The sequence below is a fragment of the Cervus canadensis genome, chromosome 3 (assembly GCF_019320065.1).
Source record: "Cervus canadensis isolate Bull #8, Minnesota chromosome 3, ASM1932006v1, whole genome shotgun sequence".
Taxonomy (NCBI): domain Eukaryota; kingdom Metazoa; phylum Chordata; class Mammalia; order Artiodactyla; family Cervidae; genus Cervus; species Cervus canadensis.
The window spans coordinates 99384994-99961709 of record NC_057388.1 but is presented as its reverse complement, the minus strand read 5'-3'; the positions used below and the strand labels follow the sequence as shown (position 1 = coordinate 99961709).

The following is a 576716-nucleotide window of genomic DNA, read 5'->3' as shown; positions in this document are numbered from 1 at the left end:
GGCACATCCTGAAGCTCCAGGCATGACCCCTCCTCCTGAGCCGTGAGGAGTCTGTGCTGGCTCCACGTGTCCCAGGATCATTCAGGGAACTCAAATCTGCTCCCAGGTGCAGGCATGTAGCCAAGGTTCCCTTAAGCTTCCTTCCCCAGGGTGCCTCTCAGCCCCTCCCAGGGCACCCTGCTTACCATGGAAACACAGTGCCTCCTTGTGGCCAAAGGTTTATGGTCTTATGGATTAGCAGCCTCTCTTTGAATCAAGGTTTCAAAAATCCCACACCCGGAATACACACACACACACACACACACACACACATATCTGTTCTACTGCCTTCCTAGCCTGGCCAATTAGGGTTGATCTTCAAATGCACTCTTAGCCTCTGGAGGTAGAAGACTGTATGATCTGACCATTTTACTAAGAAGGAAATAATTGCTGCAGCACTACAATGATGGTAGTTAGCTAAAGACGGAAACATACGATCATAAAATAAATGCTCAGAGGGTCTCAAGTGAATCTGCCTGCAAACATGTATTTATAACTACTTCTGAATAGTCACAGACATATATTTTCAGATTTCCTATTTAAATTAAGCATTATCAAATTCTAGATAATGCGTTTCTAGTATTTATTATAAATAATTTATTATAAATTTATTATAAAATTTTATTACAAATTTTATAAATGTGGACTCAATTATTTCTGCATTTATCAAAGCATGATATAATGGGGTGATGCAGGATAGATTTTGACTGTGAGAGGATTTTGATGAGGGAGGTTAGATGAGATGCTAAGGATGTTGGGAGCAGGGGTGTCGAGAACACACAAAGACAGTCTGTCCTCCTTCAGGTGGGCTCAGCTGAGTTTTTGGATGATTTATAATTAACTAAAGTTTGTTTCTCTTTGATGACTCCATACATCTTGCTCAAAACAGACCACATAGAGAGGCCCCTTTAAAAGCCTCCCTGTGGCATGGGAAGGGACCTGACCCAGATGAGGGAGGAGCAGTGTGGCTGTGGTAGAGAGGGCCAGGGAGCTGATGCAGGCAGGTGGGGAGAGGAAGTCCTGCAGGCCTGGGAAAGGTGGACCAGAGCCGAGACCAGGTGAGAGCCAGGCTGGGGGAGAACCTCCAGAAAGACAGACAGGTTCTGCCTGAGTGAGACAAGAGTGCCTAGTGTATCTGATTTACCAACAACCTTCCCTCCTCGATCTCAGGCTCAGGTGATGACTAGGAGTCTGAGCTGGTTCACAGGGAGGATGTGAGGAAGCATCTTCCAGGTTCACAGGGAGGATGTAGAGGAAGGACAGAGCCCGATGGAGGACACATGGCCCCGAGGCCCAGGAGTGAGGCACAGGCCAACCTAGTCCACACACCCAGGGTCACGCTGCAGGCACGTGGTTGCAAACTCTGAGGCTTCCGATGCTGGGAGCCTGCACGGGCCCCCCCTGTCTTTTTGCACAGAGGAGGTGGCCGTGCAGCGCTGTGGAGTAACTGCTGGCTCAGAGGTACACAGATGTCTGGGAGCGTTTGGCGGACTCCAGCGTGAGAGGGAAGTTCTCTGTGTTTGGTCTGGAGACGCTGTACCTGTCGGGCACATCTCCTTGCTCCTTGGTGAAAGGGCCAGTTGAGTAATGGATCAGCCTCAGCCCGAGTCCTGGGTCTTGTCGGTACCAGCACATATAGTCGTGACCCAGATCCTGAGTACAATTAAGTGTCACGCTCTGTCCTGTCCTCACGACCTGGAATCTGGGGTCCTGGGTGACACCAGCGTGGACCATCCCTGTGGAGAAGGAGGACCGATGCTGCAGTCACAGCGGACATGCTTCGTGCTGACACCCCAGGGGATCCTGCCCCCAGGACTCACCTGCCTGCAGGAGACAGAAGACCACACAGCCCAGGAGGCAGGGACTCATGGCGGGGCCGGGGCAGGCGGAGGGCCCTCTGGTCTGAGTGTGGATGAGAGGGGAGAGGGGCTCTGCAGGGAGTCCTTCTGAGATGTCACTGTCCCTGCCAGGCCCCAGAGCCAACCTGTCACTCAGGGGCCACGCCCCTTCCCCCAGAAACTCAAATCAAAGAAGCTGGGAGAGTAAATTCCTAGGCAGGTTGATAAGAAGTCCAGGGTCCCCAAGGAAGAGAAAGGTGTCCAGAGTCCTCGAGGAAGAGAGAGGGGTGTGGGGCTCTCAAAGAGAAAAGAACAAAGGTTTCTTCTTCTTGCTTTGTTTAGTCCATATAGCACTGTACCTTGCTCAAGCACATGTTTCTCCTTACCAAAGACCTTCTGACTAATCTTATTGTTTTACGATGTATATTGTGGAAGTGGGTTTGGTAAGACCTTTCTATTGTCAGTTCTAATCTTGGTAATATAAGATGTATGTTGCAAGTGGGTCTGGTTAAACTATATAAGACCTTGATAAGACTAGCAAGTGGGTGCACTCTCCTCCCCCTTCAATGTCTATGTTAGAAGCTTTGTCTGTCCCTTTTTATACTTTGGAGCTTCCTGGTGGCTCAGAGGTTAAAGTGTCTGCCGGCAATGCGGGAGACCCGGGTTCGATCACTGGGTCGGGAAGATCCCCTGGAGAAGGAAACGGCAACCCACTCCAGTATTCCTGCCTGGAGATTCCCATGGACAGAGAACCCTGGTAGGCTACAGTCAACGGGGTCTCAAAGAGTCGGACACGACTAAGTGACTTCACTTTCACTTTCACTTTTCACTTTTTATACTTTAGTAAACCTCGGCTACACAAAAGCTCTTGAGTGATAAAGAGTGTCCACTCTGCCAGGCCTGGGCCTGGCAGGCAGGCAGTCGACACCCTCACCACCACTTCCTGAGCTGGGGCAGGAGTGTTTTTGTCCCAGAGGCACCTGATCACGCAGGGCTGTGTCTTGGCTGCTGGCACAGAGATACACGGCTGAGTCCATCAGCTCCAAGGAGCTCAAGTTCAGCTCAGAGTGAAAGTCATTGAACTGCTTTCCTGAGAATTGATCTGATATGTCCCCTTTTTGTATCACTTCCTGTTGTAATACTGAATGAGGAACTGGGGACCCTGGCCCAGGGAGTGTTGGTACCAGTACACAGAGCGGTGTCCAGATTCAGGGGAACATCTCAGAGTCGCTTGCTGCTTTCTTGATTTGATCAGGTATTTGGGGGTCTGGGTGACTCCAGAATCGACCAGGCCTGTTGGGGAGGAGACAGAAGAAGCTGAGGGGAGAGCATAGGGAAGCCTCCTGCTGCTGCCCTCATCACCAGGCTTCTATCTCAGGGAGGCAAAGACATTTCAGGAGCTCCCACACTGTGTCCAGGTCTCACCTGCTCCCAGGAAGCAGAGAGTCACACAGCAGAGGAGCCTGGAGCCCATGGCAGCATCAGGAACCCAAGACTGCTGCTGGCTGGGGGCGGGGCTCCTGGGGTGACTGGTGTAGAGTACTGATCCTCCTGCTTCCCTGATTGGAGCGTTTGCCTATGAGGTCACTGCTCTGTGTCTCTGCAGGCTGTTTCCTGATCCGCTGGACCGCTTGGTTGGACCCAGGGCTGGCTCCTCTATGCCATTCCCAGTCTTGCACAGCCCCTCAGCAAAGGGTGGGTATGAAGTGTGCACTCTCCCCATGTCTCCATATGTCCACAATATGACTTTTCCTCCTCTCTCTACCCCTTCCTGACACTCATCACCAAGCACTCAGCAGCCACCCAGACCCCTCACCCTCACTTCCCATGCAGGGCACCGCTGAGTACATCCTGCAGCTCCAGGCGCATCCCCACTTCCCTGACCCTGAGGAGTCTGTGCTAGCTCCATGTGCCCCAGGATCACTCAGGGAACTCAAACCTGTTCCCTGACACAGGCTTGTAGTTAAGGTTCCCTAAAGCTGCCCTCTACTGGGGGACTCTCAACCCCTCTCAGCACACCTTGCTTATATGGGCCCACACTGCCTCCTAGTTGCCAGTGGTTCACAGTCTCATGGAATTGTAGCCTCTGTCTAGGGCAAGGGTACAAAAACCCCACAACCTGAATACACGCACACACACACACACACACACACACATTCTACTATTATACTGCTTTCCCATTCTGGCTGAATTAGGGTTGATTATCAAATCTACTCTTAGCATCTGGAAGTTGAAGACTCAATGATCTGACAATTTTACTAAGAAGGAAAGAATTGCTGCACCACTGCAATGATGGTAGTTAGCTAAGATGGTAATAAATGACCATAAAACAAACACTCTGAGGATCTCACGTGAATCTGCCTGGAAACCTTTATTCCATACCTACCTCTGATTATAAGATGCATCTATTTCCACATTTCCTATATAAATTTAGCATTACCAAGTCCCAGTTAATACATTTCATAAAGAGGTTTTATATATACGAACTCATATATTTCTACACTTATAAAATCTTGATATAATGGGGTGATGGAAGATATATTTTGACTTTGAGAAGATTTTGATGAGGGAGGTGGTGCCAACCTGGCCTAGGTTAGGTGAGATGCTGAGGAAGTTCGGGTCGTGAGAATGAACCCAGAAAACCAGTCTCTCCATCAGATGGACTCACATGAGATTTGGATAATTGATAATTAACGGAAGCTGATTTCTCTTTGATGACTCCAGACAACTTGCTTAATGAAGACTACATGGAGAGGCCACTTTAAAAGCTTCCCTGTGACTTGGGAAGGGACATGACCCAGATGACTGAGGAGCAGCATGGGTGTGATACTGAGGGCCAGGGAGGTAAGGAGAGGAATGTTCTGCCCACCCAAGAAAGGTGGGCAAGAGCGGAGACCACGTGAGAACCAGTTGGGGAAAGCCTTCCAGAGAGACAATATTGAAGTGAGACAAGGGGATCTATTTTTATCTAATTTACCAGCAAGCTTCCCCCCTAGAGGTCTCAGGCTCAGGTGATGACTAGGAGTCAGAGCTGGAGAAGCATCTTCTTGGTTCACAGGGAGGATATAGAGAAAAAGACAGAGATGGATGGTGGACACATGTCTCGGAGTCCCTGAGTGAGGTTGGGTCAACCTAGTCCACACACCCAGGGTTGCACTGCAGGCACATGACCTACAAAACACTAAGACCCCCAGTGCTAGGATCCCTGATTAGGATCTCTGACTTCCAGGCTGCAGGGCCTCACCTGTCTTTTTGCACAGAGAGGAGGTGGCCGTGCAGAGCCGTGGAGTAACTGCTGGAGCAGAAGTACACAGATGTCTGGGAGTGGTTGGCAAAATCCAGCATGAGAGGGAAGTTCTCTCTCCTTAGTCTGGAGACGCTGTACCCGTCAGGCACGTCTCCTTTCTCCGTGGTGGGGGAGCTAACTGAGTAATGGTTCAGCAGCAGCCCGTGTCCCGGGTCTTGTTGGTACCAGCACATGTGGTCATAACCCAGATCCTGAGTGCATTTCAGTGTCGTCCTCTGTCCTGTCCTCAGGACCTGGAATCTGGGGTCCTGGGTGACACCAGCGTGGACCACCCCTGTGGAGAAGGAGGACCGATGCTGCAGTCACAGTGGACATGCTCAGTGCTGGCACCCCCAAGGGGACCCTGCCCCCAGGACTCACCTGCCTGCAGGAGACAGAAGACCACACAGCCCAGGAGGCAGGGGCTCATGGCGGGGGCGGGGCAAGCGGAGGGCCCTCTGGTCTGAGTGTGGATGAGAGGGGAGAGGGGCTCTCCAGGGAGTCCTTCTGAAATGTCACTGTCCCTGCCAGGCCCCAGAGCCAACCTGTCACTCAGGGGGCCACGCCTCTTCCCCCAGAGGCTCAAATCAGAAAAGAACCTCTGTGAAGAGTTCACTACAGGGTGACCCATCCAGCTCAACGGACATGAGCCTCACACGTTGTAACCTTTCTGTAAACAGTTTGTGATTTTATCTATACTTTATTCCAGAGATAATTCTTCATAAATGTGTATATTACTTTATCTACATATTTCTATAGCTCAGCATCTTGGGAAATTCCCTCTAGCTTCCTTCTCTCCTTTGTGATATGTGTCCCGATAGGACTTCAAGACCCATTTCTGCTTTAATTGATTGCAGCCCTAGGAATGGCCCTCCACCGACCATGTTTCTCTGGTTTCTGCTCTCAACCTCATCGCAGGCTCATCAGCATTCCGGGAATTGTTTGGATCTGTTCTTATCCATTCACTGACAGACAGTACACCAGCCAAACATAGCTCCTTCATGTTCACAGAGCCCTGCTTCCCATTTCGGGAGAGTGAGTAAGCAGAGCGCCCTCAGGCCTGTGACCCACCTTTCTGGGTGGAGAGAAGCTGGTTGCCCCGCACAGGATGACTTATTGGCCCAAAGGAATGCAGACTTAGGAGCGACATGGCGAGACGGGGCACACACCAGCATAAGGGAAAAATCTCTTTTTTATTTGAGACATTCTTTTCCCAAGGAAATACCTCCTTGTTGATGCGGCCGTGGCTGCCCATTTCACTCGAGTAACAATTTAATATCATAGAGGCCCAAATGGTATCATGTTACACATAACCAACAGTATATTCAATTTGTTCGTATGAGAAGCCTTTTCATGAGGAGAAGGAACCACAAGTATTGGAGAACAAACTGAAGCTGGCATCCAGCTTGTCACGTTATGAAGTATAGGTCGGTGAATTCTTCATCCCTCAGAATGTTTTATGAACAGTTTAAACTAATGCTTATTTGCCATGATCTTAGGTGATAGCATACAAACATATCAAGATAAATGAATGTTAGGAAAGTCTATCGCTCTACCAGAGACTGGGCTTGGCAGGCTGGCAGCCGACACCCTCACCACCACTTCCTGAGCTGGGGCAAGAGTGTTTTTGTCCCAGAGGCACGTGATCATGCAGGGCTGTGTCTTGGCTGCTGGCACAGAGATACACGGCTGAGTCCATCAGCTCCAAGGAAGTCAAGTTCAGCTCAGAGTGAGAGTCACTGAACTGTATTCCTGAGAATCGATCTGATATGTTTCCTTTCTCATTCACTTCCCTGTTGAAAGGCTGAATGAGGACTGGGGGCCCTGGACCAGCGCCTGTTGGTACCAGTACACAGAGCGATGTCCAGAGTCAGGGGAACATCTCAGCATCACTTGCTGTTTTCTTGATTTGATCAGGTATTTGGGGGTCTGGGTGAATTCAGAATCCACCAGGCCTGTTGGGGAGAAGACAGAAGGAAGCTGAGGGCAGAGGACAGTGAAAGCCTCCTGCTGAAGCCCTCATCACCAGCCTTCTATCTCAGGGAGGCAAAGACATCTCAGAAGCTCCCACACTGTGTCCAGGACTCACCTGTTCCCAGGAGGCAGAGAGTCACACAGCGGAGGAGCCTGGCACCCAAGGCAGCATCAGGAACCCAAGACAGCTGCTGGCTGGGGGTGGGTCTCCTGGGGTAGTGGAGTAAAGTGCTGAAGGTCCTGCTTCCCTGATTGGAGCATTTGCTTATGACATCACTGCTGTGTCTATCAGGCTCTCCTTGTCCACTGGACCCCTTACCAATACCCAGGGCTGGCTCCTCTATACCCTTCCCTGTCCTGACAGCTCCTCAGCAAGACTGGGTGTGAGGTGAGTTTCATCCCTTGGTCCCATATGCACACAACATGCCTTGTTTTTGTCTGCCTGACCCTGCCTGACACTCATCACCAGCCACCAGGCCCTCACTAGCCACTCCAACCCCTTCACCATTCCACTTCCCATGCTGAGTTAGGTTTTGACCGTATATGTTCATCCCGTGGTTCCAGCCATGTCCCCAGTTCCCTGCACAGTGTGGAGTCTGTGCTGGCTCCATGTGTCCCAGGACCACGCAGGGAACTCAGACCTGCTCCCAGATGCAGGCATGATATAGACAAGGTTCTCTTAAGCTGCCCTCCCCAGGGTGACTCTCATACCCTCCCAGCACACCCTGCTTATCATGGAACAGTGCCTCCAAGTGGCCAAAGGTCAAGGGTCTCATGGATTTGCAGCATTTGTTTAAAAGAAAGAAAATTTAGTTGCTCAGACTTGTCCTACTCTTTGCAACGGCATGGACTATAGCTTACCTGGCTCCGCTGTCCATGGGATTATCCAGGCAAGAGTACTGGAGTGGGTTGCCATTTCCTTCACCAGAGGATCTTCCCGACCCAGGGATCAAACCCAGGTCTCCCACATTGGAGGCAGATGCTTTACCATCTGAGCCACAAGGGAAGTCCTATCTGTTAAAGCAAGGGTACAAAAATTCCGGCACCCTGAACACACACACACACACACACACACACACACTCTCTCTCTCTCTCTCACACGCACACATACCTGTTCTTCTGCCTTCCTAGCCTGGTTGATGGGTTGATCATCGAATCCACTCAGCCTCTGGAGGCAGAAGAATGTATGATCCCACCTTTTTACTAAGAGGGAAATAATTGTGGCACCACTACAGTGACAGTAGTTAGCTAAACATGGAAATATAGGATCATAAAATAAATACTCTGAGGGTCTCAAGTGAATCTGCCTACAAACATGTATTCCATAACTACTTCTGATTAATCAGATGCATATATTTCCAGATTTTGTATTTAAATTAAGCATGATCAAATTCTAGATAATACTTTTCATAAAGAAGTCTTAGAAATATGAACTCATTTATTTCTGCACGTATAAAATCATGATATAATGGGGGCGATGCAGGATATATTTTGACTTTGAGAAGATTTTGATGAGCATGCCAGGTGGTCCCAACCTGGCCTAGGTTAGGTGAGATGCTAAGGATGTCGGAGGGTGGGGGGTGTGCGTCGAGAACACACAAAGGCAATCTGTCCTCCTTCAGATGGACTCACGTGAGTTTTGGGATGATAGGTGATTAACTAAAGTTTGTTTCTTTTTCATGACTCCATACATCTTGCTCAATACATACCACATAGAGAGGCCGCTTTAAAAGCCTCCCTGTGGCATGGGAAGGGACCTGACCCAGATGAGGGAGGAGCAGTGTGGCTGTGGTAGAGAGGGCCAGCGAGCTGATGCAGGGAGGTGGGGAGAGGAAGTCCTGCCCGCCTGGGAAAGGTGGACCAGAGCCGAGACCAGGTGAGAGCCAGGCTGGGGGAGAACCTCCAGAAAGACAGAAACAGCTGCCTGAGTGAGACAAGAGTGCCTAGTGTATCTAATTTACCAACACCCTTCCCTCCTAGGTCTCAGGCTCAGGTGATGACTAGTGTTAGAAAACGCCGCAGGAAGAAAGGGCCACCTCTAAGGACCGTTGACGAAGGCCTTTATTGGGTGGTCGCTCTCGGGCAGAACTCCCGGGGGCGAGTGAGCGAGGAGACAAAGGGAGTCTGCGAGGTATGAGCGGGGGGAGAGGTTTTATGGCCGGGGCTGGCGTCCAAGCCAAGTCTTCCCATATAAGGAAGAAAGCGCGGGCTACAGCGGCGGTTGGTGTCCAAGGGCTCCGTGTCAGCACCTGATTGGACCAGGCTGCAGGGGGTCTGCCCCCGGAAGTTTAGCCAGACTCCGGAACTTGTCTGCGGCACTCTTCCGGGGCATGCCTCAACGTGCCTGACCTTTCATCCCGGCCTTTTTGTTATAGGACAAGGGGCGTCGGTTCTCTCTGGCTACATCCTGCTGAACGGGGGCGGCGAGGGGTATGGTGTGGCCGGGATGACAGGGAGCGTCTGCCGTTAATTTTGTCACAGAGTGTTTGTTGGAAGCCCTTGGTACTGCTCTCGCAACACCATCAGCTGGACTGCGTTGAGCCATTGTTTGATAAAGGCCAAGAGCTTATTTAAGAGACAGGGCCCGAAAGTTAAGAACAACAAGAGGATTATGAGTGGTCCCATTAAGGTCGAAAGCAGGGTGGTCAGCCAGGGGGAGTTTTGGAACCATCATTTGAACCAACGTTGCTGGGCTTCCCGTTCCCTCTTTCTGCGCTCTAGTCCTTCTCTTACCTTGGCCATGGACTCTCTTACTACCCCTGTATGGTCTGCGTAAAAGCAACACTCTGCCTTGAGGGCTGCACAGAGGCCCCCTTGTTGTAAAAAGATCAGGTCTAGGCCTCGTCTGTTCTGTAACACCACTTCTGACAAAGAGGTTAGGGATTTTTCTAAGGCCATCATAGACTTTTCTATTCGTGCAATATCTTCATCAATGGCGACTCTCAGGGTGATCAGGCCCTGATGTTGTGTGGTCAGGGAAGCAATGCCCGTACCCATTCCGGCTGCCCCCAGGGCAAACAGGGTTGCTAGAGTAATAGCTGTAATGGGCTCCCTCTTATGTCTAGGAGCTGGGGTGTCTCGGTCCCAAAAGTTGTAGAGGACCTCTTCTGGGTGGTAGGTAATCTTGGGTACTACCACTACCATGACACAGAATTCCCTGCTCTGGTCAAAGACAGCTAAATGGAGACAGGGTGTCAGCCCAGTCTGTGAACATACCCACCACCCCCCGATTTCGGGTATGACGTAGGTCTCTCCATTTTTTAAGATCCAGGTGACTTGAAAAGGCTGGTGGGGGTTTTGGTAGGTGTGCCCCCCTTTTTCCAGGACCCCCAGTACCCCCAGAGTAACCCAGAGTAGAGAGTCCCGCATTGTTCTGAGGTTGGGGTGAAGGGGGTGTGGCGGACAACCAGCCCCGTGGGTCTCGTAGGGATGGAGCTGGAACCAGGTCAGGGTGTCCCAAGGGAATAGCACCTCAGGAGTAGGAAGCAGATGGCTAGGTATGTGAGGGCCAGGGACAGTTGAAGAGTGGAGGACCAATCGCGGGGGGTGTGGCCGCTAATCCAATGGCAAAAAGTATGGCCAGAGCTGTGATTGTTAGCAGCCACAGCAGGTGATGCCAGGTCAGCATCAGATATCGGGATGTGGTCCCTCAATTATTTTGGGATCGACGACAGAGGGGTTCGGGTGATGGTCAGTTTGGTCGGCCCCGTGAGGGTGGAGCGGTAGGAGTAATTGGGAGGAGGGGCCTGGGCTGGGGCCACCCCTGTCTCTGGGAGACCCCGGGGAGCTCGTTTGAGCCGGGTCAGGTGATCCCAGGGCTCGTGTCCCAGCAGTTTGGCTGCCGTGGGAGTGGTGAGGATTACAGTATGGGGCCCCATCCAGCGAGGTTGTAGCGGGCGAGGACTCAAGGCTTTTAGCAGTACCTGATCTCCCGGGGCCAGAGGCTGAGTTGGCCCCTCGTCGTCTGTTGGTTGTGGCAGGACCCAGTCTGCGTGTTCTCTCAGCAAGGATCGTAGGAGGGAGAAGAGGGGGAGGTACCCCGCGAGTGGGGGAGCCTCTCCCTCTGGGAGGTGAGTCAGGAGATAGGGCCTGCCGTAGAGCAGTTCAAAAGGGGTCAAACCTGTTTTGGAGTGTGGTGTGGTGCGAATGCGAGTGAGCGCCAGAGGAAGGAGGTCGACCCAAGACAGCCGCAGTTCTGAGGCAAGCTTGGTCAGGTGCGTCTTGATGATGCCGTTCACCCACTCTAGTTTGCCCGACGATTGGGGCTGATAGGGGATGTGGAGATGCCAGTCAATGCCCAGGGCCGTAGCTACCTGCTGGGAGATCTGTGAGATGAATGCAGGCCCATTGTCAGACTGGAGAGAGTTTGGCAACCCAAATCTGGGAATGAGATGGGTCGTCAAGACCTCTGCCACCGCCGCTGCCGTCTCTCGGGCGGTGGGGAAGGCCTCGACCCATCCTGAAAAGGTGTCCACCAAGACCAGCAGATAGCGGTAGGTTCGATGTCTGGGCATGTGGGTGAAGTCTATCTGCCGATCTTGTCCGGGCATGTGTCCCCTTAGCTGGTGAGTCTCCTGTGGGGGTCGGAGTCCTCCTTGAGGAGAGGTGGAAGCACATGTTAGGCAGGAGCGGTGGACAGCATATATGGTCTGTCTGAGATGTAGGGGAGAAAAGACAGGGCTGAGAAAGGAAAAGAGATCCCTTGGCCCGATGTGGAGGGTATTGTGGATTTGGGATATTATGGCCTTAGCCTGGCGCTCAGGAAGCACTGGTTTATTACGGAGTAATATCCATCCCGACAGGTGCCTCTGAGCCTCTTCCTGTGCCAGCAAGGCTCTGGCTTCCTGGCTGGAATAATCTGGGTTGAGGGTGGATCTCAAAGTCAGCAAGGGCTCAGGGGCTTGTTGTAAGGTGATTTGTCTAGCCACTTGATCTGCCATATTATTACCCAGAGAGACAGTGTCATGAGTATTTTGGTGTCCCTTGCAGTGTATGATAGCGACCTCTTTGGGCAGAGATAAGGCATCTAACAGTCGAATAATGTGGGGGGCATTACAGATGGGGGATCCTTTAGTGGTCAGGAAGCCCCGCTCTCTCCAGATTGCCGCGTGAGAATGGGCAATCAAGAAGGCGTATTTGGAGTCTGTGTAAATATTGGCCCTTTTTCCTTTTGCTAGGTGTAAGGCTCTAGTTAGGGCTGTTAGTTCAGCCTTTTGAGAGGTCGTCCCGGGTGGCAAGGGCTGAGCCTCTAGGACTTCCCGGGTGGTTACCACAGCATAAGCCGCCCTTCGGTTCCCATCGGGATCTTGCTTTGAGCTCCCATCGACGAACAAAGTTAGCTCTGGATCTGGTAGAGGTTCGGAAAACAGGTTGTGAGGTGGTTGCATAAGGGACTCAAGGACCTCTGAGCATGAGTGGGCTGGGGGTTTTGAGGAGAGGGGGAGGGAGGGCAACGAAGAAAGCGGGTTTAATTGTGGAGAGCGAGTCACGGAAACTTGCGGATTGTCCAAAAATACCAGGTGAAACTGCTGGAGCCTGGACTCGCTGAGGTCAGAGAGAAATCTAGAGGCTAAAAGATCGCCAAGGTGATGAGGTAAGAAGATGGTCAGGGGTTGACCATGAATCAGCTTTTTAGCATCAGCGTACAATGTTGCCGCTGCCACTAGTGCCCGCGGGCAGGGGAACCATCCCCTGGCTGTGGGGTCAAGTTGTTTGGATATGTAAGCAATAGGCAGCAGTTCGGGGCCAATCGGTTGCACCAAGGCTCCAAAGGCTATCCCTCCCTTTTCATCAGTGTATAGATGGTGCGGATAGTTGGGATTTGGGAGAAAGAGAGGGAGTGCAGCAAATAGGGTTGAGGGTAAAGCATGGAAGGCCTTAGCCACTTCGGTGGGGGAAGACAGCAGTCCTGTGGGAGTCTCTTTAGCGGCGGCATATAGGGGTTTGGCCAGGGTGTCGTAATTTGGGACCCAGTGTTGGAAGAACCCCGTCAGTCCTAGGAAGGACAATATCTGGTCTCCGTTGGCCGGAGGACAGATGGACCTGAGGAGGCTACACTGATCTGCTGTCAGGGCCTTAGTGGTAGGGGTGATTTGGAGGCCTAGATAGACAACAGAAGTCTGAGTCAGTTGAGCTTTGGATTGTGAGGCTCTGTAACCCTGGGAACCGAGGAAATTAAGAAGAGTTGCAGAATGTTGTCGGGAGGTCTCTTCTGAGGGGCTGCAAAGGAGCAAGTCGTCTGCATATTGGAGGAGGGTGCTAGGGCGGAGCGAGCATCTGGCCAGGTCCCGGGACAGAGCCTGCCCGAAGTAGTGGGGACTGTCTCTGAACCCCTGAGGGAGTACGGTCCATGTGAGTTGTGTGGTCAGCTGGGTGTCGGGGTCAGTCCAGGTAAAAGCAAAGAGGAATTGGCAGTCGGGGTGGAGTGGGATGGTAAAAAAAGGCATCCTTGAGGTCAATAATGTTGAAATGAGAGGTTTGGGGAGGTATGGAAGAAAGGAGGGTGTAGGGGTTAGGGACAAGTGGATGAGCAGGGACCACTGCCGTGTTGATCAGGCGGAGATCCTGCACTAGCTGGTAGTCTCCTGAAGCCTTTCGAACAGGGAGGATGGGCATGTTACAGGGGGAAGTCGTGGGGATCAAAAGACCCTGTCCCATGAGACGGTTGATGATGGGCTTTAGCCCCCTGAGGTTATGAGTAGACAAAGGAAACTGGGGCCGGGCTGGGAAACAGGTGGGGTCCCTTAGCTGGATGAGGACTGGAGGGTGGTGCCGAGCCACCACCAGGATTAACAGAAGACCTCAGGATTAACAGAAGAGGTTGGAGGGTCAACAAATAACATTAGGAAGGCCCCTGACGTGGGAGCCCATCCTGGAGTTAGGTGAAGAGTGGCCTTCAGCTTAGCGAGTATATCTCTTCCCAAGAGAGGAGTAGGGCAGGAGGGGATGACCAAAAAGGAGTGGGTAAATAGGCAGGAATCTAATTGGCAGGACAGTGGTTGGGTTTGGAGTGGACACGAGGGTTGGCCGTCAATGCCCATAACCGAAACCTGGGAAGGACATAAAGTACACCTGAAAGAGGGAAGGACTGAATAGGTAGCCCCCGTATCAACTAGAAAGTTGATGGACTTACCCGCTACCTGGAGTGTTACCCTGGGCTCGGCTTGGGTTATTGGGGTCCCCGAGTCTGGGCGGCGTCAGTCATCATTGAAGCTCAGCAGCTCCAAGGCCGGAGGAGGGCAGGAGGTCTCCCTGGGGCGCTCTGGTCTCCGGCCCCTAGAGGTCGGGGCCCGAGAGGCCTGGGGACAGTCACTAGCCCAGTGTCCTCGTTGTTTGCACAATGGGCACAGCTTGGAGGGAGGCTGCAGATTGGGGCACATCTCGGCCCAGTGTCCTTCTTGGCTGCACTTGAAGCAGGCCCCCGGAGGGGGGTTTTGGGGCCCCGAGCCCGCTGCCGGCTGCAGGGCTGCTACCAAGGCCTGGGTTTGCTGGTTTAGGAGGCTTGCCTGAAAGTCGGCCTTTTGTTTGAGCCTTGCCTTTCGGCTGGCCTCAGCAGTTTCTTCACGGGCGTTGTAAACTTTAAAGGCCATTTTTACCAGGTCTCGAATAGGGGTCTGAGGGCCGTCCTCGGCCTTGGCCAGTTTTTTTCGGATGTCAGGTGCGGATTGGGAGATAAAACGATTGGCCAAGATAGCTGCCCCAATGGGGGACTCAGGGGACAGTCTGGTGTATTGAACAAGGGCCTCAGTCAGCCGATTAAGAAACATGGCTGGATTTTCGTCGGGCCCCTGAGTCACCTCATCTAGTTTGAGGAGGTTTACTACCTTATGAGAGGACGTTTCCATTCCATTGAGGATACACTCTATCATATAGCGTACCCACAGCTGGCCGCCACCCCCTTCCTGGTAGTTCCAATCAGGGTCGGTGTCAGGAACTGCCTGAGCTCCCGGGGGGCGCTCAGGGGAGGGGTTGGCACTGTGCCGCTGGTCGGCCTGAGCCCTGGCTGCCATCCAAATGGCCTGCCTCTCTTCGGGGGTGGCGGTAGACCCCAGGATGACATATATGTCCTGCCATGTTAGGGCATAGGCACACCCTGGGTCAGACTCGTAAACTGCTTAATGTACTGAGTGGGGTTGGAGGAAAAGGATCCCAGTTTGGCCTCAATCTGTGCTAGGTCTTGGAGAGAGAAGGGGACGTGGACCTGGGCTAAACCCTCAGCTCCGGCTACTTGTCACAGAGGGAGTAGCGGGGCTGGAGGAGGGGGAGGGGAGGCACCTGGAGGGTTGCTGTGAGAGCGAGTGTGGGAGCTAACCGGAGAAGGGGAGGGAGTGACTGGGGGAAGGGGAGGATACAAGATAGGGTTAAGGGCTGGAGGATCTGGGGCCGGCGGTGGAGTCTCGGGGGCGGGAACAGAGGCAAAAGGGGCCGGAGTGGAGGGGGAGGGGGCAGGAGCCAGAGAGGAAGGGGTGGGGGCCGTGGGAGATGCATAGGGAGGGGGGGCCACCAGATCTTCTGGGGGAACAGAGAAAGCAGAGGACTCAGAGACGGGAGGAGTTGGCTTGGTCCAGGAGGGTGGAGTCAGGGGGAGCCATGGTGAGTAGGATTTGGCTGGGAGCGCACGTGGTGCACAGGGTGGGGTGAGAGCACAATGCCCAAAAGGCCTGAACATAAGGGGACCTCAGACCATTTTCCCGTTCTCCGGCAGTAATTATCTAAATCACGGAGGACGTCAAAGTCTAGTGTCCTTGTGGCTGGCCATTGTGAGCCATTATCTAGGGAATAGCGAGGCCAGGCCTGTGAACACAGAAAAGTGAGCTGCTTGGGGCGGATATATCCCTTTAGTCTTAGGGTCTGCAGGTTAGCCAGCAGGCACTCTAAGGGGGTGGAGTATTGGGGATCGGGTTTGGAGGCTGTCGATCCCATGGCGACCACGGGTTATGGAGGCAACCCCCGCTGTCTGAACGTCTTCGGACGTGTCAAGGGAAGCCGGAGGTCCGTGCAGCCATTCGGAACATCTTCCTCATGAGCTGGGGACTGGGAAAGGCCGAAGCCGGAGGTCTACTCAGCAGCTTGGGACGTCTCCCTCACGAGCTCGTGACTGGAAAAGGCTGAACCTGGAGGCCGAAGCCGGAGGTCTTCTCAGCCGCTGGGGACGTCTCCCCACCAGCTGGTGACAGGGAGGGCCCAGTAAGTGTGCACCCGTTACTGGGCCCTAAGAGGTGGTCGCCAGGGAGGGCAGGCCCCAAAGCCGAAGGGACTTACCCCGTATCCTGCTGTACGGGAGGTTGGTCAGCCGCCTGGGTCCGGGGCTACCGCAGTGGTGGACCTCGAGGGGGCCTCAACGGTGAGTGCCGGGGGCCCTCACCTCGAGCCCCACGTTGGGCGCCAGATGTTAGAAAACGCCGCAGGAAGAAAGGGCCACCTCTAAGGACCTTTGACGAAGGCCTTTATTGGGCAGTCGCTCTCGGGCAGAACTCCCGGGGGCGGGTGAGTGAGGAGACAAAGGGAGTCTGCGAGGTATGAGGGGTGGGGAGAGGTTTTATGGCCAGGGCCGGAGTCCAAGCCAGGTCTTCCCATATAAGGAAGAAAGCGCGGGCTACAGTGGCAGCTGATGTCCAAGGGCTCCGTGTCAGCACCTGATTGGACCAGGCTGCAGGGGGTCGGCCCCCAGAAGTTTAGCCAGCCTCCGGAACTTGTCTGCGGCACACTTCTGGGGCATGCCTCAACGTGCCCGACCTTTCAACTAGGAGTCAGAGCTGGGGAAGTGTCTCCTGGTTCACAGGGAGGATGCAGCAGAAACACTGAGACCGATGGAGGACACATGGCCCGAGGCCCCAGAGTGAGGCTGAGGACAACCTAGTCCACACACACAGGGTCACACTGCAGGAATGTGGCAGGAAAGCCCTGAGGCTCCCGGTGCTGGGAGCCTGCACGGGGCCCCCTGTCTTTTTGCACAGAGAGGAGATGGCTGTGCAGCACTGTGGAGTAACTGCTGGCACAGAAGTACACAGATGTCTGGGAGCATTTCGCGGACTCCAAGTGACAGGGAAGTTCTCTGTGTTTGGTCTGGAGACGCTGTACCCGTTGGGCACGTCTCCTTGCTCCTTGGGGAAAGGGCCAGTTGAGTAATGGATCAGACTCAGCCCAAGTCCTGGGTCTTGTCCGTACCAGCACATATAGTTATGACCCAGATCCTGAGTACAATTAAGTGCCACGTTCTGTCCTGTCCTCACGACCTGGAATCTGGGGTCCTGAGTGACACCAGCATGGACCGCCCCTATGGAGAAGGAGGATTGATGCTACTGTCACAGAGAACATGCTTGGTGTGGCACCCCAAAGGGGACCCAGCCCCCAGGACTCACCTGCCTGCAGGAGACAGAAGACCACACAGCCCAGGAGGCAGGGGCTCATGGCTGGGGCCCGGCAGGTGGAAGGCCCTCTGGTCTGAGTGTGGATGAGAGGGGAGAGGGGCTCTCCAGGGAGTCCTTCTGAGATGTCACTGTCCCTGCCAGGCCCCAGAGAAAACCTGTCACTCAGGGGCCACGCCCCTTCCCCCAGAAGCTCAAATCAAAGTTGATTCTAAATCAGTAGCTTAGAACAGGGAGATGCCTTGGACAGATTGCTTGGACATCATCTCGACAGATGTAAGTCTTACAAAGTCGTTGCAACCTTTCCTTAGAGTAGTTTGCACCTTTATGTATATTTTACTCCAGAGATAATTACTTAATTTGCATATTAGCTTATTTACGTACATATTTCTGTAGTTTTGAATCTCAGAGGAAATCCTTAGGGCTTCCTACTGTCCTTTATGACCCATGCATCCGAAATACTCCCTGAAGTGTTGTTTCTACTTTGCTCAATTGACCACAGTCCTGCTCCTGTCCTCTCACCTACAATGATTCTTTGGTGTCTGGTTCCTTAACTGCAGCGCAGACTCATCACTATTGAGGAATCATTTGACTCTATTTCTTCTCAGTTCATTAACAGACGGGACACCTGCCAAATGCAGGTACAGCTCCTTCATGGTCGCCAAAGCATGTGCTTCCTGAGTCTGAGGGCACAGCGAGGGGAAGCAGCAAGTGAAACCAGACCAGCCCTAAGACAGAACTTTCTTTGTGGCCAGAAGCTGGTTGCTCAGCGTGGATTATACGTTCGCACAAAGAAACATACATACGAGAGGGATTTGGGGCGAGGTGCCAGACTCCAGGACACATCAAAAGTGCTCTGACTTTATGTGGGACATCCACTCCATGGGAATACTTCCTTGTGAAGCATGGCTGCCATTAATAGATTGATATCCTAGAGCCCTAAACTATATTTTATTGCACAAACCCCACTCTCAAAAGGACTCTGTACCTAGAGTGATGTTCTGCTGTTGGGATCTTCAAATTCTCAATAGTCTTTGAAATATGGACCCTGAAAATTATGTACGAGATCCTGGTTACATGACTTTAGATGTTCCGTGACCTCCTGATGGTCGGTTTCCCTTTAGCATGACCACATGTCTAGTGTCTGGGTGACTCACCACTCCTGGGTCCTGGGACAGAAAGACACTGACGCTGAAGTGAGAAACAAAGGAGGAATCTCATGTCATAACCACAATGGCCAGCCTTGAATCTGGGCCTGGCAAGCCCTCGAGTGGTTCCATACACGTGCTCAGAACTTCGCTGGTCCAGGACACAGAAGGACACGGTAAAGGGGGGTCATACCCAGGCCAGGCCAGAAGAAAGAGGTCTTTCCAGCTCAAGGCCTGTGGCCTGAATCCTTGGGATCAAGTCATAGGAACCCTTCTCCTGGCATGGAATTATCATTCACTGAAACAACTACTGCTGGTGGTCTGGCCAGCCCAGGACCCAGTGTGTGAATGTGAAGCCTTGCTATGTTGTTTCTCATAGAATATTAACAAAAAAAATCATTATAAAATGATTTCAGAAAAAGGGTTCATGAGAAAAAAAAAATCTATGAAATTGAGTAAATAAATTTTACAAAAACAGCCTGTACCAGCTGGTAAGAACTTAGATGGTCATTTTATCAAGCCATCAATCCCCATTTAGGATTGTCCCTCACACGGAAATGGTGTCTCACATGGTTTCAAGCACTTTGTTAATGATAACACTTTCCAGAAGCACTTACTTGTCTTCCATATTTAGCTCCAGGCTAAAAAGGAACTGTTTTGATGGGTATAGACATTAAATTTTCACTAAAAAGATGCATGAGCAAAACAAATCTACAACAGAAATCATACTGTTGATTGAATGTGTCACTTTGTTCTGAGACATTTAATTAACTTTATTCTGGGTATTAAGTGAGAGGGGTTTTGGAAGAGGTTAACATATAAATAGGTAGATTTTAACTTTAGATTAGATTAACATTTTAAACAGATGACCTTCCATTCCACAGTCTTAGTGGGCCTAATCCAACCAGTGAAGATATGAATAGAACGAAAAGACTGATCCTCCCCCAGGTAAGAGAGAACTGTTCAGCTGATGGCCTTCAAACTGGACCGTCAGTTCTTGGGCCTTTGAATTTAAACATCAGCTCTCCCTGAACCTCTAGTATCACCAGATTTGGACTTGTTAGCTGTAACAGCTATGTGGAGCGAACTCCTTTAAAAGATAGGGAGCAGAGAACACAGGTGTTGAGGACAGCTTTGAGTCTGATTCCTTGTCTGACAGTTAGGAAATATGAGATCTGGGCAAGTCACTTCCCATCAGATGTATAAACAGTTAAAATAATCTTTATCATGCTTGATCTTTGTGAGCATTAAAATGTACAAAGGAAAGAATGTCTGGGAAAGGCTACCAGCTCTACCTGGGTCTGGCTCTCGCTGGCTGGCAGCTGACACCCTGGCAACCACTTCCTGAGCTGGGGTAGGAGTGTATTTGTACCAGAGGCATCTGATCATGCAGGGCTGTGTCTTGGCTGCTGGCACAGAGATACACGGCTGAGTCTGTCAGCTCCAAGGGGGTGAAGCTCAGCTCAGAGCGAGAGTCACTGAACTGTTCTCCTGAGAATCGATCCGGGAGCTGTGCTTCTCCCTGCACTTTCTGGTTGTAATACTGAAGGAGGAACCGGGGGCCCTGGCCCAGGGCCTGTTGATACCAGTACACAGAGCGGTGTCCAGAGTCAGGGGAACATCTCAGAGTCGCGTCCTGCTTTCTTGATTTGATCAGGTACTTGGGGGTCTGGGTGACTCCAGATTCCACCAGGCCTGTTGGGGAGGAGACAAGGAAGCTGAGGGCAGAGCATAGGGAAGCCTCCTGCTTAAACCCTCATCGCCGGGCTTCTATCTCAGGGAGGCAAAGACATCTCAGAAGCTCCCACACTGTGTCCAGACTCACCTGCTCCCAGGAGGCAGAGAGTCACACAGCAGAGGAGCCTGGAGCCCATGGCAGCATCAGGAACCCAAGACTGCTGCTGGCTGGGGGCGGGGCTCCTGGGGTGAGTGGTGTAAGTGCTGACCCTCCCGCTTCCCTGATTGGAGCGTTTGCCTATGACGTCACTGGTCTGTGTCTCTGCAGGCTGTTTCCTGATCCACTGGACCCCTGGTCAGGTCCCATGGTGGGCTCCTCTATGCCCTTCCCAGTCCTGCACAGCCCCTCGGCAAAGGGTGGGTGTGTGGCAAGCACTGTCCCCATATGCCCATAACATGGCTTTCTCTTCTCTTCCTGTCCCTGCCTGACACTCCTCACCCAGCCCTCACAAGCCACAGTAATCCATCACCCACCGCTCCCCATGCTGCTGCAGGAGAGGACCCCCTGGGCACATCCTGAGGATCCAGGCACGTCCCCACTCCCCTGGGCAGTGAGGTGTCTGGGCTGGGTCCATGTGTCTGGACCACTCAGGGAACTCAAACCTGTTTTCTGATGCAGGCATGTAGCCAAGGTGCCCCCAAGCTGCCCTCCCCAGAGTGACTCTCAACCCCTCCCAGGGCACCAGCTTACCCTGGACCCACAGTGCCTCCTAGTGGTCCATGGTCCACAGTCTCACAGATCTGTGCCTTCTGTCTAAATCAAGAATGGAAATTCAGATTCTTCATGGCTTTGGTAGTGACTGCCTCTCTAAGCAGGTGTGAGCCTGGCCCGCGCCTTCCCCAGGAGACCAGAGCCAGCCTCTGCTCCTTGGTGACCATGTGTGACTGAAAGGCCGTGATCAAGAATGCCGATATGTCGGAGGAGATGCAACAGGACTCGGTGGGGTGTGCTACTCAGGCATTGGAGAAGTATAATACAGAGAAGGACATCGCAGCCCACATCAAGGAGTTTGACAAGAAGTACAACCCCCCGGGCACTGCATTGTGGTGAGGAACTTCAGTCGTTCCATGACACATGAAACCAAAGACCATCTGCTTCTACCTGGGCCAAGTGGCCAGTCTCCTGTTCAAATCCAAGTAAAAGCATGCACTGTGCCACACACCCAATGATCCACCCAAAAACCAGGACTGCAGCCGAAACTTCAAAACCAGAGACTGAAGTCTTCAGCCCTGCCTAAGGGAACACCTACATCTTTGAACCTTTATTGGATTTTGTACAGGACATTCTCTGTACTGGTTTGTTGTGGTTATAAAGCAAGCAAATAAATATAAATGTAAGCAAAACGGCTTACATTTGTATTTATTTTCTATTCCATACCTCTCTGCTGCATTTTTTTTTTCTCTTCAAAATCCATTCCTTTAAAGAGAGAAGTCTGTTGGAGAAGGGTTCATTAATTATCATTTGTTCAAATAATCTAGAGTTGAAGATGGACTCTTTAGTTGATCTTGGGTAGGCTGTTGGGGGTGATTCCTTGAAGTTTCTGAGGGATGTAACAGACTAGCCTATTCAGCACTCTTGCGTTGCATTCTTGCCCATCCTGCTCCTGTTGTGCGTGGAAGAATACTACTCAGAAGTGCATGTTGAGAGAGGCATGGCAGAGAAACTACTGGACTCTTACTCCTAATCTGATAAGTGTATTCCTTAAGTGCTCCTTTTGTGATAACAGCTATAGAGTGTTCTGGGCCTTGGGCCTCAAGAGATGATGAATGTGTCCTGGAACTCCTTTAAGCTTTCTACGGCTGTAAAATGGAATTAAGCTGGTGAGAAAGCTGGGCTAATGAGAAATTTGTTGGGCTCTAGACATTTCCCCTCCCCTGCCTTGGCCAAAGCATACTCTAAAGATCAAAGGTGGTCTTAAAGAGAAAGAGCCTTTGAGCAGCGGCCCTCCTTGTGATTCTAGTAAAGTCTACAGGAATTTAAACTTACAAGCCGGCTGCGCTGTGCTTTAACTAGCTGTGTTCACATATGAGTTGAAGCTTTCATTAAAAGACAGAATTAAAAAAAAAGATATTCCCCACAACCCCACCTGCAACCCCTCTACACACAGACACACACACAGAGACACAAATACATACCCCTGATCTACTGCCTTCTCAGCCTGACAAAATTAGGGTTGATCCTCAAATCCACTCTTATCCTCTGGAGGTAAAGGACTGTATGATCTGACATTTTTACTAAGAAGGATGTAATTATTGTACCGCTACAATGACAGTAGTTAGCAAAGATGAAAATACATGACCATAAAATGAATACTCTGAAGATCTCAAGTGAATCCACCTGGAAGCATGTATTCCATAACTACTTCTGATTAATCAGATGCATATATTTCCAGATTTCCCATTGAAATTAAGCATTACCAAATTCTAGGGAATGCATTTTATAGAGGATTTTGTATATATGGACTCATTTATTTCTGCACTTACAAAATCTTGATATAATGAGGTAATGGAGGATGTATTTTGACTTTGAGAAGATTTTGATGACGGAGGTGGGCCAACCTGGCCTAAGTTAGGTGAGATGCTGAGGAAATCGGGGGACTGGGGGGAGAACACACAAAGACAGTCTGTCCTCCTTCAATGGACTCACATGAAGTTTTGGATGATTGATAATTAACTGAAGTTGGTTTCTCTTTGATGACTCCAGACAGCTTGCTCAAAGCAGACCACGTGGGCAGGCTATTTTAAAAACTACCTGGTGATTTGGGAAGGGATGTGACCATAGCTCAGTTGGTAAAGAATCCACCTGCAATGCAGGAGACCGTGGTTTGATTCCTGGGTCAGGAAGATCTGCTGGACAAGGCATAGGCTACCCACTCCAGTATTCTTGGGCTTCCCTTGTGGCTTAGCTGGTAAAGAATCCGCCTGCAATGTGGGAGCTCTCGGTTCGATCCTGGATTGGGAAGATCCCCTAGAGAAGGGAAAGGCTGCCCACTGCAGTATTCTGGCCTGAAGAATTCCAGGGACTATACAGTCCATGGGGTCTCAAACAGCTGGACACAACTGAGCGACTTTCACTTTCACTTTCATGACTCAGATGAGGGAGGAACATTGTGGACAGAGTAGCGAGGGCCAGGAAGCTGATGCCAGGGAGGTGGGGAGAGGAATGACTTACCCACCCAGGAAAGGTGGGTAAGAGAAGAGAGCTCATGAGAGCCAGGTTGGGGGAGAACCTTCCAGAGAGACAGCGATGAGCTGCCTGAGGTGAGACAGGAGGGCCTATTTTCATCTAACTTACCAACAACCTTCCCTCCTGGAGGTCTCAGGCTAAGGTGATGACTAGAAGTCAGAGCTGCGGAAACTCCTGGTTCACAGGGAGGATACAGAGAAAAGACAGCAATGGCTGGTGGACACATGTCCCCAAGGCCTGGAGTGAGGTCTGGGCCAGCACAGACCACACACCCAGGGTCACACTGCAGGCACGTGGCAGCAGAGCCCTGAGGCTCCCGGTGCTGGGATCCTACCAGCAAGGGGCTGCCCTTGCCTTTTTGCACAGAGAGCAGCTGGCCGTGCAGGGCTGTGGAGTAACTGCTGGCGCAGAAGTACACAGATGTCTGGGAGTGTTTGGAGGATTCCAGCGTGAGAGGGAAGTTCTCTGTGTTTGGTCTGGAGACGCTGTACCCGTCGGGCACATCTCCTTGCTCCTTGGTGAAAGGGCCAGTTGAGTAATGGATCAGCCTCAGCCCGAGTCCCGGGTCTTGTTGGTACCAGTACATATAGTTATGACCCAGATCCTGAGTACAATTAAGTGTCACGTTCTGTCCTGTCCTGACGACCTGGAATCTGGGGTACTGGGTGACACCAGCGTGGACCGCCCCTGTGGAGAAGGAGGACCGATGCTGCAGTCATAGCGGACATGCTTCGTGCTGGCACCCCCAAGGGGACCCTGCCCCCAGGACTCACCTGCCTGCAGGAGACAGAAGACCACACAGCCCAGGAGGCAGGGGCTCATGGTGGGAGCGGGGCAGGCGGAGGGCCCTTTGGTCTGAGTGTGGATGAGAGGGGAGAGGGGCTCTCCAAGGAGTCCTTCTGAGATGTCACTGTCCCTGCCAGGCCCCAGAGCCAACCTGTCACTCAGGGGCCACGCCCCTTCCCCCAGAAGCTCAAATCAAAGTTGATTCTAAATCAGTAGCTTAGAACAGGGAGATGCCTTGGACAGATTGCTTGGACATCATCTGGACAGATGTAAGTCTTACAAAGTCGTTGCAAGCTTTCCCTAGAGTAGTTTGCACCTTTATGTATATTTTACTCCAGAGATAATTACTTAATTTGCATATTAGCTTATTTACGTACATATTTCTGTAGTTTTGAATCTCAGAGGAAATCCTTAGGGCTTCCCGCTGTCCTTTATGACCCATGCATCACAAATACTACCTGAAGTGTTGTTTCTACTTTGCTCAATTGACCACAGTCCTGCTCCTGTCCTCTCACCTACAATGATTCTTTGGAGTCTGGTTCCTTAACTACAGCGCAGACTCATCACTATTGAGGAATCATTTGACTCTATTTCTTCTCAGTTCATTAACAGACGGGACACCTGCCAAATGCAGGTACAGCTCCTTCATGGTCGCCAAAGCATGTGCTTCCTGAGTCTCAGGGCACAGGGAGGGGAAGCAGCAAGTGAAACCACCGCAGCCCTAAGACAGAACTTTCTTTGTGGCCAGAAGCTGGTTGCTCAGCGTGGATTATACGTTCTCACAAAGGAACATACATACGAGAGGGATTTGGGGCGAGGTGCCAGACTCCAGGATACATCAAAAGTGCTCTGACTTTATGTGGGACATCCACTCCATGGGAATACTTCCTTGTGAAGCATGGCTGCCGTTAATAGATTGATATCCTAGAGCTCTAAACTATATCTTGTTGCACAAACCCCACTCTCAAAAGGACTCTGTACCTAGAATGATGTTCTGCTGTTGGGATCTTCAAATTCTCAATAGTCTTTGAAATATCGACCCTGAAAATTATGTACTAGATCCTGGTTACATGATTTTAGATGTTCCGTGACCTCCTGATGGTCGGTTTCACTTTAGCATGACCACACGTCTAGTGTCTGGGTGACTCACCACTCCTGGGTCCTGGGACAGAAAGACACTGATGCTGAAGTGAGAAACAAAGGAGGAATCTCATGTCATAACCACAATGACCAGCCTTGAATCTGCGCCTGGCAAGCCCTCGAGTGGTTCCATACACGTGCTCAGAACTTCGCTGGTCCAGGACACAGAAGGACACAGTAAAGGGGGGTCATACCCAGGCCAGGCCAGAAGAAAGTGGTCTTTCCAGCTCAAGGCCTGTGGCCTGAATCCTTGGGATCAAGTCATAGGAACCCTTCTCCTGGCATGGAATTATCATTCCATTCTGAAACAACTACTGCTGGTGGTCTGGCCAGCCCAGGACCCAGTGTGTGAATCTGAAGCCTTGCTATGTTGTTTCTCATAGAATATTAACAAAAAAATCATTATAAAATGATTTCAGAAAAAGGGTTCATGAGAAAAAAAAACCTGTGAAATTGAGTAAATAAATTTTACAAAAACAGCCTGTACCAGCTGGTAAGAACTTAGATGGTCATTTTATCAAACCATCAATCCCCGGTTAGGATTGTCCCTCACACGGAAATGGTGTCTCACATGGTTTCAAGCACTTTGTTATAATATATATTATATTATATATATTATAACACTTTCCAGGAGCACTTACTTGTCTTCCATATTTAGCTCCAGGCTAAAAAGGAATTGTTTTGATGGGTACAGACATTAAATTTTCACTAACAAGATGCATGAGCAAAACAAATCTACAACCACAGAAATCACACTGTTGATTGAACGTGTCACCGTGACTCTGTCAGAGACATTTAATTAAACTTTATTCTGGGTATTAAGTGAGACTGGTTTTGGAAGAGGTTAACATATAAATAGGTAGATTTTAACTTTAGGTTAGATTAACATTTTAAACAGATGACCTTCCATTCCACAGTCTTAGTGGGCCTAATCCAACCAGTGAAGATATGAATAGAACGAAAAGACTGATCCTCCCCCAGGTAAGAGAGAACTGTTCAGCTGATGGCCTTCAAACTGGCCCATCAGTTCTTGGGCCTTTGAATTTAAACATCAGCTCTCCCTGAACCTCTAGCATCACCAGTCCAACCTGCAGATTTGGACTTGTCAGCTGTAACAGCTACGTGGAGCGAACTCCTTTAAAAGATGGGGAGCAGAGAACACAGGTGTTGAGGACAGCTTTGAGTCTGATTCCTTGTCTGACAGTTAGGAAATATGAGATCTGGGCAAGTCACTTCCCATCAGATGTATAAACAGTTAAAATAATCTTTATCTTGCATGATCTATGTGAGCATTAAAATGTACAAAGGAAAGAATGTCTGGGAAAGGCTATCAGCTCTACCTGGGTCTGGCTCTGGCTGGCTGGCAGCTGACACCCTGGCAACCACTTCCTGAGCTGGGGTAGGAGTGTTTTTGTACCAGAGGCATCTGATCATGCAGGGCTGTGTCTTGGCTGCTGGCACAGAGATACACGGCTGAGTCCGTCAGCTCCAAGGGGGTCAAGCTCAGCTCAGAGCGAGAGTCACTGAACTGTTCTCCTGAGAATCGATCCGGGAGCTGTGCTTCTCCCCACACCCTCTGGTTGTAATACTGAACGAGGAACCGGGGGCCCTGGCCCAGGGCCTGTTGGTACCAGTACACGGAGCGGTGTCCAGATTCAGGGGAACATCTCAGAGTCGCGTTCTGCTTTCTTGATTTGATCAGGTACTTGGGGGTCTGGGTGACTCCAGAATCCACCAGGCCTGTTGGGGAGGAGACAAGGAAGCTGAGGGCAGAGCACAGGGAAGCCTCCTGCTGCAGCCGTCATCTCCGGGCTTCTATCTCAGGGAGTCAAAGACATCTCAGAAGCTCCCACACTGTGTCTAGACTCACCTGATCCGAGGAGGCAGAGAGTCACACAGCAGAGGAGCCTGGAGCCCATGGCAGCATCAGGAACCCAAGACTGCTGCTGGCTGGGAGCGGGGCTCCTGGGCTGAGTGGTGTAAGTGCTGACCCTCCTGCTTCCCTGATTGGACCATTGCCTATGACATCACTGGTCTGTGTCTCTGCAGGCTGTTTCCTGATCCACTGGACCCCTGGCCAGGTCCCATGGTGGGCTCCTCTATGCCCTTCCCAGTCCTGCACAGCCCCTCGGCAAAGGGTGGGTGTGTGGCAAGCACTGTCCCCATATGCCCATAACATGGCTTTCTCTTCTCTTCCTGTCCCTGCCTGACACTCCTCACCCAGCCCTCACCAGCCACACTAATCCATCACCCACCATTCCCCATGCTGCTCCAGGAGATGACCCCCTGAGCACATCCTGAGGATCCAGGCACGTCCCCACTCCCCTGGGCAGTGAGGAGTCTGGGCTGGGTCCATGTGTCTGGACCACTCAGGGAACTCAAACCTGTTTTCTGATTCAGGCATGTAGCCAAGGTTCCCCTAAGCTGCCCTCCCCAGGGTGACTCTCAACCCCTCCCAGGGCACCAGCTTACCATGGACCCACAGTGCCTCCTAGTGGCCAATGGTCCACAGTCTCACAGATCTGTGCCTTCTGTCTAAATCAAGAATGCAAATTCAGATTCTTCATGGCTTTGGTAGTGACTGTGTCTCTATGCAGGTGTGAGCCTGGCCCGCGCCTTCCCCAGGAGACCAGAGCCAGCCTCTGCTCCTTGGTGACCATGTGTAACTGAAAGGCCGTGATCAAGAATGCCGATATGTCAGAGGAGATGCAACAGGACTCGGTGGGGTGTGCTACTCAGGCATTGGAGAAGTATAATACAGAGAAGGACATCGCAGCCCACATCAAGGAGTTTGACAAGAAGTACAACCCGACCCAGCACTGCATCGTGGTGAGGAACTTCAGTCGTTGCATGACACATGAAACCAAAGACCATCTGCTTCTACCTGGGCCAAGTGGCCAGTCTCCTGTTCAAATCCGGGTAAAAGCATGCACTGTGCCACACACCCAATGATCCAGCCAAAAACCAGGGCTGCAGCCGAAACTCCAAATACCAGAGACTGAAGTCTTCAGCCCTGCCTAAGGGAACACCTCCATCTTTGAACCTTTATTGGGTTTTGTACAGGGCATTCTCTGTACTGGTTTGTTGTGGTTATAAAGCAAGCAAATAAATATAAATGTAAACAAAACGGCTTACATTTGTATTTATTTTCTATTCCATACCTCTCTGCTGCATGTTTGTTTTTCTCTTCAAAATCCATTCTTTTAAAGAGAGAAGTCTGTTGGAGAAGGGTTTATTAAGTATCATGGGTTCAAATAATCTAGAGTTGAAGATGGACTCTTTAGTTGATCTTGGGTAGTCTGTTGGGGGTGATTCCTTGAAGTTTCTGAGGGATGTAACAGACTAGCCTATTCAGCACTCTTGCATTGCATTCTTGCCCATCCTGCTCCTGTTGTGCATGGAAGAATACTACTCAGAAGTGCATGTTGAGAGAGGCATGGCAGAGAAACTACTGGACTCTTACTCCTAATCTGATAAGTGTATTCCTTAAGTGCTCCTTTTGTGATAACAGCTATAGAGTGTTCTGGGCCTTGGGCCTCAAGAGATGATGAATGTGTCCTGGAACTCCTTTAAGCTTTCTACGGCTATAAAATGGAAATAAGCTGGTGAGAAAGTTGGGCTAATGAGAAATTTGTTGGGCTCTAGACATTTCCCCTCCCCTGCCTTGGCCAAAGCATACTCTAAAGATCAAAGGTGGTCTTAAAGGGAAAGACCCTTTGAGCAGCGGCCCTCCTTGTGATTCTAGTAAAGTCTACAGGAATTTAAACTTACAAGCCGGCTGCGCTGTGCTTTAACTAGCTGTGTTCACATATGAGTTGAAGCTTTCATTAAAAGACAGAATTAAAAATAAAAAAGATATTCCCCACAACCCCATCTGCAACCCCTCCACACACAGTCACGCACACAGAGACACAAATACATACCCCTGATCTACTGCCTTCCCAGCCTGACAAAATTAGGGTTGATCCTCAAATCCACTCTTATCCTCTGGGGTAAAAGACTGTATGATCTGACACTTTTACTAAGAAGGAAGTAATTATTGTACCGCTGCAATGACAGTAGTTAGCGAAGATGAAAATACATGACCATAAAATGAATACTCTGAAGATCTCAAGTGAATCCACCTGGAAGCATGTATTCCATAACTACTTCTGATTAATCAGATGCATATATTTCCAGATTTCCCATTGAAATTAAGCATTACCAAATTCTAGGGAATGCATTTTATAAAGAGGTTTTGTATATATGGACTCATTTATTTCTGCACTTATAAAATCTTGATATAATGAGGTAATGGAGGATATATTTTGACTTTGAGAAGATTTTGATGAGGAAGGTGGGCCAACCTGGCCTAGGTTAGGTGAGATGCTGAGGAAATCGGGGGACCGGGGGGAGAACACACAAAGACAGTCTGTCCTCCTTCAATGGACTCACATGAAGTTTTGGATGATTGATAATTAACTGAAGTTGGTTTCTCTTTGATGACTCCAGAGAGCTTGTTCAAAGCAGACCACGTGGGCAGGCTATTTTAAAAACTACCTTGTGATTTGGGAAAAAAAAACAAAAACAAAAAACTACCTGGTGATTTGGGAAGGGATGTGACCATAGCTCAGTTGGTAAAGAATCCACCTGCAATGCAGGAGATCATGGTTTGATTCCTGGGTCAGGAAGATCTGCTGGACAAGGCATAGGCTACCCACTCCAGTATTGTTGGGCTTCCCTTGTGGCTCAGCTGGTAAAGAATCCTCCTGCAATGTGGGAGCTCTGGGTTCGATCCTGGGTTGGGAAGATCCCCTAGAGAAGGGAAAGGCTGCCCACTGCAGTATTCTGGCCTGAAGAATTCCAGGGACTATACAGTCCATGGGGTCACAAAGAGCTGGACACAACTGAGCGACTTTCACTTTCACTTTCATGACCCAGATGAGGGAAGAACATTGTGGACAGAGTAGCGAGGGCCAGGAAGCTGATGCCAGGGAGGTGGGGAGAGGAATGACTTACCCACCCAGGAAAGGTGGGTAAGAGAAGAGAGCTCGTGAGAGCCAGGTTGGGGGAGAACCTTCCAGAGAGACAGCGATGAGCTGCCTGAGGTGAGACAGGAGGGCCTATTTTCATCTAACTTACCAACAACCTTCCCTCCTGGAGGTCTCAGGCTAAGGTGATGACTAGAAGTCAGAGATGTGGAAACTCCTGGTTCACAGGGAGGATACAGAGAAAAGACAGCAATGGATGGTGGACACATGTCCCCAAGGCCTGGAGTGAGGTCTGGGCCAGCACAGACCACACACCCAGGGTCACACTGCAGGCACGTGGCAGGAAAGCCCTGAGGCTCCTGGTGCTGGGATCCTACAAGCAAGGGGCTGCCCTTGTCTTTTTGCACAGAGAGCAGCTGGCCGTGCAGCGCCGTGGAGTAACTGCTGGCGCAGAAGTACACAGATGTCTGGGAGTGTTTGGCGGACTCCAGCGTGAGAGGGAAGTTCTCTGTGTTTGGTCTGGAGACGCTGTACCCGTCGGGCACATCTCCTTGCTCCTTGGTGAAAGGGCCAGTTGAGTAATGGATCAGCCTCAGCCCGAGTCCTGGGTCTTGTCGGTACCAGCACATATAGTTATGACCCAGATCCTGAGTACAATTAAGTGTCACGTTCTGTCCTGTCCTCACGACCTGGAATCTGGGGTCCTGAGTGACACCAGCGTGGACCGCCCCTGTGGAGAAGGAGGACCGATGCTGCAGTCACAGAGGACATGCTCAGTGCTGACACCCCCAAGGGGACCCTGCCCCCAGGACTCACCTGCCTGCAGGAGACAGAAGACCACACAGCCCAGGAGGCAGGGGCTCATGGTGGGGGGTCGGGGCAGGCGGAGGGCCCTCTGGTCTGAGTGTGGATGAGAGGGGAGAGGGGCTCTCCAGGGAGTCCTTCTGAGATGTCACTGTCCCTGCCAGGCCCCACAGCAGACCTGTCACTCAGGGGACCACGCCCCTTCCCCCAGAGGCTCAAATCAGAAATGAACCTATGTGAAGAGTTCACTACAAGGAGATCCATCTAGCTCAATAGGCATAAGCCTCACAAGTTGTTGTAACCTGTAAACTGTTTGCAACTTTATGTATACTTTGTTCCAGAGAGAATTCTTCATTAAACTTATATTCGTCTTATTTATCCACATATTCATGTAGCCATTTTAAAGTTATTTTTCATTGGAGTATGATTGCTTTATGAAGTGTGTTGGTTTCTGCTGTACGCCAGGTGAATCAGCCATTAGTATGCGTATATCCCCTCTCTCTTGAACTCCCCTCCCTCCACCCCTGCACTTTACCCCTCTAGGTCCTCAGAGAGCAAAGAGATGAGCTCCCTGTGCAGGACAGCAGCTTCCCACTAGCTCTCTACTTTATACATGTAATGTGATTTCTTAGTTTTTCTTCTTGGGGAAAAATCCTTATAGCCTTCTGCTTCCCTTTACGACTCTTGCATCCCACCTATGTCTTCAAATGTCCGTTTTCCTTTGCTTAGTTGACTGCAATTGTATATATATTTTTTCTTCCACCTGCTTCTTCTGGCATCTGGTTCCCCAACCCTGGGGCAGGCTCACCAACATTTGAGGAATCCTTTGAGTCTATTTCTTACCATTTGCTGATAGACTGGGCATCTGCTGAATGTGGCTACAGCTCCTTCATGTTCACCAGAACACAGGCTGCCGTGTCTGAATGGGGGCAGCAGCGCACCTGTAACCCACCTTTCTTTGAGGAGAGTAGATAGGTGCTCTGCACCGTGGATGACCTGGGAGCACAAAGGAATACAGATGCGGGACTGGGAGGAGGTGGCAGACTCAGGGCAAAAGGAAACTGAGTTTGAGCAAGCTCTGGGGATTGGTGATGGACAGGGAAGCCTGGCATGCTGAAGTCCAAGGGGTCTCAGAAGTCGGACACAACTGAGTGACTATACTGAACTGAAGGTACTGCCCAATTTGACTGGCTGAATCTGTAGACCTGGAATCCCACATACAGACGGTTGAATGTGAAGTTATACACAAAGTTTTGATTACGGTGTTGTGGATGTCTCAGGGACCCTAAAGCCTACATGGGTTAAAGGTTAACTATAGGGCTTCTGAGGTGGCACAGTGGTAAAGAATCCACCTGCCATTGCAGAAGATGTGGATTTGATCCCTGGGTCAGGAAGATCTCCTGGAGAGGGAAATGGAAACCCACTGCAGTATTTTGTCTGGGAAATCCCATTGACGAGGAGTCTGGCAGGCTACAGTGCCTAGATTTGCAAAGAGTCAGATATAACTGACATACACATATAATTCACATTTTAAAATATCTGAGAAGGCATATATATCACACACTTGTTAATTTCATGTGATGAATCATCGGGCATAAATAAATTTTTCCTGTGACTTCTGATATCCTCAACTATAGGATTTCAAGTTAACCTATGTCCATTTCTACCTTTGCACCTAGGAAATGGTAGAAGAGGCTGTCAGAGTTTAGCAATGCGAATCAAGAAGTCCAGAGTGCTGTTATGTGCTAGGGACTTCATGCTTATTAAGTACTTATACAACAGTGGAGCATGGTGTAATGCTATTATAACGTGTCACCTTGACTATGCCACAGGTATTTAATTAAACATTATTCCAGGTGTTATATGAGGGTGTTGTTGGAAGAGATTAACATGTAAACAGGTAGACTTTAATATGAGATTAGATTAACATCGTAACATTGTAAACAGATGACCTTTCATAGTGTTTCATGGTGGGCATCATCCAACCAGTGAAGACTTGAATAGAACAGAGAGACTGATCCTCCCCAAGTCAGAGATAATTGTCCAGGTGATGGCCTTCAAACTGGATCATTAGTTCTTCAGGTTTTGAACTAAAACTCAGCTCTCCCTGGGTCTCTAGTACCACCAGTCCAGTATCCAGTTTTGGGGCTTACCAGCCTTAACAACTATGTGAACCTACTCCTTTAAAACATGTATACGTATGTTTGTTCTATGGGGGAACAGTTCTAAGGGGGGCAAGGACCATAGGTGTTGAGGACAGACTTGAGTCTGATTTCTGGTCTGACACTAAAGAAGTATGAGACCAGGGCAAGTCAGTTCCCCCCAGGTGTATAAACAATTAAAATAATACTTATCTTGCATGATCTTTGTGAGCATTAAAGCACAGCAAAGAAAGAATGTCTGGGAAAATCTGTCCACTCTACCAAAGCCTAGGACTGGCTGGCTGGCTGGCAGCCAACACCCTCACCACACTTCCTGAGCTGGGGCAGGAGTGTTTTTGTCCCAGAGGCACCTGATCACGCAGGGCTGTGTCTTGGCTGCTGGCACAGAGATACACGGCTGAGTCCGTTAGCTCCAAGGAGCTCAGGTTCAGCTCCGAGCGAAAATCACTGAACTGTTCTCCTGAGAATCGATCTGGCAGGTTTTCTTCTCTATTAGCTTGTCCACGGTAATACTGAACGAGGAACTGGGGGCCCTGGCCCTGGGCCTGTTGGTACCAGTTCACGGAGCGGTGTCCAGAGTCAGGGGAACATCTCAGAGTCGCGTTCTGCTTTCTTGATTTGATCAGGTACTTGGGGGTCTGGGTGACTCCAGATTCCACCAGGCCTGTTGGGGAGGAGACAAGGAAGCTGAGGGCAGAGCACAGGGAAGCCTCCTGCTGCAGCCCTCATCTCCGGGCTTCTATCTCAGGGAGGCAAAGGCATCTCAGAAGCTCCCGCGCTGTGTCCAGGACTCACCTGCTCCCAGGAGGCAGAGAGTCACACAGCAGAGGAGCCTGGCGCCCATGGCAGCATCAGGAACCCAAGGCTGCTGCTGGCTGGGGGCGGGGCTCCTGGGCTGAGAGGTGTAAGTGCTGACCCTCCTGCTTCCCTGATTGGAGCGTTTGCCTATGACGTCACTGCTCTGTGTCTCTGCAGGCTGCCCTTGTCCCCTGGACCCCTTGGCAGGACCCAGGGCTGGCTCCTCTATGCCCTTCCCCGTCCTGCACAGCCCCTCAGCAAAGGGTGGGTGTGAACCGTGCACTCGTCCCATGTCTCCATATGTCCACAATATGACTTGTTCTCCTCTCTCTGCTCCTTCCTGACACTCATCACGGAGCCCTCACGGGCCACCCGAACCCCTCACCCTCCACTTCCTTTGCAGGGTCCCCCCTGAGTACATCCTGAAGCCCCAGGGACGTCCCCACTCTCCTGGGCAGTGAGGAGTCTGCTCTGGTTCCTTGTGTCCTGGAAGCACTGTAAAGTGTGAAGTCCGCTCAGTCGCATCCGACTCTTTGCGACCCCATGGACCGTAGCCTACCACGCTCCTCTGTCCATGGGATTTTCCAGGCAAGAGTACTGGATTGGGTTGCCATTTCCTTCTCCAGAGGATCTTCCTGACCCAGGGATAGAACCTGGGTCTCCCACATTGTAGGCAGACGCCTTACCGTCTGAGCCACATTAGGGAAACTCAAACCTGCTCCCTGATGCAGGCATATAGTCAAGGTTCCCTTAAGCTCTCCTCTCTTGGGTGCCTCTTCAACCCCTCCCAGGCAGCCTGCTTACCATGGGCCCACAGTGCCTCCTAGTGGCCAATGGTCCACAGTCTCAAGGATTTGTACTTTAGGTCTAAAGCAATAGAAATTCCCAACTGCCCTCAGGACAAACCCTCCACACACACACACAGACACACACACACACTCTCACACTCCTGTCCTTATGCCTCCCCAGCCTGGCTGAATTAGGGTTGATCTTGAAATCCACTCAGCCTCTGGAGGTAAAAGATTGTATGAAGAGACACTTCAACTAAGAAAAAAAAAATTGCTCCACCATTGTTATCACGGAAGTTTGCTAAGATGAAATAGTACAGGCCATAAAATAAACACTCTGATGGTCTCAAGTGAAACCATCCTGGAAACATGTATTCCATAGCTCCTTCTGATTAATCAGAACCATATATTTCCAGATTTTATGTTTAAATTAAGTATTGCCAAATTCTAGGTAGTGTACTTTATAAAGAGGTTTTATGTATATGAACCTATTTATTTCTATACTTATAAAATCTTGAAATAACTCTCCAGTCTGTAGAAGACCTAGGAGGACTTCTCTCCAAAGAAGACATGCAGATGGCCAACAAGCACAAGAAAAGTTTGGCAACAACACTAATTATCAGAGGAGTGCAAGTCAAAACTATAGTGAGGTATCACTTCACACTGGTCAGAATAAGCATCATTAAAAAGCCTACAAGTAATAAATGCTGGAGATAATGTGGAGAAAAAGGAACCCTACTACACTGTTGGTGGGAATGAAAGCTGGCACAGCTATTAGAAGAGTATGGAGGCCTTTTAAGAAACTAAAAATAGAGTTACTGTATGATCTTGCAATCCCACTTGTAGGCTTACAATTAGACAAAACTAAAAGATTTTTAAAAAATTTTTTTTAATTTAAAAGATTAAAAAAAAAACTAAAACAAAATTCTAAAAGATAGATGGGTCTCAATGTTCTTTGTGGCACTATTTAAAATACTCAAGATATGGAAGCATCCTAAATATTCATCAACAGATGAATAGAGATATTTTTTATATATTTATATACACATTATACACACACACACACACACACACACACACACAATGGAGCTTCTGAGATTGTCAGACTTAGGAGACTTAGGGAAACTGCAAGAGAGTGGCAACTTGGATTCACACCCACAGTTAATTATAAGCCACGGTTTTTTAAAGAAACCATACTATGTTACTATAATCACTTTAAAGTATACTCACGGGGAGCTGTACTAACAAGTAAACTTTGATTAGAAGAGTGCTCAGTGTGGAATATTCTGATAAGACTTAACACTGACATAGACATAGCCAGAAAAGAAAATGTTGAAATGTTCACACAAATTGGAAGCCTGGGCTTGAATCCAGTTGTTCATACACTAGGATAAATGTCTAAATTGTCCTGGGGAAAAAAAAAATTCCATGCAGCTCTGTATACAATATATCCGTGCGTGCTCAGTCATGTCCAATTCTTTGCGACCCCATGGAATGTAGCCCACCAGGCCCCTCTATCCATGGAATTTTCCAGGCAAGAATACTGGAGTGGATTGCCATTTCCTACTCCTGGGGATCTTCCCCACCCAGGGATGGAACCCACGTCTCCCACACATCTCCTGCATCTCCTGCATTGAAAGCAGATCTTTTACCACTGAGCCACTCTATGTAAATGGACATTAATTAACCCCTTTCACAAGTGTCAGAGTATCAGTTATATATTTACATCCTTGGCTTTTTCTATGAAAGTAAAGGTTGTAAGACAGTTTTTATAGAAGGACTTATGTCTCCCCCAAATTCAAATGTTGAAGTCCTAAACCCCTGTGAGACTGTATCTGAACTTAGGACCTTAAGGAAGGTGGTTAAAGATGAATAACATTATGCGGGTGGGACTTAGCGTAACTAGCGTCCTCATGAGAAGAGGAAGAGATACAAGAGAGTCCTTTCTCTGTGAAAACCCAGAGGAGAGGCCATGTGAGGACACGGGGAGAAGGCAGCTGGCTTCCAGCCAGGAGCAGAGTTCTCACCAGAAACCAACCCTAGCACCTGGATCTTGGGTTTCAGGCCCCAGAACTGTGAGAAAATCAGCATGTGTTGTCTAAGCCACACAGCCTGCTGTTTATTATGGCAGCCTGAGAAGATCCCCAGGAGGAGGGCATGGCCACCCACTCCAGTAATCTTGCCTGGAGAATCCCATGGACAGAGGAGCTTGTCAGGCTACAGCCCGCGGAGTTGCAAAGGTCGGACACGACTGAGCAACCCAGCACAGCACACCAGAAGCAAACTAGTCCATAGTGTAGCGCCGTGGAACATGAGGATAAGAAGCAAAGAGGAAGGCAGGTCTGAGCCGGTCCCTGAAAAATGAGTAGTACCTGGTCGTGAGTGGGGAGGAGAGAGGGCCCGTGGGGCCGTGGGAAGAAAGAGAAGATGCAGAGGATTTAAGATGCATCTGTGTTTCAGGGAATTTAGCAAAGTGTGGTCACGGACTGCGTGCATCCTGAGATGGCCCCAAAGCAGTGATGGGAAGCAAACAGAATCTGGGTGTTGAAATGATTCCAAGGAAGCAGAATTGACCTGAAGATCCTCTGCCTGTTTATAACCAGGGGAGCCAGGCCCTCTTCCGTGTGTGGGAGGCACTGAACCATGCCCAGAGGACGCAGGCAAGGGTGAGAGGTCTAGAAGGAACAAGTCAGGTCAAACTCCGGGTTTCATACGCCATTATCACGTCATCTACGTGGTGAGGACCTCACCTTGACTAGCCCCAGGTGATGCCGGTTGTTATAAATACTGGTGATTCAAGACTGTGGGAGGGAGGAGGAAAGATTGTTTTGAATAACACAGTTTTTTTTTTTTCTTTTTTTACTCATTTTGTAGCTCTAGATCTATACTCAACCACGTCATGCGTAGTTTCTGCCCTAGACCTTCCCCGTGTGTCAATTTCTTCTCCCTAAGCTATAGAAATCAAACACTTGTGATGCTATTAGAATCCCACACTTATCATGTCATTTTGTTCCCCAGGTGAACTCTCTCTTCCTCAAAAAAGAAGCCTCTAGTTAGTAAATGACAAGCTCTTCCTCTCCGCTGGTAGTATCCAGTGTCAGACAAGGAAGGTCATTTTGGAGCAAACCTGGTGATGTAATCCCATTCTCTGAACACATCTTCTTGCCCTCTCTTGTCCCTCCCTGCATGGCATGAAAGCCCAAGGCTGTTTCCCAGGGCCCCCAGTCATTTTTCTTTCCCACTGCAGTCCCCAGGCTCTCATGGATCTAGCAGCTCTGAGGTTGCTCCGCACTGGGGCAGAAAGTTTTGTACTTACAACACAGGCGACTCGGCAGGGTTGTGCCAAGCTGCTGGCACAGAGGTACAGGGCCAAGTCAGTCAGCTCCAAGGAGCTGATGTTCGGCTCAGAGCGGGAGTCACTAAACTGTTTTGCTGAGAATTGATCCGGGAAGTAGCCTTTAGTTCTTTGCAGAGTTTCATAAAACTCAAAGAACTGAGGGCCCTGACTTAGGGCCTGTTGGTACCAAGATACCCTGGGTGGTGGTGGGTTTGGCCAGAGACAGGGGAGCATCTCAGTATCACTCTTGCTGTCCTCTTGCTTTAATCAGGTATCTTGGGGTTTGGGTGACTCCAGCATCCACAGGGCCTGTGGGGTAGAAGATTGGGGCTGAGAAGGAATGTGGGAGAGAGCCCGATGCTGTCTTGGATTCAGGCAAAGTCAGGCTTAGAGAAGCCTCTCCTGTGCCAAGGACCCACCTGCTGCCAGGAGACAAAGAGCCACACAGCAGACGGGGCTGCAGCCCACGGCAGGAGGGGCAGAGCTGTCTGTGTCTCCTTGCTCAGAGCTCTGCTTCTCTGAGAGCTGGGGTTCTGGGCCTCCTTCCCCTGATTGGAGGTCTCTGCTTCTCTGAGAGCTGGGGTTCTGGGCCTCCTTCCCCTGATTGGAGGTGAGGCAGTGACGTCACTGCTCTGATGCCATTGCCTCTGCAGGTTCTCAAGGGCCTGACCCCTTTCCAGGTCAGCTGATCCAGGAACCCTGCTCTGTCCTGCGAAGTCTCTTAGATGACATGTGGGCTGAATGTGCTGGTTAAGGCGAGGCTGGGTTTAGGCCACACGCCCATCCCCATGGCTCCTTCACTTTTTCTTTGAGGCAGGCGTTTCTCCACCTGTCCCTGCCCCCTCCCAGCTCCATACCCTTCACTTCTGCAACCTCAGAGGCTCCCGCAGCACTGCATAGTTGAAGTTCTTGGCTCCCAGCTGGGACAGCTAGCCTGCAAATTAGTGTCTGTGCTATTAAGGCTTCTGGAGGAAAACAGCACCACATAATACTGTTTCTTAACCCTCCTGGTCCCAGGCACTAGCTCTGTCTGCTTTCTCTGCCCCAGAAACTTCTGGAGTTTGGCAGTTCCACAGTGCCCCCATGAGACCTATGGGTGATAACCGAGACATTGACTTTGCCCTGAGATAATGATCATGGGATGTGTTTAAGTTCGAAACCATTTCACCGTTTGCCTGTTGCAGTCTGTTCTTTGTTTTGGAGGCCTTTTGCTTTGTTTCTCTTGAAGTCACACACATATACATCATATACAAGCCAGCCCTAGATGATTTGTGATTTTGTATTTTAAGCAAAAAAGAAATGTGGCCATGAAAGGACTGTTTTGATTTTGAGCAGTTTTTGATGAGGCAAATGGTACAAACCTGGTTTAGGTTAGGTGAGACGCTAAACTTGGTTTTCTTTTCATGACTGCAGACAACTTACTCAAAGCAGACCACATAGGCCTTTTTGCAATGTTCCTACTAATCACCTTACTGCAGAGTAAGAAAATAATGCCCCTTGTTTCTGGAAAATCTCTTTTATCCTGTCTCTTTTAGAAATCCTCTTTTTGCCTCTGTTCATTGATAATAATATTCATATAATGCCCATTTGCCCATATATGAGTAAATGTGTATAGATAAATGATCATATTTCTCTAGACTTTTCTTTGATTCTCAAGTAGGAAATAAAATATTCTAACCTTCTGTAACTATTATGCCAGAAAGGATACTACTGGATTAAGGCAGAATAACAAAATTAATAGAGGGATTTGGGAAAGAGAATCTAAGAAGGACTCATTTCCAGAGCCAGTATCTCCCACTGGAGATAATTTACTTCCAATCCATGTTTCTTTATATGTGTACATTGAATTACCTGTCACTTGGTCTTACATAGTGCATTATATAGAGTGAATATAAATATTCTAATGGAATGTACTTCTTGATTTTCCAAGTCTGAAGGCAACAAGCCCTCCAAGAACCACTGAGAAGAGATCCCTTGTTCAGCTGCATGTGACACTGTTGGACAGTGCATCAATGTTATCGATGACTAGCTGATGTGCCAGCAAGCTAAGAGTGACCAGACCTTTTACAAGATCCACCCAGTGGAGGGAAGTTCCACCCTGAGTGAATCTTCATGGATATAAATCAGATCAAATTAACTCAAGCCCAGATGGCAATGTCTTGTAACTGAATACTTCTTACGAATTTTGTGCACACATAACTCATTAAAACCTTTCACAATAGCATCATATGTGTCTTATGGCATTTCTGATAATAGATAAGGAGAAGATTCTACACAAAATCATAGAAATATGAGCAATCACTATAAATCACACTAAGGAAGGTGTATTTCTCTGCTTTATGGAACACTTGGCATCTTTTGGCATCAATTAGACAAAATTGCAAGATTGCCAGTCAAAACTTAAGTATTCGAAGAAAAAAAAAACTCAGAAGATTGTTTAAGAGATGCCTGAGGCCCCATAATAAACAGTCATTATGTTTCAGACAAGAAAAGCCTGACTGCTATTGTAACAATGGGCAAAATGTGGAGCCACTGGCTTCTGGATCATTCTAAAATTGCAACCTAGCATCACCTAGGTTTCACCACCTGGCTGCTTCATTAGGGGAACCTGATGAGGCAAGAAGTAAATGTGAGCACTAGAGATTCATCAAAATTCAAGAGAATATTCTGGAAAGACTGAAGCTCTTTGGGGCTGGAATATAAGTAAGACGAGGCATGAGTCCAGGTCAACAGTGAGAAAACAATTGGTGAAAATAATTTCCATTCTGCTCTTGCCTGACCCCTTCTTTACTTTGAGACAATCTTACCTGCATTTTTATCACAGAAATCAATAGCTGGGTATGAGATACCACTAAAGGACCAGAAAAAACAAAACTAACTGTACAATATGTAGCCCCAGAAAATGAGTTATTGAATGCAATGACCTAACAATTTAAAACAAGCATAACAAATATACTACATAAAGATCTGCAATATAAACAAGAATATAGAAGATGTTAACACATAAGAAAATGTAAGGCTAATTAATAGGAATTCTTAACCTGCAGCCCACCTAGCATATTTTACATTAGCATTTCAAAATGTTGTATTATGGAGAAGGATGTTCAAGTTATCAAACTCTCTAAGAGAAGCCAATATTTCATGTAAACACTAAGTTTTTGTTCCAGTAGAAACTAGTATATATCCATCTTTTCCTGAAATAATGACTCCTATCATCAAGGGACTTTTCCCCCTATTTTCCCCCAAAACAAGATTTCAGCTAATAATTCAGATAAGATCTGTGAAGCTCTCCTTTGAAAATTAAGTGAAATTTCCCAGAGCTTATAAATTCCAAGAACTATGAAAAATCAAATCCTTTTCAGGGGATTCTGACCATGCCCGTGAAATCTGCATCCCCCTGGTCTTCCCTAACTCTGTCACGTTACCTGGCCAAAAAGCTAAGACTTCTTTGATTTCCTCAAGAAAATTATCGAAATCCAGTGAGTTTCGTAGATTCTAATGGAGATTTGGGTGGTGCTATAAGGCGGGGATCCCCCACCTCTGCTATCTAGTGCCTGATGATCTGATTGGAGCTGATGTAATAACAATAGGAATAAAGTGCACAATAAATGAAGTGCACTTGAATCATCCTGAAACCATCCTCCCACCCTCCATCTGTGGAAAAATTGTCTTCCGTGAAACTGATTCTTGGTGCCAAGAACGTTGGGGACAGCTGCTTTAAAGGAACAACCGGTGGCTCAGAAGCAAAGAATCTGCCTGTAATGTAGGAGACGTGGATTTGATCCCTGGGTTGGGAAGATCCCCTGGAGAAGGAAAGGGCAACCCACTCCAGTATTCTTGCCTGAGAAATCCCATGGGCAGAGGAGCCTGGCGGGCTACAGTCCATGGGGTCAGAAGAGTCGGACATGACTTAGCGACTAAACCACCACCACACTGTTAATTATGTCAAAATTATAGTCACTATCAGAGAAGACAATGGCAACCCACTCCAGTACTCTTGCCTGGAAAATCCCATGGACGGAGGAGCCTGGTGGGCTGCAGTCCATGGGGTTGCGAAGAGTCAGACGCGACTGAGCGACTTCACTTTCACTTTTCACGTTTATGCACTGGAGAAGGAAATGGCAACCCACTCCAGTATTCTTGCCTGGAGAATCTCAGGGACGGCGGAGCCTGGTGGGCTGCTGTCTATGGGGTCTCACAGAGTCGGACACGACTGAAGCGACTTAGCAGCAGCAGCATAGCCACTATGCCAACTTTGCTTTTAAGTTTGCTTCCAATAGGTCTGTCTACTCACCTGAAGTGCCCTTGCACCATATTCATCTCGAAGACTTCATCCTCCTCAAAACCTGGAAAGAGCAAGGACCTAACCATCAGTTGACTGTGAAGTGGACGGGACAGGGTAACATGAGGTCTTGCTAAGCACACGGTCATCAGTGAAAGCAGCTGGGCTTAAGCCATGGATTTAGCACAACTACAATGTCAAACAACCAAGGAAAGCCTCCACAGTGCCTCCTGCTAAAAAGCTGGAAGTGTTTACATTGTCATCTGGGGCAGGAAGCTTTCCAGTAATTTCTGGATTTTTTATTTTACCTCCATCTTCTCTGGAGCGCTCCAGGTTTCCTGTGTGGTATTTCCCAGCTGGTTGTAGTGCTAGTCACAACTCCTTTAAATCACCATGTTTACTTCACTCCCCATCCCCCCCCCCCCCCCCGGCCCCCATGCCCCATTCTACTTCTTTTCCAGCACAAACTGAAGCAACTAGAACTCACCTTCCTGGTGAGAAGCTAAATGGTATCACCACTTGGGAAAATAGTATACCCACTTTTATAAAGTGAAATAAGTACTTATCATACAACCCAGCAAGCCCACTCCTAGGTATTTACCCAAGAAAAATGAAAGTGTATGTCCACACAAAAGCCTTATAATCAGAACACTGCTTATTGCAGCTTTATACACAACAGCCAAAATCTAGAACAATATAAGTGTTCATCAGCATGTAAATGAATATAGGAATTGTGGTGGGGGCATGCAATAAAAAATATACACAATATAAAAGAATAAACTACCAATAACAGAACAATAAGGATGAATAACACAAGAACTATGTTACATGAATGATGCTAGTTGCAAAAAAGTGTGATGGATATCAGAATACTAGTTACCAATGAGGAAGGGGGTATTAGCTGGAAGGAGACAAAACACACAAGAGGTGATAACACATCTGTATCTTGATTGAAGGGATGTTGCTCGAGTATATCTATTTGACAAAATGCATAGAATTCCATCACCTCCACTAACTTTGTTTGTAGTGATGCTTCCAAAGGTCCAATTGACTTCACATTCCAGGATGTCTGGCTCTAGGTGAGTGACCACACCATCGTGATTATTTGGGTCATGAAAATCTTTTTTGTTCAGTTATTCTGTGTATTCTTGCCACCTCTTCTTAATATCTTCTGCTTCTGTTAGGTCCATACCATTTCTGTCCTTTATGGAGGCCATCTTTGCATGAAATGTTCCCTTGGTATCTCTAATTTTCTTGAAGAGAACTCTAGTCTCTTATACTAGTCTCTCTAGTCTCCCCACGGTTAGAAAAGCAGTAAATTCCTTCACTTGGGATGGCTGGTTTTCTTTTCAATTGACTGTAATCTTTTTATATTCAGACCACCTTCCCTTGTTGCAAAACTTTGTTGCATAACTTCTATATAACCTGGCCCCTCCCCACACTCCTTGGTGCAGTTCTCTCAGAGTTACTTGAGATGCTGCCTCCCTGGCTTGAAGTCCTAAAAATTCCCCCCTGAATAAAACATAACTCTCAACTTTTAGGTTGTGAATTTTTAAAATTTTTGATTGAAGCATAACTGCTTTACAGTATTGTATTGGTTTCTACTAAACATCAACATGAATCAGCCATAGGTTCACTCATGTCCCCTCCTACTTGAACATCCCTCCCACCTTCCTCCCCAACCCACCACTCTAGGTTGCTACTGGGGCCGCTTGCCACAATTTAGCACTATCCTGTTCTTTACTTTTGTAATTACAAGTGTAGGGCTCTGTGGTGGGCTCAGCCCTTAGTGGCCCCTCAGGGAAGCGAGGTCAGTGCTCCTTTATTCAGGGTCATCCAGTCAGGAAAATCCCCCAGCAAAGCCCCAGAAGCTGCCATTGTTATAGCCGTGCTTTCCGGGAAACAAACTCACTCAGAAGGACAATGCAGGTAGTGGAGTGCAGATTATTACACCGGCGGGCCCAAGGCAGAGTCTCCTCTTAGCCGAGGACCCCGACCAGCATTTGTGAAAATCTTTTATACCCCATGTGTACCTGTCCAAACCCACCAGCCCAAATCCCTTGAGGCTTACAAAGGAAGAGTAAATACAATCACAATAACCCCATCATTCACGTGTTATGTGTTCAAACAGTTAATAATCAATAAGCCTGAGGTTACATTCCAACCAGTTAATAACCAATAAGCCTGTGGTTATGTTCAGATAGATACTGTCCGGAGGCAGGGGTGATTAGTGTCTGTTTTCTCTTAGGCAATGAGTAACCTGGATGTGATCTTCAAGATTCCCCTGCCCAGAGGGGGTCTTATCCTTCCATTGTAATTCCCACAGGTGCTAAGCACAGAGTTGAGTCCACTGGAGAGGTGGTCGCGCACGACCAGCAGGGACAGGCCTGAGATGGAGTCCAGGCCCTATGAATTCCTTCTTCACCATGACCACCACTCTTAGCTGACATTTCTCTTATTCCTCACAGCTGTCTTCACAAGCCTGAAGCTGCTTCCTGCTCAGGACTCTAAGATGAAGCCCAGGTGTGGAACACAGGTGGAATATATGTATGTCTCACTTTGATGTTCAAGGGTAATTATTAACAGCACCACTTTCATTCCCCTAGACATATGAGATTATGCATCTCCTCATTTCGTATGTTCTCTCTATGGTGTTTCTGTCTTAGTAGCCCCAGCATACCTTTTCTACAGGAACTGGTAATTTATAACATGAAGGAGAGGTCTTTAGAGTTGGTTGACCCCTCATCATATGTGACCCTGTGATCCACTAGGCATACTTTTCATATCAATGGGTGAGGAATCTTTTGAAGGAAGGAAGAGAGGGAGGGGAGGAGGGAGAAAGAAAGAAAGAAAAGTGTGAAACCAATACAAAATACAGGGCTTTCCTGGTGGTGCAGTGGTAAAGAATTCACCCACAATGTAGGAGATGCAGGTGTGATCCCTGGTCAGGAAGGTCCCCTGGAGAAGGAAACGGCAACCCGCTCCAGTATTCTTGCCTGGGGAACCCCATGGACAGAGGGGCCTTGTGGGCTGCAGTTCATGGATTGCAGGAGTTGGATATGACTTAGTAACTAAACCACCACCACCAATACAAAATACTCAATTCACTAGCATACCAACACCAATTTATTTCACAACTGAATACTTGGGGTCTACCTGCCTGATTAGTGGGACATCCAGTCTCTCCCTTCTGAAGCATTCTCTGCATCATCTTGAGAGGATAACAGGTAGAAGGCCAGGGGTCCCCAAGTGGAGGAAATGAACTGCAAGTGGCAGACTTTTTTTTCCCCCTTCTCTATACAAAATTAAAAGGTTTCTTTTAAATTCTGTGTGTCACGACAACACCTGTTTCTGCTTGAACTTAACTTTTCTCAAACCTGGTGCTAACCAGTGCATTTCTCTTATGGAAATGTTTTTCTTAAAATATGTTAATGAACTCTGCATTTGCCTTAGAATCTGCCTTTCTTCAAACTGGTTCCCCCTAACACTCAAACCTTGAACCAATAATGGCTCAACAAACCAGTACCTCTTACTCATGGAAATGTTCTCTTAAGCTCTGTCAATGAAACTATATATTTGCTTGGAAATCTGCCCTTCTTTGAGATTTATGTCAATTGTTTTATGGCCTGGGATGACTCACCTAGTGTCAATGCTATCTCAAAATGCATGTTGTGGGAGAGGGGCCTGATGCAACTCTTACAGTTTTGAGGTGATTCTTTATATGATTAGCAACTTGCTAGCAGATATATAGAAAAGGAAAGTGGAAAGTGAAAGTCACCCAGTCGTGTCGGACTCTTTGCGACCCCATGGACTATACAGTCCATGGAATTCTCCAGGCCAGAATACTGGAGTGGGTAGCCTTTCCCTTCTTTAAGGGATCTTCGCAATCTACGGATCGAACCCAGGTCTCCTGCATTGCAGACAGATTCTTTACCAGCTAAGCCACAAGGGAAGCCCCAGCAGATATATAACTCCTTGCTAAAAACTAGCAAGGGGGGCACTCTTTCTGCCCCCTCTAATGTCTATGTCAGAAGTTTCCTCTATCCCTTTTATACTTTAATAAAACTTTATTACTCAAAATCTTCAAGTAATCAAGCATTGTCTCTGGCCCTGGATCAAAATCCTCTCCTCCAGAGGTCACGAATCCCAGCATAGCTCATGATGCACAGCCACAAATTTTCAATCTCTCCAGGTCATTGTTTAGGAACCCTCAGGTCTTGGCCTCTGAGAAGTCAGTACTGTCTTCACCCATCAGGCTCAGAGCAAGCAGCTCTGGGCATGGGATGCTCTGTGAGTGTTTGCTCTTGCCTAGCCTGTCCTCTGTGGTGACATTCTTGTTGGCCTGGATCCCTGCAAGCTCATGAAGTCACATACACAGGGCCAAAGAAACTCCCTATGCCGGCCGGCAGGGTCCAGAGGTGCTTCGGCCTTGTCTGCCTTCTGTCCCAGAACATCCTTCTCCCACCAGTACTCAGCTCTGCTGTTGAGATCCTTTGTCTTCTGGAAAGTTCCCAGTTGGAGGTTCCTGGGTATTCCCTTGCAAGTCTCCCTTCTCCTCTCCAGTAAGCCAGTCTCCACTCAAAGACCGAAGGAAGGCATGTTTTGCAAAACAGGAAATAACACAAACAGAGAGCATAAGAGAATACAGAGGTTGCTCTGTAGGCTCCCCAGGTCACTCACTGGCCAGGTCGGTCCCATTGCTGGGGGCCACGGCCACATTCTGTGGTACCTGGGAGCCTTTCCTGAATACCGCAGTCCCAGATGTCCTGTGCGACATTTCTTCTTCTGCAAATTAAAGCTGATTTTGACCTGTGCAAATGGAAAGCAGCTTCAGCCTCCCAGACCCCCACCCCCACCCACCCCAGCCTTGAGCAGGGCATGGAGACGCTGTGGAGTTTGTGAAAGGGCAGGAAGCATCTCTGCGAGGCTGTGGGCGAGCTGTTGGCACAGAGGAACATGGCTAAGTCACCCAGCTGTGCGGGCTGCATCTTCAGAGTGAGCTACACATCATTGGGCATCTCAGCTGAGAAGCGATCCTCCAAAAAGTGTGCCTTTTCTGAAAGTTCTTTGTTGTAGATGGACATCAGAAACTCCATGCCCTTTCCCAGGGTCTGTCAGTACCACAGTGGTACAAATGACCAGGCATGGGGTCACACCTCAGGGTCACATCCCATCCCATCTCTGTGATATGGTAGCGAGGGTTCTGGCTGACACCAGGTACCAAGTGTCCTGTGGGAGGGCACAGGGCCAGAAAGAGAATGAGACAAAGGTGTGTAACTGGCTTTGGGTCAAGGGAACAGGATGGGAGTTTCCCACACACCCCCAGGACGCACTTACTCCCAGGAGACCAAGGGTCGCCCAGCACAAGAGCCTGCTGTCCATGGTGGGGTCTGGCAGAGCTGAAGCCTCTCCCAGTTGGGCATCTGGTCCTTAGCAGCCCCAGGGAGGAGATCCTGGGATGACATCACAGTCCTGGGCAGCACCCACAGATTCAGGAGTGCCCCCACATGAGGGAGCCTTAGTGCCCGTGGACATGTGATGCTCTTAGGACTGGCCTTTGTGTGTTCTGAGGGGTGCAGACTCCCAGCCCCTAAGCTGCAGAGGGACCCTGGGAGAATACAGGCTTCAGGACACCTAGGCCAGGTGTGAAGGTCCCAACAAACAGGTGGGACCCACTCCCCTCCAACGGCCAATTCAGAGCCACAGTCTGGGGGCATGGAGTCTGTGTGCCATAGTTCTGAACCTGATGATGAAAACATGGGGAATCAAGAGACCAACGGAAACAAAACAAAAAGAATAACCCTACAAGTGTCACTGTGGAGAAGAAATGCAGTGAGAAGTTGAGACCGGAAACCTAGAAGGACATTTCAGTGCAAGGGAGGGACAGTGGGTGAGAAAGTAAGCACTCAGCCCAGCACACTGACCCTCAGCTGAGAGAGGCAGGGGCCTGTTGGCTTCCTTAGGGGTTGAGAGCAAGGGCCTGTGCAGATGTGGGACTTTGATCATGGTGGGGCTCAGGGTCTAGCCTTGAGTGGGAACAGGACAAATCAGAGAACAGATGAGCTGGATTATAGGATAAGAGAACTGGTGAAGACAGAGGACACATTTCTCACACCTGCTTCCCAAAGCCTGGGTCTCTCGTTGTCCTTTGCGGGGACTCCAGCCCTGGGACCTTTGCTTGGGAGTCCTTCTCTGATTCCCAAAGCTCCGTGCTGCTCAGCCGTGGGTGACCACAGCCTTGGCTGCAGGGGTTCTTGAAAAGGAGAGGCACAGAAGCCAGGCACCTGCTGAGCTCCCAGCCATGCACCCCCTCCCCCAATAGGGCAGCAGCATCCTTCTTATCCTCTGGGCCCATGTAGGGCCTGAGTCCTGGGATGCTGGCATTTGTTTAGAGGATCCCAGGGGTGCTGGTGTTTGTTTAGAGGATATCTGTGAAACCTTAAGCCCAACCATCCACTTTACAGCAGGCTTGTTTATTTCACAATAAGCAAGGCATTAAAATACTAGATGGGGATGTGTTTAACTTTTAACCATTTGCCAGGGCATTGTCACACTCAACTTAAAAAAAAAAAAATCCGCACACTCTAAAGACATAGAATAGAATCACTGTGTGGATCGACTTGGCCAGAGGTGTTATGGTTCGGGGCTCTGTCAGGGGTCCCCATCCCTGGAGGACCCTCTGCAGGAGAGAGAAGGGAGCCTTTGTGTAGATGGCAGACAGCTCACCCTCCAGGACGCAGGGCTCTCTGCCAGCCCTGAGCTGCGGGTGTGTGCAACCCCGGGGCTGGAAGATATGAGGTTCAGCAAGGACAACCCCGAACTCAAAGTCCTGCTCTGAAACGCAGGAGGCCGCCGCTTCTCACTGGCTGTTGTGAGCAATGATCCAAGGACATCAGACTCTATGGCTGATATGGCAGGATGTGAAGATCTGAAGAGACGGAAGAAAAAAGGAATCAAGCCTGAAGGGTTAAGGCTGGAGTGGAAGAGAAGCCAGTGAAGGGCTGAGCCCTTGAATGAGCAGCCAGGAGGGTGAACTGTAGAACAGCGATCCCAGCAGGATCAGGGATCCGTGGCCCTCAAGGGCAGGAACAGACAGAGACCCTGGAGAGAGAATGAGGTGCTTTGAAGAAGGTCTGAGCATATTTGGAGCTGGGATCTGGGCTGAGATCCAGGGTCTAGTTTGGATGGAAGGGGAAGTCAGAGAAAAAGGCACTTTTTAAAAGGAAGATGAGTAGGACTGCTGTGGTCAGAGGGTCAAGGGTCTCATGAAAGTGTTCCCAGAGGATCAAAGCAATTGGGAAAAGCAGATTAAGAACCTGCTTAAACTTGATTGGCTTGGCACAGTCTTTCCCAGGACGAGCCCGGCACACACTGTTGATGTCTGTGAAGAAACTCTCCACTGCCATGCCACGTGACCCCACAGGCAGGGCTGTGGTCTGATGGGAAATGCTAAACCAAGACTTGGATGGCCCCACGGCTTCCTGCCTGCAGCCTGGAGGTTTGTGCACAGGAAAGAATCGACTCTGCAGGGCTGTGTCTCTACTGCTGGCGCAGAGATACACGGCAGAGTCCTGTGGTTTCAGGGCGTTCAGGTCCAGGAGGCACTGGGAGCTCTCTGGGCATCTAGGCTGGAAGCGACTTGGAACACTCGCATTTTCAGCGAGTTCCTTGTAGTCGTAGATGAACATGAGCTCTGGCGGCTTCTGGGCACTCTGTTTATACCAGTACATAGCATCATGTCCTAGATGTTGTTCACATTTCAAAGATTTCTTGTCCATCATTCCCATGACTAGGTATTTTGGTATCTGAGTGATCCCAGGGTCTGCAGAGATGGCTGGGAGAAAAGGACAGAATTCAGACAAAGGCCAGAGGGGAAGGTGTTGCTGCAGCCACAGGGAAATGGTTCGGGGTCCGGGGGCAGCCTGTGTGAACTCAAGACTCACCTATGCCCAGGAGACAGAGGACCACACCACAGAGCTGCCCGAAGTCCATGGTGGGGTCAGGGTCAAGGTGGATGTTCTGGGTGTGTGTTGGGGGTGGGGTGGGTGGGCTCTGGCCTCCTCTGCCTTGGTTGGCGGTTTTGTCTCTGACATCAGTGTCCCTGTCAGTTTCTCAGCCCCAAGGATGTTTCCTCTTCCCCTTTCATGCCTTATATAGATTCTGATAGCAGGTAGATTTGAATCTGCTGGGCTGGGGTAGTCCTTTGACAGTGAGCTCTTTTGCTGTTAGCTGCTCTCCTGATTATATAGATTCTCCCCCTGTTCTGCTCCCTTCCAAGAGCCCCTCTCAGACAGACTATACCCCCTTCAAGACATCTCCTTCTTCCCTGTTCAGTCAGGCAGGACAACACTCAAAACACCATTTCTCTTCCTGTCTAAGCTCCAATACTTTGACCACCTGATGTGAAGATCTAACTCATTGGAAAATACCCTGATGCTGGGAGAGACTGAAGGCGGGAGGAGAAGGGGATGACAGAGGATGAGGTGGTTGGATGGCATCACCGACTCGGAACATGATTTCAAACAGACTCCGGGAGATAGTGAAAGACAGGGAAGTCCAGCATGCTGCAGTCCATGGGGTCGCAAAAAGTCGGACACGACTGAGTGAAAACAAGCTCCCTGGAGCTCCTTTGCCCAAATGTGTGGAGGGAGGAAACCTGGAAGGTCATAGTCCTGTTCTGGACCAGTGCCCATCATTAAAAGGCACGGCTGTGATGCCAGCCAGGAGCCAGACCCTGGGAAGAGTACTGAGAGGACCATACAAGAGATAAGCCATTCTCTGTGCCTGTTAAGGGGCTTCCCTTGTGGCTCAGCTGATAAAGAATCCGCCTGCAACGTGGGAGACCTGGGTTGGATCCCTGGGTTGGGACGATCCCCTGGAAAAGGGAAAGGATACCCACGCCAGTATTCTGGCCTGGAGAATTCCATGGACTGTATAGTCTATGGGGTCACAAAGAGTCCGACAGGACTGAGCAACTTTCACTTTCACTTGTGCCGGTTTTGAGGGTACAGGGCTTGACTAGGCTTAAAGCAAACACGTTGCCGCAAGAAAACAACACAAGGCAAATGGATCTCAGTTTGAAAATGACTTCGATGTCTTTGGGAAGTCTACAAATCACCCAACTTATACAAGTATGGAAGGCCAACGCCCTGCTCCCTTCCGCACCAGCCCCTCTCGGCCCCTCCCCCACCAGCCTCGGCGTTTCCGCGGAGCCAGAGCGCCTCCCTGTGGCCAAAGCAGCACATTCTCCAGATCGCAGGCCTCTCACCCCACAGCGTCAGCAGCCCAGATCACCGGTTCCACAGACCAGGAGCTTCCGTGATAGATACAAGGCTCCAGGGAATCACGAAGACGAAAGAAGCACCTGAAACAACCAAAACAGTTGGCAACAGTACCATCCATCCACGGAACTAGGGCATTCCAATTTTTACCCAACAGAGATCGGTTATGTCTGGATTCCTAGGAGTGAACAAAACGCAGGCCTGCAGCTACTACCCAGGTCCCTGTAGCGCTTATAATCTTCCCTGATGGCTCAGACGGCAAAGCGGTTGCCTACAGTGCGGGAGATCGGGGTTCAATCCCTGGGTCGGGACGATCTCCTGGAGAAGGAAATGGCAACCCACTCCAGTATTCTCGCCTGGAAAATCCCATGGATGGAGGAGCATGGTAGGCTATAGTCCATGGGGTCGCAAAGAGTCGGACACGACTGAGCTACTTCACTTTCACTTTTCACTTTCAGAGCTTATAGACCATCTTGATTTGTTCAATGAATACTCACTGAACAACAACTAGGAACAAGCACAAAACATCAACAGGTTCACCCCTGGAATTTTATTGTGACGGGGTAATTATGCCGGTGGCTCAGATGGTAAAGAATCTGCCTTCAATGCAGGAGACCCAGGTTCGATCCCTGCATGGGAAAGATCCCCTGGAGAAGGGCATGATAAGCCACTCCAGTATTCTGGGCCTGGAGAATTCATGGACAGGGGAGCCTGGTGGGCTTCAATCTGTGGGGTCACAAAGAGTTGCACATGATTGAACAACTAACACACACACACACACTTCTGCTTAGTCACAGACAACCACTAGGGACTCAAATGTATCTTACATGAAGTTTGAGAAATGTGTCCAGTATTTCAGTATTTAAATCACTTCATGAATATGGTAGCATATTTCCTCAGCTGTTACAAGAACTGAGCCGAAATGATCTCCAAAGCCCTGTGCATGGCTGACATGTTAGACGCCAAACCAGGCCCATTTGTTGTCCAGCCAGCTTTCCAACCTGGGACTAGCTTAGATGACCGAAGGAGAGTCACTCTATGTTGTTGTTGTTTGAAGACACTCAGCTGGAAGACAGGGGCCAGTCCCAGTTACAGAGAGACATTGGTGAACAAGCTGTGAGTCCCACAGAGACCCCAGGAGGGCCAAGCACTAGTAATAACAAGCCCGCATGCTAGGGCTCCCTAAGAGGATTGTGCGTGTGTGTGTGTGTGTGTGTGTGTGTGTGTGCTAAGTCACTTCAGTCGTGTCTGACTCTTTGCCACCCCATGGACTGTAGCCCGCCAGGCTCCTCTGTCCATGGGATTCTCCAGGCAAGAAGACTGAAGTGGGTTGCCATGCCCTCCTCCAGGGGATCTTCCCAACCCAGCGATCTAACCCGTGACTCTGAGGTCTCCTGCATTGGCAGGTGGATTCTTCACCACTAACACCACCTGGGAAGCCCCTAAGAGTATTTGCTCCTAGCAAATGCCACAATCAGACCTGCCAGGATAAAACCAGAGCCTCTCCTCTATATCATCCACGAGACCCCTCAGCATCCCCTTCATAATCTTTAAAGCAGAATATTTTAGTAGTCTTCTAATGGTACATCCCACCCGGACTCTATCTCCCTTCTGATGCATACTGCTAACAGCGTTCCCATACCAAAATATGTTGATTGCGTTATCTCGCTTAAGGTAGGGCCACTGTCTAGCTCCTGCCAAGAGATTTTAGTGGTGAAAGTCCTTTCCACATCCCTAATATCCTACATCATCTGGGTACTGCCTGATCTCCAGGAAGCTTCAAATATGACAATCAGAAATGGAATGAACAGCCCTGTGCTCCTTCTTGGAGGAAAGAAGTCTGCAGTGGACAACAAAAAGTCTACCTCGGCCGGTGCTTCTGCCTCACCCTTTCTAGTTCACCTGTTGTTGGGCTGCACCCGGCGGGCCTGCAAGCCCTGTGGTCGTCCAGGACAGCAAAGAATGAGTCCAGAGACAGTGACAGAGACATCAGTGGTTTACTGGACAGGAGATCATACACAAAGGGTGCTGGAACAACAACCCATCGCTCACAGGCAGGACATGGCAGCAGTCTTATCCACTCAGGGAGGAGGCTACCGTTTATAGGGGAATTGATGTCAGGTGGGCGCATCAGTTACAAGAACCAAGCACTATAATTAGGAGGATTGGAGAGTCATGTGAATGAGGCACGGCCTGGCCAAGCAGAGCCTGTGCAGAGAACAAGAGAACAGCCATCTTAAGTGGCCTGACCGTACACCTGCCACCGTGGACTTTCCTGCTTCTCCAAATGTTTTTTCCATTAAACAGTGAACTCACTGATAATATGAATTTCCTTTTGGTCTTAGAAACTATTATCTTCACCTCCTCTTCCTTTCGGCTTTTGCTCATCAAGCATTCTCTGCGAATAGTGTGTTTTCAGTCTGAAACAATGTGATCTACAATATGTACAGCAGAGGAAGGCAAGGAATGCCTTCTCTCTTCAGTTAAGATCTTCAGGGCATGGGACAGGGTCCTTTCTTGTTTGTGGAGCCCTGAGTATTCTAGAAAATTTAATTCTGCTTCTGTGCTCCAGCTGAGAAGTAGAATTCTGTACGGCTTCTGTGTGTGTGCTCCAGGCTGCCCTGCAGATTGAAACTCTCAGGGAGCCTTGGGTTGGGTGAATGCAGAGTCCCACAGTTTCCTGCCTAGGCCAGGGGCTTTGTGCATGAGCAGGCAGTGACGCTGCAGGGCTGTGTCATAGCTGCTAGCACAAAAATACACGGCAGAGTCGCCTGGCTCCAGGGAGTCGATGTGAAGGTTTAAATGAGCTTTGTCGGGAGAGTCCGGTGAGAAACGACTTCGCACCGTTTCATTTGCAATGAGTACCTTATTATTGTAGCTAAACATAACCTTCAGCAATTTCTTGGAGTCCTGCTTATACCAGTACATACTATCATGGTTCAGCTTTTGTTCACATTCTAGGGACGTCTTAGTTCCCATCTGGGTGAGGAGATATTTTGGAGTCTGGAAAACCCCTGTGCCTGAGGTACCTGAGAAGGAAAGAAACAGAACTCAGATAAGTCCCAGGAAATAGCCAGGCTTTGGAGGCTTGATGGAGGGACTTAGAGACTCAAAGAGGGATCCAGCCGCCTGGACCCGGGACTCACCTACTCCTAGGAGCCCGAGGGCCACACAGCAGAGGAGCCTGGAGTCCATGGGGGACCCCTGGCCCAGGACGCTGGTCCTCAGTGGTAAGAAGACCAGGCTGCCATGCTCACTGCCCTCCCAGGGGCTGGGCCTGTGATGTCACAGCCCAGAATGACTTCCTCATCCTCAGGCCTCCTCTAACCTGCTACCCTCCTTCTCCACAGTTGCACTTGCTCTGTGCAAAGTGATGTTTCTGTTCCTTTCAAAGGGGTTTGTGATTCCTAGGGATACTATGAGTATGGTGAGCAGGTGGCCTCAAGGATGCTTCTCTGATGGTCATTCTGTGCCAGCAACTGCCTCCCTCCTCTCTCCCTGCCCCAGGTCCTGGCCACCTCCTTATTGGTACCCCATGCTGTGTCTCTCTCTCAGAGTCAGGCTGGTTTCCCTTCTCTGGATCTTCTGCTTCTCCATCACAATAATGCAGGACAACCCCATTCCCATCTTGGCTCCCCTGAATGTGTGGTTTATGCGAATTATTTCAGTTACCATCAAGAAATTGACTCTGAGGTCTCCCCAGGAACCGGCTGCAGACCACAAACAATCATGCATTGCTCTTAGTTAGGAGCACACTCTGCTAATGAGTCTTTGAGAGGAATAAATGGAAGCCCTATTCCCGGGTGATGGTCTCTGTTCGGGAGGTGGAGCCACGAGCAGAACAGGAGGGAAATAAGAAGTCAGAATGTGACCAGAGCTTGAGATTAGAGAGGAGAATAATAACACGAAGGTGGGAAAATCTAAACAGGATGATATTACTGCCCTTGCTTTGTCCATAGGTCACGTTCCCTTTTGGTGCAAAGTTTACAGCTCAATAGGGATTCCCAGGTGGCTCAGTGGTAAAGAATCTGTCTGCCAGTGCAGGAGTTGCCGGAGACACAGGTTCAATCCCTGGGTCAGGAAGATCCACTGCCACCTCCCCACCTCCAACCCCCAGAGTGGGAAATAGCAACCCACTCCGATGTTCTTGCCTGGGAAATCCCATGGATGGAGGAGCCTGGTGGGGTAGAGTCCCTGGGGTTGCAACACGGCTGGAGCACCCAAAGCATGCATTAAAGCTCAGTACCCGGCCTGGTGTTTCTCAGCCTCCGTGCTATTGACATACTGCAAGGATAATTCTTGGTTGTGGGGCTGTAGGGAGTTTAGCAGCATCCCTGCTCTCTATGCCTTGCCTGCCTGTAGCACTCCCCACCCCTGTTGTGACAGCGAAAACTGTTCCCAGGCCGTGGAATCATCCGCGTTGAGAACCTGTACTGTGTGTGTTCAGCCGTGTCCGACTCTTTGCCACTCCCAGGACTGTAGCCCGCCAGGCTGTTCTGTTCATGGAATTTTCCAGGCAGGAATGCAGGAGCAGGTTGCCATTTCCTGCTCCTTTAAGAACCTCCCTCCCTTTTTTCTTTCTCAGGGTCCTTGCCCTCCTCCAACAGCCTCTGGGTTTCCATGGGGGGCTGCAGCGCCTCCTAGTGGTCATAAAGGTGCAGTTCTCAGATCTCCGCGCTCCTGGGACTCCCTCCCCGCAGCCCCGGGGTAATATCTGTCAGCAAGGACCCTGAGGAAGACCAGGGCACCACGCGCCATGGAGGTTTCCCACACACAGACGCACAAGGGCACAACGTATAGCAACTGTCAGCTACTAGTGAAAGGCCTTCAGAGACAGACCCAGTGGTTCATTTGATTTTCACTGAGCACAGAACAAGCACTAGAAACATAATAGTGAACAAAACAGAAATGACCTCTGTCCCGGAAACTCATGCAAGCTTTCTTTGTTGGCACTCGTTGAATCGTTGCTTAGTGCAAAGCCAGAGTAAGACAATATTCTCCTCTCATGATGTTTATCTTCTGATGGCAAAAAGAAATTTACAGATTACCCTAGACCAGAAACATAAAATATATATTATACAGGTGTTAGAAATGTGATCAGCATTAATACAGTTAAATACCGTCCTGAACATGGCTTCCCATTTTTTCATCTACAAAACAATGGGCTGTAATAAATAATGTCTATGGCAACCCACTCCAGTACTCTTGCCTGGAAAATCCCACGGACGGAGGAGCCTGGTAGGCTGCAGTTCATGGGGTCGCTAGGAGTCAGACACGACTGAGTGACTTCACTTTCCCTTTTCACTTTAATGCATTGGAGAAGGAAATGGCAACCCACTCCAGTGTTCTTGCCTGGAGAATCCCAGGGACGGGGGAGTCTGGTGGGCTGCTGTCTATGGGGTCGCACAGAGTCGAACACCACCAAAGCAACATGGCAAGTCTCTGTCCAGTTTTAAAATTGTATGATCCTAACCAGGGGCAGCCCTAGATGTTTATTGCAGATGGCTCTTATACATCCACTTCTCTGGGGTGGTTCAGATGGTAAAGAATCTGCCTGCAATGCGGGAGACCTAGGTTCAGTCCCTGGGTTGGGAAAATCCCCTGGAGAAAGGAATGGCTGCCCACTCCCATATTCTTGGCTTGAGAATTCCATGGACAGAGGAGCCTGGTGGGCCACGGTCCACGGGGTCACGGAGAGTTGGCCAGGACTGAGCGACTAACACACTAAGAACCAGGGGCAGTGCTAGATGCTCATTGGCTGGTGGCTCTCATGCATCCGACATCCCGTGTACCGACCTGATTATATCACACGACTAGCATGTGAAGCTTTTCAAAGAAAAGAGGGAAGGGAAGAAGGAAGGGAGAAGAAAGGATAGATGGAAAGAAGAGTCAAAAATGAAACTGACAGGAGGCTACGTATGTTAGTGATTCTGACCATACGAAGAAGTAACCATTCTTAAAAAATGATGAATGAAGTTTGCTCAGTCATGTCTGACTCTTTGCGACCCCATGGACTATACAGTCCATGGAATTCTCCAGGCCAGAATACTGGAGTTGGGGGGGGGCCTTTCCCCTTTCCCTTCCCCAGGGGATCTTCCCAACCCAGGGATCGAACCCAGGTGTCCTGCATTGCAGGCGGATTCTTTACCAGCTGAGCCACAAGGGAAGTCCCCTTCTTAAAAAGTAGATTTCAAATGAATTACTTACATTAGCATTTCATGCACATACTCTTGAAAAATCAGGTGCAAATCATCCAGATACCAGAAGAAAAGTGATGGAAAGAAACATGCCTCGCATGAGGTATGTCGGTTCTGTTTATTGTTTTCTGTTTTTCACAGGAGAGTTTGAAAGCACTGTTTTTTCCATTGTCTATCAAGAATTGCCCAAAGGAATGAAGGGGTCAAAGAAATAGCTTCTTTGTGCTTTTATTCTGATAGGTCCAGTTAAATCAGGGAAGGAGAAGCCTCTGCAGAGAGAATGGGGGGCTGATGCTGGGATGTCTGGGCAGTACCAGGGTTTAATTACAGTGAGAAAGTAAACAAGGGAAGAAAATACAGTAATTTTAGCCCATTTTATCCACAAAAAGGTGAAGAGTCATAGGACTCTGGTGATAAGGCAGAAGACTGGAGAAAATTTAGAGCAAATAAGAAACAGGCTGAAACAATATCAGGATGTGTGTTTGGACATTGGCCATATTTTTGGTTGTCTGATATTTAAACTGCTTCTCATGTTTGGACAGTTTCCTAGAGTTTGTATATTAGTGGGAAGAGACATGTATTAGCATGTTTTAAAAGTTAAACCCTCCTCCCATTCTAGAAACAAAACCTCCACCCCGGCCTCTGCTTTCTGTGACTTTCACAATAGCAGGATTTCTCCTGACAGAGCTGTCTCTTTTCACCACTTCTCTAAAAAGGTGACGGGGTAGGTGGGACTGAGCTGTGTGCTTTGGCAGAGTGGAATGGAAGGAAAAATCTCGTGATCCCTATCCTGTCGAATTTAGTTACCTGAGCACAGAGTCCCATGAAGATTTCAGTGTCATCAAATTTCATCTCTCTCTTTACTGGTGCTCAAAACTAGCTCCTTAGGTTTGTGAGGCTGACAAAGACCATGGTTTACCTTCCATTCTACTCACCTGGCCGCTAGCTGTTGCTGGCTCTGACCTTGAAAAGAAATCTCCTTTCTTATTGACAAAAATACAAAAGTCAATGTACATGTTAACTCCTGCAGGTGGACCAAAGGCCACTGGTTTTCTAAATGAAAATCCAGATTACAACCAGATGGGACAGTCTGCACCTTTCACCTAATAAGCTAATGCTACTTACCTATTTATCCTTTGAAGTCTCATCTAACTTAAAATATTTACATTTACTATTTCTATTATTATATGGATCACAAACGTTTAAGCATTAGGTCTTTGAAAGTAATACAGACAACAATTGACAAACGTCAAACACAATACCATGATGTGAAGGTATTACTTATTAAATTTCAAAAATGATTAGATGTCACCTTATTGTTGCTTTAAAGGAAGATGGTGTAGATGTTTTGCTGGGGTGGGAGTGAGGAAGGTCCAGAGGACCCTGAATTCTCAATCCCTAAGTCAAAGGTAGTCACTCTGAATACTCAATATTGAGCTTACAGGTGTGTGTTCTTGTATTTTCTAGTGTTTATAACTTTCAACAGATTTTAAAAGTAGCTCATAATAAGTTAAGAAATTTAGATCTGCTCATGGACAAATGAGTCAGCGCAAGTCTAAATTTCTTAACTTATTATGAAACAGGACCCTTCAGTCAAAACAAAGTGAAAAGTTATATTTAGGTCCATCTCTTGGATGGCTGTCTCTTCTATCTCTAGGTTTTTGGTATCAACCTGTTTTCATGTGTTGACAATTCTAGGTTCCAGGCATCACTGTTGACAGAGATGAAAGTCAGAGGCTGAGTCCAGAAGAAAGGTTGTTGCTGATATTTTAATGAAACTGTTTTATCAGACCCTGAAGTGTGATCTCCTGTCATTGCTCCCAGTTCTGTTGTTCCAGGAAAGAGGGGGAACACCCAGCAGAGGGGTACAAATAAAGCCCTTTTAACTGTAACTCCCTGACTCTGGAGTGTCAGATGGGGCTCCAGGTCCCCTTCTGCCTCATAAGTAGGTGTTACTAGGTGATGACTATCTCTTCAAGATCCCCAGGAAAACTCTGGCTGCCAGGCTCACCATTTGAGCTCCTGAGGCTCACAGAACACCACTCTCCTGTTCCTCTCTGGGCCTGCACCCACACCTGCCTGAGGGCTCCCCCCACCCCACCTCACACCCCTCTCCTTTCTGCTCCTGCTAGGCAGGCTCACAGGCACCAAATCTGGCAGTCCAGGCTCTTTACTGGGGCAAAAACACCTGCAGATCAACCCAAAGTCAATAGTGTGTGTTTAACCACTCACCTTTCAGCACTGACTCACAGCCTCTGCAAACCACGTTCTCCTGTGTTGTGAACAAACCCGGACTCTCTCTTAACCCTCTCCCATCCAGGGCTTTCTCTCAACCCTCTCTCTTCTCTCTGAATTTCAGGATGGTCTCCCTTGTGACCAAAGGAAAACTCAGTTCTTCTTTCCTGGACCAAACCCGGAAGGCAGTAAGAGGTCCTAGGTGCCTGCAATCAGAAGGCCCGGATTAACCCCAGGCCCTTCCATCTCAGACTGATTTCTCAATATAGATGAGGCTTTTGATTAGAAAAACCGGAGCTCTGGCGATTTTGCAGCATTTTGTATGTACCACTATATAGAGTTATGTCTCAGATGTTATTTAAACTTTAGGATTCCTTTACTCCCCATCACTGTCTCCAGGTGTTTAGGGATTTGGGGAATTCCATTGTCCAAAGGGCCGGTGAGAGTGATAAACCACATTCAGAGTGATAAACCACAAAATCTCCTAAGGCAACTCAATGAGCAAAGCTAGAAGTCCAAAGACAGAAATGTCCCACCTGTTGCCGGGCCCCACCTGCTCCAGGAGACAAAGGACCACACAGCAGAGGCGCCCAGAGCCCTCGTCAGCTCAGACAGGATGGGACCCGGCGTCTCCCTGCCAGGGTTCCTGTCCTCTGAGCCTGGTTCCCTGATGCTGAGAGGATTTGCTTGGGGAGACACTGACCTTAGTTTCTACAGCTCTTGTTTCCTCTTTCCCTCTCAGGCTTTGCACCTCAAGAGGTGAATCGGGACAGCTTTGGTGGGACTGAGTATACACAGGCAAGGTCAGAGAAATAGATTCATCACCCAAACCCCCAAGAAGATGAGTGCCAGCTCAGAGGGATGGGGAGAAGGCAGTAAGTTGGGCTCGGGGGTGAAAATCTGGCTTCAGACTAAAACTGAACACTTTCCTAAGGAGTTAGGATACTAAGTGGGTAATGACACAAAAACAAGAGAAACCCATTTATTGGAGATGATGTATCAAATGAGGACTTGGTCACAAGGAAATGGTGACAGCCAAGATCCTTGAGCAGAGAGGAAATAAGAGCCTAAGGGGGTAATTGGCCAATGTTACTTGATACTCTGTCATTAGCTTTGATCTGCTTGAATTCTGTTTGTCTAGGAATAATAGTATTATATCAAACTGTGGGTCAGAGTCGAGTCTGGTAGTGGCACTTAAGAGAGTAAAATGATTGGAGAACTACTTGGATAAACTAGGGAGATTTTTACATTGGATGTTACATCTTTGGTTCCTTGACTTGGTCATCTGTGGTGTTGATTCTTCTCAGCTCTGGTTCATTAGCAAATCAGCTATTTAGCTTTCAGGATGTCAAATCAGGGCTCAGCAACTTCTTGAACATTTTGTGTGGGCACTGAGACAACTCTTTGGAGAAAAGTAGTTAATCAGCTGGAAATACACCTTGGAGTATAGCAGCAAGAGCGTGTATCAACTTGTAAAAAAAATACCACAGAAAGTGCAAAAATACCATAGAAATACTGTCAAGTACTTTGCTGAAAACAAGACATGCAAGGTTCCAGATTTTCTCTAAAGTCCTCAACCTAATGAGCCCACCCAAAGAAAATGGGGTTAGCTTGAGATGACTTGTCCTGTGTGAGCCTGTCTTCTCTTCTAAGATTGCTAAATGGCTTGCCTGATGACTGTCACTCCCCAAGGATGAAGTAGGAAAGTGACAGCTGACCAAGAGTCCTGAAAGTTACAACACTTGTGAATGATTGCTCACTCCAACGTCCAAGGACCTATGTCTTCCTCCTAGAGTGGACTTCAAGATGCCTACGACTTTCCTTTTCCTAATCCCCCAAAGTGTAGTTTCTAAAACCAGAATCAGAAAATATTTCTGAATTAAGTAGTGGATCTCATTGGGTATCAATTTACTTTGATAGGAACTGTATCCCATAAAGCAAGGTATGTATATTAAAGGGATTTGGGATGATGGAGCTTAAGACAAATCACCAAAAAACAAGTTTTCCTGACTTCCTACCTATGGGCTCAGCATTCTTGAGATATGAACATATTTGACAGAAAACTGCCTTAATCAAAAAATTGACTTGGGTTGGATACTATGTTTTCCTTGTTTCTGATTATTTCCTATTTTTGTTGCTTTATTTTGACCTTCAGCTTCACTTTTACCTCCATCCATCTCTGTTTCTCTTCCTAATCTCCTTTCCTTCTAATCCAATAGGATGTTCTCTCTCCATAAATGCCTCCCCAGATCATAATTCTCACAAGTGGTTAAGTCTGCAAATTATTTTATAGTGGCATTTGCACATGCTGTACTGGTGCTGTGGGTCTCAGGTTACATACCTGAACATTTCTGTGATAAAATTGAATTGTCCTTTTATTAGGTCTGCTTTACCAGCTAATCTTGTAGGGTGGAGGGTAGATGCGGCTGCAAATGGAAGTTCTGTTACTCTTAACAAAAATACAATGACCCAAAACCTATGGTATGTAGCAAAAACAGTTCTAAAGGGGATGTTTATAGCTATAAAAACTTACCTCAGAGATACAGAACAGAATTTTGGACTCTGTGGGAGAAGGCGAGGGTGGGATGTTTCCAGAGAACAGCATCGAAACATGTATATTATCTAGGGTGAAACAGATCACCAGCCCAGGCTGGATGCATGAGACAAGTGCTTGGGCCTGGTGCACTGGGAAGACCCAGAGGAATCGGGTGGAGAGGGAGGTGGGAGGGGGGATTGGGATGGGGAATACATGTAACTTCATGGCTGATTCATGTCAATGTATGACAAAACCCACTGAAATGTTGTGAAGTAATTAGCCTCCAACTAATAAAAATAAATGGGAAAAAAAAAAACTTACCTCAGGAACAAGAAAAACCTCAAACAACCTAACTTTACACCCAGAAGAATGAGGGAAAGAACAAAACCCAAAGTTAGTAGAAGGAAAGAAATCATAAAGATTAGAGCAGAAATAAATGAAATACAGACTAAAAAGGAAACAGCAGAAGAGATCAGATCAATGAAAGTAAAAGCTGTTCTTTGAAAGGTAAAAAAAAAAAAAAATAGATAAACGTTTACCCAGAAAAGAAGGGAGAGAGCACAAATCAATAAAATCAAAAACAAAAAAGAAGTTACAGCAGCATCACAGAAATACAAAGGACCTTAACAGATTACTATGAACAACTATGGGCAACCTAGAAGAAATGAACAAATTCTTAGAAAGAGACAATCTCCAAAGATTGAACCAGGAAGAAATAGAAAATAAGAACAGACTATTACCAGTAAAAAAAAAAAAAAAAAATTGAATCAGTAATTATAACACTCCCAAGAAGAAAAGGCCAGGAACAGATGGCTTCACAGGTGAATTCTGCCAAATGTTTAGAGAGGAGTTAACACCTTTCCTTCTCAAACTATTCCCAAATATTGTAGAGGATGGAACACTTCTGAACACATTCTGTGAGGCTCAAACTAGACAAAGTTATCACAAAAAAAGAAAACTACAGGCCTGATACCAAAACCAGAGAAATCTATCACAAAAAAGAAAATTACAGGTAAAATATCACTTATGAACATAGATGCAACAACATGCCAACTAACAATCCAACAATACATTAAAAAGATAATACACCATGATCAAGTGGCACTTATCCCAGGGACTAAGGATTTTCAGTATCCTCAAATCAAATCAATTAATGTGATACACCACATTAACAAATTGAAGAATATAAGCCATGTGATCTTCTTTTTTTTTCTTAACCTCCACATTGTGTTTTAATAAATAGAGCAGATTCATGGAATTGACCTTAAAATCACATTTACAGACACTTCTAGGTCCAAATAGGCAGGTGAGAAGCTGCTGCTGCTGCTAGAAGGAATGAGGCCCACATGCACTGGAGGACTGAGTCTACCACCCCACCGCCTGTGGGCTGGACGGTGGAGCCCAGGACAGCAGGAGGTGCGGGACACGCATGCACCCACACCTGGCCCTGCAACTGCGAGCTACAGAATGGCGGGAAGCTGTGCTACCTTGAGACAAGCTAGAGGAAAGTTTCCTATCGTACTAACTGAGACTCCCATCATTACCCATCAGTCGGAGAACGTTAGCTACAGAAGAGCATCCACTGACAAACAAGAGCAGAGGACAGCAGAGAGGAAGCTATCAGGCCATCTCGTTTCTTCCAGTGTCAGGAGAGTCCACGTCACACACCTCCGGCTGGCTTCGTCCAAAAACTTCCTGTTGGTATTTGCACCAAACAAATCTCCCCACACTTCGGGCATCATCTGCTGGGCCATGAGGTCCAGCCGACTTTCGAGTGTGTTGGACACCTTGATCTTGCGGTCCCCATTATAGATCTCAACACCACCGTCTATTTCCTCAGGCAGGTAGGCCTCCTGATCAATCTGGACATCGACACCACCAGTAAACTACTAGAGCTCATCAATGAAGTTGCAAGATACAAAATTTATATGCAGAGATCTGTTGCATCTCTATGCACTAACAAAGAACTATCATGAAGAGAAATTAGAGGAACAATTCTATTTACCGTCACATCAAAAAAAAAAAAAAAACAACAAAACCCAGGAATAAACTTATCTAAAGGCGTAAAAGACCTATATTCAGAAAACTATGACACTAATGAAAGAAAGATGATACAAACAGATGGAAAGATATTCCGTGTTCTTGGATTCGGAACATCATTAGTGTTACAATGATCAAATCACCCAAGGCAATCTGCAGATTCAGTGCAATCTCTATCAAAATATCAATGGCATTTTTTTCACAGAGCTAGAACAAATAATTTTAAAATTTGCATGGAAATGTGGATTCTGACAGAGATATAATTTATTTATGTTGGCGCTTTAACAAAACTCTATTATGTGAATCAAAGATCATGTCAACCTCTGCATCTCACCAAATTTTTTCTGTGGCTATTAATTTTACTCATGAGGATATTAAAGTTAAGGAAAAAAAAAAAAAAAAAAAAAGGCAAAAAGCTAGTGGCTGAATGAAGGCTAGAACTCTGGTCCCAGATCTAAATATTCCTTTCCAATATGTTGTCACTGCTCCTTCTTTGGTAAAATGATCTCTTTCTGTCAGAATTTCCTTTTTCCTGCCCTGCTCCCTGTCACTCCAGTATTCTGGCTCTAAATCCTCAACCCCTCTCTTCTTCTTTTCCACCTAAAATATTGCTTGAAGAAAAGGCAACAAATTAGAAGGCAATATTTCAAGCCATACCTGATCACTGAAAATGAACACCATTTAATTTCGGGTCTGAATGTTTGTTGCTGTTCAGTCACTCAGCTGTGTCAGACTCTGCAAGCCCATGGACTGCAGCACGCCAGGCTTCCCTGTCTTTCACTGTCTCCCAGAGTTTGCACAAACTCATGTCCACTGAGTCAGTGATGCCATCCAACCATCTCATCCTCTGTTGTCCCCTTCTCCTCCTGCCCTCCATCTATCCCAGCATCAGGGTCCTTTCTAATGAGTTGGCTCTTTGCATCAGGAGGCCAAAGTATTAGAGCTTCAGCTTCAGCACCTGTCCTTCCCATGAATATTCAGCATTGATTTCCTTTAGGATTGACTGCTTTGATCTCTTGCAGTCCAAGGAGTCTTCCCCAGCACCACAGTTTGAAAGCATCAATTCTTCAGCACGAAGCCTTCAAGTCTGGATGTGGGGCATTTAATGGTTTCATCCCTAACTTCTGAAGCAGGGTCAACAGACTGTGACCCAGAAATAAGCTGGCCTGTAGCCTGTTTTAGTAAATGAGCTTGTACTGCAACACAGCGGCGCTTACTCCTTCACATACTGTTTAGAGTTGCTTGTGGTCAAGAGCAGAGTAGCTGTGACAGACTCCGTACTGCCTGCAAATCTTAAAGCATGTACTAGCTATCCTTTTACAGAAAAAGGTTGCCGATGCTACAACCAAAATGTGGGGGCAAACACATGAAGCTAGAATAGAAATGTCCCCCAAATAATGCCACCCTTGAGCAGGACACTCAAGGAAAACTCAGCCTGTTTCCAGGGTTCCTTTATCAAAAAAGAACATCCTGTTCACTAACCACGATTTCCTTTATGGAAGCATTAGAAATTCTGCTTAGCACAGACTCTCAGGTCAGCACCAAGGGTGTTACAATAGCATCTGCTGTGAACCTTGATCCTTTTGTATTTTGCTGCCTTGTTGTTTGCTTCAGCTTTTGGTACGTTACTTAGTACATCTTTTTTCAAGAAGAGGAATCCTTAGTAAAATTTCCCTACACACTGTAGTGGTAAAGAGTCAGCCCAGTTTAGCCTTGATGACTGGTGATGTATTAACCAGGAAAATGGCAGAAGAAGCCAAGGAAAAGGAGAAACAGACTCATTGAGGGAAAGGGCATAAATTACCCTTAGAGACCAGTGACTGTTGCTCCTGCCAATACAAATGTTTACATATTTGCTGGAGGATTATTTAAACTAGTGCCTCCAAGGTCACTAAGCCACATGCATGGGAAAGAGAGGTGACAAACATACAGATTAATTAATACGGACACATGCCTCTGGGCCACCATATGTGTGGGGTTAGGAAAAGTAGTATAGACACCAGCCTACACTTTGGGGTAAAAAAAAATATGTATATTCCTCATACATAGCTATGGGAAGAGTTCTTTTATGATTCTTTTATGGGATGAGTTTGAAGAAGGAGATCACCACATATTATGGCATATTCTGTGTTGATCCTAAGTGAGAAATCATTGAAGTTATTGAGATCAGGAGGTTTGCGCACATAAGGAGCAGACAAGAATATTTATTGAGTTTGGGAATTTTCAGTCCTATCTCCAGGATCAAACCTCATAGAAAGTTTTCAGCATCTCAGAAGTATAAGAGAACTTAAGGTTCAAAAAAGCTCCCACACAATCATGCAAGGATGTCTTTCTCAGACTTGCTCACCTACTTTACATAAAAGAGAAATATGCATACATAGATACAGAGACACCTCACTTGGATCCAGTATTCCACTAGCCTCTTCCACAGAGAGATTTCTCTTAGTGACCTTCACTTAGAATACAAAGCTCTTTCAGATCTACTCTGCTCCCTTCTCCTCCCACTCACAGGCCTCACCACCATCAGTTATCCTTGGTTTTTCCCACATTAATGCTGTCCAGTACTTTGGCCACCTGATGCGAAGAACTAACTCATCTGAAAAGACCCTGATGCTGGGAAAGATTGAAGGCAGGAGGAGAAGGGGATGACAGAGGATGAGATGGTTGGATGGCATCACTGACATGATGGACGTGAGTTTGAGTAAGCGCTGGGAATTGATGATGGACAGGGAAGTCCGGCATGCTGTAGTCCATGGGGTCGCAAAGAGTCGGACACAACTGAGCGACTGAACTGAACTGAACTGGGGGAAGAACTAGCGCTACTTGTAACTATAGGCCAGGGATGCTGATAAATATCCTACAGTGTGCATGCAAACATCCCATAACAATTATCAGGCTCATATTATCAATAGTGCCAGAACTGAGAAACTCTGCCTTCTACTAAGTCATCTTCATATCAGAAAAATTCAGCTGTGAAAGACACAGAAACTACTTCAGGAGTGACAACTTGCTAAAGAAGAACTGACATACTAGTATGGCTTTCAGATGTATTATTTGGTGTACAATGGCTGTATCTAGGTATAAGTTAGTTCTCACGTAGATTCACTTATTCTGGAAACATCTGCCATATCCCAGCAATTTTGATAATTCCTCCTCCAGGAACCCATTTCTTGCATTTTCTAGAATTTCTAGAATTCCATTGTCATTCTGCTTACTTAACTTATATGCAGAGTACATCATGTCAAATGTCGGGCTAGATGAAGCACAAGCTGGAATCAAGATTGCAGGGAGAAATATCAATAACCTCAGATACGCAGATGACACCACCCTTATGGCAGAAATCAAATAGGAACTAAAGATACTCTTGATGAAGGTGAAAGAGGAGAGTAAAAAAGCTGCCTTAAAACTCAACATTCAAAAAACAAAGACATGATATCCAGTCCCATCATTTCATGGCAAATAGATAGGAAAAATGTGGAAACAGTGACAGACTTTATTTTCTTGAGCTCCAAAGTCACTGCAGATGGTAACTGCAACCAAGAAATTAAAAGATGCTTGCTCTTTGGAAGAAAAGCTATGACAAACCTAGGCAGCATATTAAAAAGCAGAGACATTACTTTGCCCTACAAAGGTCTATAGAGTCAAAGCTATAGTTTTTCTAGTAGTCATGTATGGATGTGAAAGTTGGACCATAAAGAAGGCTGAGGGCTGAATAATTGATGCTTTTGAACTGTGGTGTTGGAAAAGACTCTTGAAAGTCCCTTGGACAGCAAGGAGATCAAACGAGTCAGTCCTAAAGGAAATCAATCCCAAATATTCATTGGAAAGACTGATGCTGAAGCTCCGATACTTCGGCCACCTAATGCACAGAAACAACTCATTAGAAAAGACCCTGATGCTGGGAAAGATTGAAGGCAGGAGGAGAAGGGGACAACAGAGGATGAGATGGTTGGATGGCATCACCGACTCAATGGACATGAGTTTGAGCAAGCTCTGGGAGATGATAAAGGACAGGGAAGCCTGGTGTGCTACAGTCCGTGAGGTTACAAAAAGTCAGACACAACTGATCGACTGAAAAACACCACCAAGAATTCCATATACCCCTTTGAGTCATGCCTTATTTCGATAGAGTTCAGATTGTTCTCCTTGATTATGTGTATGGCATCACAGTGGAAGCCATGGACCCTGAAGTGAAAGGGCTGTGTTTGAACCCTGTATTGACTACTTCATAGTATTGAAAATTTGAGAAAAACACCTTTTCGAAACTTCAACCATCCCATCTAGAAAATGGCAAAAATTACAGCACAACACTTAAAAATGTGTTTTTAGGGACAGAATGATTTGCTCTGTGGAAAATCCCAACTGTAGTGTCTGATACACAGTAAGCACTCAATAAGTCCATTGTCTTTTCACTGGCCAAGAATTCTGTATTTTTGTGATCTCTAGATACGGGTGAACTGACCAGGGAAGTGTTACACAGTTGTTAAGAGCACAAATGCTGACACCAGATTTCCTGGGATGGAATCCTAACCTTACCACGGTCTTGCTTTGTGATTTTGGCAAAGTCCTTCATACTTTTGTGTATGTGTTTTCCCATTGGTTAAGAAGGAATAATAATAGGTATCTTAAAGTGTTGTCATGAGGATTACTAAATAACATAGGTTAAGTATTTTAAATATGCCTATTAAATAGCAATTCCAGATAAATATAAATTGTGCTCATTCTTTCTCCTAGCTGGTTTCCCTGGTAACTCAGACACTAAAGTGTCTGCCTAAAATGTGGGGGACCCAGGTTCAATCCCTGGGTTGGGAAGATCCCCTGGAGAAGGAAATGGCAACCCATTCCAGTACACTTGCCTGAAAAATTCCATGGATGGAGGAGCCTGGGAGGCTATGCAAAGAGTCAGACACGACTGAGCAACTTCACTTTGTACTTTTTTGTACTTTTCTCCTAGCTGTTTTGGTCTATTTTGACTTCAAATCAGAATGATTTTATTCTTCTCATTGGAACAAGTGTTCCTATTAATAATGAATCATTGACATGGATATACAAGACCAGAGCTATTACAAGACAAATTATATATTGTGAAGTCAGCAATATTAGTTAAACTTCAAGGGTGTAGACTTTAGGATAGTCCGCAGGATAATGTTCACACTCGAGACAACCAAGGACCTAAATTTTTTGTCTGGGAATCAGGCCACCTGCAGCCCTGCTCTATGACCTTACTGAAACTTCCTTTCTATTTTGAGGAACCGTGTGACCATGTGGGCCCATTTCTTTCATTCCCATAACCTTCTGGCAAAGTGGACATGGGCAGATGTTTAAATTGGTTGCTGACTTATCTCCAGTGTGGCATAGAAATCTAAATTTGGATTTGTGATTTTCCAGGGAAATTACATTTCTGGCACCAGTGGCCATGGGTGTCCATGACAAACCTGGACATATAAATAGCTGTGGATGGAAACCCTGCAACCTAGTCCCCAGTCCAGAACCAGTGAGCAACCATGAAGACCTTCATCTTTCTGGCTCTCCTGGGAGCTGCTGGTAAGTTTTGATAGTAGGTTCTATGATGGATTTAAGGTTGTGCTTTCTACTCTGGAAGACAGCAATGGATGTTGAATATAATCTCTGTGCTCAAGAGGCTTAAGTGTATAGTACATATGTCTGTAAATAACTAAATCTCACTTGTTAGAGATTGTGGTTAGCAGGGGTGATCAACGCAGAAAATAGTAAGAGAAAGAATTTACCTTGAACATCAAGGTACTATCTATGAAGCAACAGTGAAAAAGAAATGATAGTCAATGTTAAGGAAATGTTTTGTCCTTTCTAAGGATCTGCATTTAATAATTGGGACTTATCTTGTGAGCATTATGTCTCTTCTATACTAAAGAGCACCTTAAGTAGGATCTCAACAGGCAAAGACACTCTATTTCTCATGAAGATAAGCTTTGGTCTGGATTTTACCACATCTTTGCTAATGATATCCCTCTGAGATAATATGACATGCCATGCAATCATGAAAAGAAATAGAAAATTACTATTTCTATTTTTTTTTACTATTTCTATTTTTATACTACTAATTTTTACACAATTCATACTTACTATATTATTTTCCCAAATTGCATAGTTGTAAATTCATTTCACCTGTCTATATACCAGGAAATGTCTTTCCTAAAATTACTTTAAAATACATAAATAATAGGGTACATGTAACAATCTCTGATATTGGAGTCCTTAGAAAACATAGCAACTCAGTAGTCATAACTTCACAATGTTGAATAAATTTAAATCGTTAGATAGACAATTGGGATGAGGGGAAACATTGGAGAGACACACCTTGTAATGTTCTATGAAATCATTTGATGAACATCTAGGCAAGAACCAAGAAGACACTTGGGGAACAAAAGAATAAAACTCTCCATTACTTTCAGTTCAGAACATTCTCAGATGGCATTTAAAAGTTTCCTTTCTGTTACTTCATGTGGTATTTATCGTATATTGAACTTTACAAATAAACATAATGATGGTGACCCCAAAGTTTTATTGAACACATACTTAAATGTCTGCTCATCAGGGTTTTGTGTAAAAAGTATTCTTTGTAACCTCAAGTAGTGGACTTGAAGACATTTATTATGTAAGGAGTCCCTTATTTGTGTATGTATGTTACAAATGTAAAAATCATTATATTGATCAAATTTAAAGCATTAAAACCTAAAACTTAGATACTTAAAATAGTGTAAGAAGCATATGTGATAGAATAAGATTATGAAAACAATTATACTTAAATAACAGTTTCCTGATTATACATCATAAGAGAACATGACTTATCTTTTCCTGGTTCATCTGCAAAACCTTGCTGCAAAGTAGAAATCCCACAAAGAATCAGTTCTACAAAGAGTTTCCAACTTTTCTCTGCCAGTCGCTTTCCCCGTGGACGACGATGACAAGATCGTCGGGGGCTACACCTGTGGGGCAAATGCCGTTCCCTACCAGGTGTCCCTGAACTCCGGCTACCACTTCTGCGGGGGCTCCCTCATCAACAGCCAGTGGGTGGTGTCTGCGGCTCACTGCTACAAGTCGTAAGTAACCAATCCTCACAGCCCTGTTCTCTGAAGCCAGGGCATCCTCAACCAAGCCAAAGACAATCAGGGTGAACTATAGAGTCATGCTTGAGGGGGATTGTTCAGATTCCAAGACCTCATTATATGCCCCCACCAGACATTGTATGCATTGAGGCCTTCCAAATGAAGGCAGTAAAGACACAGGAAGAAAAATAATGAGTGGTTAAATATATCTAGAGTATCCTAACATAGCTCTTTCCCAGGTGGCTCAGTGGTAAAGAATCACCCTACCAATGCAGGAGACGCAGGAAATGAGTGTGCATGTGTGTGTGTGTGTGTGCACTGCAAGGGCCCTCTGTCTGTGCTTATGCTCAACACGGGGCTGCACTGGAAGGGGGAGGCCCTCACACTGGAGATTTAGAGAACTTGTCATCTTTTGATCCAGCGGAATCCAAGTGCGTCTGGGAGAAAACAACATTAACGTCGTTGAGGGCAATGAGCAATTCATCAGCGCATCCAAGAGCATTGTCCATCCCAGCTACAACCAGAACACCTTGAACAACGATATCATGCTGATTAAGCTGAAATCAGCTGCCACCCTCAACAGCCGGGTGGCCTCCGTCTCTCTGCCAACGTCCTGCGCCTCTGCCGGCACCCAGTGCCTCATCTCCGGCTGGGGCAACACCAAGAGCAGTGGCAGTAAGTCTCACGGGGACACGGTCAGCAGGCCTGAGAATCCTAAAGGCGAAAGCCACGTGCAGGGTCAGCTAGCCCCATGTCCCTCAAGGCAGCGTTCCCGGAGGAGAGGGGGGTTCTGTGGAATCTTAGGATATGTAACTGAAATGTGCAGGATCCCTCTGCTTGATGACACAGAAAGAAAGGACTGAGCTAAAGTTGCCAGGTATGCAGCTAAAATGTGAAGAGTGATTTGCAGAGAAGCAAAGAATGAGGAGGTACACAGACAGAGGCTGAGGCTGGTACAGCCCTGCTTCAGAAATAAAGTCTCTAGGTTTAAGATATGTGGTCACTGATACTAGTATTAGGGAGAGAACAATTTGCTGACTAAACCATTTGGAAGACCCTCCAGATAATGGTTGTGCTTCCAAAATAGAAGTTACTAGCAATTGGAGGGAAGGAATGGGAATATTGGGAAGATGGGGAGAGGTACTGAGAAAGATATTTCCCAGATGGTGTGGGTAATCCTCTTCTCTTTTCAATCTTGTCCCCAACAGCCAGCTACCCTGATGTCCTGCAGTGTCTGAAGGCACCCATCCTATCTGCCAGCGCTTGCTCAAGTGCCTACCCAGGCCAGATCACCAGCAACATGTTCTGTGCGGGCTACCTGGAGGGCGGAAAGGACTCCTGCCAGGTGAGCTGCTTCTCTCTCCTTGTCCTTCCAGCTCAGCCTCACGTGTCTCCACCATACTTCCCAGTTCCTGAAACTCAGAACACTGAAAAGCTGTCTCTGGGACTGATTATGAGGGCTCAGGATAGGCTGGGGAAAAAGAATGAGTTTTCTTTTTGCCATATTAATGGTAAGGTTTGGGGAAAAGATAGATTGTGTGCAAGCAGTGCATCCTGGTGCCCGTCGCAGGAGAGATGTAGGAGCAGGGAACTTTGAAAGAAGCCTGGCTGGATGGGCAGCCTTGAACTTCCCATTCCTCATCTCTTCTTGGCCTCACAGACCTATAGCTGAAGAAAACAGGGGGAGAGAAGAAGGAGAAGAGTAGGGGTACAGTGTGGGAAATGAGAGTTGACTTCGCAGGGAAAGAGATGGGCTTCCTGGAGGATCAGCACTTGGAAATGTGGTCCCCAGGGAAAGGAGGAACACCTTTGAGCCTTTCTCCCCTCTGGGCAGAGCTGCAAGTTCTAACCGGCTCTTCCTTCTCGCCCAGGGTGACTCTGGCGGCCCTGTGGTCTGCAATGGAAAGCTCCAGGGCATTGTCTCCTGGGGCTATGGCTGCGCTCAGAAAAACAAGCCTGGTGTCTACACCAAGGTCTGCAACTACGTGAGCTGGATTCAGCAGACCATCGCTTCCAACTAAACAGCTTCATCTCTTCAGGACCCTCCCGGTTAGCCAGCTTCACCTTCCTCCCATCCTGAAAACACTACTGAAATAAAATCATTCATAAAATCAAATATGTTCAAGGGTCATTAGTTGATTTTTACATACTTTCTCTTCAGTCGGGCTGCTGAGACGATGGGGACATAGAGTTGAACTATTATATGAAGGTGGAATTTGAAAGATGATTTAGTCATTCATTCAGTCTCATCAAAATAAATTGATATTCATCTACTATATGCCAAACTCAGCGTGGATGTTGAGGCTATTAAGATGAATTAGGATATGGGTCTATGTTACCATCACATTTTTACAGAGATAATGACACTAAGATGTAGAATGCTAAGACTGACTTCCCAGAGCTACTGGCCTAGTCACAGTAAAATTGAGATGAAGTTCCTGCTGTTCTTAGTCCCATCACTTTGCTACTGCTGTGACCCTGGAGAGTGTTTTAAAAATCACAGATCCAAAAAAAAAAGAAATCACAGATCTTGTATTTTCCAAGGTTTCACCTACCTATTTCTTTTATTCTCCAAGATATTCTTGTTCCTGTCTGGAATTTTATTGTTATGGCAGGCATGATTTATGCCAGAAATCCGTACCACTCTTCCAAAGTAGACCTCCCAAATCCCAGCCCAAACTGTGTACTATTTTGAACAGCAAGCAGAAAAAGTACAAATGCAGATAAATTTGCCAAAAATAGATCTGTTACTCTGAGGACATAAAAGTCTTGGCTACAGGTGTGTTCTCTGACCTTCAGCCCTCCTTGAACTCTCCACTGTTGCCTGGGTCATCCAGAGAATATTTGGAGCATGTTGTTCCTGTGCAAATGTGGTATGGATCAAGGGAAAAATATAATGGGGTTTGAGCATGAAATCATTGGATCAGGTGGAAGAGGTTTGAAAGGGGGAAATGTTCTCCATCCCAGAGATAAGGTGAAGGATGTGTATTATGTAAGTTGGTTTGAACTGCTATAACAAAGAAAGATAGACTAGGTGGCTTACACCACAAATATTAATTTTTCATAGTTTAGAAAGCTGGGAAGCTTTGATATTAGACAAAATTATGTATTATAAGAAATAACCTTTTAAAAATCTGAAGAGAGGGAAGATGCATATTGAGAACAGAATTTATGCATTACTCTGTTAGAAGTATTTCATTGTGAAAGTGATGTATAGTCTGTTCAACTGTTGAAGAGCTCTGTTCAATAGTTCTTTGTGTCATTACCATGAGCCAATAAAGCAAGAAAGCCAAAAGTAGTTCTTAACCATATGGGGTCAACTTCTGTACATTTCAACTCCCTTTAGAGACAAAGAACATGCAACAGATAACAGCAAACTCTAACCCTACCTCTCCCTCACTCATCCGATTCTGAGGATTATCTGAGACCATGCTATGTAACCGGTGCAACCATATAATTCAGTGACCAAACTGGGACACTTTTGAGAAGGAAAGATGGCACAGTTGACAGTTGCCCCAAGGCAGCATGCATAAACCAGAATTGTCCCTAGCAAAACAAGACCTGGGATCAACTTACATGTACCACAGGGCTCCAGGTCAATGTCACTGGCCCTTGTCCCTCTCAGCTTCCTTGCCACTGTATTCCAGGTTTCAGTTTTTGATAAGCACCCAGAGATTTGTCTGCTTTGGACCTTCTTCATATAAAATTAAAGTAAAAAGTTGCACAATTTTGCCAGGGTTTGAAAATCTCTGCCTATTGGCTAGAAACACAGAGCTTCCCATGTGAACTGGCCCAGAGTCTACCTAAGTCACATCCTTCCTGATGCTGTTAGCTTCTGGACAGAACCAAAATGCCCCTCCCCCTTTATCTAGGACAAAGAGCCTAGGGATATATCTTTATACCAAAAATCTTGTTTTTGCCCCCAGATCATTTCCAAGTTTAAGCATATCCCTCAGATCTATAGTATCTTGTTTTTCCTTCCTTCTCTCCTTCCCTTTTTCCTTTCTTCCTTCATTTCTTCATAAAGAAAAGCTCCTAAAATTATTTCACTCCAGGAATTATTTCTTCTCCAACAGGAAGATAGGGAAGTAAAGAAAATTTTTTCCTGCTCTTTCTCTTGTCACAAAAAGTTGTCTTATTTCCTTCTCTCTCAATGAGGACTGCACACACAGTCAATATGACACAATGTGAACATTCTAGTATGGACTTTTAGATAATGCCCCCCCGCCCCCGAAATGGCTCTTTTCAGGTGCAAAATAACCTCAACTTGTTGGACAGGAGGAAATGGAGTATGAAGAGAACACACTGTATTCAGAGTCAAGAAAATGAGGTTTAGCCTTGGCTCCAACTCTTTAAGACATCTGTGGGATGATGCAAATCTGTTTCTATTATGTAACTTCTGAAAATATAGAGCTTGATTACTTCTTTCATTCTATATGCTGACTGCCCAGCATCATCACCTATCTTGGTTTGACTTGTTTACTGTGGTTTCCTTCACCATAAAATGGGGATTGAAAAAAAAAACCTAGCTCACTACTTGAGTTTAGGGATATAATGAACTTTAGACAGTAAAGAGCACATTGTAAGTGCTCAAGACATGTTGGAACTGTTGTTATCATCACCATCATGAAAGGCTTATCGCTGCCCTTTGTGGGGACCTGCCTCTTTGGAGAGCTTGGAGAACCAGGCTGGAGAAGTCCATATCTGTGGATGGTGAGTGTTCTTCAGTGTCTATAGATAGCAATCATTGCCGTGCACTTTGTGCAGAAATGAGATACCCCACAGAAAAAGAAGACAAAAAGTGGAGAAATGGCTGGGTCCAGGCTTTATAACTCCCTAAGCATGAAGGGTCCCATGATCTCCAACAGCATGTGCCTCCCAGCCCGCTGAGCCCTGATCAACAACAGCATGATCTGCTGGGACTTTCCTAAGGGTGAAAACATGCCTGGCAGGTGGATTTGCCCTCATCCCTTCTCTGAGCCCTGCATCGATAAGGAGGTGGACATCTTTCTGACAGTCTCTTCCTCTCACTTGAGGGTGACTTGAGTGGCCCTGTAACCTGCAGAGGGACACTTCAGGGCATGGTTTCCTGGGGTGCAGGCTATGCCTGCCAACACAAACCTGATGACTATGTAAAGAGAATCAATTCTGGAGCATAGACCCCACTCTCATCTTGTTTTACCTCTGGAGACCTTGGATCTCTCACATGAAGTGGAAGAAAGTGAAAGTGTTAGTTGCTCAGTCGTGTCCAGCTTTTTGCAAACCCATGGACTGTAGCCCACAAGGCTCCAATATCCATGGAATTTTCCAGGCAAGAATACTGGAGTGGGTTGCCATTTCCTTCTCCAGGGGATCTTCCTGACCCAGGGATCAAACCCATGTCTCTAGCGTCTCATGCATTGGCAGGCGAGTTCTTTACCACTGAACCACCTGGGAAGCCCCAAGAATACTGGAGCAGACAGCCATTCCCTTCTTCAGGGATCTTCCCAACCCAGGGATCAACCCCCCAGTCTCCCACACTGCAGGCGGATTCTTTACTGTCTGAGCCACCAAGGAAGCCTGATCTCTCACATACCGGTGTCAGTAAAATATCTTTGCTCACAAGGTGCTGTCCCTCCAAATTGGACAGTTTCAGGGGAAAGGTGTATAGAAGAGCTTCACAAAATAAGGTCCCCAAACCGAAATAAGGTCTCCAAACCTACACTAGAAGAATTCCAAGGAGCTTCTTAAAACTATAGATTCCTGGTCCCTACCAAGAATCAAAACTTCTCTGTGTTTGTAACCACCACCTGCATATGATGCTTATGAACCCCAGTGTTAGGGAGGCTTGGCCCAGAGACTCTTTCCCTCCTCTGGGAACCCTACTTCAGCTCAGCTTGCTGCCACTCTGCAATCAACAAAGCTTAATCAGGGCAACACAATCACAAACTCAGATTTTCTTTCAGGCTGTACCACTGGTAACTGCAGAGATAGTAGTGTTTCAAACACCAAAATATATTAATTTATATCCAAGTGATAAAGACTAAGATAAAACCAAGTTTACCAAAGAACATTAACTTTCCTTTAATGAAAGTATTGCTAGATTTATTCTCCATTCACAACACAGAGGGAGCCTCACGCTGTACCCGTGTGGTTTCCATTTGTTGTTAGGAAGGTCTTTGCTCCATTAAGTCATGGTATGCTCTTTCATATGGTTTCCCTGGTGGTGCAGCTGGTAAAGAACCTGCCTACCAATGCAGGAGAATCAAGAGATGTGAGTTCATTTCCTGGTTCAGGAAGATCCCCTGGAGAAGGAAATGGCAACCCACTCCAGTGTTCTTTCCTGGAAAATTCCATGGACACAGGAGACTTGTGGGCCACAGTCCATGGGGTCACAAAGAGTTGGACATGACTGAGCATGTGTGCACGCACACACACACACACACACTTTTTTATAATATCTACTTCCTGGTCCCAATCCTGTCATCTGGATCCTCATGGCACAATTTTCACCATGAAACAATACTGACTCACTTAACCAAAGTGACAAAGATTTCAAAGGCAAATATAGAACAGATCACTTAGAAAGTAAACTTAAAATCTGTTATCAAAGGCAGCTCAACATTTTAAGAAAACTTGTCCTCTTTACAGAGAGGAAAACCAAATTCAAATTTTGTGCTAGTTTACATTTAAAATCTACTTACTCAATGAAAATTTTTCTAAATTGAGCCAATCAGGAAGCAGTGAAGCAGTAAGTTGGGCTTGGTGTTGACAGTCTGGCTTCAGACTGCTGCCAGCAAGACTGAACCCTCTCTCTAAGAAGCTGGGATACCAAGTGGGTATGGACACAAATATATTAGGGACAGGAGAAACCCATGTACTGGGGATGGTGTATCAAAGGAGGACTTTGTAACAAGGTAATGGTGGCAAGTAAGATTCTTGAGCAGAGAGGAGACAAGAGCCCAGAAAGATGATTGGCTAATGTGACTTGAAGCTCTGACATTGGGCTTGGCCTCTATATATCCTATTTGTCCAGGACTGCACTTATATCAAACTGTGAGTCTAAGCTGATTCTGACAGTAGCACTTAAGTGATTTAGATAACTGGAGGGCTACTTGGACAAGTCAGGGAGGTTTTTACATTGGATATTATCTCTTTGGTGCCTTGATCTGGTCATCTGTTGTGTTGATTCTTCTCAACTCTGTGCTGTGTGCTATGCTACGCTAAGTTGCTTTAGTTGTGTCTGACTCTGTGCAATCCTATGGACTGTAGCCCTCCAGGCTCCTCTGACCATGGGATTCTCCAGGCAAGAACACTGGATTGGGTTGCTATTTCCTTCTCCAAGGGATCTTCCCGACCTATGGGTCGAACCAGCATCTCTTAAGTCTCCTGCGTTGGCAGGCGGGATCTTTACCACTAGGGCCAGCTGGGCTGAGCGTTTTCTCATCTCTGGGTCATTAGTAAATCAGCTACTTGGCTTTCTGTCATCTCAAGTCAGAGGCCTCAGGGACTTCCTGCCACATTTCATATGAGCTCTGAGATAGCACTTTGGAGAAAAGTTGTTAATTGCTTCTTCTAGATTCAAGGGAATCTACCTTGGAGTGCAGCTGCAAAAGCATGCATCAGCTGCATACCTGCAAAAATACCATGCAAACTGCAAAAATACCATGGAAACTGCAAAAATACCATGAAAACATTGTCAAGTACTTTGCTGAACAAGATAGGCAAGATTCCAATTTTCCTCTAAATTCTTTAATCTAGTGAGCTCATGCCAAAGAAAATGGGGTCAGCTTGACATGACTTGTCCTGTGTGAACCTGTCTTCTCTGCTACATTTGCTAAATACTCTGTCTAATGACTGTAACGCACAAGGATGAAGTAGGAAAGTGATAGTGACTAAAAGTTCTGAAAGTTACAGCACTTGTGAAAAGTTGCTCACCAGCATATGTCCCAGGATCTATGTCTTCCTCCTATAGTGGAATTCAAGATGCCTACTAGTTTTTTTGGATATCCATTACTTTGATTGAGGAAATGTATCACATAAAAGCAAGGTGGATGCATTGAAATGGGTTGGGATGATGGAGCTCCAAGACAAATCACAAAAAAAGTTTTTGTGGTGGGGATATAAATATAGTTGAAAGAAAATTGTCTTTTTCAAAAAATTGCTGTGGGGTATGTATCATAATGGGCTTCCCTGGTGGCTCAGTGGTAAAGAGTCCACCTGCAATATAGAGGACATAGGAGATATGGGTTCAATTCCTGGGTTGGGAAGATCTCCTGGAGGAGGAAATGACAACCCACTCCAGTGTTCTTGCCTGTAACATCCCATGGAGAGAGGAACCTGACAAGCTAACAGTCCATGGGGTCACAAAGAGTCAGACACGACTGAGCATACATGCACACACACACGGACCATCATTCTCCCTCTTTCTTGTCATGTTCCATTTATGATGCTCTATTTTCATATTCACCATCACATTTACCTCCAACTTTCTCTGCTTCTCTTCCTTATCTCAATTCCTTCCAATCCAGCAGAATGTTTTCTCTTAAGAAATGCCTCACCAGTCCATCATATTCAGAAGAGGAAAGTTTTCAAGTTATTTCATGATGGCATTTGCACCTGCTCTTCTGGCAATTGTGGTCTCAGGCTACATACCTGGGAACCTCTATGATAAAAATTGTCTTTCCATTAAGTCTCCTTTACCAACCTATCCTTGAGGAGTGGAGGTAGGATGTGGCTGCAAGTGGGACGAGAGAGCAATGTGAAGTGAATTCTGACAGAAACTTAATTGAATTCAGTTGGCACTTCAACAAAATTCTGGTATGTAGATCAGTGATTGTTCACTTCTTCCATTTCCCTTGTTTTTCTCTGGATATTCATGTTATCCATGAGAATATTCACGTCCAGACCACCTCCCCCCAAAAAAAACATGGCTGCCCACTCATTCACCTATTATTTAGGGTTGCTCATGGTCAAGAGCAAAGTAGTTATGATATAGAACTATATCTGTCTATATCTATATCTGTATTTATATCTATATATTGCTTGAAAAGCCTAAAACAATTACAATTTGGCCCTTTTCAGGAAGAGGAAAAGGTTGCTGACCTTGCACATAAAATATGGGGAAAAACACATGCAGCTATAAAAATAGAAATGTCCCCAAACTAATGGCACCTTTGAATGAGATTCTCAAGGAAAATGCAGCCTGGTTCCAGGATTCACATAAGTAAGAAAGAACATGCTATTCACTAACCTTGAGTTGTTCTGATTGCTTCCTTCAGTTTTTAGTAAGTTTCTTAGTATATCATTTTTTTCAAGGAAGACATTCTTATTTAAAATTTGCCTACACATTGGAGTGTTAAGAGCCAGAACAACTCAGCCTCAGTGACTGGTGATGTATTAGCCAGGAAAAGTGACTAGGGAAGCCAAAGAAAAGGAAAAGCAGATTCATTGAAGGAAAGGGCATAAGATTACCTTTAGAGGCCAATGACTCTTGTTATTGCCAATATAAATATCAATATGTTTGCTTGAGCCCAATCAGCACCAAATTTAGTCACAGGTTTAAATAATCCTCCAAGGCCATGAAGCCATGTGCATGGAAAATAGAGGTGACAAATACAGATTAATGAACACGGATGCATGCTTCTGGGCCACTCTGTGTTTGAAGTTAGGAAAAGAAGTATAAGTACCAAACCATATAAAATGCAGGTAAGAATATTTAGTTAGTCTTGGACCTAACTCAGTTCCCTAGGTTCAAACTCCATAGAAATATTTCAATATCTCAGAAGAATAAAATATCTTGAAGGTCCAAGCTCTTGCACAACCATGCAATGATGTTTTCTTCAGATTTGTTAACCTGCTTCACAGAAATGACAAGCACACATACATAGATACAGAGACACCTCGTACTAACCCAGTATTCTGCTGACCTCTTCAACAGGGACTATTCTCCTTGTGACTTTCACTTAGAATGCAAAGATCTTTCACTTAATACCACGTCTACTCTGCTCCCTACCCCTTCCACCTACCTCCCCACCCCCACCATCTGCTATCCTTGGTTTTCCCCACCTTCATGCTGTCCAAACATCTGACTAGTCTCATGCTGTTATGTGCATCATTAGAATTCTTCAGCATAATTTTAGGTAATTAATGGGTGACCACTGTTACTTAAATAGCTTTTAAAAATGACATATGCTCATTTAGATGTGCATTAGATTAAAATTCACAAAGACATACCATATCAACATCTTTGTTTAAGAAGAGACTCAAGAAAAGAAGTGTAATTTGAAAATGAGAAGGTAGAGGTGACTGTTTGAGGTTTGCCAACAAAGGTCCATCTAGTCAAGGCTATGGTCTTTTTCAGTAGTCAAGTATGGATGTGAGAGTTGGACTATAAGGAAAGTTGAGCGCCAAAGAATTGGTGCTTTTGAACTGTGACGTTGAAAAAGACTCTTGAGAATCCCTTGGACTGCAAGGAGATACAACCAGTCCGTCCTAAAGGAAATTGGTCCTGCATATTCATTGGAAGGACTGATGCTGAAGTTGAAACTCCAGTACTTTGGCCACCTGATGTGAAGAACTGACTCGTTGGAAAAGACCCTGATGCTGGGAATGATTGGAAGCAGGGGACGACAGAGGATGAGATGGCTGGATGGCATCACTGACTCAATGGATATGAGTTTGAGTAAACTCCAGGAATTGGTGATGGACAGGGAGGCTTGGTGTGCTGCAGTCCATGGGGTCACAAAGAGTCAGAGACAACTGAGCAACTGAACTGAACTGAACTTTAAATGTAAATGGATTAAATACTCCAACCAAAAGACACAAACTGGCTGAATGGATACAAAAACAAGACCCATATACATGCTGTCTGCAAGTAACCCACTTCAGACCTAAAGACACATATAGACTGAAAGTGATAGGATGGAAAAATATATTCCTTGCAAATGAGACGCAAATGAAAGCTGGAGTAGCAATCCTCATATCCGACAAAACAGACTTTAAAATAAAGAAGATTACCAGAGATATGGAAAGACACTATATAATGATCAAGGGATCAATCCAAGAGGGAGACATAACAATTGTAAATATCTATGCACCCAACATAGGAGAACCTTAATATATAAGACAAACACTAACAGACATAAAAGGAGAAATTGACAGTAACACAATAATAGTAGCAGACTTTAACACCCCACTCACACCAATGGACAGATCATCAAAACAGAAAATTAATAAGGAAACACAAGTCTTACATACATTAGATGAGATGGATCTCATTTATACCTTTAGGACATTCTGTCCAAATGCAGAAGAATACACAGTCCAGGGAAGCACAAAGCAAGCAGCAGGACATCATGACCCCTACAGAGCTGGGGAAAAAAATAAAACTTTTAAGAAGTTTTAGCTTCAGATGAAAGGAAAAAAAGAAGAACTTTACTGTCTTGCAACCACTCCATTTTTGAGGAGTTATGAAAAGCAGAAGCACACTGCACATTAGGAGGAAAGGAAGAAGTCCAAAGTGACACAAAGAGAATGTTAAGTTGTTTAATTTTTGCTGTCCTGCCTTAAAACACGTTATTTCATCATTCCTCTGTTACGTGTATGGCATCATGTGGAAGGCATGGGCTCTGAGGTGAGGCTCGCTGTGTTTGAATCCTGTGTGGATCACCTCACAGAACTGGAAATTTGTGGAAGAGGTCTTAGCTTCTCTAAGTACACCTTCTCCATCTATAAAAACGGCAAAACTTAAAGCACAGTGCTCACAAAGCTGTTTGTAAGGACTGAACAAGCTGATGTACGGAAGGCCTGTCCACAGTGTTTGGTATGTTATAAGCACTCAATAAACTCCCGTTGTCTTTTCACTGGCCAAGAATTCTGTAGCATTTCAGTCTCCAGATTTTTGGGAACTGACTAGGGAAGTGTTACATAGTGGTTGAGAGCATAGACACTGAAGCCAGCTTTCCAAGCCTGGAATCCTGACCCTACCATGGACTCACCTTGTGAGTTTAGCAAAGTCCCTTGTATTTTTGTGAGCCTTCAGTTTTCCCATCTGTGATATGGGAATCATAAGAGGGATCTTGTAGCTTTGTCTAGAGGTTTACTAATTTAACATAGGCTAAGTATTTAGAATATGCCTATTAAACAGTCTGCTCAGATAAGTATAAATTGGGCTCACTTTCTCTTTTCTATTTTGAACTCTTGTGGTTTTGAATAAAATTTTTGTTCTTTTCTTAGGACAACAAGTGTTCCTATTAATAACAAAACATTAACATGGGTATACAAGGCCAGAGCTACCACAAGACAGATGATATAATTGTGAAACAGGCAATATTAATGAAACATCAAGGGTGTAGCTCTCAAGATACTCCTCAGGGTAAAAGTTCACACTTGAGACAACCGAGGACCTAAATTTTTTGTCTGGGAATCAAGCCACCTGTAGCCCTGTTCTGTGATCTTTCTCCAACTTACTTTTCTATTTAGGGGAGCAGTGTCCACCAGGTGGGTTCATTTCTTCCGTTCCCATAACCTTCTGGAAAAGTGGACACAGGCGTATGTTTAAATTGGATGCTGGATTATCTTCAGTGTGACATGGAATTGAATTCTAAATTTGGATTTGTGATTTTCAAGGGAAATCACATTTCTGGCACCTGTGGCCATGGGTATCCACGACAAACTTGGACATATAAATAGCTGTGGATGGAAACCCTGCAACCTACCTAGTCCCTAGTCCAGAACTGGTGAGCAGCCATGAAGACCTTCATCTTTCTGGCTCTTTTGGGAGCCGCTGGTGAGTCTTAACAAATAAGTGATCAGTAGGGGTCTATGACTTTTTTAAGGTTGTACTTTGTACTCTGGAAGCCAACAATGAATGCCAAATATAATCTCTGTACTCAAGAGGCTTAAGATGTTGAAATAACAGTGTATAATACACATGTCTGTAGACAACTAAATCTCATTTGTTGGAGAAGATTACGGAGAGTTGGGGTGATCAGTGTAGAAAGTATCAAGAGGAAGAATCTGCCTTAAATTTCAGGTATGGTCTATGAAGAGTGAAAAAGAAAAGATAGTCAACATTAAGGAAATGTTGTTTTGATCTTTAAAAGAACTTGTAGCTAACAATTGGAACAAATGACTACTCTTGAGCTCCTTGAAGCTGTATCTCATCTGAGTCTCCTCTATACTAAAAAGCTTCTTAAGAGGGAGCTTAACAGGCAAAGGCACTCTATTTCTTATGAATAAAATCTTCGGATTGGGTTTTACAACATCTTCATTAATGAAATTTTGGAGTAATGCAATCATGAAAACAAACAGAGAAAGACTATTCAGTTTTTATACTATTCAATACAGTTGTATTCTTCAACTTATTACAAAATTTCCTCAAATTTGATTATTATAAATGAATTCAGTAGTCCTACTTATATATCAAAAGTGTCTATCTCAAAGTTAGTTTAGAAAATATGAACAATGAGGCATATAGCATATAATCCCAGATATTTAGAGTCTTTAGGAATCACAGTAAGTCAGTGGTCCAAAATTTACAGTGCTGAATAAATTAAAAATGTTGGAAACATGATTGAAATGAGGGGAAAGATTGGAGAGAGAAACTTTATAATGTTCTATGAGATTATTTAGTGAACATTTTAGGTGAGAACCAAGAAGAAATTGGGGCAACAAAAGTGCAAAACTCCTTTATTCTTTTACAGGTCAGAACAACTCAGGTGGCATTTAAGAGTTTCCTTTCTGTGACCTCTTGTGGTATTTATTTTATACTGAACTCCACAAATAAACACAATGATGGTGACCGCAAAGCTTCATTGAACACATACTTAAATGTCTCCTTAGCAAGGTTTTGTGTAAAAAATATTCTTTATATTTTCAGGTAGTGGGCTTCAAGGCATTTATTATGTAAGGAGTCTCTGGTTTGTGTGTGTGTGTGTCACATATGTAAAAAAAATAATCAGTATATGATCAAATTTAAAGCATGCATTAAAAATTAATAGCTATAATACATAAATATTTAGCATATGTGTCAACTGTATAGAGCAATTAGATCTTGATTATGCCTGATAGAAAATAGGACCGATTTTTTTTTTTTCTGGTTCATCTGCAAAACCTTGCTGCAAAGTAGAAATCCCACAAAGAATCAGTTCTACAAAGAGTTTCCAACTTTTCTCTGCCAGTCGCTTTCCCCGTGGACGACGATGACAAGATCGTCGGGGGCTACACCTGTGGGGCAAATGCCGTTCCCTACCAGGTGTCCCTGAACTCCGGCTACCACTTCTGCGGGGGCTCCCTCATCAACAGCCAGTGGGTGGTGTCTGCGGCTCACTGCTACAAGTCGTAAGTAACCAATCCTCACAGCCCTGTTCTCTGAGGCCAGGGCATCCTCAACCATGCCAAAGACAATCAGGGTGAACTATAGAGTCATGCTTGAGGGGGAGTGTTCAGATTCCAAGACCTCACTATCCCCCCACTCCAAGGCACTGTACGCTTTGAGGCACTTACCCACAAAAACATACCCTTAGAGTTCACTGATGGCTTTCCAAATGAGGGCCATAAAGGCATAGGAAGAGAAATACTGAGTGATTAAATATACCTAGAGTACCTTAGGGGCTCTAATCATTATGGCTCAACCAGGGGAAAAGTGGCATATGGAAGTAGCAAACAAAGCAGATTGCCAATACAACCTGAAGGTAATCACAACTCATTCTGGTCACTTAATACTCTGTCACATCTCTGAGGCCGGCTACATCTCTGTACAGTAGTTGGCAATCGCAACTAGATTAATCAACACCATGTCCCTTTTCATCTCCTGTATTGTTGGCATCACTTGGTTCCCGTTCCTGTACCTAATGGATACAGTACCTGAAATTCAGGGTGGATTCTTCCTCTTAACCATTTGTACACTGATCACCCCTGCTCCCCATAATCTTCTCCAACAAATCAGATTTCGTTATCTGCAGACATATGCACTGCACACTGTTGTTTCAACATCTTAAGCCTCTTGGGTTGTGAGTCTGGCCTTGGACTGACACCTACCTAAGGAGTCCTCTACCCTGCACCATACGTGGTAGGACTACCTTGAGTGAACAGTGACCTGTGTGTCTGTGTGTCTGTGTGGGTGAATGCTGTAAGGGCCTTCCCTCTGTGCTTATGCTCAAGACGGGGCTGCACTGGGAGGGGGAGGCCCTCACACTGGAGACTTAGAGAACTTGTCATCCTTTGATCCAGCGGAATCCAAGTGCGTCTGGGAGAAAACAACATTAACGTCGTTGAGGGCAATGAGCAATTCATCAGCGCATCCAAGAGCATTGTCCATCCCAGCTACAACCAGAACACCTTGAACAACGACATCATGCTGATTAAGCTGAAATCAGCTGCCACCCTCAACAGCCGGGTGGCCTCCGTCTCTCTGCCAACGTCCTGCGCCTCTGCCGGCACCCAGTGCCTCATCTCCGGCTGGGGCAACACCAAGAGCAGTGGCAGTAAGTCTCACGGGGACACGGTCAGCAGGCCTGAGAATCCTAAAGGCGAAAGCCACGTGCAGGGTCAGCTAGCCCCATGTCCCTCAAGGCAGCGTTCCCGGAGGAGAGGGGGGTTCTGTGGAATCTTAGGATATGTAACTGAAATGTGCAGGATCCCTCTGCTTGATGACACAGAAAGGACTGAGCTAAAGTTGCCAGGTATGCAGCTAAAATGTGAAGAGTGATTTGCAGAGAAGCAAAGAATGAGGAGGTACACAGACAGAGGCTGAGGCTGGAACTGCTCAAAGTACAGCCCTGCTTCAGAAATAAAGTCTCTAGGTTTAAGATATGTGGTCACTGATACTAGTATTAGGGAGAGAACAATTTGCTGACTAAACCATTTGGAAGACCCTCCAGATAATGGTTGTGCTTCCAAAATAGAAGTTACTAGCAATTGGAGGGAAGGAATGGGAATATTGGGAAGATGGGGAGAGGTACTGAGAAAGATATTTCCCAGATGGTGTGGGTAATCCTCTTCTCTTTTCAATCTTGTCCCCAACAGCCAGCTACCCTGATGTCCTGCAGTGTCTGAAGGCACCCATCCTATCTGCCAGCGCTTGCTCAAGTGCCTACCCAGGCCAGATCACCAGCAACATGTTCTGTGCGGGCTACCTGGAGGGCGGAAAGGACTCCTGCCAGGTGAGCTGCTTCGCTCTCCTTGTCCTTCCAGCTCAGCCTCACGTGTCTCCACCACATTTCCCAGTTCCTGAAACTCAGAACACTGAAAAGCTGTCTCTGGGACTGATCATGAGGGCTCAGGATAGACTGGGGATAAATAACAAGCTTTCTTTTTGCCATATTAATGGTAAGGTTTGGGGAAAAGATGCACAGATCTTGCACAAGCAGTACATCCGAGTACCCTTCTGAGGAAGGATATAGTAGTAGGGAACTCTGGAAAGAGCCTGGCTGGATGGGCAGCACTGAACTACCCATTCCTTTCTGGCCTTACGAATCTGCAGCTGAGGAAAGAAGGGATCTAGGAGGAGGGAGGAGAAAGAAAAGGGGCCAAGCGTGGAGAATGAGGGTGGGCTTTCCAGGGAAAGACGGGGTCTTCATGGAGGATCCGCAGCCTGGTGAGTTGGTCCCCAGGGAAAGGAGGAACACCTTGAGCCTTTCTCCTCTCTGGGCAGAGCTGCAAGTTCTAACCGGCTCTTCCTTCTCGCCCAGGGTGACTCTGGCGGCCCTGTGGTCTGCAATGGAAAGCTCCAGGGCATTGTCTCCTGGGGCTATGGCTGCGCTCAGAAAAACAAGCCTGGTGTCTACACCAAGGTCTGCAACTACGTGAGCTGGATTCAGCAGACCATCGCTTCTAACTAAACAGCTTCATCTCTTCAGGACCCTCCTGGTTAGCCAGCTTCACCTTCCTCCCATCCTGAAAGCACTACTGAAATAAAATCATTTATATAATCAAATATGTTCAAGGGTCATTAGTTGGTTTTTATGTACTTCCTCTTCAGTCTTGCTCCTGAGAAGACGGTGGACAAAGAGTTGAACTATTTATTATGTAAAGATGGAATTTGAAAGGTGATTTAGTCATTCATTCAGTCTCATCAAAATAAATTACTGCTCACTTACCATATGCAAGACTCCGTGGATATTGAGGCTATAAAGATGAATAAGGTTACGTCTCTGTTACCATCACATTGTTGCACAGATAATGACACTGAAATCAGAACGTTAAAACCAACTGCCCAGAATCACTGGACTAGCTATGAGGCTGAGATGAAGCCCCAGCTGTCTTTATTTTTCTTGTATATTTATTTATTTTTAATTTGAGGATAATTGCTTTATACATTGTGTTGTCTTCCTCCATATATCAACATGAATCAGCCATAGGTATACATAGGTCCCCTCCCTCTTGAACCTTCCTTCCCAGCTGTCTTTTTTCCCAAGGCTTTGTTACTGCCGTGACTTTCTTCCTTCATCTCTTATCTACCTGAAACTCTGTGAGACTAGGTTAAGGGAAAGGCTAGATGGAGAATGTTTTAAAAAGTAACAGTTCCTATGTTTCCCAAGGTTTCACCTACCTGTTTCTTTCACTCTCCAAGATGTTCTTCTTTTCCATCAGGAATTTTATTGCTCCAGCAGACATGATTCCTGCCAAGCAGTCTGTATCCCTCTCCCACACTAGACCACCCCCCAAAACTCCAGCCCAAGCATGTACCATTTTGAACTATAATTTTTTAAAAAGGTGAAAATGTAGATAAGTTTGTGGGAAATTGATCCATTACCCCGAGGTCATAAAAGTCTAGGCTACAAGGGTGTTGCTCTCTGTTCTTTTCAATCTTATCCCAAGAAGAAGCACAGACACCTCCTTTAGCCCCTCAACACTGTTCCCTGGATCATTTAGAGAATGACTAGGAGTACAGGTCCCAGTACATGATTCCTATGTGTATTTGATATGAATCAAGAAAAAAGGTGCTTCCCAGGTGGCGCTAGTGGTAAAGAATCTGCCCACCAATGCAGGAGACATAAGAAATTGGGTTGGATCGCTGGGTTAGGAAGATCCCCTGGAGGAGGGCATGGCAACCCACTCCAGTGCTCTTGCCTTGAGCATCTCATGGACAGAGGAGCTTGGGGGGGCTATGGTCCCTAGGATCACAAAGAGTTGGACCAGACAGAAGCAACTTAGCACGCATACACAGGAAAAAAGATACAATATGGTCTAAACATAAAAGCATTGGAATGGGCGGAGGAAGTCTGAAAGGTAAAAATGTTTATAATCCCCAGTAGGATCACATGATATGGTGATGAATGGGTGTTATCTTAGTTGGTGCTCTATAACCAGAAAACCACAGATTGAGTGGCTTAAATAACAGACATTAGTTACAGTGTTTGAGGCTGGAAAGTCCAAGATCAAGGTGACACAGGAGGGGGCCCAATTTCTGGCTTATAGATAGCTGCCTTTTTCTATCCTCACATACATGAGAGAGCTGACTCTGATACTTTAGTGGGGGCGAGTGGAGTGCAGCCAATAGCACACAGCTGTTACCCTGTTACCAAGCAACGATTACTATGAGATCATTAGAAGGAGACCTTTCACCTGGTGGGTGGAAGTTGCCCTTGGCCAATGGTTGGCTGTGTTCTGGTCCTCCCAGAGGAGAGTGTGGTGAGGGGTAAGTGGAGGCCTTCTCCCAGAGCCCCTCCAGGCCCTCCCACCTTGAGCGGGCAGGTAAGCTGGGTGGCCCGGGGGGACAGGCTGGGGGCTGTGTTCTGCAGAGCCCTGGAGCCTTCACTGTGGCCCCCCACTGGCTGGAAGGATCTCTCTGCCATCACTTCCCCTGCAACCTAAAGGCTGGGACTGTCTGCATGGGTCCACGGTACCCACCCACCCCCACCCCCACTTTGGGTGGCCTGAGGAGCCTGGGCCACCTGGGCCCTGGGCACCTGGCACGCTCAGTGATGACAGCTGGGCAGGGTCTGGGGACCTGGTCCCGAGGGAGCCAGGTGGGATCTGTCTCATCAGCTGGGCCTGGGCACTAATGGGGAGATGCAGATTGGATGCTGTTTGAACACTCCAGGTAACCGACTGGGCAGGCACCGTTTCTTCTTAGCCAGGGCCTGGACCTTGGCGGGCGAAAGTAGAGCCTTGGGACCTTGCCCTTTCTTGTCAGAACAGAGAATAACATTTGTTTTGGTGGAGATTTACAGCAACGTGGTGATGGACCATGATCTTACCTTAAGAACAAAGGGTCTGACACCAAGATGTTTGTAACAACTAACCACACCCCATCCCTCACCTTTCTTATAAAAGGGCTTTGCTGACAGCTTTCAGGGAGCTTGGGGTTTAAGCCAAACTCCCTGTTTAAGCCACCTGTTTCCTTGCATGGCCCTGCAATAAACTTTCCTCTTTTCCAAACTCCAACGCTTTGGTAGTGTTCGGCTTCATTGTGCGTTGGCATAGAGACTTGTGTTCAGTGAAAGTATCGCCTTCTTGAAAGACCTCTAATTCCATCATGGGGGCTCCACCTTTATGACCTCATCTAAGTCTTCCTTCCCTCTTAAAGAGATGGGAATACCAGACCACTTTACCTGCCTCCTGAGAAATCTGTATGCAGGTCAGGAAGCAACAATTATAATGGGACATGGAACACAGACTGGTGCAAAACCGGGAAAGGAGTACGTCAAGGCTGTATATTGTCACCCTGGTTTTTAACTTATATGCAGAGTACATCATGCAAAATGCCGGGCTGCATGAAGCACAAGCTGGAATCAAGATTGCCAGGAGAAATATCAACAACCTCAGATATGCAGATGACACCACCCTTATAGCAGAAAGCAAAGAGGTACTAAAGATACTCTTGATGAAGGTGAAAGAGGAGAGTAAAAAAGCTGGCCTAAAACTCAACATTCAAAAAACTAAGATCATGGCATCTGGTCCCATCACTTCGTGGCAAATAAATAGGGAAACAATGGAAACAGTGACAGACTTTATTTTCTTGGGCTTCAAAATCACTGTGGACAGTGACTGCAGGCATGAAATTAAAGGATGCTTGCTCCTTGGAAGAAAAGCAATGACCAACCTAGACAGCATATTAAAAGGCAGAGACAGTACTTTGCCGACAAAGGTCCCTGTGGTCAAAACTATGGTTTTTCCAGTAGTCAGGTACAGATGTGAGAGCTAGATGATAAAATAGGCTGAGTGCCAAAGAATTAATGCTTTTGAACTGTGGTGCTGGAGAAGACTCTTGAGAGTCCCTTGGACAGCAAGGAGATAAAACCAGTCAGTCCTATAGGAAATCAACCCTGAAAATTCATTGGAAGGACTGATGTTGAAGCTGAAACTCCAACACTTTGGCCACCTGACGTGAAGAGCCAACTCATTGGAAAAGACCCTGGTGCTGGGAAAGATTGAAGGCAGAAAGAGAAGGGGGCAACAGAGGATAAGATGGTTGGATGCATCACTGAATGAATGCACATGAGTCTGAGGAAACCCCAGGAGATGGTGATGGACAGGGAAGCCTGCCATGCTGCAGTCCATGGGGTCGCAAAGAGTCAGACAGGACTGAGCGACTGAACAATAACAAAGCCAAAGGCTCTACCTTTTCATAACATCTCCTTGGGTGTTAGACTTTGATTATATGAATTTTGGTGGTCAGGAATACAAATATGCAGTCCATAACAGGTATCTTAGAAGAGGAAGGTATGGCAAGATGCACATTACTTTTACCAATTTTCTATGCCTTTGTATACCTGTGGATGGCACATTTGTACCAAGCAGTCCTGAGGTCTTAATATTGCCTTATCATGCCACTAGGATGGAGCCCAAATTCCTTAGCCTTGAGTTCAAGGCTCTTAAATGTTCAGTTATAATTAATCTGCCCTGTGTATTTCCTTAGTTGTTATTGAATTGTGTTTATCTTTACTTATGACCTAAAATAATTTCACACATAACTCCTTTTTTTTTTTTTATGCCACCTTATGTCTATCTTATCTAAGCATCTCAGGCTTCCCTACAGAAACAAATGAATTTCAAGATTTTCTTGTACCCTGTGAAATGTTTTTTTTTTTATCCCACCCATCACCACCACCAATATACACCTATTCACCTAATCACCTCAGCCCCCTTGCCTGTATCTAGGGAGAAAGCAGCTTTTTCCCCAGAAGTCCCTGTCAAATATCGTATGTGTCTCCTCAACTGAATTTGGTCACTTGCACATAATTGAGCCAATTACTGAAGGAGATTATACTGTTGAAAATTATAATCAAGTTACATGACACACCATCCAAGCAAGGAGTAGACTTTTCATTTTTCAATAAATATGATCTACTTGATACATATTTGGTTAGGGCATCCTGATGAAAGTGAAAGAGGAGAGTGGAAAAGTTGGCTTAAAGCTCAACATTCAGAAAACTAAGATCATGGCATCTGGTCCCATCACTTCATGGCAAATTGATGGGGAAACAGTGGCAGAATTTATTTTGGGGGGCTCCAAAATCACTGCAGATGGTGACTGCAGCTATGAAATTAAAAGATGCTTGCTCCTTAAAAGAAAAGTTATCACCAACCTAGACAGCATATTAAAAAGCAGAGACATTACTTTACTGACAAGGTCTGTCTAGTCAAAACTATGGTTTTTCCGGTAGTCGTGTATAGATGTGAGAGTAGGGCTATAAAGAAAGCTAAGCGCCAAAGAATTGATGCTTTTGAACTGCGGTGTTGGAGAAGACTCTTGAGAGTCCCTTGGACTGCAAGGAGACCAAACCAGTCCATCCTAAAGGAAATCAGTCCTGGGTGTTCATTGGAAGGACTGAGGTTGAAGCTGAAACTCTAATACTTTGGCCACCTGATGCAAAGAGCTGACTCATTTGTAAAGACCCTGATGCTGAGAAGGATTGAAGGCAGGAGAAGGGGATGACAGAGGATGAGATGATTGGATGGCATCACTGACTCAATGGACATGAGTTTGAGTAAACTCCAGGAGTTGAGGATGGACAGAGAGGCCTGGCATGCTGCAGTCCATGGGGTCGCAAGGAGTCGGACATGACTGAGTGACTGAACTGAATTGAGTAATTCTAAGATTAGCTATCAAAAAAGTGGAGGAGTGGATGTTGAGGAGGCAGCCACACTCTCCACCGGAGTAACCATGGATGCTTATTGATGTATTTTTCTATATAACACTGAAAATCTGGAAATAGCTCAAATACTCATTAATAGAAGATTGATTAAATAAACCTGGTATGTTGTACAGTGGAGACAATATATCTATTCATTTATCCAACCACTCACTTAACTTACTGAGGGTCTATTACATGCCTAACAATGTGTTATCCACTAAAGATACATATAGCAGGGAACAAAACAGTTAAAACCCTGCCTTCACGGTGTATTCATTCTCACTGGGTAAACAGAAAACAGAGACTACAGAATATAATGCTAATCAATGCAAATGCCACAGGAAAGGAAAACTGGATCAAAGAATGGACAGATGGAAAGCAAAGGTTGCTTCCAAAATGTAATCAAAGAAAAACATCAAAAGGCCTATGAAAGCATACTACAATTTAAAATAAAAATCCATATTGTAGGGTCAGAAAAGGTATCTCTCCCCAAACTATGTTTACAACAAATAGATACCTAATTCACAATTCAATAAAATCCAGAAAGACATATTTCATAGCAAAAATAAGGCAATGTACAACAACAACAAAGAGGTTACAGTCTGAGATTAGGAAAAGTTTTTTGCTTCCTATGTCTCATTACAATAACAGATATATTTATTTTACTTATCCCTTGCTCTGAAAACCAAGTTGGCTCTCAACTGCCAACTTCATGGTTAGGAACTTCAATAGCTATGTAAAAGTAATCTTTGCACTTGAAAGTTTAGCTTCTTAATGTAAATGTATTTCATATGGGATATATAAGCAGGGTAAAAGTAAATTCACTCCAAACCAGTACACTTCATAGTCTATTGGTTTTCCTATTAGCAAGCAAAGAATTTCAAGAGATACTAAAGATGAATTTATCTAGGAATATTTGCTTTAATAAAGTAAATAGAAGCCTCTTTTCCCCTAAAAGTTTAATTCTTTATTTAAGTGAAAACGATTGTAATTATTTTATTTTATGGCAAGTAACTTTAGTTTCAAAATCAAATTTTAAAAGACCTTTAAAAAATACATAAGATATTTACTATCTTGGTTATGATTTTAGTCTTCTCTTTAAAAGTCAAGAAAGAATGTCTACCTTGTTGAAAAAATGCAAATACAAAAGTATTTAGTCTCAAAAACCCTAATTTAGTCTTAAAAATACTCATTTACTAAAAGTCTAATCACTTTTTAAAATTTATACTCCATCTAAGCTGTGGAAACTTTCTAAACATATTTTTATCATATGATCCAGTGATAACACTCCTTGCTATCAATTCAAAGGAGCTGAAAATGTGTCCCCACACAAAAACCTGCCCATGGATGTTTATAGCAGCTTTATTTATAACCACTAAAGCTTGGGAGCAACCAAGATGCCTATCCTATGACGTACGTACTGATATTCCTCCCACTTTATAGATTAGAATATTGAGGCTTAAAGAGGTGGATGCTTTTATCATGACAAGACAGCTAAAAAGTCCTAAAGCCAGGAATTGAAGCCTGAACTAACTCCTGAGTCTGTGCTCTTCACTTCTATTAATACATATGGAAATTTTACAAAACTTTAAGGACTTAACAGCAATATTTGGACATAAAGAGCAAAAGATATCCCCAGAAGCCTGGAAAACATGGGGATCCTAAGGTTATTGTTATTTAACAAGTGTTTACATAGCATTACTATTTACCATTAGAACTCACTATTCTAAGCACTTTATAAATAGAAAATCTGAACAGGCCAATAATGAGTAAAGAGATCGAGTCAGTAATCAAAACCTCTCAACACAGAAAACAAGACGGGACCAGAGAGCTTCACTGGAGAATTCTACCAAACATTCAGATAATGAACAACAACCCTTCTCAAACTCCTCCAAAAACTGAAGAAGACTCCAAACTCATTCTACAAGGCCAGCTCTATCCTGATACCCAAGCCAAAAACAACACAAGAAAACTATAGACCAATATCCATGATTGAACCCATTATTAGTAACATATCTTGGCGGGGGCAGTCAGAACGTTAAGGCTAACTTATAAAAAGGAGTGGGGTACATTAAAAAGAGTAGCAAGTGTCCAACACAAAAGCTGAACAGGTAAGGAGATTCATTTTATTCAGATTGCTGCAGTCAGAGGAACATCCTGGATTTGAAGATCAGAGTGTCTCGGCAGAATGACTTTACCTTAAGACTTTTGTAGGGAGATATATGCAAGTCACAGCTGGAGAGGTGAACAGTTGAGGTTGTTTTACAATCAGGGAATTCTCAGTCAGCTGACCAGGCAGTGTTTATCTCTAGCTGTAGTTAGATTTGTTGTGGGGTGGGGGTAAGAGTTGCAAGTTCAGCTAATCATTGATGAGAGATGGATTGGGGAATCGGAGGGTCCATGTCTGGCCGTGTCAGTGGGTTCAGGTAAAAAAGGGAAAAGGTCTGTGATTGACCTTGTCACAGATCAACAAAGAAGTCATCCAAAGTCCTGTGGGAGCCCTGAGAAAGAGTAGGCAGAGTCTCTTCAAACTAACGTGGGGAAGGGTCATTCTTTGTGGAAAGCCATTTCTCAGCAGACAAAATTTCCAAAACTTTTTCACCCACCACTGTGTTCTGGGAGCACAGGAATCAGGTACAATTCAACACATCAGAGGAAATCTGGAGACTCAGTTCCAAGTCCTAATTTTGCTGCTAACTTCCATGAGGACCACAGCATCCTCATCCCTAAAATGGGGAAGGGAGGATGCCTTGCTAACTTTACTTCATTACCCCAATGTTTGATGAGTCTCTGAGAAGAGAAGAGGGACTCTTGGGGAAACGGAGATGACAAGTGAGGGCAGGGAATAAGGTTCAAAGCCACAAAGGGAGGAGGGGACAGCAAAGAATGACTATGTCACAGAAGGGGCGGGGAGTGTCAGCAGTTGCACCATGACTCCTGAGACCTTTAGGGTCAGAGAAGAAGCACCAGGGGCTGGACTTGCCCACCCCTTCCTCTTTCACCCACATCAGAGCCAGATCCCAGCTGTGCCTTGTATAACTGGATTTTGATAAGGGCTAGTTTGAAGATTGCTCTAGCATCCTTGCTCCTTCCCTACCCCCACAAAGTAATATTTCTCCCCCAGCTGTTCTTGCCAAGGCTACTTGGATTAAAGACTGAGGCAGCTGAGAGTTTGATCTGACTTGTCTGCTGCTGGCGAGATCCCAGCCTGTCATGAAGTGCTGTGTCTTCTTCATGTTCATGAGCACGGCTGGTGAGTCTAGGTCTTGTTGCTGCTTAGGGAGTGATGTGGTGATGTGCGGGAGGATGGGGCTTCCCAGGTGGTGCTAGTGGTAAAGAACTCACCTGCCAATGCAGGAGACATAACAGACATGGGTTCGAACCCTGGGTTGGGAAGATCCCCTGGAGGAGGGCACTGCAATCCACTCCAGTATTCTTGCCTGGAGAAACCCATGGACAGAGGAGCCTGGTGGGCTATGGTTCACAGGGTCTCAAAGAGTTGGACACGACAGAAGCAACTAAGCATGCATGCATGCACATGGATCAGAAGGGAAGTACCTGGCCAAAACCGAAGATAGAGGAGGTGGTGGGTATTTCCTTTGATTAACTGTTAATGGAAGTGAAAGGTACCACTCTTGATGCATGGCTCACCCCTCTCTAAGCTGCTTCTGCACCTTTGAGCAAGTTAGCATATGTCTTTATAAGTGCCCTGCACTCTCCCAGGACTCCTGGACAGTGAGCAGAAAAGTACATCTTCCCTTTCTCTGGGCAGATGGACTCTGGAGGAGTAAGTGCAGGTTGGGAAGGGGGATAAGTCAGAGGCTGTGAGAGCCTCAGGTCCCTCCCCCAAGCTCTTCCACTCCTTTCAGCACCAAAGTCAGGGAGGATTTAACTTTTTACTTTCATTCCTGGCAAAAGTGAATTTAGAATAATATTTTTAACGTAGTAAATCTTTTTTTTTTTTCATTTTTATTATACACAACACTGCCAATCAGGGTTTATGATCAGCCTCAGATACGCCTTTGCGTTAGTTTCACAGAACTTCAGTATACCTCCATCTCAAGCAAAGACATGTATCAGTTTTCTTAATGGGTAGAGCTTGGGTGACATGCATGATCTCCCTTAGAAAAATGGGACAGATGAACCTATTTGCAGGGCAGGCATAGAGAGGCAAACACAGAGAAAGGAACGGTGGGCCCGACAGGGGAAGGAGAGGGTGGGATGAATCAAGAGTAGCATTGATGTACACGCACTACCATGTATCAGATATTAACCGATGGCTGGTGGGAAGCTTCCGTATAGCACAGGGAGCTCAGCTCCGTACTCTGAGATGACCTGGAGGGGCAGGATGGAGGCGGGAGCGAGGGAAGGTCGAGAGGGAGGGGACACATGTAGTCCGATAGCTGCTTGGAGTTGTTGTACACCAAAAACTGTAAAGCAATTATCCTTCCATTAAAATAAAATAAGGAAAAATGGCTCCCCACTCACTTTCACTTTTCACTTTCATGCCTTGGAGAAGGCAATGGCAGCCCACTCCAGTGTTCTTGCCTGGAGAATCGCAGGGACAGGGGAGCCTGGTGGGCTGCCGTCTATGGGGTTGCACAGAGTCGGACACGACTGAAATGACTTAGCAACTGCAGAAGACTGTTTTAGTTTGAAAACCTTAGGGTGGGAAAAACTATCCTAGCCAACTCTCACCTCTTGCCCTATCTCTCTACCTGTGACCCCTCTGATTCTTTAGGAGTCATTCTGGCAGAAGCTTCTAACATTGAGAAGACAAATGAAGTAGATTTTACTATTCCTTATATGGTCTACCTGCAGTCCTTCCCAGAACCCTGTGTGGGGACACTTATTCACCCGCAGTGGGTACTGACCGCCGCACACTGCCTCTCTCCGTAAGTATTTCTCTGCTCTTGGGAGCCAGGGGGGATCTATTTAAACAAAAGCAGGTCTGAGGACAGTATGGAGATTCCTTAAAAAACTAGGAATAAAACTACAATATGATTCAGCAGTCCCACTGCTAAAACATACCCTGAGGAAACCAAAATTGAAAAACACACATGTACCCAAATGTTCATTGCATCATTATTTACAATAGCTAGGACACAGAAGCAACTTAGATGTCCATCGATAGACGAATGAAGAAGCTGTGGCACATATATACAATGGAATATTACTCAGCCATAAAAGGAACACATTTGAGTCAATTCTAATGAGGTGGATGAACCTAGAGCCTATTACACAGAGTAAGGGAACCCAGAAAGAGAAAAAAAATACCATATATAAATGGATATTTACTGGATCTAGAAAGACAGTACTGATGAAACTATTTACAGGGCAGCAATGGAGAGGCAGACAGAGAACAGATTTATGGACACAGGGGTGAGGGGAGGAAGGAGAGTGTGGGACAAATACAGAGAGTAACACTGAAGCATATACACTACCATATGTAACACAGATAACCGATGAGAATTTGTTCTATGACTCAGGGACCTCGACCCGGTTGAGTTTGGATGAGACATGGGAGGTGGGAGGAAGGTTCAAGAGGGAGGGGGTATAGGTATACCTATGGTTGATTCATGTTGATGTATGGCAGAAACCAACACAGTATTGTAAAACAATTATCCTTCACTTAAAAATAAATAAATTTAGAAACCAGGTCTTGTGAGGCATCCTAGCATGTTCTAATGGCATCCCAGGGAATCAGAAGATCCAGGAAGAGAGAGTCATCTTCCCAATGGGGAAAAAGATACATACTTGGGCAGTTTAGGAGGAGATGAAGAGGAAGATGTCAAAAGTCTCTTTCTCATGCAAAATAAATAATAGACATCCATCCGACCTACTTGAGGGCTTCCCTGGTGGCTCAGATGGCAAAGAATCTGCCTGCAATGCAGGAGACCTGGGTCCGATCCCTGGGTCGGGAAGATCTCCTGGAGAAGGGAATGGCCACCCACTCCAGTTCTGGCCTGGAGAATTCCATGAACAGAGGAGCCTGGCAGGCTACAGTCCATGGGGTCGCAAAGACTCAGACATATCTGAGTGACTAACACTTTCAACTTTCATCCAACATACTTCTGGAACATTTACCATATTCCAGGGACTGCTTAATGAACTGAAAAAACAGCAAGGGAACAAGATGGTAATTAGTTTTCCCTCACGGAGCTCACATTCTGGTAGAGGAAATACGCCAAAGCAAATAAAGGTCCCAAAATAAAACACTGAAATGAGTATATTGCCAAGCTGCAATATACAGGAATGAAACAAGATACCTACTTCAGTTAGGGTGATTGTATCAGGTCTGTTGAAGAGATGAAACCTACATGCAGAGGAGGATGAAACCAGGCTGAATAAATTCTGGGGGAAATTCCAGGCAGAGGGAAGAGTGTACAGAGAATCTCATGAGTAGGGGTGGGTGTTCACAGGCTGAGGTTGGAGTGTTAGGTGGAAGCCGTGCGATGCAGGGAAGAGAGGAAGAGTGAAGGAGCTCTGCGCGAGATGATGCTGTCCTTCACAAACCTGTGTCTCTGTTGTGCGTGACAAAGTGTTAGATAACTGGAACCTAGTCAGAGTTTCAGGAGTGTATCACGGTCACTTCTAACTCAGAGTTTTCAGCCATCTGGTCGTTCAAGACAGTTCATTCAAACACAGATTGAAACCCTGCTTTGTGTCAGTGAGAAACAGAGGAAATATAGACAGGAAATATAGTCCATCCACTCCAAGAACTGGCGTTGGAAAATTGGATTTTCTTCTCTCAGCCAGACCTAATGCACAAGCTATCTTTTGGCAGGCAGTGGCTCCTGTGTCTGTTACATGACCAGACTCCTGGCAATAGAAGTGGGTGGGTTTGAATTTCTCCAGGAAATATAATAGAAAGTGGTCAGTGGGAGTCCTGTTAGACTGCTAAGATTCTTCTGAATCTATAATCAGTGTAGGCAGCTTGCAGTAAATACAAAGATATGGGCCCAAAAGAAGCTGGAAAGGGCCTAAGAATATCCAGAAACTGCAGGTACAATATACTTGCTCCAGAGTTGTTTCAGACAGTGGAGGGCAGGCGAAGACCTCTGGAATAATGGATTCTGGTGCCATATCTGTTACCTATTCATTCATATTATCCAGGTTGTCATTGTGATCATTAACATCATCGACGACAACAACTAGATCCCACTGAGTATGTTCTAGGTGGCAGATACCATGTCAGATTTTATGTATATACATTGACTCTAATACAACAATCCTGTAAACTATTGTTCCTACTATTTTACAGGCCAAGGCAGGTCACTTTGGTTCTCAGGTCTAAGAAATAAAATGAAGATGATTAGATGATTAAAGAAAGTCACCTATGAGACTTCTTGCAGTTCTGACATTCTGTAACCCTTTTTTTTGTTTTCTGTTTTTTTTTTAAATCTCCCTGCCTTCCTTCTTCCATAGTGTTAAAATCCGATTGGGAATTTATCAACCCAACATCAAAAACCAGCACGAGCAGACCCAGAGTTACTCAATGACTGTGCCCTACCCTGACTTCAACTCAGAATATCTGAGCAATGACCTGATGATGATAAAACTGTCTGAGGCTGCTAAACTCACCACTCAAGTGGGAACCATAGCCATAGCTATGGAACCCTTATCACTTAATGAATCCTGCTTTATCCCAACCTGGACCTGGAGTAAATATAAAAACCGTAAGTGTTTGACTCTGTGTTTTTCATCCTGAGAAGGTTTTGGCGCTGGGGAAAATGAAGAGGGATATACCTGAAGTGCATCTCAGGTGTGGCTCAGTGGTAAAGAATCTGCCTGCAGTGCAGGAGATGCAAGAGATGAGGATTCAGTCCCTGGGGTGGGATGATTCCTGGAGGAGGGCCTGACAATCCGCTCCAGTATTCTTGCCTGGAGAATCCCATGAACAGAGGATCTTGGCAGGTTCATGGGGGTCACAAAGAGTCACACATGACTGAGCTCACAGCACACACGTACATGAAGGACTTAGCTTATACTACCTTATACTACCATTATCCTCCCTTTCATTAACAGAGGATACTAGAACCACCATTTGATATCTGAAATGATAAAGCTGGACTTATTGCTTATTATAGAAGAGCAATGCTGAGCAGACACAGTCTCAATGAGCAGTACAGAGTACTAAGCCGTGCTTACATGAGGTTTGTGGGAAGCTTTCCACTGAGAGTTTGGAGGACTTTCAGAGGCTGAAGAGAGTTGATGTCATCTGTAGAGGCTTGATTATCTGGGTGAGATTGTTGTAGATTGGTTGGCACTCAGTTGTTTATTGGAGGAGTCTAACATGCTGACTTTAAAGAGTGACATTGACTGATTGGCTTGTTAAAACCTACTCACTAAAGCAAGTTGTGGATAGTAATCAGTTTTAAACCTTTCTCATGTAGTTACAGAACAATTCATAAAATCAAAAAAAAAGTAGGAGACTGTTTGGTCTATCAGTCTGTTTTGTAAAGGTAACAAGTGGGAACTTTTATATGGTCAGTGCCAGTGAAATTTGGCAACTTCACTTCAATTTAGAAGCAGCATTCTAGAGAATCTAAGTGAATATATTTTCTGAACAAATTGAAGCTTTTAAATCTTATTCAAAGTAACTGCTTCACATTTTACAAAATAATTTACGACATACCACTTGAAAACAAAATAAAACTACAAAAAGTTTCATCACATAGGCTCTGCATGTCATGTCAGAATCACAGTGACAAATCAATTCTATAAACTCTCTAGGGCCAGACTCCCAATATTTATTAAGAATTCACTATTTCAAGTAAGTAGGTTACTTTCACTTTGTTCTAAGTATTTCAATTAGATTTCCAAAAAAGTTAAAACTGAACATAACTCTTCTCATCCTTTTCTGACCTGACACTTCCTGGTCTGATTTGATTTAAAACATTAGATTGGAAATGTATCCAAAATATTCTGCTTTATAAGTAATGCTAGGTTTAACTTGAGAGATCTCTAGTCGATTTTTTGCTTCCTTCCTCCTTATTTCTCTCCACCAGAGATTAAAATTACATAATGTGTTGGTTAGGCTCCTTACATCCTGAGGTTAACAGTATAGTAACAACTGCAATACGTGAGATGAGCAATGTTACTTCTTAGGGGAAATTATATATGCACTTATACATATACATATACATACGCACCTATAAATAACCCACTTATAAATGGTCTCACTATAAAAAAAGCAGTTTAAAACACATTAAAAATCATGTTCTCCCTTTATGATTAAATGAAAGATGATGAAGTCGGTCCCCAAAAGGAAGGTTTCTTATGGACAACAGCTTCTGTCTCTTTCTCCTCACAATCATTCATAATTTTCCTGTGGGTTTTTTAAGCTTTCCAAGTTATGCACAGTACAGAGAGAATTATAGATCTGATGATATCTGATGTAAGGCTCATGTAATGCTTTGAATCCACTGCTCAGACACAGAGAGACTGAACAAGGGGCTCTAAGAAGGATGGGATGTCTGATACCTACTACAAATATATACAATGTATTCACAAAACAGAGGTTGATCACAAGAGTATATGTGATCAGGAGAGTCACCCTGGACTTTTCTCTTTCCCACAGTTAGTGACCCTGACATCCTGACTTGGATAAACCAATATACTCGTCCCTACGATGAATGCCAGAATATGCAAGACGAAAGAATGTCAGTAAACATCATGTGTGTGGGGCAACCTCTAAAGACCCTAACTGATATTAAGGTATCTTTCCTATCGCCAGACAAGCACAGAGCAAGGGGTCCAGGAGGAAAGGTGCTTGTAGGAAACCAAATGGTATCCAAGAAGAAGGCCTCTGGTCTTCCTCTGCCTCCTCAGTCTGTGGATTGGTCATCCATTCCCCTGCCTTCCTTTAGAGTGGGAGGGAGCCAGGGGAGAGTCATTTGTCCTTTTTCCTCCTACTTGCACTCAGGTTGGTCAAATTCAAACCTAGAGAGGTGAGACCTGCATGGATGTGAAGAGAGGGTTCTCCCCTCTCAAGAAAAATGATTCCAGTCTGATAGAAGGTTCTGCTATCACAATGTGCCCCTTCTTAGAATAAATCCTTATTGGATGAGGAACAAAGCAACACTGACCCCCTGTCCCCTCTCTCTGGCAGGAAGTCTCAGCAGCTCCAGCCATCTGCAGTGGGAGGGTACACGGAATCTTGAGTTGGGCAAAAGGAAGTGTCACCCTTGGAAATGAAGGATTCTTCACAGAAATCAGTTCTTATTCAAGATGGATCATGAGCATCATTGAAAGCTACTGAGGCGTCTCTGGTCCTCCATCCCCTCAGTGCAGTATTTCATGATTTCCACCCTGGATCTACAACTCTCCTTATTATGTTTCTTGTTCTTGAGCAGAATTCATTAAAAAGAAATGACACTAAAAACTTACGCTATGACATTAAAAACTTATTCCTTTATCATATAAACTGTAAACATGAAGAGAAATCTAGCAACATTCCCAGCCACTTGTTCATTCAAAAATTGTTGAAATGTCTGCTATTTGGTAGGTGCTGCATATGCCTGGGGCTTTCAGGTGGCTTAGTGGCAAAGAATCCATCTGCAATGCAGGAGACACAGGAGATGCGGGTTCAGTCCCTGAGTCGGGAGGATCCCCTGGAGGAGGAAATGGCTACCCACTCCAGTATTGTTGCTAAGATAATCCTATGGGCAGAGGAGCTTGGAGGACTACAGTCCATGGGGTCGTAAAGAGTTGGACATAATTGAGCAACTGAGCATGCATATGCTAGGGGTACATGAGTAGATATAATGCAGACTTTGTCATCAATTAGCCAGTCCTATTACCTGGTGATAATTACTACAGTGGAGATGAGCAATAAGTTGCATGAGAATATAGGAAAAAATCAGGGTGTCAGAGTCACAGGAGGTACCACCCAAGAGGCCAACAAATTAGAGGAGAATATTATAAAACTGAGGTATACTTAGGTAAAAGTCAGAAAAGCATAAAAACCATTATGTTCTGGAAAATACACGTAAGTAAGTAATACTAAAGGGTGGAAAATAAATTGTTCATAGAAGAGAAGACAGAACGTGATAGAAAAGTATTATTTATGCAGGTAAGGATTAGATAGCAAAAGGCCTGACCTGTTTGGTAAAGGAATTTAGATTTTTTTATCTTGTAGGTATCAGAGGCTTAGTCGTTAAAGCCACCATGGTAAATAGAACGTCAAATGTCTGAATTGGGAGATGTAAGAACACAGAGTCTGTAAGCTTTAAACACGGTGACTGTGAGTGGAAACAGAAGGGGCAGAGTCAGGGATCACCCCTGTTTCCAACTTGAACAACAAGGTAGATGGTGGTTCTGCTGCTGCTGCTGCTAAGTCACGTCAGCTGTGTCCAACTCTGTGCGACCCCATAGACCGCAGCCCACCAGGCTCTCCCATCCCTGGGATTCTCCAGGCAAGAGTACTAGATGGTAATATAAAGAGAAGTAATGTTTCCATCTGTAATGGATCAGGAGCAAGGTGGGGCATGTTATATTTGAGATCCCTGAAGGAAATAGAGGTGGCCATTACTAGCCAAGATCTGGATCTCAGATGATAATGAAACAGTGAGGTGGTTTCTGGGTTTGTAGGTAGTAGGTGTGGACTTAAGTAAAGTTCTGTGCTATTGGGAGGAGCTTTGATCCATGCTCAGGGTGTGTCTCACACTGGCGTGAAGTGGCAACATACAGCATCCCAAACCCATTGACCAGGACACCTAAAATTACAGCATTGAGAAGATGTCAAATGACCTAAAAACAGGGGATCGAGTGATACATGAGAGGCTATGGAGTTACATGTAGGAGAGGGACAGCATGACATGGGATTATCTGTTAAAAAGGGAAAAAAGAACAAAGAGATGAGCAGAGAGACTCACCCCAGAGGAGAAAAAGACTGCAGAGAGTGAAGAGATTTGGAGTTTATCTCATGAGGGACATGGTGAATCTGTGTCTGCAGAGATGGCTGAGGCGGTTTGGTTTTTTTATATTGATACCCTCTGAGTGTGGATGCATTTCTCTCCTATCAAAGCAAAGCAAAACAAAATAAAACAGCAACAAAACAGAAAAAAAAATGGCTGGGTTATGATGAACATCACAGCTTATCCTGGCACATACAGGAAAACCAAATTCTCAGATTTGGACACTAAGCCCATTTAATTCAACAACGCTTCTTTTTCTTGTCATCTTTGATCCATCTAGACCACAAGCCCCTCTGTTTGCTGGTCTTCTACTGTGGGCTTGTCTCTAGTTATGCTCTGCTTCCTGTCTCTGACTCGCTGACCAGTGACCCCAGCCCCCTTTATTGAATCACATCTATGTTCGTTCCAGAGTTTTTAAGAAAACGCTCATCTGATCACTTCTTTCACTTTTTTCTTTTTAAATTGATCTATACTTGATTTACTACATTGTGTTCGTTTCAGGCGTACAGCTAAGTGATCCAGTTAACTTCATGTAACTTTCAATCGGAGCCTTTCCAGGTGGCTCCGTGGTAAAGAATGAACTTGCCAATGCAGGAGACATGGGTTTGATCCCTCCGTTGGGAAGCTCCCCTGGAGGAGGAAATGGCAACCCACTCCTTGCCGGGGGAAATCCCAGGAACAGAGGAGCCTAGAGGCCTATAGTCCATGAGGTTGCAAAAGTCAGACATGACCCCATGAGCAGCTCACTCTTTGAGCCACTGAGCACTATTACTATTACTCTGCTTGTAGACAGGAAAGATCATATGATAATAAGTCGAGAGGCTGCTGGCCACAAACTGGAATGAGAGCTCTCACCAGGAACTGAATGTGTTAATACCTTGATCATGCGTGTTGAATTACTACAGGTGATTCCATCATTTCCTTCATGTTTTACTACAAAGCAACAGATAATAAAAGTCTGTTGTTGAAGCCACCCGGCCTGTGGTGTTTTGTTATAGCGGCTTGGGCAGATTAATGCATTTGATAAACTGTTCAGATCTTTGGCCCACTTTTTAACCCGGTTGTTTTCCATACTGTTGAATTTTCGGATTCCATTGTATGTTTTGGATGTAAATCATTTAACAGATACATGTTTTGCAAATATTTCTCCCTAGAGAGGGGTATATCTAGATTTTTCCTCTGAATATTTTGTTTCACAATTGCCTGTTTATAGACCTGCTGTTCCCACTAGTCTATAACTTTGCAGTTGGGGCAGTGTCCTCACATCTGGGTACCTCTTACATGAGCATACAGCCTGGCACACATCACTCACACAGTGTAAATCACTGGCTGGCTGGCTGGCTGAGAGAATAAATGGATGAGTAGTGACATGGAAGAAAGGACTCATATATCTCAATGAGGAGTTTAGTGTCAGGCAGATGGGTCAAGATCAGCCCCCGAGGGTGGGGTTATGGTCACTGGAAATAAATGTCAGTGTCACACAGATGAAGGTTAGCATCACAAAGGTAGGAGGAATCAGTCTGAAGTTCAGAGAGAGAGATGGTGTCTGAGACTTACACAGCAGGGAGCACCGTGAGCTTCGGCATCTCCCAAATTAGGTGCATCTTTCCCTGAAGACGGGGAGAGAAATGCTGGGTTCCAGATCCGTTCTCCACTGTGTCGAGGACCGGGTCATCTGTTCTCTGTCGATGCACCTCTAATATCTGGCATCACATCCTACTCTTTTGGAACTCAAACCTGCAATTGAAAGAATTCAGATGACAGATGACAGTTGTTCCAACTCTAGAACCCCTTCCTGCTCCATCTTAGTGTTCTTCTTTCCTTCCTTGGCATCCTTTTCAAAGCACTGAACCTCATCTTTTGAAAAGGCTTCCAACATGATTATGAATTTAATCCTCCTGTGGGCTCTCTTGAACCTGCCTGGTGAGTATCTGCATATCTTTCTCCTTAATTGCCCAAGAGAAATCCTGAGGGAATCATGAAAGATGGGTGAAGACAGCAGCAAGGTTCCAGGCTGCAAGCGCAGGACTGACTCTCCTTCAGAACTGCCGGTGTCCCTGTCAAGTTTCTTCCCGTGTCTTTGCCTCAGGATGACTGCCTGGGTGCTTTTGGGGGAGGCATGAACCCTGAAACCTGACCCTAGACTCTCTAAGGAAGACAGGGGCCTGACTCTGGGCCTGTGGAGAAGAGGACTGATGTTTGGTATGAGCAAATGAAAAGTGGAGTCCAGGGTGGAAAACAGGGGTCCAGCTAATGAACATAGCAGAACATTCAGGGGTTTAGGTCTTGTCCAGACATGGTTCCAGTCATTCAAGCAAAAACCCTGGAGGTATTCATGAATACCCTCTTATACCCCACATTCAGTCTGATCAGAACCTGTTGCTATCTCTGTCTTCTAAACATTTCCTAAATCCAATCACATATCACCACCTCCACGGATCGCTATGGCTCAAGACACCCTCTTCTGTCTTTACCAAATCATTCTCCTAACAGGGCTCTTTGCTTTATATACCTACATGCCACACTTCTCTGTAAGGAAATTATCATCACTCCTTTACACAACACCCTGAAATGGTTCTATGTGTCACTTAGGAGACAAGTTCAAGTCCTCAAAAGTCCTTACAACATCCTACAAAATCTCGTATCACCTCTTTGGCTTCTTTCCCTTCTTGCCTTTCTCCCTGTCCCCCACCCTGGCTTCTGTGATGTGCCTTAAACAGGCCTTAGGACTCTTGTTCCAGACATATTCTCTCACTGGAATTCCTTTCCCCAGATACCTGATTAACTCCCACATCTTCATACATTGCTCATCTCTCACACTGGCCCTGAGGTCTTCCCAACTGCTGATGCAATACTGCACAATGACCCCCACACACCCGCACGCATGCACACCTCTGATACTGCCCCTGCCTTGCTCCCTGCACTAATCACCACCCAACACACTATACCCCTGAGGTATTCCTGTATTTACTATTACTGAATTTCTCCACTCATCAGAATGTCTGACAGCAGAGGCAGACCCCTGTTTTGTTCACTATGTAGCCCAAGCCCTTAGAGCCTACCACATACTAGACACTCAATATTTATTTGTTGAATGAATGGTTACCTCCCTTCTCAGACTCTGTTAGCATTTGCTCTGTTCTTTAAATAACACATATCATTCAGCCTTGCATTGTCAGGAGAAAGGGATAATATTGGCTGAAGCATTCTAAACATGGCAAAGATCGCAAGTTCTCCATGAGTCGATCTGCCTATGTCTCCTGAATCTTGGAAGGTGTTTAAGGAAGGTTGTATTTGATCAATACTTTGAAGAACACATAATGACAACTAAAAGGGAAAATACCTTTCATCTTATGAGATGAAACCTTCATCATTTTCTTCATGTTTTAGAACAAAGTGATCCAGTTTACATATTCAACTTACAGATAAAAAGCCTGGAGAGAAGGGTGGGGCAACGTGTCTGTTGAGTTTTCTTCCTTTGTTTTTTTCAAATAATACTTGAAAAACAATTTCAGAATTTGTGCTCTATATGTCTCTGTCCAGTTGCTTTGACCTTTGATCCAGACGACAAAAATGCCATCACCCCCCACTACCTGATCTACTTGAAGTCTGATTACTTGCCTTGTGTTGGAGTCCTGATCCACCCTCTTTGGGTGATCACAGCTGCACACTGTAACTTACCGTGAGTAATAAGCCTCCAACGTCACCCTATGCTTTGAATTCTCAGGTTGGGCACAGACCAGAATCCTCCCTGGGGTCCTCTCAGTTAAATGGGATTTGACAGACATTCTGGGGATGTTCAGTAGTAGAGAAAAGGCTTTGGGGAGGAGCTCATCAAGCCCTATAGTGTGTTAATTGTTCAGTCATATATCCAATTCTTTGTGAACCCATGGAGCTTGGACCACCAAGCTCCTCTGTCCATGGAATTCTCCAGGAAAGAAAACTAGAGCGGGTTGCCATTTCCTTCTCTAGGGGATCTTTCCGACCCAGAGATTGAACCCAAGTCTCCTGCATTGCAGGCAGATTCTTTACCATCTGAGCCACCAGGGAAGCCCCATAAAGTTCCAGAAGGATGGATCATCCATGTCTGTTCAATCTTCTCACAAACATCTCTATTGTTCCAGGAAGCTTCAGTTAATACTGGGGGTTACAAAACCATCCAATATAAATGAAGAAAAATACATACAAGTGGTTGGTTATGAGAAGATGATTCATCACCCACAATTTTCCATCACTTCTATTGAACACAACCTCATGTTAATCAAGCTGCAAACCCATATTGAACTCAACGACCACGTGAACACAGTCAGCCTGCCCATAAAACCTGCCACTGAAGACGACATGTGCACCATCTCTACCTGGGCCTACAACTTGTGTGATCTCTGTGGGTAGCTCTCAGAACCAGACATGAGCCTCTCCTACTCCTAGTCTTATTTAGCTTCTGTCATTTTTCCCACTGAACTTTCTTGTAACCTCTTCATTCATCCTTTCATCTTCTTTCCCTTCTCTAGAGTCTCACTGTAGGACTCCTGAAATCTCTGTATCTTTCTACATCTTTGCTTTCATATCTGATAGACATGTTAGTGGAAAGAAGACATTTGTATTCTGGTCTTCATTTGCTGTATGACAACTGATTCGTCACTTTACCTTTGAAGCCTTAACTTTCTTAATTCTGAAATGAGGCATAAACTACATTAGATGGCTTCAAATCATCGCAGGTGTTAAAGAAACTTAAAACCCTGAAATAGAGCAAAATTATGTTTATGTAGTAAACACAAGATGAATACACAATATTGTGCTAAATCATGCAGAACTTCTTTATGCAAAATTGTGATACAGATCAACAAAAGTTTAAGATTTTTAACTGGTAACATTTTAAAAATGAATATTCACTCACTTCATCAGAAAATTGGAAGGGATAAATTGAGAGATTGGAATTGACATATACACTATATACATGAAATAGATAACTAATAAGGACCTATATATATAGTGCAGGTAAGTCTGCTCAATACTCTGTAATGACCTATATGGGAAAAGAATCTTAAAAAGAAAGGATATGTGTATAACTGATTCACTTTGCTGTATGCCTGAAACTAACACAACATTATAAATAACTGTATTCCAGTAAAAAAAAAAAAAAAAAGAAAAGTAGAAATTTCTTGTTCTTTGAGAGACAACTTGAGTTTTGGAAATAGGAAATGCTTTTCTGTTAAGCAGTATGTTTGATTTATCTGTGTTATATCATTTTAATAAAAAAGAGATGTAACTTACAAAAAAATGCAGTTTATTTTGATCTGGCTCATGAAGTAGTTAAGTAAGCATTTCTTAAAAAGTCCTTTCCAAAAGAAAAGTTGAACTATACAGTTATTGCTAGACTAGAAAATAAGGCAAAGAACCTCAATCATTTTCTTTTAAAAACTTAATATATTATTTTCAAATAAAGTTACTCAAATAAACACACCCCTAAAAAGCAAAGTCTCAAAATAATATACTTCCTCCCAAAGAAGAATTCTTGGCAAGAACACCCAACACGTGTATAGAAACTTTGTTCTTCTATCTCTCATTTTGTTGCAGGTTAGAAAAATTTTGTTATGGATCTTCAGAGTTCACAATATGTGTGAACCATTGATATAAAGGAAATAATTTGAATTAGAAATGGGAAGACCTAGTTTCAAATCCTAGGTTTATGGGTTTAAGAGAAACCACTTTTTGCATGATTTTTTTTTTTTTTAGCAGATACTGGATACTTTTGATCTGATGAATGAAAAACTAGGCTTAGATCTCTCTTAGTCTTTTCAGACTCTCAAAATATTAATAAGAGAGACATTGTCTAATGATACAAACTTGCAACTGGTAGATAAATAAGTTCTGGAAATCTAATACACAGTATAGGATGATCCCCTGAAGGAGGGCATGACAACCCACTCCACTATTCTTGCCTGGAGAATTCCCATGGACAGAGGAGCCTGGCAGACTACAGTCCATGAGATCACAAAGAGTTGGACAAGACTGAACAACTAAGCATACAAGTGAATATAGATCGTGATACTGTATTATAATCAAACTTACTGAGGGCTTAAATCTTAATTTTTCCCACCACAAAAAAGAAACGATAATTCTGTGAGGTGACAGAGGTGGACTATGGTCAATCATATGACTCTCTAGTGGTCTTGACCTCCAGTGGCTTGAAGTGGGGCTTGAGTTCCCAGCCAGAGATTGAGGCCAGGTTGCGGTGGTGAGAACACCAAATCCTAACCACTAGACCAGTGGTCAGTGACAAGGACCATGGCTCTTCAGTTTTGCAGAAAAGAATTCCCACAAAGACAGAAAGAAGTGAAACAAGTATTTATTAGGAGGAAAAAGAGTACCGTATGTGTTCATAAGCACACAGGCAGACTCAGACAGAGAGAGAGCTGAGACCTCATGGCAGGTTAAATCACTTGTATGAGGGCATTTTTTCCAGGTTCCCTTAGGCCAATCATTTTGATTTGCCAGGGGCACAGTCTATATTTGGTATATCTGAGGATCCTCCTACGTGTGCACATGCATTTCTTGACCAAGATGGATTCTACCGCAAAGGCCTAGGGGTAGAGCATCCCTTGATATCACTCCACTTTGACCTCTAAGGAAACTTTCTATGCATATGTGGTCAGGGAGGTCTCCTGACTTCGAGAATGAGAGATATGTAGTCTGGGCAGGGCCCAGCCTCTTCCCTTAATTGTCCTACTATTCTCCTCTTGGAGTTTTTGGTCCATAGAGAATGAATCTCCTATCACTTTACCATTGAAGGGGGGGAGGGGCATCTACCTCTGACTCAATACTACAATATTCAAATGTGTCAAATCAATACTGTACACTGTATACCTCATATTTATGCAGTTTCATGTCAGTGTGTTTCAATTTAAAAATTAGAAAGGAATAGGTGATGAATATAAACTGTGGGGCAAATCATAAACCTGAAAGCTCAAAAAGTAAAATAAAATTAAACTGAATAAAAATTCCAACTTAAAAGATGCTTTTAAAATGTCTGAATTGCCAGAAAAAATTGTAAGTAATCTGTTTCACTTCACTGCAGAAATGTCTTGTATTTACATCTAACTTCCAAGAATTTAACCTCTTTTATAAATAGATGCTTTGTATCATGAGAAGTTGTTAATCTGATCACTTCCTACTGTCTTCGTGGCCGCGGTTTTGATTTCTCTGTGTTTGAACTCTTTTTTGTTTCTACCAGGAGAGGAACTATGTTGAAAACAAAGGAAAGGAAAGAAGGAAGTTTGGTATCTCATAACTCTTAAGGAAGTTCTATTTCTTTCTTCCAGACAAGGACCCTGACTCACTGCAGAATGTGAATATCTCTGTAATCTCCAAAGTTGAGTGCCGCAGAGCCTATAAAAACATCCGCATCAGAGACAATATGTTATGTGTGGGCATCGTGCCAGGAAGGAGGCAGCCCTGCAAGGTAACATACCTTAATGTCCCCATTTTACTGTGTCCTTTGCCAGAAAAATAACTCGGTCTCCTTTTCCCTGGCAGGAAGTCACAGCTGCCCCAGCAGTGTGCAACGGGGTACTTCAAGGAATCCTGACGTTTGCGGATGGGTGTGTTTTGAGAGCCGATGTGGGTATCTATACCAGGATTTATAGCTACATACCCTGGATTGAAAATACCATCCGGAATAACTGAGTTCTCATGGCAAGAATTCTAGACCCTGTGACACCACCTGTTCCTCAGTCCAGCCTCAGAATTAAATCTAACCAGGTGTCCTGAACGCATCCCACACATCTGTCTCACTCCTGCCCCACAGGGTGGGTGACTGGCACCTCCCTGTAAGTGACTATACATGGCAGCACTTTCTCTTCCCCTATTGATGATGATGGCAAACTCCATACCTCTTGGAATTTATGAAGTGGCGATTGCATTCTCGCTAATGAACTGATCATTGCCTTACTGGAAAAAAAAAAAGTCACTCGATTGGCATCTTGGGTGACTTAACGCCTACTACTTGCACTGGATTAAATCACATGTGCTTTGGACAAGTTATACATGACAGCCAGAGGTCTGAGAAGGATCAAACTAAACAGAATTCCCAGGAAGGAGAGAGGGTTTAAGGGGGGACACCGCAGGAGGAATTGGTTTCTCCTTGCCCACACAACTCTCAGACCAGACCTGGATTCTGGACATTCACTTTGCAGCATTCTCAGTAGGGACTTAGCTCTGAGAGGTTAATACCAAAGGTAACTGGGGTTTAGGACACAGCAGGTGAACAGAGAGCACAGGATGGATTTTCCCAATGTGCTCTTTCTACGACGCCAGCTGCCCCAGGATCTTCATTCTCCCCCAGTTAAACACTCTTGCCTTTTTCTTCCTTCCTTCTTCTCTTTTCATCTCACCTCTGCAGCTCCAGTTATCACCTGAGAGTTTTACTTGATAGATTTCCATGGGGAGTGGCCTTTGACCAGTATTATATTAAGGGCGAGATTAGCCAGTGACACTTTTGTAAATTAGGTCTTTGCAAGAAGTCTCTGCACATGCTCCATTTGGTTCCACTGCTCACTTGGCTTGTGGAGCCATTTAAAAACAATGAGAACAATGAAGAAGGACTTTAGAAGAGACCAGCTTGTCTATCTGCTCATTCAAGTCTTCCGCAGTGAGAGCGTTTTGGTGAGAATTCTCAGGGATACCATATTTTCCTCCTCCAAACTGATCTTGAAAAACTCTAGTACATTAATTCTTCCTCAAATAGCTTATCCCCATGTCCCCATTCTGCTCCTTCCAAGTGTCTACCAGGGCAGAGCAACAGCCACTCTCAAGAAATTCACATTGATCTTGACCCCAAGAATGAGAACTAGATAATGTTGATTGATCTTCTGTCTCCTGAGAAGAATTCAGTTCTCCTTCTTCCTTCATGGCATCCCTCCAAGGGGTTTTAATATCACAAGAGGAGGCAGGCATGGCAACCCACTCCAGTATTCTTGCCTGGAGAATCCCATGGACAGAGGAGCCTGGTGGGCTGCCGTCCATGGGGTCACAAAGAGTCAGACACGAATGAAGCTACCTAGCATGCCTAAGTCACCAAGTAAATAGCGGCTCTTCTTTTATAGGCTTAAAAGAAGACTCGGTCTTAGCACAGGATCCATTCTCTAGGGCAGTGGTTCCCAACCTTTTTGGCACCAGGGACTGGTTTCATGAAACACAATTTTTTCACAGACCCAGGGATGGTTTGGGGATGATTCAAGGGCATTACATTTACTGTGCACTTTGTTTCTCTTATTATTACATCAGTTCCACCTCAGATCATCAGGCTGTAGATCTGGAGATTGGGGACCCCTGTTCTAGGGCACCCAGGCTCTCTTTGGCTTAAAGGGAATTAAATCAGTTAATATAACTAACAAGTTTGCAAGGGAAGAAGGAGGCTGGAATACTTTAGCTTATTGACTCACATCACTCCACTGCTATCAAACCTGTTGGGGTTGTTTTAACTTACTTTTGGTTATATAAATCAAATAACTTGATCTTTCTGTCAGTTTCACTCCTGGGAATCCCATTTTAATGGAGAGTCCTTGAAAAAATCCTCTTAAAGACTCCAAAACATTACCATGTTGTGTCATTCATTTCCATTTTAGGAGTTGGAGAAGCAGGTGAAATTAGTAACTTGACGTTTTCTATTTTCCTTTAGCAAGTTATTACACTTTAAAATGCAAAAAGTTCTTCAGCAGGAGCTAAATGATACTGAAAGAGGAGGAAATACGACCCCTGCAAAGTTCTTCAAGGCTTCTCTGTTCATTTGCACGTTGGGTTTTTAACAGAAAATAGGACGGCATCTATGACTCAGTATCCTGAAGGGTGGGATAAGTCTTTCTAATTTTAAGTCACAGCCTTAGGAAGCCTGCTGTTGTCACGTGTCTGAACCATATTCTCTATCAGCTCTGTAAGTCACGTTGCTAGAAATTTCCCTCTTCATCTGCCTCCTCCGTTATCACTTTGTTCAGAATTTCTGTAAAGAGAATTGGGATGTCACTTATTAGCCTCCTCAGATCCTAATAATATGTTAGGATTTGGAGAGCATGCTGATTGAGTAAGGGGATACTCTCTATAAACACCATTCTCCAGGCTGAAAAGCTATGATCCCCAAAGCTGTGACTGGGTGGGCCAGGATCATACAAAAACCAGGTGAAGATCAGGCTAGAGCTTGCTCCTATGCACTGAAATGAACACCAGATACTGCAATGAAGAGGCTTTCAAAGACTTCATAGAATTTAATTTAGAGTTTCTTTCCTCTGTGTATTTCCTTCAAGGATGGGAGGGTTTGAGAAACCATAAAATGAGTTCTGCTCAGTAGGGAACCAGAGTGGGAAAAAAGCCCTGGTTTAAAGTCATCAGCTATGAAAACTGGAGTAGAGTAAAATTGCCTAGCGGGGGCTTCCCTGGAGGTCCAGTGGTTAAGATTCCATACTTCCACTGCAGGGGGCATGGATTTATCCCTGATCAGGGAACCAAGAGTCTACATGCCATCACAGTGTAACCAAAAGAAAATGAAGCTGTGGTTCTTGATGAAACTGAACAAGACAATAATACAAATTTAAAATAATAATAAAAAAAAAATCACCCACTGGAAGCTAAAGACGGGGAGCCAGGGGTTGAGGAATCCCAAGGCCATCACTCCCAGACCCTTTGAAAACTCAATGCAGTACTAGGCACTTTGATTATCTCACTTTGGGATTTCTGGCAGCTGCTCTGCCAAAATGCCATAGAGAGAGGACTCAGGTATCCAAATGCCAGGCTCTCGACCTCCTCCTCGTCGTCGTCCTTGTCTTCTAGAGCCAGGCAGGTCTTCATCACCACACCTGAGAAGGGCCGAGAGAAGACCAACACTATGGCTGCCATCATGCCCTCTGTGCAGGTCATGGAGATCCGCGGGCCGATGGCGCCCCCTGGTGGAGGAAACTTCTCACTCAGGCGCTGAGGAAAGAGCAGGTAGGTGCTGGTAGGTCTGCCGGCAAACCACCCACCCACTGTGCCATCAGAGATGGGGCTGCCTTTGAAATGCCTCCGCATTCACTCATGCCCACCCTGCACCCCAGGCACCTGCTCGTGTGAACCACACCGTCAGGGACGGAGAAGCTCAGAGCTGAAAGAGGGGTGGGTCAGCGGCAGCCCAGTCTCCCTTCTCTGCAGGGGTCTCAGGACCGGGGTCTTGCTCAAAACACCCCTCCCTGTGCTTCCCGGCCATTCATCTGAGCCTGCTGTTCTGCCCGCAGTCCGCATGCGCCCTTCCTCAGGCTGCAGATCCACTTCTGAGCCATGGCTTTAGGTCAATATTTGGTGAGCCCTCCACTCCAGAACCCAGACCCTGATCCTTTCTAGGTCAGGCCCTCTCTGTGGATCTTGCTTTTAAAAAGATCAACTGGAGCTTGAGGCGTGAGACGTTCAGGAGGTGCTGAGTGCAGAGAATGTGGATCTAATTGGGAAAACGTGTGCTTGTTTAGCAAGCGGTGTTTGGGGGGGTGGTCATACATTGAGATATTCACTCTACCTCTTTTCTGAGCTCCCAGGATTTCTTTGAGTGTCCTTCTTTCCTCTGGGCATTGATACTGGTCTTAAAGTGCAGTATGCTTTTTATACATGTGGAGAAAATAGTTCACTGAATTAAGTCTTCCCAGGTGGTACTAGAGGTAAAGAACCCGCCTGCCAATGCAGTAGATGTTGAGACACAGGTTCGATCCCTGAGTCAGGAAGATCCCTGGAGTGGGGCATGGCAACCCGCTCCAGTATTCCTGCCTGGAGAATCCCATGGACAGAGGAGCCTGGCAGGCTATGGTCCTTGGGGTCGCAACAAGCTGGACACGAGTGAAGCAAATTAGCACACCACCACCAATGTGGAGCGAATAGCCAACAGTGATTAAGTCCTTCCCACATGCCTCTGTATTTTCCTAAAGGCTTCACCTGAACTGGGTTGTTTAATCCAAGAAGCAACCTTCTGAGTCAGGGCGTTAGTGTCGGTGCTTTGCAAACACAGAACCTAAGCTTCAAGGAGAAGTCTTCCCCAGAGTCTCAAGTGGCTGCTGGGGCCACAGATCAAGCCTTGAACTCATTGGGCTGAGTGTTCTCTGAAGCGCAGGGAGAGCCTGCTTGTAGTAAAGAGGCCAGAAGGGAGGACCCAGGTGGGGGAGGGCCACTGGGGCAGAGGGGGAGGAGGTGGAGGAGGTTGGGTCTGTGGTTGGGACCCAGGGGTGGTTTTTATTCATTTTCCCAGTTAGGGTGTCTCACTGTGTCTTTACTGCAGGTGCAGAACAGCGTTCTGCCCTGGGTCACATTGGCCACGTGTAGGCTCAGCTCACTCTCACTGACCCTTGTGGCCCGGTAATTCGCTCCAGGGAGGTTTATGACTTCCTCATCCCCGGTACTCCGCAGACTGGCCAGCACCTGTAGTTGCCCCCGGAGATCCTGCTGGTACCAGCTCATCCAGGGGTACTGGGAATCCTTCAGGATGCACCGCAGGGTTTCAGCCTGTCCGCGAGCTACCAGGACCCACCTGGGCTTTTGCTCCACCAAGCTCGTGGCTGCATCTGAAACACACAGGCCGGCCAGGCTGAAGCTCCTGGGGGTAGCGGTCACCACCAGATCTCTAGCTGCAGCGAAAGCCTGAAGAAGGATCCCATGAGGAGTGCCAGGAGGAGGCTGCTGGGAACAGAAGGGGTCCTTTCACAGGGTGAGGGGCTGCAGGATGGTCTCGGCAAGCCTGGGGTCAGGGAGTAGAACTTTCTGCACCTACAGGCGCCCCCGTGACCCAGTCTCTCTTTTCCTCCCTCAGTCCACCAAGCGGTTGTCTCTGCCAGGCCCCTCACCTGTATTCACAGCAGCCAGGAGCACGCAGCCCCACAGGATGGGAAACGGGGCCATCGCCTCCTCTCTCCAGCAGGGCAGGGGGATGGGGCCACCAGGCAGGAGAGCAGATGCTGACCTGGGAGGTCCGATTCGTGGCTGAGACTCTCCGGGCCTGACACTCAAAAGGGAGTGGCTTTTCCAGGAAACTCAGTATCTTGTCTCATCTTCTCACTGAAGCTCAAACCTCAAACTGGAGTTTCCTGTTTCAGCACACCAACGCACACTCACACATACACATACACGCTCCCCACAGTCACCCCAGGGCCTCGGTGAATGTACCTGGACCTGCACCCTCTCAGCTGCTTTGCGGAGAGATTCCTAGAAACGTGATGCTGAATCTCTGTCTCAAAGCTTCACAAGGAATTAAAATAACTCAATGAAACCAAGTCACGGGGCTTCTCTGGTGGCACAGTGGTAAAGAATCTTCCTGCCAATGCAGGAGACACAGGTTCAGTCCCTGGGTCAGGAAGATCCCCTGGAGGAGGGCATGGCAACCCACTCCAATATTTTGGCCTGGGAAATCCATGGACAGAAGAACCTGAAGGACTACAGTCCATGGGGTTTACAAAAGAGTCGGATACAACTGAGCAACTAAACAACAATAACCAAGTCAAACTTGTAGATTGAATAGACATTTTCCTATATGCATAGAGGCTCCTGCAGGGCAACTTTGGTGGTAGGTAAGGAACACTCATCTCTGATGACCTGTGTTTTCCTCTGTAAAAGCAAATACAAACAAAACAGAAGAAAATACGAGAAGAGACTTCCCTCCCCTCCATTTTCTTAGAGCATTTATTTAGAAAACTTATAAGTTCTTTCTCTGTCTCTTTGAAATGTGCATACCATACTCTCCTTAAAAGCTAAATCACCTCTTGCCAGTATTAAGACCGAAGCATCTCTTTCTCAAGGACCTGCAACCATTTCTTTGTAATAAAATCATCAAAGAAGATGAGCCTAACTTGGTCTAGAGCAGATGCCTGGCACCACGTTGCAAAATGATTTCATCATAAAGATATGATATAGGGACTTCCCTGGCTGTTCAGTGGTTAACACTTGTTAAGTGTTAAGACACTGCGTTTTCATTCAGGGAACCCAGGTTTGATCCCTGGTCGGGGAACTAAGATCCCGAATGCTACAGGGAGTGACCAAAAAAAAAAAAATAGAAAAATACTATGACATTTATTTCTCCTTTAGTGAAGCCAATTAGCAAACACAGATAGACACCCCAATTCCCAAGGGACTTCAGCATGGACTGTGGATTACTGAAATGGACTGCTAAGTCCTCTCATTTGAGGACAAGTTATTGCTTCTCTTGGGCTTCCCTTGTGTCTCAGCTGGTAAAGAATCCACTTGCAGTGTGGGAAACCTGGCCTGGGTTCCATCCCTGGGTTGGAAAGATCCCCTGGAGAAGGGAAAGTCTATCCACTCCAGTATTCTGGCCTGGAGAATTCTGTGGACTGTATAGTCCATGGGGTCGTGAAGAGCTGGACACGACTGCGCGACTTTCACTTTCACTTTTATTTTTAATTGTATTTTCCCAACAACTCACAGTGCTGCCACTTCCTGGCAGTGTGACCTTGGATCTCAGTTCATTTCTCTGTAAGATGGAGATAATATTGGAAGCTAGTTCATAGGGGTAAGTAGATTAATACATGAAAATTTCTTAGAATAGAGCTCCTACTAAGACTCACCTAGTAGGAGTTGACCTCTAATGTTGCAATTGTAAACTTCCAATTCAATAAAAATATGACAATTATAGTCACTTTTACTGGTCTTTGTGGGCTTCCTTGGTGGCTCAGAAAGTAAAGAATCTGCCTGTAATGTGGGAAACATGGGTTCAGTCCCTAGGTTGGGAAGATGCCCTGGAGAAAGGCATGGCAACCCACTCCAGTATTCTTGCCTGGAGAATCCCCATGGACAGAGGAGCCTGGCGGGCCACAGTCCATGGGGTCACAAAGAGTTGGACACGACTGAGTGACTAAGCACACACTCACACTGGCCTTTAATCTCCTGGCATGCTGCAGTCCATGCGGTCACAAAGGGTCAGATACAACTTACTTACTGAACACCAACAACATGTATAAAGTAACTCCTTAATATTTTCTATATCACACTTTCAAGTGTGCATAATCTAAGTGTGCACAAAATGTGAATTGCACTATATTCTAAGTAACATGGGCTGATTCCAACCCCCCCCCCCCCACTGCTTTTTTTTGTTGTTGGGGGAGGTCTACATTTTTTTATATTTAAGTGTTGACTACAAAATTATTCACAACCTAAAAGTTGAGAGTTCTCTTTCTTTTGATGGGAATTTTTAGGATTTCAAGCCAGGGAGGGTGCATCTCAAATAACCCTGAGAACTGCTGCGGGGAAAGCAAGGGAGGGAACCAAGGTATTTAGGAGTTTTGCAACAAAGATCAGGTAGTCTGAGCATCAATCGGTAATTGTTAATTAAAGAAAACAGTTATCTAGAGTTAAGGAATTGAGCACTTTTCTTTGTATTGGAAAAGGCAAGAGTCTGGGCTCACTGAAATCGTTCTTTTGATATACACCTCAGCCATCTGGGGCCAGTATCCTGTGTTTTCACTTCCTGAGTCTCCTCAGGGCTCACTGTAGGGAGTGGCTATAGTCTGAAGGCTGCTAGATGGAAGGTATTCTTCTCCTTCCTGAATTGCCTGGGGCTCGCCAGCTCACCATCTGGTGGTGGCTGCAATTTCTGATGACCGTGACATCCTTTGTTTACCAACATGCAGGAAATATTCCATTTCTCAGAAGTTTCAGGCCTGAAAATGTCAGTCACTCCGTCATTTCCAACTCTTTGAGACTCCATGGACTGTAGCCCACCAGGCTCCTCTGACCATGGAGTTCTCGAGGCAAGAATACTGAAGTGGGTTGCCATCCCTTCTCAAGGGGATTTTCCTGACACAGGGATCGAACCCGGATCTCCTGCGTTGCAGGCAAATTCTTTAGCATCTGAGCCACCTGGGAAGACCTATTTCAGAGGTACAGCATTATAATTCAACACCTGAACACTCTGCAAAGTGATCACAAGTCTGGTCAGCATCCATCACTGTGCTGTTGATGTCCTTTCCCTCAGGTAACCACTCCTCTGATCTCCTGCCCTGAGACACTCTTGCCTTCAGCCCCCTTACCTATTCCCAGCATTAGGACTCCAGAGAAGGAGAGAAATGAGCTTAGGGAAGCATTGTCCACATCACACCTCTTGAATACCAGACCAACGGGCATGCCAAGATGTGTGCTCACCCTCACAAGGCTCAAGCACTTAATCCTGATGTTTGCTCCCATGAGAGTCACTCTGGGGTTTAGATGATGAGAGGAAAGTGGGCTGGGAGAGGGGAAAAGGGGAGAAAGAGTAGAGAAAAGCCCTGTGAACAGACAGAGGGGACCATGGAGCAGAGATCCCCTGCGTTGCAGTGGTCACTGCGTCTCCCCAGGCCAGCGCTCTGGCCAGCGAGCAGACTGCAGGAAAAGGGATCCTGGGCCCGTCTCGGGTTACAGGGCTGGCTGTCCTGTCTCCCAGCCCCTTCTCCCTTCGCCTTAATCCCCAAACGCGATTGGGATCAGCTTGTCTCTGACGCCCCTGTTATCTCCTTCCAGGCTCCCACTCTTCAGTGTTGGTGCCTCCCCAAGCTCCTGCTCTGCTCTTGGCCCGGTTCCTATCCAGGGCCAGGGTAAGCCTCTTCCTTCCAGACGGCTGCCTAGCTCCTTACCTCCCCTGCCTGCTTAGGGGTGGGTGGTACGGTTGTCCTCTTGAAAAGGTGCTTTCTCCCAGATGCACCCCAGCTACTGCTCAGGTGCTCCCAGCAGCTGCAAACATCCTCAGCCAGGTTCTTACCAGCCTTGATGAGCTCAGCAGGTGATGAGAAGAATCATCTGCCCTCTATGGAGGCTCAGACAGAGGCCCCAGTGTCTACCCACACTTGTTTAAGCTGAATTCCTGTGTAGAACTGTGTGGCCCAGACTCTGTGATGGAGGAGGCCCTCCAGGCTAGGCTTTTTCCAGATCCTCTCCATTGTCTGATGGAAGAAGAACACTGAGGGTCAGGTGAGGATGGGCTCTATCAGACAATGGAAGAAAGAACTCGAGGGTGAGAGACTTTTGTCCCTCTCCTAAGGAGCAGCCAGTGAATGACACCTGCTCCCTCAAGAGGACAGGCCATGGTGAAAATGCCTGCAGGGGAAGGAGTGCCCTGTGGGTGTCGGTGACCTAAGGGAACAATGGAAAGAGGAGGCCAGGTCCCGTGGTCTTGTGTTCACTCTCCCGGGCCCCTGTGGTCTCATGTTTGCTCTGCCACTGACCAGATCGGGGCTCAGACACTGCTCAAATCACTGCTTGATGATTCCATTTCCTCATCCAAAAATTAAATGGACTGGGATTCTTGGAAAATCAAGTGGATCTGAAGCTCCTTTTCACCCCGGTGTTCCGATACTATAATATTCCTCTGTGCTTCTACAGTTTGCATCGCATTGAACAGCTTGCCAGCAGGGAAGCTGGCCAAGCCTCTGGTGGAAGGTCCCTGAATGTGACTTCTCTGAAAGGCAATTCATGGGAAGAAGGGGAAAGTGCAAAGCACCCCAAAGGCAAATTCATATTTATTCCCCATTTTCTCCCTCTCCTCCTCCTCCTTGCTCCTCCCCAGCCATGTGCAGAAACTCGAAGCTGCCCCAGACTTGCCCATCTGGAAAGCTGATTATGCCTCCCTCACCTCTACATGTCCTTCCAGGGATTAGTAGTCAAGACTCCTCCAGGAGATGGAAATCAAAGCCTTCCCCTCGCCCCCTCCCAGCACCTCTTCTCCTTCCTGAGCTGTAGGAAGGCTGGAAGGCAGGGCTACGTGGAGTCCCACCCCGACTCCCGGTCTGTGCATCACTTCTGGGTAGAGACAAAATAGAAACCACTCGTGAAAACTGGGGTGGGGAACATGTGCCAGAGGGCAGAGGGGGGGCTCAGTAAGAACATCCAGGGACACAGGGATGGGGGCAGCGCAGGAAGCGAAAGAATGGAGGGAGGCAGAGAGAGAAATAGAGGGAGAAAAGCACTGCAAAAAACTTAAAAAGGAGGGAGAGAAAGTGAGGAAGGGAGAAACAAAACCTCCTTGATTCCACAGAGTCCCCATGGGCAGGACACTTGCCTCGGGTTGACAGGGGAGAGCCAGAGTTATTCATTCCTGGGCATTTCATGCCAGGTGCCTACTCCAGGGCAAGAGCACCTTCTCTCTGAGCACCTCACACCTCCTGAGTTATGTAAGTGGCTCCACTCTGAGCCCAGAGATAATCAGATCAGAGGAGCCCCAGTCTGCCCCACCCCCATGGCAGAGCGCCTGGCGCAGATACAGGAGCATATAAGTCCGTACTTCTCCAGTGTCCATCTAAGGAGAGATGCTCCAGACCCCGGAAGCCATGGCCTGTGCCCTTCTCTTCTGGCTTCTCCTGTTTACAGCCCTCGCAACCCCCTCCCAAGGCAAACGCCTTGGCCCCACGCCGCGTCTGCGTTATTCCAGGTTCCTAGACCCTTCTAACGCTGTTTTCCTGCGCTGGGACTTTGATTTTGAGGCTGAGATCATCACTTTTGAGCTCCAGGTCCGGACAGCTGGCTGGGTGGGCTTGGGTGTCACAAATCGCTACAGCAGAGCGGGAAGTGACCTGGTTGTTGGAGGCGTCTTGCCTGACGGCAATGTCTATTTCTCGGTGAGTCTGAGGGTGGCTCCCAAGCATGTTGGGTCTCTTGCTGGGTGGAGGATGACTCTGAATCCAGGAAGGATCCATATTTTCCAAACATATTCGGGCACAGGCCCGGAACACCAGCTGATGGCTGACCTCTCCTACAGAACGGTCCATTGGAGAGGCTGAATCTAGGTCTTCCAGACTGAATGTCCATCAAGTGCCAAGGGAATGGAGGCATCGGACTGAAAGAGAGAGCGTCCTGGGCCACAATCTCAGTGCAGGCCACTGGGGGAGAATCCAAGCTGTTTAGGATACAGTCATCATCTTCTGTTACCTTTAGGCTCAGTGAGAGAGACCACACATAAAATAGTCTAGTAATGACATCAGTACCCGCAATAATAACAACTTAAAATTTTTATGCACTTTTGGTTAAGCAGGGGTTGGTCCAAATCTTTGCACATTAAACCTCCCAGCATCACCAGGAAGTAGATGATTATTATCCCACTTTATGGATGAAGAAGCAGCTCACCTGTCTCCCAGTCTCATTCTGAACTGCATTTATATAGTGAAGGGTCCATGTTAAGAGCCCCCTGAAAAGATGAAGAGTATAGACCTTTCAGAGAATAAGTGGGTTTTTAAGACTTGGGGATATAGGAATATTAGGATTCATGGAGATGAGATTTGAAATGGGAGAAGTAAAGCAGGATCAGATACCAGCCATCCCTCTTCCCCATGAACCGCCCCCCCCCCCCTTGACGCCAAGCTCTGTCCCAGGAGTGAACTATATTGTATAGACCCGGGTTCCACTAAGTTGGTACCCTAGCGGAGCTAAAGAGACCCAGACTACTCCAAAGCCATGAGCACTTAGGGCTCCCGATTCTCACCCCGTGACCTTCCCTGGGCCCCAGGACCAGCACCTGGTGGACGAAGACACCCTGGAGGAGGATGGGAGCCAGGACGCAGAGCTGCAGGGGCTGACGGAAGATGCCGTCTACACCACCATGCGCTTCTCCAGGCCCTTCCGTTCCTGCGACCCTCACGACCGAGACATCACGGTAAAAGAGAGAGGGGAGAGGAGCATTTGGTCGCAAGCAGCCTTTCCCCCCGGGCGGTGACGTCACCCCAACCTGGAGTGGCCGTGCCCACCGAGCAGCCAGTCTCGGTTCCCGGGGCCGCCATCTCTCTCAGCCCTCCCCAGCACGCCTCCACCCCCTCATCCTGCCGCCTGTGACTCCACCAGCCCTCTACGGGTGGCCTCCCGCTGACAGCCCATGCTTCCTTCCCTGGCGTCCCCTCTTTAAGAACCTTGCCTGATCTCCTTGAACTGCAGGGTGTCGTGAACCACCCGTGAACATGGGCTCAGAGAGGGGCTGGGAGAGGGGGTGTGGCTTGCCCAGCATCTCCAGCAGGTCAGCCTCCAGGCAGAACCAGAACCCAGCTAGTTCTGATCCCCAATCTCAAGCCCTCTCCATTCTGAAACCACGCCATGGCATTCTGGGGGGGCTCGAGGAACTCCGGTTCTTTATGTCTCAGCACAGAACAAAATTCAGCAAAAGGCAAAGTGATAGATGAGAAGGGATTTACCAGAAGAGGATACTTGTGGGGTCCTCGTCAGGTGGGCGAGAGGGTGCTGCCCCTGAGAACCTAGTGCATTAAAGGTTTATAACAAAGGAAAAGTGGGAAGGTGGGGGGAAGACCACCTTCTGCCTCATTCTTGAGTAGGCATCACCTTCCATCCTCAGTTCCTCCTCCGCATCAGGTGGGGAAGTTTGCCTGTCCCTACATGGTCAAACCAGGACTGTCATGGTGCTATGGAAAAAATTGTTTCAGACCTCAGTACGAGGGTCTTTCACTTTCACATGTCACCTTTCCACAAACTATTGTTTTTTATGTGTGTAGAGAGTATGTCCTAGGTGGTCGTTAACTAACTGAGCTCACCGGCAGGATGCGTGTTTCACACCACCACTGTTTTATTGTGTGGGGGCATGTCTCTTGCTTTTGCCGCACGGTTTTGTTGCTAAGTAAGCCTGCTTGGTTTTGTGGCTAAGTAAAGCTGCTTTGGCCAGAGTTCCCTGGTGGCTTATAGGGGCTTCCCTGGAGGCTCAGATGGTAAAGAATCTGCCTGCAATGCAAGAGGCCCAGGTTCCATCCCTGGGTCTGGAAGATCCCCTAGAGAGAGGACTGGCAACCCACTCCAGTGTTCTTGCCTGGAGAATCCCATGGACAGAGAAGCCTGGCGGGCTCTGGTCCATAGGCTTGCAAAGAGCTGGACGGGGATGAAGAGACTTAGCATGCGCAAACCTGTTTTCTTGAGTACTCTTTAACTCACAGGGGTCTCTCATACTCTTAGTCCCTTAGTGGGATTAACTATTTAATCTCCCACTTTGTCCCTTCACTCTGTCTGTCCCTATCCATTGCTCTGTGAGCCAGTGACTTGTGTCAGTGGTTGGGTGTGCGTGTGTGCAAAGTACTACTTGTGCGTGGCAGCACCTGGACGCCCTTGACACCCACAGAGCGACACTGTGAGGGTGCTGGCCGCCTACGGCCTGGATGACACCCTGAAGATGGATCGGGAGCGTACATTTGTGAAGCCCATCTTCCTGCTCCAAATCATCCACCCTGATGATCTCGATGCCCCCGAGGACACCATCATCCATGACTTGGAGATCACTGATGTAAGACCCCCTCCTTCCTGCCCAGTTACCTCCAGCCCCCTCCCACCTTCCACTCAATCCAGACCTTCCTCTTGCACTCAATATTCAGTACATTCCTGGAACCCAGGTTCCTCTGACTCCCCTTGGTCCCCCGAGGATGGTCAAACTGGCCCTCACGTGGCCGCCCTTCTCTGACCTGTCCCTTCACCTGCTTCTCCGGGAGCCTCCCTCCCCCCCACTCAGCCTCCGTGTGTCCCCCTCTAGTTCCTCATTCCAGAGGATGACACCACGTATGCCTGCACCTTCCTCCCTCTCCCCATCGTTAGCAAGAAGCACCACATCTACAAGGTACCGTGAACCAGACGGCGGGACATTGTCAAGGTGGGCAGTGGGCTGTCAAGACAGGAAGGGGGTGTGGTTGATTCCGAAAAGGTGTAGGATGGAGGTGTCCAGGAGGACCTGGAAACCAGGCCAGGTCTGGTGGAGGTGGCAGTTCCAGGATTTCCTGAGCCCAGAACTACAGCTCCCAGCACTGTTTTACTCACGCCCCACGGTGCAGCAGTGATTTTGATGATGGTCATTAGTTACTAAGTGCCTGCCAAGAGCAAAGGATGAGCCCTACCCTGGGCCCAGAAATGTGTTCTTTCAGCCCTGGAGGAAGTGCAGGCTGGTGGGGGAGGTGGGGGCACGTGGCCAAAGGCTGTCAGGTTGGCAGAGTCTGGCCAGAGGAGACTCAGGTAGGTCACCTGATTTCACATTTGAGTGATTACAATTTTGATCGAATAAATGAAAGTGTGACCTTACCGTGAATGGCCAAAGTGTGCCAGTCATGGTTTTCTTTAGAGAGTGACTCCAACAAGGTGTGGTCACATGCTCAGATATAGGGAACTGATGAGGTCACTAAGGGAAAGTCGGAAGTCTTGGGATATTCCTGGCTAGAGCTGTGCTGTGTTCTCAGGAAGGGGTTTTAAAAAGACTGAGGGCTGAGAGAGGAGTCAGGTGGAGTGCCGGGGACATTTGGGGAAGGAGGAAACAGAGGAAATGGAAGAGGAAGAGGGGAGTGGAGACCTGGGCATCGTTTACTAACATCTGGGGAAAAGAAAGCGAGGTGGGGGTGGGGGCCCGAGGGATAAGGACTTGACCCAGAAGACCTTGACCGTGCTGTGCCCTGCACCCCCTGCCCAGTTCGAGCCCAAGCTGGTCCAGCACAGCGAGACAATTGTGCATCACATCCTGGTGTACGCCTGCGGCAATGCCAGCGCTCTGCCCACGGGCATCAGCGACTGCTACGGGGCCGACCCCGCCTTCTCCCTCTGCTCACAGGTCATCGTGGGCTGGGCTGTCGGGGGCACAGTGAGTCCGTGTGATGAGGGAAATCGGTGGCCAAGGGAACACGTGTGGTCAGGCAGTGGGGATGGTGAATGGGTGGAAGATGGAGACAAGGGAGGTCTGGGATGGAGGCGAGAAGACACGGGTGAGCCCTGGGTGGGGGTCCCCTGCATCTACTTCCCAGCCATTCTTGCTGCCAAACCTCCCTCCTTCCACCAGAGTTACCAGTTTCCAGACGATGTGGGCATCTCTATTGGGACACCCTTGGACCCCCAGTGGATCCGCCTGGAGGTTCATTACAGCAATTTTCACAATCTGCCTGGTAAGTGTCTAGAGCGGTTATGGAAGCGCCCGTGGATGGGGCTGGCTGAGTCCTCTAGGCATTGATGCAGGAGGCCCACCGACTCCTGCTCGCAGCCCCACCCTTGCCTTCCCAGGCCTCTTTCTCCGCAGCCTGTGGCCCGTTCCCCTGCCTCCTCTGATCGGTCCTGCCTGCCCCAGGTCTGTATGACTCCACGGGGATCCGAGTGTACTACACCGCGCACCTGCGCAAGTATGACATGGGCGTCCTGCAGCTGGGCGTCTTCACTTTCCCCATCCACTTCATCCCCCCCGGCGCCGAGTCCTTCATGTCCTACGGACTGTGTAAGACGGAGAAGTTTGAAGAGGTGAAGCTGGAAGGTGTCCCCCCAACCCCCCACTTCCCCTGAGATTCCCCGTTCCCAGTCATAGATCTGGTGTGATCCACCAGTGCGCAGCCCGAGTCCCCAAGGCGGAGAAGGACCACTGCCTGGTGCTTTGGGAAATTGACCTGACCTGGCTGGTGCAGGGGAGGCGGGGGTCAGGGCTGTGGGGCAGGAAGAGGGGCCAGGAGGCCCAGCAGGGACCACAGGGTTGTGTTCCAGTCTTCAGAGGAAGGTGTCTGATAGTAAAGGAGGGAACCAGGAGCAGAGCAGAGTTCCTAATGAGAACCAGGTGGTCTCCTCCTGCCACAGATGAACGGGGCTCCGGTGCCCGACATCCAAGTCTTTGGCTATCTGCTGCACACCCACCTGGCCGGCCGCGCTCTGCAGGCGGTGCAGTACAGGTAAGGAAGACACAGATCGGACACGCTCCCTTCTGTATTTGGAAATAAGTTTTAGGAACAGTTGTTTATTCTGCAACGCGAGGTTATGCTCGGTTAGAGCAGGAGAAGCTAGAACTGTTCCTGGAGTAGCGATGACGGAGGGTGGAGAGTTTTGTTTTACAACGAGCCCACTGCTGCTGCTTTGTTCATAGACCACCCCCTCCCTGTGTCAGCCTCTCCTTACTCCTCTCCCCATGTTGTCTCCCTCCAGAAACGGAACTCAGCTCCACGTAATCTGTAAAGATGATGCCTATGACTTCAATCTGCAGGAGACTCGAGATTTACCTTATCGAGCGGTGATCAAGCCGGTGCGAGCCGGGCTGGGGGAGGCACGGCTGGCATCCGGGGAAGGCAGGATCAGCACTTGTTATTGTTAGCCAAGAGGCCTAAGGCTGGACCGGTCCCTCTGCCTCTTACTTTCAGCCTTTGTTTCTCTGCACAGGGGGATGAATTGCTGATAGAGTGTCGCTACCAGACGCTGGACCGCGACTCCTTGACTTTTGTAAGTACGCATCTCCCCACCATGGTTAATGACAATAGCCTTAGAAGAGCCTTACCCCTGGTCTTGGCTATTCCATCACTCAGAATTTCAGCTGAAGCCCCTTTGTTTCTCCAATGGTATTACCCATTCACGTCGGGCTTCACGCTCTCACATCCCCATGACTATAAGATGGGTACTAGGATTCCCATCTTCTCAGTCAATGACTCACTAAGATTGTCGCTAGCTCTCTCTTCTTCTCCAGGGGGGTCCGAGCACCATTAATGAGATGTGCCTCATCTTTTTCTTCTACTATCCCCGAAACAACATCTCCAGCTGCCAGGGGTACCCTGACATCATCTACGTGGCCCATGAGCTGGGGGAGGAGGTATCAGAGTGAGTCATCCTGGAAGATAAGACCAAGACTGACCTCTAGAAGTTAGGTCACTTGTGTGCAAAGTATTTGTCTGCCTTTTTCTCATGCACTTACCTGATTCGAACACTGTTTGCTTTCAAGGAGTGACCTTTAATTGGGGCTTTCTGGGTGGTGCAGTGGTAAAGATTCTGCCTGCCAATGCAGGCAACACAAGAGATGCAGCTTCAATTCCTTGATTGGGAAGATCCACTGGAGTAGGAAATGGCAACCCATTCTAGTATTCTTGCCTGGGCAATCTCATGGACAGAGGAGCCTGGCAGGCTACGGTTCACAGGATCACAAACAGTCAGACATGACTGAACAACTTTCACTTTTCACACTTTAATAATTTTAATGGATAATCATTGACTAATGTAATACCTTCACCATGATACTTATCAAGACCTATCAAGTTCATGGGGTCACAAAGAGTCTGAAGTGACTGAGCATGCATGCAGTGACCTTTTAATTACTTGGGACTAAGGTCCTCCCTGAGGCTCTGATGAAAATGCTGAAGCTCCTTTCCAAGAAAAATGCACATCTTTGCAAACACATCCCATATCACAGACAATTTCAGGACATGTATAGGTTCCCAGAAGTCATCCCATCAACCTTCTTAGACTTCATGGTCCCCAGATCAAGAAACACTTCTTTATAAAGAGTCAGCACTTCCTCTTTTTCACTTTTAAAAAATTCTCATCTCTAATTCTGATGATTTCTCCTTCTGCCATGCTCACGGTTGTCTTACTGAATTGTAAGACATTCCTTATGGTTTACACCGACATGGAACTGATGCTAACAAAAGTGAGGCTACTTTTTACACACTTTGCCAAAGCTTTAAGTCACCCCTGAACGAGTGTCTGCTCTTTCTGCCCACTGCAGCTCCATGGAGGGCATGATGGCCCTGAGCAATGTGGAGTGGACCCCGGAGAGCATTAAGAAGGCTGAGAAGGCCTGCAAGGAGGCCCAGCAGACAGTGATAATAAAGACTATTGATGTAAGTGTCCTGGGAGACACTGCGCTCTCAGGGTTAGGGCTAAAGAAGTGAGGGATGGTTTGGACGAGGCCAGAAAAGAGGAGAAAGGGGGTGTGAGTGACAATGGCAGGAAAGCTGGATCAGAGAAGAAGAAGCTGAGCGAGCAGAGGAGGGCTGATGCTGCTCTGGGTGTGGGTGGGCATCTCCCGGTTAGCCTGTGAGGCTGCAGGGACTGGGGATGACCAAGGAAGGTCTTAGAAGATGAAAGGAGGTGGGGGTGCTCCCACACATTTTCCTCCTTCTCCTGCAGGAGCTAGTGAAAAACACAACAGGCTGGATTCGGGACATCAACCCTACTCCCCGGGGTCCTTGTTTGGAGTCCTCTGGAGGCAAAGTGGAGCCCCAGGACAAAACCCCTGCAGGCTTCAGGGCAGCCCCCGTGGTCCTCTCGGGGTCCAGCAGTGCCCCGCTGAGGTGCCTCCCCCTGGCCGCCCTCTTGTTTGGGCAGGGGGCCCTGTCTTGGCTCCTTGCCACCGTGCAGGCTGGAATCTGATACCGTTTCCTCAGTCACATACTCAGGCCCCTTCCCTGCTCAGACCTCCCCTTATGGTCACGCAAACTCCCCTCTTGGCCCCCAAAGCCCCCCATCTGTGCCCCTTCCCATGACCTCAGTCATGACTGCAGGCCTGGGCGTGGCACAGAGCCCACAGAACCTGGCCCAGGACAAGCTCGACCATCCATCCTTTACAGCATCCGAGAAGCATTGGTAGGACCACACATCCTCCAACAAAATCTGGATTCAAGGCTGGGAGGGACGGGGTCTCTGAGTAGTCTGGTACCCAGACTCGCTCAAGGAGATGCTGTGTGGGGAGGAGGGTGCATGAATGCAGAGAGGGAGTCCTGTAAGCCCTCCTCAGCTCATGCTGGCCCTGGAGGAGCTCCTGTTTCTCTTTTCTGCTGACATCTTTGCCCAACCCTCCCCGTAGAGGCAGCCACATGTGTGCTTGTGGTGAAGGGAAGGGCTCTGTTTATAAGGGACAAAGTTCAAGGCACCAAATTAAACAGAATTCAACTCGCTTCCCAGTGCCATCTCTTTCCTTTGAGCCTGTGGTCCAGGTGAGACAACTGCCACTAAGGTGGTCTCTTAAAGGCTCAGGCTGAGGCATCCAGAAGACATTTGAGGATATGGTTGACCCAAATGCAGCTCGCTTGCCTCAACTGTGCCTTGACTGCCAGCTGGTCTTTATTTTCTCAATATGTATCACGTTCTCAACACTCAGATCACCAGGTGGCAAGAGCCTGCCTGGCCAGGGAGGCTGACCTGGGCTCTGAAAACAGGTCAAGGACATGCCAGTCTGTGAATTGCCCTGCCCATGCTTCTTCTGTCTTCTGTAAGGGACCCCTGCCCTGAATATTCCAGGGTGTTTAGAGTATCTTAATTCCCCGAAGATTAGAGATCTGGCCTCTAAATTTCTTGCCACTGCTTGAGTTCATTTGTGTGTATGCCAAGTCACTTCAGTCGTGACAAATTCTGTGCAACCCTGTGGACCATAGCCAGCCACACTTCTCTGTCCATGGGGTTCTCCAGGCAAGAATACTGGAGTGGGTTACCAAGCAAAGCAGAAAACATGGCTTACCCGAAGCCAGAGGGATTGCCAAAGTTCACTACTGGGCTTCGCTGTGGTCACCATTCAAGGGAAATGGAGGCTTTTCTTTAAGTAATAACCTTAAAACATGGTTAAGGCATTTTGGCAATAGTTTAAGGTCCACAAATTACTTTCTACAGCATGAAGAAGCACACAAATCAAAACTAATCTAGACTGAAACTTAAAACAGACCTTTTGGGCATCTCACTGGTGGCCCAGTGGCTAAGACTTTGCACTCTCAGTGCAAGGGGCCTGGGGTCAATCCCTCCTCAGGGAACCAGTTTCCATCCCACATGATGCAACTGAAGATTCCTAGTACCACAACTAAAACCTGGAGCAAACAAATATTAAAAACAAAACAGACCTTTCCCTCTGGTTTGCCCAATTCACAAAAAAGTCTGACCTTTCTATTCAAAGCTGTGTTACTCCAAGCGCCCCCACCTCCCACCCCCGCAAGCAAATTCTTCCACCCTCGATCTTTCTGGTAAAAACAAAAAGAAAATAGAAGAACTTCCTGGATGGATTTCTGATGCCAAACCTCAGTCTGTGTTGTAGCCTTATTCTCAGGTCTGTCCTAATAAGTTCAAGTCAGCTGAGCAACCTCCCCAGAGTTCTGTAGTCAGAATCTTCCAGCGCTCCATTTGTCCAGCCCAGAGACGGGTGCACGTCCCACGCACTATTGCTCTCCTCTGTACCCACTTCAGATTCCCATCTTTCATTCTACTTTCCTCTCCATCTCCTGATCTCAGCATTTAGTCATCATGTACATATTCACTGAGCACCACCTGTGAGCTTGACTTTAGATCAGAATAGGAGCTACTGAAATGAACAGGAAATGAACCAGCAACACCTTCCCCACCCCTCCGACCCACCCTTGTGGAGCTGTGATGAAGCTTCTAGGAGCCCTTGGCTGGCCGTTTTCTCCTTGGGTTCAGGGCCCGCTCCTCTGAGCCTTTCCTAGTGCACAGACCATTCTCCCCACTGACTGCCTCCAGAGAGAAACCATTATTTATATCAACTTATGGATAATGAAATGCTTCTATATTTAAAAGGGATGCATTTATCTTATGCATATGTATTAGACCAGGGTCTTTGTGGCTCAGCTGGTAAAGAAGCCACCTGCGGGAGACCTGGTTTCAATCCCTGGATTCAGAAGATCCCCTGGAGAAGGGAAAGGCTATCGACTCCAGTATTCTGGCCTGGAGAATTCCATGGACTATATAGTCCATGAGGTCGCAAAGAGTCGGACACGACTGGGTGACTGAACAACATTAGACAATACTACTGGGAAAATGAATTATATATAATAATTACATAATTGTTATATGAATTATATGAAAAAAATTAAAATTTTTTTCCAATTTATGTTTTTTGTGACTACAGTTTCTGGAAAGCCTAATGATATACTCCAAAAAGATGGGCTCAGAGTTGAGGTAGAAAAGGATGACCCCCACTTCCTCCTAGAACATCTTGGCATTTGGGTGTCTGTCACACCTCACCCCTCAGTTGATTTCTAAGTTCAGGTGAACTTAGAGTGATTCTGAGACTGTAACTTTTTTTCCATCTTACTTCCTGTACTCAAAACTCCATCTTAAATGTGGAGGGTAAATAAATTATGTATTCCCTCATTGTTTTTTTTTGTTTTTTGTGAAGACAAGAGGTGCATGCATGCTAAGTCGCTTCAGTCAGGTCCTATGGACTGTATGACCCTATGGACTGTAGCCCACCAGGCTCCTCTGTCCATGGGATTCTCCAGGCAAGTATACTGGAGTGGGTTGCCATGGCCTCCTCCCCAGGGGGACCCTCCTGACCCAGGGATCAAACCCGCATCTCTTGTGTCTCCTGCATTGGCAAGTGGGTTTTTTTATTTACACCGCTGGAGCTACCTGGGAAGCCCTAGAAGACAAGCGGACCCATAATGTTTACAAGGATTCTGGTCTCTCCCGTGGAGTAAGAATATTTTGATACAATTTCAAATTTATGGTCGCAAGAATTCCCGTAAGCCCTTTAAACGAGCCTTATCCATTTACATTTTGCCCTGTTTCTCTCTCCTTCTCTCTCCTCTCTTCCCATCTCTTCTCTTTTTCTCCTCTCCTCGACCCCCCACCCCACCCACTTCTTCCTCCTTCCCCTGGCTCTCTGTCTTGCTCTCCTTCATGAAGTTGATAACTTAGTTTGGTACTCCTGTCTGCCAGAGTTCTCAGCACGTCTCAATTCTTGCTGTATTTAGCTGAGACTGACCAAGAAAGCGTCTCATCTCCACTGCTCCACAGTCCCAGTGGCTCCCAACCTTGACGGCATGTTAGAGTCACCTGGCTGATGGGGGCAGCATCCAGGCATTAGCGAATCATTACACTGTCCAGGTGTTTCCAATATGCACCTGAGCTTGAGGACCACTGAACCAGAAATTCAGTTCCCTGGTGGCTCAGATGGTAAAGTGTCTGCTTACAATGTGGGATACCAGGGTTCGATCCCTGGGTCGGGAAGATCCCCGGGAGAAGGCAATGGCAACCCACTCCAGTACTCTCGCCTGGAAAATCCCATGGACGGAGGAGCCTGGAAGGCTACAGTCCTTGGGGTTGCAGAGAGTTGGACACGACTGAGCGACTTCACTTTCACTTTCAGTCAGCTTCCTGAATGGGCACTCTGGCTTCACATGTTGGAGGGACAGCACAAGGACTGACCAGTCCGAGTGAACACCAGCAACGAGGAGCCCTGGAAGCTCCCTGAATTCCAAGAGCTAGACTTTTAGTTGCTAGATTGTGAGGAACGTGTGGGGATCTCAGAGAAGGGGTGCGTGTGGGGGACTCAGGGAAGTGGCTACTTACCAAACATCACTCAAAAAACAAATAGCACTGAAACATGTATATTATCATATGTGAAACTGATCGCCAGTCCAGATTCGATGCACGAGACAGGGTTCTCAGGGCCGGTGCACTGGGATGACCCTGAGGGATGGGATGGGGAGGGCAGTGGGAGGGGTGTTCAGGATGGGGAACACATGTACACCCATGGCTGATTCATGTCAATGTATGGCAAAAACCACTACAATATTGTGAAGAATTAGCCTCCAATTAAAATTAATTAATTAATTTTAAAAAATAGCAAAGAAAGACGAGCCCTTATAATGCCAAGTAGCAAATACACACAAAAAATGTGAAGTTAGAAAATCACCATTTAATAAATTCATAGTAATAATTGAATCAGATAAGAATCATCAATAGATGACAAAAACTAATAGAAGAGGAACCAGATAGCTACATAGCCTCAAAGTATCTCCACATAATATAGCTATTCATTATGATGAGAAAAAATTGTAACTTTCCCATGGAGAGAACTGAGAGGCACCACTTCAACCAGGTCAGTCAATTGGCATCACCAATCATGGACAAACAACACTTACCTCCTAACAGGAGTACCAGGAAGGACATAACATCAATTCTATGTTATATCTGCCCAAGAAATATACAACCTCAATATAATCATGAGAAAGTATTAGACAAACACCTAATGAGGAATATTCTACAAAGATCTGACTTGTAATCATCAAAATCAAAGAAAAAGAGGGGCTGAGAAATAGCTCCACGGTAGAGAAGACTGAAAAACAAACAAAAATTCTATTAAGCAAATGCAACACGTGCTCCTTGTCATTACTGTTGTTTAGGTTTCTTTTTTCTTTTTCAAAATGTTTTTGGCTGTGCCACAAGACATGCAGGATCTTAGTTTCCCAACCAAGGATTGAACCCATGTCCAGGGCAGTGGACACCCACTGGACTGCCAGGGAAGTCCGTGTTTAGTGTTCTTTATAAAGAACGTTACTGGGACGATTGGTAAAATTTGACTAATGTCTCTGCATTATATGGTGGCACTGTATGAATATCAACTTTCTGACTTGACTGATTATATTGTGATTATGTGAGAATATGTCCTTGTGTTTTAGGAAATTCATACTAAAGCATTTTGTGATGTTGAGACATTGTATCTATAACTCTCAAATTATACACGTGTGTGTGTGTGTGTAAGTATGTGTGTGTGTGATAGAGAGTAAATATGGTACATAATTTATAATTTGTGGATGATATTTGGGAAAACTGGGTGAAGAGGATAGTGAAGGTCTTTAGCTATTTTTGCAACTTTTCTCCAAGCTTATTTCAAAACAAAAATGTTAATTTTTAAAAAAGAAATAAGCATGGGATCTAAACAAAGAGTATGAAAATGGAGCAAAAAAAAAATTTTAAAGACACATAGTTACCTAGAAAAAAATTCAATTTAGAAAAATGTCAGCCTTTCCAAGCAAGAGATTTTGACTACTGTGAGAAAAAGTTTAAATAGACATAAGAACACTCAAGGGATTATATAATCATAATAATAAAACTTTGTATAGTCTTTTACAGAATGAAAATGCATTTCCAATGTTGACTTGCAGATGAGGAAACTGAGGCAAGTAAAAGACAAGGGTGTCCACCTAAAGCAGTTGTCCCTGCACCAATCTGTACAGGTGGTGCTCCTAGAACTGGTCCAATGAAGGCGACCATGTGTTTTAGATGTAATCATAGGTGTCTGCAAGGCTTAAGACTCAGAAGCAGCAAGCTAATGCTTTCTTTCACCCCCTGCCTCTCCCAGTTTTCCAAACCTGCTTCCAGGACCACATCTTGTGCATGGACTGGAGTTTCAATTCTCAAGTTTCTTCAAATGTCTGAAGTAAGGCCAGATTGTCTTTTTTTTTCTTTTCTGTTTTTGTTGTTGCTTATGTAATCATGATTTTTATTTTATTAAAAATATGTATTTTATATTGGAGTCTAGTTGATTAACAATAGTATGTTAATTTCTGTTATACTACAAAGTGATTCAATTATACATATGCATGTATCTATTCTTTTTAAAATTCTTTTCCCATTCAGGTTATTAAAGAATATTGAGCAGAGTTCTCTGTACTATACAGTAGTACTTGTTGGTTATCTGTTCTAAATATAGCTCTGTATTTGTTGTTTTTGGCTATTGTTCTTTTTTCAGGAGCACTTACCTTTTCAAAATTCCATACTTGTAATTACAATCCATTTATATACACAAAGGGATTGTAGTTCAGTGACTAGAGAACTATGGTTGGTTGAACAAATTTCTCTTCAGTGTTTCAAGTCCCAAGGGCTTTAAAAAAAAAAAGTGAAGCCTTTGGCCAATGAATCTGCCCCAGTGTGGCAGCCTGGCCACAGGGTCCCATGTGCCATGAGACACAGAACTCTTTGTCCAGGACCAGGTGTTATGAGCCAACAAGAGAAGTGCCTTGGAGCTCCCTCAATAAACACACGTGAGGGAGCCTGGGAGCAAGTCCGTTGATACAGTTTAGAATGATGAGTTTTGCTTTGTTTTGTTTTCACACTGTATTTGACCTGGACCTGACTGTGAAACTAGGACATTATTGTCCTAGGGAAGTGATTCTCAAACTTTTTGGTCTCAGGATCTCTTTACTTTCAAATTTGGTGAGGACCCCGTGCTTTGTTTGGGTGAATTATATCTCCGAACATTTGCTGCCGTAGGTAAAATGGAGTCATTCGTAAAATGTTTTGCAAAATATTTATTTCTTCGTTCATTAAAAATAACAATATATCAAATACATGTTGACATAAATAATATATTTTTAATGAAAGACCACTATATTTTCCAAAGCAAAAACAGTTAGTGAGAAAAATGACATTGTTGTATAATTTGTAAATTTGTTTAATGTCTGATTTAATAGAAGACAGCTGGATTCTTGTATCAGTTTCCATATTCATCTTTTGTGACACCACAGAGCACAGTCTCTGGAAAGTGCCACTGTATATCAATGAGAGGATGAGTGAAAATGGCAAAAACAACAGAGTATGTATATGAAAAGAGGATGGACTTGTAGACCCCAGAAAGAGTTCTGAGGTCTCCCCTGGTTCCCCAAACTATGTTTTCAAAATACTGTCCTAGGGTTAAGCCTTCAATAGCACCTAAATGGCAATATTTGGTTATGACCATGAGCCTATTCACAGGGGTGATTTTAAAAAATAATAGATCAGGAAAAAATGGTGATTGTGGGTATGAAAGTCCAAGAACATGCTGAAAGTCTTAACATACTGAAGGAGAGTCTAGATAGTAAAACAAGAAGGGAAACGCTGATGAGTAAAAGACAAAGCAAACAAAACTATGAACTCTGATCCCAGGGTAGACATTGTCTCCCCTATGTCTTATCTTTACATACTCATCTCTGTCTGGGTGATTTCTGGTCTGTGGAAGAGTTAGCACTTTGTAAGTTAATTCAGTCATTAGAGGAAACAGCAACAATCTAGTATTATCTCATAAATAAGTACTAATAGCATCAGTGCTTGGAGAAGAAAGAGTACTCACAAGGAGCAATATTACCACTGCTGGCAGCCCCCATACATGCAGAAAAAAAGTAGTCACAGGAGAAGGAGTATTAGTGCAAATGGCATGAGTTTATGAAGGGTAAGTAGTCATTGCAGAAAAAGCATTACTAGTACTATTGTTCCCAGACGTTGTGGGGGAAGGATGATTTGTAATCAGAGCATCATTACCAAGGCTAGCAGTTGGAGAAGTGGTTACTGTAGGAGGAGAGGTTACTGTAGCAAAAGTAGTGTTCTTATCATAAATACTTTCAGAGAAACTAGTCAATAGAAAACTATTGCTAGTAGTAGCAGCAGCAGTATCTGTAGGAAAACAGTGGTAATGCGTGAGTAGTATTAGTGCTAGTAGCAACGGTATTTGTTGAAGAATGAGTAGCGGTAATAAGAACAGTAGTACCAGTACTAGTATCAGTAGTACTTGTTGGGAAAGAAGTAGCCGTGATAGGAAGAGTAGCAGTAGTAGTGTTTGTAGGGAAAGGCACAGTAGGATTAGGAACACTAGCATTAGTAACTTCAATAGCACTTGCTGGGAAAGGCATGACTGTGACAGGAAGAATACCATTAGTGCTAGACAACAGTAGTGTTTGTAGGGGAAGATGTAGTAGTATTAGAGCCAGTAGTTGAAACTTCAGTACTATTTGTTGGGAAAGACATGGTTGTGACCGGAAGAGGAACATTAGTGCTATCAGTACTAGTACCTATTGGGGAAGAAATAGTGGTATTAGGGACAGTAGTACTAGTTGTAACTTCAGTAGCACTCGTTGGGTAAGGCATGGTTGTGACTGGAAGAGGAACATCAGTACTGTCAGTGGTAGCATTCATAGGGGAAGATATAGTGGCATTAGGGAAAGTAGTACTAGTTGTAACTTCAGTAGCACTTGTTGTGTATGGCATGTCCGTGATAGGAAGAGTAATATCAGTGCTATCCATAGTAGTATTTATAGGGGAAGATATAGTGGCGTTAGGGAAAGTAGTACTAGTTGTAACTTCAGTAGCACTTGTTGTGTATGGCATGTCCGTGATAGGAAGAGTAATATCAGTGCTATCCATAGTAGTATTTGTAGGGGAAGATACAGTGGTATTATTAGAGGCAGTAGTACTAGCTGAAACTTGAGTAGCAGTAGCACTTGTTGTGTATGGCGTGTCTGTGATAGGAAGAGTAATATCAGTGCTATCCATAGTAAGTATTTATAGGGGAAGATATAGTGGCGTTAGGGAAAGTAGTACTAGTTGAAACTTGAGTAGCACTTGTTGTGTATGGCGTGTCTGTGATAGGAAGAGTAATATCAGTGCTATCAGTAGTAGTAGTTACAGGGGAAGATATAGTGGCATTAGGGAAAGTAGTACTAGCTGTAACCTCAGTAGCACTTGTTGGGTAAGGCATGGTTGTGACTGGAAGAGTAACAATAGTGCTATCAGTAGTAGTATTAATAGGGAAATATATAGTAGTATTAGGGATAGAAGTACCAGTTGAAACTTCAGTAGCATTTGTTGTATATGGCATGTCCGTGATAGGAAGAGTAGCATTAGTGCTATCAATAGTAGTATTTGTAGGGGAAGATATAGTGGTATTATTAGAGGCAGTAGTACTAGCTGAAACTTGAGTAGCACTTGTTGTGTAAGGCATGTCCGTGATAGGAAGAGTAATATCAGTGCTATCAGTAGTAGTATTTATAGGGGAAGATATAGTGGTATTAGGGACAGAAGTACTAGTTGAAAATTCAGTAGCATTTGTTGGGTAAGGCATGGTTGTGACAGGAAGAGTAACAATAGTGCTATCAGTAGTAGTATTTATAGGGGAAGATATAGTGGTATTAGGGACAGAAGCACTAGTTGAAAATTCAGTAGCACTTGTTGGGTAAGGCATGGTTGTGACAGGAAGAGTAACAATAGTGCTATCAGTAGTAGTATTTATAGGGGAAGATATAGTGGTATTAGGGACAGAAGCACTAGTTGAAAATTCAGTAGCACTTGTTGGGTAAGGCATGGTTGTGACAGGAAGAGTAACAATAGTGCTATCAGTAGTAGTATTTATAGGGGAAGATATAGTGGTATTAGGGACAGAAGCACTAGTTGAAAATTCAGTAGCACTTGTTGGGTAAGGCATGGTTGTGAGAGGAAGAGTAACAATAGTGCTATCAGTAGTAGTATTAACAGGGAAATATATAGTGGTATTGGGGACAGAAGTACTATTTGAAACTTGAATAGCACTTGTTGTGTATGGCGTGCTCGTGATAGGAAGAGTAATATCAGTACTTTCTGTAGTAGTATTTATAGGGGAAGATATAGTGGCATTAGGGAAAGTAGTACTAGTTGAAACATGAGTAGCACTTGTTGTGTATGGCGTGTCCGTGATCGGAAGAGTAATATCAGTGCTATCAGTAGTAGTATTTACAGGGGAAGATATAGTGGTATTAGGGACAGTAATACCTGTTAAAACTTCAGTAGTACTTGTTGGGTAAAGCATGGTTGTGACAGTAAAAGTAACATTAGTGCTATCAGCAGCAGTATTTGTAGGGAGAGATGTACTGGTATTAGGAACAGTAGGACCAGTTGAAACTTCAGTAGCACTTGTTGGAAAAGAAGTGGTTGTCGTAGGAAGAGTAGCACTAGTGCTACTTGGAGCAGAAGAACTAGTGGTAACAGAAGCAGCAGTAGTAGTAGGAGTTGTAGAAGGATGTAAAGAACTCATTGGGAAGGTACTTGTCATAGTTGTAGTAGAAACTATAGGACCACCTTGAATCCAAGTAACCTCAGTTAACTTTTCCAGGCTGATATTCTGGTCAGTCAATTGAATATTTAGTGTCTGCCAGAAAAGAAGAGATGAAGTTGGTATTTTAGAATTTGTTAAATATCACATTTAAGTTCAACCTCACATTACAGTGTAATAACTGTGCAATGCAACTTATTAAGACCAATCTAACATACAGCACAATATCTTTGGGAAACACATGGAGAGAATTCCATCAGGTCATTGATCGTTGATCCCTGGACTATCCTGAGTAAGTAAGATCGCTCAGTCGTGTCTGACTCTTTGCAACCCCATGGACTGTAGCCTACCAGCCTTCTCCCATGGGATTTTCCAGGCAAGAGTACTGGAGTGGGTAGCCATTTCCTTCTCCAGAGGATCTTCCCCACCCAGGGATCGAACCCAGGTATCCCGCATTGTAGGCAGACGCTTTACCATCTGAGCCACGAGGGACTATCCTGAGAGGATCACTAATGTGCACTGTACAGTATGAGTCAACATTTGCAAATATATATAACCTTTCAAGTATAAGTAAATATAACAATAGTGCTAATAACTTTACAGAAAAAATAAAATTAATGTATGATATGATAACATTCCTTTAAGACATACCTGATTGTAAGGATCACTCTTGAAATTCATCACCATGAATTGTTGATTGTCATAGGAGACAGTCACTTGTGTTATATCAGTAGAGCTTATGCCCCAGATTCTAATATATCCAACTTTCAGTGAATTTGAGTCACTCAAATAATTATTATGTATTGTTTGGATTTGCAGTACACTCTGCAAAGAATATATAGAGAGGAAAAGATACATAATACATCTGTTAACAGACTAAATTCCAAATTACAATGTTAACAAAAATGCTGGTTTTATTCTTAAATACTTCATGAAGACATACTTCCTGAGAACTTAAGACAATAAATTTGAGGTGCTCAAAACAGGTTTGTGTGTCAACATTATGAAAGTTTGTTCACCTACATTATTACTAATTCTTACAATGATTTTGAAAAGAAAGAATTCTTATATCTGTTTCACAGATGAGAAAACTGAGGCTCTGGGAGAGAAAATGGGAAGGTCAAGGTCATATAGCTTAAAGGCATTTATATGGTTGAAATCATGATGAACTTATGTGCATAGCACTGTATGACTTAGCACAGTGTGAATAAATGATTGTGGCAACTTGTCCCTAGGCTAAGGATCAGTCATTCAGTTCACTCACTCACTCGTGTCCGGCTCTTTGCGACCCCATAGACTGCAGCATGTCAGGCTTGCCTGTCCATCACCAACTCCCAGAGCTTGTTAAAACTCATGTCCTTTAAGTCGGTGATGCCATCCAACCATCTCATCCCCTGTCATCTCCTTCTCCTCCTGCCCTCAATCTTTCCCAGCATCAGGGTCTTTTCCAGTGAGTTGGCTCTTGGCATCAGGTGGCCAAAGCATTGGAGCTTCAACTTCAGCATAAGTACTTCCAATGAATATTCAGTACTGATTTCCTTTAGGATGGACTGGTTGGATCTCCTTGTTGTCCAAGGGACTCTCAAGAGTCTTTTCCAACACCACAGTTCAAAAGCATCAATTCTTTGGTGCTCAGCTTTCTTTATAGTCCAATTCTCACATCCATACATGACTACTGGAAAAACCATTGCTTTGACTAGATGGACCTTTGTTGGCAAAGTGATGTCTCTGCTTTTTAGTACATTGTCTAGGTTTGTTATAGCTTTTCTTCCAAGGAGCAAGCATCTTTCAATTTCTTGGCTGCAGTCATCATCTGCAGTGATTTTGGAGCCCAAAAATATAAAGTCTGTCACTGTTCCCCATCTATTTGCCATGAAGTAATGGGACGGGATGCCATGATCTTAGTTTTTTGAATGTTGTGTTTTAAGCCACCTGTTTCCCTCTCCTTTTTCATCAAGAGGCTCTTTAGTTCTTCTTTGCTTTCTACCCTAAGGGTGGTGTCATCTGCATATCTGAGGTTATTGATATTTCTCCCAGCAATCTTGATTCCAGTTTGAGCTTCATCCAGCCCAGCATTTAGCATGATGTACTCCACATAAGTTAAATTAAGCAGGGTGACAATATACAGCCCTGACATACTCCTTTCCCAATTTGGAGCCAGTCTGTTGTTCCATGCCCGGTTCTAACTGTTGCTTCTTGACCTGAAAACAAATTTCTCAACAAGCAGGTCAGGTGGTCTGGTATTCCCAAGTCTTAAAGAATTTTCCCATAGTTTTTCGTGATCCACACAGTCAAAGGCTTTAGCATAGACTAAGGATAGTTTGCAACAGATCTAAATTATGAACTATTTTAAGTATCAACACAAGGGTTACAATAATGTGAGTGAAGTCATAAGATGTTAGAAGATTAAGGCCTAAATGAAAATCATCATGAATATTTGTTATGGGTGTTAGATGAAAAAAAATAAAGAATCACCATGGGAATAGGGTTGTCAAGAAAGGACTTAGGAAAGACGTGGAATGTGAGAAGTCCTGGGAGGATGGATAGAGCTGATGAAGACAAAATGAATAGGAAAGGGAATGGGGTGGAGGGAGGCACAGACACATCTGACATAGGCAGAGAACAAAGGTGCTGAGTTCACAGGCTCCTGTAGCTGGAACTAAGCAGAGAAATTACTGGTTAAGTACATAGATAAGATGATGATTTGATGCAATCATTTAAGGAGACAGCTGTAGTAGAGTGAACCTATAAACTCCTAGACTCTGTTAGCAACAGTAGGAAGAAAATGATGCTCAGTTGGCATTATGGAGAATTAACCAGCCTTTTGTGACTGATTGAGCAATGAGAATCAAGAGAAAGTTAAGAAAAAGGAATATAACATGAAGTAAATGGATGTTTTGGAGCTAACTCTCTTGATTTGGGAGAGCCTATTTTTAAATTGTCTGGGATTTTGCAAACCAGTTGATAGCTTGAAATTGACTAACATGATGGGAGATTTTGCACACAGAAATTAGCAAATGCTACAAATCAGCCACCAACCCCCATAACCTCATACCAGCCAAAACACCACTGATAAAAATTATTCCCAGGGGAAGCTCTCTTTCATTTCAAAGCACTGATCCTTAGGAAAAACTCCATCAAACATCACATAGAAGTAAGAATTCACTTATCACTACCTTGGAATAACAGAAGAATGGAATTTTAGCATTAGAAGATATTAATATTTATGAGAAACCAAATGTATTATAACCAAGGAACAGAACAGGAGAACTATCATCCCTAGCTTGAATAACTATTTAGCAGTAGGAAGAGAACTAAAATCCAGGAGTTTTAGATGAGCAGCTTCATTAAAAAACAATATTTTCAGGGGAAAATTATATACTCTTCAATTCTTTTCTTAAACTAAGAACAAAGAAGTTACATGCTTAATTAGTATACAAAGTCTTGCATTTTTTTTCAGAAAGGCAAATGCAGGATGGCTACACCATGACCCAATAATAATGTCTATGAAGATAATTTGATACATGTGTTTAAAAGAAGTACATAGTGTGATGCAATAACAGTAAGAAAACTGTTTAGCTAAAAGGAGCTAAGAGTTAGGTAATGAACTAAATAAGTATTTATTGTTGCATGCCACTGAGGTTTTGAGTTTTGGAGTTTTGTTGTTTTTTTTTTTTCCAATAGAAAATCCACACTGTCTTATAGACTATAATGCAAACCACATATGTAATTTAACAAGAGAAAAAGGAAAAATTGCTTTGATGATGTTTTCTTTAACCCAATATATCCAAAATATCGGGCTTCCCTGGTGGCTCAGATGGTAAAGAATATGCCTGTAATGAGGGAGACCCAGGTATGATCCCTGGGTCAGGAAGATTCCCTGCAGGAGAGAATGGTTACCCATTCCAATATTCTTGCCTGGGAAATCCCGTGGACTGGGGAGCCTGGCAAGCTACAGTCCATGGGGTCACAAAGATTCAGACATGACTGAGCAACTAACACACATCCAAAGTATTATTATTTTAACATACATTTAACATAAAATATTAATGTGATATTTTATGATCTTTTTGAATGTTTAAAATTAAGCTAGTCATATTTTAAATGCTTGATTGCCACATGAGGCTAGTGACTATCACTGCATACCATAGTGCATCTCTAAAATAATCTCTCAATCCTGGGACCATGCTTTAAGAGAATCTAGATTAATTGGAGTCCAAACAGAATAAGCTAATCTGGAAACCAGTGTAGGCACAAAACAGAGGACGTATGAAGTTAGCCTGGAGATATATAATTCCAAGAAGACAGAAGGAATATGTGACAGATACCTTCAAACACTTGAAGCATTGTTACATAGAAAAAACACAGTAGATTTATGTTATACTATTCCTTAGTTAAATCCACAATTAAAAATTAGACAGAAGCAGATTATAGGTTTGATAGAGAATGATCCGCCTACTCTAATTAAAACTGTATGGATTATCCATGGAATCATTTAACCTGCCTAGTAGATTGATTGTATTATGACCTCCATACATACATTATGTATGATGTATTGTCCCTCCCTATCTATACCCTTTTCCATGCAATTGTGCAATGACCTCCCTCTCTGGATGGGGCATTCTATCCCACCTCTGTCAGGGTTAGCCATATGACTTTGCCTATTGCCAACTTAATACAAATGGAGATTTCAGAAAGCCCTCACTCAGGCTTTTCCACCTCTATTTTTGCCCTCTTTCATAATCATGGAAATGGCATGCCCAGACCTGCCCATAAGGCCATCTTAGATCATCCAAGAGCAGCAGACCTCCAACATGTGACCGCCCCCTCCAGATATATGATCACCAGAGCAAACTGACATTCCCATGACTGATTGCAGATAAAGTGAGCCGGCCAAGATCAGCCAAGCCCAGCTTAGATCATCTAAGCACTGCAAAGTTATAAGCTAAATAAGCATTAATTACTACATGCTGCTGAAGTTATGAGGTTGTTTTTTTTTTTTTTTTACAACCACAATAATCCCATCATTCACGTGTTATGTGTTCAAACAGTCAATAATCAATAAGCCCGCAGTTACATTCCAAATAGTTAATAACCGATAAGCCTGTGCTTACATTCTGATAGATAGTGTCTGGAGGCAGGGGTGATTAGTGTCTGTTTTCTCTTCTTTAAGATTCCCCTGCCCAGAGGGGGGTCTTATCCTTCCGTTGTCATTCCCACAGGCTCTAAGCACAGAGTTCAGAATCCACTGCCCAGAGGTGGCCGCGCATGATCAGCACAGACAGGCCTGAGATGGAGTCCAGGCCCTATGAATTCCTTCTTCATTCCCCCCTCCTGATGCTCTTAGTTTCCCTAACGAGCATCATTTATTGAGATATATTGTACCTTAGCCCTCCTGCCACCCACATGAGAGAATGCTATCAACCTCTGGGTTACAAAATTCACAAGGCATTGTAGGAAGCAGGGCCCACAAAGCAGTAGGATCAAGATTACTATAACAACAGTTCATTAGACATGGCTTTCACTTGATTTTGCATATCCTCCAAGGCAGGAGATACATCTTCAGACAGGTCAGGGATGTACACACCATTTGCCAAAGTCCCTCCTTGGGCTGCTGTGAGTATGAGGTTGTTTTTTATGCACCATTTTTGTGCAACAGATAGCCAATCTAGCATTTATCCTTCAAATTTTTATCAGCCAGAAAATGTCTCATCTCCTAAAAACATGTCATATATTCAAGGACTCATTTTTTCCCCAGCATTATATGAATTACAATTTTTTTTTTATACAGTGATGGTATACTGGGCAATTGTCAAAATAAGAACTGTTTCTTCCTTATTTTAATGTCAGTAGATCTGATTTATAAATGTAAAGGCAGGAAGATGTGGGATATGATATTTTTACAGTTCATTGATTACATTTAATCTGTAGCTAATTGGGAAAGGATTTATAAAATTCAATAAAAGAGTCTTACCTACCCAATCAAAACATGGGCCAAAGAACTAAACAGACATTTCTCCAAAGAAGACATACAGATGGCTAACAAACACATGAAACGATGCTCAACATCACTCATTATTAGAGAAATGCAAATCAAAACCACAATGAGGTACCATTACTCGCCAGTCAGGATGGCTGCTATCCAAAAGTCCACAAGCAATAAATGCTGGAGAGGGTGTGGAGAAAAGGGAACCCTCTTACACTGTTGGTGGGAATGCAAACTAGTACAGCCACTATGGGAAACAGTGTGGGAATTTCTTAAAAAACTGGAAATAGAACTGCCATATGACCCAGCAATCCCACTTCTGGGCATACACACTGAGGAAACCAGATCTGAAAGAGACACGTGCACCCAAATGTTCATCGCAGCACTGTTTATAATAGCCAGGACATGGAAGCAACCTAGATGCCCATCAGCAGATGAATGGGTAAGGAAGCTGTGGTACATATACACCATGGAATATTACTCAGCCGTCAAAAAGAATTCATTTGAATCAGTCCTAATGAGATGGATGAAACTGGAGCCCCTTATACAGAGTGAAGTAAGCCAGAAAGATAAAGAACATTACAGCATACTAACACATATATATGGAATTTAGAAAGATGGTAACGATAACCCTATATGCAAAACAGAAAAAGAGACACAGACATACAGAACAGACTTTTGAACTCTGTGGGAGAATGTGAGGGTGGGATATTTCAAAAAGAACAGCATGTATACTATTTATGGTGAAACAGATCACCAGCCCAGGTGGGATGCATGAGACAAGTGCTCGGGCCTGGTGCACTGGGAAGACCCAGAGGAATCGGGTGGAGAGGGAGGTGGGAGGGGGGATCGGGATGGGGAATACGTGTAAATCTATGGCTGATTCATATCAATGTATGACCAAAAAATAAAAATAAAAAATAAATAAATAAATAAAATTTAAAAAAAAAAAAAAAAAAAGAGTCTTACCTGAGCTGCTGTAAAGTTTACCAAGAAATAGTTTCCATTTTCAAAGGTATCTGCAAGCAAGAAAAAAGAATGAGCAACTACTAATTGTTTCAACAATAGCAGATAATCTTTCATGCAATCAGAAAATATTTCATTGGGATCACAAGTACTGATCAAGACAAATCATGACCTCTGTGGAGCAGTGCTAAAGATAGTGGCTGAGGGAATATTTCACCCCAGATTAGTATGGGGATGTACCTATGGAAGAGGGTATTTTTGAGGTGAGCATCAGGAGATTGCAAATACAAGAGAACCTGGATTGAACTAGTAGACACCATAGGTGAAAAAGCATGGAGGCTACTGATTGCAACAGGAAAGAATCTGCCTGCAGTACAGGAGACCTGGCTTTGATCCCTGGGTAAGGAAGATCCCCTGGGGAAGGGAATGGCTATCCACTCCCCAGAATTCTTGCCTGGAGAATTCTGTGGACAGAGCAGCTTGGCAGGCTACAGTCCATGCAATCGCAGAGAGTGGGACACGACTGAGCAACTAACACACAGCGAGTGCACAGCCGTGAGAATTCACATGGCTGTGACGATAAAGGCTTAGAGTTGGGGAGAGTGGTTAGGAATTCGTGCTCCCAAGTGAAATTGACATAGATTCAGATTTCCACTTTTGTATTATTGTGAAAGCTCTGGAAAATTACTTAACATTTCATCATCAGTAGACTGGAGATGCTAATAATACCCGGCTCAAGGCAATGAGGTCTACAACATGCCACTTGTGTAGATAAGTGCTCAAAATTTGTTGTTCACAATCATCATCAAAGTCATCATCATCTCTACCTTCCTAGTTCCTCTCTCCCTACTCTTAGCTCATCCTTCCACAGCGTTCCAGATCCTAAGGCCTCTGGCCTCTGCTTGTTACATCTGTGTGTTCAACTCATAATTCAATCCTATATCCACCACTCTTCAGCTCCTATGTTTATTTTGTTTTTCCCCACTGAATCTGGTCCTTTCAAAATCACCAGTGATATAGTATATTAAATTTCAATATCTCACCATGATGTTCAAGATTTTTAGCCTCTTTGCCCACACATCTCCTCTTTGAAATACTCCTTAGTTGATATCTGCTTTACTCATTCTTCTTGTGTGGCTAAATGCCTGTTTCATAAAAGTCAGTTTCATTTCGTGTTTTATTCTTGGCCCTAGTCAACATTTCATCTCTAATCAATATGTCAACATAGTCTCTCCCTGAACCCAATAATAGTCTTTGTTTTTTAAATTAACTCCACTCTTGTGGAAATGAACACTTGTAAACCCATATTTTTAAACTGAGCTTTGGCTAGAAAGTGTAACATAAGAAAGCACCATAGCCTATTTTAGCAGTTTTAATTTAAAATTTTTAAAGAATGAGATTCTGTTCCTATAAGCTATTTAAGATTAACCTTGAGCTAACTATTGAATCTCCTTAAATCTAAGTAAATTTTAAAAAATAATTACAAACAGTTAAGAGAAAAATTAAATCTATACTTGTATCTTCATATTTTAAATTTTAATTTCTAGGGTTGGTGAAAAAGGGAAAAGTGCTTCTGCATAGACCTTAAACAGTGTAAAAAGTTTAAAACTTGCTGGAACTATTACTTTTTAACTTTAAGTCTAGAATATATTTGTTGTAGGAACTTAAAAGTTTTATTGGAGAAGGACATGGCAACCCACTCCAGTTTTCTTGCCTGGGAAATCCCACAGACAGAGGAGCCTGGCAGGCTACAGTCCATAGGGTCACAAAAAGAGTCGGACATGACTTAGTGACTAAACAACAACAAAGTTTTATAGAAAATTGGTTTTTCCTTCCTATTTTTCAAATATATTGCTCATAGCGAGCTGATTTTACACACTAACTTTGGTGCTATAAACCCAACATGATATTAGTCATCTAGTCCTAATCAGCTCAAGCTGTATAAAAGGATTCTTGTTGGTGTTGTTTAGTTGCTAAGTTGTGTCCGACTCTTTTGCAACCTCATGGATGGTAGCCTGCCAGGCTCTTCTGTCCACGAGATTTTCCAGGCAAGAATTCTGGAGTGGGTTGCCATGTCCTTCCCTATCCAGGAATCAAACCTGCGTCTCCTGCATTGGCAGGAGGATTATTTACCACTGAGCCATCAGGGAAGCCAGAAAGGATTCTAGATGCCCTTAAAATATTGGTTCTCAAGAAGCAGCAATTCTGCTAGTGAAACATGTAGCAGTTATCTAGAGACACATTGGTTGTTACATTTTGGAGCTGGAGAGAGTGTTTTAGCATCTAGTGGGTAAAGGGCGGGGGTGTATAAATATCATATAATTAATGGTTCAACCACCACCAATAACAAAGAATTATCTAGCCTCAAATGTCAGTGTTATCAAGGTTGAGAAAACCTGTACAAATAAAGGTACTTTCTTAAAAAAGAAGAGAATTCTTGCTCCCTAATTTCAAAAGTTACTTTAGGGATTCCCCTGGAGGTCCAGGGGTTGAGACTTTGCCTTCCAATGCAGGGTTTGTGAGTTCAGTCTCTGGTGGGAGAGCTAAGATCCCATATGCCTCAGGGCCAAAAACCCAAAACATAAAACAGAAGCAATATTGTAACAAATTAAATAAAGACTTTAAAAGTGGTCCATATAAAAAAAATCTTTTAAAAAAAGTTACTTCAAAGCAATTATAATCAAGACAAGGTGTTACTGGCTGTTAACTCCTATTGCTATAATTTTCTGCTCACCAAACAAATTCTTGACTGAAGTTTCATCTTTCACATATACTTCACTTAAGGAAAAATATGTACTTCCTAATAGATGGGAACATCTTAGCCCATTAATACACACAGTTCTTAAATTTAAAAACTGACATTGTGGCACATTATTTTCTTGTAAGGTTCAAGTCCCACTCCCTTAAAAGTTGGCTTGAGTAGCTGGTTAATCTCTTTTCTCTGATTTTTGGGCTTTTTGTTGTTATGCTAGCCACTCTGATTTAAATGTAAAATATATTAAAAGCTTGTAATGGAAATTTATTATTTATCTTGCATATTAATGATACATTTTATTCAGTAACTATGTTTCAGGAATTCTATCTATATATTAAATCAACTGAATCTACATAAAATCTACATGATAAGTAATATCTTGCAGATTTTGAAAACTGAGGAAATACAGGCAGAGAGATATAAAGCTATAAAGCTTCCCAAAAGATATATAATTAATAAATGACTGAAATAGTATTTTAAGCCAGACCTATTGAATTCCAATATATCATATGACTCTCCATAGAGTTAACTTAAAAAAACAAATCCAGAGACCAAATGGAACTTTGAAAACAAAAGTAATCTAATTCTTTTATATCCCTACAATTTTTGCCAGTTCCACCTATAAATGAGCACACACACAAAAAAATAATTTGAAAAGCATCTCTCTTATATACTGTATTAAAGGAATATAGGCTTCTAAAGTATTATCCATACATGAAGAAGAGTAATTTAAAATGCCACTTGCAACATCATCAAAAACTTAGAAATACTTAGGAAACTTAACAAAATATGTGCAAGACTCATGTACTGAAAATTATAAAATGTTGCTGAAGTAATTAAAGGATACTTTCACTTACTTAATTGAAGATGAGATAGAGAGGGAGATAGATAACCCTAAATTTATCTTTAGTATCAATGCATTTCTGTTAAAGTTCTAATAAACTTTTTGTTAGGTATTGACAAGTTGATTAAAAAATTTTTATGAAATCCAAAGGAACTACAATAAACAAATCTGAAACTACTTTAGTCAAGACAATATGTTAGTGGCATAAGGATTAAACATTTAGATCAATAGAAAAACTAACCCAAAATAAACTCTCAGCCACATATAACCTATTGATAGCTAACAGAAATGTCAAGAAAATGAAACAAGGAAAAAAGATTATACTTTCAAGAAAGTGGTGCTTGATCAGCTGGACAAACATGGGGGGAAATGAACCTGGACTATTACATACATACAAAATATAATACTAATGAGGTGGAGTTCCTAATATATAAAAGCTAAGACTAAAACTGGTAACCTTCAGTTAGGCCATGTGATGTGATTTATGATAAATAATATATATTTGGTCTTTATCAGGGGCTTCCCTGGCAGAGCAAGTGGTCAAGTATCCTCCTGCCACAGCAGAAGACGCAAGAAGATCCCTTGGAGTGAGAAATGGCAACCCACTCCAGTATTCTTGTCTAGAAAGTCCACAGACAGAGAAGCTGCTATAGAAGCCTAGAACTCCCGGAATTTCAAGTGAAGAGAGCAATCAAGGTGTCTTTTGTTATGTTAATGAGGTGACTTTTGGAAAGCATCTCAGGATGGTGGCTGTGAGCAGTGTGTTGCTTAGTCACTCAGTCCTGTCTGACTCTTAGCGACCCCATGAACTGTACCCTGCCTGGCTCCTCTGTCCACGGGGATTCTCCAGGCAAGAACACTAGAGTGGGTTGCCATGCCCTTCTCCAGAGGATCATCCCAACCCAGGGATCGAACCCAGGTCTCCCACTAGTTGCCAGAATAGCCAACTAGCAGTCTTACTCTGAGACCTCTGGAAGGGAGAGGGGCTGGAGATTGCATCAGTAGCCAATGGCTAAGGATTTAAACACCATGCCAGTGTGACGAAGCTTTCAAAAAAATAAACAACCACAAAAAACCCAAAGAATAAGGTCCAGAGAGCTTAGGGGTTGGTACACACGTGGAAATGTGGGGAGAGTGACACGCCTGGAATGGGCAGGGGAGCGCTACAAGGCTTCCCTCATACTTGCCCTAAGCATTGCTTCTCTCTGGCTATTTCTGAGTTGTACCCTTGTATAATAAACCCATAAACTATTATGCAAAATGTTTCTCTGAGGTCTGTTACCCACTCTAGCAAATTAATCCAACCTGAGGAGGGGGTCATGGGACCCTCTGATTTATAGTTGGTCATTCAGAAGCATAGATGACAACCTGGACTTGCAGCTGGCATCAGAAGAGGGAGGGGAAGGCAGGAGGAGGAAGTCTTGTGAAACTGACCCCTTAACCTTGAGATCTGACATGATCTCCAATAGGCAGTGTCAGAATTGAATTTAATTGTAGTACACCCAGCTGGTGTCCCAGAATTGCTTGTTGGTGTGGAAAAACACTCACATACACATATGTTGGAATTGGTACCAGAACACTTTTTAGGCTAGGACACAAGAAGCACAAATCATATAAGAAAAGCATGAATAAATTGATGTTTAATCAAAATTAAAGTTACTCTTTGCCAGACACCATCATGGAATTGAAAGGGCAAGTCACAGACAGGGAGAACAAACCATATATTTGATTAAAGATGGTAAAATATGTAACTCATAGAACTCAATAATAAAGACAAATGACAATTAAAAAAAAATGGCTGAAGGACTTGAACCTCACATAAGAAGGTATATGAAATGAAGTTAAGTGAAAGTCACTCTGTCATATCCGACTCTTTGTGACCCCACAGAATATACAGTCCATGGAATTCTCCAGGCCAGAATACTGGAGTGGGGAGCCTTTCCCTTCTCCAAGAGATCTTCTCAACCCAGGGATCGAACCGAGGTCTCCTGCATTGCAGGTGGATTCTTTACCAGCTGAGCCACAAGGGAAGCCAAAAATACTGGAGTGGGTAGCTGTCAGGAGCCTGCGAGAGAAACCCCGCCCGTGACAGGGTCTAGGATCAAGGAACTGGCACACAAAGGCGTCCGGACCTCCGGGGGTTTCTCGGGAGTGCCCCACCATCCACTCCCAGGCTTCCGTCCTTTCATCTTCTGATGCTTGGCGTTCTTCTATGTTCCCTAAAAACTAGTCTGACTCTTACCTAAAATCCCTCCTTGAAACCTTTGCATGGCAGCAACACAGTCCCTGGGGGCACATGGGTCCCAATAAACAGGCCTATCTATCCCATAAGCAAAACTAGATAGAGTCCATTACAGAGATTGAGAAGATTCCTTAGGGTGTGATCAGGATGGAATTCGTGAGACCTCTGACCCTTAGGATTACATACCAGAGCTAAGTCTGAGCTTATTTTGGGGCTGAGCTTCCCAAGATAAGGTTTGTAGATGGCTTTTCACAGTTGACTAGCTGCTGCCATTGAATTGTTTAAAAGTTATGTGTAGGTATTGACTGTTCTGGAAAGTTCTTTATGATGTAACTCGTGATTATGCACCTGGTACAATCTTATCATTCCCCCCTCCTTAAACCTCTTTAAAGGATTATTGGTTTTAGGGTATATAAGCACTGATGTAAGAAAATAAAGTAGTCTTGATTCTGCACTCAACCAAGACTTGACTTGCTTTCTTTTCTTCCCCGATGCCGCTCATCCGAAGGGAACCCATGGACTCCGCCGGGGCTGGACCCCGGCAGGTAGCCTATCCCTTCTCCAGCGGATCTTCCTGACTCAGCAATCAAACCAGGGTCTCTTGCATTTCAGGCAGATTTTTTACCAACTGAGCTATCAGGGAAGGCCTAAGAATGTATATAAATAACCAATAAACACATGATAAGATGCTCAACATCAAGGAAGTGCAAATCACATCCATAATGAAATGCACTATACACTTACTAGAACGGTTAAATTTTTTAAATTAATTCTTAGTGTTGGTGTGGATGTAGAAAACTGGAACTCTTAATTAGTAATGTTAGTAATAGAAAATAGTACACTTTAGAAAACAATTTGGTATTTTCTTCAACCAGTAAACATACACTTGTCATATGACCAGGCCCAGCAATTCCATTTCCAGGATTTTACCCAAGAGAAGTAAAAACATATGGTTACCAAATGACTTATACTCAAATAACCATGGCAGGTTATAAGTAATAGTAAAAAATATGAAACTACTAAAATGTTTATCAGTAAGTAAATGGATAAATTGTGGTACTCACACAAGATGATTATTCAGGAGTCAAAAGTAATGAACTCTTATATGCAATAAAATGGATGAATTCTTAAAAATATTTTGCTAAGTGCAAGAGGCTAAACACAAAGAGGACGTCCTGTAGGATTCTATTTACATAAAACCTAGAAAAGACAAATCTAACTCATAATGTCAGAAAGCAGATCAGCGGTTGTCAGAGACTGGAAAGATGAACTGGGAGTGGGGGGCAGTTTGCTGGAAAGAAGTAGAAGGGCTTTGTGTCTACAAAAATATTCTACATATGTATTGTGATAGTAGCAAACCAATAGGAGAAGGCAATGGCACCCCACTCCAGTACTCTTGCCTGGAAAATCCCATGGACGGAGGAGCCTGGTGGGCTACAGTCCATGGGGTCGCTAAGAGTCAGACACGACTGAGTGACTTCCCTTTCACTTTTCACTTTCATGCATTGGAGAAGGAAATGGCAACCCACTCCAATGTTCTTGCCTGGAGAATCCCAGGGACAGGGGAGTCTGGTGGGCTGCCATCTGTTGGGTCGCACAGCGTCGGACACAACTGAAGCAACTTGGCAGCAGCAGCAGCAGAAAACCAACAACTGTATACATTTTGTCAAAACATATATTAATACAACTATAAATTTAAAATGGATACACCTTATGTAGGCACATCAAGTTAATTAGAAAACAATAATTTTACTTTTAGGAATCTACCCTATGGAAATGATCTGAAATACAAACAAAGGTTAATATTCAATGTTGTTATTTTATAACAATAAAAACTGAAAATATCCTGCACAGGGAATAACTATAGAAAGGTAAATTATGGAATATCCTCTGGATGGAATGTGATAATCATAAGGATATTGATAAAGTATATAAAATAATATCTAGACATATTTGTGTCATTATGTTAAGTGCAAAGAAACAGGATTCACAAATTAAATATGGCAACCCACTCCAGTATTCTTGCCTGGAAAATCCCATGGATGGAGGATCCTGATAGGCTACAGTCCACAGGGTCGCAAAGAGTCGGACATGACTGAGTGACATCACTTCACTTCACTTCACTTCACTTTACTTCATGTTTTCAACCAGAGGAGGAAATAACAACCCACCCCAGAATTAATGCCTGGAGAATCTCATGGACAGAGGAGTTCTGGTCCATATGGTCACAAAGAGTTGGCGACTGAGCATGCATAATTTCAGCATTATTGAAAGTTAAGCACTATTTTAAGTAAAACGAAAGCAAAAGGTGCTACAGCAAAAAACATTAACTGGTTTTGATTTTTTTTCTAATTTTTTATCTTTAAAATGTTTTCCTTAATGAGAATATGTTTACCCTTGTAATGAATAAAACCAAAAGGAGGAAACCTTTAGAAATATTTTACTTTTGTAAATAAAGAAAAAAAATGTTTTATTTTATTGAAAAAAAAAAACTATAAATTCAGTAACTGCCACCTGTTACAAGATTAGAATGTTCTGGTCCACATTAATAAAGTATTGGAAAACAGACATCAGTTGGTGAGAGACTGTAAATCTACAGCAATGCCTGAGGAAGAGGGTGTTCCAGTTATAGTGACAAGCGCCAATGATCTAAGATAGAACTATTGTGTTCCGAAACTGGGAAGAGAAAGTATACAAAGCAACATTTCGTTGGCATAAGTATTCTTTTGACAATTTAAATTCCCAAATCCTGAGACACTAAGAACTTTTCTAAGCTCTAATTTGTTTCCTGAGGTCCCGCATTATAAAAGTGTTAGTCGCTCAGTCATGTCTGACTTTTTGAGACCCCGTGGGCTATAGCCTGCCAGGGTCCTCTGTCCATGGGATTTCCCAGGCAAGGATACTGGACTGGGTTGCCATTTCCTTCTCCAGGGGGTCTTCCCAACCCAGGGATGGAACCAAGTCTCGTGCATTGCAGGTAGATTCTTTACTGTTTGAGCCACCACTTTGGAGGCAAAGGGTGCCTGGTTCTAGATGGTTGGTCCAAATAGAGGCAGAACTATGAACCACTGAGACTAGATGGTCAGCTTAATAGAAAGTTATAGGGAGATTAAGTCCCCCAGCCGAACCTATAATATCAGATTGACGATCTTACAAAGCGGGGGACCCTATACCCCTCTATTATAATTACAGCATAATATATATGAGAAACAAGTTTCAAAAATTCTCCCAACACCACTGCCTTATTAATAGTAGTAATAGAAACAGGTTTTCAATTCATGCCAGTTATATCCTGAGCCTCCATGTATGGCTTTCCTGAATGCTGTATGGGGACTCGGGAAAGTTCCTACTCACCAATGCTTTGTCCATCATCCCAGAACAGCTGACCTTCAGCTCTACCACTGTCATCCAAAGCAACAATCAGTCCCATATATTTCTGTCGGCTATTAAAAGAAAAGTTATTTTTCTATAGACTATGGGTTGTAAGGATGAAGGGCAGCTTCTTTTGAAAATATATAGTCATCCAGAAAAACAGTAAATACATTAAAAATACACCTAAAATTCTAAAAACAGATGAGATAAAATAAAAGATGTCTAAAAGCTAACCGAATAAAATGTTTATATTTTAATGAAACATTCAATACAACTTTAATCTCCAAAAATCAAATACGTACACTTTAATTACATATATAAGTAATATAAGAAGCTTCTCCCCTCCACAAAAAAAAATTGTTTAGCAGCTTTCAGATTGCTGTAGAATACAATGCAGTGTACTTCTGCATTCACAACCTTCCATGGCCTGATACTAACCGGCTTGATTTTTATTTATTTATCTCTCTCCTTTATCAGTGCTCCAGTTAAACTGAATGGTTTACTGTCCTCCAAAATAAGCTCAATTTTCACCTTTAGTTCTTTAATCCTCCCAGAATATCCTTTTCTCTTGTCTTCACACATTCAAATTCTATTATTCAAGACTCAGCCCAGAGCTGAAACCATGATTTTTATAGCACAAGAGTGAAAGCTAACTTCCCTCTTTGAGTGGTTACTACTCTTGTTATGTACATCTCTCTTGACATAACATGTTCTCTTTTATGTAATATGTGTGTGTGATGTGGTGTGTATAATTTCTCTTGAGTTCACCAAAGTAGACCTCAGGATAAGTACTAAAACCCTGGTTTGATTTAAACACAAATCAAAGAGCTCACTCCTATTCCCAAATTTTTAAATAACCGTGGAAAGAGGTACATGATGCTACCCTCAGGAAAACATACCCTGAACCTTTGACACAGAAGCTACAGATAAAAGTTCTCCCCAAGACTGACTTCATAAACTCATTCTCCCCCAGATCCCTCTTGGAAGGTACTCTCAGAATCAGATCAATGAAACTGTCCATATTTAGTTTATCCTCCATCGAGGTGGGCCACTTCCTAAAAGGCTGCCTCATTGTGGGAAAGTGAGGCCAACAAACACCACCTCTCTCCCTTACCTGGAGTGAGTGTTCATCGCGGGTTCTTGCCAAGGCAGGATGTAGCCTCCTCTGATATGAAGGTTGATATGGTCAAGGGGAGCCTCCAGGACTTTCCACTCACCTATTGATTCATTGCCAGATCCCTAGAAGGGAAAAAGTAGGCAAGGAATGATGACCAGAAAAATAGATGAAATCAGTGCCTGCTTTATCACAAGTCCTTCCTTTCCAAGAAAATCAACAAAATACTGCAAATCAAAGCAGAAAATCTCTGGTTTTCAGCTTTGCTAAAACCTCTAAAAAAAACCTCTAGCCTTTTCTCTGTGTTGTTCAGAAAAGATAGGGGGTTTTGGAGGAGCCAATGTAACACAGGCATCAGATTTTCCAATATTTGTGGTTTTGTGGATACTTTTATTTAAGCAAACTTTGCATGGCCAAAAGGCTGAAAATTGCTGCCTTAGAGAATATGTGCTTGGAAGTCGGGAGAAAGGTCCAGGCCCCTCTCTGCCTGCAGGGACCAGCCGGGGCCCAGAAACAGTGTTAGTTCTTACCGTGTGGTAATCATACCAGCGGGCTCTGGGAAAGTAAGCCTGGACCTGAAAAGTGTTCTGAAAAACAAAGTCAACCTGTCGTTATGAATATGCCAATGATTTACTTTTAATTTTTGAAATTATCTCTGCAGAAATAAGATTAAAAAGGGAACTTGATTAATGACTTTAAGAGTTGGAAAGGTTTTATTGAGAAAGATCCTAGGAAATTCTTCTTTAAACACAAAGAAACATAACATTTTTGAAAAGGTAGATTTTGCAAGGACGCAGTATGATAAGATACCAAAATGAGAATCCTTTGTGGGGGTAAAGTTTCCATTCATGGAGATCTTGGAAAACAATCAAGATCTCCCTTAGAAGTTCTAGAAATGCATTTGCCTGAAAACAGGGAGTTGGATAAGACAACCTGGAGGGCAGTGGTAAGGAATCTGATCCAGCTGACAATGCAGGAGACACAGGTTCCATGCCTGGTCCGGGAAGATCCCACACGCCACCAAGCAAAGAGCACCTAAGTCTGTGTGCTGCAAATACTGAGCCAGTGCTCTAGAGCCCAGAAGCTGCAACTACTAAGCCCACGTGCCCTAAAGCCCATGCTCCACAACAAGAGAAGCCACCCCAATAAGAAATCCTCACAGCACAACTAGAGAGTAGGCCCCGCTCACCACAACTAGAGAAAAGTCCACACAAGTGACCCAGCACAGTCAAAAAAAAAAAAAAAAAGATGATCTATAAAATGCCCTTCCTGTTCTTTAGATTACATGATTGGAGGGTATCTGAGCTACAATGGAAAACTCACATTTTCCAGCACGGGGCTAATTAAGATGGCAGGGCCCAGCATGAACTGATGGTCTATGTCCCATGTTGTGCGTTCCTCTGTAAACCTTAAAGAAAAAAAAATGTGAAAAATACATCCATATTGTTATGACAGTTGCAGAGAGTTATTCCCAAGACATCCCAGACTTGTCACTTGGGGAACCCGGCTCTACTCACTCATGGAGAAGGGGTCGGACCACAGTGCTGCCCTCGGCGTGAGCTTTATGCATTAGAGTGTAGAGGTAAGGAAGCAGAGTATATCTGGTCTGGAGGACTTTTCTTGAGAACGTCTCAAAGTCTGAGTCCCAGGCCACAGGATCTTGTCTCTAAAAGGGTAAAGTAGCAAGTGGAAGATCACCTCCTCCTTTCTAGCAGTATGAGAAAAGGGCCAGCACGCACATATGGGCTTTCCTGGTGGCTCAGTGGTAAAGAATCCCCTGCCAACACAGGAGACATGAGTTTGATCGCTAATCTGGGAGTAACCCCTGGAGAAGGAAATGGCAGCTCACTCCAGTGTTTTTGCCTGGGAAATCCCACGGACAGAGGAGCCTGGCGGGCTACAGTCTATGGGGTCGTAAAGAGTCAGATTTAGTGACTAAGCACTCACGCACAGGCACATATCCCATATGTAGGTTACACATCCTTTTTCCTCTAACTTCTAGCTTCCTCTTTCCCTCCATCTGTCATCTTTATAAACTGGAGCTTATTGCTTCCTTTTCTTTCCATGAACCCTTCAGGATAGGGTCTAGCCTTGGCCCTGCACGTGTATAGAGAGAGATGGGTCTCCATGCAGCACTGACATAACTCAGTGAGATTTAAGTAAAATACAAATCCATCATTTCTAAAAGCAAAGGGAGCCTCTTTTTATTTCAGCTCCATAGGGAGCCATAAACATTTCTCTTCATAGGCATTAATAACCCAAGAGATGGGAAAAAGTATATTCTTGAAAATGGTTGGTAGTCTGGGCTCTTGAACTCTGTGGATTTTCCAAGCAATGGAGTTGCTGGTGATTTTATATTTTTCTCATCATACAAATAAGTATGATGCTCTTGAGTTAAGAAGAAGTGGTGGGGTTTCCCTGATGGCTCAGTGGTAAAGAATCTACCTGCCAGTTCGGGAGACCCAAGTTCAATCCCTGACCTGGGAAGATCCGATATGCTGCGGAGCAACTATGCCCATGCACCACAGCTATTGAGTCTGTGCTCTAGAGCTTGGGGGACCACAGCTACTGAAGCCCACAGCCCTAGAGCCCATGCTCCACAACAACAGAAGCCACCACAGTGAGAAGCCTGCACACTGCAACTAGAGACTAGACCCTCCTCGCCGCAACTAGAGAAAAAGTCCACGCAGCAATGAGGCCCAGTACAGCCAAAAATAAACGAATACATAAATACAATTATAAGAGGAAGTTATGATGTAAGGACACGAAACACCCAGAATGTAACTGGCTTCCCTCACCCTGGTCCCAAATGTGTTGTGGTTCCTGGAAAATGGATAAAATGCCCCCAGCTGCATCCAGCGAACACACATCTCATACTCAGCATCTCCAAAGAATCCACAGATGTCTGCTCCTGTCTGAGAAGATGCAAAACCAGAGCATATTTTAGGTGGGACTTTGTGGGTTTCAGACACACCAAAATCTGAACTGGGGGATTCATCATGGCCCCAGTAGGACTTACATAAGAGATTCCAAAGAGACTGAACTCCATCATGCCTGCAAGGAGAAGATACAGCTGCGTTGGACACAGGAGAGCAGACCGCGGGAAGGGGAGGTTTGACCTGTCTCTTCTGTTCCACATTTGAAAGCTCTGAGTCACTCGTGATGAAAATGTCAAAAGATGGGTGTGCATTAAAGCTCACACACACAGAGCACTCAGCTCCCGTGGCTTTCACTGACGGCACGGATGACGATTAGACACGACCAACCCTGTTGAAGAGCACTCCAGCCCCCTCCCCACCTGGAGAGGACCCAGGATAAGCCCACACACCAATGATCGACTTCTTCAGCTGGTCCCATGCAGCCGTGTTGTCGCCCAGCCAGTGTCCTCCCCAGCGGCCAGAAGAGGGGAAAGTGGAGCGAGTGATGACGATCCCTCGCTGTCCTGTCACCTCCTGCACGGCTCTGCTCGGAGGGGGACAAGGGGGTGAGTTGAGGGTGAATTTGAGGCTGGACAGCTGAGGAGCTTTATCTGCTATTTAAGTGATGCTGAGAGTCCCAGTCAGCTTCCCAGGAGAACAACTTGCAGATAGAGCATCATCTAAAGTATGGATTTCTTTTTCTTTTAAAAAAATTTTTAATTAAAAAAATTTATCTTATTTTGGAATATGGCTGATTAACAATATGTGGATTTCTTAAAAAAATTAATTAGCTATCTACTTCTAGGTATGAGGAGGGCTGGGGTGAGGTGTAAGACAGATATTCACAGAACAATTACTCTATCCCAGGCATTGTACCGGTCATGTTCATGTGTACTGTCTCACAATCCTGGCCTACTTTTACTGTCAGGAAACTGAGGCTCAAAGAAGAGAGATAATTTGTCAGTCATTTAAAGAGCAAAGAGGTAGATCTGGTACCCAAATAAAAGTATATATGACTACAGCTCCCATTGATAATATGCCCTCTACTAGGCTAATCCTCAAAACGCAGGAAAAATTTTGCACAGAGGGATAAATATACATAAAAGATGTTTAAATATTTCTCAATGGAAGGTCAGTCTTCTGTAAGATGCTTTAGCCCAAAAATAAAAACAAGATATGAGAGAAAAATCAGTGGATCAAAAGAGAAAATCTATTGACAGATGCTGGTGTATGATGTAATCCAAATATTTGCTAAAGAAAGCACCACATCGATAGGCAAAGATAAAGTATTCAGTAAGTGATGTCAGGAAAAGTAGCTAGCTATAGCGGAAACTAATCCATTTAGGTTACTGCCAATATTTCACACTAAAATAAGTCCAAAAATGGACAGGGATGCGTGGGCATGCATGCACATGTGCACACACACACACACCTCAGTGAGAGATAATGAAGGCAAGAAATAAGGCAGGGGTATCCCCAGTGGCTCAGCAGTAAAGAATCCTCCTGCAATGCAGGAGTCACGGAAGATGCAGGTTCGATCTCTGGGTCAGGAAGATCCCCTGGAGGGGGACATGGCAACCCACTCCAGTCTTCTTGCCTGGAGAATCCCCATGGACAGAGGAGCCTGGAGGGCTACAGTCCATAAGGTTGCACAGAGTCGGACATGACTGAGGTGACTTAGCACACACACATAGAGTAAGGGTGGATGCCCGTGATGCAAAGAGCTTTGTCCCTGACCATGTCAGAACTCTAGACATTTACAGTCATAGGAAGAAATGAAAATCGTCTTGCTGGCCGGTGACAAAAGCACACTCACTCGTACGTGGGTCTGGCCTGGGCCCAGCCGTAAAGGTTGTGCACGTCGTAGTGGCGCACGGACGAGCCGTCTGGCAGCACCTGCTGGCTCTCCATGCACAGGGTCTGGCTGCTCAGGCCCTGGCCCCGGGACCCCAAGTCTGGGAGGAAATGCAGAGTTAATTCTTACAGAACCTGATTTGCACATTCACCAGAAATTCCCATCATCTTCGCATTTCTCAACTTCAGCCAACAACCTCATTACCAGTAACAGCTCCAGTTTCAAGAAGTTTTTGTTATCAGGGTCCTGTGGCTGCTTAATTAATGAAAGGTAAGAACGGGGTATGGAGCCAGGAAGGGGACGCTTCTGTTCCGCTCCAACTCCAATAGTTACAGGGGGCTGCCATAGCCCAGTTAGGACTCAATAAACCCCTTTATGGTTATGATCGTCTCTTCCACTAGATGGCAATGTTCTCAAGGGAACAGGTCCTATTTCATCACCACACTAATACTGCTAAAGCTTTCTGATTTGTCATCACTTATCTGATACACAGATACTAAATTAAGGAAAGAAGGAGAAAAAGGCAGAAAGGAAGGAAGGAGAAAGGAAGGGAGGAAGGGAGAGAGGAAGGAAGGAAGGATCTAGTGAGCAATAGTAAGCCTAGCAGTGAACCACAATTCAGGAAATGTGGAGTCCACGAATTACTGGGACAGTACTCTTATTGAAGTGAGTCACTTCCTTCCCTAGGCAAGAGTTCAAGTAAGGTATGAGTTCAAGGTAAGGGAAGAGTTCAGCTTGTAAGGTGTTCAACTCCTAAGACACCTTTAAACCCAAGGTCCATTGATATTCTGTTTGTTTTTACCATGGGACAAACAGGGAATATCTTTCATGTAGGTTCTGTGAACATGGGCAGAAGGAGTGACAGAACTAAATTTCCATCATCTAATCAAAAGAGTGAAATGTGTATGTAGGGTGCGTGTGTGTGTGTATGTGTGGTATGTGTATATGTGTGTCTTTGTGGTGTATGTGTAATATGTGGCAGTGTGTGTGATGTGCGTGGTGTGTGACATGTCTGTGTGTGTGCATGTGTGGTGTGTGTGCAGTGTAGTACGTGGTATGTATGTATGGTGTGTGTGGTATGTGACATGTCTGTGTGTGTGCATGTGTGGTGTGTGTGCAGTGTAGTGTGTGGTATGTATGTGTGGTGTGTGTGGTGTGTGACCTGTCTGTATATGTGCATGTGTGGTGTGTGTGCAGTATAGTATGTGGTATGTATGTATGGTATGTGTGGTATGTGACATGTCTCTGTGTGTGCATGTGTGGTGTGTGTGCATGTGTGGTGTGTGGTATGTATGTGTGGTGTGTGATATGTCTGTGTGCATGTGTGGTGTGTGTGCAGTGTAGTATGTGGTATGTGTGTGGTGTGTGTGTGGTGTGTGTGTGGTGTGTGACATGTCTGTGTGTGTGCATGTGTGGTGTGTGTGCAGTGTAGTATGTGGTATGTATGTGTGGTGTGTGTGGTGTGTGACATGTCTGTGTGTGTGCATGTGTGGTGTGTGTGCAGTGTAGTATGTGGTATGTATGTGTGGTGTGTGTGGTGTGTGACATGTCTGTGTGTGTGCATGTGTGGTGTGTGTGCAGTGTAGTATGTGGTATGTATGTGTGGTGTGTGTGGTGTGTGACATGTCTGTGTGCATGTGTGGTGTGTGTGCAGTGTAGTATGTGGTATGTATGTGTGGTGTGTGTGGTGTGTGACATGTCTGTGTGTGTGCATGTGTGGTGTGTGTGCAGTGTAGTATGTGGTATGTATGTGTGGTGTGTGTGGTGTGTGACATGTCTGTGTGTGTGCATGTGTGGTGTGTGTGCAGTGTAGTATGTGGTATGTATGTGTGGTGTGTGTGGTGTGTGACATGTCTGTGTGCATGTGTGGTGTGCGTGCAGTGTAGTATGTGGTATGTATGTGTGGTGTGTGTGGTGCGTGTGGTGTGTGACATGTCTGTGTGTGTGCATGTGTGGTGTGTGTGCAGTGTAGTATGTGGTGTGTATGTGTGGTGTGTGTGGTGTGTGACATGTCTGTGTGCATGTGTGGTGTGTGTGCAGTGTAGTATGTGGTATGTATGTGTGGTGTGTGTGGTGCGTGTGGTGTGTGACATGTCTGTGTGTGTGCATGTGTGGTGTGTGTGCAGTGTAGTATGTGGTGTGTATGTGTGGTGTGTGTGGTGCGTGTGGTGTGTGACATGTCTGTGTGTGTGCATGTGTGGTGTGTGTGCAGTGTAGTATGTGGTGTGTATGTGTGGTGTGTGTGGTGTGTGACATGTCTGTGTGTGTGCATGTGTGGTGTGTGTGCAGTGTAGTATGTGGTGTGTATGTGTGGTGTGTGTGGTGTGCAGGGGGTGATTTGGAGCGCCAGTTATCAGTTCATCACTATAATCAGATGCACATCATTGCTTGGTTTCTTTCATACCACATCATGCTATTATTTCAATGCCTGATTAATTGTTTATTTGCACTTATTCAATTATTGTATTTGAGATTTTATGTCAGATTTAAGAGCGTTTTCTTGCCAAAATTAGGTTTCACTTTGACAGTAACAGGAAAATTTGCAAGGCTTTTGAGCAGAGAAGTAATTTAGTGAAGACATCATTTTACATACATGGCATATAGGGTGGATTATTAAGAATTTCATCGCTGCAGCCCCTGACAGATCCATTCACAAAGTTCGATGGTTCATTCATGTTCTGCAATGAGATAGCAAAAAAAAAAAAAAACTTCCGTGGGTCAGAGGCAGCATGGCCCTTCCTGGAGATGACACTGGTCCCCACAGCAGTGAGGTCAAACTCACACCAGCTGGTTCATCACCGACTCTGTGTAACCTCAGGCACCAACCCAAGAGGACTCTAAGGAATCATTTTGGTTTAAGAAGAGTGTTAAACCTCTAGTTTACTTGGCATTTTTAGACCTGTGAGGATTGGCTTATAGTGACAAAATACTGAAATTAGGCTGGAATCATGACCTAAGTAAATCTCCTTTTGATTCATCTCCCCACACAAGCCCATCTTTTCTATGCATGGATGACTCACTTTTTATCCATGGCTAATGGTTATTATAATCTCCTCATTATCAATAGTTTAGACTATTGATTCTGACACCAGCATAGACCCAAAACCAGGAGAAATCTCTAACTTTCTAACTTTCAGTAGATATGGTCCTAGAAAGTTGTAGGTAACTCAGAAACAAATCTAGAAATCAAATAATACTTGCAGGGATCTATTACTTAAATGCAAGAAATAGCAGTTCTTGAGGTGAATATTCACAGCCTACATTATCAGTGGAAAACTTAAAATGTTGTATATTAAGTGATCTTAAGTGAAAGTGAAGTCGCTCAGTCGTGTCCGACTCTTTGCGACCCCAAGGACTGTAGCCCACCAGGCTCCTCCGTCCATGGAATTTTCCAGGCAAGAGTACTGGAGTGGGTTGCCATTTCCTTCTCCAGGGGATCTTCCTGACCCGGGGATTGAACCCAGGTCTCCACATTGCAGGCAGACATTTTTATTGTCTGAGCCACCAGGGAAGGCCCTGGTGATGTTAAGTAGGACATACTAAAATGCAAAGCCAGGCTGTTCGGGAGGACTCTTGGCTCCTGGAGTTATTCAGCTACAGCTTTCTCACAGTGGAACAAACACCACAGAGCTGTTGGGATCTGTGTTGCTCAGGGCTTCCCCCATCTCTTCAGTTTGGGTTAATCTGTGTCCTTTCGTGCCCTGGGTCTGCCTATCCTGATGGTGGCCAGGGCAGCCCCGGGGCCGCCAGTGGGCTGAGAGGTTTGTCTCTGGGTCAGTGGCAAGCTTCTTTCAGCCTGGCCCAGACTGGAGAAGCTCTTCAGAGCTGACCTGGGATATGCTCGGGAGCTCAGACCATGCACAGTGGAGGAGGAAACTGGGGTACTGACATGCTTCCCACTCGTAGAGAAACACCAATAGAGGAGCCTTTGAATGTGTGTCCCAGAGACATCTCAGGAAGCCCTGCTCTTAAGCCCAACCAACAACCACAGCAAGCATCAGAATGGACCTTTGAAGCTGGAGTTTTCCCAGCCCTGTGATGATGCCAGTTGCCTCTGATCCATGCCTTGCCCACCCCTGGCCCTGCCCTGTATCACAGGATGGGCTCTTGGGCTCTTTTAGCACTGGCCTCTGTGTAGGTCTGGCCAATGGGAAGCACTGGCGAGAGGTTAGAGGGTGTGGAGCTAAGAGAAGTTAGACATGTGTCCCTCTTTCTTCTCCAAGCAGCAACTTGAGCGACGGCTCATCGCCTTCAGGGACCCCAACTTCCACTAGGCAGTATGTCTCTGGGAAGACATACGATTCTCTCTGCTCTTCCCGGTGGTCCCAGCACCTTAGCTCTATAACAGCATCCCTCTGGTCCACTCTGCTAGCCCTAGCTTGCTGCTTTGGTAGGTTCTGAGTTATCTCCCTGTGTTTCGACTGCTAATGTTTTCAAAGAAAGGCATGAAAGATGACTTACAATCCACAGTCCATCAAACTTCAAGCTCTTCTCTGGCTCTCGAGGGTTTCTGTAGAGCTCTTCTATTTCCCTCTTCCACCAGGCAGCCGTGCTATTCCGCAAGAAGTCAGGAAAAGCAACGTGGGCTTTGTACAGCTGTAAGGAGGACACATGCTCTTATGTGGGGTCTCAGCTCTTCTGTGGGGGGTCGGGGGTGCGCGAGGACCGGGAAGGGGAGACAAGCAGGTATTTGTGCAAGGCTCTGCCCACTTGGTGTGTGCCCTAACCTCATATCAGTGGCTGCGGCTGCAGTTTACTGCGGACACACACACCCCAGGGAAGGTGACTCCATACTCTCCTTTCCTAGAAGGTTAGATAGTCTTTAAGTCCCATTTTAAACATGGGATTCACTTTACGATTAGGCATGTCATCATATAAATAGGAAAATTAACCATCAGTGTCTAAACAGTCAAACTTCAGAGCACAAGTGCTTTTTCCCCATTGGCCAAATCAAGGAGATCAGTCATGCAGGGAAACGTGAGCTGCAGTGTGGATGGGATGCTGGATGCCCGAGACTGATGTGGCATCAAGTGCTGAGTCAAGGCCACTGCTCCTTTCAACTGGCCAGCACTTTCTTCTATATGTAGATGATTCAAATTAAAACCCAATCTGTTCATAACCCCTCCAGTGAAAAGATTTCAGACTTTCCTTCATTATTTTTAACCAACTTTAAATTCAAACAAAATACAACCCATTGAAGGTGCACAGGTAAAGGTATTTCATATATAATTTCCTTCTATACAATTCCAGTTTAGCTGCCTGTTGGGTTTTCCATTTGCAGAAAATTTTGCTTCCAGAAAATTACTTGTTGACAAGTACACCCAACTCAGAGCTACTTAACCAAACATCAGGGTAAAACTCTTAAGTATCCAGATGTTTAGAACCATGTAGACAAAAATCTGTGTGTTACTGTACCTTAACCTGAGTTTCGTGATCAAGGGACCCATCCACATTCACGTTGGGCAGATCTGGCCAAACCTAGAAAAAGAAAAAGAACAATTAAAACCTTTAAAAGGCATTGCACACAAACCATGAGATGTTTCACATGTTAGACTCTAATGACATGCATCTCCATATAATTCCAGGGGATATTTGCCATTAATTAAATTGCAAAGTCTGAATATATGGAATTTTGTTAGGTGAAAATAGGTTGGGATATCTTGATTCATTCCATCAGTTTTCAAAATTTTACTTTTGAATGTTATTAACTAAATCCCTTCTAAGCACATCCTCTGTACAATCACTTGGCAAATGATGATTTTTTTACTGACCTGCCTATCACAGACTTGTAACAAATTTCCCCTTATAAAAAATACATATTAAGTGTGACTCTAAAGGAATAAGATTGATTTCTGTTCACAACCTATACACTTAGCCTCAAGACTTTTAAGCAGTATCACAACTTACTAAGGACCCCAAGTATACACAGCATTAAAAAATTCATAGTATCAAAAAAAAATTCATAGTGTCAACCAATTTCATCTATAATTACAAGGACATTAACTGTATACATTTTGGACTTCCTTGGTGGTTCAGACGGTAAAGCGTCTGCCTACAATGCAGGAGACCCGGGTTCAGTCCCTGGGCTGAGAAGATCTCCTGGAGAAGGAAATGGCAACTCACTCCAGTATTCTTGCCTGAAAAATCCCATGGACAAAGGAACCTGATAGGTTATAGTTCATGGGGTCACAAAGAGTCAGACACGACTGAGTGACTTCACTTTCACTTTTCAACTATATACATTGATTCATTCATTCAACAAATACTGAACATTTACTATATGCCAGGCTCCCTTCTATAATCTGTATCTGCTGAGCCTTAAGTAAGAAACAGTCCTTGTTTTCTCCAAGTTCACAGATGGAACATAAGCAAGTTGCAATATACAAAAGGGAGAACAAAGCTGATCTTTGGATGCTTCCTAAGAGTGAATATTTAAGTTGGCCTTGAAGTGCAGGTATTATTTGGGTAAGTTGGGAAGGAAACATTCAAAGGCACTTGAACAGGGCATTCAGTTCAGTTCATTCGCTCAGTTGTGTCCGACTCTTTGCAAACCCATGAACTGCAGTACACCCGGCTCCCCTGTCCATCACCAACTCCCGGAGTCCACCCAAAACCATGTTCATTGAGTCGATGATGCCATCCAACCATCTCATCCTCTGTCGTCCCCTTCTCCTCCTGCCCCCAAACCTTTCCAGCATTAGGGTCTTTTCAAATGAGACAGCTCTTCTCATTAGGTGGCCAAAGTATTGGAGTTTCAGGTTCAACATCAGTCCTTCCAATGAACACCCAGGACTGATCTCCTTTAGGATGGACTGGTTGATTCTCCTTGCAGTCCAGGGGACTCTTAAGAGTCTTCTCCAACACCACAGTTCAAAAGCATCAATTCTTTGGTGCTCAGCTTTCTTTATAGTCCAACTCTCACATCCATACATGACCACTGGAAAAACCATATTCTTGACTAGATGGACCTTTGTAGACAAAGTAATGTCTCTGCTTTTTAATATGCTGTCTAGGTTGGTCATAACTTTTCTTCCAAGGAGTAAGCGTCTTTTAATTTCACTGCTGCAATCACCATCTGCAGTGATTTTGGAGCCCCCCAAAACAAAGTGAGCCACTATTTCCACTGTTTCCCCACCAATTTGCCATGAAGTGATGGGACCAGATGCCATGATCTTAGCTTTCTGAATGTTGAGCTTTAAGCCAACTTTTTCACTCTCCTCTTTCACTTTCATCAAGAGGCTCTTTAGTTCTTCTTCACTTCCTGCCATAAGTGTGGTGTCATCTGAATATCTGAGGTTACTGATATTTCTCCCAGCAATCTTGATTCCAGCTTGTGCTTCTTCCAGCCCAGCGTTTCTCATGATGCACTCTGCATATAAGTTAAATAAGCAGGGTGACAATATACAGCCTTGACGTACTCCTTTTCCTATTTGGAACCAGTCTGTTGTTCCATGTCCAGTTCTAACTGTTGCTTCCTGACTTGTATACAGGTTTCTCAAGAGGCAGGTCAGGTGGTCTGGTATTCCCATCTCCTTCAGAATTGTCCACAGTTTATTGTGATCCACACAGTCAAAGGCTTTGGCATAGTCAATAAAGTAGAAATAGATATTTTTCTGGAATTCTCTTCTTTTTTTGATGACCCAGCAGATGTTGGCAATTTGATTTCTTGTTCCTCTGCCTTTCTAAAACCAGCTTGAACAGGGTATTAATCCAGAGCAAGAGTGTTGCAGCAAAACATAAACGAGTGAGGAGCCTTTGGCACATACCAGCCAAATAGGCCTACAGTCATTTTGGTTATTCTTTAGCTGTTACTACTAACAGAGTCTTGAGAAACCTGTATACAGGTCAGGAAGCAGCAGTTAGAACTGGACATGGAACAACAGACTGGTTCCAAATAGGGAAAGGAGTACGTCAAGGCTGTATATTGTCACCCTGCTTATTTAACTTACATGCAGAGTGCATCATGAGAAACGCTGGGCTGGAAGAAGCACAAGCTGGAATCAAGATTGCTGGGAGAAATATCAATAACCTCAGATATGCAGATGATACCACACTTATGGCAGGAAGTGAAGAAGAACTAAAGAGCCTCTTGATGAAAGTGAAAGAGGAGAGTGAAAAAGTTGGCTTAAAGCTCAACATTCAGAAAGCTAAGATCATGGCATCTGGTCCCATCACTTCATGGCAAATAGATGGGGAAACAATAGAAATAGTGACAGACTTTGTTTTGGGGGGCTCCAAAATTACTGCAGATGGTGACTGCAGTCATGAAATTAAAAGATGCTTACTCCTTGGAAGAAAAGTTATGACCAACCTAGACAGCATATTAAAAAGCTAGCTCAATTCCAGAAAAATAAATGACCCAATCAAAAAATGGGCCAAAGAACTAAACAGACATTTCTCCAAAGAAGACATACAGATGGCTAACAAACACCTGAAAAGATGCTCAACATCACTCATTATTAGAGAAATGCAAATCAAAACCACAATGAGGTATCATTACACGCCAGTCAGGATGGCTGCTATCCAAAAGTCTACAAGCAATAAATGCTGGAGAGGGTGTGAAGAAAAGGGAACCCTCTTACACTGTTGGTGGGAATGCAAACTAGTACAGCCACTATGGAAAACAGTGTGGAGATTTCTTAAAAAACTGGAAATAGAACTGCCATATGACCCAGCAATCCCACTTCTGGGCATACACACTGAGGAAACCAGATCTGAAAGAGACACGTGCACCCCAATGTTCATCGCAGCACTGTTTATAATAGCCAGGACATGGAAGCAACCTAGATGCCCATCAGCAGATGAATGGATAAGGAAGCTGTGGTACATATACACCATGGAATATTACTCAGCCGTTAAAAAGAATTCATTTGAATCAGTCCTAATGAGATGGATGAAACTGGAGCCCATTATACAGAGTGAAGTAAGCCAGAAAGATAAAGAACATTACAGCATACTAACACATATATATGGAATTTAGAAAGATGGTAATGATAACCCTATATGCAAAACAGAAAAAGAGACACAGAAATACAGAACAGACTTTTGAACTCTGTGGGAGAAGGTGAGGGTGGGATGTTTCGAGAGAACAGCATGTATACTATCTATGGTGAAACAGATCACCAGCCCAGGTGGGATGCATGAGACAAGTGCTCGGGCCTGGTGCACTGGGAAGACCCAGAGGAATCGGGTGGAGAGGGAGGTGGGAGGGGGGATCGGGATGGGGAATACGTGTAACTCTATGGCTGATTCATATCAATGTATGACAAAACCCACTGAAATGTTGTGAAGTAATTAGCCTCCAACTAATAAAAAATAAATAAATAAATAAATAAATAAAAAGCAGAGACATTATTTTGCCAACAAAGGTCCATCTAGTCAAAGCGATGGTTTTTCCAGTAGTCATGTATGGGTGTGAGAGTTGGCCTATAAAGAAAGCTGAGCATTGAAGAATTGATGCTTTTGAACTGTGGTGTTGGAGAAGACGCTTGAGAATTTCTTGGACAACAAGGAGATCCAACCAGTCCATCCTAAAGGAAATCAGTCCTGAATATTCATTGGAAGGACTGATGCTGAAGCTGAAACTCCAATACTTTGGCCATCTGATGCGAAGAGCTGACTCATTGGAAAAGACCGTTATGCTGGGAAATATTGAAAGCAGGAGGAGAAGGGGACGACAGAGGATGAGATGGTTGGATGGCATCACTGACTCAACGAACATGTGTTGAGTAAACTCTGGGAGTTTGTGATGGACAGAGAGGCCTGGCGTGCTGTAGCCCATGGAGTTGCAAAGAGTTGGATACAACTGAGTGACTGAACTGAACTGAACTGAACTAACAGACACTTGTAGCTGGACTTGTCCTTCACAAAGCTAATTACTTTCTGACTCCATGTAGATTATGTTCTACACTTGGCATTCTTCTCCTACACTCCCTGTAGCATTCTCCATTTCAGAAAGAAGGTCCTGGGTTGATAACTTCAGGAACACCAGACTTAGCTGCTGAGTTGCCTGATGCCAGCTGTGGCCATTTTGAAACTTTGCAGCAGAAAAAAAGATGCAAGACATTCAAGAGGATATAAAACCTCTCTCTATTCCTAAGAGAGCAAGGCACAATTATTGAGTCACTGGTCCACTGTTTTCCCCTTTTGCCTGGTAAAAATAATAAAGCTACTCTTTTCTATTTCCTCCAAATGTTGTCTCTGTATTTCTATTCAGCATCGGTAGACAGGGAGCCAAGACTTTGGCAACAAGATGAAGCAGCATGGGATATTTACAGAGCAACCCTGGCTAAGAGCTACTGTCATCCAGAGTCAGGAAGTCCACTTAAAATCTTGTTGCTAAGAATCAAACAATGAGTATGAGGATTGAGGCCACAAAAGAGAATGAAAGGAGATAAGAGGAGATTAATTCATAGCATTCAGTGATTTTATTAGATACTGATTAAGCATCCTGGGTCAAAGATGAGAGTAGGTGACTGAGAGACAGATTTCAAAGTCCTTTTCAAAGGGATTCTTTATCTTTGTTAAATGACCAGTTGGCATATATAAGGGGTGGGTCATTGGAATACTTCCAGACAATAAAACAAGGCTCACTGATATTTTAGAGGATTAGACCTGAAACCTTAGCCTTATTAATGTTTATTGAGCTAATCAGTATCAGACAGATTTCTACTCATTCATAATTTATAAATTACCCAATATATTTTGCCAAGAGTTATTGCATCTCTTTTAATCAATTGTGACACTGATTAACTACAGGCACCTTATCCAAAATCTTACCTTTCCCCAGACAATATCGCTGTTGTCTGGCCATTTGATGAACACATCACTTTCCTTCCCTCTGGTGAATGTGAGATACTGGGTCTCATTGCCAGAAATGGCTGGGTCCTGCAGTGAAAGGGTTTAAAACATCAGACATGAGAAAAACATCACCAAGAAATCTCTTCTCTAAATGTTTAACAATTCACAGTGCAGAAAGAAATGGTGAGAAATAATACAACACACCACACACACATCCCCCATGAATAATTGAGAGCTAAAAACTATGTTGATGTTTCTCTATAACATTATTTTATTTATTTTTTGGCTGCAACATGTGGCATGTGGGGTCTTAGTTCCCCAACCAGGGATCAAACCCACACCCCCTGCATTGAAGTGTGGAGTCTTAACCACACTTCCCTGGACCACCAGGGAAGTCCCTCTCTATAACATTCTTGAGGAAAAAAAGTATGCTTGTGTTTGAAAACAATTCCTGGAGATAAACCAGGTTAATAAAACATTACTCTCAAGTGGAGAAGTCTAACTGATTATGTTTCCACAATGTAATGGCAATAGTCCTTAAGAACATGAAATTCCTTTCTTCTATTCTGTGACCCAGCTTGTCTATCTCAAGTTCCCTTCCCTGTTCAATCTATCCCATACCTGACTCAACTGTTCTCTAAATAGCATCATACTTCACAACTGTCATAGAAATTGTCACTACCTATCTGAAACTATCTTTTTTTTAATGTTTATTTATTGGGGGGTCTCCCTCTAGTAGAATAAAGTCCCTGTAAGAAAAAGGACATCTTATCCTCATAGATTATAAATACATTTTTTAGAAGAGGGATTTTCAAAGACCCAGTGTTTAGTCAATACTTGAATGAATGAATGAACAAAAGTAAAAAAATACTGCGTAATTTCTGGAGGCTAGAAGGAAGGATCATTTGTAGGTAACTACTTCTGTGTTTGATAAGATAACAGCTTCCAATGTAAAATGTGTGCTCAGTCGCTCAGTCAAGTCCAACTCATGTGACCCCATGGACTATAGCCTTCCAGGTTCCTTCTGCCCATGGGATTTCCCAGGCAAAAATACTGGAGTGAGTTGCCATTTCCTCTTCCAGGGGATCTTTGTGATCCAGGGATCGAATCATTGCCTCTTGTCTCCTGCACTGGCAGGCAGATTCTTTATCACTGTACCACCTGGTAAGCCCCCAATGTGAAATAATAAACTGATATTCTGGATCTTAAATCAGTTGTTTATGAATTTAATTTAGAAGAAATAAGTCCCTTAAACCTCACCATTGTTGAGTACTGGTGATGGTAACTTAAGAGGTTTTTGAGCCCCTAAGGGAAAAATGAGATTAAGATACAGCTATTTTCTCCAAGGCATAGCCTGAAACAGTGAGACACACTCTCTCTTCTTTACTGTTTTTTTTTTGGGGGGGGGGGGGCTATATCTAGTGTTACACACTCTATTGTATTGTTGGCTATTATCTAGTATTTCAGTTTTCTAACTCTACCGAAAGAATGTAATAATAAATTACCTCCCAATAACGCAGTTATGAAAAATAAATATTGCAATCCATCATCTTTTAAAAGCCATTTTCATTCATTCTTCTTTTGTTTATTTGCTTTTTAATACTTTTTTTTTAAAAAATTATAGATTCATAAGAAGTTACAAAAAGTGTTCAGGGAGGTCTTCTGTATTTTTCATCCAGTTTCCCTCAATGTAGTTTTGAACTATAGAAGCAGAAAACAGGATCTAGTCTTTCTAAATACCTACCAGAACAAGAACAAATCTCGTGCCATTTTTCTTCATTTGCTCAATCAGGAGACCAAGATTTTGAAAGCTGGGGCTGAGGGTGAAGTCCAGCTTCCGGTCCATGTAGTCGATGTCTACATGTTGGACATCCTGTAGAAGGAAGCAAGCAGGATACTTAGGTCCCTGCAGCAGGAGCTCCTCGGGGCACATGAATTGCTCAGCCAGGCTCCGGTCCTACTGCCTGCAGACTCCAGACCAGACCTCCCGACCAGACCTCCCTGAACTTATCTGTTACTCTCCTAGACTGACTTTTCAATTCTGCTGATTGAAATTGCTTTTTAATCCCTACATCCAGCTCACCAGTGCCCATTCTTTCTCTTTCTGCTCCTCCAACTGTATTTCCTCCCTTTCCTTCCCTCAATTTATGTCTTTTCCATTCTTCAGATCTGAAACCCAATGAGCCTATTAAACAAAATGCTGGTTGAATGTTCAAGGGTAGAAAGCCATACTTGCCTGAGAAACAAAAGATTGTATATCTGTGTCTTCCCCCCCCCTCAATAAACCTGACTGAATTTATTCACATTTGCTGCTACTGTTGCTAAGTGGCTTCAGTCGTGTCCGACTCTGTGTGACCCCATAGACAGCAGCCCACCAGGCTCCCCCATCCCTGGGATTCTCCAGGCAAGAACACTGGAGTGGGTTGCCATTTCCTTCTCCAATGCCTAAAAGTGAAAAGTGAAAGTGAAGTCGCTCAGTCGTGTCCGACTCTTCGAAACCCCATGGACTGCAGCCTACCAGGCTCCTCCATCTATGGGATTTTCCAGGCAAGAGCACTGGAGTGGGTTGCCATTGCCTTCTCCTATTCACATTTAGAACTACATTATTTTATAGTTTTCTAGAATGTATTTATTTCTGCCACTCTCATTTGACTGGATGAGCCTTGGAGTGAGAACCTTGTCTTCCCTCTTCTCTATAAAGCACGAACTCAGGTTTCTGCACACGAAATTCACTTAATCCTTGATTGTTGAATAATGACATCAAGTGGTTAATATTCAGTTCCTGGTGGGGAGATGATGATTCTTTTTAGCCTGAAAGTGATAATCACCTGAATTGCCTTAAGATTTTAAGTAAAAGTTGTTCGAGGGAGGAGAGATTTGTTCATAAGCCAAAACTCAGAAAGAATGAATCAACACATTATTAACATTAATTGTCTCTGTGAGGTAAATCCATGGATTTTTTTAATCTTTTAATTTTCCTATCTTTTCTAATTTATGTTTAATAAGTATCTAGAATAGCAGTCTATAAAAAGAAAAATTAAGTCTGGATGAATGTTTCAAATTATCTTTGATGAGAATATTGTAATGCTTTATTTTATTCTCAGCTGCCAATCATTAATTGTCCTCCAAAATCTCAGGAGGTAAATTGAGAGCAAAACAACTGTGTGATGAGAAACTGATCATTAAAGGAGGATAAAGAGCATGCTATTTATGGAATTCTGCCTGTTGACAGCAAATGACTGCACTTCTAGGGCTTTATCTAGGGGATAGGTTGTTGTAGGATATGCTTATGTGTGTATGTGTGTGTTTAAGAAAAAGTGAAGGCTTACTATTAACTGGTTTCATTCATATTGTCCTTTTATATCCACCCTCCCCAAGAATAGCCACAGTACAATTTCCTAAAATGGTTATAATCTTGAGATGATTTTCAGGTCCCAAAAGTCATGTCTCAAAGTCCAGCCACGGCTACTGCAGGATATTCCTGGCAAGAGGCAGGAACAGTATCCCCCACGCATCCCTCAAACTGCTGAAGGATTTATGCAACTCTCAGTTTGCAACCCTTGATTTTAAAGGGTTGCCTGAAATAAACTTAAAAGGTAATGTTTTCTAGATCCACAGCTACATTTTCTTCATGCTGAAGTAGTCATCACTACTTGAATGAATTTCTATGAAGATTTTCCAATCTATACTTAGCCACAAATTCCCACCACTAATTAAACCACAGACTGAATGAGGGTATCATACGTAGGGAATCTGAGCAGCCATCATTGCATCATACAAACTGGAGATTTCATAATCATCCTGGTATCCATAGCGACTCAGTTGGAATCCCAAGGCCCAGTAGGGAATCATTGCTGGGCGACCAATCAACTAAAATAAAAAAGAAAAATAGATTCAAGTCAATTTCTTTGGGAAGAAAAGATGATTGACTTATACTTGAAGCAACTTGAGCTCTTCTGTGAAGCTGTCTCATCTAAGAGGCCTCACTCAAGAAAAACAAGAAAGTCAAATAAATATGGATTAACCATAGAGATGCAGAATGATAGACAGTCTCTCTATAAACAGTATCCACTCTAGGAAACTGAGAACTCAGTGATTATCACTGATTTGAAATTCTCAGGAAGGCAAATAGTTAAGAGAAGTATGGGACATCAATATGCCTGTAGAGCCCCTAAACACTAACTCCTGACTTTCAGAAAAGACAGCAATAATGTAGTAGGGACATCTAAGGGCCTTAAGGGTGGAAAAAATGGCCTTTCTCAGTGCTAAGAACAAGGCAATACCCAGCAAACATTGGATGATATATTGATGGGTAGAATAACTTCCAACCTCAGTGTATTGCTGAGTTACAAGCTCAGGGGTTGGCCCCAAAACCATATAAAAGTCCAAAATGCCTCCTGTGGTGCGATATGTCAGGGCAGGAGTAGGCTGGAATGTCACATCTGTTAAAAAAAAAAAAAAAAAGAAGGTGAGGAGTATCCTTGGAACTATAAATCTCCCAGTCAGGGACTCTGCCCTAAATTTTGCTATTTTCACTTTCTTACATTCTTATTTTAATGCCCACTTCCTCTAATAAGCCATTTCCCATAAAGTAGAATCAGAGAGGGATATTCAGGTACCTCAAACATAATCTCAGTCTCAACATCTTATTATCACTTTGTGAAAAAGAGCTAAAAGGTACAGTAAATAAGGTCACACAAGATAGGCACTGTATTTAGTGAAAATTGTACCCCTTATACCTGGCCTAGTGCTCTTAGTAAAACTTGAATAAATGAATGAATGGTAGGTGAGTTTATCTGTTTCATTTGCCTTGCCCTTGACTTTCCTTATTTCTGTTGATGTTCCAGATGGCTGAAAGAGGTCCCAGATGTTTTTGGTGGTACACAGGGATTCTGTGTCTGTCTTACCCATGGCATTGCTATTCAGCAGGAGCACTCCGTGGGCACTGCCATCCTCCTCCAGGGCCATGTAGTAGGGGTGGACACCATAGGAGTTCTTCTTGTACTAGGAGGGTTGTGGGAAGAGCAGGAGGGTAATCAAGAAGAGAAAATCCAAGAAATCATTTTCACATCATAACCCAAACAGCAAACTCCTGTGCAGTATTGCAGATTCAGTACAATGTCATGTCCCTTGTGAAGACTTCCTTGACCCTTCCTTCCATCCCAGGTGAAAACCTAAGTGCCCTCTCCCCCTATGCCTTCCTTATTTATTACTATACAAATCTATTGCAGCACTGGTTACACCACATTACCATTATTTCTGCCTCTCTCTCTTTCTCTCTTTTACTAGTTTATAAGCATCTGGAGAAAAAGGCAGTGTCTTAATAAGACACTGTCTCATTCTATGTGTGCCTGACATGTAGAACATATTAAATAAAAGTTTATGAAATAAATAAAATCCATAGTCCACAGGAAATATATATATATAAATAGGTAGTTTAGGGACAGAAAGGAAGGAGAACCTTAAATATGGTGTATTTCATCTGAGAGGAGAATATACAGGGATTAAAGTAAATTTACATAGAGTAAAAATATTGATGATTTTGGTCTGTGCTTACCGCTGGTGGCTCATCTCGGGCAAACATCCCCCACGTGTGCCAGCTTATGTTTCTTCTGAAAGCTGTGTGCTCAGTTTCCCCAAAGCCATAGAGGTACTCAGAGGGGAGGCGTGTGGAGATGGAAAGGAACATGTCCCTGAAGGTGAAGCCAGGGAGCTGAGAGTCCCAACTGCAACATGAGAGCAGACCTTGGTTCAGAGCTGGGCACAGGCCAGCGCAAACACGGGCTCCATGGGGATGGATTCTGAAGCCTCCTGAGTGGCTGAATATCTGGATCCATGCTCAAATACTGTGAGACAACCCAGGTCATAACAATGGCCATAACTCACTGCCAAGGTTCCGTGTTGGCGTCTTTATTTGTTATCTGTCTTCTGCAAGGCTGAGAATTCCTTTACTGGGTCCTGGGTTCCTGGACCACAAGGACCACATCACCCTCATCTCTGTATTTCTACATCTCCTTGCCCAACATATCAGCTTGAATAAATGCATGAATGAATGGATAAGATAGAAGCACATTTTTCTGTGGAAAATGTGATACTCTTAGAATGGTTTTCTGGATTGGCCAAAGAACTTCTTACCAAAGAAGGGGACAGACAGAAAGTCAGACATACAGTCAGAGAGAGCTGAAAGCACATGTGCGCACCCAGGTCACAGTTTCTACATGGATGGGGAACCTCAGGCCCAGGCAAAATCCAGACCTTCACTCCAGTCCACTCAGCAGCAGGACAAGGGATAAGAGATGACAGCTCCTTTCATGCTTACCACTGTGAAGAGGCTTTGAGTTTTGAATGTCAATAGAAGCAAAGACTGTAAGAAGCCACTTTGCCCTCCTCAGTAACCTTTGTCCTTCTCTCCTGACTCTTCTGTTATTATTTCTTAATGAGAGTACATAGAACTTATTTCTATCATGGGTTATGTCATACTTATTAAATAGAGTTTCCTGTCCTACTTAACAGGAACAAAGAATAGAATATGTATTTTCCTTTCTCTAAAAACAAGCACCACTTAATTAGCTTTTGTAAACCTTTGGTTGATTCATTTTTCTTGTTAAGGACTAATGGAAAATTAAATCCTTATTGAAGTAGGGGAAATAGATACATTCTTCATTGAACATATTGACATAGTGTCTCTAAAATTAATATTTCACTTGCATCATGAGAGCCACTATAATTAGATCTAGAATCACTCTGCTGCTGCTGCTGCTGCTGCTAAGTCACTTCAGTCGTGTCCGACTCTGTGCGACCCCATAGGACCAAATAAAGAGTGCTTACATCACAGTTCTGGAGCTTTTTCTTCGAATCTGGATCCCAAAAGGATTGTTCTGAATCTTGACTTCATACAGACGGTTTTCAGGGGAGCCCACTGGAGATGAAGGGGTGTTCAGAGGCACTGGGACCTCGTACCTCTTATTAGTGGGATCATAGATCTGCCAAGAAGAGAGAAGGAAGCTTCTTCATGGAATCTCAGGCCTACAATTCCTTGTGCCAGCTTATATCAAATACAATTCAGTTTCCATATTTTCTGGCTGGTCTGAACATATCAGGAGGCATCAACTATCCTGAAACAAACATGTGTGAGGCCTACCCACCTACTGTGCCCAATATGGAGCCTGAACTCCAAAAATGCCTCAATATGACCTATTTTAAGCCAGCAAGGACACTTCTAAAAAATTTGTGATATAAGGGTATGGAATCTCATGGATAGAATGTGTGTGTGTGTGTGTGTGTTTATGAGGGTGTGGTATGGGAACATGCATGTGTATACAGTACCTTATGTGTGAGCATGTGAGTATATGTTAGAAATTAGAGAATTGAATTTATTTATGGACACTGAGGTCTTCTTACTGGTGGAACTTCCAGATGTTGTACAGTTTTTCCATCCCTAAGATGGCTCTCTTGTACCCACTGCTTGTTCCTATTTACCTGACAGGTATGATGTGTGGGAAAAATGAGAGAAGGGAAGAGTGTTGTTGGAGGCCCTGGAGTACTGCCAGGATGAGCAAGCCTCCTCTTCCTTATCATACTATTAGCCAACTTTTTACACTTCAGACAAGTCTCTTTTCTTGATAGGTAAGAAGTGGATTTATTTAGAGAGAAACACACTTCACAGGCAGAGTGTGGGCCACCGCAAAAGGCAAGAACCACCTCAAAATATGGCATGGTTAGTTTTTACGGGCTGGGTGATTTCATAGGCTAATGAGTGGGAGGAATTATTCCAACTATTTCAGGAAATGGGCACGGATTTCCATGAATTGAGACACCGCCCACTTTTCAGCCCTTTATAGTCAGTCTCAGAATTGTCATGGTGCCTGTGGGCGTGTCATTTGGCTTGCTGATGTTTTACACTGATCCTATATTGAGGATCAAGAGGCTCAAAGTCTAGTGGAAATCGACTTGTCCGCCATTTTGGACCCATTTGGATCTAATCAGTTTATGTCCTGTCCTTAGGTTTTATTATTCTCTTGTGCCCTGTCCCCTTCCCTCCTGTTTCAGACAAGTTTTCTCTAAAGCTTTGCTTCTCAATATTGTGTTTGTCAGGCCAAAAGCAGCTTTCACAATGTTTCACATTGTTAAGCAGGATCACCAGGGAACTTGTTAAGACCACAGAATCTCAGCCTCACCCCAGACTTTCTGAATCTGGCTCTTCATTTTCGTAAGATCTCTGAAGTAACTCATCAAACACTGAAGTGTGAAAAGCAACATCTAGAGCTGACATGTCCAAGGAGGTACGCACCACATGTGGCCATGAAGCACTTGAATGTGCTGTCTGAACTGAGACTCACTATGAGTACAAAATACACAGCGAATTTTGAAGACCTAGTATGGTTAAATTATATTTGGAGTACATGGTGATATGATAATATTTTAGCATATTGGTTAAATAAAATGGCACTAAAATAAATTTCATTAATTTTTTTCCAAATACATTTTTAAAACTATAGTTATTAGAAAACATGCGGGGACTTCCCTGGTGGTCCAGGGGTTAAGAATCTGCCTTGTAATGCAGGGGATGTGGGTTCCTTCCTCGGTCATGGAACTAAGCCCCTGCACCACAACTAGAGAGTCCATGTACTGCAACAAAAGACCCCACATGAGGCACTGAAGACCCGTGGATCAGACTGCATTTCTGTTAGAGCAGAGAGAAAATGTGTGAGAGGCCCTTGGACTGCAAGGAGATCTAACCAGTCCATTCTAAAGGAGATCAGGCCTGAGTGTTCATTGGAAGGACTGATGCTGAAGCTGAAACTCCAGTACTTTGGCCACCTGAGGCGGAGAGCTGACTCACTGGAAAAGAGCCTGATGCTGGAAAAGATTGAGGGCGGGAGAAGAAGGGGACAACAGAGGAGGAGATGGTTGGATGGCATCACCGACACAATGGACATGAGTTTGAGCAAGCTCTGGGAGTTGGGATGGACAGGGGAGCCTGGTGTGCTGCAGCCCATGGAGCTGCAAAGAGTTGGACACAACTGAGTGACTGAACTGAGTGGGTCTCCAAGAGTGGCCCCTGAAGTTACAGCATCAGCACCACCTGGAAACTTGCTAGCAGTGCAGATCCTCGGGTTGGAAACTCTGGGGGGTCAGGCCAGTCATCTTTTAACAAGATCGGCAGGTGATTCTGATACAGGTGCAGGTGCTAAAGCTTGAGAACCACAGCTAAAGAAATAACCCTGATATCAGAAGTGGGTTGTTGCCACTTAAATGACTTACCACACAGCAGACACACTTTTCTCAGGGCTAAAGAAGGACTCTTTGAGGATATTCACGACTTAGAGTACTCACTGTTATAAGAAGTTACCACCCCCAGTGATCTAAGGTTACATCCCACCCCAACTCTCTCCTAACTTTCTGATCTTCACCTCCTGGGGCCTCAGCAGCCCCACTTGTAAAATGAGGGAGTTGGATTAAAGCTGTTCCAATGTCTTCCAGCTGCATGGAGCTGTCAGCTAAGAATTCCAACCATGGAGACACTGGGTTACCTTGAACTGCAGCAGGTTCTCTGTGTGGTAGATCACGCTCAGGCGGAGAGAGCCGATGGCTGCAGAGAGAGTGTCGGAGGCAGAGGCGGCCTTGGCTGCGGCTGCAGGTGGGGGTAGCTTGTCCCGTGATGATGGTGGTGGCACCGTGGCTTGTGCAGCTTCCGAGGCTGTCAGGTGGGTGAGGTCTACGGTGATGCCCGTAGGCAGGTACTGAATGTTGCTGGCAGTATAATTAGGGATGGTATCGTAGAAACAGGTGGGCACCCCAGGAACAGTCGTGGGCTGGAACAAGAGGAGGACTTCAAGGTCAGCCTCTGACACCACACTTCGAGACTCTAATTACAGAAGAAGGTGGTTAAACCAGACTCAGCCTCTTACTCTATGTCCATTGCTATGAGTTGAGCTATATCCCCCAAAGAGATGGTAAGCCCTGGCCCCTGGTACCTGTGAATAAGGTACCTGGTGCCTTGTTTGGAAATAGGATCTTTGTAGCTGATCAAGTTGAATGAGGTCATTGGGACAGAGCTAGCCAATATGACTAGTGTCCTTAGTAAAAGGGGAAAATAAGGCACAGACATGCACCTGGGGAGAACATCACGTGAAGATGAAGAGGTCAGGGTGATGTTTGTATAAACCAAGGAACCCTGCAGATTGCCAGCAAACCACCAGAACCCAGGAAAGGGACACAAAACAGATTTTCCCTCTTGGCCCCTAGAAAGCATCAACTCTGTGGACAGTTTGCTATCAGACTTCCAGCTCCCAGACACTGAGATAATAAATGTCTGTTGTTCTAAGTCACCCAGTTTGTGGTACTTGGCTATGGCAGCCCTAGCAAATGAATACACTCATTTAAACATACACAGGGATTTCCTTGGTAGTTGAGTGGCTAAGACTCCGAGCGCCCAATGCAGACTCAGAGCACCCAATCGACTGGGCTGGATCCCCGGTCGGAGAAACGGATCCCACATGCCACAGCTAGAGGTACCACATGTCACAACTAAGACCCAGCACAACCAAATAAACAAATAAAAAATAAAGAAAATAAACACACACACACACACACACACACACTGGCCTCATCTAACAGTGAAGGGCCAGCAGGAGACCTATCTGGAGACTGAGTCCTAAAGCAGGGCTCTGCTCCCCATGTCCTTACTGTCCATTATTGTGATCCCGAGGAAATCACTGATTTCTCTGGCCTTCGTTCTCTCTATTTCTCAAAGGGAGAGAAACAGCATTACCTTATCTTTCTGCTTGGACTCACCAATAGATGTGGGGGGGGCGGGAATCACTTAAAATACTCAGTGCATTCCCACTACATTATAGCCATGTTCGGGACAAAGTGGGATCTGAAATGCTGTGGTTGTAGGAAAGAGCGAGTCAGTGAGTTGATCCTTATTCAGGTCTCTGAATGAAACACTGATCGCCTATCACATGCGACTGATAGAAACACCTCATCAGTTGCCATAGCATCATTTGCTTCCTGAAGATGATTACAGTTTAATCTATCAACATTGGAAAAGTGTTTCCTGGGTACCCAGTTACCCATGGGACACTTTTTACAGCTTCCTGCTCACTGGGGCAGTCTGCTCCTGGTCCTTACCTCCCAAAGGCACCCCCGCTCCCTGCAACTCTCCTCGGAGACAGCGGGCTGCTCAGGAAAGCAGTTGAACTTCTGCAGGTCGCTGACCGGAAGGTCCCACTGAATGGAGAATGCTTGTCCCAGTACCAGTCCCTTGAGGTCAGTGATGTTCACCACCTGAGGAAAGAGAAAGGGGCGTGAAGACAAATGAGACGAGGTGCAGCTGCCTGGATAACGTCCTTCTCTGATGGTCATGTAGTCAGGACGGGAAACCAGCCCTTTGACCAACACCGCTTTGAAGTAGGAAATTCGTAATTCTCTTTTTTCTTCTCCTCTGGGTCTTTCAACCTCTCTGTCAGGAAAATGAATCTGACTTCCTCCAGACCTTTCTGATCTCACGGAGCCAATGTGGGATATTGAATGGAAAGAGTTTCAGTCTTGTTAAGGAACACAGATCACAGGCGGGGAGGGCATTTCAGATTCATTGCCCCCTGGGCACGGGGCTCAGACATTTTACTAACAATGGCAGTAATGACGACCAGAGCTAAACTTTACTGAGTCTGTCAAGTACTGTGATAATCACTTCATATGCATTCTCTCTGCGAGTCCTGTAAAGCAATCCTATGCTATGAATAATACGACTATCTCAGTTTTACAAATCAGAACCCTGAGGTTCAGAGAGGTTTACTGTTTTGCTCAAGATCTCACAGCTGGGGCTCAGCAGAGCTAGGATTAGAACCCTATTCTGCCTAACCCTAAAAAGCAAGCTCTTGTCCTTTTCTATATGTGTTGTCAAAGTGGAAGGGGGCAGGGAATTCCCTGGTGGTCCAGTGGTTAGATTCTGCACTCCCAATGCAAGGGCAAGGGTTCGATCCCTGATCAGGGAACTAAGATCGTGCATGCTACACCATGCGGCCAAAAGAAGATTTAAAAAATAAAAATAAAATTAAAAAGAGGGCTGCCCTAAGGAACGGTGAATTTCCCAGTGCTTGAAATATTAACTAATGATTGGGGCTTTTCTTTTTGAATGATTATCACGTAAGGGAAAAACATCCCATAGAATAAAAGCAGATTACTCTTTGTGTTTGATTTTGATTAAATTCTCATTTTCAGCAGTGGTATAAAAATAGTTTAGAACAGGAAGGAAAAAAAGCAACTGTGTCTCAAAGATAAGTCCTTAATGTAAATGAGAGAACACAGGTGTCATTGTTCTCCAGAACTAGGCCAATGTATTGAATCATATTTTCTCTATCACATCTGACATTAGCACATCTACTTTTAAATAGCCCAGAGAAGAACTGCCTTTTTCAAGGGTATCAACTCCTACTGCCTGCTTCAGAGTCCCAACGCAAGCAAAGCTCCAGGGTCCGTATCGAGCACGCACAGATTTCTCCTTCTACATTCTCCCTGTGGTTCCCTAGCAAGCCAGCTGTCTCTGTGCCCACCCAGAGTCAACAGAGCAAGAACGAGCTGGCTGTCAGAAGCTCAGGTGAGGGTTGTTGACAGGGGCACCGCAGCAAGGAACAATATCCCACCTTTGTTGATTCTGTGTAGACAACATTTGAAATGGGGGTGGTAGCATAATTTAGGGAGACAGTAAAATTAGTGGGTTCCTTGTCCATTCCCAAGATTGTGATATCTGTAAATGTGAGTTTGTCGGGGTCCGTATAATTATCATGTATAATCGTTGCCAGTAGACGGTTCTGTGGGGAAAAGAAGTCAGTTTAGAGACCAGGTATATCTCATTCTGATTGTGTCCAAATACCTTTCCATATCTTTCTGAGATCCCAAGAGATCCTTTACCTGTGAGGTTCTAAATGGTGCCGGGTGATCATCCCCAGGGAATTTTTCAAGTGAGACTTGTAACAGTCTTTAAGTAATCTTTTAGTAATATTATGTACTTGTTTTAGTTTACTGGTTCTTTATTGATTCTATTACTCAGAAAATATGTTGCTGACACTATGGAATTCTCAAACAGACAAGATGACACATGTACAAAAAGAGACCCATAGGCATGCGAAGATATACACATTCATACACATACAAAATAATGCCCAAATAATTATTTTTTCTTTTAATGATAATGATGATAGCTAAAATTTATGAATGTTCACTGTGTGCCAGACCTTGTGCTAAGCATTTTACATGTATCATCTCATTCAATTCTCACAGTAAACTATGAGGTTGAGGCTCTAGTGATCCCCGTTCTTCAGATGAGGAGCCTAAAGCCAAGATAATGTAGAAAATCTATTCAGGGAACCACAGTTCAAAAGTGACAAAGCTGAGCTATGACAAAGAACGTAGAACCGATGACTGAAGAAAAAAAGGGACACTTTGATGTTTAAAAAAATTAAGCATCCCACAGATACATGTCCAAATGATTTTTTACAAAAGCAGTGTAATGGAGAAAGGACAGCCTTTTCAACAGATGATGCTGGAGCCATTGGACATCCGTAGGCAAAATGTGAAATTCAACCTAAACCTCATGTCTTATATAAAAATTAACTCAAAATTGGGAGTTCCCTGGTGGTCTAGTGGTTAGGACTTGGCGCTTTCACTGTCATGGCCTGGATTCAGTCCCTAATTGGGGAACTAAAGTCCCGCAAGAACTGCAGTGTGGCCCAAAATTTTCTTTTAAATTTAATCTAAAAAAATTAACTCAAAATAGGTAGTAGTAAACTTAAATATAAAGGGTAGAACTATAAACATTTTAGGAAAAAATGGGAAGAAGTATTGAAGAACTACAAAGAGTTCTTATACTAGACACCAAAAACATGATCCATAAATGGAAAAAATGATAAATTAGACCTTTGAAAATTAAAAATTTTTCCTCTGAGAAAGACTGTTAAGAAGATGAAAAGAGCAGCCTACAGACTGAAAGAAAAAAAAAAAATTTACAAACTATGTATCCAAGAAGGGAACTGTCAAAGCCGAACAGAAAACTAAGTTAAACAAGTCAATTAGAAAATGGGCAGAACTGGAACATTTTATCTAAGAGAGTATACAGCTGGCTAATGAAAAGACACATGAAAAGATGGTCAACATCATTAAACTGCCAGAGAAATACAAATTGAAACCACAATGAGCTATCACTGCTGCTGCTGCTAAGTCGCTTCAGTCCTGTCCGACTGTGCAACCTCAGAGGCAGCAGCCCACCAGGCTCCCCTGTCCCTGGGATTCTCCAGGCAAGAACACTGGAGTGGGTTGCCATTTCCTTCTCCAATGCCTAAAAGTGAAAAGTGAAAGTGAAGTTACTCAGTTGTGTCTGACTCTTAGCAACCCCATGGACTGCAGCCTACCAGGTTCCTCCGTCCATGGGATTTTCCAGGCAAGAGTACTGGAGTGGGGTGCCATTGCCTTCTCTGGAGCTATCACTACACCTTTATCAAAATGGCTAATTTTTTTTTTTTTTAGTGTGACAACATCAAATGCTGGTTACAATGCAGAGGAACTGAGTGACATACATTGGTGGTGGAAATGTAAAATAGTACAGCCATTCTGAAAAAGAATTCAGCAGTTTCTTGTAAAACTAAACATATAGTTACATAATACCCAGCAACTGCACTCTTGAGCATTTATCCCAGACAATTGAAAACTTGTGTTCACATAAAAATCTGTTCCTAGCAGCTTTATCTGTAATATCCCATGACTGGATTATTAGTCCCAGATTCCCTTACTTAAGTGCATACTTAAACATATCTTGGAATGCTGCTCAGCAATAAAAATGAACTGACTTTTGACATGGAAAAGCTTGGATGAATTTTGAGGAAATTATGTTGCATTAAAAAAGCCACTCGCCAAGACTTCATGCTGTATGATTATATTTACATAACATTTTTGAAAGGACAAAATTATAGAAATAGAGAGCAAATTTGTGGTTTCCAAGAACTAAGGATGAGGTTGAGGCTTGGGGCAGGTGGAGGCAAGTAGATTGAACAGGAGAGATCCTCCTGGCCATGGAAATATTCTGCATCTTGACAGAGAGAGGGTAACAGGCATGAAGGCTAGGGGTCTCCAAACGGAGGAAATAGGTTGCAAGTGTTAGACTTTTTTCTGTCTCTCTATATATACAAAATTAAAAGGAGATTTCTCTTGAAATTCTGTGTTGCCATGACAACACCTGGTTCCACCTGAACTTGACTTTTTTCAAACCTTGAGCCAACCAATGTGTTTTTCTTATGGAAATGTTTTTCTTAAGCTATGTTAATGAACTATGTATTTACCCTAGACTCTGTCTTTCTTCAAGTTGGTTCCACCTAAGACTCAGAACCAACTTGACAAACCAGTGTGTTTTACTCATGCAAGTGTTCTCTTAAGCTATGTTAATGAGACTATGTATTTGCTTGAAAACCTGACTTTCTTCAAGATTCATGTCAATCATTTTATGGCCCGGGATGACTCACTTTGTGCCAATGTTATCTCAAAATACATGTTGTGGGTGAGGGGCCTGGTGCTACTCTCTTAGTTTTGAGACATTTCCTTTCTCTAATTAGCAGACTGCTCGTAGCTATATAACTCCCTTCTAAAGACTAGCATGATGGGGGGGCGGGGGGGATTGGGCACTCTTTCTGCCCCCTTCTGATATCTATGTCAGAAGCTTCCTCTATCTCTTTTATACTTTAATAAAACTTTAATACACAAAAGCTCTGAGCGATCAAGCCTCATCATTGGCCCTGGATTTGAATTCCTCTCCTCTGGAGGCCAAGAATCCCGACGTCATTCATGGCTCAGCAACAGCCTTTCAATAGTATAGATGTCATTATTCTTGTTGTAAAATTGTACTATAGTCTTATAAGATGTTTCATTTAGGGGAAACTGGGTAGAGTACAAGGGAACTCTGTATTATTTCTTATAACATGGGGCTCTATAATTATGTCAGCATAAAAAGTATCATTTAAAAAGCAATATGGGACTTCCCAGACTTCCCTGGTGGCCCAGACAGTAAAGAATCCACCTGCAATGCAGGAGACCTGGGTTGGATCCCTGAGTTGGGAAGATCCCCTGGAGGAGGGCATGGCAACCCACACCAGTATTCTCGCCTGAAGAATCCCCATGGACAGAGGAGTCTGGTGGGCTACAGTCCATGGGTTCGCAAAGAGTCAGACAGCACTGAGCAACTCAGCACACGGGACTTCCCTGGTGGTGCAGTGATTAAGAATCTGCGTTGCAATGCAAGGGATGTGGGCTTCATTCCTGGTCTGGGAACTAAGATCCCACATGCCATGGAGCAACTAGCCCATGCATGGCAACTAGAGCCAAATTCAGCCAAATAAATAAACATTTAAAAAATAAAAGGCAATATGAATTTAAAAGAAAGAAGAAATAAGGGAGAGAGGGTCCCACACAAGAAAGCTCTGCCCATGCACAAACAGACATCTAAGAAAACCATTTCGGGGTTCTCCCATCCCCTTCCAGCCTTACTGACATTCTTCCTCTTAGTCCCCCTGGGAAGCAGACTCCAGGCAAGTAATGCACTGCATCTCCCAATCTCTCAAAGCCACCACTTAATACCTGTGTCCAAGGCCAAGCTTTAGGGGCTAGAAAGGAAGTTCCTTGATGGAACAACTTCATAAAGGCTCTACATACCTCATCACCCCCCATCCACACCCCACCCACTTGTACCCTCTCAAATAAGGACACATCTTGGAAGCCCAGACTCATCATATAAAACTCAAAAGCAATCTTTTTTTTTTTTTTCCAGAAAAACAGACAACTTCTTCACCAAACTCATGCTGATTTTCTATTGGTTTATGTTTCTAACACAGATTGAAATTTTTCATTTTAATGCTAATCCTTTCTGGGACTGTGGCAGTGAAGCACTGCCCACAAAAGCAAGCAACTCCAGAAAACCCAAAACTTAAAAAAGCAGTCACAGAAAAGAGCATGCACTGGGGGTTCCCCCAAAACAGTACTTACAGAGGTGACGGAAAAACTATACAGAATATAATTATTTCCAGTTACAGCATCTGAAAGAGAAAGATGGAGGAGGAACAGTTACTACAGGAAGCAGAACAGTTGGGCATCCTCCTCTCTCCACTGGGAATGCCTCTGCCAACTAGCTCTGCTCACCGAAGTTCTACCTGTTTTTTTGCAGACTCCACAGAGGTCTCCTGGACCACTCCAACCACCAGTAACTACTCCCTCCTCTGAACTCCATGGCATAGGTGGAACCATTTTGTTGGCATTTAAAGCATTTTGGGGGCTTCCCTGGGGGCTCAGTGGTAAAGAATCTGCTTGCCAGTGCAGGAGATTCGGGTTCGACCCTTGGTCCTGGATGATCCCATGTGCCATGGGGCAGCTAAGCCTGTGCACCACAGCTGCTGAGCCTGGGAGCCACAACTACTGAAGCCCACATACCCTAGAGCCTGCACTCCATCACAAGAGAAGCCACCGCCATGAGCAGCCCTCGTTCGTCACAAGAGAAAAAGCCCACACAGCCATGACGACCCAGCACAGCCAAAAATAAATAATACAATAAATAAACAAATAATTTAAAAATTTTTTGACTTGCATTTGTAGCTATCTATATGCCCTTCCTCTCTCTGGACCAGGACTTCCTCAAGCGCAATAGCTGTCTTGTGTGCTAAGTCATTTCAGTTGTGTCTGACTCTTTGTGACCCCATGGATCATAGCCCGCCAGGCTCCTCTGTCCATGGGAATACTCTGGGTAAGAATACTGGAGTGGGGTGCCATGCCCTCCTCCAGGGGATCTTCTAGACCCAGGGATCTCACCTGCATCACTTATATCTCCTGCATTTGCAGATGGGATCTTAACCCACTGAGCCACCTGGAACGTTTAGACCCTGCACATAGCCCAATAATAAATAGCCAAGAACTATTAATAAATGCTAATTCTATGTAGGACAGATTTTTATATAATGAGACCCGAAGTTTATGTGAGGTACTTATATGTGAAAAAAACACCGCACAAATTAGATACTTGCCTCTCAATAGCAACCAAGGCAATATTTTACATTCTATTAATAACTTATAGCTTCCATTGGAGAAGGAAATGGCAACCCACTCCTGTGTTCTTGCCTGGAGAATCCCAGAGATGGGGGAGCCTGGTGGGCTGCAGTCTACGGGGTCGCACAGGGTCGGACACGACTCAAGTGACTTAGCAGCAGCAGCAGCAGGTGGTGCTAGTGGTAAAAAATCTGCCTGCCAATGCAGGAGACACCAGAGCTGCAGGTTTGATCCCTGGGTCAGGAAGATCCCCTGAAGTAGGAAATGGCAACCTGTGCCAGTATTCTTGCATGGGAAATTCTATGGACAGGTGAGCTTGGTGGGCTACAGGTCATGGGGTCACAAAGAGTCAGACGAAACTGAGCACATATATACATTAACATAATGTATTATTCTGGTATTAATAATGACATCCGGAGAAAGGAATAAACTAAATCCAATAATATCTTTTGCTTTGGTAGAGTCAATAACACACAAGTTGCTCATTTGAAGTCTATTTTAATGTATGTGTTTGGCTAGTGGAACTTAAAGAATGCATTGATTCTAAACTGTAGAAATAAGCATCAGTGATAACAAAGCTCGTGCATACTGGGCAGTCTGCCAAGATGAACTGCCATTGAGAAGCGCAGAGATGGGACCATAAGGAAGTCTACCTTTAGAGACACCATCATCCCAGTACAGTTCTCCCTTTGCTTCTCGCTTATAGTCCAAGGCAATGATGAGTCCCAGAGAGTTTTTCCGGCTGTAAAAGAGCAATTCTCAGTTTCAGAGAATGAAGAAAAGATAGAATGGCCTTAAGCCAGCCCCCTTCATGCCCCAGGAACAGACCATCTTGGAGACAATCTCAGATATTAAGTAGATACTGATGCTGTCTGAAAACACGGAAGCTGGGTGTGGGTAGACAGCAGAGCCGAGTAGTGAATGAGCTTAAGAAGAACAGTAGATGGAGGCAGTTGCTGCTGAGAACCGCACTTGTGATAATACTAACAATTAGTACTTACTGGATGCTTTCCACGTGGCAAGCACTCTTCTAAGCATCCTATATGCCTTAAACCATTTCTATTATTTCATCTGAGCCTCTTAATAACTCTAAGAAGTTGAAATACCACCATCTCCAGTTTACTAATGATGAGCAGAGACACACAAAGTAAGTTGCCCGTGGTAACACTTCTTGTATGTAGCAGAGCTGAGGCTCGAACCCAAATTTTCTGACTCTTGACCTTAAACCTATGTTAATTTTCATCTCTTACCTCCTATTAACTTGCATTGTCTCATGCCTAAGGAAATCTACTTGAGGACACTTTCTGACCAGGGGAATCCTCATGAGTGATTATTTTGACCATCCTTACAATTTGATGCAATTTACAAATGAAAGACAATGGGAATGTAAAGGAACCAAGGCTACATTTATCCCCTGCTAAATGAAGATGCCAGTTCTGGGCTGACCTTGAGAGGAAGTGAGAAAGATGGGTTACTGTAGCTATTTTCCCTTAGTTGATCCACTTGCAGTTCCAATTTTTCTTTCCCATAACACTCTGCCCCCTCAGAAGAGTAAGGAGCTCACCTGGCCTCTGTGGTCGTGTTTGGCTTCTGGGTGGGAAAGATGTAGCCCCCTCGGAGGTGAAGTCCTATCTTGTCACCTGGCAGCAGCATCTCCACAAACTGTTTCCTCCATTCTATGGCTACTTGCTAGCCAACAAAAGGGGAAAAGACCAGATAATACATTGTTTGGGCTACAAGTGACATTGGAATTATCTAGTTCAGTTGCTTCATTTTAAAGAAGAGAAAAACAGAGGACCCCCCCTCCCCACACCTCCCAAAGTGAAGTGACTTGCCCAAGGCACATAGGAAATAGCAGAGCCAAGACTCCAGCCTATCCTATTTCCTTATATTACACCATGCTGTGTGTGATTCCACACTTGGGTTTTAATTCTGTCGATCATCACAACCTAAGGCCCACTACTAGTCCACATAGCTGCAGAATAGCCAGTCAAATCTCCTGAAAATTTCCATAAGCCTACTCTAGTTATTCAAATTATTTCATTGTACCCCAGGAAAGGCCTTCTTCCCAGGAACGCACCCATAAGCAACTAAGTGTAAAACCTTGTTCTATTAGCCTACCCCAAGCGCCCAAGACTACTGCCTCACTCACCGTTTCATAGTCGTACCAGATGGCGTCGGGTATGTATGCTCTTGCGTAGTTCAAACCCTGGGGAAACATAACGGTGAGCAACACTGGCACAACCCTTTACAGTTTACACAACACCCTCACCCATGGTGGTGTGTGCTCACTGCAACACTCTTGAGAGACAGTTGGGATCATACATCCTACACGTAAGATATAGATCCTCAGGAAAACCTGGGCAGATTAACCAAAACAGAGCTGTTCCTAGAAATGAAGACTGTTTTGCTTGGAGACTGCTGAGAAAAGCAGAAAAAGTGTATTCCCTGGGTCCCTTGTTTAATCTGATAGAAGGAGCATGAAGCAGCTAGGCCCTCCGGAGAGCTTTGTAGGAGGACTACTTGTGAGCTAGCAGGACCTACCATGAGATGCTGGGGCTAAAACGTCAGCTCCAAGGGCCTTTGACTTGAGTCCATGGGCCATCTCTCATGTTTATAAACAGATCAGCATAATCCTGACCCCTCTCCTACTCTTCCCTACTCACCCCTGCCCTTGATTCTACTTGGTCCTTCCTACAGGGACTCCAGAGTAACACCCTCCCCTTCCCTAGCACCCCTCTCTCCCTCCACACTCCTCTCCCCACCTCTTCTCTCCCCCCACCCCAACTTTAGGAAACACATTCCCTCTGGTCAACAGCAAGCACAGACAGATGATCAGCCTGAACTCCCAGGTATACAAATCCCCCATCAGTACCAAGGCCACATGCTTAAGGAAACAAGCTTTAAGGTAATTTTGCAAAATGGAGATGGCTTTGCTTGGCAAATTGAGAGTGAGATCAATAGTGACTACTTTTTCTAATTTCCAAATTGTCATGCTCTCTCCCTCCTATTTGTAGTCAGATTTATCTTTAAATACAGACACTCGAGACCCAGCTTATTCCACTGTAGATCCACGAAAACAAGTGGGAGAGTCCACCCCATTGTTCAGATTATAAACACACTTCATATAAAACAGGCGTGATGAGGAGTCCAGGTCCCCAGAGGAACTGAGCGTGCACCTCCCAGGTAGCTGGGTCCTGGTAGAACCTGGAAAACAGAGAAGGCAGGTAAAGCCTGAGTACAGAACAGCCGCACACAGTATGGCAGCAGGGTCCTAACTAACCTTGTTGCTACTAGCAAGGTAAGTGACGTTATGATCTGAAAGGGAGTCTTTGCAGGTCAGGAAGCTTACTCGTGGACAAGGGGCCTTGCTACGGTCTCCCCCAGGGTATGAGCTCGGTAGAAAAGGGTGTAGAGATAGGGCAGCAGGGTGTAGCGGATGTTCAGATAGTATCTGGAGGATTCCAACAGCATAGCGTTGTTTTCACTGAAGGCAGCAGGATCCTGGTCCTAGAAGGAAATGTAAGCAATTACTAAATATTTCCATCAAATCTCTGAAGCTCTCTTGGGATAAGAAGCCTTGTCAAGTGAAAGCGGTCATGTTTCCCAATTCAGAGGATGTCAAAGCATTTCTAGAACTGCAAGGATCTTGGTTCTCCTTCTTCACTTTATAGATGGAAAAATAGTATCAAAGATTACATGACTTCCCCAATGTCAAATTTTAAGCAAGTGGCAGAGTTTAAATTTGATACATCTGCCAGCCTATGATGCATCTGCAGCCTCAGGGTGATCAAGAGGCCCCCAGAAGTGGCGGTGGAGATAAAGGGGCTATAGTGGGCCCTGCTCCCCTAGAGCTGTTGCTCCAATGTATGTTATTTATTAAGGTTTCTGATAATACTTCATTTGGCATATAATGCAATCAAGTTGTGAAAAGTGAAAGTGTAGTTGCTCAGTCTTGTCTGACTCTTTGCGGCCCCACGGACTGTAGCCTGCCAGGCTGCTCAGTCCATGGAATTCTCCAGGCAAGAATGCTGGAGTGGATTGCCATTCTCTTTTCCAGGAGATCTTCCCAACCCAGGGATCGAACCCAGGTCCCCCACATTGCAGGTAGATTCTTCACCATCTGAGCCACTCCTACTGTTTGAAACCAATGGCCTTAAGCCACACTGCCTGCCACCGTGATGTGCAATCCTTCTCTCCCTTTCCTTACAGTTTTAGAAATGTGCAATTTTAAAATTTATGTCTGGTTTTGTCTGTAATGCTTTCATCATCAAAATATGTTTTATTTTCTCTATTCCAAAGACAGTGACCTCTATTTGTTCTTCAATGTACAATGTGTAAAAAAAAAAAAAAAAAAAATCATGAGTACAGCTTTTAGTAGACAGTGTTGTCTTTTAGTCACTGGGTCAAGTCCAACTCATCGTGATCCCGTGGACTGTAGCCTGCCAGGCTCCTGTCCATGGGATTTCTCAGGCAAGAGCAATGGAGTAGGTTGCCATTTCCTTCTCTAGGGAACTTCCAGACCCAGGGATCGAATCCACATCTCCTGCTGAGCAGGTGAGCTCATTGAGCCACCTGGGAAGCCCCTAGTAGATTTTATCCAAGAACAGACCCCAAAAACCCTTTTAGATGGAAAACCTAATTTGCTTCCCAGAAACAGAAATTTTCCATTAATGATGAGCAGTTGTTATGTTCATTTTCACTATAATTGGAAAGATGTGAAAGATATGTGTGCCATATTTAGATCAGTCATCTTGTATTCCATTTCTGGAATAATTTTAGAGAAAATTGCTTACATTTTTTCTTTTATCCCTAAGATGCCCATTTCACCCCTTCCGCATAGAACTATTCCATGAGACAACTCAATGGCCCCAGTGTGAGACTCATGAAAATCCTGAGGCCAAACACCAAAGAAAATAATACTCCATAGCCTCCGTCAGTTTGGTCTCCAGCAGAGAAAGTCCAGAGCTGCACCATCCATTATGGTGGCTATATGGTACATGAGGCTACTCCACATTTGAGATGTGGTTAGTAAGACCAAGGAATATAACTTTTCATTTTATTTTATTTTAATCCATTTAAATTTAAACCTAAAAATGGAATCAACATAAAATATTTTTTCCATTAAACATTATTATTTTGGTAGGATTACACTTTACTCCAACTATTAAAAAGTTAACATCCTAATTGATACGCATTGTCAAGTGTAAAATGCACACTTAAATTTGAAGGCTTAGTAGAAAACAAAAAGAATATAAAGTAGCTCATTAGTATTATGTGTCAAACCCAGATTGAAAGGATAATTTTAGGGATATATTGAGTTATATAAAATATATTAAGAATAATTGACCCCATTTCTTCTCATTTTTAAAAAATTTACACTTAAACTTAGATGTATGGCTCTCATTATTATTCTATTGAATGGCACTAGTTGAGAGGAAAGGAAAAAGGCCCTGGAACCCAAAAACCTAAGTGATCTGAGTGCACTTGTCTGTATTAAGTGCTTCCAGGCCATCTCTTCAGGAAGTGAGCCCACCCTACCTGCTTCCAGCCCCTTGCTTAGAAGTCCAGCAAATAGTTTATCTCTCTCTAGATCACCAATAGCTAGGAAAGCCCAGGGATAAAATACTTGGCTGTGGGTCTTTCCCAGGTTAGAGACATGTCATTGGATAAAATTGAGAACTGAAACTAAAATGACCATTAATAAGTTACTCTAATTAGTCTATTAAGAGATAAACCACTCAAATGAAACATTTCAGCTGAGGATGAGGTCATTAAAAGAAAGAGCATCCCACCTTACTCATCCCTAGCATCACCAAAGACATCTCCTTAGTGGGGACTTGGAGTAAGTGTCCGTCGACAGAGGAGTGGATAAAGATGTGATGCATATACACAGTGGAATATTACTCAGCCATGAAATAGAGCAAAATGAAATAATGCCATCTGCAGCAACATGGACAGACCTAGGGACTGTCAGGGGGAGTGAAGAGCATCAAAAAGAGAAAGACAAATAGAAGGTATCACTCATATGTAGATTCTAAGCAAATGGTACCAGAGAAAGTATTTACAAAAGAGAAATAGAGTCGCAGACGTAGAAAACAAACTTATGATTATGAGAGGGGGAGGGGTGGGGGCAGGGATAAGCTGGGAGATTGGAACTGACATATACACATCACTGTATATATAAAATAGACAACTACTAAGACCTCCTATATAGCACGGGGAACTCTACTCAATACTCTGTAATGACCTATATGGGAAAAGAATCTAGAAAGAGTGGATATGCGAATATGTATAATAGATCCACTTTGCTTTGCACCTGAAACTAACACCACATTGCAAATCAAATGTACTCCACCTTTTTTAAAAAATGGAATATAGGGGGAAAGGAGACACACTACTAGGTGAAATGTCAATTTTACAGTCATTCCGGAAAGCAATCTAGGAACATATAATAAAATTTAATATACTTTAGAAGAGGGGACTTTGAACCTACAGCTATACTTGCCCATCAAAAACAGGGCCTTATATAGAAGAGGCTAAAAGTATGATGAGTCATGAAAAGCAGAGGGGGTGGTCTCATGAACCATTTGTAGAAAGACAGAATGTGTAACGAGGTGAAAACAAAGTTCAAGTCCCTGGCCTGCCCCTCCCTAAATCCTTGCTCCCCAGTCTCCCTTATCTTGGAGGAGTTTCCCTTGTATAAACTGAAGAAAAACCCAGTGGACTCTGTCTCAACTTATATAAGGTAGTTACAGAAGCAAAGGGGCTTCGCTGGTGGCTCAGTGGTAAAGAATCTGCAGGCTAATGTAGGAGATCCTACATGGGTTTGATCCCTGGGTCTGGAAAATCCCCTGGAGAAGGAAATGGCAACCCACCCCAGTATTCTTGCCTGGGAAATCCCATGGACAGAGGAGCCTGGAGGGCTGCAGCCTATGGGGTCACAGGAGAGTCAGACGAGACTTAGAGACAAAACAACAACAAACGACAGAATCAATAGCAGCACCATGGACACTTTCACACGCTTCTCACCTTACTGGTGAGTTTCCAGCAACGGAACCATTTAGTTATATACATTCTATTCCCCACTTACTCTAGTCCCCAAACCCTGCTTTTGAAACCTATCACCCAAGGTTTATCTATTCTGTCTCTGCACTTAGGGCCACCCTGTAGGATTTTCTTCAATCTCTCCTTGAGTATAAATAGATCATAAAATTCAAGAAGTCTCCATCATTTCTCTTGGAACCTTACCCTGAACCCAGGCCCATTGTGATTCCTCGACAGTGGATAAAATGCTCCCAGCTGCATCCACCGTCTGCAGAGCTCCTCCGTGACATTCTCTGTATAACCACAGATGTTGGCACCTACCTGGAGAATTAGGACACACACAAGCACAGGGTCAGTGAGAGAGGAGAGAGCATTGACTGTGTACCTATATGATAAGGAAAAATAGCATCTCTTATTTCCATCCTTCCATGTGTAAGGAAGTCCCAGGCTTTCCAGGAAAGCCTCCCGCCAAATGGGAGAAAGAAACAAGTATGCATGGCAAATCTACTGACAAGAAGAAAACTGACTGTCATATTAAGGGTTCTTCCTCAACATCAGCTTTCACTTTCAAGGTCTGGCATTTATGGATGCTCTGCTGATAGGATTTTCTGTGATACTAATATGTGTTACGTTTACCATCCTACCTTCAGAAGACAGCTCACAAGGCACATAAAAATCAGTTTTCCCAGGCTTCCCTGGTGGTCTAGTGGTTAAGAATCTCCCTGCCAATGCAGGGGACACGGGTGTGCTCCCTGGTCCAGGAAGATCCCACATGCCGTGGAGCAATTATGCCTGTGCACCACAAATATTGAGCCAGCACTCCAGAGCCTGAAAGCCACAACTACTGAAGCCTGTGGGCCTAGAGTCTGAACTCTGCAACAAGAAACCACCGCGATGAAAAGCCTGAGCATCGCAACTAGAGAAAGCCCATACACAGCAATGAAGAGGCAGCACAGCCAAAAAAATTTATTTTCCCAATACACATCACAGTGAAATACATGCTCCTTGGTTTTCAGACACCCTCAAAGTCTGGTGATGAGAACAATGTCAAAGGACAAAGGGTGAAAATTCCTTGTTTCAGAGTGAAACTCACCATGGGGATGCCGAATAGGTTGAACTCCAGGATACCAGGGATGGACCAACGGAGATCGTCCCATCTGGCTGCATTGTCCCCCAACCAATGAGCAGCAAATTTGCCAGATCCCGCAAAAGTAGAACGTGATAAGATGAAGTGTCTCTTATTGGAGAAGATACTCCCCATGGCCCTGAAAAGGAATACAGTCAAGTGAGCTGGAATGACTAGGACTTACCTACCCCCAGGGCGATAATGGGCTTTCCAACCAAACTCAGAAAAAACACCCAAAGTGTCAGGAATCAGGAAAGCAAACTAGTTTAGCATGTTTAAGAGCTTCTTTCTCTCTTCTGGATAAAGTTTCAGGTCTCACATGACAATACAAACTTCTACAGACCAGCCCCGCAACAAGGGATTTCTCTAAGCTCCTATCCTCTTGATTATGTTTTCTCTATCTTGTTGGAACTCGTTGTGCTCTGCCTTTGGGTCAAAACTATTCTGGAACCATGTTTTGGGTTCTTGGCCCTATCTTATCCCTCTAGACATGGTTTCTTCAGTGTTCCTAGCTCCATGCCTTGCTGCCCATCAGTAATCCTGTTCAGCACACCACCAGCTCAGGCTGGAACCCTGTACCCACTGCTGGCCCAAGAAGAGAGTGTGTACACTGGCTGGGCTCCAAGCACCTGGTTCCTCTGAAGCTTCACAACTTATTATTAGCAGTGTCCAATATGAGAAATTTGTAATCTATGCAAAATAATGATTGAAATGAGAAAAACAAATGAACTGACGAGTGAAATGTCAAAGATGATATATGGCACTCTTTATAAAGTTAAAAACAACTAAAATATATTTTCCTTGTATTACACATAAAATATTACATATCAAATAAAACTATATAGAAAAGAGAGCAAAGGAATTAGAAACAGAATTCAGAGAGATAATTGCATATAGTTAAAATTATTAATAATATTATTAACTATATATTTTATCCCACCCTGAATCCTGAAGCTATTATCTCTGAATTCTGTTTTTAATTCCTTTGCTGTCTTTTCTATACAGTTTTATTTGATATGTAATATTTTATTACATGTTTTATATGTAATACAAGGAAAATATTTATATTTTTTGTTAGATGTAGGCTATTTTCTTAGCTTCTATTCTGCACCCTTTCTTACGTAGGTACTTTACTAAAAGGCCTCTGCCCTCTTTCTTCATTCACACTAAATAATTCATACCTTCCTTTAGACTCCAAAATTGAACAATAATACAACTACAAGACAATAACACAATTGCTGCTAGCTCTTTGCAGGCCAGTTCTTTTATCTTTCCTTTCAACACATGGTCTGAGAGAAAGCTGCCACCAGGCATCAGGTAATTTCCCATAGACACCAACACAACCACCAGTGCTTCCTTCCTTCACATTCCTGAGGATGTTATGAAGAGTCTATACGTGTAGAAGGACTTATAATGACAAAAGCGGGGGAATTCTGAGTTAGGAGGCTGGTTCATGAAAAAGACATGCTCTATTCTGACAATTCAATCACCAAAAGATGGGAGTAGGTTGGAGAAGAGGACGCACTCCAACTCTCGTCCTTGTCTCTCTTTTGATCTAGATTGGCAGACACTTTGCCCTTATTGCTGTTGGTCAGAGGGATTATTGCCTTCTGCAGTCATCAGTTATGAAAGAAACACCGTCAGCTTTATAGAGTGAAACTCAAACAGGGGTGACATTATCTACAGTCACAGTTTACTTACAGCTGGGCCGTTAAGGTAACACAGAGGAGATAACTGTTTTTTTCCCAGCTCAGAGATAAAGTCTTATTCAGAGATCCTTTCATTCCTCTTTCCCACCATTCAGGTTTGACCTATTTATGGTCGGGTTCTGATCTCTGGGAGAATCTGGTCTTCTGCTTTCAGCCTAGATGGAAGTGAATTTCCTCCTTTGGATGTATCAGTAACCACTTTCCCCAAACTGGACTGCCAGCTAAGATGGAGCCAAATACTCATTAGATCTAAGACTTAGTATGAAAGTCGAAGTGTTAGTCGCTTAGTTGGGTCAAACTCTTTGTGACTCCATGGACTGTAGCCCACCAGGCTCCTCTGTCCATGGAATTCTCCAGGCAAGAATACTGGAGTGGGTAGCCACTCCCTTTTCCAGGGGATCTTCCCAATTCAGGGATCAAACCCGGGTCTCCTGCACTGCAGGCGGATTCTTTACCATCTGAACCACCTGGGAAGCCACAAGACTTAAGTTCTCCTGATGCCCAGATCCCATTTGTTTTTCAGCCATCTCTGCCCCCCACCTGAAGGCTAAGGTATGGTTATTTCCACAGTTCTCTGGAAATTTAGGTCATTCTGCCTGACCTAGGGAAGTTAGAAGGGTGCTTACTCCTTACTCAGTCATAGTTACTTTTTAACTCTCAACCATAGCTAGTAGAATGTTTTAATCAACCCCATCATGATGTTAAAGCACTTTGTCACATGGAGACACTAACAATAATGCAATTTAAAGTCTCTTTCTTTCCTACTACCCTTCCTTACTCTTCTTTTTTGCCCTGACCATTTATCCCCTCTCCATCTTACCTTCCATCCTTAGATTGGTGCATCTAAGTGTACAGATAAAATAGGAAGGGACTATAGGAAACATGGTCTTCCATGGTGGCTCAGACAGTAAATAAAGAATCTGCCTGAAATGCTAAAGACTCAGGTTCAATCCCTGGGTCTAGAAGATCCCCTGGAGGAGGAAATGGCAACCCACTCCAGTATTCTTGCCTGGAGAATCCTTTGGACAGAGGAGCCTGGTGGGCTACAGTCCATGGGGTCACAAAGAGTCGGACAGGACTGAGTGACTAACACTACTGCTGCTATAGAAAACATTGATCCAAGTCTCTCATTTCAAAGATGGGGAAATTGAGTCTTATTCATCTAGTTTATTTCTCAGGAAAGGTAGAGAAAGAGAAAAAGAAGCCAGAAAAGACAAGACAGAAAATCAGAAATGTGTGTCCTTTTTGAAGCTTGTCTTTCATTGAAATAAACACTTTTTCATTTACTAGGCAAGGATCTACTCTGATCTGGATGATTCAGCATTAATAAAAAGTCTTGATGGCAAAATGGTGCTGGAAGACAAAATCAACACAGACTCTGCCTCTAGAATTAAGTCCCTGAGGGGCCCATCCTGACGTTCTCTTCCTCAGGCCCAGTATTTATTCATTCAACAAGCATGTCTTCAGTTCACACACTAAAGATACATGGGCAACTCTGACCTGCATAAAAACTGACAGTCCAGCAAAAAAAAAAAGAATATTAAAAAATAATAAGATTTTGGCACATTAAGCATATTGTAAACCTATGGTTTTTCTAGTAGTCATGTTTGGATGTAAGAGCTGGACCGTAAAGAAGGCTGAGTGCCAAAGAATTGATGCTTTTGAACTGTGGTGCTGGAGAAGACTCTTGAGAGTCCCTTGCAGTCAATTCTAAAGGAAATCAACCTTGAATATTCACTGAAAAGACCAAGGCTAAAGCGAAGCTCCAATACCTTGGCCACCTGAAGTGAAGAGTCGACTCACTGGAAGAGACCTTGATGTTGGGAAAGATTGAGGTCAGGAGGAGAAAGGGGCAAGAGAGGATGAGATGGTTGGACGGCATCACAGACTCAACGAACATGAATTTGAGCAAACTCCAGGAGATGGTGAAGGACAGGGAAGCCTGGCTGTGCTGTAGTCCACAGGGTCACAAAGAGTCAGAAAAGACTGAGCAACTGAACAATAACAGCAGCAAGTGCAGATTTAACTGGGTAGCCTGTATTTTTATTGACTGAATCAGGCAGCCCTAGTGTGGTGATCTGAGTACATTCAGTAACAGGACCCAAGCAAGTACTAATGTCCAACTGGGACTTCTAAATACCCTGTATGTTAATACCTTTGAGTATCTTCAAAATAATGAAGTTCCTAAAATAATGAAGCCAATCTTTGAAATAATGAAGCGAATCAAAAATAATCCTGCATAAAAACCTGGGATTATAAGGAAAACCTCTTAAGTATCCTGTAAGATCTGAGTTTCTATATGCCTATAACCACTAAAATATTTGAAATATACAGTGATGAAAGACAAGAGAAACCCTTCACCTCCCACCTCCCCAGATCTGGAATTAGGAGGAAAACCCATGCTTACGAGTCCGTGGCTCTTGCCATGGTATAGCCATACAAGCTGTGGACATCGTAGTGAAGGCCCCCATAAAACTCTGTGTCCATGCAGAGGGTTCTTGCGAAAAGTAAGCCGTCCAAAACTCCTGTGGGAAAATACCCATCTGTGAGGCACATCCCTGTCCACCAACTGGAACAAAAGAACCACCCAATCACTTGTTTCTTGGTTACTGACCTTCCCTGACAGTCTCCACCTGACAAAATCCTTTCCAGATTTTAAATACCCTAAATGCCACTTCCTACCTTTGGCCTGGGCTTCCCAGGTGGTTTGGTGCTAAAGAACCTGCCTGCCAATGCCGGAGACACCAGAGATGTGGGTTCGATCCCTGGGCCAGGAAGATCCCCTGGAGAAGGAAATGGCAATCCACTCCGGTATTCTTGCCTAGAGAATCCCATGGACAGAGGAGCCTGGCGGGCTACAGTCCTGGGGTCACAGAGTCAGACACAACTGAGCACACACGCACCTGGGGCCTACGCTGAACTGGATCATTAAAATTAATTTGCACTTCCATGAGCTCACAAAGAATGCTACTTAGGCAAGTGAGGAAACATGTTCAGGGCAATGGTTCATCTGAGTTTAAATATAAACAAAGCACTTGCATTTATCAACATGTACTTTGTCAAGAAGAATAGAGAACAGGTATGAGGGCAGTGAACATTTTCACTTTTATATTGTAGACATTCACACCCCAATTAGTTTTTTTTTTAATGAGATAAGATATTTGAGTGGTTTCATGAATAAGAATTCAGATTTTGCCTCTAGAAACCACTACTATTTCTGTATTTTCCCTTTCTCATGCCTAAGATGCTCAGTATTTTCTGCCTTATCTGCAATTGCCTTTTTTAAAAATTTTCTTTATTAGCTTTTATTGAATATAGTTGATTTATGATGTTGTATTCATTTCTGGTATACTGCAAAGTGACTCAGATATATATATATATGTGTGTGTGTGTGTGTGTGTGTGTGTGTGTGTATATATATATGTATGTATATGTTTATTTATTCCTTTCCATTATGGTTTATTATAAGATATTGAATCTAACTCCCTGTGCTGTTCAATAGGACTTCGTTGGCTACCTATTTTATATACAGTAATTTGTATCTGCTAATCCCAAACTCCTAATTTATGCACCTGCTTCTTTTCCCTTCTCCTTGAAGACTGATGACCGGGGACCGTCCTTCATGAAGCCTTGTCTGCACATAGGACCTCAGTATGAGACACAGTTTCAGAAAACTTTTTTCAGAAATAAAGAAAATTCTGTTTCTGGCACAATTCAGATTGTGGAATGAGATTCACAACGACTTTGATTATAAGAAACGACACTAAAATTTCCCAGGATCAAAGTTAATTTATCTAAATCTTTATCACACTAAGGTAGACTGTCCAGTCCTGAAAATGCAAAAAGCAAACCAGCTACGAGGCAAAGCAGCTGGTTTTACACATGGGGAGACTAAGCACCATGGGGTAGAGAATGGGGTGCTCAACAGAAGCAAGCAGAAGGTGTTAGGACTGCCATTTTCTGGAGGGGAAAACACTCAGTTTTTGCCAAGAAAAAAATCAAGAGATTAAAAGGGAAACATGATAAGCTGATTCAGAGTGGGGAAAAAAATTTGCGGGAACACAGACTGAGCAGAGTAGGATGAAGATTAAGAGGGAGAAGTGAGACTTCCCAGGTGGTCCAGTGGTTAAGAGTCTGCCTGCCAATGCAGAGGACACAGGTTTGATCCCTGGTCTGGGGAGACCTCACTTACTCAGCGTGGCAACCAAGCCTGTATGCCACAACTACCGCGCCCACACCCTCCAACTACTGAAGCCCGCCTGCCTGGAGCCCCTGCTCTGCAACAAGAGAAGCATCACGATGAGAAACCCGTGAAAGGCAATCAAGAGCAGACCCCACTCACTGTACCTAGAATGCAGACCCAGCATAGCTAAAAAAAAGTTTTAATTAAGAAAAAAGAATACATGAGAGAAGCAAACAGTAGATTTTACAAAAAGTTAAATAGTTGAAAGTCAAGACTCTGCCTGAAAAATTCTCCACTCCTGCTGTGACCAAAAGGGACCAAAGAAACAGCTAAACCTTGGTCCAAGGGTGCACATGAAGTGGATAAATCAGAATAAAGTGGCAGAAGTTGGCCAGAGGCTCAGCAAGCCTGTATTCTCTTCCTGGGAGAATATTTCACACTTTCACTTGACATTAAGCTGAGACTATGTTACTGGAGTCTGGCCAAAGGAATGTGAGCATGTTAAATACACCCCACTTCCAGGAGTGTCCATAAGAATCCCTCTACCCTCTCTTCCACCCAGTAAGCTGGAAGTAAAGGACCCTGGGATGGGAGAACAGACTGTGAAAGTAACCAGGTCCCTGAATCATTGCTGGATGAGAGTCACATGTCCCACACTACAATATTATGTGAGTAAACTTGTGTTTATCCACTGAGATGTTCATTTGTTTCCAGATTCCAGCATAAACTATTATACACTGTTTCTCCCTCTTCCTCTCTCTTTCTCTCTCTCTTTCACACAGACATACTCTTTCAAAATCAGGGATTGGAAAACTCATTAGGAAAAGGCCTTAAAAATAGGAAGGACTGAAAAGGAATCATACTTTAAACTCTTGCTAATGAGCTTTTTTTTTTTTTTCCTGGTAGCTCAATGGTAAAGAATCTGTCTGCCAATGTAGGAGACGAGGATTCAGTCCCTAGTCCAAGAAGATCCCACATGCAATGGGGCAATGAAGCCCAGCGCACCACAACTACTGAGCCTGAACTCATAGAGCCTGTGTTCTGCAAGAAGAGTAACCACAGCAATGAAAAGCCCACACACCACAACTAGAGCGTAGCCTCTGCTCTCCACAACTAAAACCCGCACGCAGCTATGAAGACCCAGCACAGCCAAAAATAAATAAATTTTTTTTAAAAAAGAAAAGTTAACAAAACAAAGATTTACTTTAATGGCAGGTAGTCTGTACCTTAATGTATTCTGATATTCTGATTATAAAGTTTAACATTGAACCATTTGTATGAAGGGTTTGGAGACAGTGAATAGGGTGGAAGTATGTAAAACTCTACAACTATAGGAGGTATGGCTTCCACCAAGTGCTTGCCGTTGGATTATGGCAACGAAAAGGTATTCAGAGACTGAACAATGCAGCAAGGTCTCCTGCAGAAGAGTGGTCAGGGTGGTCAGGGTGTTTGGATGGGGAGTCCCTTGAGCTGGGAAGTAGATTGCTCCTGGCCACACCAAGTACTATCAAGGTTGTTTTAAATACATCTCATTCCTCCATCACTAGGAAACAAGTCGAAACTTACGAGGTTTGAAAGGAGGAAAGTTGAAGTTGTTTACTTCACACTGTTGATCAGAACCTTGTAGAAAGCTAGATACTTCATCCATTTCCTACAAAGACACAAAATACACAAAATGGAAAATGTTACTGATGCACAGGTAGCTGTTGAGTAATGCTTACTGAATTCGAAGCTCCAAATTTTCTATCCACTTCTTTAAATATGAACTAAAAGTAGGTGATGCTTGATTTTACTAAACAGTTAATTTTTTAAATTTCAAAGAAATATCCCCACCAGTTATCCCCACCTAAAAAATAAAAGATGCTCATGAAATAATTCTTTAATAATTAATTTTAAATTTTAATGAATCAGTGTGACAATAATAATTATATTAATAGCTTCTCATAAAACAGTATTTTTAAGTTAAAATACAGTTAGTGGAGGTAAAAGCTGAAGCCATGAGAAAACAAAGGACTTTCTCAAAAAGAAATAATCAGTTAGTGGCAGATCCAAAGTTAAACTTCCCAGAGTTTTGAGGAGTCCAACTTACTGCATATAAATTCAACATTAAGTAAAAGGATTTTAAATATCGCTACTCAAGCAAACTATTTTATTACAGATCAGAGTCAAAGTTTATCTCACGATTTGGAATATCTGTTCCCAAAATAGGTTTGATCCTGAAACAGCAAACTTACAATCCACACTCCATCAAACTCCAGAGTTTTATAAAATTCACTGAACTGCTCTTTCCACCACTTAGTACCATCTGAATTAGTAAAATCAGGAAAAACTGTCCAACCAGGGTATGCCTAGAGAAGAAAGAAGGCTGTGGCAATTAGTCTGTTCGATGGTTCACTTTGGATTTATTGCTGGCTACCATTTCTTCTACTAGAAGCCCCATGCATCTTATCACTTAAGAATCAAAATTTGTGACTCTTCCTAAAATTTAATAGTAAAATAGGAGCAAGGAGCCAAGGAAACAAAGAAGAAAAGGAAAAAGAAGTCATTAAATAGATAAGAAGCCATCAAATGTCTTTTTCCTATTAAAAAAAAAGGTAAAATTATGTCAGGTCAATTGGGAGAAAAACTGTTTAAAATACTGGAAATCTAACTGGACAATATTTTAGAAGAGAATGATTAAATTTCTTTAATGTGTTGTCAATTAAAGGTAATCTAAAATCTTCTTTGAATAATGATATTTCTAAATAATACATTGGTTTCATCATATAAGCAATCTTTTTTAAGTGGTTAAATTAATTTCATGCTTCTTACTCAGGCCCAATTATTTCTTACCCTATCTTCTCTTCCTATCTATTCCTATCAAAGTGTAGCTTTTAACATTTTCTACAAATAGCACAAAGATACAGCCATAGCCAAATTATTGTAAATTATGAATTTATAGGATATAAGCTTTTGTGCATACTTTCTTGCTCATTTCCCCAGCAAATGTATAGATTGTCTTTTAGGGACAATTTTATGCTCAAGTAATACAATGTATACAATTTATATGTATTTATAATTCAGAGGCTTCTTAAAACTCAAGATAAGAGCTTAAAGTTCTTCCTGTTAAGTGGACTGAACTCCTGGTCCTTCGTTTTAGGTGATGACAGCAGATCATAATTAGAGATAATTTTGGACCTCAGGGGACAGACATGTGGCAAAGAAGTCACTTGCAGCAACAACATTCCACCTAGAGCAGGGCCAGCAAACTTTATTCTACCTGAATGCCTTTATAATGAACTCCAACCACCCCCACTATGATTTCCTCTGCCAACATCCTAGATCAAATGATTCATGTTGTTTGTTGGTCAGGGGAAGTCACACCATAACAAAGAGTAGCCCCAACTCACTGCAACTGAAGTCCATGCAAAGCTACGAAGACTCACCAAGGCCAAAAAATAGAATAAACAAATAAATCTTAAAAAAAATTTCTTCTCATTATCTGTAGTATTGGAGAGTCAGGGTATAGATTTTTAATTAGACTAGCTGTTTTTCCCACCACAATAAAGAAATCATAATATATGAAGTGATAGAAGCACTAATTATTACTACAATAGCAGTCACATCACACATGGATCAAATCAACGTGTTATATACTTTAAACTTAAACAATGGTATTAATATATATAATATATTTCAACTAAAAAATCCTTCAGAATTTTAATCTTTCTATTATTCCATCTACTGGTCTAAAAGTAATAATAAAAGAAAACACTAAAGTTACGAAAACAGTAATGATACTGTAACTTGCTTTCTACCTACTCATCTTCATACCAAAAGTACAAACTTCCCAAAATGATCGTAATCACTCCAGTTTTCTTGAGAAATTACCTGCCCAACAGCAAAGCCTTTGTCCCCCATGATCCACACTCTCTTTCTGCTTCCATTCACATAAGGCTGGTAGTCAGAGTTATTTAAGATCCCCGGATTCTATTAAGTGAATATAATAAGTACTGTTTAGTAACTTTTCCCACTTTGAAAGGAAAAATTAGGCAACAGAATAAGTGTTTGAACGTACCATAATAATTACATATTTCAGTCCATTTTTATGTAACTCATTGGCAAAGTCTGAGAGACCATGGAAAGCCACTCCATCAATAGTGAAATCCTTCTTTTCATCCATGTAGTCAATGTCAGAGTACTGGACATCCTGAAAGACAGTGCTGGTCAATTAGAACTGAGAAATAAGATCACGCTGATGGAAGATATTATAGCTCTGGTTCTTGATGATTAAAACTAAAGCCATAGTTCTTAACGATCCTGGAACTGTCCAGACTTGGCTATACTCTGGGAGTAAAGAAACCCTTTCTGAAAGATACCGGCTCTCTTAGATTGCAGGTTTACCCTTCATACCAATAGAAGCATGTCATAAGGAATTGAGAACTTGAAGTAGGACTGGATCTTGTTCACCTTGTAACTTGAGAACTTGGATGCTTGACATAAAACAAGTTCTCTTTAAGGTGTGTTTGAATGAGTATATTAGTAATGTTATAACCATGTTCTAACTTGGAGCCTAAACATTGAACTAGAATAGATCATAAGAGGAGAAATTGGTCTTCTTGCCCTAAAACTGCCAGAGTAATAATTAACAAAGATAAATAACAAAAGCATAGAGCTTTAATTAACCAAACTCTCGTGCATGTGTATGTTTTGTGTTTGCATACCATCCTATGAGATGTAGGTGTTATTCTTAATGAGAAGATTGAAATGTGAAGTGGTTAAATGACATTTTCCAAAATCATGGGTACATGAGTCTATGGGAGTTGACTGGGGCTTTGTTACCAGATGCTATTTTCCTCCAACCTACTACATACTCCAAAGCATATGAAGTTCTTCTAAGCTGATAAGAGAAGTTCCAACTTACATATGGGATCTCAGCTTCACGAGTTCGGTTTACAACATTTTTCAATCCATCAATGCCACCATAATTCCTGCGACTAAGCTGGAACCCAAGACTCCAGTAGGGAGGCAAGAATGGTCGTCCAACAAGCTGAAAAGATAAATAAAGAAGTGTCTAAGCATTTAGAATACACACTGTAGCACCACTTCTGACACAGAAAATACTACCTTCACTTCATTTTCTCTTAAGTCCTCAGATCTAAAAATGTTGAAGCTGAGAGTAACCTCCTGGGCAATTTGCAAAATTCTACAGCTCACCTAACTACCTAAATGTATTCCTGACAACAGCAACATCAGAAAACAGTGGGACTTGCAGGTAATGCTTGAATCACAATATAATATTGGGGGAAAGAAAGAAGCAACATTCATTCACTCAGTGAATCTAAGTGTTGATATTGTGGCAAAGGATTGACAAGGCACTTGGGATTTAGTGGCATACAGCAGAAGTGATTCCTGCTCTCACGTGTCTAATTTCAGACAGCGAGAAGTGCTAAGCATAAAGCATCAGGACTAATATTGAATGGGATGGATGAAGAAATAATGGACTATGTTTAAAATCCAATTCTATAAGTTGCTCAAGCCAACACTCTGAGAAGATCTCACATACAGCCCTGTCTTAAATGTTCCCTGAGAGCCGCTGTCCTGTCCTTCCTTAGGAGAGTCGCCTCAGGAGGGGGACTCTCTCGTGGCTCTGAGTCCCCATGCAGTGTATTTGCATCTTATTAGTAGCACTAATTATAAGGTGCTTCCTATTACTATTATTTCAGGCTTTGTTATATTTCTCCTATGTTATTATAAATTGTGCCATCTTGAACAAATCGCTCCATTTTTCTGTACCTGATGCTTTTCGTCTGTAGCGTAGAAAGTTTAGGCTAAATGATGTCTAAAGTTCCTTCCTGTCCTATAGTTTGAACTGAAAATAAGTAGCACAGTTCCTTTTACATAGTTTCTTCTCAGTAATTTTTTTATTTGTTGAATGAATGAATAGATTTTGCTGATCTGTGGCCTTAGATCTTATCTTTGGAATGATTCATCATACATAGATGGACTATGAGCTCCCTGAAAACAGGAATGGCATCTAACTTAGTTTTGCATTTCTCAAGCCTTGCACAGTGCCTCTTCAGCATGTAGAAGGCACTCAATAAATGTGCATCAAAATAGATGAACAGCTGAGACTTTCCTAGTGATCCCATGACTAAGACATTGAGCTCCCAATGCAGAAGATCCATGTTCAACCCCTGGTCAGGGAACTAGATCCCACATTACACAACTAAGATCTGGTACAGCCAAACAAACAAACATGCTTCCAGCTAATGAAAGACTCGCAGTCCCAGCATTTGGAATCCATAATTCACTCACAATTTTAATTGTTCTCCTGTTAATTTATACTGAATGCATGAGATAACTGCAATAAATAATGATTGTGTGTGCATGTGGGTGTGCTATGTTGCTGCAGTAGTGTCCAACTCCATGTGACCTTCTAATAATCTAAACACCAAGCCCGTACCTCCAGGTATTCCTGAACCACTTGTTCTGGAGTATTTCCCAGGAACACATAGAAGTCAAGAATACCCCCGATCGTGCGGTAAGTGACGGCAGGAGCGGGCTGAAGGGTGACTTCTGAAAGCAGTAAGATAAGAGTTCTTAGAATGTTATAGTTGGAAATATACCCATCTCTGGAATATGAATGCCTGAATTATCCAAAACAGGCTCAGTCTCACTATTAAAGAGTTGAAAATCACGCATGTTGTTTTCTTTGGGTGATTGCTGAAGTTTATCAAAATATTCAGTTCAGCTCAGTTCAGTCACTCAATCTAACAACTCTTTGGGGCCCCATGGACTGCTGCATGCCAGGCTTCCCTGTCCATCACCAACTCCCAGAGCTTACTCAAACTCATGTCCATTGAGTCGGTGATACCATCCAGTCATCTCATCCTCTGTCGTCCCCTTCTCCTCCTGCCTTCAATCTTTCCCAGCATCAGGGTCTTTTCCACTGAGTCAGTTCTTCACATCATGTGGCCAAAGTATTGGACTTTCAGCTTCAGCATCAGTCCTTCCAATGAATATTCAGGACTGATTTCCTTTAGGACGGACTGGTTGGATCTCCTTGCAGTCCAAGGGACTCTCAAGAGTCTTCTTCAACACCACAGTTCAAAAGCATCAATTCTTCAGTGCTCAGCTTTCTTTATAGTCCAACTCTTACATCCATACATGACAACTGGAAAAACCATAGCTTTGACCAGATGGACCTTTGTTGGCAAAATAATATCTTTATTGTTTAATATGCTATCTAGGTTTGTCATAGCTTTTCTTCCAAGGAGCAAGTGTCTTTTAATTTCATGACTGCAGTCACCATCTGCAATGATTTTGAAGTCCAAGAAAATAAAGTCTGTCACTGTTTCCATTGTTTCCCCATCTATTTGCCATGAAGTGATGAGACTGGATGCCACAATCTTCGTTTTTTTTTCAATCTTCGTCTTTTGAATGTTGAGTTTTAAGCCAGCTTTTTCACTCTCCACTTTCACTTTCATCAAGAGGCTCTTCAGTTCATCAAAATATCATTCATCAGTTCATCAAAATATTCAGCTCATCAAAATATCAAAATATTAAATGAGTAAAATACTAATGAAGAATTTATTTTTTAAGAGAAAGAAGGACAAAATCTGTTTTAATCTGACCATATAAAAATACAAATTCATGGGATCTGTGAGTGATTTAGCTTGAAGGAAAAAATTTTTTAAACTTATTAGATGAGCTTACAGTTAAAAAATAAAAATGAACTCTTATTCTAGCTCCATTAGTCCAGAAACTGGAGGGAGGTGAGGTGGGCTATGAGAAACCCTACAAAACACAGCCTTGTTGTCTACAGACAGACAGCATGGTTTAATGGTGAAATCTACAGGTATCTTTGGAATGTGTCTATCAATGGAGTCTATTATCTATAAAATATTATGGGTAACATTGCATCAAAAGAGAACACTGAAGCAGTCTTCAATGAAAATAGCTTCCAGCTTGAACTGGATTTGTAAACAGGTTAATCTATGTTTGAGTTTCAGTTTCTATAGAGATATATTGTAGGTCCAATATATTAATACCTTCAACTTTAGACAATGATCTCACTATGAAAAGCATTTTTATAAAAGCAGCATTCCAAGACATATTGCTGCCAAGAGAAAGAGATGTTTCCTACCCATGGCGTTACTGTTCATCAGAAAAACCCCGAAAGAGAAGCCGCTGGTGTCTTCCAGGCACAAGAAGAATGTGTGAGCTCCATATAGATTGATCATGCCCTGACAACAAAAATAAAGAAAATAATGGTAATGCCTGTTGAAAACATTTTTATTCAACCTAAAATAAAATCAAAAGCCATGCACAATAGATAACGCTGTTAACATTTGATGTGGTTCAATACTGTACCAAAAAGGTTTTGAAATGGTAACATCAACAGGCAAATGGATAGGCAAAATATGGTATATCTATCCAAAGGAACACTATTAGTAGTAAATGAGAACTGAAATACTGATTTGTGATACTTCATGATACAAGTGTCAACCTCATAAATGATTTTTTGGGGGGGTTGTTTTCTTTTTGGCTGATCCAGGCCAAACTTATTTTCTGAAAGAATTTTTTTAATTTAATTTTATTTATTTGACCACATTGTGCAGCATATGGGATCTTAGTTCCCCAACCAAGGATTGAACCTGTGCCCCTTGCAGTGGAAGTGCAGAGTCCTAACCACTGGACCACCTGGGAAGTCTCATCAACCTCATAAACACTATGGTAAGTGAAAAGAACAGACACAAAAGACCATATATTATACAATCCTATTCATGAAAAATATCCAGAAAAGTCAAATATATCCAGACAGAAAGCAGATTAGTGACAGGGGCTGGAGTAGGCAACTGGGGTAAGGATGGGATTAAATCTAAAAGAGAAGGAGGGATCCTACTGGGGTAATGAAAATGTTCTGAAACTGGAATATGATGATGGTTGCACAACTCAGTAAATTATTAAATTGTACACTGAAACTAAGATTATTAAATTGTAAAATTATTAAACTGTACACTAAACATAAATATCATGGTATAAATTATATTTCCAGCAAATCAACCTGAATATTCATTGGAAGGGCTGATGCTAAAGCTAAAGCTCCAATACTTTGGCCACCTGATGCAAAGAGTTGATTCACTAGAAAAGACCCTGATGCTGGGAAAGATAGAAGGCAGGAGGAGAAGGGGACGACAGAGGATGAGATGGTTGGATGGCATCACTGACTCAACAGGCATGAGATTGAGCAAACTCCAGGAGGTGGTGAAGGACAGGGAAGCCTGGTGAAAGACAGGGAAGCCTGGTGAAGGACAGGGAAGACTGGTGTGCTGCAGTCCATGGGGTCTCAAAGAGCAGAACACGACTGAGTGACTAAACAACAACAACCATCAAATTATTTTTTATTTGGAAAATATTGGTAACAACACACAATAAAATGCTAGCAGAAGGAGAGAATATGATGAGCAATCTTGAATTTCTTCTTTATGCCTAACTGTTTTCCAATTTTTCTATAAATAACATACAAAAGTTTAAAATTTTAAAAAAGATACTGAATCACTCACAAGGCTGTGATGAGCACTGATATAAAAAGAGAGACTGTGTATAAATGTAAGTGCTATAAGAATAGAAGATATTGAGATTATAACATACAGAAAGCTTTATGAAAGCTCCGGTATGATGTTGCAAACTTAGCCCCTGGTACAGAACTGATCACAGTAAATTTCCAGAGATGAGGAGAAAGAGAGTGAGCATGATATGCAAAGGACGGAAGGCCAGCAGGTCTATGCAAAATTAGGCTGGTTTTGAAATTATAGCCAGGAAGACTCTCAACATCAGCACTTGGATAGAAAGAAAGTGAAAGTGTTAGTCACTTAGTCGTGTCCGACTCTTTGTGACCCCATGGATTGCAGCCCACCAGGCTCCTCTGTCCATGGAATTCTCCAGGCAAGAATGGGAGTGGGTTGCCATTTCCTTCTCCAGGGGATCTTCCCCACCCAGGGATCGAACCTGGGGCTCCCACATTGCAGGCAGACTCTTTACCAACTGAGCCATCAGGGAAGCTTCACTTGGAGAGAAAACAGGCTATGTGTTTAAAAATATTAAAAAGAAAGAAGGAGAGGTGGAGGGGATGAGGGAAGGTAAGAAAGAGAAAAGAAAGGGAAGGCGAGAGAGGGAAGAGAAAGGAAGGAAGGGAGGGGTGGAGGAAGGACTCCTGGACTACAAATAAGTTACTGCTATAAACCAGCTTTTCTCCCATTTTAATATGCATGTGATTCACTTATGGATCTTATTGAAACGTAGGTTCTGATTCGTAGGTCTGGGCTATGCCCTGAGGTTCTGCATTTCTAACAAGCTCCCAGGTGATGCCAACATCACTGTCTCTGGAATATATATTAATCCGCAGAACAAAGCAGCCAAAAGAGGCATTTTCTTTTAGTCTACAAAGTTCTACTGAGAATGGCCCCTGCTGAAGCTTTTCCCTAGACACTGCTCAGTTACTGAAGGCAAACAAAGGTATTTTGCAGATGTTTTTTCTAGTATATATTAGGCTATAACAAAATCATTAAATTATATTTTCCTTTGGGACTTCCCTGGCAGTCCAGTGGTTAAGAGTTCAAGCTTCCATTGCAGGGGTACAGGTTCAACCCCTGGTGGGGAATCTAAGGTCCCACATGCCATGCAGTGCAGCCATAAATAAATAAGAAAACTTTCTCATAAAAAACTATATGTTCCTTTAAAAGTGAGATGCTTTCCAAAATCTCTATATTACTGATTGTGAGTTTATAAACCTTATGAACAAATATTCTTCAACGCAAACAGATTATATAAATTGGGCAAAATATCAATGTAACTTTGTAGGTTACATTACTTGACCATCTACTTTACTCTGTAGGTTACTTTCTGGCAAGAAGAGCGGGCATTGCTTGCTGTGAGCCATCGGCAGGAGGCTGGGGACCTCACCTCGGTGGGGGTGGCGTCCCGGGTAAAGATGGGCCAGGTCTTCCAGGTCATGTTGTGGCGGAACTGCTGGTGCACGTGTTCGCCCAGCCCGTACACGTTGGCACTGGGCAGTCGCATGGAGAGCTGCAGGTACTGCTGGGCAAACTGGAGGGGCCCGATGCTGGTGTCCAACCTGGAGAAAGGGCCATGAAATAAGGGCAGGAGTCAACCAATAGCTCTCTGTGTCAGCAGTCTCTCTGCTTCCCTGCCTGTCCACTCAGGGAACAGCTGTTTCAGATGTTACCATCACCTGCTTGTATGCTACCTTTGAAGGCCCTTCTAGGGTGTCTCCGATTCTTTGATTCTTCAAGGAGCACAGCCCTGGAGATATGAGGCCAGCTATTCAATGCAACCCCATCCATCTACTTCCATCAGCATCCTGCCAGGCACCATTCTGGATGCTTTATAAATAGCATCTCAACACACACAGCAACAGTGGCTGTTTTGATTCCAAGGAAACGGAGACTGAGGAGGTGAGATAATTTGCCTAGGATCACACAGCTGAGTGGTAATTCATGTGTGACAGGATTGCATAGATTTCACTGACATTATTATCCTTATATTTTCTCCAGTACAATTTCTGGTTTAAGTTTAAGCTGCTGTTAGGTGCTTACTGGTAAGTTTCTCAGGAAATAACACTATGGAATGATAAGCAGTGAAGTTGAGTTCCAGTGTAAATGGTTATCTAAAAGAGTATCGCTGCCACTTTTAAAATATACATGAATCACAAGAGTATTTACATAACTGAGTAAATGAGCACATTACATTTCAGTATTCTTTGTTCTCTGTGATCATGACAGATTACCAGTGTTAATGATTTACAGTAAAAGCTTTGACATTTTTGAGGTTCAAACATTTTCCCGAGTCATACTCATCTCTTCAACTACCTGCAATTAAGTCAGAATGAATGCCACTCACTGGGACATATATTCAAAGGTATACAAAGAAGGTTGAAAAGCTCACAAGACTCTCTTGTTGCTGGTCCTCATTATTTTGATGCTGAAGGGTTTTTGAATGACTTCTAGATGATAGTTCAAATTGGAAGCACCAGCATTCACATCAAAGAGCTTAACATTTTCATGGGGGACTTCATAGCGCATGTTATTGAAATCAGTGATCTGTCAGATGGAAAACAGAAAGGACACTTCCTTTTAGAGCTTCTATAAAAATTTTCACTCTCAAATAACCCCCAGTAATGACAGCTTCTAATTCTTGACCCTGGGTTTCCTGATTTGAAAAGGAAATAAAAAACTCACGCTTCCCCCATCAAATAAACATCAGTCTGCCCATCCTATCAGGAGATTCCTGCAGAGAGAATCAAAGGCACCTCCTGCCTCCAGAGCTTATAAAGGAGAATGATCTGAACCCAGCATGGAGGCTCTGCTGTCTGCAGAGATGTCTTCAGTGATAACTATCAAGCTAACCTTAAAATGGAAACGATTGGATGTCTGATGTTCAGCTGTGAAGACGGCGTCGATTATGTCATATCCAAACAGAGATGGTGATGGCAACTTTCTCAACTGGACTTTATACACTGGAGGTCAGGGGAGGAGAGAGAAGTATTTGGTCTTTATTTTGCAGTTAACTTATCGGTCCATGTAAAGTGATCCCCGGGGGCAATGTTAGAGCAGTGCTCACCTGTGCTTGTGTTATCAACCCAGTTGCTGACTTCATAGCCCCAGTTCCTGGGGAAGAAGCACCAGGGGATGGCAGTATCTGGCACAGGTTTCCAGCAGCACTTATATTTCTGCCTGCAGACATCCTATAGCAACAGCACAGAATGAGCATTACGTGAAATGAAGGAAAATACCAGTCATCTATTTATTTGTAACCAATTTTACTGCAAGAAGAATTTCTGATGGGGCACAATTCCATTCAGTCATGTATTTATTCTTCTTTTATTCATACATTTATCCAGCCATCCAACATGCATGTATTACCTACTCAACATGGAGCTATTAATAATAATACAGATAAATAAGACCCAGTTCTTGCCTTCAGCAAACTTATAATCAACTTGTAAATCCAGGTACTCACAATATGATGCGTGCTGCAGTGGTGTGCCCTGGGGCTGAGGGGACACACATACCAGCCACCACGTCCAGCCTAGAAGACTAGGGTGAGGGTGGGGGTAGGGTGGGCTTCTAGGCAAGTGAAAGGTAAGTCCAGCCCTAATGCACTAGGAGGGGTTAGACACGTGACCAGCAGAGAAGGACTCCAAGCAGAGAAAGCAGCGATGCACAAGAGACTCAGTAGATCCGTAAGTTCATTGTGCCAAGAATACCACGGGAGAGAAGTGAGACTGGAGGCTCACAGTATCCATAGCAACAGTGAGGTGAATGCTGGACCAAACACTGTGGACTTTCTCACAAGGGAGAGTCATGGAAATAGCTAACAATATGTGGATTCCCAAGTGGCGCTAGTGGTAAAGAACCCGCCTGCCAATGCAGGTGAGACATAAGAGATTTGGGTTGGATCCCAGGGGTTGGGAAAATCCCCTGGAGGAGGGTACAGCAACCCACACCAGTATTCTTGGCTGGAGAATCCCATGGACAGAGGAGACTGGCGGGCTACAGTCCATGAGATTACAAAGAGTCGGACACAGTTGAAGTGACTTAGCCTGCACACAGCATGAAGAAACGCATTTCTAAGAAATAAGAAAAGGAAATCAAAGGAACACTGAGAAAGTTAAGATCAAACTAGGATAGACAGTGATGTCAAACAAATTTACAGTGTCCACAAGGTAAAAATAAACCACACGTGGTTTCTCACAGTGGCTTGATTATAGATTTTTTTTAAATTACTATCATTTGGTGAGATGTATTTTCTAAAGTTCCTACAGATTGTTTTTTTCATGTGTTCCCCATCCTGAACCCCCCCTCCCACCTCCTTCTGCATCCCATCCCTCAGGGTCATCCCAGTGCACCAGCCCTGAGCACCCTGTCTCATGCATTGAACCTGGATTGGTGATCTGTTTCACATATGATAATATATATGTTTCAATGATAGATTAATTTACTTAAAAATTTGTTTTGTTATAATAAATTAAATAGATGGCAAATTGAACCAAAATGCTGAAAAAAGCACAGGTATTCACCTCTCCACCCAACTGATTCTACGTGAATTGACAGAAGTATCATTAAGAAAGAAATTACAAATCCATTGTAAAACAGCAAAATATAGTTCAGTGCAGCAGACCAGAAAAGTTATGAAGTTCCTGAAACACAGAAAATCAACTTTATCAGCTCTAGGGAAAACACATATTCATAGCTTAAAACACAAGAGAAGAAAAAGAACAGCTCCAAGTCAGGTAGGTGTGGAGAAGTGGAAGAGAAACCTGGGATATAGCTGCAGATGATTAATTGGGAAGCTCTCACAGATACTGGTTAGCTCCTGCTAATGGGTGGGCATCCAAAAGTGTTTATTGATAGGTTAAGGGACTGAGGGAGCTTCTCAGGTGGCTCAGTGGTAAAGAGTCCTCCTGCCAATGCATGAGATGCTGGAGACACAGGTTTGATCCGTGGGTCGGGAAGATCTCCCTGGAGGAGGAAATGACAAGCACTGCAGTGTTCTTGACTGGAAGATTCCATAGACAGAGGAGCCTGGTGGGCTATAGTCCATGGGGTCACAAAGGGTAGGACACAACTGAGCAAGTAAGTAAGGGAGTGAGGAGACATGCTGGGACCCAGAAGGTATGGCAACGCAGCAGCTGATAAACTGCCCCCCCACCCCCCACCCCCCGGCCACCAGCACCACTCCCAGATAAGTATCCATTTTTCTCTCCACCATTTTCCCTCTCCTCCTCAATTCTCAGCATGAGCTAAGGTAAATAGGACAGGCAGTCATAGATAATGAAATACAAATATGAAAGTCAAGCCACCCAAAATTTGAGAGAAACTAACATCATGATCCATACATGACTACTGGAAAAACCATATCTTTGACTAGATGGACCTTTGTTGGCAAAGTAATGTCTCTGCTTTTTAATATACTGTCTAGGTTGGTCATAACTTTTCTTCCAAGGAGCAAGCATCTTTTAATTTCATGGCTGCAGTTACCAGCTGCAGTGATTTTGGAGCCCAAAAAAGAGCGCCAAAGAATGAATGCTTTTGAACTGTGGTGTTGGAGAAGACTCTTGAGAGTCTCTTGGACTGCAAGGAGATCTAACCAGTCTATCCTAAGGGAAACCAGCCCTGAATATTCATTGGAAGGACTGATGCTGAAGCTGAAACTCCAATACTTTGGCCACCTGATGTGAAGAACTGACTCATTTGAAAAGACCCTGGTGCTGGGAAAGATGGAAGGCAGGAGGAGAAGGGGACGACAGAGGATGAGATGGTTGGATGGCATCACTGACTCCATGGACATGGGTTTGAGTAAGCTCTGGGGATTGGTGATGGACAGGGAGGCCTGGCATGCTGCAGTCCATGGGGTCGCAAAGAGTCAGACACAACTGAGTGGCTGAAATGAACATCATGATAGGAAGGGACCAAACTTAATAAACAAATTGGAGGAAGCAGTTAATAGAAAAAACATTATTAGCCTTCAAAATAGACATAATTCCTACCTTCAGACACGGGCACACAACAGTTGCTTCCATTAAGAAAAGCAATAAAGAGCATGGAAAGTGAAGGTATCTAACAGCAAGGTTTCAAACTCAATATTTGTACTGAATAACAAAAAGGAAACAATAAAAGAAAGAAGTGTCAAGGCAAGAAAATAGTTTTAATTCATTTTAAGATTATCCAAGGACATAATCCACAAAGATAAAGAAATGGACGTAGAAAGGATAAGTCAAGCGACCAGTGGACTCACAGAGCAGCACTCAGCTAGAAGATTCCAAAAGGAGTAAAAAGAGAAATAGAGGAGGGAAGGGGGAACCAAGGAAAAAGAGAAAGTAATGTTATATATCACGAGCAACTCAATGTACAACACAGGAAACTGGAAAAGAACAAAACAAAGCCATAAGAGCTACATGAAAAGCTAATAAGTAAAAGCAGTAACTAATGAAAGAGAAAAGAAGCAAGTACCTACAATCAATTAAAAACATGAAATTTTTTTTCCAGGTAATAATCTAAGAATATGTGCTATTGTGTTGTCAGCAAGCATAGTAAAGTAAGCCAGACATCCCCATGAAATAGACCTAGCTTCTACTATTGATTTGAAATTCTATTTTTATTATAAACTAAATTTAAGTGTACAAATATGAGAATATGAATATGTGTTTGGGAACTTCTTATCATATTCTAATGGTGTACATACCAATTCCTGCTGTCATTCCACCCTGATAATTATTATAGTGTGAAGACATGTTTTGGTATTAGTTTGGCAGATCAATAAACCTAAAGGAGACTCTTTGAAAAGATCTAAGAAATATGAAAACATTATCAAGTCCTATTTTGACAAAGGTGGGGTGACAAACAAGATTAGGAACAAAAAACGCAGAATGACAACAGATACTAGGATTAAATATTTACCAATGAATGGGAAACTGTAATTTGAATCTTCAAATAGTGAAACATTAGATAATCAAGATTAGATAAGAAGAGATAAAAAATCAAATGATCATTAACCATGAAAATTGTAAAAAGTAGTCAAAGGCCTTTCCCTAGAAAAATGATATTTTGCCCGTATGATTTAGGGAATAGAATATTCTCATGTAATATATATATTTTCAGAACAAGGTAAAAAGTTTTCTGATTAATTTTATTAGACTAGAATAATCCTGGCAACAAACTAGATAGGGAGAGTCCAAGCAAACAATTATATAAAAAAGTATAAGCCAATTTCACTTAAAAAAGATAGATATGTAAAATTTTAATAAAATGTTAGCAATCTGAATTCATTAGGGTATTAAAAGAATTAACTCATAATAGTCAAGAGAGGATTCTCAAACGAATGCTACAGTGGTTCAAAATTAAGAAATCTTTTTAGTATAATTCACAACACTAACCAAAAAAAAATAGATGATTGTCTCAAGCACTTTTTAATATATAAAAATGTCCCAAATTTTAAAAGCAAGTTATTAAATAAGATAAATAGTTTTCATGTGAAAACAAAACCAAAAATATATAAATATATGTACAAAATATATAAATACCTATGTTAACATAGGCAAAAGCTTAGAAAGATCAAGAGAAGGATACATACAAAGCTCTTGATCTGATTCTGGGTAGGTGATTTGGAAATAAAGAGAAAGCATTACAAATAAGGACTTCCCTATTTTTATTTTGTACATAACTATAATGTCTGAATCTTTCTTATTAAAGGAATATATCCAAGTATAGATTTTGTGATTTAAAAAACAAAAGAATATGTCACAATACTGCTCATTTAGAAAGTATTTTAGATGCTAACATCTATTGTAATTGCTCTGAAAAACCACAGTATAAATGCGTATGCCTGTGACTGATTCATGTTGATGTATGGCAGAAACCAATGCAATATTGTAAGCAAGTATCCTCCAATTAAAAATAAATAAATTAAACTAAAATAACTAAGTAAATATAACAGATCAACCTTTCATGCTTATTATAAACAAAGCAATTACAGGGAAGGACAAGGAAGCCTGGCATGCTTCAGTCCATGGGCTCGAAAAGAGTCAGACACAACTTAGACGGAACAAAAATTACATCATAGCCATACAATCACCTTAAAAGTGCTCACTAATTCTCCAAATATATAACTGATATTCCTCCTTCATCCTCTTTAAATACAAAATAGGTTGGAAGGGATCAGTGGAGAAGTTTGGGGATTTGGAGTAACTTCTAGGCTGTTGAGTTTCCTAAATCTGAGACAGATATTTAAATAGCCCTGCTACCTCTGAGGCTGAGATCTTTAAAGTTCAAAAGGTCAGTTACATTGCCATACATAAATTGTTCCAAAGTCTATCAACCTCTATTAAAAAAAAAAAAGTTAAGACTAGAAATCCAATACAGTCAGATAAACACAACACTTTCCCATAAAGTCTGCCCTAACATTCCTGTCTCAGTTTTAAGGCACTTGCTGAATCCCAGACACCAGAAGTGAAACTGAGATATACATATGGCCTTTCTGGTTTCCGTAGTTACACAATAACACAGATCCTCATAACTCACACCTGGATTATGGCAATTGACTCATAACAAATCTATCTCTATGATTTCCTTAACACCAAACTTTTCTAAAGAGTACGCTCCAGTTGTCTTTCACATAGATTTTTATGTCATTTTGCCAGAAATTACTGACTAATGGAATTGAGAACTGGAAATCGGCTTGGAAATTATCTTATTCAACTTCCATTTGAGACAAGGATTTTTTTTTCAGTAGAGTCTCTGATAGATGCTTTAATTCTGTGAATGTAGCCAACTTCTTTCAAAATCAGAGCTTCCTCTTTAGATCTAACATTTTACTTTTACTTTTAACATTTTGTATTTTACTTTTAATGTTTACTGAAATTTAACTTTTCATGTTTACTGAAATGTTATTTCTTATATTCTTTGAAATCAGTCTCCATTTTCTAAAACCTACTATAGCTGCATATCCCAAAGTATATAGAAAAATTAGAATGAAAAAGTATCCTTAGTGTTACAAGGAGAAAAATGTACATTTGAGAACATCTTAAATGGTCATTATTTGCGGGTAACACTGTTGTAAAAGGAAAATGCAAGAGTCCATAGACAAACTAGGAGAATTAATAAGTTAATTTAGTGTGATTTCCATTTCAAGATCAGCAAATATTTAAAAAATCAACTTTAAATCTATATGCTAACAACAGCTAAATGGAAAATTAAAAATAATATTTAAATAAAATCAAACATTAAGTACTTAGAAAAATTTTGGAAAAAACTTTCAAGTCCTCTGTACCAAAAATCTCAAAACTAAAATCTTAATAAGTAGAGGAATATATCTCATTCATGGATTAGAATATTCACTCTTATAAAGATGTAAATTCTCCCAAAATTAATCTGTGAATTTTATGTGATCAGAATCAAATTTCTAGTGGGTTTTGAGAGGAAGCTGACAGACTGATTCTAAAATTTATTCAGAAATCTAAAGGGTCAAAAATAAGCTGGGCAACCTTAAAGAAAAATAAGAATAATTTGGAGAACTTACTCAACTACATGTCAAGACTTACTATGTTGTTGCTGTTTAGTCACTTAGTCTGGTCTGACTCTTTTGTGACCCCATGGACTATAGCTCACCAAGTTCCTCTGTCCATGGGGTTTTTCAGGCAAGAAAACTGGAGTGGGTAGCCATTTCCTCCTCCAGGGGTTCTTCCTGACCCAGGATCGAGCTGCATCTCTGTGGATCCCACATTGCAGACAAATTCTTTACCATTTGAGCCAGCAGGGAAGCCCCAAGATTTACTATAAAGCTATAATAAAGAGCGTCCCCGGTGTCTTGGAAGGTGAAGAATCTGCCTGCAATGCAGGAGACCTGGGTTTGATCCCTGGGTCGGGAAGATCGCCTGGAGAAGGGAATGGCAACTCACTTCAGTATTCTTGCCTGGAGAATCCCATGGACAAGGAGCTTGGAGGGCTACAGTCCATGGAGTCACAAAGAGTCGGACACAACTGACTAACAGTAATGAAGGTAATATGAAATTAGCAAAAGAGCAGACAAACTAACAATGGAACAAAATAAGAGACTCTAGAAATAGATCAACATAAACAAGTATATATGATTTATAGTAAAGGTGGCACTACAATGCAGAGGATGAAAGATGGTAATTTCAGTAAGCAGTGATGGGTCTATTAGAAATTCAAGAAAAAAAATATTCTGGACTCCTACCTGACACCATACACAAAAGTCAACTCTAGACTTATTTTAAGATCTCAGTGTGGAAGATTAAAACAACATTGCCCTTAGAGGAAAAAAAATAGAAATACATTTTTTTAACCTTGGAGTAAGCAAGAATTTTTAAACAGAATACAAAATACACTAACTATATAAAACTGATAAAGTAGGTTTGTTAAAATTAAAAACTTTTTTATCAAAAGTCACCATGAAGAGTGTTAAAATTCAAACCACAGTGTAAGGAAATACTTAAAATTTATATGACAAAAGATTTGCATCCAGAATATGTAAATACTGCAAAGCAATAAGAAAAATATGAACAGCCCAATAGAAAAAAACTAGACAAAAAAGGAAATGGAAAAGACCCTTCACAAATATGATTATCCATCTAGCCAATCAGGGTATGAAAGTGTCTAACTTCGTTAGTCATGTATGTGTGTGTTAGTTGCTTAGTCGTGTCCGACTCTTTGCAACCCCATAGACTGTAGCCCACCAGGCCCCTCTGTCCATGGGATTCTCCAGGCAAGAACACTGGAGTGGGTTGCCATTTCCTTCACCAAAAGGAACTATAGAAAGAAAGAAAGTGAAGTTGCTCTGTCGTGTCCGACCCTTTGCGACCCCATGGATGGCACCCTACCAGGCTCCCCCACCGATGGAATTTTCCAGGCAAGAGTACTGGAGTGGGTTGCCATGAGGAACACACAAATTAAAGCCACAGAATAGTTATATTGAAAAAGAAAAACATACGAAGTGTAGGTTAGGATATAGAGCAAATGAACTCATGAGGGAATGTAAATTGGTGCAAATACTTTGAGAAAACATTTTTGTAATATCATGGAAGATAATAAAGATAAAAATCCTATGAGCTGGATTTTTCATTATGTATAATTATTTGCCTAGGGTATAACTATATAGATTGTTGTGTTAGTCTCTCAGCTGTGTCTGACTCTTTATGACCCCGTGGACTGTAGTCTGCCAGGCTCCTCTGTCCATGGGATTATCCAGGAAGGAATACTGGAGTGGGTAGCCATTTCTTCTCCAGGGGATCTCCCCTACTCAGGGATTGAATCCAGGTCTCCAGCACTGGCAGGCAGATTCTTTACATCTAAGTCACGAGGGAAGGCCATATAATTATGTACTCAATAACAATAAAGTGAGCTATATAAACCACTTTAGAAACAATGAGAAATTTAAATTGGTCAAGTTGTATAATTAATATAATATGTTATAGCATAATATATATTTTATCAATATAATATATAATAAAAATTTTTAAAAATATAATATTTAATACATATATAATATTCAATAAATATAAAATAATCTTCTCTCACATGCTAGTAAAGTAATGCTTAAAATTCTCCAAGCCAGGCTTCAGCAATATGTGAACTGTGAGTTTCCAGATGTTCAAGCTGGTTTTAGAAAAGGCAGAGGAACCAGAGATCAAATTGCCAGCATTCACTGGATCATCGAAAAAGCAAGAGAGTTCCAGAAAAACATCTATTTCTGCTTTATTGACTATGCCAAAGCCTTTGACTGTGTGGATCACAATAAACTGTGGACAATTCTGAAAGAGATGGGAATACCAGACCACCTGACCTGCCTCTTGAGAAACCTGTATGCAGGTCAGGAAGCAACAGTTAGAACTGGACATGGAACAACAGACTGGTTCCAAATAGGAAAAGGAGTACATCGAGGCTGTATGTTGTCACCCTGCTTATTTAACTTATATGCAGAGTACATCATGAGAAATGCCAGGCTGGAGGAAACACAAGCTGGAATCAAGATTGCTGGGAGAAATATCAATAACCTCAGATATGCAGATGACACCACCCTTATGGCAGAAAGTAAAGAAGAACTAAAGAGCCTCTTGATGAAAGTGAAAGAGGAGAGTGAAAAAGTTGGCTTAAAGCTCAACATTCAGAAAACTAAGATCATGGCATCTGGTCCCATCACTTTATGGCAAATAGATGGGGAAACAGTGGACACAGTGTCAGACTTTATTTTTCTGGGCTCTAAAATCACTGCAGATGGTGATTGCAGCAGTGAAATTAAAAGACACTTACTCCTTGGAAGGAAAGTTATGACCAACTTAGCATATTAAAAAGCAGAGACATTACTTTGCCAACAAAGGTCCATCCAGTCAAGGCTATGGTTTTTCCAGTAGTCATGTATGGATGTGAGAATTGGACTATAAAGAAGGCTGAGCACCAAAGAATTGATGCTTTTGAACTGTGGTGTTGGAGAAGACTCTTGAGAGTCCCTTGGACTGCAAGGAGATCTAACCAGTCTATCCTAAGGGAAGTGAGTCCTGAATATTCATTGGAAGGACTGATGCTGAAGCTGAAACTCCAATACTTTGGCCACCTGATGCAAAGAGCTGACTCATTTGAAAAGACCCTGATGCTGGGAAAGATTGAGGGCAGGAGGAGAAGGGGATGACAGAGGATGAGATGATTGGATGGCATCACAGACTCGATGGATGTGGGTTTGAGTGGACTCCAGGAGTTGGTGATAGACAGGGAGGCCTGGCGTGCTGCGGTTCATGGGGTCACAAAGACACAACTGAGCAACTGAACTGAACTGAACTGAAGACAAGAAGCACCAGTTAGCAAATAGAATAAACTATATTTACAGCAGAAACTTTGTATATGCAACATCTAGGAAAAATATTTCATAATACATCTGTAATGAAATATACATGAGGACAGTTGAGAAATATGTATATATGTATAAAAGAGTTGAAATGAAAAGAGGTTGTATTGAATATGTTTTTAAAATGAGAAGATTTAAAATTATGTCACTGTTACCTAAATTAAACCCAAAATTTAATGCAGTCCTAATTATGGGATATAGAATATAGAATATGAGATAAAGAAATACAATCTAAATATACATACCTTTATGATAAAGTCATTAAGTTGCCACTAAGAAGGCTTCCAATAGTTGATATTCTTATGGAAACTACTCAGGTAGAAAATCTATGTTTTTTAACATATGTTCATTGGGATGACTTGCCAATAACATGATTTCAGAAGATTCTTGTTCTAACAGGTCATTTGGGCTCTACAACAACTCAGTCATTTCTATATGCTTGATGGCCTCTGTTCTCAAAGAATGTGAATTCAAGCCCTCAAACATTAACCTCTCCATGTCTCTCCTTGGAATCACGGTAGGACACATTCAGCAACATGGAGAGCTCTCTCTCTCTACTCTGGACTCCAGACCCCATGGGCCAACCCTTTGGTTAGTTCCTCTTCCTCTTCCTTCTACCCCTGGCTGCTTCCCTGATTTCCTCGGTGTTGCTGTTTATTTCATCAGGCAAGAAAGAATGTTCTCCAAACAAGTCAAGAGGCCTGTAATCCACCTATCACCACCATCTCCCCACTGCACATACTCCTCTTTTCAATAAAACCCAGCAGGCCCACAGCAGGAACCATATTTCTCTGACCTCTGTCACCTCCTGGCCAGGGGCACACTCTATCCTTTCTGATTCGGGGATTTCTGGGCACTCTGGAACAAATGAAGCACCTGCAGAGAAATTAAAGGATGATATTGAAAATGTGGAGTATACTCACAGTCCTAGGGAAGAAGCAGTCCTAGACTTTCAGTCAATTCTCTAGTCAGTAGTCGCTAGTAACTGGGATCTACATTTGCATAGAATGTTTAACACTTCTCCAAGGGTTCGACACATTTACTTTTGTTTTGCTGGGAGTTTTTTGAGATATACTTCACGTAACATAAAATTCACATGTTTAAAGTGTGCAATTCAGTGGCTTATAATATTGTACAAAGTTGTCCCACCATGACCATCTAATTCCAGAACATTTTCATCACCCCAAAAGAAACCACATACTCATTAGTAGTCACTTCCCATTTCTCTCTTCTCCCAGTTCCTGGTAAACGTGAATCCACTTTCTGTCTCTATGGATTTGCCTATTCTGAAGATTTCATATAAACAGAATCATAAAATATGTGGCCTTTTACATCTGGCTTCTATCTGGTATAATGTTTTCAAGGTTCATTCATGTTGCAGCTTATAACAGTACTTCATTCTTTATAGTGGCTGAATCATGTTCCATGATATGAATATAACACTTCTTAAAATCTATTCATCAGTTAATGTACATTTGGGTTGTTTTCACTTATTGACTATTCCCTTCCACAAGGGAAAGGGCTTCCCTTGTGGCTCAGCTGGTAAAGAATCTGCCTGCAATGCGGGAGACCTGGGCTCGATCCCAGGGTTGGGAAGATCCCCTGGAGAAGGGAATGGCAACCCACTCCAGTATTCTGGCCTGGAGAATCCCATGGACTGTATAGTCCATGGGGTCACAAATAGTCAGACACTTTCACTTCAGTGGGTGTAAAGGATATTTCATTTGACTTGAATTTCCCAAACAACTGATGATATTGACTGTTATTTTCATGGCTTATTGGCCATTTATAGGCCTTCCATGAAGAAATGTCTGTTAAATCCTGCACTCATTTTAGAAATTTGATTATTTTTCTTCTAATTTTGAATCATAAGATTTACATATTTTGAATGCTAGACCATTTTCAAGCACATCATTTGCAAATACGTTCCTCCTTTAGTGGACTGACTGTCATTTCACTTCCTTGGTAGTGTTCTTTGAAGGACAAAATTTTTTTATTTTGAAGTCCAATTTGCTCTTTTTTTTTTCTTTAGGCTGCTATGCTTTTTTTTTGAGTATCATATCTAAGAAACTGTTGCCTAATCCAAGGGCACAAATATTGATATTTACGCCTATGTTTTTCTTAGAATTTTATAGTTTTAGTTGTTACATTTTGAACTTTGATCTATTTTGAGTTATAGTTTTCATGTGCTAAGTTGCTACAGTCGTGTCCGACTCTTTGCGAGCCCACACACTGTAGGCTGCCAGGCTCCTCTGTCCATGGGATTTTTCAGACAAGAATACTGGAGTGACTTGCCGTTTCCTCCTCCATAGGATCTTCCCAACCCTGGGATTGAACCCTCATCTCGTATGTCTCCTGCATGGGCAGGCAGATTCTTTACCATAGATAGCGCCACCTGGGAAGCCTAAAGAAAGTCTGTTTCCACTCGATTTCAATCTGGGGAACTTTCTTTCGCGTGTGAGGTGATTGTGATAACCACTACACTATGGAAAGAAGGCCTGTATATTTTTTCATATCATCTCACAAAATCATAATTGTTCCTAGAAAATACCTCAATGTTTACTGTGAAGAGTGGTGAAAAGAATGAGTAAGTAGGATTATGCTATGGGTACAGGTTCTTTCCACTACACGCTAAATCTATATTGATATAGTGAGCTTTATCAAGCAGAGTAAACCTCAAATTCATTTTAAGAAATGATTTTTGTATTGTGTATATTATTATTTAGAGTATGATGTGGGCAGGGAAGGCTTCCCTCGTGGCTCATATGGCAGAAAGAAGGCATTCTGTGGGATGTTTCTATGAGAGAAGAATTTCAAAAGTATCCATGAAGAAATCATAGGCATTTAATCAGAATATGGGCTGGAGGAGAATTGTAACTGACATAATTAGGCCAAGTTAATCAGTCCCTAACTCCACTGTAGCCCAATTTCTTTTTCCATAATGTAAAGGGACTAGGCACTGTTAACTATTCTTCTTGAAGACTATTCTTTTTAAATTTATTTATTTTAGTTGGAGGCTAATTACTTTACAATATTGTAGTGGTTTTTGCCATACATTGATATCTTATTTCATTCATGACTCTAGATTGAAGGACAGGCTTCTGGTGAGTCTCATTTTGCATTTTTCTAAAATTACATCAAATGGGACTTGGGAGACCTTGAATATTACTAGCATTTAATTTTAGGTATAGTTGCAGAACAAGAACACAGCATTTGGAAGTTTATCTAAATTAATTGTGGCTATAGACTGTGAATAATGCAATGTGGTGGCATGCTGAGGAATGAAGAAATAAAAAGATGTCTTTGGCATCCTGAGGAACTTCTGTCTCAATCCAACAGCCACAGGCATCTCCCTTACCTGGAGGGTTCTCCAGCAGAAGCATCAGCAAGAGGATATCTACGGCAAGTACAATTATGATGAAGATGATCAGAAGGATTTCCAATGCACTAAGCTTCCTCGCCATCTAGATGGACACAGGCAACAGGATTAAAGTAAACTGCAAAACCCATCATTCCAAAAGAATAGGTAGGCATCCTGATTAGACTGCCAACTCCTTGTCAGTGGACATGATTATCAGCATTCTTCTTTATGTAATCCAGGGAGTATCTGTTCCAGGTCATCACAGTGTCTCCAAGTAACTCTGGTCAGTGCTTCCAACACATGTAGGACTCTTGTCCTTTTTGTCTGCAAAGGGATTGATTACTGTCTAAGGAAAAATATATCAGTCATAAAGAATTGAAAGGAGGGAAGGAGAAGTGGAACAGAGCATGGGAGAGAGAGAAAGGGTTGAGATGGCTCGAAAAGCCCTTCTAGATGCCACTTTGATCTTCACACCCTCCCTGGGCAGAGGAAGGAAGTTCTACTCAGGGAGGGGGAAAGTAGCAAAACCTGAATCCCAGTCTTCTTATTCCAATTCCTATGCTGGTGATGCTGAGGTGTTTAACTGTTTAGAGCTCACTAAGCCTTTTAAGAATAGGGTAAGAAAAATGAACCTAGTCCTGATCTTCAATATAATGCTTACTTGTATGGTCATGGCACACAAATCCATGTAAATTAGGTGGCTCACAGTAGCTCTAAATATTGAGCCTAGACGCAAGCTCTAAACATCAGGCATAGATACAACTTTTAAAATATTTGGTATTTTAGAGGGTATGAACTGAACTAGGAATCAAAGAACTTCAATTCTTATCTTAGTCTTCATACTGACTAATGAGTATTTCAACTATTTGGATGTGTATTTCCAACATTGTCTCCAACATTCCAGACAAGATAACTATTTTGCAGCAACTATTTTATCTCCCTGCTTCTCAACTTGAGCTTTTCTATAAAAATTATCCATATTTGGGTAAGTTCTGGTCCTTTTCTCTCTCTTTGCAATGGAAGAGTTTTTCCTCTTCTTGTCTCAGTATAATCCTAGTATCTGTTCCCTAGATCTCAGAGCCTTTGAATTTTTCAAACTTCTTATTCTGCCAAGTATGCTTCTTCTGTCTTATATTATCCACCTCTGCTTCTGAATTTGCTCTTTCCCCTCATAAATATTAGGCTGGTCAAAAAGTTCACCTGAAACTCTGTTGATGACTTTGTATTCTTCTCAAGACCATTATAGCTTTCTTTTTCCTTTCTTGGGAACTTTCCAAAATGATAATTCCATGCATTCTGCATTACCTTCTTCTCATATTACTGGTATGAATTCTGTTTCCTGCATTCCACTAAAACTGCTTCTGCCAAGAACACTAGGGGTTTAGCTGCTGAATACAATGAGCACTGTCTTAATCCCCTAGCCCTACCAACCACTTCCTCCTCTGTAAAATTCTTCAGCTTTGGATCATTTGATATCATTCAATCTTAATTTCCTACCTACTCTTCTGGCTTCTCTTCAGTTTTCTTTGCAGTCTCCTATTTTGTGAAATGTGACATTCCCTGTATTTCATCATGGGGCCACTGCTCACTCTCCTTTAGTGATTTTCATTGCTCCTGTGACTTTGTATAATAATATCTGAGGACAATCCAACCTGTATTTCTAGCTCAGAGATTTGGTTTCATATATTCAGCTGTTCGTTAGATGTCTCATTTGGATTTCCCACAAGCTTAAATTCAATTTGTTTACACATGAAATCATCTCTCCCCATAGCCCAGTCCTAGCTTCACCAATTCTGCCAAATTCACTCCTTCTCAAACAGTTCATACCTTAAGGAACAGAATCACAATTTCTTCAAAAACCTGGAAACCTTTTCTGACTCCCCTCTCACAACCAGCTACAAGTTCAGTCAAATACTTTACCGATATCTTTCAAAGATGTTCCTTCCTTTCCATTCCTACTGGAAACACTTTATTCAGACCACCAAGTCACCACGGCTTTCCCCATAGCCCCCTGCTTCCACCCTCCCTGCTCCTGAAATCTGTTGAACACACTGCAGCTGGATTGATCTTTCTAGAGCATCAACAAAATCGTTTTATTCTCTTGTATTCAAGTCTTCAGGGATTCTCCAGAAAACATTAAAAATTCTTCAGCTGTGTAACCAAAGGTCTTCACGACACCTCCCATGCCCAGTCCCTCAGCCTCTTCTCCTGGGTTTCATCTGTACCAAACCAACATTTATGCCGTGACAATCTATAAATTGATATAGATAAAGAATTCTCTCTTTTTTCACTTTGCCTATCCTTTAACTTTCCATTCCCCCACACCCCTGCTCTTCTCAACCCCAACCCAATGCCATGACCATTTCTACAAGCACTTTCTTATGTGTATAGCTTCACTTTTCATCTGAGTCTGCCTTTAGGTTAATATTTAATAAGCCAAGAAAAGAAGCACCTTAATTGTGAAATGGGGGTGAAGAGCAAAGATCTACAGCCAATTTGCCATCGTGGAGTTGAGGACTGGGGTTTGGGATTGAAGTTGGAGTTTATTAACAAGTCTTTATTCTCCATTCTTTCCTAGTTGCCTGAATCTGTCAGGTGTCTTCCACTGGCCTAAATTTTTCAAAGGTTTACTCTCAGTCCCGTAAGATATATCTCATACGACTATGCTTCCATAAAATTCTTATGTCGAGGTTGATCAGGCAGGCGTCACGATTCCTATTTGTAAGGGAAAGTTAATGAACTGGGTCTAATCACAGTTAGCTATGGAACTGATGTAAAAACTGAGGTGCCATGCTTCTTAAATTAGAATTTGAATATTTTTACTCTCAGACTTCCCAGGTAGCTCAGTGGTAAAGAATCCACCCACCAATGCAGAAGACAGAGGAGACTTGGGTTAGATCCCTGGGTCAGGAAGATCCCCCGGAGAAGAAAAGGGCAACCCACTCCAGTAATCTGGACTGAAAACTCCAGGGACAAAGGAGCCTGCCAGGCTGCAATCCATGAGGTTGCAGAGTCAAAAACAACTGAGAGTGAACACGCACATTCTTACTCTCTCCACAATGTCTCCTAGACTGAAGAGCTTAGAGTTCTAGAGGCTAACTCTCTGATGGTAGAATTTCAGGCAGTAAGAGAAATTTGAATGACCCAGCCCATATGTTCACAATAACCTGACTAGTTCCTCATCCATTCAGCCCAGGACTCACTATCACAGTGAACACACTATTCATCAGTTAGCCTCTTCCTCCAAATCCTAATTCTCTCCACGGGGAGATTTTTCTGTCCAGCCTCCTCAAACCAAAAGCAAGCACCTCTTCCACAGTTCCTTAATCCTTTTGGAGCAGCAGTTTCAACACCTGTAATTCCCAGAGGTTCAGGGCACTCTGGGGACAACCCCAGGAATTTTCTAGCTATTGGAACCATTGTCATCCACGCGGAGGGTAGGAGTGGGGATTCCTGAAGGTAGTAATTCTTCCCTGCCTAGATACCCTCCCAGCCCAAAGTTTCTTTTCTGTATCAAACAGCATTTTAGAATAATAAAAATCCTGGTTATTTTTCCAAAACCCTTAAGGGTTGGATAACCATCTCCCTCTCTGCCCAAAGAGACAAGTTCACCTTTCTCCCAATCCACACCACATTCAGCGAGTGACCAGAAGGAGTCCATCTGTTTATTCTTTCCTTGATTTCTTTCCAGGAGAGAGGACCATCTCACACAAGACCCTCCCCCAAACACACACACACACACACACGCACACGCACACACGCACACGCACACACGGCTCTCCTCTCCAGCCAGTACAAGAAGGAAGGCACACTGCTGGTTCAAAGAACCATGTGCAGAGGGAAAAGCACTCACCTCATAGCCGTATCTTTTTATGTGCTGTGTCTGTCCTTCAGTGGTTCTTGAGACGCACTGAGCAAAGGTGATCGGGCTGATGAAGTCAGCTTCTGCCAAGATCGATTTATTGCCCTATAAAGTGAGTGGCAATTGGAGGAGACGAGTTTAGTTGCCAAAAGACCATAAAAAGTCCTTCATTTTCCTTGTGACAGGAGGAAAGCTCCCTTTGCAAATAAAAGGGGAAGGCGGAGTTTCTTCTAATAGTTTGTCTTTTCTGTGTTCCTGTTCATATCCGATTACTTGCTTGTCGCCTTCTATTATACTCACTTGTCTGTCCACGTAGCCTAAAGAACTCAAGAGCTGGGGTCTCAATCATCTTCTTCAGCTCTGTATCTCCTGTACTTAGCATTCGACCCACTGTCCACTGATATTTTTAAACATACAGCTCTTTGTTGAATAAGTAAGTGAAAGAATGAATAATGCTTGGTTCGTCACACTGTTTCTCTCTCCATTTTTATCTCTCCAGCTTCTCCTGGTATAACTCAGTTTTTCCTTAATTCAAATAAGCCTCCCCACCAATTGTCCTAATAAGAGAAACACCGTTGTAATGGAAATTATATTATCTTAAAGTGGGAAGGCACCGCTACTATATATTTGTCATGCTCTCTGACTGCTCGGCATCTTTATAAGCCTTGTCAAGGGACCTTGCCCTGGTGGTCCAGTGGTTAAGACTCAGCACTTATACTGCAGGGACACAGGTTCAATCCCTGGTCAGGGAACTAAACTCCCACAAGCCATGTAGCATGGTAAAAAAATAAAATAATAATAATATTTTTTTAAAAGCTTCTGTATCACTTAAGGAGCATCCCATCTTGAGAATTCTGCCTCTCCAAGGAAGATGCTAGACAATCTCTTTTCACAGTCTTCCTTCTAGCCAAGGTAGAGGCAAGGAGCCTGGGGGTGGCCAGTGGTCTATGCCTGTGATCCAGAAGAAAGTAGAGGGAAGAAGGAAGTGTCGTGTGGAATCCAGGATGGTGGAGAGACACATTTCAGAGGCAGCAGGAACAGGGACCTAGTAGCATCCTATGCCCAGATCTGGGGTACAAACTTCCAGACATGTGCTAAGAGAAATGCCAATAGAGTATCCCACTAGATAATCATGGCTGTTTTCTGACCACAGAGCTTTTAGGCCTGATGCTCTAGCCCTGCTGGAGCTTCAGTGAATCACTAATATCTTTTTTTAAATGTTTCTTCTTACACTAACTAGTTTTTTTTATTTGAAATGTAATTTGCATACCATGACATTCATCCTTTTAAAGTGTACTGTTCAGTGGTTTTTTAGTGTATTCACAAAGTTGTGCAATCATCACAACTATGTAATTCCAGAACATTTGCTCATACCAAAAAGAAGCCATACCCTTCCCTCTCCTGTGTTCCTGCAACTGCTAATCTGCTTCCTGTTTTGATGGATCTGCCTATTATGAATAGTTTATGTAAGTGGAATCATACATGGCCATTTGACTTCTTTCACTTAGTATAACTTGTTCAAAGTTTATTCATGTTGTTGCAGGTATAGGTACTTGCAGGTATCAGTCCTTTATTTCTTTTTTTAAAAAAGTCTTTTGGCTACACCATGCAGCATATGGGATATTAGTCCCTGACCAGGGATGGAACCCATGTCCCCAGCTTTGGGAGCATGGAGTCATAACCACTGGACCACCAAGGAGGTCCCCTTCACTCCTTCTTACGGCTGGATGATACAGATTGTAGTCACATTCTGTTTATTCACTCATCAGTTGATGTACATTTGGGTTGGTTATACTTTTTAGCTATTATGAGCAATGCTACTATGAATATACATGTACAAGTTTTGTGTAGATGTGTATTTTCAATTCTCTTGAGGCTATACTTAGGAGTGGAACTTCTGAGTCATATGGCAACTCTAGCTTTAACTTTTTGAAGAACTCGAAGTTTTTCAAAGTAGTGACAACATTTTACCTTCACACCAGCAACATATGAGGCTATTGCATATTCTATATATAGCAATACATAGGGGCATACGATCTTTTGAGGGCATCAGAGTAGTATAACTAAGGGCTTCCCAGGTGGAACTACAGGTAAAGAATCTGCCTGATAATGCAGGAGGCACAAGAGAATGAGTTTGATCCCTGGGTCAGGAAGATTCCCCTGGAGAAGGAAATGGCAACCCACTCCAGTGTTCCTGCCTGGAAAATCTCATGGAGAGAGGAGCTTGGTGGACAACAGTTCCTGGGGTGACAAAGAGTGAACACACACAACACACAAGTAATATAGTATCCATAGGAGTTTATTTGCTTCAAAAGTTCGATGTATGACCAGTACACACCCACACACAAACACACAGAAACTTGGTTGGTTTCTGCCTCTATAAACTCCTGAAATGACGTATACACCTTATCTTTTGCTTCAAAATAGGAGAGCCTTTGTTAGAGGAAATAGCACCTGGATCCCATTTCAAATTGGGACAATATCCTGGCAAAAGATCAAGCCAAGAGATTTATTGTTACGCAAGATCTTTCTATTCTTTGTGTGGTTGTTTACACTTCACTCCCCACATCCCATGCCCACTGGTGACATCTTTCATACTAAATGTTAACTGATGATCCCAGCTATCATCTGTTCCTAAAGGGCAGAAAACAGCAAGCTTCGCCATCCCTTCTTGCTAACTAGCAACTGCAAGATACTGGGTCACATGCTTGCGCTGTGGAAAAGTAACAGAAACATTTTGAAGGGAAGAGACAAGTTTGTTAGCCAACATCTTCCCGTTGCTTATTAATAAGAAGGTATGGGAAAGTGAACTACTGGCAGAACTCTTTTCTCTCTGTAAGAAATAAAAGCAAACAGATGGTTGGAATCTTCAGATCAGAAACCAACAATATGTGTGACCCCATCCTCCAAGGCCCAGTGCCAAACTCTCAGTGACATTGCTGCCATGATAAGGAAGGGAAAGATGTTGGTGAGACCCAGACCATACCTGCCAAGGTCAACACAAGCTTGTCTTTGTAGGTACCTACAGTCACTAATGTTGTAACAAGGATGCTCTTAATAGAAAAGAATAAATTTCTTCCTCTTTAAGTGAAAATATTTGGGATTGTTATTTTTCATTTTGGCATACATGAAAAGATAAAGTGAAATTATATGACCTGTAGAAGACAGAATATGTCAAAAGGACCCCAGACTTTTCCCTCACAGCTGACCAGGAGTCACAAGCATAGGTCCATGTTTTGGGAGTTGCTCTGGGGTAGCCACAAATGTATGGCTCCATGTGTAGTGGTCCTCAAAGTGTGGGCTGGGGATCAACTTCTGGGAGGTCTTAGTGACCTTTTCAGGAGGTTTTTTAAGGTAAAACTATTTTCATAAAAACACTGAGAAGCTATTTGCCTGTCTTACTGTCATAAGCATATGGTGGAGTTTTCCAGAGGCTACATCATGTGCGATCACAAAAGACTGAATGTAGAAGCAGCTGTGAGAATTCTTTTTTTTCTCCATTAAGCCAGATTTTAAAGAAATTTGTAAAAATGCAAAATTATGCAACTTTTCCAACTAAATGTGTTTTTTTTTTAATATAGTTACTTTAATTTTCAATATGATAGCTATCAATAGCTACAACCCCATGAACAAAAGCTCTGGGAATCCGCAATCATTTTTAATATTGTAAAGACATGCTGAAGTGAAGTGAAGTCGCTCAGTCATGTCCGATTCCTTGCGATACCATGGACTGTAGCCCACCAGGCTCCTCCGTCCATGGGATTCTTCAGGCAAGAATACTGGAGTGGGTTGCCATTTCCTTCTCCAGGGGATCTTCCTGACCTGGGGATCGAACCCAGGTCTCCTGCATTGCAGGCAGACGCTTTAACCTCTGAGCCACCAGGGAAGCCCCAAAATATTTGAGGACTGCTGATCTGGTACACTGATTTTCAAATTTTTTACATATATATGATATGTGTGCTATACATAAGGATGCATGCATTTATACTCCACTTAAAGAATGTTAAACATAAATAATATATACTAAGTATGTAAATATATATATATAATACTTAATATATTTAAATATACATTTAAAATCCTTTGCTCAACTAGAGTTCCAGTATGTAAGCTAGTGAATGACCGAAGCCAGGGTTAGGCACTCAGAACCCTGCCACTCTGCCTTCTCCCCACTCTCAGAGGGTAAGGAAGAGCCCAAAGCTCTACACAGCCCATCATCTGGAAGTCATTGCTTTAGTCTGACACCAGTATTTTGCAGATAAGGAAGCAAACAGCATCCCAGAGAGATAACATGACCTAACCAAGTCTCTGACCCTAAAGCTTGCTTCTGAGATTTTCTCACTCAGACAAAAGCCGTACAAAATGCCCTGATCAGCAGACTTAACCCCTGTAATGGAGCAAGGTGGGATCAACCTTAAACTCGGAAAAAAATACCTCTGCTCCAGGGAGAGAAACTAAGGGAGACCCAAATACCCCACTGATCTTTTCCAGAATTCAGAATCTTTCTAATTCTAGACTAAATGTCTTCATGTCCATATGTCTGCTTAAAATCCAAAAGGATGAATGAATTCAAGAAAAGGTGACAGACTAAGGCTTGGGAACTCTTGAAACCATCACAATTACACAGGGTCTGAGTTGCTGAACTGAAGTCTGGGAAGCTGACATGTCTTAAGTTCAAGAGGTTCTTGAACTGGTGTCCCCAGAACTCTGAAAGGTATAACTTAGGAATCTATAAACATAGATAGGGAAAATATATCTTTTTTCACTAATTTCTAACTGGAATTCCTTAGATTATGAATGGAGGCAGCAGGGCACGGTAATTTTACTAGTGCACAGGAGTTTTTCAAAAAGAGAATCAACATTTTCATGTCACATTAAGAAACTGTAGTAGGTATCTCGAAATATTGTTCAAACTGCTCATCACTTTGAAGCTTTGATATTATTAGACCCACAGTTAAATCTCATTATTTAATGTTATAACTTTAAACACCTCATATATTACTATATTAAACTTTTAAAACATTTTGCAGAAGTGTATTTTATTATAATGAGGGCGTCCCCAGTGGCTCACTGGTAAAGAATCCACCCACAGTTCAGGAGACACAGGTTTGATCCCTGGGTTGGGATGATCCCCTGGAGAGGGGAATGGCAACCCACTCCAGGATTCTTGCCTGGAGAATCCCATGGACAGAGGAGCCTGGTGGGCTACAGTCCATGGGTCGCAAAGAGTTGGACACGAATGAGTCACACATTTTAATATAATAGGATTCTTCTCCAACAGTGTGCATTAAAGTCTTTGCATTTAAGAACATCACTCTTAGGAGGGGTTCCACAGGTACCACTAGACTGCCAAGAGGGTCCTTGACTCTATAAATGTTGTCAACACTTCCATGCCTCACTCAGAAACTTGGCAACCAGGATTCTCTAGTCAGAAATGTTCTTGAGCATTTTGTAGCAGCCAGAGCCAATTTCTACCAATATGTCCTTGATGAGAACTTGAAATATTTCTCAAATATCAAGTAAATAATTGTTTCCTCCTGGTAACCTCCCTGGGTTCATCATAGGATAGCTGACAAGTTTCCCACCTTTTTGATCAAGGGGTCCCTGTGACCATATTTCCATGTTTCACTAGTTGCCTAAATTCGTGCAAGCCCTCATCCAAAAGCTTTTTATTTTGATAATTAGAACACTAACTCAGTTTAATAATGTTATCTTTCTGTAGCCTTATGGAGGCACTGACACATGAGTATACAAGTATAATCTGGCTTCCTGGCATCAAAAAAAAAAAAGAAAGGAAGAAAGAAAGAAAAGGGAAAGGTGGGAGTGATAAATTAGGAGTAGGGGCATTAACAGATATATACTATTGTATATAAAATAGATAAGCAGCAAGGATTTACTATAGACATGTTCTCTGACTGGACAGTATTCAGTATCTTATAGTAACCTATAATGGAAAATAATCTGAAAAATATATATGTATGTATTAACATATACATACATATAGCTGAATTACTTTGATGTACAACTGAAACTAACACAATATTGTAAATCAACTATACATCAATTTTTAAAAGAAAAGAAATTAAAAAGACATAGAAAAGTAAACACTATCTCCAATATACTCATTTTCAAGTAATACTTAAATATCTTTGTTAAACCTTAGTATGTAATTTCTTTATTCCCAAATTCTAACCATCTAGTGTTTTAACCAATACCGTTCCAAATTCTGTTTTTTCCAGGGTTGATATGTTACCAAATACAGTAGTTTTTATGATGATTAAAACAACAATTATCCAAGTACACTCTCCCACAAACCTAAACCTTAAGAGAAATCCATGCCAGAGACATAAGGAAAAGGGTGGATAATCACAGATCTGTTCATTCCATTGGTGAATTAGCCTGCAGGCACTCTGATGCCAAAGAGAACAAGACCAGTTCACAAGGGTTGGCTGAATAAGAAGAAGTCTTAATACCAAAGTGAGATTACCCATGGTCAAATTACCACAGAATTCAAAATCTCTTGCAAATCTGCTCATTTATTTTCCTCTGGCATATAAATTGCATGCATTTGTGTGAACTGTGGTTATGTACATTAGGCACAGAATAGAGAAATAAGATTTACACATTTCAAAGCACACCACAGTAACAAAAAAAAAAAAAAGTTACTTTTTACATTCAAACTCCTTCCTTCAACTTTGTCTGCTCAAATCTCACCCCAGCCCTATTCCCTTGTGCTAAGAATTTCCTCCCAACCCCTCCTCTTGCTTTCAAATGAATTGGCTCTTCCTTTCTCCTCCCAATGAGGCTACTATTCTTAATAATTTTGTGTTATCTTCTTACTTGTCATGATCACTTTTGTCCTTATCACCTGTTGTCTCTCATCTTTCCTACTTATCTTCCCTACATTTGCCTTTTCTTCCCTTTGGATCATGCTCTTAGCATACTATCCCATCTCCTTATAACTACCAGGCAGATGTTCTTTCTGGATATTTTTTGTGTGTGTGTGGTGTTAGTTAACTCCAGGATTTGACCTGTCCTGGAAAGGTGTAGCTTGTATATTTAGCAAGAGTGGGCCTATCACCTAATTATACACACATACACATGCACACATGCTTCATCATGGACCCAGTGCATCTTCAGCCAATATATGATGAGCCATCAGTACCATACTAATCACACAGAGACATCAAGATAACCCACAGCTTTCCACATCTCCTGTGGCTAAACCACAGACCAAACAAAACAAAACTAAGAAAATATTTTAGCCGTACTGGGTATAAACTGATTAGCAACACACAATAATTTTATAAGCATGAAGCATTGGGTTGGCCAAAAAAGTAGGTTCAGGTTTTCCTGTAACATCTTGAGGAAAAATCCGAATGAAGTTTTTTGGCCAACCGAATATACAAGTAGTTTCAAAGCCATTTGAGGTTAGGATCTTGTTCTAAAAAATTCAGCGTGCTTCTCCATGTCAATGAAGTGAAATTATGTAGGCTGATGTTTCTGCTGGTCACGTCAATATTTAACACCTGTTGGGAACCAAAGAAAAGGTATTGGACGTCTGGTGATGGAAGTTTCCTGCAGTTGAACCAAACAGATAGAAGTCAGTGGTCCACAGACACTTTCACAAGTCATTGCCTAGCTTCCAGACCACCCTCAGATTTTCAGGTGAGAAGGGTGTTTCTTAATCCCTTAGAGTACAAGAATCATTCAGTGATAGGGAAAAGACAAGACCCTAAATAATGAAACACACAACCACTGCACAGCAGCAGTTGCACAAACTGGAGAAAATGTTCTCGTTGCCGTTACTTGGAGCTCTCCTTCTGTTTCCCACTTCTGCTATTCCCTCACAGTGCCTTGATGCTTGTCCGGTAAGAGTCGATATTTCAGCATTTTTTCCTAGGCAAATACTTTCCATAGTTTCACCACAGGTGCATCAGTCAGCTTGTGGTTCAGCAACAAACTTGGGCAAAGTCCTTTATAAGCTCTTGGTAGAGTTGGGGAAGTTGGTTGACAAGAAAACCACAAACATGAGGAAACAAATAAAACTACAAAGCTGAAGGAAAACTTTTGTTTCAGGCCTTGTAATCAGGATTACGAGAGAAAAATAGTTCTGGGCAAAGCAAGTAGCAAGCACATAAGGAAAGAGCCCATTTACCGTGAGGCTACGTATTAGGACCACTACACTGCAGTGATTCCAAGGTGCAGATTTTTCATATATTTAATATTCATGAAATCAAGATCTGTTCTATAATCAACAGCCTAGGAATTACTGTGAACAAGTAGCTCTCCTGACGGCTGTTCGTCTGTGCCTGTGTGAACTTCATTGTTATTACTGGTATTACGAATGGATGGACTGCAAACTACTTAAAGATTATCTCAGAAATGAATATAAATCTTGACTTGACAGTAAAATCAAGAAAATGCTATGATGAAAACTTGTATAAAGCATATAAGTGTCTTTGGAGAAAATTTCGTAGACAGCAGTGAAAGAATTTTCATGAAATGATGTATCACCAATACCTCTGATAATAGAGAGGAAATACCTTAACCAATCCCATGCCACACAGTTTCCTTTTAAAATAATACAGTAATTTAGATATTAACATAGAAATTTAAATTAAATATTTAATGTCAGCTATTTAATTATGAAATTAAGTATTTGATTTACTTAATTGTTAAATATTAAATCAAATATTTAATTTTAATTGTAATTTAAAGTAAATTAAAATTTTACATAGAAATTTAAATCAAAGAAAATGTGTGATACAAATTGGTTAAGATATGTCTAATATCTCCTCACATTCAGAGTTTACCTCTTTTAAATTATTAATACTTTGATGCAGATTTCTCAGTGTCCATGTGTCTCTATCCAACATTTTCCTCTGTAGTATCATATTAAAATGATAAAAATCTCTGTTTAAAGGAGTTTTGTAAAGCTTCTGTACTTTTAAAATAGAAGTTTTAAGTGAGAGGAAAGCATTGTATCATATTTTTGTAATCTTGTTTTCTTTCTTTGTGGCACATGAAAAAATGTAGCAACCTTTAACTGATGGGTGTCTTATAATTGATGAAAGACAGTGGTTAAAGCTATTTGAGAAGTAGATCTCTGAGGCAAAGACAAAGTTTTCCTTAAGTTTGCAGGCAGGAGGACATACATGACAGGTGGGAACCCAGACCATCAATTCCAAATGATGACAAACTCTGAATTTTCCCTTCATTTCTATGCTGTCCACTCAGACACCCTGAACACAGAGGGATTCCAGAAAGGCTTTGCAGGAGAGGGTGTTGTTGGGAATGGGAGCAGGCAGGAATTGCACTCAATAGCTCAGGGTTGGGAAATACCATTTGGACTTCGAACTGGTCACAAACCTGTGTTGTAGAGTTGTAGGAGAAGGGGGGTGTTATAACCACGCCACTCGCAGAGATGCTGACATTGTAAATGGAGTCACTGCCCACTCCCCAGACCTCAAAGTAGCCCAGTCTCAAAGGGTTTGTATCGTTGATGTATTTGTTGAAAATTATATGACTCTGCATCGTATTCTGTCAATTGGAGACAAAAGAAACCAGAGGAGGGGAAAAAAAAAAAACAGCAAAATTTGTTCAAATTTCTTACCACCTCTTTTAGGCACAAATGTAGAGCATGAAATAAGATAATTTGAGAGTCCCCAACTTGTGACCTTGGATAGTGAGACCATGGTTTTAACATTCTGCCACCTATCACCAACCACCACCCAACTTTGCACTGGTTAAACACCAGTAGGGTCTCTAGAGTCACTCTGACTCTAAGGAGACAAAGAATCTCAGCTAGCAGGAACCTTTACATTCCACATGTGGAAAAGTAACAAAACATGCCAATTGTTCCAAGACAGCATAGGAACAAGGGTGAGAAAACATTGAAATGGTCTGCCCATCTTGCTTGGTGAATTGGACTAAGTTACTGATGAAATATGAGTGTGTTTAATCACAGAAAACTTACTGGGAGCACTTGACATCTCTATCTGAAGTCTAGAGAAAGGGTAAGATGCAAATTAGGGTTAGGACTCTTGAGAGTCCTTTGGACTGCAAGGAGATCCAACCAGTCCATCCTAAAGGAAATCAGTCCTGAATATTCATTGGAAGGACTGATGTTGAAGCTGAAACTCCAATACTTGGGCCACCTAATGCAAAGAGCTGACCCAATTGAAAAGACCATGATGCTGGGAAAGATTGAGGGCAGGAGGAGAAAGGGACGACAGAGGATGAGATGGCTGGATGGCACCACTGACTCAATGGACATGGGTTTGGGTGGACTCCGGGAGTTGGTGATGGACAGGGAAGCCTGGTGTGCTACGGTTCATGGAGCTGCAAAGAGTCGGACACAACTGAGTGACTGAACTGAACTGAACTGAAGATGCAAATTAGTAACACGAACAGTGAAGGAATTCTAAGTGATGATGTATATCCTATGACGTCCAGCACCCTAGTAAGCTGGCAGAACTATTCACCCTTCATAGTCCCAGCCACACTCACCTGGCTGACCGCAAAGTGGGCCAGGTAATAGAGTCCTTTTTCATAGGTATCTGCAAACAAACACAAAGTAAGCATGACCCGGAACTACATCCTAGAATTCTAATGGCTTACCTATCTTGGTTGGGAAAGTAGGGATGTTTTTGGTTTGTGATCTTTTTAAATTTTATTTTTCTTCTTTATAGACTTTCATTTTGAGAAATGAGTCAGAATCCGCCCCCAACCTCAATTTACACAGAATGTCTAAAATAAGTGTATACAGATGCCTCGGTCTAACAGAGTCCCCTCATAAAATGGAGTTTTCTAACATCACTCTTAATCCTCTTCTCTTTCTTATGATTCCCAACCTCTTGGTAGTCACCTCAGAATTCCCAAATTTCTTCTGCTAGAGACACATATATGCACACACGTGCATGCACACCCACATCACAAACACCAAGACTGGCGTACAATTGGTTGGTTAACCTTGAGTGGTATTAGGCAATTTTTTAAATGCAGTCTCTGGAGAAGAGACTTCTTTTTCTTATTCTTAATTTATGCTGCAGGTCCAGGGAGAATATTTTTTAGGGTGGACTAGCCAAAGCCTTACTATTACGGGTACTCCCCCCACACACACACCCTAACTCTGAGGCTTCCTCCCTCTTCTCCAGACACTCGCCTCTTTCGGAGTCCTTATCACTCAATCAGAAGGTGTTGCCTATCCACTAGAACTGTGCTGTCTGAGATAGTAGCCACTAGATAAATGTAGCTATTTAAATTTAAATTAATTACAATCAAATAAAATTTAAGCTTCAGTTGCTCAGATACTCCTGTTACATTCTAAGTGCTCAACAGTCACATATGCCTAATTGCTACCATCTTCAACAACACAGATATAGATCATTTCCATTGCTGCAGAAAGTTCTATTGGACATCCCTGGGCACAGAAATAACAACAGTACTTGAGACATCCTTCCGAAGTTTACTAATTCCTGTAAACTCTTAATAGAAACCCTCTCCTCCGAATAGTAGCACAGCTGATAGAAGCATTACTTTTGTTAGTGGGACACATAAACCATATATGGAAATATAGCTCAGTTGGCTGCAAAGAAACTTTCCCTACAGCTCCTTATACTGCTTTTTTCCACAATGGATTAGGACAACTAGATAATGGTGAGAGATTCAGAACTAAGCTTCATATAGGTGAGGCACAAAGATCATGTATTATACACTTAGAGTAATAAATGGCTATATTTTAAAATGCACAATTGTCTTAACACATAAAAGGAAACAGCAGCCCTATAAGATATTCAGGAACCTGGTATTTACATGAAGGAATTGGAGGCAGCCCTTACTCACCAATGCTTTGCCCATCATCCCAGAAGAGCCAGCCTTCAGCAGTCCCCTCATCATCCAAGGCGACCTTGAAACCTAAGAATTTCTGACGGCTGCAGTGAGGTAGGAAAGAGACATTGGGTGAAAACAAAGCCATTGCCACAAACCATAGCATTTTCATAAAAACAAAAAGGAAGTGCTTCAAGATATAAAGACTGGTAACTAGGATTCTGGAGACTTGGGATCTAGTTCTAGTTCTGACTCCATAAGCTCGACAATTTTATGTCAGGAATGAATGAATGAATCAAGGGGAATTTTAAGGCTCTATAAGCTCACAGGAATTCTACAATGTCTACAAAGAACTACAAGCAAACACATTGGTTTCCTTTCTTTCCCCACTGTGAGGAAAGCTTACTGTTTCAATCTCTTTCTTCACGACCTAATCTCCACATGTACAGGGAGTTCTGCTTACAGATGTCCTAACTTCCTCAGTTTTTAACTGGATTTTTGCAATCAAATAAATAGGGCTTCAAGGATTTTAATTTGACATCAGTTAGACATTTTAGATAGACACGGATTTTTAGATTTTAGATAGACACGGAGTTTAGTCTCTGTTCAACTACTTATTAACTATGCAACTCTAAGTTAAACATTTCACCTCTTGAAGCTTCTCTTTGCTCATCTGCAAAATGGGGATGATAACAGTACTTACACCAAGGGCTTATTTTTCCTTTTGTCAGGAAAAGTAGACAATCTCTAAATAGAAGTCTCCGTATTAGTACGGTTCTAGGCACAGAGCAAGCATTCACCTGATGTCAGCTATTATCAATTATTATATAGGTCTAGAACATATAGGTTATACATTAGGCCTAGAATTTGTAAACCTTGCATATAAGGAATCTCAGCCTCAGTTTCCATCTGGCTTAAACAAGTTTTTAGCAATCATTTTCTTAGCAAAGAGGCAATTATGATCCAGATAGCCTTGATGGTCTTCTTGATGTGGACCATCTAAAAAGTCTCTATTGAATTTGTCACAGTATTCTTTCTGTTTCACATTTTGGTTTTTTGACCATGAGGCATGTGGGATCTTAGCTGCCTAGCCAGGGATCAAACCCAAACCCCCTGCATTGGAAGGTAAAGTCAAATCACTGGACCACCAAGGAAATCACTGGTGGTGGTGGCGGTTTAGTCGCTAAACCACCTAGACTCTCACAATCCTGTGAACTGTATGTAGCCTGCCAGGCTCCTAGGTAGTCTTTTAAAACTAGCATGATCCATGGTTGCTCCTATTTGACTTCCATTTCAAATGTCACTATTTAAACTTAACACCTTACCCACTTAGATCTCAAATAGCTATTAATTAAGAATTGTTCAAAAAAAAAAAAAAAAAAGAATTGTTCAAAGAGTACAGAATCCAAAAAAGGTTAAAATCCACACAAGCAAGCAAGCAAACAAAAATGTTTACTATTGGGTTAGCCAAAAAGTTCATTCGAATTTTTCCATACCATCTTAAGGAAAAACCCAAATGAACTTTTTGGCCAGCCCCGTAAAAGTGCTTTTGGGCCTAAGGGTACAGTTTGCAGACTGGTGGGCTTCACCAGGATTTGAGTTAACAAGTGTGGTTCTGGGGCCCTTGTTCACCTTAAGTGGGTGTTCTGTGCAGGTTCTTGCCAGGGCAGGATGTAGCCCCCACGGACATGAAGATTAATGTGGTCAAGAGGCGCCGGCAAGGACTTCCACTCACCCCGGGCTTGAATGTCCACACCCTGTGGGCGAGAAGAAGGTCCGGGACGATAAGGGAACGCCTCTGCCTGGACGATGATCTACAAGCCATCATGTCCACGCTCGGGACCTGCTGCCGTCTGGCATCGGTTATCACGCTTTTCCATGCTCACCACCTGCTGTGTGGGCTCCAGGCTGCCAGGACATCAGGTCAGGATCCCAACCATAGCTGCATCTCACCCTAGCCTCACTCCACATTCTATCTCTGCACCCAGCAGCACTGCTAGAGGAGGCTGACCAATCCTTTTATTTTATTCAGCTCCTGACTCCCTCCCCACAAAGGCATGTCCAGACCTTCCCTTTGCTTGGTCCCCTCTCTGCTTCCATCTCCTTCCACTGCCCCATGCCCTGCTCCCACCAACTTCACTAACACCTTTGACTCCTACTTGACAGAAATCATTAAAGTGAATGGACCTGCTTCACAAATCCTTATCTTTACGTCACCGTATCGTCCTTTATGTCTCACGTCTAGATCTTGCCCCATATGTGACAGGGAGAAGTGGCGCTCACCCCAAGGCACGAATCTCAATTCCTTCCTAACATGTTCTCAACCTGGAGCCCAGCTTCTCACATTCAGCACTAGGGACATCCTGGGCCAGCTAACTCCGTTGTGGGGGCTGTTCTATGCTTTCTGGATATTGACCAATGTCCATCCCCTAGAGGCCAGCAGCCTCTCCCCCACCTTCCACCACATTGGGACAACCAAAAGTATCCCCAGACTTGGCCAGTGTCCCCTGGTACACAAGTCCTCCCATCTGAGAATCACCACTTTAGAGGCAAGGAGCAAAGCTACCATTTCTTCACTTTTGGTCCCTGATGTTCATTCTATACAGATTTGATCTGTATCACATTCCCCGAGTCAGACTCTGCTTCATGGGTGGCCTCAGGACTCCAGAGTCTACAGAACTTAATACAAATTCCAGCCCATATCTCTGGGCTTCTTCAATTTCCTCACTGATATCATGAGAAAAGTGAATTATATGCTCTCTAATGAGAATTTATTCCAATATCTTATGAATACTGGACTGATGGTTCTACCTTCAAGTGAAACTTGATACATGTAAAACTGTCAAAGTTATCTTCTTGCCAAATTCTTTAATTCTTTTGATTTTTTTTTTCATTCTACCACACATTGTGGCTACATAGGATATGATACCTTCTCATGATTTCCTTTCTAGTACCTGATGAGTCACAAGCTTGTTTACTTTCCTTTAAATCGTTTCTGACTTGGGCTCGCCTAAAAAATGCCTGTTAAAATATCCATAAAGACATGACTCTAAGGTCAAATCTTAAAGCAGCACTATTAAAATAAGAATAGACAACTTAACATGACTTTGTACAGGAGAATTCTCACCAACTGCGTAGTCACTGAATATGGCTGAAAAGCACTACTTTAAAAATCCAATATATAGTCTACACTGTACACAAACAAAATGGCCACAAGTGAAGTATATAAAAACTGATTCACACACACTGTGTGCTCTTAGTCTTCACTAAAATAGGTAATCAATAAGACAAGTCAGAATAGTTCCATGCTTCTCCCTCTCTCAATAGTCTACAAACAGTAATGCCCAATATGCCCAATATGATAGAAAGGAAAGAAGGGTGGATAGAAGCCAACATCATGGCATGTCCAGTCACATAGACAGGACCAAGACAGGCAAAAACTCTGCAAAGAACTATCAACTGCTGATTCTGCAGCTCATTTAGAGAATCTGAGAGTCTGAGTAGATGAAGGTCCAGCTTTGGCAGAAGTGCATTAGCCTGTCCTGCCTCAAGATACCTGCCCCTTCATCAAACAGGCGGGGCCTTAAGATAAAGAGTAAGCATGCCATGTTGCTCTTGCAGTCAGACGAGCCCAGAAGGGACAGTGGGGGATGAGAGTCCACAACTACCAAGGCAGCAGTGATAGGAGGAGTCATGATCCCCGGGAAGTGGGAGCCACCAAGACAGAGAGCTAGGAGTCTTTCATTCTTCGCCCACCCTTCACTCAAGCAATTGCTCATTCCCAGTTTCACTGGACAAGCAGCAGAGAAACTGAGCAAAAATGGGAGCTCTCAAAACAAGTAGGGCTTTCTTATTTTTCCCTTTCCTGCTTTCCATCTCTTTGCCTGTCTGTTCTGGGTAATTTCCTAGGTTGTACCTTATAATTTCCTCTTAAGCAAAATTCCTGCATCATGCCTTTAATTTGCAAGGATTGCTTTGTGAGTATGTCGTGTTTAAAATATGCTTTCTTATTTTAGGTATATCTTCTTATCTTTCTGAGGGAACAAATTTTCTAGTTAACTTCTTAGTAACATAGGTACAGAAAATTATACAAATAACAAGTACACAGCTCAATAAAGTTTTACCAAGTGAACACACCCATGAAACCACCACCTAGATCAAGAAGTGACTATTACCAGGATCCTAGATGACTCTCTCCTCCCCTCTCATAATAATCACCACACCAAAGGCAGTAACTGTTCTGATTTTTATCACGTTTGCCTGGATTTTTAATTTCTATTTCATAAATGGAATCATACATTCTTTACTTTTGTATCTGGCTATTTGTGCTCAAGGTTATGTTTGTGATATTTATTTTCTTTATTTGTGTAGCAACACTTTATTAGTATTTAGTGTTTTTTTTTTTCTTTTTTTTGTTACATGTATTCCCCATCCTGATTCCCCCTCCCACAGAATACAATCTACTTATCCATTTTACTGTTGATGGACATTTGGCTTATTTCCAGTTTTTTGCTCTTTTACAAATAATGCTGCTATGAAACATTCTTGAACTTTTTTGGTAAAATATATACACTCTAGGAATAAATCTGTAACATTATCATTTCTTCCCAGATATACATTAACATATACATAGTTATATAATTAATTGGTATATATTATATAATTGACATAATAAATAGTGATATACATATTAATTATATAATTAAATAACAATTATATATGGTTACTAATATATAATTATATAATGAAGAAGGTATTAATTATACAGTTAGCATATAATAGATAGTGATATGCTATCTAATATATGTTAGTTCCGGTTTGCTTTTATTTTCTGAATTGACAATATTATTTTAATGCAAACTGGGAGAATATAAAAAAATAACAATCAAAAACATTTCTGAAAAAAGATGATGACATATTGATCTGTCATATTATACCTATTTACAAAACCCTAAAAAATCTACCAAAAAGAAGAAAAGAATCAAATTCTGACTTCTCTGTATCCCAGCAAAAGCTTCTCTGTATCCCCACTGAAGCTTCTGTGGAAGACTCTGTTTCCCCAGCTGAGTCTCTGGGGTTCAGATTAGCCTGGAAAAGTTGTATGATGGAGAAGGTTGTGTTCCTTCCCCATTTCTAAATGCATTTACGTTATACCAGCTCACAGGAGTCAGGCCTCACACTTCTATGTATCTTTCAAGGACCTTGCTTACCTTAGAAAGTACAGTCAACAACTCTTTGGGCATCTCTACTATAAAAGGAGGTATTCAAAAAGACAGAGAGGAAAAGGCTCCTAATACTTATGAACTTCCAGTCTAAGAGGGAGGATATAAATAAAAACCATAGTTTCCAGCACAACTTCAAGCATTTTCCTAGTGTCTGCCATTATACAGCACTGTGAAAAGTGGTGGTATAAGGAAAGAGACAAACTAACAAATAAAGAACACCCACAAAAATCCAGGTACTACAGGAGATGACTTTATGCATTTCACAACAACTCTGTGAGGAAAGTGGTCTTTTCCCATGTGGAAGTGAGAAAACGGAGGCCATAAGGTTACAAGTGACTCATTCAAGACCACACAACAAGTGGGCTACAGAGACAGAATTTGACCTGAGGTCTGTCAGAGTCTGAAGACTGTGAGTGCTGTCATTTTCCCAGGTTGTACAGAGGCAATCAGAAAAACTTACCGTGTAGTAATCATACCAACGGGCTCTAGGGAAATATGCAGTGACATCTCTGGCATTCTAAAATTAAACAAAAATAAGGTGTGAGTGCAGTAGGCTCAGCTATAGAGGGCAGAATAACCCATTTGCATAGCAGAGGAGCCAAAACTATAGCAATGGCCTTGGACCCACAGACCTGTCCTCTCTGGAGGTCACCAGTGTTGGGAACAGCTTCCTTTCCTGCCCTCTTCTCAAACTGGGAGATTTGCCTAACCAAAAGTGGTGGCTTCTGTAAAACCCTCTGGGATCCGGAACTTACAGAGGGAAAAAAAAATAATCATTTGCCTATAGGCTTATTCCATACCCTCTTCAAAGAGACAAACTGAGGTTAGGTCTAGAGCAGAAAAAAAGAAAAAAGAAAAGTTGCAGGTTTATGGGCATTAATACTTTAGAAATTATGATTAGTGCAATAAGTTTTGGAGAAAATCCAGTTAACTGACATTTTAATCAGAAGCCTAATCATCGATAAAAGAAGTAAAGAAATGGCTGCCTGAGGACCTCTTTTGGAGGAAGGGAAGGGCTGGCCAGTGATGACCTTATACACATTGGCTGCAAAAAATTCTTCTGAAAAGTTTCTCTCTAACAGTGACAGAAGATAGGAAGGATTTCTTTGTATTAACAGTACTGCCCCCACCTGATTCCTACTCATTGCAATTAAAGAAGAAATTATTATATCCTAAAGTGTAACAGAGGGTTTTTTCCTTTTCAACTGTTCAGTGAATCAGAACTTGATATTTTAAAGATGAGGGAGCTGAAGACTGGAACATCTAAGTGAAGGACTTCAGATCAGAGGGGGAAGAAGAGACAAAGGTAGACAAAGAATAAGAAAGTGCGTCTCAGGACCCCAATCTGATGAGGCCTCTTCTCTTTAACTAGTCTCTGGCCTCACAGGTGGGATCATCAGAGGCCTCCATACTCACAGCCTCCAGGACAGGGCTGACCAGGAAGGCTGGGCCCAGCAGGAACTGACTGTCTACATCCCAGGTCACCCGGTCTGACACAAATCTGGGGAGGGAAACCAAGGTATCACAGTTAGGACCCCTCTACAGGATTCCAGGTCAAGGCCTTGAAGAAACTCCTCAAATTCAGACCTAAGTTGGAAATCCAGCTGCATTCTATGCCATCTTTATTCTTTCCCTAGATCTACCTTAATCAGATACATATTCACTTTCTACATGCCATGTTCTTCAAACCCAGAAATAGTTGGGTTTAGACATGTTCTCCCCTATCAACATCTCCAACGTCTTAACCTTCAGTGCAAGAATGGCCTTCATTCCTCAGATATCCCCTGGCATACCTTCTTTTATGATGTGAGTTACTACAAATGCCCAAATTAGAAAGAAATTATTCTATGTTGTATTGCCTATCATGTTGAATTTTTAAAAATATTCAGTAGCCTTTTATCTAAGAGTGAAGGTGTGACAGACACCATGCTTAAAAGAGCCATAATGTATGGTCTGTGCCTAGAGAGCTCTGGGCAAAGACAGTCACGTCTTTAATTTGGAAGAATTCTGCAACAGCTACTATAGAGAAGGAAATTGTCGCAGTCCCTGGGACCCTGGCTGGACACTCACTCATGGAGAAGAGGCCGTACGACGGTGCTGCCCTCCGTGCTGGCTTTGTGCATCAGGGTGTAGAAATACGGCAACAGGGCATATCTGGTCTCCAGGACGCTCTTGGAGATTGTCACGAAGGTAGAATTCCAGGACACAGGGTCTTGCCTCTAAGGAGAAAAAAGGAGTGTTCAGTGCTGAAGGGACATAGGGGACTTAAAGAGGTCACTGAACTGTTAGTCCAAATGAAGGTCACACACGCCTAAACCAACAATGACTATAGATGAGGCTCAGAGAATATAAACATATTCTGTTTATAGACTGAAAGAAATCACTGAAGCCTCCCCAGGACAGTTGAAAAACTTTCTTATAAGAAATTGGGCTGGGGGCAGGGGTGCATATCTGGTACAATGCCCAAATCAAAAGAATAATCTGAAGAACATTGAGGAATATGATTCGTTGAAATGTGAAGATTCTTTTACGTATCTGTTGGCTATTTGTATATCTTTTTTTGGAAAACTGTCTATTCGGTTCCTCTGCCCATTTTTAATTCAGATTGCAGGATGGACAGAGATGGATTGTCAGTCAAAGTATAAAAACTTCTTGTTAGAAGTTAAATATTTCTGAAAAAAAAAATAAATAAAAATTAAAAAGAAGAAGTTAAATATTTCTGGTGATTAAATGTGCAGCATGGTGCCTATAGCTAATGACTGTTGTTGTTCAATTACTAAGTCGTGTCCAATTCTTTGAGACCCCAAGGACTGCCACACCCCAGATTTCCCTGTCCTCTACCCTGTCCTTCACTATCTTCCAGCGTTTGCTCAATACTTAGTTTTATACATAGTTAACAATACTATATAATAAGGGCTTCCCTGATAACTTAGTGGTCAAAGAATTAGCCTGCCATTGCAGGAGACATGGGGTCAGTCCCTGGGTCAGGAAGATCCCCTGAAGGAGGAAGTGGCAACCCACTCCAGTATTCTTGCCTGGGAAATCCCATGGACAGAGGAGCCTGGCAGGCTATAGTCCATGCGGTCACACAGTTAGACATTACTTAGTGACTAAACAACAACACTGTATTATAAACTTGAAGGTTGCTAAGAGTATAGATGTTAAATGTTCTCACCACAAAAAAGGAATGGTAATTACGTGAGGTGATTGAGGTGTTAACGGATCCTACTGTGGTAATAATTTCATAATATATTTCAAGCTTTTTTTAAAAGGAACATAAGGGTTTAATGGTTTATAAGATGTCCTTGGGGAATATAAACAACTTCGTGTGCTATATGCTCAGTCATGTTTGACTCTTTGTGACCCTATGGACTATAGCTTGCCAAGCTCTTCTGTCCATGGAATTTTCCAGGCGAGATACTGGAGTGGGTTGCCATTTCCTTTTCCAGGGGATCTTCCCGACCCAGGAATCAAACTTTGGTCTCCTGCATCTCGTGTATTGGCAGGCAGAGTCTTTACCACTGCATCATCTGGGAAGCCTGTACATTACTTGTAGTTCAAATGGGAATCTGTGTTCCTGGCAACACAAAACTTTTGAGCTCTGAGCTTAATGTCCTACCCTGGTCCCAATGGTGTTGTGATTTCTTGCGAAGGGGTAGAAGGCCCCTAGTTGCATCCAGCGAGCACACATTTCATATTCAGCATCTTGAAAGAATCCACAAATATCTGCTCCTGTCTGAAACAAGATAGAACAAAATGGGCCAGTTAATGATTTCTGAAAGATGTTGCCATCTGCATTATGATTAGGAGCGACCCAGAGGACACCACAGGGACTTCCCTGGTGGTCCAGTGGTTACAGTCCCCCTTGCAATGCAGGTGACAAGGGTTCAACCCCTGCTCGGGGAACTAAAATCCCACAAGCTACGGAATAACTAAGCCCACATGCCGCAACTACTGCATCAGAGTGCTGCAGTGAGAGATACCACATGCCGCAACTAAGACCCAAGGCAGCCAGATAGATAAATAAACACTTCTTTTCTAAAAAGAACAAAAAAGGACACTTACGTAGGATATGCCAAAAAGACTAAACTCCATCATGCCTGCAAGAGAACCATGGCTGGGTCAGACAAGACACTCATGACCTGCCTCCTCCTCCCTCCCCAGAGAATCCTTGATCCAAGATCCTGACTCCTCTCCCGCCAGCAGCCCACACACCAATGATTGACTTCTTCAGCTGGTCCCACGCGGCCGTGTTGTCGCCCAGCCAGTGTCCTCCCCAGCGGCCAGAAGAGGGGAAAGTGGAGCGAGTGATGACGATCCCTCGCTGTCCTGTCACCTCCTGCACGGCTCTGCTCGGAAGGGGACAAGGGGGTGACTTAGGGCAGAGCAGGGGAGGAAAGTCCCAGAGCTCCTGAGCCTATGACTCAAGGACAAAGCAGCTCATGTGTCCCAGAAAGGAATATGGAAAACTGGGTCATGAGGTCCCAATTGACTGATTCCTGGTGATGAAGATAACATTAAAACCTGTGTCTTTATATGGTATTTTACAAAGTTTTATAAAAACTACAGAATGTAATAGACTCACTGGATCACCTACAAATAATAGCTAGTCACTGAATCTTGCTATCTATTTACTCAATACTCAGTTTAATATAGTGGGGAAAGAAGAAGGTGAATTCTTGTATAAGGCTTTCCTTAGGATAATTCTTATTAAGCATGGACTTGAGCACACAAAATGAGGCAGGGATAATCCAGTAGGACACCAGCTGGCTAGCCAACAGGAATGACAAAATAAATAAATAAATCCAAATAGAGATGAGTCACTTCTGAAGTCAAGGAAAGAGATATCCAGTCCTCTGTGTTCCCTTCTAATAGCTAAAGTTACTATAGCATCATCTGCACCCTGTGATGATTGCCTGTGTCTCCGTGTGTGCTTCCTCCATGAGGACTATTGGCCTTTCACCAGCACGACCAGCTCTTATTTAAATCTGTCCTCCTCACTAGGATCACAGGATGTGGCTCCATGCTCATGAGTGTTTAATGCTGGGTTGGTGAAAGTGTCCATTGGGGTTTCTCTATATGATATTACAGAAAACCCCAAACTTCATGGCCAACCCAGTAAGTGAGAATTGCTATAGAGCTATAATTAAAAGCTACCCAACTCTTGATGTGAAGAACCGACTCATTGGTAAAGACCCTGATTCTGAAAAGATTGAAGGCAGGAGGAGAAGGGGATGACAGAGGATGAGATGGTTGGATGGCATCACTGATGCAATGGACATGAGTTTGAGTAGACTCCAGGAGCTGGTGATGGACAGGGAAGCCTAGTGTGCTGCAGTCCATGGGGTCGCAACGAGTCGGACACGACTGACTGACTGAACTCTCGAAAGAGGGAATGAAAGGAGGAGCAGGGTAGCTTCCCCAGTCCCAGGCTGTCCCAGCTGGAGAAGGGTGATGATGACTCACTCGTATGTGGGTCTGGTCTGGGCCCACCCGTAGAGGCTGTGCACGTCGTAGTGGCGCACCGGTGAACCGTCAGGCAGGACCTGCTGGCTCTCCATGCACATGGTCTTGCTGCTCAGGCCCTGGTCCCTGGACTCCAGATCTGAGGAGAAAGATCTAGTGATGTGACATTGATCCCTGCCTGATCCTGTTTAGCCTTGACCTCGCTTCATGGGATTGAAGCAAGGCAGTGTCTGGCTCTTAAGGCTAAGCTGACCTCTGCATGGGTCCCTCGTCTCCCCAGCGTCCTGGCAATGTGCCTGGTTCTTAGTTACAGTGGCACCTGCAGGTGTTTTCAGCCCCCAGGACCCCGGAAGAGAAAGCAGTGGCGTGCGGAGAACACAGCTGTCAAACACGGACAGGCTCCAACCAAGCTTCTAGCGTGTACATTATTTCATATAATTCTTATCATGATTCTTTGAAGAAGATATCATGATCCTCCTTTTACAGTTTAAAAAACTGAGATTTGGAAAGAGCAAGTCATCTGCTGAAGGTCATACGGCTCATAGAGAAAATAATAATTGGATCCAAGACATGAACACAAGTACAATGCCAAAGTCACTGACTCCATGGTAAGGAGAAGCTGTTACTGTCCACCCACTGATGACATAACAAATTCCTGGGGAGGGACTCACACGAACCTACGAAACTAAGACCCTGAGCTATAGAGTCTGTTGGAGACACGACCACTGTTAAGTAACTGAGAAATTCACTCAACGGGGCCAATAACTTGCCCACACCCAACTGGGTAAAGTTCTCAGGAATGGACTTGTTACCTTGCCGCCCCCCCCAACCCCTCTGCAAAACAGAGCATCAGTCAGGATGTCCCCGCGCATCAGGGAAAATGCCAGGTTGCTGGGTTCTTGCGGGGCTCACTCCCTGTTCCCATGAAGCTGCCAGTAGAGAAGGCCAAGGGTCCTCACGTGGCATATAGGGAGGGTGGTTCAGAGTGGCATCCTTGCAGCCTGGAGGGACTGCTCCATTCACAAAGCTCGCTGGTTCATTCATATCCTAGAAATATCAAACCCAGAAATACTTTACTTTTAAAAAGAGCTACATCCTGTCAACCCAGAGACAGGGAAGCAGAGAGTACATTGTTCACCATCCAGTAGTTTCAAAGGTACCAGCCCAGGGAAGATTCATCAAATCCAGCTTGAGAAAGATCAGGGAAGCCCTATAGAATGACTGGCTAGAGGATTTGAAAAAACTCTGAGGGTGTGAGGTAGGCTCGGTTCCAAGGAATTCCTGGTTATCACCTTGGACTTTTATAGCCAGAACTTCAGACAAGGTACAAGGTAAAAGGAGTATCAGAGTGGGCCGGTCCTGACTGGAAGAGCTGCAGTCTGATACGTTCAAAGTCTTTCCTGGATGACTATTACCTCTTCAGATTAAAGGTCAGGGATACATATGCTGAGGCACGCAGAGAGAGAAACACAACTGTCCCCATGTACACAGACACAAACGTGCACACTTACAATCCATAAGCCATCGAACTTCAAGCTCTTCTCTGGTTCCCGTGGATTGGTGTACAGTTCTGTCAACTCCGTCTTCCACCATGCGATGGTTGAATTACGGAAAAAGTCTGGAAAGGCCACAAATGCCCGGTATTTCTGTAAGGAGGAAATACAATTTATTTGTCCCAAATAAATACATTAGACAGAAAATTGGTATTTCCTGAAAGCTTAACTTACAAAACCTGTTCTGTGTGGTGATAGTTAATCCAAACAGAGCTTAAGGAATGTTCTTAACTTATCTGAAATACAGTGAATGCAAAGAATAGGAATGAGCACAAATGAAACCCCTTCTTATCACCTGGAAAGCATTCATGGACTGTTTTCCTCTTTGTATCAACACAAATGGTAGCTACCAACACCCTGGACTCACTATTTCATCTGCTAGATACCCACCCCTCAACCTCTGTCCTGAAGTTTCCTAAGCTCTCCTCAAAGACAAAGCATGAGCCAGGGAGACTGCAGCTTGAAGCGGGCAGAGAGCAGATGCATTGTCAACAGGTTGGAAAGAAACAACCAGGTGATTCTCCCCTATTTCATTCTCAGGAGGAAAAGGGGGTAAGAGGTAAGGTTGTATTTTATTACATTAAACTATCTAACTGATATGTATCTGGGTTTTCTATGGTTTCAGAGTCACTTGAAAAGTACAGTGTCAAATACTTATTGCATGACCTAGGCTTTAAATATCTACATTATTTCATGTAATTCTTATCCTAATTCTATGAAGAAGAATTAATTGTGTGTCAACTAAATTAGAAGAACTTAAAGAGAAAGTTTCAACTCCCCTTTCTGTTATCTTTTTCAAATGATAAAAACAATGTCTTTATTTTAACCTGGAAAATGGACCAAGGTATAACTCTAGAACTATAACCCTTTGGAGAGGAAGGCCCTTGTTGACCTTTGTATTTCCCCCACCATGCTGAGCTTAGAAACTGCATAATTGTGAATTCATTCCACTTAACAACAGGAAATCTTCATAAATTTATACATAACTATGATGCTTGTTATGGACCTTTCTGGTCCTTTGTATGTCTTAGTAAATCGGTTCTTCTGTGTTCATCAGTGCATTTCAAGAGTTAAAAGCTAAATAATGCTGGTGACAAGGGTGTGGGTGGTGTGGGAACAACAGAAAGAGGACTTGGACTAGGGAACCTCCAGTTCTGGTACACAACAGATAATAGGCAAGTTAAAAACCAATGTCTAGATAAAACACCACAAGGAACAGGAAGGAAAAAAAAATGGATCAGCACACAGGGATCCAGCTCACAGAGAACGTCAAGGTGTTGAGTCACATCACTGAGCATCTTATGAAGGGGAAGCATGTCAAGAAGGCCTTTTTTGTTAGAAAACGGAGGTGGAAATATAGAAACAACAAAACAAGCTTTCACTGGAAACAGAGAGCTGCAGCTGAGGCAGGGTTAGAAACATGGGGCAGAGGAGGGAAGCAGAGGATTAGAGTAGACAGAGTCAATGCCAGTCACGTCCGAGGGACAACCGAATCCCAGGTGAGACACAAGTGAGCAATTTGACCACTTTGGTTTATGAATCCCACTAAAAGGTGCTCTGACCCTTGCCCATGAAATGAAGAAAACTCTGTTGTTCTCCAAGGTCCTGGTTCCACCTCACTCCCGTCTGTGTTCCACTCTTGCTTCATTGCTTCTGCAATGCTATTTCCCCTCATCCTCAATCCATGATGTAGCCACCTGGCCCCATTTCTTAGCAGGTAAACAATAACAACAACTGGTATATAAAAATAGACACATTGATCAGTGGAATGGAAGAGAAAGCCCAGAAATAAACCCATGCATATGCAGTCAATTAATCTTCTACAAGAATGCAAGAAACATAAATGGGGAAAGAACAGTCTTCTATTAACAGTGTTAGAAAAACATGAAGGGAATTCTCTGGTGGTCCAGTGGTTAAGACTCCATGCTTCCACTGCTGGGAGCCTGGATTCAATCCCTGATTAGGGAACTAAGATCCTCCAAGCTGGGTGGAGTGGGCAAAATAAGAGAGAGAAAAGAAAAACGTGGATATCCACATGAAAACAATGGAACTGGGGCTTCCCTTGTGGCTCAGTGGTAAAGAATCTGCCTGCCAGTGTGGAAGACAGGGGTTTCATCCCTGATCCAGGAGGATCCACTTGCCTAGGAGCAACTAAGACCGTATGTAACAACTTTAGAAGCTATACTCTAAAGCTCAGGAACCGCAGTTACTGAAGCCGGCGTGCCTAGAGCCCATGCTCCACAACAAGGGAAGTCATCACAATGAGAAACCCGAGCATCACAACTAGAGAGTGGCCCCCACTTGTCCCAACTAGAGAAAAGCCTGTGCAGCAACAAAGGCCCAGCACAGCCAAAAAAATTAAAAAAGAATGAAACTGAACTCCTATCTTATACTGCTATAAAACTTAATTCAAAATGAATTAAAGATTCAAAAGTAAGACCTGAAACCATAAAACTTCTAGAAGAAAACACAGGAAAAAGTTCCTCGACACTGGTGTTGGCAGTGAGATTTTGGATTTGATGATACCAAAAGCGCTAGCAACAAAAGAAAATTAAGTGAGAATACATCAAACGAAAAAGCTTCTCCACAAAAAACAATCAACAAAATGAAAAGGCAGCCTACAGAACAGGAGAAAATATTTAAAAGGAAAATACCCAATGAGTTAATATTTTAAATACATATGGAAGCTATAAAACTCAAAAGCAAGAAAAATAACCCACAAATAAATTGATTTAAAAATGGACAAAGGACCTAAACAGACATATTTGCAGAGAAGGCCTACAAATGTCCAACAGATACATGAAAAAGTTCTTAATATCACTAATCATTAAGGAAATGCAAATCAAAACCACAATGATAAGCTGTTTCTAAAGCTTTTATGAAAAAGATGATAGACAACAAGTGTTGGCAAGCATGTGAAGAAAAGGGACTCCTTGGGCACTGTCAGTAAGAATACAAACTGGTATAGCCATTACGAAAATACTATGGAGTTCCCTCAAAAAATTAAAAATAGAACTACCAAGTGATCCAGCAATCCTACTTCTGGGTATATATCCTAAAGGAAGCAAAATTAGTGTCTTGAAGAGATATGTCCCATATTCACTGAAGCATTATTCACAATAGCCAAGATGTTGAAAAAACTTAGGTGTCTGCCCACAGATGAGTGGATAAAGAACACGTGGGGTGTGTGTGTGTGTGTGTGTGTGTGTGTGTATACACTGGAATGTTATTCAGCTATGATAAAGAAAGAAGACTTGCCATTTGCAATAACATAGAAGGCATTATTATGGATAAACCTAGAAGGCATTATTCTAAGTGAAATAAGCCAGATATAGAAAAACAAACACTGTCATGATCTCACATATGTGGAATCTGAGAAAAATAAGTTGAACTCATAGAAACAGAGAGTAGAATAGTGATTACCAGCTGCCAGGAGGTGGGGAAATGAGGAGATGCTGATCAAAGGTTGCAAGCCTTCATTTATCAGATGAATGAGTTCCTGGACCTGATATCCAATGCAGTGATTATAGCTAATAATACTGTATTGTATACTTAAAAGATGCTAAGAGAGTAGATTCTCCCCACATACATACACAAATGGCAACTATCTGAAATGGTGGATGTGTTAATTAACCTGATTCTGATAATCATTTCATGATATACATGTATATAAAATGATCACATTGTATACTTTATATATATACAATTTTATTTATCAATTATACCTCAGTTAAGCTGGAGGAAAAAACAAAAAACTAAAATAAATATGTAAAAGTCAAGGATCCCATGACCCTGAACTTCTCTGGCAGACTCCTATGTCCATGCGGCCTACCTGGACCACCAATCTTCAAGTAATCTTCTGTGAGAAACAACAGAGATTGTAGGAAGCTAGATTCTCTCCCTTGGATCCTCATCTGAGATCCATGGTAAGTGAGAACCTGTTCCTGGGAGAGAGCAAATTTTAACCTACGGCTAGAAACTGGGGCTTCCCTGGTGGCTCAGAGGTTAAAGCGTCTGCCCGAAATGCGGGAGACCTGGGTTCGATCCCTGGGTTGGGAAGATCCCCTGGAGAAGGAAATGGCAACCCACTCCAGTATTCTTGCCTGGAGAATCCCATGGACGGAGGAGCCTGGTGGGCTACATTAGTCCATGGGGTCGCAAAGAGTCGGACACGACTGAGCGACTTCATTTTCACTTTCACTTTCTTTAGGAACTTGGAGATAAGATTAGAGTTGAGGGACTTCCCTGGTGGTCCAGTGGTTGAGAATCTGCTTGCCAATGCAGGGGACACAGGTTTGATCCCTGGTCTTGGAAGATCCCACATGCTGCAGAGTAGCTAAACCTGCGTGTCACAACTACTGAAGGCCACATGCCTAGAGCCCATGCTTTGCAACAAGAGCAGCCACTGTAGTGAGAAGCTTGTGCGCCACAGCTAGAGTAGACCCCACTCACAACTAGAGAAAGCCTACGTGCGGCAACAAAGACCCAGAGCAGCAAAATAAAGGAAAAAAGATCAAAGCTGAGAAACCCAAGGAAAGACGGAGGGATTTATAAGAGTGAAGATGGAGAAGCCTACCCACAAAAAGATGTGCAGAGAAAAATACCCAATCAGTAAAGACAGGGGTGAGAGACTGCTTGAAAAGGATACTCAAAGCAAAAACTGAAAAAGCAACAATAAATATACTAATTCAGGCAAAAGACAGTGTTTCTTAGAGGTTTCATTCGGCGGAAATTTTCTGGATGTTTGTAATCTGAAAGTCATGGAGTGGAAATCATTACTCTGTCACTTGAAACCATGGACACAAGTAATTTAAGATCTCTGAGTCTTAGTTATGCAAAGCATATAAATAACTATCCCCCAACTGGGGTAAAATATTGCATGCAAAGCGATTGGCACAAGACAAATGCACAGGACACGTTCGCTATGTGAGTTTCCTCATCTCGCCCACGCTCACGGCACAGGGATGTCCAGTATCCTAAGCGTGATGGCACCTTCCTGGCATCCCTGATCCCCCACATCCACACAAGCCCCTTACCTCCACTTGGCTGTCCCAGTCTAGAGAACTGTTTATTACCACATCAGGAAAATCAGGCCAGACCTGTGAAGAAAAACATGTTTCAAAGCAATGCACTAGATAATTTCTCTTATATAGCATTTCCTAAGAAACTATAGGGCTTTCCAGGTGGTGCTAGTGGTAAAGAATCCACCAGCAATGCAAGAGACATAGAAGACACAGGTTCAATCCTTGGGTTGGGAAAATCCCCTGGAGGAAGAAAATGGCAACCCACTCCAGTATTCTTTCATGAAAAATCCCATGGGTGGAGGAGCCTGGTGGGCTACAGTCCATGGGGTCACAAAGAGTTGGACTGGGCTGAGGGGTTACACACACAAGAAACTATAAACCTTGTTCTATGGGCGATAGTACTTTGATTTTCCTGTAGGACTGATCTAGAGAAAAGTGGATCACACAATGTACACACACATTCCTTTAAAATTCCTTAACAGTGGTGACAAATACCAATAGAGAATATGAGAACTTCTGACCTCCAAGTCCAAATGGAAAAAAGAAAGAAACGTACAAACACACTAACAGTGTGGGGATTAGTGAATCACTGCTCAGGGCATACCTTTCCCCAGACAATGCTCCCATCACTCGGGTCTTTGATGAAGACATCGTCCTCTACACCCCGTGTGAATGGCAGATAGGGCTTGGTCTCGTTGCCAGAAATGGCTGGGTCCTAAAATCAAAGCACAGGTCAGATGATGAAACCAAAGCCAGAGAATGACTCAGGGTAGGGAAAAGGAGAATTCCTCCAAAGAGGAGGCATGGCTTCCACCCATGCTATAGAGCTTCTGTGAACCCAGGGAAATACACTTTCCATATTGAACCTCAATTTCTCTACTCATAGCATGGAAAAAAACACAGGGATGAAGCTTTCTCCACCAAAGTCCATTCAGTCTTCAAAACAGACTCCACCCAGTCACATAGCAACTAACCAGAATGATGATGACCCGCATCCCGTCGGCCTTCATGCGAGTAATCAGAGCTGGAAACCCCTCAAACTCAACGTCAAGGGTGAAGTCCAGCTGCCGCTCCATGTAGTCAATGTCTGAGTACTGCACATCCTGGAAGAAGACAGAGTAAGCTTATACAAGCTCAGGTCCACATGAGAACAATGGTCCAGTAACCAGGGGTAAAGTTCAGACGGCTTCTTCTTGATTCTTTCAAATCCCACCTCTGTTATTTGCTAGGTATTAGGTTCTGGAAAAGTCACCTAATTCTCAAACTTTTAGTAGTCAAAATAGAAAATAAATAAATAAATAAATTAGCAAAAAGCAGAATGATAATGTCGACCTCCACAATTTTGTCTGTGGAGATACATGAAAAAAATCGATGAGAGTGCTTTGTAAAGGACCAGAATAAGGAGCGAACAGAGGATGAGATGGTTGGATGGACATGAGTTTGAGCAAGCTCTAGGAGTTGGTGACAGACAGGGAAGCCTAGCCTGCTGCAGTCCATGGGGTCACAAAGAGTCAGACATGACGGAGCAACTCAACTGAACTGAAAGAGCAAACATGGTTATCTCCTCCAGAAAGCCAACTCAGGTATCAGGGGTTCAGATTCAGACAAAATAACCTACTAACACAGTACTAGCACAGTATTAACACAACATGGACAGTAAATCCACTAAAAAGAAAACAAACAAAAGCATCTGTAATTGCTTTGGAACAGCAATCCTGGGGGTAATCAGACACAGCTTTCTTATTAAGAATAAAATATTGCATGCTAGACTTTCCATTAATAGGAAACAAGAGAAAATTCAGAGAATAACATTGATTAATAGAAAAATCAATGGCTCAGTCTGCCAAAGCAGGAGATGCGGGTTGAATCCCTTTTGTCAGGGAAATCCCCTGGAGAAGGAAATGGCAACCCACTTCAGGATTCTTGCCTGGGAAACCCTGTGGATGGAGGAGCCTGGAGGGCTGCAGTTCATGGCGTCACAAAAGAGTCAGATATAACTTAGCGACTAAAACACAACTCATCTTCAAGTAAAGGTGAAGTTTGTCTCCACACGTATTTCTTCTGGAAACCAGTCCCAAGATCTACATTCAACCAAAAATTAGATCAAGCTGGGGGCACGCTGAGCTTTAGTGCTGCCAAAGTGTCGGAACTGAGGTTATACCTATAGACACAATGGTCTGACTGAATTTGGGTCAATTTCTTTTAATGAAGCAAAATTACTCTTTGGGCCACCTTTTATATGGTAGCAAGGATGTTTTTGACTAGATGTCATGAAGTCATATGAAAGAAATGGAAGCATGACCTAGTAGAAAGAACCCTAGAGCTGACCCAATGCCCTCCTCCTTTGGCAAATCACTGTGACTCTTCCAGTTGGGGACAATGACACTGCCCCCCCCTCTGCTTATATTATAACCACTGGGAAGGGGTGAGACTGAGTGTGATCCTGTATGAGAAAATGATTTGTAATTTCGTAGAGTCTGACAAAAATCAGACAAATGCAGACATAGAGACAAGGGTTGCCCACGAGGTCCCAGAGCCAGAACCCCACAGGCTGACGACATACATAGGGAATCTGTGCAGCCACCATTGCGTCGTACAAGCTGGCGATCTCAGAGTCGTTCTGGTATCCATAGCGACACAGCTGAAACCCCAGGGACCAGTAAGGAACCATCACCGGCCGACCAATCAACTAGAAAATAAACAGAAAATTTAGTCCTTAAAAAGAAGAATTTGGATTAAAGTGGTACACAAAGTAATAATATTTTCCCAGTGTCCCCAGTTAGATAATCGGCAAACTCAAATTCAGAGAGAAATGAAGAGGATGCAAAGCCACTAGGATAACTTGGAGAAATCGTCCTGCCAGACTTGACCTCTCTTGAAAATCTGATTTTACTGCTATTTCCAGTGATTTCTAGCTTGCTGGTTAGGAACATTAAATTCAGAAACAAAATGCCTGGGTTGCCCTACAGGATCCAATCTCTGCTGGCTATGTGACTCTGGACAAAAGCGAAATAACCTCTTATACATGTTCATTCACTTGTAAATCGAGGATAATAACGTATTTGTTTCATAGTGTTTTGTGAAGACTGAGTGAATTAATATGTGGAAAGTGATCTGACATGCAGCAAGTAATATATCAGCGACATACAATAAGTTTTATAACATTGTTTGCGGCCGATGCCAAAGCAACTGTGATGACCTCTGCAGCCACAGTTATCATGTCCGCTATCCCCGCCCTCACCACAATGACCACCACCACCATCACCACCAACCACCTTCACCACCACTACCGTCACCCTCACCATACTACCTCCACCATCTCCACCATCATCACCACCATCACCACCATCACCACTATCATCACCACCATCACCACCACCCCATCACCACCATCAGCACCACCCCTATTACCACCATCATCACACCACCTTCACCACCACTGCCATCACCCTCACCACACTGCCTCCACTATCTCCACCATCATCACCACCATCACCACCATCACCACCATCAACACCACCATCAACACCACCATCAACACCACCATCACCACCATCATCACCACCCCTATCACCACCATCATCACCACACCACCATCAACACCACCATCACCACCATCATCACCACCATCACCACCACCCCTATTACCACCATCATCACGACACCACCTTCACTACCACTACCATCACCCTCACCACACTGCCTCCACCATCTCCACCATCATCACCACCATCACCACCACACCACCTTCACCACCACTGCCATCACCATCACCACACTGCCTCCACCATCTCCACTACCATCACCACCATCTCCACCATCATCACCACCATCACCACCACCCCTATTACCACCATCACCACCATCATCACCACCATCACCACCACCCCTATTACCACCATCACCACCACCCCTATTACCACCATCACCACCATCATCACCACCATCACCACCATCATCACCACCATCATCACCACCATCACCACCACCCCTATTACCACCATCACCACCATCACCACCACCCCTATTACCACCATCACCGCTGTTACCATTGCCACTGCCAGCTATAACCAGCGGTACTATTACTACTTCTGCTACTCCACAGTGCTCTTGCGGCTGCTGCTGCTAAGTCGCTTCAGTCGTGTCCGACTCTGTGCGACCCCATAGACGGCAGCCCACCAGGCTCCCCCATCCCTGGGATTCTCCAGGCAAGAACACTGGAGTGGGTTGCCGTTTCCTTCTCCCTGCAATGCTCTTAGAGGCTATGAATTTAACAGCTATTGGGATGGATTTATTTGTTCATTATTCTATAACCTACCTGTCACCCAGAAAGACCAACAGTTTCAGTTATCACCTAAGAACTACAGAAAGTGCTGTATAAACACTGGGTAGCCAACTGATTTCCCTCCTACCTCAGTGTACTGCTGGGTCACAAGCTCTGGAGTTGGCCCCAAAACCACATAAAAGTCCAGAATCCCTCCTGTGGTACGGTATGTCAAGGCAGGCAAGGGCTGGAAGGTCACGTCTGGAAATGCAGAAAATACCAATCAATATGGAAACCTTCAAGTGAGAAATTACCCCTGAAATTCATACTTTCTCCTTCTTCCTATGCCTCTATTGTAGACTATTGAGGGAAGGCAATTTGTACTATACCTACACAGAATTTTAAAAGTTAAGTGAAAGTCTTCAGGGCATGTGCCTGGATTTTTTTCCCTTTGATGCACCTATTACCTTATTATATGTTTTGTCCTTCTGCTCTTTTAAAACTGGTATTATTGATTTTATTTCAGGACAGTTTAAGACTTACAAGAAACTGCAAAAATAGTACTAAAACTTTTCTTGGACACTTCCCCCAGTGTCCCCCAGTGATGACTCTTACATAACCATTGTATGCCATCAAAACCAGGAAACCAATGTTGATATAATAGTATTAACTCAGATTCGGGTCTTATTCAGATTTCTCCAGTTTTCACAAGCACACTCTTTAATTCCACTTCCTGATTCCCCACCCTCTTTCCAATATACTACTCAAATTTTCTTTACACCCTGATGCTCTTGAACTGTGGTGTTGGAGAAGACTCTAGAGGGTCCCTTGGACTACAAGGAGATCCAACCCTTCAGTCGTAAAGGAAATCAGTCCTGAATGTTCATTGGAAGGACTGATGTTGAAGCTGAAACCCTGATACTTTGGCCACCTGATGCAAAGAGCTGACTCATTTGAAAAGACCCTGATGCTGGGAAAGATTGAAGGCAGGAGGAGAAGGGGACGACAGAGGATGAGATGGTTGGATGGCATCACCTACTCAATGGATATGGGTTTGGGTAAACTGTGGGAGTTGGTGATGGACAGGGAAGCCTGGTGTACTGCAGCCCATGGGTTGCAAGGAGTCGGACACGACTGAGCGACTGAACTGAACTGAACCCCCAGAGTGAGTGCTCTGACCCACACCTTCATCACTAAGTCAAATTATATAAATGGCTCGCACTGACTAACCTCTAGGATGCTTGGGACTCCCTTGATTTTGCTATCCCATCCTACATTATGCCAAATGCTGCTGCTGCTGCTAAGTCACTTCAGTCATGTCCGACTCTGTGCGACCCCATAGACGGTAGCCCACCAAGGCTCCCCTGTCCCTGGGATTCTCCAGGCAAGAACAATGGAGTGGGTTTATGCCAAATGAGTTAATTCTTATTACTACATTTTGTTATTGTTTAGTTGCTAAATTGTAACTGACTCTTGTGCAACCCCATGGACTATAGCCCACCAGGCTCCTCCATCCGTGGGATTTTCCAGGCAAGACTACTGGCGTGGGTTGTCATTTCTTTCTCCAGGGCATCTTCCCGACCCAGGGACCGAACCTGTGTCTCCTGCATTGGTAGGCGGGTTTTTACTGATGAACCACCAGGGAAGCCCATTACTACATGTTACTAAACTGAAATAAACAGAAAGGCTAAGCAGAATGAAGAAAAAAAAAAGAAAACACTGTCCACAAGATAATAATTTTGACTTCAGGGGCAACATGATCAAACACGTTCTGAAGTTCCTCGAGAAGGACTGAGTCACAAAAACAGAGGCGATGCCAGCGTCGCCTTACCCATGGCATTGCTGTTCAGTAGGAGCACCCCGTGGGCACTGCCATCCTCCTCCAGGGCCATGTAGTAGGGGTGGACACCATAGGAGTTCTTCTTGTACTGAGAGCGTCGTGGGAAGAACAGCAGGGGGTTAAAGGACAAAGATTGAAAAGAGAGATTGAGAAGAAAAAAAAACAAATTGATCAATAAGGTGTGTCCAGTCTTCTCTGTGAAATAAACACATAAGAAACCAAGAAGCCTGAGAGTCAACCTGCTTGTCTCAAAGCAGACTGTGAGCATCTGAGCGGGGAGTGGGCAGAGGAAACACCCACTGTGTGTGACGTGTACACAGTGTGGGTGGACAGAGGCAGCGACCCAGATCCCAAGCGCTCTGCCCTTACCCCCGGGGGTTGGTCTCGGGAGAACATCCCCCACGTGTTCCATTTCAAGTCTCTTCGGAAGGCTGTGTGCTCAGTTTCCCCAAAGCCATAGAGGTACTGGGAGGGGAGGCGCGTGGAGATGCGGATGAACATATCATTGAAGGTGAAGCCAAGGAGCTGAGAGTCCCAGCTGCAACACAAGAGGGTATGTTTGGAAAAGAAATGGGCTGTTCTAATGGCTTCAAGCAGCCGGAGTCTCGGGGAAATTGAACTCTTGATTTGCTGTGGACTCCCACACACAACATAAAGTCTGTACGATTAAGATAATCACAGCAACCAGGGCTGCAAGTCCAGGAGCCAGCATCTTTCTTCTACTTTCCTTTCTCATTCCCTCCCTTCAGTGGTCCTTACAGAATGCCAGATCCAATCATTTTCATCCTCTCAGTTGCCCCCACTTCACAGCAGCCCTAGTTTCTACTATTGCCCCACCAGAGTCTACTTTCTATGCAGCATCCAGAGTTATTTTTTTAAAGTATCTCACATCATGTCAACCCCTGTTTACAATTCTTCAGTGATTTTCACTGAAGCATCTTGTGAAGCCATTCCTGATCTGAAGCTACCTAAACCCCAGCCTCATCTCCTGCCACTTACCTCCTTATTTGTGAAACTACTCCACCCACACTGGACCTTTTCCCCTTCAAAAGGCAAGTTTCCTCCTATTTCATGGCCTGTGCACTGACTACTCAATCTGTCTGAAACATTGCCCACGTCTCCCATCTCCACATGGGAGGCTCCTCCACCTCCCCAAGGTCCTATTTAAAGTTCACTTCCTTGGAGACATCAACTCTGACCACAGTATCAAAAGCAGTCACCTCCCTATAATTATCAATTACCCTGTGATTCTTCCTGCATAGCGTTGTCACTATCTAAATCGCTGCATATTTTAACTTACATTATTTTTGTTACTTCCTTATTATTTTTGTCATAGAAAGAGAGACCTCATCTTCTATAACCACCAAATATGGAGAAGGTACTCCATAAACATTGGTTGAATGAATCCCTAGGTACATGCAACTGACTCAGGAATTACCCCCAGGACACTAAAGATTTCTCAGAAGAATGACTGTGGAAGGAAATGACTTATTCAAGAATCTGGAGATGGCTGGTGCATTGCTTTGAGCAGGGTATCTCCAAGGACACCGGCCTGGCAATGACACGGGGGATCATCAATTCCAAATCAGACTAAGAGCCACTAACATAACAGTGCCTGTACTCTTGCGGCGAATCTCAATCCCAAATGGATTCTCCTTAATGAGGACAGTGTAGAGTTGACTTTCAGAGGTGCCAGATGGAACGCTGGGTATGTTGAGAGGGACTGGAACTTCATACCGGTTGTTGTTGGGATCGTAAATCTAGACCAGAGGAGACAGATTTTAGGTCAATATAGTAGTCTTGAAACCTATACCCTTAGCAGAAACCTGATGTCTTTGACAAAGAGTCTGAACACTATATTTGTCTTCTTTAAGCTAATGATACTGGGAACTTAACAAATTGAAGAGCAATGTCAGATTTATCATTTTGATCTGAGTCTGCCATAACTCATTTTTAAATCCTCTTACAGCAACACATTATTTTCACATTGGTTCTACCTTGGAAAATCAGTCAAATTTATGGATATATTCTTTATTATTTTGTTTGTGGGTGTATTAGTGTACATGACTACCTGAAAACCTTTCTGAATTGAAAAAAATTTCTCCCTTAAAAACATGAACTCTTCTTGATTAAAATAATCATAGATATTCTTGCTAAAAACTGGGGTCTATATTGGTTCACTGTGTACCTACTATATTCCTGCCTGATACTGTACTAGATGCAAGGTTTACTGAACTGAGAAAGACACGGTTATTACTTTTAAGAAATTCACATGCTAATGAAAGGCGGAAGAGAGTGCCCAAAACATCTGAGTGATACATATTATGTACAGCTAGACAGAAGTGTTGTGAGATTGTAGGGAAGGAAATGCCTATCAATGTTTCCAGAAGACTGAGATGGTTTCATGGGGAAAAGGGCTGAATCTTAAAAGCTTTGCAGACACTAATCAAGCACAGAAAGAAAACCAAGTCACTCCTGGCAGAGAAATAAATGCAAAGGCACAGAGAATTAAAAGAAAGAGGCAATTATTTTGGAGAGAGCTATTGTATAATCCAGGAGGTAGAGCAGGGAAGAGTTAAACCTGAAGAGTTGAGTGAGCTCATTTATTTCAAACCCATTAGGCACCTACCACATGCCAGTACAAAGGTGAGGATGGAAAGATACAGTAGCATCATCCCTGCATTACAAGATGTGTAAGAACTCATAGTCCGGGTTGATATCAGATTGTGAAGAAGCTTTCAGACAATGCACACTGACCTGAATCTTTACTCTTTCAATAAACATTGAGAACTTACTATCTACTAGGCTTTGTGCTACATCTCAGAAATACAAAGACGAAAGGACAAATTCTTGTCCTTGAGAAACTTATAATTCAATAGTGAAAAAGACCATAAAAATAGCCCATCATTAATGGTACATGAACATATTTGCAGGGAAGAAATAGAGGCACAGACATAAGAGAATGGATGTGTGGACATGGTGATGAGGGGATGAATTGGGAGAAAGGGAAGAACACATATACGCTACCTTGTGTAAAATAGATAGCTAGTGGGAAGCTGATGGATAGCGCAGGGAGCTCATCTCAGTGCTCTGTGGTGACCTAGAGGGATGTGATGAATGGGAAAGAGGTCCGGGATATATGGATACACACTGCTGATTCCCTTCATTGTATAGCAGAGACTAGAACGACACTGTAAAGCAACTATATCTCAATTTTTTAAAAAAAATACATAAAGAAAAAATGAAAAACAGACCATCACTTGTCCTGAGATGTAATTAAATCATGAAAGAAAAAGAGATCAGTTTCCTCGTGGCTCAGCTGGTAAAGAATCTGCCTGCAGTATGGGAGACCTGGGTTTGATCCCTGGGTTGGGAAGATCCCCTGGAGAAGGGAAAGGCTACCTACTCCAGTATTCTGGCTGAGAGAAGTCCATGGACTGTATAGCCCATGGGATCGCAAAGAGTCTGACACGACTGAGCGACTTTCACTTTCACACTCTTGTAGGTGTTTCATATATCCCAAATTCACTGTCCAAAACTGAATTCATCACTGTATTTTGCCTAAACCCAAATCTTTCCAGTGTTCCCCTTCTGGTTCCCCTTCATGGATGATAGCACCATCCATGTAGAGACACAAGCTAGAAACTTGGTGATTGTCTTGATATTTCTCCCTCCCTCATTGCCTATTTGTAATCAATCACCAGATCCCACGATGCTACTTCTTATTCTCTTGATATTGTCCACTTCTCCCTCTCCTCTCTGTACCTGGTCTAAGCTCAATACCCCATCTGGATTACCTAACTGATAGTGTCCTAACTTGTCTCCTTTTTCACCCTTGTCCTCCTGACCATTTTTCTTACAGTAGAAACAGTAATCATTTCAAAGTGCAGTTTAGACCAGGTCTCACTGTCCCATCAATGGTCCCAAATTACTCTCAGGATAATGATCTAGTATATAGTGCGTGTGCTCACTCAGTCATGTCCAGCTCTTTGTGACCCCATGGACTGTAGCTCACCAGGCCCCCCACCCCTGGAATTTTCCAGGCAAGAATACTGGAGTGAGTTGCCATTTCCTACTCTAGGGGATCTTCCCAACCCAGGGATTGGACCTGTGTCTCCTGCATCTCCTGTATTGGCAGGCAGTTTTAGTGCCACCTGGGAAGCCCATTTAGGATAAAATATGTACACCAGCTAATTTTCAATGTGTTTTCAGTTGCTGAAAGTCACTAATTTAATGTGGGCAAAAATTCACTTATCAAAAAAATCAGAAAAAAAGCCTCCATTGTCAACAGTGCCTCAAAAGCCCATCTGAAATATTAAGATACATTTGCCTTGCTTGATACCCACCCCAAATGGATGGAGAACAAAACTGTGAAAGTGTGTGCCACGGACTCGACAGTTTTCAATGGCTAACTTAGAAGAGCAAACTGATTGCATAGTTCTGTGATCCTGACAAGAGAAAAATAATGAAACTAAGAAGTGAGAAGTAGGAACTTGATACATACACTGTCAACACATACCTTAAACTGCAGCATGTTATCCTTGTGGTAGGTCACAGTCAGGCGGAGGGGGTTCACGGGTACTGAGGGGAAGGAGGGGGCATACAGAGAAGTCTTTAAGGAGATGACAGCTGAGGCCCCATGTGAGTCATACTGAACATCACTGACAGAGTAGAGATCATTGACAAAATAGCAAAAAGGGACTCCGGGAGAACTGGACTCCTGCAAAGTAAAGGCAAATTCAGTTCAGTGTGAGCTCTAGGATGATCAAATATAAAAGGGCTAGAAAACACAATATTTAGGGAGATAAAGATAAACTCAGTCATTTCCTTATATACTCTTTGGTAGTGACATAAGTTTTCACTCCTGGTCTCCATGTAAAATTTTGTTAAAAAAAGACCCATTTCTGTCCCATCTATTCTTCAAACATCCAGATAAAAACTCAGGTTACTTTGGAAGTCAGCCCTTTCTATAGATTTTAAGTAGTGACTTAGGCACTGGTTCCATGCTCATGAAATTGTAGATGGAGTGTAAAGGATTTTACAAAATTACTATGAGGTACTATGTTACATGGGTCAGAATGGCCATCAGTAAAAAGTCTCAAATGCTGAAGAGAGTGTGGAGAAAAGGGAGCCCTCCTACACTGCTGGTGGGGATATAAGTTAGTGCAGCCACTGTGGAAAATAGTATGAAGGTTTCTCAAAAAACTAAACATAGAGTTGCCATAGGATCCAGCAATCCCACTCCTGGTCATACATCCAGATAAAACTAAAATTCAAAATATACATGTACCCCAAAGTTTATAGCTGCACTATTGGCAATAGCCAAGACATGGTAACAATTTAAAGGTCCACAGAAAGATAAATGGAAGAAGAAGATGTGATATATAGACACAGTGGAATACTACTCCGCCCTAAAAAAGAATGAAATAATGCCATTTGCAGCAACATGAGATTATCAGGATTTGCAGGAACTAGAGATTATCATACTTAGCGAAGTAAGTCAGAAAGAGAAAGACAAATACCACAAAGACAGATATCACTTATACATGGAACCTAAAACATGACACAAATGAGCCTATCTACAAAATAGAAACAGACTCACAGATGTAGAGATCAGACTCAGGGTTGCCAAGGAGAGGTGGGGGAGGGGTGGGAATTTGGGGTTAATAGATGCAAACTATTATATAGGAAATGGATAAATGACCAGGTCCTACTGTATAGCAAAGGGAACTATATTCAATACCTTGTGATAAACCATAATGGAAAAGGATATTTAAAAGATTGCTATATATTAATATATGTATAACATAATCATTTTACTGTACAGTAGAAATTAATACAATATGGTAAATCCACTATGATTCAATTTAAAGCAAAGTGTAGAGGATTTTCATGTATATTAACACCGTCAGCATGGTTACCTCCCAGGTACAACCACGGGCAATGCAGTTTTCTGCAGAAACACCAGACTCATCAGGATAACAGTCTATTTTTTCTTCATCCCTTATCTTCACATCCCACTCCACAGTGTATGTTCCTCCCAGAACAAGATCAATTTCTGTGATAAGGGCCACCTGTAGGAATGGGGAAATATCAAGCAAATATATCCTCAGGACAAAGACCTTGCAAGGTATGCAATTTTTTCAGGAAAGAAAATAAAAATCAGAGCAGTCTGTCAACAATCCAAGTGACATAGCACTGGAGCTTCCATGAAGAGAGAGATGGGGAGGGCAGGGAGCTGGCCAATAACCACGGGGAAAATGGTGAAATTCTATCAGAATCTTGTATGTAACATTTTGAAAAGAATCAGGTCAACTGCAACCTCCTATAATCGCCCTTTCCTCTCCTCCCTGACTCCTCTTCCTCTCCCTTCTTTTGTCAGGAAGACTCTCTTCTGCAGTCCCCTTGTAGCACAGCACACGCAAGCACATGGTGTCATCCTCAGTTGAGCCCATGTTCTTGCCCTCCGTCCCCCAAACCAGTATTCCCCACAGGTCTGGAGTGGGGGCAAAAACAGAGAAATAAGAATCATATGGCCTGGGTTCTCCCCTCCATCCCACTGAGGAAACTTGGACAGATTCTTTCAAATTCCGTGGGTCTCAGTTTACCAGTTGCAAAATTGATAAGTAGACAAAATCATATCTCCTTCCATTTTTAATATCCTAGTCTCTTCACTGGTCCAAGCCCAGAGCCTCAAAACTTGAAACTTTCTTTGAGTTCCATTCACTAATTCAAATATTTAATTTTTTCTATGTGTGTGTGTTTTTTTTTTCTGGTTGTCTCCTTGTAAAATAGTAACTTCCATAGTGAAAGTTCTCATTTGTCTACAGTCATATAATCTCATGCTAAGGATTATCATCCTTCCAGTCTCTCCCCAGTCTACGTTCATCTCACATTTCCCTATACCTCAAAAAGCACCACAGAACAACACTCTCACAATGGCGCATATTGATTCAAGGATCAATAGGAGACCCTTTGAGAATTAGATCACATCCTTCTTAGTTTGGCACCTAAGACCCTCCAAAAGCTGACCACAAGTTAATCTGTCCAAACGAGGCCCTCTTCCAGACGTGGGTCCTGCCTATTCCAGTTATACAGACTCCCAGGCTAACAAAAGACTTTTCTTAGTCCCAGGATTGGCTTATTCTAATACCCCAACCTTGACTGCTTTACCTACGCCAATGGCCTTCCTAGGATAGTGGTGCCCATTTGTGAAACAGACTTCTAGCCACCTGCCCAATGGAAATTCCCTTCCTACTACTTCAGTTTGGAACACCGAACTTCCCAGATAAAAACTATTTTTTTTTTAATCCATGCAACACAGCTGCAGCCATTCATAGCTGAGGGCCAGTCCACCGGAAGTGGCTGGCCAAGGGATTCTTTCTTGATTTAAGGGCCTACTCCGCCCTTTCTTTCATTGTCACCTTTCTCTTTTCCTTCCAGCTCCTTCTTCTTTGTTTATTTTTTTTCCTCTAACAAGGCTAGAGTGACTGGAATTAAGCCACCACTTCCAATCACAAAAGAAGAAAAGAACTCAACACTGACAACCCTGAGGCACTGAACCAATGCCGGAAACTGAGCACTTCTTAAACTCTCAATACCATTAGGGGAAAAAATTCCACTTTGTTTAAACTACCAGTTTGCTGAGTTTCCTGTTACTTGCAGCTGAACAAATCTCTACACAGATGTACCGCCTTTAAGGTCCAACTCTAGACCTAATGCCACCAAAGCTTTTGCTCAATGACTCCATTAAGCTTTGAACATGAAACCAGGCAGAATATAAGTTAACATTTTCTAAAGGCAGGATTGGGTTGCCTGTCCACCACCTAAATTCAAATAATAAAAGAATTCTTTTGGTTGTATATTTATTAATCTAGTTATCAAACTGGTAATCAGTTTATTTTCATATGAGCATCTTACAAAGGACTTGCACTTTGCTGCACACATAAACAGTCATATAATACTTTATTTCTAACTTTATAATGTATGCATCCTCAGTGTATGTTGTTAGGACAAAATGTCCAATGATACCAATATATCATCTTTAGTAGAAGACAAAATTTACTTATTTTTCTCCAAATTTGGAAGGTTCCTCACAAACCATGATGACCCTGCTGCTCCCTATCCCAGATTATCTGGAACACCTGTAGCAAACAGTGTTGGGGAAAAGGATCCCTCCCTCATAATGATAAAATTTCAGAGGAATTGATAATAACCTATTCAAGAACATCATCTCATTAAAAGTGATGAAAAATTCTTTTATTATTATCACCTAACCAAGTAAGTAGCATTAGCTAAGCTTATCAAATTCATTGACTTAAATTATTTCCTAAGAATGTGTTGGAGTGAGAATCTAGCTCTATAGAGTCAAAAAAAAAAAAAAGAAGAAAAGCACCTGAAATTTTAAATTAATGGGAATCCCACCTCAACCCTTCTAGCATCAATCAACCAGCAGTTTTCAGACCCAGTTTTCCTCTAATCCTGTACCCCAGACTCCTGTCTTTGTTCTTCTTCTGTTCCAGGCAGAGAGGACAGAAGACTGAGGGGCAGATAAGGGAAAAAAGAGGAAAGGACCAGTTTACTTCCCCCCAGGATCTCAGCAGCCTCCTTGTTCATCCCAGCTCTGGCTCCCTCTTTTATTTGTTTCTATCCTAACCCTCTGACTTCCCCACTTCTGACTTCAGTGTGCCCTGGTCCTTTAGAAACCAATGCAACCTTGGCAAGAAGGAACATCTAAGCTATTTACCTGTAGGTTAGAATCGTAAGTGACATTCGGAGAAACTTCAATTGGAACACCATTCTGTTTCACTGCAATGCTGTTAGGCTTCTGGGTTCCAAGGATTTTAATTTCTTTAAATGCTAAATTATTGGGGTCTGTGTAGGTTGATTGCAAAATCTTAACCTCCAGGCGGTTCTGCAAAACAATTAAACACAAATATCTGCCTTGAATACACAGATTCTCAAGTCACTCAAAGAGTCTATCCTAGACCAGCTACCCAAATGGCCCTGAATGCTTCTTAGTTGTCTCTAATATGTGCTCAAATACAAACTTATTTTTCCCCTGAAGCGGGGAGGAGGAGGGTGAAAGAAACACATACACACACGAAGGAATTTTTTGAAAATTCATTTAAAAAGACTGACTGCTTTGATTTACCTGTATCATTGCCTTTTTTTACTAACATAGATAATCCAATTATTGGACATTAAGTCATAAACAGAAATGTGTCCCCCTATTGTCATAAATGAAGCTACAATTACACATATACACAAACAGATAGGAGCTAATCATCAGACCAAAGCTCACACTTAAGATTCATAAAAATATACTACTCACTTGGGTGACGGAGAACTCACATAACAGATAAACGTTGTTGGCCACAGTATCTGAAAGAGAGACATGGGCAAGTCAGACTTTGGCTTGCCCAATACAGAAAAACGGATTTCATTCCGGTGCTCCTTGAAGCTGTTACAGGGAAGAAGAAAACCTGACTACGTGTTGAATCTGTTTCTTTTACTTTAACCTCTGTTTCCCATTGCTTTTGTTCACTAAAAAGATACTGTCTATACATAATGGCCTGCCTCAGGGATCCCTGCCCCTACCCCTGAATGTTAAACCAAAGTGCCTTTGTTCAGGAAGACATCCTTACCCTATCTGCCTGTGAACAGCTGCAGGAAGGAAGAAATTAACATACCCCCTCTCCGAGACTGGCCGTTCCAGGGGATAAGTGCAAGACTTAGGACCTTTTGACTTCTTCACCTCCTCCCTCTAATCTATAAAAGAACCTGACATCCAGACCTTGATATGTGGTTATTTTGAGATATTAGTCTGCCATCTTCTCCGTGTGCCAATTTTCTGAATAAAGTCCTTATTCTTTGCCTCAACACCTTGTCTCCAATTTAATGACCTGTCATGTGGCGAGCAGAGCAAGCTTGGACTCAGTAACAGAGCTTCACGTTGAGGATGACAGATTATAGATAAGAGTTTCCAAGGCTGAGCCACTGTTTTCTCTTTTCCTCCCTACCTTAACCTTGGAAAGGTTCCCTCCCAAGTGCTTCCAAAGCATATGCCTCCAGTGAATCTGCTTCCTAAGCTTGAGCCACAAGAGTTCTTAGTGTACTAGAGACAGGCAAATGAGCTGAGAAGTAGGGATAGATGCAGGTGTGCTAGAAAAGTGTCTCCTCACCACTTCACTAGCATGGGCATGTTTTACATGTCATCCATGCTTTTCATAAGCCTTTGGGGTGAAGGAAAATGCACTGAAGGGCAGAAACAGCCTTGGAAACATATTTCAGGGGCCAACTGACAATCAAATGAGAGCCTATATATACAATATAGCTGGCCAGTGGGAGAATTCTAAGAGGTGGAGGGGAGTTTTCCTTCCATCCAAGGAAAACATCTACCATTCTTTCATCTACCGCTATTCCTAAACTGCACAACCAAAGCCAGACTTCTTCTCTTGAGTGATTAACGCTACAGTGCCTGGTGAGATGTCTCCCACCACTGAATGAGCTGCAGGAGAAACTCAAAAGATGCAGGTCTGGAAACCCCAATGTGAAGCTCACCTTTCGTTTCCCCGTCATCCCAGAAAAGTTCGCCTTTTGCTTCTTTGTTCTCATCCAGGGCAATAATTAGACTGAGAGGGTTCCGTCGACTGCAGGAAACAAGATTTATGTGAGAGGCAAAGACTTGGGGCTCAAAGAATTTTGCTAAATGAGCTGTGAAGGATTCCATCAGATTTCAAGTGGGAAAGGTTCCTAGCAGCAGATGGCTCTGCTCATCTTCAGGCACAAAGGCAAAATCTACAGGGGCATCATTTTCCAGAATCACGAGTGTCACAGGAGACAGAAATACCCCAAACATTAGCGACAAACATCTATGTAGGAGGCAAGAATTTAATCACCGGAATTGCTACAGTAGCTACAATAAAAGTTGTTAATGCTGTTATTATTTTGAATACAGACTATTAGAAGAGAAATCCTAGATGATAACTGGTTCAGTCTAATCATTTTATAGCTGATACATGCAGGGGAAGCATTTACTGAAGTCAGAAGGACATATTTTTTCCCTGCCTAAGAACCACGTTGACTCAGAAACCAAGAAAATACAATAGAATCCATCTGTATGAGGGCAATTTTCCTAATCTGATTATTTATTTTCAGTTCATTTTGAGACAGAAAAAGGAAACATTCTAATTATTTGCTACATAACTTAGAACAGCAGTCCTCAACCATTTTGGCACCAGGGACCAATTTTATGGAAGACAACATTTCCATGGACCAGGAGTGAGACAGGCGGTTTTGGGATGATTCAAGCACATTATATTTACTGTGTACTTTATTTTTATTGCTACTACATCAGCTCCACCTCAGATCATCAGGCATTAGATCATGGAGATTGGGGACCCCAACTTAGAAAATGAAATACGAGAAACCACTCAAAAGATGCTGAAATATATGGACATAGAGACAGAGAAAGGAAGAGAAACTGCATTTGAAATCTCTCCCTATTTCATCCTCCCCTAAACCACCTCCCAATTTCTGGCTCCTGTTGCACCCCTTACATCCCCTATTGTATTCTTTCACAGTTCAGCCTTCCACAGTGCCCTGTGCAAGCCAGATTCCATTATCAACAAAGTCACCTGCTCTCATTTAACACACATGTACTGAGTAGCTTTCAATGCTAGGAAGTCCAAGAGATACAAGACCAAACAGACCACAGCTCCACTAATGACCTTAAATATTATAAGAAAGATTAAACATATTTACCAAATAATCAAAGCAGAAAGTTGAGTGGCACAAAAGTTAAAATCCTTACAGGAGTCCATACTGATACTTCTAGCAGCATGGTGGCCTAGATATCCTGGAGGATGCCGTATACTCTGAAGGCATACGTGCATGCTTAGTTGCTCAGTCATGTCCAACTCTTTGTGACCCCATGGACTATAGCCTGCCAGGCTCCTCTGTCCATGGGATTTCCCAGGCTAGAATACTGGAGTGGGTTGCCATTTCCTACTCCAGGGGATCTTCCTGATCCAGAGATCGAACTCACATCTCCTGCAATCTCCAGCATTGGCAGGCAGATTCTTTACCACTGGGCCACCTGGGAAGCCAATAGCCTGAAGGACTCATCCACTAAAATTCTACTTGGCTCTAGATAAATTAGACACCTGATCCTTAAAGGGTGCTAATGTGAAACCCAAAGTGACAGCAACCCTGGTTTGCAACCAAAAAGAAGGCTAATCATCTCTCAAAGAATGAGACCTACAATTGGATCCTTGCAGTCACTGCATTTGAAAAACAAAAAAAATTACTAAACACATAAGGCAACTAGCCAGCATGAAAGATAGATGGCAAAAGCAACTAATGAGATTTATTAGCAGAGTCTACTAAGAATTTTAGAGGATAGAAATCTCAGTTGCAAATTATAAAGTAACTATGATTGAAATACTTTACAATGTTAAGAAGGGAAAAAAATTAGCTAAGCAGCAAGAAAGTATAAATAATAAGCAGAAAGCTGCAAGTAGCAGCACTCCCTCTGCTGGAGTTTAGGGGGAGGATTTCTCACAGAAGAAATCTGAGTTTAATTTGAAAGATCATTAAGAATGTATCAGGCAAAGAATGTTGAGAAGGACAATAAATAGAGAAGCCCAAAGGCTGGGAAAGAGACGAGTATGTTTGGAGAATAACAAGATTTTTGGCATTGCTAGTCTAAAAGTGTGTAGCAAGATGTGTCAGGAGACACGTTTGTTAACTTGAAACCAGATTATGTGGCCTTCAACACTCTGCTAATGACAGATTTTGGAATTTAACCTGGGAAGCAATAAATTAAGATCCTCATTTTGGAAAGACAGTTTTGGTATCAGTATGCAGAACAGCATAAAGCTGAATAAAGAAAAAGAAAGCAGGTGGTACTGGGTGTATAAATATTTTCCATCAGTATTACAAAGTCAAAATTTGAAAAATTATGGTAGGAAGGAAGGTTCAAAAGAAACGGATTCCTAACCTCCAAAAAATTCCCTGTCTATTAAAAGCTAATAAGCTAATAATTTAGAGACATGAATACAAATATGCGCCTCCTTAGTATCAGATGGAATGTATTGTTTGAGAATCGAAATCATCAAGGAGAAAGTAGTGACATGAAGGAGATTTGAACTGCACAGGAAGTAATTTTTGAACGCTGTTTTGCATCACAAGAAATGGCTCATGGGAAGAAAGGAACAGGAAACTGAAATTATAGGGGAGTGGAAATGGACCCAAATCCCTAGAAATGTGGTGTCAGGAGCATAGCACAGTGGAATGATGGTCCAATTAAGGCAGGTGGGGTGATCAACAGACCTCCTTTAGCTGGAATTGAGATGTTCCCCAAAACATGAGACTTTCAGGGCTAAAACTGAAATGGTCCTAGGGAAACTAGAAAGGTTCACCACCGCAAACGTCAGTATGTTTCGAGGAGAAAGTCAGAGGGGTTAAGGAAGGACAGGGATCTGGGTCTTTCAAAATCCATCTGGATGCAGCTCAAAATCACAGCTTCTCCAGAAGAGGCCAAGGGAAATCTAGGGACAGAATTTGATGGCCTCACACACATACACACATGAGCACACAAATGCCCTTCCTCCCCACAGTCCATGCAATGCATCAGCCTCTTCTACATGGACAACAGATGGGAACAGAAATGACCAGGTTTGTCAGCCTCCCCCTCTTATAAGGAAACCCTTGGCCGCACTGTACCTGGCCACCGTGGTCGTGGCTGGCTGCTGTGTGGGGAAGATGTAGCCTCCTCGCAGGTGAAGTCCAATTTTGTCTCCAGGAAGTTCCATCTCCACTTTTTGCTTCCTCCATCTCACTTGGCCCCCCTGAGGCACACAGACAACTCAAATACGTTGGCATGCACAGGTCACCTCTTAACCCCATGCTGACTTGCCTACATCTGTCTCCTTCTCCCACCTAGCTGAATTGCTGTCTAGCCAGGCAATCAAACAAGAAAAGGGAAAGAATTTAAGAGCGAGAGTTTCTGGAATCTGTTGAGGGCTTGGGGGAATACAATGTCTTGCTGAGGCTATTTGACGTACATGGTGGGAACTGACCATGCTAAATAAGAAACTGACTCAAATCCAGGCTCAAATTGTCTACTGGCCCCAGTGTTTGCCCATGAGACATTCTACTTCCATCAATATTTTATTGCTGAATAAAGTACATGGAAGTATCTTTTTCATATTTCATCAGGACTGATGTGAAGTGACCTAGGCTCACTTTATTGACTCTGCTGTGAAACTACTACTGGAAGCACGGCAGGAACATTCCTCAGTACATGGATAGATGTTTCTCTCCGGCTAGAGGTGTCCTGTCTATGCAGCTTGAAGAGTGGAGAAAAGTCAAAGCTACTTACAGTCTCATAGTCATACCAGACAGCATCAGGCATGTATGCGGTCACTTTCTCTGCACCCTGAAATTAAAACAAAATCTTGTCATTCATGGCCCAGCCTCTGAAGGAGAAAAAAATGGATTTCTTAGCATTCCCTAGGGAACTTCTTAAACATGTACTGAGAATGCATACATGGCCTTTCTTTTCTCTGTTATCAACTCGTGATTTTCTTCTAATAGAGGTGATAACTTGGCAACTCAAAGAAAAATCCCAGGTGGAACCACATTAGGAAGAAGAATACTGAAAACACGTTGCGATAAGAAAACAGTTCCAGGTTTACACTGTATACTGCATTTAACCTTCCCAATAGTCCCCAATGATACGGGCTATTATCTCACTTCACAGCTGAGAAACTAGCATGTCATTTCCCCCGGATGTCACTGGTGCCAAGTGGCAGAAGTGACAACAGACACCCAGGTCAGCCTGACCTTAGAATGAGTGCTAGGGCACTGCTCCATCCTGTCTCTCCATCACGGAGCAAGTTACGATCTGCCAGGCGAGTCTGACAATGCACAGGACCATTCTTGATCCCAGAGTCACCCGGAGATGCTTCTACACTGATTGGAAACTTGGTCAAGGACAAAAGACTCCTAGAGACAAAAATGTGTACCCATCTTCCCCAAACTCCAGCACACTGCCTTTAAGGCTGCCCCAGCCACAGATGTTGGAAAGGGTTTGGGAATAGGAAGAAGATACACGGTTGCAAGAAGAGAGGAGTTTGGAGTTAGCAGGAACAAAAGCAGAGATGCCCATGGTTACTCTGTGGGAACACTTGCCTCATCCAGGACTGGAGTAATGAGGAGGCCGGGCCCCCATAAAAACTGTTGGTATACATCCCAGGTGTTGCTGTCCTGGTAGAACCTAGACACAGAGAAATCTTCCCTGAGATTTGGGCCAGGCTCTCCCCCAAGCCTGTCTAAAACCTGCTGGCTCCCTGCCTGAGGCAAATTCTCCCAATCATTTTGTGACCCCTATTCAATCCTTAACCCTCCCCCCACTTCTGCAGGCAGACCCAATTTTCCAACCTCTGTACCCTTCTATGCTTCCCCCAATTTGGAAAGAAATTACTATTTCAGTACTTGTGCTGGGCAGATTCCAGGATATAATTCTATTTGCCATATCTCCCTTCAAAAATAAAATAAGCTAGATATTTGAAAACTTCAGCTGACTATCCAAAAAGAATTGGATCTGATCACTCCAAAATGGAGTGGATCCAATCACTCCAAATTGGATCTGGCTCCCTCCAAAAAAAAAAAAAACAATTAAAAACTTTACTCTTTTCTCTTTTAGGATACCTGCGTTTTAATATGGAATTCCAGGAGATAGCAAAACCTTACCCACAAGAATATATATATTTTAATAATATAATGCCTGAGGGCCTAAAATGTCAGAAACATAAGGGAATTAACTGTGTTTTGATTTTGACAAGAAAAAAGTCTCTTTATTTGTAGAGTGTAAAATTATTCTGTTAATTTTAATAAATGAGACCTAGATTCTGTTTTTCTTTTTATGTGATGTGACCAATATAGACCACAAAGATGTCCCCATTGATTACCAGCAAGTATATCCTCCAATATCCAGGTACTTGGCTTTCAGAACATCTGTGCCCAAAACTGTTAGAATGAATCACTTAGAAGCCAATCAATAAAACTGGTTGAATTCTATGTCCAAACTGAAGCTTTGATGTAATTAACAGCAAACACTAGTTCAACCTAATATCTCTATTTTTGTGGGTCGCTTTAGTCGTGTCCGACTCTTTGCCACCCTGTGGACTGTAGCCCGCCAGGCTCCTCTGTCCATGCAATTCTCCAGGCAAAAACACTGGAGTGGGTTGCCATGCCCTCCTCCAGGGGATCTTCCTGAATCAGGGAATGAACCCGAATCTCCCACATCTCCTGTGCTGCAGGCAAATTCTTTACCCACTGAGCTACCTGGGAAGGCCAGTTGAGGCAGGGTCCCCACCTAAACCACAGCCTCTGTCTCAAACTGGCTAGCTCCACATTAGCTTCCCAGCATCATCTCAATCCTCAGTTTGTAAACACAGCTTCCTTCTCCTGATTCTGCTGGGGCCACTCAGGAGAACTCCAACCCCACCACAGAGCTACTCATTCTGCAGCCACTAGAGGGCCCCACAGCATCATCTCGGAAGCAAGGACACACCCTCTCCTAGTACAAATCTCTATCCCGCATGTATTTCCTCACAGCTGCTTCCAGCCCAAAAACAGGATTGCCTGAAGACCCCAGAGATACCTGCTGGCTAATCTGTTGAGGCATCAGTTCATACTAAGTGACCAGTTTTAAGAAGAGTCTCTTAGAAGTGCTCTTTGTTAGAGTCAAATTAGATACTCATCGGGTGAAGATAAAAATTCTGATTTCTGGAAATCTTGCATAGTAGTATTCTTATCGGTGTGTAAATGACAGGCTCATTCCTAGAGCCCAGGATGATTCAAACACGTTACATTTATTGTGCACTTTATTTTTATCATTATTACATCAGCTCCACTTCAGATCATCAGGCGTTAGATACCAGAGGTAGGGGACACTTGCTTCCCTTGTGGCTCAGCGGGTGAAGAATCTGCCCACAATGTGGGAGACCTGAGTTCCATCCCCGGGTTGGGAAGATCCCCTGGAGAAGGGAAAGGCTACCCACTCCAGTATTCTGGCCTGGAGAATTCCATGGACTGTATGGTCCACGGGGTCACAAAGACTGGGACATGACTAAGAGACTTTCACTTACAAAGAAGCTAAGGATGAAAGAACTTAAACGATTTGCCTAAGGTATGGAGCTAGTTGGGAAAACAAAGACCCCAACTCCCAACACTTTTAGAACACTTCTTGCTCCCAAAGGGATAAGACTATAACACTTAAATATACCTAAAATAGCATTGATATATAGGCAGTAATAGACTTGCAAATGCCAAATGATTAGTCAAGTTGAAAAAAAATATATCTGATTAACTGGATTGTTTTAATTCCCCCGCTTCCATTTGATGATGCAGTCAGTTTCACCCAGTTGTATTGATAAAATTCCTGTGGACTAGATGAACTTACTCATGCAGAAGGGGCCTGGCCACGGTGTCCCCGCGGCTGTGAGCACGGTAGAAGAGGGTGTAGAGATAGGGCAGTAGGGTATAGCGGATGGTCAGGTAGTGCCTGGAGGAATTCAACAGCAGCGAGTCAGTGCCAAAGGAGGCTGGATCCTGGGCCTGGGAAGAAACAAGAGGTGGTAGTTGTCATCTGGTTTTGATCTTGGAGAAGTGGCAGTAAACAGTGAGTTCCCCGCTCAGGAATTCAAACTGGGTGACCTGAATGAAAACCAGGAATCCTAGCCACTAGACCAGCAAGGGTTAGAGGCAAGAACCAAATTTTCCCAAGCTCTTGCCTCTGTTTGAAAGCAAGAATGTTTCAAGGAGGCAAACCGTAAAAGCAGGTGCAAAGCTTATTATTAGAGACAGCACAAGTGTGAGCGCACACAGAGAAACAGTCTGTTTAGTTAAGACAGAAGCAGGGCAGGGAGGCATACCTGGGTACAAAGGGTGAGGGATACCCCACCACCCCGCCACTCCCCGGATTGAGGAGGGGCTGAGTCAAGAGGTGGTTAAGTCATTTATATGGGGCAGTTCTTCTGGGTCTTTGTTTACCTTTGGCCAACTATCTAGTTTCTTTTTCCACCTCTGACCTGCCCTAGGACCCTCCCCAACATGCATGTGCAACTTTTTCCCAAGATGGGGAAAAAGTCCAGTCCTATGTAGGGCCTTAGCATCACCTATTCTGGGGGGGTACCCCCTCCTTTTTGATCCCCAAGGAGCCTTCCCGCACATGTGCAGTGTTTCCCTTGCCCCAAGGAGGGGAAAGGACCTTGATCTTTTACTCATGCAAGGTTTGACGCCTTGCTGTTCCTGCCATGACAGTTATCTTAAAGTGCCCCAAGTCTGACTATTTACCCTGTTCTTGTTGGTTTTTTTTTTTTTTTTTTCTTTCTATCTCAAAGTGCAAATCGGAGGCTGCAAATACCTAGCCTGTAAATACCGAGCCTAGGTTGTAAATACCTAGCCTGGAGTCCACGTGTCTCCTTCCTCAGAAAATGTAAACAGGAGGCTAGTTATAAATGCCCAGCCTGGAGCCCATCTACCTCCTACCTCAGAAGGATCTGCAGAAATCAGACTCCGTTCATCATAACTAAGAGTTTTATTCCTGCCAGACCTGGAGCTACCTTGCAACTTTGCTTCTGAGCAATAGGGTTGAGAAAAGGGAATTCATTCCACCCAGTAAGTGGCCACTCTTCACCCTGCAATGCCTCCCCCTCGTTCATTCTAGGGGTGCTCTCTCGGCAGTGCATGCTTCCTTAGTTGCTCAGTCATGTCTGACTCTGGAACCCCAGGGCTCCTCTGTCAATGGGATTTTTTTCCAGGCCAAGAATACTGAAGTGGGTTGCCATTTCCTGCTCCAGGGGATCTTCCCGGCCCAGGGATCTGACCGAGTCATGTCTCCTGCATTGGCAGGCGGATTCTTTTCTGCTGAGTCGTTGGGGAAGCTCTGCAGTCTGGGTAGACTACCATTTAAATAACTTTGAAGTATTTCCTTATTTTAATTCAAGATGAGTAACATAGATAACGTGTCTAGAGGTTTGATTGAAAACCTTCACAGACTCGCCATTTCTTTGACTGCTGCAGCAGAAATAGCAGAGGCCACAGCAACAGAGCATTTTAATGGCACATCAGGAGTTCTGGTCAATTGCAAACAATGGTCCCAGTTAGCCTAAGTGAAGCACCAGGGAGGAAGCTGGCTCAACAGATTTCCAGGTAAGGATGCAGGTAGATCCAGTCCTACTGAATGCCAAGTCTGTTTTGATCATATCTCTTGAGAGACTGACTTGCCTTGTAGCCTTGGCCATTGTGATTCCTGGAAAATGGATAGAACGCTCCCAGCTGCATCCACCGTCTGCAGAGCTCTTCAGAAGTATCCAGTAGAAAGCCACATATGTCAGCACCCACCTGGAAGGACACACAGACAGTGACAGCGTGTGGACCTCACTTCCATTGCTGCCCCCTGCTCCTGGGCTTTGCTTTCTACCGGAGACCTGCCAACCGAACTTGGCTGACCTCTTCCTGAGAAGGCGAATGCAGTGTGATGGAACTGGGCCGTGTCCCGCATCCACTCCTTACTCAGGTGACTCCAAATGAGTTACTCAACCCTCTGTGCCTCGGTTTCCTCATTTTATTAAAGTGGGCACTCTAGGGTTTTAGTAAATGAGATGATGTAAGGTAAGTAAAACATGTGACGCACAATAGCTTTTTAGTGAATAATAACTAGAAATACTGTTGATATTATCACTTTGACCACAGCACTGGCAAATTAATTTTCCAATGGCTAAATCTGATCAGGTCATTCAAGTATTCAAAAATTTCCAGGGTCTCCTGCTGCTCATCCCCATGATAACTGGCTCCAACCCACCTCCTTTCCAGCATCATTTCTCATTCCAGTCCTGTGTGCCCATCCTGACAGATACATCAAATGCTCCCTCTTGCTGGTCTTGTTCAAGTTTGATTCTCAGTCTTAAAATGATCTCCCCTAACCATCAGTCTGATAAACATACCCACATTTAAGGTTAAACTCAAGTGCCATCTTCTATATGAAATGACTATTGACTCCTTCCCATGACTCCCCTTGTTTCTTGTTATCTTATTAGAGTTGAAAATTCCCTTTCTGGGGATTTCTTTTAACATTTAAATTATATGTTTCTGTTGGCACTTTTACCCTAGCTTGCCATAATTATGTGTGTGTGCTTGTGTATAAACTTGGGGGGGAGGGAAGGAAAGTTTTTCCATTACTATATTTATGTTTCTCTCCAGGTACATCTAGCTCAATACTTTACTCAGAGTAAAAGCTCAATAAATAGATATGTCGAATTTAACTAAAAGATCCCAAAGCCATCTCTAGGATACTGATAGTGTTGTGCTTCCTCATTTGGGTGTAAAATACACAGATGTGTTTCGTTTGTGAAAATCATCATCTGTAACCTTATGGATATGTGCACTTTTTCATATGTACGTTGTACTTTATTAAAAAAAAAAATTTCCAACGATACCACTTCAAGGTGGTATCAAGGGTCTATTTTATAAGGCAGTACAGGAAAGATTATCATGGTATCAATATCATACTAATGTAGATGAAGCAATGCTCACCAGACACTTAATCCTGGGCCAGAGAGGGCAGGGGAGGGGAGATTTATCATTTGGAAACCGTCTAGAATGAGGCATTCTGGGGACTGGCATGTGGACTCACCATTGGGATACCAAAAAGGTTGAACTCAAGCATGCCAGCGATGGACCATCGAAGATCATTCCAGGTGGCTGCATTGTCTCCTAACCAGTGGGCTGCGAACTTGCCAGAACCCGCAAATGTAGAACGGGTTAAAATGAGGCTTCTCTTCTTGGGGAACACAGTCTTGACAGTTCTAGAAAGGGAGAGAGGGAGTCAGTGTGTGACCTTAGTGAGTCTTAGCCCAGAGGTTAATGTGATGATACTGAAGCTCTCAAGTTAATACCCTACTCTTTTCTTCTAGTTCTCTCCTGTAGGGCTGGATTTGCTATTGGGAGCAGACTGCCCCATTGGGTATGCTTATATTTTGTTTTGTTTTAGACATTTTATGTACTTCATTAATTGGAGAAGGAAATGGCAACCCACTCCAGTGTTCTCGCCTGGAGAATCCCAGGGACGGGGGAGCCTGGTGGGCTGCCGTCTATGGGGTCACACAGAGTTGGACACGACTGAAGTGACTTAGCAGCAGCAGCAGCAGTACTTCATTAACTCCATAAAATCAAATTTCAGTAAAAGGATACTGATCTGGTACCTAAAATCCCAAAGCGTATGAAGTCTGTAAGTTACTTAACCGTCTATACACCAGACTATAGAGTATGGCAGAGAGGAAAATACATGAAACCTTGGACTCATGCAAAAATGAGTCCAAATTTTGCTTTTACAATTTATTAGCTGTTTGACCTTGGTCAGGTTACTTCTCTTTCTTTCTCCCAACTTTTCATTCATGCATGTATTCATTCTTTCTTTCATTATATACATTCCATAAATATTTTTTAGCTTCCTTCTTCCCTATGGGTTTCCCTGATAGCTCAGTTGGTAAAGAATCTGCCTGCAATGCAGGAAACCCCAGTTCAATTCCTGGGTTGGGAAGATCTGCTGGAGAAGGGGTAGGCTACCCACTCCAGTATTCTTGGGTTTCCCTTGTGGTTCATCCGGTAAAGAATCCACCTGCAATGCAGGAGACCTGGGTTCGATCCCTGGGTTGGGAAGATCCCCTGGAGAAGGGAAAGGCTACCCACTCCAGTATTCTGGCCTGGAGAATTTCACGGACTGTATAGTCCATGGGGTTGCAAAGAGTCGGACACGACTGAACGACTTGCACCTTCACTTTCTTCCCTACGTGTCCAGGATTTTCTTCATTCATTCAATAATAACAGCCTTACTGTTATGCCAAGTTATATAAAATAACACAGTAGCACCTGGGTTCTAACAGGACTCAGAATCTGATCGTGTATTGAGCCCACAGCGATGATGGCCTTACTCTGCAGTGGCGATCGCCATGGAGTAGCCGTACAGATTGTGGATGTCGTACTGCCGTCCCCAGTGCTGCACTGCATCCATGCAGATGCTCTTGCTAAACAGGTACCCATCCAGGATTTCTGCGACGAAAGAGCATTCGGCCAATGAGAGCCTGAGCTACACATTCCCCGTTTCTCGACTATCACCAGACATGGCGGCTCCCTGAGCAGGCAATTGTGTGGCCATCCCGGAAGTGGCCATACATCACCCTGCACAATCAGGGCGCTATATACACCCGCAGGAGTTTCTCTGTTATGCAAAACAACTGTGCTGACTTGACACCCACACACATCCTCCCACCTGGGTGCTCATGTGACCAGAAGCAAGCACTTAGAAGTAACTGGGGCCAGTTAGATTTGAATTTAAATCTGAAGTCTGCAGACTTAGCTGAGTGGCCCGAGAACAAAGATGTTTATTAAAAATAAATTTCTCTCCCTTCTCTCCGTTGACCAGATACTGTAAAGGATGATCAACCAACCTATCTTTTATTCATCCAATCTTCTCTGCTCCCTTCACACCACTCTGGTTCAGATCCAAATTACTTTGGATCTTAACTATTGCAATCATTTCCTTAATGGTTTATTTACCTCTGATCTATCAACTTTCTAATTCATATTAGAAGCACACATAATGCCAGATCAATATTTCCAAAACCATTTGACTCCCATATTTCCATTACTAAAATATCAGTAATTTCTATCACCAAAAGAATGAAGCCTCCCATCAAAGTCCCTCACTGTTTGATCTTGACTCATTTGTTCCAATTTCCTATTTTCTCATCAGATTGGAAGTCTTCAAAAGATGCTATAATTCTAGCAGCTTATTCCTTTCTTAATCAAGATACTATTTCTCTGTGAGTCTCTAGTTTTCTTCAAAATACAGTGAATGCTGTGATCCTAGGGCCACACCCTAGGAGATTCTATTGGTCAAAGTTCAATCAGACCTCTCTAGCATTCTATTCACTGACACTGACTTTGTCCTCCCAAGCCATGGGTTCTGGCTTCCTCTCATTCTGTCATCCAAATCTCTTCTTTACTCTCTTGACTTGATCAGATTTGACTTCATCTGAAGACCAAACCTAGCTATCTGGTCTCTCTCTGGTAAGCCCTGACCTGTCTGGGTCCATACTTGAGAGCAAAATGAACTAACCACTAGCCTCTGGTTTCTGTACCATATCTTCTCTAGACTCTCCCCTAGAAACAGCTCAGATGTAAGCAGAAGGACTAGGTTGCCCCTTTTGGAATTTATGCCTTATCTAGGAAAGCAGAGTGTTTTGATTTTCTTCTCTAGTTTACTTTATATAGTACCCACATTTTCCTTCCTCTATGCAATTTATGTACTAAATGCCTCAGCAGGTTGTTCATATCTATCGTTATGAATATAAAATATGAGATATGTGTTGCCACTTTAATCAAACTAATCAACGCTTACTGGGAGTGAATGGGGGATAATTTAGATTGCTCGTGGAACATCCTGAAACTGAGCCATCCACGAAGTTGGCGACTTCATTCATATCCTGCAAGACAAAGAGCAAAAACTATTAAGAAAGAGTAACATTTCCTCATATGTTGTACAGATGGTGTCTTTTTTTTTAAGGACTCAGAGAAATAATTCTATATATTTCTTTTCTAAAGACGTCCTTAGGTTAAAGAGAGAAACAGATGTTCCTGCCCTGTCTTCCCTACCCACTGAAGGCTTTGTGGAGGAGGTTGTTAAAATCCCTTCAAAATGACATGTCTTCAATCATTTAAACTGAAATATTTCTCAAAATATTGGGTTGGTCAAAGGTTCATTTGGGTTTTTCCAGAACATCTTACAGAAAAACCTGAATGAAATTTTTAGCCAACCCAACATTAGGTGAATCATATTTCAATTTATATGATCCCATATAAATCAACTTATATTGATACATTCTCAAAATATGCAAATATAGCTATGAATACACACATTATAAATGCATTTGCATATATAAACATATGTGGAGAGAGTGAGTGAATAAGCAGGTACCCACAGCTGTGCAAGTGAGAGGTCTGTAAAGATGCACACGGAAATACTGACAGTAGATGCCCTTGGTTGATATCGTTTTCGCTCTTCTCATCTGTTTAGCTCTTCTGTTTGCATTTTCTACCTTTCCCTTATAAATAGAAAGAATTTCAAAGCTAACGCTCCCTAAATTGTGTTGAACACCTCCTGCTTTGCATTGGTTTTCATTCACTATTAGCCTATGAGACATTTGTCCTTTCTGTAGCCACAGTTCTGTCCACACCTGAGTACTCCGGCTCTGGTTGGTGTATCCAACTTGTCCGAGTAAAAGAGCCCTGAGCTGGCCACTGAACCGTTCAGGTACTTTGTGACAATGACAATGTCTCCCCTGGTGGCTCAGATGGTAAAGCATCTGCTTGCAATGCAGGAGACCCAGGTTCAGTCCCTGGGTCAGGAAGATCCCGTGGAGGAGGGCATGGTGATCCACTCCAATATTCTTGCCTGGAGAATCCCATAGACAGAAAATCCTGGCAGACTACACTCCATAGAGTTGCACAGAGTCGGACACGACTGAGCCCCTGAGCACGCACAGACTTGGATAGAACTGATTCCTGAGTTTACTTCCGGTTCTAACAATCTGCTTTTGAGTCTGAGCTACATGTCTTGGTAAGATTGTTTGAATAGTAAGAGAGGGAATACTTAGAATTACTGCCACTCTTGCTTTCCTCTCCTCCTCTTGACCCTGTGCTCCATGATTCAGTGACATCGAGATACACAGTCTGAATGTTAGCTGCCTACTCAACAGAATGTTAAGAACTCTAGATAATAATTGAGAACCTACTGTATAGCTCAGGGAAGTTTACTCAGAGCTCTATGATGACCCACATGGGGAGGAAACACAGAAATGAAGGGATGTGTAAGTAGAGCTGATTCACTTTGCTGTACAATAGCAACTAACACAGCACTGTAAAGCAACTACAATAAAAATTAATTTTAGGGAAAGAGAAAAAAAATGTTAAGAACTCACAATCCAGATTCCATCAAATTCTACTTGACTGTGGAAAAGCTCAAATTCATTTGTCCACCAAGCAGTGCACTTAGGGTTGGTGTAATCAGGAAACACAGTTTTTCCAGGCCAGACCTGAAGGAAGAAAAGAAAATAATTAATCAGAGAAAGTTAAATGAATACAGAGTAAAATAGAGTAGAATACTCTACAAAGAATTCATAATATGATTGTGGAAACAGAGCTGCCCAGACACAGGTCATTTTCAATTAAGGATGTGAAGCACTTCAAATACTTAGAATAAACAGGAGTTGTCAACTGACACTTGAAGAAAAGAAGTTATTTTTTAAAAAAATGATTAAATCATTGTTACTGTTCAACTCCCAATCCTGGGAATGATAAATGAGGGAATGGTCATGGTTTAGTCACTAAGTCTGGCCCGACCCTTGAGATCCCATGGACTATAGACCACCAAGCTCCTCTGTCCATGGGATTTCCCAGACAAGAATACTGGAATGGGTTGCCAGTTTCTTCTCCAGGGGGTCTTCCTGACCCAGGGATCAAATCCTGGCCTCCTGCATTGCAGGTGGATTCTTTACTGAATGAGCACAGGGGAAGCAAATGAGGAAGAGTACTGTGTAATTTCAACTGATGCATCACAAGTTGTATGTTCCAACCATCAATCATTCTTTCTATTGTCTTCCTATCCACTTCCTGTCAGACACTATGCACTCAGGTCAGCAGAGATATTAGAAGTGAAGCAGCAGATAATACTTTGATGGAAGAAAAGGACAAATAGAAATTTGAGAATGAACTAATCAAACTTGTCAGATAACAGAAAAATTGAGTAAGAAAAGGAATGAAACAGTTCCACTGGATTTGCCAATTTGAAAATAACTGGTGCCATTTGTCAGAGGAGGGATGGGGGAAAAACTCAGACTGTGGTCAGCTAAAGAGCAAATGGGGAGTGAGGAGGGAAATATTCAGTATCTACATCTATTGTTCAAAGGGACTTTGCTATGTAAGAGCTCAGATGGCTGGTAGGTATTTGGAGATGAAAGCACAAGGGCAAGTCGATCCCCAGCAAATATGATAACTGAAAATGTAAAACAAAACAAATATATACACACACACTCATGCACATATAACACAGCCACAGCACCCCTACCAGCTCCTAGCTTCCCCATTAATTTACCTCCCCAATGAGTGGAGTCACTCCATCCGAAGTATTCACCCATATCTTCATATCTGAACCCCTGTCATACGGGCCGTAGGGATTACTTAGGGAAGAGTTGTTGGAGATGGCAGGATCCTAAGAAGGAGAAAAATACAGTGAGGAACCTAGCTTTAAGCCAGAGGCACTGAAAGGAGATTGGAAATTGGGGATGAGGTGGGGAGAGGAGGCTTCAACGACAAAGAAGAGCAAGGACCTGCTGTGTGGGTATAAGAGGACTGCCCATACCACAATGATGACCAGTTTCTGTCCATTATTGTGTAATTCTTTAACAAACTCAGGGAAGCCCTTGAAAGCTACTGGATCATAAGTGAAGTCCTTTCTTGCGTCCATGTAATCAATATCAGCATGCTGAACATCCTGAAAGAATACACAAGGTCCACAATTTATGGGCCCATCCCTGGAATCAGATTAGCTGCATCACTCTACCTTGTTGTCTGGCCCTCTGGCATTAAAATCCAATCTAACAAACAAACCTCGACAATCACAAAAGAAATCACTAAGGCTGTCAAAACACATCCATTACCTAAATGCTATGTCATCCACAATGAAGAAGGGAAGGGGCTGTGTCTCTCACCTCCTCTCCCTCATTTGACTGTCCCACATTTTGTTTTGTTGCTTCTCTTCTACTTTGAGCCTTCTTTGACATTTACTCTTTCCTAATCTTGCTCTTACAAAAACAGTGGAGTCCAGGATGAAATTGACTCTTGCTCTAGGACCTAAATGTCTGCTTCCAAGTGCATGGAGTAGTGGAGAGATGAGGATTATTCCAGAGAACTTTGGGCTTTTCCCTTTGCATCTCCTGCAAAACCTCACTACTCATTATATAATAGACACATTCAAGTGCAGTCATTTAAAACATAAAAATATGTTATTACATTCATGTACTATACCCTTTCGCTCACTTTAACTAGGAAAATAAATGTCTTGAGAAGTCAAATAAAAAATGCATTATGTGAAATGTTATCAATACAGTAAGCATAAGAAAATTTTACTATTAAAACATGTGGCAAGAAAAATAGAGAAAGAAACAGATTGTCTCCCAACCCCATATTTGTGGTCTCTCAGTACTATTTCCTGCTATAAAGAATCAGTTGCTTTAAAGGAATGGTTGGCCTGACAAAAAAGTCTGGCATTCTGAATATGTAAAAATATTTTTGCTATATATTTTAAAAAAAAAAACAAACTCAGGAGGAGAAAATATAAATAGATGTTCTTATTCCCCAATTCTTTTATTTTTGTAGCATTTTTTGAAATCTTACGTAAGGCAGCTGTGCGGCGCGGTTTCTCTCCACGACTTCTTTCATATTATCTAGGGTTCCATAGTCATAACAACTGAGATGAAAGCCAAGTGCCCAGTATGAGGGTAGGGCTGGCCGTCCAACAAGCTGAAAGAATGATGTAAAATGAAAGTTAGGAAATACTCTGTTTTTAAAAAAAATTTATTCTGAGCATTAGTTTGGGGGCACAAAATATACCCACTTCCCAACACTCTATTTCCTTAATGTTAGATGCTAGTCTATTTTTCCAGCCCCTTTATAAATCATGGACAGTAGGGTCAAATTGTAGTAGCACATTTGTAGCAGCTACTTATAATATTAACAGCATATGTTTATAAGTCACACTTATATTAAATTTCATTTTCTTTGTGCTATTTAGGATTTCCTTAATCATATGATATCATAAGTTTACCTCTAGATATTCTTGAACAACTTGCTCTGGAGTATTCCCCAAGAACACATAGAAGTCGAGAATGCCCCCGATGGTGCGGTAAGTGACAGCCGGGGTGGGCTGGAGGAAAACCTCTTGAAGATTAAAAATGAAGCAAATAAGCATTAGAATTTGTTCTAGAGTTATAATTACAAAGTTTTAGACCAGAAGATCCCTAATCATCTGAACACTAGTGAAGTGATCCTAATACCTCATTTTTGTATAAAAAGGGACAAACTCTGATGGTCAAAGTCCACCCTCACAGCACAAGAGCAGTCAAAGCATTTGTTCTGCAGCAGATTTTCATACTGGCGACTGGAGTATTTTCAGTGTTGTATCAGGATTTCATGAAAAAGCAACCAGTTTTGTGAAGGGGTTCAGAATAAGCCACTGTGGCATAAGAATGATTATAAGTTGAAGATGTTTGAGTTTCTGAAATCCCTCATCAACCTAAACACAAAGCCTCTCATAAGCACACATCCGCTCTCAGACTTCCATGGTGGTCCAGCAGTTAAGACTTTGGTTTCCAATGCACGGGGTGTAAGTTTGACCCCTGATCAGGAAGCTAAGATCCCGTGTGCCTCACAGCCAAAAAACCAAAACATAAAACAGAAACAGTTTGTAACAAATCCAATAAAGACTTTAAAAAGCGTCCACATCAGCAAAATCTTTAAAATTAAAAACTTTCAAGAAAAGAACTTAGTTGTCATAAACCCCCTACCCTAGAGCAAAACTAATGTTCTCTGAGACAATAAATTGGCAGCACACCCAAACAGACATGGCCACTAGAATATCCGACTCCCACTATTCTCCTAAGGATGCTAATCTTTCCAAAAAGTCATTTGTTGTCCCATTAAATGCCCTCTCACTCCTTCAGGGAGCTATTTGCTTCATCCTAAGTAACTGTCTTCCTCTACCTTATTAGGAGCTGCTAGGCTCCTTTGTCCATGGAATTCTTCAGGCAAGAATGCTAGAGTGGTAGCCATTCCCTTTTCCAGGGATCTTCCCAACCCAGGGACCGAACCCAGGTCTCCTGCATTGCAGGCAGATTCTTTACCATCTGAGCCAACAGGGAAACCCATTAGCATGGTATCTAAATTCTAACCCAAATTCTAACCACTCCTTTGAGCTACTTATTGAGCACTCTTGTGCATATGTATGTCATACATGTAAATAAACTCGGTCTTTCTGTTGCTAACCTGTCTTTTGTCAGATTGATTCACAGGCCTCCAAATACCTAACTTAAGAAGACAGAGAAAAAAATTTTCTCCTCAGGCATTCACAACTACAGAACATGCTCTTCCAATCCCATTACCCATTATAACTACGAGAATATAACCCAGCTACACTCACAGAGGTCATAGCCTCAGCAGATCTCATATCAAGCAAGAGCCAAACTAAAACAATGTCAGAGATGATATTGTAAATTCAAAATCTCTCTAAGTCCCCATTGCAATTGTCAAAGATGAAGTCTCCCTATCACCTTGATTTGCATTAGGGATAATGAAACTAGAATACCTCATAACACCAAACACAAAAATAAATTCAAAATGGATTAAAGGCTTAAATGTAAGGCCAGAAACTATAAAGCTCTTAGAAGAAAATATAGGCAGTACACTCCTTGACATAAATCACAGCAAGATCCTCTATGACCCATGTCCTCGGGTAGTGGAAATAAACACAAAAATAAATAAATGAGACCTAATTAAACTTAAAAGTTTTGCACAGCAAAGGAAACTATAAACAAGGTAAAAAGACAACCCTCAGAATGGGAGAAAATAATAGCAAATGAAACAACTGACAAAAGATTAATTTCCAAAACACACAAGCAGCTCATGCAGCTCAATAACAGGAAAACAAAAATCCCAGTCAAAAAGTAGGCTGCTACTGCTGCTGCTAAGTTGATTCAGGTGTGTCTGACTCTTGCGTGACCCCATAGACAGCAGCCCACCAAGCTCCCCTGTCCCTGGGATTCTCCAGGCAAGAATACTGGAGTGGGTTGCCATTTCCTTCTCCAATGCATGAAAGTGAAAAGTGAAAGTGAAGTCGCTCAGTCGTGTCCAACTCTTAGCGACCCCATGGACTGTAGCCCACCAGGCTCCTCCATCCACGGGATTTTCCAGGCAAGAGTACTGGAGTGGGGTGCCATTGCCTTCTCGGCAAAAAGTGGGCAGAAGACCTTAAAAGATATTCCTACAAAGAAGACATAGAGATGGCTAGTAAACACAAGAAAAGATGTTCAATGTCACTCATTATCAGAGAAATGGAAATCAAAACTACAATAAGGAATCACCTCACACTGATCAGAATGGCCATCATCAAAAAATCTATAAACAATAAATGCTGGAGAGGATGTAGAGAAAAGGGAACCCTCCTACACTGTTGGTGCGAATGTAAATTGATCAGCCACTATGGAGAATAGTATGGGGATTCTTTAAAAATCTAGGAATAAAACTACCATATGAGCCAGCAATCCCACTACTGGGCATACGCCCTGAGGAAACCATAACTGAAAAAGACACGTGTATCCCAATGCTCATTGCAGCACTCTTTGCAATAGCTAGAACATGGACGCAACCTGGATGTCGATTGACAGATGAATGGGTAAAGAAGTTGTGGTACATGTTATTGTTATTGTTGTTGTTCATTCGCCAAGTCACGTCTGACTCTTCATGACCCCATGGACGGTGGCACACCAGTCTCGCACCGTCTCCTGGAGTTTGCCCAAGTTCATGTCCATTGAATCAGTGATCCCATCCAACCATCTCAGTAATATTCCTTTGGAATGTTACCAGCCATAAAAAGGAACGTATTTGAGTCAGTTCTAATGAGGGGGGTGAATCTAGAGCCTGTTATACAGAGTGAAGTAAGTCATAAAGAGGAAAAGCAAATATACATTAATGCATATATGTGGAATCTAGAAAGATGGTACTGATGAACCTGTGTGCAACGGAGCAATGGAGATGCAGACAGAGAGAACAGACTCATGGACCCAGTGGGAGGAGAGGTGGAGGAATAGAGTAGCATTGAAATATATACGTTACCATAGGTGAAATAGCTAGCTAGTGGGAATTTGCTGTATGATGCAGGGAGCTCAGCCTGGTGCTCTGTGACTGCTTAGAGCGGAGGGATGGAGTGGGCGGTGGGAGAGAGGTTCAAGGAGGTGGGGACCTACGTACGCCTATGGCTGATTCTTGTTGATATATGGCAGAAACCAACACAACATTGTAAATCAATTATCCTCCAATTAAAAAGGAATAAATTTTTAAAAATCAATCTGATCAGGCTGAGAGGGAAAGGTCACAGGATCCTATATACTCTAAGCTGCTCAACTTGTTTTCTGGTTCCTTTCAGCCACCTGAAACTGCACTTGCATTACCTCAGTCTATTCTTTGACCATCAGGTAGCTTAGAATCATCTAAGATTCGATTAGGTATCTTAGAATCATCTTGTATCACTCGAGTTATTCTCAAACAATCTGGTAAAAATAAATCAGAGCCTAATTTTTCAAATTTCCAATTCTTTGCAAACTGATACTTTTGTAAAATAACACAAAAATGAAACACTAGAAGAAAGGTTCGTGCATGCACTTGGACGCTACAGCAATGTTTCCTTTCAGTTTCTGTATTTATCTTACTGTAGGCCTGAAACAGTCTGTGAACCTTCCACGAACCACACTTGGAGTGGCCCTGATCTAGTCCACTGAGTCTCAGTCGAGAAGACAGTGGGGATCAATATCCTATGCTGACTATCAACTCTGGGATTCTGACACAGCTCCTCTTCCCCTATAGTGATTGAGTCATTGCCCTGGGATTGTATGTGACTGGTGCAAGCAGAAAAATAGTTAAGAATCATTGATCTGGTCTAAAACCTTCAAAGATAAGGGAGTGAGCTGCTTTCTGGAATCCTATGATATTACCATGAGATTTTAAACAATCTGAAAATATTCTGCATGGCCTTCAACACTCACCCCACTTTATCTTGCTAGCCTTGGTGTCTCAATGCAACATTCACTGCTCAGTTGTATCTCCTTGGTTAGGCTCAGCTATTAGAACAATTGGGCTTCCCAGGTGGGTCAATGTTAAAGAATTCACCTGCTAATGCAGGACATGGAAGACATGCAGGTTTGATCCATGAGGTGGGAAGATACCCTGGAGTAGGTAATGGCAACCCACTCCAATATTCTTGCCTGGAAAACCCCATGGAGGAATAAGCCTGGCAGCCTACAGTTTATGGGGTCACAAAGAGTCGGACACAAAGAGCATGCACACACTATAAGAATAACCTGTTGTTTTTACCAAAGCTGATATTAAGCCCTGTACTGGATGGATGTCTGAGGAAGGAGAAAAATAAATTGGTAGAAACTGCCTCAGAATAGATTATAGGAATGGTTAGCTGTTTTAGCTCAAAAATAGAAAATTTTCCAACAGAGGCAAACAGACTGAAGAAAATCATAAGCCAGGAGAGGACACTCAATTCATGGCCACCACGGGTCAACAAGTAATGAAACAGGGATGATACAATCAGAGAACATATGGAACCCTAAAGGGCACCACTCCTTTATCATGATGCTGTCAGAAAGGGACTGAAAGTCATTTTTGAGTACTTTTTTCATGACTATTCCTTTAGTCTTTTACCCATGGCATTGCTGTTCAGTAGAAACACTCCAAAGGACAATCCACTAGCATCTTCAAGGCATAGGAAGAACGTCTGTGCACCATACAAGTTAGTTCCATCCTGCAGAAAGACAATTTAAAATCAAAAATTTACAAATAAGCCCCACATGGCCAGAAATAGCTTAGGAAATCAGTATTAATCATGCGAGAAATGGGCATGAAGAAACTTGTGGTCAAAGAAGACACAGATCTCTAGTACAAGGTCTATATTTGGTTGATGTTAATCAAATGAATTAGTATTTTCTTATACAATGAGTCGGCTGTGAGAGCTTATGATGTGTTAAGATGTAGGAGAACAGGAGTTTTGAAACTGTAGTTCGTAAAAGCTCTTCTCTATTATAGGTATCAAAAACAAACCGAAGGGGTAACCAAAGGGGTTACCAAAGGGGAAACTTGGTGGGGTGGAGAGGGATAAATCAGGAGCTTGGGATGAACATACACACATTACTCTCTATAAGATAGATAACCAAAAAGAATCTACAGGGAATCTACTCAATATTTTGTGATAATCTATATGAGAAAAGAATGAATATAAGTATAGGCATAATTGAATCACTTTTCTATACACCTGATACTAACACAACATTGCAAATCAATGGTACACCAATGATTTTTTTTTAAAAAAGCAGCTCTCCCCTCAAACAGGCTTGACCTTGACTCAAAGAGGTTTGACCTAACCCCACCTGCAAAAACTCCATTAAGTCCTAATATAAATCAATCCAGTTTAGTTCAGTCACTCAGTCGTGTCCAACTCTTTGCGACCCCATGGACTGCAGCATGCCAGGCCTTCCTGTCCATCACCAACTCCTGGAGTTTACCCAAAACTCATGTCCATTGAGTCGGTGATGCCATCCAACCATCTGATCCTCTGTCGAATATAAATCAGGCACCATTTAATTTGCAACTAGATGGAGCTCTATTTAAGATATCTGGTCTTCTAGTCTTTACAAGAGTAAACATTAGAACTTGAGCTGGGCTTCTAGACTTGAGAACAGCAGTTCTCAACCTGGGCCACATTCCACCTCAATTAAAACAGAATCTCTGGAGACATCAGCAGGCAGCCATGGTTTGTTGAGTTTTCCAGGGTGTTTCCAAAGTGTAATCATGTTTGAGAATCACTGCTCTGGGACAGTACGTCTCAAAATTTGGCGTGCATAAAAATTACAAAGGAACTTAATCTAAGTGTGGGTTCTAATTTAGCAGTTAGAAGAGAGAGCTGAGAGCCCAGATGTCTCATGTGGTGTTTCCTGCACTGCACACTTCAAGCAGCAAGGATCTAAGGCTCCTTATTAAGCAAGCATCAGCAGCCGTATCCCAGATGACATGCTCCGAGTCAACACCTGCCCTGGTTTTCTGATAGGATGTGGTATGGTAAGGAGCATGGGCCAGGGGTTAGATCTTCTCTCTGTTCCTTACAAACTATTTTTTGTTGTTGTGTTTGTTGTTTAGTAGCTAAGTCGTGTATGACTCTTTTGCAACCCCATGGACTGTAGCCCACCAGGTTACTCTGTCCATGGGATTTCCCAGGCAAGAATACTGGAGTGGGTAGTCATTTCTTTCTCCAGAGGATCTTCCTGATCCAGGGATCGAATCCACATCTCCTGCATTGACAGGCAGATTCTTTACCACTGAGCTACTAGGCAAGCTCTTCTTTGGATTTTGTTAGTTTTTTTTTTTACATTGTGCTATTTATCTGGCTTTTCTAAACCTGTTTCTTTGTCTGTTAGATGGAGTAAATTAAACTCATTTTTTCGGAGTTCTTTTGGTAAATAGAGATAACGTATTTTTAAAAGTCATTTAATAAATTATTCCTCTAATTTCCTTTCATCCAGTCACTAGTTCTGCTTAATCAGGAAAGTTGCTGAACAAAACCTGAATGTAGCATTGCTGAGTCTAGAAAATACCTCTACTTTGAATTTTAGCAGTAAAAACAAAACAGAGAAAAAAATAAAATAATAACAACAATGAAACTTTATTCCTTCTATTCTCTCACTGCGCCAAACATTCTTCAAGGAAAGAATGATTAATACAGAATTTTAGTTGATAAAAAAAAAGAATTTTAGTTGATATTTTATCCTATTTTGCTGACAAACCTGGTAAGTTGGTGATTTGTAAAGATCAACCTAAAATGTGGTGATCAGAACCAACATATTGTGCGGAATCAATATTAGTTTTCTCCACAACTAGTTAGTTCAAAAGGAAAATAAAATAAAAGTAGTTGGTATTTACTGAGCACTTTCTATGTGGCAGACACTCTTCTAGAGACTCTATATGTATCCGTTCATTTAATCACCATCACGACTCTATGAAGTAAGTATACTACCCCCATTTTATGAATGGGGGACTAAAGACACAGAGGGGAAACCTGCCCAGAACCACATAACTAGTTAGTGCTGTTGTTATTGTCCAGCCACCAAATCATGTCTAACTCTTTGTGACCCCATGGACTGCAGCACATCAGGCCTCCTGTCCCTCACCATCTCCTGGAGTTTGCCCAAGTTCATGTCCATTGAATCAGTTATGCCTTGCAGCCATCTCATCCTCTGTTGCCCTCTTCTGCTACTGGTGAGTAGCAGTGTCAGAATTCAGACCCGGTAGCCTCACCCTAGAAGCTTATTCCTAACCATTATACTGTACTGCATGTACATCTCTTCATGACAAATAGATGGGGAAACAATGGAAACAGTGACAGACTTCATTTGGGGGGCTCCAAAATCACTGCAGATGGTGACTGCAGCAGTGAAATTAAAAGACATTTGCTTCTTGGAAGAAAAGCTATGTGTAACCTAGACAGCATATTAAAAAGCAGAGACATCATTTTGCTAACAAAGGTCCATCTAGTCAAAGCTATGGTTTTTCCAGTAATCACGTATGGATATGAGAGTTGGACCATAAAGAAAGCTGAGCACTGAAGAATGGATGCTTTTGAACTGTGGTGTTGGAGAAGACTCTTGAAAGTCCCCTGGACTGCAAGAAGATCAAACCAGTCCACCCTAAAGGAAATCAAACCTGAATATTCATTGGAAGGACTAATGCTGAACCTGAAGTTAAGAACTGACTCATTTGAAAAGACCCTGATGATGGAAAAGATTGAAGGCAGGAAGAGAAGGGGACAGCAGAGGATGAGATGGTTGTATGGCATCACCGACTCGATGGACATGAGTTTGAGCAAGCTCCGGGAGTTGGTGATGGACAGGGAAGCCTGGTGTGCTGCAGTCCATGGGGTCACAAAGAGAAGGACACAAGTGAGTGACTGAACTGAACTGTACTGCTAGGAGATACCCTCATGAAGAGGCTATGATCTTCAGTGAAGGGGGGCCCATCTGAAAGCTTACCTCATTGGGGGTTGTGTCCCTGGCAAATATGGGCCAGGTCTTCCAGTTCATGTCAAGCCGGTACTGCTGGTGCACGTGTTCGCCCAGCCCGTACACGTTGGCACTAGGCAGCTGGATGGAGAGCTGCAGGAACTGGTCAGCAAACAGCAGGGGCCCGACGCTGGAGTCAAACCTGGACACAGGTAGAAAACATGGGACAGGTAGGCAAGTGTGCAGAGAATGCAGCTGCTTAGAACGGTGTGCGGTGCTGTCCTGTCCTCAGTCGCTCTGCTGCGTCCACCTCTTTGTGACCCCATGGACTGTAGTCCACCGGGCTCCTCTGTCCATGGGATTTTCCAGGCAAGAATACTGGAGTGGGTTGCCATTTCCTTCTCTAGGAGATCTTCCCAACCCAGGGACAGGACCCAGGGATCTCCTGCATTGGAGACTGGATTGGATCTCCTGCATTGGATTATTTACCACTAACACCACCTGGGAAGCACTCAAAGACTCAATGCTCCCTGTTTAATCGGCTCCATTTGCCCTTCTATGATATTTTCCAGCGGATAACAAGAAAGAGATCAGGTACCATTTGGCACATTTCTTAGATTTGTCCCCCTCATACTGTATTATGTGACCAGATTATTCTTACATTATAGTAGATGCTCCACAGAGAGCTACTGGTGCATAGGTGTTAGAAAGATGGAAGGAAAAAAAAGGACAATAAAGAGGAAAAATGACCTAATGGAAGGAAGAAGAAGAAAAAGGACACAGCCCAGTGCCTGGCCTATAATAAATGCTTAGTAATAACAGAGGAGGAGGAGTAGAAAGATGAGGAGGAGAAAGGAGAGGGAGAAAGAGAAAGAGTGGAGCAGAAAGAAAGAGGCAGAAAGGCAGAGAAAAGTCTGCATTTGAAGGTGGAGAATCTGATCACCATCAGTGGGCTTACAACCTTCTGGAATATTATAGAAAGGCATTCATTCTCAGGTTTGCAAACCTCCCTCCTCCATAACCTTCAGACTCATCTCTCTAGGTAAGTTTCCAAAACTTACAGAACACGATTGTTGCTCGTTCTGATCACTTTGATGCCAAACGGCTGTTTGGAGACCTCAACTTTATACATCAAGGAAGAGGCAGCATTTCCTGTGAAGGGTTGCACATGTTCATGGGGCACTTCGTATCTGTTCTGGTTTTGGTCAGTTAACTGTCCAGAGAGGTTAGCAAAAAAAAAGTCAAAATGAAAACATCTTTACTGTTTCTAAAACAGAAGCATGCCTACCAACACCATGCTTCCCAACACCTACGCTCGTGGCACTGAAATCTGGGCAGCAGATGACATTCTAATCTGAAATTATATCACCCAATTCGGATGTTTAACACTTGGACATAAGTTAGTCTTTAGGTAGACACTGTAAGTCTGCAGACATGACTTATCTCTAGAATTTTCAAAGCTGTGATCATTCTTTTCTTCCCCTCCCTACCACATTTCACATGGCATCAAGGGAAAATGCATGAAAGCCAAAACTCACCAGTGAACCCTATAATATATGTCTGGGAAGCTGTCACACTGAAGGAAGGCAATAAGTACCTTCAACATACAGGTGCTAAGTAAGAAAACAACAGTAGAGAAAAATACTCTACTAGCAAATTTTTCTCTTTTGTAGTAACTGCAGTCCTCAGGAAGGGAACAAGAACCTCTCAAAAATTTTTCTAAATAAGCAGGTATCATCTGATACCACTTATATGTGGAACCTAAAATATGACACAAATGAATGTATTTACAAAAGAAAAAGACACAAAGACATAGAAAACAAACTTATGGTTACCAAATGGGAAAGGGGGTTGAGGAGAGAGAAACTAGGAATTTGGGATTAGCAAATGAAATCTATAATATATAACATATATTAACATATATATAATACATAACAAAACTATAATATATAGCTTGAATATTTAAGAACAAGGTCCTACTGTAGAGCACAAAGAACTATATTCAATATCTTGTAATAAACTGTAATAGAAAATAAGATGAAAAATACAAATAAACAAACTACAACCTTAAAGTGGAAACGGTTAGATGTCTGGTATTCTGCTGTGAGAAGGACATTGTTGACATCATTTCCAAGCAGAGATGGAGAAGACAACCTTTTCAGCTGGGCTGTAAATCCTAACGTGAAAAGGAAGAGAGTTTTCAGAGCCAGCTGTGTAAATTCACAAATAACAGCCACATACAAGTAAGCTAAGTGTCAAAGGGGCTGGCAAAAAGCCTTTACTTCCCATCAGAAGAGGAGACACAGATGTGGACCTCATTATACATACATACCATGTTGGACCAGATTCTGAAGCTAGGAAGCTATTACCTTATTCAAAAGCTATGCCTCTCTTCTCCAAAATCTGAATAGAAACATCCCTCTCCTTCCATCAGCCCATCAATCACTCCTATACCCTTTACACTCTCAGTCCTGGATGCGTTCATATCCATTATTCCCTCTCTGTTGTCTTCATGTTACATCATAGGTGATCGTAGGTACCAATGCCATCTCCTTAGTTAGGTGACACAGCAGATGAGAGTCCAGGCCTTATTAGAAAAGCCCATTGGGCCAAGAGGCCCTGGAGGAGAGCATGCCTCTTCCTTTATGCTAAAGAGCCTCCCCAAAGTGCTCAACTTCTGTTATCCCTAGAATGTTCATTATTATGTCTGCATTTTAAGATGGGAGAAAAGAAGGAGGTATGTTTAGTCCATGAACAGTGACACTGACTAGCTAACTTTAATAAAATGTTGATAAAATTGGAATTGTTTCCATATCATTAAAATTGCATTGTATTAGGATTGTTGGTAGTCTCAGAAGTGACTGAGTCCAAAACTCTCTCTTTAAAAGTTAGAAAGTTGGGGAATGAAGAGATCACAACGTATGGACAACGTTACATGAGGAAATGGAAATCCACTCCAGTATTCTTGCCTGAAAAATCCCATGCACAGAGGAGCCTGGTGGGCTACAGTCCAAGGGGTCACAAAGAGCACACTCACACACACATAAGGACAAAGCCAGGAACAGGAAGTATCTCCCAGCTCTTAAGACAGAGAGTGATCTTCTCCCTTGATGCCAAAGAGACTCCAGGCAGTGCTTGAGGGCAGCGCCCATTCTATCACAGGCACCGTGGCCGCACAGAGCAACACCCTGCCTGCTGCTACAGCTGCCTGCTGCCGTGTCCAGGGCCACTCCAGAGGACCTGGAGTTCCTTCTTCAGGACACAGCTCGGCTTACCTGCATTTGTGTTCACGAGGTCGCCCCCTACTTGATAGCCATGACTCTTAGAATAGTAGCACCAGGGTATGCTTATGGTTCCCTGAGGCCTCCAGCAGCAGCCACGCTGGTCACAGGTAGCCTGAAATAAGAGATCAGTCAGAGTAACCCCATTCATTGATAAATATGATTGGAGCTTGTGGTCTTATAAACTTTGTTTTACAAATAAGCAACCTGATAGTCAGAGGAATCGTACTGCAGCCCAGTCCCTGCAGTGTTTGCCCTCAAAACTCATTTTTCTGGCTAACATCCTTCATTGTTATTGTTATCAGATAACAATATATGATTGCAGTGCATTCTATACCTCTCATCAAAATAAAACTGGATAAATTTATTTAAAGATTCTAAACTACCATATAGTTATATCACCAGTAAGCCAAAATGACAAATGCAGCTTCATTAATTTTGGTTTTGGCTTTTTAAAAAAAGACTTTGCAATTGACTTTATTCAGAAGCTTTAAAATCAAAGTAAATTTGCTTTGACTTTTAAATGTGTATATTATATATCTGTGTATTTAGTATATGTGACATTATGCATATATATTATGTATATTCGTAAATATATATATACATTTTTATATATAGTCTCTCAATTCATCCCAAGGCAGAAAGCAACTGTTCCATGACACCCAAATAGATTCTAATTCTTATTTTTAAAAGTTACCTGCCTTTAACCGTAATTAATGACTCAATCACATGTATACTACAGGCTACCCAGGTGGCACTAGTGGTAAAGAGCCCTCCTGCCAACAGAAGAAACATGAGAGATGCGACTTTGATCCCTGGGTGAGGAAGATCCCCTGGAGAAGGAAATGGCAACCCACTCCAGTATTCTTGCCTGGAAAATCCCACGAACAGAGGAGCCTGGCAGGCTACAGTCCATAGAGTCACAAAGAGTAGGACATGACTGAAGTGACTTAGCCTGCATGCACATGGATAACTAAAATGAATACAATCTCTTTCTCATATCAACTAATCTGGAAGAAGCAGTCAAATTAAATACAACAAAAAGCAAAGAATGTGCTCCTCTTGAAGAGTGATAATAAAATATTATAGCAAAAATAATAGGTTGTAGCTCCCAAGATCAGATTAGAGAATGTCTCCTGTCTCACTCCCTGTCTTTCCCTTGTTCTGCTGGAGCCCTCACTCTGGGAGAAGTGAGGTGCTGGACTGCAGAGTGACCCACGTGGTGAGGACCTGAGGGAGGCCTCTGGCCAACACCCAGCAAGGAACTGAGGCCCTCAGCCCAACCATCCTTGAGCAGCTGAATTCTGCTAATAATTACAGTAATCACAACACACTCCCTTGAAAAGGATCATCCCTCCATCCCAACAGACACCTCGACCGCAGTGTGTAAGCCAAGAGCACCCAGATACACCAAGGCCAGATTTCTGACCATAGAAACTGTGAGGAAATAATGTCTGCTGTGCCAAGCCATTATTTTGGAGATAATTTCTTCCACAGCAACAGATAATGAACACACCCTGCTACATTATTTTACAGATGAAGAACCTCAGGCCACAGAATTCAAAGTTCACAGGGGTGAAGTGATTTGCCAAAGCTCACTTAGTTAGCTATAGAGAAGGCAAGGATCAAAATTTAGTTCTCTTGCTCTCTGTTTCTTTGTTTCTGTAGTCTGGGTTGAGTATCTGCTGAACATACTTTCAGGGGGAGATGGAAATCCTTCACGAATGTAAGACACAAAAATTGCTTAGATACATGAACAATTAGATTTAGTCAAATGCTAATTTTTATGCTAATAACTGATATTAAGGATCAAAAAATGGTGTCCATCTATGGTTTCTATTGCTATGGAATCAGGCTTCATTGTGAACTCAACTAGTCCACAGGTTTTGTTTTTTCTTTTCAAAACCCATTCAGATGAAACTTCAGTATAACAGGAAAAGAGAAAGGTGTTGAAAAGAGTGTTAAGTAGAATGGTTTCAGGATGCTCCCTGGAGCTTAATAATCTCTTCATTGAATTGGAAAGGGCAAAGATCAAAGAGTGGCCCAGACTGCAGAAGTGTTGGCTGCCTGGAAACCCCAGGCCCTGCAGCTGAGCTAAACAGTGATGAGAAGCAATGTGGGATGAAGCAGAGCCCAGGCACACAGGCAAGAAAGTCAAGAGTATGCGAAATGTCGGAAATGAGTTGCAGAGAAAAGCTATGAAAAAGACAACATGAACAGGACTGAAGGCACACAAAAAGAATCAGACCTAAACCCAAGACACAAAACACCCCTTTAAGTTAAACCTGAGAATTAAAATGTAAGAGACACTGCCAAAATAATATAGGGTGCATCATTTCCAATACAGTACTGAGGAGAAAAATTTCTCAATGCAAAAAATAAGGAAAGAAAACATGTATGTGGGAGTGAAGGTGAGTGGGGAGCAGTACACGAAAAAAAGAACAAATGGAAAACACGAAATGAGACTGTAGCTTTTCAGGTCAATTACTACATGGCTTAAATAATTAATTTAGAAAACAAAGATGATATGATTACATTTACAGAAATACATTCAGTTGAAGTTGCTTATAGACAGCACACCCAAAATTTAAGCTTACAAAAGCACCGAAAATGGGGGAAACAGCTATGTGAGGAGAATACTAACCAAAGACTAGAACAACTATAGTAATAGCTGACAAGTAGACTTTAAGTAAATATTCATTATTAGGGAGACACAGAGTCACTATATGAAGATGAAATCTCACCAGGAAGATATGACATCTCAAACCTGATATACACCTGATAATAAAGATAATAAAGATAATTTTTAAACATTTTATTAAAGATAATAAAAAAGTATTTACAGGAAAAAAATTTAAGGAGTCAAAACGCCAACCTGAAAAAGATATTAATTATATCATGGAATAGTTTTAAAGGACTCCCTCAGTAATTGATAGATAAAGTATACAAAAAAGTGAAGCTACTTTGCTTCTTGCTTAATAGATACATACAGGCTCCTACAGTAACACAAAGAGAAAGACTGGGTTGAACTCAGAGATGGTGAGAAACCAGATGTTGAAGACACTGTTTATGACCTAGTCAAGCTCTGCTCCCCCTGAGTCTTTCTCCTCCAACCCTCAATCCTTCTTAACATTTAGAGAGAGAGGAAAAGAAACAAATAAGCAAGCATTTAGTATCATAATCAAACTTGAAAGAAAAAGGAAACCTAGAATACAGTCTTATCCATGAATGTAAAAACCTAAAAGAGCACACAGCTTTAAATCAGCAGCATATTAAATAAAGAGCGAGTGGTGCTTCTCCCAGAAACACAAGAATTGTTTAATACTAGGAAACCCACTGTATAATTTGTCATAACTTATTAAAGGAAGTACACAGTACAACCCTTTAAGTTGATCAGCTATTCAAGATAAAATTCTTGGCAAACTGAGAATAAAAGTAAGTTTCTTAGTTGGATAATGGGTATCTACCTAAAACCTATAATAAGCATCTCACTAAATGTGAAATGTTAGAAACATTCCCTTTAAAATCAGAAAAAAAAGGTAGATGACCCATATCTATGACTTATTATAATTAAATATGTATAGGAGGTCCTAACATTACAAAACTAATAAGAAAATAAAGAAAATTTGCTATATGACTCGGGGAACTCAAACTTGGGCTTTGTGACAACAGAGACAGGTGGGATGGGGTGGGAGGTGGGAGGGAGATTCAAAAGGGAGGGACATATCTATATCTATGGTTGATTCATGTTGATGTATGGCAGAAATCAACACAATATTGTAAAGCAATTATCCTTCCATTAAAACTAAATATGTTTTAAAAAGAAATATAAATTAATTAATTTTTTAAAAATTATAAAACAAAAAGGATGAAGCTAAGATGTCATTATTTTCTGACATGATATTGTATAATTAAAATCCAAGAACATTTATAGAAATAAATTTATACTAAATAAGTTAATTATTATATTAGATCTTCTGTTTCCTTTTAAAGTTATAATTTTTTTTGCTTTTAGTGTTCCTGCAGTTGTTCCTTTAGATTGAGCTTGATTACACTAAAATATAAAACATCTGTTCATTAAGACAGTATAAAATAGGTTAGCACCACCTCATAACAGCAGAAGACATTTGCAACATGTATAATAAAAACAAGGAGGAAAATCTAGAATAAGACAAGGAAGAAATGTGTACAAATCAGAATGAGTTGAAAATAATTTACTGATAAGACTATATATGCCTTGGAATGTGTTCATCATTAGGTCATTAGGAAGCAGCAGATCTAAGATTAAATTGAAATATCAGGACCTCAGCAACTGTAGCATTTATAAAAGACAGAAAGCAAGATTGCAAGGACAGATGCAAACAGGCGAGAAGGAAGCATCCCAGGTGCAACGAGGGTCAGCCTGAGTGAGTCAGAATGAGCCATCTCCTGCCGCTGGAGGAAAAGGGTCCACAGTGGACCTTGCTCATTCAGCCCTGCCAACCATCCTGCCTCAGGTGCTGGTTCCTCTAGCCCTCCATCCCTCCATCCTCTTCTCACTATACCATCCAGTGGCTCTCTTGTTAACTACAGCGTTTAGTAGCATTCCTGGCACTTGTTCAGTAGTCATTTGTTAATGAATAAATTTCAGTGTCCGCATTGTCTCATGTCACTGATAAGGACTTAACAGTCTGCAAGGGACATGTGACTTAGTGACCGACTGGCAGGGTTTTTCAGAAGTACAGCCAAGACCAGAAGTTAACACCCTGACTCCCCAACAGGCTGCTGCCCAATGGCTACACTATCAGTTCAAGACAACTTAAGTCTATATTCAGGCCTTTGCAGCTCACTGCCCTTCCCAGTACAGTACAATGGCTCTTAATTAATGTTGTGTGGACACAGAGTAATTCTGAGGTTGGAGACTAATAATGATCTGATATTACTTGCTAATATGCTGTAAAACTCGCTCCATTAAACACTTATTGATAAGAAATTAGAATTTGGAAAAAGACATAAGTAATAAGTAATTACCAGGTATGTTTGTTATCAAATATGACAAAATTTCTGAATAAGAAATAGGGTGACCACTCAAATGTCATCAAAAAGATTACCATTAGTATTATTATTAATCTTATCCACAGGAAACACATAATTGTAAATTGTTCTCAGCTTAACTAAATGGTTACTCAGGGTTTGTAGGTTTAGTTTAACCATGTAAATCTCTTTTTATACAATACATTCCAATCCTGAAAATCAATGAGTTGAAATTTATTGCCTACCATCTCTCTCCCGAGCTGGATATCTGGAATTTATGCTAAATATTTCTGCTCCCTGCCATCCGTGGGATCATGCAACTAAATTCTGTAATGGTGGATAAAAGGCTTCATCAGGGAAGGGGAAAGTCATACGCTCTTTCAGAATGGAGAGGTTCAGGGTAAGTATAGGGTGTGAGCTAAATTGCTTCAGTCGTGTCCGACTCTTTGCTACCCTATGGACTGTAACCTGCCTGGCTCCTCTGTCCATGGGATTCTCCAGGCAAGAATATTGGAGTGGGTTGCCATGCCCTCCAGCTGTCCCTAAAATCTGCATGGGTGGGACCGTCTAAGGGACACTACACTACACCAAACTACACTACACTACACTACAGAGGCACAGAAAAAGGTAATCAGAGTCTTAGATGACAGGAGGAAGTGTTTGAATGTTACCCAATGCATTGGAATATATGCTGTAGGTACTCTAGTTAGGTAGAAATCGAATGCAAGTAGGATGTTCAGGAGAGTAGCTTCAACCATGCATGTAATGAAGCAGGCAGGAGGGGCAGAAATGGAATTCAGAAGAGATGCTCGCAGGCGACTGAGTAACCCAGGCATGAAGTAAATGTTACTTCATGCCTGGGTTACTCAGTCTTACTCAGTACCTGAGCATGACAGCAGTAAGAATGGGAACAAAGTGCTTTTTCTAGAAAATATTGTTAATAAAAATGTTTTTTAAAATACATGAAATACTGACCAAAAGCTCTGAGGGGAAGAGTCAAGCAAAAGTTATGCTGTTCCAGCCTCAGAGACTAGAAGCATAACAGAACTGCCCAGACAAATCTGCAGTTGAGACAGGAAAGCAGATTTGATGAGGAGGTGGTGAGTTCCAGTGACATGATTGTGAGACATCCAGGTGAAGACGCCCTGTAACCAGCCGCTAATCCAGAACTATAGATCAGGACTAGAGGTTTAGCTACTAATAACTGAGCCATCTCTCCTTCTGAGACCCATGGAAGGGGCTCTTGAGCCCATTCTCTCTAAAAAGGCTCCTAAGAGCACTGGGGGCGTGGTTGACAGATGACTTTATTATGTCCTGGACACAGGATTCCCTCCCTTTACTGGGATAAGAAAAAAATGGGGTTTACAACAAAGAATCATCTGAAGGGAGATTTATACTGTTAATTCTTCAACCCCAGAGAAGAGAAAGTGAGAGGAATAATAAAACTTTACAGCAATGGCCTCAGCAGTAAAAACATTGTGCCCAGCCTGGCATCATGTTCATAATTTCTTCCCACTTCCCTCCCCCATATAGCCATAATACTTTCCTTCAACAAATACACTTATCTATATGTATATAGATACTTTAACATTAAGCATCTATATAGATATTTATCTATATCTATAGATACACGTACACATCATTACCCACAGAATCAGAGCCTCTCAACAACAGCCTGGATCAGCATATAGCACCCAGGATACTTAAAACACACAACAAAATACCTAAGAAATGCCTTCTATGAAAAACCCAATCCCTTAAAGTGCTTTCTAGAGTCTTTCCCTCTGGCTAGGCTGAAGAGGAGCAGGCTGGTGACTGAATGCGAAGGTCATAGATTAGTTCCCTTGGGTATAACACATAGAAGAAAGGCAAAGGTTGTTTACTGAACTACGATCTTGATACCACAGCATTTATTAAAAGGCCTTATAATAAAACTAAAGACCGACTCCTGAGGCAGCAATGACATGTGAAGTTCACGTGGCCAGCAACAAGATGGGGTGTTGCAGGAGGGTGGACAGGCTGAAGATGCATTCGTCTTCCAGGTGGGCTTCTGAGCAAGTAGTTTCCTAGCACGCTATCACAGGGCAGGTAAATGGGTGTGGATCTGCTTTCCGGAAACATCCTGCTTCAGCACAACCTGCCTAGACCACAACTTCCCATTGCTGTTGACACAGCAGCACAGGGATGGTCCTCCACAGCAAGCTCTGATCTGCCTTATAGTACCAGACGCTGCATGCTCTCTGGCGCCCATCCTGTATTTGGCCATACGGGACCACTTGATATGTCCCGTGTATGCCCCACACGGCCTCTTCTGTCACTTGTGTGCACTGTCTCCTCTTCTCTGAATTCACTTTCCGTTTCTCTCATCTCTGTCAAAAATCCTACTTATTGCTAATTCCAGACCGCCACCTTCTCCTTGGTAATAATCTCTTCTGTTTTGTGATCCACACAGTATTTTATTTACAACTTATAAATTTTTGTCTTATAGTCTTATTATTTCTTTACATCAGTTATCTCCTCTACCTATTGAATCTATCATCTAAAACACTAAACTTTTTGACATTTGGCCCCAGACTGAAGTGCCTTTTTTTTCCTTTCTCTCTTCTATCTTCTTTTTCCTTTATTTCTACATCTTTTATTCTCTCTTTTCTTAGTTTCTGATTATATGATTTCATTCAGCCCTCAGCGGCTTCTCCTAGATGCTATGTGCCACATAAAAAAAAACAAACTTCTCTACTCCAAATCCAAGGTCTTCCAAAATCTGAATCCACCTTTTTTTGCTCAGATTCATTTCTTCCTACTCCAAGCAGGCATCTCTCTTCACTAATCCATGAGTGCGTTACATTCATTTTGCTCAGGATAAGATGCCAGATGAAGGGTGCAAGAGTCTTGGTGAGATGAACTGGTCTAATTGGGATTCCTTCTGAGTTTGGCAGGCAGGAGGAGAAGGGCCAACAGAGGACCAGATGGCTGGATGGTATCACTGACTCAATGCTCGTGAACTTGAGCAAACTCTGGGAGATAGTGAAGGAAAGGACAGGGGAGGCTGGTGTGCTGTACTCCATGGGATCGCAGAGAGTTGGACATGACTTAGCAACTCAACAACAAAAACAACCATGTTGGAGCTCTCTCTTGCCTTCAATGTAGCCTCTGAGCTTCCTGACTAGTTCTGTCAAATCACAGAGAAGTAGGAGAAGTCCTAACTACAGTAATTTGAACAGAGACACACATACACACACGGAGAATGCCATGTGAAGATAGAGGCAGAGAATGGAGTGATGTAGCTTCAAGCCAAGAAACACCAAGCACTGTGGCATCACCAGAAGTTAGGACAAATGCATGGAACAGATTCTTCTAAAGAGCTCTCAAAAGGAACCAATCCTAGACATCCCTGATAGTCCAGTAGTTAAGAATCTGCCTGCCAATGCAGGGGACACAGGTTCGATCCCAGGTCCAGGAAGGGCCCACATGCCACAGGGCAACTGAGCCTGTGTGCCACAACTAGTGAAGCCCACACCCTAGAGCTCATGCTCTGCAACAAGAGAAGCCACCACAATGAAAAGCCCACACGCAACAACTAGAGTAGCCCCACCCCCCGCCACAACTAGAGAAAGCCCGAGCATAGCAACAAAGACCCAGAACAGCCAAAAATAAATAAATAATTTTTTTTTTTTTAAAAGGAACCAGCCCTAACAACATCTTGATCTTGGACTTCTAGCCTCCAGGTGTATGAGAGAAAAACATAGAAATACAATGCCTTTTGGTATTAGGACCTTTAGACAAACTAAAATAGTATCTCTCAAGAACATCACAGATTTTTCCAGCCCACAAACAATAGGACAGCACAGAGGTAAATGTGAGGGTGCTACATGCCCAAGACTTACAGGCGGCAAGCATCCTCTCTGTGCCTGGTACAAACCTGCCATTACATGTCAGTGGACTTCACTCAGAAGCCTGCATTTTGTGTTTATTCACTCCCAACATGAAATGTGACTGATATGGTGTGTCCAATGCACTTTATACTCCTAATATCCTGCTGGATTTCAGCTGATGATCAAGAAACATTGCCCTACAGTAAATGTCCAGATGTCTGTACTATCTTTAATCTGGTATTTATTACCTCTTCCTTCAAAACTTGGCTCTGGAAAGTGAAAGTCGCTCAGTTGTGTCTGACTCTTTGCAACCTCATGGACCTTGGAATTCTCCAGGCCAGGATACTGGAGTGGGTAGCCATTCCCTTCTCCAGGGGATCTTCCCAATCCAGGGATCGAACCCAGGTGTCCCACATCACAGGTGGATTCTTTACCAGCTGAGCCACAAAGGAAGGCTCTGGAAATTTTGTCCTTATTTGAAATACTATTTTGTGCCTGTGGCTGACTTTTTATTGTATCCTAGAAAACCTATTGGAAATGTGTAAGGAAAAAAGAGAGACAGACAGAGGAGAGAAGAAAGAGTCAGAGAGAACTAGTAACCAAGCAGTGTTACCAGATAAAAGACAAATACATTTTTAGTATGAGTAAGTCCCCAGTCTTACTCAGAACATATACTAAAACAAAATTCATTGTTTATCTGAAGTTAAATTTGACTGGGCAGCCTATACTTTTATGTGCTGAATCCAGCAACCCGAGGGAATTTTCTAGTTCTTTTCCTAAAGCTGCACTGTCATTTAAACCTGAATACAGAATTACTTTTTCTGAGTCAGCAATAACTGCAATGCAAACAATTCTAGAGGCTACAAATAAACAAACAAAAAACACTTTATCCAATTGCATAAACTCTTAAATGCAAACCAGATCCATAACTCAAACCTTTGTTGGTGATTGGTCAGGGATGCAGTTTATCCGTTCCGAGTCATTTACCACTGGGCACTCGGCAGAACCAGGAGTGGTACTTGTCCCAGGATCTGGGCTAACTGTCGCCCCAGTATCTAGGATTATCCCAAAAACAAACATAAGACCATCAGACAGAATTAACATCACAGGCATTTGATACCCCCATAGCTCTCAACACCTCCAATTATATGGATGTCACTACTGACTGGGCTTCACTCTGTGACTTTGAAATGTACATATTCACCTTATAAAGCTTCATTTTGTTCTTGCTGACTGCATTTAACCCTATATATACCTGTACCTGGAGAAGAGCATGACAACCCACTCCAGTATTCTTGCCTGGGAAATCCTATGGACAGAGAAGCCTGGCAGGCTACAGTCCATAGGGTTGCAAAGAGTCGGACACAACTGAAGCAACTTAGCATGTATGCATACCTGCACCATCTCCTTCTACCAGCAAGGCCTTCCCCGAGTGCATACAAGAGCAAGGAGTTGGATTCCACCATTAGATTGCAAGCTCATCAAAGATTTCTTTAGGGCTCTCTACAATAAGCTCATAACAATATTAGGACAAAACAATGAGGCATTTAATAAGGTTTCTTCTAGGGTTTCCTATTCAAAGTGGTAGATTGGGATTTCCCTGGTGGTCCAGTGGTTTAAAGACTTCATTTTCCAATGCAGGGAGTACAGGCTTGATCCCTAATTGAGGAGCTAAGATAAGATCCCACCCACATGCCTCAAGGTCAAAAACCAAACATAAAACAGAAGCAATATTGTAACAAATTCAATAAAGACTAAAAATGACCCACATCAGAAGCAAACAAACAAAAAACTTTCAAAAAAAAAGCAAACAAAATACCCCAAAATTGGTGGATTACAAGAACTTCTTATTTGTGCCAGTTTCTGCATGCAGGCTTTAGTTTCATCTTCAGGATCAGAGAATTTTAAGAACTGAACAACTTTTGAGATTATTTAATCTAGCTTCCCACAAAAGCAGAAATGGCATGGCTAAGAATAAGGGAAGGAGGGAACAGTTTTTCCTCTGGCTACACACTGGCCCTCGTTGCCTGCCCCAACTAGGAAGCTGCTCTTAGATGAAGCCCAGATACAAAATCATGGATAACTCAGCACAATCTAGCCCTGCTTTGAAAATAATACAGTTCAATTAACTTTTAATAAACAACTCTATTAGCTGTTATTTTTTTAAAGAACAAACTTGGGCCTAATATGCTTTACTTGATTGTATACTTATTTGACTACGTTTTATATCAGTTTAGTCGCTCAGTCATGTCTGACTCTTTGCGACCCCATGGACTGCAGCACACCGGGCTTCCCTGTCCATCACCAGCTCCTGGAGCTTGCTCAAATTCCATCGAGTCGGTGATGCCGTCCAATCATCTTATCCTCTGTTGTCCCCTTCTACTCCTGCCTTCAATCTTTCCCAGCTTCAGGGTCTTTTCCCATGAGTCAGTTCTTTGCATCAGGTGGCCAAAGTATTGGAGTTTCATATAAGGGTATTATTAATTATTATTGTGAAAACATATAATTATTCAATGAAATTTGGCCAATATATTTCAAGTGCCAGTTGTGGAATCCTGTACTATGCTAAACTGGGGAATAAAAGTGTCAGAGCTAGGCCTACAGTGTATACCTGTTGTGCTGTCACATTATTTTGCTGACAAAGGTCCGTCTAGTCAAGGCTGTGGTTTTTCCAGTAGTCATAGTCATCTATGGATGTGAGAGCTGGACCATAAAGAAAGCTGAACGCTGAAGAACTGATGTTTTTGAACTATGGTGTTGGAAAAGACCCTTGAGAGTCCCTTGGACTACAAGGAGATCCAACCAGTCCATCCTAAAGGAGATCAGTCCTGGGTGTTCATTGGAAGGACTGATGCTGAAGCTGAAACTCCAATAATTTGGCCACCTCATGCTAAGAGCTGACTCTGGAAAAGACCCTGATGCTGGGAAAGATTGAAGGTGGGAAGAGAAGGGGATGACAGAGGATGAGATGGTTGGATGGTATCACTGACTCAATGGACATGAGTTTGAGCAGGCTCTGGGAGTTGGTGATGGACAGGGAGGCCTGGCGTGCTGCAGTCCATGGGGTCGCAGGGAGTCAGACACAACTGAGTGACTGAACTGAACTGAACTGAACAGAACAGAACTGCGCTGTCACGGTTTGAGTCAGGTGATCCCCAACACACACATACACTACACATACAGGCTCACACCAGTGAACATGAAACCATTACTTCCCTGCCATTTATGAGATTTCTGCTTTGAAAAGAGCAACATATGGAGGGATAAGCCCAGACTTCCTTGTTACCCTGTGATTCCAGGGAATCTCTGGCTGAAAGCACGAAGATAGGAATAGTGATGATAAACACCACAAGCAGAAGAACACTGAGCATAAGCTCCAAAGTAGTGAACTTTTTCAGCTTCTTCCTTGCCATCTACAAAGAAAGAGAAAACAATTTTAGATTTGAGTTTTCTTTCACATATAGGCAGCGAAGTTTTTTTAATGGAAAAGCTCAAATGTATATACAAGAGGAATGAGTAAAATAACAAAGGCCCGGGTACTCATCAACTATTAATAGATTTTAAAAGTATCAATTGGCTAATCTCACTCTAAAGTAAGTGTTAGTCACACAGTCATGTCTAACTCTTTGCGACCCCATGGACTGTAGCCCGCCAGGCTCCTCTGTCCATGGGATTCTTCAGGCAAGAATACTGGAGTGGGTTGCCATTTCACTCTTCAGGGAAACCTTCCTGACCCAGGGATCAAACCCGAGTCTCTTGCATTGGCAGGCAGACTCTTTACCACTGAGCCACCGGGGAAGTCCAATACTATTCTGAATACTATTTCCCACGTAAAGGAAACATCTCTAAGAACTCCTTAGAGATGTTTAATTTGAGCCTGGGGCAGGAAATGTACAAAAGGAGCTTAGGTTATCATGTTAAACCAGCAAGCAGGGAGCTACCAAAAAGTACCAGGAGAGACTCTCACTGGGTAAAGTGGGACAATATGAGCATTAATAATAATAATGCCATCAATGGACTAATATGGATGAAATGTATTTAAATCTATGAGTTCATAAAGATTTTGGACTAAAAAATCTCATTGATCCCCTTTGGAGGATTCTAGGAGAAAAACTCCTTAGTTTGAAAACCAGTAAATAAAAAGTCAAATGTTTATCCTACCTTTCCTCTACAAACTGTTCCTTTATAAACCGAATGATGGATGAGGGAAAATTTATTTCTATAGGAATATTTCATTTACTAAGTAAGCAAAGAATGATAAAATTACAGTGTCACTGCATCACAACTCCTAATGAAATAGTGGAGTGAAGAAATGCTCCCCGATGGCTGTGAACAGTTAAAGCAAAAAAAGAATCTGCTAGATTTTATGTATGTCCTGCTGGAAGATGCTGTTCCCATGTAAGCACCATCCATGCTACAGAAAACAAATCTGTATCTGTCAGAACTTCAGGTCTAATAATTTACAGGAAATATAAGGATGGAGAGACATGTTGGGCTGCATGGAGATGCAATCAACAAAGTTAAGTATTCCAAACCCACAGGAATTGTGAGATAATAAATGTTTATTGCTTCAAGCCATTACATTTGGGGCAATTTGTTATGCAACAATAGATAATTAATATACATGAGCAAATATGACTTTTGGAAAAATATCATTTACATTTTAAAAAAATCTGTTTGACTCTCATCAAAAAGTCCTTTTGCATTATATATTTAAATATGGTTACCTGCTCTATGGAACAAAGATTAATAAGTTTCTAGCTATAGGAGAGACATATTTCCTTAGCTTTAAAGGAAAAAAAATCCCTCATCAGCATCATCTGGTTGACCTTACTTCCCAAATTATAAGGATCTCAGTGGTGAAACCTTACCATGTCCTAAATTGGAAATATGAATCAGAAAAAACTAAGATCAAGAAAAATGACAAACATGTATACTTATGGCTGATCCACGTGGCTGTTCAGCAGAAACCAACTCAATTGTAAAGCAATTATCCTCCAACTAAAAATAAATTTTTAAAAAAGTTTAAGAAAGAAAAATGACAGGAGGCAAATAGAATAAGGAAGCAATTTAAATAGATTTAACTGCTTTTAAGAGAAAAATTGTTAAAAGAAAAAACTTACTTAGCAGACTGTCGTCAATCTTTGGATATTCTATTTCATGTGACAAGCAAAAACTGTGCAATTACAATGATAAAAATCACTACCAACAATTGATATAATGTTGCTAAGAAGTGCTAAGAAGATTACATAATTTGTTGCACGTGATCTTCCTAACAACCCTCAGTGAGTTATTGCCACCATCTTCACTTTCAGATGAGGAAATAGAGCTTCAGCATGGTCATTTAACCTGCCTGACTTCACACAGATGATAAGGGGCAAAGTCACAGTTTGAATACCAGCCCTTTGTACCTCACAGCCAGAAGTTGTAACCACTACTCTGTTATTCCATGCCATAATGTCCATGGTGCACTCCAGAGAAAGCTTTTGGTGAGATTGTGCTTCTATCAGATAGTATCTTGGTCATTAACCAAGTGCTTAGAACGTGTGTGGCACGGGGTGAAGTGCATAACATGCATTATTTCATCTTGTCCTCACAACTATCCTCTAAGCTGAGACTGTATGGTAGGCTAGACTTTGATAAGTGCTCTGGAGAAAAAATAAAGCTTGGGTGGGGGAGGATGAGGAATGGGGGGCATGGGGGTGATGGTTGCTATTTTAATTAGGGAAAGTCTCATGGAAAAGCTGAAAGTTATTGCTGTACATAAATCATGTGGACTCCGTGGTCATTTTTTCCCTCTTGAATTAAAACAGTTATATGAATAATTGCTACAGCTCATTCTCCTGGTACTGCTCTAATCATTTAGGCAAAGTAGATAGATAAGTCAGGTGGGGCCCACACTTGAGATGGCTATCTAAATTCACTCGAAAAACTAGATAATTAATCTTCATTTTTTTATGTATAGCTGGCAGCTGATTGGCATATGGCAATTTAAGTCTTTTAAAAATTCTTTGACAACACAAGGCAAGAGCTCTTGTGGAAAAGAGAGGGTTTGTTTTACAGAGATTGAGAATAATTTGCAAAGAGGACCCCAGTGAGTCAAAGCTATTCCTCAAAACTCCTGGGCAAAATTTATTGGCTTGATACATTGTCATCTGGATATTTAGAGAATGGGAAGGAAAAAGGGAGCTAACCGTCTTTTTCTCCCAAGTCTTGTCACATCCAAAGTGCAAAGATCTAAAAGCTTGACCTAACTTAGCTGTGTGACATTGGAAAAACTGCTGAACCCCTCGGGGTCTCATTTTCCTCATCCGAACCCCAAATGGATCATCTCTAGAAGACAGCTATGACCCTCCTGTCACCCAGCAGCAGGGCGTGCAAAGGCCTATTTTCTCCATCACATTTGGCAGTTTGGGAAATTTTCAGATGGAAAATCTCTTCTTCTAGGGCCATCTGGCCCTTAGCATTCCATGCTCAGGGAGCAGTTTACATATAAAGTAATGGTATTAGCCCATCAAAATTCATTTGTAAGGGTTGCCTGATGCTAAAAATCATTGGCATCTGTGGAAGTGTGAGTGAAACAGTGACATGCTATGCTCAGTTGGGGTTACAGAGCAGAAGGGGCCCCCCCATCATTTGGTCCTTCCCAGTGCAGCAAAACAAAGACCCCTCTCTCTTCCTCCTGCCTGCCCGCCATGCATACACATGGCTCCACACCGTGATAAAGAGCCATAGACAGTTTAGAGGTTCAGATCACCCCTTCCGTGGAGGAAAGCCACCATTCAGACCCTCTATTGGGAACCCATGGAAGCCATTTCTAGTGAGACCTACGGGATTGATCGTGGTCTCCCTTCTGTTTCCCCAATTGCAACTCTTCCTTCTCACCTCTGTGGCTCATCGGAAAAGGAATGCCCACTGTGTCCAGCTAGACTCTCAACAACCAGTGAAGACAGGACTCTCTCTTACTTTGTTCTGTCAGAGAGGGGCGAGCAACGATCCATCACCTTTCCACTCCCCTAGGCATGCGTTTCATTTTGACATGGGACTGTCAGTCCAGACGTCGAGTCTTTCCCTTCATTTCTTTCTTCCAGACCCCACAGGAAATCTCTCACACTCCCCATGACATACCAAAGCAAGTACACACCCCAATACTTCACACACATACACACACACACACCCATTTAGACTCTTCCCCATAACAATTCTTTCTTTGATCAGCAAAGGCACCAAACTCACAGGGAGAGAAACAGATTTCTCAAGTTGCTGACTGTGATGGATTCTCGAAACACCACTTCTCATTCCCAGCTCCATGTCCTTTTACAAGGAACATCCCAAATTGCCCTCATCTAACTCCCAGATTCTAACTCCTTCCCCTCACTTCCCCCACCTGCTCTTAAGAATCAGCATTCACCTTGAATATTAAATCAATCATCACCACAGACACACACACATGTCTCAAGGAAAAACAGTTGAATTTTGTTAAATATGTGTTTGTATAATTTTGTGCTTTGTTATTGATGCTTATCTTTGGGTTTAACCAGTTAACAAGAGCATCTGATTGAAGGAGATGAGCACAAGTCCACACACACTTGTACATGCGCATCTGTAGCCATCGGTGAGCACACAGTTTAGGAACATACCTCATCACCCCGAGGCTGCGTCCTCTCCCTGAAGGATGGGCTGGTAATCCGTGCAGAGCGCAGTCCAGAGAAAGCAGCCACAGCCCTGGTAACCGGTTACTGTGCTGATGTTAATGGAGTTCAAATGCAAATCACCGCCCAGCTCTTTCTCAGGCTCAGATTTGCTGGTTAATTAGTAATCAAGATCTTTCTCTGAGGCGAACATCCTTTAAGACCTTGGGGCAAGAAGCGACCACCCTGAACCCAGGGACACAGAATGTCTCTGCAGCCGTGACGCTCCTCGAGCCTGGTAGCAGAGCAAGACCGACTCAAAGTGCAGATGGCAAAGAACAAGAACAACAAAACGATCTGGGTAGCCCAGAAGAGCTCCCTCTCTCCCAGGGACCCCAATCTCATTCGCTGATCAGTGTTTGAAGGAAATGGTTCTGAAAATGTTTACAAAATAGTTCTCTTCTTTTCCTGCCTCTCTTTAAAGCTGTATATATGTGCGCATGTGTATGTGGGCTAAAGAAACCCTTTGGCCATCTTATGCTTCCTCTGGACTGCTCTTAGGATTACATCTTTTATTTTTTTGTTGTTTTGTTTTTGATCAGTTTTTATTGGAGTGTAATTGTTGTTTTACAACGTTGTGTTGATCTCTGCGATACAGCAAAACGAATCAGCTACACGTACACACATATTCCCTCTTTTTTGGATTTCCTTCCCATTTGGGTCACCACAGAGCATTGAGTGGAGTTCCCTAAGCTATACAGTAGGTTCTCTGTAACAAGTTTTTTTCTTCACACACTATCCACACAGTATCTTTATGAGATGGAGATTACTGCTGTCCTCATTGTACAGATGCAGGGGCTGAGGTGGTTGTTGTTTAGTCCCTCAGTCGTGTCTGACTCTTTGCAACCCCAAGGACTGTAGCTCTCCAGGCTCCTCTGTCCATAGGATTTCCTGGGCAAGAATACTGGAGTGGGTTGCCATTTCCTTCTCCAAGTATTACATTTTTTAAATGCATGAGACAAAATACAGAAGTATAAAATAAGGATACAAAAGAAACCAATTTCATTGAGTTACAGTTACTAAAATACTTCTTAAATTGCAGTATAATAATGTATGTTCTTTTTTAGTTCAGTCACTCAGTCATGTCCGACTCTTTACCACCCCATAGACTGCAGCACGCCAGGCTTCCCTGTCCATCACCAACTCCTGGAGCTTGCTCAAATTCATGTTCATTAAATCGGTAATTCCATCCAACCATCTCATCCTCTGTTGTCCCCGTCTCCTGCCTCCAATCTTTCCCAACATCAGGGTCTTTTCCAATGAGTCAGTTCTTAGCATCAGGTGGCCAAATTATTGGAGTTTCAGCTTCAGCATCAGTCCTTCCAATGAACACCCAGGACTGATCTCCTTTAGGATGGACTGGTTGGATCTCTTTGCAGTCCAAGGGACTCTCAAGAGTCTTCTCCAACACCAGAGTAGTCAATGTATGACAAAAACCACTACAATATTGTAAAGTAATTAGCCTCCAACTAATAAAAATAAATGAAAAATAAAAAAAATAAAATGTCAAAAAAAAAAAGAGCCTCAATTCTTCAGCACTCAGCTTTCTTTATAGTCCAACTCTCACATCCATACATGACTGCTAGAAAAACCATAGCCTTGACTAGACAGACCTTTGTTGGTAATGTCTCTGCTTTTTAATATGCTGTGTAGGTTGGTCATAGCTTTTCTTCCAAGAAGCAAGTGTCTTTTAATTTCATGGTTGCAGTCACCATCTGCTGTGATTTTGTAGCCTAAAAAAATAAAGTCTGCCACTGTTTCCATTGTTTCCCCATCTATTTGCATTGAAGTGATGGGACCAGATGCCATGATCTTAGTTTTCTGAATGTCGAGCTTTAAGTCAACTTTTTCACTCTCCTCTTTCACTCTCATCAAGAGGCTCTTTACTTCTTCACTTTCTGCCATAAGGGTGGTGTCATCTGCATATCTGAGTTTATTGATATTTCTCCCGGCAATCTTGATTCTAGCTTGGGCTTCATCCAGCCCAATGTTTCTCATGATGTACTCTGCATATAAGTTAAATCAGCAGGGTGACAGTATGCAGTGTTGACGTACTCCTTTCCCAATTTGGAACCAGTCTGTTGTTTCATGTCCAGTTCTAACTGTTGCTTCTTGACCTGCATACAGATTTCTTAAGAGACAGGTCAGGTGGTCTGGTATTCCCATCTCTTTAAGAATTTTCCAGTTTGCTGTGATCCACACAGTCAAAGTGCTTCTTTAAGGATATATTAACTAAGAAACCTAGCAGCTACTGCAGTTTCAAAACAGTGTAGACAGTATTTTGCAATTATCTTCGATATATGATATAAAAGTAACCGTGACCTCTCTTGGAACCAAAGTCTTCGATACTGCTCACACGACGGTGATTCATGGCCTGACTTTATACTTTGACAGATTAAATGTCAGCATTTCAGCAAAGAAAAAAGTATTTTCCCCTTCCAATTCACCTACTTTCTGAACTAAATGCATGAATCCCAGGTTAAGAACTCTATTGCTAGGCAGACCCTCCCTCAAAGTAGGACAGATAAGATACATTATTTTGTCATCTACATTTTGAGTCAGTCTTGCTCTGTTACCAGGCTCATAAATAGGCAGATTGGGGCTGACATACACACACTACCATACGTGAAATTAGTAACTAATAAGGGCTTACTGTATAGCAGAGGGAACTCTACTCAATAGCTTGTAATGACTTATATGGGAATAGAATCTAAAAAAGGGTGGATATATGTATAACTGATTCACTTTGTTCTACAGCAGAAACTAACACAACAACAGTGTAAATCAACTTTACTCCAATAAAGTGAAGTGAAAGTATCAGTCACTCAGTCGTGTCCAACTCTTTGCGACCCCATGGAGCCTGCTAGGCTCCTTTGCCCATGTAATTTTCCAGGCAAGAATACTGGAGTGGGTAGCCAAAGGGGATCTTCTTGACGCAGGGATCAGACTCGGATCTCCTGTATTTCAGGTAGATTCTTTACCGTCTGAGCCACCAGAGAAGCCCCAGTGATGCCAGTGATCCATGAACCCGTTATTGCCAGCCCCAGGGAAATAAGTATTAAAACTGAGGATAGGTATTTACAAACTTTTATTACCACTTGTCAGAGAAATTTCTGTCTCCTAAACCTAATAATAAAAAATGGAGCTTGTGTTTGTGTATATATATATATATATGGTTTTTAATTTAATTCTCCTGGACATTTATTTTTATTTCAAATTTATAAAAGTCTCAATCTGTGACCTAATGGAAAAATTTTTTAACCTTTTTTTTTTTTTTTTAATGACAGGCCATTTTAAAAACTCAGCTCAACTATGATTAATACCTGGTCATTTGCTTTTCCGGATAAGAGAAAATTCAGGAAAAATTCAGGCGAAGGGACCTAAATTTATAAATCTAGGTGTGTATCACCTAGAAAAACTAGACAAAAGTCAATATCTATTATCATTATTTCATTGTGAACACAGACTATTAAAAATGGAATGAATTTATCATTTTAAAGTTTACTCTCTTGTCATTTTTCTCATTTCATCAACCAGTGGAAATGATGGGAGCCAGTAAAACCTGCAGACCAGATACTGGAAATCCCCCATCTACTGTGTTTGTTTGGCACCACACAGTTAGAGAAATTAGAACTAGAAGAGGAAGGAAAGGAAAACTAAGGTGCATGGAGGCCTGCTGGGTACTGCAGTCTTTTGCTGACATTATCTCATCGGTATTCACAAAGGCCCAAGAGCAGCAAGGGTCTGAACTGCCAGCTGGATGCTTGTCAACTCTGCATCAGAGCCCACGTGGTCTGTTTAGTATTAACTCTAAAGAACGTTAGATATCATCACACAGAGCTCCCTCATTTTACAAGTGAGGAGACTGATCTGAATTCAAAGCCCAGGTGTGTTTACTGGCTGGGAAAGTACAGCCAAGTGAACCTCAGTTTCCTTAACCTAAATGAAGATAAAAGGGGCACTAGTGGTAAAGAATCCGCCTGCCAATGCAGGAGACATAAGAGATGAGGGTTCGATCCTGGGGTCCGGAAGATCCCCTGGAGGAGGAAATGGCAACCCACTCTGGTCATTCTTGCCTGGAAAATTCCATGGACAGAGGAGCCTGGCAGGCTACAGCCCATGGGGTCACAAAGAATCAGACACACGGAGCATGCACACACCCACACCCAATCAAATAATAAAGATTAAACCCTGTAACATAAGTAAAAGACTTGGTGTTATGCAATCAGCGGTGTCAGGTACAATTATTATGATCACTATGCATCTGTCACAGCTGTGACCAGAGCCCAGAACCTGGACTCCCAACTGCATGTGCCTTCAAATATGCCAATATCTCCTTCTCTCCTCAATCAGGATTCTTATTTATTTATTTATTGTAATTGGAGGCTAATTACTTTACAATATTGTAGTGGTTTTTACCATACATTTACATGAATCAGCCATGGACGTACATGTGTCCCCCATCCTGAACCCCCCTCCCACCTCCTTCCCCATCCCATCCTGCAGGGTCATCCCAGTGCACTGACCCTGAGCATCCTGTCTCATTCATCGAACCTGGACTGGCGATCTCTTTCACATATGCTAATATACACGTTTCAGTGCTATTCTCTCAAATCATCCCACCCTCGCCTTCTCCCACAGAGTCCAAAAGTCTGTTCTTTACATCTGTGTCTCTTTTGCTGTCTCGCATATAGGATCATCATTACCATCTTTCTAAATTCTATATATATGAGTTAATATACTGTATTGGTGTTTTTCTTCCTGACTTACTTCACTCTGTACAATAGGCTCTGGTTTCAGGATTTTGATTGAAGTTTTTGTTCAGTTGCTAAGTCGTGGCCAACTCTTTGTGACCCCATGGACTACAGCACACCAGGCTTCCCTGTCCTTCACTGTCTCAGAATTTGTGCAAACTCATGTTCATTGAGTTGGTAATTCTATCCAACCATCTCATCCTCTGTTGCCCTCTTCTCCCGCCCTCAATCTTTCCCAGCATAGGGTCTTTTCCAATGAGTAAGCCCTAGGCATCAGGTGGCTGAAATGTTGGAGCTTCAGCTTCAGTCCTTCCAATGAATATTCAGGGTTGATTTCCTTTAGGATTGACTGGTTTGATCTCTTTGCTGTCTAAGGGACTCTCAAGAGTCTTCAGCACCTCAATTTGAAGGCATCAGTTCTTCAGTGTTCAGCCTTCTTTATGGTTCAACTCTCACATCCATACATGACTACTGGAAAAATCATGGTTTGACTACATGGACCTTTGTCCACACAGTGATGTCTCTGCCTTTTAATACACTGTTTACGTTTGTCATAGCTTTCCTTCCAAGGAGCAAACATCTTTTAATTTCATGGCTGCAATCACACGTAGTTATTATATGTGTGTTATAACTGAGGCTCTATCAGAATAGTAATGACAACAACATTTTGGGAACATTTATTATGACCCATACATTACACTAAATGATTCACAGGCAAGATTTCAATTTCTCCTCATAACTTCACTATGAGGCAGTGGCTGTTATCACCCCAGTTTTATTTTATCTTTTTTTTTTTTGGCCAAGCCACACAGTATACAGGATCTTGGTTCCCCAACCAGGAATCAAGCCCACGCCCCCTGCAGTGGAAGCGCAGACTCTTAACCACTGAATCACCTAGGAAGGGCCTATTACCCAGTTTTAAAGTGGGGAAACCTGAGGCACGAAGAGCAACTGCCCACAGGTTGTGTAACCAACAGGAAGTCAAACCAGCGAGCAGACGCAGGCCGTCTCGTCAAGCCTGCACTGAAATACAAAAGTGAGTGATGCCTCCATAACCTCACAGCCAGGAGCAGGTAAGAAGTTAATTGGCTCTGCTACAAAAGACAAGAGAGCACTGAAAAATGCCACTGGGAAAAGAACAACCCCAGCCGGGAGGGACAGGAAAGAAACCAAAGGCCAAGATGGATGGGAGTGGGGAGGGAAGGAGAGATGGAAGGAGACTGGGGGCTAAGGAATCAACAAGGCACAGAGGTTAGAAGAACGAGACCTGCTTTAGAAACTTTAGCAAAAAGACAGGGGAAGACAGTTGTGGGAAAGTCGGGGACGATATTGTAAAAGTACACTAGAGCCACCGCGTCACGGAGATTCTGTTAGCAAGGAGACTCCCACCAGCAATAGGGACCCACTGCAGACAAGACACTGCCCAGGCTGTCATTAACATAAAATAGATTTCTGAGCCTGGGATTTCTCTGCCTAGGATTCAATGTGCAGGATTATCTGTCTCTGTGAGTCTTTACTGAGAATATTGCTTCTTCCCACACCTCCAAACAGAACAAGTCATGTTCACAGGGAACGCTGGGACCTGTGTAAGCCGCATGTCCACTGGAGTGGCCCAAAAGTATGCAACTCTGCTACCATGAGATCCTCCATGGGCATTCCCAGAAGACCAAAGAGCTGGTGGATCACAGTCAATATTGAGCAAGAAGACCATGCAACCTTTTCCAAACTTCAGAGTCCAAAAAAGACAGGCATGGTCTATTCTTCAGGATGAATCTCAAACTCTTCTCTCTCTCTTTAAGGCCCTCTTCGTCACTTTGATTCCACTAATCCAGTATTTTTTCATTAGGCGCCATTAAACTTAGCTCATGGCTGCTTCTGCATCATTGCCTGAGGGCAGCCCTCCTCCGGGGCTGGATCTACACCCTCTTGTCCTCTGTCTTCTGGAAAATCCCTCTCCTCTTGCAAAGCTAAGCTTAAAATCCACTTGGTCTGACATTTTCTCTAAATGCTCAACTTAACATTGGTGGTTCCCCATTTCTGAACAGCTAAAGTCACAGTACATTCAACACGGGTGTTCTGTTTTATAGGTGAGCATACCCCAAAATGCTCAGAGAACAGCTACCTCCCTTCAAGTCCCTGCTGGCTGAGGTCCCTCAGAGTCTCCATCAAAGCCCGACCCAAGCGAGGAACCTGGACTGACCTCTGAGCAGAGAAGGGATAGATGACCACCCAGTGTGTTTTCCAAGCATTGAACACGACAAGGAGTCTCCCTTCTCAGAATAAAATCCTGATAAAAACTAAGATACTCATCTATCTGGATTTTACCTTCAGTGGACTGTGGGTGGGTTAGATGACCCTGAAAGTATCCATAAATAAGCCAATTAACTTGAAACAGATGGATGTAACACTGAAATCAAGTTAAACCATCTCTGGACACTGTTTCCATGTTAAGTCTTCAGCTGGTGTCATAGAAAGAGCACGCAGTTTGGAATCAAACAAGCCACGGTTTGACTATTGGATTCTCTTCTATGTGCCACAGACCTCGGGCAGTCATTCCAATGTTCTGAAGGTCAATTGCCCTCTCTGTGAATTGGAGGTAATAATAGGCATGACATATATTACTTTGAGCCTAAGCTGAGATAGTAGGTAACCTGATATCCAGGGTCGCGGTTTCCCCAGTCCCTCCCCAACTGTCTTTTCTCAAAGTCAAAGAAAACCCAGCAAGTGGAACCATTAGCTTAAATTCTGTTAACAACTCTTCCTTCAGTTCATCCACCCCCAGAAACAGCCTCACTAGTGCGGGCTGGAGGAAGTGGTCTCTTCCCTCCATGGACCACCGACAGACAAGTGCAGAGCATCAGTGCCCCCCCCCCACTCTGAACCACAGGCTAAGGGAGAGACACCAGTGAGCCCATGACTGTGTCCTCCAGGGTTCCTTAACGCTCCCTCTTCCCCCATCTCTCCCCCACCCCCCTACACAAGCACATGCCATCTCCACACCTTCATGTCACAAAGCATCTCTCACAGTCTCCATAGCCTACAAAATTGTATAAATCATACCTCTTTTTAGGGCTTCCCTGGTGGCTCAGATGGTAAAAAAAAATCCACCTGCAATGCAGGAGACGTGGGTTTGATCCCTGGTTTGGGAAGATCCCCTGCAGAAGGGAATGGCTACCCACTCCAGTATTCTTGCATGCCTCTTTTTATTGCAACCAATTTGGTTATCCTTCTTTTGCTCCCAAAAAAAGCTCTTCACATCAGAGGCTATTTGGCAATGAAGAAGTTGCTTAGAGTAAAAGTAATTTGCCCACCCAGAAATGCTCAAAGGAAGGTGAAAATAAAGCAAACTGGGCATTACAGCATTTCCTCCTCTTGTGAAATACCTATTATTCAGCAGTTTTACACGGCCTTTCATCCTCTTCTACCTCTCACCCCCATGGACAGGAACATGTGCAAATACCAGCAGGAGTCCAAGGAGAGAGTTATTAGGGATATTACTTAGTATTCACATGTTCATAATAAAACTTTATATTTGAATAACATCTTGCAGTTTTCAGAGCACTTTAATCTGTATTATCTTTCCGATCACCACAGAGAGATAAGGCAGGATTATTTTTAAACCCCATGTATAATGAGGAAACAAATTAAGGAAAATGACTTGCTAAAGGTCATTCAAAGAGTGGCCCAGGTTGAACCTGTGCTAACTTACTTTTAATCTAGTAATCCAATGTTCACAGAGTCTGAAGGCAGTAAATCCAGAAATTGCTTTTTCAGATTAAATATTTGTTCATTCATTCAACAAATTCAAAGTTCACTCTCCACCACGTGTCCCAAAGAGGAAACCTCAGATCCCTTCTGTTATCAAATTCTACCATCCTCCCCTCATAGACAGCTACGTCTCTTCAGTTCAAATCTTGTCCTAGAGATTTCTACCATTTCCTCCATGTCCCTCCTCACACCGACAAGCTCCTGTAAGGGATCCCAACACAGCCCTGACTCACTGGTCCCGGCTGACTGGACCAGCACTGGACAGATGATCCAACGTTTTCCTATGGGGCGCTCTCTCCCAGAAATTAGGATTTGAGACCTAGAGTCTGAATCATACTCACATGTTACTGAGAGGCAGAAATTAAAGTTTTATTGAGAATACCTGTTTTGCCCAAAAGAGAATAGAATAGACACATAGAAAGTTGCAGAAGTAAGAGATTATTCAACCCCAAAGAAGAAAAAGTAGAGACAAGCTGCCAGTATTTTCCCTATTCTGTGAAGAACAACGCACAACAGAATTTCATGTGATTCTCCTGCTTCTTCACCAAAATACTACTTCTATATTACTACCACTGCTTCTACGACTAACCATCACCTCCATCACCACCACCACCACCACCACCATCATCATACCCCCACCATCATCACCGCCACCATCACCATCATCATTAACACCACCATCATCATACCCCCACCATCACCACCAACACCATCATCACCACCATCACCATCACCATTATCACCATCAACACCATCATCACCATCACCACCATCACCATCATCATCCTTTCCTGAAGCCACGCTCTATGAGTTTCTATACCCAGCAATCCAACAAGTCCTGCTGGCCCTGCTTTTCAGACTGGTCTCCCTTTGTCCAGTGTAAATACCTTCACCAAAAATCTCTAACCACACCAGTTCAATCTACCAGGAGAATATTGTCAGTACTTTGTTGGCTTCTACAACCACTTGCAATTGTGTGCCCTTCAAATCCTCACAAGATGCCTCTGAATTATTTGGCCTCCCCATAGAAGTGTCTTTTTTAGTTCAGGATACATGTAACCTAGGGCTATGTGGTGATCCACTGAGAGGTACACACCTCGGGAAACTGACTTTAGTCAAAAGTCCTTGGAGAATTTCCCTGCTGGTCCAGTAGTTAAGAATCCATCTACCAATGCAGGGGACATGGGCTTAATTCCTGTTTGGGGAAGATTCCACATGCCTCAGGGCAACAAAGCCCATGTGCCTAACTACTGAGCCTGCTCTCTAGAGCCCCCAAGCTGCAACTACCGAGCCCATGTGCTGCAACTTGAAGCCTGTAAGCTCTAGAACCTGTGCTCTGCATAACAGAAGCCACCACAGTCTACAGGCCACAACTAGGGAGTAGCCCCCACTTGTCACAACTAGAGAAAGCCTGCACCCAGCAACGAAGACCCAGCACAGCCAAAAATAAATAAAAGTTTTTAAAAGGTCCTTGGAGAAGAATCAGCAATCTGAATCAATATTTCGGAATTATGAAAAATATGGCCATATAAATAATGGCATGGGTGAATTTTTTTAGACCCTGAACACTAAGCCTACAGAAATTTCCCTCTGTGATGAGCCCCTGGTAAATCTGCTTCGCCCAGGTCCCCACCCAGGAGAAACTGTGAAGAGAATGCCGGAGGGAATGTCTTCAAGGCACTGACAATGTCTCTCAGCCACGCTCAGGCTCTGGCTGTCCCTGGTACCCTCTTCCCTGGCTCCTCCTCTCTCCCACAAACTCCCTCTCTGTTCCGCTCTCTGGAAATCACCGGGTCACACCATGTCCCCCCGTCCCTGCTGGACCGTGAACACTCACAGTGTCTGCTCGAACACTGCTGCTCCATGTTCTCTTCCTATTTCCACTAGAGCGAAACAGAACAGGACGGATGGTCAGCCAAGGTCTCACAGTTCTACCAGTGTTTACTTAGAACCTCCTCTTGCATCATTCACATTAGTGGACAAGGCAAAGCTCAAGGAGGGGTCCGAGCACCTTCTAGAGGAACCCTACCCTGAGGTCCCTGCTGGGGAAAGTGACCTAAGTATGACCCTGGGTTCTGTGCTGGCCCCTGTGCTGCTTGAACCTGGGCTGGGCACGAACCCAGGAGAGCCAGTCCTCCAGCTGACTGGCATCTCCAGACTCCGCCTGCTATGCGAGCACCAGACCACTCACGTTCTTGTTCTGAATGGAACACCCAGAGAATCTGTAGCAGGATCAGTCGGTAGCAGGAGCAACGTTGAAAGATCGAGAAACAGAAATAAGAGCTGAGTGAGACCATCTTTAAATTCGTCTCCCCGGCTACCTCTCTGCCCTCCTCCCTCTGTCAGTTCAAAGTGGACAGAACACGCTTTGAATCAGGGGTCCCTAACCCCCAGGCCACGGATCAGTGGCCTGCTAGGAACTTGGCTGCCCAGCAGGAGGTGAGCGGCAGGTGGACAGGCAAGGCTTCATCTTTACGTCCAGCTGCTCCCCATTCTTCTCATTACCGCCTGAGCTCTGGCTCCCCGTCAGATCAATGACAGCATTGATTGACAATGCTTCTTTGAGAAAGAAGCACAATGAAAGAACACAATGAGTGTAATGCACTTGGATCATCCGGAAACTGTCCCTCCACCCCATCCATGGAAAAGCCATCTTCCACGAAACCAGTCCCTGGTGCCAAAAATACTAGGAACCGCTGCTTTATATGCAGGGAGCAGAGGCTCCGTTTCGTTTTCTCTCTTGCTTCCTGTTTTCTGCCTCTTCATGAGTGAACCTAGAGGCTAGCTAGACAAGCCGCCCTTCCCTCAGTCCACTTCCTGGCTTCGCGTGCTCAGATGGGCAAATGGGCTCAGAGCCCTTCTCACAGGCAAGTCATCGGTGACCCACTGCGTTCGGCTTCCGGTCAGAGAGGCCCAAGCATCGTGACTCAAAGACAGAAAGCAATGACCTTTCTCACTTTCTCTGCTCCCTCTGGAGCAGAGTAGTTGCTGGTGGGTTTCAAGAACTTGTAAAACTGCAGGGTTGAGATTCTCTTGGCCTTTCCCTCCTGCTGGCGCTCCAACCAGAACACCCAAGTTCAGGCCCAGACAGAAGAAAAGGAAACAAAGGCTTTCTAGGGGATTTTCCCACCCAATGTCTTCTTCCTGTGTTTCACGGGACACTCTAACCTGAAAGAAAGATGGTAAACGTAGTTTATTTTTAGTTAATATTGATATGCCTGATCATACGTCGGCAATGAAAAGGAAAGAACTAATAGTGTGCAAGCAGTTAGCAAGAACTACCACTACTGACTCAACGGACATGCATTTGAGCAAACTCTGGGAGATAGTGATGGACAGGGGAGCCTGGTGTGCTGCAGTCCGTGGAGTCGCAGAGTCGGACAGGACTTAGCAACTGAACAACAACCGCTATTGAACAGAATGGCAAGTTAGATGCACGGACTCTGCCTAGGTCTATTGCATGCTCCAAACCAGCTAGTATCAGAGCTCTTTCTTGGGAGCTCTTAGACGCAGGTCTAGCTTTTAATAAAGTAATGCACCTTACATCCAATTTTCCTGCTGCTCCTCTCATGTGATAGGAGTGATTGCCAGAGCTGGACATAGGAATTCCCAGGACTCTTGGATAAATCCCATCTAAAGCATCAGCATCCCAACTCGTCACTTAGTAATTTAGTTACCTTGGCCCAGCTACTTAACTAACCTTTCTGAAACTCCACTTTGTCATCAATAAGATGGAAGTATCACCACACTCTTCACAATTCAACCTACTACAGAGTGATACATGATGAAGTCTTAAGATTTCAATTCTGTAACATACGAGGTCACAGGGTTGCAAGGTTAAATCAACGGCTGGGGTGAGCTTGCACAATGGGAAGGGAAGTGAAGTGAAAGTTGCTCAGTTGTGTCTGACTCTTTGTGACCCCATGGACTGTATAGTCCATGGAATTCTCCAGGCCAGGATACTGGAGTGGGTAAGACTTTCCCTTCTCCAGGGGATCTTCCCAACCCAGGGATCAAACCCAGGTCTCCTGAATTGCTGGCGGATTCTTTACCAACTAAGCCACAAGGGAGGCCCAAGAATACTGAAGTGGGTAGTCCATCCCTTCTCCAGCAGATCTTCCCGATCCAGGAATCGAACCAGGTTCTCCAGCGTTGCAAACGGTTTCTTTCTTTTTTTTTTTTTTAATTTATTTTTATTAGTTGGAGGCCAATTACTTTACAACATTGTAGTGTTTTTTTCCATACATTTACATGAATCAGCCATGGATTTACATGTGTTCCCCATCCTGAACCCCCCTCCCACCTCCCTCCCCATCCCATCCCTCTGGGTCATCCCAGTGCACCAGCCCCGAGCACTTGTCTCATGCATCCAACCTGGACTGGCGATCTGTTTCACACTTGATAATATACATGTTTCAATGCTGTTCTCTCAGATCATCCCACCCTCACCTCCTCCCATAGAGTCCAAAAGTCTGTTCTATACAGCTTTGTCTCTTTTTCTATCTTGCATATAGGGTTATCATTACCATCTTTCTAAATTCCATATATATGCGTTAGTATACTGTATTGGTGTTTATCTTTCTGGCTTACTTCACTCTGTATAATGGGCTCCAGTTTCATCCACCTCATTAGAGCTGATTCAAATGTATTATTTTTAATGACTGAGTAGTATTCCATTGTGTATATGTACCACAGCTTTCTTAACTGGTCAACCATTTGTAAAAGAATGAAACTAGAACACTTTCTAACACCATAACAAAAATAAACTCAAAATGGATTAAAGATCTCAATGTAAGACCAGAAACTATAAAACTCCTAGAGGAGAACATAGGCAAAACACTCTCTGACATAAATCACAGCAGGATCCTCTATGACCCACCTCCCAGAATATTGGAAATAAAAGCAAGAATAAACAAATAGGACCTAATTAAACTTAAAAGCTTTTACACAACAAAGGAAACTATAAGCAAGGTGAAAAGACAGCTTTCAGAAGAAATGGGAGAAAATAATAGCAAACAAAGCAACAGACAAAGGATTAATCTCAAAAATATACAAGCACTTCTGCAGCTCAATTCCAGAAAAATAAATAACCCAATCAAAAAATGGGACAAAGAACTAAACAGACATTTCTCCAAAGAAGACATACAGATGGCTAACAAACACATGAAAAGATGCTCAACATCACTCATTATCAGAGAAATGCAAATCAAAACCACAATGAGGTTCCATTACACGCCAGTCAGAATGGCTGCTATCCAAAAGTCTACAAACAATAAATGCTGGAGAGGGTGTGGAGAAAAGGGAACCCTCTTACACTGTTGGTGGGAATGCAAACTAGTACAGCCACTATAGAACAGTGTGGAGATTCCTTAAAAAACTGGAAATAGAACTGCCATATGACCCAGCAATCCCGCTCCTGGGCATACACACCGAGGAAACCAGAACTGAAAGAGACACGTGCACCCCAATGTTCATCACAGCACTGTTTATAATAGCCAGGACATGGAAACAACCTAGATGCCCATCAGCAGACGAATGGATAAGAAAGCTATGGTACATATACGTAAACAGGTTCTTTACCAACTGAGTTATCATAAGGAGGCCAGGAATTCCAGACCTCACAGTGGTCTGGTGCCACCTAGTGGCAGCTGTTGAGTAATGACAGGAAGATTCTGGATACCAAGCTGGCTTAACTTGGAAAAACGACAGTGATCTGGTTCAATTATCAACTCATCCTCAGGCACCATGCTTCCTGAGAGCCAGTTACCTGGGCTTCCCCACTGGTCTCAAACAACGCTCCGGAACTGCCTACCCGCAGGGTAAGAAACTCGCCGGTCCCCAGGTAGGAATGGGGGCAGGTGCCAGATGAGAAGCCATCCATGGACCACTTTATAGTATAATCTACACAAAAGAGAAGGGAACCCGGCTTGGTGAGGAGCCCAGCCCCTCCAGCCTCACCTCCTGCTACAAGGCATCCGCTGGCCTCCTCCCAGCCGTCAGAGAACAGGCCTCCTTCCTACCAGGGCACTTTCTGGTGGCCGTGTCCTCCTTCATCACCATGGCCCTGCTTGAGAACACCACCACCCCAGCCATCCGTTTCCTGTCAGTGGTCTGTCCCACTAGCATTACATTGCTTCTCTCAGTTAACCCTGTTATCGCAAGTCATTTAGCTGTGCTTTCCTCTCTAAATTAAAATCCTCTTTCTCCCAGAGGGATATGCTCATGTAAACCGCCATTTCCTCACAGTCCCTGTTGCCCTCGGCTCACTTTCCCCACATCTCATGGTTCTTAGTTCTCTGTCACGTCTCCCCTTTCACCCCTTTGCTTTGCATCTAGATAACCAATTACGTGAGGGAGAAGAAGTTTGCAGGGACTGAGGAATCTCAGCTCAGTGATGTTCAAACAGGAAGCTCACTTTGTTCTCAAAAATGTACATACTTTCTTACAATAGCCGAGATATAGAAGCAACTTAAGTGCACATCACACATAAGTGGATAAAGATGATGTGGTATATATACAAATACTACTCAGTCATAAAAAAGAATGAAAATTTTGTCATATGCAATAATGTAGATGGACCTGGAGGGTATTCCACTTAGCAAAAATAAGTCAGAGAAAGACAAATGCTACATGTTTTCACTTACATGTGAAATATGTATTTGATGAGAACATATAAGTTTTACTCTCTAAGCAGATTTCATTTATACAATTCAGCATTACATATGATATGTCACACATCAGATTCTCAGACTTTATTCATCTACTAGCTTTAAGTTGGGGGCTCCCCGGGTGACGCTAGTGGTAAAGAACCTGCCTGCCAAAGCACGAGATGTAAGGGACGTGGGTGGGTTGGATCCCTGGGTCTAGAAGATCCCCTGGAGGAGGGCACAGCAACCCACTCCAGTATTCTTGCCTGGAGAATCCCAGGAGGAACACGGTGGGCTATGGTCCATGGGGTTGTGAAGAGTCAGGCACAACTGAAGTGACATAGCGTGCACACACACAGGCCTGCATTAGCTTTAAGTTTGTACCTTTTCACCAACCTCTCCTATTTCTCCAACCACTGGAAATCACTTTTTTACTGTCTGTATTAGTTTAACTCTTTTTCTCATATACAGTCTAAGTGATACCATGCACTATTTGTCCTTCTCTGCCTGGCGTATTTCACTTAGCACAGTGTCCTCAAGGTCCATCCATGTTGCCCCACCTCACGGGATTTCCTTTTCTCATGCCTGAGTAAGATGCCATTGCATCCATTCATCCATTAACGGACACTTGGGTTGCTGCCATATCTTGGCTCTTGTGGATAACGCCGCAATGAACATGGGAGCATGGATATGTCTTTGATATCCTCTCTCATTTCCTTTGGCTATATACTCAGAAGAGGAATTGCTGGATCCTATGATGGTTCTATAACTAGCACTGATCGACTGGACTTCATGGGCCAAGTGTTAGTCACTCAGTCGTGTCTGACTCTTTGTGACCCCATGGACTGTAGCCCACCAGGCTCCTCTGTCCATGGGATTCTCCAGGCAAAAATACTGGAGTGGGTTGCCGTTAACCACAATCTCAGTCATGTCCCATGCATCAGTTCAGGTGACCCCTCTGAGATAGGTGCTATTTTGATTGTCATCTCCGTTTCACATGAAATGAATGAAGAGGGTTCGGTCATTTGCCACATTTGCACAGAGAGGATGAAGCAGAGCCAGGCCTTAACCTGAAAGAGCTTGGTTCCAGAGCCCACACTGTCAACCCCAACACCCTTCAGATGAGGACATCAGAGAAGGGAAGGAGGTCCTGATTATCTACCCAGGACCACTAGGTCACTGTGAAAACTCAGCTGATATGATGAGGAAGATGGGGGCCCTAAAGGTTTGAACAGATCAATGACGTGATCTTAGTTACATGCTAACAGGATCACAATTGCCACTTTGTAGAAAGTGTGGTGTGGGGAGTAGGGGTAGGAAGCAGAGAGAGCAGTTGCAAGACTTCTGCAATGATCCAGGCCAGATATTCCCCCCTCCCCCCTCTTCATAGTAAGATGCCGCCTTGTTCATGTTAACGGTCCTCTTGCCAAGCATGGTACCTGGCATAATGATGATGGCTGAAGGAAGTCTCTGGCAATGGCAGTCATACTAGTCAAACGGCAGAGGAACCATGCGTGCACTTGTCCATATTAAAAGTGTAGTCTGTGATCAGAGTCACCCTCAAGGGTGATGGAAGGCATGCAAATGGAAAGAGGCACTGTTTCAAGCCTCAGTTCACAGAGAATATATGCTTTGCCTGCTGTCAGTTTACTGAAAACCCATAAACAAATTCTACTCTCTTCTCCACTCATGGGCACCCAGGTGGACATGCAAAACTGGGTTTGGGAAGTCAAGATCCTATCTTGTTTGCATCCCTGATGTCATGCCGTGGCTCTCTGGGAAGGCTGTTATTACAGAATACCTGAGTTTATTCAAAGCTTCTGCATCACCCAAGAGACAAACCCATCATTCTTCTGCTCTCACGATGAGCATTTGTGTGTATCCAAGGGATATTCTAAAGAAGTACTGTCCCTCTAAATTGACTGTCTGAACTTTTGATGCACTCACCTTGGGATAAATCTGGACCAAGAGCTGATGCCTTGTAAAGGAAGGTCCTGACTTAGCACACAAACGTACTTTCTCTCCTGGACGGTACATGAGTCTTAGGTTAGCCAAGTCAGAAGCGGCATCATGGTGACTCTGACTCACATCGGATCTGTGCCCTCCGAAGTCAGGAATGCATTTCTGTTCTTTTCAGTCCTGGAGTTTGCAGTAGGGATCCTGGTCAATGCCTTCATTTTCTTGGTGAATTTCCGGGACCTGGTGAGGAGGCAGCCACTGAGCCACTGTGATCTCGTCCTGATGAGTCTCAGCCTCACCCGGCTTGTCCTGCACGGGCTGCTCCTTCTGAAGGCCATCCAGCTTACTCATTTCCAGCGGCTAAGAGACCCGCTGAGCTTCAGCTACCAGACCATCATCATACTCTGGATGATCGTCAATCAAGCCGGCCTCTGGTTGGCCACATGCCTTAGTCTCCTCTACTGCTCCAAGATTGTCCGTTTCTCTCATGCCTTCCTGCTCCATGCGGCAAACTGGATCTCCAGAAAGATCCCCCAGATGCTTCTGAGTGTTGTGGTTCTCTCCTGTGTCTGCACTCTTCTCTGCTTATGGGACTTTTTTAGTGGATCTCATTTCTCAGCTGTAACTAGGCTACTCACGAATAACAGTACTGAACTCAATTTGAACATTGCAAAGCTCAGCTTCTTTCATTCCTTCCTCTTCTGCGGCCTGGCGTCCATCCCTTCTTTCTTGCTTTTCCTGGTTTCCTCTGGGGTGCTGGTGTTCTCCCTGGGGAGGCACGTGAGGATGATGAGGGCCAAAACCAGAGGCTCTCGGGACCCCAGCCTGGAGGCTCACACCCGGGCGCTCAGGTCTCTCGTCTCTTTCTTCTGCCTGTATGTGCTGTCACTCTGCGCCGCCTTATTCTCGATGCCGTTGCTAACGCTGTGGCACAGCAAGGCCGGGGTGATGGTCTGCGTAGGGATAATGGCAGCCTGTCCCTCGGGACATGCAGTCATCCTGATCTCAGGGAATGCCAAGCTGAGGAGGGCTGTGGACACCATTCTGCTTTGGGCTCAGAGCAGCCTCAGGGTAAGAGTGGACCACAAGACAGATCCCAGGATGCCAGGTCTGTGTTGACAGCAGACATGAAATGGGTCCTGTGTAGCTATGCCTCTGATTGTTCATAAAGCCTTCAGAAACCCACTCCAGTTTCTTCTGTAAAATATAACTCCAAGTCTCTCTACATCCATGGGCCCATCCACAGTAGAATAAAACAATGAAAGCTCTATACACGGCGTAGGCAAGTAGGATGGCATTGATTGCCTAGGTTCCTCTTGACAGAAAGTGGTGTTAGTCACTCAGTCATGACCAACTGTTTGCAATCCTATGGACTGTAGCCCGCCAGGCTCCTCGGTCCATGGAGTTCCCCAGGCAAGAATACTAGAGTGGGTAGCCATTCCCTTCTCCAGGGGATCTTCCTGACCCAGGGATAAAACCCAGGTCTTCTGCATTGCAGGCAGATTCTTTACCATCTGAACCACCAGGGAACCCTTTAAAAATGAACAAAATAGAGAAGCAAAGTACTCAGCGTAAATGTCCTGCATACTATAGCTTACTAGTGCTTGGTATGACCCACACCATGAGAAATCACCTCTTATGAAATGATATCTAAATTCCAAGGGAGCGTGGCTGGCTTTTCACATGATGGCTATTTCTTCAAATAGATGCAAGTATGATATTTGAACATTTTTACTACCTTGGCAATGATATTATCCTCCTCAAACTCCACAATTTTCATGGAAACATAAAATATTGAAAAGACAAACATGGAAGAACAGTGATATCATCACTTCAGTTTCAAGAGGTACTACATCAAAGCTCCTACAGGAACCAGAGGATGGGTCATTTTGCCTGAATGTGCACTGATTCAGAAATGTATATTCAACCTGCTCTATAATGGGAGATAAAAAGGAAGATACTTGCTCAGTGGGGTGCCCTGGATGCAAAGCCTATCTCTGTCTTCTGACTCTATTCCACTTGAGGTCAGTACCAAGCACTGGTCAGTCTAGTTGGAGAAGCTGCCAAAAAAGTCTCCCTGAAAAGCATGTTTGTGGAGACCAGCATTCTCTGTCTGCCTGCACAGAAGCCTAGCCAGGAAGTCTTTCCTCGAATCAGATCCTAAATGGCTCAGTAGAGAGACAGGTATACCAGTATAGATCTTTACAGGCTTCAAAGCATAGTCCAGCCCTTCTCCAAAGGTTCGATAGAATCTGCCTGTGAAGCCATCTGGTCTTGGACTATCCCACTAGGGGCACATACCCTGAGAAAATCATAATTCAAAAGACGCATGTACCCCAGTGTTCATTGCAGCACTTTTCACAATAGCCAAGGCGGGGAGACAACCTAAATGTCCAACAACAGATAAACAGATGAAGAAGACATGGCACAGGTGTCCAATGGGCTATTACTCAGCAGTGAAAAGGGATGAGACTGGGTCATTCACAGAGATGTGGGTGGACACATCTGTCGTACAGAGGAAAGTAAGTCAGAAAGAGAAAAACAAATACCAAATAATAACGCATATATGTGGACTGTAGAAAATGGTACAGATGCACCTATTTCCAGGGCAGGAATAGAGACACAGATGTAGAGAACAAACGTGTGGGCACAGTGGGGGAGGGAGAGGGTGGGACAAACTGGGAGAGCAGGACTGACTGATATACACTCCCGTGTGTAAAATAGATAACCAAAGTTATCCTGTGTGTGAAAGTCGCTCAGTCGTGTCTGACTCTTTATGATCCCATGGACTATACAGTCCATGGTATTCTCCAGGCCAGAATACTGGAGTGGGTAGCCTTTCCCTTCTCCAGGGGATCTTCCCAACCCAGAGATCGAACCCAGGTCTCCTGCATTGCAGGCGGATTCTTTACCAGCTGAGCCACTAGGGAAGCCCTAGGTTTCCCTCAAAGACAGTGGTCCCCACTCTTGGCTGCACATGAGGGGAGCTTTCAAACTCCCAATGGCTAGGTCACACACTAGACTGATTAAATCAAATCTCTGGAGGTAGAACCCAGGCAACATTTTTTTAAGGACCCCGGGGTGACCAGGGTGCAACCAATGTTGAAACCCCCTGTTCCAGTCGCTTTTATTATTGAGCAGTCCGATGTGATCCTTCAACTGAACTGTACTGGGACCTTTTAATTCCACCTTCCCCTGGAGGACTTGGAGGACTATGAAAGAGAATGATAAAGGACATCCTTTCTTATTTTTCTTCCTCTTGTTTTGCCTAAACTCTCTCTGGACAGGTCTCCATTACATCTTACTGCTCTCCACAGCTTTTTTAGCATTATATTTTGACACAATCTTAAAGTTGCAAGAATTTCCATATACCCTTTATCCAGATGTACTCATTTCTTTCATTTGCCCATTTCTCTCTCCTCTCCTCCCCACCATTCCAATCCAAAAATATAGGGTTCACTTTAGTCTTCCTCTTTTATATGTTCATAATGTCTTTAGCCATAAGAAATGCCTTCCATTTCTGTTCGGTATATTTGCCCATTTGCGTACATATAGAATACAGAAAAAGTGGTTTCAGAATTTCTATCCTATAACACTGCAGAAGCAAAATAACAAGAGTTCAGTAATTATTTGCAGAATTTTTTCATTTTTAGGCAAAATTTATACACAGCAATATGCACAGGTATTAAATGTAAAACTTGGTGAGGCTTGATAAATATGTGCGTACTTATGTGTATATATATTCATGTAACCAATACCTCAAATATAATATATAATATTTCCATCATAACAGAAAGTTCCAGTATTCCTCTTCCAATAAATCTCCACCCACCATGGCCAACCACTGTACTAATTTCTTCACAGTTTATTTCTTCCCATGGATGAGTTTTGTCTGTTCTTATATGGAATCATGTGGTTTGGACTCTTGTTTTGCTACTTTCACTCCACATAATACCTTTGAGATTCATCCTTAATAGTATGTGAGTCATAAATTGTTTATCTACTTTTGATGATCACTTGCATTGTTTACACTGTGGAACTACTATGAATAAACATTCTTGAATCCACCTTTTGGTGACGGCAGTTTTCATTTCTCTTCGATAAATTCCTAGGAGTGGAATTACTGTGTCATAAAGGTGATGTGCATTTATCTTTAAAAGACACTGCTAAAGAGTTTTCCAGAGTGAATCTAGCATTTCAGGTTCCCATCAACGGTGCAGGAGACTTGTTCTACATTTCCACCAACATTTGGTATTGTCTGTCTTTTTTAATTTGGGCCATTCTAGTGGAGGTGAATGGTATCTCATTGTGGTTTTAATTTGCATTTCCCTGACAACTAGTATTTGCTTTTCTCTGGCTTATTTCACAAATGCAAAAAGGCAAAATGGTTGTCTGAGGAGGCCTTACAAATAGCTGAGAAAAGAAGAGAAGCTAAAGGCAAAGGAGAAAAGGAAAGATATATCCATTTGAATGCAGAGTTCCAAAGGAGAGATAAGAAAGCCTTCCTCAGCGATCAATGCAAAGAAATAGAGGAAAACAATAGAATGGGGAAGACTAGAGATCTCTCCAAGAAAATTAGAGATACCAAAGATGGGTACAATAAAGGACAGAAATGATATGTACCTAACAGAAGCAAAAGATATTAAGAAGAGGTGGCAAAAATACACAGAGGAACTATACAAAAAAGATCCTCAAGAACCAGATGGTCACGATGGTGTGATCACTCACCTAGAGCCAGACATCCTGGAATGTGAAGTCAAGTGGGCCTTAGGAAGCATCACTACAAGCAAAGCTAGTGGAGGTGATGGATTCCAGTTGAGCTATTTCAAATCCTAATAGGTGATGTTCTGAAAGTGCTACACTCAATATGCAAGCAAATTTGGAAAACTCAGCAGTGGCCACAGGACTGGAAAAGGTCAGTTTTCATTCCAATCCCAAAGAAAGGCAATGCCAAAGAATGCTCAAACTACCACACAATTGCACTCATATCACACACTAGCAAAGTAATGCTCAAAGTTCTCCAAGCCAGGCTTTAGCAATACGTGAACTGTGAACTTCCAGATGTTCAAGCTGGATTTAGAAAAGGCAGAGGAACCAGAGATCAAATTGCCAACATCTGCTGTATCATCAAAAAAGCAAGAGAGTTCCAGAAAAACATCTGCTTTATTGATTATGCCAAAGCCTTTGACTGTGTGGATCACAACAAACTGTGGAAAATTCTTAAAGAGATGGGAACACCAGACCACCTGACCTGCCTCCTGAGAAATCTGTATGTAGGTCAAGAAACAACAGTTAGAACCCGGTGTGGAACAACAGACTGGTTCCAGATCAGGAAAGGAGCACATCAAGGCTGTATATTATCACCCTACTTATTTAACTTATAGACAGAATACATCATGAGAAACACTGGACTGGATGAAGCACAAGCTGGAATCAAGATTGCCAGGAGAAATATCAATAACCTCAGATATGCAGATAACACCACCCTATGGCAGAAAGTGAAGCAGAACTAAAGAGCCTCTTGATGAAAGTGAAAGAGGAGAGTGAAAAAGTTGGCTTAAAACTCAACATTCAGAAAACTAAGATCATGGCATCCAGTCCCATCATTTCATGGCAAATAGATGGGGAAAAAGTGGAAACAGTGGCAGACTTTATTTTTGGGAGCTCCAAAATCACTCTAGATGGTGACTGCAGCCATGGAATTAAAGGACACTTGCTCCTTGGAAGAAAAGTTATGACAAATCTAGACAGCTTATTAAAAAGCAGAGACATTACTTTGCCAACAAAGGTCTGTCTAGTCAAAGCTGTGATTTTTCCAGTAGTCGTGTATGGATGTGAGAGTTAGACTACAAAGAAAACTGAGCACCGATGAATTGACGCTTTTGAACTGTGGTGTTGGAGAAGACTCTTGAGAGTCCCTTCGACTGCAAGGAGATCTAACCAGTCCATCCTAAAGGAAATCAGTCCTGAATATTCATTGAAGGACTGATGCTGAAGTTGAAACTCCAATATTTTGGCCACCTGATGCGAAGAACTGACTCTTTTGAAAAGACCCTAATGCTGGGAAAGATTGAAGGCAGGAGGAGAAGGGGATGACAGGGGATGAGATGGTTGGATGGCATTACCAACACAATGGACGTAGGTTTGAGTAAACTCAGGGTGTTGGTGATGGACAGGGAGTCCTGGTGTGCTGTGGTCCATGGGATCGCAAAGAGTCGGACATGACTGAGCAACTGAACTGAACAGAACTGAATGTCCCTCAGGTCCATCTGTGCTGTTATGAAAGGCAAATGGCAAGATGGCAAGATTTTCTTCTTTCTCACCACTGAATATTATATATATATATATATATATATATATACACACATACACACACACACTCACATGTATGTGTATACACACACACCTATCTTCCTTATGCATTCATTTATCAATGAACACTTAGGCTGTTTTCACATTTTGGCTGTGGTGAATAATGCTGCAATGAGCATAGGAGTGCCCACATCTGTCTAAGATACTAATTTCACTTCTTTCACAATATACATCCAGAAGTAGGATCACTGGATCATACGAGAGTCCTATGGGGCTTCCCAGGTAGCTCAGTGGTAAAGAATCCACCAGACAATGCAGGAGAGGCAGGCTCTATCCATGGATCAGGAAGATCCTCTGGAAAAGGAAGTAGCAACTCACTCCAGGATTCTTGCCTGGAAAGTCCCATGGATAGAGGAGCCTGGTGGGCTATAGTTAATGGGGTCACAAAGGAGTGGGACATGACTAAGTGATTAGATGACAACAACAATGAAAGAGTCCTATTTTTAACTTTTCAAGGAATGTTCCCAGTTTTCCATAGCGGCTATGCTAATTTGCATTCCCATCAACAAAGCACAAAGGATCTTTTCCTTCACATCTTCATTAGATATTGTTATCACTTATTGTTTTAATCATAGCCATTCTAATATGTGTGAGGTGATATCTCATTTTGGTTTTGACTTGCATTTCCCTAATGATTAGTGTACAAGTAGGTCAAGGTCAGGTTGTAGAGCTAAGCTCAAGAGCTAAGGTTTGTTAGTGTCAATGGTTATGTGTTAGTTGCTGGTTCGCATCTGACTTTTTGTGACCCCATGGACTGCAGCCCGCCAGGCTCCTCCATCCATGGAATTCTCCAAGCAAGAACACGGGAGTGGGTTGCCATTTCCTTCTCCAGTTAATGATTATAATGGAAACTTAAATAGGGAAGTGACATGATCATAACAATGATTTTATAAAGTTTTGTCTGATAGCATTTTCTAGTGATTAGAAGGGTGAAGGGTGAAGATTAGAAAGGTGAAGGTTTCAGACCATTTGCACTCCAACTGCAGTGAAGATTTAGACTAGGATGGGGGTGGTAAGAATGGAGAGGTGAAATAGATGTAACAGAGCTTTTGAAAAACATCATCAACTAGGGTCTTCATATGGTGTTTGACCAAGAAGGAAGTGTCAAGGAGGCTTTCAGTGTCTGAGTATGTTGTAATATGACATAATGACTAACAAAAATAAAGAAGTTGATAAAGGAAGTTGGATTTAGTTTGTGGAAAATGGTAAATATGGTTTGGAACTTATTGCAACTGAATTGACATCATGTCACCTACTTGGAAACACTAGCAGAGTCTTGGAAATGAAGAACTAAAATTCAGTTTAGGGGACAGAACTAGAAATAGACACATGGTCATCCAAGGAGAAGCCAGTTTGGAAAAACATAAATTTTATATGGGGTTATAAATGTAGATGGAAAATGTTGGCAAGGTTGGAGGCCATGAAGTTCTGGAAGCAGCAAGTGGGCAAGAGGTAATGAGGATGGTTGGAATAGGCCAGGTGTGTGTGTGTGTGTGTGTGTGTGTGTGTGCGCACGCGCGCACATATATGTGTGTGTGTGCATGTGCCTTCCCAGCACCTTCCTTCTTCTGAGAACAACCACTTCCATCTTGGGATAACTGCTCCTCACGCTCCAGTTAGACTGTTTACCATAATCCTGCCCCTGACCATATTTGATGGGTCTTCATCATCTGACAGGCCCATCAATGTCTACCTTTGGGATTTTTCTAACTTGATCCAAGAAAAATTTGTAAGACATGAAATACAGCAGCTTCTCATGGCTATGATTCCTGCTATATTTCTTATCATAAGAGAAGGTGAGTAGAGACAAGAGATGGATACGGCAAGACCTAGTTTTATCTGATTCTTGATGTTCCAGAGGTTCAGATATCTCCTTGCTTTGCTTTGGTTTCATTGTGTGATCCTTTGACATATGTCATGAGCCAATACATACCCCTTTTGCCTAAACTAGTTTGAAGTTCTTTCACTTGCCACTAAAAGACCTATGATACAATGAGTAGTACATAACCCATAAATGGAAGAGGAGGATGTGATTGGTGAGTTCAAACATTCAATGTAATGTTTCATTTCCTGGGTTAGGAGATAGCTGTTTAATACATTATTCGTTATCTTTTTTGTACACCTGAAATATGACATGATATATTGGGTTGGTCAAAAATTTCATTTGGGTTTTCCTGCAAGAGGTTATGCAAAAATCTGAATGAACTTTTTGGCCAACACAATAGTTTTTAAAAGAATGCATCAAAGACTTGACATTACATGTCATCTAAGTACTCTGAATAATTTGCTGGGGCATTCACATGGAGACACACCACTGTAATTGGATTTACTCTGTCCTACAAAAAGTCTGATTTGGGAAAACTCATTTAGCACTAAATAATCTAGTTTCACTTTCTCTGCCAAAAGTAGTTAGCAGAAATGAAACAAATGACATTAAATAAATTTCTAATGCTATAAAAAATTAATTTTCATTTTTTGTTCTCCAATTTCAAGATTATTGGACAAATGTTCTATTCATATTTAGAAGAATCTATACCTTGAAAGAACTATTTTCCATGTATGAAGCAGAATGCAGTTAAATATGACTCCTAGTTAAAAGGATTCAAGGATAAATTCTGTACCTTACATCTCAATGCACAATGTTAACTTGAAAACGCAATCCACAAAAGAAAAAGTATTATGTTTTTAGTTCCAAAGATATAGCAATTAAATATTTTAATGTTCAATTTGTATTTTTTCAATGAATTTAAAATATCATCGCCAGTATCATGTATTTGTGTTATGTATTCAGCTGAGTAAAAATTAAAAGTTTCATATAGTTCTGGCAAGTGTTTGTCTTATGCCTGATTAACTTCACACATTATATTCATTGTCAAGAACCTAGAGGTTTTTGAGTTTGTAAACTGCTTGTTTATAAACCACAACATTATAAAAATAGGTAAAGGAAAGATGCGCTTCTCCACTCAAAAGGAGGGAGAAAGATCTCTGAGACTTATCTTTAGCAGAATTACATACAATATCCACCACCCAACAAAATGATGAAATTTGTGGCTTAATGTATACCTCTAATGCAGTTAATTCACTGTTTGCACCAGCTAAAAACACAAAATATGTAGGTCTTACCTTTACAACTGTGTATCTGGTCAATTAAAAAGTTTTTTAAAGCAAAGGAATTGTGTTCCTCAAAAATGATTTCCATTTCAATCTAAACACAGAAATTGCCACATTTAAAAAATATTTTCTTGCAGTTTATGCTTTACAATTTTCCAAAATCTTAAGACCATCTGTTAGCAAAGACACTTCAGGTTTTTTTCTCTTGAGTCAATTTTGACGTATTGTGTGATGATTTATCTATTTTATCAAAGTTAAAAACTTTAATGGCTTAAATTTGTGGTATTTTCTTATCATATTTCACAAAGTGTAAAATGGCATCAGTTTTAGGATACATCCTTATTTTACACACCACTAAGGAAGAAAAATTCAAAGCTACCAGTTAAGCAATGCTTTTTTATCATTGACTACAATACATCTTAAATCCAGAAATGTCATGTGGAAAGCAACGTGCTTCTCCAAGTCAATGAAATACGGTATATTTTAAATGTCAGTGTATGTGTTTCTTTGTTTAATTTTCAATGTGCTTAGTAGATGCATGGAGTACAATGGACTATTGTGTTATGAATAGCTTGAACTCATGCAAAACCCTGGTTTTGTGTAGTTCTAGACCTTTCTAGAGTGTCTGGCACACAGCTTTAGTGACCACATCCATGAATATTTTAGCATGGTGTGTTTCCTGACAAATGATGTGGTGAGTAGGCTTCAGTTCCGTGCCATTGTGAAATGTTGCCACAGCGGTTTGAATTAAGTAATAAGTCTGGCTTTAACACATACCATCACAGAGTATACCCCTAGTCATGCTTACTAACTGGACCTTTCTACAGAAAAACGTCAAAGTTTTTCTTAGTACACAGATCATTTCTTGATGTTGTAGACATCAACAGTGCCGTTTTAATAAATTCATTGTCTGCATTAAGTTTTCAATCAATACCACAAGTAAATATAGCTAGCTACTTGGAATTATTATTTATACCCTTGCTTCATCCACGGCAATTATAACACACCACAGATTATTTAATTCCTTTCCAGGAAGTTCTAGCTTAGTTGGTAAAGGATCCGCCTGCAACGCAGGAGACCCCAGCTGGATTCCTGGCTTGGGAAGATCCCCTGGAGAAGGGATAGATTACCCACTCCAGTATTCTAGGGTTTCCCTGGTGACTCAGCTGGTAAAGAATCTGCCTGCAATGTGGAAGACCTGGGTTCGATCCCTGGGTGGGGAAGATCTGCTGCAGGAGGGAAAGGCTACCCACTCCAGTATTCTGGCCTGGAGAACTCATGAACTGTATAGCACGACTGAGCGACTTTCACTTTCCAGCGAGTTCTCAGCCAATATTCTAAGTGACAGTATTCCTGACTATAATATATTCATGAATGTCTGATTCTGTTTAAGCCACATAATGTCGCCTTCACTCCATAGACAATCTTTCAGAAATCTGTCATCTGTAAAGGATTTTATGGCCACTTTTTCACAAAGCCATTTGGGAAACCTATTTTGTTTGCATTTAGAAATCAACTGTGGAAATTCTAGTTCTTCTTGTTAATTGAGTTTTCATCATGTGTCTTTTCTATAGAGCAGTTGTTCCTTAATTGGTTTCATAACTGTCTCCAGTTTTATTCTTGGGCAAGACACATAAAATACTGTTTACTTTTCACAAAAAGGAAACATATTCTCTCCCATTTTTCTGAAAGCATGTAGATTCTTCATTCTTCCTTTTGTTTTCCCTCTTTCAATAGAGAAATGACTTTAAACAACACTTGCTCTACTCTGGGGGGCGGGGGGCGGGAACAAACAGCTACTTGAGCATGACAATAGCGGGTAACTGGACTCCTCCCAATGAGATGAAGACTAGGTGCAGAGGAGTGAGCCCTCACCCTCTACCGAGCCAACCGCTGCCCCGAGGGAACATAATCTCAGCAGGGTTGGATCTTCTCAATACTTAGGTGGCTATAGAGATCTCTAAAACTTCAAAATGTTCATTCAAATTGCATTCTGCTTATCAAACAAAATATCGCTGCAATCTGGGAGCCCCCAGTTTGCAATCTCTGCTACCAATTTGCAGCCTCTCCTTAATGGGATATGAGAGAGCATTTTTCTGTTTGAGCAGAAAAGAAATAAGGAACCGAGAGAAAGAACCCTGAGATAAACTCCTAAGAAGGTGCTATTTAGGTTGAATAACTCAGAATTTTGTTGTAATGCTGAGTAGGGGATATACATGTATGTGTCACTGATTCACTTTGCCGTACAGTAGAAATTAACACAACATTGTAAAACTACTCCAGTAAAAATTAATTTTTTAAAAAAATGAATGCAATGCTGGACTAGTATACACCACAGTATAGTACTGCAGAGTTCTGAAAGCTGCTGAATTTCCAAACTATAGAGGAGGATAGACACTTGCATGCTACTAAGCTTCCTATTGGTTGTGCCCATGTCTGGGGACCACAGAGAGGCTCCAAGAGCTCCTGGTATGGAGAGAGTGGGGGGTGGGTGGAACCCATGAGTAATTAATTATAAGTTAAATTCTTTATTGCACTTGACATATTATTAGTTCCTAAATCACAATGTTCAGAACCTTAAATATTGATTTAAGGTTTTCTGGGACCTCGAATTCTTGAACAAAAATATGAAAAATAGTATTTTACTTCTTTCTTAGGTTTTCCTATCTAGAAGCCTCTAGAATACATTTTACTTATTTTTTTTTAATTTAAAGAAATCACCAGAATTATGCAGGTTTGAATCTATTTTCACTGATTTTGCCTAACTTTCAGCTTTTCTGATTATATTTTCTCCCACAATTTCTTTGATTATTGCTGCTGTTTATTCAGTTTTCATGTTTTCTCTTTTGCAGACCACAACATATGTACCTGATCTGCTAGATCTGACATCACACCTCTCTTTCTTTCTCCTTTAATCATGTTTACTGCATTTGGCATTTGTTTATTAATTTCATTATATTAAGTGATTTTCTTTTCAGTGTTCTCTAAACTCTGAATGAAAACGTAAGTGAGATGCTTTCCAACATTTCCTATGTCTTATCACCAACTCAATGGACATAAACTTGAGCGAACTGTGGGAGAAAGTGGAGGACAGGGAAGCCTGGCGTGCTTTAGTCCGTGGGGTCACAAAGAGCTGGACACAACTTAGTGACTGAACAGGAGCAACAGTGACTTTATTTCAGACAGTCACTGGATCTTTTTTTCATAATGCTCACCTTATTTTGAGTTATTATATTCTCACACATCCATTGATTTTTTTGCTACACATTAAACTTTGAAGTAGGAAGTTAGGGAGCTTTCCCCAACATTCAAATATGTGATGGAACTAGATAGATATTGGAAGTGTTAAATATTGTAAGATCTAATGAAGGAAGATAGGGGAAGTATTTTATTTCCTCTGGTTCTGTTCTTCCAGGCTACAAACAACCTGAGCAGAAAGTCTGATCACTGAACACAGTGTTTCTTCTGCCTGATGCTGTGACAGCTTGACAGAAATGAAGTCATGTCCTCCCTACCCAATTGGATAACTGTCCTCAGCAGCAGAACCTCTAATTTATTCAATGAGCCACTGCACAATGTGAAAGCCAAGTGTGAGCATCTCCCTGGGATCTCTGTTCTGGAACCTGACCGTCTCTCCACAGGCTCCAAATCCTCCCCTCTCCTGGTTCAAGAGCTGCCCCTCACCTTCAGGCTCCAACGCTTCAGATTATCCTAAGAGCAATGGAAAGTAACTAAAGTATTTCATCACAGGAATGACAGGGTCAAGTCTGCATTTTAGAAAGATTATTCTTGCTGAAGAGTGGAGAATTGTTAAAGCAAGATGATGCACAGAGGTTTCTTTAGACATTGCTGAGAAGATCAAGGAGGGAGCAGGTGGAGACTGGGGACAAGGTAGCATTGAGGAAGTGGAGGAGAAGACAGGTTGAGAAGCTCCAAGAGAATCATCGTGACTTAGTGTTTGATTGGATGGGAAAGAGGGAAGAGAGAGAAGCCAAGGATAACACCCTAATGTAAAGCTATGGGCAACTGAATAGATGGTCTTCCCATCCGGAGATAAGGAACTTAAGAGAATGAACGTGTTTTAGCAGTGAGTGAAAGTCGCTCAGTCATATCCGACTATTTGCGACCCTGTGGACTATACAGTCCAGGGAATTCTCCAGGCCAGAATGCTGGAGTGGGTAGCCTTTTCCCTCTCCAGGGGAACTTCCCAGCCCAGGGCTTGAACCCAGGTCTTCTGCATTGTGGGTGGATTCTTTACTGCTGAGCCACAAGGGAAGCCCTGTTTTAGCAGAGGATGGTAAATAATACACTCCAGGGTATGTCCACACTGGGTTATCTGTGGACCATCTCAGTGAAAAATGAAACTAGTCAGAAGATACACTTTACTAGAAGAATTACAGTGGTCCAATCATTGAATAAATCATATAAGTGTATATGCAATAATAATAATATATCATCAAAAATCTATATTTTGACTTGAAGGGATACCTGTAATACAGTGTGAGTTTAACCTATATTGCCCAGATTACAAATAATATATACAGTATGATCCCAGTTTTCTAAACGACCCAGTATCTATCTATCTACTTATCTATCTTCTTATCTACCTGCTCATCTATAAAGTATACACACCCAGAGATGTTAACAGCAACTATTGCTAAATGTAAAATTTTATGAACATTATTTTCTCAATGTTCCTTGCCAGTATTTTCTAATCACTTTTTAAAAATATTTATTTATTTGGCTGCACCGGGTCTTAGTTGGGGCAAGCAGGTTCTTTGACCTTCATTGGGGCAGGTGAGTTCTTTAGTTGTAACATGCAGAATCCAGCTCCCTGACCAGGGATCAAACCCGGGCCCTGTGCATTGGGAGCACAGGGTCTTAGCCACTGGACCACCAGGAAAGTTCCTTTAACCATTTTTTGTAATTAGTGTGTGTTTGTCACTCAGTCGTGTCTGACTCTTTATGATCCCATGGACTGTAGCCCACTAGGCCCTTCTGTCCATGGCATTCTCCAGGTAAGAATACTGGAGTGGGCTGCCATTCCCTTATCTAGGGGATGTTCCTAACCCAGGGATCGAGCCCGGGCCTCCTGCACTGCAGGCAGATTCCTTACCATCCGAGCCATCAGGGAAGCCCCAATGAGTACACATAGCCTTTACAGTAGGAAAAGTATAATAAAAGGAAAACTTCAAATGTAATATATCCTTGATAGTAAGACTTCAGTATTATTCACCCCCACCAGACCCCCTGTATCCAGCAGAGCACCATGCTCATGAAATACTGAATAGTCATCAGCTTCTTGAGGTATAAGGCCAGGGAGGTGAGCTGTTGGGTGGGACCAGAGAGGAGGAGTCCATGATAAAGGGGACTGAGCAGAGAGCCAGGTTGCAGTTATGGAACCAGTGGGACATATGAGGACCTCCTTATTAAAAGCAGTGACTTCAGATGAATTTCTTTTCTTAAAATTTTTTGTTTTGACAATTTCAGATTTGCAGACATGCTGTAAGGAAAGTCCAAATAAATAATTCATAGACACTCTTCGCCCAGACTCGTATCTGTTAACATTTTACTACATTTTCTTTCCACTTTACTTCAGGGAGATTCAGACACAGAGAACAAGTCGGTGTTAAGATGTTCCATTTCCTAAATAATCCTACGATCATTCCCCTCTATGAGAACCCCTTTGGCGATGACCTTCCTCTTTCAGAAGTTACTCCCTTCCCCTCCTAGCCCCTCCCGCTCCCTTTGCCAAGAACACTGAACAGGAAGAAGTGTTTGCTCAGGGATGCTGGTGAGACAGAGATGATGTAAGGAAGGAAGGACACTGCTCACACACAAGGAGCCTGTTCTCGCTGGAGGGGCCTCTACCCGCCACACCAGGCACAAGGCCACTGGGAAAGATCCCCACCTGCAGACCAGCCCAGCCTTCCAGGGAGACACCAGGTGAGTCTCGGCCTGTCCTCTCTATACAGATTGTTGGCTCTGCTCCCACGCAAAGGACCCCAGGGACACTTGTCCTGTCTGTCGGACTCCTGGCATAGTTTTTTGAAGATGACGACTTCTGAGAGCTTAGACTGTATGGCCAAGACTACAAATGAAAGGCCCGGGGAGCAAGGATCATTTCAAGGTTAAGGGTTCTCAAAGTCCAGGAGAGGGTTTATTCACCAGACAGTTTAAGAGCTGCAGATGGGAACAGGAGTGAAGCCGAGAGCTAGGGATGGCAGAGGAGAGGCAGCACATCAGGTTCAAAGGTTCCCAAGGAACACAAGCTCCTCCCTGTCTGCTGGGTCTTCTTCTTGCGCCTATCAATGTCAAGCCAGGCTTCACAGCCCCTAAGGGTTGCTCTGAGAGTCAGGCACATTCCCTGCTGGAAAGAAGCCTTGTCCCAGATTCCAATGGTGATATTGTGCTCTCATGCCCACAGGCCTCCTCATCTCCTGCATCATGAATTGGCACATGATAATCTCTGGGCTTATCGTAGTGGTGCTTAAAATTGTTGGAATGACCTTATTTCTGCTTTATTGTGAGTATCTGATCAACCTCTTACCGCAACTCAGATTGTACTGTTCTTGACCCTTTCCCTAGGATGCAGGGTTGAATATAAAGGTTAAATGCTCAAGACTTTCCAGCTGAGGGCAATTGACTGCCCTTCTCATTCCCAGACACACACACAATGGGCAGGGTTCCTTGGTCTACCTTGGAGACACAAAACAGAGCAGTGTCTGATGATTAGACGCCCACACAAAATTTTTGCCACTAGAGCATTCGCTGGGTAATCTGAGCTGAAATACTCTGCAGTGCTTGTTATAGTTTCTAATTTGAAAACACAGCTCCAGTCCAACCCCGTGATAAGCTGTGGGGCGTGCTAAGTCGCTTCAGTTGTGTCTGACTCTTTGCGACCCCATGGACTGTAGCCCACCAAGCTCCTCTCTCCGTGGGGATTCTCCAGGCAAGAATATTGGAGTGGGTTGCCTCTCCAATGCCCTCCTCCAGGGGATCTTCCCAACCCAGGAATCGAACCCAGGTCTTCTAAGTCTCTTGCATTAGCAGGTATGTCCTTTATCACTAGTGCCACTTAGAGCTACTTAAAGGTTAATGGGGTTTTACTGGGCAAGATATTTTCCTTTATGTACACAGAGCCTAATTCATCCAAATGTTCAGAAAAAGAGGCCTCATATCAAAAGATTTTACCACAGTTGCAGCAAGTAAAATCTTCTCCAGCCTCAGAAGCCTGTGGGGAAGATAAATGAGGAAGGAAATGTGATTTGGAGGCAACAGTTGGGTAAGAGGTATCGACCATATGGCCCAATCTCGAGGTGCAGTTTCCACCACATAAGACAGCAGGATGAGAAGGAGTGAATATATCCACAGGAAACCCAGGCCCACCTTGGCTGACCCGAGTCAGAGAACTCAGCCTGTCCCACGGACAGGCGTTATGTCCCACCAGCCCCACAGTAACGTCTATCTATAACACTCACTGCACAGCCACCTTTGGGGCTGAGTCAACCGCTGATTTTCTTTGCAGTCCCACAGATTTTTGGCGAACATAATGCCATCTTCATTCCCACAGAGAGCTCTGGAACAGGTAATGTACATGAAAATAACCTCCTCTCCCCCCTCCAGGTTCTTCTGTGCTTAAGTCTTAAAGACCTTTCTCAAAGCCTCCTTCCCCTAGACATTCTTCTGTAGAATGAGTTTGTCAAGAGCTGCTAATTGTTATAAGATGAATGAGTTCCAAAACTCCTATGTACAACATAGTGACTGTAAGTAATAACAGTGTATTGTATGCAAGGAAGTTGCTAGAAGAGTAGATGCTCAATGTTCTCACGACACACACAAAAAAGATGATTTTGCGAGGTGATGGAGGAGTTAACTGACCTTACTGTGTTGATAATTTTGCAATAAGTACATGTATTAGATCACCATGTTGTATATTCAAACTTATACAATGTTATGTGTCAGTGATATCTCCATAAAGCTGGAAAAGTAAAATAAATGCAGCACACCCAGAAAAACAAAGATCTTCTAATTAATTTTCTTACTTTTAGAGATGAGAAACCAAGACTAGAGTTGATGACATTTCAGATCCTGTTTTCCTTTTGGGAATGAGGATGATTTGTGTATAACTAGTGTAATGTGATATGAAAGTACTTTATAAACCCTGTCATTTAAAGAATTGTTTAAATAAACCCATGCCCCACAAAAATCATCAAAAATTATATTCAGTACCTTTTTTTGGTGCCAAGCAATATGCTAGACCAAACACAGAAGGAGACTGAAAACAGGAGAAATTAGTCAACTATCATTCTATAAAACACAAAGTCCAATGCCAGAAGCTATGGGGATAAAAACATGTCAGGCACGGCTCTCTTTATGAACCCCACCTCCTTTTGAAGCTTTTCCAAGGATCTCCTTCTCACTTGCTCTTAATACAAACCTATTACTAGCCACATCTTTATCAGAAAGATAATTTCTTCTTCATCTTTGTAGCAACTGAGGCACCCAGTAAGTACAGTGAGCCAAAAGGAGGAAATGCTCATGAAATATGTATACAGTTCTGTTCAGTTATAAACCCCAAGTCATTTCTAATGAAATCCAGGTTATGCTATATTACAAAGAGCCTTTGAATAGGGGACTAAAATAAAAAGTGAATGCTAACGTGCACATTTTATATATGATTGTAAGTAGCTAATTGGCACCTGGGTAAACTAAACTGGTCTTCAACCACCATGGACAAACAACTGGTCCAGGAAAAGTCTGATCAACCTCTGGAGCCACTGTAACCACCCACTCCGACAGCCAGTGTTCCCCAAAAATAATGAGGCCTCCTCTTGGAGGCCTACTGATTCTCCTTTTGTGTTTAAAGAGATGAATGGACTCTTCTCTGCCCACAGGAAATCTCTGGGGACTCCCCTGGCAGTCCAGTGGTTAAGACTCTGTGCTTCCACTGCGGGGGGCATGGATTCAACCCCTGGTCAAGGAAATAAGATCCCACATGTCATGTGGCATAGCCAAACATCGAAAGAGAAACCTCTGGAATGTCCATCTGCCTCCTTGTCTGCCAACATCCTCTAGTTCTGAATCTTGTTCCAGTTAGCACAGTCCTTAGAGCTGATAATTGCTGATGAGAGAGAGTCAAGAGCTGCCCATCAGGACCATGGGTTTTCACATAGGGTTTAAGGCACACCCAGCAGTGGGGAGAGCAGCAAAGGTGCTATGTGGAGCCTGGAGAGGGAGCGCTCCAGACAGCTCTTTGGGGAAAACACTGTAAAAGGTACAGATGAGAAAGAACAGGGAGGTTTCCTTTCTGGTACTAAATGCATCTATTCCTCTTCCTTTCTCCTGCTCTTTTTCTTGGCATCTCACACTGTCAAAAGTATATGTGTGTGTGCTAAGTCACTTCAGTTGTATCCGACCCTTTGCAACCCTATGGTTTGTAGCCCACCAGGCTCCTCTGTCCATGGGGATTCTCTAGGCAATTATACTGGAGTGGGTTGCCATGCCCTCCTCCAGGGCATCTCCCAAATCCAGGGATCGAACTCGCATCTCTATGTCTCCTGCATTATCAGGCAGGTTCTTTACCACTAGAGCCACCTGGGAAACCCATCAAAGGTATATATGAGACACCAAAAAGAAGACATAAAGTAGGACCTGAGACAGGTCAAATAATAGTAGTAGTTGGATGGACGTTCCAAAGAAAAAAATCTGAAAAATTCCAACACAGAGTGGCAAAGAGTCCCTTATTAATTCCACTGTCCATTCTGGACATCTGCTGTGACATTTGTGTATCACATCCATCATCCAGCTATCTTCAGGTTTTCTTTTCATTTCAGTTCCGCAGATTTTGGGGAATGGCACTGTCAGCTTCACTCCAACAGAGAGCTATGGAACAGGTACAGCGCATGCTTATAACCCTCTCCACCTCCAGGTTCTTAGGCAGTGAATTCTTAGATACTTTTCCCATTGTCTCCTTTCTTATGAAACTGTTTGACCCAATGGGGCCATAGTGACCTTATCATCATTCCCTTCATATTACAGACAGGGAAACTAGGGTCAAAGTGGATGAAATTTCTTCCTGGATTGAAGAGAATTGTATTGATATAATAATTCTAAAGAAACCCACTTCCTACTGTCTTATGATTTGCTCCCAAGATGCATACCCAAAACCCCACTAATCTCATCCTCTCTTTTCTTGGATTCCTGTAGTCTGCCCCAAGGGGTGGGATTTTCATCAAGGAAGATGTTTTTTCTTGTCCAAATCGGAATTGCCTTGGAACAAGAGCATGAACTTTTGCAAAGTAAAAGGATCCACGTTGGCCATCGTCAACACGCCAGAGAAACTGGTGAGCCCATGGAATGGTACAGAAAAGCAGCATCCCTTCACCAGCCTCACTGGGTGGAGTTGAGTTGGTGGGGCAATTTGATTTGCGGAGCAGGGAATGGGTGGGGGTGGGATGGAGACGGGGCGGGAGGCTCTTCTCAGTAGCAGTGGGGTGTGTTCCTCAGGCCCATTTGAGCTAATGAAATCCACACTCTATGGTCTCTCCCATGATCAGGGTGTTGGGGAGGGGCCAGGACATTTAAAATACAGGGAATGACTAAATGAGCCAATGTGTATAAAGCTTTTAAAACTATGGAACTCTTCACAGACATGAGCTGTTAATATTTGATCCCAATCAGCCTAATAAGTAAGGAAGTTTTTAAATAACAAAATTAGTAATATGCAAAACAAAGAATGGGATCATAGTATTGGGATTGCGGTGTGCAATTATGAGAGTAAAAATAGCTCACACTATGTAAAAAGCTTTATTATCTCTTTTTATCATAATAACAATTCTGAGGGGTTGTTCTTTCTATAGTTCTTTATATTTTATATATGGGAACACTAGGAAAGCACCTATACTCCAATAAAAATTAGATTTTAAGAAGTGAATTTTCATGCTCAAATAAATAGAATAAAATTAAAATATAAAAAACTAGGGCACAGGGAAATAATTTGATCAAGGTCATACACCTAGTATATGACAGCACACGGAATTGAATTGAGATCTCTCTAAGTCCAAAACCCACACTCTAATCAATTTTAGGGCTTCCCAGGGGGTGCTAGTGGTAAAGAGTCTGCCTACTGGTGCAGGAGACAGACGCAAGAGATGCGGGTTCAATCCCTGGGTTGAGAAGATCCCCTGGAGGAGGAAATAGCAACCCACTCCAGTATTCTTGCCTGGAGAAGCCCCATGGACAGAGGAGCCTGGTGGGCTATAGTCCAGGGAGTTGCAAAGAGTCGGATACGACCGAGCAACTGAATTTTAGGCCATAGTTTTAGTTTACAGTTGCCTCTCCTTCAAACCCCACGTACTTGCTGAGCACTAGACATTGTGCTCCACACAGTATTCTGCTGCTTTCCGCTCTTCCCTTCACCCTTCTTCTAAAAAGCCCTGTGGTGGTGAAGAGTTTATGACAGCGTCTCTGTGAATCTCAGTAGTAGGTGCCCAACAGTGAGCAGGGATCATGATGATACAGCTCCTCTAGGGCTACGGACCCAAGTGGGAATGGAAAATGCCTTGAAGTAGAAAACCAAGAGCAAGACAGAGGGCAGAAAAGAGAAAAAGGAAAGAAGAGGGGAATGGGAAAGGACGTCCATAACCTCTTTTCCTCTACTAACCCCTTAAGGGTTGATACATTTCAAAAGCCATCCTTGGCATTCTCTGCCACTTACACTCATGCTAACCCCAAAAAAAAGCTCATCACGCCAATGGCTTGCCAATGACTCTCATATCCGTATCTTCAGTTCCCTTTCCTAGACCAGACAGTGAATCACATTCTACTTTGATGTCTCAAAACCACCACAAACATACCATGCTTAAAACTAAATCAAGTTTTACCCCAACTGCTCCTCCTCTTGTATCCCAAATACTGGTGAGTCATCATGTCAACCGAAATGGAACACCGACAGTTTTCTTGGACTTTGCCTTTTCGTTTCCCCTCTAAATTATCTGCTAACCAAGTTCCTTCCCTGCTATCTTCACAGCAAATCATTCAGCTCTCCCCTGGATTTCTTTGGGATTCTTCTAATTTCTCTCCTTGCCCCTAGTTTTGCCACTTCTTACCTATCCTCCACAGATCTGACCTACTAACTGGTCTAAGGCTCTAAACTCTCTGTGCCATTCTTCCAAAATGAAGTGAGTTAAAGTCCGGTTTTCCTAGCATGACATGTAAGCCTTGTATGGTCCAGCCTCTGCCTTCTCTCCAATCCTGTGTCTGCACCAACCGAATTTAGCATCTTGTAGTTCCACAGATGCTCCAGCCTATGGCGCTAGTGGTAAAGAGCCTGCCTGCCAATGCAGGAAACTAAGAGGAGCGGGCTTCATCCCTGGGTTGGGAAGATCCCCTGAAGGAGGAAATGGAAACCTACTCCAGTATTCTTGCCTGGAGAATCCAATGGACAGAGGAGCCTGACCGGCTATGGTCCATGGGGTCACAAAAAGTCGGACACAACTGAAGTGACTGAGCATGCACACACACTCTGCAGTCTGCCTGTGATCTAATACTTCCTTTTCCAGAAAGTTCAATCCTGACCACTACCCCCACCCCACCCCCCGCCACACACACACCCCGCTCCTAGCACTTGCCTTACAATAGCTATCTCCCCAAATCCATCTCACGTATTACCTCATCTACAGTCTTTATATAGACTCCGAAATCCCATAATTATTCACTTCCTCCTTTCTCCCTGGGCATGGCTGCGTGCTAAGTTGCTTCAGTCACATCTGACTCTATGAAACCCCATGGACTGTAGCCCACCAGGCTCCTCTGTCCATGGGATTCTCTAGGCAAGAATACTGGAGTGGGTTGCCATGCCCTCCTCCAGGGGATCTTCCTGACACAAGGATCCAACCCGCATCTCCTGTGGCTCCTGCATTGCTGGTGGATTCTTTACCTCTGAGCCATGAGGGAAGCCCTCCTGGTCCATATCTAACACGTATTTCCTAAAAGCACTATACCTGGGATACCCTTCTATGCTGGTCAACTCATCTATCTTCTCTTATTAGATCTGTGGATTGTCAACATGTTGGGATAACTGATGTTTTAGAAATGGTGGTGAAATCTATTCATCTCTTTCCAGAAACATTACATAAGCACAATATTGTGAATAAAATTCCAGTGGTTTTATAGATCCCTGTAGAAACCATCCCTGCTTCCAGCAAGAGACAGAAGGGTTAAGAACCCTTGTTTCAGACCATGGGTCAGCAGACATTTTTTAAAAACATAGATGGTATATATTTTACACTTTTCAGGTCATATGTTCTCTGTCACAACTACTTAATAGTGCCATCATAGTTCAAAAGCAGCTATACACAATATGTAACAAATTGCCACGGCTTGTTCCATTAAAACCTTGTTTATAAAATTTTGCTCCAGTCTGAATTTGACCCACTGCCCATATTTTGCCAACCCATTTTAAATCATAATTTTTTTTTAAAAGAATCAAATGTATTTCTGTATCTCCAACCTAATACAATGCCTGGCACACAACAGATACTCAAAAAAAAAAGTTTACTAATGAGTAAATCTGGTAATCAAGTTTTAAAAATAATGAAGTACTTCAGGGAAGAAAAATATTAGGAAAGGAGGAATAAAGGCAGTAACCAGGGGGATGGAGAGAATATTTAAGAAGACTTGGATAGTCACTGATAATGGGAGGAATGTGAAGAATACAGGAGAGTCCAGGGGACTCCCAGGTTTCTGGCCAGAATGATTTGTGACCCATTAATTTAATGCAGAAAGTAAGATGTCTAAGGTCACTGTCATTTTAGCAGGCACTCAAATCAGTTCAGTTCAATTCAGTTGTTCATTCATGTCTGACTCTTTGCAACCTCGTGGATTGCAGCACGGCAGGCCTCCCTGTCCATCACCAACTCCCAGAGTTTACCCAAACTCATGTCCATTGAGTCAGTGATGCCATCCAACCATCTCATCCTCTGTCGTCCCCTTCTCTTCCTGCCTTCAATCTTTCCCAGCATCAGGGTCTTTTCCAATGAGTCGCATCAGGTAGCCAAAGTATTGGAGTTTCAGCTTCAACATCAGTCCTTCCAATGAACACTCAGGACTGATCTTCTTTAGGATAGACTGGTTGGATCTCCTTGCAGCCTAAGGGACTCTCAAAAGTCTTCTCCAACACTACAGTTCAAAAGCATCAATTCTTCAGTGCTCAGCTTTCTTTATAGTCCAATTCTCACATCCATACATGACTACTGGAAAAACCATAGCCTTGACTGGACAGACCTTTGTTGGCAACTGATTATTTCTTGTGGCATTATCTGCTTTGGCAACACACTTTCAAATCTCCCTGTTTTTCCCTTGCCGAGTATTCAAGGAATTTACTTGATCCAGTCTTGCTGCTGCTGCTGCTGCTAAGTCACTTCAGTCGTGTCCGACTCTGTGCAACCCCATAGATGGCAGCCCACCAGCCTCCTCCATCCCTGGGATTCTCCAGGCAAGAATACTGGAGTGGGTTGTCATTTCCTTCTCCAAGATGATCCAGTCTTATTTGGAATGTAAAACTTCTGGCAATGAAAACAATCCTATGCAGAGTAGATCAAAGAAATGTGTAGTTGAAATTACCCTTTTTTAGATGGTATAGTACCCTCCTCCTTCATTTTCAAAGCATCAGCATCACCCGGGAATTTATTAGGTATGCAAATTCTTGGTCCCTTCCACCACACTTACTAAACAGGAGCTCAGCAGTCTGTGTGTTAACAAGACCTCCACATGATTTTGATGCTCTGGGTAAAATGAGAATCACGTCTCTAGGGCTGATGGGCAGTGCCAGGGATAGCCAGCCCTGGAGTCCTTTACTTGTTCCCAGACAGATATAATCATGAGTCCATTGGCAGAAAGGAAGCAGCAGGAAAGAACTTTTTGCTGATTGTCTTATCTCTTTAATTTCTAGAAATTTCTCCAGGACATAACTGGTGCTGAGAAGTATTTTATTGGCTTATTATACCAGCCTGTAGAGAAGACGTGGCGCTGGATCAACAACGCTGCATTTAATGGCAAGTACGTGAACATCTCACATTTTTCTGGGATCTTAGCTGCTTCTAGAGACTAGACCAGAGACTCAGTGGGTTTGCCCTGGAACAGCACAAAGGCTGAGACTTAGCTGCCTGTTCTCTCCCTCTTCTTTATTCCAACCCACTTATCCCCAGAGACACATTTTTGGGGTAAATTTTTTATTATGGAAAATATAAAATATTTCTGAGTAGAGAGGACTGTTCATTCAACAAATTATTTTGTTCAAATCAAGATCCAAACAAATCCCCATACATATCATGTTTGATATATATCTCATAAGTATCTTTTAACCCAGAGATCACAGTTTTTTAACTAAGTTCTTACAAGTTCCCCGGAGATGGTTTCTCTATCTAAGGAAATGTTACTATAAACAATTTGTCTATGCCTTAAAGCTATTAAACTTTAACTCCCAAGAGCTATGTCCTATGTATCATTCCATGGCCATAGCCATGGTGAGGAACATGACATTCCCAGCAGACCTATGAAAATGGTGAGTCAGATAGAAAGCAAGTCAGTTCCCCAGACTGTAACCAGCCGCTCGCAGAAAGGAGTAAGTGAACATTCATTCAGTGTCTACTAAATGCAAGGCCCTTGCTAAGCACTTTACATGTCATTCCTGGCAGTATTCACAATGATGCTACAAGGAAAAGCCTTTATTGATTCCCATTTAACAGACAGATGAACTGAGGCTTAGAAATGTGTTGAATATCACAAAGCCAGGGTGTGGTAGAGCTACAGTTCGACCTGCATCCACTTGGCTCCAAAACTTATGTCCTTCCCATGAAACCAGACTCTTTCCAGTCAGACTGAAAGACAGTTAAAAGAGGTGTGAAAAGACCAACCAAGTTTTTCACAAAGCCAGCTGGTGTCCAGGAAAGGAAGAGAAATCTCCTTCTTCCTTCTCCTCTTGGGCCTCCTGTTGAAAACATAGGACCTCCAGCACTAAAACATTATGTCTGGGAGAAAAAGGGACAAACAACCCATGAAGTGTTTCTAACCAAACAGAGTGAGTTAATCCAAGATAACGAGTCCGTAAAAACTCACAGGAGAGCTGACAGGAAAGCATCAGTTTTTGAGCTGGATTTGGGGATGCTGCTGCTGCTGCTAAGTTGCTTCAGTTGTGTCCAACTCTGTGCAACCCATAGACGGCAGCCCACCAGGCTCCTCTGTCCCTGGGATTCTCCAGCCAAGAACACTGGAGTGGGTTGCCATTTCCTTCTCCTATGCATGCATGCATGCTAAGGCGCTTCAGTCGTATCCGACTCTGTGCGATGCTATGGACAGCAGCCCGCCAGGCTCCTCTGTCCACGGGATTCTCTAGGCAAGAATACTGGAGTGGGTTGCCATTTCCTTCTCCATGGGGATGCTGAGGGCGTACCAGAACCAGGAAAAGGCAGAGCTGAAATGACAGGCCTTAACTATGCTTTCTTTTCCCAACTAGCGTTACCAATCAGGGTCAGAATTTCCACTGTGTGACCATAGGTCTAACAAAGACATATGACGCTGTTTCATGTAACATCACCTACCGCTGGATCTGCGAGAAGAAGGCCCGATGATGCAGCTCTCTGTGGCCTCTGACAAGAACAACAAATATACTACAGAGACAGCAAAAGAGCATATTGGCAATTGGGACTGATCCGGGAGATACAGAACATTAAATTCCTACGTCTGTCTTCCACAGGTCACTGGAGAACCCCCTAATAGCTCCTCAGTGCTAAAGCACCAGGCCCTCCACAAACATACTTGCAAACACACAGCTGAGGCCAACTCCTCATTCTGTGTCAGCAACTCCCCGAGACCCTATTTCCTGAGAAAGTCAGACCCATGGCTTTCGATCTACACGGGTCAACTGATCAAATGATCTCTTTATCCATCTGTCTACTAGTAGAGGTCCTAGGCTATTGGAGGAAATCAGCTTCTGCACTCCACTTTGGGGGACTGGATACTATTAATATCACCAGGAGACAGACTGTTTGATGGAGACAACTGGGTTGGTACAAAGATAGAACCAAGAATTTCTGACTGATCAACAGGCTTTGTTTTGTCCTCAGAGCACATGACCATACTACCAGGGAGAAACTTCAGACTGAGCAGGTGTGAACGTTATTTAAAGGATAGCAAAGGTGGAAGAGGGATAAACTCAGCTTCTGGAGCTCAATTTTGTTCCCAAGAGACCCCTGTTCTCATGCCCTCCAGCCTGCCTGGGGAGGGACAGCAGAGGCCCTCTTCAATCTGCTTTGAGGCCAGGCCTAGGAATGGTCTTGTGAGCTAAGCTAGGACCAGAGACAGCACTGTTCATGGGAATGGAGAGGGGGGTGGGCAGGGCAGGAATCTGCTAGGAAACCTCTCTGAAGACTACCTAACACCCAAGATGACCACACTTCAGAGAACTGAATCTCTGTTCTTCAGCAAAGTCCTAAAGAAATAAGCTAAATATTTCCTTGGTCTTGGCCTGAATCTCCATTTTAATGGATTTTGATGACCTGACTGTGTTTGTTAACTATATATTAAGAATTTGGTATAGTTCCTTGGGTCCCAGTAGTCATAATATATTCCTGCCTGCAGTTCTAGAGAGATCGTGCTACCAGGTACAATACAGTGACCCCAAAGACGCCAGCACTGGTTGATACCACACTGACCCAGGACTGGTCCAGCTGACCACAGAGTAGAAAAAGAGGAGGACTGCTCAAGGAGACATTGGGTGGAGGCAAGTTGTGGGCATTTTGTAGAAAGGGAACACCAGGGACACAGGAAAACCATTTGCAGGAGGAAAAAGAGTTCATTTGGCCATACTGAAAGAAAGGCCAGAAAAAGGTAGACAGGTCTTGTGGGCATCCAGTCTGTCCTCTGTACTTGCAGGAAGACATCAACTACAGACCCTCCTCAGTACGTATAAAAGAGAAAAGAAATATGTTTGTGTTTTAATTTAACAAGAATTAAGCCATAAGATCAGACTCATTGGAAAAGACCCTGATGCTGGGAAAGATTGAAGGCAGGAGGAGAAGGGGACGACAGAGGATGAGATGGTTGGCATCACTGACTCAATGGACATGAGTTTGAGCAAGCTCTGGGAGTTGGTGATGGACAGGGAAGCCTGGCATGCTGCAGTCCATGGGGTCGCAAAGAGTCGGACATGACTGAGTGACTGAACTGACTGACTGAAGCCATAAGGGAAGTTTGCATAAAACTACTAGAAATTATAGTCACCCAAGTAAAGAGCTCACCATTTATGTCTAATAAAAATGTACTACAATGATTGTGAACGTCACTTTTTGTATGTCAAATTAAATTGATGACAGTTTTATATTTTATTACAACACTAAGCTCTGGTTCTATATTCCTAGGCTTCCCTATTTGGGGTTAATTAGCATGGCCACTTACAATGTTTAAAAATGAGATTAACACATTATGTGTTAGAACTTGCTTGAAGGAGGTTATTAGAAGCATTGGGCTGGCCAAAAAGTTTTCATTCAGGGTTTATCCCAAACGAATGCTTGGCCAGCCCAACAATTTGCATCCAGATGGGAGTGGATGTTGGAATGATATTAGAACTCAATGGAGATACAATCTCTCTGATGGTGTCAGTGACAAGCAAGTGCTACAGGGAAGGAAGGGGGAGGTTGAAAGTGTTGTAAAGGAAAGAATGAACAGAATTCTGAGCTAAAGTGAGCCCAGGATTCAGACAGCAAAAGGGAAACCACAACCCTTCTGTTTGGCAAAGTGAGAACTAAGGTTGCCACACTTCCTGTTTTATGACAGAATAAGTTGCAGGCTTTTATAGTCAGGAAATGTAGACACTGATGGCCGGCTCAATTTTTCCCCAAGATGAGGCGGTACTTCCGCACAAGTTCTAACCACAAGGAGCTGGGATGGGGCTCTTGGTGAGGGGAGCTGGGAGCAAATATGTGGACTCTGGTTTAAGTTCATTACTAGAGATTGGGCTTCCCTGGCGGCTCAGACAGTAAAGAATCCACCTGCAATGTACGAGAACCAGGTTCAGTCCCTGGGTCAGGAAGATTCCCTGGAGAAGGAAATGGCAACCCGCTCCAGTATTCTTGCCTGAAGAATTCCATGGACAGAGGAGCCTGGCAGGCTACAGTCCATGGGGTCCCAAAGAGCCAGACATGACTGAGTGACTTTCACTTTCACTGGAGAATGGGGGGAGGGTTGCTGAATCCATAGAAGGGTAAGTAACTGCAGCCTTATTGGGAAGCAGTGGTATTGTTTGTTTGTTTGTTTTAAGCAATGGAAATTTAATAAACTATTGGACTAGAGTTTTGATTGTGCATCCAATATGATATGTGAATCCATACAGATTTCTTACTCTTTCTGTGCCTTGATCCCCTTACCCATAACATGGAGCAGTAATACCTGGCTCACAAAACTCTTTTAGATATATATGAAATAATATCCATACTCTGTGTGTATTTCAACAGCAATACACAATGAGGGATACACATTGCGGAAGATTTGAAGTTGAGATCTTCATCTGAGAAGTGGTTCTTTAATTTGCAAGAAGCTGAATGTAGGCAAGACACCATTTCTCAGAATCTGTTTACTCCTTTACAATATGGGAATAAAAACCTGCCCAAGTCAGGGAGAGGTGGCTCAAAATTCCTGTGGCCCCCTGGACATCAATGCCATGCTTTCCTTGTCTCTGGCTTACACACAAATTCCTCTTCCTCTCTGTGTGACCTACGGGTCCCATGACTAAAGCCATTGACCCTCTTATCCTCAATGTTGACAAATCAACATTGATAGCTGGATGACTGAAGGCATCAGCTATAGGCTGCCTTTGCCCATTGTCCCTGTTGCCAACCCCTACTCCCAGAAGCCTTTGTCTTCCGGTTAGCCCTACTTCACCTGCTGAGTTTCTCACAGCACAGACCAAGTAACAATGCAGGAGAAGTCTTAGCTGGCCTCTACTTTCCCCTCACCTCTCACCGACGTGGTGATTTAGGACTCACCAAAGTCTCCTTCAGTGGGCCCTCAAGCTTCCTTCAGATCATCTTCACTACTAGCCATGAGTCTGAGGCAGCAGAGGTATTTGAATATCTCTAAAGCTACAGTTCATGGTCAATGTCTCTCAACTGCAGGTACAGAGAACTGAATCAATCACAATGCTTCATTTACAAGGCATTCCCACCCTTGACCCATGCAAGGTCTTTTTCTATGTACACATTGCTTCAGGGGACCTCTGGGTGCACAGGGTCCTTAGAGGAAGTACGTTTCAAGTACAGCACAAAGACCCGTGTAACATTCAAAGAAGAAGCTGAAGATACAGAAGATTTTTATGATGTTCCCTGAGTTTTAGAGCTATCAAGAAAGTGTTATAAGAACTTCTCTTGTGAGGTCATCAAAGTCATCAATAACCTACACATAGTGAAATCCAGCAGCCATCTTACTTGACCTCTCAGGACCATATGACATAGTATATCAAGACGTCACTCTTCTGGTTTACCTCCCATTGTGCTGGCCATTACCCAGTCTCCCTCACTGACTCCTATTCATTAGTTGGTCCCTAAATATTGAAAACTCAGGGCCCAGCCATAGGCATTATTATTCTCTTTATCTGTACTTCATCCCTTGGTCAATCAGTTATTCTCATAGCTTTAAATACCACCTACACTCACTCTTGGGCTTCCCTGATAGCTCAGTTAGCAAAGAATCCACCTGCAGTGCAGGAGACCCCAGTTCAATTTCTGGATCAGGAAGATCCACCAGAGAAGGGATAGGCTACCCACTCTAGAATTCTTGGACTTCCCTTGTGGCTCAGCTTTTAAAGAATTTGCCTGCCCTGGGTTCACCGAAGAACTGATGTTTTTGAACTGTGGTGCTGGAGAAGACTCTTGAGAGTACATTGGACAACAAGGAGATCAAACCAGTACATCCTAAAGGAAATCAGTCCTGAATATTCATTGGAAGGACTGATGTTGAAACTGAAATTCCATTACTTTGGCCACCTGATGTGAAGAACTGATTCATTGGAAAAGACTGGGCAACACTGAAGGCAGGAGAAGGGGACAACAGAGAATGAAATGGTTGGATGGCATCACTGACTCAATGGACATGAGTTTGAGCAAACTCCTGGAATTGGTGATGGACAGGGAAGCCTGGTATGCTGCAGTCCATGGGGTAGCAAAGAGTCAGACATGACTGAGCAACTGAACTGAACTGAACTGAACATTCACTCTCAAATTTATGTATCCATCCTGAAGTTCCCTGAACTCCAGGGTTTTACGTCTGTCTCCTCAGTATGTTCTCTTAGACATTTAATATTAGACATCTCACACTTAATTTGTTCGTTAACTGAGCTCTTGATATTCCCCCCAAACTGGCTCATTCCATGGTACCATCTCAGTCAACAGAATTTCACCTCAGTTAATACAATTTTATCCTTCTAGTTTTTCAGACGTGCCCCCCAAAAATGTATAGTCACTAACTCATCTCTTTTTTCATATCAAATCCAAACAAATGCTGTTGTCTATAGATTAATGCAAATAAGATGATATTATATTAGGTTAGTTATGCATAAAATATAGTCTTTAAAAGCAGACTTTACTGCCATCACCTTGATCCAAATGATTATCACCTGTTGCCTAGGTTATTGTAAAGGTCTCTATGGCTAATTAGACAATCATTTAAAATATTCAGCCTCTTCATCCCTGTCAAAGCAAAACTTGTCCTGGACAATGTTAAACAGGCAAAGAAGACTATTCAAGGTTATCAAACCAGGAAAGGGAACCCATGCCTGCACTTCTCTTCACTCAAAGAGTAGAAGAATTTTCAACTATAGAAATGAACTACTGGAAAAGTACTGAGGCCCTTCAGCTGGGAGATGTTGATCAATAGGAAATGGTGAGCACACTGAGTTTTCCTAAGTCTGTAAAAGGTGTTTTTCTGTGATGAGTCCAGCTCTGCTTGCTCTCTGGTATCCATCAAAGTCAGGCTCATCCCCTCCCACAGAGACTGGGAAAAAGGGCACTTTCTTCCTTGAGGATTATGTTTCAAAGGTATGGCTCCTAAGTCCCAAGAAAATCCTCCTTGGGATGTAAAACTGGCAGCAGGGTTTTTTAAAAGTTTACATCTCAAAGGAACAGAAAAAGGTTTTACAATTGCAAGTGTTCTAATGCAAATGCCAGGGGCCTACAGTCAGGAATAAGCCCAGTTTAAGTTTAGTCAAGCCAAGAGAAACATTAAGGACATCTTGGTAAACCTCTGCCTGGCCTCATGTCCTCCAGCAGCATATTATCCACACCTTGATTCTGGAATTTTTTCCGTGTAACCGGCTGTGAACAATACAATGGGACTGAAGATTCAGTATGCCAGATCTGAGGCCAGGTCCTAAGAGGCCGCTAGTGTTTTCAGCTGGGCTTTCTTGTGTTCTGTCATCATTATAGGAAAAACATGCCCAGGTGAGTCTGCTGGGCCCAGAAAGAGGAAAGATACCCCAGTTGCAACATCAATAGAGAGCCAGCCATAAACCACCTGACTACCATCCAATTCTTAGACTCATAGATAAGCCCTCCTGATTAGCAGAGCCACCAGCTAAGCCGAGCCTTGATAAGCTGAAACCCAAATGCATGAAAACAAAAGCATCATTGTAATCATTGGAGATTTGTGTGTGTGACTTATACAGCAAAAGTTAATGGATCTCCCTCCTTCTTTCTTACTGTCCTTCAATCGATTGCCTGCCCAGGAGTCAGAATAATCTTGTTAAAATAATAGGCAGATTCTGTCACTATTCTTCAATACCCTGCAATAGTTTTCCCCTTCACTCCGAAAAAAAGCAAATGTCTTTAAAAGACTTGCACGGCTCTACATGATCTAAATCTCAATTACCTCTCTGATTTCATTTTCTCTTACTCATCTTGGCTTATTCCATTCCAGCATGTTGCTTATGCCTTCCCTGGGTTCTCTCTGCTTATTGTTTGCATACCTGGAATGTTCTTTAACTAATGTCTACATGACTCACTACTTCACCTCTTTCAAACTTTTCCTAACAACCTTATTTAAAATTTCAGCATTCTCCAAACAGTTCCTTTCATTCCTATTTTACTTTTCTTCATAGTACTTTTCCACCATCTAACATACAATTTTTTGCCAACTTTACAAAGATATAATTCACATACCATAAAGCTCACACATTTAAAATATACAATTCCAATTGGGGGGCATACTTACACAAATATGTGCACCCATAAAAGGTTGAGAAATTGAATTAGTACATGTCTTAAGACATAAGAGAAATGCAATTATTAACTTTTTCATAGGCATACATATGTAGGGTTACAAAAATAATAACAAGAATATTGAAGGGTATAGAGTGAAAAGTCTTGATCCCCTCCTCATTCTATCTGCCAATCCTCACTACTATAATCCCACCAGAAACCACCTATTAGATTTTTCTGAAGGTGCCCATATGAAAATATAAGCAGATATGAATCTATATGCATTTCTATTCCTTCCTAACACAAAAGGATGAATAATAAATTCAGTGTACCTTACTTTTCTCACTTAACAATATAGACCAAAGGTTGTTTCTAACCACTTAAGAAAGAGCTTCTTTAATCTTTCTATAGCTAGATATTTTATTATACAGATGAAACATAATTTATTTAACCAGTCACTATTGATATTAGTTATCAATATTTTGTTATTACAAAGATGTTGTAAAAAAGATGCTGATAAAATTATGCTAATAACATAAGAAACAGGGGATCAGTTAGGAAGCAGGGTGCTGATTAGAGGAATGATGAGAATGGCAATGCTGGAGAGAAGGAAGAAGGACAAATTTGTGGGAAGCTGGAAAATAGTGTGGTAAACTTGGGGTGTGTGAGGGGGAAAGGAAAAGAAGAACCCAGAAATGAATTAAAGACCTGGAACCACAGAAAGAGAGCTACAGAGAGGAAGGAGGAAAGTAAGTGCCAGGAGAGGATGAACACAATTGCCAGTCGAGATAATTTACAGGAAGTCACTGTCACTGTTGAACCTTGGAGCAGAAGCCTCAATAATGTTGATCCCTGAAGTTGGACTTGGTATTGTTCATGGAAGTAATATAGGGAACTTCCAGCAGTGAGGAAACCAGAAAATCACAGAACAATATAGGTGAGAATGACCCAGCACCTAGAATCAAACATTTAGGTCAGCTGTAAGACAATGAACAACATTTTGAATGCTTTTCCCTTTCAAACAACTCAGTGTTTTTTAATAACTTGCATATTTACAGTTCTTAAATTTATTTTGTGAGAAGCATTTTAACTGCAGTAATATGTATTAATGAATATAAGCACTTAAAAAATAACAGTCTACCATATAGGAATGACTCACTTATCAACTGAAGCAATGTCAGTATTTAAAAGTTACCTTGTAGATCACAAACAGTTTGCAGATGAAAATGATTATTTCAGATTTTAATCTGTGCTTTCATCTTACTCAGGCCCAAGGTAATGAGTCCATCCTCAGGACACAGCTAATCCTTCAGGAGTTGATAGCAGCGTTTCATAACATTTCGAAAGGCCTCTATGAATTTGTCATTCCGGAGGGTGAAGATAAAAGGGTTCAGAAAAGGGTTCACCACTAAAACCATCAGTGATGCTACCCTGTTGTACTCAGCAGCCTGCGTTTGCTTGGGTTTCACAAAGAGGAACAAGCAGCTGCCGTAGCCAATGACAACAAAGGTGAAGTGGGAGACACAGGTAGAGAAGGCTTTCCTGCGGCCAGAGCCTGAGGGGATCTTGAGGATGGTGGATACGATGCAGGTGTAGGAGACAATTGTAGGGATCATCCAACCAACAATAATGAAAACAGCCATTAAAAACAGAATAAACTCTGTGAAAAGACTGTTATCACAGGATAGTTTGAGCAGTTGCCCTCGGTCACAGTAAAAATGGTCTAGCACATTTGATTTGCAGAAACTAAGATGAAACGTGGCATAGACTGGCCAGATTTCAAACAGGAAGCCAAATACCCAAGACACAATTACCACCCAGAGACAGGTGTGGCTGTTCATAATGATGTTGTACCGCAGAGGGTTACAGACAGCCACGTAACGGTCCACAGCCATCGCTACTATTAATAACAACTCCGACATTCCCAAAGACAGGTACAAATACAGTTGTACACAACAGGCACTCAAAGATACTGCCTGCATCCCAGGAAGAAGCAGACCCCAGAGCATCAGAGGGATGGCCACAGATGTGGTCAGGATCTCTAGGACAGAGAGGTGACCCAGGAAGAAATACATGGGAGACTGAAGATGTTTATCAACACAGACTGTCAAGATGATGACCATGTTTCCAATTAATGTCACAGAGTAGAAGAAAAAGAAGGTGGCAAATAGAATATTGTGTAGTTCTTTAGAGCCAGGGAAGCCAAGGAGATAAAATTCAGGGACACTAGAGTAATTTTCCAACATTTGGCTGTATGCTTTTGTTGTTTTTGAAATCTAGAGGGCAAAGGAAAGACAACATGCCATTAATTTCAAATCACTGAAGACATTCACAGTTTGACAAATACCGCTCCTGCTCTTAGGCTCCATAGCATGAGCAGCAGGGTCCCCATTTCACTGTTCCCTGTAAAAAGTTGATGTTAAGTGTTTTATGAACAACATGCATAATATATGAAGATAAGTGGGCATGTCCAGTTAAGTAAGAGATAATCATCAATACCACTCTATGCGTAAGATCACACCCACCCCAGGAATCACCCTTGTCTCTCAATTCACTAGACATTCTGCCTGCACCCTTCCTTGACCACCTTATCGACTTCCCTGGCCACAACATACCCATTTAGAGCATGACCCCTTCCATCCTGAGTGTCCTAATCTGTCTTCTGGGCCTGTTGTGTCCATGCCCTGAAATAATTATTGCATCTCAACAGTTCCAAGAAAGTATTCCTAGTCATCTCAATGAGACATGGTTCCTTCTCCTTGTTTCCTTTGAACACTGATTCATTTGCCTCATCTTCACTTTGAAGTTTTCAATTCAGTTACCTGTATCATCATTCTTCCTGGGAAGGATGACAGGCAGGGGGGTGGGGTCCACTCAGGATGATGTCATAAGATAAGAGCTATTTTGAGACAAACTATGAAGTCTTTTCCAGACTTCTGGTAGCCGGCTTCCTGGAGCTGACTGTCCAATTTTTCCTCCTTATTCTTATGGTAAAAGTCACTTTCTTCTGCTCATTACAGTGAATGCGCCCCCTCAGTAGGAGAAGCCTCACTAGCTCTGAGTTTGTGACTTCTAGCTCAGAGATGATGATTCCACTTGTCACCAGGGGACTGCAGAGTGTTGGGGAACAGGAGAAGTGAAGACGCTGGGACTCTCCTTGCCAATGTCTATGACCCCCATTCCTACGGCAAAATCTGAAACCAGGAACTAGGAAGTAGCTATGATATAAGGTAGCATGCTCTGCTTGTCTAGGGTTTCAAAGTTCTAGCTCTAGCAAGAAGAGACTTCCAAATGGGAAATGTGTCCCTGTGTTCAACCAGCGATGGACCTAGAAATATGGGGAATTATGGGAAGTCCCCAGAGAACATTTACTCATCTATGTCCTCAATAGTCTCCTGAGCCCTACAAGTAAGGAAAAGTGTCAGAAAACATCAAAATGGCTCACTCTGAGCTCCTTAGATTAACTGGATTCCTTCCTTCATCCCATGCAACTCATTGCTCAAACGTCTATAACCGGGTGCACTTCCAGAATCTCTAAAGCTACACATGTGCCTCTTCACACTCTGGACTCTCCTTAGGCTGTATTTTCTGCCTATTAGCTCTCATCAGGAGCTGAAATTGACGTCCCTCAAGGAAGCTTGTCTTCTTCATTCGTCGTCACACCTCTGGTGCCAAGAACAAGTATGACACAGAGTCAACATGGACTCTTTTAATGCTTCCTAAGTAAATAAATCAGTGAATGAATCACAAACAGGTCAATGAACGAACAAAGAGTATCCATCCTGACCTGCTTTTCCTTCTGCTGACAGGATAGGACTCTCTTTCACTCTTGACAGAGGACTTGTCTGGTCAATCTGTGGCCTCTCTTCCTGGGGATCCCCTACAGAATAGGAAGCATACAAAAGAAAGAAATAGAGAGAGATGAGCGAGCAGGGTCTCGGGTAATGACAGAGAGCTGTGTCTGTCACCAGCACTCACAACAGCAAAATGTGTTTTCTGCTCCGAAGGAAACGCGGATTCACCATGCAGCTCCCTTCATCCATTCTTCATATTCCAGGTGTCTTTCCTCTACAAGGTAGCAAAGCCCAGAACTTCCTATCCTAATCGTCTCCTGCTAGCTCTTTCACAGAGAGGAACCACTGGCAGACACTCACCTCCAGAGAAGGGGACTGGCCTGCAAAGTTCTATGGCTCTGGGATCAGCACTGGGTACCCCCTGCTTGGTGATGAGTGCTGGGCATGGTCTGTGGGTCACAGCAAACTGCTGCTCTCTCCACTCTCAGTGAAAGAGGGAACACCTCACACCAGCAACTGAGGGGAAATTATAGTGATAAAAGTGCTGTGAGAGCCTGACCATGGTTCTCTGTATCTCTCTCCGTTTTTCCTTCACCTCTCTGTCCCCAGAGAGACTGATTCACTGATTAACTAAATCTGTTAAGTTCAGAGAATCCCTAGAGAATCAGTGAAAAGAGAGTCAGAGGAACTTTTCTCTTTTCCTCTCGAGGCTAATCAAGTTTAGAACATGGAAAAGTTCTAAATGGGCAAACTTGAAACCTCTGAGGCAAGGAGTTTCTCAACACCCAGCTGGCCTTCCCTCAGACCCCAGGTCCTGGTTGTTATCAAAACAGTCAAAAAATAGCCAGACCCTGCTCTCTTCAATCTCCCTGATTCCATTCAGCCCTGCAGAGCCAAGAGACCCACAAACAGAACACACTTCAACTGCCTCTAAAACATATCAAAACCCAACAGCCACCAAAGAGCCTCTGTCAAAAAGGTTTCCTTCATCCCAATCCCCAGGAATCCCACTTTTCCCAATGATCTCTGCACTCCACCTACAAGATACTCTCTGACCACAGTTATGGGAACCTGGGAAGAGAGAAAGAGGACGGAGGATCTGCCAGGCACCCTAAACTCACAGCCTGTGAATGCCGAATACTCTTCTAGGCTCTCCACCCTGTATACATTCCAACTGTGCTGCTCATTCATGTATTCCCTTAGATGCCAAATGCTACCAGGGCACCTTCCTGACCTGCCTGAAGTGAGAGGTACAGGCAGACGGAGCAATATACAGGACTGAGTCCTCCAAACATTAATAGTATATAAAAGTGAGGACAGTTGGATTGCTGGATAAAATAGCAAAATAACATTTAAAATATTTATAATTACTTTATTAAAACAACTCCTGGTAAGAAAATGAAGTTTTACAGAGGAATAGAAAACAAATTCCCTCTCACCAATGTACAATTCTCCTGATCATCTCATACATCTAAATACTATGATTCATTTCTATGATGTCCATACAGAAATTTTCTATCATACACATGCATATCTCTATAAATACCTTCACCTATAACATGTACATTTGTACTGTAACAGCTTCTAAATCATATTACATGTCTTAGCTACTTTCCAATCACCCTCCAAAAAGTTGTATCAATTTATAAACTTAAAATGAGATTATATTGGGGTCATCCAGACAGACTTCTACAGGAAGTTGCAGGAAATTTTTATTCTCGTGTTCACCATATGACCTTCCCAGTAATCATACTAACATACAAGGAGACAATAATTACATTATGAAGGGGAGGAACATCCCAGGGTTCCTCATCCCCATGGGAACTGTGATGACAGCTGCCCAAGACACTGGTGTCTCAGCTACTGCCTCTCAGCCTCTGAGCTCTGAACGTGTCAGCTTCTATCAAGACGTTTTGTAGTTTGTGAAACAAGGCTACTGGCACATGAGGAAATCTGAGGGATGTAAGGTAGGTAGACGTTTCCTCTAAGAACCCTTATTGCAAAGCCAACTTCCCTAATTCAGAACATGGTTCATTGACCCTACATGTTCCTACAGTGATGTTTATGGCCATGGGAGCTCAACAGACACCTCAAAAGTAGGAAGGAATGTACACTAACAAAACCCATTAGGAAAAATTTTGTCAGTTTCTAAAAGCTAAAAATATAGCTACTATGACACAGCAATTCTGCTCCCAGAAATTTACCTAAGAAATGAAAAGATACATCTTGACAAAGATGTCTGTTCTGATGTTCCTAGCAGTTTAATTCATTACATCAAGTGACACAAAACAAATAGCCCCAACGAAAGAAAGGTAGTGTCAATCTTCATTATTCACATATTCTGTATCTGCGCATTCATCTACTCACAAAAACTTGTGTAGTCTCAAAATCAGTATTTCCAAGCAGTTTCCAAGGTCATTAATCAACATGGGCATGTATGCTCATAGCAGAAAACTGGAGTCACCTGGAGTACACATTCTCAACTGAGGTTGAAGAAGGCACAACCCTCCCTCTTGTTGCAGCTTCTATACTGTAAATAAATGTCTTTTGGCTGTCCAATTAGTAACATGTTTTTGACATTTGTTTGCATTTTGTTGGTGATTTTGCTGCTTAAGCTAGTGTTGCTTTTCAGTTGCCAAGACGAGTCTGACCCTTTGCGACCACATGAACTGCAGCATGCCAGACTTCCGTGTCCCTCACCATCTCCTGAAGTTTGCCCAAATTCATGTCCATTGAATCTGTGATGCCATACAACCATATCATCCTCTGTCACCCTCTTCTCTTTCAGTCTTCAATCTTTCCCAGCATCACGTGATTTTCCAATGAGTCAGCCATTCACATCAGGTGGCCAAAGTATTGGACCTTCAGCTTCAGCATCAGTCCTTCCAAAGAGTATTCAGGGTTGATGTACTTTAAGATTGTCCAGTTTGATGACTCTTAAGCATAATGCTTAAGCATAATGTTTTTGCAAACTGTGGAAAATTCTTAAACATATGGGAATACCAGACCACCTTATCTGCCTCCTGAGAAATCTGTATGTAAGTCAAGAAGTAACAGTTAGAACTGGACATGGAACAATGGACTGGTTCCAAATTGGAAAAGAAGTATGTCAGGGTTGTATATTGGCGCTCTGCTTATTTAACTTATATGCAGAGTACATCATACGAAATGCTGAATTGGATGAAGCACAAGCTGGAAGCAAGATGCAGGGAGAAATATCAATAAACCCCAGATATGTAAGTGACACCACCCTTATGGCAGAAAGCAAAGAGGAACTAAAGAGCGTCTTGATGAAAGTGAAAGAGGAGAGGGAAAAAGTTGGCTTAAAACTCACCATTCAAAAAATGAAGATCATGGCATCCAGTCCCATCACTTCATGGCAAATAGATGGGAAAAGAATGGAAATAATGACAGACTTTATTTTCTTGGACTCCAAAATCCCTGCAGATGGTGACTACAGCCATGAAATTAAAAGGTACTTGTTCCTTGGAAGAAAAGCTGTAACAAAACTAGACAGACTATCAAAAAGCAGAGACATTATTTGCTAACAAATGTCCATCTAGTCAAAGATATGGTTTTTCCAGTAGTCATGTATGGATGTCAGAGTTGAACCATAAAGAAAGCTGAGCACCAAAGAATTCATGCTTTTGAACTGTGGTGTTGGAGACTCTTGAGAGTCCTTTGGACTACAAGGAGATCAAACCAGTCCATCCTAAAGAAAATGAGTCCTGAATATTCATTGGAAGGACTGATGCTGAAGCTGAAACTCCAGTGCTTTGGCCACCTAATGCAAAGAACTGACTCATTGGAAGGGACCCTGATGCTGGGAAAGATTGAAGGTGGGAGGAGAAAGGGATGACAGAGGATGAGATGGTTGGATGGCATCACCAACTCAATGGACATAAGTTTGAGCAAGTTCTGGGAGTTGCTGATGGACAGGGAAGCTGGGTGTGCTGCAGTCCATGAGGTGGTAAAGACTTGAACATGACTGAGTGACTGAACTGAACTGAAGCATAATGCTGAAATGCTTATCTCTTGGTGCTAAGGGCAAGAAGGCTGTTATGTGCCTTGTGGGAAAAATACGTTTATATAAGAATTACACAAGCTTCATTATTTAAAATACGTGTTTGGTAAAATTCTTCAGGCATGAGTTACAAGCTGTTGGCTGTGTGTCAGTCTTCATGGATCAATAATACATATTAAGCAAGGTGTCATTGAACAGACTGAAGTGACTTAGCAGCAGCAGCATTGAATAGAAACAAACAGAAAACAGAGTTATATACTGATTAGTTGACGAAAGGAAGATGTAATCAGTAAACACAAATTTGGTTAACTGTCAATTACAAATTGGCGCTTGCCAAGGGTATTTGCCATCTGCTTCTGCAGAGACTGAACCCTGTGCTGCTGAAGCCGCTGGCCTTCAACACCCCCTGAGGGAGCTCAGCGTGAGAGTGAGGCACTCTGTGCTCCAGGGCATCTGGTCAACAGGTCTTTTGTTGTTGCTCAGTTGCCCAGTCGTGTCTGACTCCTTGTGACCTCATGCACTGCAGGGCAAAGGTTAACAGCATTTTGCCAAGGGAACAAGTCTTTAGATAGATATTTTCAGGAACTAATCTCAAGATCCCAATCCTTGCATCTCTTCATATTTAGGAAAGCACTAAATCCCTTCATGGTGACATCAGATCTTCGTGACTAGCAAAAAATCTTTTGTAAGTAAGCATTTGATTGCATTGAACTTCCCCCTCACCAAAATCTTATATAATGACCCTCCCCCACTGCCTCTTTGGAGCAGTTTCTCAGACCTATCTGAAGTGCTGACTCCCAGGCTTCAGTCCTCATTTTTCCCCCAAATAAAACTCCCCCAGAGTTCCCCCACTGGCAACTCTCATGTTGTGTATCATTTTGGTCAATATAGCCAAGAAACACGGTATTGAGGCAAGGAACATGATTTTATTTGGAAAGCCAATTGACCAAGAAGATGGCAGACTAATGTCTCAAAACAACCATTTTGTAGGGGTGTGGATGCCAGGGTCTTTTATAGGACAGTGAGGAGGAAGAGATGATGAAGTAAAGACCATTATCTTGCAAATATCTCCTGAAGTGGACATCTACAACATAGTTTCCTTCCATCCTGATGTGGTCCTATGGCTTTGTCACTTCAGAAGTTGAAGGATTGAGAAAAGAAATAACTACTGAAATCATCAGGGAAACCACCATATTGTAATTGGATGTCAACTGTGTTCTGTGCCAGTTTTGTCCACATCCTGAAAAAACTGCTGTATATTAACAGTTGAAGAAAATATTTTTGGGCATCTCTGTTGGTCCACTGGTTAGGAATCAAAGCTTTCGCTGCCAGGGTTTCCAGGCCAATCCCCAGTTGGGGAACTAAGATCCTGCAAGCCCCATGATGCATACAAAATGAGAGAAAGTTTTCCTTGCCAATCCCACTCAGACATGGCTACTTCTTTTCTTTGTATCCACTGAACACAGGCTGCATTGGGATTATATGCATTTTAAAGTGGTTACATGTTTTATGTATCACTTTAGGTGTGCTGTTGAGAATTGTGCCTATCAAGGACATTGTCATAAAATAATTTGACACAGAGTATTGAATCATTCCCTTATTTCTGGGGAGCTGGCTTCCTAGTGTGGATTATTCACTATCTTCAACTTTATTCTTGTGATAAAAGTCTTCCTCTATCTGTGCTTTTAGTGAATGTGTCTCCTCTAAGCACAAAGAACCTAGCCAGCTCCAAGTTGATGACCTTAAGTTCTGACATTATATTTCCACTTGTGATCCCATGCCATGAGAGAGGAGAGGTCCCAAGAAATGAAGAGGCTCAAGACTTTCATCCCTATGTCCCATCTATCCTACACATCTATCCCCAGTCTCCATCTGGGGTTCACAAAAAAAAAAAGCAGCTGAAAGTTAGAGACAAAATTCTCTATATTCCGAGGTCCCAAATCTCTAGTTGCAGCAAGGAGCCAGACATTCAAATAAATAGTCTGTCCCTCGGACCAAACTGCCATCATCTCAGCTTCATAGAGCAATGTGTAAAGGCTGCAAAAACATATCTGCTTGTCTATGACTTTTCTATTTTGTCTAGAGCCCTAGGGTAAGAAAAATGCTAGAAAATGCCAAACCAGATGGTACTATGTTCCTTAGTTGCCAGGCTCCTCGCACACTAGAGGTATACCTTTGCTCAATTCACCCCTTTCACACTCATTGCTTATATAACAATTTCATTATACAAATCTCGTTCTCTAAACTCTCTAAGCTGCATTTATCTTTCTATAAGCTTTCATCAATATCTCAAATCATATTACATTTGTACTTATCATTTTAACATCAAAATCCCACATTGGAATTAAGTACCTTGAAGGCACCTTCTTTGGCATCCTAGTATCACAACCAGTGATAAGAAGAGAGAATGACAAAATGTGTACTCTATAAATACTATTCAGTGAATATATCAATTAGTATATTAAAGAACAAAACAATAGACAAAGAACGTCCAACCTGACTAGCTTTCCCTCCACTCATTCTTTCCTAAAGCATTTTCCAGTCAACTTGTAATCTCTTTCGCTGCAGATCCTTTACAAAACGAGGAGTGATACAAGGAAGAGATGAAGAGGGAGCAGGGTCATAGGTCCCTCAGGCAGAGGGCCATGCCTAGACCCAGCACTGCACATCCTCGCCCTGCTCTTTGCTATGGAGGGATGATCTGAAGGACAGTTGATCTACTCTGCAGCTGCCTCACTTCACTCTTTCTTTGAGAAGCCAGCCCAGCTCAGCCTTCCCAAAGGGATGCTTTTCTCTTCTCTCCTTCACAGAGAAGAATCGCTTGGAAGACATTCATCTCAAGAGAAGGGGAAGGACTAAAAGGTCTCCTGTCCTTCAGGCATCAACCACCACCCCCACATGACAATGCTTGGGAGGCAGCCTGATACTGTCCTCTTCACTCATAACGAGGAATAAATAGCCAAGCGCAAAAACTTAAAGTACAGAAATAATGGTGCTAATAGGAATCTGGCTGTCCCCCTGTCTCTCATTTTCTCTGCCTCTTTCCTCCTCTCCCTTGTCTACCCCCAAGGATGGTTGTTCACTGAGGAAAAATTTGCACAGGTTCAGAGACACAGCAGAAATGTAGTCAAGGAAAGGCTGAAGACACTTCCACTCGTCCCACCTGAGGCTAATCAAGTTGGAGACCCTGGATGTGTTGTGCAGTCAGCAAAATTGAAAGCTCCCAGTCAGGAGCTTCTCAACACCCAGGCCGCCTTACTCACTCGACCTTCCTTACCCACTACCACACATTCCCAGCTGTCTAAATCAGCCAACGCAGCTGCTACATGCTTCTCCCTGATTACATGGACCCCTACAGAGCCTAAGCCACCCCCAAGCTGTGACCCCACAAGTGGATTCAAGACACGTGTCAAAAACCTGGTGGCCAAATGGACTTCTGTCCAATTCCTCTCTTCATCTCCAGGGTTACGAGAAGCCCGTCTTTCCCAGAGGATCTCTGCCTCTCTGTACCCCACAGCCTCTGGTCATAGTTATGGATCCGGGTCAGAGATCCACAGAGAGGATCTGCCACCTACTCTACCGCCAATGTGTTAATGCCATGGCCCATTCCCATCTCTCCAACATGCATGCATTCCAGGTGGGGTTGTTCAGTCATACATTTCCCTCTAGGTCTTCAAATGCGATTGCTCAAAAACCTCAGCTGCTTGGATTGAGGGATAGAGGTTTAAAAAATATTCAAAATTAATCCCAAAAGTGCTACATAAAAATGAGAATGGCTGAGATGCTGAGTAAAATTGTAAAATCACATCTGAAATATTTATTATTACATTTGCAAAAACAGTTGCCATTTTTCATAAAATGAGCACAAGTCATAGTTAAAAATCAAATGGAATGATGGAACATCAATGTCCCTCTCCCCTTCTGCTTAAGTCTTCTGATCCATTTCCTAGAGCTAAATATTAAAACAAATTTCTAGCATAATAGATAGAGACTTGTCTGTATTAACACATTCAACATTGATGTTGTTAAGGAGTGAATTCCTCTTACAACTGCTGGTTGAGAAAAACTCCAAGAATGCACTACCACTGTTGCACCTTGAACCAGAAGCCTCAAGAAAAGGTTAGACCCTGGAGTTGGACTTGGCATCACTCATGGAAATCATATGGGAAGCTGAGGCTTTGAGAAAACCAGGGAAACACAGGACAATATAGGTGAAGATGACCCAGCACCTAGATTCAAACATTTAGGTCAGTTGTCAGAGAATGAATGATTCTTCTCTACACATTTCACATTCAAACATCACAGCATTGTTTTTAATAACCATGAACATCTTTTACATTTTTAGTTGTTAAATTTATTTTTTTAATTATATGTATTTGTTTTATTTTTATTTATTATTACTTTTTTGACCATGCTGGGTCTTTTTGCTGCATGCAGGCTTATGCTAGTTGGGGTGAGGCAGGGCTATTTTCTAGTTGAGGCTTCTTATTGTGATGGCTTCTCTTTTGCAGAGCACAGGCTTTAGGGTACACAGGCTTCAGTATTTGTGGTACACAAGCTTAGTCGCCCATGGCATGTTGGATCTTCTGGGCCAGGTTTTGAAACCATGTCTTCCGCATTGACAGGCGGATTCTTTAGCACTGGACCATCTGGTAAATCCTATTAAATTTATTTTGCTAGGTGTATTTTAACTAGAATAATGTGTATCAATTAATATATCCATGTAACTACAATAATATGTGTAAATGAATATACCCACTTAAAAAAAGGAAGTGATTATTAAAAGCTAAAAGTTACATTAGACCATAAACTACTTGATGATGAAAATGATTATTTCTGATTTGAATCAGGGCTCTCATTACTCAGGCCCAAGATGATGAGTCCATGGTGGTCCAGAACAGCTAAGCCTTGAGGAGTTGATAGCAGCTTTTCATGGCATCTCGAAACACCTCTGTGAATTTGTCATTTCGGAGGGTGAAGATAAAAGGGTTCAGAAAAGGGTTCACCACTAAAACCATCAGTGATGCTACCCTGTTGTACTCAGCGGCCTGTGTTTGTTTGGGTTTCACAAACAGGAACAAACAGCTGCTGTAGCCAATCACAACACAGGTGAAGTGGGAGGCACATGTAGAGAAGGCTTTCCACCTGCCAGATCCTGAAGGGATCTTGAGGATAGTGGAGATGATGTAGAGGTAGGAGACTATTGTAGGGATCAAAGAACCAAAAAGTACAAAAATAGCCATTAAAAAAAGAATAAATTCAGTGAAAAGGCTATTATCACACGATAGTTTGAACAGCTGTCCTCGGTCACAGTAAAAATGGTCTAGCACATTTGATTTGCAGAAAGTAAGATGAAACGTCGCATAGATTGGCCAGATTTCAAAGAGGAAGCCAAATACCCAGGACACAATTACCACCCAGAGACAGGTATGGCTGTTCATAATGACGTTGTACCGCAGAGGGTTACAAACAGCCACGTAACGGTCCACAGCCATCGCAGCAAATAATATGAACTCCGACATTCCCAAAGACAGGTACAAATACAGTTGTACACAACAGGCAGTCAAGGATATTGCCTGCATCCCAGGAAGGAGGAGACCCCAGAGCATCAAGGGGACAGTCACACTTGTGGTCAGCATCTCTAGGACAGAGAGGTGACCCAGGAAGAAATACATGGGGGTCTGCAGACGCTTATCAATACAGACCATAAAGATGATGACCATGTTTCCAATTAATGACACAGAGTAGAAGAAAAAGAAGGTGGCAAAGAGAATATTGCGTAGTTCTTTAGAGCCAGGGAAGCCAAGGAGATAAAATTCAATGTTACTAGAGTAATTTTTCAACATTTAGCTGGTTGCTTCTGTTCTTTATGAAATCTGGAGGGCAAAGGAGAGACAACATGCTGCTAATTTCAAAGCACTAAAGACATTCACAGGTTGACAAGATATTATCTCTTGCTCTTTCAGGCTGCACAGAATGACCAGGCTGGTTCATATTTCACTATTCTCTGTACAAAGTTGATGTTAAATATTTTATAAACAATATGAGGGTTTCCCTGGTGGTTCAGTGGTAAAGAATATGCCTGCCATTGTGCGAGACATGGGTTAGATACTGGATCCAGGAAGATGCCCTGGAGAAGGAAATGGCAACTCACTCCAGTATCTTGTCTGGGAATTCCTACAGACAGAGGAGTAGGGTGGGCTACAATCCATGGGGTCATGAAGAGGCGGACATGACTTAGTGACTGAAAAACAAGAACAAGTATATGATAATGTGAAGATAAGTGTGGATCTCCAGTAAGATAAGAAATAGTTAACAATATCACTCTATGCATAAGAACACACCAAACCAAGGAATCACTTTTGTCTCTCATTTCACTGGACATTTGGACTCCAACTCTGCCACCATCCCTGACCACCTTGTCTTTTTCCAAGGCCTCAACATACTCATTTACAGTCTGACCCCTGCCATCCTGAGTGTCCTAATCTGCCTTCTTACATCCATGCCCTGAAATAACCCTGCATCTCAACAGCTAAAAGAAAGTATTCCTAGTCAATCTCACTGAGACATGTTTCCTCCTCCTTCCTTCCTTTGAACACAGATTCATTTGCCTTATCATCCCTTTAAAGATTTCAATTCAGTTATCTGTATCATTTTTGCCTCTTGGGAAGGATGACAGGCAGGGAGATGGGTTGATGTCCTAAGATAAGAGCTGTTTTGAGACAAACTATTGAGTCTTTTCCTGACTTCTGGGCAGCAGGCTCTCTGGAGGGAGCTCTCCACTTTTCCTTCCTTATTCTAATGGAAAAAGTCCATTTCTGCCTCTCATTTCACTCAGCGTGTCTCCTCCTAACAGGAAGAGCCTCAGCAGAACCTAGTTAGTGATTTCCAGCTCAGATTAATGAATCCTCTAGTCAACAGGGGACTGCAGAGTGTAGGGGAACAGGAAGAGTGAAGAGGCTGGGACTCCCTTTGCCAACTTCCATCACTCCCATCCCTACTGCATAATCTGGGACCAGAAACTAGAAAGGGGCTATGATTTAATGGTAGCATCTGTTGGGCTTCTGGAGTTTCAGACTTCTAGCTCTAGGAAGAAGAGACATCCAAAGGTGCAGTACGTCCCTATTTCAACCCATTATTATCTGAGTACTATAGGAAGTGTGGAAACGTCCCAAGAGAACATTTGCTTGCCTAACTCCTCCATTGTCCACTGAGTTCTACAAATAAGGAAAACTGTCAAAAAAACATCAAAAAAGATTACCCTGAACTCCACTGGATAAGTGGATAAGCGAAGGCCCTCACCACCTGCAGCTGATGGCTCAAATGTCTCAAATCCTGTGGCCCTTCCAGACTTTCTAAAGCTACACACGTGCCTCTTCACACTTTCTTCCCTCTTTAAGCTCTATTTTCCTCTTATTAACTCTCATCAGAAGCTGAAACTGAAGTGCCTCAAGGATTTTTTCTTCCTTGTTCACTGTTACACCTCCAGTGCCAAGAACGGAGCCTGACAGAGTGTGAACAAGTAATCTTTTAATATTTATTCAGTAAATAAATCAGTGAATGAATCACAAACAGGTCAACAAGTGAACAAGGAGTGTTCATTGTGACCTTCTGTTCCTTCTGCTGACAGGATAGGACTCTATTTACAGAGGACTTGTCTGGTTAATATGTGGTCTCTCTTCCTGGGGATCCCCTATGGAATAGGAAGCATACAAAAGAAAGAAATAGGGAGAGATGAGCGAGCGGGGTCTCAGGTAATGACAGACAGCTGTGTCTGTCACCAGCACTCGGAACAGCAAAATGAGTTTTCTGCTCTGAAGGAAACACGGGCTCACCATGCAGCTCCCTTCATCCATTCTTCATGTTCCAGGTGTCTTTCCTCTACATGGTAGCAAAGCCCAGAACTCCTATCCTAATCCTCTCCTGCTAGTTCCTTCACAGAGAGGAACCACTGGCAGACACTCACCTCCAGAGAAGGGGACTGGCCTGCAAAGTTCTATGGCTCTGGGATCAGCACTGGGTACCCCCTGCTTGGTGATGAGTGCTGGGCATGGTCTGTGGGTCACAGCAAACTGCTGCTCTCTCCACTCTCGGTGAAAGAGGGAACACCTCACACCAGCAACTGAGGGGTAAGTCTAGTGATAAAAGTGCTGTGAGAGCCTGACCATTGTTCTCTGTATCTCTCTCCGTTTTTCCTTCACCTCTCTGTCCCTAGGGAGACTGATTCACTGATTAACTAAATCTGTTGAGTTCAGAATATCCCTAGAGAATCAGTGAAAATAGAGTCAGAGAAACTTTTCCCTGTTCCTCTCGAGGCTAATCAAGTTTAGAACATGGAAAAGTTCTAAATGGGCAAACTTGAAATCCCTGAGGCAAGGAGTTTCTCAACACCCAGTGGGCCTTCCCTCAGACCCCAGGTCCTGGTTCTCATCAAAACAGTCAAAAAATAGCCAGACCCTGCTCTCTTCTGTGTCTCCCTGATTCCATTCAGCCCTGCAGAGCCTAGTGACCCACAAACAGAACAAACCTCAACTGCCTCTAAAACATATCAAAACCCAACAGCCACCAAAGAGCCTCTGTCAAAAGTTTTCCTTCATCCCAATCCCCAGGAATCCCATCTTTTCCCGATGATCTCTGCACTCCACCTACCAGATACTCTCTGACCACAGTTATGGGAACCTGGGAAGAGAGAAAGAGGATAGAGGATCTGCCAGGCACCCTAACCTCACAGCCTGTGAATGCCACAGACCCTTCCAGGCTCTCCATCGTGCATATATTCCAACTGTGTTGGAATATGTCCCTTAGGTGTCAAATGCTTCCAGCGTACTTCCCTGAGCTGCCTGAAGTGAGAGGTAAAGGCGGAAGAAGAAATGTATGGGACTGACTCCCCCAAATATTAATAGTATATAAAAGTGAGGACAGCTGGGATGCTGAATAAGATAGCAAAATTACATTTTAAGTATTTATATTTACCTCGTTAAAACCATTTCAATTTAAAACAACTCCTGGTAAGAAAATAAAATTTTATAGAGGAATAGAAAACAAATTCCCCCTCACTAATGTACGAGTCTCCTATTTATATTGTACACCTAAATACAATGATTAATCTCTATTATATCCACACAAAATTTTCTATAATACACATGCATATTTCTATATGGACTTTACTTGCTATTTTAGTCACCATAATGCCTTGCTACTTTCCCTTTCTTATATATTTATGTGTGTGTGTGTTTGCATATGAAATCGTTCTATATTAGGACTCTCTCACATTTCAGTTCAGTTCAGTTCAGTCGCTCAGTCATGTCCGACTCTTTGGGACCCCATGAATCGCAGCACACCAGGCCTCCCTGTCCATCACCAACTCCCAGAGTTTACTCAAACTCATGTCCATCGAGTCAGTGATGCCATCCAGCCATCTCATCCTCTGTCATCCCCTTCTCCTCCTGCCCCCAATCCCACCCAGCATCAGGGTCTTTTCCAATGAGTCAACTCTTCACATGAGGTGGCTAGAGTATTGGAGTTTCAGCTTCAGCGTCAGTCCTTCCAATGAACATGCAGGACTGGTCTCCTTTAGGATGGACTAGTTGGATCTCCTTGCAGTCCAAGGGACTCTCAAGAGTCTTCTCCAACACCACAGTTCAAAAGCATCAATTTTTTGGCACTCAGCTTTCTTCACAGTCCAACTCTCACATCCATACATGACCACTGGAAAAACCATAGCCTTGACTAGACATACGTTTGTTGGTAAAGTAATGTCTCTGCTTTTTAATATACTATCTAGGTTGGTCATAACTTTCCTTCCAAGGTGTAAGCGTCTTTTAATTTCATAGCTGCAATCACCATCTGCAGTGATTTTAGAACCCAGAAAAATTAAGTCTGACACTGTTTCCACTGTTTCCCCATCTATTTTCCATGAAGTGATGGGACCAGATGCCATGATCTTAGTTTTCTGAATGCTGACCTTTAAGCCAACTTTTTCACTCTCCTCTTTCACTTTCATCAAGAGGTTTTTTAGTTCTTCTTCACTTTCTGCCATAAGGGTGGTGTCATCTGCATATCTGAGGTTATTGATATTTCTCCCAGCAATCTTAAATCCAGCTTGTGCTTCTTCCAGCCCAGCGTTTCTCATGATGTACTCTGCATATAAGTTAAATAAGCAGGGTGACAATATACAGCCTTGACCTAATCCTTTTCCTATTGGGAACCAGTCTGTTGTTCCATGACCATTTCTAACTGTTGCTTCCTGACCTGCATATAGGTTTCTCAAGAGTAGTGTTTACTAAATAAATATTCACCTTATGAAAATAAACACCATTTAATTATTGAGTACCTTGCTCAAGAACATTACATCTTTTCCAGTTTTTCACCAGTATAATGATGCTGCAATAAATACCTTCACCTGTAACATGTACATTTGCACAGTAATAGCTTCCTAAATCATATTACATATATTAACTGATATCCAATCACCTTCCAAAAAATCGTATCTATCTATAATCTATTAAAATGAGATTCTGTTGGGGCCACCCTGACAGATTTCCACAGAAAGGTGTAGGAAATTTTTTCATCCATGTTCACCACGTGAGTTCCCAGTATGATACTAACATATGAGGAGTCAGTAATTACATTGTGAAAGAAAGACACATCCCAGAGGTGCTCATCTCCATGGGAACAGTGCTATCAGCTGCCCAGTCGACCACTGTCCCAGTACTGCTTGTTAGCCTCTGAGTTTCAAACGTCAGTTCCTATCATGACTGTCCGTTGAATGTGAAGTGAGGCTGCTGGCACACGAGGAAATCAGAGGGAGGTAGATACTTTCTCTCAGAACCTCTATTGCACAGGCAGCTTCTCTAATTCAGGCCATGGTTCATTGACCCTAGAGGCCCCTCCAGTGTTGGTGAAGGCCACAGGAGCCAAACAGACACTTCACAAGTAGGAAGGAGTGTATACCAGCAAAACCCAATAGGAAAACTTCTGTCAGTTTCTTCAAGCTAAGGATGTACCTACCCCCTTGACACGGCAATTCTGCTCCCAGGTATTTACCTAAGAACTGAAACCACATCCTCACAAAGATCTGCTTTAATGTTCATAGTAGTTTAATTCATTACCTCAAGTGACACAAAAAAAATAGACCCACCAAGAGAATGGTACAGTCAATCCTCATTATTCACACATTCATTATTCTCACATTCATCAACTCACAAAAACCTACATGTAGCTCCAAAATCAATATTTCCAAGCACATTCAAGTTCATTAATCAACATGGGCATGTATACTCATAGTCAAAAATTGGAGTCACCTGGAGCACATGTTCTCAACTGAGGTTAAAGAAGGCAACAACCCTGCCATCTTGTTGCAGCTCCTATACCATAAGTAAATATATTTTGTGCTGTTTATTTAGCAACATGTTTTTGGCATTTCTTTGCATTTTGTTGGTGATTTTGCTGCTTAAGATGGCTGTCAAACATAGTGCTGAAATGCGGATCTCCCGGTGCTAAGTGCAAGAACACTGTTAGGTGCCTCATGGGGAATATAAGCTTGTGCTGTGCTTAGTCGCTCAGTCGTGTCTGATTCGTTGCAACCCCATGGATTGCAGCCCACCAGGCTCCTCTCTCTGTGAGGATTCTCCAGGGGAGAATACTGGAGTGGGTAGCCATTCCCTCCTCCAGGGGGTCTTCCCAACTCAGCGATTGAACCCAGGTCACCCACAATGCAGGCAGATTCTTTACCATCTGAGTCACCAGGGAAGCCCAAGAATACTGGAGTGGCCAGCCTATGCTTTCTTCAGGGGATCTTGCTGACCCAGGAATTGAACCGGGGTCTCCTGACTGCAGGTGGATTCTTTACCAGCTGAGCTACCAGGGAAGCCTAGGTAAGTATTAAACAAGCATCATCATCTAAAATACCTGTTTGATAAACTTCTTTCAGGCATGAGTTACAGTCTCTTGGCTGTGTGTCAATGTTAGTGAATCAGTAATACATATTAAGCAACATGTTGTTCAGCAGAATCAAACATAAAATGAGGGTATATACTGATTTGCTGATGAAAGGAAAAGTAAATTAGTAAGTACAAATTTGGTGAGCTGGCAAAGAGTCAAACCTAGAATTTGTTATTGAGTTCAACATCAGTCTGCTCACCCCAGCACAGGCAAAGAAACTAAGAGACAACGTGTTGAGGCAAGGAATACTTTCTTTGGAAAGCCGATTGACAACGATGATGGCAGACTAATATCTCAGACCAATATTATGGGGGTTGTGGATGCCTGGTTATTTTATAGGACAGAGAGGGGGAGGAGTTGAGGAAGTAAAGACCATTATCTTGCAAACATCTCCCTGAATGGAGATGACAACATCATTTCATTCCATCGCAAACTGCTCCAGTGACTTTGTCACTTCAGGGGGTGAAAGACTGAGGAAAGAAATAACTACTTAAACCATTAGGGAAACAATAACTATGGAAACTATCAGGGAAACGACCATAATCAATTGTAAATTGTGTTCTGTGACTGTTTTGTCCACGTCCTGAAAACACCGCTGTATGTGAAGAGATTGAAGAAAGCATCCCTGGGATTCCCTGTGGTCCACTGGTTAGGACTCTGAGTTTGCCCTGCTGAGAGTGTTAACAGGAGGAAAAGGGATAGGGCAGAACTTTTGAAAGAACGACATACAGTGGCATCACTTAAGGACACAATACAAACAGATTAGAGTCAAATGGGTCCAAGGGGGAAGACAAGTCGACTTTGACTAGACCTTGAAAACACGCTATGGTTTTTCCAGTGATCATGTACGGATGTGAAATTTGGACCATAAACAAGGCTGAGCACTGAAGAATCGACGCTTTTGAACTGTAGTGTTAGAGAAGACTATTGAGAGTCCCTTGGACAACAAGGAGACCAAACCAGTCAATTCTAAAGGAAATCAGTCCTGAATACTCATTAGAAGGACTGATGCTGAACCTGAAGCTCCAATACTTTGGCCACTAGATGCGAAGAACTGACTCATTGGAAAAGACCCTGACGCTGGGCAAGATTGAAGGCAGGAGGAGAAGGGGACAACAGAGGATGAGATGGTTGGATGGCATCACTGACCTGATGGACATGAGTTTGAGGAAGCTCCGGGAGTTGGTGATGGACAGGGAAGCCTAGTGTGCTGCAGTCCACGTGGTCATAAAGAGCTGACACGACTGAGTAAGTGAACTGAACTGATCCTCAATCAGAAAGCTATATGACACACCCAGAGGTGCCATGATGGTTTCAAGTCACCATCAAAAGACCAAAAAGTGGGTGGTGGCCCAGATCCTAGAATTCTCTACCCCTTCCTCAAAATAATTGGAATAATCCTCCCACTCATTAGTCTATGAAATTACAAAGCCCATAAACGCTAACCACGCCACATTTCAAGGCGGCCAGACTTGCCCTCTGAGATGGCCCATACTCTGTGCAGTGTGCTTCTCTCTACTCTAAAGAAATCCACTTCTTACTTATCCACTTTGTCTCTCACTGAATTCTTTCTGAGATGAGACATCAAGAATCTGAATTCCGTTAGGGCCTGAAACCAGGTACCAAGGTTCTGACTGGGTTTGAGTCCCAGCACATGAGTTCAAGACTCAATCTGAGGTAAATGGTTTCAGCTCCCTAGTATGGATTATCCAATTCTTCAACTTTTTTCTTGGGATAAAAAGATATCTTCCATCTGTGCTTTCAGTGAATGTGTCTCCTCTAAGCAGGAAGAACCTGGCCAGCTCCAAGCTGATGACCTCAGCTCTGACATTATATTTCCTCTTGTGGTCACACACCAAGAGGGAGGAGAGGCCCCAAGGAACGAAGAGGCACGGGACTTTCATCCCTATGTCCCATCAGTCCGACAGTCTCCATCTGAGGACCAGCACACACAAAAAAACCAGCTGTAATTTAGAGGCAACATCCTCTATATTCTGAAGTCCCAGATCCCTAGCTGCAGCAAGGAACCAGACCTTCAAATAGATAGTCTGTCCCTCGGACCAAACTGCCATCATCTCAGCTTCATAGAGCAACTTGTAAAGTCCCCCAAATATATCTGCTTCTCTATGAAATTTTCGTTTTGTTGAGAACCCTAGAGCAAGGAAAATATTAGAAGATACCAAATCAGATGGTACTATGTCCCTTAGTTGCCAGGCTCCTTGCTCACTAGATGCATACCTTTGCTCAACTTACCCCTTTTACACTCATCGCCTGTATAACAACACAAACACAGATCACTCTCTAAACTCTTTAGGCTGTATTTCTCTTTCTGTTGGCTTCCATCAACATCTCAAATCATATTACACTTGTACTTATCATTTTAACATCAAAATCCCACATTAGAATTAAGTACCTTGAAGGCACCATCTTTGGCATTCTAGGATCACAACCAGTGATAAGAAGAGAGTCTGACAAAGTGTGTACTCTATAAATATAATCCAGTGAATATATCAATTAGTAGATTAAAGAACAAAAGAATAGACAAAAAATGTCCAACATGACTAGCTTTCCCTCCACTCACTTTGTTCTAAAGCATTTTCCAGTCAACTTGTAATCTCTCTTGCTGCAGATCTTTTACAAACGAGAAGTGATACAAGGAAGAGATGAAGAGGGAGCAGGGTGATGAGTCTCTCAGACAGAGGGCTGTGCCTACACCCAGCACTGCACATCCTCACCCTGCTCTTTGCTATGGAGGGATGATCTGAAGGACAGCTGATCTACTCTGCAGCTGCCTCACTTCACTCCTTCTTTGAGAAGCCAGCCCAGCTCAGCCTTCCCAAAGGGATGCTTTTCTCTTCTCTCCTTCACAGAGGAGAATCACTTGGAAGATATTCATCTCAAGAGAAGGGGAAGGACTAAAAAGTCTCCTGTCCTTCAGTCATTGATGCCACCACTACATGGCTGATACCAGGCAATGCTTGGGAGGCAGCCTGATTCTGTTGTCTTCACTCATAATGAGGAATAACTAGCCAAGTGCAGAAACTGAAAGAAATACAGAAATAATGGTGCTAAGAGGAATCTGGCTGTCCCCCTGTCTCTCATTCTCTCTGCCTCTTTCCTCCTCTCCCTTGTCTACCCCCAAGGATGGTTATTCATTGAAGAAAAAATTTGCACAGGTTCAGAGACACACCAGGAATGTAAGAAAAGGCTGAAGACACTTCCACTCTTCCCACCTGAGGCTAATCAAGTTGGACACCATGGTGTTCTGTGCAGTGGGAGAAATTGAAAGCTCCCACTCAGGAGCTTCTCAACACCCAGGCCGCCTTACTCCCTCGGCCTTCCTTACCCACAACACATTCCCAGCTGTCAAAATCAGCCAACGCAGCTGCTACATGCTTCTCCATGATTACATGGACCCGTACAGAGCCTAAGCCACCCCCAAGCTGTGACCCCACAAGTGGATTCAAGAAACGTGTCAAAAACCTAGAGGCCAAATGGACTTCTGTCCAATTCCTCTCTTCATCTCCAGGGTTATGAGAAGCCCGTCTTTCCCAGATGATCTCTACCCTCTCTGTACCTCACAGCCTCTGATCATAGTTATGGATCCCGGTCAGAGATCCACAGAGAGGATCTGCCACCTACTCTACCGCCAATGTGTTAATGTCATGGACCATTCCCATCTCTCCAACATGCATGCATTCCAAGTGGGGTTGTTCAGTCACACATTTCCCTCTAGGTCTTCAAATGCGATTGGGTTTCAGAGCCCTGCTCACACACTCACCTGCTTGCATTGAGGGATAAAGATTTAAAAATATTCAAATTAATCCCAAAAGTGCTACAGAAAAATGAGAATGGCTGAGATGCTGAGTAAAATTGCAAAATCACATCTGAAATATTTATTATTACACTTCCAAAAACAATTGCCATTTTTCATAAAGTGAACACAAGTCATAGTTAAAAATCAAATGGAATGATGGAACGTCAATGTCCCTCTCCCCATCTGCTTGAGTCTTCTGATCCATTTCCTAGAGCTAAATATTATCACAAACTTCTAGCATAATAAATAGAGACTTGTCTGTATTAACACATTCAACATTGATGTTGTTAAGGAGTGAATTCCTCTTACAACTGCTGGTTGAGAAAATCTCCAAAAAGGCACCATCACTGTTGCACCTTGGACCAGAAGCCTCAAGAAAAGGTTAAACTGTGGAGTTGGACTTGGCATCACTCATAGAAATCACATGGGAAGCTGAGACTTTGAGAAAACCAGGGAAACACAGGACAATATAGGTGAAGATGACCCAGCACCTAGATTCAAATATCTAGGTCAGTTGTCAGAGAATGAATGATTCTTTTCTATACATTTCCCACTTATATCTCAGTGTTGTTGTTAATAAACATGAACACCTTTTATACTTTTCGTTGTTAAATTTTTTTCTAATTTTATGAATTTGTTTTATTTTTATTTATTATTATTTTTTTGGCCGTGCTGGGTCTTTTTGCTGCATGAGGGCTTTTGCCTGTTGGGATGAGTCAGGGCTACTCTCTCATTGGGGCTCAGGCTTCTTATTGTGATGGCTTCTCTTTTGCAGAGCACAGGCTCTAGGGTACATGGGCTTCAGTAGTTGTGGTACACAAGCTTAGTTGCCTGTGACATGTTGGATCTTCCAGACAAGTGATCAAACCTATTTCCCTGCATTGGCAAGTGGATTCTTTACCACTGGAATACCAGAGAAGTTGCATTAAATTTATTTTGTGAGATGTATTTTCACTAGAATAATGTGTATAAATGAATATATCCACTGAAAAATAAGGAGGTGATTATTAAAAGCTAAAAGTCACATTGTAGATCATAAACTACTTGATGATGAAAATGATTAATCAGAGCTCTCAGGCCCAAGATGATGAGTCCATGCTGGTCCTTATGACATAGCTAATCCTTGAGGAGTTGGTAGCAGCTTCTCATGACGTCTCGAAACACCTCTGTGAATTTGTCATTCCGGAGGGTGAAGATAAAAGGGTTCAGAAAAGGGTTCACCACTAAAACCATCAGTGATGCCACTCTGTTGTACTCAGCTGCCTGTGTTTGGTTGAGTTTCACATAGAGGAACAAAGAGCTGCTGTAGCCGATCATGACACAGGTGAAGTGGGAGGCACATGTAGAGACGGTTTTCCAGCGGTGAGAGCCTGAAGGGATCTTGAGGATGGTGGAGATGATGTAGGTGTAGGAGATAATTGTAGGGATCAAAGAACCAAAAAGAACAAAAATAGACATTAAAAACAGCAAAAGCTCTGTGAAACGGCCTTTATCACATGATAGCTTGAACAACTGTCCTCCGTCACAGTAAAAATGGTCTAGCACATTTGATTTGCAGAAAGTCAGATGAAACGTAGCATAGACTGGCCAGATTTGAAACAGGAAGCCAAATACCCAGGGCGCAATTACCACCCAGCGACAGGTGTGGCTGTTCATACTGATGGTGTACCGCAGAGGATTATGTATTTATTATGTAATATGTATTATTACGTATTTATGCAGTAAACACATCAGTGAATGAATCACTAACAGGTCAATGAATAGAAAAGGATGTCCATACTGACCTACTTTCCCTCTTACTATATAGGATAAGACTCTCTTTCACTCTTTAGTGAGGACTACTCTGGTCAATCTGTGGCGTCTCTCCCTGGTGATGCCCTGCAGAATGGCAAGTGTACAAAAGGAAGAAGTGGGGAGAAGTGAGAGAGAAAGCAGAGAAGTCAGAGAGCAGGGTCTTCGGGAACGGCGGAGCTGTCTGTCACCAGCACTGAGAACAGCTGCACGTGCTCCTTGCTCTAGAGGAAACAGTGCCTGTAGAGTTGGTTCACCATGCAGCTCCGAGTCTACTCTTTGCATCCCACATGTCTTCCTTCTACATGGTAGCAAAGCCTAGAACTTCTAATCCTCATCTTCTCTCACTCACTCTTTCCCAGAGGGGAACCCATGGCATTTACTCACCTCCAGAGAAGGGAACTGGACTGCAAAGTTCTATGGCTCCGGGATCAGCCCTGGGTACCCCCCGCCTGATGAGTGCTGAGCACGGTCTGTGAGCCAGAGCAAGCAACGGCTGTCTTCACTCTCAGTGAAAGAGGAACACCTCACATGAGCAGCTTAAAGAAAAGTCCAATGACCAAAGTACCATGTCTCTCTGTTTCTCTCTCTCTCCCCTCTTCTTTCCTTCATCTCTCTGTCCCCAAGGAGACTTATTCACTGAGGAAATAAACCACCCAAGTTCAGAGAATCCCTAGAGAAGCAGTGAAAGGAGAGCCTAAGAAACTTTCCCCTTTTCCTCTCGAGGCTAATCAAGTTTAGAACATGGAACAGTTCTAAATGGCCAAACTTGAAATTTCTGGGGCAAGGTGTTTCTCAGCACCCAGCTGGTCTTCCCTCAGACCCCAAGTCCTGGTTGTCATCAAAATGGTCAGAAAATAGCCAAACCCTGCTCTCCACTGTGTCTCTCTGATTCCATTCAGCCCTGCAGAGCCTAGAGACCCACAAACAGAAGACACCTTGTATGGCTCTAAAACATATGAAAACCCAACAGCCACCAAAGAGCCTCTGTCAAAAGTTTTCCTTCATCCCAATCCCCAGGAATGCCATCTTTTCCAGATGATCTCTGCACTCCACCTACCACATACTCTCTGACCACAGTTATGGGAACCTGGGAAGAGAGAAAGACGAGGGAGAAACCTCCATGCACACCAACCTATAGCCTGTGAATGCCACAGCTGGTTCCAGTCTCTCTAACCTGCATGCATTCCAACTGTGCTGTTCAGCTATATGTTACCCTAGGTACTGAGACAGGCAGGCCTGGCGTGCTGCAGTCCATGGGGTCACAAAGAGTCGGACATGACTGAGCAACTGAACTGAACTGAAATGCTACCAGGGCACCTTCCTGACCTGTCTGAACTGAGAGGTAAAGGATGAAGAAGCAACAAACAGAACTGACCCCCAAAAAATAGTATGTAAAGGTGACATCTGGGATGCTAAATAAAATAGCAAAATCACATTTGAAATATTTATATTTACCTTGTTAAAAACAGCTTCCGTTTAAAACTACTCCTGGTAACTTGTATTCAACACAGTTTGGAAGTCCTAGTTACAGCAATCAGAGAAGTTAAAAGAAGTAAAGGGAATATAAATTGGAAAAGAAAAGCTAAACTTTCACTGTTTGCAGATGAAATGATACTACACATAGCAGATCCTAAAGATTCTACCAGAAAACTAATAGAACTCATCAATGAATGTGCTAATGTTGCAAGTTAGAAAATTAATACTCAGAAATTTGTTGCATTTCTATACACTACAAATGAAAGATCAGAAAGAGAAATTCAAGACAATTACATTTTCCATCACATTGAAAAGAATAAAATATTTAAGGCAGAAAAGGAATAGTTCTAACTAAGGAGACAAAAGACTTGCACTCTGAAAACTTTAAGATGCTGATGAAAGAAATCGAAGAGACATAAACAGATGGAAATATATACCACGCTTGTGGATTGGAAGAATCAATATTGTCAAAATCACTATACTACCCAAGTCAATCTACAGAGTCAATGCAATTCCTATCAAATTACCAATGGCATTTTTTCACAGAACTAGAACAAAAAAAAATCTTAAAATTTGTTTGGAGACACCAAAGACACTGAATAACCAAAGCAATCGTGAGAGACAAAAAAAGAGCTGGATGAATCAAGTTCCCTGACTTCAGCCTATGCTACACAGCTATGATCAAAGCACTATGATGTGGGCACAAAAACAAAAATATAGGTCAATCTCCCAGAATAATGAAAATGAAAACAAACATAAACACATGGACCCTACTTAAACTCAATGGCTTTTGCACAGCAAAGGAAACAATAAACAAAATGAAAAGACAATCCACAGGTTGGGAGAAAATATTTGCAAATTATGTGACTGACAAGGGATTAGTCTCCAAAATTTAAGAACAGTTCATGGTACTTAGTACCATCAAAACAAACAACGCAACTAACAAATGGGCAAAAGATCTAAATAGACATTTCTCCAAAGGCATTTACATGGCCAAGAGGCATATGAAAAGATGTTTAAAATCATTAATTATTAGAGAAATGCAAATTAAAACTACAGTGAGGTATCACCTCACACCAATCAGAAAGGCCATCATCAAAAAATCCACAAAAAATAAATGCTAGTGAGGGTGTGGCAAAAAGGAACCCTCCTACACTTATGGTAGGAATGTAAATTGATACAGCCACTAAGAAGAACAGTATGCTGCTGCTGCTGCTAGGTCGCTTCAGTCGTGTCCAACTCTGTGCGACCCCATAGACGGCAGCCCACCACGCTCCCCCGTCCCTGAGATATTCCAGGCAAGAACACTGGAGTGGGTTGCCATTTCCTTCTCCAATGCATGAAAGTGAAAAGTGAAAGGGAAGTCACTCAGTGGTGTCCGACTCTTTGCGACCCCATGGATTGCTGCCTACCAGGCTCCTCCATCCCTGGGATTTTCCAGGCAAGAGTACTGGAGTGGGGTGCCATTGCCTTCTCCGGAAGAACAGTATGGATGTTCCTTAAAAAGTTAAAAACAGAGCTACCATATCACCCTGCAATCCCTGTTCTGGGCATATATCCAGAGAAAAACATGATCCAATAGGATACATGCACCGCAGTGTTCATTACAGCACTGTTTACAATAGTCAAGACATGGAAGTAACCTAAATGCCCATCAACCGAGAAATGCATAAAAAAAGGATGTGCTACATATATACAATGGTATATGTGGTACACTACAATAGTATATTGCTCAGCCATTAAAAAGAATGAACTGTGTAGCAACGTCTACAGACCTGGAACATCATACTAAGTGAAGTAAGTTAGAGAAGGAGAACTATTGTATGACACCCCTTATATGTGGAATCTAAAAAGAAATTATTATATAAATGAACTTACTTACAAAACAGAAAGAGACTCACTGACTTAAGAGAATGAACTTACGGTTTCTGGGGGGAGGATGTGGGAAGGGATAGTTAAGGAGTTGGGGATGGATGGGTACACACTGCTGTATTTAAATAGGTAACCAACAAGGACCGACGGTATAGCACATGGACTCTGCTCAGCGTTATGTAGCAGCCTGGATGGGAAGGGAGTTTGGGGGAGAATGGATACACGCATATATATGGCTGAGCCCCTTCACTGTTACCTGAAACTATCACAACATTGTTAATTGACTATACCTCAATACAAAGTCAGTTCAGCTCAGTTGCTCAGTCATGTCCGACTCTTTGCGACCCCATGGACTGCAGCACGTCAGGCCTCCCTGTCCATCACCAACTCCCGGAGCCTACTCAAACTCATATCGATAGAGTTGGTGACGCCAACCAAACATTTCATCCTCTATTGTCTGCTTCTCCTCCCACCTTCAATCTTTCCCAGCATCAGGGTTTTTTCCAGTGAGTCAGTTTTTCACATCAGGTGGTCAAAGTATTGGAGTTTCAGCTTCATCATCAGCCCTTCCAATGAATATTCAGGACTGATTTCCTTTAGGATGGACTGGTTGGATCTCCTTGCAGTCTAAGGGACTCTCAAAAGTCTTCTCCAACACCACAGTTCAAAACCATCAATTCTTCGGCGCTCAGTTTTCTTTATAGTCCAACTCTCAGATTCATACATGACTACTGGAAAAACCATAACTTTGACTAGATGGACCTTTGTTGGCAAAGTTATGTCTCTGTTTTTTAATATTCTGTCTAGATTGATCATAGCTTTTCTTCCAAGGAGCATCTTTAAATTCATGGCTGCAGTCACCATCTGCAGTGATATTGGAGTCCCCAAGAATAAAGTCAGCCACTGTTTCCACTGTTCTCCATCTATTTGCCATGAAGTGATAGAACTGAATACCATGATCTTACTTTTCTGAATGTTGAGTTTTAAGCCAGCTTTTTCACTCTTCTCTTTCACTTTCTTCAAGAGGTTCTTTAGTTCTTCTTTGCTTTCTGCCATAAAGGTGGTGTCATCTGCATATCTGAGGTTATTGGTACTTCTCCCAGCAATCTTGATTCTAGCTTGTGCTTCATCCAATCCAGTATTTCTCACGATGTACTCTGCTTATAAGTTAAATAAGCAGGGTGACAATAGACAGCCTTGACATATTCCTTTCCTAATTTGGAACCAATCTGTTTTTCCATGTCTGGTTCTAACTGTTGCTTCCTGACCTGCATACAGATTTCTCAGGAGACAGGTCAGGTGGTCTGGTATCCCCATCTCTTTCAGAATTTTCCACAGTTTGTGGTGATCCACACAGTCAAAGGCTTTGGCATAGTCAATAAAGCAGAAATAGATGTTTTTCTGGAACTCCATTGCTTTTTCGATGACCCAACGGATGTTGGCAATTTTATCTCTGGTTCCTCTGTCTTTTCTAAATCCATCTTGAACATCTGAACATCACGGTTCATGTACTGTTGAAGCCTGGCTTTGAGAATTGTGAGCACTACTTTGCTAGTATGTGAGATGAGCGCAATTGTGCAGCAGTTTGAGCATTCTTTGGCATTGCCCTTCTTTGAGATTAGAATGAAAACTGACCTTTTCCAGTCCTGTGGGCACTGCCGAGTTTTCCAAATTTGCATGCATATTGCGTGTAGCACTTTCAGAGCATCATCTTTTAGGATAGAAATAGCTCAACTGGAACTCCATCACCTCCAAGGCCCACTTGTATTCGCATTTCAGGATATCTGGCTCTAGGTGAGTGATTACACCATCCTGGTTATCTGGGTTATGAAGATCTTTTTGTATGGTTCTTCTGTGTATTCTTGCCACCTCTTCTTAATATCTTCTGCTTCTGTTAGGTCCATACCATTTCTGTCCTTTATTGTGCCCATCTTTGCATAAAATGTTCCCTTGGTATCTCTAATTTTCTTGAAGAGATCTCTTTTGCCAAGAGAACGCACTGGTCATAGCAATCACCCTCTGCCAACAACACAAGAGAAGACTCTACTCGTGGACATTACTGGATGGTCAATACCAAAATCAGATATATTACATTCTTTGCAGCCAAAGATGGAGAAGCTCTATACAGTCAGCAAAAACAAGACCAGGAGCTGACTCTGGCTCAGATCATGAACTCCTTATTGCCAAATTCAGACTTAAATTGAAGAAAGTGGGGAAAACCACTAGACCATTCAGGTATGACCTAAATCAAATCCCTTATGATTATGCAGTGGAAGTGACAAATAGATTCAAGGGATTAGATATGATAGGCAGACTGCCCCATGAACTATGGATGGAGGTTCACAACATTGTACAGGAGGCAGTGATCAAGACCTTCCCCAAGAAAAAGAAAGGCAAAACGGTTGTCTGAGGAGGCCTTACAAATACCTAAGAAGAGAAGCAAAGGGCAAAGGAGAAAAGAAAAAATATACGCATTTGAATGCAGAGTTCGAAAAAACAGCAAGGAGAGAGAAGAAAGCCTTCCTCCTTGATCAATACAAAATAAAAAGTAAAAAAAAAAAAAAAAACTCCTGGTTAAAAAAATGTATAGAGGAATAGAAAACAAAATACAAATGTCCCTCTCACCAATGCTGGATTCTCCTGATCTGTCTCATATGTTTAAATACTATGATTAGCTTTCTATTAAATCCATAGAGAAATTTTCTATCATACACATGCATATCTCTATATGGTCTTTTACTTGCTTGTTTAGTTGAAATAATATCTTGCTACTTTCTTTGTTGTATGTTTGTGTGTGGGTGTATTAAACCCTTCCATATTAGCACTCATATATCTCTCACATCATATTATTACTAAATAAATACTCACCTTATGAAAATTACCACCATTTATTTATTGAGGACCCTGCTTAAGAATATTGCATCCTCTCCAGTTTTTCATGAGTATGATGATGCTGCAATAAATACCTTTACCTGTAGGCATGTACCTTTGTACAGCAATAGTTCCCTAAATTATGCTACATTTCTGAGCTGTTATCTAAGCACCCTTCAAAACATTGGATCAATTTACATCTCTTGAAATGAGATCATATGTGGGCCAGCCATACAGATTTCCATAGGAAGATGTGGGAAATTTTTATTACCATGTTCATTGTGTGCAATTCTTAGTAATGATACTAACATATGAGGAGCCAGTATTTACATCATGAAATAAAGACACATCCCAGAAGTTCTCACCCCCATGGGAACTGTGCTGCCAGCTGCCCAGGACACCCTTGACCCAGCATCTGCCTCTTAGCCTCTGAGCTCGGATCATGTTGGCTCCTGTCATGACAGCTGGAGATGCATGAGGCAAGGCTGCTGGCAAAGGAGGGAATCCAAGGAAACTACACTCTTCTCTCAGAACCCTTGTTGCAAAACCAACTTCCCTAATTCAGGGCCCACTTCATTTACTCCAGATGTCCCTCCAGTGTTAAGGCCACGGGAGCCCAACAGATACTCAGAAGTAGGAAGGAGTGGATACTAGCAAAACTCATTAGGAAAGATGTTGTCAGTTTCTTAAAACTAAGTATACACCTCCTCTATGACTCAGCAATTCTGCTCCCAGTTATCTACCCAAGAAATGAAAAAATATGTCCTCACTGAGATGTCTATTTTAATCTTCATAGCATAATCTTCATTACATCAAGTAACACAAAGCAAATGTCCATCAGCAAGAGAATGGTATAGTCAATCCTCATTACTCACACATTCTGTATCTGTGGATTCATCTACTCATGAAAACTTATGTGTAGCTCCAAAATCAATATTTCCAAGACCTTTCAAGGGAGCACATGCTCTCAACTAAAGTGGAAAATGGCAAAATTCCCATCTTCTTGTTGCAACTCCTACAATGTAAACAATGGCTTCTTTGTTGTCTAATTAGCAGATGTTTTTGGCATTTTATTGGTGATTTTGCTCTTAAAGACGACTCCCAAGCAGAGTGCTGAGGTGCCTACCTACTGTTGCTAAGTGTAAGAAAGATGTTAAGTGTCTTACAAAGAAAATGAGCTCAGATAAGCATTAAACAAGCTTTTTTACCCAAAATACATATACCAGGGACTTAGTGGATAAGAATCTGCCTGCCAATGGAGGGGACACGGATTCTATCACTGGTCTGGGAAGAGTCCACATGCAGCAGAGCAACTAAGCTCCTGAGCCACAACTAGTGAGGCCTCCAGCCGAGAGCCTGTGCTCCACTACAGGAGAAGCCAGGGCAATGAGAAGCCTGCTCGCCGCAACTAGAGAAAGCTGGCACCCAGCAACAAAGAACCAGCACAACCAAAACTAAATAAATAAACACACACACACACACAAATGTGTTAGGCAAACTTCTTTGGGGCTTCCCTGCTGGTTCAGTAGTAAAGAATCTGCCTACCAATGCAGAAGACACGGGTTCCATCCCTGGGTCAGAAAGATGCCCTGGAGAAGGAAACAGCAACCCACTCCAGTATTCTTGCCTGAAGAATCCCATGGACAGAGGAGCCTGGCAGGATACACTCCATGGGGTCACATAAGAGTTGCACATGACAGAGCAACTAAACAACAACAACTTCTTTCAGGCATGAGTTACAGAGGTTGGCTCTGTGTCCATATTAATGGATAAATACTATTTACTAAGTAAGGTGTGTTTGAATACCAACAAACATAAAACAAGGCTATGTGCCCATCAGTCGACGAAAATCTTGTGGTAAATGTTCCCAGGAACATTTCTCCTACAGCAGTGACTTAGTATTCAGTGTTCCCAGAAACTTGAAAGACATAACCACACAAATAATGAGAGTCAGCTGCATAGTCATGTGAGGAAATACTACTCAGCAATGAAAAGTAACAAACTACTGAGATACACAGCGTGGGCAATCTTCACCTACACTACACGGAATGAAAGAGCCAGACACGCCAAAGACTGAATACTTCGTGAGGTGAAGGGAAAAGTACTCAGTCGTGTCCAGCTCTTTGCGACCCCATGGACTATACGGTCCATGGAATTCTCCAGTCCAGAATACTGGAATGCTAGCCTTTCCCTTCTCCAACTTTATGACTCCACTATAAATGCTCTAAAGTAGGTCAAAAATAATCATAATCCATGTTTTCAGAAATCCCCAAAGTGACTGCCTTGGTCCTGGAAAGAAATTGACTAGGGAAGATTATGAGTGAATTCTGGAATACACTATCTCCTTTATATACTGTTGAATTCTATTTGCTACCTTTTTATTCAGGATTTTTACTTCTATCTTTATGAAATATATCAGCCTGCAGTTTTCTGTTCTTATAAGATCTTTCTCAGGTTTTGGTATCAAGGTCATTTTGGTTATTATAAAGTGAATTGGGAAATGTGTCTCCTTTTTCTGTGCATGCTCAGTTGCTAATTCATATCTGACTCTTCGCAACCCCATGGACTGTAGCCCACCAAGCTCCTCTGTTCATGGAATTCTCCAGACAAGAGTATTGGAGTGAGTAGCCATTCCCTTCTCAAGGGCATCTTCCTGACCAAGGGTTTGAACACGTGTTTCCTGATCTCCTGCATTAGCAGATGGATTCTTTACCTCTTTCTATCTTATGGGAAAATATGGCATTACAGGCACACTTCATTATAATGTGCTTTGTTTTACTGTGCCTTGCAGATAATTGAGTTTCTTACAAATAGAATGTGGCAACTCTGCCTTGTTTGATGATGTTCAGAATATTTTAGCAATAAGGTATTTTTAATTAAGGTAAGTACATTACTGTTTTACACATAATGCTATTGCACACTTAGCAGATAACATAGCCTAAACACAACATAGGCACTGGAAAATTTTTTTTAAAAATTAAAAGTAAAAATTTAAAAATTCACTTATTTTACTGCATTATTCACTTTGTTGCAGTGGTCTGGAGCCATACCTGTAATGTCTCTGAAGTATGCCTATGTTTCCCCCTGAAATATTTGGAGAATTTGATTACAAGAGTTTCTTTGCAGGAAAATTTGTAATTACAAGTTGTGGTAGCTAAATAATGCCTGATCACCCTGTCCCAAAAAAGCTACACTCTAATTGCCAGAACCTGTGAATGTTATACAGCAAAAAGGACATTAAAGCTGTGATTAAGTTAAGGTTTTTTTAAATGGGGAGATTGTCTGGGAGTATCTGGGTAGACTCTCTACATCTGATAATATTTCTTCTCTTAAGTCTATGGTTTCTAGTATTATAGAACACTGCCAGCTTTCTTTAGCTTCTTGTTTTCATGTTATAACTCTACCTGTCATTCTTATTTCAATCTATCTTTATATTCCAAGTGAGTCAAGGATAGACATCAAGAGCTGGCCTGACAATTTTGTTTAGCATTTAGTCCATTTACATAGAATATGATTTTTTATTTTTTAAGTGTACCATTTTCCTATCTTTTTATTTTCTCCTAGTACATTTCTTTTCTTCTATTCTTCCTTTTCTGGATTAATTAAATATTGATCTTTTCTAGTATAATTTCTTTTGGCATTTTATACATAACTTTTTTGATTACTTTAGTGTTGCTATCTGGGATTATAATATGCACTCTTAAATTATCACAGTCTACTAGGACTTATTGCCAGGAAAAATAACAACCTCGGATATGCAGATGATACCACTCTAATTGCAGTAAGTGAAGAGGAACTAAAGAATCTCTTGATGAAGGTAAAAGAGGAGAGTGAAAAAACTGGCTTAAAACTCTACATTCAAAAAATTAAGATCGTGGCATCCAGTCCCTCACTTCATGGCAAGTAGAAGGGGAAAAAGTGGAAACAGTGACAGATTTTATTTTCTTGAACTCCAAAATTACTGTGGATGGTGACTGAAGTCATGAAATTAAAAGGTCCTATTTCCTTGGAAGGAAAGCAATGACAAACCTTGATAGCATATTAAAGAGCAGAGACATCATATTACCAACAAAGGTCCATAGAGTTAAAGCTATGGATTTCCAGTAGTCATGTATGGATGTGAGAGTTGGACCATAAAGAAAGCTGAGCGCCAAAGAACAGATGCTTTCAAATTGTGGTGCTGGAGAAGGCTCTTGAAAGTTCCCTGGACAGCAAGGAGGTCAAACCAATCAATCCTAAAGGAAGTCAACTCTGAATATTATTGGTAGGACTGACGCTGAAGCTGAAGCCCCAATACTTTGGCCACCTTATGCAAAGAGCCAACTCATTGGGAAAGACACTGATGCTCGAAAAGATTGAAAGCAGGAGGAGAAGGGGCTGGCAGACGATGAGATGGTTGGATAACATCACCCACTCAATGCACATGAATTTAAGCAGACTCCAGGAGATAGTGAAGAAAAGTCCATGGGTTTGCAAAGAGTCAGACATGACTTAGTGACTGAACAACAATAATCAGGAATTAATATCACACCACTTAGCATAAAAATGTAAAGCTTTGTAAAAGTACAATTACATTTATGCCCCTATCTATCATGGTATTGTTATCACATATACTAGATCTACAGGAGCTATAAACAGATCATGATTTTTGCTTTAAAGATTCATGTGTCTTTTAAAGGAATTTTGAGAATAAGACATATTGTATGGGTCAAAATGGTCATTTGGGTTTTTCCATGGATAAGTGTGTGATGTCTACATATATATTCTTAAATTCTTCCTTAGTGAGTATGTTAGGGCTTCTTATTCTTACTTTTTGTCTATTTGTCCTGGGATGTACATCAGAGACGTATGTAGGGATGACTTTCCCAAATGTAAGAGTGATGTGACAAACTCAAAACTCACAAACCCGTGGCTGATTCATGTCATGAATGGCAAAACCCACTACAATATTGTAAAGTAATTCGCCTCCAGTTAAAATAAATAAATTTTTAAAAACTCACAAATGAGAAGGCAATGGGGAGATTCCCTATTGAAAGAATCTTCCCTGTAACATTATTAATAGGTGAAAATTGGAACACAGCTTTACCATTTCTAGGGATGAACACATGTCTGTGGAAGTGAGCTTTAATTATTGAACTCTTTAACTTTATGTCAAGCCTTAAACTTACTTAATGTAACATCTACCTCTGTCCAACTTCTACCCTTTCGAGTCACATGGAACATGAAAAAAATGAAAGTTTTAGTCGCTCAGTTATGTCCGTGACCCCGTGGACTGTAGCCTGCCAGACTCCTCTGTCCATGGAATTTTCCAGGCAAGAATACTGGAGTGGGTAGCCTTTCCCTTTTTCAAGGTATCTTCCCAAATCAGGGATTGAATCCAGCTCTCCTGCATTGCAGGCAGATTCTTTACCATCTGAGCCACAAGGGAAGCCCTGAGTTACAGGGACTGGCTTTTAAGTATCTTCCCACTTAAATCTTCAAAATTCTATACAAAATCTTATCAGTCACTGTATCCATGCCATGGAATCTTGACCCTGCAGTATTCTAGCTGCCCCCTTGGATGCTAGGTGCCTTTGTGCAGGTTTTCATTCATATGTTCACAGTGCTCTGCATTTAGAGACTTCTTCAAACTGCGGAGACAAATGCTTCAGAACTGGGAGATTTTCTTACACTTTCCTTTGTAATTCACTCGTTTATGCTTCCCTTGTCCTACCTTTGTAGAACTTTTATATTCAGATATGGGACTCCTGAATTAATCTTTTAAGCTGCTTACCTTTCTGATTTTCCAAATTGTAGCCTATTTTTGATATGTTTTGGGCATTTTTATTTTCTTCTTCAGCCTATTTATGAATTTCTTTTTACTAGTCCTAATATTATACTCTAGGAGCATTTTCCTTTATTTTGTGATTTTCTTCACACAGCATCCTCTTCCTCAGGACAAAACATGTTCTAATTTTAAAAGGATATGTATCGTAGGATTTTTAAAATTGTTTTTCTTCCCTAACTGATCTACATTTTAATCGAATTTTTTTTCTTCTGTTTTTCATTCTCTTGATTCTTCCAACTGCTTTGGTAGGTCAGCTGGATATAGATAATGTGACCAACCATCCTGGCTTCACAGTTGACTGAGTTTCTGGGATATGGGACCTTCAGTTTTAAAATGGGAAAGTCCAGGATAAAGTGGGATGAGGGGTCACTCTACTTGTGGAACAGGTATTTCCTTGCCTACACAGAAAATGCAAGGGACCTGCAGTGCCTGGCTGCTATTTACACAAGCTTTTAAGCAGTACGCCTGTTTATAAGCTCTCGCTCTCACAATCCTTGGCAGCTGAGGCCTCTACGTGCTGACTGACCAGTTCTGTTGGGTGAATCGACCTGTTTCTTCTTGCTTTCCCCGTTGCAGAATTTAGTTTGTATCTCAGTCGTATTACCTTGGAAACACTTATTTTTGCTTTCCATATTAAAAAACTGTAAAATATTATCCATTGTAACTTTTCCCCCATTCTCTTTGTCCTTGTTAATTAACAATTTTTGATTCCTACATTGCCTTTTAGTATGACTGGGAGACTGAGTGGAAGTGGTCAGCTGACCATATTAAACAGAAAGAATTATTATTCTCCTCCCTGGAACTTAACTGTAGCATCCCGGGTGAGGGGTCAGCTGTTTCATTTTCATGACTATTGACCCTCCCCGGTGCTTCATTCTCTATCTTCTGGCCCTGGCCTTGTTAGGGAACAAAGGAGTTACTAGGGCACTCACATAGAGTGAATGTGCTCCTATCTGGAACAAGGGAGAGAACAAACTAGAGTTGTGTTTTGGTTTGGAGGACTGGAATGGCTGAAAAGGGGCAGATTTAGGGGAGGTGCCTACTCTGAGCCCTCTCTGGGAATTAAGGAGTCAGGCAGAGAGGAGGCATGCATGAAGAGCTTAAAAATACCTGCTGACATTGAGTGTGGAAAGGGTCAAAATCAAAAAAGTAAGAAGATAAATATTTATAAACAAGCAAGCAAAGTCGCTCAGTCATGTCCGACTCTTCGCGACCCCATGGGCTATGGCCTACCAGGCTCCTCCGTCCATGGGATTTTACAGGCAAGAATACTGGAGTGGGTTGCCATTTCCTTCTCCAGGGGATCTTCCCGACCCAGGGATCGAACCCAAGTCTCCCGCATTGCAGGCAGACGCTTTACCCTCTGAGCCACCAGGGAAGCTATAAATACTTATAAGTTGACCCTCAATACAACAAGGAAACTGCTGACACTGTAACTGGAGAAGTGGCATCGCTCACATTTCTAACACAAATATCAGAGTGCACGGTTACGCTCTGACCCAAGGAGGCTGGTTTTGCACACGACGTGGAGAGGTGGGTTAAACTCAGGCATGTGCATGAATGCACTGGCATGTGTGCACACAATAAGCATATGATAGTGACATAATTTATGAATGTTAATCTCTAGACAACACAGAGCTGTTTAATCCCTAATTTAGGATCTTCTCCAAAAGCTACTAGTCAGGAGGGGGAGATTTCTCCATCTCTGAGCATCCATAAGTGTTGGGCGGCATTCTAAACCAGGAAAAATATTTTTCTCCAGCTGAAAAATTTCTCCGCACTGACTCACAGGGACTAATTAGTTATTTTCTTACTTTGAAAACTTTGTAAGAAATTAAAGCAATTATCTCCTTCTTAGATGGCACGTACCTTAACTCAGCTTCTACTAATACCTCCAGCACAAAATCACTCAGAATTTCTCTCGAGAGACTCTGATGCAATTCTTTCAACCAGTTAACCATGTCCCTTCCCTCGTCAGAAATCAAGTGCAAAAACATCGTTTTTTGTTACTTTTATCTTCTGAAGTGAAGAAGTTCTTGACTTCCAAATGCTGGGAACTTGGTGTAGAAGAAGCTGTTTATCTCAGCATCACCAGCATCACACAGGAAAAATTCTGTCTCACATTGTTTATAGATTAATATAAAATAATCTTGGGCTCCAAAATCACTGCAGATGGTGGCTATAGCCATGAAACTAAAAGATACTTGATCCTTGGAAGGAAAACATGAGAAATCTAGACAGCATACTAAAAAGCAGAGACATCACTTTGCCGACAAATGTTCATATAGTCAAAGCTATGGCTTTTCCAATAGTCATGTACGGATGTGAGAACTGGCCCATAAAGAAGGCTAAAGAATTGATGCTTTTGAATTGTGGTGCTGGAGAAGACTCTTGGGAATCCCTTGGACAGCAAGGAGAACAAACCAATCAATCCTAAAGGAAATCAGTTCTGAATATTTATTGAAAGGACAGATGCTGAAGCTGAAACTCCAATACTTTGGTCACCTGATGTGAAGAGCTGACTCATTGGAAGAGACCCTGATGCTGGCAAAGATTGAAGGCAGGAGGAGAAGGGGGCGACAGAGGATGAGATGGTTGGATGGCATCATCAACACAATGGACAGGAGCTTTGCAAATTCCAGGAGATAGTGAAACCTGGTGTGCTGCAGCCCATGAGGTCACAAAGAGTCGGACATGACTGAGTGACTGAACAACAAAATATTTTATTATACAGATGAAACAGGATTTATTTAACCAGTCACCTATAGCTATCTCATTGTCATCAATATGTTGTTATTACAAAGACACTAACAAAGACGCTGATAACATTGTGCTAACGAGATAAGAAATGGGGAGGTGGATTAGGACTGGGGTAGAGGGTTCTGATTAGGGGAGTGGTGAGGTTGCCAATGCTATAAGGAAGGCATGAGACATCTCTGTGGAAAGCTGGATACTAGTGTGGTAAACTCGGGGTGTGTGAGGAGAAAGGAAAAGAAGGCCCCAGAGATGAATCAAAGACCTGGAACCACAGAAAGAGAACTATAGAGAGGAATCAGGAGGGAAAGTGGCCAGGAGAGGATGAACAAATGAAGGGACAGGAAGCAGGGACCTTGAAGGGATGGCAGAATGTGAGAAATCCAGGGAGGGGGCAAAGGCTGCCTCTTCCTCCACTCTTACTCTTTTTTTTTTTTTCATTTATTTTTATTAGTTGGAGGCTGATTACTTTACAATATTGTAGTGGTTTTTGCCATAAATTGACATGAATCAGCCATGGATTTAAATGTGTTCCCCATCCTGATCCCCCCTCCCACCTCCCTCCCCATCCCATCCCTCTGAGTCTTCCCAGTGCACCAGCCCTGAGCACTTGTCTCATGCAACCAACCTGGACTGGTGATCTGTTTCACCCTTGATAGTATCCTTGTTTCAATGCTATTCTCTCAGAACATCTCTCCCTCGCCTTCTCCCAGAGTCCAAAAGTCTGTGCTGTACATCTGTGTCTCTTTTTCTGTTTTGCATATAGGGTTATCATTACCATCTTTTCAAATTCCCTCAGCCCAGCCACCCGGCAAGGCCAGCGCTCCCCTCCGTTCCAGCTGGGGCACAGCAGCTCTGCGGACCCAGCCCCCTCCTGGCGGGCAGCACAACCCGGGGGCCAGCAGGTGGGAGAACTCCTTGCTCAGCCCTTCCTCCCACACCCTGAGAAGGTCCACAGATTAGAGAGGCGTGTCTGCACCTAAACAACGACCACCCCTGAAACTGTACAGGTGTCAGACTGTGCACTGAGTTCAGAGCCAGCCAAGAAAATGCGCAGAGAAGTATTAAGGCCACAGGACTTTGGCATAGGAAAACAAGAGATATGCTGGAGCCAGAGAAGGAATAGGGAGCTTCACACAGTCAGAGGGTATAAAGCTAAGGACAATCTATGAGAAGATGATTCAAGAACCTGGAATCAAGTAGTTATTCAATTCTGGAGCCAGAGAATATATTTCTGATACTGGCTTCTTCGGAAAGCTAAATATCACATGTATTATTATTACATTTAATTTTAAAACATTTTATTTTGCAGTGCATCATAAGTGAAACATATATATATAAAATAAAGTGAATTTTTAAATAACGATCTATAATGATAAACACCATGGATATAATGTGAAAGAGTTCTGTTGCACACAGATTATTTGATGATGATTAGGCTCCAGTTCAAAGTGCTTTTCAGACCATTCTAGAATTCAGAATGTATTCTCCCATATAAAAAGTTTTAGGGCAAGACTAGTTCCTGAATTGATGACAGCATTGTTTCACTCTGTCCCGAAGTGCTTCTATGAATTTGTCATTCCGAAGAGTGAGTATGAAAGGATTGAGGAAAGGAGTGACCACGGAAACCATCAGGGAAACAACTCTGTTGTAATCCGCGGCCTGCGTCTGCTTGGGCTTCACGTAGAGGAACAAGCAGCTGCCGTAACCAATCACGACACAGGTGAAGTGGGAGGCACATGTGGAGAAGGCTTTCCTGCGGCCAGAGGCCGAGGGGATCTTGAGGATGGTGGAGATGATGTAGGTGTAGGAGACAATTGTAGGGATCAAAGAACCAAAAAGAACAAAAACAGCCATTAAGAAGAGGATGAATTCCATGAAAAGAGTATTACCACAGGATAGTTTGAGCAATTGCCCTCGGTCGCAGAAAAAGTTGTCCACCACATTTGATTTGCAGTAGGAAAGCTGAAATGTGGCATAAACTGGCCAAATTTGAAAAAGGAACCCAAACAACCACGACACAATTACCACAAAGTTGCAGGTGCGGCTGTTCATAATGACGTTGTACCTCAAGGGGTTACAGACAGCCACGTACCGGTCCACAGCCATTGCCCCCAACAGTGCAAACTCTGTGGTCCCCAGAGCAAGGTACAGGAAGAGCTGGGCGACACATGCAACCAGAGATATTGTCTGCATCCCAGGGAGCAACAGCCCCCAGAGCATCACGGGGACGATAATGGTGGTCACCAGGATCTCCAAGGCAGAGAGATGACCAAGGAAGAAATACATGGGAGACTGCAGATGTTTATCCAGACAGACAATCACAATGATGACTGTGTTACCCATTAATGTCACTAAGTAGAAGAAGAAGAAGGTAGCAAAGAGGATATGGTGTAGTTCTCTAGATCCAGAGAAGCCAAGGAGATAGAATTCAGTGGCACTGGAGTGATTCCCCAACATGTAGCTCTGAACTTTTGTTCCTTGTGAAGTCTAGAGAGCAATGGAGAGAGAACATACTTCTAACCTCAGAAAGAGGAAAGACATTTTCAACTTGAGGAAATACACCCTACTCCTGGCTCTACAACATGACTACTTTCTACACAAGGTTAATGGTTGATACTTTATGAAGGAATGTGCAGTATATTAAGATAATAGCATAGGTCCAAAAAAATGAGCAACGGTCACCAATACCACCCTAGGCATGAAACCCCACCCTCCCCAGTATGCACCCTTGCCTCTCAGTTCACATCTTTGCTCTGCTACCCTATCTAGTCCTGGAACACAACATGCTCATTCATACAATGACCCCTTCCATCCTGAATGCCCTAAATTCTCTTCTGTACCTGTTTTGTCCATGTCCTGCAAAGACTGCTGTATGTAAACAGTTAGAAGACAAAAAAATGTTAATTTCTCAGTCGTGTCAGACTCTTTGCAACCTGATGGACTCTAGCCCACCAGGCTCCTCCGTCCATGGAATTCTCTAGGCAAGGATACTGGAGTGGGTAGCCATTCCCTTCTCCAGGGGATCTTCCCGACCCAGGGATCAAACCTGGGTCTCCTGCATTACAGGCAGATTCTTTACCACCTAAGCCACCAAAGGAGCCTATGAGACAGAATTCCTAGTTAATCACAGCCAGACATAGTTACTTCTTTCCTCTGTATCTGCTAAAAACAGGCTCCATTTCAATTACATTCATTTTAAATTTGTTGCCTCTTATATTTATCATTTTAGGGGTACTGGTGGGAATTTGGATCAATCCAGAACATTGTCATGAGATAAGAGCTATTTTTGAAATGAAGTATGAAGTACTTCTCTGATTTCGGGGGAGCTGGCTCCCTAGAATGAATTATCCATGCTTTCCTCTTTACTTTTGTGATAAAAATGATTTTCCATCTCTGCCTTCATTGAATATGTCTCCTCTATGCAGGAAACCTGGCCAGTTTCTAGTTGATGATTTCTCGCTCTGAGATTACAATTCCCCTGCAACCAGATGGCTTTCACTTGGCCCTAATCAATATCTGATATCTATCATGCTTTTACTTGTTTATTCACTTATCATCAATATCCCACATTAGAATTCAGTACCTTGATGGCATATTCTTTAGTATTCTTATATCACCACAAGTGACAAGAAGAGAGTCTGACAATGTATGTGCTCTGTAAACATCATTCACTGACTATATCAATTAGTAGATAAAGAACCATACAATAAATAATGTCCAATCTGACTAGCTTTCCCTCCACTCATGCTTCTCTAAACCATTGTCCAGTCAGCCTGCAGTCTCTCTTGCTGCACATCTCTTACAAATGGCAAATGAATAAGGGATAGATGGTGAGAAAAGAGAGTGTAGGGTCTCAGTTCCCTCAGGCAGAGGGCTCTGCCCACACCCCCCAACCTGCTCCTTGCTATGGAGGGGTGGTCTGATGCACAGCTCGTCTGCTCTGAATCTGTCTTAGTTCACTCGTCAGCCTCTACATGCCCTTGTTCCAGGAGGCAGCCCAGCTCAGGCCTTCCCATGGTGATGCTTTTCACAGAGGGAAATCGCTTGGAAGACACTCACCGCCAGAGAAGGGGATGGAATGTAATTTCTACCACCCTTTAGGCGTCACCTCAGCCCAGCCCCTGTAAAGCTAGTAGAGAGCAATATTTGGCAGACAGGCTGATTCTGCTGTCTCCACTCACAATGAAGAACAAGTGGCCACACACAGAAACCTGAAGAAGTCCAGAAATAATGGTGCTGAGAAGGATCCAGCTGTCTCCCTGTCTCTCATTCTCTCTGCCTCTTTCCTCCTCTCCCTAGTCTGTCCCCAAGGATGGTTACTCACTAAGGAACAATTTGCACAGGCAGATACACACTAGGGAGGTAGTCAAGGAAAAGCTGAAGAAACTTCCACTCTTCCCTCCTGAGGCTAATCAAGTTGGAGACCATGGAAGTTTAAGTTTTGTGCAGTGGGCACACTTGAACGCTCCCAGTCAGAAGCTTCTCAACAACCAGGCTGCCTCCCTCCCAGGCCCTCCCACACCACCACACAATCCCAGCTGTCAACAGTCAGCCACCTCAGTGCTCTGCGCCTCTCCCCGACTACATGGAGCCCTACAGAGCCGAAGCCACCCTGAAGCTGTGACCCCACAAGTGGGTTCAAGACACTTGTTGAAAACCTAAGAGGCCACCAAATGGACGTCTGTCCAAATTCTCTGTTCATCTCCTGGGTTGCATGAAGCCCATTTTTCGCAGATGATCTCTGCCCTCTGTGTACCACATACCCTCTGGCCATAGTTACGCATCCTGGTCAGAGATAAACAGAGAGCATCTGCCACCTACTCCACTACACACCTGTTCATCCCCCAGCCCATTCCCATCTCTCTAACCTGCATTTGTTCCAAGTGGGGGTGTTCAGCCATACATTTCCCTCTAGGTCTCCAAATGTGACTGGTAACCTCCCTCATCAGCTCGAATTGAGGGATAACAGTAGTGTAGAAACAACACTGAGGACGGATAAAAAAGGTTTTTAAAAAACATAGACCTGAAGATGCTTGGGATGCCTAGTAAAATAGCAAAATCATATTTTAAATATTTATTTTTTATACTTTCAAAAACAACTGTCATTTTTCATAAAATTAGCACTGATCAAAATTTTTAAAAGCCTAAAAGCTTTTGCACAACAAAGGAAACTATAAGCAAGGTGGAAAGACAGCTTTCAGAAGAAATGGGAGAAAATAATAGCAAACGAAGCAACAGACAAAAGATTAATCTCAAAAATATACAAGCAACTCCTGCAGCTCAATTCCAGAAAAATAAATGACCCAATCAAAAAATGGGCCAAAGAACTAAACAGACATTTCTCCAAAGAAGACATACAGATGGCTAACAAACACATGAAAAGATGCTCAACATCACTCATTATCAGAGAAATACAAATCAAAACCACAATGAGGTGCCATTACACACCAGTCAGGATGGCTGCTATCCAAAAGTCTACAAGCAATAAATGCTGGAGAGGGTGTGGAGAAAAGGGAACCCTCTTACACTGTTGGTGGGAATGCAAACTAGTACAGCCACTATGGAGAACAGTGTGGAGATTGCTTAAAAAACTGGAAATAGAACTGCCATATGACCCAGCAATCCCACTCCTGGGCATACACACCGAGGAAGCCAGATCTGAAAGAGACACGTGCACCCCAATGTTCATCGCAGCACTGTTTATAATAGCCAGGCCATGGAAGCAACCTAGATGCCCATCAGCAGATGAATGGATAAGGAAGCTGTGGTACATATACACCATGGAATATTACTCAGCCATTAAAAAGAATTCATTTCAATCAGTTCTAATGAGATGGATGAAACTGGAGCCCATTTTACAGAGTGAAGTAAGCCAGAAAGATAAAGACCAATACAGTATACTAATGCATATATATGGAATTTAGATAGATGGTAACGATAACCCTATATGCAAAACAGAAAAAGAGACACAGATGTACAGAACAAAATTCTGGACTCTGTGGGAGAAGGCAAGGGTGGGATGTTTCAAGAGAACAGCATCAAAACATGTATATCATCTAGGGTGAAACAGATCACCAGCCTAGGCTGGACGCATGAGACAAGTGCTCGGGCCTGGTACACTGGGAAGACCCAGAGGAATCGGGTGAAGAGGGAGGTGGGAGGGGGGATTGGGATGGGGAATACATGTAACCCCATGGCTGATTCATGTCAATGTATGACAAAACCCACTACAATATTGTAAAGTAATTAGCCTCCACCTAATAAAAATAAATGAAAAAAAAAGAAAAAAAATTAAAATTTCACACGTAGGGACCCAGGCTAAAATTTAAATGTCCCTCTCCCCATTTGTTTGATTCTACTGATCCATTTCCTAGAGCTAAATATTATTATAGATGTCTTTGTATTAATATAGAAATTCTCTCTATATATACATGAATATCTCTATATAGTTTTATTGAGTAAATGATGTTTTAATAAATAAATTATCCTGCTACCTTTTTCTGAATACATATATAACATTTGCTGTTGTTCAGTCACTAAGCTGTGTCCAACTCTTTGTGACCATGGACTGTAGCAGGCCAGGCTTCCTTATCCTTCACCATCTCCCTGAATTGGCTCAAATTCATGTCCATTGAGTTGATGATGCCATCCAACCATCTCATCCTCAGTCACTCCCTTCTCCTCTTGCCCTTGGTCTTTCCCGGCATCAGGGTCTTTTACAATGAGTTGGCTCTTCACATCAGGTGGCCAAAGTATTAGAGCTTCAGCTTCAGCATCAGTTCTTCCAATGAAAATACAGGGTTGAATATTCAGGTATATAATATCTACCTGTGTATGTGTGTGTGCACTGAACTTTTCCATATTACGATTACATAACTGTGTAGGATGGGGCTCAGCCTACTGCAGTATAACCTCATCTTAACTAATGACGTTGGCAATGATCTATCTCTAATTAAGTTCACATTCTGTGCTACTGGGTTAGTAGTTCAGCAAATGAATTTTGAGGGATGCAATTCAACCCATATCAGGCATCTTGGTTGCTTCCAATTTGGGGGGATTTTGAATATAGCTACAGTAAACATTCCTGTGCAGGTTTTGTCTGGACATAAGCTTTCAACTCATTTGGGTAAATATCCAAACGAGCAAATTTGGAGCTCAATTTTTGGATTATATGGTAAGAGTATAGATATTCCTGGCCTTCTTGGATGATGGGTTACATCTAGAGAAGCTCATCACATTGAAACTATCACAAGTAAAAAGGCATTTAATACACTTAACCTACTCAAAAGCATAGCTTAGCCTAGTAAAACTTAACCTTGTCAGCACACTTACATTAGTCTACAGTTGGGCAAAATCATCTAACACATTTTATAATAAGTATTAAATATCTCATGTAATTCATTACATACCATACTAAAAGTAGAAAAACAGAATGGTTGTATCAGTTATTCATCCTTGTGATCAAGTGGCTAGGTGGGAGTGGCAGCTTGCTGCTGCTGCCTAGCATTACAAGTCTATCACATACCTCATATTGAAAGGTTGTTGCTGAACAAGAAGACGCCAGGATTCTTGGCCTCCGGAGGAGAAGAATTCAATCCGGGGCCAGAGACGAGGCTGGATCGCTCAGAGCTTTTGTGTAATAAAGTTTCATTAAAGCATAATGGAGATAGAGAAAGCTTCTGACATAGGCATGAGAAGGGGGCAGAAAGAGTACCCCCCTGCTAGTCTTTAGCTGTATGTTATATAGTCACTCGCATTCTGTTAATGAAAAGAAAGAGATGTCATAACATTTAGAATGGCACCAGATAATTCATCTCCGGCCATAAACGATTGACTTGAATCTTGTAGAAGGGCAGATTACCAAACAAATAGTTTCATTTACATAGATTAGGGGAACAATATCTCAGTATAGTTTGAGCCATTTTGGCGGAATTTAGAGTCTGGGGTAATGCATAGCACATTAACATAGCTTAAGACAAACATTTCCATAAGAAAAAAATGTATTGGTTAACTCAAGGTTTGAGTATAGTTAGCTTCAGGTGAAACCAGGTGTCATGGCAACACAGCATTTTAAGAGAAACCTCCTTTTAAATTTGTATAGAGAAGAAAAAAATGTCACTGGTTTGTTTCCTCCTGCAGCTTAAAAGAGACAAAAATGTCTGGCACTTACAGCCTATTTCCTCTGTTTGGAGACCCCTGGCCTTCCTGCCTGTTACCCTCTCAGTATAACTAGCCAGAGAAAAGAACAAGATTCAAAATTCAAGGTATGGTTTCTGTTGAATGTATATCTCTTTGCACCATCCTAAAGTCAAAAAATTGTAAGTCAAGCCATTAGAAGTTGGTGACCCTCTGTATTTAGCTTTGAAAGAAACTCTCAAGTTGTCCTCCGAAGTGGCTACATCATTTTACATTCCCACTATCAGTAATGAAGGTTCCTGTTGCTCACCAGGATTTGGTGATGTCTAGTGTCCCAGATTAGAATCATTCTATTAGGTGTGTAGTGTGACTTCACTGTTGTTTTCATCTATAATTTCTAGATGATATATGATACTGAGCATCTGTTCATGTGCATATTGTCTATTAGGTGTGTAGTGTGATTTCATTGTTGCTTTAATCTGAAGTTTCCAGATGATCTATGATACTGAGCATCTTTTCATGTGCATATTGTCATCTGCATATGTTCTTATGGAAGTGTCTGTTCAGATACTTTGGCCATTTTATTTTTATCTTACATTTTCTTATTGTTGAGTTTTAAGAGTTCTTTGTATATTCTGGATGTGAAGTGAAGTGAAAGTCACTCAGTCCTGTCTGACTCTTTGCAACCCCATGGACTGTATAAATTGTACAGTCCATGAAATTCTTCAGGCCAGAACACTGGAGTGTTCCCTTCTCCAAGAGATCTTCCCCACCCAGGGATCAAACCCAGGTTTCCTCCATTGCAGGTGGATTTTTTATCAGCTGAGCCACAAAGGAAGCCCAAGAACACCAGAGTGGGTAGCCTATCCCTTCTCCAGTGGATCTTCCTGACCCAGGAATCAAACTGGGGTCTCCTGTACTGCAGGCAGAATCTTTACCAGCTGAGCTACCAGGGAATCCCCCAATATTTTGGATACATGTGCTATATTTCATAGGTGTTTTGTAAATATTTTCTCCCAAACTGGGGCTTTTCTTTCCATTCTATTAAGTGTCTTTCTGTGACATGTAATTTATATTAAGAAATATATATTTGGTTTTTGTCTTCTTTTTCTAGCACAGAGCTCCCAAAATCCTTGAAATTTCCTAGGCAATAAAAGCCACCCTTTGTTATTATATTTGGTATTTTGACCTCAGCTCCTAAAAGCCTGAAATCCCTTCAGAGCCATAGAGGTGAAATGGGTGTATTGTTATTCACATCAAGGATCTTTCAACCACAACTAAGTTTATGTTAATGAGGTGACTTCCAGAAATCCCCTAATATGGAGGCCTGGTTGTCAAAGAACCAACCATAAGTAGAGGATTGGAACTTTCAGTCACATGCTTTATTTTCAGGATGTGAAAAGGAACTGGATAATTGAATCAATTACCAAAGGCCAATATCCAATCAACTGATTTCACAAAGCCTCCATAAAAACCCAAAATGAAGAGGTTCAGAGAGCTTCCAAGTTGGTGAAAATGTGCAATTCAGGGAGTCAGAAGCTCAGAGAATATGGAAGCTCTGTACCCTTTTCTCACATACCTTGCCCTATGCATCTCTTCCATCTGGCTGTCCCTGAGTTATCTCCTTTTATAATATACTAGCAATCTAATAAATTAAATATTTCCCTGAGTTCTGTGAGCAGAATTAATGAAATGTTGAAAAGGGTCAGGGGAGCCTCTGATCTATAGCCAGATCTGATCTGATCTATGGTCACAAGCACAGGCACTGACCCTTAACCTGTGGAATATGACACAATCCATAGATGTATGGATGTGAGAGTTGGACTATAAAGCTGAGCGCCAAAGAATTGATGCTTTTGAACTGTGGTGTTGGAGAAGACTCTTGAGAGTCCCTTGGACTGCAAGGAGATCCAACCAGTCCATTCTAAAGGAGATCAGTCCTGGGTGTTCATTGGAAGGACTGACGCTGAAGCTGAAACTCCAATACTTTGGCCACCTCATGAGAAGAGTTGACTCACTGTAAAAACCCTGGTGCTGGGAGGGATTGGGGGCAGGAGGAGAAGGGCACGACAGACGATGAGATGGCTGGATGGCATCACCGTTTCGATGGACATGAATTTGAGTAAACTCTGGGAGTTGGTGATGGACAGGGAGGCCTGGCGTGCTGCGATTCATGGGGCCGCCCGGAGTCAGACACGACTGAGCAACTGAACTGAACTGAATAGATAAATAGTGCCAGAATTGAGTTAAATATGTGGGATACTCTGTCAGTGTCCATGAAAAATTGAGTTAACTATCTGGAGTTTAAAAAAAAACAAAAATGAAATCAGTGTCAGAGTCATTTTTTTCCCAAGCACAGTTTTTAATGTAGCCCAACTTTTCCTTCTTTTTTTTGTTTTTCCTTCATAGATCATGCTTTTGGTGTTGTATCTAAAAATTATCCATCAAGCCAAAAGATACCTAATTTTCTCTTAGGTTGTATATTGCTGTGGTATAGGCTTTTCCATTTACATTTAGGTCTATGAACCAATGTGAGTTTATATTTGTGAAAGATGTAAGGTATGTTTCCAGATTATTTTTTTTACATGTGAAAGTCCAGTTATTCCAACACCATTTTTTGAAAAAGCTATCCTTTCTCCACTGAATTGTCTTCCTTCTTCGTCAAAGGTCAGTTGATAACATATGTGTTGGCCTGATTTTTAGCTTTCTGTTCTATTCCCTGGACATGTTGCTCTGTTGCTTCACCGATAACACACACTCTTGGTAACTTCAGTACTGGTAGTACCAGCACTTTGACTTTGCTCTTCAGGGTTGCATCGGCTATATTCAGTGTTTCACCTTTTCATATAAACACAAGTACTGATTTAGCAATATGCACAAAACAAATTACTGGGAATTTGACTGGGGTGGGGTCAAACCTAAAAGGCCAAATTCGGAAGAACTGACATTTTAATAATAGTTTTCCTATTCATAGACATTAGCTTGCTGTGAGTGCTCACTGGCTTTCCACCAAGGTTCACTCAAGCAGCCCCTGGGAATGTGTACAAGGAGTCAGCCACAACGTGGGGATGGGTGAGGTACTGAGCGCTGGGGGTCAGTGTTGAGGTACAGAGCGTTGGGTGCACTGGCAAGTGACGATGCCCCAGGTGTTTTTATCCGGCCAAAGTGCAATGAATGATGAAGCTGGAGTAAAAATATCCAATCTCAGAAAACTCACCTGAGTCCTCCCTTAGAAGAATACAAGCAGTACTGCTCCATCAAAACCTGAAAGCAAATGAAGAAAAAAAGGCCTATGTAGCACAAAGGTTTTGTTAAGAAGTTTAAGATTTCTGAAACTTGCAAAAAGAAAAAGGACTCTGTGGGAGAAGGCAAGGGTGGGATGTTTCGAGAGAACAGCATCGAAACATGTATATTATCTAGGGTGAAACAGATCACCAGCCCAGGTTGGATGCATAAGACAAGTGCTCGGGCCTGGTGCACTGGGAAGACCCAGAGGGATCTGGTAGAGAGGGAGGTGGGAGGGGGGAATCGGGATGGGAATACATGTAAATCCATGGCTGATTCATGTCAATGTATGACAAAAACCACTACAATATTGTAGACTAATTAGCCTCCAACTAATAAAAATAAATGAAAACAAATAAAAATTAAAAAAAGAAAAAAGAAGGGGACTGTTTCAGTAAAATTTCAAATAAGGCAATTGTTAAATAAAGGAAAAATCAATTGAATAATTTAGAAGAACCTGTATTGTTATTGTTATAAATTGTTATAAATATATAGCAGTAGAAAGTTAAAAATGGTTGCCTCAGAAGAGCAAAACTATGGATTAGAAAGGAAAAAGACAACAACCTGATGATTTACTGTATAAATCATTTAGCATTATTTGATGCCTTTTCTTTTTAATAAAAATATATAACATAAAATTTACCATTTTAAGTGTGTAATTCAATAGCACAAAGTACTTTCATACTATTGCACAATCACCACCACTGACCAGCTTTGGAATATTTCCATCATCCCAAACTGGAATTCTGTTCCCATTACTTAGTAACTCCCATTATTCCCTTCCCCATGTCCCTGCTACTCATTGTTCTACTTTCAATCACTATGAATTTGGCTATTCCAGGTAACTCATTTAAGTGGAATATCATACATATTTGTCCTATTGTGTCTGGCTTGTTTCACTTAGCATATGTTTTCAAGATTCACCCATGTTGCAACATGTATCAGAATTTCATTGCTTTTTATGTCTGAATAATATTCTGTTGTAGGCAGATTCCACATTTAGGGTGTATATTCATGTGATAACTTCTGGGTTATTTCCACTTTTTAACAATTGTGAATAATGTTGCTATGATTGAAAAAAAATGCTACTGTTTCCTTTTATTTTGGACTCTCAAGTTATTAATAGCAAATTATATAAACTTTGGTATATAAAAGTAACTCTCCAGGTATGACAAGTAAAAGGGAAAAAACCCCAGGTGGGGTTGGGTTGACTCCTCTCATTCAGAGTCTATTACAAGCAGCCGACCATTGCTAACTGCTGGCGATGTACCTGAGTGGGACAGATGGCATCAGGCATAGAGTATAAAAACAATATTGGCTCTTTGGATTGGAGGAGAGGTGGCTGCAGGTAAAACAGATGAGGACTCAAATACACAAGGGTGACATGATAAAGATAAATGCCTTCTTTATCTAAACCTACCAGACAGTTTTGTACAATATCATCATGATAGTAGACACACAATATGAAAGAACAACCACTGGTACAAAGAGATGGAAGACTCAGGAACAAGCCTAATGTCACAGAGGGAAGACAACTATGCTTACATTTGAAATGAGATACAGACAACAGTTATGAAAGATAGAGGGGAGATGAAGGATTGACCCCATGCAAGCCCATCGTCATCATACATAAACTGAGAGTCCTGTATCTTGGGGCTTTAACTATTTAACTATAGATTCATCACAGCCACAGTTAACATCCCAGCAAGCTTTGCAGTTAAAGAGGAGAGTGAGAAAGTTAGCTTAAAACTCAACATTCAGAAAACTAAGATCATGGCATCTGGTCCCATCACTTCATGGTAAATAGATGGGGAAACAATGGAAACAGTGACAGACTTTATTTTTTGGGGCCCCAAAATCACTGCAGATGGTGACTACAGCCATGAAATTAAAAGACACTTGCTCCTTGGAAGAAACGCTATGACCAACCTAGACAGCATATTAAAAAGCAGAGATATCACTTTGCTGACAAAGGTCCATCTAGTCAAAGCTATGATTTTTCCAGTAGTCATGTATGGATGTGAGAGCTGGACCATAAAGAAAGCTGAGCACTGAAGAATTGATGCTTTTGAACTATGGTACTGAAGAAGACTCTTGAGAGTCCCTTGGACTGCAAGGAGATCCAACCAGTCCATCCTAAAGGAAATCAGTCCTGAATATTCATTGGAAGGACAGATGATGAAGCTGAAACTCCAATACTTTGGCCAACCGATGCAAAGAACCAACTTATTGGAAAAGACTCTGATGCTGGGAAAGTTTGAAGCCAGTAGGAGAAGGGGACAACAGAGGATGAGCTGGTTGGACAGCATCACCAACATGATGGACATGAGTTTGAGTAGGCTCCGGGAGTTGGTGATGGACAGGGAAGCCTGGCATGCTGCAGTCCATGGGGCCGCAAAGAGTCGGACACAACTGAGCAACTGAACTGAAGCTTTGTAGTAGATATCTACAAACTGATTCTAAGATTTATACAGAAAGAAAATGGTAATGGAATGCAGGGAGCGGGCCTGAATGTACAGGCCCCTTACGGCCCTAAGAGAGAACAAAGGGTCTCTCTTTGTCCTGCCACCTCTTCTTGTTAAAAGTATAGACTGGCATTTGTCTCCTTCAGGGAAAAAACACACCGGTGACCTTTTGCCTGTTTTTCTGGTGCTGATAAACTCATCATGCTCGAAACCTGTTTTCCATCTGTATAATGTTCTATTGATGAAGCCTGTTTTCTATATAATGTTCTATTGATCTTAATCATGTTGGGCGCTAGGGTAATTAATGCTCTACTGATCTTGAGTGTGGGAATTTAAAACATCTGTAGCTCTGCACGTATGCAAACCCTCGATCTATTCTTAGTAACTCCTGTTAGTGTATGTATAGGCGTAGTATTCTTCAATAAAGTTGGCGGAGTCAGACGCAAGCGGACTCCGTCCCTCTCAACCCCATCTTTCTGAGTCTTATTTTTCTTAAGTACTCTGGTAATTGCGTTCTTGACCAGTTCGTTGGCCAGCAGGCTCTGGCAATGGAATAACCATAAGTTTTGAAAAAGAAGCGTCAATTCTTTATGTATATCGCATACTATTCTATCCACCTATGTCCATACATTCATATAAATCTGAGTGCATACTGATGCCTCCAACTGTAGTCCAGTACCATATGCCTTATTCCAGCCTTCTCTCCTTGCTTGTCTGTAATTTGCCTAACCACAGTGAGACCTTTAGTCACTTCCTCAACTGCTATACACACATACAGCTAGTTCAGAATTGTTAACTCACACCCTCTGGAGAAACAAACTTACTAGCAAGAGTACTATGATTGGCACTGTTCCTTTTTTTTTAACTCAGCCTTCCAGATTCCAGATAATAACACTGTTTTTCAAAGTTACTCCCTTTTGCCTCTCCCTTTTCAGGGAGGTCAGGTCATACATTTGTAAAGTTGGTGACACAGTCACATGTGCACAGTTCTTCGACCCCTGCTTGGCCATGCAAGAAGAGCAGAAATAAGCATCGGCAATAGTGATGTGACAGAAAAAGGGACTGAAATAGCACAATATTAGAATAGGAACATGCAGAGTGGGAAGCTCAGAGTAGAGTTGAAAGATAGCCTGGTAAAGTTGAGGGTGGGGATGGGAGAAGAAAGAGAACACAGAAATGAATCTGGCAACCCCAGCAAGTGAAACATGAGGAAGAATCAGAAAAGAAACTGGACAAGAGGGATTGGCATAGGTAAGAGAGAAGAGAGATGAAAGGCACAGGTCAGATTGCACAGTGTGAGAAAGGCAGGGAGAAGTAGCCAGATGCCACTTCTCTTCTCTTTCTCTGTCCCCTCTGTATCCTCCCTCAACCCAGGGACACAGCATGGTGGTTTTCCCTTGTCACCTTCAGCTGCCATATCCCAGCCATTTCCCTCCCAAATTTAGGGCTGCCATGACGATGTGAGTGATGCTAGATAAGAGAATGTCTCTTTCCAAGAACTTCCCTCCACACTCTGAGAAAGCCCACTGAAAATAGACTTGTCCGCATTAACACACCCATTTGGCCATGAGGTTGGTATAATGTCAGGGTTGTGAGTGAGTTCTTCTCACAACTACCAGCTGAGAGGATCCACACAGGTGTACTGTCACTGTTGGACCTTGGGCCAGGAACCTCAGAAAAAGTTAAATCCTGAAGTTGAATGTGGCATCGTGCATAGAAGTAATTTAAGCAGTGATTGCTGGGTCATGAAAGTGAAAGTGAAAGTTAAGTCACTCAGTCGTGACCGACTCTTTGCGATCCCGTGGACTGTAGCCCACCAGGCTCCTCCGCCCATGGGATTCTCCAGGCAAGAATACTGGAGTGGGTTGCCATTTCCTTCTCCAGGGGGATCTCCCTGATCCAGGGATTGAATCCAAGTCTCATGCATTGCAGGCAGACGATTTAACCTCTGAGCCACCAGGGAAGTTGGGTCATATGGTAATTTTATTCCTAATTTTTAAAGGAATCTCCATATTGTTCTGCATAGTAGCTGTATCAGTTTACACTCCCTCCAACAATCATATGACCCACCAATCCACTACTGGGCATAAAACCTGAGGAAACCATCATTGAAAAAAGCACATGTACCCCAGTGTTCACTGCAGCACTATTTATAATACCTAGGAAATGGAAGCAACCTAGATGTCCATTGACAGATGAATGGATAAAGAAGTTGTGGTACATATATGCAATGGAATATTATTCAGCTGTGAAAAGGAGTGCATGAGTCAGTTCTAATGAGGTGGATAAACCTAGAGCCTATCATACAGTGAAGTAAGTCAGAAAGAGAAAAACAAATATCACATATTAACACATATATATGGAATCTAGAAGATAATACTGATGAGCCTATTTGCAGGATAGCAATGAAGATGCAGACATAGAGAAAAGACTTCTGGACACAGTGGAGGAAGGAGAAAGCAGGTGAAAATTAAGAGAGTAGCACTAAAATACATACATTACCATATGTGAAATAGACAAGCAGTGGGAGTTTGCTATATGACACAGAGAGCTCAAACCCAGTGCTCTATGACAACCTAAAAGGGTGGGATGTGGTGGGAGATGGGAGGGAGGTTTAAGAGGGAGGGGACATATGTATACCTATGGTTGATTCATGTTGATTTATGGCAGAAACCAACACAACATTGTAAAGCAATTATCCTCCAATTAAAAATGAATAAATTTTTCAAAAAATAATAATTAAAGCAGAAAGTGTCCACAGAGACAATGTTTCTTCTATGACCAGTTTTTTCCTCCAAAATCCTATAAAAGAGTAAAGATTGAGCTGTCAGTAACATGAAATGGACCCAAGGATCTGAGCCCCTTAGGATTTCTGGGCTCCTCCCTCATTTCCTTCAGGCCTTTGCTCAAGTGCCAAAGCTCAAGGAGCCTTTCTTCATCATCCTCTCTAAGAGAACACATACCATCCTTTACTTTCTACCACCTCACAAGGATCTGTTTATCTCCTTAGTTCTCATCACCTAAAACGATGTTTACTTTTGGCCTATTTCCTGTCTCCTGTTTCATAATGTAAGCAACATGAAACCAGAAATTTTGTCATGCTTACTTATGGTTTCTGATACTCAATGAATACTTTTGAATGAACAAACCAATGAATCAATCAATTAAGGAAAGAATCTACGAACAAAGCGTATCTAGTCCTGGCTTTGGCCAATTTTGAAGCAAACTTGCCCTTCTGTCTTCACTGAAACACTTCCCTGTCAACATGCAGCCCTCTCTCAGGAAATCTCTTATAAAAGGCAATTGGGTAACAAGGGTATATTTGTTGGGAGAACCTAATTGTCTGCCTTCCACAATTTCTGTTTTGTTGTTGTTCAGTCACTAAGTCATGTCTCTTTGCGAGTCCATGGACTGCAGCATGCCAGACTTCCCTGTCCTTCACCTTCTCCTGGAGCTTGCTCAAACTCATGTCCGTTGAGTCAAGGATGCCATCCAACCATCACATCCTCTGTCACCCTCTTCCCCTCCTGCTTTCAATCTTTCCCAGCGTCGGGGTCTTTTCCAATGAGTCGGCTCCTCACATCAGGTGACGAAAGTAGTGGAGCTTCCAGTTTTCTGTTTAGCCGGGACTAAATGAACACAAAGACAAGAGGAGGCTCCTAACCACAGCAAGGAGCTGTGCCTGTGTCCAGCATGAAGTCAAGGAAGAGCTGACTCAGCTCTTCCCCTCTGCAATGCAGGGGGATTTGGAGATGAGTCCTTCCACGCTGCTGCTGCCCTGGCCTACTCTTCAGGCTCGAAGTGTCCTTTATCTAGACACCAGCCAGGACCACAACTTCCCATCCTGATCCTCTCCTACTCTTTCCTTCACAGAGGTGAACCCCTAAAAGAGAAAGGGGTCCATCTAGTTAAGGCTATGGTTTTTCCAGTGGTCATGTATGGATGTGAGAGTTGGACTATAAAGAAAACTGAGTGCCGAAGAATTGATGCTTTTGAACTATGGTGTTGGAGAAGACTCTTGAGAGTCCCTTGGACTGCAAGGAGATCCAGCCAGTCCATCCTAAAGGAGATCAGTCCTGGGTGTTCATTGGAGGGAATGATGTTGAAGCTGAAACTCCAATACTTTGATCACCTGGTGCAGAGAGCTGACTCATTTGAAAAGACCCTGGCTGGGAAAGATTGAGGGCAGGAGGATAAAGGGATGACAGAGGATGAGATGGATGAGATGGATTGCATCACCAATACAATAGACATGGGTTTGAGTAGACTCCAGGAGTTGGTGATGGACAGGGAGGTCTGGCATGCTGCGGATCATGGGGTTGCAAAGAGTCGGGACTGAGTGACTGAACTGAACTGAACTGAATACAAAACTATATTAACCAAAACAGCATGGTGCAGGCATAAGAAAAGATGCATGACAAACAGAATAGAACTGAGAATTCAGAAATAAACTCATATGGCCAACTGATTTCCAACAAGGGTGACAAAAATAATGCAGAAAGAATAATTTCTACAGCAAGTGGTACTGGGACAACTGGATTTCCACATGTAATAGAATCAAGTTGGACCCCTACTTCATGCCATTTACAAAAATTAACTCAAAATAGATCTATGACCTAAATACAAGAGGTAAACCATAAAAATCTTAGAAGAAAACATAGAGGTAAATATTTATGACCTTTATTTCATCAATGGCTTCTTAGCTATCTAAAACATGAGAAACAAACAAAAAAATAGATGCATCAAATTCATCATTTGAAGAATTCATCTTGATGAATTTTAGAATTTATTAAAATTGAAAATGTTTGTTCATCAAAGGAGAGAATCAAGAAAATGAAAAGACAACTTACATAATAGGATAAAATATTTGCAAACCATATATATATATGATAAGAGTTTACTATCCAGAATATAGAAATAATTCCTACAACTCAACAACAGCAACAAAAACAAATCAATCCCCCCAAAATGGGCAATGGTTTGAATAATCATTTCATCAAAGAAGATACATAAATCACTAATAGAACACCAAAGATGTTCAACATCACTAGTCATTAGGAAAATGTCACTAGTCACAGTGAGAAACCACTTCACACCTTCTACCATTAAAACAAAGAGAAAACAATAAGGATAAGGAGAAATTGGAATCTTTATAGATTGCTGATGGGAATGTAAACGGTCCAGCTGCTGTGGAAAACAATCTATCAGTTCCTTAAAAAGTTAAACATAGGATTACCATATAACCCAGAAATTCCACTTGTAGGCATATACCCCAAAGAATTGAAAAGAGGGCCACAAATGACATTTGTATGGCAGTGCTCATTGGAGCATTATTCATAATAACCAAAAGGTGGGAAAAAATTCAAGTGGCCTTCAGCAGATGAATGGATAAACAAAATGCAGTATACACATAAAATGGAATTTTATTTGGCCATAAAAAAAGAATGAAGTTCTGAAAACATGGATGAACTTGAAAACATTATGATAAGTGAAATAAATCAAACAAAAGGACAAATACTGTATAATTCCATTTATACAAAATAACAATAATAGGCAAATTCTGAGACAGAAAATAGGTTAGAGATTCTCAGAGGCCGCGGGCAGAGGAGAATGGAGAATTCTTGCTTAATGAGTAGCTTCTGTTTGGTGTGATGAAACAGTTTTGGAAATATTGGCAATGACTGCAAAACATTGTGAAAATAATTAATGTAATTAACTGTGCTGGCTTTACAGTTGTGTGTGTTTGGTCGTTTCAGTCATGTCCAGCTCTTTGTGACCCCATGGACTGTAGCCCTCTTCCCGTGGCTCCTCTGTCCATGGAATTCTCCAGGCAAGAATGCTGGAGTGGGTTGCCATCCCCTCCTCCAGGGGATCTTCCCAACCCAGGGATCGAACCTGCATCTCTTATGTCTCCTGCATTAGCAGGTGGGTTCTTTACCACTGGCACCACCTAAGAGGCCCTAGTTTTACACTTTAAGTTATTTAAATGGTAAATGGTATGCTATATTTATTTACCACAGTAAGAAAAAAGACCTTGACATGATGAGTATTTAAGAGAGATGGGGAAAAATGGCAAATGGGCTTCTGTCAAAAATGTTGTCTTCATCTTGAAGTCCTCACAAGACCCTATTCCCCAGATGATCTTGGCACTACTCCCCCCCCCCCCGCCCCCCTCCCCCAGGATCCTTTGGCCATTGTAATGGGAACCTCAGTAAGAGAGAAATAAAGAATCTGCCACCCATCCAACCTCATGGCCATTCTAGCCTATCCAATGTGCATGCATTCCAACTGGCTTTTCAGCCATATACTTCCCTTCAGATCTGTGGGGTCACCTCCCTGAGCTGGTTGCAGTGAGAGGTACAGGGTAGAGTGTCAAAATGCAGAGGTGGAAAGTTATAAAAATGATAAACATGCTTAGCTTTGCTTTTGGATAAATAACTACTGATATATTAAAAACTAAAAAAGCTCATGTTAAAAATTAAACCTGTATAAAAGGATAGTTAAAAATTAAACATCTCTCTAAAGATGTCCCATCGATATAACATGTGCTTTTTTAAGTAGTACTCCATCACACATACTGTCCTGAAACTTGTTTTTTTCCATGTAATATATTGTAGCACATCTAAGTCTACTGTGAAAGTCTAGTCTACTGTGAAAGTCACTCTGTCATGTCCGCCTCTTTGCGATCCCATGCACTATACAGTCCATGGAATTCTCCAGGCCAGAATACTGGAGTGGGTAGCCTATCCCTTCTCCAGTGTATTCTTCACAACCCAGGAATTGAACCCAGGTCTCCCACATTGCAGGTGGGTTCTTTACCAGCTGAGCCACCAGGGAAACTCAAGAGACTGGAGTGGATAGCCTATCCCTTCTCCAGTGTATTCTTCCCAACCCAGGAATCGAACCAGGGTCTCCTGCATTGCAGGTGGAGCACAGCTACCAGGGAAGCCCATGTCTACAGTATTTTCAATAATTTCTTCATATTCTCTTTATGAATATGCCATTACTCTATAACCATTTCCTTACTGATGAACACTAAGTTGTTTTCAATTTTTGATCAATACCACAATATAACACCTGTATATATGCCTCTGTACCTTTGAAAGTTGTTGCTACTGTTTAGTCACTAAGTCATGTCCAACTCTTTTGTGATCCCATGGACTTCAGCCCACTTGACTCCTCTGTCCATGGGATTTTCAGGCAAAAATACTGGAGTGAGTTGCCATTTCCTTCTGCAGGGCATCTTCCCTACCCCAGGATCGAATCTACATCTCCTGTTTGCCAAGCAGATTCTTTACCACTGAGCCACCTGGCAAGCCCCATACTTTTTAAAATATATAACTGTAAATAATTATGTTAAACTTTTCTATCTTTTATCAGATTGCCTTCCCCTGAATTTTATCGAGGTCAAGAGATCTTTTCAAGGTCTGTCCACAAATCTTCCAAGCAAGATGTTTCCATTTCACTCTTAACTCTGTGCAGATCATAGAAATCAATAATTGGATAGAGTCTTGGAAAGAAGGACATATCCCAGAGGTCCTCGGCCCATGGGAACAATGCTGAAAGCCACCCAGGGAGCCTCTTGCTATTATCTGCCTGTTGGCCTTAGAGCAGCAGTGTTGGGTCATGTGATGACAGATGTGGAAATGTGAAAGGAGGGTTGCTGGCAAATAAAGATATCCAAATATCATAGACTCGAAACCTTTCAGAACTCCTTTTTCAGAACCAACTTTCTTATATCAGTCCTACATCCTAGATTCCTTAAATTAGACTAAATTCAAGGCCCTATCAGATCATCAGTAAAAAGAGCCTACTGTTCTGAATTCCATAACTGATTCTTTCCGTGACTAAGTAAGTTCATGGCTCCTTGTTTCCCTCCAAATTACAGAAAGGAGACTATCTAGGATGAAAAGGAAAAACTATCATGGGCCAGAGAAAACTAAGATCCCTGAAACTGGTAAACACTATCTTCTGTCTTCATTCAGGAGGTGAAAATTAAACAGAAACTCTTCAGTTACATCAGTTCTCAACTTCCTCCACTCCATTCTGCAAGAAGCAAGTTCAAGATCTTTTTTGTTTAAACTTGGTAAAATATACATGACATGAATGTACCATCTTAACCACTTTTAAGTGCACAGTTCAGTACTGTTAAGCACTTTTGCACTGTTGTGCAATCAATCTCCAAAACCCTTTTCATCTTGCAGACCTGAAACTCTGCACCTATGAGACCATCCTCTCACTCCAGCCCCTGGCAACCACCATTTTTCTTCTTCTCTATGAATCTGATGACTCTCATATAAGGTGGAATCATACAGCATTTGTCTTTCTTTGATTGACTTACTTCAATTTAGTATAATGTCTTTAAGTTTCATCCATGTTGTAGCATATCTAAAAAATCTTTCATTTTAAAGGCTGAATAATATTCCATTGTACATCTAAACCACATATGGCCATTCATCTGTCAGTGGGCACTTGGGTTGCTTCTACCTTCTGCCTATTGTAAATAATGCTGCTATGAGTACGGGAATACAAGTATCTCTCTGTTCTCAATTCTTCTAAGTATATACCCAAAAGCAGAATTTGCTGGATTATATGATAATTCTATTTTTAATTTCTTAAGGAACCACCACACGGTTTTCTATACGCTGTACCATTTTATAGGCTTTGCGGTGGCTCAGACAGTAAAGCATCTGCCTGTAATGCGGGAGACCCGGATTCAATCCCTGGGTTGGGAAGATCCCCTGGAGAAGGACATGGCAACCCACTCCAGTACTCTTGCCTGGAAACTTCCATGGACGGAGGAGCCTGGCAGGCTACAGTCCATGGGGTTGCAAAGAGTCGGACATGACCGAGCGACTTCACTTACTCATACACACCATTTACATTCCTGTCAATACTGCACAGTCAGGCTCTATCCATCATCTCATTTGTGATGATTCAGGACATAGCACAGCAGGTGCTCAGTGCTTTCAATAAATTGCACACCCCTAAAAAATAATTTTTTAAAAAAAGAACTGATGAAAAATCTGAATAAAAATTGAATCCAGACACAAAACAGATTCTCTGCAAATTCTTTCCTGCCATCTTTTTCTGCCCTTTGCTTAAAGAGGCTATTTTCTTAAATATTTATTTCCCAAATGAAATCTTCAAAATCAACTGAAGCATTTTAAAGTGAATAAAATATCATGTATTATTGCCATTTAAAAAAAAAAGTTTCAGTTTCTCCACGTCCTTGTCAACACTTATTTCCTATTTGGGTTTTTTATTGTATTTTATGGGAGGGGGAGGGTTCTTTTTTTTTTTTTTTAATTGGGATTAAGCCATCTGAGTGGGTGTGAAGTGGTCAGTAATATTTTTGAAAGCCATATTGCAACATTTTACTCCCCTGCTTAAAACTCTTCCAACATGTTTCAATGCTCTGAGGGCAACTCTCCAACACCTAGCAAACCCTTCAGCGTTATATAGTAATATGGTCCCAGTCCGCTTCTTCCCCATCTCATACTCCCACTTGTTTTGTTTTCTCCCCTTGAGGTACCCTGATATTCTCTTGGCTCACTGACCAAGTTTTGCCTCCTCCTCCCGTCTCACAGCCTTTGAACATTCTATTTCCTTTATCTTAAATGTTTTTCCCCTTCCCATCCAGATTTCATAGTTAACTTTTACATCCTGCAGACTCTACTCAAAGGTCACTTAGGAAGGCTTTCTGTGACCCATTTTGTAAGTAATCACTGTTGGTCCTTCCCTCTGTATCAGAGGGAGAGATCAGGGAAGAGATCATTCTATTTTTCCTCCCTGCTATATTCACAGTCCCTGTCATGTATTAAGGGAGTGACAATATATTTTTGTTTTTCTTTAACTGTAAGTGAAGTTACGGCTTCCCTTGTGGCTCAGTGGTAAAGAATCTGCCTGCCAATGCACGAGAAGCGAGTTCAATCCCTGGGTTGGGAAGATCCCCTGGAGAAGGAAATGGCAATCCACTCCAGTATTCTTGCCTGGGAAACTGCATGGACAGAGAAGCCTGATAGGCTATGGGCCATGGGGTCACAAAGAGTCGGACATAATTTAGCAAATAAATAACAACAACAAAGTGAAGTTAAGCGTATTTTCACAGTTTTTAAAGCCATGTGAATATGTTTCTCTGAAAATTGCCTCTTCACATACTTGCTATTTTCCTATTGGTCTGGTGGATTTTCACTTATGAGTTTTAATAAGTTTTTGTATACAATAAAATAACTATCCTCTTTTACTCTAATATATATTTGAAATACCTTTCTTAGCTTGCTAATTTTGATTATGCTTTGGTATGAATTTTTTTTTAATTACACAGTATTATTTTTCAATCTTTTCTTTCCAGTTTTGTGTTTTGTTTACGAAGTCCCACTCCAAGATTATATTCTTTCGTTTTTGTTAAATGTTTTCTCTTGTGCTATTTTTTATACTATAAGTGATCTTCACTGCTTTCTTTTTTCTCTCTCAGTTTTTGTTCAATAAACTTTGCTATTTGTACAAACAGAGACAGCTTCACATTTGTTTTAAACTGTCTGGTGATTATCCTTTAGTAGTTCAGGGCAAAAATGTATGACTTTTTTCAGTATACATATATTCAATCTACTTTAATTCTTGCCCAAATGAGTTATTCATTACTATCATAATAAATTGTAGGAATACTATCTTTCTTCTAAAGGAGTACTTTAATTTTGACCAATAAATAATAAATAAACTGAGAAAATCTTTGGAGTTCAAGGTAGCAAATATTTAATATTAGTGAATATGAGGTCAAATAACTTAACTCAAGATTACACGTAATTTACTAGCAAAACAAATTTACTGACCAGAGTCTCCTGATTCCTAGATTAGTATTCATTATTAGGACAAATTCTGTTTTGTGGAGGATATCCTATGAATGGGCTTCCCCTGTGGCTCAGCTCGTAAAGAATCAGCCTGCAATGCGGAAGACCTGGGTTCGATCCCTGGGTTGAGAAGATCCCTTGGAGAAGGGAAAGGCTACCCACTCCAGTTTTTTGGCCTGGAGAATTCCATGGACTGTATAATCCATGGTGTTGCAAGAGTTGGACACAACTGAATGACTTTTATCCTATGAATAATAAATTGTCCTGGATGATCTTTTAGAACCTACAAATTCTGATATTATAAAATTCAAAGATATCCTTGTAGAAATTGCTTCATTTTAACACACAATAGATGTCAAATGAATTTTATTCATTGTTCTTATTCTAGTTCAGTTCAGTCAGTCTGTCGTGCCCAACTCTTTGTGACCCCATGGACTGCAGCACGCCAGGCCTCCCTGTCCATCACCAACTCATGGAGCCTACCAACATCAAGGAGTCGGTGATGCCATCCAACTGTCTCATCCCCTGTCATCCCCTTCTCCTCCTGCCTTCAATCTGTCCCAGAATCAGGGTATTTTCAAATGAGTCAGTTCTTCACATCAGGTCAAAGTATTGGAGTTTCAGTTTCAGCATCAGTCCTTCCAATGAATATTCAAGACTGATTTCCTTTAGGATGGACTGGTTGTATCTACTTGCAGTCCAAGGGACTTTCAAGAGTCTTCTCCAATACCACAGTTCAAAAGTATCAATTCTTCAGCACTCAGCTTTCTTTATAGTCCAACTCTTACATCCATACATGACTACTGGAAAAACCACTGACTGTATAGTCCATGGGATTGCAAATGCAGGAGACCTGGGATTGATCCCTGGGTTGGAAAGATCCCCCGGAGAAAGAAAAGGCTACCCACTCCAGTATTTTGACCTGGAGAATTCCATAATTAGCCACCTCTTATTCTAGAGTAAACCCCAAATAGGAAAGCTAAATCTAAGACTTGAAAACCAAAACAGAAAGAAAATTTTCCATTATAATTTTCAATTATAGAAAGGTTTTCTCACTGTGATACAATATCCAAGCATAAAAGAAATGATAGATACATTTCGTGCCATAATTTTTTTTTAAAGTTGAACATTTGCCTGCCAAAATGACCTTAATCAAAGTCAAACACAGAAGACAAATTTAGAGAAAATATTGATGAATTTTACCACAGACAAAAGGTAGTCTCCTGAATATATATATATTAAAAGCTTTTAAAGTCAAGAAAATAGATGAAAAGACCCAAAAGAAAAAAGTAAAAACATAGAAATAAACAGAGAAAGATACACAAATGGCCCTTACAAACAAGATGTTCAACTCCCTTCATTATAAGAGAAATTCACATTAAAATTACAATGAGATACCATTTCTAATCTATCAGACTGGTAAAAATGATTTGTTGGGAAGACTGAGGCAGAACAGAGGGGAAAAAAAAAACAACTGCTTTCTCTAATGATCAACTCCTTTGAGAGATGCTCACAGAAGGAGAGAGTGGAGTAACAGTATTTCCATCTACTATGCCGTGATGAGCTTTAAGATTCATTCTTCTCTATACTAACAGGAGATTGATATTTGGGGTTATGTCTTGTGACATAACATCTCTAAGAACACACATAAAAGGAACAGACATTGATGGAGATAAACATGTAAACATAAACAAATATATAGCAGCCTATCACTGATAAAAGTCAGCTAATATGCAAGGCTTAGAAAGGTGAGATGAATGAAACTCAGGCAGGGAGAAAAAGCTGCAGGCTCCCTCTGACCCACTCCTTGCCCCTTTTTTGCAGGCTCTGCCCCCTGCAAAGCTCACTGCATGGAGTTGCTAGGCTTCTTGTACATCGCTGGCTGTCAGAGAAGCCATAGAAGACTAACAAAGAGCTGAATTTGGTCTCTGCCTCTGAATTCATTGAGCAGAAAGATCCTCCCACTTTTCATCAGGAGGAGCAAGGGAAGGAGTAGGGTAAAGGGTCAGGTGTGTTTGGGAACAACCTTTCTTTCTAGAAACCAGTGAGACAGAATAAATGTAACTATCCTAATAATCTATTACACTTTATCTAACAATCTACCATTCTAGTTCTATTCAGCTAATCTATGCTCACATACCCTATACTATCCCATTCTTACTGTTTGCCAAATGCTGACTTACCAAATGTTGTCCGTATCTTCCTGAATTCAAACTTCTGTTCATGCTGATTCTAATGCTTGAAATGCCTTCTCTTCCCATCATTGTATATCAATATTCCACTCATATCCTAAGGACTAGTACAAACGATTACCTTTCCAGTAACCTGTTCTTCCATCCACGTGTGATCTCTTCCTCCTTGGAATTTCTCAAGCACTCTGTAGTAACTCTCCGCTAGAACTTAGGAGGTTTAGCACTGTACCATAGTTATTTGTGGATATGTCTTATCCCAATTATGCAGCTTTTAGTTCAAAGTTCTTAGTTCAGGTACAGGGCTCACTTTTACAGTCTTCACAGAGTCTGGTGCAGTATCTAGCACATTGCACGTATTCAGTAAGATTTTGTTAAAAAGAGAAATAAATGTCTATGTGAATAACTAAGGAATTCCTCGGGCTCTCATTTCTAGAAAAGTTTTGTCAACTAAAGCTCCAAATGTTATTTAATGTATGCATGCATATATTATGATTTTCAAAAAGAGGTGATGTGTGTCTTAGGGATCTAAGAAGTTTCAGTTTCAGCGTCAGTCCTTCCAGTGAATATTCAGGACTGATTTCCTTTAGGATTGACTGGTTTGATCTCGTTGCAGTCCAAGGCACTCTCAAGAGTCTTCTCCAACATCAAAGTTCAAAAGCATCAACTTCGAACAAATTTGAAATTTTGAACAAAATTGAAAAAATCAAATGCCAAGATCTTAATTTTCTTAATATTTAGTCTTAAGCCGGCTCTTTCACTCTCCTCCTTCTCCCTCATCAAGAGGCTCTTTAGTTCCTCTTCACTTTCTGCCATTAGGGTGGTTATCATCCACATATCTGAGGCTGTTGATGTTTCTCCCGCCTGTCTTGATTCTGGCTTGTAACTCATCCAGCCCAGCATTTCTCATGATGTGCTCAGTGTACAGATTAAACAAACAGGGTGACAGCAGACAGCCCTGTCGTACTCCTTTCTCGATCTTGAACCAATCAGTTGTTCCATACAGGGTTCTAACTGTTGCTTCTTGACCCGCATACAGGTTTCTCAGGAGACAGGGAAGATGGTCTGGTATTCCCATACCTCTAAGTTTTCCACAGTTTGTCATGATCCACACAGTCAAAGGCTTTAGCATAGTCAATGAAACAGAGATGCTTTTCTGAAATTTCCTTGCTTTCTCTATAATTCAGTGAATGTTTGCAATTTGATCTCTAGTTCCTCTTCCTTTTCTAAACCCAGCTTGGACATCTGGAACCAAGAGCTTGAACATCTTGGTTCACATCATGCTGAAACCTAGCATGCAAGATTTTAAGCATTACCTTACTAGCATGGGAGATGAGTGCAATTGTCCGATGATTAGCACATTCTTTAGTACTACCCTTCTTGGGGAATGGTATAAGGATTGACCTTTTCCAGTCCTGTGGCCACTGCTGGGTCTTCCAGATTTGCTGACATAATGAATGCAACACCTTGATGGCATCCTCCTTTCAGGATTTGAATAGTTCTGCTGGAATTTCATTGCGTTCAATAGCTTTAACAGCAGTGCTTCTTAAGGCCCACATGGCTTCACATGCCAGAATGTCTGGCTCTGAGTAACTAACCACACCATTGTAGTAATCCAGTTCATGAAGATCATTTTTATACAGTTCTGTGTATTCTTTCCATCTCTTCTTGATCTCTTCGGTGTCTACTAGGTCTCTACCATTTTTATCCTTTATAGTGCCCAACCTTGGGCGGAATGCTCCCTTCATGTTTCCAACCTTCCTGAAGAGACCTCTAGTTTTTCTCCTTTTGTTGTTTTCTTATTAAACACTGTTCATTGAGGAAGTCCTTCTTGTCTCTCCTAGCTATTCTTTGAAACTCTGCATTTAATTGTACATTCCTTTCCCTCTCTTCCTTGCTTTTTGCATTACCTCTATTTTGATAGATAAGTAATCCTCGGTATTATTGACTATGCCAAAGCCTTTGACTGTGTGGATCACAACAAACTGTGGAAAATTCTGAAAGAGATGGGAATACCAGACCACCTTACCTGTCTTATAAGAAATCTGTATGCAGGCCAAGAAGCAACAGTTAGAACTGGACATGGAACAACAGATTGGTTCCAAACTGGGAAAGGAGTACGTCAAGGCTGTATATTGTCACCCTGCTTATTTAACTTATATGCAGAGTACATCATGCCAAATGCTGGGCTGGATGAAGCACAACCTGGAATCAAGATTGCTGGGAGAAATATCAATAACCTCAGATATGCAGATGACACCACCCTTATGGCAGAAAGCAAAGAGAAACTAAAGAACCTCTTGATGAAAATGAAGGAGAGTGAAAAAGCTGGCTTAATACTCGACATTCAAAACACTAAGATCATGGCATCTGGTCCCATCACTTCATGACAAATAGATGGAGAAACAATGGAAACAGTGACAGCCTTTATCTTACTGGGCTCCAAAATCACTGCAGATGGTGACTGCAGCTATGAAATTAAAACATGCTTGCTCCTTGGAAGAAAAACTATGACCAACCTAGACAGCATATTAAAAAGCAGAGACATCATTTTGCTGGCAAAGGTCCATCTAGTCAAAGCTATGGTTTTTCCAGTAATCATGTATGGATGTAGAGTTGGACCATAAAGAAAGCTGAGTACTGAAGAATTGATGCTTTTGAACTGTGGTATTGGAGAAGACTCTTGAGAGTCCCTTGGACTGCAAGGAGATAAAACCAGTCAATCCTAAAGGAAATCAATCCTGAATATTCATTGGAAGGACTGATGCTGAAACTGAAACTCCAATACTTTGGCCAACTGATGCAAAGAACTGACTCACTGGAAAAGAACCTGATGCTGGGCAAGATTGAAGGCAGGAAGAGAAGGGGACGACAGAGGATGAGATGGTTGGATGGCATCACCGACTCAATGGACATGAATTTTAGGAAGCTCCAAGAGTTGGTGATGGACAGGGAGGCCTGGCATGCCGCAGTCCATGGGGTCACAAAGAGTTAGACACGACTGAGTGACTGGACTGAACTGAATCCTCTGTATATTGTTGGTGGGAATAGAAATTGGCACAGTCATTGTGGAAAACAGTATGGAGATTTCTCAAAAAACTAAAAATCAAACTATCATATGAACTAGATATTCAACTCTTAGATACATATTCAAAGAAAATGAAAACACTAATTTGAAAAGATACATACACCCCAATGTTCTCAGCAGCATTCTTTACAATAGCCAAGATGTAGAAGCAACCTAAGAGTCCAACAACAGATGAATGGATAAAGAAGATATGGTACATGTATACAGTGGAATATTACTCAGCCATTAAAAAAGAAGGACGTTTGCAATTTGCAGCAACATGGATGGATCTGGAGGACATTACATTAAGTGAAATAAGTCAGACAGAAAATGATAAATAAATGTTACCACTTAGACTGTATGCATAATCTAAAAATTAAAACAAAAACTAGTAAGTACAGCAAAAGAGAAATACACTCAAATATAGAGAAAACTAGTGGTTACCAGTGAGGAGAGAAAGAAGAAAGGGACATAATAAGGGTAGAGGATTAAGAGGTACAAACTACCATGTATAAAATAAATAAGCTACAAGAGTATATTGTGCAGTACAGGGAATATAGCCAATACTTTATAATTGCTATAAATGTAATATAATCTTTAAAAATTATAAAACTTAAATGATACTGTAAATCAACTATATCTCAATTAAAAAAATACCACCACTCAAACAAGTTTTCTTACTCTTCTCTCACAGAGTGAAGTGAAGTGAAGTCGCTCAGTCATGTCCGACTCTTTGCGACCCGGTGGACTGTATCCTGCCAGGCTCCTCTCTGTCCATGGGATTTTCCAGGCAAGAATACTGGAGTGGGTTGTCATTTCCTTCTCCAGGGGATCTTCCCGACCTAGGGATCGAACCCGGGTCTCCCGCACTGCAGGCTTTAACCTCTAAGCCACCAGGGAAGCCCACGCCTGGTACAATTTTAAGACTTTTCCGGTATGTAGAATTTTTACCTTATGGGATTCTTAAAGCTGATGATATATTTGTTTTAGGAGAGACCAAAGAATCAGAATTACAGAAATTTACAGATCTCACTCCAGTGATTCATCAAACAAAAATTCCTATCTTAAGCCTCAAGATGACTAGTGGCATGTTCTGTACTGAGTCTGCTCATGATCCTCAAGTTACATTGTACTTTGCACTCACAATTGCAGTGTACTCAAAATTCTGGGCCATTCTTCCTCAAAACTAAGCTGGATCCTACCTCTTATTTAAAATGGACAGCAAAGGGAAAGGAGGATTCATCACAGGCAGTTCTGCTTAGAGCTAGCTCCATTCACTGGAATCCGTCAGTACAGGGCACAGACCAAGCTACAAACATTTGATATTCTCAGTAAAGCACAGTACTAGGCAAAGACCAAGGAAACTCATTTGTTGGGTATAATTCTGTAAGAAGCACTTAACATTTTCTTCCCTGGTGGCTCAGTGGTAAAGAATCTGCCTGCAATGTGGAAGACCCGGGTTCAGTCCCTGGGCTGGGAAGATCCCCTGGAGAAGGAAATGGCAGCCCACACCAGTATTCTTGTCTGGGAAATCCCATAGACAGAGGAACCTGATGGGCTACAGTCCATGGGGTCGCAAAGAGGTGGACATGACCGAGTGACTAATACATTCATTTTCATGTTTATTTCACATGTATCCTCTTTCCAAAAGGAATATAAAGCTGCTTATAAGAAGATACATAGGATAAGTGGGGACACTATATGAAAAGAAAGAAAGATGAAACCAGAAGTAGGTGGCATATATAGTACACCCCTCCCAGATCACTTGCCAGCAGTGGGCTTCAGATTCAGTCTAGAACTTTCTACCAGCCAAGGAATGATCACTCTACGTGACTCTCAGTGTCCAAGAGGCAAAAGCAGATCTGTTGCCTTGAGACACAGAACAATTCCTTGTACTGAGACTTTCAGTTCAGTTCAGTGGCTCAGTCATGTCCAACTCTTTGTGACCCCCATGGACTGCAGCATGCCAGGCTTCCCTGTCCACCACCAACTCTCAGAGTTTACTCAAACTCATGTCCATTGAGTCAGTGATGCCATCCAACCATCTCATCCTCTGTCGTCCCCTTCTCCTCCTGCCTTCGTTCTTTCCTAGCGTCAGGATCTTTTCAAATGAGTCGGCTCTTCACATCAGGTGCCAAAATTTGGAGCTTCAGCTTCAGCATCAGTCCTTCCAATGAATATTCAGGACTGACTTCTTTTAGGTTAGGATTGACTGGTTTGATCTCCTTGCAATCCAAGGAACTTTCAAGAGTCTTCTCCAACACCACAGTTCAAAAACATCAATTCTTCAGTGCTCAGCTTTCTTTACAGTTCAACTCTCACATCCACACATAACTACTAGAAAAACCATAGCTTTGGCTAGATGGACCTTTGTTGGCAAAGTAATGTCTCTGCTTTTTAATATGCTATCTAGGTTGGTCATAAGTTTCCTTCCAAGGAGTAAGCGTCTTTTAATTTCATGGCTGCAATCACCATCTGCAGTGATTTTGGAGCCCCCCCAAAATAAAGTCTGACACTGTTTCCACTGTTTCCCCATCTATTTTCCATGAAGTTATGGGACCAGATGCCATGATCTTAGTTTTCTGAATGTTGAGCTTTAAGCCAACTTTTTCACTCTCCTCTTTGACCTTCAACAAGAGGCTTTTTAGTTCATCTTCACTTTCTGCCTCACTCTCCTTACCTATGTATAATACACTAAGTCCTCACTTTTTAACTTAAAGGGGAAACAGTGACAGACTTTATTTTCTTGGGCTCCAAGATCACTGCAGATGGTGACTGCAGCCATTAAAAAATTCTTGCTCCTTGGAAGCATGACGAAGGAGCTGTGACCAAGCTAGACAGCATATTAAAAAGCAGAGACATTACTTTGCCAACAAAGGTCCATCTAGTCAAGGCTATGGTTTTTCCAGTGGTCACGTATGGATGTGAGAGTTGGACTGTGAGGAAAGCTGAGCGCCGAAAAATTGATGCTTTTGAACTGTGGTGTTGGAGAAGACTCTTGAGAGTCCCTTGGACTGCAAGGAGATCCAACCAGTCCATCCTAAAGGAGACCAGTCCTGGGTGTTCATTGGAAGGATTGACGCTAAAGCTGAAACTCCAATACTTTGGCCACCTGGTGCAGAGAGCTGACTCATTGGAAAAGACCCTGATGCTGGGAGGGTTTGGGGGCAGGAGGAGAAGGGGATGACAGAAGATGAGATGGCTGGATGGCATCACAGACTTGGTGGGCATGAGTTTGAGTAAACTCCGGGAGTTGGTGATGGACAGGGAGGCCTGGCATGCTGCAATTCATAGGGTCGCAAAGAGTTGGACACGACTGAGCAACTGAACCGAAGGAGAATGAAATAGAAGTTATGTAACACACTCAAGATTCTCATTAGGTATAAATAATAAAGCCAGGATGCTAATGCCAGCAGCCCTACTCTATAGACTGAGCCCTTAGAGTGACTACTTATTATTATCTCCCCTTTTGAACTGACAAGACTAAGGATCAGAGGGTTTAAATAATTTTCCCCCAGACACACAGCTTATTAATAGTGAGGCTGGTTTTTGAAATTAGACTTATCTGATTATACAGCTTCATATCAACTCCTACCATCTACTATTTTCCTTACAAATTAACTTCTTCTCATGTCTAATAAACTTAGAAATATTTTTAGTGGCAGAGCTTTGGGCCTCAATTCAGGAAGACAGGATACAGCCTAAGTGAAATATAAGCTAAAATACTTGTGAATATTATAGATATTTATGGTGATGGTTCAGTCATCAAGTTGTGTCCGACTCTTGTGACCCCCTGGACCATAGCCTGCCAGGCTCTTCTGTCCATGAGATTTCACAGGCAAGAATACTGGAGTGGGTTGCCATTTCCTTCTCCAGGCAATCTTCCCAACCCAGGGATCGAACCCAGGTCCCCTGCATTGCAGGTAGATTCTTTACTGACTGCACTACAAGGGAAGCCCCATAGATATCTATAGATAAACTAAAAGCCTAGGGAACAAATTCTGATCTTCCCCCTGCATCAAACACAATGCCATTACAAACTCTTGGGAGATGTTCCAGGGCCCAAAAGCATGGATTCCATCTCCAAATAAAGAAGGTATGCCATGAAGTATGAATTACTTAATGCATAAATAAATGGACTAAAGTCCCTTTGATATCTTCCCAACCAGTCAAGTCCACTGGCAGCAAGTGTGGCGGGAAGGATGCCTGAAGTGAAGAGGCCAAAAGAACACAACTGGAGACTTTGAAGCTTCTGTAGTGCTAGTATGAACAGCACTATGTGAAGTGTGGTCCAATGACCAGTGGTCCTTAAACTGTTTGTAAGTGTTCTGTGAAAAGCAAATTACAAACTGTAAAGTAAATATTAGGAGAAGGAAATGGCAATCCACTCAGGTATTCTTGCCTGAGAAATCCCGTGGACAGAGGGGCCTGGAGGGCTACGGTCCATGGGGTTCCAAAGAGTTAGATGTGACTTAGCAATTAAATCAGAGAAGGAAATGGCAACCCACTCCAGTATTCTTGCCTGGAGAATCCCATGGACAGAGGAGCCTGGTGGGCTGCTGTCCATGGGGTCATACAGAGTCGTACATGACTGAAGCGACGTAGCATGCAAGCATGCAAGCAAAGTAAATATTCAGAAACATTTATGGCAATCTGGCTTCCTATGAGACCCAGATGCAAATCCAGGAGCTGCTACTGAGTGATCCTGAATAAGCTAATACCTGAGCTACTACCTTTTTAGAATAAAGATGGTTCTTTCAGCAGCAGAGGCAAGGATTAAAGAACTAACACAATTTGAACACTAGGGAAGGAAGGGTGAGAAGAAAGTGGAAGTGAAGTAGGAAGACACATGAAGTAAAGCTATAGGAAGATGTGATAGACAAAAACACAGCTCAGAGCAGCCCTTGGCAGTTTATCTGTATGGCTCCCTATCTCATTTTTCATAGGTCAAGGTTCATATCCCAGGATATAACTACTCAGAATTTATGATAGCATCATCTTTCCCTTGACAGTCACCCAGGAAGCCCAAAGCAAGGTCTGAAAATGTGTTTTTTCAGACAAGTTTTAAAGTAGTATGGCAAGTTGGCCTGGATGGGTTCAGCTTACGGGCTTCCCTGGTAGCTCAGTTGGTAAAGAATCCACCTGCAACGCAGGAGACCCCAGTTTGATTCCTGGATCAGGAAGATCCGCTGGAGAAGGGACAGGCTACCCACTTCAGTATTCTTGGGCTTCCCTTGAGGCTCAGCTGGTAAAGAATCTGCCTGCAATGCAGGAGACACTGGTTTAATTCCTGAGTTGGGAAGATCCACTGGAGAAGGGAAAGGCTACCCACTCCAGTATTCTGGCCTGGAGAAATCCATGGAATGTATAGTCTATGGGGTCACAAAGAGTCAGACATGACTGAGCAACTTTTGCTTTCACTTTTCAGGGACATGAGAGCTATTCATGCTCAGAGCTTCATGTGACCTCCAGTCAGCTTGGAAAGGGCCCAGAAAAGGTGATAGCAGTATGACCCAGGATGCAGGCAGTGCCCTTGGAAAGAAGAGGTGGTTGAGAGGATCTGAGAAGTTATAGAATTGTGTCCATTAAAATGAACCCACGGATATGCCATGAAAATAAGAATAAACATATAAAGCATTTGTTCTACCATTAAGTATAGCTAGTGAAAGAGGAAAGTAAAAAAGTTGGCTTAAAACTCAACATTCAGAAAACTAAGATCATGGCATCTGGTCCCATAACTTCATGGAAAATAGATGGGGAAACAGTGGAAACAGTGTCAGACTTTATTTTGGGGGGGCTCCAAAATCACTGCAGATGGTGATTGCAGCCATGAAATTAAAAGACGCTTACTCCTTGGAAGAAAACTTATGACCAACCTAGATAGCATATTAAAAAGCAGAGACATTACTTTGCCAACAAAGGTCCATCTAGTCAAGGCTATGGTTTTTCCAGTGGTCACGTATGGATGTGAGAGTTGGACTGTGAGGAAAGCTGAGCGCCGAAAAATTGATGCTTTTGAACTGTGGTGTTGGAGAAGACTCTTGAGAGTCCCTTGGACTGCAAGGAGATCCAACCAGTCCATCCTAAAGGAAATCAGTCCTGGGTGTTCATTGGAAGGACTGATGCTAAAGCTGAAACTCCAATACTTTGGCCACCTCATGCGAAGAGTTGACTCATTGGAAAAGACCCTGACGCTGGGAGGGATTGGGGGCAGGAGGAGAAGGGGACGACAGAAGATGAGATGGCTGGATGGCATCACCGACTCGATGGGCATGAGTCTGAGTAAATTCCGGGAGTTGGTGATGGACAGGGAGACCTGGCATGCTGCAATTCATAGGGTCGCAAAGAGTCGGACACGACTGAGCGACTGAACTGAAATGAACTGAATGCCATATATCACAAGTATAGCTAGATAGCACAAGCATTAAGTATAGCTTGATGCAGAGATGGAAGAGGTTTTGGAAACTATCACTGGAGATGGTTTTAATTGTAGCAACTGAAAGCCTGACTCAAACTATCTTACACATTGAAAGGAATTTAGTAGATGATAACTGAAAAATGTCTAGAGAAAAGGCCTACATTCTGTCACAGTTTTATTAGGACTTCTGCTCCACTTCTGGGCAATTCTCTTCTTTTGACTTCTGTGCGAGGGCTTCATCCTTAGGCAGTTTCCCCAGTGGTCACTGCAAAATGACAGCAGCAAGTTTGATTCTCATTCATCGGCCATGTTCATATGTTCAGAGCAATGTCTCAACACAGCTCACTCTGTGTTATCCCAACACTGAACATAAATAAAGGGTCTGATGTTTAATATGACCAACTGTGTCATATACCCACTCCTGAACCAAACACAGGGATTTCACTGCTAAGCTTAGGACAAGCAGGTCACATCCCTAGTGCATCATTGTGACATAATAGAGGAGAGGTAGAAGTGGATGCTGAGAAGGCAACCACAGCATCCACAGGTTTAATTCTTTTGTTTTGTATATCAAATAAATCTAAAAGCCAAAGCCCAATGATTTTCTAAATTTACATAGTCTGTAAATTCTAATAAAGGAACCACAATCTACTGCATATCATCCCTCACATATTTCCAAAGAAGAAGGTGGACTGAGGAAGGAAAGATGTGATGTCAGATGTATGCAAAAGTAGGCAAGTATGTGGTAATAATAGAGGTGGTGCAATTAGAATAGTTTACCAAGGGAACCAATAGAAATAGACCCATAAACAGATTTTGGAATGAACCCTTCAGGACACTAGAATGGGTCTAAGATAAATAAATAAAAACAGAATAAATTAGGGATAAATAGAAGTTAATAGGCAACATTTACACATGAGTTTAGAAAGGATCTTTGAAACAATCTATAAGTTATAGACCCAAGAAAGGTGATATCTCTCATGAGCTAAAGACCAGACATGATTGAATCAGAGGGTTGGAGACAAGATAGTTCTCTTCCACACTGCAGAGGGGAACCAGCTGCCTGACCAGGCCATCCTTCATGTTCCCATTTTTGTTGTGCTCTTCACTTACCACATTGAAATCTGCTGTTTTGTATCAGGGGTCCATTCAGTGGAATGGATGTAAGCTAAAGAGAAGGGCATGGGATATTAACCCCAATCCATGGAAAGAGAAAAAGGAACCAGAAAGGGAATACAACAGTGATTGGTGGATATGTCAGGAGAGGAAGGTGGATGTGAGGGAAGACAGGGCACAGGCTACCTGAAGTTACTGATAAACCAAGTTAAATGTGGGATAGAAATGAAAAGGCTTTGCAATCAACCATATGCAAGATTGGGGCTTCCTTGATGGCTCAGATGGTAAAGAATCTGCCTGTGATATGGGAGATCTGGGTTCAGTCTTCTGAACCCACTCCAGTATTCTTGCCTGGAGAATCCCAAGGACAGAGGAGCCTGGTGGGCTACAGTCCATAGCCTTGCAAAGTGTGAGACAGGAATGAGTGACTAGCACTTTCACTTTCTTTCTTATACAGTATTGAGTTTAGAAGAAATTGACTGGATAAGTAGAAAGGTATTCACACTCTCCACAAATTAGTAGATTGATTAACTGTCCACTCATGTGTTAGTCTCTCAGTCGTGTCCGACTCTTTGTGACCCCATGGACTGTAGCCCACCAGGCTTCTCTGTCCGTGGGTTTTTCCAGGCAAGAATACTGAAGTGGGTTGCCATTTCCTTCTCCAGAGGATCTTTCTGACCCAGGGAACAAACCTGGACCTTCCCCATTGCAGCAGATTCTTTACCATCTGAGCCACCAAGGAAGCACATTCATAGATAGATTAATATTAAATAGATAGAGGCAATGATTTACTCTTTCCTTTTTACATTGGAGAGCAAGGTGAGATAGAAAGAAGGCAATTCATACCAGAAAAATCCAAAGTCAGAAGATATGAAGAAGCAAAAATGCCCAATGGTTGAAGTATTGGTGACCCAATCAATAAGATAGGCTTGCAAGTAGAGGGCCTGATTGAATCTAGAACAACTGCAGTGGGATGAACACATTGAGAACTCTAAGAATGAGGCCAGAAAAAGGAGGACAGAAGTACAGGTAGATTGTTAGGAAAATCATGCCAATGAAAAGTTCAGGTTGCAACTAGCTCAAATGGCTGAGGACAATATACCATCTGGCATATCATGTAAGGACAGAGAAAATCTCTAACAACTTGGAGTAGGAATTAAGTAGGCAACAAAAAATGAAACAGTTGGAAACTTAAAATTACTAACTGTTGCCAATTCCTGAATTCCTCCTATGCATTCCAATATACTTAGCACTTAACACATTATCTCTGATCACCATGATAGTCTTAGAAGGAATAATAGCTTTGATTTTGAGAAGCTTTGTGAAAGTAAGCAATTCATATCAATCACCAATTTGAACAAAAGAATCCCAATATTTCACTGCATTGGACAAAAAAAAAGGTGTTTTACATGTCAGATACTAAATTTCTTGACCACTCAGTATTTTATATAAAAATTAGCAGATTTTAGATCAAAATCAGTTTACTCTATCATAAATTAATGAAACTTGATATGTGGAGAATATATTTGTGGAACAACAAACAAGTGTCTTTTGGGTGTGCTTGAGAATAAAAGCGTGTGCTCACGAATATATGCATGGCCTAGAGAATGCATTCAGGGTCATGCATAAAATCTCTCAGCCAAAATCCTCATGAATTTTACTATTGCATTTCCCTGTAAGAAAGGAAAATGTATTGGAAGGAAAATATATTGAAAAAAAAAAACAATCCAACCACTTATGAAATCCTTGATATTTGTAATATGAATTATAAAATTCAGATAAACCCATATTCCAAAATTACACTGACCTATGGGTGGCCTCAGCAAACCTCAGAAAATTTTGATTTCACAGATCTTTTAAGCAGGTAATGGAAACATTAACTATAACACCCATACACACATACACTCTCTCTCTCTCTCACTCACTCACTCACCCAGGAGACATTTGGTCACTAGAAGAATTACTAAATCTTCTAACTAATTTCAGCCAATTACTACTCAGTTATGTGATTCGCATCATGCCCAGACAGACTCCTAGTAGTTATTGTTCCTCATACCCACTTGTCTTCTGTGTTCTTAGGATAAAACAGGCAGTGTTTTAACAGAAGTATCTGAGTTAGTAGGACTACACTTCTTGAGACCAGCATCCATGTTTTCAATGTTATATAAACACTTGTTTGTGAGCTGGGAATAAGCAAAGAAGTAGCTAAAGAAACTAGAGAAATGTCAACACCAAGGAGTCATCAATGATTTCTTTTGACACTCCACTCAAGCCTAGATGCTAGGAAAAATTGGGACTAAGATACAGAATGTGGTTTCCATGGATCAGCTGGGATGTAGCGAGGGTGTCAATGGAGTTGCCAATCAGCTTATGTAGAAATAACGTTCTTGATCCATGGAATGTGGCTGTAGATGTTAATGAAGACAGCAGAAAGATCTGTCGGAAAACATCCAGTTGTCCAAGACATAATTCCTTGTAATTTATCGCCACATGTGGCTGGTGCACCTGTGGTCACCTGCCAGACAGAACAGAGGGGATCAGAACTTCCTTCCCACCTGGAAATTTGTCAACTCTTGAACAAAAGCAAAGGCCATTATATCTGCCATGCAAAAGGCCCTGGGATGCAATAGTCTGAAAGCTGCTTTCCACTGCATTAACCACTCCTACCTCCTAGTCATCCCTGGACAGAAATTTCAAAATGGTAGCTGGAAGACAGCCTTACACTCCTCAACAATCTATTTCTCTCATCTCTCACATAGGATGGAGGAGACAGACTCATCATTCTTCAGCCCTTTACTCTCTGAGCTCTCAGTCTGTCTGCAAAATATAGACCCTCATGAAGGATGAGAGGTAACAGAGACACAAAGACAAAGAGAAAGAACAGAGACTGAGCTTATGGGCAAATGAAATGAGAAAGGTTACCTGGCATTCTTCTGTGTTTTTTCTTAAGCGTCCCATACAGAACAAGTCTTCAAAAAACTTTTCATGCAGTAATGTTCTGCAGACTGAATCAATACTCAGTTCAGTCATGAAGCTCTGCAGGTAACCTCTTGTATTTCCTAAACATAATAAATAAAGGAGGGTTTCAGTCATATTTGCATTTTCATAAGGTATTTTGCCTCCCTCTCCTTCAGGGCTTCTTTTCAGTTAGAATGGACTGCAGAGAAAGAACTGAAGGAATAGATCATGGATTAAACATGTCCTCCTGTTTATTTATCATCTTTGAAAGATGATCAGCATCAAGGTGTGGTACCAACCAAGACACTCCAAACAATATCTGAATCCAAGCTCTGCCATCACGAAGTTTATGACTTTGGACAACTAGTTAACCTCCCTGAGTCTTGGTTTCCTCATTTATAAGATATAAATCCTAAGAAAATTGATCTACATGATATATGATGATGACTGAATAATACATATAAGATGCTTAGTGCCCGGGACATAATTAGTGTTCAGCAAATGGTAGCATCTATCATTGTTGTAAGTGATAACCATATCACTGATAGGCAGGTAAAGGAAAAATATGATTTTCATCAATTTGTAAATAAAGATTCAGAGAAGCTAAAGGATCTGTCAGTAATCATATAATAAATGGCAGAACCAAAACTCAAACATAAATCCCTGAGCCTCAGCCCTCTGCAGTGTGTACCAATGTGATACATACACGCAACACATTGATTTAGGATTTGGTTCCCAAAGCCCTAAAGGAGATGATCCCTTCTATTCTAAAGAGCTGACACCATTGCTCTATTTCTACTGTTATAATTGGATGCTTAAAAATTAGTTCCAATTCCTTCCCCTGACTCCTCAGAGATCCTGAAGATGTGAACATATCCAAGAATACAGCTAACTATTCTTTGTTGACAGTCACTCACCAAAAGATCTTTTTTCTTCCATCCAGGTGTAAACCAAGCAATCTGAAATGTCACTTGCATTGGAAACAGGCAACTGAAACATGCTGGTAGAGAAGAAGGTGAGAGGTACAGACAACTTTATCAGCATAAGATCATTTTTAGGAGAAGTGAAAGTGAAATTTGGGTGAACAATGACCTCCTCATAAGGCAGAATTTCCCCAATAAACTCTTGAAAAGTGATGGCTCCACCAGTTAAGATAACCTGGAGATCTCTGGAAAATGGAGAGAAAAAAGGTTGATATTATCTACTACCACATATCACAAGGCTAATCTCTCTCTCTCTCTTTCTATCTCCCTCACACACACACAGTCACGTGCACTTTCCTTCCATAGTAATCCATTTAACCTCCTCTCATATTTGTCCATCTGAACCTTTATACATAGCTACCACTTGTGGTCATGTAGGTTGTCTGCCATAAAATGTAGCTGGTTGCCATTGTTGTTGTTCAGTTTCTTGGTCATGTCCGACTCTTTGCAACGCCAAGCACTGCAGCATGCCAGGTTTCCCTACCCTTCACTGTCTCCCAGAGTTTGCTCCAACTCATGTCTATTGAGTTGATGATGCCATACAACCATCTCATCTTCTGTCACCCCCTTCTCCTGCCCTCAGTCTTTCCCAGCATCAGGGTCTTTTCCAATGAGCCAGCTCTTCGCATCAGGTGGCCAAAGTATTGGAGCTTCAGCATTAGTCCTTCTCATGAATATTCAGGGTTGATTTCCTTTAGGATTGACTGGTTTGATCTCCTTGCTGTCCAAGGGACTCTCGAGAGTCTTCTCCAACACCACAGTTTGAAAGCATCAATCTTTCAGCACTCAGCCTTCTTTATGGTTGCCGTTAACCCAGACTATAATGTGAATGGTGCCTCCAGGACTTAAGGCATACAAATAGCTTGGTCTCCAATTTTAGCATATTTCTAGGGAGAAGCTTCAATCTGACACCCAAAAATAGCTGAGAGAAGCACACAAGTGGATAGTCAAGTCTTCTCTGAAAGTAGTTTCTGTTAAGTGGACTTCTTTGGGTGTTGGGGGTAAACAAGAAATATGAGATTGTACAAGTGAAATAATTAACAGCTTAGAGAATTGAATTATTTTAAAGCTAGGGAGGATCATCCAGATATACTATGCTCTGCTCATCTCAATCAAAAATTCACTGAATTAACAGGGTTTTCTGATGGTCCTTTACAAGAATAAGAGTCAAAAATACTGGATGTTCCACTGAGATCCAGTTGAAATCCACTCACTAGCATGGCTCAAGATTCTTCAGAACAGGACACTTCACTGAGGCCCCTGAGTCTCCCACTCAGGGGTCTCTCCAACCATAACAGTGAAATAAATATCATATTGGTACTGAACACCACTTTTCTGTTGCAATCCCAAATGCTAAATTTGTCTCCTAACAGCAGTATAATTTGTCTCAATCTATTCTTGTCACTCTGTTGGGAGTTTATAAGATAAAACTGTGGTGCTGGAGAAGACTCTTGAGAGTGCCTTAGACTGCAAGGAGATCAAACTAGTCAATCCTAAAGGAAATCAATCCTGAATGTCCATAGGAAGGGCTGATGCTGAAGCTGGAGCTCCAATACTTTGGCCACCTGACGCAAAGAGTCAAGTCACTGGAAAAGACCCTTGTGCTGGGAAAGACTGAATGCAAAAGGAGAAGGGGGTGGCAGAGGATGAGATGGTTAGATAGCATCACTGACTCAATAGACATGGAGTTTGAGCAAAGTCCAGAAGATAGTGAAGGATAAGGGAGCTTGGCATGCTGCAGTCCATGGGATTGCAAAGAGTCAGACACAACTTTGCAACTGAACAACAACAGCATCGTAAGCTATATTTATAATTTAGAAGTCTACTTAAATTGAAGAAAATTCATAAGTAAATGTGATTCTTGGGCAAATTATGGTAAGTGAATTTCAGCTTAAAAGAACTCTATGGCATGGAGGAGGGTTTTCCTGATGGCTCAGTGGTAAAGAATCCATCTGACAATGCAGGAGACACCAGTGTGATCCCTGGTCCGGGAAGATGGCACATGCCGCGGGACAGCTGAGCCTGTGCACCACAACTACTGTGCTCTAGAGCCCATGCTCCACAAGGAGAAACCCACGCACCACAACGGAGTAGCCCCCATTCACTGCAACCAGAGAAAGCCCACTGCAGCAACGAAGGCACGGCACAGCCAAAAATAAAATAGTGTTTCAGAAAACTAAATTACGGTGAAAAAGTACCAGAATAGTAGGTACCTCTGAGAAATATGAGTGGAAAGCAACTGAGAAGGAGTACAGGATGAACATTAGGGTATTGTTTAACTTAAGACTTTATTAAATATTCATATTAAAATTTGAAAAGTGAAAGTGAAAGTCAGTCGTGTCTGACTCTTTGTGACCCCATGGACTATACAGTCCATGGAATTCTCAGGCCAGAATACTGGAGTGGGTAGCCGTTCCCTTCTCCAGGGGATCTTCCCAACCCAGGGATGGAACCCAGGTGCCCCACATTGCAAGTGGATTCTTTACCAGCTGAGCCACCAGGGAAGCCATTAAAATTTACAAAGTAATAACTGAAAGAATAGAAAAAAGGAAAATTAAAAAGTTATCTAAATTACTAACCTAAGAAGAAAGCAAAAGTAATTTTAGCCAAACAAAATACAGTAGAAATTCAAAACAGGTAAAAAGTAAATATAAACATAGCAATAATCAAAATAACCACAAATGGCCTAAACTAACCAATTAAAAGACAAATTATAGTATTAAATTTTTTAAGTCCTGCTATATATAAATTAAGATACATGCTTAAATCAAAAGGATACAGAAAGGTGGAAAAGAAAAGATGTAAACATGATATACCAGGACAACAGTAACCAAAAGAAAACCAGGGGTGGTGTATTAAAAGCTGACAAAAATAGGTTTTAAGATAAAACATATTAACTGTATGAGAGAAAGAAATGACATAATAACAGATTTGATTTTACCAGGAATGTACCAAGTACCTAAATTTATAAATATACCTAAATTTATAGATACCAAATAAAATAGCCTAAAATATATTTTTAAAAAACAAAAATAAAAATAAATTCATAGAACTATTTAACCAGTCTACTAACACAGAGGAATAACTTCAACACAATCCTCTCATCTCCTGGTATCAAGCAAAAAAAAAAAATTAGAAAGGCTATAGAAGATTTGAATTACATAATTTAAAAGTTTGATATACTGGATATACTGAACATACATAAAACCTTCACCCATAAAATTAGAGAGTACACTTTCTTTCAAGCACACAAGAAACATTTATAAAAACTGACTCCATACTAGTCCCAAAACTAAGTCTCAATGATTTTCAAAGAATCAGTATCACATAGATCACATTCTCAGACCACAAAACAGTAGTGTGTGTCTGTTAATCCAAAACTCCTCATTTATCCCTCCTTACATTTCCCTTTTGGTAACCATAAGTTTGTTTTCTACGTCTGTGGATCTATTTCTGTTTTTTATATAAGTTCATTTGTATCATTTTTTAGATTTCACAATAAGCGATATCATATGATCTTTGTCTTTGTCTGACTTACTTCACTTAGTATGATAACCTCTAGTTCCATCCATGTTGCTGCAAATGGCATTATTTCATTCTTTTTTACGGCTGAGTAATATCCCATTTTATATTGATATACCACATCTTCATTATCTATTCATCTGTCATTGGACATTTAGGTTGCTTCCATATCTTGGTTATTGTACAATAAATAATGCTGCTATGAACAATGGGGTGCATATATCTTTTAGAATTAGAGTTTCTGTCTTTTGGATATATGCCCAGGAGTAGGACTGCTAGGTCATACGGTAACTCTACTTTAATCTTTTAAGGTACCTCCATGCTGCTTTCTATTATGGCTGCACCAATTCACATCCCCATCAACCAACAGTGAAGGAAGTTTCCCTTATCAAAACATTTTTTTAATTTGGAAAAATTTAGAAAATTGACTCCCAAAATTCTAAACTTACAAATGGAAGATTTAATCAAGTGGAAATTTTATTTTATTGCTTTTTATTGAAGTATATTTGATTTACAACATTATATTAGTTTCAAGTGTACAAGATAGTGATTCAGTATTTTTACAGATTATTCTCCATTCATAGTCATTACAAGATAATGGCTGTAATTCCCTATTCTATACAATATATCCTTGTTGCATATGTATTTCAAACACAGTAGTCTGTATCTGTTAATCCCATACCCCTAATTTTCCCCTTCCTCCATCTGTTTCCCCTCTGGTAAATCTCAGCTTGTTTTCTATATCTGGGAGTCTGTTTCTGTTTTGCATATACACTCATTTGTATTATTTTTTAGATTCCACATTTAAGTGAAATCATATCATATTTGTCTCTCTCTGACTTATTTGACTAAGCATAGTATTCTCTAGGTCCATCCATGTTGCTGCAAATGGCAGAATTCCTTTTGTTTATGGCTCAGTAACTTCTCATTGAACATATATATGTGGAGATATATATATATATCTCACAACTTCTTTATCCATTCAACTGTTGATGGACGCTTGGGTTGCTTCCATATCTTGGCTACTGTAAATCATGCTTCTATGAACATCAAGGGTGCATGTATCTTTTTTAATTACTGTTTTCATTTTTTCTGGATATTTGACCAGGAATGGAATTGCTGGATCATGTTACAGTTTTATTTTTAGTTTTTTGAGAAACTCCATCATGTTTTCCACACTGGCACACCAATTTACATTCCCACAAATAGTGTATATGAGTTCTCTTTTCTCCACATCCTCTCCAACATTTGTTATTTGTACATTTTTTCATGATTACCATTCTGACAGGTATGAGGTGATATCTCATTGTGGTTTTGATTTGCATTTCTTTAATAATTAGTGATACTACTGTCTGACTGATATAAAAGGTCAAAGCACTTCCAAATAAATCCCAATAGAATTTTTCATAGAATGCAACAAGTTGATTTTTAAATTTATGTAAAAGAATTCTTAAGCATTCCTGATGAAGAATAAGATGGCTGGCCAACCACATCACACATCACAAATTATGATAAAGTCATAATTATTAAGGCACTGTGGTCTGTAATAAATAAACCAATGGAACAACAATGACAGCCCAGAAACAGACCCATGTACAGATGGAAATTTGATAGATGACAAACAGATACTGTAGATCAGTGGGGAAAGAAGAGACTACTTACAAATGATATTTGGATATTTCGCTTAATATGTTAAAAAAAATAAAATTGGATCCCTACTTCACACCATTCACAAAAATCAATTCCAAATTATACAAAAAATTTAAATACGAAAATCAAAGCTTTAAAATCTTTAGAGGTAAATGTAAAGGAATACCTTTCTGCTTATGAACATAAAAGATATTTTTAACTAGGCACAATGATCAATAACCACAAAGAGAGACTGATAATTTAAGTTTTAAATTTAATTATACTGAAGTTAAGGCCTCTTTTTACATTAATGAATCACTTATTTTTTCATTGAAAGCTTGCATGCTGTATATGTTTGAATACATGTCTTAAACATTAGTTGCAAAGTACCATTTGGGTTTTTAATTTATTTATATATATATATATCATTTATTATTTATAAATATTTATTTATTTATATATTTTCTCTCTCTTTTTTTTTTTTTTTTGACGTTAAGAACTCTTATGCATGAAAATACACCATAAAGAGAAGATAAAGCCAGAGAGTGGAAGATATTTTCAACATGTATAACTGACAAACAAGTAATATCTAGAGCACTTATAGAAATCCTATGAAGCAGTATTTTTACAATACACAAAATGTTCAAAAGACAAAAAAGATTATTTCCCAAAAGATACATTATCGTCAGGAGAAGGAAGAGGAGGATGGGGAGGGAGGATGTTGATCATCAGTACTGGTAAAAGTAACCTAATTAAGATAATTGACACTTAATCAGCAAAAAAATTAAAGAGCTTGACAATACCCAATGTTGGAAGAATTCATAAATTGCTGGAGGGTGTGTAAAAGTAAACATTTGCAAGCTCTACAACCAAGAAATTCCACTCGTTATTATATATTCTATTTATATACCAAGAGGTGTACTCACAGATATAAACCAATATGTTGTGATACCATATATAGATACAGAATATATCTCACAGATACATATACAAGAATAAGTTCTAAGGTACATCATATGTTTACAGTAACACTTCAAAATAGCAGAAAGCTAGAAATAACTGAAACATCTATAAAGAAAAGAATGAACCAAACTCTGTGACATTCACATTGAAAAATTATACAGCAGTGAAAAATTAAATACAGTCACATCTAACAGTTTTGGATGAATCTTAAAAATGTTAAGAACAATGTGCAGGTTTATTTTTATGTGTATATGAAATATTGTACTATACCATAAAACTGTTTCCTTTCTGGACATGTTAAACATAAGAGTGTGTAGTTAAATTTTATCTGTAGACTTGAGCTCCCCTTTACCATCAAATCATTAAGACTTCCTGACTAGCACAAGTTTTATAGAATTTCCACAGGAGTGTTGAGCCCCAGCCTGGAAGCCTTAATAGAGTAGAACATTGCCCACCACTTACGGTAAGAAGCAGTGTGCTGCCGTTATCACCCACTGAGGAGCAATCAGAGTCCCCATACAGGACTTGTAACTGGATTTCAGATATAATAAGTAGAAAAGATTGCTTAGGTCTGCAACATCTTCAATAAAAACTGAAATAACACCTGAAACACACAAACAGAAGAATCACTGGGATATAACCCAGCTGATTAAAGGGAACTGGCATGGTTATAGAGATTTTAAGATACCAGTGTCAGATAGTATCAATATTTACCACATTAATCACTTAGCCTATCTTATGGTACTAAGTTCCATACTTAGTACAAACACTGTACTAAGCACTTTGCTACTGTTGCTTAGTTGCTCAGTGATGTCCAACTCTTTTGTGACCCCATGGACTGTAGCCCACCAGGCTCCTCTGTCCATGGGATTTCCCAGGCAAGAACACTGGAATGGGCTGCCATTTCCTTCTGAAGAGAAGTAGGGAGATCATGTAGAGGAGAAGGACATACACAGGATTTGGAATCAGATAGACTGAAGTCAGAATCCTTGAATCAACCATCATTCACTAGTTATATGACTTTAAGTAAATTTCCTAAGGTTAAATTCTTACTTTGTAAAATAATATAAAATGCATCCACTCCACCTTTTTATTTCCTGTGAAAATTTAAAAATATCTATTTTTAAAGTATCTAAAGTGCAATCTCAAAAATGACAGAATGATCTCTGTTCATTTCCAAGGCAAACCATTCAATATCACGGTAACCCAAGTCTATGCCCTAACCAGTAATGCTGAAGAAGCTGAAGCTGAACAGTTCTATGAAGACCTACAAGACCTTCTAGACAAACACCCAAAAAAGATTCATTATAGGGGACTGGAATGCAAAAGTAGGAAGTCAAGAAACACCTGGAGTAACAGGCAAATTTGGCCTTGGAGCACAAATGAAGCATGGCAAAGGCTAATAGAGTTCTGCCAAGAGAACGCACTGGTCATAGCAAACACCCTCTTCCAACAACACAAGAGAAGATTCTACACATGGACCTCACCAGATGGTCAACATCAAAATCAGACTGATTATATCTTTGCAGCCAAAGATGGAGAAGCTCTATACAGTCAGCAAAAACAAGACCGGGAGCTGACTGTGGCTCAGATCATGAGCTCCTTATTGCCAAATTCAGACTTAAACTGAAGAAAGTAGGGAAAACCACTATACCATTCAGGTATGACCTAAATCAAATCCCTTATGACTATACAGTGGAAGTGAGAAATAGATTTAAGGGACTAGATCTGATAGAGTGCCTGATGAACTATGGATGGAGGTTCGTGACATTGTGCAGGAGACAGGAATCAAGACCATCCCCAAGGAAAAGAAATGCAAAAAAGAAAAATGACTGTCTGAGGAGGCCTTACAAACAGCTGTGAAAAGAAGAGAAGCCAAAAGCAAAGGAGAAAAGAAAAGATATTCCCATTTGAATGCAGAGTTCCAAAGAATAGCAAGGAGAGATAAGAAAGCCTTCCTCAGTCATCAGTGCAAAGAAATAGAGGAAAACAATAGAATGGGAAAGACTAGATATTTCCTCAAGAAAATTAGAGATAGCAAGGGAACATTTCAGGCAAAGATGTGTTCAATAAAGAACAGAAATGGTATGAACCTAACAGAAGCAGAAGATACTAAGAAGAGGTGGCAAGAATACACAGAAGAACTATACAAAAAAGATCTTCACGACCCAGATAATCATGATGGTATGATCACACACCAAGAGCCAGACATCCTGGAATGTGAAGTCAAGTGGGCCTTAGGAAGTATCACTATGAACAAAGCCAGTGGAGGTGATGGAATTCCAGTTGAGCTCAAAGTGCTGCACTCAATATGCAAGCAAATTTGGAAAACTCAGCAGTGGCCACAGGACTGTAAAGGGTCAGTTTTCATTCCAACCGCAAAGAAAAGCAATACCAAAGAATGCTCAAACTACCACACAATTGCACTCATCTCACACGCTAGTAAAGTCATGCTCAAAATTCTCCAAGCAAGGCTTCAGCAATACATGAACTGTGAACTTCTGGATGTTCAAGCTGGTTTTAGAAAAGGCAGAGGAACCAGAGATCAAATTGCCAACATCCGCTGGATCATCGAAAAAGCAAGAGAGTTCCAGAAAAACATTTATTTCTTCTTTATTGACTATGCCAAAGCCTTTGATTGTGTGGATCACAATAAACTATGGAAAATTCTGAAAGAGATGGGAATACCAGACCACCTGACCTGCCTCTTGAGAAACCTGTATGCAGGTCAAGAAGCAACGGTTAGAAATGGATATGGAACAACAGATTGGTTCCAAATAGGAAAAGGAGTATGTCAAGGCTGTATATTGTCACCCTGCTTATTTAACTTATATGCAGAGTACATCATGAGAAACGCTGGGCTGGAGGAAGCACAAGCTGGAATCAAGATTGCCGGGAGAAATAGCAATAACCTCAGATATGCAAATGACACCACCCTTATGGCAGAAAGTGAAGAAGAACTAAAGAGAACTTTCACCTCTTGATGAAAGTGAAAGAGGAGAGTGAAAAAGTTGGCTTAAAACTCAACATTCAGAAAACTAAGATCATGGCATCCGGTCCCATCACTTCATGACAAATAGATGGGAAAACAGTGGAAACAGTGGCTGACTTTTATCTTTTTGGGCTCCAAAATCACTGCAGATGGTGATTGCAGCCATGAAATTAAAAGACACTTATTCCTTGGAAGGGAAGTTATGACCAACCTAGACAGCATATTAAAAAGCAGAGCCATTACTTCATCAACAAAGGTCTTTCTAGTCAAAGCTATGGTTTTTCCAGTGGTCATGTATGGATGTAAGAGTTGGACTATAAAGAAAGCTGAGCACCAAAGAATTGATGCTTTTGAACTGTGGTGTTGAAGACGACTCTTGAAAGTCCCTTGGACTGCAAGGAGATCCAACCAGTCCATCCTAAAGGAAATCAGTCCTGGGTATTCATTGGAAGGACTGATATTGAAGCTGAAACTCCAATCCTTTGGCTACCTGATACGAAGAGCTGACTCATTTGAAAAGACCCTGATGCTGGGAAAGATTGAGGGCAGGAGGAGAAGGGGACGACAGAGGATGAGATGGTTGGATGGCATCATCGACTCAATGGACATGGGTCTGGGTAAACTCCGGGAGTTGGTGATGGGCAGGGAGGCCTGGCATGCTGCAGTTCATGGGGTTGCAAAGAGTCGGACATGACTGAATGACTGAACTGAACTGCAAGTGCTCAGTGGGATTTCCCAGGTGGTTCAGTGGTAAAGAATCCACCTGCCAATGTAAGGGACATGGGTTCAGCTCCTGGTTCAGGAAGATCCCCTGGAGAAGGAAATGGCAACCTACTCCAGTTTTTCACTTTTCACTTCATGGTACTCGAGTTCCATACTATACAAACACTGTACTAAGCACTTTGTTATTGTTGTTTAGTCACTCAGTCATGTCTGACTCTTTAGAGATCCCATGGACTGTAGCCCACAAGGCCTCTCTGTCTATGGGATTTCCCAGGCAAGAATACTACAGTGGGTTACCATTTCCTCCTCCAGGGTATCTTGCCAAACCAGGGATTGAAACCACCTGTGAAGCCCCACTAAGCACTTTAAGTACTTTAAAAAAAAATTTTTTTTTTTTAATTTTCATGGGAAACAAAAAGATAGAGTAGATACATTTTATGTTATTTTACAAAGTAAGAACTTAACCTTAGGAAATATACTTAAAAGTCATACAACTAGTAAATGATGGTTTGTTCAAGGATCCCAATTTCAGTCTGATTCCAAATCCCATGTACATCCTTCTCCTCCACACAATCTCCCGCTTTTCTTCACCCTGTCTGCAGTTTTCCAGGATGACTTAGCTCATTTCCAATCTCCCAATGGCTTAAGACTTCTCGGTTCTCTCCACACTCATAGTCATGCAGCCTGTCCTGCAGCCCCTGACTGTTTCTACTAGCACACTGCAGGGATGCTCAGAGACCAGTCATTGTGACTCCAACAGCAATAAGTTCATTAGTTAATCAAAATTAAAACTTTAATTCTGGCTTGAAAATATAGGGAGAGATATTCTGAACAGATGGGCACTTAAATATAGGACGGTACTTATTCTCTGAAAACAGATTATCTGGATTCAAATCCTAGCTCTATCCTTACCAGTAGTAGAAACTTGTACAAATTAGGTAGATCTCTATATCTTAATCTCCTTACTTGTACACCGAAATCACAAACAAACTTCTCTCCTAAGGTTGCTGTGAAAATTGAATGCATTAATGTATGTAAATAGCTTGAAAGAATGCTTGGCATATATTGCATATAATGTGTGTTCAATAAATGTTATTTTATACTATGGCAGTTTCAAGAATATTTTTACACTGATAAATGGCAAACTAATACTCAGAAAAAGATAGAGACAAAGCCTCTCCATTACTTACCAAATAACTAAACATTGGATACTGACTGATATCACCCTGCTTTTTTGTGTTATTGCTACTTCTTTATCAGTGACAGCTCCAGCCCTAATTTAATCCTCCTACCTACTAATTAAAAATTTGAAGAACCCAATTAGGGTTAGGGTACCCCAATTAGAGTCAGAATGTTCCTTCTTGACAACACCGAGTTCTGAACTGACTCCATTTCTCTAACTCCATCTTCCGAATTATCCATCAAACCCTTTAAGACGCCCCTCCCAAGTTCCCTTTACTGGGACACATGAGGTTCTCTGGAGTGTGTTGTCCCTGCTGCATAAAGCTAAATAAACCTCACTTTAAAAAATTCTTGGTGTTTTTCTTGGTGGCATTTGGTTAGTGGGTTCAACAAGTTAGGTCAAATATTGCTTTCTCCAGTTCAGGAAAGGAGACAGGAAAATATAAAACTATTACTTTTTTAAAAAAAATCTATGTTCCAACTGGGGTTTCTCTTGCTATATCAATTTATATTTCTGGGTCTATGGGTTTTCATCTAATAAGTAGTAAAAGAACAATGATTTATACTATATCCCCAAGCATTCAGCATAATGCCCAGCACATGGCATAAACTCAATACATAGGTATTATACAAATGAATTAACGAGTGCTCGCTTCGGCAGCATATACAAATGAATTAATGAGAGATTAGAGTAAAACTCACTTTGCATGAAAGGGGTCACTGGAAGGCTCTGAAATTAATGCAAGGGTTTTATGGATTCATATATAAAGCAAGAATCATCACTAAAAGCTAATATTATGTATACAGACATGTGTAGTTCTGTCCAAATATATACATGTGTGCATTTTTTAAATCTGTTGAATACTAATTGGTTTCTGCCATGCATGCATGAATGCATGCTAAGTTGTTTCAGTAATGTCAGACTCTTTGCGACCCCATGGACTGTTGCCCACCAGGCTCCTCTGTCCATGGGATTCTCCAGGCAAGAATACTGCAGTGCGTTGCCATTTCCTACTCCAGGGCGTCTTCCCAACCCAGGGATCAGACCCGTGTCTCTTGCATCTCCTGCATTGGCAGGTGGATTCTTTACTAGCGCCACCTGCTTCACAACTTTTTTTTAGCATAAGAACTCCTTTTAGTCTTAAAATATTTTGAATCTTTTTATGATGTTAATGTTGTTGTTCAGTCACTAAGTTGTGTCTGACTCTTTGCAACCCCACAGACTGAAGCACACCAGGTTTCCCTGTCCTTCACTGTCTCCCGGAGTTTGCTCAGATTCATGGTCGTCGAGTCAGTAATAATATCTAACCATCTTATTCTTTAGTCTTTCCCAGCATCAGGGTCTTTTCCACTGAGTCAGCTCTTCACATTAGGTGGCCAAAATATTGGAGCTTCAGTTTCAACATGAATCCTTCTAATGACTATTTCGGGTTGATTTCCTTTAGGATTGACTGGTTTGATCTCCTTGCAGTCCAAGGGACTCTGAAGATATATGATGTTAATACATCATGTTTTATTAATAAGACTAAGAGGGGTTCTTATGGTCAAAAAGGTTGCAAACCACCGGCATAGGCAATGTTCTCATTCCTTCTTACTCTAAGCTCTTCCAGCACATAAATCTAAGTCTTATTTAACTCCCACAATCTGTCCCTGAATCTAGACCATCTCTTGTTAGCATGAATGCTCAGTCATGTCTGACTCTTTGCAACCCCATGAACTGTAACCCACCACACTCCTCTGTCCACCAAATTTTCTAGGCAAAAATACTGGAGTGAGTTGCCATTTCCTACTCCAGGGGATCTTCTTGACCCAGGGATCAAACCCACATCTCCCATGTCTCCTGCATCATCAGGTGGATTCTTTACCACTGTGCCACCCAGAAGCCCAAGAGGACCATAAAGGGATACTATAAACAACTCTGTGCCTACAAACATGAAAACCTAGATGAATTCTGTCTAAGATATACTCTGCCAAAACACAAACAAGAAGAAATAGACAATCTAAATATGTCTAAATCTATTAAAGATACCGATTAAACAATAACCTTCCAAAAGAGAAAGCACTGGGCCCAGATGAGCTGACTCACAAATTCTACCAAACATTTAAGTAAGAAATTACACCAATTCTCTGCAATCTTTTTCAGAAGATAGAAGTAGAGGGACTATTTCCTAAATTATTCTATGAGGCCAGCATTATCTTGATACCAAAAACAAAGTCATTACAAGAAAACTACAAAAAAAACAAAAAAAAAACCTTCTCATGATCAATAATCCTCAACAAAACATCAGTCAAATCTAATTCAACAAAGTATAAAAAAAATTATACATGCTCTAAGACCACGTGGGATTTCTGCTATGTATGCAGGACTGATTCAACATTTGAAAATCAATTAGGAGCTTCTTTCCTGTTTTCTTCTAGGAATGTCAAGGCTTCGGGTCTTTTGTTTAAGTATTTAATTCATTTTGGTTTAATTTTTGTGAGTGGTGTAAGACAGGTTTTCCATTTCAGTTTTCTGCATGTGGTTAGTCAGTTTTCCCAACACCATTTATTGAAGAAAAATAGAGTGTTCTTGTCTCCTTTGTCAAATATCAACTGATTGAATACATAAGTGTTTATTTCTAGGCTCTCTATTCTGTTTCATTGTGCTATGTTTTTATTTTTATGCCAATACCACAATGTTCTAATTACTATAGTTTTGTAGTATAGTTTGAAGTGTGATGCTTCTGGCTTTGTTCTCAGGATTGCTTTGGTTATCTGAGGTCTTTTGTGATTCTATATAAATTTTAAGGCTGCTCCTTTATTTCTGTGAAAAATGTCATTGGAATTTTGATGGAGATCTCATTGAATCTATAGATGGTTTTGGGTAGTGTGGAAATTTTAACATTAATTCTTCCAATCCATGAACGTGAGATATCTCAATTTTGTTTATGTCTTCTTTAATTTCTTTCTTCAAAGTCTTATAGTTTTCATTGTACAGATCGTTCACTTCCTTTGCTAAATTTATTCCTAGGTATTTTATTGTTTTTGATGCTATTGTAAATGGGATACCATAAAATTCCTAGAAGGAAACATAGGGAAGAAACTCCTTAACATGGGTCTTATCAATTTTTTTGATTACGACAGTAACAATACAAGCAACAAAAGCAAAAATCAACAAATGATGGTACACCAAACTACAAAGCTTCTGCACAGCCTGTAGAGAAAACGACTGGTAGATGACATATTTCCCAAACTTCCCCAGTTCTGACCCATCAGCTTTCCCTCCCAACAGAGCTCTACAGCCTTATCTCCAGCTGAGGCCCAATCAAACGAGAGAGAGATGCCTTCAGTCACTCACCAGTTATCATCAGCAAGGTTAATAGGATACACTTCATGGTGATGCCTGAATCTTGTCCTGAGGATAAGGTTGTAGTGGAAACAGGCACAAAGCAGGAACAGAACTTATAACCCACTCAGGGATTCTCAACAGCAGGATTAAGTGCAAATGAGAGAACTGGGATGTGGATTCTATAAGTCTGTCATTTAGAGACTGCTTCTTCCAGTCTTGATCCTTAGTAAAAAAGGATTCATTAGTTACACCTGCCAACTCTCTCAGTCAATTAGCACAGAAATCCTAGCAGTCTAACTGATATCTGCCCTATGAGAAGATGAGTTTCAGGGGTCTGAGCTTTATCCCTTATCTAAGGAAGTAAGAACAGAGTGAACCTTCTGTGGTATTAAAATTCATCCCAAGTTCTTTCCCTAGCTTCTCAGTTCTTTTCACCAGTTCCTTCCCCACAAAGTTTAACTAGCAGCCCTCCCTCTACATGTCCCATTGACCCTCTGCTTTCTGGGCTACTCTGACGAAGCAGAGCTATGTCCCCACCCTTCTCTGTGACACGGACTCCCTTCTCCTTTATTCATGTCACACTCGGCCCACCCCTCCTCAGAACCACTTCACTTGTACCGGTTGTATTCACAAATACCATTTGAAGAAAAGTTCTCAACCAACACCAGTACTAGAGGCCCCCGTCAGATCTCCAAATCTGTTCCTACTACACTGCCCTCTGGGACAGCAGCACTGTTCCTACTACGCTGCCCTCTGGACAGTACTCTTGTTCACTCACTCTCTCCTTTCTCTGTGGTTGCCTTATTTAAATGGATTTTTTGGCAGCAAATGCAAGTTGAGTGAAAGTCACTCAATCGTGTTCCTACTCTTTGCGACCCCATAGACTATACAGTCCATGGAATTCTCCAGGCCAGAATACTGAAGTGGGCAGCCTTTCCCTTCTCCAGGGGATCTTCCCAACCCAAGGATTGAACCCAGGTCTCCCACATTGCAGGCAGATTCTTTACCAGCTGAGCCCCAAGGGAAGCCCAAGAATACTGGAGTGAGTAGCCTATCCCTTCTCCAGCAGATCTTTCCAACCCAGGAATTGAACCAGGGTCTCCGGCATTGCAAGCGGATTCTTTACCAACTGAGCTATGAGGGAAGCCCAAATACAACAAGGATATTACTTAAATAGAAAATCTTGTTATATGGCAGAATGAAACAATAATAGATTTAGAGTCGCTTTAAACCTTAGATATGAGGCCTTAGATAGATATTAGGAATGAGGCCATGGACAGGTATATCTCCATGTATATATATGTATGGAATCTATAATAACTCTAATAAAGAACTTAATGATAAGAAATTTACAAACACGAGGAAATGTTGAATATCATACATATACATACATACTCATAGGATTCTAAAGTTATCTTTCACAAAGAGAAACTTTAAGAACACTGTCAATATCAGATATCAATATCTCAAAACAAAAAGGGGGAAAAAAATGAAATTGGCAAACAAAAGGAAACATTTGAGGGCTAATGTATCATAAAAAAAGTTATTTATTGAAACAAGAAAATTAACACTTGAAAGTAGTTTTGTAGGCCTGCAAATAAGTGTGTGGGGTAGGCAGGCAGGAGTGGGTGGCAAAGAGGGGATGAGAAGAGATGAAATGAGGTGATGTCAAGGGATCTCCCTAAACCATGCTAGGGGTCATTCTACAGTCAGTAGGGAACTACTCAAGAGTTTTAAGAAAGAGACTAATACTCTCTCCCCTACAGTTTAGGAAAGATGTCTGAGTAAAACAATGTTAAGTCGAGCAATAGTAGGCAGGCACATGCATTAGTTCAAGTGAGTCAAGATTATGGCCTGGAGTAGGGTGACAGCAGTGAGAATGGAAAGACATGGATGGATTTAAGAGATCTGGGGAAGCAGGATGGACTTTGGGATTGAGTGGCCAGAAAAAGAGAAAAAAATTTAAAGTGAAAGGTAGAGTTGTCTCCTAAAAGGAGGAAAACAGGCAGAAGACTGAACTTGAAAAGCTAGAGGAATAAGGAGTTTAGCTTGACAGGCTAAATTTCAGGAGCTGAGAGGAGATGCAAACAGTGGTTCCCAGGAAGCAGTCGTGTATGCGTGACCAGAGCTCTGGGCTACAGATACCAATGTGAAGCTCATCAGCAGGCAGCAGACCCCAGTGCCAGCTTCTCCAGAAAATCTGCTTTTCTGCTCTCAGTCCTCACATCCCCAGACAAACTCCCTTCCTGGTCCAGAATCTTTCCAAAAGAACCAGGAAAAACCACCTGACAGTAAAGTCTCTCTCTTTCTCAAATTTTTAACCTCTATTTAACTAATCCCACCCCCACCACAGAAAACCTTCCACAACTCCATCTTGTCCAGGAATCTCAAGTGTATTTCATAAACAAGCCCTAGTCCCAGTGTGGCTGTGTTCACTGTGAGGTTTAGGAAAGTATGTGCCATGTTAACGTTTTAAAACTGATTTGTTTTTGGTGGCGCGGGGTTTTCGCTGCCACGCGCGGACCATCTCCAGTTGTGGCAAGCGGGGGATGCTCTTCCTTGTGGTGTCCAGGCTTCTCACTGCAGTGGCTTCTCTTGCTGCGGACACAGGCTCCAGGCACGCAGGCTTCTGTCATTGCGGCCTGCGGGCTCTAGAGCTCAGGCTCAGTAGTTGTGGCTCAGGGGCTCAGCTGCACCAAGGCACGTGGGATCTTCCCAGAGCAGGGGTTGACCCCGTCTCCCCTGCACTGGCAGGCAGATTCTTAACCACTGGACCATGAGAGAAGTCCCCATGTTAACTTTTCATTCCACACTTCAGGAAATTTGTGTGAGGGACTGTATAGTTTTCCAAGATTCATGAATGCTGGCTGATGAGCTGAAGCCTGGAGGATGTGGCTAAAAAGTGGTGGGTATCCGGTAATAAAATATAGATACTGTACTTCTAGTTTTTCCAGCCATGTGTGACTTTGAGAAAATCATTTAAATTCTTTGTTTTGGTCCTGTCACTATAGATCAGGAGAAAAGAAAGAATGATACCAGCCCTGCCTCATCTTTCCAGGGTTGCTGTGACACTGGAATAAGACTATGAGTTTAGGAAATTTTCAGGGGTAAGAATGATACAAAGCTTACTTAATTTTGTATCTCAGACTAACCTGATATAAAATCACCACTAACAATGTCTGTAAAGAACTTTGCTCAGTGACTGGAATGCAGTAAAGGCTCACAGAACATTGGCTATTAGCATCCAGGCTCTTTGTGTTTCCAATTATCCAAGGATGACATGGCAATCTATTATTGGCTGACCAATCTCTTCATTAGGTAAAAAGCACTTAGAGGTCCTGCCAACCATTCCATAGATCCTAGATCTAATGTAAATCATTCCCTGACTGTCAAAATGACTGCTCAATGAATGCTTTACATTTCCCCATTTCCTTAGCTCAGACCTGCTGATCACAACAACCAGGCCAAGCTGGTGATGATGGCGGAGTGATGAAATAGTGAACCCAGGGAAAGATGAAGCTAATGTAACAAAGAGGGGAGGGGCTGAAGAAAAGTATAAGTAGGGGGCTTATTATATTAGGGGGCTTATATATTAGGGGGCTCAGAGCAAACCTGGGCACACCGTCTTCCTGAACTAAGGTGAAGAATCCTGTCCCCTACAGCCCTGGCCTGAAAAACTCCATGGGGACATAAGTCCTAAGCCTGGAGTTCCCTTTCCCACAGACAGCTGAACTGCTTTTGGGCAGATGGGCTTTTAGGGACAGCAAACTGAGGGACCTGGGTCCAGAAGACCAGTCATGAAGCTTCCTTGTCTTTTCCGTGAGAGGCATAGCCCCCCACCTTCCCTGGAACAGAAGGGCCTCCATCTGCCCATTGGAGCCCTCCTTCCCTGTTGTGTTCATGCCCAGAGCTGCTTTTCAACCCTTCTGCCTAACCATACCCACTGGTTCTACTAGGTGTTCCAGAGAAACTACTGAACTGGGAGCTCCATACTCTGCTGATCTTCTGCCCCTCACAAAGGGAGACTATGAAGTTTACCTTCTGTTTGAGTGTCCTTGCTGGTATGTATCCAGGACTTTCTACTCTGTCATATAAGGCATAGGTTAATATAGGACGGAGGAGGGCAGATGCAGGATGTGGGGATGGTGCAAAAGAGAGTCAAGAGAAACTGTCAGGAGCAGCACTGGGGATTCCCCTGAGACTCTCACCACAGGCTCTCTGGACAGGCTGAGAAGCCCAGTGCTAAGCCTGGTGGGTAGGTTATGGTGTATGTCTGCCTTGGAGAGTTCCACGCTCAACACTCAACAGTGAGTGTTCCACCTTGGTTATTCCAAAATACGGGCTTCATCACACAGGGGCAAGTCTCAAGTGTAGTCACAAGGACAGAGAACTCATTTTGACAACTGATATGCCTCCCTGTTGCAAAAGCTTAGAGACTCAGAATTCGGGGAATGGAGAAGATGGGAACAAAAGATCAAATGCAAGGACCCTCCATCCTGTACTCCCTGACTATCATGAAGCTCTTCTGAATTCTCCAGAGTGGGCTTTCCCACCACACCCTGACTGCCTAGGTTGTTGCATCACAAATTAGCTGCGTGAGCTTGGACAAGTTAATTAATCTATCTGGGCTTCAGTTTCTACAGTCAAAATGGGAATATTCCTACCTACATTATAGAATCATTGTGAAGATTTAGAACAAGAATGCAATGGCTCTTGTCCTTATTAATACCCCACCCTTTTTTCCTTGGGGTTTCTAACAGTGTGACTCCAAAGAAAAGGGTATGGTGAGGTACAGGCCTGGGCTTGGAAAGGTTTAAAATAAGAACCAAGGGCAGCTGAAATAAAAACAATATTTCTGATATTACAATCAGCCTTCCTCCTCTTTCTTCTCTTTTTTTTTAAATAATTCATTTATAAAAGCACTGCATGGTCATATTAGAAAATTGAGAAATATTAAAAAGTATAAAAAATAAACATCATTCATAGTCCCACCTCAGTCAACACATGCTAATGCACTGTTTGAATTTATTCCCAGGCTTTATTTTATTTATTTTAATGGCTTATTTTTGTTTCTTTACTTGTTCTTAGATAATTGGATTACTAGATTAAATGTACATTTTTATTATTTTTTAACTGAAAAGTTATTAGTATTCCTTTGCTGTTTAATATTCTTTATAAATGCAGTTTTAATATATATGCTGTTCCATTTGTTCACATCCCTTTGTATTTCAATATCCAACATTACTGTATTGGACATTCATATAAGAAAGAAAGAAAGTGAAGTAACTCAGTCATATCCATCTCTTTGCAACCCTGTAGCCTACCAGGCTCCTCCATCCACAGGATTCTCTAGGCCAGAATACTGGAGTGGGTTGCCATTTCCTTCTCCAGGGGATCTTCCTGACCCAGGGATAGAACCCAGGTCTCCCACATTGCAGGCAGATTCTTTACCAGTTGAGCCACAAGGGAAGCCAAAGAATTACCTATTATAAATAGTGTTAAAATGAGCACATTTACTAATAATCTTGGTCTACATCTGATTATTTCTTTAGAATCAAGAATTCTTGGGATTGTAATTATTAGGTCAAAGGTGACAAACCATTTACAATTCTTGATGCTCATTTTTAAGTTGCTTTTGAAGAAGACAGAATCAATTCCCATTCCTATAAGCAGTAAATGAGAGTCTTTCTCATTGTACTCTCTTAGGCTGAATATTGTTAACATTAGACAAAAATGATTATTAAAACTATTAGATAAAATGGTATGCCATTTTTATGTACATTTTTATTCTTTAATGTCAAGTGCCTTCACATTTCCTGCCCAAATGACTGTCACTTTAAAATCGTCCGCATTTCCATCCAGCTGGGAAGCTGCTGACTGTCTCCTTTGTCCTAAGCACTTCTCATTTCCATCCCTCAGGGACGCTCTTCTCCGCTCACTCGTCTGTGCAGAAAGACGACCCTTCCCCCTACCTGGCCTACCTCAAGTCTCACTTCAACCCCTGTGTGGGCGTCCTCATCAAAAGCAACTGGGTGCTGGCCCCTGCTCACTGCTACTTACCGTGAGTGTTGAGCGTCCTCACCCACTCTACTCATTTCGCACTGGTGATTCTCAAACAGGGCCAACGTTCCCCCCAGGGTACATTTGGCAAAGGAAGACACTCTTGGTTGTCACAGTAGAGTGAGGGCTGCGGGGAGGGCTGTGCTAACGGCATCTGCCTGGTGAACAGACGCCAGGGCAAGCAAGGATGCTGCTTAACATCCTACAGGGCACACGACAGCCCCTCCACAACACAGTCATCCAGCCCCGCATGTCAACAGGGCTGCTGGGGAGCCCTGTCCTATGCAGTATGCCTCCTCGGTCTCCCATCAGTCTTTCCAAGGTTTTTTTACTGGCAATATGAGTTTTGTCAGTTAAGGAACCAGCAGGCAACAGATGGTACACTCAGATTTTATTAAATTGAGGAGACTTTATAAAAAGAACTAATGACAAAGGTATGGTCTAGTTATAGGGAAAACATAGACAACAGTTGAGTTCCTCTGGGGTTCAGTACTAGAAAGATGCACTTACCACTCCCAGACCTAAAGGGGCAGGGGGAGAATGACTTTAAGCAGGGAGAGGAAAACAGTCAGTGAGAGAGGAGAGCGCACTGTGCACAGACTGCCTGATGGAGGTTCTAACCTTTGGTCAGGAGACAGTCGACGGCCACAACCCTATGGCAACCCAACGGGGTCGCGCAGGTGGGAGGATAAACACGCCAACCTCTCCCTTTTCCTTCCAATTCCTTTTTGGTGCTTCTTATCAGCCAAATAGAATCAAATGCCAGAGGAGAAGAAAGCTCATTGACTTAATCCACCTATTTCACCTTCCAAAGTACAGAGAAGGATGAAATAGAGTTGCGAGGAGATCTGATAAAGCAAACAGGAGCTGTCCAACACTAAAGTCACCTCATTCTCTTCCCGACACCAGAATGGAAATGCCCGGATAGGCTGGAGCTGGAAAGGAGGGGAAATAATATTTCTAGACCATGCATTCTTTTCTCTCCCACTACATGAAAACAGAGAAGTTAAAGGTTCCACCACTTAACTGTGTGACCATGGGTGAATACTCTCATGTGCCTCCATTCCTTCATCTGTAACATGGGGATTCAAAACAAAATCCCCCTCACTGCCTTGTTGTGAGTAGTAAATGAGGGAATCCAGGATTCAGACAAAGCTCTTGGCAAAGCACCTGGCCCACTGTAACATCAGCTTTGATGATGATACCAACAGTGATGATGATGGTGACTTCCAACCCCTTATCCCTCCAGAAATCTGAAGGTGATGCTGGGAAATCTCAGGGTCAGAGTCAGAGATGGGACAGAGCAAACAATTAACCCTATCCAGATTATCCGCTACTGGAACCATAGTCATAGTTCGCCCCAAGATGACCTCATGCTTATTAGGCTGGCTAAGCCCGCCACCCTCAACGAAAAAGTCCAGCCCATTGCCCTCGCCACCAGCACCGTCAAGCCAGGCACCATCTGCATGCTTTCAGGTTTGGACTGGAGCCAAAACAACAATGGTGAGTGCACCTGCCACCGAACATCAGGTCATCAGTTATATCTGATGAGACAAGTTGGGGAGGAGCCCATGTCCGTAAAACTGAGAGCAGAGGAGGGTGGGGTGGAGACCAAGGGGAGGTACTACCGGAGGGGTCTGGCAAAAAGAGACCCTCCCAGAAGTCCAGAGTCCTCCTTTCCCAGGGTGTCTAAAGCCCCACTGCTTCTTCAGAGCTTTGGCAGATGGAGCCACCAGGCCACCCGACTCAGCACAAAGGCCACGCCTCCTGATTGTCAGAGGCACGGTTCACATTAAAAAGGCTCCTCTTTCCCATACTGGCTCACTTCTCTTGTGGAGGACACCTGACAACTTGAGTCAGGTCACCTCTTATTCCTCCAAGAACAGACACAGAGTAGAAAGAAAATGCTGCTTTTTAAAGAGACATAAAGGCCATTTCAAAATCCTCAAGATTAACCCTCATAACCATGCACAAAATCACGTCTTCTTTCTTCCTCATTATTTTGTTCAGTTCAGTTCAGCCCTCTTTGCAGCTCCATGGACTGTAGCACACCAGGCCTCCCTGTCCATCACCATCTCCCAGAGCTTGCTCAAACTCATATCCATTGAGTTGGTGATGCCATCCAACCATCTCATCCTCTGTTGTCCCCTTCTCCTCCTGCCTTCAATCTTTCCCAGCATCAGGGTCTTTTCAAATGAGTCAGTTCTTCACATCCGGTGGTTCAAGTATTGTTCAGACAGATACAAAACATCAGTTGAAACAGAGGCTGGGGATTGGAGAGCTAAATAACATTTGTGAACAGGAAGGTTTCTTTTATCCCTGTCTTCCCTCAGGCAGACACCCTGATTTAAGGCAGAACCTGGAGGCCCCTGTGATGTCCAACACAGCCTGCCAGGAAACCGAACAAGGAAAAAGCCACAGAAACTCCATATGCGTTAAATTTCTAAAAGTGTTCAGTCGAATTTTTGGGGTAATCTTTTCTCTCTATTCAATTTTCATTCCTTTGGATATGTCTAGTTAACTATTTAACCACGGTATTTAAAAAATAGAAAGCCCACAACTTCACAAATTTTTGAGAATTTGGTAAGGCTGCAGCAAAGCCTCCCATTATCTTCAGTAAAGGGCCCTCATTAGAGACACCTGTATTCATTAAAGGGCATCATGCATACTTTGCTTGGTTTTTGTAGCACTTTAAAAAAAATTAATTCAAATATTTCACAAACTGAAACAGGCTTCACCAGTTCAAGTAAATGGAGTTTGACTCATTTTACATGTGAGTTCTAGAAAGGCTTTTCTCTGACTTTCTCAATGTCACACAAGGCTAGTTACGACAAAGTTACATAAAAGAACCAAGCTTCCAGTCTGCAGACTCTTACCTTGATGCAGCATGCTACCTCTAGACAGGGCGCATCCACACAGTGACTAGAGAGCTTCTATAAGGAGAAGATTTGACTGCATCTGTCTGCCCCCTTCTCTGTGTGTGATCCCTTGTAGGAGGTGGCCGTTGCTACTGTCATCTGCAAAAACAAGCTGCAGGGGATCGAGGTCGGACACTTCATGGGAGGGGATGTGGGCATCTACACCAACGTTCAGAAATATATCACCTGGATTGAGAGCACCACTAAAGACAAATGAGACCATTTTCTCCCTAAGCGTCCCAGTGGCTCTGCCATGGACGATACCAACCACAACTTACCCCAAATTCAAAATAAAACGTCCAAATAGAAATATTTGGATTTACCACACCAGTATCTTGTGTTTTCTCATTTGTATCTCTGTGCATATCCCATAATGAGCTGAAGAACCAAGAATGAAACATGAAATAAGCATTTTCCACACTGTCCTGGGTTATATATATTATCTCATTTAAAGCTTATAACAAACCCTCAAAGTTCTCTTTTCTTCCCACTTTACAAATGGGAAAATTGAGACAAATAGAAGTTACTTAACATTATCTATAGGTGGTAGTTTGTCAGAGCCTGAAATGGAATCCCAAAATGCTGGATTCTTAGCCCTATGCACTTAGCCTTGAAATTATAGGCAAGTCCATAGCATTACAACAGATACTGGCTTCTGTTCCCTGCTACCTCTCTGCTTTGCTTTTTGCTTCTCTTCTTTTCACAGCTATTTGTAAGGCCTCAAGAGGCAGGTCAGGTGGTCTGGTATTCCCATCTCCTTCAGAATTTTCCACAGTTTATTGTGATCCACACAGTTGAAGGCTTTGGCATAGTCAATAAAGCAGAAATAGATGTTTTTCTGGAACTCTCTTGCTTTTTCGATGATCCAGCGGATGTTGGCAATTTGATCTCTGGTTCCTCTGCCTTTTCTAAAACCAGCTTGAACATCTGGAAGTTCTTGGTTCACGTATTGCTGAAGCCTGGCTTGGAGAAATTTAAGCATTACTTTACTAGCGTGTGAGATGAGTACAATTGTGTGGTAGTTTGAGCATTCTTTGGCATTGCTTTTCTTTGGGATTGGAATGAAAACTGACCTCTTCCAGTCCTGTGGCCACTGCTGAGTTTTCCAAACTTGCTGGCATATTGAGTTCAGCACTTTCACAGCATCATCTTTTAGGATTTGAAATAGCTCCACTGGAATTCTATCACCTCCACTAGCTTTGTTCATAGTGATGCTTCCTAAGGCCCACTTGACTTCACATTCCAGGATATCTGGCTCTAAGTGTGTGATCACACCATCGTGATTATCTGGGTCATGAAGATCTTTTTTGTACAGTTCTTCTGTGTATTCTTTCCACCTCTTTTTAATATCTTCTGCTTCTGTTAGGTCCATACCATTTCTGTCCTTTATTGAGCCCATCTTTGCATGAAATGTTCCCTTGTATCTCTAATTTTCTTGAAGAGATCTCTAGTCTTTCCCATTCTGTTTTCCTCTATTTCTTTGCACTGATGACTGAGGAAGGCTTTCTTATCTCTCCTTGCTATTCTTTGGAACTCTGCATTCAAATGGATATATCTTTCCTTTTCTCCTTTGCTTTTGGCTTCTCTTCTTTTCACAGCTATTTATAAGGCCTCCCCAGATAGCCATTTTGCTTTTTTGCATTTCTTTTCCTTGGGGATGGTCTTGATTCCTGTCTCCTGTATAGTGTCACGAACCTCCATCCATAGTTCATCAGGCCCTCTGTCTATCAGATCTTACTACTTCTCTCTGTCTCCACTGCTACCACTCTGGTAAACCTGGAGTATTGCAGTATCTCCCACTTTTGCCTTACTAAATTCAACCTGTTCTCAATACAACTTCTTTTAAAACTTAAGTCAAGTTCTGTCACTTGTCTCTGTTTTTTAGCAGCGACAACCTCTCCAATGGTTCCCTCACTCAGAATAAACAAAATATGTGTACAATGGACTATAAAGGCCCTAAAACCATGGGCCCCCCTGCCCCTTTGACCTCATCACCCACAACACCTCTACTCCAGCCACAATGGCCTCCTTGCTCTCCATTGAACACATTAGACACTTTTTTACTCAAAACTTTCACACTTTTCCCAGATTCCTGAATGGCTACTTCCCTCATTCCCTAAAATCTTTGTTTGAATATTTTCTGGACTTCCCTGGTGGCACAGTGGATAAGAATCTGCCTGCCAACGTAGGGGACATGGGTCTGCTCTGTGGTCTGGGAAGATTCCACATGCCTCGGAGCAACTAAGCCCACGCACCACACCTATTGAGCCTGCGTTATACAGTCTGAGAGTTCCAGCTATTGAGCCTGCGTTATACAGTCTGAGAGTTCCAACTATTGAGCCTGCGTGCTACATCTATTGAAGCCCATGCACCCCAGAGGCTGTGCTCTGCAACAAGAGAAGCCACCACAATGAGAAGCCTGCACACTGTAATAAAGTAGCCCCTACTCACAGCAACTAGAAAAAGCCCCCACACAGCAATTAAGACGCAGAGCAGTCAAAAGTAAATAAATAAAAACATTTTTTTAAGACTACAGGGATTTCCCTGGTGGTTCAGTGGCTAAGACTCCATGCTCCCAATACAGGGGGCCTGAGTTCAATCCCTGGTCAGGGAACTAGATCTCACATGCTACAACTAAGACCCGGTGCAGTCAAATAAGTAACTTAAATAAATATCTTCTTAGTAAAGTCTTGTCTGACTACCCTATCTAAAATTAGGACCCCACTTCTGGTGCACGTTCATCTTCTGTAAGAATTTGGCAATGCATATGATAAACTTTAGCACTATGCATATGCATATTCTCTGATGTCTACCTTTAGAGTTTTACAAGATGTTCACTGTAACACCATAGAGAGCAAAACACTGGTAGGGTGGGGAGCCACAGAGTGTGGCTCATTTTTTAAAAGGCAGTACAATCATACACAATAACATGTGTGGTCATTCAATAATATCTACTGTTCTAAACACTGAAGACACAGGAGAAAATCAAAGATTTCTGTCCTCATGGAGTATACATTCTAGTTTAGAGACACAGGTAAATTTTAAAATGTATTATGTCAGGTAAGTACTATGAAAAAAAAAACTAGAGTACTGAGGTAACATTTTAAAGAGAGCATACATTGAGAATTACTCAACAAGGATCCCCAAAGCTGGAGTAGGTTCTATGAAATTTTCTTGGAAATGCAGAAAATAGAGTTGAAAGGTGGTTGGGAAAGGCAGTGTCTGCTCTCCTAGAGAAATCGTTGATTAACATAGAAGAGTCAAAATGCGATGACCAGGAGTGAGGAAGTGAGGATGAGGAATATGTTTATGACAAGTTGTGATAGTAAAGTGTGACAGAATGTGGCTCCTGAGTCTTGAACGTCCCCAGAAAGCACTGATGCTGACAAATGGGCAGAAGAAGGGAAGAAAATAAGAGATCCATCTAGGGAACATCCAGGACAGGAATCTCAGGAGTAAGGGTTGAATTGGCTACCATTCCTCGGGGGATACTGGGAAAGCCCAAAACCAATTTACAAAGCTAGGGGCCTGGGAGTGAAAGATGCTGTCATCAGATATTCCCCCAACTCTTCTACTAGTTCCTCAGAGATACCCAGTGCTGAGTTACAAAACCTTACTAAAAGAAAGAAAGCCTAAACTGTTGATACCTGATTTTCAAAGTTATCTTTTACCTTAAATTCAGGATAAGTTCATCTTAATGATACTATGCTAAGAAAACTACAGTGAGATTAATACTCTACTCTTCTTAACCTCTTTTGCACACTTAAAAGACATCATGCCTGAGTCCTATCTCAGAGACTCTGGCGGAATTGCTCTTGGGCAAGACTTGGGCATTCGTGATACCTTTTAATCTGCCAAAGTGATTCTCATGTGCTGCCAAGACTGAGAACTTGAAACTAACCATGAAGCATGTACTATCTAAATATTTCCTAGAATTTTATAGAACACTAGAGGCTACAAAAAATGGTTTTCTAAAAACTCGTGTTTACTGATTGCTTCATACTGCTGTATAGAAACACATTAACTCTTAGATATTGACCTTATATATAGTTACCTTTCTAAATTATTTCCTAAAATTTTTTAATTATTGGGATTTTCTATGTAGACAACCATATCTGCTTAAAATAATGACAGTTTTATTTCTTTTCTAATATTCACATGTTTTATTTCTTTAATCTGTTGTTAAGCATATAAATCAGTGGGTTTTTTTTTAATATAGTCACAGACTTAAGCAATTACTGCACTATTTAAACCTAGAACATTTTCATGACCCTGACAGAAACGATATATATCCATAAGCAGTCACTACCCAATACCTATATCCCCAGCACCTGGAAACTACTAATTTACTTTCTGTTCTATAGATCTGCCTATTCTGAACCTTTCACATAAAGGGAATCATAAAACATGAAGTCTTCCTGACGGGCTTCTTTCAGTGAGCATGTTTCAAGGTCCATCTGTGCTGCACCATGTATCAGTACTTCTCTCCTTCTTACGGCTGAATAATATTCTATTACATGATTATGTGTAATCACACACACATCACACACACACTTTGTTTATCCGTCCATCAGACAACAGACATTTGGGTTGTTTCTACTTCTTGACTAGTATGAACAGTGTTGCTGTGAATATTCATTGGTAAGTTTTTGTGCGGACATATATTCTCATTTCTGTTGGCTATATACCTATGAGAGGAATTGCTGGCTTATACAGTAACTGTATTTAATGTAGAATGTTGAAGTTTTGAAGCTACTCCACTAGCTCCCACTAAAGGAAAGAACCTCAGCAAAGTTTTCAGCTTTGTTCTTAAAATGCTCATACATTGCTAATGTTTTCTCTTTAATTAAAAGTAAGTTGTCGCCAACAGTTCATTTTGTCTTCAATCTACATGCTTAATTTCTTTGGTCTGTTTCTCCTATTTCCATCTTTTTACTGTTTCCTGATACCTTCTCAGAACGTTCTTTGAGCTGACCTTCCAGTTCATTAATTCACCGTCAGCTGTATCAATTCTGATGCTTAATGTCACTGTTGAATATGTCATCTAATCTAAAAATACATGTTTCAGAAACCAAAGTGGAATTAGATTTTTTCTCGCCACAGGACCTGTCATCTACGGCAGGTATGATCTAGAATCAACCAAGCAGAGGTTCTTAGCCAGGATTTCAGACCTCGGTACTATAATTCAAAGGGACATGTGAGGCACAGAGGGACATGTGCCACACAGAGGCAGTGGCAGTGTCAAGGTCACAATGCTGACCTTGTGAATGTGGTGCCAGCATCAGTCCCTCAAGAATGATTTGGTTGTGTTCTCAGTTGTTTAGACCCCTTGATTCCCTTTCTGATATTGATTCTCCCTCTTCCCTTTGATTCCAAGAGATAGCCAATTCCCTTCCAATGAATTAAATTTATTCTTAAGTCATATCAAGTTGGACACATGAGCTGGGATGTGGGGAGGGTACAGGAGAGTTAAAGAACTAATTTCTTCCTTCTACATAGTTCAGATTCTGTAGCTACTGTCATAAGTTATGATTTTAAAAAGCAAAGTAAAAAATATATTACTTAAATTCACAAAAATTAGTGACCAGAAGAACGACAAGTAAATAAAAATAATCAAATATTGAAGAGAGGAATAAATTTGAGGTTAAGTGAGACAATCCCCAAACTTTGATGAATGGGATTCAAAAGTTACAGTTCAAAGCTAATAAACCAAGTAAGAGAGACAAAATATTTAGAGTTGTGAAAGTCATCACCAGAAGAATGACGACAAAAGGTAAAATGTGACTACATCTGGGACTAATGTCAGGGCATTTTCTACCTGTCTGTACTGTTTACATCTCTTCCTAGTTCCCCTCTAGGCTGCACCATCAGAGATCTCAGTCCATAAGAGAAAGGAAGGTTAGCTGAACCCACACACACACGCGCGCACATGCACATGAACACGGACCCAGCTGCAGCTCTGAGAATGCAAACTATAAAAGATTTAATTACACAAGATTTAACTCAAGAGCACAGATTTGCCTCCAGATTTGTTTTCTTGGGTAAAACACAAAGTAGCCTCACATCCATCATGAGCTAAATCACATACAGAAGAGGAAGGAAATTCAATCCCAAAAGATGACTAGGAAAATGCAAGTGTTCTGTCCCTGAGAAAAGCAAGTCACAGAAACTTCAGTCTGTCATGATTTTGGATCTTGGCTTCTAAGCATCCCACTAACACCAAACTTGAAAGATTAGCTGCTTATTTCACCTGTTTAAAAATACTCAAAAACTTGAGCATGCCACAGGCTAATCCCAGCATGAAGTCTCACAAGTATGAACAAGAAGAACTTAAGGTTTACTGGAAAAAGCACAAGACTGGGGGTTCAAACCTCTGGGACTGTTTTATTAGCTGATGATCTTGAGCAAATCATCACTCCAGCCTGAGTTTTGTCATCTACATAATGGGAAAACAATTACCACTTGCATAGAGTTGCTAATAAAATCAAATGAGATAATAGACTACATATAAGAACACATGATACAAAGCCCAATACAAATGTTAGGTAAGTATCATTATTACAACAACTGGTCACAGCAGACAGCTGTATAGGCATGGCATAATGGAAAATCTATCCTACTACTAAAAATATAGCCAGAGAGAGGTATCTCTCTACTTGAAAAGGATGATTATTATCATTTCCAGAAGACTAATATGGTGCTTGGCCTCACACAACTCACAGTGACATCAGTGGAGCTATGCCTCCTTTGAACGATGACCAATATCCACATGCACCTAGGACACTCCTCAGTTCACAGCTTTGGATAAGGAAAAGATATGTGTTAGAACATGTTAATGAAAGTAGATTAGCACGGTGAGTAAGAAATGAAAAAAATGTAAGTATATCAAGTACTGTTCTTTAGATTACAGAGGGGAAATGTGTTCAAATAAGCCTAAAAAGAAGGCTGAGGAAGTAGATACAAAGGATGCGAAGCTAACTCCTTAGGAAAGTCATGTGATATAAAGAAAGAGACTGGGATAGGAGTCAGGAAAGTTAGTTCTGGCTCTCTGTGAAACTCTGGAGCAGCCCATTACCCTCTCTGGGCCTCATTTTCTCTATAATATATAAAAGGAGTTAAAAGGCTACTTCACACAGCAAATCAATCATTTAGAAATTGTTTATTATAGCCCAGGTCATATTCTAGGCACCAGGAACCTAAGGAGGAAACAAAAACAGGCAGAGTTCCTACTGCCATGGATTTGATGTGCTGGATGATCTCCATTCAACTCGAAGACCCAACGTGCTAAAACTCTGCCTTTAGGCTGTGGAGAGGCCAGAGTGGACAGACAGGATGGCTAAAGACCAAAGAAAATAAGGTTTGACCTCTGAAGGGAGCAGTGTTCTTTTGGGGAGCGGAAGCAAGTGCCCCTTGCTCCCATCTTGCTTCCCCCAGGTCCTGGGCATCAGAACTTAATACCAATTATGGCAGCCAATTGACTTTTATCCTAAAAGGAAAGTCTAGGGCTCAAAGAAACTTCCAGAAATAGAAATATATTTTGTTTTGTTTTTCAGTTAGATAACTAGAGAAATGGGAAAATCCTTTGGTACTTTTTTTTTTTAAACTTATCTAAAATGACTAACATTAACAGACAGATGAAATTTCTTAAAAATTAATGATCACTATAGTAATTGTTCCTAACCTCTATTTCATATAATAGGAAAAACACAACTTATATATGTAAATTTAAAAGAAATGAATTATTTGTTATATATAAACAGAACATAACACTTCTTTTACCAAACATGAAGCCCCAGCCTTGATTTCTATAATACATGAAAATAATGTACTTCATATTGTCAAGAGAGAAATACTGATTTTTATTCTGCATTTTCTATTTCCCATTTGTTGATTTAGTGTTAAAGAAGGAAAGTTTTTACTCAGCCATTAAAAAGAGTGAAATATTCACACTATAAAATAGATAATAAGAACCTATTGTATAGCACAGGGAAATCTACTCAATACTCTGCAATGGCTGTATAGGAAAGAATTTGCAAAAAGAATGGATATGTGAATATGTGTAACTGATTCACTTTGCTATACACCTGACACTAACATAACATTGTAAATCAACTATACTCCAATAAAAAAAATTTTAAAGAAGAATGAGGTAACACCATTTGCAGCAACATGGATGGACCTAGAGAGTATCATACTAAGTGGAATAAGTCAGACAGAGAAAGACAGATATATGATACCACTTATAAAAAGTGAAAGTCACTCAGTCATGTCTGACTCTTTGTGACACCATGGACTATACAGTCCATGGAATTCTCCAGGCCAGAATATTGGGATGGGCAGCCTTTCCCTTCTCCAGGAGATCTTCCCAATCCAGGGACCAAACCCACGTCTCCTGCATTGCAGGCGGATTCTTTACCAGCTGAGCCACCAGAGAAGCCCAAGAATACTGGAGTGGGCAGCCTATCCCTTCTCCAGCAGATCTCCCTGACCCAAGAATCGACCGGGGGTCTCCTGCATTACAGGCAGATTATTTACCAGCTGAGCTAGTAAGCAGAATCTAAAAAGAAAAAAGTTGATACAAACAAACTTATTTACAAAAGAGACACAGACTCACAAACTTAACAGAACAAACTTATGGTTAGCAGGGGGAAAGAGTTTGGGGGAGGGACAGATTGGGAGTTTGGGACTGACATGTATACACTGGTAAATTTAAAACAGATAACCAGCAAGGACCTAATGTGTAGCACAAGGAATTCTGCTCAATATCGTGTAATAGCCTAAATGGGAAAAGAATCTGAAAGAGAATAGATTCATGTATATGTATAACTGAATCACTCTGTGTATACCTGAAACTAACACATTGTTTATCAACTATACTCCAATATAAAATAAAAAATTTTTTAGGGGAGAAAGAAAATTTTTTAAGTCAGTCCTCTTTGGGAGAGCTATCAAAAAATTATTTCAAAACAGTCTCCTGACCACTCCTCTCTCTCCAGCTCACAGGCCCTGGGCTCTTCAAGCACACACAGTCTTCCACAGGATTCTCTCACATGTCTGCTTCATCCTGGGGTTCCCCATGATCAGTATGACAGAATGAAGAGAAGGGTAGTGTCTCAGAGATGAAGAGAGTGATGAGATTCACAGGAAAAGTCTTGGAGCTGATGGAGAAGGGGCTGGCCAGGATGTAGACCACGTAAAGTATAAGGAAACAGGCCAAGGACTTCCGGACAGTGATGTGAGCCTTGGCCTGAGCATCTCTTCTGCCGGCTGTATGGACCTTCATCTTCCTGTAGTGTCCATACAAAGGGACAATCAGCAGCCCAGAGGAAACAAGAAACATCATGCAAGGCATCATGCTTCCTGTATTGAGCTGTAATACACATATATAGTGCCAGTTTGAAAGGGGGAATAAGATGCTGCTGTTTCCTTGGGAAGGACTGGAGAAGTCTAAGCCACCCCTGACTGTAAGTTACAAATTGATCGTGAAGTACACCAGGAAGCAGCAGCAACTCAGGTAACAGGCCCTCTGCTTCAGCCACAGGACCGCATGTTCACGGTCAGGATCGTCCTACAGTAGCAGACACTGAGAAAACTCGCAAACCACAGGCTGGCCTGGCTTACCAGAACCCTGAAGACACTGAGATAGCGAAGCCAATGGCTGCTCTGGAAAAGCAGGAACAGACTTAAGTCCACCACAATCAACCATTGCAGAAGCAACCAACAGACTGCCAGGCTCGGGACAATGAGGTTATACAAGGACTCCCTGGATGTTCGGAGCCATTCTCGAAAACTCCAGACCACAAAAACTCCATTTCCAACAAGGCCAATGAGAAATTCAGCCACTGCCACCAGCATCAGCAGTCCTAGGACAGAAGTCGGCACGGCTGGGGAAGTCTCTCACTGCTGTCGCAGAAGGTGCTCTGCTTTAGTGCAGATAGGTGTATACAGCTCTTGGCTACACTGCAGATTCCCTGAAGGTGATACCACACTCAACATAAAGTCTTAGATCGCAAAATCTGGATTTGGTCTTCAGTTCAGTTCAGTCGCTCCCTTCTGCAATCTGTCCTCAAGCATAGACTGAACAGCTCTGACCAGAAGCAAAGAGTTTAGAAGTTACAAATTTCTCTCTATTTGCATTCGCATGAACGAACCTGGAACAAACCCTGAGACTAGACATTTGAAACATCACAGAGACCAAGTCTCCTTCTCAAGGATATTGGGTTAACATTAGATACTAACACATTATATAATAAGGGCTTTCCCAGGTGGCACTAGTGGTAAAGAACCCTCCTGCCAAATGCAGGAGACAGAAGAGACAGGGTCTGATCTCTGGGTTGATGCCCTGGAGTAGGAAATGGCAACCCACTCCGGTATTCTTGCCTGGAGAATCCCATGCATAGAGGAGCCTGATGGGCTACAGTCCATGGGGTCACAATGAGTTGGACACAGTTGAAGCAACTTAGCATATACACACATCAACAAGAGAGACCAAGTCAAAACATTCTTAGATTCTATACCATGCCAGATGTGAGCTTATTCATATAAAAAAGAAATTCTATTTTCATAAAAAGAACTTTGAACATGTAAGCATGAAAGCTGAATAAACTCAGAAATTCAAAATATATTTTATCATTAAAGACAGAATTAGGGGAGTCCGGGAAAAGAAAGTAATCAGAGAACCAGAACATATCCCACTTAAGTGGCAAATAATAAAAAAAATATATAGGAGATAGGGTACAGAAACCATCACTATTAATCATGATCTCTGAGGTCATCTGCCTTATGATCAATTATCCACACACACTTGACTTAGCGTACACCTCACATCAAAATCTTAAGAGAAAGGAGATTGGCTCCAAGAAGTGAAAAAAAAAACTAGCACAGTTAGCAAGAAATAGAGGGAAAGTGCTTCATTTATTGTTCAGATTCCAACTTCCTTGGATCCAGCCAAAAGCAAATATGTTTGTGATAGGCCGAATTCTAAACTGGCCCCCAAAGTTCTCACCCCTTGGTGTACACACCCTGAATAATCCTTGAGCAGGTGCAGGGCTATGAATAACAGAAGATGTCACTCCTGTGATTAGGTAATATTACATGGCAAAGATGGGGGGCTTTTGCAGATGTAATCAAGGCCCTAATCAGTCAAGTTTGAGTTAATCAAAAAGGAGATTCACCTGATTTAATCAGTTAATGTCTTGGAGGAGGAACTGAGCCCTTCTGCTGGCCCTGAAGAGTCCAGTTGCCATGTTATGACAGTGTTGCATGTTGAGGAACTATGGGAGGCCCTGAGATGCTTAGACTGACACCCCCATCTAACAGCTGGCAAGAAAATGGGACCTCATCCTACAAATGCAAAGAACTGAACCCTGCCAATAACCAGGAGCTTGGGAAAGCACCCTGAGCTCCAGAAGGAACACAGCCCAGCCAACATCTTAACTGTGGTTTTTGAGAAGCCTGCACAGAGGGCCCACTTGGGCTGTGCTGGGAGCCTAATCTACAGAAACCATGACACAATAAAAGTATGCTGTTTGAAGCTGCTAAACTTGTCTTGCTATGCAGAGAACAGAAAACCAGTATGGTATTCGATATAGGCTAGAAACAACCATAAAGGAAATGAGAAGACAGTGGAATTGGATTGGAGGGGAAAGGCCAGGCTGGCTTCTTAGGAAGGCAGCACGGGCATAGTGAAGAGTTCTGTCCCATGTCCCAGCAGCACCTGGGGCACTCTATGCAGCTGCAAGTGAGCCAGCACCCTCGCGAGGTCTCAGCTGTTCCACTGAAAATGTAATGGACTGTAGGACTGGCTTTCAGTTCACTGAGGTCAGACACACACCGCGCACCATGTGCCAGGCAGCGCGGCAGGCACAGGGACACAGCAGTGAGCAGCCCCTGGGCCCAGGCTGCAAGCACTGTGCCGCAGCCCACCCACCTGAGGGCCTGGCGCCTGAGAACCCCGCCTGCAGCTGTGGAGAGGCAAGGGGAAGACCACAACTGCCACTGGTCAGAGAGCCGGGATGAGGCATGAACCTCTCCAGGAGCCAGGCTTCTGTGGTGACTTTTCAGGCAGCAGGTGCCACTGTCCTTCTCTCCTACCTGCCGCATTCGAGGTCTTGGGCAGTGGAACCTCAGGCAAAGCAGGGAAGCCACTGACATGTAACCAGAAAGCCCAGTCTTGCCTCAAAAAAAACCACCAGGAACAAAAAGATGGTTTCTTGACAGATTATGAGCTAAACCACATAGAGAACTGAGATAATTAGCTAACTCTAATAAGAAAAATGTTTGTCTAAAAAACATCTAGCAACTAATGCAAGGTTCAAGTCTTTTTAACACTCATTATTTCAAAATTACAGCTATTTTTTTTACTTCATTTCATCAGGGGATACATAGTCTACACTGGCAAAGAGAACCAGATTACCTATAATAATTTAGAAAAATGTGATCCTTTCCATGCAAAACATGAAAACTCAGTTTCGACATCCGGAGTTTAACAAAACAAGCACTTTGCATTGCTTAGAGAGCAACAGCTCTGGTTTCTATTCTGTTTTCCACATTACTTTCTCATTTTATTTCAAACTTAAAGAAGACATAAGAAAAAGAGTTGAGGACAGAAATTTAATTAACTCTACAGTAAGTTAATTATAATAAGTTAATTTTACAGTAAGTGAATTTTACTATTGGCAGTTCTCTAGAGTAAGGGCTGATTTGATCTCCCTCCCATGTTGTGGACACCGTCCATAGAATTCTTCAACAGGTCTGATTCCTCCTAACCATTATAATCGAAATGTCCTTAGTCGCTCAGTCGTGTCCAGCTCTTTGTGACCCCATGGACTGTAGCCCGCCAGGTTCCTCTGTCCATGAGGATTCTCCAGGCAAGAATACTGGAGTGGGCTGCCTTACCCTCCTCTAGGGGATCTTCCCAACCCAGGGATCAAACACAGGTCTCACCACATTGCAGCCAAATTCTTCACCGTCTCAGTCACCAGTGGAAGCTCATGAATACTAGAGTGGGTAGCCTAGCCCTTATCCAGGGACCTTCCCGACCCAGGAATCAAATCAAGGTCTCCTGCATTGCAGGTGGATTATTTACCAGCTGAGCTACCAGGGAAGCCCAATATGTAAAGGCAGCCATGAGTATCTCAGAGATGAGCCAGTAGTGGGTTCAGCAGAGGAAGAGCTGGAGATGATGGCAGAGAGGCTAGCCAAGGCATGAAAGCCACGTGGAGAAGGAAGAAGCAGCTAAGAGACTGGTTTCAAAGACTTAGGTCTGACACTTTCATCCAAAAAATACCTTTCACCTACAAGCTACCAGAGTCAGTCCAGCTCCATCTCCTACATCTGACATATCTCAGGGACTCAACCATTCTGTACTCCTGCACACAGCCTTTTTCAATGCTTCCCAGAACTGTGCCCACATTGCCACCAGAAGGCATCTAGAAGGCAATTCACCTATAGCAGCTGTTCACCTGAGCAAATTAATTCTTCTCTTAATACACTGTATGAGTCTAAAAATTCAGATATTGAGCAAATTAAGCATGTTATTAATAGCACGTGTAACCAAAACTATCAATACACATATATTGTCTTTACAGATTCTTTCCCACCACTTTATGAAGAGGTGGAGTTCTTGCTCTCTCGGATTGGTACCATGTCTTGGGTACTAGAATTCAGGTCTTTACAGGGAGAAGGAAGTGCCAAAGTGCATCATCCTCCATGGCTGGCGTGCCATGGACCTGGCGTGCCTGGCATTACAAGGACCAGTGTAAGAATATAAGCAGCAGCAGCACTGCTGGGGCAGGAAAAGTAAATGGTAGTGAGGAGACCTGGCAGATAGGATAGCAGGAGCTATTTTCTCTGGTTCTGTAAGTATGAAAACTTGGGAGGAGAAATAAGTAAGATAGACAAGATTTGGGAGACCCTCTAGGAAGCATGGCTTAATGCCGCTTCCCTTGAGAGTGAACTGGATGCAAAGACTTACCTCTAAACTAGAATGTCTGGAAAGGGAAGCAGAGTGAGCAGGCAGTGGAGAAACCTGCAGACACCACCTTAACCAAGCAATCCAGGTTAACAGGACCAATGAATAGTCATGATGACATCATGATGTGATGTGATGTAATGTGATGAGAAGGGTGCTTCACCTCTGTTGTACTCTTCCCCAAAGGCATTCAAACCCAGTCTAACTGTGAGGAAAACATCAGACAAACTCAGGTGAAGAGACGTTTTACAAAATGCCCAAACAGTAACCCTCCAAGCTGTCAAGGTCATGAAAAACAAGAAAAGACTGAGAAACATCATAGACCAGAGGAGACCAAGACTATCTGCAATGTGATATCCTGGATTGGACCTTGGAACAGATAAAGAACATGTGTGGGAAAACCAGTAAAATTTGGATGAAGTCTGTAGTTTAGTTAACAGTTACTATATGAATGCTGGTTTCCTGGTTTCAACAAATATATCAGGTTATGTAAGGTATTAACATCAGAAAAGCTGAGAGAAGAGAATATAAGAATCCTACACACTCTCTTTGCAACTTTTCCACAAAATAAAATTCAAACTTTATTTTTGAAAAGTTACATAAAAGCCAGTTACAGAAGGCTGTTCACATGACAATCACATTTTTAACATTTTAGAACTTGTGCTTTTCCAGAGGAAATTTGGGAGACAGAGGTTTTCCCCTCGCAAGATCATGCTAAGAAAAGAGTCGAGCGACAGAGATGGCAGACAGGACTTTCCGGATATCTAACCCTCAATGGGACACAAATCTCTCGACAAGCTCCTTGTAAGGGGAATTTAAAGAAGGGCCCTTGGGGCCACTCACAGAAAGGCACCATTGCTTCAAAATCCGACAGCTTTGGGTGTGCCTCCCCGCTCAACCAGTCAGAAGCTATGTTCTTACAACAAGTCAATTAAGCTCTCAGAGCTCCTGGTTCCTCCTTATAAAGAAAGTTTTTATAATAACGCTTACCTCACAGGGATAGTGTGATGATAAAAGGACATATGAAATTACCTAGCCTGGTTCCTACAAATTAATGTCAGTATTTTTCTTTCCTTCCTTGGTGATTTCTCTCCATACTCACTCCTGTCAACAAAGTAGGGGAGCATCTGAAGTCTGCTGGTATTCACAGTATGCAAATATAAGAACTGGGATGGTGCTTCTAAAAAAGGTGATCAGCTCTACACAATTTTAGAATTTCTGGACATTAAGAGTAATGATAGGAGACAGGCCTTTAAAAACAGGCAGAGATGTCAAAGATATACAGGAATAAGTGAGAGTTGGAGAGGTTTTTTGAGTAGTATCAATATATTTGATTATTTCTTGAGAGCCCTGAATTCAGGTCATTATATAGTCATTGTCCCAACTTATGAAAGCAGCAAAGCTGAGACAAATAATTTTCTGTATTTAAAATAGGTCAACACAACATTATAAAACAATTATACTCTAATTTTAAAAAATAAATATATAAAATAGGACTTCCCTGGTGGCTCAAATGGTAAAGCGCCTGTCTACAATGCGGAAAACCTGGGTTCAATCCCTGGGTCAGGAAGATCCCCTGGAGAAGGAAATAGCAACCCACTCCAGTACTATTGCCTGGAAAATCCCATGGATGGAGGAGCCTGGTAGTCTACAGTCCATGGGATCGCAAAGAGTCAGACATGACTGAGCAACTTCACTTTATATATAAAATAGGTCAGAAAATCATGAAACAAATCATGTAACTGTGTTTAGACACCTCATTTGCAAGCAAGTTGTACACACATGGAGCCATCACCCAGGGCCTCAGGCTCCTTCCTCCTGACATGGAGGTACATTCCTGCCTTTTCCCAGACCCTACACAGCCCTCAGCCATCATCCAGAGAATAAGCCAGCTGTTCCGACGTGAAGCTACTGCTGGCATGCCCCAAGAAGACTGACCTTACACGCCCCCCCCCCAGCCTCGGGGAGGCTGCTGTGCAGTCCGTGCCCCTCCCCTGCTGCGGTCCTTACCCACTGACCCTCTCCCCCTCCCTCCCCTCCCCAACCTCCAGTAACTTCTATCACCTACCTATAGTCGATTTCCATGCCAGGCAACTTCTCACACATCCATGGAGTTTCTTTTCTCCCTTTTTCACTTAAGGAATCAAACTGGCCAAGGGTCAGTTATCTAAACCCTTAGGGAGCTTTATCAAATTACCACTTCCACCTTCTACTCACCCAGGAAGAACAGGAAGCAAGCGTACAAAATTCGAAAGTCCCAGCTTCTCCAGCGCTCTCTGAGAAACAGTGGGCAGATGAGAGGATACATCTCCAGCTTGAGCTTAAAAAAAGATCATTATTGGGAAACCTACTCTAAGTGCTTTCAATAAGCTTCAGCTTTTGAGGTGATCTTTTGAGGCGATCGCCTGGCATTTGAGGCGATCTTAAAAGTTACATTCAATTTATGCTTTCAAACACTACTGTCTTCTTCCTCTTAATCTCTTCTTTCTTTTGTTAGTGTTGTTTTTTTTTAAACTGGAACAACTGAAAAAAGCTTGTAACAACGATCAGGGAAACCCAAAGTCACATATGTTTAAGTGAAATTTCAGCAATACAGAGAAACCTTCAAAATACTTGAAAAGGCCAAGAATCTCATTTAGTTTTTCCATGAATTTTATCTACCTTCCCACCCTCTTTCTATTGGCCTATTCCTTCCCAAATAGTAGCATTCAAAAGAAATTATAAAATGGTTTCTTCTTTAATGTCCCTACTTGCTGGTTTAAAAAGCATATCTCACATAAATTACAGGGCCTAAAAACCCAGTAGCTATCGGATCCCATAATACTTATTTTGGAAGGAAACTAAGCACCCACAAGATTTCATATCTCCCCTACCTCTCTCAGATAAATAGACAGATAGAGATAAATAGATAAATATAAATCTAGCGCCTTAGGGTGAGATTTTCAGGTTAGATACATCCTGCTTCAGACATCATTTTGAATACTTTTTTCTTGTCCTAGAAAATAAAGCTTTATAATTGGACATTATTCTACTTGGGTCACTATGTCTTCCCACTCATCTTGTGATACAGGGGAAAAATAATTGGATTTTAGAATCAGAAGATGAATTGGAGCCTTGGGTCTACCCTCTCCTAGTTTTACTGTTATGAGTCATTTACTTTATCTGTTTGTATCTCAATTTTCTCAGTCACATAATGGGCATAATGATACCTACATTACCAAAGAAATCGTGAGGAACCAATAAAATAGCACGTGAAAATGTACCCCAGAGAATATTTGGACTTGTAGCAGTTAAAAGCTAAGTAACAAATCCCCCAGTTATAGCTACCACAGTGAATATTTCATGATGTTATACAGACATTGTCCTGGTGCCTGCCATTCATTTCAGAAAGTGACTCTTCTCAAGAAAGAGTTTGAAGAAAGAGTCTCAAGTTGAAGGAAGGTTCGAGACTTTCTTCAAATAGCAAAACCTAATTTAAAAATTTCCTAATACAAAACCAATACCTCCAGTCCAAATAGGAAATAAATGAATACAATATAAGACAATCAAGAAATGAATTAGCAGAACTTTGTCAATACTAGAAAAAGAATCCAGATAAACCCAAAGAATAGCAGCCTTTCTTAGTGAGGAAAAATAGAATTTTGACATCAGAAGACCCCACAGCTCCTTTAGACAGACAGACAGAGATAATTTCTTACTGTTTATATTTTAAAGTATGCAGTTTGTTCTGATTACCAAAGAAATATATGTTCATCATAGAAAACCTGGAAACTTTGTGGGGGCGGGGGTGGGGTGGAATTACCCAAAACTTTCTGAAAGTCAGTGTTGATCACTCAGTTGTGTCCGACTTTTTGCAACCCCATGGACTGTAGCCACCAGGCTCCTCTCTGTCCATGGAATTCTCCAGGCAAGAATACTGGAGCGGACTGCCATTCCCTTCTCCGGGGGATCTTCGTGACCTAGGGATCAAACCTGGGTCTCCTGCATTGCAGGCAGATTCTTTACCATCTGAGCCACCAGGGAAGCAAAACTCAAAACTTTCTACCTAAAAATAATTGTTGTTTTCAATTTTTTTGCATATGAATTATTTTATTTTTATTTCACTTAGTAGTATAAGTATTTTATCAGATCATATAAAAATGTTCCTTGACTATAAAGTAGTAAATAGCTACACATTACTTCATCATAAAGATGTATGCTATTGTACATACTTACAGTATAGCATGTTATTTGAGTAAGGCAACAGAAACATCAAACTACAGAGTTGAACAGAATAGAGACGTTTATTTTTCATAAACAGTCCTGGAGTTAAGGTAAGGCAGTTCCACAGTGTTAGGAACCACACAGCCAAGTCTAGGATGAAAATCTGCTCCACCATCCCCAGGCCATCACCTCATCTGTGGTGCAAGATGGCCAGTCCCTGTATCAGTGTTCCAGCCCACAGAAAGAGGACCAGGGAAAAGAGGAAGGCAAGGCATCTACTAACACCTGTTCTGGGGACACCACCTAGAAATCATATACACAGCTTCTGCTCATACTGTATTGGCAGAACTCAATCATATGGAAAGACCTACTTACAAGAGAAAGCTACCAGAATTCTAAGTAGCTAAAAATTCTGTAACTATGAATTTATGGGGGAAAAGAAAAGATGTTGGGGTCCATCGGGCTTTCTGCTATTCAGAGTTCTGATGTCATAGTGTAGCTTAATCACTCTCAGCAATCCTTTTATCTCCTAACCTTCAGATTCTAATCTAACAGATACCTCCAGGTTTTGGAGTATAAAATATTGGTTTGGGTAATCTTACTGAATACTCTAGTCAAGATTCTGGTGGCTGGGATGAGAAATATCAGGTAGGCTGTAAAATCTGGAGATTTCTCGGGATAATTTTTAATAAGGAGAATGTTATTTTAATTAAGATTATTTTGAAATGTGTAAATATTACATATCCTGTAAACACACAAAAAACTACATAAATTATTTCCCAATTCCCATTTTAAAACATCAGTATTTCAACTTCAGATTTCTGTTCCTCTGTAGCCACAGTCCTGCTGTTCCAAACAAACAAGCAGAAGGCACAACATTCTGGAGAATCACACAGTGCCCATAAAACTCAGTGCATAAATTCACACAGAGGTGACAGAAGTCCACCAAAGGGCAGGCGTTTCCACCACCAGTCCAGTGACTCCTCTCAGCTTTCTACTGAACTCCGTATCATATTGATTTCACTCTTTGGCACAATTTTTGAACTTGGCTTCCCAGATTTGAAGATCCTTAAAGCCATCCTGGATTGGGTTTCTTTAATCCTGGTCACTCCCTTCCACCCATCAATTCTGGCCCTTCCCTCTTTTCCAGAACAAAAGAATAAATTCAGTCCTGAGCTTCCTGGCAGTTACTGTCCCTCAGCAAGTTGAGGACCCTTTTTCTCTACATCAGACATAATGTATACCTATCTCCTTTGATGTCTCTCTTTCCTCTCTTTTCTCTCTGAAACTTTCCCTTCCTCTTTGTCTCGCTGCACCCGCTTGTTATACCTAAGCCAGTTGAGTGGCTCCTGATGACCATTTACCCATTGCTGATCCCTTACCCAGGGCTCCTCAGCTAAACTTCAAAAATTTAACTATGAAGTGACTTCTAATATATTGCTTAATTTGGGGGAACTACCCATTACACTTCTGTAACCAGTGGAACAGTGTGGTGATTTCCAAGATCCAGGGATGCGATGCCCATGCAAAACACACGATAAGCAACGCCTCCAAGTTCCTTATAGAAAATGCCTGATTTTAAAATATTACTAAACAATATATTGTAGAATGAACTGAAATACGGGCACTTAAAGGCTTATAGAGTCAGATCAGTAAATACAAAAATCAATTTCTCAGATCACTGGGAAAACTACCAACAAAGAAAATCTTGCTCCCCCTGAGGTGACTTTAGCACCTTTTATTATTGAAATTCCACTATTTATTGAAACAAAGAATATTCTTTGCTTTTGTTCTCAGTTTAGGATGTGTGAGAATAATAATAAGAGAATGTCCTGGAGGGTAAATGGTGGACATAATAACGTAAATAGACTTGGTTCTCAAATCCATCCCTATAGAAGAAGGGAGATGATGGAGCAGGGTAGCAACTGAGTATGGAATGTAGAGTATGAGGAAACAGATCATCAGCTTCATAGCACCCACATGAGCTTCAGTCTGGGGATTCCAAAGAACAGTGGCACTTCTCTGCATCTTCTGTATATGTCTCTTCAAGGAATTGATTAACAAAGAAGCAGAAGTCACATTAATGATGAATTGGAGAAATGAGCTCAAGACCAAAGGAGTCACCAAAGACAAGAGTCCCTCATTGATGTCAAATACTGTGCCATTTCTCACAGTCACAAATTCAAGAGAGGGTGCCAACTGTCTGAGCATAACATAGAGGAGAGTGGTGAAGACAGAAAGGAGCATACAGACCAGCAGCAGCCGGGGCGTCCTGGTGGACAGATTTCGTTTCAGCAGGAGAAACATTGAGTGTTGGTAGTTAGCAATCTTCACACAATACAAGACGTTGAGCAAGGTTACAAACCAAAGACTACTAGAGTCCAAAAACATCCAACATGACAGGAGAAAACAGGATAAGGAGACTGACCTTTCCACATTTGGAGAGACGATGACAACAACATTCAGTAACAGTATAAAAAATCTGGTGATGCCCAAACTGAACAGGAGTGTGTCAGAAGAAGAGATCCTGTGGCTTTTGATGCAAGTCTTGTAACTGACCACTACAATGAAGATATTCACTATGAGTCCTATAAAAGTTAAAATTTCAGAGACAACAATAGAAGAAAAAAAGACTATCCGAAGCATCTTTACTCATTGAGGACTCAGGAGATGCGGTGCTGATGCTGGGAGCAGGGAAAATATTGTAATGTACAAGTAGGCACCAGTACCAAGCCAGGAAAGATATTTCCTATTTTAATTTCCCCACTGTGGCAAATGAACCATCAGTGGTCTAAGAGCCAGCTGCTTTTACTGAGATGCAAATCTTCCAAGGATTGCATTACTATTTCTTCATTCATATCCTGTTTTCCTTAGAAATGCCTAATTAAAACCACCAAAGTGAACCTGGGAGTCCACTTCTCCAAGAGAAGGAATGCTAGAGGGAAGAATTACAGCAGACTCCAAGGTTATCAAAATCAAATGATTGAATTCTAGTCCAGCATGTCTGGACTTCTCTTCATAGCAAACCCAGAATATGGTGGGAATTCCCATGCCTCGCTCCTACACACACACACACACACACACACACACACACACACAAAACCACAGGTGGCCACATCAAACAGGCAACACAGAGTGAGCAAGCAAGGAAACAATTAAAGGAAAGGTTATATCAGAGCACATATTTCCACTTAGCTATCTACAAAATTGATTACTACATTGAAGTAATTGTGTTAAATATTATACCTACCACATTTAAACAGAATAAACAATATAGTATAAGATACAAGAATTACATCTTAATTATATCACCAGCTCCTGGAGTTGGTGATGGACAGGGAAGCCTGGCGTGCTGCAGTCCATGGGGTCACAAAGAGTCAGACACAACTGAGCAACTGAACTGAACTGATAAGAATTAACGTTCAATACTTGAAAACCAAGGTTTGTAGTTATAAATCAGAAACATACAATGTATTCACAAACACAAAAAACAAGAGAACTCAAGCATGATACAAAGAAAACCTTCAAACCACAAAAGGAAAAACAAAAAAGGAAAAGAAAGGAACAAAAAGAAATACAAAATCAACTGGAAAACAAGGTTCAAAGCAGCAATGAATACATATTCATCAATTTTTTTGTTCAGTCACTCAGGCATTTCAGACTCTTTGCCATCCTGTGGACTGCAGCACACCAAGCTTCCCTGTCCTTCACTATCTCTTGGAGTTTGCTCAAACTCATGTCCATTGAGTCAGTGATGCCATCCAACCATCTCATCCTCTGTTGCCCCCTTCTCCTCCTCCCCTTAATCTTTCATAGCATCAGGATCTTTTCCAATGAGTTGGCTCTGCACATCAGGTGGCCAAAGTATTGGAGCTTCAGCATCAGTCCTTCCAATGAATATTCAGGGTTGATTTCCTTTAGGATTGACTGGTTTGATCTCCTTGCTGTCCAAGGGATGCTCAAGAGTATTCTCCAGTACCACAGTTCAAAAGCATCAATTCTTCAGCATTCAGCTTTCTTTACGGTCCAAATCTCACATCTATACATGACTACTAGAAAAACCATAGCTTTGACTATATGACCTCTGTCAGCAAAATGGTGTCTCTGCTTTTGAAAATACTGTCTAGGTTTGTCACAGCTTTTCTTCCAAGGAGCAAGCATCTTTTAATTTCATCACTGCAGTCGCCATCCCCAGTGATTTTGGAGCCCAAGGAAAAAAGTCTGTGACAGTTTTCATTTCCTCCCCATTTATTTGTCATGAAGTGATGGGACCAGATGCCATGATCTTCATTTTTGAATGTTGATTTTTCAGTTTTTTCACTCTCCTCTTTCACCTTCATCAAAAGGCTCTTTAGTTCCTCTTCACTTTTTGCCATTAAGGTGGTGTCATCAGCACATCTGAGGCTATTGATATTTCTCCCGGCAACCATGATTCCCACTTGAGCTTCATCCAGCCCAGCATTTCACGTAATGTACTCTGCAATAAGTCAAATAAGCAGGGTGGTAATATACAGCCTTGACATACTGCTTTCCCAATTTTGAACCAGTTTGTTATTCCATGTCCAGTTCTGATGTTTCTTGACCTACATACAGGTTTCTCAGGAGGCAGGTAAGGTGATCTGGTATTCCCATCTCTTTAAGAATTTTCCATCGTTTGTCATGATCCACACAGTCAAAGGTTTTAGCATAGTCAGTGAAGCAGAAATAGATATTTTTCTGAATTTCCTTGTTTTCTCTATGATCCAATGAATGCTTGCAACTTATCTCTAGTTCCTCTGCCTTTACTAAATTCAGCTTGTAAATCTGAATTTCTCAGTTCACATACTGCTGAAGCCTAGCTTAAAGGATTTTGAGCACAACCTAGCTAGCATGTGAAATGAGTGCGATTGTATGGTAGTTTGAACATTCTTTGGCATTGCCCTTCTTTGGGATTGGAATGAAAACTGATCTTTTCCAGTTCTGTGGCCAATGCTGAGTTTCCAAATTTTCTAACATATTAAGTACAGCACTTTAACAGCATCCTCTTTTAGAACTGTAAATAGCTCATCTGGAATCCCATCACCTCCACTAGCATTGTTCATAGTAATGCCTCCTAAGGCCCACTTGACTTCCACTCCAGGATATCTGGCTCCAGACGAGTGACCACACCATTGTGGTTATCCAGGTCATTAAGATCTTTTTTGCAAGTTCTTCTGTGTATTCTTGGTACCTCTTCTTAATCTCTTCTGTTTCTGTTAGGTCCTTCCCATTTCTGACCTTTATCATGTCCACCCTTGCATGAAATGTTCCCTTGATATCTCCAATTTTCTTGAAGAGATCTCTAGTCTTTCCCATTCTATTGCTTTCCTCTATTTCATTTGCATTTCACCTAAGAAGTCTTTCTTATCTCTCCTTGATATTCTTTGGAACTCTGCATTTGGTTGGGTATATCCTTCTCTTTCTCCCTTGCCTTTTGTTTCTCTTCTTTTCTCAGCTATTTGTAAATCTTCCTCAGACAATCACTTTGCCTTCTTGCATTTCTTTTTCTTTGGGATGGTTTTAGTCACCATGTCCTGTACAGTGTTATGAACCTCCATCCATAGTTCTTCAGGCACTGTCTGCCTAATCTGATCTCTTGAATCTATTCATCACCTCTATTGTGCAATCATAAGGTATTTGATTTAGGTCATACCTGAATGGCCTAGTGGTTTTCCCTACTTTGTTCAATTTAAGCCTGAATTTTGTAATAAGGAGGTCATGATCTGAGCCACACTCAGCTTCAGGTCTTGTTTTTGCTTACTCTATAGAGCTTTCCCACCTTTGGCTGCAAAGAATATAATCAATCTGATTTCAGTATTGACCACCTGGCATGTCCATGTGTAGAGTCATCTCTTGTGTTGTTGGAAGAGGGTATTGCTATGACCAGTGTGTTCTCTTGACAAAACTTTGTTAGCTTTTGCAAGGATCATACACCATGATCAGGCTGGCTTCATCCCCGGGTCACAAGGATGGTTAAACATATGGAAATCATTCAATGTGATACACCACATCAACAAAAGAAAACAAAAATACACGACCACCTCAGTAGATACAGAAAAGGCATTTGATAAAATTTAACATCCATTCATGATATAAAAACTCTTACCAAAGTGGATATCAAGGGAACTTAACATAATAAAAACCATTTATGACAAATACATAACCAACATAACACTCAAAAGTGAAAAGCTAAAAACCTTCCCACTAAATCCAGAACAAGAAAAGGATGCCCTCCCCTCACCACTTCTATGCAACATATTATTGGAAGTCCTAGCCACAGCAATCCAACAAGAAAAAGAAACAAAGGGTATCCATATTGGAAGGGAAGAGATAAAATCATCCTTATATGTAGATGACATGATACTATATATAGAAAACCCTAAGAACTCCACACAGAAACTATTAGAACTGATCAACAAATTCAGAAAGGTAGCAGTATAGAAGATTAGTATACAGAAATCAATTGCATTTCTTTATACCAACAATGAAATATCAGAAAGGGAAAGTGAAAAAAAATCCCTTTTAAAATCATATCTAAAAAACTACTTAATAAAACTAACAAATGAGGTGAAAGACTTATATGCTGTGAACTATAAAACACCAATAAAGGAAACTGAAGATGATACAAACACATGGAAAGTTATCCCACACTCTTGGATTGAAAGAATTAATAGTGTTAAAATGGCCACCCTACCCAAAGCAATCTACAGATTTAATGCAGTCCCTATCAAATTACCCATGATATTTTTTCATAGAACTAAAACAAATATTAAGATTTATATGTAACCACAGAAGACCCAGAGCTGCCAAAGCAACCCTGAGGGAAAAGGTAAGGGAGGGATAAATTAGGAGTTTGGGATTATCATATACACACTACTATGCATAAAATAAATAACAAGGACCTACTGTATAGCACAGGGAACTATATTCAATATCTTGCAATATAGTGGAAAAATCTGAAAGGAATATATATATATTTATGTGTATATCTTAACCACTTTTCTATATACCAATAACTAACACAACATTGTAAATCAACTATACTTTAATTAAAAGAAAAAAGTAGTAAGTGTTCCAAAAAAGAAGAGGAAACCCAGTGTCATGCAGTAATAGGCCACATTCAGAGGTTGATACACGAAGTGGTTGGGTTCTCAGTAGCAGGAGGCACGGAATTAAGATGCGATCATGTCAATTAGCAAGAGCAATGAGTAAGCTGGTTCTATCTGAAGTCATTTCTGAAAGGGTCACTATAGGCAAACCATTAACAAAATCCCTTCTCCCCCTGCATAGAATTTGACCTTCAGTTAAATATATTATGGAGGCCTCTTGCTTCCTTGAATGTGAGGGATAACTCCTAGGTGTGTATCCCTTGGCTCAACCTGGAAACTAAGGCTATGAAATTATTACAAGAGAAACTGATTCTTTGAGACATGAGGCTTTTATTTTAGGGCAGCTTCTACCCTTACCTAAATGTAGATCTCTTCTCCTTGTACCTGAACCGTATAACTGGCAGCAAGGACACTGCAAAAGAAGGTCTGACATTCCCCTGCTGCTGAACTGGATCGCTGAACTATACCCATCCGAGTACACTGGTGCCAGAGTGTCCTAAGACAGTCTTGTGAGTCTGATCATTTGTTTGTTTATTTATTAGAGACCAAGAAGACCCAGGGTGGATACAGTGCAGTCCTGAGTCCATACTTTGCTACTCAGTAGATCTGGAGGAAAAGTCTTGGGGCAAACAGTCAAAGCAAAAGGATGACTTGGTTTATTTGATGAAGACTTTGAAGAATGAGATCAGGCGCAGATAAACAGGAATTAAAAACTTTGAATTGTTTTCAAAAGAGTACCAATGTTGCTTAGAAGAAATGTCTATTAATATTTCTTAGACTTTTTTGAGTGCTTATTATGTTCCTAGGCATTATAAATCTCAGTTCATCTTTAAAACAGTTCTAGGAGAGAAATCTGGTTACTCCTACTTCCAGATGAGGAAAATTCAGGTCAAAGGGAGTAAGTGACTGCCAAATGTCACAGAAAATCAGTGGCTAATTTGGAAGGTCTTCTGAGACTGAGCTCTGTCCAGTACACTAGGCAGCTCCTCATTGGTTCATTCATTCAGTAAATTGTTATTATCAGCCAGTCACTTATACATTATGTGCTAAGGAAACAGGGAAGAATCACCCACAGCACACCCTGCCTTCAAAGAGCATACAGAATAGTGGGAGAGACAGACAAATAGACAATTAGATCATGTATTAGGTGCTATAACAAGAAAAAACAAAGGGTACACTAGGAGTGCTCCAGAGGGGCCTTTAACACTGCTTTGAGGATTCACAAAAGGCATTCTTAAGGAGACATATAAAGTAACTATTGAAGAGGCAAAGGGGTTATCCAAGCAAAAGACTGGGGTGAGCAATGGAGAGTCACTGCAGGATTTTAAGAGAAGAGCACCGTGATTGTATGTTCACTGTATGAAGCCCACAACCCAGTAATGTGGAAATGCTTTGCTGGAAGAGGATGGAATTGGAAAAGGAAACTAGTTAAATCATGCTGCAGGGGCTTCCCTGTTGGTCCAGTGGCTAAGACTCTGAGCTCCCAATGCAGCGGGCCCGGGTTCGATACCTGGTCAGGGAACTAGATCCCACACACTGTATCTAGGACCCAGTGAAGCTAAATAAATAGATAGATATTAAAATAAATAAATAAATCCTGCTGCAGTCACTCTTAAGGAATGAAAAGAATACAAACAGAGACTAGCAGGCATTTGAGAGAAAAAGTTTTAGAGTACAGCCAAACAGATTTAATGACCAAATGAATATCAAAACTGAAGGAAAAGGAAGAATCTGGGGTGATTTTCAAAATTCTAGTTCACTTGAAAAAACACAACACTTGTATCTTTTATACAAGAAACACAGGCAGAAATAGGATTAGACATGCAAGAGATTTTAGGTGGCAGGAAGCAAAGGAAGGTGAATATTCAGATAGCAATGGAGGTCTGATACCTATAAAGAGAGAGAGAGAAGAAAGAATTGGGTAAGAAGAGCTCTAGACTGCAGCACAGTTCCAAAAAAGGGTCACCCAAGCTGATGGAGAGTCCTTGGGCCAAAACTGCCTGTTGGAAGAGTCTCGTGTCAGTGGAGCAGACCTACCTTAGGACTCTGGTCTCCATCACTGGCTGGGAGCAGTCTGCAGGAAGTGTGGCCTCAGCAGCTGGAGCCCTCAGTCAACTTTGCTCCCCAGGGCAAGAGAAGCGAGCAGTACATTTTTTTTTAATTTATTTATTTTAATTGGAGGCTAATTACTTTACAATATTATAGCAGTACATTTTAATAGCTGTCAGAAAGAGAGAGCTAAAGATCACCTGGGCCAGAACCCTCTGGTAATGACAGCATCCCTTCATCATACCTGAAGCATCTGTTTCAGTGATGGAGAGATGGAATACTCATTTCTGCATCTTTATTGCCCACTACATGCAATGCTTCTGAGAATAATGATTGATCTAGTACACTGTTAAGTGCAGAGAGCATGTTAAATAAGTGTCTGTAGTATGAAAGAATGAAGTAGAATCAAGATAAGCCAGAGAGGTCAGAGAGTATCAAAAATGAGAAGTAGTTCCCTGAGACACAAGAATATATAGGGGGCCCTGGTGGAAACCTGGTGGAAGGTTTTGTGAGGTACTGTTCTTAAGTTACTGTTGACTCATATGTTAAAGGCCCTTCCACCATACACCAAAGAAGACATGTGCTTGGCAGAGACACGTGGCCTCAGGAACAAGCTCTAGCCTATAACTGGACTCCAAATGCAAGAACGATTCTCGTTCTCATACTTTGACCCTAAGAACCTGGTTACAGTAGGGAAAAGATATGCTCTGGTCCTTTGTGCATGAAACGGCCAGATGTAAGAGTCTTAAGGGATTTAGCAACTAAAGTTAATTTAATGAAAACAAAACAAACAAGATGACCACTTCCAGGGTGTCTCAAAAATGGGAGTAAGGTGTTAGGTAATTCTCCCCTATGGCCTTGGACTGTCAGGAACTGGCAGATTAAGTATTTTCCCTGGTGGGTTCAGAAGACCATATCCTCTCCAAAAGAGCTAAACTTCCCTTCAGGATGCATCTAGCCACAAGTAAGACTCCTTTCCTCAGCAAATCACCCACTACTCAGACTCACGTCCCCACTCCCACACCAGTCTTTGATTAAGGGCAGCCAATATATTGTTGAAGTCACATAACAAAGTCTGAGCTTTCCCAGGAGTCACCTCCAGATTTCTCTGAAAGAGGAAACGGGGGAGGGGTTGGGAATGCCACACCTATGAATCTGATTTCATTTGCTCTCAGGGAGGGAAACTCTGCACTCAGCCAACTGGACTACGACAACAGACTCCCTATTGGGGGATTCTACAGTTTCCACCCATACTTCAGGTTCCAGTGGAATGAACATTAGCGGTAGTCTGAGCAAGTTGACTGGACCCACCCATCTGAATCTGTTAGATCGGGGTAGGATTTAATGAAACCTCAGTAGAAAAAGGAGGAGGAAACATCCAGGAGTTAGCCAAAGGTACCAAGAAAGAAACAACAGCCAAGCCAAAATCTCTAATAAAATGTTATGTCCAAAAAAGAGACACAGATGTACAGAACAGACTTTTGGACTCTGTGGGAGAAGGCGAAGGTGGGATGTTTCGAGAGAACAGCATGTATATTATCTATGGTGAAACAGATCACCAGCCCAGGTGGGATGCATGAAACAGGTGCTCGGGTCAGGTGCACTGGGAGGACCCAGGGGAATCGGGTGGGGGGGGGGGGTGGGAGGGGGGATCGGGATGGGGAACACATGTAACTCCATGGCTGATTCATGTCAATGTATGACAAAACCCACTGCAATGTTGCAAAGTAATTAGCCTCCAACTAATAAAAATAATTGAAAAAAAAAATGTTATGTTCAATTAAAAGAGAAGAAAATCCCCACACCCAAGGCAGAAGGCAGGATCAGGAATTCCGGTAAGGACTAAAAAACCAGAAAGTCAGGGCTAGGTGGAGAAGCTGTCAAAATGACAAGAAATAAGAACAAGTGTTCAAGAGTCAGAGAGGATAAACCGGAGTAGGGCTCAAGGTGAACAAAGCACATAGCAATTGAGACTGCAGTTTTTCTACAGTTAAACTTCCCTGTGCTGAAAAGAAGCACAGATTTTTTAATTACAGAAATTCTCCTTTTAGAATCCTTCTATGTTAGTGAATTATGCATGAATATTAAATCATTATTTCCACTGACAATTTTTCTCTATATATTTTTAGCTTTTTTTTCCCATTTGTTTCTCTCTGTGTGTCTACACCATCTTGGAAAATCCCTTCTTCCTCCAAACTAAATTTTTATTAAGAAAAAAATCATTATTTTAAGTTTCCATAGATACCTTTTTGAAAGAGAACTTTATGTCAGAATTAGGAATTTTCCTAGCACCTCCAAGAGGCAAATATCAATTTGAAAGCAAACAATACAGACCAAAAAACATTTTATTTCTATAATTTTGAAAATGAATGTATAAATCAGAACAACCTGAAAACTCACTTTGGGCTACATATGACAAAGTGCTAAGAAATGTGTTAATTCTTCATGCTATGTCAGAATGTAACCTCTTTCACAAAACAAGAACAAAAACAATAATAATAGCAGCATTTATTGACTTACTCCACGTGGGACTCTAGTTTTCTTATGTTGATTCACTTACTCCTTTCAACAATCTATCAAGGAAACACTATTACTATTTCTATTTTATAAATTGTTGTTTTTCAGTTGCTAAGTCATGTCCAACTCTTTACAACCCCAGGGACTGCAGCACGCCAGGCTTCCCTGTTCTTCACTGTCTTTCAGAGTTTGCTCAAACTCATCCATTGAGTCAGTGATGCCATTCAAACATCTCATCCTGTCATCCCCTTCTCTTCCTGCCCTCAATATTTCCCAGCATCAGGATCTTCTCCAATGATACAGCTCTTCGAATCAGGTGGGTCAAAGTACTGAAGCTTCAGCTTCAGCATCAGTCCTTCCAATGAATATTCAAGGTTGATTTCCTTTAGGATTGACTGGTTTGATCTTCTTGCAGTCCAAGGGACTCTCAAGAGTCTTCTCCAGCACCACAATTCACAGTTCGAAAGTATCAGTTCTTCAGCGCTCAGCCTTCTTTATGGTCCAATTCTCACATCTGTACACAACTACTGGAAAAACCATAGCTTTGACTATATGACGAAAGTGAAATAGAGGTTAAGAAACATCCCCAAGGTCACTCAGTTTATTAAGGTCTGAGTCAGGATTTGAGCTCAGGCTATCTGGTCTACGTTTTTAGCCAAAAAACTTTATACCTGAGAGCCCTGTTAGTGACAGAAATCCAGATTTAGAGTTACCATGTGTCCTAAATTTGTTTACAAGTTTGAGATCTCAAGTAATAATATTCTCACTGACTTGTCAGCACTGTTCAGTGACAGGAAGGAAATCAAAGCCTATATAATTTTATTAAAATAAAAATGATTACATTTAGAAAAACCGCTTATTTTTCACAAAACTCTGACATTTTAAAAACAGATATACATCTTGGATAATTAAAAAAAAAAAAACTGCTTGGATTATTTTGCCCAATCTAAAAAATTACAAATTACTTGAAAATTTGCTTTAGCAAAATGATAAAAGAAAGCAAAGGACTACTGAAATTTAAATGACTTAACCAGCAGACAGGATTGGAACCTAGCATCCAAGGGTCTTGACTTGTATTTCTCTGCTTGTCAGTACACAATGGATTTGTGGAAACAGGTCTCCTGTGGTAATTGCTGCTGCAGCACACTTCACTGTTACAGTAACAGCTTCACCTCCTGCAGATTTCCTTCTTGTTCAGTCGCTCAGTCATGTCTGACTCTTTGTGACCCCATGGACTGCAGCACGCCAGCCTTCTCTGTCCATCACCATCTCCCTGAGTTTTCTCAAACTCATGTCCATTGAGTCAGTGATGCCAGCCAACCACCCCCTTCTGCTCTAATTCTGATATAATCCTGACACAATAAGCTGTGCTGAAATGACAGCACACATTGTCTTCTGAATCTCTAAAACCCTGTGAAGTCAGTATCACAGTCTGCATTTTAAAATGGGGAAAGCCAGAATCAAACAGGTAATTAAAGTAACTCCCCTAAGGCCAAAAAAAGTCTTGGAAAACGGACTGAACCAGAATTCAAACCCGAGCCTGTGGATCTACAATGCTTTTGCTCTCTCCCTTCTAGTTCACTACATCACTGTCAGTATAAACTTGAAGTTAAAGCTAGTAATCAGCTCATTATGTTGAGTTGATACTTATTAAAATACAACTCCATGTCTATATATTCCAAAGACTATTTCCACCTCTTCAAAGCAACCATACAAGGAAAGGCCGTGAGAAGGGTCCCCGAGGAGGACAGGATGAAGCAGTAATTACAGAACTGGTGCCACAGGAGGGTTAGGAAGAGCCCTGTGATCCTGGCTAAGGACTCCTAGGTCTAAGGACTCCTAGGCTCCCTCCCACACCCCAAGATGCTCTATGGATAAACAGATCCCATGGATCCAGGCTTCAGACAACCAGGCTCACACCGGAGCATCGCCACAAACATCTGCTTCAGCTTGCTATTTCCCAGAATGAGAACATAGGAGTGACCAACAGGATATAGCATTGCAATTACTTCTCCAATCATTGAAATCATCTTAGTTGCTGGCAGGAAATAACTGGATGTTAACACTGAGAAGGAAAGATAGTAGAGCAGGAAGAGAAAGAGAAAGGAGAGGATGACTCTGATGGCCCTCCTGTGGGCCTTGGTACTGGGATCTCTGGGGCTGGCACGGTTCTGATGCATCTGCCGCATGTGCCTCCCCAGGGAGAGAATGAGCAGAAAGCAGGAGGTTAGAGACAGGACTAGGGGAGGGAGGTCCCACAGAGTCCCAAGAACATGGATCAGTGTATATTCTTTTTCTTTCTTTCTGAAGAGCTCAGTTATATTCCCAGTTTTGTCAATTCCACTGAGAACAGAATACATCTTAAATTCCCGGATCAGAGAGATGGCGCTGCAACATGATAACAACAGGGTACTCAATAGCATCCATGCGACTACCCTGGAAACTCTCCACTTAAGCCAGAGGAATGCAGGATGGGAGAAACTGGCCACTTTCAGGCAGTAGAAGACATTGAGACAGGTGGCAAGCCAAATGCTCAGATGGTTTGTAAATGTCCAGAAAACATCAATAATTTGCATGAGTATCCCTTCATCATGTAGTTTGGAAGAGAACACCAGTAAAACACCATCAATCAAGAGAATCCACAGCAAAACAATCCTGGAGACAGCCAGGTTAGTGATGATGAAGTCAGACAAAGAGATCCTCTTGCTCTTGAACCAGCTGCTGCCATTGACCCACCCTATGAAACCATTCCCCAGCATTCCCAGCATGAACTGAAGGGTGGTCAGAACCAGAAACCCCCACTTGCTGAGCCTCAACATGTTAGCTGTTCAGCAGACCTGGCCTTTGTTCTTTCCGTTGACAAACATTCTCCTGCTGATTTGAAATTCCTCTTGTTAATCACCTCTACCTGCTGCTTCTCTTATCTCTGCCCAATTTGGTCTGTTGTAGACACAACACAGCAGACCTTCTGGCTCTTTCAGGTTAGTCTGTCCTCTTCAGAGGACGACTTGGTTTGTCACATTCCATCTATGATCTAAACTCAGAAGCTCTTTGCCAAAATGCAAATAGAGTAGTGTCCGGTGTCACGCAGAGAAGGAAGAGATGAGTCACCAAGAAGATGGAGGATTTGGACTCCATTTCAAAGGTAGTAGGGCTCTGAGTGCAAAGTGGAGTGGAAACCCAGAGTAGAAAAGGTGGGTCACCAGAAGGGTCACACAGAATCACTCATGAGGAATGACTCAGGGACACATACAAAAGGGGGAAATATCAGAATTTCACCACACGGCACTATCACAATCATCCTGGAGGAAGGTTTACATTCATAAAATAGGAAAAATTCAGAGTCAGTGGTCCTGGATCAGAATTAAACGGAGTGCCTCCTACTGCCTCTTTCCTTGTTTTCTTAGAGTATGCCTCACATGAAGGGGCTACAAGCTCATCTCTAGGGAGTCATGGCATAGGAAATTCTTAAGTACCTGAATATTTAAATGATAACAATAATGAAGTATCATACAAGCTGCTCAAAGGATGGATTTTTTCAGAGGGCCTGACCACTGTATTGACATGTCAGTAATAATTCAGGCTGACCAAAAAAGCATACAGACACTCTCTGTGAACCAAAACAGGGCCTTACAAATTTCCCAGGACAGTGTACTTCCATGTATATCTCATTAGCTGGTGACCAGAGTTCAATTTCTCAAATGACTTTGTTGAATATCATCATTATCACTGCCATCATTCCATCAGGTACCAGTGATATGAATTATGAGCCCACAGTTATAACTATTCTCATTTCTTAAGATAAATAGTAGAACCATCATACTATAACTAAAACCACATCATTAGTAAAGGCTGCTTCCAAAATGTACATTGACCATGGTCTACCAAGTAACCACATGTATTTCCATTCTATTAAGCCTGCAGTTTGTTGGAGAAATCAATACTAGAGCTGTGATATTGTGGCAACCCAGGCTGCAGATACCTAGAAAGAATACTGAGGTCACACACTTGCTCTCAACCATTCTTTTCAGTAAAAGACCAAAGTAAGTAAGGTAAGTCAGGGCACTGGCAAAAATAATTTGCACAGACTAGGTCATTCCAGAAGTGTTTTAAAAAGGGATTATTTTTTAAATGAAGACAGAGTATTAGGGAAACTATAAACCAATAGTTTAGGACCCCAGGGCAGGAACAGAGGGCACTATAATATGATACCACTCCCGGAGAGAGAGCTGTGTGTAGAGGGGACCCCCAGACCATTACCTGAGATTTTTTTCAGCTGGGAGACCCTGAAGAGAGTCAGCTGAGAGAATACAGGTCAGCAGACCAACAAGACTCATCTTCCACCCCTTCATTATTCTTGGCACTTTCTCCCCAAGGACTTAGACATCATGGTCCAAGTCTCTGCATCATTCCTGCTTCTGATACTACTCTGCATGACAATTGTGTGGATAACTGTTAGCAGTACACTCAGACTGACATCAAGACAAATCTTAGACAATATCCATTTATACCAAAATTCACTAATCTGAAGAACACAGAAGGAAATCAGCAGAGTTGAGTGTACACAGCAGAGAGACCAGCAATACATATAAAATGATAAGTGGTCTGCAGCCTTGCAGGGCCTTAAAGTCCTGACCTGAAGAATGCACAGTGTCCAGTAATAAGTCTACTTCAGTTCAGTCGCTCAGTTGTGTCTGACTCTTTGCGACCCCATGGACTGCAGCATGCCAGGATTCCCTGTCCATCACCAAATGCCAGGGCTTACTCTAACTCACGTCCATCGAGTTGGTGATGCCATCCAACCATCTCATCCTCTGTCATCCCCTTCTCCTCCCACTTCAATCTTTCCCAGCATCGGGGTCTTTTCAGATGAGTCAGTTCTTCTCATCAGGTGGCCAGAGTATTGGAGTTTCAGCTTCAGTGTCAGTCCTTCCAATGAATATTCAAGACTGATTTCCTTTAGGATTGACTGCTTGGATCTCCCTGCAGTCCAAGGGACTCTCAAGAGTCTTCTCCAACACCACAGTTCAAAAGCATCAATTCTTTGGTGCTCAGCTTTCTTTATAGTCCAACTCTCACAGCCATACATGACTACTGGAAAATCCACAGCTTTGACTAGCTTTGTTGCCAAAGTAATGTCTCTGCTTTTTAATATGCTGTCTAGGTTGGTCATAACTTTTCTTTCAAGGAGCAAGTGTTAAAAGATTTTATGGCTGCAGTCATCATCTGCAGTGATTTTGGAGCGCCAAAAAATAAAGTCTCTCACTGTTTCCATTGTTTCCCCATCTATTTGCCAGGAATTGATGGGACCAGATGACATGATCTTAATTTTCTGAATGTTGAGTTTTAAGCCAACTTTTTCATTCTCCTCTTTCACTTTCATCAAGAGGCTCTTTAGTTCTTCTTTGCTTTCTGCCAAAAGGGTGGTGTCATCTGCATATCTGAGGTTATTGATATTTCTCCCGTCAATCTTGATTTCAGCTTGTGCTTCGTACAGCCTGGCATTTCACATGTACTCTGCATATAAGTTAAACAAGCAGGGTGACAGTATACAGCCTTGACATACTCCTTTCCCGACTTGGAATCAGTCGTTGTTCCATGTCCAGTTCTAACCGTTGCTTCGTGGCCTACATACAGATTTCTCAGGAGGCAGGTCAGGTGGTGTGGTATTCCCACCTCTTGATGAATTTTCTAGTTTGTTGTGATCCACACAAGGCTTTGGCATAGTCAATAAAGCAGAAGTAGATATTTTTCTGGAACTCTCTTGCTTTTTCGATGATCCAACAGATGTTGGCAATTTGATCTCTGGTTCCTCTGCCTTTTCAAAATCTAGCATGAACATCTGAAAGTTCACGTACTGTTGAAACCTGGCTTGGAGAATTTTGAGCATTACTTTACTAGCATGTGAGATGAGTGCAATTGTACAGTAGTTTGAGCATTCTTTGGAATTGCCTTTCTTTGGGATTGGAATGAAAACTGACCTTTTCCAGTCCTGTGGCCACTGCAGAGTTTTCCAAATTTGCTTGCATATTGAGTGCAGCACTTTCACAGCATCACCTTTTAGGATTTGAAATAGCTCAACTGGAATCTCATCACTTCCACTAGCTTTGTTCAGAGATGCTTTGTAAGGTCCACTTGACTTCACATTCCAGGATGTCTGGCTCTAAGTGAGTGACCATGCCATTGTGGTAATCTGGGTTATGAAGATCCTTTTTTTTTTTTTTTTTTTAAATGAAGATCTTTTTATACAGTTCTTCTGTGTATTCTTGCCACCTCTTCTTAATATCTTCTGCTTCTCTTAGGTTCATACCATTTCTGTCCTTTATTGTGCCCTTCTCTGCATGAAATATTCCCTTGATAGCTCTAATTTTCTTGAGGAGATCTCTAGTCTTTCTGAGGGAACTGAGCTTGTGTGAAATACAGAAGTGCTTCATGTAAGTGCAAGAGACTCTCTTTTCCCAAATAACAGGTCGACCAGGCAACCTAGATTGAACTCCGAGGGTTATTTCTGGACAACCTTCCTCTTTACAGTATAAATCTCCTGTAATAAGAGTGATCGAATTCTGTATTTATCACTCCTTCCCTTTTTGAATAGTTTTATCACATAGGTCCCTGTCTATTTAAAATACTGTATACTTGCTTGATTTTAACCTGTAAAAAAACAACATGCTATACAAATATCCTCTGCAACCTGATACGAACACAGTATATGTTTATAAAATTATTCTTGTTACAAGATAACTGTATTTACCCAGGTGTATGATAATCCACTGTGGGGGCATTTATTTACCCATTCTGTGTGGATGAACCTTGGATTGTTCCTGGTTTTGTACTCTTACCTATTGTTGCTATAAGCACCTCCGGACTTGTTTCTTGGTCTACATGGCAAGACTTTTCTACAGAGTCTATCTTAAAGGTAGAATAACTGGGTGAAATTTCAACATTACAAGTTAATGTCAAAATGTTTTCTCAAATAAGGCAAGTTATGTCCCTCAAAAGGTGTCAACTTACATTCCCCCACTAGTTTCCATGGTCTACAACATCCTCCTTCACACTTCGTTCTGTCAAATGTGTTGAAACTTGCTAGCACGGAGGTCTTAAAATGAAAGTTTATTGAAATTTCTGGTTTTGCATTTCCTTATTAACAAGATTGACCAGTCTTTCATACATTAGTGTATAATTTATATTTCCTGTTAAGTGCTTCTGTCTTTGACCATTTTTCTACTAAGCTCTCATTTTCTTGCTTTGTAGTTTTTCATATATTCCAGCTCATATTTTTTGCTCTCTAGGCCTTTCTATATTCCACTCTATTTCAGTTATATTATTTTCAAATATCTTCTCTGCCAGTTTGTGACTTGTCCTTTTGCTTTCTTTGTGGTGACTTCTGATTTAAAAAGGTTATTTTTAAGTTAAATTTATCACTTGTTTCTATGTTCAAGATTTATTTTAAAAAAACTAGCTATTGTACTGTACTTTCTTCCAAAATTTTGTTTTTCCTTACACTCTTTAAATAACCAAGAATTAACTTTTGCATAAGATGTAAAGATTCAATTTCATTTTTTTCCTATATGGATGATAAATTTTCCTAGCAATATTTACTGATACTTAATCTAGTGATCTATAATGCCACTTTCACCCTATCATTTCCATATATGCATGGCCTGTTTCTGAGTTCTCTATTCTATACCACTGTTTTATTTGCTTATTTCTGCATCCATAGTATACTTATTACTTAAAAAATAAAAATAAAAAACAAAAACCTGTCTTACCAACTGGCAGAGCAAGCCCCCATCTCACCGTTCCTCTTCAAGAGCATACTGCCTAGTCTCAGACTTTTGCTCAAGAATACATCTTTACAATCAGCTCGTCCAGTTGCCCCCAGAACACTTCTGGGAATTTTTTGATCTGTAAAACATCAACTTGGGGAGGACTGATTATATTTTGATGCGTCCAATAAACACGGCATACCAGTTTATCTTCTTTTCATGCATTTCAAAAGTTTTAGAACATCCTCTAAAGGGACCACACACTTGAGGACACCTTCCATCTTCTGATGCTCTTGTGTATAGGATCTTTTTGAAATTACATTTTCTTTGCTGTTTGCAATTGACTTTCGTACACTGATCTTATTTCCAGCAACTCCTAATTACTCATCTATTGATTCCCTTGTACCTTCTATGGAATCCCAGCATTTGCAACTTTCTTTGCTATCTTAATACTTTTTTTTTCATTTCCTCACTGCGCGGATACAACAGGATTAGCTCCTCATGAGAGCTCTTTACCAGCACTCATAATCAAGAGGTCATGTGAGCACAGAGTAAGATGGCAGCCACCCCGAAGCCAGGAGCACAGGCCTCACAAGAAACCATGCTGGCCCCCTGATCTTAGGACTCCCTGCCTCCATAATGGTGAGAAAATAAACCTCTGTTGTTTATGTCACTTTGTCTATACTACTTTGTTATAGCAGCCTCAATTAAGACATTCAATGATGCAATAAAAACTATGTTAAACTCAGGATTCAGTTACTTTTCCTCTGGGAAATCTCACTCCAGATTATCTGGTCTGCTATACTGCAGGGGAAGTATGAGGGTAGTATTTCTGTTCTTAAGTGCTCCTTTATTTAACAGGGAGCTGTTAAATTAAGGGTCCTCATTAGGGACTTCAAGCAAAACTGCACAGTATTTATTTGACAAGGGTGCTCAGATTCACTCTTTGAAATGCTAACTGTTAAAGTTCTGTGTAGGTTTTATGTCCCAATCTCCTTCTCGAATTCAGAATGAGACGTTAAGTGAAAAGCCTGGAGGACTGTGTGAGCAGAAGTAAGATTTCACTTCTACTCACAGTGGAGAGTCATGCAAGAGAAAGGTGAGAGTAACGAGCTGATCATGTGTATGGAGATAAAAGGTTAAAAATGCGTGAATTCGTTAAGGAATAGGTTTAACTGCAAAGCACAAACAAGTAGTTACAAGGCAGATTTATTTGTGTCGCCAAAAGAAGTCCAGAAGTAGGCTGTCCGGGACTGGTACGATGGCCCACGGTCATCATGGATCCCAGCTTCCTCTGTCTTCCAGCCTGAAGACCACCTCACGTTCCAAGATGGCTCCTGGAGATTCAGCCACCACGGCCACATTTTAGGGAAGAAAGAGTCAGACGACGGTGAAGAGAAGCACACAGGATGAGACTCCCAGCAGACTTAGGTCACTGAAGGAACTTTCCTGGAAATGCCAACAAATGACTTCTGCTTATACAAACCCCTCCTCCCACCCCCCAGCCCTGAGCAATTCTTAACTGCAAAGGAGAATAGGAATGCAGTACTTCTGCTGTTCACAGTCACCCCCCAAAAATATGGGTTCCGTAAATGTAGAAGGAATAACAGATACTGGGCAGCAAATGCATGCTTCTTTTTTTAAACAATGCGTCTTATTTTCTGTATTTTATGATGCTTTGACATCTTGGGGCCTGGCAGATCATGCGAGCCACCGCCCCCACCCCACCCCCAAAGGGTAGCTGATTCCTAGAAATAGTAGAGGAGTTGCCCACAAGCATGCCTTTGATATGCACATCAAGCAGCCCTGAGTTCACAGCCCTCACCAGGACACTCTTCCTCTGCCTGAAATCCCCCCACAACCTGATGATACCGAGGGACCACCCACTGCCTACTGAAATGTATTCGAGCTGACTAACTCTAAACTTGTTTGGCTCGCCTATCCTGTCTCACCCGCTCTTTCCCCCAGGAAACCCCCGCCTCCCCCTCGCTCCTGCTGCCTCCTGACTTACCCTGGCACCTCCTCATGTGTACATGGTGTGGCCCATGCCCTCCCCTGAGAACTGCAAGGAAGGAACCCTTCTCTCAAAGACAGCTGCCTCTGTATCTGTCATCACACCCTTCCCTGATTAAAACCAACCCCGTATCGTAAAAACAAGGAGACAACTGGAAATCTTTCCCACATCACTTCCCACAACAGAAAGCTGGAATCCTGGCCACATTTGAAGGTCACCTCACAAAAATCTGCTTACAGTGTGTCTGGCGGGAAGAAAAAAATGTCACTCTTGCCTCAGCGTGGCTTCTGAGCACCAGACTCATTAACCTTCACCCTCCCAAATAAAAGCTAAAAAGTCTACAACTAAACAAAACTAAACTGTCTTCCCTCTTCTCAAATCTGCTCCCACATCCACGTTCCTTGTTGTGCTGTTCAGCAGCTAAGTCATGTCCAGCTGTTTGTGACCCCATGGACTGCAGCACGTCAGGCTCCCTGAGCTTGCTCAAACTCATGCCCATGGAGCCAGTGATGCCATCCAACCATCTCAGCCTCTGTCGCACTCCCCCGCCCCACAGCATACTGGACACCTGATGACCTGGGGGCCTCATCTTCCAGTGTCTTATGTCTTTTGCCTTTTCATACTCTTGGTGGGGTTCTCAAGGCACAAATACTGGAGTGGCTAGCCATTCCCTCCTCCAGTGGACCACACTTTGTCAGAACTCTCCGCTATGACCTGTCCATCTTGGATGGCCCTACACAGCATGGCTCATAGCTTCAGCGAGTTATGCAAGCCCCTTCGCCACAACAAGGCTGTGATCCATGAAGAGGGATCTTCAAGGCCCCAGTACCCACGTTCCTTAGTCTCAAATAAAAATGTCGCCATCTCCGCAGCTGCCTAAGCAGAAGTTTCCACATTATCTTCTGACTTTTCTCATACCACCAACACATGTGTTCTGTCACCACTAGATCCTGGGTAGGAGTTATGTGTTCTCTGTGTCCCCAGCTCAGGGCCTAGCACAGGATCTGGCACATAGTAGGCACAGAGATGAATGAGTCCACGTGAATCCCATACGGCCGTCATGTCACCTCTCATCCCCACTCTACTAACCCTTCCCAGGCTTATTCAGTAGCTTCCTAATGACCTCTCCACTTTCCTCCTTCTAACCCTTCACCTGTCTCCACAGTTCTTAAAGGACAATTCTGATGAGATGTTCCTGTTGTAAACCCTGCTAGGGCTCCTACTGCCAAAGTTCTCTACAAGCTTCCAACGCCCTTTGCAGTCTACCCTCAAACCACTTTTCACGTTTTACCTGTCAATGTTTCACAGACCTTTAAGTTTCTGGACCCCTGTTCATGATGTTTCCTAACTTAACTATTCTTTTCTGGGCCCCGCAGGACTGTCTCCACTGTGACGAGTATCACACTCGACTACACAGCCTCCTGCTTTCGTCCTCCCCACCCAACCCCCACCATCCTACACCCTGAGTTCCTTCAATGCAGGAGCCCTGTTATATTCAGCCTTATGTCCTGGCTACATGGATGCATGCATATGACAGATGCCCAAATGGCTTCTGAGTTTAAAAAGATACCCAGGTTAATGGGAAATAGCCATAGAAGATTAACAACAAAGCAAAGAAAAAAGAATGACCAAAGTGGAATATGTGCTCAGTAATCCATGGGTGTTGATAATACAACCACAAAAAGGTAAAGTACAATAAACTGAAATGCTCTCTAAGGATCTCATGAGACCCAGTGAGATGGACAAAGTGACTGGAAGAAAAATACACCTTATTTAAAATAACTGCAACAACAGTAATAATATCCAGTATGTACTGAGCACTTGATGCAGTTACTATGTGCATCAAGTAAATAAGTTACATGTATTATTATTACATCATGTAATATGTAGTTACACATAATAATTAAGTTACACATATTAATAATATGTGTATTAAAATAAGTTAACATTTATAATAAATTAGTTAACTTAATAAATTAATTTATTAACCTAATAAATAAGTTAATATTAATAAATAATACATTATTATTAATAAATGAGTTACACATGTTATTATTATATCATGTAAATAAGTTACACATATTACTTACTATGTTCTTCACAGCAGGGCCATAAAAGTAGGGCTACCATTACCCCTGGTTTATTCATTGGAAAACAAAACAACAAAAATCATGGCATGCAAAGTTAAGAAACTCACCAGAGTTCACTCATCTGCTCTGACCAAAGCAGAGATTCAAATGCAGGCTCTCTGATTGCACAGCCTTCAGTGAACTATTATGGCAGACCAGTTTTTTCCCCAAATGACAGGTAGAGGAGAAAAACAAGAAAGTGTCAAGATGTACACCAATATGGACAAGCAGGACTTTGAGGTTCAAAGGATGGCAGAGAGCTAATGGATGAACAGTAAAGAGAGAATGAGAGGGGACATCAGTGATACTGGTGCCGGCCAAAAGTCTCACTCTCTAAAAAGTAAGCCTGACAAATTCTTGAACAATCTTCCAGACAATCTCAACACTCAGAAGGAAGGAAACAACTGGAGGAAACAATAAAAGGAGCAGACACCCTGAACTTACTTCAACCAGTAAGGAGACACTGCTTGATAAAAAAGAAGAGGAATATGTAAAGATAACCTGGTAGGGAAATTAACTGTGACTTATTTTCCTGTGGGAATCATTAAACTGAAAACGAGAATGAATACTGAAGAGGTGGCGGTATTTCTCCATCACTCATAATTCTTCCCCCACTAAAGCCTAGAAGGTACGGGATCCTGGTGTGATTCAGATGCACCCTGCACAGGGCTCCAGGCAGAAGTCAGCAGTGGGGTTCTGGTTACTCAAGGTCAACAGGAGTGGGAAGGAAGCTGTGCTGTGCTGTGCCTAGTTACTGTCATTTCCGACTCTTTGTGACCCCAAGGACTGTAGCCCACCAGGCTCCTCCGTCCGTGGGATTCTCCAGGCAAGAATACCAGAGTGGTTGCCATGCCGTCCTCCAGGGGAATCTTCCCAACCCAGGGATCAAACCCAGGTCTTCTGCACTGCAGGTGGATTCTTTACCAACTGAGCCACCAGGGAAGCCCAGGAATACTGGAGAGGGTAGCCTATCCCTTCTCCAGCGGATCTTCCCAACCCAGGAATCGAACCGGGGTCTCCTGTATTGCAGGTGGATTCTTTACCAGCTGAGCTACAGGGAAGCCCCTAAGGAGGCTGTGAGCAGAAAGCAAAATGCAAACCTCATGTATCCAAGTTCAAACCCCAGATGTGACTCTCATGAGCTGCACCACTTTGACGTGTGTCTTTAATCTCTCAATGCCAAGTTTCCTCACGTGTAGAATGGGGATAATTCGACCTACTTCTCAGCGTCCTAGTTAAATGAGTCAATAGTAGAGAGTACTTAGCTCAGGCCCGGTGTGCAGCCACCAATGTGATTACTGTCACCGTGTAAGATATTTCTCTGTAACTCACTAACCTTGTGACCACCTCTTGTTTTCTATGATGATTTGCTTGCTGTTATTCCCACCAATCTTCAGGGCATATAATGCAAACCCTGACAGCAAAACAAGTAAGGTGATCCTGCCCTCATTTGCATGTCAATGTCTCAGTGCAGTCTGCAGGAACAACACGCATTTACAAAGCCCTAAACCATCACTGCGCTGGGCTGAGCTGGACAAGGGTAAAAGGGCAGTCTGAGTAAAAGACAACCCTGCCCTCAAGAACTGCACATTGTCTTTTAGGAACAACGAGAAATTACCATTAATTTCCCCAGCTACAAAGGTTAGGCTGAAACCCAGTTGGCAATGACAGGTAATCGCCAAAACAGCCACAGAAACATGTCTTTGATGATTCTGGATGTCTTTGGACAAGTAAGCACCCAGCGATTTTTAAGAAAAGGATGACTCTCTGAGAACTGCACCTCGCAGCAAATAGTGGATCTCATATGTGATAGTCTTTAAAGTCAGCCCTTCCAGGCTATACATACTTAAAGAGGAGAATACAAGAAAAAAAAGATGACGTGTCTAAGCATGAGATGGTACTAGCTTAATGTGAATGAGAGCAAGCCTGGCTTGGAAATAATGGGAAAGCTTTTTTTTTCCCTCAAAAATGTAAACAGCTTTATTTCTTATTATAAAAGTAATACATACTCAATGCTTAAAAAAAAAAGAATATACAAAAGTGTAAAGTAAATCATATACAATCTTCCCATTCAGAAATCATCAGAACATTTTGTTTTTTCTCCTTCTAGACTTCTTGAGGTATATATCTATTATCAATTACTTCTTTTTCAAATACGGGATATATTTTCAAACCACACATGCTGTCTGACACTTTTTCTCCCACACTTCCACGTATCATACTCATCATTAAACACGGAATCCCAAAATCAAAGTCACAGAGCAGTCTTCTATAGGTACATTCCCTGACATTGTAAGACCATGAAATAAGGAAAGGCAGAACACAAAACTAGAAGACCCCTACGGTCTGTGACTGCTATCGGATTCTCCATCTCCTCTGAGACCAGCCTGGGAACAGCAGGAAGTTTCTCAGCAGCTGGGGCTGCCTGCAGGGGAGGGCAGAGTTGATGCTCCTGCAGCCCAGCAGGTTGTGGACCCCAGGTCTGTAGCATCACGTGCAGCGCTGAGTCCTCCGCGCCTGAACACCTGACTCTGAAGCCCGCTGCACCTCAGAGCCTCTCGAGGTGAACTCCAGGGAGTCTGCAGAAGAGCCCCCTCAAGCTCACAGGATCCTAGAGGACACTGTCTCTGCCCTGCACCCAGACTCAGAATCAACTTGGCAATTAGCGTTTTGTTCACCAATGTCACTATTCCCAACACAGATTTGCCCAAATGATGGGACGGCGGAGGTGTGGGCTGGCATGGATTGTAGGGAATTCGAATATCCGCCACCCTCACTCCGCAGTTTAACCAGAATACTTAATATCATGACTCTTACAACTTGAAGGGCATAAAAGTATGCTTCACTGAGGACAATAAAAAGTTGCCCCCAAACAAATTTTATGTACTTCACAAATTTGCTTTAAGGAATGTTGGTCAAGGATGGTAATCACACCAGAGGTAATGTGGGGAACCAAAAAGGGCAGATCAACATGCTGGATTAAGCCCAGTTAACGAAAAAAGAAAAAGGTACTGGAAAAAAAAAATTAAATTTAAAGACAGTTGATACGAGGAAACAGTAATTTTCTCACATGTCTTGGCATGGAAAGGATAAACTAAGGAACTCCAATTTTCCCTAGCCAAACTGTAGTGTGAGTACAAAAAGCTGCTGAAGTGTGTAGAATATACCCTAAAACAGCCAAGGGCCCATAAAGCAACGTGTGAATGCGGTTCTCATTTAAGTCCAGCAGGATGCACGCCCCAGTGAGCACCACACTCAGAGGCAGGGGAGAGGACACTCAGCCTGGGACACAAACAACCAGGCTGGGCCAGAGGCGGAGCGGGAGCCAAGAACAGGGACGTCTGCCGTGTGAGCCGACCACCTGCCCAGCAGCGGCCAGCCTCTGTAACACAGCAGCGAACGGGCACACACTCCTGGGAGGGACTGATGCCAACTTCAACACGTACAGACGCATTTAAAACACTGAGTTTATTTCATTTAATCATTATTAGTAAATTGTTAGTGCTCTGTGTTAGAATCTTATAATGAAAGTGACTGTGTGTACACAAGTGTACACAGTATGGACAGCAGGAAACCACGTAGAAAAACTAAAGGGAAATGTCATACCTGGGGTGCTAACCTAGAGACGCATTGCCAGAGGGGGCTCCCTAAAAAGAGAGAGCTCCGGATGAGACTAAAAGGACAGAGAATAGGGGCTTAGAAAGAAAGAAAATAGTGTGAAACCAGAGTCCCTGTATCACCTCCTGGAGATGAACAATTTCATCCCCAGTTGCACTTTAGGTCTTTACTGCTGGTAAACTGTTTCATAAATGCTACTAGTGAAACTGTCCAAAAACAAAAGACAGGACTGAGGTAGCTTAGTCTTGAAGCTATTTAGGTTAGATACTAACTGCTGCTCAGCAAACCCCTTCACTTTGGGCTAAAAGCTCATTATCCTATTGGGATCATTCACATGTCAACATTTATTGCCTACTCTGTGCAAAGCACTGGTTAAACACACAAGTACACAAAGAAGATACAGCCCTTGCCTTCTGGTCCATAAACCAGATAAGGAAATCAGTATCTGCAACCATGGGCTAAATGTCTCACATACAGCAATGCTCAGAAACACTGTGGTGGTTGACTCAATGCTATAATAGAAGTGTGCACAAAAAAAGGGGGGACGGTCAGGGGGCCTTCCCAAAGGACATTCATCCCTCTGCCATAACATGGATGAACCTAAAAGTTCACAATTTTGTACACAGAAACCTTCTCTTAAAGAATAAACAATCAGTGAATACCGTTAACAGGCAGGAGCTATCAGAGTTCATGACACAAAAAGGGGAAGGGGAGTGAGAGTCAGGAAAATGTTATCACTCATTTTATAACGAAGAGTATTTTAATTCTTGTCCTTAGGAACTATAAACACTAGCATGATTTGGAAATGAGACTGTACCAAACACCGGCCAGAGAAGAATCCTCCAGTCTACGGCTTCTCTTTCATCTGGTCACTCAGAAATATAATATTATCTGTAAAGAAGCCAAAGCACAAATGTTATTTTCAGAACTCTTTCTCCACCTCACTTAATCATTCCCTTCTACCACATACATATTTTAGTAATATTCACCAAAGAGACTTTAGACAATTCTCAACATACTAGGTTCCTGCTGAGAAGGGGGCGACAGAGGATGAGATGGTTGGATTTTATCACCAACTCGATAGACATGCATTTGAGCAAGCTCTGGGAATCGGTGATGGACGGGAAAGCCTGGTGTGCTGCAGTTCATGGGGTCACAGAGTTGAATACGGCTGAGTGACTGAACTAACTGATGTTCTTGACAGGTATTTATGATGGGCATAATGGAGGTTAACAGCTGGGCTTTGACAGTTTATCAGTAATTCAGACCTTGTGAGAAAAGGTGGGATACTTCTTGTCTTCCCTGAAGGTAGCAAAGGTCTTCTCAGTAGCAACTTTCTACAAAAGAGCTAGTCACACACTTTGATGCTTGCAACACTCAGATAGATGCCAGTAAACCAAGGAGCACATCCTCACACAGAAGAGGATCACGGCATCACATACCACATGCTGGAGGGAAGAGGGAAGGACGGGGTTCAATAATGGCCCCCTCAGGACAGAGATCTACTTGTGATTTTGAAGTCTGAACACTCATACAGAACACGCGGTATTTCTAAATTTCCAAACAAAATGAGTTTTACACACTTATTCCAGGGAAATTTTCTAGTAATCAATACTTCAGAGGGAGCATTTTTATCCAAAAACATCAGACACTGCTCCTAAAAGGTTGTCCAAAAACAATTAGTTTAGGACAAGCAAAGGAAAAGAAGCAGTACCTTCTACAAAATACCAAAACACTGACATTCTTAAAACTTTAGAATTATCCCAAAAATGGTTACTATACAATAACTGAGTATTTCTTCATGACTATAGTCTTCTAAAACTAGAGTATTTTGGTATACAATAGTTATTTCAGAAGAGATTATCCAAGTTGACATCACTATGTAAAAAGACGAGACTGCCACCTGCTGGTGGCTATTTTTAAGTTACATTGATTTCTAGGAGAAAAAAATATATAGCCCATAAAACAGATGAGCCAAATTATACTCTATTCCCTTCCATCCTAAAGGCACTAAAGACCTATTCATTTTACTATTAGCCATAAACCTATGTTAATTGCTTAATCATCCATGCTGGTGAATAATAGTGACAAGAAAAAAATGGCAGATAATTTGAAATGTTTCTCTTTGACCTGGTTTATAAAACTTCACACAATTTAAATTTGAAATTTGTCCACACAACAGGTTCACAGTAGAAGATCAAAGTATTAAATGCTTCATAAATATGTCAACTATTTTATTAGACAGCTTGATTTTCCACTGCTGAAATCACAGGCATAGTTTTATACCATACACAGGTCTGGAAAAAAATTTTTGAACAGGTAGATACCTCTGCAAGAATAAGCCAAGGAAGAGGGCAGGCAGGAAGTGATTTACTCAAGACACTCAAGAAATATGAAAGCAAACGGGTCAGAAAGAACCTCCTCTTAGGTTTAATAATAAGGGGAGGAAGATACCTATATTGGTTCTCAAGGTCAATATACTTTCAAGAAAGCAGTAAGAAAATATATGCTAATTATTTATAACAAATTATAATTTATCAATAACACATAGTAGTTAAGACATGAACTCTGGAACAAGTAAAAAGAGAAATCTGACTACAAAAGGAAAATCTGTCAGAAGACTTAAGTTGTCAGGCTTTTAGCCTCCCAAATCTAAATTCTTTTTGTTTTTAAATGAGACTTAAGATATACATAAACCATGTAATATAACGTATAGATTGCTGTTCATGAAGCAAGCAAAAAAATTTCAATACTATGACATCTAGTAAAAGGTGAATTTAACAATGAGTTCTTAATACTAGCTCTGATAATAGCACTATAAAGAGGAATCCATACATTTCAGAGACACCTACTGAAATATTTATGGATGAAACAATGTCTCAAGATTCACTCAAAATGATCCAGGTGGGGGAAAAGTGGGCTGGGGCATAGATGAAATAGTATTTGCTATCTGCTGATAACTGCTGAAGCTGCATGATGGGAGTTTTTGTTTTTCACTCCTCTCTCCTTTTGTGTATGTTTGACATTTTCCATAATAAAAAATTAACTTTTAAATATCTAATTTGGGCATATCTCAGAAGTTCATAAATAGCTCTTTCATTCTCATCAACTTATTTAAGAAAATAGTTTCTTGAGTTTTAGATCCATAAAAAACAAGAAAACAGAATGAATGCTTAATAACTTTTATTTTAGCAATTAATCCAAAAGACAAAAAATGCATCATCTATCTCATTAAGACACATTTTCAATAAAACGTTATAGCTTTGGTACTTACATATTACAGTTGTTTTGGTCAATTATATTCTAAAAACAACTGTAATGATAACCTATTCAAGGAGAAACCTAACATTTAGAGCCCCACTATCGCAAAGTTTTTAAAATATTTTAAAATTTCTATTTATGCATGTACTTTTGTTACATTTAACAGAATAATAAAATATTTTTGACTATACAATATATTATATTAAGATACACTTCTAAGGAGAAAATGGAATTGAAAAACAAATTCAGAGAAAAGGGAATCATAAACTTTCCAAATGTTGAAGAGCTTGTATCTTTTTAATGATGATGGATACCAAATTGTTATGGTATTTAGATCCCTTAATACCTTTAACAGCAACATAATTTTATATTGAAAAAAACTCTTAATGTCAACCTAAACGTGTCCAAAGGGGTATATTGGTTTCAAAATTCTTGCAGAATTTTCAGAAAAGCTTGAACACTCTTTGTCTAGAGGATATCTTCTTAACCTCCTGTAAGCTCTGTGCATCCATTTTTCCATGTTGTTTTGTATTTTGTTTAATGAGAGCAGGAGTTTAAAACAAAATCATCACGTTAAGTACCAAACAGGCTCTGAGTGAATCTGTACAAATGTCTGATGCCAATATTAGTGTAACTCTTCTTGGTACATGCTTTTCCATTTAGGCCATGTCCTTCAAAGAGGGATCAACAGTGCAACAGATAATTCTAAAGTTACTTGTGAACTAAAACTGTGAGTACAGAGATCACTTTCTGAAAGAAGATATATATATATAGAAACTTGGAGCAGGCCCACAAACTCCACTCGGGATTCTCCTGGTGAGGTGCCTTACAATCTCATAAGCATCAGTACTAATAGCCTCAGGTAAGGCTGCAACATAGCCAAGCTTTCAAAGGGAAAAAAAAGAAAAAGAATAGCTATTATCACAAGAGCCTTACCAGCTATAATTGTTGTTGCTTGTCGTCTCACATTATTTTTATCCGTATATTCACCATAGTCTACTTTCCCTTCCACAAAAATTCGAGACCTGATACAAATAAAATTTACCAGTTTTAGTCTGGAGATTTCAATATGCTTTACAGCAGAGTCAGGTCAGAGAAGAGTTATGAGTATACTCTTCAAGGATGAAATAGATAATCACACATACCACTTCTCAAAATTCAGAATTAAGAGTGCTAAAACAGTTTCCTGATGGTTAGGACTCTGCGCCTTCACTGCCTGATCCAGGAACTGAGATCCTGCAAGCCACGAGGTACAGCCAAAGAACAAGAGTACCGAAACATAAAGTACACGTGGACTTGCCTTGCCACACTGTGGGAAAAACAATGTTTTTGTCTTTTAGCTGCCTGTGGCCTTTATGAAGTTTAAGGGAAAAAGTTCCAAATTTTAAGTCAAAATTTTTTAAAAAAGCAACCTTAAGACCCTAAAAATGAAGAGCATCCTTTAAATCTCTATGACTGATTTCCAACATGTGATTTTTCTATCCCCTTTGACCCTGAATTATCTAACAGATTTGTTGGGGGTTTTTTCACTTATTTTTCAGTTCCTTTCTATAGTGAGGTTCATGAACTTACTCTCAAATGACTTTAGATTATTAAAATTCAAAATACAAGTTTTCAGCTTAGTATTTCACCCAGAGTTAATTACTAAGACTATTCTGCACTCTCTAGAAGGCTGAACTAGAAGACAAATGTAATGCCGACTTTAAAGGGTAGAAAATGGCCACAGCGGCACCAATCTCAGAATCTAGCAGCACTGATACTGTACAATATAGAAAGCAGACTAGTACAATGACTGGGCACCAAAGGGAACAGTCACACAGATTCATCAACCAGTAACGGAAATTGGATACCTTTTCCTTGAAATGTCCCCTACGTGTTTTATGTGTGTATATACATATTTACATACTATACACACACGACAATGGAGGTACATATGAAGAAAAGGTACGCAGTTACTGAAAAAAATAGAAATTTTAATTATTGCTAAACTTATGTTTCATGAAATGTTTTATTTCTATAATAGTTAAACTATGACTACAGCTGCTGTTAAACGCAATCTTTTGTCCTTCTGTGGGTTTGGAAAAGATACTTCTTATACATAATCCAAATATTTCAAAACGGAATTGCTAAGCTCATATAAAATTATCAAATACGAATTAAGTGCTCTGAATATCCCCAGAATACCTCACCATGTCAGGCTCCCAACCTCCTAGATGCTCTGTCAAGCCACCACGTGGATGCCAAGAGGAAGACACCACCATCGGGGTCCCTGGCCGTGGCGGCCTGGGGCCTCCCACGAGCACTGCTGCACCTGCTCAGAGGTACACGGTACCCTCTGCCTTCTCTCTTACCTCATCAGTGCTGTGCAAGTTCACATCCTATTGTCCTAAGTTCTTAAAAGGCTAAACCATGTTAAAACCTTCAAACTAGTCACATATGACACTATGCATACAGTATTAAGCACTGATAAATACCTCTTGGGCTAACCCAAAGTAATGAGCAGTACTTTATAAATAGAAGAGCTACAGGGTCCATGAAAACACGTTCCCAGTTTGTTTGTTTTTTAAACATTCAACCTGTAAGATCCCTCCTTCTTCAACTTACCCCTTTTTCACATACTGATACGCCACGTCTCTGAGGCCCGGTCGGAACACTGAAATTCTATGCCATGTTGTCTTTTGACTGACATCACCTAAGTCACGAGAATCACAAGGACAGGGAATGTGGTTACAAATGCAAAAGACGACTGCCAAAGGGTATCACGTCCAGCTAAACCATGCCACCGTTTCTAAGAGACAGGACAGTTAGGGAAGATCCTTTCTGAAAGTATTCTTAAAGTATATAATTAGACAAGTCACACTAAATAATGTCTATTTACTACAGATAAAAGTAAAACCCAGTCTTTTATACTCACCCATTTGGTAGGTTTCGTTTTCCCCTGATCGCCACATCTCATTTGTTGCTAGGGAAAATATTGTGACTGGGTTTTTTCCTTCTACCTGTCTCATGACAGGGTCCTGACCTACACGACCAAGCAACTGCACGCGATTCAGAGCTGAAAAGCAATGTAGATAACATAAGACTGACAGAAATGTCCAGAAGAGGAACAGCTACAAACACTACTTCAACTTCAATCTCAGCATTAAACAAAACCCAAACACTAGAAGGTCAGAAAACAGGTGTGAGGAGCAAATAAAAAGAGGATCGAAGGGAAAAAAAGAGGACTGACAAGAAAGGAGAAAATATCCATAGAACCCCACAAAACAAGCATTAAGCTCTTTATCTAAATTCTTCTTTTCAATTCAGTCAGTTCAGTCACTCAGTCATGTCCAACTCTTTACGACGCCATGACTGCAGCACACCAGGCCTCCCTGTCCATCACCAACTCCCGAAGCTTGCTCAAACTCAAGTCCATCGAGTCGGTGATGCCATCCAAACATCTCATCCTCTGTCGTCCCCTTTGCCTTCTGCCTTCAATCTTTCCCAGCACCAGGGTCTTTTCCAATGAGTCAGTTCTTTGCATCAGGTAGCCAAAGTATTGGAGTTTCAGCTTCAGCATCAGTCCTTCCAATGAATATTCAGGACTGATTTCCTTTAAGATGGACTGGTTGGATCTCCTTGCAGTCCAAGGGACTCTCGAGAGTCTTCTCCAACACCACAGTTCAAAAGCATCGATTCATCTTTTAAGCACCTTTAAAAAACTTTTTTAAACTGTTGTATGGTTAAAAGAATAAAACTGAGATCTGAAAATCTTTATAAATACAGGGACTATTTCTGTGAAACAACCACTTTTCACAAACATTCACTACTTCAGCCAACTAGCACACAGCCTTGGATGTCTTAGGTAACCAAAAAGGACCCAAGGAATTTCTTTGGCAGGAAAGTGACGATAAGAGTGGGTAAAAAATGATTGATAAGGAAAGAAGGACCAGGTTTACAGAAGGCCCCTGCAGCCTGATAGGAAGGCCAAGATCAGAGAGGCAGATATGAGCCAAAAGCATGATGGTTAACAGAGTATAACCCGATGAATGCACCTCTTCTGCAACATATCTGAGAACATGAGCAAACTGCTATAAAAACTGGAAATCAGCTACTACTCACATCTCTCGAGAACCAAACTGCTAGCTACTTCAGACTCATGTCTTACAAACTGGCGAAGCACCTAAAGTGGAGCAAAGGAGTAAAACAGCTTTAGTACGGGGGAAAGGCAAATGCAAACAGAAGACCAGCTCACACCTGGTCACCACCCAGTCAGCAGCCCCCGAGGCACACACCCACACACTAGAGGTGCACCCGTCACAGTGCCAGGCACGCGTGCACGCTCAGTGGCTTCGGCAGTGTCCAACTCTGTGCAAACCTGTAGACTGTAGCCCACCAGGCTCCTCTGTCCAGGGGATTCTCCAGGCAAGAATACTAGAGTGGGCTTCCATGCCCTCCTGCAGGGGATCTTTCCAACCCCAGGGATTGAACCCATATCTCCTGCATTACAGGGAGCTTCTTACCACTGCACCACTGGGGAAGCCCCACAGAGCCAGGAGGGCCACACACACACCTAGGGGCAGCCTCCGGCAGAAGCCCACAGGCACAAAGAAGGCCCGAGGGAGTACACAGAGTCCATTACAGGCCCCTCCTGCTGCTTCGGTGGCAACCTTCTGACACGGTGCTTCTGTGCTTGCACACAAAAAGGTAAACAACACGTGTTGGAAAAATCTATGCTTCTGACAGCCCCCCAAAAAAATCTAAGATAAGCAAATATGGTTCTTTGATTAAATATGAAAGTAGGACTGTTCGAATCAGTCTGTCAGAGAAAGACAGTCACTGCCGGGTAACAGCAGCACCCAGTGATAACCAGAGCCATCATTACTGAAAGGGCCTCCCAGGTGGCGCAGTGGTAAACAGTCTGCCTGCCAATGCAAGAGACGAAGGTTCGACTCCTGGGTCGAGAAGATCCCTTGGAGAAGGAAATGGCAACACATGCCAGTGTCTTGCCTGGAAAATTCCATGGACAGAGAAGCTTGGCAAGCTATAGTCCACAGGAGTCCATCATTAGTGAATACTAGGTAAGTGCTTTGCCTCTTATCAATTAATCCTCAGAATAAACCTATAAACTATGTAAAATTACCACCACTTTACAGATGACAAAAATGAAGTTCAGAGATAGAGTAACTTGCCCAAAATCCTACAGAAAAGAAGTGGCAAGTCACAACTAGAACCCAGGGCTCCCTGCCCCAAGGCCGCTGGCTTTCCCACTGCCCTTTGCTGCCTCTGTTTAAGGGCTACTGCCAAGATTTCAGTACACATTACTGAGAAGGCCACTGGGTTCAGAGAAACATGTGTCCAGAACTGGCACTGTTAACATACAGTAGGCATCTACCAATTGAAACAACACCCATTCCAGGTGTACTTTTGGCTGTGGAATCCCAGCACTATGCTTGCGGGCAGAGGATGGGTAGAAAAATTAAAATATGAGTTACCACATAGTAAAGAATCAACCTAACTGGTTCTTGTGTCATGATTCTAGAAATGTACTAACCTGATGCTCAGATGAGCCAGAGCTCACATGATTTATGGAATAATAATCTGTCCCACTGGGGGCACACAAAAATCAAGACCTACCAGAGAAGCAAAAATAGGGAATGAATTATTTAACTGGGATAATTTTTTAAAACTAAACTTCTAACTCTTTTATATATGGTATTAAATTTACCTTAATACTGTAGAATTGTGTATTAAGACACGAGTAACTTTTCCAGGTTTCACATTTCAACACATTAAAAAGTATATATTTTAAAAGTATGTGTAAGTTAAAATAGGGATCCAAGAACATAGAGCCAATTCTACAGCAGACTGGAGGAGACCTGAACATGCTTCACAGAGGAAATGATTCTTCCTTAACAAGATGGACGTTATGAGAAAAGTGTTATAAAGGAGAATCTATACAACTTCGTGCCCAAATGAGGTAAGTGAGGAAGAGTGTCTAGGCTGACTCAAGGCTGGCTAGATTGACTGAAGAGATTAGGTGAGGAGTCTGACTGGGTGAAATGAGGAGTTTTGAACATAGTTCATCTGTAGAGTTGCTGAAACTTTACCTGCTCTCCTCAGCAGGGAGATGGCTTGTGGTGGGGGACGCAGACTGACAACAAAAGAACTCGGTGGTCAGAAAACAAACCACGTGATTTAAAAAAAAAAAAAAGCTGAAACAATTCTCATTGATTTTAGATCAATAAGGACTTTAAATGCTCTCTAACTGATCTACATGCAAGTAACACGTTTTAAAAAGTAATTACTCTCATCACATATGTGAATAAACTAGAAATGTGGTGGGTTTTTGTTTTTTTTTTTTTTTGCTTTAGTGAACATTATTTATTCAAGTGGTAAAGAATCTGCATGCCAATGCAGAAGATGCCAGAGATGCAGGTTCGATCCCTGGGTTGGGAAGAGCCCCTGGAGCAGCAAATGGCCATCCACACCAGTATTTTGCCTGGAGAAGCCCATGGACAGAGGAGCCTGGTGGGCTACAGTCTATGGGGTAGCAGAGAGTCAGACATGACTGAGCTTGCACCTACCACCAAAATCTGTCTCCAACCCTCATATCAACTAAGTACACATAAGATAGGTGGGCTCAAAGGACTTCTGCCTCTGCAGGCAAAACCCTAAAGAAATGTGATCACTATGGTTTATAGTAACACATCTCAACATTAACGTGAAGTGATTACCTGTACTACAGGTCTTCGAAACATGGCTTCTACTCTCTTTTCTTCCAATCTAATCTTTAGTCTTTTCCTGAAGAAAAAGAGATTATATCCTATAGCACGAACACGAGTTCACTAAGTCCAAAATTCCTAAAAGCATTCAGGGCTTTTATGCAACCAACCTTGCAACCATAACATATCACACCCCTGCACATTAGACAAGGATTCCCTCCCGCTCCCCAAAATCTCTCGTACCTGTTTTTTTGGTCCCCCTTAACTTCCTCTTCTTTTAACCCATACAAAAATTCTGATTCTACCCTCATTTCTATTCCATTGTTTTCTCAAATTCAATTAAAACGCAAGTTCCCTTTTGGCAGGGATTCCTGCCTCATTTCTTCACGGTTACACCCAATGCTTCTAAAACAGCTCCTAAGACAAAGTAAGAGCTCAGCAAATACTAAAATGTTATCATGCGGCTGCAATCTGGAACGTGCTGCCGCAAAAATTACTGCCTCCAATCCCGTTTGCAAAGAACAAGGCGATCCCCGGGCTTCTCCCTCTCACCGCTGAAATGTGCGCGCGCCCTGGCTCAAAGCTGACGCTCCCAAGCAACAACGTAAAGAGCCTGGGAGGTGCGACGAAAGAAGAGTCCTCCGCGCGAAAAGAGGAGGTCTACACGCCGAAAAAGCAACTCCTCCCGGGCAACGAAAAGCCGTACGCACACCTAACGCAACACTCTGGCCTTCCGCCCTTTCTCCCGCCCTCACCTGAGGCTCTGGGCCGCACAGCCTCCAGGCAGGGAATCGCTTCCGGGTGCTGCCGGGACTCAAGGCTCGCGAGAAGGAAGAACCGGAAAGTCCTCTGCGTGCATCGTGAAAATGCAGCCGGCCGGTGCTACGGGAAACACGCCCCCCTAACGCGGTAGTTCCGGGAGCCTCCTTCCGGACGGGAGCAATATATCAACACTGCCTATCGGCGAGTTAACCTGATTTTAACTTTTTAATGAAATGAAATTACTGTATTTGAAGAGCTTCCGGGGTCCGCCCAGGACTCGGCAAGGTGAGCGAAACAAAGGGTAGCTGCGCCTCTGGAAAAAACTAAAAAGGTTCAAGCCTCCAAAAGCAAGAAGAAAAAAACAGTAGCAACAAATAAAAATAAAACAGAAAAAGGAATGGGGAAAGAGCCGAAAGTGCAAAATTTAAGGGTCACCCAGAAAAAGGGGGGGTATCAAAATAAATATTAGTGCAATATTTTTAAGTCAGAATTAAGGAACAAATCCGTGAATAACATATAATTTGTATTAAATACAGTATATGAGCCAAGTAGATTGCTAAGGCACCAGGAAAAATGTACGCGCCTGTGTACAAGTTATGTATTTGAACTTTTTTTTCACAGAACATTAAAATACTTGAAGAAATATTGAATATTTTAAAATTCGGTGTATTAAAACTCACAACGCTGTTTTAAGATAAGTATTTTTTAATACCAAAAACAATTATAATTTTACCTTCCTACCTTGAATGGAAGTAAAACAATCGATAATATTTTCAAAAGCCTTTGATTACCTTATTTCCAATTGCAAGAATTTCCATCTCTGATAATTTTTCTCGAGGAAGTGGCATTCTTAATTAACTTAAGCTTACTGATCTTGACTTCATTTAGAATTCATTGTGGATTTCGTTAATTTTAATAATTTTAAAATGAAGCATTAGTCTTGAGTGCTGGGTTTCCTAGCCATCCCTTAAATTTTGTCTTGGGCCCGCTTGGTGAGAGAGGGGAAAGAAGGCTGACAGATTGTAGAATACAGGCTGGGGGGCGCCTCCCCAGGCCTCTCCATCATCTGGTCCTGTCACTGTCCAACTTCTAGGAAAGGTACACCCATGTCATCCTAATCAGCAAATCTCCTCAGAACCCTACTTAAAACTCTTCAGTAGCCCATTTTTGCCCTAAGAGGAAAAAATATCAACTATTTCATGTGATTTCCAACACATACCTTAACCCATTCTGAACAGTTATGACTTCCTAGTTGGTATATTTCATGATGCTTACCTGTTTTACTTCCACCTTCAACATGTTTTGTCCTGGAAATATACCATATTAATTGCCTTCAGGCCTTGCTCAGACATTAATCATCCTACATGCCTCCGTTTACAACTGTAACTTCCTCTCTAATGATTTCATATTGAAAAATCCTACTTTTACTTGAGCTGTTGAGTCAAGTGAAAAAACAGATTCATCATTTCCTTCAAAGTCAGTTTCCCTCTTCTAAGTGCCTTGTGTGTTTTAATGGTGCCAAAATTCTGCCAGACCTGAACTTCAAATCACCTTTGAAACTTCTCCCTGATCACCCATATCTGCTAATCCACATCCAGTCACTTGGCCTTGAAAGTTCTTTATTAGGCCACAAATCACTCCCTGTTTCTTTCTGTTCACAAACACTTTGGAGAAAGGAATGTGAAAAAGTTTATTTTAAAAAAAAAGCAGAAAGCACCATGCAAATTGAAAGTCACATGCAAAACTTTATGAATAATATATTAGTGGAGAATCTGGGCTAATCTGAATTCTCTCTCAGACAGGAATTCCCAATTCACATTCTCCTTTGTTGGCTGGAAAAAGTTGCAAGTGCTGTCTACTTTGACAAAGAAAATCATATTAAGATGTATGATGTCATGGCAGAATGGAGTTAAAACATCTTCTGTTATCAAATAGATCCTCCTTCCCAACATGGCAGATACTTCAGCATTGTTTTGCTGTGTCTTCATCATCAGAAGTGTCCTTTCCTGTAATTTCAAAATTCTTTATGCAAATCATCCTTTCTTTGTTTTCCCAGTTCACTTTCTTTACACCCTAAATCTTATCTTGAATTAAAATTTAAATGCCCATGAAGGTGCCTCCTCTTCCCCGTCGACTGTGAGCTCTCAGAGAACAGGGACCTTCTTGTGAATATCCAGTCAGCAGTTAGTCTTTAAACAAGAACAGACCACAGGCAAGAACAAATGAATAGAACACAGAAGGATACTCAAATAGGCCTGAAATTAGAAAACTTGAAAAAATAATAATAATCTGGAAGAGTAGCTGAAAAAAATTTATTAAACACACTGCTTTTGCAAAAATCTACAGTTTGCATTTTGATGAGGAATTCCTGAAACCTCTTCATGATGTGCATAGACCTGCACCCACTCTTTAACATAATCGTAAGCTTTTTCTGTAGTTCATCCATGGACCCAGAAAGGAAGGACCTTCCCAATACTGAGAAGTGGTGAAAGCATCACGCCTTTAGTCAGCTACCATTACCGCTGGTCTTAGTGGAATAATTCAGGGCTTTCATCCTTTGAAAAGCTAATTGAGAAAGAGACAAGTCTACAGTATATGCCCAAGGCCACAAAGCTATCTTTGGCCTTGCCTTTTCTCCCCCCAAATTAAAAGAAAGTCTCAGCTGTAGGCATCAACTGGTAGAAACTGTGGTTGGTAATGCTTCCTCACAGACCAGAAGCTTTGGACAATTCAAATGATGTACAAGAACACTTTTATATGTTATAATCAAGTTTTCGCTTTGCTTTTAAATCAGTTTTTCCTGAAGCCTCATAACTTAGAAAAAAAATTAAAGCACTTATTACCCAACCTGATCACTAGCATCTATTTTACAGTGATTCAAATCTACTTTAGCAATACCCTATAATTAACCACGGCTACTTTTTGTTAACTTTTCAAAACATCAACCTAACAATTTTTATGCAATTCAAGATTGATGTAATGGTTCATACAGAAATTTTTTAAACCTAATTGTTCAGGCCAAAATATTGACATTTATCTTTCAGTGTTCATCTTTCTACAGCTTTTAGATAAACAGCTTCTATGAATTGGTAGACACATTGGTGGTTTAGTCACTCAGTCGTGTCAATTCTTTGCAACCCTATGGGGCTGTTGCCTGCAAAGCTCCCCTATCCATGGGGTTTTCCAGGCAAGAATACTGAAGTGGGTTGCCATTTCATTCTCCAGAGGAACTTCCCAACCCAGGGATCGAACTCTGGACTCCTGTATTGCAGGCAGTCTCCTGCATTGCAGGTGGATTTTTTACTGACTGAGCCACCAGGGAAGCCTCAGGAAAGGCCAGTAGTATTTCTTTGTAAGGTTTCTTTAATTCAAGATTTTCTGTTGGTACCTGCTTGTCAGTGTTCATGTTTAAGAAACAGAACTTCATGACAAGATGGAGCTTCTCGCTGAGGCCAGGGGTCAACTTCCAACTGAAATGGAAGAGATTAAACCCTGAGCCCAGAGAAGACCCAGTCTGTGTCACATTCAGTGTCTATGCAGCTTCTTGCTCTTCTGGTGACTTCCTGCTACTGTGGAGCCCAGCAGAGAGAGAGGGAGGGAGGGAAACCCACAGTCTAGCATCAGATCCATTCAGGTGCTAGAAGAGGCTCTGAGGAACAACATAGAGAAGGGGTCACAGGCCCTAACAACAGTATTCGGTGCCTTCCCTGGTGGCTTAGCTAGTAAAGATCCCGCCTACAATGTAGGAACCCTGGGTTCAATCCCTGGGTTGGGAAGATCCCCTGGAGAAGAGAAAGGCTACCCACTCCAGTATTCTGGCCTGGAGAATTCCAAGGACTGTATAGTCCATGGGGTCACAAAGAGTTGGACACAACTGAGCGACTTTCACTTCGCTTGAAGAAGACAGGTGTAGCCACAGAACTTGCGGCTATATATTGCTTGTGCTAAGTCACTCAGTCATGTCCAACTCTTTGCAACCCCTTGGACTTCAGCTCACCTGACTCCTCTGTCCATGGAATTTTCCAGGCAAGAATACTGGAGTGGGTCACCATTTCCTCCTCCAGGTCTCAAACACTGCTCAAACATCCCAACCCAGGGATCAAACACTGGTCTCCTGTGTCTCCTGCATTGGCAGGTGGATTCTTTACCACTGCGCCACCTGGGAAGTCCAATACATTGCATACTGTTAATAATATACGTATTTATAAATCACAAAGTGTGGTTGACCTTGCACTATTCTGCAAGGGACATGGCTGTTGTCCGGGAGGCAAGACATAAATTCAGTTTGAAAACCTAAATCATCAACTATATTCCAATGTTTTTAAAAAATAAATAAAAATAAAATACACAGTGTATACCAAAAAAAAAAAAAAAAAACCTGAATAAAGACTTAATTTTTTTAAATGTCAATGGGCAGTACAGAGCACTATACCTCATTTAATTGCAGGGAGGAAATTGCTACTCCAAAACACAAGAATGATGTGATGGTTTGTTCACTGATTTATTCCATTTTTAAAACTTATCTTGCTTTTAAAAATTAAGGGAAAAGAAGAAAATAAGGCAGCCAAAAAGCCTACAAGCCACAACAGGAGTAACATCATTAAAAGACACAACTAGGTGTTCTCAAATGCCTTTGTGACCAACATGATTTTGTGTCATAACCTGGCCATTATTAGCTGTGAAGGCTATGAAACCGAGCCTTAAAATCAAGAACTGTTAGCCCTAGCCTGCTAAATTCTCTCTCCTACCTACTGTGGTTTCCAACATGAATTTCTCCTTCTTTGTTAGTTACATATTTACAAAGAAGAGTGCTTTACTGCTATTTGGCTTTGGACAAGTTTAAAAAAAGAACTTTATTTACAAACGTTCTATTCCTTTAAATATATATACAGAGCAAAGGATTTGGATAAAATAGGATAAAATCACAGGAAGCAAAGCCAACTTTTGATAAAATCCAATAGAAATTAGTAACACTCAGAAAAATCAAAACCAGTTATAACAGTTACAAGAGAGTCAAAGCAAATAGATTGAGGAACAACAAACCACATCCGATTTCCCTCAAACCCTCTAGCCAGTGTTTTTGTTACATAAGTTAATGGCCAGTTCAGAAATTTCAAGTCACATAGTGAAGCCACTTACTTTGTAAAAACAGCATCAGAGAAAGGGATTGTCTCCATTCAGAGAATACAGTAGGAAAACCACTCACTCAAAGCGACTGAGAATTTTTTGAGGAATAAAATCATCTAGCCTGGGACGTGTTGTTGAAATCCAGGCATACTTTCTTATAAAATACTACCTCAACTCAAAACAAAATTGACTTTCTTTCTGTGTGCCAGGAGAGTCCCTGGGATCCTTGGTTGGTAGGCAGGTGGGTAGGCAGCCTTGCAGTCCACAGGCTGCAGGGGCTGGGGGGTGTGGGGGGGCGGCTGCTCTCAGTTCAGAGGCCCATGCTTTCCCACTATGCATCAGCAAACCTGAGAAGTCAGAGCTGTTGACAGGCGGTGTTAGGAAGGTAACGAGAGAAGAGACATGGCTGCTAATGGTAGCACCAGCCACCAGTGCTGCTAGGAAGCCTTGGCGGCTGTAGGATCTTGGCTGAAAATGCTAAACTAGGCTGGCTTTTGAAATCTTCAGCTCCTGAGCCTGTTAGCTCCTCCCTTTATGAGAAAAGGTTGGCACAGCCGGTATCTATTTTGGGGATAAAGGGTAAGTTGATGGGAGAGACATTCTTATGGGGAAGACTGCCTCGAGGTGAAGCTTGAAGACTTGGCACTCTTTCCTCCTACCAGACGTTTGGCGCTACTTGACCCGGTGGGGGTCTCAGAGACCCCGGGGACACTGTGGCCATCCTTGGGGGACTGGGCCTGCTGGGCTTCTTTCAGTTCCCTGACAATAAAAAAGGAAAAGTGTACATTCCTTGGTCCTAAATTAGAGATGATATTTATGATCAAAACCAGCATAGATTTTTCTTTTTATTTCAGTATTTATAGAAACAAGCATGAACGATGCACAGAATAGAAAATTAACTCCTGTGATTATCTTTAGAAATGGCCAGTACACACATGCCTCAACACAATGCAAGTTTGCCTTCCTGAGTTCTACTCATTGGGGCATAAATGGTCTTTAAAATTAAAGAGAAATAAGGAGACAACTCTACAGGGGTCAGGAAAGGACGGCCCATGGGTCAAATCTGGCCTGCCACCTATTTTTGTAAATAAAGTCTTACGGGAATTCAGCCAGTCCCATTCATTTTTGTATGGTCTCTGATCACTTTCACATCACTCCAGCAGAGTTGAGTCATTGCAGCTAAGACCATATGGCCCACAAAGGATAAAATACTACCCTGGTCTTACAGAAGGGTGTGCCAGCCCCTGGTCTAGACAATTTCAAGAAGGCGTCTGCCTCATCTCCATGATGAGTGCTCACTACTGGTAATGACCAATGACACACACCTGGACATCGACAACTGGCTTCACAGATATACACACCACACCTTAAGGATACTTATAGTCCTGTGACAGCATATATATTTGTATTTTATTTGTTAGCAGAAATAGAGCAAAAAAAATGTTAGGATTATTAGGAAGTTGCTTACAAGGAAGGATTACTTGGCTAATGTCTTCATAGAGTTTACACAGCTCATTGCCAAGAAATTATTTGGGGGGACTTTTCAAGCTAATCATTCTAAGATGGACTGTGTATCCAAAAGAAATTGGACTTAAGTATATTTTAAATAGTGGAAGTGACAAATAGAGTCAAGGGATTAGATCTGATAGTGCCTGAAGAACTATGGACGGAGGTTCCTGACATTGTGCAGGAGGCAGTGATCAGGACCATCCCCAGGAAAAGAAATGCAAAAAGGCAAAATGGTTGTCTAAGGAGGCCTTACAAATAGCTATGAAAAGAAGAGAAGCTAAAGGCAAAGGAGAAAAGGAAAGATATAGCCATTTGAATGCAGAGTTCCAAAGAATAGCAAGGAGAGATAAGAAAGCCTTCCTCGGTGATCAATGCAAAGAAATAGAGGAAAACAATAGAATGAGAAAGACTAGAGATACCTTCAAGAAAATTAGAGATACCAAGGGAACATTTCATGCAAAGATGGGTTTGATAAAGGACAGAAATGATAAAGGCCCTAACAGAAGCAGAAGATAAGAAGAGGTGGCAAGAATACACAGAAGAACTGTACAAAAAAGATCTTCATTACCTAGATAATCACAATCGTGTGATCACTCACCTAGAGCCAGACATCCTAGGATGCAAACTCAAGTGGGCCTTAGGAAGCATCGTTATGAACAAAACTGGTAGAGGTGATGGAATTCCAGTTGAGTTATTTCAAATCCTAAAAGATGATGCTGTGAAAGTGCTGCACTTAGTATGCCGGCAAATTTGGAAAACTCAGCAGTGGCCACAGGACTGGAAAAGGTCAGTTTTCATTCCAATCCCAAAGAAAGGCAATGCCAAAGAATGCTCAAACTATAGCACAATTGCACTCATCTCACACGCTAGCAAAGTAATGCTCACAATTCTCCAAGCCAGCTTCAATAGTACATGAACTGTGAACTTCCAGATGTTCAAGCTGAATTAGGAACCAGAGATCAAATTGCCAACATCCGTTGGATTATCAAAAAAGCAAGAGTGTTCCAGAAAAATATCTACTTCTGCTTTACTGACTATGCCAACGCCTTTGACTGTGTGGATCGCAGTAAACTGTGGAAAATTCTTCAAGAGATGGGAATACCAGACCATCTGACCTGCCTCCTGAGAAATCTGTATGCAGGTCAGGAAGCAGCAGTTAGAACTGGACATGGAACAACGGACTGGTTCCAAATCAGGAAAGGAGTACATCAAGGCTGTATATTGTCACCATGCTTATTTAACTTATATGCAGAGTACATCATGTGAAATGCTAGACTGGATGAAGCACAAGCTGGAATCAAGATTTCTGGGAGAAATACCAATAACCTCAGATATGCATATGACACCACACTTATGGCAGAAAGCAAAGAAGAACTAAAGAGCCTCTTGATGAAAGTGAAAGAGGAGAGTGAAAAACTTGGCTTAAAGATCAGCATTCAGAAAACTAAGATCATGGCATCCAGTCCCATCACTTCATGGCAAATAGATAGGGAAAGAGTGGAAACAGTGGCAGACTTTATTTTTGGGGGCTCCAAAATCACTCCTGATCACAAGTGCAGCCATGAAATTAAAAGACACTTGCTCCTAGAAAGAAAAGTTATGACCAACCTAGGCAGCATATTAAAAAGCAGAGACATTACTTTTCCAACAAAGGTCCATCTAGTCAAAGCTATAGTTTTTCCAGTAGTCATGTGTGGATGTGAGAGTTGGACTATAAAGAAAGCTGAGCACCAAAGAATTGATGCTTTTGAACTGTGGTGTTTGAGGAGACTCTTGAGAGTCCCTTGGATTACAAGAAGATCCAACCTGTCCATCCCAAAGGAAATCAGTCCCGAATATTCATTGGAAGGACAGATGCTAAAGCCGAAACTGCAATACTTTGGCCACATGATGCGAAGAACTGACTCATTGGAAAAGACCCTGATGCTGGGTTGTTTCATCTCCTTTTATATTTTCAACAATTCACTGGATGTAATAATTACTTTAAAATGCCTTCAGTATCCTGCTCAACCATCACTGCCTTACCTTTATAATACCAGGTCCATGCTATCTAATTAATTCCTACTTGTTAAATGAAGGAATAGATTATGCATGAATACAAGCTTACATGCATAAGAAACAGGATTGCTTCCTTAGGCTTAGAAAAATACCTCTTTCTTAAACATGGGCCAAAACAGAATTTTTTTTCTGTTTTTTTAATTTATTTATTTTTACTTGAAGGATAATTGCTCCACAATATTGCATTGACTTCTGCCATACATTAACATGAATCAGCCATAGGCTCTGTAACAATCAAGACAGAATATCTGCCTGCCCCATGATTTAATGGACTTCTAATAGGTCTCTTCCCACCTTAGTTATGGTTATCTTACTTTGGATAGTCATTCACCAGTTACTTGAATACTGTTGTCACTTAGAATCCTAATTTTTCTTTACCAGTTGTATTTCCTTGCATTCATTTGCATTAACTGGAATTGTCTGTCTCAAGCTGTCTACTCACAGAGCATCCAGCCCCTTGTTACACAGGGCCCCTCTTTGTGGGCAGAAGCCTCACAGTCATAATGTTGGATTCCACTTGAATCCATAAAGAAGACACACCAGACCAGTTGTGAGTACCACATAAATAGGTTCTTGCTCAACTCCAGCATCCAAAAATCTACCTTTCCAGCGTGGCTATCTTGAACTTTTCCAAGTTCAACTGGTGCTGAAGCTCTTCTGTTTTCCCCAGGGAGGGACAGAGGACTCGATTCTTGGCCAGAGCTGCTGCAGACGGTCTCTCTGCTGGATCAGGGTGGATCATGCTCTGATGAGGTGGGACCAAAAGGGAGGAAACAGAAGCTTCACTCTTGGGAAAATCTCCCCACCCAACCAACTCCAACCCAGCTTCTGCTGGTGGGTTTTTTGAAACTCAATTCTCCTTCGTGCAAAGGGAAGAAATAAATGAAAACTTAGCTCCACCCAGGACAGAAATATCATCCTTACGTGATAGCATCCATCATCCATACCTTTGACTTTCTCAAGTATCATCTTTTAAAGCTGATTGAATGATGAACTAGTCTAATGCCTTAATTTTCAACACAGGAAACTGAGGTCCTGAGATAAAGTGGCTTGTCCGAGTTATTGACAGGACCAAGACTAAAACCTGGGTTACCCAACTGCTAGTTCAGCTCACTTACTGCCATCATGTGTCCATTTTTCACATAAAATTAATTAAGGATATCCCATCATGATAGTACTCCTACAGCCTTTGTCTTCAGAGGATATCTGTAGCCTAAGATGACTGGAATACAGTAGAAAATACCTAAATATATACAGCAATTCGTGTCAAATAATGAAGAAAACACTGACCCTTCCATTGGAGGAGCAATGTTCAGAGTCTGCTCCACTACTTGGTATGTAGCCCTGAGCAAGTCACAAAACTTTGCTGAAACTCAGTCTTCCTTTACTGGCATTTGGAAGAGCAATATTCACCTTCCGGACTGTTGTGAGAATTAAATGAATTAGCATATACTTATTACCTAGCACAGGACCAACACTGAGCTCCTCAGTATGCTGCTGCTAAGTCGCTTCAGTCGTGTCCGACCCTGTGCGACCCCATAGACGGCAGCCCAGCAGGCTCCCCCGCCCCTGGGATTCTCCAGGCAAGAACACTGGAGTGGGTTGCCATTTCCTTCTCCAATGCATGAAAGTGAAAAGTGAAAGTGAAGTCGCTCAGTCCTGTCCGACCCTTAGTAACCCCATGGACTGCAGCCCACCAGGCTACTCCGTCCATGGGATTTTCCAGGCAAGAGTACTGGAGTGGGGTGCCATTGCCTTTTCCGCCTCAGTAAGTATAAGTATCAACTAACTCTAAGAACTATTTACACATAGAAATAGGTGGACATCTGTTTGCCATTACATTAAAAAAGAGAGAGAGAGACATTTCCATCTTCTCTTCAGTTCACAAGAGACAGCACCTTGAGTAGTTGGTGGAATTCCTTGGAGAGCTCCTGAGGAAGATCTGGAAGGTTCCCCTCACGAATGTGATGCCACTTGGCGCCGTTGGTGGGCAAAGACTCTGCTCCCGCAGCCACCGCGATGGTCAACCCCAAGGCAAATATGTCTGCTTTGGGAAGGTGCTGATAATTCTTCAGAATGGAAGACAGGAAGGCTGGTTAGTTTGCCAAGAGAAGCAAGTCTAGACTAAAACACAACTGGCAAGAGAGAGTTGCTTGAACACACATGTGGGGACACAGTGGGGAGGTCACATCTGCTGTGATTAGTAGTCTCTCTAGGGAAGACAGAAGACGGGCATCAATCCACCTGAGTAATACTGCCCTGGTCCTGGGAACCCAAAGCTGGTGCTCTGTGATGACCTAGACGGGTCGGATGGAGAAGGGGGTGGGAGGACATATGTATACCCATGGCTGATTCATGTGATGGTGGAAACCATCACAATATTGTACAGTAATTATCCTCCAATTAAAAATTAAATAAAATTTAAATATATATATATATATATATATACTGCCCTGAAGAGTCAGAGGCAGAATCTTAGCACTCTTTTGCTCTCTCAGGCTCAAAGAGGCTTGAAACTTAGATTGACTGATCATAGAGAGGAAAGACTCCTCTTTTCTTCCCCCAACTAGTGGCATGATAAAGGTTGGGTTGGACCAATAAAGGCTTCCTTCCTGCTAGGAAATTCATAATGCTAAGAATTCTAAAAAATATTAGAAATAGCAAAGGACCTTTACAAAAAAACAGTAAAAATGTTGATTAGTACATTGATTGAGCCACCTTCTTTGCAAACATTTCAATGGACTATTAAAAACCCTTTGTTCCCCAAATCTATACCTCTTGCAAAATCTCATTAGCCAGGAAGCGACTGTCCCCCTCTTCCACTTTGGGATTGCTTATTGATGCTACATGACCCAAGTCACCTAAGAAAAGAAAAAGGAAGTTGAGTTCTTTCAAAGCAGGTTTTTCTTAAAACTGGAATAAATGGATTAGAGTCACCAGCATACATTTTGTAGGATTAGAGTATACCAATCAAGTTACAAAACAGACTTACCAATTTTATACATCACATCGGCAGAGAGAAACCAATCAGCTTCATTTTCAACCTCTTCCAGGACCACAGGAGAGTCACTTTGCATCTTATGACAAATGAAGATGTTACCTGAAAAGAAATACAGAACTGTTGTAAGGAATGATACCTAGACCTTTTCACCTCAGAGATTCTTTTCTATAAATGACATTTCAATCACCCTCCTCTTCTGTGTGCAGGTAACAAGACTACCAAGGTTTCTTTTCTTCCATGGAATCTCTCACACTACTTCCAAACAGCTCAGTGATTGACAATACCTATTTCAGTGGAACTTAAACCTCAAACCTCTTTGAAGAGGCTGGCAACCTCAATACAAAGAAATAATCATCAACACAGGATAGTAACAACATTTCCTTGCATTTCACATCAATGAGTGCCTTAACTAGGCATTTCTGCTCACTTTGATCTGTGCTAAGTTAGAAAGATTACCACTAGTTGTAAATCATCAGGATGCAGGCAGGATGCAGTCTCTTATCTATGCGGTAAATTCAATACTTATTTTCATAGTTGGGCTTCACTATCTGGGAGTCTTTTCTTTCTGTCCTCTAGGCCCAATGGGAAAGTAGTTAAAGCTGTTTAACTGGAATGTGGGCCGGGGGAGAGGGATGTGGAATAGGATGAATAGGATTCTGCCAGCTAACAGCATCTTTGACAGTCAAGCAGGTACAGATTCTGACAACAAAGGGGGAGGAATTAAACACAGCCAGAGGAGCAGACAGCTGTACTGACTGGGCTTCATGTCCAGGTGCACCATGCCGGAGTTGTGGATGTATTTGAGCCCGAGGGAAATCTGCAGAAGGATGTCCTTGAGTCTGGGCTCTGGGAAATGATTGCCAGACTTTGCGTTTTCAGTTATTGCAGCCTGCAAGCTCCCACCTAGGAAAAAACAACAGAATAGCCCCACCGAATGCGAGGAAAAGGTGTGACTCTTATATGTGAAAGCCTAGTATGTATTCAATACATTGCTCGTGAATGAACTCATTCAAACAAGTCTAAACTGCTTCAGTGTCGGTGTGAAACATAGTATCAGCTCCCTGTCTATACCACAATCATACTGGAAAGAATAATTAAGGGCCTTTAAAGAGGAAAAGAAAATGCTATATCCTAGGTAGCCAATATGTGGCTCTATTGCCTTGAGTATGCCCCCAACTAACATTTAAAAAGCTTCACCTTGTTATCAACAGAAGATCAGTCAGTCCTAGTCAGTCAGCTACTGTGGTGTCGATGAATAATTCTATGTTGGTGTCAAGCTAGTGATTATAGGCCATTAGTAACTTTAATGTAATTGATTTCAAGTTTCCTTCCATTAAAATATATATCTCAAAATAAGAACATTTAATGATGGCTGACCCAAAGAAAATATAAAACCTCCATGTACACCTAAACCCTCTTTGAGCCAATGTGTTTGTATATCAACTCTATCACTGTTGTCAATAAAAAGATAAGCCCTGAGCTCATCTGACTACCTGACCTCAGATGCCCTGTGCTAAGGTATTAGAATGCTTCTGAACCTTTTGATTCATTAATGAGCATTTGTCTGTAGCCTCCTCAGTGAAGTTAGAGAATTCTGGGAAATTATAAGGCCTGTAAATCCCCACTTCAGGTGTGTATCAGAACAGTAGGGTCTGAGATGGTAACTGTACTTTTAAAGAAATCCATATTTAAAACTCTCTTATGTAAAACTGAATGTAAAGGTTGAACTGCCACATTCAAATAAATTCAGAAAGGAGAATTCAGCCCCTTTCAGAGACAAAAAAACAAAAACAAAAAAAGGGCTAAAGGAGACGGGTTTTGTTTTTCCCTGGGAAACTTCTTAGGAAAGAATTTATGAACTGTAGATGACATTAGAAAGGAAAAATAAGTAAAGAATGCATTGGGGTTATTATAAACAAAGCCACCTTGAGGCTAAGTTTGCAGATGAGTTTATGAGATGTGACGGAGGAAAAGGGAGGTTGCATCAAGGCCCCTGGGTCTCCACTAGCCTGGCTGTTCCTTTAGGATGGGCCCGCAGCTCTTTCATCCTTCCTGTCCCATGGTCTGGCATGTAATCAGTATTTTCTGAACTGAATGTCTATCCTGGCAACAGAGGGAAAAGACTGAGTGAATGCCCCTATGCAATGTATGGAAAGAAATAAGCATCCTAAGTTACTTAGCATTCCTTTAATATGTTCCTTTAGATTATAAACAGAGGGATTTCTAATCCCCTGAAGAGCGATGGGTATTTAGTAAGGGGAACTAGACCAGTGATAGCAGCACTTTCAGTTACTTAGAGTCTCTATAGTTAGTGTTAAAGTTAGGGAAGTGATAAAACAGTAGAAGAGAAGTTACTGAAAAGTACTCATTCATATGATGGTATTAGAATATCCTTATTTTGCTAGAGCTAAAACTGATTGTCCACACACTCTTACAGAACAGCATAATGAACTGTTCTTTACTAAACAGTATTAACAAGAAGTATCCATTGACAGGGGGCTTCCCCAGTGACTCAGATGGTAAAGAATCTGCCTGCCATGCAGAAGACCCGGGTTCGATCCCTGGATGGGGAAGATCCCCTGGAGAAAGGAATGGCTACCCACCCCAGTATTCTTGCCTGGAGAATTCCATGTACAGAGGAACCTGGCGGGCTACAGTCTGTGGGGTCACAAAGAGTCAGACATGACTGAGTGACTAACACATTTCACTCCACTTTCACACATTTACAGACATAGCAATCCTGAGTGAACTGTAAACTTCATCCCTCCTGAGCTCACCCGGGCACACTGAAGCCTCAGTTCCGTAACCCAAGGTAGCCCCTGGCATTGGCTCTGTGCCTTAGCAGGTACCCTAGGAGGAATACAGCCAGCTCCCGGGCAGTTCTTTTCAAACCATCTTTGTGAGATGAGTTGCTGAATTCCTTCCTTTAGATAAATGTACTTGCCCAACTTGGTAGGAGAAAAGATACTTCAGAAAAATATATCCTTGTTCTCCTGTCTGCTCATAAGACCTAACAGATGCCAAAACAAAGAAATAGCAAATACCTTCTGACAGTGAAATGCAAAAAGCAGGCCAACAGTTCAACAGCACATCTTATTTATGTATTTGTATTCTCACTATGTTACTTTGCTGCCAACGACACAAGCCTACTTTTCTGCTGGTAAAATTGTCCGTTATCTGATGGGAAAACATAACCTGTATTCATGGTGTTCCAACTTCTGGATGTCACATCACTGGAGCAAATGTGAGAACCAGTATTCTAGGGGATCATGCTCTGTAAAACTTCTATGCCAGAAGACGTCACATGAAAACACTGCGATTAGGGAGAGATTGGGCTTCCCAGGTGGTACTAGTGGTAAAGAACCTGCCTGCCAAAGCAGGAGATGTAAGACACACGGGTTTGATCCCTGAATCAGGAAGATCCCCTGGAGGAAGGCATGGCAACCCACTCCAGTGTTCTTGCCTGGAGAATTCCATGGACAAAGGAGCCTCTGGGACTACAGTCTATAGGGTCACAAGGAGTTGGGGATGACTGAAGCGACTGAGCACCCACGCGCAGGGAGAGAGTAATTATCCAGCCCTGAGCCGGTCAGAATCCTAGTTGTTGCAGAATCAGCCAGCTACTGGAGACCTCTGATTTCTGAGGCTGGCTCAGAGGTGACCTTGTAGGGGACCTTGGCTAGGGTGGCGGAGAGGGCAGAAACTTGTGATTGGTTCAGGGTTTATGAGGGACAGGAGGGAAATCAGATGACTGTGGGTCTCTCATAGTTAAAATCTACGTTATCTACATCATCTAATTTATAATTGAAGTTAAAACTGTAACCATGCATGTTCCAGCCTGACTGCTATGAGAGGCTGGGTAAAGGGGTTTGGGCAGATATGGGTGGCTAAGGGTGGGTATGGGGAAACAGGGCATAGGATGAGAGGTGAGACAGAGGGGGAGAGGGAGGATGTAGGAATGGAAGGAAAGAAGCACCGGCTACCTAACACATACTCTGGATTTCTTATCCTTTACTTAGACCCACTCCAATATTCCTGCCTGGAGAATCCCACGGACAGAGGAGCCTAGCAGGCTACAGTCCATGGGGTCGCAAGAGTGCGACACCACTTAGCGACTAAACCACCACCACCAGGAAAAGTCTCAACATGGATTATCCTCAACAACAAACAAGATTTGCGTGCATGCGAAGTCACTCCGGTCGTGTCCAACTCTGTGCAACCCCAGGCACTGCAGCCGGCCAGCCTTCTCTGTCCGTGGGATGCTCCAGGCAAGACTACTGGAGTGGGTTGCTAAGCCCTCTTTCAGAGGGCCTTCCCAACCTAGGGATCAAACTTGAGTCTCTTATGTCTACCTTCAATGGCCTGCGGGTCCTTTATCACTAGCACCACCCGGGAAGCCCCACGAAAGGGCATGCTTTATTTTCCATCATCAGTTCGCATTTGAAAGGTTCAATGTATGTGCGTTACATTTTGCTAAATCATAGTTACACTTGAGTTGGCAAGTATTGAGTAAAGTTAGTTGAAGCACCATGATGAACAAACACTTATTTCCCATTATATCTTACATCTAGTCCACACTCACTGCCTGGCTTTCAACGCCCACTACAGGCTTCCCGCACTTCACCTTGCTGGTCTGATTTCTTCCTACAGGGGTCACCTTAGTCCTGTTTAGTCTCCTTTCTATCTACTAGGCCAGACACATGCCCAGTACCATGCTTCTAGCCTGCATGCTGGGCTTCCCTCTGCTTCCATAAACTCAAGGAATACTTCTGCAAGGTCCCGTTCAAGTCTTAGCTCCTTCGTGAGATTTTCTCAGACTATGCTAATAACAAGTATTACCATGTTCTTACTATGTATTGGGACTTAATGATGTGCGAGCATTTGACATACACTGTTGCTAATTCGCAAATGACTCCTAAGTAAATATTACTGTCTCTTTACTCAGTGAGATTAAATGATGTCTCAGTGATCCTGAGAGAAGTGAAGTGAAGTGAAAGTCACTCAGTCGTGTCTGACTCTGCGACCCCATGGACTGCATAGTGCATGGAATTCTCCAGGCCAGAATACTGTAGTGGGTAGCCTTTCCCTTCTCCAGGGGATCTTCCCAACCCAGGGATTGAACCCAGGTCTCCCGCATTTCAGGCAGATTCTTTACCAGCTAAGCCACAAGGGAAGCCCAAAAATACTGGGATGGGTAGCCTATCCCTTCTCCAGGAGATCTTCCCCACCCAGGAATCAAACTGGGGTCTCCTGCATTACAGGCCAACTTTACCAACTGAGCTATGTGACAGAGCTGGGTTTTGGACTCCAGTCTGCCGACTTTAAAGCCCAGGCCCATCCCACCACACCCTGCTACCTTTGCTCACATTCACCCTCTCTGGCCATTTCGTGTGCTCACTATAAGAGAACAAATGGAATAAAGCTTCTTGAAGGTAAGGACTTACCTCACTCTACAGTATTTTGCACCCAAGAGCTTAATACAGTGTCAAGCCCATAGAAGACATTCAAATGTTGAAAAGAATGAGATGATTTTGTAATAGATTGCTTCATCTTATTCTTTTTGAAAATTTTGAAACTTTTACATTGCCCCAGTTAAAATTTTACATTGCCCACAGGTTAAAATTATTAGTTTTGCTTTATTGGCTGATTTTTAAATTTGATATTATCTTTCTTAATAGGTAAATGTTATGGAAATAAAATCAGTCTTCTCTATAGAGAGAGGGAAGAAAAAAAGAATAGGGACTCTCAGGTTATGATAAGAGGAAATTAAGAGAAGATGATTTTTAAAAAGGTCTCAACTACTCAATCACAAGTATAAGGAAAGGGTCCATTTTATTTATTTATTTTTTTGGGGGTCCATTTTATTTTAACCCAAAAAAAACTATTAGAAAAAGGGATTTGGGGTGAGCTTATTAAAGAAAAAAACTCATGAAGTTCACACGTAAGGCTATGAGAAAAGCAGGCTATAAGGAAATAACAAGGAAGATGCCAAATTATTATTTCGTAGAATATGTGTACCACTGTCTATGCTTCTAGCATCTCATAATTCTATTTACTTACCTACATGTGAAAGTAATCATGTATACAGTGTTGAAGCTTTATCACTGATCACTGTCCTCAAAAGCCAAGCTATCTGGTGGTAACTAAACGTACCCAAAGACAGACTGCACCATTAAAAAAAAAAACAACTCAGGGTAGGTGTATATGTTGGGCGGATGCCATTATCCAGTACTACTGGGGCTAAAATATGGATTGCAAAATGTGGCTGCATCCTAAAACGATGACAAGCTTCTATCCAGTTGGTAGCACTTTCCTCCTATACCACTAGACGTTTTAATGAAAATGTATTTCCATGAATAACAATACATAACTGCTGTTATGTAATCCCTTAATCATAGATAAGAACTATTAAATCATGGATTAGAAATATGTTAATCCAAAGGACCACTCTTCGTGATTTAAGTAGTCCAGAAAAAAGTTTTACTGGTTACTGTGTATACATAGTCCCGAAGGACCTAGGAGGATGTATCTGAAGTCACTAGATTTCAGTCCCAGCACCCCACCCCATGCCCCTACTCTTGTGAGAACACTTAAAGCTCAAAGGTAAGAAGCAGCTAGAAACATGAACAATCCCCAAACACAGGAATCCACTTCAAAATTAATCAAAAGTTGGCTATATAAGTTTACCACTCCCTCCTCCAAAATAGTAGACTATGGTTTACATCTTTTAGAGCACTTAGTAAATGGTAAAAAGATGATTTACCATTCAAACCACTAGTGTAAAAGTTTTCTAAGTATTAATTAAAGTGAGAAGGATGTGATAGCTCCTATGTACCAACTACACAGCAGCTTTGAAAGAAACACCTAATAGCATAAGCCTGAAATTCCTTTCCAGCTCAACTCATTTCCTCCAGCTCTCTTGCTTCCAAGCAAAACAGTGGTACAGACTTCTAGGTATGATTTGCTATACCTGCTGTCAAGTACAAGAAGGAAGCAAAGATTTTTTTTTCCCAAAGACTTAAAAGCTAATCCTGCCTCTCCATAGATATGAGCCCCCGTACTTACCATTGCAGTATTCATTTTGAATGATCATGTAGTCGTCCTCTGCCCACGCAGAGTAGTAACGAACCACATGGGGGTGGTGTCCCAGCACTGCATGGGCATAAACTTCATGCATAGCCAGATTCCTAAGAGATGGAAAAGCATTCAGGAAACTGAAAATAATACACATACAAATTTTTTAAAATGAGATATGAGGCATTATTCACAATGCAGAACATTTATTGAATGCTCACTGCTTCCTTACTTACTATCTTATCACATTTAATGTTTCTAATTTCTCTATATGATATACTGACAAGGATGAAGCATTTAAAAGGTTAAGTGATTGGCCCAAAGTCAAGCTGGTGATAGTAGATCTAAGACCAGAGCCTTGGTTGTCCTGGGCCCAAGTCCACGGTTTTTTGATTGAATAGGATATATGTAGAGAGGAATCTTAGGTGTCCATTACCTCAGAAGAGGCTTGTTTTGATTCTAATTTTCACAATCTAAAAACCCTGAAGGGCTTAACAAGAAATGGACTTGATTGTGGATACTGTGATGGGCCCGCTACCATCCCTATGAAAGCTAGACAGTTGCTATGTGTGTGGTCAGTCGCTCAGTCGTGTCCGACTCTTTGCAGCCCCTTAGGCTGTAGCCCGCCAGACTCCTGTGTCCATGGAATTTTCCAGGCAAGATTACTGGAGTGGGTTGCCATTTCCTACTCCAGGGGATCTGCCAGACCCAGGGATCGAACCTGGGTCTCCCGTTTCTCCTGAATTGCAGGCAGATTCTTTACCCACTGAGCCGACAGGGAAGCCTTTACAGTCAGTACTAAACTCTGCTGGTATGATGTAGTCACCGGGACAGTCCTGAGGACAGATATCCATCATGGCACAGGAAAATCCAACACAAAAAAAAGCAGCAAAATATAGTGCTTGACTGATTTCAGTATACAAATGAAGAACTCCAAAGACTAATTTCAGAGTCAGCATTTTAGTGTTGTATTTCCCAGAGTTCACAAAAAGCAATGGCTGAATCTGAAAATATTTGTTTTCCTTGTGAAAAGGAAGAACTTTTGAACAATTAGTTCTAGGAATGAAATTTAAATTTTTGTCAGTTTTTCCTGGCTTGGAGTTTTTCAAACTTGACTATTGAATTTATTATTAATACAAAGTAGAGATAACCAGTGAGTTAACAATAACTTGGTAGTATTTCTGATGAACTAAACAGATGCCAGAAGATCCTTTCCTAAATCCATTTATTAGGAAAAAAAAAAAAAAGTAGTAAGACCTGTAGTAAAAGCCATGAGAAATACAAAAAAAAAAACCACACACACACACAACACAATTCCAAATGCTCATGGTATATTTCAGGAAATAACTTATCTCTGGTCTTGAAAATTCAGAAAGGTTACAAATGTGAGACAACTTTCAGTGGTAAGGTTGACTTTTAAAAGTAGCAAATGACATCAGTGCTCTTATTCAAAATGTTTTGACAAATCTCAGTATGTATTTCTAGGACATTTTAAAGGTACTCACTCATCTGATAATCCTCCCAAAGGTTTCGTGGAGCGTTTTATTGCATAAACACATCCATCCAGCCTCTTAATGCACTTGTAGACTGTACCAAAGTCTCCAACACCAATTTTTTCTACCTCCAAGAATTCTTTTTCATAGCGGGAAGCCATGTTGGTTTCTCGTAAAACACATCTCTAAAATATTTTAGCAAAAAAGTGAAATATTTTAGAATAAAATTTAGGCATATTATATCCCTCAATTTCCCTAAGTTTCCAAAAAGACTTTTGAGGCAAATCCATTGGATTCTGTCTGTGTCAATGTTCACGGTGGCAAGAACCACCCCCTCCCACCGCCCTGCCTCAGTTGCTGACCACTTCCTCAGTGCTCTTTATAGCCTTCCATACAACTCTGCACCGACATTTCTCTTGGCTAACTTATTAAATCTAACTCTGTATTATTTCCTCTGTCTGGGCATACTCTTCTTCCCTATGTTTGTCCGTAGAGGCAACAGTGCACCCATAGCCAGAAGCATCGTCCTCAGCTGAAAGGAGTGGTGGGCCCTTGGAGGAGGATGCCAGACAAACAGAACCTCTCTTTGACTCTTGTTTACTTGTCTCACACTCTGGCTGCTAATGTTTCATCTTAAGTGCAATAAACATACTTTTTAGTTTGCTTCCCACAAAACCTTAGTCTAGAGAACAAAACTGTCAAATTGATTTATTTCAGAAAGTGTGCTCAGCTACAGCAACCGCTCCCCCTACTGGCCAACCGTGACATCACCCATTGCTCTGCTAAGTAAGGAACTCGAGCGAGTCACTGAACTCCTGCATCCGTTTTCTCATTTATCAGATGAGGATCAGAGCAACTATGCCTCAGGGTCCTTTCAAATACTGCATGAGAATTACGTATATTACAAATACATATAAATTCTCAATAAACAGTAGCTCTGATGATAGAAATATCCATAGATTTATAAGAATCTCAGTCCAAACTGATTCATCTCTGTGAAATCACCTTTTCCCAGTATCTCCATTAGCAAGAACTTTTTCCGTCTAACTTTAAATGTTTAAAAAATCTTGACTCTTACCAGCTCTTCATTTTCAACATCCAGGCCCAATCAGTCTTCATCAACAAGATCTATAATTTCCCTTGCCCTTACCAGTCTCACGGAGAAGGCAATGGCACTTCAGTGACAATCCCACTCCAGTCCTCTTGCCTGGAGAATTCCATGGACGGAGGAGCCTGGTAGGCTGCAGTCCATGGGGTCCCTAAGAGTTGGACATGACTGAGCAACTTCACTTTCACTTTTCACCTTCATGCCTTGGAGAAGGAAATGGCAACCGACTCCAGTGTTCTTGCCTGGAGAATCCCAGGGACAGGCGAGCCTGGTGGGCTGCCATCTACCAGGTCTCACAGAGTCGGACACAACTGAAGCGACTTAGCAGCAGCAGCAATACCAGTCTTAAGCTCATGCGAGAGCTTGCTCCACCTCTGGACTTGCTCCAGCTGCCAGCCCTTTCTCTGTCTCCTCTATCAGTAAAATTATTTTTGTGAAATGATGCCATAGAATGAGACAGACCTAATTGTTTCCCATGAGGAATCCTCACCTCTAATCAGAGGCCTGGAGGCTCTGGTAGTGCTTGCCTGCTCCCTTATATCCTCATCTCAGACACCAAGTACAGCTTACTATCCATATCACCCCTTCCCCATCCTCCTCCCTACCCTGTACGGACACTGAACATTATACTATCATGAAAACTTGCCTACGTCCAACATGCCATCTTGATGGCAATTTAATATTCTACTGATTTTATGCTCTAATTTAATTGACCATTCTTCTATTATTGGATATTTGGTACTCCCCCTATTTTTTTTTTTCTTTTTTTGCTCTTATAATTAAGGCCGCAACAAACATCTCTGGTGGTAATATTTACAGCATTATTTTCTTAGTTTTGATTATTAAATGAGGGATAATAGATCAAAGATTGTGAACGTTATAAAAATCAATAGATACTGACACATTTAAGAACTAAAATTTTTGCATATAAACCTCTGGCTTTATGCTATTTTTCTGCTTTTTTTTTCTTTTTGGACCTTAAATATCTTGATGTTCCCTTTACTTCTGCACCCCAGGAATACAGAACTTTTCCCCAGGTCAAAGACAGAAGCAGAAGCCTTGAATTTAAGAATAGTCCAAGGTAATGATTCAGCAGTATAGATGTCAGACACTGTCTGATAAAGTAACAACTAGCCAAGAACACAGACCTTGATTACGGTCCAGATAAATTCAGCTGCAAAATGTATTTGCTACAAGTGTCAAGGATTGGGAAGGGAGGGAGGAAGGGAGAATGAGATGGCTGTGTTACAACGGCTGGGCCAAAGAGAAGCGCTCACCTTGGCAGGGAGCCCTTGTTCTCCCTTGCCTTCTCCTGGGCTGGATTCCTCACTTGGGGGAAAAAAAAAAGATTATCAATGTATGGTTAACACTTATGAACCGTGGTACTGTGCTAGGTTTGGGCACAGTACAAGTAAATAAGACAATTATTTTCCCTCTTCATCTATATTTAGAAGCAGGAATCAACAGAAGTTTTTAATACAAGAACCTAGGACAGTATTAAAAACAAGATATGAAGGATACTCTAGACAGTACTATACACTCTGTTTTGAAAGTAAAAGCCTTTCCGCAAAAAAAGAGGATATATAAGCTGAGATTCCAAGAATGAGGAGGAACCAGCTAAGAAAAAAGAAAAAGGGTTTCAGACAAATAGAACAAGGTATGCTGAGATGTGGAGTCAAGAGAGCTTACAGAACATGTGAGAAACTCTAAGGGCTGTTCACGCCCGCAATATAATGTGTCCCCGGCAATGCTTGCCTTCCCCAGAGCCTGGCCTGTCTTAGGTTCACAAGCTGACTGTAGGCATAGCAAAATGCACTCTAATCCTAGCTAAGATGTTTTCAATTACTTTTCAATAAGCTGAAGTCTCTGATGGATATTCTCTTTTGGCATGAGCAGATGAATTCTGGAATCTTTAAGCAAAATTTCAGTTTCTAGATCAATTAGGTTTCTTTTCTGGACAAGTACAGGGTCAAAATGGCAAGTGGAGGACATTATACTCACACAAAGAAATTGATGCAGGCAAACTTGTGACTTAAATTTAATACTACATTCTAATCTTTATAAAATAACAACACCACAATGAAAAAGAAGGGAAAATACCCTCTCAGAATCACTAAGTGATTTTACGAAAGTGTCATCACTTTCAGGGCCAGGAATTCAAATCAGCAGTCTTTTCCTGCTAGCTTCAGTGACAGATGAATCCATTCACTCTGCAGGTTTACAAAGCATCCTGAAGAGCTAAAAACCAGTGGAATACTCAATAACAAGAATAGATCCAGTGTACTTGTGCTCGAGTCCTATTTACTTAAGATCCAAGAAACAGTATTGAGAAAAACCTGTTCTGGCTACAAGGTTGATTAATATGGCGTCACTGATTCCAAAAGAACACAACACATTAAATGCTTTATAGACTGTAAGATTGTTAGCTCTACCTTTATTTTGCTGAGTACATCTGAGCACAAAAGACTGGCCTGTTTTAGAGGTGCTTCCATTCTATAAAAAAAAAAAAAGCCAGCACTGAAGATAAGAAATGTCCTTGAGGGCTTCCCTGATGGTCTTGTGGTTATTATTCCTCACTTCATTAAAGGGAGCACAGGTTCTCCCATCCCTGGTCAGGGAATTAAGATCCCACATGCTGCCAAAGATGAATAAATAAAAATAAAAGCAAGTACCCCTTCACTCCCTCACATATGGGTAGGGTCACTTAAAAAAAAAAAAAAAAGCCCCTGAGTAATCTGCAAACTCCTTATTTAGGCAATTTCTGCCATTGAGTGACCTTTGTAGAATAGTGCAGTCAGCTCTCCATCTATTAGCACCTCCAAAAGCAATACTCTTTTTCTCTTCAGCTAATCTTTCATCACCTGCAAAGGAGTTCAAATTCTGGCTCTGTAGCTGTCATCACCAGTCATGCCACTGGATTCAAAACAGCAAGGTACTCTCTGAAATGAGAATGACACCTTCCACAACTGCTAGCCTCATAGTAACCAGAGGGGACCCCTTGAGAGCAATTCCACTGCCCGTTCGACTTCCTAATATAAGTCAGACTTCCTAATATAAGTCTTCACTTACTCTGCTCTGTTCTTTCAAAGAGAAGGCATTTTACTGTGCACTTGGTTATGGAAAGGTGTTAGGATCTCTGTGATGAAGAAGGTTATAGCCAACACTAACATTTAGGAAGGAGGAGATATATAAACATGATGCTTATCATTTAAACAGACATTGTCTATTGCTAGTCTTTAACACGCTCCTTTCCTTTCGACAATAGTAAGACCAGTTCTCAAGAGTCACAGCAACAGGACACTTACAGATCGCCTCGGGTTTTCCTCTTGCCATTGGATATAAGGAATTGTTTTCTATAGGACTCCGGAGTGAAGGGATTAATGTTGACCAGAGCCAGTGAGGTCATCTCATCGATGAACAGGCCAGGTGTGAGCTTCAGATGCTTAGAGCTTCGGGGGAGAGGCTTCCCTGTTGAAGAAATCATTGACTGGCTCACCTGACCCTGAATGAGGATGACAGAAGACAAATCAGAATGGAGTTAATTTTTTTAAAAAATGGTTCTGTATCAATTAGGTAGTTAACATTTCAACCAAAAAAAAGTTATTGCTGAAAGGGATCTTCAAGGGTACCTGGTACCGTGCAAACTAGTTGCGTGGTAACTAGTCCTCTTGTGAAACATACAGATCCCCAGACTACCCCTAGATATTTTGATTCATGGGATCCACACAGCAATCTGTACTTTTAACTTTTTTTTTATTGTGGTAAAAGTCACAGAATATAAAAAATACTATTTTAACCATACTTAACTGTATGTTACATTCAGTATGTTCAGTGGCAGTAAGTACATTCGCATTGTTGAACTACTCTCAAGCAATCCGCTCTTGTGTCAACTTCCACTCCCTTCCCCTGGGCGATTCTGTTAGCCAGCCGTGAGACCACCAGTTCGAGTCCTACCTCCAGCTTTTTAAAGGTGACATTGAAGCTTAGACAAACAACAACGACTCTAAAAGCCCCGGCACTTTGGTTCCCAGAGCGTGCACTTTAATTTCCCCTCAGTATTCATATCAATATTTGTTTGTTGCCTGCTAAGTAGCAAGCGGGCTTCTCTGGTGGCTCAACCGGTAAAGGATTTGCCTCTACTTCTGGAGACCTGGGTTCTTGCTGGGCTAGGTGCTGAAGGGTGAATTCCAGCTTTTAAAGAACGCGAAGTCCACTAGTCCGCAGCTTACAATCACTTTGTAAGGGAAAGATTTCATAGACTAAGCATGGAAGAAGTTCCCAGTTCCACTTAAAATGTAGCACCAGTTGAGAGGAGCTCCATAAAATGGGGTAGAGAGATTGAAAAGGAATAGTCTAGGCCCTTCAGATGCAAGGCTCTGCAGGGGCTGTAACTAGCATACTAATCCTTAGGAAAATGTGCAGGACTTACCACTCCAAGTGCGGTACAGTGAAAGAGCACCAGCCCAAAACACAACCAGAATTAAATCAAACCACAGAGGTTAAGAAATCAAAGAATTCTGATGAGACAGCAGAATGCTATTATGACCTAAGCACCAGGGGCCAGAGGAATGGCTATGTTATAGATTCAAGAGGACAGTAGTAGACCCCAGGGCCAAGATATTACCTCACAGTATAATTACTGTGGGCTTCCCTGGTGGCTCAGATGGTAAAGAATCTGCCTGCAGTGCAGGAGACCCACGTTCAATCTCTGGGTCAGGAAAATCCCCTGGAGAAGGGAGTGGCTACCCACCTCAGTATTCTTCCCTGGAGAATTCCATGGACAGAAGAGCCTGGCGGACTATGGTCCATGAGGTCACAAAGAGTAGGACACAACTGAGTGACTAACTATAACCATTGTATTGTGAGGCTCTTTCAAAAAGAATTCTACCATTTTGATTGTCTCTGCCCATGACTTTTGAGTGTAGAAGCTGAAGCTACATTACAACATGACTCACTATATAATGTAATTAAAGACGTGAGTCTACAAAGAATGTATCCTGAACTTACTCATAAATACTCATTAAATGATTGCTAGAAGCAGAAATGAAGGAAGCAATGTAGTAACCTAACATTGTTTTAAATGGAGAAAAAATTGACCCTCAGTGAAGAGTTTTGATAAGGGCTTACATAGGTCTTAGAATTCAGAGGGTCAGCAACCTTGGGGCTATCATTCAAAGCCATCAATGACAAACAATTTTCCCATAAGTTTACTGTAAGGGTTGAGTATTGGTTCAAAAGAAATAAAACTATACAATATGGTATTTCTCAATGGTCAATGTGATTCAGGAAATGAATTTAGAATTATAGTAAATCATTTTCTGAAACAGTTTTTTTTTAATGCTGATTATGACAGAAAATAAAATACACCTGTCACATATGAAACAGTAGGGCACCAACTCCTGGAACAGTTCACATAATTCCAGTTGCTACAATTCAAGGACAACAAACAGGGCCTAGAAACTTTTCAGCTAAAAGGAAAAGTGTTCATATCAAGGCAGACAGTACCAGAATTCCTAGTCTGGAAATATGAAGGCTGATATATTTTGTGAACTCCACTTAAAATATAGAGAAAGACATTAATACACATTTTATTGCCAGAGTGATAGAATTATGAGTAATCCTTTTGAAATCTAAAAGAACACAATTTGCAAGAAGATTTATGATGAAAATGAGTTCTGCCTGGAAATAAAACAGACTGAAAACATGGAAAGATGACCAGGTGGAAAGTAAAAGTGTGTCCCAGAGAGTGTAGCTAGTTGTATGTAAGTAGCAGCTCTTATGACAGGCGATTAAGAGAAAGAAAGGAAATTGGGGGAATAGCTCCTTGACTTCTGAAGACGGTGAGAGAAGGTGGCAGCCTCCCGTAAGGCTCAACATCACAGGGAAAGACTTTGAAGGCCCAGCACCAACTGTTAGCTTCCCGATGCTCAACTCCCTGCTACAGCATTCCTACACTAGTCAACTGGTGTTCCATGCATTTAGCCACAGGGAACTTACGACCTCCTAAGGAAACTCTTCTATATTAGATAATTCTGCTAGGAAGTCCTTATGATGACCTGGCCATTTCACATAGTTTCTGGTCCTATCCCTGTAGCAAGGCTGAATTAAGCCAATCCTCCTTTGCTCTGCATTCCTGTCTTTAGTGCTGTGTACTCAGTCATGTCCAACTCTGTGCGATCCCATGGACTGTAGCCCACAAGGCTCCTCTGTCCATATTTTCCAGGGAAGAACACTGGAGTGGGTTACCTTTCCCTTCTCCAGGGGATCTTCCCGACCGAGGGATCAAACCCACATCTGCTATATCTCCTGCACTGGCACGTGGATTCTCGACCACTGAGCCACCTGGGAAGCCCATCTTTAATACAACATCACCAATTACCATCACCCTGGCCTCTCTCCTCTGATCTTGATCCCAACTATATTTTTCATAAAGTGTGTGTTTTTCAGTTGCTTCCCAGTTTCCCTGCCAAGCTCTGTTTTCTTTCTGTCCCTTAAATCTTGGTATTTCTAGAGTTCCTAACTTGTACCACTCTTCTTAGTCTGGCAGACAGGTTACATAAACTTAAACACACCCATGGCTTCAACAGCTTCCTAAATGCCGGTGACACCCAAGTATAGCTCTCCAACTGGGGTTGTTTTCCTGCAGTGCAGAGCCATGTATCCAACAACTTACACCATATACCTCCTCTCCAAACCTATACCTCCTCTAATGTCACCTACCCGATTCAAAGTACCATCTACTCAATCAGACAAGCAGGAAGCCTCACAGCCCCTGAGACCCCTCCTTTCCCAGCAACCCCTCCATCAAGTCAGTTACCAACTCCTAAACATCTGTCAGCTTACCACAGTCCACCACTGTCCTAGTTCAGGCCTTTTTGAGAAAAGGCCCTTCTCTTTTCTCAACAGATCTATTGTGAACACTGCCCTGCCTCATTGGTCTCTCCCACTCCATTCCATCCTTCACATGAAAGTCATGATTTCTCAAAAACGGCCTCTGGCCAAAACCACTTAATGGCTCTCTCAACACTTTCAGGGTAAAATCTTGGTCTTACTCCTACCTACCTACCTACCTACTCTGGTCCCACTACCTGCCCTCTCACACACCCAGACCCCTGCTGCTCTGAATAACATGTAGTTTTCCAGCTGTGGCATGATCTTTTCCCTCCAGGACTTGGTAGATATTTTTCCCTTGGCCTTGAGTTCTCAATCCTTCTCTTCCCAGCAAACTCCAACTCATTCTGTAAGATTGCTCTCAAATATTGTTTTCTTTGGAAAGGTTTCCTGGCTATCTTGAGACTTAATGTCTCATTAGTTTTCACCACACTCTACCACTCCTTAAGTTCACCTGCTCTGAACTTATTATTGCTTACTTTTGTATATCTTTTTCAATCTGCCTCCAAAAATGATGGAAATAAAAACAAAAATAAACAAATGGGCCTAATTAAACTCAAAAGCCTTTGCACAGCAAAGGAAAACATAAACAAAACCAAAAGACAGCCCTCAGATAGGGAGAAAACATTTGCAAATGATGCGATCAACAAGGGATTTAGCCTCCAAAATTGACAAACAGCTCGTGAGGTTTAATATCACTAAAACAAACAATCCAATCAAAAACTGGGCAGAAGACCTGAAGAGACATTTGTCAAAAAAAGACAAACAGATGGCCAAGAGGCACATGAAAAAATGTTCAACATCACTAATTATTAGAGAAATGCAAGTCAAAACTACAATGAGCTATTGCCTCACACCATTTTGCAGGCACTTGTTGAGGCAGTGAATGGCTTATCAGCAGAAGGTCTGCTAACATATCAAGGTGTTCAAAGTTTTCAGTGAATGGAAGAAAATATACATACCATGTCATTTCCTTGCCTGGGCACTCTTGCTCAGAACCATATGCTCTCAATCCACTCTCCCCCAATTGCCATGTGTTAAAACCATACCAACTATCATTAACCTTCTTACACTTGCTTTAAGTTCATTTCTTTTCTGACCAGCCACTGAGAAACAATCTACCCAGAGAACTCTGACCACGCTTGAATCACCTACCACGTAGTATCTACAGACACATCTCCCCTCCGGGAGACTGCCATGTGCTCCCAGACCACAGTGGGTTCCCAAAAAATAAATGGATGATTGATTGGTTATAGGGACCATTGAAAAACCCACAGATGGATGCCTGAAGGTATGAAAGTAGTTTGTCTACCACTCAGACAAGAAGCCTGGTATTTCCTGGTAGATGTGGCGACCACCCTCGGTGGGTACAAAGGAGACCTGCTGACGGTGACTGCGCTGCCAGCGGAAGCAGAGATGTTATTACCATGATCTTAAGTGCCTCAAGCAGAGCCAGCAGGAAGCAGAGCTACTTCCAGGCCTAAGGCTCTTGTGGCATGTCACCAGTCTAGACAGAGGTACCCCTGCCCCATCCTAGCTTTAACAGTATGAACAATGTAATAGGAGACCAGGCACAGCAAAAAAGAAAGGAAGATGCTTTCCCGGGACTTTTGCTTGTTTGCCATCCTCAGCTTATAAAGTAGTATCAACGTTACCTCTTGTTCACCTATAAGAGCCTGTTCATCACTAGACCAAGAAAGGGTAAGGACTTCTTTCTGAAAAGAGCATCAGCAAAGATATATATATATATATGTGTGTGTGTGTGTGTGTGTGTGTATGTTCAAACAGTGAGGTACACATATTAGGCAATAATAGTAAATAATCACAGAAAAATAGAGCCAGTTGGTGTAATGTAAAGAACAATAGAATAAGCTCCAAAGATTGTGTATCCAGTCCTTTTGCTGCCATTGGCTGAGTAACAGGCCAGTTTCTCTCCTAAGACCTTGGTTTTCTCATAGGTAGAATATAGGCTGGGCTTCCCTGGTGGCTCAGTGGTAAAAAATCTACCTGCCAATGCAGGGGACATGGGTTCGATCCCTGGGTTGGGAAGATGCCCTGGAAAAGGAAATGCAACCCACTCCAGTATTCTTACCTGGAAACCTCATGAACAGAGGAGCCTCGTGGGGATCACAAGGGTTGGACTTGCCTTAGCGACTAAACAATAACAGAGTACAGTCTGGCCCACAGACGTCTCTTTTTCCAGCTCCAGTATTCTCTCCCTAGGAACGTTTTCCCCATCCAGGATTTATCTGGGGCCTACAGCAGTGGTTTTGAGTAGACAGCTGGAAAGACACTTAATTCTGTTTTCTGGTAGCTTTCAACTCTTCTTCATTTTCACCAGCAAATACATAATTGAAGACATATACAGAGCATGAAGCACATCTGTGACACACCCAGACTGCACCCTCATTCTCGATCAGCTGAACTGAAGGAACACAGGCCCAGGTGGCCTGGCTCCCGCTCCCCCCATAGCGGACTTACTTTGGGAGTGAAGGGGCTCTCGCAGTGTGACGGCCTGCTCTTGTCTGGTGGGGCTGGTGGTGTTTCAGGGAGTGCGAGAGAGTGTGATGCTGGAGTCCCGAGACCCTGGCCTGGACTCGCTTGGTCTCTTGCGTGAAATGCGCTGAGGTCATGTTCGTTACTAAGGGGCGTCCTGGGAGGTGTGAGCTTCGCCTCTGGATCCTGACTGCTAGGCCTCTCTGGGGTTTGACTCTGGGCCTCCTCGCCCTCCTGGGCTTGCTTCTGCCCCCCGTTCTCATGCTCCTCTTCACAACAGGAGAAGCTTAACTTCTGCTTCAGTCCTTTATTCTCATCGTTGTCACCCATCTCAGCCGAAGAGCTTTACCACCTGGGCAAGAAGGCCTAGCAGAAGGAAACACAGCTACTGAAACAGGAGGAGAAAGAACGAAAGCTGACACATTCCCCAGTCCCAGCCCTGCTTTCCTTCGGCCAACTAACAGCTACACGGAGACACGCCATTGGTTTTCTCACTTAAGTACCATGCACCCGTAGGATCTCAGCTTCTCCCTATTTCCATTCTGATTAAAGAAGGCTGCAGTAACTTTCTGAGCAATTAAATCCAATTTATGTATAGCACTCCCGCAGTCTCCCTGAACCCACGTGCTACCAGCTACCAGGGAGACACTTGGATTCTTTGCTCTGGCGTGGCTTTAAACATACACATCGGATCTGTAATTTTACTTAACAATAAAATGTTACAAAAAATTTTTTAAAAATACACATTTGCTAATTAGGAGCAAGCTCATTATTGGAAAGACATCATTTTCACTCTTTTCTACCTACCAGTTAGAAATATGGCCCTCTTCTCTCCCCTACTCACCACCCACCCAGTGGCTAATGGCAGTTCCTTAGAATTCAGTATCACCTGGATAGCATAATGATCATCAAACAGCAGCTAACATATCTTGGCTAGAGTTCATCTCTCTAATAGATACACACCTGAGATCTCTACCAGATACACCTGTCCTAATTCAGGCATCTCCACACCCTCCTCTCACCCCTGGGTATGAGCAGTTAAAGCGTTTAGAGAACCGGACACATTTTTATATCAAAAAAAAAGGGGGGGAAGGTAGAAAGATCAGCAACACAGAGACAGATAAATGTATTACTAGAAAATGGTGACTACTTGGGCCCCAAATGCCTTATTTTGTGAAATGTATTTCCTTACCGTTTAGATATCTTTTACATACATTATTCAATTTCTTTCTCAGAGTGGTCCCTATGGGGAGGGTAAAAGTAAAAAATGCTTTGAGGAGCAAAATAAGGCCACCAATATCATTTTATAGGAGAAACCATGTGAAAGGCAATCTGTGAAAAAGGAAAATGATGTAATGAGGCCCTGGTGCCCTCAGGGGAGACTCTGGAGGGACTGGACATGAGGAGTTATTTGCGTGATAGATGTGGACCCAAAGCGAGAGCTGGTGGGGATGATTTTTCTGTTAGTTTTTTTAATTTGGCTGTGCTGGTTCTCAGTTGTGGCAGCGAACTCTCAGTTGCAGCAAGTGGGATCTAGCCCCCTGACCAGGGATCAGACCCGGGTCCCCTGCATTGACAATGAGGATTTTTAGCCACAGGACCCCCGGAAGTTCTGGGTTTGGTCTTGAATGAAACAAACTCACTGTCCCATCTCTTGGTTGTCTCTGGTCACCCATTACTTGGCACCCAGCTTCCACCTTCTCTCTCTTTACCAATCCCTCCACTCCTTTCTCCCCTCTCACTCTCTTCCTATTCCCCACCTGAACTCATTAGAAGTTAATCCAAGAGAAGAGTAACTGGGGGCATATGAAAGTGTCTTTTTAGCTAAACGCCTTCTCATGTCCCAGCTTTTTAGGTATGCACACCACCCAAGCCTTCTTTTGTCCTTCCCAGTCCCTCCTGCCAAGCCGACTTTCCAGATCACTCAACAGGGTAGCTCCCTGCTCACCTTGGTCAGAGATTTGGCATCCCACAGGCTTCCCTGGTGGCTCACATGGTAAATAATCTGCCTGCAATGCAGGAGACCTGGGTCTGATCCCTGGGTCTTCAGGAAGATCCCCTGGATAAGGAAATAGCAACCTACTCTAGTAGGAGTAGGGGAATTCCTGGGGAATCCCACGGACAGGAGAGCCCGGTGGGGTACATGGGGTCACAAGGAGACGGACATGACTGAGCAACTAATGCTTTCACTTTTTCACAAAGAAGTTCCTGTTAACTGAGATTCTGGGCTTTGGAGTTGGGTTCTTGTTTACAAACCAGGAGACCATATGATATAATTCCTTCACTACAGCCTTGGTGCTGATCAGTTTTACCCTCTTGAGGTCATAACTAGTCATTCTCACCTCTCCAGGCCAGCTGGAGACTGCCTCTACTCTTGGGTGGGTTGAGACTAACCTGAAACAGTCTGGATCACAGGCCTGTAGGCAGAGCACAAGGCTGGGGTGTTTGTTTCCACCATCACCCTTGCCTTTCCTCTCTGCCTTGCTAGAATTCTCAATTACCTTTCTTTAGGACTGCACTGTTTGCCTAGGGCGGCAACTATGCCATCGTGATGCCTTAGATCTTACATTATCAGCAGTAATTCTATCAGAAACTTGTGCCATTCACCTTCTGTGTATTAGCACTCCGCAGATGAATTTGCACCCAATATGCCAGCAGATCTGGAAAACTCAGCAGTGGCCACAGGACTGGAAAAGTTCAGTGCATTCCAACCCCAAAGAAAGGCAATGCCAAAGAATGCTCACCCTACCACACAATTGCACTCATCTCACACGTTTGTAAAGTAATGCTCAAAATTCTCCAAGCCAGGCTTCAACAGTATATAACCATGGAAATTCCAGATGGAATTTCCAAATGTGGAACCGTGAAATTCCAGATGTTCAAGCTGGTTTTAGAAAAGGCAGAGGAACCAGAGATCAAATTGCCAACATCTGTTAGACTATCGAAAAAGCAAGAAGAGTTCTAGAAAAACATCTATTTCTGCTTTATTGACTATGCCAAAGCCTTTGTCTGTGTGGATCACCGCAAACTGTGGAAAATTCTGAAAGAGATGGGAATACCAGACCACCTGACCTGCCTCCTGAGAAATCTGTATGCAGGTCAGGAAGCAACAGTTAGAAATGGACATGGAACAACGGACTGGTTCCAAATAGGAAAATGAGTATGTCAAGGCTGTATATTGTCACCCTGCTTATTTAACTTATATGCAGAGTACATCATGAGAAACTCTGGGCTGGAGGAAACACAAGCTGGAATCAAGATTGCCGGGAGAAATATCAATAACCTCAGATAGGCAGATGACACCACCCTTATGGCAGAAAGTGAAGAGGAACTAAAAAGCCTCTTGATGAAAGTGAAAGAGGAGAGTGAAAAAGTTGGCTTAAAGCTCAACATTCAGAAAACTAAGATCATGGCATCTGGTCCCATCACCTCATGGCAAATAGATGGGGAAACAGTGGAAACAGTGTCAGACTTTATTTTGAGGGGCTCCAAAATCACTGCAGATGATGACTGCAGCCATGAAAAAGATACTTGATCCTTGGAAGAAAAGTAATGACCAACCTAGACAGCATATTAAAAAGCAGAGACATTCCTTTACCAACAAAGGTCCATCTAGTCACGGTTATGGTTTTTCCAGTAGTCATGTATGGATGTGAGAGTTGGACTATAAAGAAAGCTGAGCACCAAAGAATTGATGCTTTTTATCTGTGGTGTTGGAGAAGACTCTTGAGAGTCCCTTGGGCTGCAAGGAGATCCAACCAATCCATCCTAAAAGAAATCAGTCCTGAAGATTCATTGGAAGGACTGATGCTGAATCTGAAGCTCCAGTACTTTGGGCACCTGATGTAAAGAACTGACTCACTGGAAAATACCCTGATGCTGGGAAAGATTGAAGGCAGGTGGAGAAGAGGACGACAGAGGATGAGATGTTTGGATGGCATCACCGACTCGATGGACGTGAGTTTGAGTAGGCTCCGGGAGTTGGTGATGGACAGGGAGGCCTGGTGTGCTGCAGTCCATAGGATTGCAAAGAGTCAGACACGACTGAGCGACTCAGTTGAACTGATGATTGTTGCTAAGGCTTCAGATATAACTAGTTATAATGCATGCATGTTTGCTAAGTCACTTCAGTCGTGTCCGACTCTGTGGCCCTACGGACTGTGGCCCACCAGGCTCCTCTGTCCATGGAATATTCCAGGCAAGAATACAGGAGTAGGTTTCCACTTTCTTCTCCAGGAGCTCTTCCCAAAAGAGGGATCAAACCCACGTCTATTGTATCTCTTGTATTGGCAGGCAGGTTATTTACCACAAGTGCCACCTAGAAAGCCCAACTAGTTATAATAACCAGTACAAAAAAAATATTCCCAATCTGGAAAATAGAATAGTCAGGATTGGGCATTCGCTGACCTTGATGGCCCAAGGGTCCCTGGAGATGCACATCTTCTGTCTGGTCCACAGCCCTGCTGTTTTTGGTGTCATGCTTTACTCTTTTCTTTGTCCTTATCCTCTTTACATTGTGCAAGATTGCATCTTTGCTTCAGTGCATGTTAATAGGCGCCCATCCCAGGCACAAAGCTTCCCATCACAGTTGAGATGAGATGTCAGAAGGGGAACCCAAGTAATCTGTAGCAATAAGAGGAAAAGGGGGGGAAGGATTTTTCTCTTAAAGTGGAACGCATTATGGGTGTTCCATAGCTGTTTTTGAATGGACTTGGGAAAATAAAATTAATGTATCTCAGTTTTTGTTGAAAGTACTCAGTATTGGACTTTTTTTTTTTTTTTAATTCAATCATTTCTCATATCGTTACAAGGATTTCTGCAGAGCAGAAAAGTCATGTCCCCAGGAGTGAGATGTACAAGGAGGAAGTCAGCTTTGAATCTCAGGGCTGGGTTCCCCAAACCATGTGCCTGGGGAAAGCTCTCCTTCTGCTGATGCTGCTTAGTGATTAGAAACCTCCCAGACTCAGAGCCCTGACCAAACTTCAGTTCTGACATCTTTGAAGCAGTGATGGGAAGAACAGAAGCAGGAAAATCCAGCTAATTCCAGTCGGATTTGCAAGAGGTAGAAATTTACATTTACACTGAAAAGGCACACCATTCCTTTTCAAAAGTAAAACTAAGGCCATGGAAAATATTTGAGAGTCTATTGCTCCAAGAAAGGACATGCAGACCTGATCTTCTCCTCAGTCAGGAGAGAGAAATGCAAAAAATGTTTGAACAAGCTAAAGTGAAGCTCCACCATATTATTTACTGAAGACTGAATTAAGAGTGAGTCATTCCAGACTCTGAAAAAATACCAATGTTGAATCATGGTATATTTGATAGGACTGCCCCCACTGGGAACCACTGGGAGGTCTGGTTTACCAGGTAAGAATTGGGCGTTTTTACCGCCAGACTTTCTGGAAAGAGGAGAAAGCTGACCTTTATCCCCAGCATGTGCCCTATAGAGGCAACAGGGAGATGGTGAAGGACAGGGAAGCCTGGCATGCTGCAGTCCATGGGATCACAAAGAGTCAGACACGATGGAACGACTCAACAACAACAGAGGCAACAGTGCAGCAGTCAAGGTTTTCAGGAAAGGGACCGAGGGCCTCGTTAACAGGCATCACCGCCAGCTCACTGAGGAAATAGGAAGTCTAGGCAGTGATTATCTCGAAGGTCCCTCGGGCTTCAACCCCATTGTCTTCCTTGTCCTTATCTTGCTCAGTCTGTCATCACAACAGGACATCTGAAATCCGGAAAAGTTGCTTCAACCCTGGTGGGGGTGGGGGAGGGGTGTTGGAGGCGGAAATTTGCAATAACTTAGAGAAAAGCAGAACACATTTCATTACCGACATGTATTTACTTAGCAATCTGGACAGTTCCTCAGCGACTGTGACCGAGAGCAGGTCCAAAGATGGTCCAAAGATGGGTGCACCTGTCCTGGTCCTGGACCCATCCCAGCAGGGGTCCCAGGTGTTCCTGCTTCTAAGAGTCCTCTTCCCAAGACAAGTGAAAAAGAAAGTGAAAGTCAGACATATGCAACTCTTTGCAACCCCATGGACTATACAGTCCATGGAATTCTCCAGGCCAGAATACTGAAGTGAGTAGCCTTTCCCCCCTCCAGGGGATCTTCCCAACCTAGGGATTGAGCCCAGGTCTCCTGCACTGCAGGTGGATTCTTTACCAGCTGAGCCACTAGGGAAGCCCAAGAAAACTAGAGTGGGTAGTCTATCCCTTCGCCAGGGGATCTTCCCAACCCAGGAATCAAACCAGGGTCATCCTTCATTGCAGGCGGATTCTTTACCAGCTGAACTACCAGGGAAGCTCTCCCGTGACAAGGGAGGTCCGCAAAGCCAAGAGCCATGACGGGGACTTTATCTTGAGCTCCTCCCTCAACTAAGAGAGAGGGCACAGAGACAGCACCTGTCAACCCCGGTCAATCTACTGATAATCACATCAATCATTAACAATACTTACATCTGGCCTCCACGTTTCTCCTTTGGAAGTGCTTGTACATCTATGTCTAAAGAATAGCATTTGCAGCAGAACAGAATTCTAAGGAAAGGTTGTGGGCCAATTAAGACAAAGCCTGGAAGTCATTTTAAAGTTGATGAGTCTATCGTGAATACTTTCTTGTTCTGTTTTTTCTTGTGGAAATGTTCAAACACACCAAAAGTAGAGGAAATATGGTATAATGGGTCCCGATGGACCAATAATCTAGGTTCAAAAAATTGGGGGCAATTTTACCATCTTGTTTCACTTACATTTGCACCTTTCTTAGGGGTGGGTGCTAGAATATTTTACAGCACATCATGGATAACATGTCCTTTAACCCATGAATACTTTGATGTCATTAGTAAAAATTCTTAGATTAATCTATTTATTTGAAATCTACTATAAAACTATGTAACAAATCAGATTCTAATGAATTGCTCCTCTTGCCAGAGTTGCCTGTTTGCTAGAACTAGAGGATATTCATCAAAATGGCTATTAGAACAGAGATAAACTACTTGTCTGCTCACAAGACAGTATTCTTCTTAGAACAGGAACAAAATTCTAACCTGAAAGCCCGATAATTTAGAGATGCTTG

General features: G+C 42.6%; 19 protein-coding genes, 1 long non-coding RNA gene, 1 other non-coding gene, 2 pseudogenes and 8 gene segments (V, D, J or C); 11 read left to right on the top strand and 20 right to left on the bottom strand.

Annotated features, from left to right (window-relative positions):
- Positions 1 to 1494: 1494 nt before the first annotated feature.
- LOC122437841 lies at positions 1495 to 1908 on the bottom strand. The segment is given in 2 exon segments: positions 1495 to 1775; positions 1860 to 1908. Coding segments are annotated over 2 exon segments (330 nt in total).
- An 823-nt stretch (positions 1909 to 2731) lies between these two features.
- LOC122437840 lies at positions 2732 to 3351 on the bottom strand. The segment is given in 2 exon segments: positions 2732 to 3170; positions 3303 to 3351. Coding segments are annotated over 2 exon segments (488 nt in total).
- A 16428-nt stretch (positions 3352 to 19779) lies between these two features.
- Positions 19780 to 20564, bottom strand: LOC122438746. The segment is given in 2 exon segments: positions 19780 to 20347; positions 20478 to 20564. Coding segments are annotated over 2 exon segments (453 nt in total).
- Positions 20511 to 21530, top strand: LOC122437838 (annotated as a pseudogene).
- Positions 21531 to 24059: 2529 nt separating this feature from the next.
- On the bottom strand, positions 24060 to 27467 carry LOC122438745. The segment is given in 3 exon segments: positions 24060 to 24263; positions 26920 to 27242; positions 27373 to 27467. Coding segments are annotated over 3 exon segments (438 nt in total).
- A 693-nt stretch (positions 27468 to 28160) lies between these two features.
- On the top strand, positions 28161 to 28425 carry LOC122437964 (annotated as a pseudogene).
- Positions 28426 to 30664: 2239 nt separating this feature from the next.
- Positions 30665 to 31392, bottom strand: LOC122437837. The segment is given in 3 exon segments: positions 30665 to 30689; positions 30788 to 31202; positions 31289 to 31392. Coding segments are annotated over 3 exon segments (489 nt in total).
- A 762-nt stretch (positions 31393 to 32154) lies between these two features.
- On the bottom strand, positions 32155 to 34315 carry LOC122437836. The segment is given in 3 exon segments: positions 32155 to 32272; positions 33700 to 34102; positions 34234 to 34315. Coding segments are annotated over 3 exon segments (570 nt in total).
- Positions 34316 to 48859: 14544 nt separating this feature from the next.
- Positions 48860 to 50678, bottom strand: LOC122437835. The segment is given in 3 exon segments: positions 48860 to 48896; positions 50129 to 50477; positions 50587 to 50678. Coding segments are annotated over 3 exon segments (435 nt in total).
- A 19726-nt stretch (positions 50679 to 70404) lies between these two features.
- LOC122438737 (cationic trypsin) lies at positions 70405 to 74128 on the top strand. Of its 2 annotated transcripts, none has more exons than XM_043463913.1 (5): positions 70405 to 70476; positions 71852 to 72011; positions 72439 to 72692; positions 73226 to 73362; positions 73889 to 74128. In XM_043463913.1, the coding sequence occupies exons 1-5, from the start codon at positions 70437 to 70439 to the stop codon at positions 74036 to 74038; spliced, it is 741 nt and encodes a 246-aa protein (XP_043319848.1). In that variant the 5' UTR covers positions 70405 to 70436; the 3' UTR covers positions 74039 to 74128. The 2 variants fall into 2 exon arrangements, with proteins under 2 accessions (XP_043319848.1, XP_043319849.1); XM_043463914.1 differs by having other exon boundaries at positions 70437 to 70476; positions 72439 to 72696; positions 73230 to 73362.
- Positions 74129 to 84717: 10589 nt separating this feature from the next.
- Positions 84718 to 88930, top strand: LOC122438736 (cationic trypsin). Of its 2 annotated transcripts, none has more exons than XM_043463911.1 (5): positions 84718 to 84786; positions 86180 to 86339; positions 87231 to 87484; positions 88026 to 88162; positions 88691 to 88930. In XM_043463911.1, exons 1-5 carry the CDS (start codon positions 84747 to 84749, stop codon positions 88838 to 88840), a joined length of 741 nt encoding a protein of 246 aa, XP_043319846.1. In that variant the 5' UTR covers positions 84718 to 84746; the 3' UTR covers positions 88841 to 88930. The 2 variants fall into 2 exon arrangements, with proteins under 2 accessions (XP_043319846.1, XP_043319847.1); XM_043463912.1 differs by having other exon boundaries at positions 84747 to 84786; positions 87231 to 87488; positions 88030 to 88162.
- An 8090-nt stretch (positions 88931 to 97020) lies between these two features.
- LOC122437963 (serine protease 58-like) lies at positions 97021 to 104459 on the top strand. The gene is made up of 5 exons (XM_043462424.1): positions 97021 to 97334; positions 98823 to 98976; positions 101510 to 101760; positions 103665 to 103801; positions 104196 to 104459. Exons 1-5 carry the CDS (start codon positions 97295 to 97297, stop codon positions 104343 to 104345), a joined length of 732 nt encoding a protein of 243 aa, XP_043318359.1. The 5' UTR covers positions 97021 to 97294; the 3' UTR covers positions 104346 to 104459.
- Positions 104460 to 107557: 3098 nt separating this feature from the next.
- LOC122437962 (probable inactive serine protease 58) lies at positions 107558 to 113754 on the top strand. The gene is made up of 5 exons (XM_043462423.1): positions 107558 to 107925; positions 109546 to 109684; positions 110127 to 110386; positions 113325 to 113464; positions 113539 to 113754. The coding sequence occupies exons 1-5, from the start codon at positions 107880 to 107882 to the stop codon at positions 113686 to 113688; spliced, it is 735 nt and encodes a 244-aa protein (XP_043318358.1). The 5' UTR covers positions 107558 to 107879; the 3' UTR covers positions 113689 to 113754.
- A 2192-nt stretch (positions 113755 to 115946) lies between these two features.
- Positions 115947 to 119022, bottom strand: LOC122437833. The segment is given in 4 exon segments: positions 115947 to 115999; positions 116718 to 116964; positions 118273 to 118571; positions 118851 to 119022. Coding segments are annotated over 4 exon segments (654 nt in total).
- A 5288-nt stretch (positions 119023 to 124310) lies between these two features.
- Positions 124311 to 132105, top strand: LOC122437961 (putative DBH-like monooxygenase protein 2). The gene is made up of 13 exons (XM_043462422.1): positions 124311 to 124598; positions 125483 to 125629; positions 127088 to 127249; positions 127493 to 127576; positions 128414 to 128581; positions 128777 to 128879; positions 129059 to 129225; positions 129553 to 129644; positions 129895 to 129991; positions 130126 to 130185; positions 130427 to 130557; positions 131459 to 131573; positions 131863 to 132105. Exons 1-13 carry the CDS (start codon positions 124311 to 124313, stop codon positions 132103 to 132105), a joined length of 1857 nt encoding a protein of 618 aa, XP_043318357.1.
- Positions 132106 to 138750: 6645 nt separating this feature from the next.
- On the bottom strand, positions 138751 to 338338 carry MGAM (maltase-glucoamylase). 4 transcript variants are annotated; one of them, XM_043463910.1, is made up of 71 exons: positions 335764 to 336025; positions 323545 to 323671; positions 321195 to 321313; positions 311368 to 311488; positions 310159 to 310268; positions 309154 to 309305; positions 308123 to 308294; positions 304749 to 304848; positions 300094 to 300206; positions 299664 to 299789; positions 298630 to 298761; positions 298363 to 298479; positions 297191 to 297304; positions 295612 to 295696; positions 294143 to 294260; positions 292846 to 293017; positions 291438 to 291554; positions 289612 to 289766; positions 287337 to 287421; positions 286525 to 286581; positions 285867 to 285991; positions 282702 to 282790; positions 281473 to 281522; positions 280885 to 281052; positions 278060 to 278212; positions 276658 to 276858; positions 273744 to 273898; positions 272508 to 272676; positions 272130 to 272226; positions 270447 to 270559; positions 268598 to 268723; positions 267009 to 267137; positions 266639 to 266749; positions 266047 to 266109; positions 260969 to 261103; positions 260417 to 260504; positions 259458 to 259596; positions 258207 to 258340; positions 258057 to 258091; positions 257611 to 257727; positions 256062 to 256210; positions 255408 to 255492; positions 254452 to 254508; positions 250399 to 250523; positions 193881 to 193969; positions 192178 to 192227; positions 187797 to 187964; positions 186283 to 186438; positions 184680 to 184961; positions 181975 to 182129; positions 180704 to 180872; positions 180054 to 180150; positions 179476 to 179588; positions 178891 to 179016; positions 176891 to 177019; positions 175126 to 175233; positions 169762 to 169824; positions 168808 to 168942; positions 166940 to 167024; positions 164308 to 164446; positions 162902 to 163035; positions 162593 to 162627; positions 162372 to 162488; positions 161091 to 161239; positions 160897 to 160981; positions 160104 to 160160; positions 159574 to 159698; positions 158442 to 158530; positions 149250 to 149299; positions 142946 to 143119; positions 138751 to 142390 (listed from the first exon to the last, which is right to left on the bottom strand). In XM_043463910.1, the coding sequence occupies exons 2-71, from the start codon at positions 323669 to 323671 to the stop codon at positions 140756 to 140758; spliced, it is 9819 nt and encodes a 3272-aa protein (XP_043319845.1). In that variant the 5' UTR covers positions 335764 to 336025; the 3' UTR covers positions 138751 to 140755. The 4 variants fall into 4 exon arrangements, with proteins under 4 accessions (XP_043319845.1, XP_043319841.1, XP_043319844.1 ...); XM_043463906.1 differs by lacking the exons at positions 250399 to 250523; positions 254452 to 254508; positions 255408 to 255492; ... (39 more) ...; positions 323545 to 323671; positions 335764 to 336025 and adding exons at positions 194792 to 194916; positions 195380 to 195436; positions 196350 to 196434; ... (16 more) ...; positions 233070 to 233175; positions 236926 to 236969; XM_043463909.1 differs by lacking the exons at positions 138751 to 142390; positions 142946 to 143119; positions 149250 to 149299; ... (23 more) ...; positions 193881 to 193969; positions 335764 to 336025 and adding exons at positions 243451 to 244463; positions 246307 to 246477; positions 247447 to 247496; positions 248782 to 248870; positions 338309 to 338338.
- TRNAC-GCA lies at positions 240748 to 240820 on the bottom strand. The gene has a single exon. It is a non-coding gene; the product is annotated as a tRNA-Cys (tRNA).
- Positions 338339 to 345188: 6850 nt separating the features above from the next.
- On the top strand, positions 345189 to 346196 carry TAS2R38 (taste 2 receptor member 38). The gene has a single exon (XM_043462420.1). It carries the CDS (start codon positions 345189 to 345191, stop codon positions 346194 to 346196), a length of 1008 nt encoding a protein of 335 aa, XP_043318355.1.
- Positions 346197 to 360384: 14188 nt separating this feature from the next.
- On the top strand, positions 360385 to 373909 carry CLEC5A (C-type lectin domain containing 5A). 4 transcript variants are annotated; one of them, XM_043463905.1, is made up of 7 exons: positions 360385 to 360506; positions 360988 to 361086; positions 362089 to 362148; positions 364397 to 364456; positions 364770 to 364906; positions 369514 to 369620; positions 371118 to 373909. In XM_043463905.1, exons 2-7 carry the CDS (start codon positions 361008 to 361010, stop codon positions 371134 to 371136), a joined length of 462 nt encoding a protein of 153 aa, XP_043319840.1. In that variant the 5' UTR covers positions 360385 to 360506; positions 360988 to 361007; the 3' UTR covers positions 371137 to 373909. The 4 variants fall into 4 exon arrangements, with proteins under 4 accessions (XP_043319840.1, XP_043319837.1, XP_043319838.1 ...); XM_043463902.1 differs by having other exon boundaries at positions 371077 to 373909; XM_043463903.1 differs by lacking the exon at positions 362089 to 362148 and having other exon boundaries at positions 371077 to 373909.
- A 5198-nt stretch (positions 373910 to 379107) lies between these two features.
- Positions 379108 to 380052, bottom strand: LOC122437959 (putative olfactory receptor 9A1). Its single transcript, XM_043462419.1, has one exon. It carries the CDS (start codon positions 380050 to 380052, stop codon positions 379108 to 379110), a length of 945 nt encoding a protein of 314 aa, XP_043318354.1.
- Positions 380053 to 390525: 10473 nt separating this feature from the next.
- On the bottom strand, positions 390526 to 391470 carry LOC122437958 (olfactory receptor 9A4-like). The gene has a single exon (XM_043462418.1). It carries the CDS (start codon positions 391468 to 391470, stop codon positions 390526 to 390528), a length of 945 nt encoding a protein of 314 aa, XP_043318353.1.
- An 11030-nt stretch (positions 391471 to 402500) lies between these two features.
- LOC122437832 (olfactory receptor 9A2-like) lies at positions 402501 to 403064 on the bottom strand (the record flags this gene model as incomplete). The annotated part of the gene is made up of 1 exon (XM_043462349.1): positions 402501 to 403064. A coding segment is annotated over one exon (564 nt), but the record flags the coding sequence as incomplete, so codon positions are not given.
- A 16369-nt stretch (positions 403065 to 419433) lies between these two features.
- LOC122437957 (olfactory receptor 9A4) lies at positions 419434 to 420486 on the bottom strand. Its single transcript, XM_043462417.1, has one exon. It carries the CDS (start codon positions 420436 to 420438, stop codon positions 419494 to 419496), a length of 945 nt encoding a protein of 314 aa, XP_043318352.1. The 5' UTR covers positions 420439 to 420486; the 3' UTR covers positions 419434 to 419493.
- Positions 420487 to 450012: 29526 nt separating this feature from the next.
- LOC122437956 lies at positions 450013 to 472003 on the top strand. The gene is made up of 3 exons (XR_006268413.1): positions 450013 to 450053; positions 451322 to 451323; positions 471784 to 472003. It is a non-coding gene; the product is annotated as an uncharacterized LOC122437956 (long non-coding RNA).
- Positions 457402 to 466290, bottom strand: LOC122437955 (cationic trypsin-like). Its single transcript, XM_043462416.1, has 4 exons — positions 466025 to 466290; positions 459383 to 459633; positions 458430 to 458566; positions 457402 to 458022 (listed from the first exon to the last, which is right to left on the bottom strand). The coding sequence occupies exons 1-4, from the start codon at positions 466078 to 466080 to the stop codon at positions 457876 to 457878; spliced, it is 591 nt and encodes a 196-aa protein (XP_043318351.1). The 5' UTR covers positions 466081 to 466290; the 3' UTR covers positions 457402 to 457875.
- Positions 472004 to 476697: 4694 nt separating the features above from the next.
- PRSS37 (serine protease 37) lies at positions 476698 to 483095 on the top strand. The gene is made up of 6 exons (XM_043462415.1): positions 476698 to 477426; positions 477744 to 477848; positions 479707 to 479848; positions 481097 to 481350; positions 482181 to 482317; positions 482842 to 483095. The coding sequence occupies exons 2-6, from the start codon at positions 477815 to 477817 to the stop codon at positions 482980 to 482982; spliced, it is 708 nt and encodes a 235-aa protein (XP_043318350.1). The 5' UTR covers positions 476698 to 477426; positions 477744 to 477814; the 3' UTR covers positions 482983 to 483095.
- An 8685-nt stretch (positions 483096 to 491780) lies between these two features.
- TAS2R5 (taste 2 receptor member 5) lies at positions 491781 to 494867 on the bottom strand. Its single transcript, XM_043462348.1, is given in 4 exon segments — positions 491781 to 491874; positions 491876 to 492314; positions 492317 to 492649; positions 494606 to 494867. Coding segments are annotated over 4 exon segments (1128 nt in total).
- Positions 494868 to 502695: 7828 nt separating this feature from the next.
- On the bottom strand, positions 502696 to 503586 carry TAS2R4 (taste 2 receptor member 4). Its single transcript, XM_043462413.1, has one exon. The coding sequence runs from the start codon at positions 503584 to 503586 to the stop codon at positions 502696 to 502698; it is 891 nt and encodes a 296-aa protein (XP_043318348.1).
- Positions 503587 to 513568: 9982 nt separating this feature from the next.
- TAS2R3 (taste 2 receptor member 3) lies at positions 513569 to 515452 on the bottom strand. Its single transcript, XM_043462412.1, has one exon. The coding sequence runs from the start codon at positions 515450 to 515452 to the stop codon at positions 514502 to 514504; it is 951 nt and encodes a 316-aa protein (XP_043318347.1). The 3' UTR covers positions 513569 to 514501.
- A 6140-nt stretch (positions 515453 to 521592) lies between these two features.
- Positions 521593 to 538965, bottom strand: SSBP1 (single stranded DNA binding protein 1). 6 transcript variants are annotated; one of them, XR_006268619.1, is made up of 9 exons: positions 538678 to 538874; positions 538138 to 538204; positions 535523 to 535583; positions 534336 to 534476; positions 534026 to 534113; positions 532358 to 532446; positions 528978 to 529051; positions 524611 to 524802; positions 521593 to 521848 (listed from the first exon to the last, which is right to left on the bottom strand). XR_006268619.1 is itself a non-coding variant. In XM_043463899.1 (8 exons), exons 2-7 carry the CDS (start codon positions 538159 to 538161, stop codon positions 529008 to 529010), a joined length of 447 nt encoding a protein of 148 aa, XP_043319834.1. In that variant the 5' UTR covers positions 538162 to 538204; positions 538881 to 538965; the 3' UTR covers positions 521593 to 521848; positions 528978 to 529007. The 6 variants fall into 6 exon arrangements, 4 of the variants coding, with proteins under 4 accessions (XP_043319834.1, XP_043319836.1, XP_043319832.1 ...); XR_006268620.1 differs by having other exon boundaries at positions 521593 to 521736; XM_043463899.1 differs by lacking the exons at positions 524611 to 524802; positions 538678 to 538874 and adding an exon at positions 538881 to 538965.
- Positions 538966 to 544616: 5651 nt separating this feature from the next.
- WEE2 (WEE2 oocyte meiosis inhibiting kinase) lies at positions 544617 to 569974 on the bottom strand. The gene is made up of 11 exons (XM_043462346.1): positions 569630 to 569974; positions 563563 to 563759; positions 561535 to 561586; positions 559162 to 559334; positions 557648 to 557769; positions 551339 to 551485; positions 550574 to 550681; positions 550357 to 550442; positions 549480 to 549650; positions 548184 to 548326; positions 544617 to 544773 (listed from the first exon to the last, which is right to left on the bottom strand). Exons 1-11 carry the CDS (start codon positions 569972 to 569974, stop codon positions 544617 to 544619), a joined length of 1701 nt encoding a protein of 566 aa, XP_043318281.1.
- Positions 569975 to 576716: the final 6742 nt, after the last annotated feature.

Coding starts and splice junctions, on each gene's coding strand:
- LOC122438737 (XM_043463913.1), top strand. CDS start 70,437: ATGAAGACCTTCATCTTTCTGGCTCTCCTGGGAGCTGCTG. Junction 72,693..73,225: donor CAACACCAAGAGCAGTGGCA/GTAAGTCTCACG, acceptor TGTCCCCAACAG/CCAGCTACCCTGATGTCCTG. Junction 73,363..73,888: donor GCGGAAAGGACTCCTGCCAG/GTGAGCTGCTTC, acceptor CTTCTCGCCCAG/GGTGACTCTGGCGGCCCTGT.
- LOC122438736 (XM_043463911.1), top strand. CDS start 84,747: ATGAAGACCTTCATCTTTCTGGCTCTTTTGGGAGCCGCTG. Junction 87,485..88,025: donor CAACACCAAGAGCAGTGGCA/GTAAGTCTCACG, acceptor TGTCCCCAACAG/CCAGCTACCCTGATGTCCTG. Junction 88,163..88,690: donor GCGGAAAGGACTCCTGCCAG/GTGAGCTGCTTC, acceptor CTTCTCGCCCAG/GGTGACTCTGGCGGCCCTGT.
- LOC122437963 (XM_043462424.1), top strand. CDS start 97,295: ATGAAGTGCTGTGTCTTCTTCATGTTCATGAGCACGGCTG. Junction 97,335..98,822: donor CATGTTCATGAGCACGGCTG/GTGAGTCTAGGT, acceptor CTGATTCTTTAG/GAGTCATTCTGGCAGAAGCT. Junction 98,977..101,509: donor GCCGCACACTGCCTCTCTCC/GTAAGTATTTCT, acceptor CTTCTTCCATAG/TGTTAAAATCCGATTGGGAA.
- LOC122437962 (XM_043462423.1), top strand. CDS start 107,880: ATGATTATGAATTTAATCCTCCTGTGGGCTCTCTTGAACCTGCCTG. Junction 109,685..110,126: donor GCTGCACACTGTAACTTACC/GTGAGTAATAAG, acceptor CTATTGTTCCAG/GAAGCTTCAGTTAATACTGG. Junction 110,387..113,324: donor CTACAACTTGTGTGATCTCT/GTGGGTAGCTCT, acceptor TCTTTCTTCCAG/ACAAGGACCCTGACTCACTG.
- LOC122437961 (XM_043462422.1), top strand. CDS start 124,311: ATGGCCTGTGCCCTTCTCTTCTGGCTTCTCCTGTTTACAGCCCTCGCA. Junction 129,226..129,552: donor AGACGGAGAAGTTTGAAGAG/GTGAAGCTGGAA, acceptor CTCCTGCCACAG/ATGAACGGGGCTCCGGTGCC. Junction 129,645..129,894: donor CTGCAGGCGGTGCAGTACAG/GTAAGGAAGACA, acceptor GTCTCCCTCCAG/AAACGGAACTCAGCTCCACG.
- MGAM (XM_043463910.1), bottom strand. CDS start 323,671: ATGGCAAGGAAGAAGCTGAAAAAGTTCACTACTTTGGAGCTTATGCTC. Junction 258,341..259,457: donor CAGACCAGACCCACATACGA/GTGAGTCATCAT, acceptor CCTTCCGAGCAG/AGCCGTGCAGGAGGTGACAG. Junction 160,982..161,090: donor GTCCGACCCCTTCTCCATGA/GTGAGTAGAGCC, acceptor TTTTTCTTTAAG/GTTTACAGAGGAACGCACAA.
- TAS2R38 (XM_043462420.1), top strand. CDS start 345,189: ATGGTGACTCTGACTCACATCGGATCTGTGCCCTCCGAAGTCAGGAAT.
- CLEC5A (XM_043463902.1), top strand. CDS start 361,008: ATGAATTGGCACATGATAATCTCTGGGCTTATCGTAGTGGTGCTTAAA. Junction 361,087..362,088: donor GACCTTATTTCTGCTTTATT/GTGAGTATCTGA, acceptor TTTTCTTTGCAG/TCCCACAGATTTTTGGCGAA. Junction 364,457..364,769: donor AACAGAGAGCTATGGAACAG/GTACAGCGCATG, acceptor GGATTCCTGTAG/TCTGCCCCAAGGGGTGGGAT.
- LOC122437959 (XM_043462419.1), bottom strand. CDS start 380,052: ATGTTGGAAAATTACTCTAGTGTCCCTGAATTTTATCTCCTTGGCTTC.
- LOC122437958 (XM_043462418.1), bottom strand. CDS start 391,470: ATGTTGAAAAATTACTCTAGTAACATTGAATTTTATCTCCTTGGCTTC.
- LOC122437957 (XM_043462417.1), bottom strand. CDS start 420,438: ATGTTGGGGAATCACTCCAGTGCCACTGAATTCTATCTCCTTGGCTTC.
- LOC122437955 (XM_043462416.1), bottom strand. CDS start 466,080: ATGGGGACTCTGATTGCTCCTCAGTGGGTGATAACGGCAGCACACTGC. Junction 458,567..459,382: donor GGAAGAAAAAAGATCTTTTG/GTGAGTGACTGT, acceptor TATTATGTTTAG/GAAATACAAGAGGTTACCTG. Junction 458,023..458,429: donor AAAACACAGAAGAATGCCAG/GTAACCTTTCTC, acceptor TCTGTCTGGCAG/GTGACCACAGGTGCACCAGC.
- PRSS37 (XM_043462415.1), top strand. CDS start 477,815: ATGAAGTTTACCTTCTGTTTGAGTGTCCTTGCTG. Junction 479,849..481,096: donor CCTGCTCACTGCTACTTACC/GTGAGTGTTGAG, acceptor TTATCCCTCCAG/AAATCTGAAGGTGATGCTGG. Junction 482,318..482,841: donor TGTTCAGTCGAATTTTTGGG/GTAATCTTTTCT, acceptor GATCCCTTGTAG/GAGGTGGCCGTTGCTACTGT.
- TAS2R4 (XM_043462413.1), bottom strand. CDS start 503,586: ATGCTTCGGATAGTCTTTTTTTCTTCTATTGTTGTCTCTGAAATTTTA.
- TAS2R3 (XM_043462412.1), bottom strand. CDS start 515,452: ATGTTGAGGCTCAGCAAGTGGGGGTTTCTGGTTCTGACCACCCTTCAG.
- SSBP1 (XM_043463899.1), bottom strand. CDS start 538,161: ATGTTTCGAAGACCTGTAGTACAG. Junction 534,477..535,522: donor CAGTTTGGTTCTCGAGAGAT/GTGAGTAGTAGC, acceptor ATTGCTTTTCAG/CTCTGAATCGCGTGCAGTTG. Junction 532,447..534,025: donor TATCAGTATGTGAAAAAGGG/GTAAGTTGAAGA, acceptor TATTTGTATCAG/GTCTCGAATTTTTGTGGAAG.
- WEE2 (XM_043462346.1), bottom strand. CDS start 569,974: ATGGGTGACAACGATGAGAATAAAGGACTGAAGCAGAAGTTAAGCTTC. Junction 561,587..563,562: donor AGGAAAACCCGAGGCGATCT/GTAAGTGTCCTG, acceptor TTTTCCCCCAAG/TGAGGAATCCAGCCCAGGAG. Junction 551,486..557,647: donor TCAAAATGAATACTGCAATG/GTAAGTACGGGG, acceptor GTTTTTTCCTAG/GTGGGAGCTTGCAGGCTGCA.